The sequence below is a fragment of the Trachypithecus francoisi genome, unplaced genomic scaffold (genome assembly GCF_009764315.1).
Source record: "Trachypithecus francoisi isolate TF-2019V2 unplaced genomic scaffold, Tfra_2.0 Lachesis_group8, whole genome shotgun sequence".
NCBI classification, from domain to species: domain Eukaryota; kingdom Metazoa; phylum Chordata; class Mammalia; order Primates; family Cercopithecidae; genus Trachypithecus; species Trachypithecus francoisi.
Genome location: NW_022681473.1, coordinates 28,439,754 through 28,890,194, shown reverse-complemented (window position 1 = coordinate 28,890,194; position 450,441 = coordinate 28,439,754). Strand labels below are relative to the sequence as shown.

Below are 450,441 nucleotides of genomic sequence, written 5' to 3'. Positions count from 1 at the left end.
TATTGGTCCATAATTCTTTTCTTGTAATATCCTTAGTATTAGGATTACGCATACCTCATAAGTCAGAAAGTGTTTATTCTCCACTATTTTCTGAAAAAGTTTGTGTAATATTGGCATTATTTCTTCCTTAAATGTTTGATAGACTTTATCAGTGAAGTCATGTGGCCCTGAATTTTTCCTGTGGCAAGGCTTTTAATTATAAATTTAATTTTTTAAACAGATATAGTTATTCATATTTATGCTTGATATTTTGTGAGTTTCATAATTTGTGCCTTTTAAAGAATTTGTCAGTTTTATCTAAATATTGTAATTTATTGATATGAGATTGTTAGAAATAGTCTTTTATTTGTTTAACAACTGTAGAAACTGGCAGTGGTCTCCCATCTTTCATTCTTGATATTTGTAATTTGTGTTCTCTTTTTTTCTTGATCAGTGTAGCTAGAGGCCTATCAATTTTATTACTCCTTTCAAAGAATGAACTTTTGGTTTTGTGGATTTCCTAATCTACTTTTTATTTCACTGATTTATACTCTTTATTTTTCCTTGTGATGTATTAGAGGTATAATTTATGTTTCCTAGTTTTTTAAGATGAAGAATTAGATCATTAAGACTTCTTTTCAAAATTTTCCCCCAGCTTAAATAAGGTATAATTGATAAATACAAATTGTATATAGTGTACAATGTGATGCATCGATTCATGTATACATTGAGAAGTGATTAATTCAAGATAATTAACAGCCATCATCTCACATACTTATTTTTTTGTAGTGAGAACATTTAAGATCTACTCTTTCAGCAATATTCAAGTACACAGTACCTGATTATAAACTATGGCTACCAGTCTAGAATAAGGTCTCCAAAACTTATTCATCCTGTCTCACTGAAACTTTGTACCCTTTGACAAACATTTTGGCACCTCAAGCACCTTTCCCTCCCTCCAGCCCCTGGTAACCACCATTCTACTCTGCTTCTGAGTTCAACTTTTTCAGATATCACAAGTAAGTGAGATCATGCAGTAGTTTTCTTTCTGCGTATGGCTTATTTCACTTAGCCTTATATCCTCCAGATTTATCCATGTTGTCATAAATGACAGGATTTTCTTTTTAAAAGCGGAATAGTATTTGATTGTGTGTGCATGTATACATATACACCATATTTATTTTATCCATCAATAATCACTTTGGCTGTTTATATATCTTGGCTATTACGAATAATGCTGCAACGAGCATGGGTGCAGTTATCTTTTTTTTTTTTTTTAGATGGAGTCTTGCTCTGTCACCCAGACTGGAGTGCAGTGGCACGATCTCTGATCACTGCAAGCTCTGCCTCCCGGGTTCACACCATTCTCCTGCCTCAGCCTCCTGAGTAGCTGGAACAACAGGCGCCCGCCACCATGCCCAGCTAACTTTTTGTATATTTAGTAGAGACAGGGTTTCACCATGTTAGCCAAGACGGTCTCGATCTCCTGACCTCGTGATCCACCTGCCTAGGCCTCCCAAAGTGCTGGGATTACAGACATGAGCTACCATGCCCAGCTGGGTGCAAGTATGTTTTTATATCTATCCATATCTCTATTCCTTTGGACATATAACCAAAAGTGAGATTGCTGGATTAGATGGTAGTTTTATTTTTAATGTTTTAGAAAAACTCCATACTTTCTTAATGGCTGTGCTAATTTACATGCCTACCAATAGTGTGCAAATGTTCCTTCTTCTCCACATCCTTGTCAATGCTTGTTATCTTTTGTCTTTTGTGTGCGTGTGTGTGAGATGGAGTCTCGCTCTGTCACCCAGGCTGGAGTGCAGTGGCAGGATCTTGGCTCACTGTAGCCTCTGCCTCCCAGGTTCAAGCAATTCTCCTGCCTCAGCCTCCCAAGTAGCTGGGATTACAGGCATGTGCCCCCACATCTGGCTAATTTTTGTATTTTTAGTAGAGACGGGGTTTCACCATGTTGGCCAGGCTGGTCTCGAACTCCTGATCTCAGGTGATCCACCCTCCTCGGCCTCCTGAAGGGCTGGGATTACAGGCGTGAGCCACCACACACCTGGCCTTTTTTTGGTCTTTTTGAGAATAGCCATTCTCACAGGTGTGAGGTGATATCTCATTGTGGTTTTAATTTGCATTTCTCTGATGATTGTTGATACTGAACATTTTTTCATGTACCTGTTGACCATTCATATGCCTTTTTTTTTAACAATATCTATTCAAGTCCTTTGCCCATTTTTGAATCTGGTTATTTGTTTTCTTGTTATTGAGCTTTTTGAGATCCTTTTACATTTTGGGTATTAACCCCTTATAGGCTGTATGGTTTGCAAAATGCTTTCTTGCATTCCAGCGATTGTCTCCTTGCTTCGTCAATTGTTTCCTTTGCTGTGCAGAAGCTTTTCAGTTTGATGTAATTTCATTTGTCCATTTTTGCTTTTGTTGCCTGGGCTTTTCAGGACGTATCCAAAAAAACGTTGCCTAGACAAATGTCAAGAAGTTTTTGCCATTTTCTCCTAGGAGACTTGCAATTTGGAGTCTTTAAGTCTTTAATCCATTTGTGTTGCTTTTTTGTCTATGGTGTGAGATAAGGGTTCGATTTCATTCTTCTGTTTATGGATGTCCAGTTTTCCCAACACCATTTATTGAAGAGACTGTCCTTTCTCCATTGTGTGTTCTTGGCACCTTTGTTGGCAATCGGTTGACCATAAATGCATGGATTTACTTCTGTAAGCCTTCTTTTTCTCTGATATAAATATTTAAGACCATAACTTTTACTCCAAATGCTTCATTAACTGAATCTCACAAATTTGGATATGCTACGGTTTTATCAGGACAAACGATTTTAAAATTTTTCTTGTGATTTATTTGATTCATGGGTTATTTCGCAATGTGGTTTAATTTCAAAATATTTGGATTTGCCAAAGCTTTTTTTATCTTGATTTTTATTTTAATTCTGTTGTTATTAAAGAATATATTCTTGGCTGGGTGTGGTGGCTCACGCCTGTAATCCCAGCACTTTGGGAGGCTGATGCAGGTGGATCACAAGGTCAGGAGTTTAAGACCAGCCTGGCCAAGATGGTGAGACTCCATCTCTACTAAAAATACAAAAAAATTAGCGAGGCATGGTGGTGGGCACCTGTAATCCCAGCTACTTGGGAGGCTGAGGCAGAGAATTGCTTGAACCTGGGAGGTGGAGGTTGCAGTGAGCCGAGATGGCGCCACTGCACTCCAGCCTGGGAGACAGAGCAAGATTCCATATCAAAAAAAAAAAAAAAGAAAGAATATATTCTTTATTATTTCAGTCCTTTGAAATGTACTGAGACACATTTTATGGCCCAGTTTATTGTCTATTTTGGTGAATAAAGTACATAAATGTAAACATAAAAAATAAAGTACATAAACATAAATGTACATGTGAATACAATATATATTCTGTAATTGTTCGGTAATGTTTGATAAAATTTCAATTAGGAGGCCAGGTGCAGTGGCTAGCACTTTGGGAGGCCATGGTGGGCAGATAACCTGAGCTCGGGAGTTCAAGACCAGCCTGGGCAACATGGCAAAACCCCATCTCTACTGAAAATACAAAAAAATTAGCTGGGCTGGTGGTGCACCCTCGTAGTCCCAGCTACTCGAGAGGCTGAGGCAGGAGAATCACTCGAACCCGGGAGGCAAGTGAGCTGAGATCACACCACTGCAGTCCAGCCTGGGTGATAGAGTGAGACTCTGCCTCCAAAAAACAAAACCAAAAAAAGGCCAATTAGGTTATGTCCGTTTAGAGTTATTCAAATCCTCCGTAAGTTTTCTGAATTTTTTTTGTTTGTTTATATGTTGTATCAATTACTGAGAGAGGGTAAATCTCTTCAACTCTTATGAATTTATCTATTTATCCTTTCAATTCTATCAGTTTTGCATTCATATACATTGAAGTTTGTTAGCAACTATTCAGGAATTGTATGTCTTCTCAATGAATTGATTCTTTTGTCTTTATGTAATGTCACTCTCTATCCCTGGTAATTCTCCTTGTCTTTGTCTGATAGCAATATAGCCACTCCTGTGTTTTTACAATTAATCAGTACATGGTTCTCTTTTCTATTCTCTTAAGTTGCATGTATCTTCATATTTAAAGTGTGTCCTTATAAACATCATATAGTTGAATCTCACTTTTTAAAATCTAGTCTAGCACTCTTGCTCTTTTCATCAGACGGTTTAGTCAGGCTAGATAGAATGTAATTAGTAATTTGATTGGGTTTGATTCTATCATCTTGCTATTTGTTTTCTCTTTGTCCCCTTGTCCTTCGTTTCTTATTTTCCTTTTCCTGTCTTCTTTTGGATCAATTGGGTGTTTTCTTGTATTTCATTCTATCTTCTCTATTTGCTTTTTAGCTATGCCTAACTTTTAGTGGGTGCTTTGGGGATTAAAATAAACATTTTGTCACTGTCTACCTTGAATTAACTTTATGCCACTTCACATAAATGTAAGAACTTTACAACAATATCCTTTCATTTATCCACCCTCATCTTTTGTGCAATTGTCATACATTTTGCTTCTGCATAGATTATACACCTCACAGTACTTTTTACCATTTTTGGTTTAAGCACTTGAATTTTTTTTTAAAGAAACTAAGAAATAAGAAGAAATGTCTTTTATATTTATGCCCCACATATTTTCCATTTCTGGTAGTCTTTTTAATGCAGATCTGATATCATGTGGAATCATTTTCTTCCTGCCTGGAGGACTTCCTTTAACATTTCTTGAAATGCATGTATGTTAATGATTCATCCAGCTTTTACTTATCTGGAAATGCCTTTAGTCTACTTTTTAAGACTACTTTTTTTCCGGATATAGATTTATGGGTTGACTAGGGTTTTTTAGTATAGTTTTGTTTGGTTTTTATTTAATCACTTCAAAGATGCTGCCCCATTATCTTCTGACTAGTTTTATGTCTGATAAAAAAAAAAAAAAGGAATATTTCTCGTTATTCCTTTTTGAGTAACCTACCTTTTTCCCCTGGCTACTTTTTAATTTTTCTCTATCTTCAGTTTTTAGCAATTTGATTATGATATGCCTAGGTGTGGCTTTCTTTGTGCTTCTCCTAAATAAGTTTTATTGAATTTATTGGATTTGTATGTTGACATTTTTTCATCAGATTTTGGGGAAAGTGGCCAAACTTTTTTTCCTGTTTCACTTTTTTCTCTCTTCTATTGTGACTCTACTTACGCATACATTATACTGCTTGATGTTTTCTCACAGATCACTGAGTCTTTATTTTTTTTAAATCCTTTTTTTCTCTGTGCTTCAGTTTAGATAATTTCTGTTGACCTGTTTTCAAGCTAATTTTTTCTTATGCATTGTTCAATCTAATGTTAAGCATTAAATACAGTGAATTTTTATTTCATGAAGTAGCTTTCTAGTACTGTAATTTCCACTTGTCTCTTTTTAAGGTTTCTCTTTCTCCATTGAGATTTCTATATTAATGTGTCCATCCTTCCTTTTAACTCTTGAACTTATTTCTACTGGCTGTTTTAAAGTCTTTGTCTGCTACTGCCAACATTCTACTGACTTTATTCTCTGGGTTGTGGGTCACATTTTCTTACCACTTTGTATGTCTAGTAATTTTTGTATTGAATGCTGGGTCTTATGAATGCTACAATGTTGAGTTTGGATTACGTTGTTTTCCTTTAGGGTGCTGAGTATTGCTAAGGCAATCATTTAATTTACATAAGGTTCAGCTTGATCCTGTTGAGGCTTGTTTCTAAGCTTTGTTAAAGTAGGCCAGGAATAGCCCATAGGCTAGGACTAGAGTAGTCCTGTTTCTAAGGATTGGTCTTTCTGGGATCTCAATTGAATGCCCAGAGTGTTCAGTGATACAGTTGAACTATGATTGGCCAGAAATCCAATGTCTGCCATTGCTGTGTAACCTCGAGAATCTCCAGCCGGAGCACAGTCCCTCAGTAGGTACCCTCTGCCAGGCTACGCAGGATCCTGTTGCACATGTGCAGCTTTGTATTTGGCCAAAGACTGAAGGGGACCCATAGGCAGATTTCTAGGGCATCTTTCCTGTTTGGCTCTTTCTTCTTTGATAGCCTGCCATAGAAATTCCAGCCACTGGCTGGGCGCGGTGGCTCATGCCTGTAATCCCAGCACTTTGGGAGGCCAAGGCAGGCAGATCACGAGGTCAGGAGATCAAGACCATCTTGGCCAACATGGTGAAACCCCGTCTCTACTAAAAATACAAAAATTAGCTGGGCGTGGTGGCGCATGCCTGTAATCCCAGCTACTCGGGAGGCTGAGGAAGGAGAATCGCTTGAACTAGGAAGTCAGAGGTTGCCGTGAGCCGAGATCGCGTCACTGCACTCCAGCCTGGGCGACAGAGTGAGACTCCATTTCAAAAAAAGAAAAAGGAAATTCCAGCCCCTTCCACAGCCTGAAGTCTGAACTCTGTTGACTCCACCCAGTGAAACTAGTACCATCTTGTGGGATTTACTTCCTTGTGTTGCCACTTGGAAAGTGTCCCTGGCAGAAAGCTAACGTGAATGTGGAGCTTAGCACATGTGTTTCCTTTGCTCAGGATTTACTGGCCAGGTTTTGGTAAATCTTCACAAGCAATGAGCAAAGCTCTTGGCAAATATTAGGTGCTTAGTAAGGTGTTTTTCAAGGAGGAAGGTGTGATGAATTTAGTTCACTTCTGGAAATACCCATAAGGCTATTCAAATGGCCTGTCCAGAGAATCAGTCTCCATTTCCCCCATTCACTCCCAGCTTCCCCTCTCTTTGGAAGCTGACAAGCAGTTTTCTGTGCATTTGGGTTACTCAGTTTGTCAAGCTTTGAGCATTCAGATAATGATCAGAATTGCATTCATCCACAGTTAAGATACACACTGTTTTCTGGGGGATTTGATATACTTTTTCCAAATCAGCTAAATGCTCTCTGGAAGAATTATTGGTGGGGGGGAGGCTAAACGACTTAGCATAAATCATCATTCAGAATGTGTCCTTGAAGCCCTGCATATAGCTTCTCGTGTTACCAAGAAAAGAACTTCCGAGTCTGTTTAAAGAAAGCAGCAGCAGCCAGCTCCAGTGTCCTCTTCAAGGAGAACGCTCCAGGTTGAGGAAGTTTTTGGGTGAAAGAAATCCCCAGCAAGACTCCTGGCTGCTTGTATTCACCTCAAACACCAGCTCGGCCTTATCTTCCCAGGGCCCATTTTCTGGACCAGTGAACCAAATCAAGACAGACCATTTTCTTTTGTTTGCATCTTGACTGGGAAGACCAGGTCTCCAAAGGAAGGATTATTTCGAGTTGCTTTGGAGATTGAGTATTTCACACTTTATCCTTATCTACTGCCTGTCCCGCTACTGCCATCACCCTGCAACATAAACACACTATATATAACACCATCTTCTCTCCTGTGAAAGACATGTCATTTGCCTTTGGGGCCCAATCACCCCATTCTTGCCTTGGAGACACCGGATGGGTAATTTGAGTTCAGAATTCCTATAGTTCGGCCAGTAGATCTAACCCTTCAACTAAGATTTCCTCTTCATCAATAAGCACTAACTTTCCCCGTGCCTGCGTTTTGATTCAAAAATACAAGACAAACAAAGGACTGAAAAGATTAAATGTGTGAGGGTTTAATTTTCCTCTGGGGGAGAAAAGACAAGTTATGATTTTCTTCTAAGCAAACAAACCATTTTCCATATGCCTCTAACAGAAAACTGCTTTTCTGTTATTCTGCACATTCCACAAATAAGTCCAGTGGGGATGGGGGTGCCTAGGAAGCAGCACATTTTCTTATGTTGTAGAAAAAATGTGTTTTCCAACTCATGTCTCTAAGCTCTAGTATAATTAGGTTTGAGGAGCAACTCTGCTTTTGAAAGGGAGCCAGGGAGCATGGAAGAGCCAGAGCTTACTTTCTGCATGCTGTGAGGGCCTCTGGGTGGGAGTCTAGCGAGACCTGACTTCATGGCCTGAGGCAGCTGGTGCACCATGCACCTGCCCCCATGGTAGGACACTTGCCCCTCACCATGACATGGGGCTGGAAGGCTGTGCAACCTACAGAAAGATTGTCCAGAAATACCTTCTGCAGTGTTACCTTCTGGATTCTAGCTCCTGGGGCATATATAACCCCCATTCTCAAACCTTAGAGGGGAACCTAGGGTGGCCCTTCACATCCTTGCTAGAACTTCAAAGACTTTGGTACCTGGCCTTGTCATTCCCCCACTTCAGTCGCCCCCCAATCTTTTTGGCACCAAGGACCGGTTTCGTGGAAGCCAATTTTTCCATGAATGGTGGGGGGATGGTTCTGGGATAAAACGGTTCCACCACAGATCATCAGGCATTAGATTCTCATAGAGAGCACACAACCTAGGTCCCTCGCATGCGCGGTTTGCAATAGGGTTCATGCTCCTATAAGAATCTAATGCTGCGGCTGATCTGACAGTAGGTGGAGCTCAGGCAGTAATGCTCACTCCCCTGCTGCTCACCTCCTGCTGTACTGATACCAGTCCATGGCCCTGAGGTTGGGGACCCCTACCTTACTTCATTACCTTCAATAGTTCCCCATTGTTTTTATGATGAAGTTTCTATTCCTTAGATTTTCTCACAAGTTTTTGTTTGTTTTTTGTTTTGAGATAGGGTCTCACTATGTCACCCAGCTGGACTACAGTGGTACAAACACAGCTCATGGCAGCCTTGACTCCTGGGCTCAAGCAATCTTCCCGTCTCACGATGCCTGGCTAATTTTTTATTTTATTTTATTTTATTTTTTAGAGATGGTGTCTGGTTATGGTGCCCAGGCTGGTCTTGAATCCTGGGCTCAAGTGTTCCTCCTGCCTCAGCCTCCCAAAGTGCTTGGATTACAGGGATGAACCACTGTGTCCTGCTGGTAAGTCCTTAATAACCTGATCCTGCTGTATCTTTCCCTTATCTTTCACTCCTCCCTCTGCAATCCTCCCTCCACTCTCCTAATGACACCCTCCACCAACCCCTGCCTCTCTCCTCCAGCATATGGAAGTCTTTGCAACCCCTTGGATGCACTGGACTCTCTTCCAGCTTGGAATGCTGTACCTGGAGGGTGGGAACAACATCCCCTTGCTGCATCCTGCTAGCTCCTGTTCACACCTCAAATCTCAACATAGGATTGCTTCCTCCAGGAAGGCCTCCTTCAAGGCTGAGTTGGGCATCCCTCCTGCTTGCTGCCATAGTTCACTGTGCTTACCTCATTACAGTTATTCATTCACAAGTATTTATTGAGTGTTTCCATATAGCAGCCACTGGGCTAGGTCCTAGGAATACAGTGGGAAGAAACAGTAATAAATAAGTAAAACAAACAAACACCTGAGAAAATCCTATTTGTGATAATTTCTGGGAAAGAAAAGGATATAGACATGGAAAATAGAGGGCGAGGTAAAGACCACCTTATCCTATTTTATTCTTATGTTCTCTTCTTACTCTCTCCACTAGATAGCAGGCACCCCAAGAGCAGAGATTTGTGTTACTCTTCGCTTTACTTCTAATGCCCAAGTAGGACGCAGCATAATGATGGCATTTGATAAGGGTTTGTGGTATGAGCCATAACGGTTTTCTCTTCCTTCCATTTCTGGGCCTTAACATTGTTGGAAACTGGAAATTTCAAATATCTTTCCAGGAAGGGTCAACTGGACAGAGAACAAAGGACATTGAACGAAGACACTCTGAATTAACAGGACAGAGAAGACTGACCCTGGCTCATTTGACACCCTTCCCTAATCTGCCAAGTATTTAATATCTATCATTATTGATATTTTAAATATAAGGACATTTTAAATATGACTTCAAATTCTTTGACAATGCTTCCCCTTGAATGTGGGCTGGTCCTAATGACTAGCTTCCAATGAGTAGAAATTGCAGAAATGATGTGTTAATTTTGAGACTACATCATAAAAGACAAAGATAATGCAGCTTCCATCTCAGTCCCTCTTCCATCTTGCTCTGTGGGAAGCTGGCTTCCATTTTGTAAGGACATTCCAATAGCCTAAGAAGTGATGCCCATGGTTAGGAACCGAGAGCTCCCGCCAAATGACAAATGAGTGACCATCTCAGGAACCAAGCCAAGCCTTCAGAGGACTGCAGCTCCAGCCGAAACCTTAGCTGCAACCGCATGAGAGAGCCTGAGTCAGCCTCTCAACTGAAGTGTTCCCAGACTCCGGACCCACAGAAATCCACAGATAATAAAAGTTTGGTTTCAACCACTGTGTTTTGGGGTAATCTATTATGTAGCAGTAGATAATATGTCTGCACACTTGAACTTATGTTATAAAAGATGGGAGTTAGCTGAGCCTCCTCTGCAAGGAAAGACTCTTTCCATTCCAGACAAGAAAAGGACAACTTGTCTGAAAAATCAGAAGGGTAGTGGGATGGACTGAATGTCGGTGTCCCCCTAACGCTCATAAGGTAAAATCGAATTCCCAAAGTGATGGTATTTGGAGTGGGTCCTTTGGGAGGTAATCAGGTCATAAGGGTGGAGCCCTCATGAACGGGATGAGTGCCCTTGTAAAGGGGACCCCAGAGAATTTTCTTGCCCTGCCCTCTTTCTGCCATGTGGAGATACAAGGAGAAGTGGGCACTCTGCAGCCAGAAAGAGGGCCCTCACTAGAATCGACCATGCTGGAGCCCACAGCTTGCACTTGCAGCCGCTGGAACTGCAAGAAATAAATTTTTGTTGTTTATAAACCACGCAGTTTACGGCTGATATAGTTTGCATGTTTGTCCCTTCCAAATCTCATGCTGAAATGTGACCTCCAGTGTTGAAGGTGAGTCCAGTGGGAGGTATTTGAGTCATGGGGGTGGATCCCTCATGAATATCTTGATGCCCTCCCCACAATAATAAGTTCATGTGAGATCTCTCTGTTTAAAACAAAAAATGAGACAGAGACTGGGACCTCCTATCTCTCTTGTTCTCTCTTTCTCACCATGTGATACACCTGCTCCATCTTTGCCTTTCATCATGATTGTAAACTTTCTGAGGTCTTACCAGGACCCAAGCAGATGTGGGTGCCATGCTTGTATAGCCTGCAGAATTGTGAGCCAAATAAGCCTCTTTCCTTTATAAATTAACCAGTCTCAGGTATTCCTCTATAGGAATGCAAAATGGACTAACACAATGGCACTTTGTTATAGCAGCCTGAATCAAGATAGATAGTTGCTTTTTCATCTGTAAAGAGACTGGGTCTATCTTGGATTCTCAGGTTTCCAGCCTTCTCCATAACATCCCCTATAACCCCAAAGGAGTTGTGAATGTAAGTAGGCATATAATTAACAATTCATGCATCTTGAAAACTTTCAATGTGTTGGCACCGTTCTAAAGAACTTTGCATATATTAACTCATTTAAGCCTCACAACTGCCCCGTCAGGTACTATGATTGTACCTGCTTTACAAATGAAGAAACTGAGGCACTGAGCAGAAATAACTTGCCAAAGCAAGCTTTTAATATTAGAGAAAAGGCCCTAACAAAAAAGAAGGCTTACTATGTGAAAATCATTTTAACAAACACTTTCATAGCATTTCTCTTAATCCACAACACAAACCTGCAAGAAATAGGTCAAAGGCCCCTCTTTTGAAGATAAAAATGAGGCCCTTGGAGGGTAAGTGACTTGCCCATGGTCATACAGGAAGTGGCAGGTGTGGGTTCAAAGTCTAGGTCTGTTGCTTTCAAAGCCTTTCCTCAACACCCAGCTGCCTCCCTGTTCCCATACCCTCTCTCTGCTCTCAGCTTCAGATGTGTGCTTGGCAGATCCAGAAAAATCCCTCAGGTGCTGGCCAGCTGCCTAAATGAGGAATGAGGTGACAGCCCTGAATTTACACATCCCCAGGCACCTCCAGGCAGCTGTTACCTGCACCCAAGTCTATGCTGATGTGCTTTACCACAAGCCTTGGGTCAGAGATGACTGAGAAAAGTGGGCAGAAAAGGAGCAGGATAAATGGGCTACAGTAAGCCCAGCTGTTTTGGCTTCAAGGCAAGAGTTCAGTAAATCCAGAAACACCTGTGCCTGTGACATTCCTGAGGTTGATGCTGCCTCAGGGCTTGGCACTGCTTCCTGGGATGCGGCAAGAGTTCAGAGGAGATGGACAGAAATCTCTCTCCTGACTGTCAGGAGAAGAGAAGAGCCCCATCTATGAAGTCAGATGGGCCAGCCTAGGAGAAATTCATACTGTGTATCCATCCACATACCTGTGTCATCTGTGTGAGTAGAAAACCTGCTTCCCTGCACATAACATGCACTCACTTGTCCATGTTAACTCCCTCGCCTCTCCACTCTCCTGTCCTCATCTCCAGGGTTTGAGGTATCCCGTGACTTAACATGGAAGTCAAAAGGCCATCCTCATGAGCTAGAAACTGTTAGCTCTCCTTGCATTTCTCTAAGGCAATGGTCTGAGACCTCTTTTGGGTACTTGGGATGATTGCATTTTGCTGTAACACAGGGAAAAGAAGAGAGCTGTGGGAGTCCAACTTTGAGGGCTTAAAGATCACCTGGAGAGCGTGTTAGAAACGCAACACACTCCAGTTTCATTCCAACGATTCTTATTTATTGGGTGCCCCATGAATGAGTCTTTTTTTTTTTTTTGACATATCAAATTTTTCCCTTCAATCAGATTTAAGATTAGCCCACTTCAAAGTTTAAAGTTAGAAGAATTTTACTTCACTAATGGAAGTGGACTTTTTTATAGAAGAAAAATCACTTTTTTTGAAGATAGAAATAGATGTTATTGTAGTCATTTGTGAAGTATCTATTTGTCACATTTAAATAATCCCAGTAGCATTTTTTTCTTGGTAAATTTTAATAAGATATCTTAACATTTTTCCAAATGTCTGATCTGCAAGGTTGTTTTTCTTTATATACATACTTTATGTTCTAGGGAACATGTGCACAACGTGCAGGTTTGTTACATATGTATACATGTGCCATGTTGGTGTGCTGATTCCATTAACTTGTCATTTACATTAGGTATATCTCCTAATGCTATCCCTCTCCCTTCCCCCCCCACCCCACAGCAGGCCCCGGTGTGTGATGTTCCCCTTTCTGTGTCCAAAGGTTCTCAGTGTTCAATTCCCACCTATAAGTGAGAACATGCAGTGTTTGATTTTTTCTTGCAATAGTTTGCTGAGAATGATGGTTTCCAGCTGCATCCATGTCCCTAGAAGGGACATGAACTCATCCTTTTTTATGGCTTCATAGTATTCTACGGTGTATATGTGCCACATTTTCTTAATCCAGTCTATCACTGATGGACATTTGAGTTGGTTCCAAGTCTTTGCTATTGTGAATAGTGCTGCAATAAACATACATGGGCATGTGTCTTTATAGCAGAATGATTTATAATCCTTTGGGTACATACCCAGTAATGGGATGGCTGGGTCAAATGGTATTTCTAGTTCCAGATCCTTGAGGAATCGCCACACAGTCTTCCACAATGGTTGAAGTAGTTTACAGTCCCACTAACAGTGTAAAAGTGTTCCTATTTCTCCACATCCTCTCCAGCACCTGTTGTTTCCTGACTTTCTAATGATCACCATTCTAACTGGTGTGAGATGGTATCTCATTGTGGTTTTGATTTGCATTTCTCTGATGGCCAGTGATGATGAGCATTTTTTCATGTGTCTGTTGGCTGCATAAATGTCTTCTTTTGAGAAGTATCTGTTCATATCCTTTGCCCACTTTTTGATGGGGTTTTTTTTTCTTGTAAATTTGTTTGAGTTCTTTGTAGGTTCTGGATATTAGCCCTTTGTCAGATGAGTAGATTGCAAAAATGTTCTCCCATTCTGTAGGTTGCCTGTTCACTCTGATGGTAGTTTCTTTTGCTGTGCAGAAACTCTTTAGTTTAATTAGATCCCATTTGTCTATTTTGGCTTTTGTTGCCATTGCTTTTGGTTTTAGACATGAAGTCCTCGTCCATGCCTATGTCCTGAATGGTATTACCTAAGTTTTCTTCAAGGGTTTTTATGGTTTTAGGTCTAACATTTAAGTCTCTAATCCATCTTCAATTAATTTTTGTATAAGGTGTAAGGACGGGATCCAGTTTCAGCTTTCTACTTATGGCTAGCCAGTTTTCCCAGCACCATTTATTAAATAGGGAATCCTTTCCCCATTTCTTGTTTCTCTCAGGTTTGTCAAAGATCAGATGGTTGTAGATGTGTGGTATTATCTCTGAGGGCTCTGTTCTGTTCCATTGGTCTATTTCTCTGTTTTGGTACCAGTACCATGCTGTTTTGGTTACTGTAGCCTTGTAGTATAGTTTGAAGTCAGGTAGCGTGATGCCTCCAGTTTTGTTCTTTTGGCTTAGGATTGTCTTGGAAATGCGGGCTCTTTTTTGGTTCCATATGAACTTTAAAGTAGTTTTTTCCAATTCTGTGAAGAAAGTCATTGGTTGCTTGATGGGGATGGCATTGAATTTATCAATTACCTTGGGCAGTATAGCCATTTTCTCGATATTAATTCTTCCTATCCATGAGCATGGGATGTTCTTCCATTTGTTTGTGTCCTCTTTTATTTCACTCAGCAGTGGTTTGTAGTTCTCCTTGAAGAGGTCCTTTACATCCCTTGTAAGTTGGATTCCTAGGTATTTTGTTCTCTTTGAAGCAATTGTGAATGGGAGTTCACTCATGATTTGGCTCTCTGTTTGTCTGTTATTGGTGTATAAGAACGTTTGTGATTTTTGCACATTGATTTTGTATCCTGAGACTTTGCTGAAGTTGCTTATCAGCTTAAGGAGATTTTGGGCTGAGATGATGGGGTTTTCTAAATACACAATCATGTCATCTGCAAACAGGGACAATTTGACTTCCTCTTTTCCTAAGTGAATACCCTTTATTTCTTTCTCCTGCCTGATTGCCCTGGCCAGAACTTCCAACACTATGTTGAATAGGAGTGGAGAGGGCATCCCTGTCTTGTGCCAGTTTTCAAAGGGAATGCTTCCAGTTTTTGCCCAGTCAGTATGATATTGGCTGTGGGTTTGTCATAAATAGCTCTTATTATTTTGAGATACGTTCCATCAATACCGAATTTATTGAGAGTTTTTAGCATGAAGAGTTGTTGAATTTTGTCAAAGGCCTTTTCCGCATCTATCGAGATAATCATGTGGTTTTTGTCTTTGGTTCTGTTTATATGCTGGATTATGTTTATTGATTTGCATATGTTGAACCAGCCTTGCCTCCCAGGGATGAAGCCCACTTAATCATGGTGGATAAGCTTTTTGATGTGCTGCTGGATTCTGTTTGCCAGTATTTTATTGAGGATTTTTGCACTGATGTTCATCAGGGATATTTGTCTAAAATTCTCTTTTTTTGTTGTGTCTCTACCAGGCTTTGGCATCAGGATGATGTTGGGCTCCTAAAATGAGTTGGGGAAGATTCCCTCTTTTTCCATTGATTGGAATAATTTCAGAAGGAATGGTACCAGCTCCTTCTTATACCTCTGGTAGAATTCAACTGTGAATCTTTCTGGTTCTGGACTTTTTTTGGTTGGTAGGCTATTAATTATTGCCTCAATTTCAGAGCCTGTTATTGGTCTATTCAGGGATTCAACTTCTTCCTGGTTTAGTCTTGGGAGGGTGTATGTGTCCAGGAATTTATCCATTTCTTCTAGGTTTTCTAGTTTATTTGCGTAGAGGTGTTAATATTATTTTCTGATGATAGTTTGTACTTCTGTGGGGTCGGTGGTGATATCCCCTTTATCATTTTTATTGCATCTATTTGGTTCTTCTCTCTTTTCTTTTGTATTAGTCTTGCTAGTGATCTATCAATTTTGTTGATCTTTTCAAAAAACCAGCTCCTGGATTCATTGATTTTTTGAAGGGATTTTTGTGTCTCTATCTCCTTCACTTCTGCTCTGATCTTAGTTATTTCTTGCCTTCTGCTAGCTTTTGAATGTGTTTGCTCTTGCTTCTCTAGTTCTTTTAATTGTGATGTTAGGGTGTTCATTTTAGATCTTTCCAGCTTTCTCTTGTGGGCTACAAATTTCCCTCTACACACTGCTTTAAATGTGTCCCAGAGATTCTGGTATGTTGTATCTTTGTTCTCATTGGTTTCAAAGAACATCTTTATTTCTGCCTTCATTTCGTTATGTACCCAGTAGTCATTCAGGAGCAGGTTGTTCAGTTTCCATGTAGTTGAGTGGTTTTAATTGAGTTTCTTAATCCTGAGTTCTAGTTTGATTGCACTGTGGTCTGAGAGACAGTTTGTTATAATTTCTCTTCTTTTACATTTGCTGAGGAGTGCTTTACTTCCAACTGTGTGGTCAGTTTTGGAATAAGTGTGATGTGCTGAGAAGAATGTATATTCTGTTGATTTGGGGTGGAGAGTTCTGTAGATGCCTATTAGGTCTGCTTGGTGCAGAGTTGAGTTCAATTCCTGGATATCCTTGTTAACTTTCTGTCTCGTTGATCTAATGTTGAAAGTGGGGTGTTAAAGTCTCCCATTATTATTTTGTGGGAGTCTAAGTCTCTTTGTAAGTCTCTAAAGACTTGCTTTATGAATCTGGGTGCTCCTGTATTGGGTGCATATCTATTTAGGATAGTTAGCTCTTCCTGTTGAATTGATCCCTTTACCATTATGTAATGACCTTGTCTCCTTTGATCTTTGTTGGTTTGAAGTCTGTTTTATCAGAGACTAGGATTGCAATGCCTGCCTTTTTTGTTTTCCATTTGCTTGGTAGATCTTCCTCCATCCCTTTATTTTGAGGCTATGTGTGTCTCTGCATGTGAGATGGGTCTCCTGAATACAGCACACTGATGGGTCTTGACTCTTTATCCAATTTGCCCATCTGTGTCTTTTAATTGGAGCATTTAGTCCATTTACAGTTAAGGTTAATATTGTTATGTGTGAACTTGATCCTGTCATTATGATGTTAGCTAGTTATTTTTCTTGTTAGTTGATGCAGTTTCTTCCTAGCATTGATGGACTTTACATTTTGGCATGGTTTTGCAGTGGCTGGTACCAGTTGTTCCTTTCCATGTTTAGTGCTTCCTTCAGGAGCTCTTGTAGGGCAGGCCTGGTGGTGACAAAATCTCTCAGCATTTGCTTGTCTGTGAAGGCTTTTATTTCTCCTTCACTTATGAAACTTAATTTGGCTGGATATGAAATTCTGGGTTGAAAATTCTTTTCTTTAAGAATGCTGAATGTTGGCCCCCACTCTCTTCTAGCTTGTAGAGTTTCTGCTGAGAGATCTGCTGTTAGTCTGATGGGCTTCCCTTTGTGGGTAACTCGACCTTTCTCTCTGGCTGCCCTTAACATTTTTTCCTTCATTTCAACTTTGGTGAATCTGACAATTAGGTGTCTTGGAGTTGCTCTTCTCGAGGAGTATCTTTGTGGTGTTCTTTGTATTTCCTAAATTTGAATGTTGGCCTTCCTTGCTAGGTTGGGGAAGTTCTCCTGGATAATATCCTGCAGAGTGTTTTCCAGCTTGGTTCCATTCTCCCCATCACTTTCAGGTACACCAATCAAACGTAGATTTGGTCTTTTCACATAGTCCCATATTTCTTGCAGGCTTTGTTCATTTCTTTTTTACTCTTTTTTCTCTAAATTTCTCTTCTCGCTTCATTTCATTCATTTGATCTTCAATCACTGGTACCCTTTCTTCCGGTTGATCAAGTCAGTTACTGAAGCTTGTGTATTTGTCACATAGTTCTCGTGTCATGGTTTTCATCTCTATCAGGTCCTTTAAGGACTTCTCTACATTGATTATTCTAGTTATCCATTTGTCAAATCTTTTTTCAGGGCTTTTAGTTTCTTTGCACTGGGTTTGTACCTCCTCCTTTAGCTCGGAAAAGTTTGATCGACTGAAGCCTTCTTCTCTCAATTCATCAAAGTCATTCTCCATCCAGCTTTGTTCCATTGCTGGCTAGGAGCTGCATTCCTTTGGAAGGGGAGAGGCGCTCCGATTTTTAGAATTTTCAGATTTTCTGTACCGCCTTTTCCCCATCTTTGTGGTTTTATCTACCTTTGGTCTTTGATGATGGTGACATACAGATGGGGTTTTGGTGTGGATGTCCTTTCGGTTTTTTAGTTTTCCTTCTAATAGTCAGGACCCTCAGCTGCAGGTCTTTTAAAGTTTGCTCGAGGTTCACTCCAGACCCTATTTGCCTGGGTATCAGCAGCAGCAGCTGCGGAAGAGTGAGTATTGCTGAACAGCAAATGTTGCTGTCTGATCATTCCTCTGGAAGCTTGGTCTCAGAGGTGTACCAGGCCGTGAGAGGTGTGAGGTGTCAGTCTGCCCCTAGTGGGGGATGTCTCCCAGTTAGGCTACTCGGGGGTCAGCGACCCACTTGAGCAGGCAGTCTGTCCATTCTCAAACTGTGTACTGGGAGAACCACTACTCTCTTCAAAGCTGTCAGGGACATTTACATCTGCAGAGGTTTCTGCTGCCTTTTGTTTGGCTATGCCCTGTCCCCAGAGGTGGAGTCTACAGAGGCAGGCAGGCCTCCTTGAGTTGTGGTGGGCTCCACCCAGTTCTAGCTTCTGGCAGCTTTGTTTACCTACTTAAGCCTCAGCAATGGTGGGTGCCCCTCCCCCAGCCTTGCTGCCACCTTGCAGTTAGATCTCCAACTGCTGTGCTAGCAATGAGGGAGGCTCTGTGGGCATGGGATTCGCCGAGCCAGGCGTAGGATATAATCTCCTGGTGTGCCATTTGCTAAGACCCTTGGTAAAGCGCAGTATTAGGGTGGGAGTGACCCGATTTTCCAGGTGTTGGGTGTCACACTTTCCCTTGGCTAGGAAAGGGAATTCCCTTTCCCCTTGTGCTTCCTGGGTGAGGCAATGCCTCACCCTACTTCGACTCTCGCTCATTGGGCTGTACCCACTGTCCGACATGCCCCAGTGAGATGAACCCAGTACCTCAGTTGGAAATGCAGAAATCACCCATCTTCTGTGACACTCACACTGGGAACTGGAGGCTGGAGCTCTTCCTATTCGGCCATATAGGCACGCCATTTCTTTTTTTTTTTTTTTTTTTTTTTTTTTTGAGATATAGTCTTGCTCTGTTGCCCAGGCTAGAGTGCAGGGGCACAATCTTGGTTCACTGCAAGCTCCACCTCCCAGGTTCGCACCATTCTCCTACCTCAGCCTCCTGAGTAGCTGGGACTACAGGTGCCCACCACCATGCCTGGCTAATTTTTTTTTTTTTTGTATTTTTAGTAGAGACTGGGTTTCACCATGTTAGCCAGGATGGTCTCGATCTCCTGACCTCATGATCTGCCCACCTCGGTCTCCCAAAGTGCTGGGATTACAGGTGTAAGCCACTGCACCTGGCCAAATGGGTATCTCTAAGCCACCATCTGGCCACACTTAGAGAAGTTCTGGATTAAGGAGAGTTTCAGGCAGTCAAGAAAAGCATCCCATATTCATTCCCCTTTGACAAATTATTAGATCCTGGTTACCTTTAACCAGAACATAAAATTTCAGATTATATCTTCATAAGAATTTATAATAAATTTCTAAATTTCAGATTCCATTGAAAAGCTGATGAACATCTAAAAAGTGAGAAGGTAGGGCTTATCTCCAAAATCAAAATGATAGTTGCTTTTTTTATCCTTGGGGAGACTAGACTTGTCTTTAGGGTTCTTCAGTCCCTTCCAGAAGCCAGCTTTGTTTTTCCATGTTTGTATCTGTGGTAGACAGAATTTGGGGTCCCATTACCTTGCCCCTGGCATTACTCAGAGGAACATGTTATGCTACCTAGGAAAAAGGACTTTGCAGCTACAATTAAGGTTCCTAATCAGTTGTTCTTAAGATAGGAAGATTTTTCTGGATTAGCTGGGTGGTCCCAATGTAATCACATGAGCCATTAAAGAAGAGGAAGGCAGAAGTAGTTAAGGACATTTGAAGCGGGAGAATGATTTGACACACTGTTGCTCACTGGCAGATGGAGGTGGCTATGTAAGAAGGAAGGTGAATGGCCTCAAGGAGCTGAGAGAGATTCCCAGGTGACAACTAGCCAACAACAGAGATCTCATTCCTACAACCTCAAGGAACAGAAGTCTGCCAACACCCTGAATGAGTCGGAAAGTGCAGTCTTCTTCAGAGCCTTTAGATTCGAGCCCAGCTGGCTGACACCTTGTTTTCAACCTTGGGATACACTGAGCAGAGCCCAGAAGAGCCTTCCTGAATTCTTAACCTACAGAACTGTAAGGGAGTAAATGAGTATTTTAAGCTGTGACCACAGCACTAGAAAACTAACAAAATCTAAATATTTTCATTTAAAATAATATTTTGGCGTTGGGTGCAGTGGCTCATGCCTGTAATCCCAACACTTTGGAAGGGCAAGGTGGGGAGATGTGAGGCTAGGAGTTCAAGACCAGCCTGGCCAACATGGCAAAAACCCGTCTCTACTGAAAATACAAAAAAATTAGCCAGGCATGGTGGTGAGTGCCCGTAGTCCCAGCTACTCTCAAGGCTGAGGCAGGATAATTGCTTGAACCTGGAAGGTGGAGGTTACAGTGAGCCAAGATTGTGTCACTGCACTCCAGCCTGGACAACAGAGTGAGACGCCATCTCAAAATATAAAATAAAATAAAATAAATATTTTGGTCTGGAATTTTGTTTTCAGTTTGGTTTTTGGTATTCTTACACTTGAATTCATTGCTGGATGATTCCCTATGTACAAGTTCCCTGCCTCTCTTTAAAGGCCACATCAGATGCCACTTCCTGCAGGAAGCTTTCCCTAAGTAAGTCATTTGTTGTCATTAGCCTAATGGTCTTTGCTGGAAAAGTCCTCATTTGTTGGTGAGTGAGAAATGGGGGATGTGATACAGTTTGGATATGTGTCCCCACCCAAATCTTATGTTGAGTTGTACTCCCCAGTGTTGGAGGTTGGGCTTAGTGGAAGGTGATTGGTCATGGGAGTGGATTTCTCATGAATGGTTTAGCACCATCCCTTGATGCTGTGCTCATGATAGTCAGTGAGTTCTTGCAAGATCTCATTGTTTAAAAGTGTGTGGCACCTCCCCTGCCTCTTGCTTCTGCTTTCACCATATGACATATCTGCACCCTCTTGACCTTCTGCCATGACTGGAAGCTTCCTGAGGCCTCCCCAGAAGCAGACGCCACTATGCTTCCTGTACAGCCTGCAGAATCATGAGCCAATTAACCCTCTTTTCTTTATAAATTACCCAGTCTCAGGTATTTCTTTATAGCAATGCAAGAATTGGCCTCATACAGGGTGATAAAGGATTGAATGTATATATGAGGAGGGTGGATGTTTGGGAGCCAGACAGAAAAATAAGTTCATTAACTCATTCAAGAAATACTGATCAAGCATCTATTATGTTTCTTCTAGGTGCTAAAGATACTCTGGTGAATATGACAGACAAAGTTTCCCTCTAATGAACTCTACATTGTAGAGGAGGGAGGCAGATAATACAGAAGTCAACAAATAAATGAATGAAAGTCTCCAGACAGCAATAAGTCCTATAGGGGGCAAACTTCCAGTAATACATGAGAAACAGAAAAAGGAAGCCCCTTTAGAGAGAGTAACTGTTAAAGCCTTCTGTAAGAATGTGATTGTTGAGCCGAAACTTGGATGATGAGAAGGAAAATGTGCCCAGGATGGGAAACAGCAATTGCAAAAGCCCAGAGGCCAGAGGGAGCTTGACATGTTTTCTGAACAGGGGAAAAAAGGACTATTTGACAAAGAAGCAGTAAATGGGTGAGAAAGTATAGCCAAGGTCTGATTAGCAGAGAGAGGCCAAATCAACTAATGTCTTGTAGACCACAATGAGGGTGTGGGTTTTATTATATGTGTACTGGACACCAATTGCTGTGGAATATTATTGCAGCTTCTTCCAGACCAGACTCTTGCAGGAGTCAGATCTTGGAAGTGGGGTCATATGAGGCTGGAGCTGTAGGAGGATGCAGCTGCAGTCAGAACCATGGCAGGCTTGCAGGGATGATGGGAAGGACAGTATAAGTATTCCAACCGCTCTAATCTTACAGTCTCTTGCCAGTCCCTCCCACTAGCTACAAAACAGTAAGGGAGAAGACAAAGCCACCTTGGTGGTGCAGTTATCCAAGTGGTCAGCCTTGGATAACTCTCAGAAAAAGGAGAGAACGTGTTGGAGAGGGCAAAGGAGATCACTACACACAGACTTGCTGTTTTCTGCACCTACAATGTCTTCTTAGCTGGCAGACTACTAGTTTATCTTCATAACTATCTTCCAAAACCCACACGGGCAGAGGGAGATAACTGAAGTTAATGTTCTAAGGTTAAGAACCTTAATTCTAAGGTTCTCCCATTGTCCAGGAAGTAGTAAAAGTACTAATTTATACTAAACTATTGTAAGTCAGGAATGCATGGTATAATTTCTAAGGTGATCACTTAAAAAGGAGATAAAAGAATATATACCTAAAAGGTCAATAGAAGGGGGATATGGAATGATTTAAAAAAAAAAATACTTGACCAATTCAAAAGAAGACAACAAAGGAGAGGAAAAGGAATATAGAACAAAGAAAAGATAAATCATACGATAGATTTAAACCCAAATAAGTTATTATTTCAGTATTTCCATGAATGTAGATGGACTGTGCTACAATTCAAATGTTAAAATTGTCTAATTGGATTTTTAAAAAATCCTCAACTATGTGCTGCTTATAAGAAACATACCTTAAATATAAGGGCATAGAAAGGCTGGCTGTAAATAATTGGAAAAAAATATACCATACAAGCATTAGGAAAAATAAGGATAATATAGTCACGTATCGGAAAAATAAACTCTTTTTTTTATTTTTTTATTTTTTTTGAGATGAGGTCTCTCACTCTGTTGCACAGGCTAGAGTGCAGTGGCAAGATAGTGGCTCACGACAACCCGGACCTCCTGGGCTCAAGCCATCCCCTCACCCCAGCCTCCCAAGTAGCTGGGACTACAGATACATGCCACCATGCCTGGCTAATTTTTCTTTTTTGTAGACATGAGATCTCATTATATTGCCCAGGCTGGTTTCAAACTCCTGGCCCCAAGCTATCCTCTTGCCTCGGCCCCCCAAAGTGCTGGGGTTACAGGTGTGAGCCACCACATCTGTTCAGAAAAAGTAAACTTTAATGTAATGAGCATTACTAAAGATAAAGAAGGACATCTTATAATGAGAAAAGGATTAATCCACTAAAAAGGTATAACACATCTAAATTTTTTTTCTCTCTTTTTTCTTTCTTTCTTTTTTTGTTACTGAAACAAGGTCTTGCTCTGTTGCCCAGGCTGGAATGCAGTGGCATGAACACAGCTCACTGCAATCTCAGCCTCCTGGGCTCAAGCAATTATCCCACCTCAATCTTCAAGTAACTGGGACTACAGGTGCACACCACCACGCCTGGCTGATTTTTGTATTTTTGTAGAGATGGGGTTTCACATGTTGCCCAGGCTGGTCTTAAACTTTGGGCTCAAGCGATCTGCCTGCCTCAACTTCCCAAAGTGCTGGGATTACATGCATGAGCCACTGCACCTGGCCTGTATTTTCTGTATTTTCCAACATGTAATACATAGCCTCAAACTATAAAGCAAAATTAGCATAAGAAAAGGGGAAAATAGATAAATCTATTTCTCAGGAAATGATAGAAGTAGACAAAAATCACTAAGGACAGAGAATATTTGAACAGCATAATTAATAAACTGTGCTTATGTAGAACATTGCACCCAATAAATGAGGAATATAAATGTCATTCAAATGAACACAGAACATTTACCAAAACTTGACAATATGCACAAAGCAAACCTCAAAATATTCAAAATTGAAATCATACAGAATATGTTGTTAGACTACAGTGCAGTTACACTAGAAATCAATAACAAAAAGATAACTAGAAAATCTCTACTACTAAGGAAAAAAGTTACGGAAAACCTAAATAAATAGATGGATATATGATCTTCATGGATTGGAAAACACAATATTGTAAAGATGACAATGCCCCCAAAATGACATATGGATTCAATACAAGCTAAAGTAAAAACCCAGCGGCTTTGTATGAGAATATGCATTTGGCTGGTGTTAACAAGCTGATTCTAAAATACATATGGAAATGTAAAGGATTAAGCACAGCCAAAATAATATTCAAGAACAGAGCTGTAGAACTGACACTATCAGGTACAATGCTTATTACAATGCAAGATTTACAAGTGTGGAATTATTACAAGAGTATACAAATAGACCAGAGACATAGATCTAAGAGTCCAGAAACTGATACACACATACATGATAATTTAACTTATGATAAGATGGAAAACAAGTTTTTTTTAAATAACTTTTTCAGGAGCAATTATAAATCTTGAGGGAAAAAAATAAAATCTTGATCCCTACCCCTACGTCATACATAAAAAGCAATTCTAATATGTTGTACACAATACAACAGATAAAATGTTATCTGTCAATTTAAAAAATTTTAAATTTTCTTTCATGGTGGCTCACGCGTGTAATCCCAGCACTTTGGGAGACCAAGGTGGGCAGATCACGAGGTCAGGAGATTGAGACCATCCTGGCTTAACACTGCTAAACCCCATCTGTACTAAAAATACAAAAAAAAAATTGGCCTGGAATGGTGGCAGGTGCCTGTAGTCCCAGCTACTCCAGAGGCTGAGGCAGGAGAATGGCATGAACCTGGGAGGCGGAGCTTGTAGTGAGCTGAGATGGCACTACTGCACTCCAGTCTGGGTGACAGAGAGAGAGAGAGACTGTGTCTCAAAAATAATAATAATAATAATTTAATTTTGTCATAAAATTGATGCTTTTACATGATTTTTCTAAGATATTTTAAATAATAAACTATTTCCTTAAATTAAAAAAAAAAAGACCATTCTAGTGGAATGCAATGTAACTTGAAAGGTAAAACAAAATATGTCTTCTAAAAGTTAAAAACAGGAGACTATCTTTGTGATATTGAAGTAGTTAGTATATTTTTAAAGGAATTAAAATTGATAAACATGATGGAAACCTTTATAAATTGGACTATATTAGAATTAAAAACTTTTTTTCACGTAAAGGCATGATTAAAAGAGTGAAAAAGCAATTCAAAGAGTAGGACAAAATATCTACAACACATAATTCCAAAAAAAGGACTCATGTTCAGAATTCATAAATAATTTCCACCATTCAGTAAGAAAACAAACATACAATCCAGTGACTCAATAGAAAAATAGAAAAAGAGCTGGGCATGGAGGCTGATGCCTGTAATCCTTGCACATTGAGAGGCTCAGGTGGGTGGATCACTTGAGGTCAGGAGTTTAAGACCAGCCTGGCCAACATGGAGAAACCCCATCTCTACTACAAATACAAAAAAAAAAAAAAAAACTGGGTATGGTGGTGCGCGCCTGTAGTCACAAGTAATCGGGAGGCTGAGGAAGGAGAATTGCTTGAACTCAGGAGGTGGGGGTTGCAGTGAGGCGAGATCGTGCCACTGCACTCCAGCCTGGGTGATAAAGCTCTCAAAAAATAAAAAAAGAAAAGAAAGAAAAAGAAAAATAGAAAAATGAGCAAAATAATGGACTTTACAAAGAAGCTAGCCTAATGGCCAAAAACACACACCAAAACATACAATACATTATTCTATTTATATAAAGCATGGAAACATACGCTATTGCATTAGAATTTGGATGATGGTTGCCATAAGGAGTGGGTTTGTGGTTGGAAGTAGGTAGGAGGGAGCTTCTGAAGTGCTGGTTCCACAAGAGTGTTTAATATGTGAAAACGTACCCAGTTGGGTGCTTCTGGTTTGTAATTTTTAAAACTCAATTCCTGTTGGATAGATAGCTATTACTACATCAAGACTAAGAACTTCTGGGCTAATATATCCACACTGAAGGTGGCAGGTAGAAAAAAACTAAGTCACTTTGGAAAATAGAATTCTGGTTATATATTGTAAAGCTAAAGATAAAAAGAACCGTATAGAAATATCGTACTATAGTTAAGTACATTTGCTTTTTCTTTAACCATTATTTATTTATTTATTATTATTTTTTATTATACTTTAAGTTCTAGGGTACATGTGCATGATGTGCAGGTTTGTTACATATGTATACTTGTGCCATGTTGGTGTGCTGCACCCATCAACTCGTCAGCACCCATCAATTCGTCATTTATATCAGGTATAACTCCCAATGCAATCCCTCCCCCTTCCCCCCTCCCCATGAGAGGCCCCGATGTGTGATGTTCCCCTTCCCGAGTCCAAGTGATCTCATTGTTCAGTTCCCACCTATGAGTGAGAACATGCGGTGTTTGGTTTTCTGTTCTTGTGATAGCTTGCTAAGAATGATGGTTTCCAGCTGCATCCATGTCCCTACAAAGGATGCAAACTCATCCTTTTTTATGGCTGCATAATATTCCATGGTGTATATGTGCCACATTTTCTTAATCCAGTCTGTCACAGATGGACATTTGGGTTGATTCCAAGTCTTTGCTATTGTGAATAGTGCCGCAATAAACATACGTGTGCACGTGTCTTTTTAGCAGCATGATATATCATCCTTTGGGTATATAGCCCAGTAGTGGGATGGCTGGGTCATATGGTACATCTAGTTCTAGATCCTTGAGGAATCGCCATACTGTTTTCCATAATGGTTGAACTAGTTTACAATCCCACCAACAGTGTAAAAGTGTTCCTATTTCTCCACATCCTCTCCAGCACCTATTGTTTCCTGACTTTTTAATGATTGCCATTCTAACTGGTGTGAGATGGTATCTCATTGTGGTTTTGATTTGCATTTCTCTGATGGCCAGTGATGATGAGCATTTTTCATGTGTCTGTTGGCTGTATGAATGTCTTCTTTTGAGAAATGTCTGTTCATATCCTTTGCCCACTTTTTGATGGGGTTTTTTTTTCTTGTAAATTTGTTTGAGTTCTTTGTAGACTCTGGATATTAGCCCTTTGTCAGATGAGCAGATTGCAAAAATGTTCTCCCATTCTGTAGGTTGCCTGTTCACTCTGATGGTAGTTTCTTTTGCTGTGCAGAAGCTCTTTAGTTTAATTAGATCCCATTTGTCTATTTTGGCTTTTGCTGCTGTTGCTTTTGGTGTTTTAGACATGAAGTCCTTGCCCATGCCTATGTCCTGAATGGTACTACCTAGGTTTTCTTCTAGGGTTTTATGGTATTAGGTCTAACATTTAAGTCTCTAATCCATCTTGAATTAATTTTCGTATAAGGGGTAAGGAAAGGATCCAGTTTCAGCTTTCTACTTACGGCTAGCCAATTTTCCCAGCACCATTTATTAAATAGGGAATCCTTTCCCCATTTCTTGTTTCTCTCAGGTTTGTCAAAGATCAGATGGCTGTAGATGTGTGTATTATTTCTGAGGACTCTGTTCTGTTCCATTGGTCTATATCTCTGTTTTGGTACCAGTACCAGGCTGTTTTGGTTACTGTAGCCTTGTAGTATAGTTTGAAGTCAGGTAGCATGATGCCTCCAGCTTTGTTCTTATGACTTAGGATTTTCTTGGCAATGCGGGCTCTTTTTTGGTTCCACATGAACTTTAAAGCAGTTTTTTCCAATTCTGTGAAGAAAGTCATTGGTAGCTTGATGGGGATGGCATTGAATCTATAAATAACCTTGGGCAGTATGGCCATTTTCACAATATTGATTCTTCCTATCCATGAGCATGGGATGTTCTTCCATTTGTTTGTGTCCTCTTTGATTTCACTGAGCAGTGGTTTGTAGTTCTCCTTGAAGAGGTCCTTTACATCCCTTGTACATTGGATTCCTAGGTATTTTATTCTCTTTGAAGCAATTGTGAATGGAAGTTCATTCCTGATTTGGCTCTCTGTTTGTCTGTTACTGGTGTATAAGAATGCTTGTGATTTTTGCACATTAATTTTGTATCCTGAGACTTTGCTGAAGTTGCTTATCAGCTTAAGGAGATTTTGGGCTGAGACAATGGGGTTTTCTAAATATACAATCATGTCATCTGCAAACAGGGACAATTTGCCTTCTTCTTTTCCTAACTGGATACCCTTGATTTCTTTCTCTTGCCTGATTGCCCTAGCCAGAACTTCCAACACTATGTTGAATAGGAATGGTGAGAGAGGACATCCCTGTCTTGTGCCAGTTTTCAAAGGGAATTTTTCCAGTTTTTGCCCATTCAGTATGATATTGGCTGTGGGTTTGTCATAAATAGCTCTTATTATTTTGAGGTACGTTCCATCAATACCGAATTTATTGAGCGTTTTTAGCATGAAGAGTTGTTGAATTTTGTCAAAGGCCTTTTCTGCATCTATTGAGATAATCATGTGGTTCTTGTCTTTGGTTCTGTTTATATGCTGGATTATGTTTATTGATTTGCGAATGTTGAACCAGCCTTGCATCCCAGGGATGAAGCCCACTTGATCATGGTGGATAAGCTTTTTGATGTGCTGCTGAATCCGGTTTGCCAGTATTTTATTGAGAATTTTTACATCAATGTTCATCAGGGATATTGGTCTAAAATTCTCTTTTTTTGTTGTGTCTCTGCCAGGCTTTGCTATCAGGATGATGTTGGCCTCATAAAATGAGTTAGGGAGGATTCCCTCTTTTTCTATTGATTGGAATAGTTTCAGAAGGAATGGTACCAGCTCCTCCTTGTACCTCTGGTAGAATTCAGCTGTGAATCCATCTGGTCCTGGACTTTTTTTGGTTGGTAGGCTATTAATTATTGCCTCAATTTCAGAGCCTGCTATTGGTCTATTCAGGGATTCAACTTCTTCCTGGTTTAGTCTTGGAAGAATGTAAGTGTCCAGGAAATTATCCATTTCTTCTAGATTTTCTAGTTGATTTATGTAGAGGTGTTTATAGTATTATCTGATGGTAGTTTGTATTTCTGTGGGGTTGGTGGTGATATCCCCTTTATCATTTTTTATTGCATCTATTTGATTCTTCTCTCTTTTCTTCTTTATTAGTCTTGCTAGCGATCTGTCAATTTTGTTGATTTTTTCAAAAAACCAACTCCTGGATTCATTGATTTTTTTGGAGGGTTTTTTGTGTCTCTATCTCCTTCAGTTCTGCTCTGATCTTAATTATTTCTTGCCTTCTGCTAGCTTTTGAATGTGTTTGCTCTTGCTTCTCCAGTTCTTTTAATTGTGATGTTAGAGTGTCAATTTTAGATCTTTCCAGCTTTCTCTTGTGGGCATTTAGTGCTATAAATTTCCCCCTACACACTGCTTTAAATGTGTCCCAGAGATTCTGGTATGTTGTATCTTTGTTCTCATTGGTTTCAAAGAACATCTTTATTTCTGCCTTCATTTTGTTATGTACCCAGTAGTCATTCAGGAGCAGGTTGTTCAGTTTCCATGTAGTTGAGTGGTTTTGATCGAGTTTCTTAGTCCTGAGTTCTAGTTTGATTGCACTGTGGTCTGAGAGACAGTTTGTTATAATTTCTCTTCTTTTACATTTGCTGAGGAGTGCTTTACTTCCAATTATGTGGTCAATTTTGGAATAAGTGCGATGTGGTGCTGAGAAGAATGTATATTCTGTTGATTTGGGGTGGAGAGTTCTATAGATGTCTACTAGTCCGCTTGGTGCAGAGATGAGTTCATCCTTGTTAACTTTGTCTCGTTGATCTGTCTAATGTTGACAGTGGAGTGTTGAAGTCTCCCATTATTATTGAATGGGAGTCTAAGTCTCTTTGTAAGTCTCTAAGGACTTGCTTTATGAATTTGGGTGCTCCTGTATTGGGTGCATAGATATTTAGGATAGTTAGCTCTTCCTGTTGAATTGATCCCTTTACCATTATATAATGGCCTTCTTTGTCTCTTTTGATCTTTGATGGTTTAAAGTCTATTTTATCAGAGACTAGGATTGCAACCCCTGCTTTTTTTTGTTCTCCATTTGCTTGGTAGATCTTCCTCCATCCCTTTATTTTGAGCCTATGTATGTCTCTGCATGTGAGATGGGTCTCCTGAATACAGCAGACTGATGGGTCTTGACTCTTAATCCAGTTTGCCAGTCTGTGTCTTTTAATTGGAGCATTCAGTCCATTAACATTTAAGGTTAATACTGTTATGTGTGAACTTGATCCTGCCATTATGATATTAACTGGTTATTTTGCTCGTTAGTTGATGCAGTTTCTTCCTAGCCTCGATGGTCTTTACATTTTGGCATGTTTTTACAATGGCTGGTACCGGTTGTTCCTTTCCATGTTTAGGGCTTCCTTCAGGGTCTCTTGTAAGGCAGGCCTGGTGGTGACAAAATCTCTAAGCATTTGCTTATCTGTAAAGGATTTTATTTCTCCTTCACTGATGAAACTTAGTTTGGCTGGATATGAAATTCTGGGTTTAAAATTCTTTTCTTTAAGAATGTTGAATATTGGCCCCCACTCTCTTCTGGCTTGTCGAGTTTCTGCCAAGAGATCTGCTGTTAGTCTGATGGGCTTCCCTTTGTGGGTAGCCCGACCTTTCTCTCTGGCTGCCCTTAAGATTTTTTCCTTCATTTCAACTTTGGTGAATCTGGCAATTATGTGTCTTGGAGTTGCTCTTCTGGAGGAGTATCTTTGTGGTGTTCTCTGTATTTCCTGAATTTGAATGTTGGCCTGCCCTACTAGGTTGGGGAAGTTCTCCTGGATGATATCCTGAAGAGTGTTTTCCAACTTGGTTCCATTTTCCCCCTCACTTTCAGGCACCCCAGTCAGACGTAGATTTGGTCTTTTTACATAATCCCATACTCCTTGCAGGCTTTGTTCATTTCTTTTTCTTCTTTTTTCTTTTGGTTTCTCTTCTTGCTTCATTTCATTCATTTGATCCTCAATCGCTGATACTCTTTCTTCCAGTTGATCGAGTCGGTTACTGAAGCTTGTGGATTTGTCACGTATTTCTTGTGTCATGGTTTTCATCTCTGTCATTTCATTTATGACCTTCTCTGCATTAATTATTCTAGCTATCAATTCTTCCACTCTTTTTTCAGAATTTTTAGTTTCTTTGCGCTGGGTACGTAATTCTTCCTTTAGCTCTGAGAAGTTTGATGGACTGAAGCCTTCTTCTCTCATTTCATCAAAGTCATTCTCTGACCAGCTTTGATCCGTTGCTGGCGATGAGCTGCGCTCCTTTGCAGGGGGAGATGTGCTCTTATGTTTTGAATTTCCAGCTTTTCTGCCCTGCTTTTTCCCCATCTTTGTGGTTTTATCTGCCTCTGGTCTTTGATGATGGTGACGTACTGATGGGGTTTTGGTATAGGTGTTCTTCCTGTTTGATAGTTTTCCTTCTAATAGTCAGGACCCTCAGCTGTAGGTCTGTTGGAGATTGCTTGAGGTCCACTCCAGACCCTGTTTGCCTGGGTATGAGCAGCAGAGGTTGCAGAAGATAGAATATTGCTGAACAGCGAGTGTACCTGTCTGATTTTTACTTTGGAAGCTTCCTCTCAGGGGTGTACTCCACCCTGTGAGGTGTGGGGTGTCAGACTGCCCCTAGTGGGGGATGTCTCCCAGTTAGGCTACTCAGGGGTCAGGGACCCACTTGAGCAGGCAGTCTGTCCGTTCTCAGATCTCAACCTCTGTGTTGGGAGATCCACTGCTCTCTTCAAAGCTGTCAGACAGAGTCGTTCGCGTCTGCACAGGCCTCTGCTGCTTCCCCTTTTGTTGTTTAACTGTGCCCTGTCCCCAGTGGTGGAGTTTACAGAGACAGGCAGGTTTCCTTGAGCTGCTGTGAGCTCCCCCCAGTTTGAGCTTCCCAGCGGCTTTGTTTACCTACTTAAGCCTCAGCAATGGCGGGCACCCCTCCCCCAGCCTTGCTGCTGCCTTGCGGTTAGATCGCAGACTGCTTTGCTAGCAATGAGGGAGGCTCCGTGGCCGTGGGACCCTCCCGGCCAGGTGTGGGTATGATCTCCTGGTGTGCCCGTTTGCTTAAAGCGCAGTGAGAATTACCCGATTTTCCAGGTGTTGTGTGTCTCAATTCCCCTGGCTAGGAAAAGGGATTCCCTTCCCCCTTGTGCTTCCCAGGTGAGGCAATGCCTCGCCCTGCTTCAGCTCTCACTGGTCGGGCTGCAGCAGCTGACCAGCACCAATTGTCCAGCACTCCCCAGTGAGATGACCCCAGTACCTCAGTTGAAAATGCAGAAATCACCGGTCTTCTGTGTCGCTCGCGCTGGGAGTTGGAGACTGGAGCTGTTCCTATTCGACCATCTACTACATTTGCTTCTTATAAAGGCTATGAGGTTAAAGGTTAAGTACATTTACTTCTTATAAAGTTTAGCAATTCTGAAAGCATTTGATGTCTATGCTAGGTTTGAGCAAATAAATACATTGTAGATAATGACAGGTTTTTCACTATCAGAGAAAGAAGATAAAAATGAGGGAAATGAGAAGGGTCAAAGAAATTCTGTGGTGTTAGATTATAACCTATGCCGTCAGTATGAATTCATGGCTTTTAATATACACTTACACGGAATGCATAGATATAAAAGTAAACATAGCTATATGTATGTGTGTGTGTGCTGTACATATTTTATATACTTCCTAGCTCTTTCTGTTGAGAGGGACAAGAAGCACTGAAACCTCAGTAACAATGAGCAAAGCTAGCTCCAAGATCTTGATTTATAAATATCATCTTATAATAAAAGGAACAAGAAATCCTTGGAAAAATGGTTGACTCCAGAGCATGGACAGGGAAAATAGAAAATGAGCCTGGAACATATTGCAGGACCCGAAAGTAAGGATATAACCAGAAAATGAGGTGATATTGATGGGAATCAATCTGAAAGAGCTCCCAGTGGCTAATCCTGGGACCATGTGAAAAACAAAATAAATATGAAAGAAATGAATTGTAACCCATAAAATAAAATCAATATCCTTGAGTCCATATTGGTATAATTAAATAAATGGGGGTAAAAGGACACCACTTTCTTATGCAGAATTCCAGTTAATAAGTGCAAAGGGAATTATAGACATAGAAAATCATTATAGGCAACAACAGAGTAATAATTACTGGGAGCATGAATCACTGAAGGATGCCAAAATTAGTAGGTAAAGGTAGAATGAGAACCAGGATAGTTGTATGCTTCCAAAGTACGTTCCTACAGGATACTTGTTAGTTATAAAGGCAAAAAATAGTAAATTTACTGTGAATTCTGGCACATATCGCCTTAATCAAAGTTAACCCGACCAGTAACAATATCAGCTTCCTATACTTTGTGATATGATACACTGAGAAAAGCAAAATGTCAATGGTATTCTTTAAAAAAAGCATAATCTCAATCTAATCATGAGAAAAACTGACAATATCAGGTGCTATCAAGGATATGGAGCAACTAGAACTCCCATATGTTGAGAGTGAGAATGCAAAATGGTACAGCCACTTTGAAAAACAGTTTGGCAATTACTCATATATACAGTTCAACATTTACCATATGATCCAGCAATTCCATCCCTACATATTTACCCAAAATAAATGAAAGCTTATGTCCACACAAAGACTTCTATACAAATTTTATAATGGCTTTATTTGTACAGAAGTCAAAACTTTACCAAAAACTGGAAGCAACTCAATGTCCACCAACTGGTGAATGGATAAACCAGTTGGTGCCTGTATATTCTTTACCCAGCTTTCTCTAACAGTAACATAACCAGAGTAAGATCACTGAAACAAACAAAAAAATAACCAAATTGTGGTGCATTCATACGATTGAATACTACTAAGCAACGAAAAAGAATAGACTGCTGATACAACCAAATAAATGTATCTCAAATGCATTATTCTAAGCGAAATAAGCCAGACTCAAAAGGCTCTATTCTGTATGACTCTATATGTCAATTCTGGAAAAAACAAAACTATAGAGATTAAAAACAGATAGATCAGCAGTCTTCAACCTTCTTGGCACCCGGAACCAGTTTCATGGGAGACAACTTTTCCACGGGGTGGGGTGAGGGGGATGGTTTCAAGATAAAACTGTTCCACCTCAGATCATCAGGCATTAGATTCTCATAAGGATCACACAACCTAGATCCCTCATATGTTCAGTTCACAATGGGGTTTGTGCTCCTATGAAAATCTAATGCTGCTGCTGATCTGACAGGCAGCAGAGCTCAGATGGTAATGCTCACTCAACTGCCACTCACCTCCTGCTGTGCAGTCTGGTGATAACAGGCCACAAACTGACACCATGGCCTGGGGGTTGTGGACCCCTGAGATATGTGTTGCCATGGGCTGGAGTAGGGGAAGACATTGACTAAAAAGGGGCATGAGAGGGCTAGGTGCAGTGGCTCACGCCTGTCATCCCAGCACTTTGGGAGGCCGAGGCAGGTGGATGACGACGTCAGGAGATCAAGACCATCCTTGCTAACACGGTGAAACCACATCTCTACTAAAAATACAAACAAATTAGCCAGGTGTGGTGGTGGGCGCCTGTAGTACCAGCTACTCAGGAGGCTGAGGCAGGAGAATGGCGCAAACCCAGGAGGTGGAGCTTGCAGTGAGCCGAGATCATGCCACTACATTCCAGCCTGGGTGACAAAGCGAGACTCCATCTCAAAAAAAAAAAGAAAAAAAATGGCAGGGTGGGGAAGGGAATTTTAGGGGGTTAATGGCACTGCTCTGTATTTCAATTGTGATAGTTGTTACATGACTGGAAATATTTGTCAAAATTCAGAACTATACACTAGCAAGGATGAATTGTACTCTATGTGAATATAAATCATACTCAAAAACCTGACTTAAAAAAAAGACAAAGTAAACCAAAACATCTTAAATATGCCATGTTTATAGTTACTAATTACTGGAATAGTTTTGCTAATTATGAGAAAATATTAGAGTCCCAGATTGAGGGATATTCTACAAAATACATCTTCAAAAGTGTTGAGTTCATAAAAGACAAAGAAAGACGGAGGAATCGCCCCAGATTGCAAAAGACCAAGGATACATGACAATTTTAGGCAACATAGGAATCTTAAGTTGGATTCTGAACTGTAAAAAGGCCATTAGTGGACAGTTGACAAAATGGGGATTAAGGTCTGCAGATTAGTAAATAGTATTGTGGCAGTATTAATTTTTTGTACTCTGGTAAAGTAATATGTTCCTGTTAAGGAGTGCTAGGTGAAAAGTATACAGACACTCTATTATTTTTGTAAGTCTAAAATGATTTTATCATAAAAAGTTTTTTAAAAAATTAACAACTTCTATTTATTAAAGGATTCTATGAGAATGTAAAAAGGCAATCCACAGAGTGGGAGACAGTATTTGCAGTACATATATCCAACAAAGAACTCATCTCCATAATATATAAAGAAGTCTTAAATATTAATAAGAAATATATATAACACTCAACAGAAAAAGGATGAAAACTGTTCTAAGCACTTCATAGAGGAGGCTCTCCAAATGCCAATAAACACAAAAGGTATGCAATCTTATTATTCATCAGGAATATGCAAAATAGGACCACAACAAGATGCTGCCACATACTTAACAGAATTGCTATCATTAAAAGGCCAGTAGTACCCAGTGCTGGCAAATATTTGAACTGATATAGGACTTTCATACCTTCTTGGCAGAAATATAAATTGGGATAACCTACCAACAGTGAATATATGCATACCCTCTTCCCCCTTAATTCTGCCTCTAGGTACATACTAAGAAAAATGTGAACATATATTCGCCAAAAGACATATACAAAAATGTGATAGCAGTACTATTTGTAATAGCCCCAAATCAAATGACCATCAACATCAATTGTAGTGTAGTCATCCAATGGGATGATATGCAGTAGTAAAAATGAGGAAACTACTGTTATCCATGATAACACAATTGAATCATACAACTGTAATGTCAAGCAAAAGAGGAAAAATTTAGGCTGATGATAGAAGTCAGAATCGTGGTTACCTTTGGGAACAGTCAGGCAGTGACAGGGAGGGGACATGAGGGGACGATAGTTACACAGCTGTGCTCACTTTGTGAAAATGCATTAAACTCTACACACAAAAAGGTTTAATTTTTAAAATCTTTTGGAAGGCAAAGAATAGGGAGAGAAATAGAAGTGTTTTCATGAAAATATTAAATATTCCTTTTGTTTTGAAGAAAACTATTGTTCTATGTAACACACTTGTCTATATGGGCAAAGAAAAGCGTCCAGATAGCCCTCTTAAATGTAGGTATGATGTAAAAGCCAAGACTTCCATGTGCTAAAACAGTAGCAACAACATAAGCAAATACCAAAAAGAAGCAGACAGAAAAATTAGAGAAGAAAGTAACCATACACATCTGGAGAAACAAAAGCAAACAAACAAAAAATTCCAAGATATCCAATTGGAGAAGTGAGAATACAGTATATGTTTTATAAGATAATCAAAATGCCATGCCCATGGTCATTTCAGGAAGCTGCCTTCTCAGAGTGAAAGCCAGGGGTTACTTTGCGGGGTAAGGATAAAGAACAAAAAGATACACTGCATAACGAAAGGACATTAGAATGAATAGAAGATAATTCCCTTGGACATGAAATGCAATCAAGTCAAGACCCATATTTTATCTCTGCGGGAGGCAGTCTTATTTGTTAGTAAAGTGCTAGGATAATAAACCATTGTTCTCCTTGCCAAGAATGTCAAAACAAATACAAGCTTCTTTGCTCAGTGCTAAAAATGTCTGAGCCTTTGGAGAACAGCTGGGCAGAAAGCGATCTTGTTCAATTTCAGCACATTTTCCCCCAAGTATTAGGCTGTCCGAACTCAGCCCACATCAAAGCATCCCAGGCACCCAGTGCTGGGACAGACCTGTCATGAAAACACAGCCTATCAAACTCGAGCAAGCAGAACGCACAATAAAACCCCTTTAAACTTGTTCAACTCTCTGTCTGAAGGAGCAAGGACTTTGAAGCACAAAAATAGCTACTTTAAACAGATAATTCCTTTGAGGTGCTTTTTTCATAAATATATAAAAGAATGTTGCTGTGCTTGCAAAATGCTGTATATTGATAAGGCTCTGGGAGCATTAGAAATGATTTATGATCTCTTGGCTACCAATATCACTGTTGCCTAAGGGACAGCTTCTCCTAAGCAGAATTGTTCTCCACGCTATCAAGTCAGCTCTCATTAAAGTATGTCTTATTTGTGGCTTGTGATTTGTATTAATTTGGAGGTATGTCATTTAGGATGTTTGGGGATTCAAGTAACAAAAAATTAAAACTGAATTCAATTGACTTAAACAATAAGAACACTTCTTTTATCAAATAACAAGAATCCCAGAAATAAAGTAGTCCAAGGTGGGTTAACCCAGTGACTCAAATGATGTCATCAAGGACCCAAGTTCTTTCCATCTTTCAATTATTCCATTCTCATGCTAGGTCCCCTCATGGGCTTAAGATGGCTGCCACAGTCCCATGCATCACAGCCAGATCTAAGAGTATCCAAAAGAAGAAAGCGTGTTCCTATGAGTTTCTTTCCATCACTGAGAATAAAAAAATCTTTGCAAAAGGCCTATTAGCAAACTGTCTATCGAGTTTTAGTGGCTAGAATTGTATCACATGCCTATGTCTAAGCCAATAACTAGACAGCAAATAGGATCACCATGTACCTGTTAGACTAATTGACATCTATACACGGGGATGGCGGTTATCTATGACTGATAAGATGGTGGAGCAGACACCCAAATAAATGTGTCGTATTGTCAACTTAGAAGAAAAGAGAATGGGCTATTAGGTAGGCAAGCATCTGTGTCTGCTATAATTGAGATGCAAGGTAAAATAAGTTTGGTCTAATTGAATTTTTTGACTTTGGTATGTACAAAAAAAAAAAAAACCTTATTTACTTTCATTTTTTAATAGGCAGAATGTCATTCTGCTGCCCAGACTGGGGTTTAGTGGTGCAATAATAGCTCACTGCAACCTTGAACTCCTGGGCTCAAGAGATCCTCCTGTCTCAGCCTCCTGAGTAGCTGGGACTTCAGGCATGCACCACCATGCCTGGCTAATTTGTTTTTATTTTTATTTTTGTAGAGATGGGGTCTCATGTTGCCCAGGCTGGTCTCAAACTCCTGGGCTCGTGATCCTCCTGCCTCGGCCTCCCAAAGTGTTGCAATTACAAGTGTGAGCCACTATGCTAAGCCAAAACACTTTCAGATTGTGACTCTGGCTGTTGAAAATTATTCTATATTAGTTCACATTCCCCCCTACTGTTTAAACTGGAATGACATCTTTGGTGTGTCTATACCTAATGACAGTCGCCTTTCCCCACCCTTTGAAACTCCTCTTTTATTTCCATCCTCGGGATCTTGGAAGTAAGCCTCCCACACCTGTGTTTGTACAATGCTGCCTTCCTACCCACAGATGATTGGAGCTGAGGTGTACAGCAGACCTTAGCTAGACCAATCAGCTTCTTTCTCTGAGAATTTCAAAATGGGGGCAACTCTGGTTTCATCAGTCTTTATGTGCTTAGGTCTATAACACTACCTCTAGAATTGTGGGGCAGCAGTTTTTCTGCCATTTGGGACATGAAGGAAAAACTAGTGTAAGGGAAAGTAAAAAAGAAAAAGATACACAGTGAGAAGTTTCTACAAGTTTTGGCTCCATAAGACACTTTGAACTACCCCTTCACCACACACAGGCATGTGGGCTTGTGTACATGCACACACACACCTCCAAATCCATATGCAAGCCAGTTTGAGGCAGCTTATGTTACTTGCAACCAATCAGTTCTAACCAAAAAGGAACACAGTGTCCCTTTTCAGAGATGATTGAGGATCTTGCAGAACGCTAGGGTCACCCTGAAGAACTGCCAGTTCTCATTTCCTTTGTGCATAGAAAACTGAAGACAATGAGTCATACCTGTCATAAATTCACCCCAGACCTTGCTGCAGAGGTTGCCTTTGTTTAAATCTTCACTATTAGTTTGGTTTCTAATACTTTTTACTCTTTTTTCTAAAAGTATTCAACAAAACATTCAACAGTGAAAACAATAAATGTATATTATGTGAATGGGAGGTGCTGTGTCTTCCAGGGGCAGGGAATGGGACTAATATCTATTGAGTTCCAACAATTTGCTTTGCATATATTGTTTACTTTAATCCTTATCACACACAACCTACTAGTAATAACAAAATGAGGCCATCCCTGGTGGCTCATGCCTGTAATCCCAGCACTTTGGGAGGCCAAGGCGGGTGGGTCACTTGAGATCAGGAGTTTGAGACCAGCCTGGCCAAGATGCTGAAACCTGGTCTCTACAAAAAATAAAAAATTAGCTGGGCGTGGTGGTGAAGACCTATAATCCGAGCTTCTCGGGAGGCTGAGGCAGGAGAACCACTTGAACCCAGGAGGTGGAAGTTCCAGTAAGCTGAGATCTTGCCACTGCACTCCAGCTTGGGAAACACAGTGAGACTCCATCTCAAAAAACAACGTGTGTGTTTTTTGAGATTATAACAAAACCGTTTTACCAGTGTGGAAGCTGAGTCTCAGAGAAGCATTTTGTTAAGTTCACACAGCTAGAAAGCCACGGAAGATTTTAAGCCCAGGTCTCAGGAGAATCAAAGTTGATGATGTTTTCACTATTCCACATTGCTAAACAGAAAAAAAAAGTGCTTTGATTAACCATCCTGTTAGATAGACTCTGATTAACTGACATCTCACTCTGGCTATTTTTATTCTCACAATATAGGATATTCTCTACCATCAGGGAAAGAAACAGAGACAGGGAGAACGACCTTCTAGCACCAGATCTATTAAGGATATTTCTGTATTTAAAAAATTTCTAAATGAAGCTTTGCTACCTCTGGTAAAAACAGAGGATAACATTTTTTAACATGTGGAAGAAATTAATGCCAGGGAAGATTAAATGAGAGGCACAAGATCCTTAAACACAGAAGCACCTTGTAGCCATCCCTTCTCACTGTCTTAGTAGGTGTACCTTCTCAAGCTGTTGATTTTTCTTGACTAATTAAAGACGACTGGAGCTTTAGAGTTTGGCTTTATTTTTGTTTTTCTCCATCTTTCACATATTCCAACTCACACACTGCTGCTGCCAATTAGCAAGAACGTTGGAAAAGAGTTAGTCCTGGCTGTAACCAGGCTGGATACAAACCTGTCACAATGAGATTAGGGAGATTCAGGCAAAAGCATTTACCTTAATGTGTTTCGTTCCTAGCAAAACAATCATGCAAATGTTTTAAGTCAAACTTTCCAAAACAGACACAGCCATGCAAAGCTGTCCATGTGAAACAGGTTGCGACTCAGAACCACCATTTTTATCTTTCACTGCTGTTCTGTAGGCCAGTTAACTCTTCTCTATCCATTGAATGTTTTGTTTTTAGATTTATTAAAAAAAAAAAACCACCCAGCTGAACTGTTACATTACAAAGAAATGTTATACTTTTGTTTTTAATACATTCCAACATTACAGGAATGAAATGCAGAAAGGGAAATTTGGGTTTGAGTTTTTCATACTGTCAGTAGCCCTTCCTGTAAACCTTGCCAATGTCAAGAATGTCTTAAAAAGTGTAAACTACAGGAAAACTCCAATTAGCCAAAATGCCCTGGGTATGGGAGATTCCAGGTTATCTCAGAGTTAACCAGAAAATCCTTTACACTTCAACCCTTGCCATTGAAAATCTCTGAAAAGCATGAGTTGAATTTCCTGCCTTAAAAAGCCCAGTTTACTCTAAATGCAATTTAATGTTTGCCTGATAGTTGAGGGTCAGGGTGGACCTCAGGCTAAATATTCTGGACCCCAATTCTCATTGTCCAGAAAAAGCAAAACAAAAGGAAATGGGAGATTGGGTAGAATTTGTACTCGACCCTAGGACATGTTTTTGAAGTTCTTGAAATGAGCCTTTTCCTTCTGGTATTTTGCTCCTTTCTACTTCTATAAACAGAGAGAAAAAAAGTCTGCTAAACCAGGAGTTTTGCCTATATAAATTCCAGTGAAATCAAGATGTTATGATATTTGAATTTTTTCATTTAATCTTTATGAAAGAGATGACTGAGGTGTTGGCCATCAGGAACTGGGAGCCATCCTCTTCCACCTGGTCTTGGGTCTAGTACAGGGAGGCTTGGAAAAGTGAGTTCCCTTAGCCACACCCTATCTTTTACTACCCTTCCCCCACCACCCACCACCAGAGAACAGAATGGCAAGGGTCGTGCATTTGGTTATTTCTTCTCAGATCATTTGTCACTCTCTAGACCAAGGTTCCTCATCTTTGGCATTACTGACATTTTGGGTTGGGTAATTATTTGTTGTAGGAAGCTGTATTAGGGTTATCCAGAGGGACAGAACTAATAGATGTTTATATAAAGGGGAGTTTTTTTTATTATTATTTATTTATTTTTTTTGAGACAGAGTCTCGCTCTGTCACCCAGGCTGGAGTGCAGTGGCATGATCTCAGTTCACTGCAAGCTCCGCCTCCCGGGTTCACACCAATCTCCTGCCTCAGCCTCCCGAGTAGTTGGGACTACAGGTGCCTGCCACCACACCTGGCTAATTTTTTTTTTTTTTTTTTGGTATTTTTAGAAAAGATGGGGTTTCACCCTGTTAACCAGAATGGTGTGGATCTCCTGACCTTGTGATCCACCCACCTTGGCCTCCCAAAGTGCTGGGATTACAGGCGTGAGCCACTGCACCCGGCCAAGAGGAGTTTATTAAGGAATATTGACTCACACAATCACAGTGTGAGGTCCCACAATAGGTCGCCTGCAAGCTGAGGAACAAGGAAGCCAGTCTGAGTCTCAAAACCTCAAAAATAGGGAAGCCAACAGTACAGCCTTCAGTTGGTGGTCAAAGGTCCAAGAGTCCCAAAGCTTGGAGTCTAATGTTCAATGGCAGGAAGTGTCCAGCACAGGAGAAAGGTGTAGGCTGGGAGATTCAGCCAGTCTAGTCTGTTCACATTCTTCTGCCTTTTATTCTGGCCGCATTGGCAGCTGATTAGATTGTGCCCACCCACACTGAGGGTGAGTCTGACTTTCCCCATCCACCGAATCAAATGTTTATCTCCTTTGACAACACCCTCACAGACACACGCAGGAACGATACCTTGCATCCTTCAATCCAGTCAAGGTGACAATTGATATTAACCATCACATAGGCTGTTCTGCACACAGTAGGATGTTCCTGCTAGATGCCAGCAGCACTCCCCTCACCTCCTCAGTTGTGACAACCAAAAATGACTCCAGACATTGCCAAATATTCCCTGAGAGGCAAAATTGCCCCTGGTTGAGAATTACTGGTCTAGACGGAGGCACAATTATTCTTTTTCTCCCCTACTTGTCAAGATTATGAGTTTTCTTGACTTTGGCAAGTAATTTCATAACATATTTCCTGTGCTATTTCATGGAAAAACAAAAATAATTCTCTGATGAAAGTGGTGTTTTGACTTGAATTGTATGAGGCAGGCCTTGTTAAAATACAACTGCAGGTTCTGCATTGTTTACTCTTCTAAATTTCCCTTGAGGTCATTGTCATTATGGACATCAAGTCACGCCTTAGCCACAGCCCCTTACGTTGTATGGTCGTCTTCAATTTCATTTTTGCATCTATCTCAGAAATATTTTCACTACTGTTGCTGCTTCCTAAAGGCTTAATAGATTTTTTACCCACTGGGTTCTTTTAAACCCATTATTCTTTCTCTCCAGTGGATTGGGTTAAGTTTAAATTCCATGTTCTTAAAGAATATTTTGTATATTTAAAAAATCTGCTAAATTAGTTGAATTCAGGCAGTTAGTTCTAGATGCCTGATTTTAAGGGTACAGTAGTATTTCTGCTGTAGAAAGAGTAGAAGTTAAATTGCTGTGGAGAGCAGATTAGGAAAGTTACCTACATATGTTGATTTTCATATTTCAAACAATTAATATTGCATATACTATAATGCATTTATGTACTATTTTCCGGGTTCATCAGATTTTTTGTGTATGTTATTTTTACTTAGATGGTAAGGAATAGAACACAGAACCATAGGTGCTCTCTGACTGTATAAAAAGTTTTTATTTACCTAGGTAAAGCCTAAAATATAACAATTAAGGCTGGGCGTGGTGGCTCATGCCTGTAATCCCAGCACTTTGGGAGACCGAGGCAGGCGGATCACCTGAGGTCAGGAGTTTGAGACCAGCCTGACCAACATGGAGAAACTCCGTCTCTACTAAAAATACAAAATTTGTCAGGCGTGGTGGCGCATGTCTGTGATCCCAGCTACTCAGGCAGGCTGAGGCAGGAGAATCACTTGCATCCGTGAGGTGGAGGTTGTGGTGAACCGAGATCGCACCATTGCACTCCAGCCTGGGCAACAAGAACAAAACTCCATCTCAAAACAAAATCCTTGTTTACATAAATTTGAAATAGCATGTATTTTTCTGATATGAAAGTAACACCCTCACATGAAGTTCACTGGAAATACAAAAAGTGAAATGATGAAAAAGTACTTGTGATATTATCACCCAGAGATTGCCACTATTAACATTTAGAAAATGTTTCCTTTCGGTCTTTCTTTCCTTTTACAAAACTGAGACCACCCTAAATTTAGAGCTCTTTATTCTGATTTTTAAAATAATAGTGAGCACAGATACAAATATAACTCGTATATTTAAACTGCCCCACCCTGTAGGACTTTAAGTGATTTCCAGTTCTTCACCATTATATGTTTAGTGCTGCAGTGAAAGTCTCTATACATAAATCTTTGCACACATGCCTGAGCAGCACTTTCAGCTAAAACTTGAAAAGATAAATACAGGGTCAAAAGGTATGAATTTCTAAGACTCAATCCATATTGCCGAATTACCTCGGGAAAGCTATGCCCATTTTCAGTCTTTCTTTATTGGCAATTTTCTTGAAGGGCTTCCATCTTGTTCTGTCAACCTACAGGCCTGTGAAGACATTTCCCGCGAGACATTCTTCAGATATGTCAATGTCAATGTAATAAGATACATCTTAAGATATCTGTCAACAGCCTCCCTGGACCCATCTCAAACCATCTGTCAATGGCAACTCTAATATATTTTGGGAAGATGCTGATGCAGTTGCCAAAAAAAAGTTTGCAATGGAATCAGATTGTCCAATCACTTAGGTTGCAGAATTGAACTGTGTTAATGACATGTGACAATTTTATCACAATATCCAGAGACTCCATGCTAGGAACATGTCGGGTTTTTTTGTTGTTGTTTTTTGTTTTTCTTTTTGAGACAGATTCTCACTCTGTCACCCAGGCTGGAATGCAGGGGTGCAGTGGCGTGATCTTGGCTCACTGCAACCTCTGCCTCCTGGGTTCAAGTGATTCTCCTGCCTCAGCCTCCTGAGTAGCTGGAATTATAGGCACACGCCACCACTCCCAGCTAACTTTTGTATTTTTAGTAGAGATGGGGTTTCACCATGTTGGTCAGGCTGGTCTCGAACTTCTGACCTCGTGATCTGCCCACCTCAGCCTCCCAAACTCATGTCCTTGTAAATTTAAGGTCAGGCTGCAGGAGGGGCAATGGGAATTATCTTTCATGTGGATTCTGCAGAACTCACACAATCCCAGCCATGTCGCAAACCTGGCAGCAAGAATTGACTGCCAACCCTTAGCTCCAATCAAGACTAGGGAGACAAACACTGCTTAGATACAGGACTACATGACTTAGAAAGGTAGATTAGTATAATCTGACTATAACACATGCAACTGTTACTTTGCTGTGGGTTTGAATTTCGTGCCAGCAAATTATCTCTAACCAAGACAAGTATGGTGTTCCCAGGAAATGGAAAGGATCAGCTTTCTTACACGATAGAAAGCACTTTCACAGGTGTATAAAAGTATTTTTCTTTCTTCCTTTTTTTTTTTTTTTCAAATGGGGTCTCCCCCTGTCCACAGGCTGGAGTGCAGTGGCACCATCTTGGGTCACTGAAGCCTCCATCTCCTGGATTCATGCCTCAGCCTCCCAAGTAACCTAGACTACAGGCACACGCCACCACGCCCAACTAATTTTTGTATTTTTACTAGACATGGGGTTTCACCATATTGGCCAGGCTGGTCTCAAACTCCTGACCTCAAGTGATACACCTGCCTCAGCCTCCCAAAATGCTGGGATTATAGGCGTGAGCCACCACACCCAGCCCATAAGTGTTTTTTCATTACTGTTTTTTACTGTTACCATAGTTTTATTATTGTTCTGAGCTGACTCTGAAACCCAGAATCTAAAATATCTGAGAACTAATTCATTTTATTTTGATGCACAAAATTGGTAAGTGTCAGTAATCGCCTGGTCTCATCTCCTTACCAGATCCTCCCTGGCAATTTGACCCTTATCAAGAATCATAAAGCCGGAATTAGCCTTTAGCTTTCAAGGAGCTGGTATATAGTCTAGTCTAAGTTTTCAAGTGGCCAGAGTGATCTCTACCCTCAAATGGATGAAGTGTTCATGGGTTCTCATTGCTCTGAACCACTGGCAAATTGAGTCACTTTCTGAACTGTCACAAACAGTACAAAGTCCCCAGGCATTCAGGCTGTTCCTTAGCTCTCTGGACCATATTATCTCCTTGGCATCTCGTCTAAATGCAAAGTCAGAGCACCACCAAAGTCAGAGCAGACAGAAACCACAAGGAACACATAACAGACAGAAGTCAGGGGCCTACCGCTTTGCCAATGAGGCAGACTGGAAAGGCAGGCCTGACCCAAATTGCTTCTCACTATAAATAGCTTTATTAAGAATGGGTTGTACTGGCCGGGCGCAGTGGCTCAAGCCTGTAATCCCAGCACTTTGGGAGGCCGAGACGGGCGGATCACGAGGTCAGGAGATCGAGACCATCCTAGCTAACACGGTGAAACCCCGTCTCTACTAAAAAATACAAAAACTAGCCAGGCGAGGTGGCGGGCGCCTGTAGTCCCAGCTACTCGGGAGGCTGAGGCAGGAGAATGGCGTAAACCTGGGAGGCGGAGCTTGCAGTGAGCTGAGATCCGGCCACTGCACTCCAGTCCGGGCGACAGAGCGAGACTCCGCCTCAAAAAAAAAAAAAAAAAAAAGAATGGGTTGTACTTAGCCACACCCATCAGATGAGATCAAAGCATCTTGAATGCATTTCCTGCATGTGGTCTGTTGGGTATAAGAATAACCCAAATTCTTTATGTCCGCACACTGTAGCCAAAATTCACCCAAATGGCATTCTCCTGGAATGGAGAGCAGAACCTGGCTTATCCATCTGCATGTGTTCTATGGATTTATTCCTACCCTGAGTGTAGGAATAGAAAGGGGGAATTAGAAACAGACATTTTTAAACACTTCACCCATTTTATTACATGTAGTTGTCCCAATAATTCTATAAGCCAGGACTTTTATCTCTTTCACAGAAGAGCAAAATGAGGCTCAGAGAGGGTAAGTATCTCACCCTAAGTCACACAGGAAAGAAATGGCAAAGCCAGGACATGAACGTGAATCAAACTGCCCAGTTGTTTTTTTCTTTTTCTTTTTGAGATGGAGTCTCACTCTGTCACCACTCTAGAGTGCAGTGGCGCAATCTTGGCTCACTGCAACCTCTGCCTCCTGGGTTCAAGCAATTCTCCTGACTCAGCCTCCTGAGTAGCTGGGACTACAGGCACACACCACCACGTCCAGCTTATTTTTGTATTTTCAGTAGAGATGGGGTCTCACTATATTGGCCAGGATGGTCTTGATCTTTTGACCTCGTGATCTACCCACCTTGGCCCCCCAAAGTGCTGGGATTACAGGCGTAAGCCACAGCGCCCGGCCTCAAACTGCCCAATTTTAAGGTCTCTGTACTCTACATCATCACATAGCAGGGGATCTCAAGTAGACAAATTTGTTTGAAGACAAACTTCAAATCTAGAAGAGTTAACCAGAATGAGGACTCCAGGGGTTATATCACTTTGATGAAAAATGAACATAAGGCATGGCATATTGGTTATAAATTTGTGCAATTTTTATGTGTTAATTTCTCTGTCTGAATGAACCTCATTTATCCTATATCAACACAAGTAACTTGTATGTCTTTTTACAGGTTTTTGTTTCGTCTTGAACTCCTAGGGCCTGAGAGCCCTGACCATCTGTGTTACACCTAGAATTTAGAATTGTTTTTCCTTTTCTTTCAATCCTGATTTAGTGTGAAATTGAGTCAGGGCAGGCAACTCAAGAGTGTATGATTATTACAGAAATAGGCTGCCCAGTCAGGGCCACATTTCATAGTCCTCTGAATGTAGCTGGGCCCAAGTGGTCATTTCTAGTCCAAGGTAGTTAAGAAAGAGATACATGCTCATTCATGCTTCCTCTTTCCTCTTCCACCTGGTTGCAGAGAACTTTGCAACTAGATGTGATAGCTCAGGCCTGTAATCTCAGCACTCTGGGAGGCCAGGAATTTGAGACCAGTCTGGGCAACATGTTGAGACCCTGATCTCTACAGGAAAAGAAAGGAAAAGAAAAGAAAAGAAAAATTAGCCAGGCATGGTGGTGTGCACCTGTGGTCCCAGCTACTCAGGAGGCTGAGGCAAGAGGATCACTTGAGTCTGGGAGGCTGGGGCTGCAGTGAGCCATGATTGCACCACTGCACTCCAGCCTGGGTGACAGAGCAAGATCCTATCTCAAAAACAAAACCAAACTTGAATATACCTCAGAATCAACTGGAAGACTGTTAAAAGACAGATATTGCTGGGCTCTATCCCCAGGTTTTTCTTCAGTAGATCAGGGACTTGATAATTTGCAAGCCTTACAAGTTCCCAGATGTTGTGGATATACCAATCTGGGCACCACACATTGGGAACCACTGCCCTAGGGCAACACCCTTGTGGAACGCTGACTAGACACCCCTGGAGGTGTTTTAAACCTGATGCCCAAGCTGCAACTAAAACCAATAAAATCAGAATATCTTGGGGATGGGGCTCGTGTATTAGCATAAAGCTCCTCAGGTAATCACAAAATTGAGTTAAAATGGAAAATCACTGGTATAAGGTGGAGCCTTAAGATTGAAGAAACATTGGTTCTTAAATCACTGAGTGAAGGAAAGCAGCCTGCCTGGAAGAAATACCCACTTTGGATTGTTACATGAACAGGAAATAAACTTTTACTGGGGTAGGCTGCTGAAATTTTGGAGATGATTTGCTGTTGCAGCTGGCATTATCCTTATTAATACTCTAATGTTGACTGTTAAGAACCAGCTTTCAAACATTCTCTTGCTTCTCCTTTTAATTCCTGCCTTGTTCTGCTCTGAGAGTATTGATCTGATTGGTTAGATTCTGCGATACTTAGTGGCCCTTATTTTCTAGAGGTGGAACTTAAAACAGATAGAAGGTTATATACTGCACACGTAACATAAGTATAGCCTCTCTTTATCCTTGTGGCCAGAATAGCAGGGTAGCTCTAGTTCATTCTCTTCCCTTCTCCCCACCCCTTCACTTTTTCTCTCCTTGGAAACACATTCCTCCTCCCACCTGGAAGCAGGTTCAGATTTCTTCACTCAGTTTGAAAGGACTTGGGCAGCCACCATTCGGCAAATATTTTAGGCAAAGGTGAGAAGACGCTTTCCCTTTCTTCTCTGATATAGTTGAAAACCAAGAATCAAAACCAAACCACAAAAAACCTGAGCCAATACACATCAACCAAAGGCAGAAGACAGGAAACTAGAGAGTCGAACAGGTAATACCTGAGAATTGGGCTCGAACCACGACAGGCAAGAAGAGGTCCACTCTTGCTCAAGTTTGCATTCCAGTTTTTCACCAAAGCTCTAAAAATAAAGTGCTACTTACTGCTCCTATGAAAGCACTGCTGGGAAATGGAGCTAGTCAGCCAAAGGCAGGATTTAGGTGTTGCAGGGTTATCTGGCCAAATGTCTTCTTCGACCCTCCATGAGCTAAAAAGATGGTGTAATTGTGATAACAAACATTTAAAAGGCATGGTGACCAAAAACAGATATGGATGACTTTGTTGAGGAATCAACTCATGTCTGTGTTCACTCTAAGGGAGACTAACATCATGTGAAGAAAAAGCTGGACAGATTCCCCCCACTCCCCCATAAAAATATCAGGTTTTCCATAGAAATGGAAAAGCTAATGACTCTAAAAGCATATGTTGTAAATTCTGCCTTTTCATGATAAACGTAAAGGGACAATAGCCTCAGTTGAGAATCGGTTTCCTGGCTGACAGCAGTGAACTGCCCCTCTCCTGGCCGCTCTTGTTCTTGGAGCTTCCCCTCAACTTTCCCTAGTGGGAAATGGACAACTTTTTTGGTTGTGAGAAACAGAAAATCCAACCTAAGATAGTGCTCAAAGAAATCTTATTGAATCATGTACTGACTGTCTGAAATCAGGACTTACTTTAGACATTGATTCGAGGGCTCAAGCACTGTCCTCAAGATCCAACATCTCTCTGGTTCTTGTCCTGACTTGACTGTGTTCTCAAACCCGTGTTCCGTCGATAGATGGAAATGGCTACAGCTGCTCCAACCTCATACCTCTCAAGTCAAGCAAGGAGCTAGTGAGAGTCTCCTTCCCAGAATTCCCTGCAAAAGTCTCACTGTGTCTCTAATTGGCTCTAATTAAGTCACATAGTTATCAATGAACCAATCATTGAAGTCCAAGGAAATGCAATACCTTGATGGGCTTAAACCTAAATCACATGTCCTACTCCTGAGTCAGGGTGAGTCATCCTGGTAGAAAGAAGAAGGGATGGTGGAATTGTCAAAAGAAGGGGGATTAGATTCTGGACAGCCAAAAAGGAACAGGTGTCTGGCATAGTATCCCTGACTTCCAGGGCCAATCCAAGAAAATTCTTCTTTAACTGTTTTCTCCTGAGGGGCAGCTCAGCAGGTACATATGATTCGCTACATTGCGTTTCCAACTAGCCCCAATAAAAGGGGAAGGATGGAGACAGGAATAAGCCTGAAAAGGGAACAGAATTGAGGGGAGAGCTCTCCTGAGGAGGGAAGAATGAGCCTGCAGAGTGGGAACTGTGTTATCCACTCTACACATCATCTTTCCCCTGGCAGAGCAGCCCACCCACACAGGAACTGGATCGCAAGAGCTGGTGATGTTCTCTTTCCGATGGAGACTCACCAGGCAGATGCTTCCTTCCTTGTTTGCTGCTTCTCTCCTGCCACTCTATTGACATACATAGATCCTCTTATGATGATGCTCCATGGAAACCAGGGATGGAATGAATCAAAAGTGGTCAGAGGAACCATTGTTCTCCCTTGTAAAATAACTGAACCTTTATTAATCTGTTGCCAGCCTTACATTTCTCCCGGAGAGATCTCCATTGGATGGAGGCTGTAAACAGGAAACTTGAAACCCTCAGTCATCCTTTGTATTACTTATTGTTTGCAGGCAGCTGCAGGGTATTCGCCACCACAGAGCTTAGGCCTGGGGTTGAATCCTAGTAGGGAGATGAGCAGTATAGTTTCTAAGACACAACACGCAGAGGAGAAAATACACTTCTTCAAAAGGAAAGCAGAAATAAGGCTCAGAGTTGAGCAAAGACGCATTTTTAAAATGGGTGACAGATTTGCAAGGATAGTAAAATAACTCTTAGTTTTACTTAGTGTACAATCAGCATGCCCACACACTGTGGCTACAGGAAAATGTAAAAATTTTTTAATTTCCTGTCGTCTGGCTGAAGATGGACTATTACTACGGACCATACTGAAGCTTTGGGGAAACAGAAGAAAATTGTAAAGTAAGGCATACTTCAGAAATACCAGCAGATGTGGCTGGTGTCCAGGCTCAAGAAATCCTAGCTACAAAGATGACACCATGTGGGGGATGAGAGCTAGGACCCAGACGGTATGAGTGTAAATCCCAACTCTGGCACTCATCAGCTATGGGGCTTTGGGAAAGGCACGTAACCTTTTTCTGCTTGTTTCATCATCTGTAACACGGGGATAATAATAGTACGTACCTCACTGGGTTATTGTGAACATTCTATAGGTTACTATGAATAAAGTGCTTAGAACAATGACTAATGCATAGTAAGAGCTTGTATGTGTTAGCTATCATTATTTTTACTAAACAATTCTCCCCCATGTAGGTACTGGATTTGTTTGTTGAGTGAATAAATAGATGAATGGATAAAATCAGCCTTAGCATTCACTGCACATAAAACACCAACCTTTCGGTCCCATTTTGCCCAGGTCCATTTTCTCAGCAATGACTGGTGTGCGGTGAGGCTCAGACCTCCTGGTTGTTTCTAAAGACAGGGTCTCCACTCTGCAACTCCTGAAAGCTAGCCAACCCCACCAACCCCTCACATGTTTAAAAAGCAAAGTGTAGTCTAAAATCCATTCAGGGAACAAAGTTTATTTAAATAAAAATAAAACAAAGCAACACTGTCTGTGAAATAAGCACTTAACTCAATGAAACATTTTTCACTGTATGGAAGGACTTTGAAATGGACCAAATGCATTACTGAGTACATTCAGTGAAAATCTACGTGCTGTCTTGGGCAACCTTCCAGGGTGTTTGATTCTGTGGGATTGCTGCACTTTCACTGCCTTGAACAATTTTACAACTTTGTAAGTTGCAGCTAACTGATTGCAATACAAGTGATTATTTTCCGTGGACATGTGTATGAGTTTTCTGTTGCTGTTTTTAAAAAAACGACCACAAACTAAGCAACTTGATATAACATAAATGTATTATCTCGTATTTTCTGTGGGTCAGGAGTCCGGGCACAGGTTAACTGGGTCTTCTGCCCAGGATATCAGCAGGTTGAAATCATGATGTGGTCCTGGGCTTGGGTTTCTCTCCTAAGTGCATTTCGTTGGCAGAATTCATCTTGTGGTTGTAAGACTGAGGTCCCTAATTTTTTTTTTTTTTTTTCAAGACGGAGTCGCCTCTGTTGCTCAGGCTGGAGTACAGTGGGACGGTCTCGGCTCACTGCAACCTCTGCCTCCTGGGTTCAAGCAATTTTCCTGCCTCAGCCTCCCGTGTAGCTGGGACCACAGGCACGTGCTACAATGCCTGGCTAATTTTTTGTATTTTTAGTAGAGACGGGTTTTCACCATGTTAGCCAGGATGATCTCGATCTCCTGACTTCGTGATTCACATGCCTCAGCCTCCCAAAGTGCTGGGATTACAGGTGTGAGCCATCTAGCCCGGCCCCCTCATTTTTTACTGGCTGTCAGCATGGGCTGTTCTCAGCTTCTAGAGACCACCTGCTATTCCCTACCATGTGGCCTTCACAACTTGGCAGTTTGCCTCTCAAAGTTCAGCAGAATCTTTCCTACTTTAAATCTCTTCATTTAAGGGTTTGCTTGATTTAGGTCCTATCCACTCAGGATAATCTCCTTTTTGATTAATTTGTCTCAAATATTTAATTACACCTGCAAATTCCCTTCACCTTTGTCGACCAATGTAACCTAATCATGAGAATTAAATCCATCGTACTCGCAGTCCTGCCCACACTCAAGAAGAATAAATTCTGCAGGGGGTCAGCCATGGTGGCTCACACCTGTAATCCCAGCACTTTGGGAGGCCGAGGCAAGTGGATCACTTGAGGTCAGGAGTTCAAGATCCGCTTGGCCAACATGGTGAAACCACTTCTCTACTAAAAACACAAAAATTAGCTGGGCATGATGGTGCACACCTGTAGTCCCAGCTACTCATAAGGCTGAGACAGGATAATTGCTTGAACCCTGGAGGCAGAGGTTGCAGTGAGACAAGATCATACCACTGCACTCCAACCTAGGCAACAGAGCGAGACTCTGTCTCAAAAAAAAAAAAAAAAAAAGAAAGAAAGAAAGAAAAAGAAATTCTGTAGTCTCAAAAAAAAAAAAAAGTTATACAGGGCATGTACACTAAGGGTTAGGAATCTGAGAATTCTGGTTACTACAATATGCAATGAATTTTGAAAATTGTCCCTACTATTTCCCCTCAAGCCAGTTTTTGCATCTCTTAAACAAATTTGTCAGCTTTCTTGTTTGTTTGTTGGTTTGTTTTGGTGGTTTTTTTGGTTTTGTTTGAAACAAGGTCTCACTCTGTTGCCCAGGCCTCAGTGCAGTGGTGTGATCATAGTTGCAATTGCTCACTGCAGCTTTGAGCTCCTGGGCTCAAGAGATCCTCCCTGCTCAGCCTCATCTAGGAATTATGGGCACCAACCACCAAGCCCAACTAATTTTTAAATTTTTGGTAGAGATGGGGTCTGACTGGGTTGCCCAGGCTGTTCTCAAACTCCTGGGCTCAAGCAATCCTCCTCCCTGGGCCTCCTGAAGTGTTGGGATTACAGGCGTGAGTCACCACATTCAGTTGTCGGCACTCTTGATTGCCCATATGTGTATCTACTCTTTGATTTCCTTTGAACCTGTTATAATGTCTTACTGTTTTCCTCATTAATTAATGAGTTAAATAAAATATTTGACACGTGTTCATTTTCTGTTTGTATGAGTCATGGTTTTAGTTTTTAAAATATTCTATTTTCACATTAACTTTTATATTAATATTAATTGCATAATTTTTCTTAAAAATGATGGATATGTTACTTACTTTTATGTGTGCAACTAAAGGGCTCTTTCCCTTTTCTAGAACTTCTAGCTCTTTTTTTTTTTTTTTTTTTTTTTTTTTTGAGACGGAGTCTTGCTCTGCCACCCAGGCTGGAGTGCAGTGGCCGGCTCTCAGCTCACTGCAAGCTCCGCCTCCCGGGTTCACGCCATTCTCCTGTCTCAGCCTCCCGAGTAGCTGGGACTACAGGCGCCCGCCTCGTCGCCCGGCTAGTTTTTTGTATTTTTTAGTAGAGACGGGGTTTCACCGTATTAGCCAGGATGGTCTCGATCTCCTGACCTCGTGATCCGCCCGTCTCGGCCTCCCAAAGTGCTGGGATTACAGGCTTGAGCCACCGCGCCCGGCCGAACTTCTAGCTCTTGAGACCAAATATTATTTGCTGCTGTGAAAGTCTAATGTTTCTGGCTTTTACTAGCCTCATCTTAAGAAGCTTAATCCTGAGACCTAGTGATAGAACCTTAGCATTAGAAAGGAGCAAACAACCACCTGCCTCACCACCACTAGATTATTTTCCTTCCTTATGAGCAAAAAATATCAAAGGGCGCTACTGACATTTTCTTCTAGAATCTTGGGATTCCAGGATTTTGCTACTGGAAAGAGCAGGGGATTTTTTTTCCTCCTCTCCGTGCTCAAAATAAAGCACTTTTTTGATCACTAACAATGCCTTTGTGGAAACCAATACCAATAAAATTTGATGTTATCTTCCTGTGCCTAGCGTGGTGCCTGGTACATAGTAGGACTTCAGGAGATGTTACGTCTCTGATTCCTTTCCAGCCATACTGTGAAGGGTGAAAAGAGAAGAGGCATAAAGAGGCTTCTGGGTTTCCTGCCTCTATCCTGGCATCAAGCTGATTGGCAGCAGGGCCAGCCTTTCACAAGTGAGTATAGCGCATATGTAGCACACTCCTGATGGCTTTCATGAACAAAGAAAAATCTTGCTCTTGCCAGAGAGTCAAATGAAAGATTAATGCCAGTTAAATAGTATATAATAGTAAGATCATTATCCTGTCCTCTCCCAGTCAACTAACTTTGTAATGTGTAAACACTTACAGGGCATACAAAATCAAATTACATTAACTGTTGTAAAGTGGAAGGAACTATTCTGATCAATCTGGCGGCACACAAGGACACAAGAATTGTCTTTTGTTTCCCTTTTTCGAGTGAGGAGTCAAGCTGACATTCTGGACAATCATGACAAATTTCCTGTCTAAGTTTAATAGGTAACCATCCGATCTTTACAACTGGTGCCTCCCATTACACATCCCCATGCTCACTTTCTCACAAGTTTCTTCTCTTTCTACCTTTAAAAGCAAAGGCTGTAACATCATAGTTTTGTCTTCAAAGCCATCAGCAAATATTAGTCATGTTTCATCAAGGTGTGTCCTGGAGAGACAGAAAACCCACATGACTCCCTTTATCCATTTCTTCTTACTGCATGGTAAGAATGAAACAACAAACTATTATAGAAAAAGTCTTAAAGAGGGGACTTCAGATGGAGGTTGGGAAAGGTATGGTTTGCAGCGTAAAAGTAGAAAAGACATTCACGTGTGAGCAGCACACATTTTTGAAATTGCTTCTGAATCCACTATTATAGGTTACATTGTCAGCAGGCTGTATTGATTAGTTTTAGGTAATTTATTTGTAGAATTTCTGCTAATGGACACTTCAGGATCATCTTTTGCATTTAATGTATCTAATACCCATTGATCAGGTCATTGGTTTATTGGTTATCTACTTTGCTGCCAAATGATTCTCTATAATTGCTTTCTTCATTACCCATTTCTATTTCAGGAGCAGCTTCTATTGTGTCCCATTACACTAATGGAAATTATTGATATGGAAATTAGTAGGCACTGAGCTTAAGAATTCTAGGATACACACATTGCATCTCTTTAAGTTGTAGATGTTCTTGTATAATTAGCAGTAAATATTGACATGGTGAAATTAGTGGATTTAATTCAAAGCAAAAGAACAAGAGACATCTTTAAAAAGGAAACACCAAATATTTTGCATAGCTATGTATACTTTAGTAAAAATAAATATAGCAAGTTTGGTGTTTATGTTTAACATTGTTTAGCATCCCAAGTTAAAAGACAAGAGTGTTTTTGATTCTTGTTGCTATAAGCATGCTCATGTTATAGATGGAAATGTTAGTCTCAGGGTGGCTAATATCTGTGTGATGTTGTCCAATATGTTAGCCACTACCTACATGTGGCTGTTGAGCACTTAAAATGCAGCCAGTCTAAATTGAGATGTGTTATAATTATAAAAGGCACACCGAATGCTGAAGACTTAGCATGAAAAAAAGGACTGTAAAATATCTCATTAATTTTTTAATTAATTATAGGTTGAAATAATATTTTGAATAGTCAGTTATAACATATATTATTGAAATTAATCTCACTCTCTTTCTTTTTCCTTATTTTAAGGTGACTACTAGAAAAAACTAAATTACATATGTTGTTCACATTATATTTCCGTTGGACAGCACTGGTCTAGCACAAGTCCTAAGTGGGCAGTGTCTAGCACTTCACTGTGCCATATGGTAGTGACTAGTTTCATGTGATAATTATATTTAAATGCAAATTATTTAAAGATAATACTTCTAAAATTCAGTTCCTCAGTTGTGCTAGTCACATTTCAAGTGCTATTGCTCTATGTGGCTGGGATCTACCAGACTGGATGACATAGATAGAGAAGCCTCATAGCATCCCAGAAAGTTGCATTGAAATGTGCTGGTGGAGGTCAGGAGTTCAAGACCAGCCTGGCAACATGGTGAAAACCCGTCTCTACTAAAAATACAAACATTAGCTGGGTGTGGCAGCATGCACCTGTAATCACAGCTACTTGGAGGCTGAGGTAGGAGAATTGCTCGAACCCAGGAGGCAGAGATTGCAGTGAGCCAAGATTGCACCACTGCTCTCCAGCCTGGGAGACAAAGCGAGACTCCATTTCAAAAAAAAAAAAAAAAAAAGGAAAAGTGCCGGTTCAGCACATCGCTAAGCAACCATTAAAACTGAGAATGCCTAGTCTGGGCACGATGGCTCATGCCTGTAATCCCAGCACTTTGGGATGCTGAGGCGGGTGGATCACGAGGTCTGGAGTTCGAGACCAGCCTGGCCAACATAGTGAAACCCCATCTGTACTAAAAATACAAAAAATTAGCCGGGCCTGGTGGTGGGCGCCTCTAATCCCAGGTACTCGGGAGGCTGAGGCAGGGGAATCGCTTGAACCCTGGAGGCAGAGGTTGCAGTGAGTCGAGATCTTGCCATTATATTCCAGCCAGGGTGACAGCGTGAGACTCCATCTCAAAACAAAACAACAACAACAACAAAAATCCCTGAGAATTCCTCTCTGCTAAGTCATTGTCCACGGAGACTGTAATGAAATGCCATGAAAATAAATGTGTCATATTAAAGGTGAAACTGTGCAAATAGTGATAACGCATAGTTGGCAATGATAGTTATTAAACCAGGTATTCATCCTTGGAAAGTCTAATTTCTAAGCACTGCTCAGAATATAGCTTCAGAGATGGTATTTATCTATTGGGGTGACCACTTAATTTTGAGGGACAGAAAAGATGCAAATTGGGCAAAAAAACCTGGAAACACGTATAGCATTTTAATAAGTTGTAGTGAATAAGAGCTTCCATTCTGGCTCTAATCTCTTTGAAGGGGCTTGGAAGTTAGAGGACGAAGCAAGTCCTGAGGACCCCCAGCCAGACAATGCCAGACAATCCCAGTGTTCTTTCCTCTGTGCCTGGCTGCCTGGAGGTTAAGAGAGTAATGAGAACTGTATGTTTGTTTAGGGGATTGGGGGCTGCAGGATGGGGAAGTCACAGATTTTAAAGTAAGCACTAATGGGGAAATTTCTATAAAGCCAAGGGTCAAAATTATTCCTAAACCTAAACCCTCAGAATCAGAAACCAAAATTAATGTCATCAATTTCTCTTTGTTTTTGGCTGTGACCTTTTTGTCCCCCAGCACCATGGAAGGTCCAGGTGTCATCAGAAGAATAAGAAAAGTAGATCTTATTTTCTTTCTTCGGCACACTCTCTTTTGCGTGGTGGGAATGGGGGGGGGGGTGTGTCCAAACACGTTTGTTTGTTTATTTATTTATTTATTTATTATACTTTAAGTTCTAGGGTACATGTGCACAACGTGCAGGTTTGTTACATATGTATACTTGTGCCATGTTGGTGTGCTGCACCCATCAACTCGTCATTTACATCAGGTATAACTCCCAATACAATCCCTCCCCTCTCCCCGCTCCCCATAATAGGTCCCGGTGTGTGATGTTCCCCTTCCCGAATCCAAATGATCTCATTGTTCAGTTCCCACCTATGAGTGAGAACATGTGGTGTTCGGTTTTCTGTTCTTGCAATAGTTTGCTGAGAATGATGGTTTCCAGCTGCATCCATGTCCCTACAAAGGACACAATCTCATCCTTTTTTATGTCTGTATAGTAGTCCATGGTGTATATGTGCCACATTTTCTTAATCCAGTCTGTCACTGATGGACATTTGGGTTGATTCCAAGTCTTTGCTATTTTATTTGAATGTACATTTGGGTCGGGTGCGGTGGCTCACGCCTGTAATCCCAACACTTTGGGTGGCTGAGGCTGGCAGATGACGAGGTCAGCAAATAGAGATGATCCTGGCTAACACAGTGAAATCCCATCTCTACTACAAATACAAAAAATTAACCAGGTGTGGTGGCACGCGCCAGCAGTCCCACCTACTAGAGTGGCTGAGGCAGGAGAAGCGCTTGAACCCGGGAGGCGGAGGTTGCAGTGAGCCGAGATGGCGCCACTGCACTCCAGCCTGGGCCATGGAGCGAGACTCCATCTCAAAAAAAAAAAAAGTATATTTGATGGAACCACTCACCACTCCATAGTTTTGTTATGTTTATTGTGCTTGTGTAGAAGTGAAGGTATCAGGGAAATTATCCCTTCTTGAGTGCCTGCATGTTATTATTCTCTCCAGTGTTCATAGGAGGAAACTGAGTCTACCAATGATAAAGTTCATTGTCCAACGTCACCAGCTGTTTAGTAGCTAAACCAGGATTTAAACCCAGGTCTTCCCTGAAGCCGAGCTCTGTTTTACACCAAAATAGCTCTTCTGGGCACCGAAGCAGGCACAATGGAGTTTCCTGCTGCCAGCATTATTGTGGGTATAAGTGAGTTAGTACTGCACACTGTTTCTGGGGCATGCAATGTAGCCCATTAGAGTCTCTGTGGACTCTGAGTCCAGAGGCTAGGAATCTTTGTTTTGTCACTGATAAATGATCTGCAGGCTCTTAATCATGATTCTACATTCCTCATTTGTAAAGCTGTTGGCATATTTGCACTGAGCAGATCGCTCTCTCTGCCAGCTTAGCTTCACATGGCAGTTTGGGATTTTTTTTTTTCTTTAAGATTTCATAAAGCTGAGTGTAAAATGGGAACGTTTTCATAAACGCTTAAGCATCTTTAGTGAAGCTAATTTATAGAATTTAAATGTTCCTCTCCGGCAGTTTTAAACTCAAATTCCTCAGCAGTGGTGGGGGGTTGGGGCCAAGAAACAGGAAACTGCTCTGTTTCATTGTTCATACTCAACAATAAAAAATTAAACAGCCTAAAAAGTGCAAGCTAGAGAGAATTTTTTTCAGACGTTCTCTCCTCTGAATTGGAGTGATGGTGATAAAGGCAAAAATGGGATTCCTCTCTTCTCTGGGTCCCCCGGTCCTCTCTGGCAGGGGCCTGGCAGCCACACCTTGAATTTCTGGGGTGACTCAGCCCCTGTGGCACAGTGCTAGGCACGACACCCAGCACCTTACTCAAGTCACCTTTGCCAGTGGCTTGCCTCCCAGCCCCTCCCTAGGGAGCATGCTTTGGCAATGGCGTGACTGGGTGGTGAGGAACCTGGATTGTGCAACCTTGCAAGGTTGTGTAACCACCATGGCTGCACTTTTTGCACAGTCTGCTAGATAGCTTAGCACACAACCAGAGTCTGCAGCGAGGTTCCCATGGTAAGATTTTTTTGGGAGCGACTTTCTGCTTCTATTTTACATCCCATCCTTGTTTTAGCATCTGTTTTTGTTGCCAGAAGATGAGATGGCATGAGGTCTGCCTTCCTCTCTCTTCTTATATGGAACCAGGTGGTGTATACATAAGTTAGATATTTAATATATCAAAAGGGGAGGCCTTTCTCCTCACTTCTCATTTGTGGCTTTGGGAGTTCAAAAGCCTCCTTTTGCCTCTCAGCCCTAACCAAACTCAAAAGATACTCAATTTTCTCTCTAGAGCTGCTGATTCGACTTTTTTTTTTTTTTAACTGTGTATAGTGGACACCATCCTGCCTTCAGCTCAAGAGATTGTGGACTATGTAATAATAAAAGTAATATGGCCGGGCGCGGTGGTTCACGCCTGTAATCCCAGCACATTGGGAGGCAAGGCGGGTGGATCATGAGGGCAGGAGATTGAGACCATCCTGGCTAACATAGTGAAACCCCGTATCTACTAAAAAATACAAAAAAATTAGCCTGGCATGGTGGCGGGCGCCTGTAGTCCCAGCTACTCAGGAGGCTAAGGCAGGAGAATCGCTTGAATCCAGGAGGTGGAGGTTGCAGTGAGCTCTACTCACTGCAGATCGCGCCACTGCACTCCAGCCTGGGTGACAGAGCTAGACTCCACCTCAAATAATAATAATAATAATAATAGAAGTAATATAACAGCTAACATTTAATAAGTGCTTATGCTGTGCCCAGGGCCATATAATAGATACCTCATCCCAGTGCCATATAATAGATACCTATCCCTTAATTCTCACAATCCTGAGATAAGTGTTATAATCATCTTCCCATTTTACTGGTGAGAAAACTGAGGCTCAGAAAGATTCTGTAATTTATCCAAGGCCACACTACTTGTAAGTGGCATGACGAGGCAGGCACTCTGGTCTGTGTGTCATGCGTATCGTGATCACATGTCTCACTAAGCAGAAGCTCAGCTTTCCAAATTGTCCATGGTGGAAAGGAAAGACATTCCTCAGGCTAGCCTCTAGGCTAAGAGGGTTTATCTCATTACATCAAATAGCTGTATACTTGCAAATCATTCTGTTAGTCCAGGATAAGGTAGGCTACACTGCAGCAATCCACCCAAAGTATTAGTGGCTTAGCATAGCAAAGGTTTATTGCGGACTCATGCAAAATCTAATGTTAAAGTCCAGGCTAGATGGAAGGGCATGTGTTGATGTTTTGGCTGATGGTCTTAGCTGAGTCCAGTCTCAGAGTTGTCCCGTCCCAGACCCCAGGCATATGAGGGAAGAAACCTCCAGGCAATTTCTTTTTCTTTATTTTTTTCTTTTGAGACAGAGTTTCACTCTCGTTGCTCAGGCTGGAGTGCAGTGGTGTGATTTTGGCTCACTATAACCTCTGCCTCCCGGGTTCAAGTGATTCCCCTGCCTCAGTCTCCTGAGTAGCTAGGATTACAGGCATGCACCACCATGCCTGGCTAATGTTTTGTATTTTTTAGGATAGACGTTTCATCATGTTGGCCAGGCTGGTCTCGAACTCCTGACCTCAGATGATTTACCCGCCTCGGCCTCCCAAAGTACTGGGATTACAGGCATGAGCCACCGCACCCAGCCTTTCCAGGCTATTTCTGCTCCTAACATTTCAAGTCACCTCCAGCTATTCATGTTGTTATGGGCTGTTTGTGTACCCCCAAAATGCATATGTCAAAGCTCTAATCCCCAAAATGATAGTATTTGGAGACGGGACCTTTGAGAGGTGATTAGGGTTAGATGAGACCATGACAGGAGGTAGGGGAGACCTGGTTTGATAAAATCAGTGTCTTAATGAGAAGAGACAGCAAAGAGCTCCTTCCTCTCTCTCAACTGTATGAGCACAGAGTAAAAGGGGGCTCCCTGTAAGCCAGAAAGAGAGCCCTCCCCAGAAACTGAATGGGCTGCCACCTTGATCATGAACTTCCCAGCAGCCAGAACAGTAAGAAAATAAATTTCTGTTGTTTAAGCCACCCATTCTATGACAGCCATAGTTAGGGCAGCCAGGCCAGGCATGGTGGTTCACACCTGTAATCTCAGCACTTTGGGAGCCTGAGGTGGAAGGATCACATCAACCCAGGATTTCAAGGCAGCTTGGGCAACAGAGTGGGACACCCACCTATACAGAATATAATAATAATAATTAGCCGGGTGTTGTGGCACACACCTGAGGTCCCATCTACTCAGGAGTCTGAGGCAGGGGGATCACTGGGGGATCACTTGAGGCTGGGAGGTCAAGGCTTCAGTGAGCCATGATAGTGCCACTCACTGTACTCTAGCCTGGGTGACAAGAGTGAGACCTGTCTTAAATAAAATACGTAAATCAATAAGTCAATAAAAACATAGTTATGGCAGCAACAGCAGAGTAATACACACATTTTTCCCAGCTGAGGCTCCAGATATCATGGAATTAGACAAGACATCCCACTTTGTCCTGTTGGAACTCCTGGCCCACAGAATGCATAAGCCTGTTACAACGGTTGCTGTTTTGAGGATGGTTATTTATGAAACTACAGATAACGTACACACACACAATAGATTTGCACACACCACAGGCTATAACTTTCATTCATTCAACAAATATTTACTGAACACATGTTAAGAGCCAGACACTATTCTGAGTATGTATCAGTGAACAAAACAGATAAAGACCTGTCCTCCTACTGCTTATATTGTATAGGGATAAAAATAGATGTTTTTAAAAATAATCATTTTAAGTATATTTTTCTAGTTACAAACGTAACACTTGCTTATTCAATGCATTTGAGAAATACAAAAAAGTACTTTGAAAACACACAAAAAATAATCATTATGCAGAAATAATGCATTCCTAATATTATTTTATTATCTGACAATCGCACACACATAGATGAACAAACACACTCTTTAAACTGGAGTCAAACTTTATATTCACTTTTATATCCTGTTTTTATTTCACTTAGTTATTGCAGACCTTTCCTCATGTCATTGAAATAAGAATTTTAGTGGTTGCATATTGTTCCAGCCTGTAGCAATATCAATTATTTAACCATCCTGCAACTATTTTACATTTCAGTTGATTCCAATTTTTCACTGTGATAAGCAACGTCTTGAAGAACAACTTTGTATATGAATCTTCGGCTGCATCTCTGATTAGTTCCTTAGAATATAATCAGAGAAGTGGGATTACTGGTTCAAAGGATATGCAAATGTTCAGGCTCTTGATAAATATTGTCAGATTACTTTCCAGAATGTTAGCGCCAATTTACATTCTCACCTGTATTTTATAAGATGCCTCTCTGGCATTCTTGCCAATATTCAGTATTAGAGTGTTCGTAATCTTTGCCAATTTGTTGCATTAAAGAATGGTATTTCATTTTAAGACTGGTTGACTGCCTAGGTCGCTCAATAATTATTGGGATTTGCCTAAATCTGAGTATTTAAAACCTAGCTCTGGCACCTTCTAACAAAATACATAACCTCTCCAAGCCTCAGGTTTCTTTTTCTACCAAATGGTAACATTTATCCTGACTTCTTAGGTTATTGTGTGGATTCAATACGTTCCAGTTTATAAAGTGTTTAACACCGAGCCTGTCAAATAGTAGCTATTATCACAGGTGTGACACTTTAGAAATTATCAACACATGAATAATTCCAGCCTTTGCTCTTTCCCGTGCGTGTTAAAGAAGATCCTGATTTTGCTTCATCTTATTGTTCTTCCTTCTCTCTCCTTTGAAGGAGAAGTTTGCCATGCTTTGGGGCTTTGTGAATTAGAATTAGGAGGAATGAGAAGAAGGACAGGGAGACACACTGACCATTGACAGACCACCCAGAACTCAGTGTCTAACAACAAACGTTATTCTGCTGCACATGGGTCTGCTGTTGGCTACAGTTAGACTGACTGTGGCTGGGCTGGGCTCAGCTGGGTGGTTCTGCATCAGGCTATAGGCTGACTGGACCGGATCCAAGCTATGAATGGGTTCATGTCTGCCCCATGTATACATGGTTTGGAACACATATGAATAGAGCAGAAAATACCCAGGGCATATTCTCATGGTAGATTACCAGCGCATAAGAGGTCAAAACAAAACCCACAAGCAAATTTAAGATCTCTGGAGTGTTAGATCTGCTAATATTCCTTTGGCCAAAGCAAGTCACATGGCTTAGCCCAACATCAGTGGGCTGGAAAGTCTCCTCTTCCCACAGTGGGAGGGGGAAAGGAAGTGAATATTTACTGAACAAAAGATCACAACAAATGTTTCCAGAAATTTGCTGGAAGTGGCTACATACAGTGCAGTGTAAGAAAACTGAGAAAAGTGATTATGAAATATGTTGGGTATGTGTAAGATTTTATAAATCAGGTTCCTCTTTAATTTCTGGAAGACTTCAGTTAAGAATTTCATGTAAGTTATATTTTGCCTGTTTAGACTGGAATTTATTAGAGACAACTTCCCCTCAGGACTGATCTTATGGTATAATGGCTTCGATAGGGTTACATAATGGAAACCATATTATCTTTTCGATTACCACAACCCTACACAGTTCTTCCTCTTTGGGTATTTTAGATCTTTCAAACATATCCTAATGGTTCTCTTTTTTTTTTCTTCCCAGAGAACAAGTATGGGTGTCAGCTTCCTGATTGTGATTTACCAACTAGAGGCACAGTCTCTGCAGGAAATATGTCAGCTGTCTCATTGCTATCTTATTTAAAGTAGGACAGACATCAAGCTTGAGAAAACTTGGACAGGAGGACTCAATGATAGAAAATGCAAGCAACCAAGTCAGTCTCAGTCATGACTCACAAGCTCCAAATTCACTTATGGAATCATCCAGTGAAATCAAATTGATAGTGAGAACAGGGCGCAGCAATGATCAGAAGGAGCCCAAAGAGCTCTAATGTCATTTTCGCAGCCTTTATTCTTGGTGTCTCCCTGAAGACCATTTACTTGGAACCTAGACAGGAGACTAAAGTCTGTGATCTCTGTGTTTGCTTAGCTCTGTAGACAGCTGGTACATCACATACAAAATATTACCCCACGCTCTCATAGTGTGATGAGTTGTTAATAAATCCATTCCAAATTCTTGGTTCTCATTCCTCTGAATGTAGATAGACTGGCTGAATATGGATGTATCAGCTCTGCTTATCACTCTAAATGTCATCTGTCTTTAACTTTATCCAAACAGTTTTATTTTGCTTCAGAGAAAGCAGTGTTCTCAACTTCTTGAAAATCCAAGCCAAGAAGAATCATAGAATGAAGAATTATGCTAAATATTTGGTCCTCAGCCTTCCTGGAGCTGTGGCATGAAGCATCAGTGGCCTCAATGTGTGTTGGGTTTTCCTTGGAATAATGAATAACACGTGTGCTTTTAGAAAAATGCATGTACATTTGACAGTTTTGGGATAGGGAACTGTCCATAATTCTGTCTCCTCAAGTCATTACAAGACGTTTTCCTGTCTTTCCATATTTCCACAGAGAGAGTGTGAGTGTATAAAAAATTTCATAATATTGTTTCTGTCTTGCTCTCACCCCATCCCCAAATAGTTCCTTTTTTTGGTTTGCTCTCTTTCTGAAGTCCCAGTATAGGTGATATTTTAACATGGTTTAAAGCCTAGACTAAGGATTTGGACAACACAGTTTGAATCTTCAGCCATTTCTTAACTGCAACTTTTAATAAGGTACAGATTCTTCTTCTGAAAATAAGAAAAATAATAGGTGTGCCTTGGCCTCCCAAAGTGCTGGGATTACGGTTCTAATGATGGACAGCAGAGTAGGGTTGAAGTCGGAGGTGGGACTCAACTCCAAAGGCGGGGCTCAGACACCAGACCATACTGGCAACTAGCTAAAACAGGGCGGGGTGGGAGCAGCTTTCCAATCAGACACACCCACCAGTGTACCATGTCAGTTTACCATTACCATGGAAACACCCAGGAGTTATTGCCCCTTTCTGTGGTAATGACCTGATGACCCAAAAGCTACTACTCCTTCCCTAGAAATTTCTGCATAAATCACCCCTTAATCTGCATGTTATTATGTGGGTGAATATAAATGTGACTGCAAAACTGCTCTGAGTTGCTACTCTCTGCCTACAGGGCAGCCCTGTTCTGCAGGAGCAGTTAACGGAGCAGTAATACCACCAGCGCTGTAACACTGCTGCCTCAATAAAGCTCTTCTTCTACCCCTGGCTTGCCCTTGAATTCTTTCCTGGGCAAAACCAAGAACCCTTGAGGGCTAAGCCCCACTCTGGGGCTTACCTGCCCTGCATCAGGGTGACTCTACTTAACAACGATATATTTCAAGGTAGCTTGAAGACAGGACTTGAACTGTTCCCAGTACATAGAAATGATAGATACTCAAGGTGATACATATGCCAATAACCCTGACTTCATCATTATACATTCCATGCATGTAACAAAATATCACATGTACCCCATACATATGTAAAATGTTATGTATCAGTGTAAAAAAGTAGCATGCATGCTCCTCCCACCAAAGAATTGGGCAAATGAATAAATGAATGAATGGTAGTTATTTGCTATTTTCTAGTAGTTGTAATCAGAAATGATATTCAAAAGACAGGGCATCAACTAGTAGCATGAAGCTTTAATCCTAAATGGTCACTGCAGCAGAGAGCTCCAGGGGTAGCTGGGGTGTTACGGGAGGCACCCAGGGGGATCAGCCCCCAACTGATCTGGAGGTGTTTTATTATTCGACAGTTGACTGTCTGTATTGGCATGCTCTGTCTGAATGTCAGCCCTGCTTGTCAACACTGGCAATAGGTCTTCTACAGTCTTTCCCAATCCCCTTTTGACCCCAAACACCAGCATTGGCAGGATGACTGAGTGGGATGAAGGTTCTAGTCAGTAACCACAGAACTTTATTCCTCCTCAGTGCAAAGCCAACTGGCCCGTATCAATATCGACTTCAACTTTGTCTTCTTTGGCCCTGCACTGTGAGATCTGAGCCACTGGCTTATGCAGTCAGCTTCTAGTATTACTACTGCCTGATCTTCTACCTTGGAAATTTTCATTGTAACTACTCCGTATTTTTGCTATGATCAGGCTTATGATGATAAGGCAGTGGGTTGGCACACTTCTTCAGATGGACTAGCTAGGGCATATGTCCTCCTTCCAATTCTCTCTTAAATTGAATCACTCCTCTGGCTTGGCCAGGATACCAGCTTTGCCAAGGTGACTTTATTATGTGTATCCTGGTACACATTCCCTTTTGTGTATGTAGCTCTGTTTCCTGGCATCATTATTTTTGGTAGGATTGGGGTTGATTTCTGGCTATGTGTTATTTTTCCAGCTAAAGTGTTTTGTTCCTGAACTTCGACATTCCATGAAGCTTTGTGAAAACACTCGTCCTGCTCTTGGAAGGTTGTTCGTAGAGGGTTATATTGCCGTAAACTTTTCCTTCCAGGCCACGGTGCGATCCACAGGACTGAGACGAGCTGCAGCTCTGCTGCTGATTCACTGCAGGACTTGGGGCTTACAACTTGATTTCTCTGAGCCTTTGTTATCACAACTGTAAAGTGGAGATAAGGAGAGAACAAAAGAGATAATGTGAATCGAAGTACAAAGCAATAGAAGGTAGTCATTCATTCTACCATGCATCAGCCACAGTTCCCCACCCTAGGGAGCTATGGATTGATGGGGGAAATAACACATTAATAGTCAATTAAGATACAGACTCAGAAGTCCTACAAACAGGATAAATGCAAGGTGTTATAAAAGCACACGGGAACAGGGCTGAACTCAGTCTTGAGGGGTTAGAAAAAGCATAGACAGAGTAGGAATTATTAATAGTAATGATAGTTAAAATTAGTGGGGTGCTTACAATTCACAAGTGCAAAAATATGGAACCAGCCCAAAGGCCCATCAATCGACGAGTGGATATAGAAATTGTGGTATATGTATATCATGGAATACTGCTCAGCCATAAAAAGGAAAGAAATAATGGCATTCGCAGCAACCTGGTTGGAATTGAGACATTATTCTAAGTGAGGTAGCTCAGGAATGAAAAACCAAACATTGTGTATTCTCACTCATAAGTGGGAGCTAAACTATGACGATGCAAAGGCATAAGAATGATAGAAAGGACTTTGGGGACTCAGGGGAAAGGGTGGGAGGGGGATGAGGGATAAAAGGCTACAAATTGGGAACAGTGTATACTGCTCAGGTGATGGGTGCACAAACATCTCAGAAATTACCACTAAATAACATTCATGTAACCAAAGACCACCTGTTTCCCCAAAACCTATGGAAATAAAAAATAAATGAATAAAAAAATAGTGGGATGCTTATTGTGTGTCAAGTAGTATGCCGAGCATGATCTCATTTAGCTCTCACAAAATGTGCCTATCTCACAGAGGTTTTAACTCTCATTTTATAATCAAAGAAACTGGTCCAAAAAGCTTCAGTAAGTTGCCCAAGGACATACAACTAGGTGGCATGGTCAGATCTGAATTTAAGTTGAATTCCAGAACCCTTGCTTTTAACCACTAGGCAAATCTGTTCATGCCATGCCCCTGCTTAAAACTGACCATTTGTGGCCAGGCGTGGTGGCTCACGCCTGTAATCCCAGCACTTTGGGAGGCCAAGGCGGGTGGATCACCAGAGGTCAGGAGTTCAAGACCAGTCTGGCCAACATGGTGCAATCACATCTCTACTAAAAATACAAAAATTAGCTGGGCGTGGTGGCACATACCTGTAATCCCAGTTACTCAGGAGGCTGAGGCAGAAGAATCACTTGAACCCAGGAGGCAGAGGTTGCAGTGAGCTGAGATTGCACGCCATTGCACTCTAGCCTGGACGACAAGAACAAAAACTCCGTTTCAAAAAAAAAAAAAAAAAAAAAGACAACAGAAAAAAACCCTGAGCATTTGTGACTTTCCATTGCTCATAGGATAATCACTAAACTCCTTTACATCCCTAAAAGTTTCCTGCCCAACCCTCTGGTCTTACTCTTCATCCTTTTGTCTGCCCCTCACCCCACGGTCATCAGCCTCAGCAGCAGATCATAAACGATATACTCAGCTAAGGAGTCTGAGCTTGTCCTATCACCAACAGGGAGCCATGGAACTTTTAAGCAGATGGAACAGAAGCAAGATAAGACCTGAAAATGCCAGTGAAGAGGCGGTTGAAGTAACCCAGGCACAGGTACATGGGGGTGTGAACTAAGGGACAGAAAGAGGAAGGGAGAGGGAGAGGGGTGAATTGGATTTAAGACACATTAGCTTATGGAATCTACAAATTTTGGTGACTGATGATGCAGGGGAGTCCAGCAGAGCGAGGACTCTAGGCTTATAACCACATTTCTAGCTTAGATGACAAGGTAGAGGACACTAGCCATTTTTAAGGAGCTGCTATCAATGCCTAACAAAAGCAAACACCACCCATGATCTGCGTTTTTACTACATGTATGTTGCAAGGCCCTGAAAGCTGTACGATAATTTCCCTTCCCTGTCCCTTTTGTTCACTCCTTTCCACACTGAGTGTGGGAATTCACTGAAAGCTCAGCGAAACCCATTACCTCTGCCACACCCCCGCCCCCTGCTCAAGTTGAACTACAAATCCACACATCAGTCTCAGGTTAGCAATCTAACAGTGCCTGAAATTAAGCATTTAAACATTAAAATCAATCAAGCCCAAAGAACCTAACTTGAAGAGGTGTTTAAAAGAAGTAGGCTGAGGTACACCGAGAAAAACAACTTAAATTATTAAAGTGGAGTTTTTACCATGCAGGAAAAATGTTCCAATAATGTCAGATTAAAAATGTAAATCTATTTACCTTCCGGACGGTTTTTATGAGAGCTCTTATTAAAATCAGCTGCCTATCTGTTTGTCTGTGAAAGAGAGTTTGTTACTCAGGGAAGGTAGTCAGACCCAGGCATGCTGGAATCATTTTCTCACATTTGTCACTGACTGAATAGCTCCTGTGACTTCTGGTTTGTCAGTTAATTACTCTATAAACTTTCCCACTGAAAATGGAAGTCTTAATTTGTGTTGTTTTTTCTTTCTTTCTTTCTTTTTTTTTTGTTTTTTGAGATGGAGTCTCGCTCTGTTGCCCAGGTAGGAATGCAGTGGTGTGATCTCAGCTCACTGCAACCTCTGCCTCCTGGGTTCAAGTGATTCTCACGCCTCAGCCATCCAAATGGCTGGGATTACAGGTGTGCGCCACCATGCCCAGCTAATTTTTGTATTTTTAGTAGAGATGGGGTTTCATCATGTTGGTCAGGCTGGTCTCGAATGCCTGACCTCAAGTGAACCACCCGTCTTGGCCTCCCAAAGTGCTGGGATTACAGGGATGAGCCACTGCACCCAGCCTCAGTGTTGTTTTTTTTCTGAATCTAAGTGACAAATGTTCATGTTGTCTAAAGCGGATTTTTTCCAATTTATCTCCTTCCTCTTGACCCTGTGGTGCATTTGTAATTCCGAAATTATGACATTAATATCACTTCCATATCAATGAACTTTGTGTCTAGGTTATATGGTTAAGAGAGCTTTGAGGCAGAATTAGTCAGATGGAGAAACTATGAGGAAAAAAAAGGCCTTCATAAGTCAGTGATGGACAAGAAGACTTATTTTCAACTACGATGCAAGAAACTCCAAAGGGTCACGTTTTCATTCATGAAATAAAATACTATCTATATCAGTTTCGTTTAATAGAAATATGTTGTGAGCCCCCTATGGAAGCCACAAATGAAATTTTAAATTGTCTAGGAGCCACATAATAAAAGCAGAAAGAATTCTGTGGTAATTTTAATATTGTTTTAGTTAATTCTATATATTCCAATACGTATTTCAATGATCAATGTAAATCCTACTGAGATCTTTTACATTCTTTTTTGTATTAAGTGTTTGAAATTCACTTTGCATTCTATAGTTAAGAGCATATCACAGTTGAGGATAGCCACATCTCAAATGCTCAATGTCAGGAGTAGCTCATGACTACAGTACTGCATTCTGCACATCTATGCAGTTCAATGACAGCTTTCTCCATCAAATTGACAGACCAAGAATAGGTTTATACATTTAATAAATCTACCTTTTTTTCCAAATGAGAAAGAAAATGAAATGTGATTATGGGAAAACCTGGCCAAAATTTCTCTTGCTACACCGCAGGTTAAATTTCTTTTTCCTATCATTGTTCCTTGGTTTCAGGTCTGGTCACGTAGAAGAAATCATCCTTTTAAGGGGGTCGACAACTTCATTCAAGGGACAATAAAACTAAGGCATTAAAATAAATAACCAACTGCACATTTTAAAAAATGTGGGGTAAAAATGTCAGTTTCAGAGGGTGCAAAATTTTCATTAATATATGTCAGCAGCTCTCTTTTCTGCAAGCTTGTGACTATATTAAACATAAATTACAAGAACTCTGTTGGTTCCCAGCAGTATTTTTCTGTAGATTAGTATGACAACCTAAAAATATATAGATACATTTGGCAGCTCTGGGATGACTTTAATTTCTAGCTGAAAGAACTCTCATGCTCAGCATGTTTTGGGGATGGGTGGAGGCTACACCAATTAGATGCATCCTGAAAACTTTTCTAGTTTTCAGTTTTCTAGTTTGTAATTATATTACAAAATAAATCAAGTTCTGTTTGATGTGCTGAACATCTTGAGCTTTCTAGCTCAAACCCAGTGAACACATTATCTTCGAAGCTGCAAATACATTTTGTGTTTTATACATTGGGGATTATTTTGCTGTAGTAGGCAGCATGGTTTGGCGTGGTATTGTGGGAACCTTTTAGAATCAATAGGATCTGCTTCAAATCTCAGTTATTCACTGGATTATTCGGGGGAAGTCTTTAATTCTCTGAGCCTCAGATTCCCCATCTGTGTAAAAGAGATAATAATGTCTATTTCAAATACTATTGTAAAAATTAAATGTGATCATAAATATACAATGCCAGAAGCAGACACTTGATTAATGACAGTCCTCTGTCCCTGTCTTTCTTAGGGTAACTGGTAAGTGAGATTCAATGATGTTAAGTATTCACAATACTTACAAGTATTTACAAGAACTCTGTTGGTTCCCAGCAGTATTTTTCTGTAGATTAGTATGACAACCTAAAACCTGAGTTTTAGTATGACAAACCTGATGTTTGCTGTAAGGCTTTGTATTAGTTGTCTTTTGCTAAGTAATAAATTAGCTCAAAACTTAGTGGTTTGAAACAACAAACATATAATCTTGCAGTTTTTCTGGGTTGGGAATCTGGGCACAGCTTAGCTGGGTGCCTTTGCCTTAAGGTCTGTCATGAGGTTTTAGTAAAGCTGTTGGCCAGGGCTGTAATTTCATCTGAAGGCATGACTGGGGAAGATCTGCTTCCAAGCCCACTTTTGCGGTTGTTGGTAGGATTTAGTTCTTTGTGAACTCTTGGGTTGAGGACCTTAATTCCTCACTGGCTGTGGACTGAAGGCCTTTACAGTTCTTTGTCACATGAGCTTTTCCATAGGCAGTTCACAACTTGGCAGCTAGCAAGAGAGAGAGACCAAGGATAGGAGCCAGAGTCTTCTTGCAACCTAATCTTGGAAGAGACCGTCCCCCTGCTTTTGCCATATTCTGTTTGCTAGAATTGAGTCACTAGGTCCAGCAACACTCAAGGGAAGGGAATTGCACAAGGGTGTGAATATCTGGAGATGGGGATCATTAGGGGCTGTCTCAGAGGTTGCTGACAGCAGGCTTTTTTCTCCCCGTTTTTTCTTTTCCAAATCAATTTCAGGCAATACAGCAGGCTTTTTCTGCAGCTTTAGCCTTCATGTGTCCTGGCCTTACTCCTCCCTCACATGTAGGTTCTAAGTCTGTAATACAAATAAGAGCTGAAAACACAGGAGTTATACAATAAGGAACTCTGTTAAATGCTTCACATAGCCCTTATGACATCATACACCCTTATATTATATGCCCTTACATTATATACTCTTATGACACTACATGATGTGGTCATTTGTTAATTTAATACTCATCTACATCTCAATATACTGTGAGCTCCCTGAGGACAGGGAATTGGTTTTGTTCACTGCAGAAATCCAGAGCCTACAACAGTGTCTGGCACTCTGTGCCAGACAATAACTGTTTGTCAAATAAATAAAGGAAGGAGAGAGTCCTTTTGCTTCACACAACAAACCTACGAGGTGGGTACAGTTCTTATGCTCATTTCACAGGAAATTCAGATTCAGAGATACACTGAGTTTCTCAGCCTTACATAGCTAGGAAGTAGTGGCACCTGGGACCCCAGGTGTATCAAGCCCCCTCAAAGCCCATTCTCTTAGTTACCTGAGTCTGTGGCTTCCTGCTTTTATGTTTTGGGGGTAGAAAGTGTGTGTGTGTGTGAGAGAGAGAGAGAGAGAGTGTGTGTGTGTGTGTGTGATGTATTTGGGAGGGACTTAGCCATCTTCTTCCACCAGGCAGCTTCTCAGTAGGCAGTTTCCACCACCCACTATAATCTAGAGTAGAGTAAGCCTTCCTTGGCTGAATCCTCAAGTGAATTTCTATTTTCTTCACATATTGGAGAGAAGAATGAAAATCAGATGAAGGGAAGGGAGAGCAGAGAGCAAGAAATATGGAACCATAGAAACCATGAGTCACAGAAGTGACTGGGGGAGTCGAACGTCTCCTACTATCTCTGCCTAATTTTTATGAAGTGAATCAAACTAAAGCAGACTTGGTGTCAGTAAACTTTTTATAGGTAAGGTCTGGTCCTTCTAGTGTCCCTGCTCCTTTTATCTTCTTGTCAGTTGCCACAAGTTCCTACTCTTATTCAAGTTTAAATATTTTTTTTGAAAGTTTGAAAGGTCTGCGTCTTAGGCACTTTGTGAGAGAGGTAATGACACTGACAATTAAAAAAAAAAAACTATGATAACAAAACTAACATATATTGAGTGCTTACTATGTACTAGGCAAGATTCTAAGTGTTTCCCATGTACTAACTTATTTAAAAGATCCTATAGAACCATTAAGTCAACCCTATGGGTGACCTTAAAGGTAGATATACTAGTTATCTATTACTGTATGTGAATTATCCTGAAAGTTGGTGGCTTAGAACAGGAATGAACATTTATTATTTCTGCCAGTTTCTGTGTATCAGGAATTTGGGAGTGTCTAGGGGTTCTATTCCAGCTCACTGAAAGGTCAATCACCTGTTAGCCAAGGGTACAGTCATTCAAAGACTTTACTGGGGCTGGAAGATCTGCTCCCAAGATGGTTCACTCCAAGGCTGGCAAGACAGCAGGAAGCTCAGTTTCTTCTCATGTAGACATATCCACAGGGGTGCTTGAGTGTCCTTACAACATGGTGGCTGGCTTCCCCCAAGCCAAGTGATCAAAAGAACAAAGGAGAAACTGCTATGTCCTTTTTGACTCAGTCTTGGAGTTATCTGCTGTCACTTCCACAATATCCATTGGCCACATATGGCAGCCCCATTCCGTGTGGAAGGACACTGCACAAAGGCATGGATGCTAGAAGGTTAGAATCTTTGAGAGCCATCCCAGAAGCTGGCTTCCACACCAGTTGCCTTGTAGTATGTACCACAACCACACAAAAGCTGATGATTCTTGAGCAATTACTATGTGCAAGGTACCATACCAGAGACTTTATATATATTATCCTTTTAAATCCTGAACAGCAACTCTAAGATCCAGGTGATACTGTAATCCCCATTTTACAGATAAGGAAACTAGGACTCAGAGAGGCTAATGACTTGCACAAGGTCATAGAGCTAGTTTGTGGCAAGTGAAATGAGCATAGGAGCACATCTCAGACATACCACAAGTTGAGTTTGTGCTATTTTCACCTGTAATGTTGCAGGGGCTGCTGTAGGGAGTAAATGAGAAAATGTTTGCAAACTACAGAGCATTGTATGGAGGCCCAGAGAGAGAACACATTCTTTCTTCCCTCCTTCAGCAATGTGAAACCGTGTCAGAAGCACACATGCATGGCCAGAGTGTCTCTTGGTAAATAAGAGACATAAACCACTTTGTTTTTGATTTTTATTAAACCAATCTTAAAAAAGATTGATTGGATCCATAGGATATAAACAACTAGCAGTGAAACCTCTCATATTCCTGGAAACTGAATTTTTTTTTTTTTTTTTTTTTTGAGATGGAGTCTGGCTTTGTTGCCCGGGCTGGAGTGCAGTGGCGCGATCTCGGCTCACTGCAAGCTCCGCCTCCCGGGTTCACGCCATTCTCCTGCCTCAGCCTCCAAGTAGCTGAGACTACAGGCATGCACCACCATGCCCCGCTAATTATTTGTATTTTTAGTAGAGACGGGGTTTCACCGTGTTAGCCAGGATGGTCTCGATCTCCTGACCTCGTGATCCACCCGCCTCGGCCTCCCAAAGTGCTGGGATTACAGGCGTGAGCCACTGTGCCCGGGCCGAAAACTGAATGTTTTGTGCTTGGAATTCTAAAGAACTGGGGAAAAGGAGAGTAATAAAGTAGAAAGAATGGTTTCATCTCCTGCCCAGCTTATATGGTGAGGAGGAGGTTGGCAGTGATTGAGTATAATTACAAAAACAACAGTTGGGCCGGGCACGGTGGCTTACACCTGCAATCCCAGTACTTTGGGAGGCTGAGGCGGGCAGATCACGAGGTCAGGAGATGGAGACCAGCCTGGCCAACATGGTGAAACCCCCGTTTCTATGAAAAATACACAAATTAGCTGGACACGGCAGCAGGCACTTGTAGTCCCAGCTACTCGGGAGGCTGAGGCAGGAGAATCCCTTGAACTCGGGAGGCAGAGGTTGCAGTGAGCCGAAATGTGCCACTGCACTCCAGCTTGGGAAACAGAGTGAGGCTCTGTCTCATAAATGAATAAATAAATAAAAACAGTTGACCTTAAATAAGGTTTTACATTAGTCCAAATGATTTCAGACATTAATATATTTAGAAGTGTGTGTGCCTGTGTGCATGTGCGAGAGAGAGAGAGTCAGAGTGAAACTTGCAAAGTAAGGAAGTCGATGTGCCCAAAGAAACCTAAGGAAACAAGAACTATAGCACTGGGTCAGTCGCATTATCTTTCCATATCCTAATGTTTGGAGGCAAAAGAGCAGCTGTAGGAGAAATTATTTGCTTATTCGCCCCCTCAGATATTGTTATCAAAGGCAGGGGGCCTCTTCCTAACAAGCTTCCTGGAACAATGCACATACTCACATGCACAGGAAATTTTGCATAAAATTTTAAGGGCTTTAAAATTCCTTAAAGCCCATGGGACAATGTCCTTAATATTCATCAATCCCAGGATAAAAGCCCTGAATGCCAAATCATTTAGATAATTGATTTATATTTTCCATATGTACTACGAACTATGGAACTTGTTAAACTTTCTCCCCTTACATCACATTTTCTCATTACCTCGAGCTATCGTTGGTATTTTTAAATTGTGACCTGATCCATTTGAGCCTTTATGTTTCCAGACTACGGCAGGCAATTAAAAAGTAAAGTAATTGAATCTTAACACCCTTCAGAGTGTCTCCAGGGCATCCCAAAATCTGATGCAGGCATCCCTTTTATAACTGCCCCTGTACCCATACCCTCCCCTTTCCTTCAGCCAGGTGCAGTTTGTAAAGTAAACTTAGCCCTTTCGAGGGGTGGATTTTAGGGATGCAGTTCTATTGTTTTGACAAATGTATACAGTTGTGTAACTACCACTATAATCAAGATTAGAACAGTGGCACTGCCCCCAAAAGCTTTAATTTGTTGATCCATTTTATCAGTTGATGGACACTTGAGTTGTTTCCAGTTTTTGGCAATTATTTGCATTAGTCTTTTGCTTTTTTTGGGTGGGGGGTTGGACAGAGTGGAGCACAAAAGTGTCATCCCCTTCTTCCACCATCTAAGTCTTTTGGGGCATTTCACCAGTGCCCTCTGGAAGCAACTGCATTGGTGCAGATATATTTTTTGCATTTGAGTACCTGCCTTTCATGACCTTTTTTTTTTTTATTTTACTTTTTCCAAATTGGGTCCCAAACGTTCAACAGGTCAAGGTGGACACTATGCAGACAAAATAACTCGTGTAGTCCATCCCGTGTGCTTGGAAGGTGTCAGCTGCTCTTACCTGTGACTTTCGGATCATCAGCCTTGGAATCAGCCATGATGTTAAAAATGCAGAATCTCAGGCTCCACGCCAGATCTACAGAATCAGAGTCAGTATCTTAACAAGATCGTCAAGTGTGCCGGATGCATATTAAAGTTTGAGAAGCACTGGTATTCCACACTCGCTACCAAAAATATACTACAATTTTCTAATAAGATTTGGCCCTTTAAGTTTTTCTTTCTCAGTAGTAAACTCACTTTGTAGTTTGAGTAAAAAACTCAAGTTTTGGGCTGGGCGCTGCATCTCGCTGGGTGTGGAAGCAAAGGCAGAAATGAGAGGGACAAAAGGAGGCAGAGAACAGAGTCCAGGCTGTTAGAAGACCCTCGCGGCCAGACCCGGGAGGCGACGAGAGACCGAAAGGGTGAACCTCCGCCCCGCTCGGCGGCCCCTCGGAGTCAGCACACTCAGGGTAGGATGCGAGCGGCCACGCGCAGCCCAGGCGCTTGCAAAACTTAGCGGAGCCGGGCCGGGGCCGGGGCCGGGCCCTGGGCGGGCTGGCAGGAGGAGGGACAGGCGGGAGGGCGGGGCCGGCGCGGCGAGGGGCGGGGTCAGCGCCGAGGCCGCGGGGGCAGCCACGGCGCCGGGCAGCGGGAGCGGCGGCCGCGCCATGTGGCTGCTGGGGCCGCTGTGCCTGCTGCTGAGCAGCGCCGCGGGTGAGTCGGGGGGCCGCCGGCGAACTTCCCGCGGGGCAAGGGGTGCGGGGCGCGGCGGCCGGGTGCGATTGCGTCCCCTCCCGGGCACGGGCCGCTCTCCGGGCGTGGGTGTGCGCGGAGGGCGGACCCCGGCGCCCGGCTGGCCGGGACCCTGCGGAGGGGCCGCCGCGGGGTGCGCGCCGTCCTATTGTGTGGGCGTGCGCGCCGGGTCGTGTTGTGCTGTGTGCGCGGGCGGGGCTCTGTGCAGTCCGGGTCTGGGGAGCCCGGCGGCTGCCCCGATTGGGCGTAGCTCGAGTGTGGCTGTGTGTGTGTTGTGTGTGTTGAGGAACGGAGGCGGGGAGAGGAGACGAGAGAACTCTTCCCTGGTCTCATCTTCCCAGACGCTCGGGCGCGCGCGGCTGCGTTAGCCTCCTCGGGGCCTCTTCCTGAGTCTCTGGCGTGCACTCCGTGCCTCAGTTTCCCCACTTGCTCCGCGAAGGGAGTAGGAAAGCCGCTTCCTTTCATTCCTCTCTGGGACTGTTTGGTTTGGGTAAAGTGAGTTGAAGCAGGGCCGGATCTGGGAATTCTTCATTTTTGCCTCTGATCCTGGGAACCGAAGCTTTATTTAAGACGTCTGACCACCCTCTTTGCCCCGCGATAGGCGCCCTGACCGCCGAGGGGCCCTGGGAGAGGACACGGGGCTTCATCCGGCGGCCCTTTGAACTTGGCATCACCACCGCGTGTGCATCCCGGGGCCTGGACCGCAGCAAACCTCCTTCCCTTCCAGACAGCGTGCTGTTCCCAGGAACTTTTCTGCTGATGTGGGCACTATCCGAATTCCAGCCTGGGAGCCCTTCCTCCTCTGCCCCTGCCCGCCGCCCACAGCTGTCAGCTGTCCCTCCTGAGCTGGGCCCGCCCTTGGTCCCTTGACGTTTATTTCTGGGCATCTGATGTCCAGAATGTGGGTGACAGGGCCCAGTGAACTTTCTTCAGTAGAGTCTTGCTTGCCTGGCGTTTGTGCCATCCACATATCTAATAGCTGCCCTGTTTTGCCAAGTGCTTCTAGCAGCGTGGCTGTCGAGGTGTCTTTGGTGGTGTGTGGGTTTGCTAAGTCGAGGCTCACTTCATTCTGAGCTGTCCCTTGGAGATATGAATGCGTTAAAGGGAACTATCCCCTCTTCCTTGATGTCCCTGGTCCTGGGCATCCTCACAGCCCACTGGGCAGCCTTTGCTGCTCTCAAACCCGTGACATCATCTCCTCTCCTCTGATACCCCATTTAGATGCTTGTGGGTTTGCTGGGCTTCCAGGGAGGGGCCAGACCTCTTGGTGACTGCTGTGGATTTTTAACCAGGTCTGGGTGAGAGTGTCCTTAAATTAGTACACCTGGGGAGAGAGTGCTCCCAGGACCGTGGGCAGCCAGGAGCAGGTGTGAATTGTTTGGAGACTGTTAGAGCAGGTCGATTTCTAGGGCGTCTACAGACATGAAGACCTGTTTGCATTCACAAATTCAATTTGTGTAGCTGTGGTGTGTCCCCTCATATCATCTGAGAAGGACGGTGTGGAAGCTGGCTCTTGTGTGTGCCCTGGGAGAGCCACTGTGGCCAAATGGAAACTGTTATTTATTGCATCTCCCAGTTGGTACTGGGTTGCTTTAGTTGAGTCTCCATCTCTGTAAAAATAGTTGTAAAGTTAATTTTGTCCCTCTCTGGTCAGCAGTGGCTATTTAATGTGTGTGTGTCCATCTAAAATAGGGCTAAAATAAATAAAATGGTCATAGTGGGGAGTGGAGGGGTAGGGGGAGGAATAGCGTAACTGTCCCTAGTGGGTGTTCCATTATCTGAGGGCTTTGAATTACCTTTACAGTTGCTTCCTTAGAAACATCTAGGCAGGTTGGAGTGTGTGCATCTTTCATGTTACATTAAGCATCATCTTTTTAGCATGGATTTCAGTTTGACCCAAGTGTTGTCAGAAACAGGACTAGTCATTTTTCCTAATGTCAACCAGATGCTCCTGGGTGCCCAGCCCATAAGAAAAGCCTGTTTGGTTCAGTTTGGGTTTCATAGCCAGACCAGAGACCCTACCTCTCCATCCCATAGCCTGTGCTTCGATTCTCTTCTGGGAAGTTGATAAAACAAGAGAGATTGTAAAAGCCAAGACTTTGGATTTCTGTCTCCATCTGATAGTCTATGACAAAGAATCCCGGGGTCAAGATTGAACCCTAGTTAGAGCCTGGGTCTTTGTGGGGCTGGAAAGCCATTGACATTCCAAGAGCAGTTTGGAGGCCTTTTTTATTCAGGAACCTTTTTAGAAACCTTCTTGTGTATTTTTTTCTTCCTTTGTTTTTATTTGTGTTAGGGAAGTGAAGCATTGATTTTCACTGTTACTATTTTTTAATGTATCCTGCGAGAGAGACTCAGCCCGGGTCACGTCATCTGATGTCCAGTTTTCCTGCATGTGGGTGCAGTCAGTGAGTTTAAGTGTGTAGGGCTTGAGATATTTCCAAAGGCGGCCATGCTTGGGTGATGGTCCATCTTCTCACCTCCTCCAGGACTGACCTTTGCCTAGACCTTCTGACATTGTTTATCAGTGAAAAGGCTTGATTTTCCCGTGTGTACTCCCAGGAGTGAGTATTGACCTTTTCTCCTGGAAAGATCTGCTTAGTGGTGTGAGGGGTGGGTTTTGTTGTTTTTAACTGAGTGGCTGTGCACAGCTCAGCACAGCTCAGCTCAGGAAGATGAGGCCTAGAAGAGGCCTTGTACACCAGAGTACAAATAAACACACCTTGTTGCTTTTCATCTTCAAAGAGATGTGACTAAGGCTCCCTACTGGGGTGTGAGATGTTTTTTCCTGACAGCCAACTTAGGCCATTTACTCTGGGATAAGTGGGGGAGGGAGAGAGATTAGAGTAGGAGAGGGTGGGGTGGTAAATTCTGGGCCTTGAAGAGTGGTTTAGACACCTTTCAGCCAGTCTGCCGGAGAAGTTGAAAGTAGACTTGTCACCTTTGTAAAGCAGTTTAGAGAATTTGGAGTTTAGGAACACTTATAATCAAGTAATTTCATATTAAAGAATTGGCCTTAAGCTGGCGTGGTGGCTCACGCCTGTAATCCCAGCACTTTGGGAGGCCAAGGCGAGTGGATCACTTGAGGTCAGGAGTTTGAGAGCAGCCTGGCCAACATGGTGAAACCCTCATCTCCACTAAAAATACAAAAATTAGCCAGTCGTGGTGACGTGCGCCTGTAATCCCAGCTACTCTGGAGGCCGAGGTGGGAGAATCACTTGAACTTGGGAAGTGGGGGTTGCAGTAAGCGAAGATCGCGCCACTGCTCTCCAGAACAAGATTGCCTCAATTAAAAAAAAAAAAAAAGAAAAAAGAATTGGCCTTTACAACCTTGCCTGTTTGCGTGGGCAAGGGGAAGAGAGGGAACCCACTGTTAGTGAAACATCTCCTGTGTGTGAGATGCTTTGCTCATTACTTTAAGCACATGATCCCATTGAAACTTGCCAAGGATATCATGTGGCAGGAAATCATTGTATGGTTCAGGAGAGATTGATAATACCCAGGATACCACAATAAAGGCTGAAGCCTAGATTGTAACTTAAGCTTCTCCTTTCCCCCAACCTGGGCTGTTCCCATTCTGTTTCCAGGCTTCCTGCACCTTGCTTCCATGCCTTTCCTCCACAACACTCTTGTGAATTGACAGAATCAGTGAGACTGTGTACATGAATGCTCCCCCTCCCCAAATCTGTTCACTTTGTGGTCACTGCCCAGGATTTATTCAGCAGAGACATGAACTTTCTCTGCAGGACACTTTGGTGTTCATGGTAAATACATAAAATACATCTCAATCCTTACGTGAAGATGAACCTTTTTCAGAATAACTCTGGTCCTTTTGCTGTGTGTGTGGGGGTGAGTGACAGACACGCTAGGCGGGGACATGATACCAGCCAGGGTTCGATTTCTTGACCCGAATTGTAATCACATGGGGGTTCGTTTTTATTCTTTGAGCTCTAAATTCATATTTCCTCCCTTAAAATGTGTTTATTGTATTTTACAATTAAAAAAATAAGTACACCATGGACATGCCTTGGAGTGATGGAACTGTTTTTAGCTGTGGGATTGCCCCAGGGACGGATCTATTTTTGGTTGTTGGATTTTCTTGTTTGTTCTTTTTCCCTCTTTCTGTCTTGGAAATACTTAGGAAATGCTTGGGCTGTTCTAACCATGCAGTTTTGTTGTTGTTTTGACAGTGCCTCTACCTGACAACCAGGGAGATTTTTAAGTTGTCTGCTCGTGTGTGTGTGTGTGTGTGTGTGTACGCATGTGCATATGTATGTAACTGCCTTCTATTGCTGTGAAAAAATCTACTCACTTGGATGCTAAGGAGTGCCTTGAAGATGTTTGCTGGGAGAGCAGCCAGGTACTTTTGATATGCCATATTTGCTTGTCACATCGTTTGCTTGATGTTTAATATATCTTAAGATAGTACGTGGATGTTTATGGCAGAGTAACTGCTTGGTCGGGGGGATAGCAAAAGTTTACTTGAGGTATGATTCTTAGGGCTTTTGGCGGTGGTTGCAGGGATGGGGTTAGTCTCGGACAGAGTTTCTCAACCTTGGTACCAATGACACCTTGGTCTGGATGGTTCTTTGTTGTGGGGGCTGTCCGGTGCATTGCGGGATGGTCACAGCAGCGTCACTAGTTCTCGATGCCCATATTGGCTTCCTCTTCACCCAGAGTGGTGATAGCCAAAACTGCCTCCCGACATTGCCACGTTGCCTGTAGTTGAGAACCCCTGGTCTAGCGTGCATGCATCTTGAGCACATTACTGTGCATCCTAAGTGTGTCTTCTGGATGCAGGGGGTCAAGATGCCATCCTACTCCCAAGGGCCTTTGGGCTTTGGCTTTATGTTTTGTAGCCACACAGTTCCATGGGAAAACCCATTCTTAACCAGAAATGCCCTCAGTACTGACCCTTTCCCTCTCGCTTTCCTCTTGTGTCAGAGTGAAAACTTCTGGAATTTTCTATATGTGGTTTCCTTGGGAGAGACATATGCAGAGAAAGCAGGTGACAACTGACACCAAAAGCCACCTGGTTCCCTGAATGTTAAACCTGGGAGGTTCACTATCCCTGAGGGCTACAGGAGCACAAGCTGCCAGTTTGCCTTGGAAGCCTTGTGTTGAAATCCTAACCCTGGAAGTTCCCCTTCCTCCACTCCACAGAGTAGGTATTGTTCTTCTGGGCTCCCCTTTCCCTTCCCATAATTCCTTCTCCCTTGCCATCAAAAGGCCTTACAACTTGAGTCGTTCTGCAGGTGCTTGGGAGAATCTCTACTAGCAGCAAGCTGTGTGTGTGTCTTTTTACAAGTTTTCATCTTACACTTTTTTTCTCTAAAGTCTCTTTGTTGCTCTGTGTCGCTTTATAATACTTCAGTTCCTTTAAGACACTTTCCCCTCCAGCTGTCGTTTTGCTTCGCTCTATTCCAAACCTTCCTTAAGAATTGTACTTCCACCTCTCTTCAGACTTGCCACGTAACTTATCTGCAACTGTCTTCTTTTGGGCATGAATTCACAGGACTCAAGGTGGCACCCAGAGGAGGACGATGGCTTCCTGGGGAGAAGTGCACATTGTCTCAGTTCAGAACCATTTGTCTCAAACCATACCCTCTTGGAAAAACCTTCTCTAGTGAGGAGCTCTAGCTTCCTGAGTGTGCAGATGTCATTTTCTTTGTCTTTGGATAACTAGAAATGTCTTAATGTTTTATTTGGTGGTTCGTCATTGTGCCATCAGCTCTGCCACACCCAGGCACTGTGTCTATTTCCAGGGGTAGGCAAAGCCATGTAAAACTTGTTCTTTGCTCTCAAAGACCCAAATGACCCACTGATGGAAATGGGATTGTTGACCTTCTTCTTCATTATCTGAGAAGGGTAGAGGCTCTCCGCCAGTGTTATCTCGGAGGCATTTCTAAACAGGAGACGTACTGATGGATCTTGGACCTTGATGGGAACACAGAGCTGTGAAGATGTCACAGTGCTCAGGCAAACATGGGTACTGCATCTTCAGGGATATTTAATCAATGTGTCATTCTTGAACAGGTTTCAGAGGTGATGACACGTGTCCTAGTTTGCTTCTTTAGGTTTCCAGATAAAATATTGGTATACGTGTATTGGTGCTCTGCGAGTTTTCTAGCTCTAGGCTTCTGAGGTTTGAGCTAGAAATGTCTTCTGTGGCTTTTGGACAATAGCCTTCTTTACCTTATGGTCATACACAGTATATATGTGTGTGCATGTGTGTGTGTATACCCTGGTTATATATGTACACTGTATGTATAAAACCTCTCTTCTAAATCCTGCTAGATTGAAAACTCCTTGAGGGACTGGGATCATATATTAAATGTCTATGATACTTTTTCTTTTGTGGTGTTTAGAAGAGTGAGAGTGACTCCCATTCATTGAAGGTTTACTCTGCCTGGCAGGGTGGCAAGCACTGTGTGTGCCTTATTTTGTTGTAAACTTCTTGAATTACAAACACTGCAAACATAATACATGGGGGCCAGGCACAGTGGCTCATGCCTGTGATTCCAGCACTTTGGGAGGCTGAGGTGGGTGGATCACAAGGTCAGAAGATCGAGACCATCCTGGCTAACGTGGTGAAACCCGGTCTCTACTAAAAACACAAAAAATTAGCCAGGAGTGGTGGCATGGATCTGTAATCCCAGCTACTTGGGAGGCTGAGGCAGGAGAATCACTTGAACCCAGGAGGTGGAGGTTGCCGTGAGCTGAAATCGTGCCACTGACTCCAGCCTGGATGACATAGAGAGACTCCGTCTCAAAAAATAAAATAAAAATAAATAAGTAAATAAGTAAATAAAATACATAGACTGAGTACGTGCTTATGATACAAAATTCAAACAAATTAGAAGTAATGGCAATAATAAAACATTAAAATCTTCCTTCATGTTCCTTTCCCATTTCTCTCCCCTCCCTTAAGTAACTACTGTGAATTGTCCGGTATGTATCAATTTAGTTTTAACATAGATTTATATTTATATACAGATACACACACAGACATAATTTAAATGAGCTCCTGCTTGTCTGTATCTGTAGCTTTTTGGCTGACTGTTTAACTCAAGTACTATATTTCATCAATTTTATTTTGAGCCGTGTGAGTGGGTCACATCTGTCTCCTGTTTAGACATTTCAGTTACTCCCAAGCAATTTGGCAGTTTCCCTCACCTTCCCTTGCTTTGCTTGGCTCTTGAGCAGACACCCCTTTTGCGCTATCTCAGAAGTTCAGCTGATACACCTTCAGTTATTTGTGTGTTCCTCTTTTAAGTCTCTTAAAGCGCTGGCTCTTGCTTTGCAAGACAATACGAAATTATAGTCATTTCTTGCAGTGAGAGATATTTGCTTCACTATTATCAGATTCATGCTGTTTCCCTACCTCTTTGTGTATACACGAATGTGTTTAATTTTTCATTTCAATGCCGCATTTTAACATCATCTTTTAAAGGACATTCTAAATAATAGGTCAGTTCAACCTGTGCAGCACCAGCCATGCACATAACTCGATAGAAGTGATGATATACGAGCAGCTGTGAGCAAGTTTACCCGGGCACTGCCAGTGACCAATGAATCACAGCTTCCGCCCACCCCGTGCTTTTAGAAGATGCAGTTGGCCATTAGGTATGTCCTGATGTCAGAGACGTTACAACATCAAATAAATGTGTCTTCTTGGCCATCTTTCTTTCCGCTCTTATATACCTACCCATTCTTTTAAAAACAGCTTTCCGGTATGTGTACATACTATAATTTATTTAATACTTTCTCTGCTGGTAGATCTTATTTCTTTTTCAGAGCAGTTTATTCAGGTAGGTAGTATGCTCTACCATTGTATAGATGAGGAAACTAAAAGGTTCAGTAACTTTCCTAAACCTTCAACCAGTAAGAGATAGTTTCAGAATTGGCACGTGGGTCTGCATGGCGTAGACTTGGTCTCCTAACCACTGGCTCTGCTGCTTTGGTATAGAATAGAAATCCAAGTCTGTATTTGTTGGGAGAAGAATCGCACCATCTACCTCGTGCTGGAGAATTCCAGCATTGCATAGGGATGTCAATATTGACTCCACGCTTATCGTGTTGGATAGAATGATTTGTTAGACAGCCATTGGAGTAGGGGGCATCTCAAGTTGATTTTACTCAAATGGCCTATCTGTCAGATAGAAACTGCTGTTCCCCTGTGTGGAGAACGTATCAGTATAGGGGTTTAAATTGGCTGTTGCAGAGACTCAATTTATTAAAAGAAACAAAAATAAGAATAAACAAGTTTATTTCAGCACCATGACACTTGCCTTTGAATATATTAATGATGGAGACAATTTTTCCCCCCTTTATGGGAATATTTTGTTAGAATACCCACCAAAAGCATTTCTTTTCCCCCAGCACTTCCCTCAAATAGTGCTGGATGCCAAATAGAAGGACCCACTGTTCAAAAAGTCTGGAAATAGATTTTCCAGACAAAGATATAGCACTGATGATAATGCCTCATATCAAAAGAGAATTTAAAGTATTCTTAAAATTACTTTCTGACCCTGAGCTTAAGCTTATATGGTCCATGTATGAGAGAACATTTCCTGAACTAGAGATTGATATTCTTTATTGTGGAAGCAGAAATTTTAATGTGTTGCTCCAGAAAGAAACTAGAAATAATTGACCCCATCTTGTTGCTTCGAACTAAGGGGCTCTTGTGAGAAAGTAGGCAGTGGTGCCTTGTGAGAAAATAATGCCACAGGGCTGTAAAGTGTTAACTACAGGCAGAGCAGAGTGAACCCCAGGATTTTAAACTCACCCCTAGGGCCTTTCCAGAGACCTGAGAACTGGACTCTCCTTTTAGTGAGTCATTGTGATATCAAGAGACTGGTGAAAAATTGGGTGAATTCACTGTTGCCCAAATCCAACTGTGATTTTTGACAGACAAATAGCGCAGTGTGCAGACGATGTTGTCTCTGTCCTGGAGAGCAGCTACAGGGAGGGAGGGCAGGCCCTTTAGCTTACTCTGGAACAGGCCTTGGGCATCCGGGTACTGCAAGGATATGGAATTTATGAATAACTTGATTTAGAAGACTTGCAAACCCAAGGTGCCAGTCTTCCAGGTGGCAGGGGTACACTTATGTGTTTGTTGGCATAGAGAAATGAAAGCATAAAGGGTGTTTAATTTTATTGCATTAAAAATCCCTTCTCATTATTATAAGACCCAGTGAGTTTGGCTTAGGCAGTGTCAGAAGTGTGTCCTCTTTGATGGCATTACTGGAACATTTTCCTTCAGCTTTAGCTTTGAATCAGAGCAGTGTTCTCCAGGCGTCGTTAAACTAATTGGACATGGCTGAAAAATGAGCCCTAGTCATACTTGTAGTTCCACAGTCAGTTGAAAAAAGCCCCTTGATTGATTTGGAAAGTTCTAAATTTAACTTGTTTTTTTTTATTATAAAAATAAAAATGAGGGAATTTGGGGAGGGAAAGAGTGATTAGCAACATAGGGTATTTCATCAGAGTTCAAGCTGTAAAAAATGGTTAATGCTGAGAGAAACCAGAACAGAACTAAGTAAGGTGTTTCAAAAACAGATTGATAAAAACGTTGGGCCAGGCACGGTGGCTCAAGCCTGTAATCCCAGCACTTTGGGAGGCCGAGACGGGCGGATCACGAGGTCAGGAGATCGAGACCATCCTGGCTAACACGGTGAAACCCCGTCTCTACTAAAAATACAAAAAACTAGCCGGGCGAGGTGGCGGGCGCCTGTAGTCCCAGCTACTCGGGAGGCTGAGGCAGGAGAATGGCGTGAACCCGGGAGGCAGAGCTTGCAGTGAGCTGAGATCCAGCCACTGCACTCCAGCCTGGGCGGCAGAGCGAGACTCCGTCTCGAAAAAAAAAAAGAAAAAAAAAAAAAGAAAAAAAAACATTGGCATAAGCTTGATTAAAAAGTATGAGACCAGCAAGTGAGCCCAGCTGGCAGGAACCTGGGGAAGCAGGATTGGAATGAGTTGGTGCTTACTACTGTAAAAGAGATAAAGTTGGAAAGAATGACTTTTACATTAAGAATATTTGGTATTAATGAAAGATAGAACTAATCTTGTAAATGTTATAGTGAAACAATAAGCATTGGTGGATCCTGTGAAGGGCAGTGGTGATATAAAGGTTTAGCATACCCAGAGTTCATTTATATTATTCAAGTAAATGATAATGACAATACAAGAAAAGCTAACAGATGTCAAAAATATCATAGGGTTCAGTTTTTGAATAATGAGCATACCAGAACAGTCAGAGATGATACAAAATACGAACATATATATAAATATATATTTTTTCAGAGAAAGGAACACTGCCCAGAATTGAAGGGCAACGTCAGCATCTTTTGAAAGTACCCATAAAATGTGACTTGGCAACAATCCTGAACAGAAAAAATAATTCTTCTGTTTTCCTGTGTCTAAAGCTCCATGAGGCGGGATGGAGTCTATTGTGTTTTTGATGTCTATCTTATTTGCTGTTATACTCCAGAACCTGATTCAATGCTTGGCATAGTGTTGGGCACACAGTAGGATTTCCTCTAGGTTACCTACAAGAAGGAATGGAGGGGATCACTAAAGACATGACTATGACTTTGAAAAACAGACGGAATTGGGAGAGTCAGACTAAGCCATGGTGAATGAAATTTACCTGGCCAAGCTAATTCTGCCTTTTGGTGAAAATTGCTTCTCCTTCGCTGGAGTTTAGAACAGTCTCATTGATCTGCAAAGACTTGGAAAGATCTTTATAAGATATCCCTTGGCTTAAAAAGACAAAGAAAAAGAGGCCTTTGAGAGGGCAATGTACTAGAGCAATTTTAAATCAGGTGATAAATTAGATTGACTATGAGACTAGCATGTGACATATCAAAAGGGTTTCTTTTTTTTTTTTTTTTTTGAGACGGAGTCTCGCTCTGTTGCCCAGGCTGGAGTGCAGTGGCCGGATCTCAGCTCACTGCAAGCTCCGCCTCCCGGGTTCACGCCATTCCCCTGCCTCAGCCTCCGAGTAGCTGGGACTACAGGCACCCGCCACCTCGCCTGGCTAGTTTTTTGTATTTTTTGGTAGAGACGGGGTTTCACCGTGTTAGCCAGGATGGTCTCGATCTCCTGACCTCGTGATCCACCCATCTCGGCCTCCCAAAGTGCTGGGATTACAGGCTTGAGCCACCGCGCCCGGCCTCAAAAGGGTTTCTGACAGGCTAATGAAAACTGCTATGCATCTTAATTCCGTTTGAAGGGAGTTTACATAGTTTACTTCACAAGTAGGGGAGGTCACCAAGAGGAAATAAAGCAGGTCTGTTTTCTAAAATATCAGTATTAGGCCAGGTGCGCTGGCTTACACCTTGGGAGGCCAAGGTGGGCAGATAACCTGAGGCCAGGACTTGGAGTCCAGCCTGGCCAACATGACGAAATACTATCTCTACTAAAAATATAAAAATTAGCTGGGCATGGTGCCACATGCCTGTAGTCCCAGCTACTCGGGAGGCTGAGGCACGAGAATCGCTCCAACCTGGAAGGTAGAGGTTATAATGAGCCGAGGTTGCGCCACTGCACTCCAGCCTGGGCGACAGAATGAGACTCTCTCTCAAAACAAAACAAAACAAAAACAGTGTTAAGCACATGAAATAGTAAGGAACAATTGGGTTATCTTCTGGTCTAGTTTAAAAGGAAATAAAACTTTGCTGGTCAAACCACCCTAATGATTCCAGGAAGGAAACACATCATCAGTACATATAACATTAAAGGGCAGTGGAAGGTGATATAAATACACCAACTGAAGACTAAATATAAAGCAAAATGTTACCAATTCTTTTTAAAAGAAAACAGCTATCTACTCACTTTAGGACACGTGGCAAAATCCAAGAGATAATAGAGTGAAAAATTAAGGAAATAAAATCCATTATGTAAGGACTACTTTTATGGTATCATATAAGTAATTTCATAACATTAAGCATTAAAATAGATAAACAGGGTTACTGCAAATGACAAAAGGTTCATTAAACAACAAATATCTGATCATCCCACATAAAAAGACATGAAGGATTAGGAACATAATGAAAAGGGTATTGAAGATTCTCTAAGTATAAAGTTAGCTGGTGCTTGCCAAATTTTCGGAAGTTAAAATATTTAGAGAATACACAGTTTTAATGTTTTAAGTAAGGTCTGTGGGTATGGGGAAGTGCTCATCAGGTGCTGAGGATTGGGTGGTTTGTGCAGTGGGAATGGTGAGTGGGACTGACCAGTTCCTTGGGGAGCCCCCGGGGGCCTTTCCTACACACACCTGCTCCCTGGATCTACAGAAGTGCTCACTAATGGAAGCTATGGGGATAAAATCCTTCCTGCTAATGAGATAAGAAGTTTGATTAACTTTGAGTTGGGCTTAGTGAGCCTGACACCAGTGGCTGCCCAAGAGTCGTCTGCTGGTGGGAATTTACAAGAGCAACTTTGGGCCTCTTATATGGATGGAAAGAGGATTTAAAGGTTACTGAGAAGAAGGTGTATTTTTGTTATATATTATTAAGCATTCACATTATTTGAATTATTTGATAACAGAGCTGGGCATGGTGGCTCATGCCTGTAATTCCAGCTACTAGGGAGGGTGAGACAGGAGGATCACTTGAGGCCAAGAGTGGAGACCAGCCTGGGCAACATAGCAAGACCCCCATCTCTAAAAATAAAATTCAAGATAATTATTAGAAAACATTTTCCTGGTTAAGTATAGTGTATTTTCTCTTTTAAGATTTTACCATATGGATTGTGTAGAGCTTTGCTACTCTTAATGTAGTTAACAGACCAACAGCATCAGCATCACCTGAGTCAGAATCTGCATTTTAACAAGATCCCCAAGTGATACATGTGCATATTAAAGTTTGAGGGGTGTTGATATGGTGATTAAGAATACAGGCTTTAGAGTGAGTCAGTCTGGGTTCAGATTCCAGCTCCTTGCCTTGATCTTGGCTAGGTTTCTTAAACTTTTTAAATCCATCACATCTTCATCTGTTAATAGGTATAATAATGGTCCTTACCATGTAGAAATATTTTAAATAAGATAATGCATGTAAAACACTTTATTTTTATTTATTTATTTATTTACTTACTTACTTACTTACTTACTTTGAGACGGAGTCTCGCTCTGTTGCCTGGGCTGGAGTGCAGTGGTGCAATCTCGGCCCACTGCAAGCTCCACTTCCTGGGTTCACGCCATTCTGCTGCCTTAGCCTCCCGAGTAGCTGGGACTACAGGCGCCCGCCACCACGCCTGGCTAATTTTTTTGTATTTTCAGTAGAGACGGGGTTTCACGGTGGTAGCCGGGATGGTCTCGATCTCCTAACCTCGTGATCCGCCCGCCTCGGCCTCCCAAAGTGCTGGGATTACAGGCGCGAGACACTGTGCCCAGCCACACTTTATTTATAATTGCTCACTAAGTGTTATTGATTAGTAATAGATTTATTATAAAAACTTGGACAAAAGGTAGAAACACATAACATATAGTCTATCACCTAAAGATTTTTAACACATTGATTATTTATGTTTGATTTTAGATAGTTTTGATCATACATGGAATATAATTTTATGTCTTGCTTTTTTCACTTATGAATATAGCATAAGCATTTTGCCATGTTACACTAATCTACGAGTACAAGGAGTCTCCCATCACAGAATGCTGGGTGCATTCTTTGATGTTGGCTGTAAAAAGCATCTGACCCACCCAAGCCAGCAACATGCTGCCTCACAGCTTATATCCTCGTCTATATGTAGGAGATGACATTACCTGGCCCCTCTACTTTTACATGATAGTCATGAGAATCTTAGAATCGTGTAGTATGTTAAAAACAGCTAGTAAAAAGTAAAATGAGCTGGGCGCGGTGGCTCATACCTGTTATCCCAGCACTTTGGGAGGCTGAGGCAGGCGGATCACCTGAGCTCAGGAGTTTGAGCTGGGCAGCCTGGGCAGCATGGTGAAACCTCGTCACTACTAAAAATACAGAAATTAGCCAGGCACAGTGGTGTGCACCTGTAATCTCAGTCGGGAGGCTGAGACAGGAGAATCGCTTGAACCCAGGAGACGGAGGCTGCATTGAGCTGACATCGTGCCATTGCACTCCAGCCTGGGGAAGAGTGAGATCTTATCTAAAAAAAGAAAAAAAAAAAGTAAAATGCTGTACACATCTGTGTTAAGTGGGTGAATCTAATATGGAAAACCCTAAAAACAGAAATTACCCATTGACTCCACAATTCCACTTCTAGCACTTTAACCCAATGAAATAGTTTGCAGTGTGTACAAAAGTTTGGCAATGAGGATACCTGTATTTGTGGCAGTATCGTTTATAGTGGTGAAACACTGGAGACTAACAAAATGCTCACTAGTAGGGGAGAATTATCGTGTCAGTATACTAAAATACTATGCAGACAGTAAGAAGGATGTTACTGACCTGTGTTTTCCAGTAAGGTGGCCACTGGCCACCTGGGGCTACTGAAATTTAAATTAGTTAAGTTTAAATAAAATGTAAAAATTCAGTTTCTCAGTCACACCCAGCCTATTTCAGATGCTCAGTAGCCCCATGTGGCTGGTGAGATTGGATAGCACAGATATTGAGCATTTCTGTTATTGCGGAAAGTTCTAGTGGACAGCGCTGCTGTAGAATAATTCTTCCATGGGAAGAAAATTCTTACGAAACAGATGATTCAGATTTGTAGTGTGTATGTGTGTGAGGTACAAATTGCCCCGCGGTGCCCAGCTCTTCATTTCTTTGTTTTTCTATGTTTGGTCCAATCTGGCTGTAGTAGTCCCCACTCACTAAAAGCTAGATATCTGGTGTCAGCCACCTCGAAGTTTGGTGTAGGTCAATTCTTGAGGGCCCTCCTTTTCCTGTAGGCTCTCTCAGGACTCCTGGGTGCCTGGTCTGATCTTTGGTGTTACAATTGCTTTTTGTTCCAAAGTCTGTTGTTGCCCAGCCTTGGACCTTCTTTTCTTCCAATTTCTTCAGTCCACCTCTTCACATCAATTAACTACCCCCTACATTTTACAGCAGTGATATTCAAGGGTTGGGGAAGAGGAAGCCACTCTTCCCCTCCCTCATTGAGATTGATGGGAGTGTTACCTAGGGGGTGGGAAAAAGGCTGAAAACCATATTACCTGAGTACACGGTAACAACCACCGTAGACCTTGATTCATGTGCACGTACGTGCGCTGCTCTCGTCTAGTTTACGGACCCTCCTGGACACTTTGCAAGAAGGTTCTGGCGGTCACTGGACCCTCCATGCCCTGCCCCTCCTAGCAGCGTTGGGCCTCCAGGTGCTCAGGCCTTGCTACAGGGGTGAACTGACACAAATCGAGATGGTGTCAGTACCGTAGTGATCCCTGTTTCTTGTTGGCTTTTTTAGCACATGATTCTGGTTGGCTTGATGGAGAAGGAACACAGTCTCCCAGCTCACACCTTTCCCCACAGCTCAGCGCAGCCGTATGCAGTGTGTGCTCTTGTTTTCTGTCTGGTCTTACTATTAATTAAGGATATGACTGTGTTTGCAGACAGTTTATCAGAGAAAGCTTCCTGTTCACTCTCTGAAACCTGGCTAGTGAATCTCCTTTTCTAGAAAAGTGTCCTCCCATCTTCAACTCCCAGAGAATTAATCTCTGACTTATTAATGGCTGCCTCTAACTTGTATTTGTTCATGTAGAACTTAACACATGATATTGCAGTTTATTTATGCTTGTTCCCTATACTTGAACGGTTATTAAGCCTAGATGATTGTAAGAGTAAGTTGGGTGCTTTAAAATATATTTTTAATTACTTTAAATTATTGAATCTTCCAAATAGCATAAAAGATCTGAGAACAGCGTAACAAACGCTAGTGTACCTGTCATGTAGATTTATCAGATTTTTAATATATGTCATTATAATTCAGGCTTCTCTTTTAAAAGAAAAATGTGGCTGGGTGCAGTGGCTCATGCCTATAATCCCAGCACTTTGGGAGGCTGAGTCTGGTGGATCACTTGAGGCCAGGAGTTTGAGACCAGCCTGGCCAACATGGTGAAACCCCATCTCTACTAAAAATACACAGAAAAAATTAGCCAGGCATGGTGGGGTGCACTTGTAGTCCCTGTAGCTACTTGGGAGGCTGAGGCATGAGAATTGCTTGAACCCAGGAAGCTGAGGTTGCAGTGAGCTAAGATCTCACCATTCTACTCCAGCTTTGGTGACAGAATGAGACTCCGTCCCCTGCCAAAAAAAGAAAAATGTATTACAGATAGAGTCAAAGACTTTGCCTCATCCCATTACTCTCTTGGCCCAGAGGTCATCACTATCCTCAAATTTGCATATATCCTTTCTGTCCGTTTTTAGTCTTTTACTACCGATGTGCATTTATATCCCTTGCATAGGATTTTAAAGTGTACATAGATGCTATCAAATGGCCTATACTTCTGCAGCTGGCTTTTTTCATTTACCTTTATAATTTTGAGTTCTGTCCCATTTATAATTTTGAGTTCTATCCACGTTGCCACATATAGATATAGTTTATTTTAGCTGCTGCAGAATATCCTATTGTATGAATATACTACGCTTTGCTCATTCATCTCTTAACAGGATATTTAGATTATTACCATGACTAGCCACACCGCAGTGAAAATTTTTGTGCATAATAGCAAGACTTTCTCTATAATAATACTCTTGAAGTAGAATCAAAGGAATTCTACTTGCACGTTTTCAACCTGAGTAGATATTGCCAACTTCTTTATAAAATGGTCTTGCCCATTTATGCTTTCATTAGTGGTTTATGAGAGCGTCTATTTCTCTCACTTTCTTCCAACGTTTGGAATTTAGGGTTTTAAATTTGTTTCTCCAAGGTGCAAGGTGGTGACTTGCTGTGTCTTGTTTTGTTTTGTTTTGTTTGTTTGTTTTTGAGACAGAGTCTCGCTCTGTCACCCAGGCTGGAGTGCAGTGGTGCGATCTCAGCTCACTGCGACCCCCGCTTCTTGGATTCAAGCAGTTCTCTGCCTCAGCCACCTGAGTAGCTGGGATTACAGGCTTGCGTTCCCATGGCTGGCTAATTTTTGTATTTTTAGTAGAAACAGAGTTTAACCATGTTGGTCAGGCTGGTCTTGAACTCCTGACCTCGTGATCCACCCACCTTGCCTCCCAAAGTGCTGGGATTACAGGCATGAGCCACCACGCCCAGCCTGCTGTGGTTTTAATTTGCCTGCCCCTGATGACTGGTCAGGGGAGTGGTGGCCTGTGGCCAGGCTTGTTCCCTCATCCCCTGTGGAGGTAGATAATGGATGGGGAATCCCAAGGCCATTCATGACAGGCAATTAAGAGGCAGTTGTTTTATTGTTGGCATGGCATGAATGTCCAGGCCCCAGCTCTGGACTGTAGGACTGGGTGATAAGGTCTCATTCTGCTGGAGATCAGAATATTTCCCAGTTGTGTGGATTCTGGTGCCCCCATGGCTCAGCATATACAAGGCAGTGAGCCTCAGCCATGTGCTTCTCCTCCCTGGAGGGTGTCTCATTCTGTGATGCTGGGACCACTCATCCAGGGTGTGCCGCTGTGAGAAGATAAGCAAAACAGTGGGGAGCCACTTTCTAGGCTTCGCTTCCAGTGGAGGTGTGGGAGAGTGATGGTTCAGAAGGCAGGTTCTTGAACCAAACAGTCTGAGGCCAGGTCCTGGCTGCGTGACCTTAGGCCAGTTACAGAGCTGCTCTGCCTCAGTGTGTTCTTTACCTGTAAAAGGAGGGTAAGGTTAATAGCAGCCTCATGGCATTCTTGGGGAGAGTAGACAAGATCATGAGTGCAGGGTGCTTAGTCCATGCTGGCATTTCAGGAGCACTCACCACATGCTTACCAATCCATGCTGAGACTAGGGTTGAGGGCTGGGAGTGTCAATTTATCTCAAATCCCCAATGCCTAGCCCAGTGCTGGCACTGACTGGGAACTCAGTAAATGCTTGTTGAATGAATGAATGAGTTTCTACTTAGTGACTTCTTGGTTGTGCTTTGGTTTGTGCAGCAGACTATGTAAAGCTTTTGCATTTTACTCTAAGAGCAGTGAGAATGTTAAATTTTTTTTAAATGTTAAATTTTTGTGAGTACAGAGTAGGTGCATATTTATGGGGTACATAAAATGTTTTTCTACAGGCATGCAATGTTTCATAATCACATCATGGAGAATGGGGTATCCATTCCCTCAAGCATTTATCCTTTGTGTTATAAACAATCCAATTATACTCTTTTAGTTATTTTAAAATGCACAATGAGGATATTTTAAACCAGGGATGACTGTGATCCTGTTTGTTGTCTTAAAACAGAGATGAGGACTCTTGATCCTCCTGAAAATTTTTTTTTTTTTTTTTTTTTTTGAGACGGAGTCTCGCTCTGTCGCCCGGCCTGTAGTGCAGTGGCCGGATCTCAGCTCACTGCAAGCTCCGCCTCCCGGGTTTACCGCCATTCTCCTGCCTCAACCTCCCGAGTAGCTGGGACTACAGGCGCCCGCCACCTCGCCCGGCTATTTTTTTCTATTTTTTAGTAGAGACGGGGTTTCACAGTGTTAGCCAGGATGGTCTCGATCTCCTGACCTCGTGATCCGCCCGTCTCGGCCTCCCAAAGTGCTGGGATTACAGGCTTGAGCCACCGCGCCCGGCCTGATCCTCCTGAAAATTTTAATCCTGAAATTTCTGGTCACCAATCATGAACTTGAAATTAGACTTTTGTGACTCCTTATTTTCACATTTTCACTTTAAAAAAATGATTTGCATTTTTTCCCCCTCCTTGAAATGTTCTTCCCTCTGTCTTCTTGGTCTTTTTGAAATGCATTTAAATAGTCTTTTTCCTTTTTTGTTGACTCTAAAATCCTCACGATTTTGGAGTTTGAACTTGAGCTTGTCTCCAAGGTCTAGAGGTATTCTCTTTCGTGACTTAGGACATAAGCGCAGGGTCGGTGCTAAGTGAGATTCTGGAAGCAGAGTCTTTAGAATTCCAGGTATATTTTAGTTTTGCTGCTAGTTCAAACGCCTCATCTCAGTCTCATTTTGCCTCTACAGAAAGTACCTTTTTCTTCCTAAATTTTGGGTTGAAGAGGGTATACCCACCCTCTGGGGCCATCATCAGGACTAAGTGGCTGATGATCATTTTCCATATGTTGGTTCCACACTGACTTCAAAAGGGTATGAACAGCTTGCGTCTGGGAGGCTCATTAAGTTTCCTGGGCTCTCTGGACCACCTCCAGTTTAATGAGTTCGTACAGTGGACTAAAGAGCCTCGAAGATTATGAAATAGAAATGCCCTTTCTCTAAGTATATTTAGGGGAGGACACACTGACTGTTCCCTTTCCTGTTTAAATGCGTTTTATTTATTTGCGAGATGGAAGAGGAAAGCAGAATGAAAAGAAATTAAAATCTCTGTAGACTTGAGCTATTTGCATACTTAGGACACCACGACAAGGACATTTAGTGGATTCAGAACCCAACGTGGGTGGGGAACAAAACGGAGGGTAAAAAGACTGGCTTTGCAAAATAAATAACAGTGTCACTTGGAAATGGTGATCTCAGTGAAGATATGGAAATAATGTGGTAAATACTAAACCAGAAGTAGACATACCAGAAGAAGACATAATCAAAACAACACAGAGATCAGAAGTACAGAGATGTAGATGTTAATGCGAGAACAAAATAGAGTTATATGGTGACAGTGAGTCACAGCTGTGGAGGGAGGAAGGCCAGGCGACAAGGATGATGGATTTAAATGCCATTGGATTAAATTTTTAATGACCGTCCACTTGCGTTGCCTGAGATTTTGGGATGAACGCATTTATGTCTGTGCGTGTATATGAAACCAACCAACAGTCCCATAGTTAGTTTTTTTGGGTAAATATAGAAATTGACCCTTCTGATCTTAAAGCTTGAAACTTACATTTTTAAAATATGAGTTCCTTCCTCAGGAAATGATCTTCAGGTCTCTTAAAAAAACAAAAGTATCAAAGAACTGAAATTTACCAGATCACCACATTCCCACAGTTAGATGTCAGAACCCCTCATTCATCAGGATTGCTTCCTTGCCCCTCCCAGTTCTGTTTTTTTTTTTTTTTTTTTTAACACATTGTTACATTTCTTCCCTAAAACCTCTAGTTTTAGTTATTCAGGGAGATTGATTTGAGACTGAGTCTCCTCGGCTTTAGCACCCGATTAAAGCCTTCTTCCTTGGCAATCATCATCATCTCAGTCATTGACTTTCTTTGCAGAAAGCAGCAGGACCTAGACCCAACTTGTGGTATTTCCGTAATGTATATACCCACATATAAACATTGCTGTTCTTTGTCCTAGGAAGAACTTCAACATTGGCCATAAGAAGTCTCCACTCTGTATGTGCTTACCATCTATTTTTAAATGACCTGTTTGGTATTATTGTCACTGGCTTTTTAAAACGATTGCTTATTGTTCACTTACTTTTAAAACAATATAGTAGGTGTGGTTGGATGTGCAGAACTTTCCCCTGACCTTAAGTAGTTAAGAATTTATGAAGGAAGGGGAAACGTGCATGTAAGTCTCTGAGTAAGGTGTTGTATAGTAATGTGGTGAGTGGCAAAAGAGTGATATAGACCTAATGTTGCTGGAGTTAGAGGAGGTCCCCATTTCTTCCAGCCATGATGAATAAACAAGGATTGGGAAGGCAGTCCTTGATGTGATGGAATACTAGGATGGCATGGGCTGGGTCCCAGAGGTGAGAAACTATACAATGTATTTGGGAAGCCATACGTATTATAAGTTTGCTGGAGTCTTGAGCAATGGAAGATAAAACTAGAAAGAGGGCATTGTCTACTAGGAACATTCCTACTACTAACCATGTTCCCAATTATTTGGTGCTTACTGTGTCCCAGGCACCGGGGAAAGTGCTTTACCCACTAGATTTTTTTGAATCCCCTCAAGATCACTATGAGGTCAAGACTGTCGTGATCATGATTTGACCCAGTAGGAGACCGAGGTTCAGAAAAATTGAACAACTTGCTGGGACTTGGGTGAGAGCGAGGCTGTGAGTCCTGGGCTTTTCCAGCTCCACAGTCTTGCTTGCTGAATGGGGTGGTGATGAGGCCACAGAGACCCAGCTGAGGGCTCGGGGTTTGGACTTTGGGACATAGGCACTGGAAGCATTTCCCCTTGCTCAGGGCTCTGTTTGGAAAGCCTGGAGTTAGCCTCTACTTTGGAGGTTGTGGTCTGAGTGTAACCAGGGCCTGGTCTAGGCTGCCGGATGCAGCCTAGAGGGAAGAAAGCCCAGATTTGGACACCACTGAGGGAGTGGTTTCACTTGAATGGTGAGAGTAGAAGCTGGGTTTGTAAATTAGGTTTGGGGCTGGGTGTGGTGGCTCATGCCTGTAATACTAGCACTTGGGGAGGCTGAGGTGGGAGGATCACTTGAGCCCTGGAGTTCAAGACCAGCTTGGGCAACATGGTGAAACCCTTTCTCTACAAAAAATACAAAAATTAGGTGGGTGTGCTGGTGCACAACTGTAGTGCCAGCTACTCAGAAACTTGAGGTAGGAAGATAAGTTGAACCCAGGAAGTTGAGGCTGCAGTGAGCTGTGATTATGCCACTACACTTCAACCTGGGCAAGAGAGCAAGACTCTTGTCTCAAAAAAAAAAAAAAAAAAAAAAGTGTTGAGTTGAGCTGGGGCGGAAGTAGAGGCAGCCACTGAAACTGATTAGTATAATAACCACAATTCCCAGGCTTAGATATTATGGACCAGCAAAATAATGAAAAAAAAAACAACAACAAAAGCTTGGGCTCCTGATGTTGAGTCACCCGCTTTTATTTGATCAGATGAGAGCAATGAAAACAAAATCACTCTCTGATTATCCCATCATTATTTTATGAAATAAATTATGTTTTAACACAAAAATGTTGCAATGGCTCATCAGAATAAAGGATGGTACTGTAAGTGGAATAAGTTCAATTCTAAGAAGAGCTAGCTACAATTGTGCCTTCATTTTCTACTTTTCTTGCTAACCAGTGAACCCTTTGTCATGGACCAGGGTGTTCTTTAACATACATTTGGGAACTGCTGCTAGAGACTGTTCTATTCAGAGGCTTGACTGGGAGGGAGCAGGCTCCAAGGTTGTGGCTGGGGGCCATGGGAGGGTGTAAGTAATTTGTTTTCAGGTATGTCGGTATTTAGGATTTCAGGAAGGGTTTTCTAAAGCAGGGAGACCTCACTGTGTGCCGAGAAACTGGGGAGGCCTTTGTGAAGATAGGAATGGGTAAAAAATTCTGGAGAGAGGAGGGAGGAAGCCAAAACGAGATGGAGGAATAACATTTATTTAGCATCTGCCAGGCGTGCCTTCGGAGAGAGGTCTGTCTCATTTAATGCTCATAAATAGTCTTTGTGGTCAGAGACACACTGTTTTTTTTAAAGAATAGTGTGAGGGTTTATTCAATTTAAAAAATTCGCTTTTTGAAATCAGAGGAAAAGAAGAAAATCCAACAGTAAAAAAGCCATTAATCATTAACAGGTTTCATTCATTAAGATGACATAAACAATTTATCAGATACCTTTATGACCAACATTATTTTATAGCAGATCCTGACCGTTATTAACTTTTGGATCTGTGAAGCTGGGCTCTGCTGCCAAGGCATGTTACTACTGACCTACTGAATTCTCTTACCCTTTTATCACGTAAAATGTTCTCTAATGTAAATTTTTCATTCTTTGTTAGTGACGTATGACGGAGAAGGGTACTCTACCTGTAATTTGTCTTTGGACAAGAAAAAATGCTATATTTAAAAATGTAGGCCAGGTGCAGTGGCTCACGCCTGTAATCCCAGGACTTTGGGAGGCTGAGGTGGGTGGGTTAGACGTCAGGAGTTTGAGACCAGCCTGGCCAATATGGTGAAACCCCATCTCTACTAAAAATACAAAAGTTAGCCGGGTGTGGTGGTACGCACCTGTAGTCCCAGCTACTCGGGAGACTGAGGCAGAAGAATTGCTTGAACCCGGGAGGTGAAGGTTGCAGTGAGCCGAGATTGTACCACTGCACTCCAGCCTGGGTGACGGAGTGAGACTCCGTCCCCCACCCCCCCCCCAAAAAAAATGCAGTATTCTTTTCCTTTAAAAATGTGTACATAAAAATGATTTGGATAAAGTATGGTGAAATAATAGGAAACAAGACCAAATTCTGATAAAATCAAGGGAAATTGGTGAGGCTTGGAACATCACACCAGTCAGAATGTGGCCACAAGAGGGACAGGGCAAGTAGATGGAGAACAGCCATGTCAAGTTTTCCTTGAACCTTCTCCGTCCAGCATTTTTGTTCTGCAAGTTAACAACCAGCTCAAAGATGTCCAAGTTATATACGGTCTTACTTTTACCCACTTCATGTAATGGTGAAACCATTTATTTCGTAAATGCAATATCAGAAAGGGTATATATATTAGGAGACCCACTTCCACAAAGGGGCTGGGAACTCTTTTTCAGGAATAGCCTCGTATAACCTAGGAAGTACTGTGGAATTCCAGGCACATTTTCTTGTAAACTGTTACTTGAATTCAAAACCAAATTCCATTCCTTTCTACATACAGTGAGTCCCTGGGATCCTTGGTGGGGAGTCTACAACAGCAACCTTCTAATCCATAAGGCCAAGCCAAGGACTGTTTCCCTTTTTCTTCCTTTAGTTCAGAGGCTCATGCTGTCCCGAGGTAAAGCCTGAAGACCTTGCACTCTTTCCTCCTACCAGGCATTTGGTGTTTCCTGACCCCGTGTGGTCCCGGAGACCCCAGGGTCACCATGATGGAAATCTTCCTGCAGGGACTGGGCCTGTTGGGTTTCTCTTAGTTCCCTTTCCAGTGCAGCTGTCTTGGACTTTTCCAAATTCAGCTGCTGCTAGAGCTCTTCTGCTTTCCCCAGGAGGGCCAGGGCCAGTTTCTGAACAGAGCTGCTGCGGAAGGTCTCTCTCCTGGATCAGGGTGGATCATGTGCTTGAGCAGACTGTGAAAGTCTTCTGAGAGCTCCTGAGGAATGTGTGGGAAGTTACTCTCATGGTTATGGTGCCGTGCAGCACTGTTGATGGGTAATGTCCCTGCTCCTTCAACCATTGCAGTGATTAATCCCAAGGCAAATAGGTCTACTTTGGGAAGGTACTAATCATCTTCTTGCAAAATCTCATTTGCCAGGAAGCAACTATCTCCTCCTTTCACTTTGAGTTTGCTTAGTGATGTCACATGGCCTAGGTTACCAATTTTGTATATCACACGGGCAGAGAGAAACTAATCAGCTTCATTTTCAACTTCTGTGACTCCAGAGGAGTCACTTCGCATCTGGTGACAAAGGAAGGTCTTAGTAGGTTTGATGTCCGGGTGCACCATGCCAGAATTCAAGGGAAATCTGTAGAAGGATGTCTTTGAGTTTTGGCTCTTGGAAATGATTGGTAGACTTAGTGTTTTCAGATATAGCAGCCTGCAAGCTCTTGCCATTGCAGTACTCATTCTGAATGATCATATGGTCATCTTCTGCCCGTGAGGAGTAGCATTGTACCAGGTGGGGTGATGTCCAAACACTGCATGAGCATAAACTTCACTCAAAGCCAAATTCTCGGGTGAAATCCTGCAAAAGTTTTCATATAGTGTTTTACTGCATGAACACTTCTATCCAGGCTTTTAATGCACTTGTAGACCGTACCAAATTCTCCAACCCCAATTTTTTCTACCTCTGAACATTCTTTCTTATAGCAGGAAGCCATGTTGGTTTCTCATAGAACGCATGTCTCAGCAGGCAGCCCTTGTTCTTCCTTGCCTTCCTCTGGACCAGCTTCCTCAAGATCATCTCGAATTTTCCTCTTGACACTGGATTGAAGGAATAATTTCCTTTAGGACTTTGGAGTGAAGGGATTAGTATTGACCAGAGCCAGTGAGGTAATCTCATCTTTGGGAGGAGTAGATGTGAGCGTCAAATGCTTAGAGCCTCTGGAGGGAAGCTTCGCCATTGGAGAAATAACCTCTGGCTCAGCAGGCTTTTGGGAGTAGAGGGGCTGGCACCATGTGGCAGCTTGCTCCTGTTGCCTGGTTGGCCTGGTGTCTCAGGACATTTGAGAAGGTATGACTCTGGAGTCCTCAAAATCTGATCTGCATTTTCTTTGTCTTTTTCCCGAGGTGTGCTGAGTTCATGCATGTTACTGAGAGGAGCCCTGGGCAATGTAAGCGTTGTCTCTGAATCCTGCACTTCACTCTTCTCTGGGGTCTGGCTCTGGGCCTCCCTGCTTCCTTGTGCTTTCTTTTGCCCTTCGTTCTGAGTCTCTTCTTCACAACAGGAAAAGCTTAATTTCTGCCTCAGTTCTTTGTTAGTATTTCTGTCATCCATCTCAGCCAAAGAGCTTTATAACACAGGTAAGATCTATTGCAAGAGAACACCGTGATTCTGCAGAAAGAGGAGAAAATTATTTAACCTGGCAGGTTTCACAACTCTAGCCTGCCTTTCCCTCCACCAGCTAACAGCTAGCTGTTTCAGATGGTTAAATTCCTCACGTGCGGCCTCGTCATTTGGTAACTGGCAGATGGGACTCTGTTGTCTACAGATCTGTTTACGAACAGTCCTTTCCTAAGTGCATATGGTGTGCGTACCAAGTCCCCGGCTCAGAGTCACGATTCTATACACAGGTTCCAGCCGTGGAATCCACATGCCTTAGACTGGGGGCCACTTCCCCCTCAGGACACCGAAGCTCAGAGAGAGGAAAGAAATCCCTGATATTCCAGATGCAGCCAGGATTTGAACCCAAGCCTCTGTCTTCTCAGTCGAGGTCCTTCTCACTTCATGTCCATGGAGGCTTCTCTGCTCACATCGGTGTGAACCCCAAGGGGCTTTCCCTGGAAGCTCATAATAGAATCTTTGAACAGCTGCCCAAGAACAGATTTCAGATTTTTAGCCATTTTCCTCTTTTAATGGAAGCTCTGACTGACTAGTTGGTTAATGGGTCCCAGGTTCTCCCAAGTCACTTAACTTCCTAATTTTCAAGCATTATCCATGGAGAAAATCCACTCTGCAGAAGCTTATGACTTAATGAGCTCAGTCAAAGTCAATCTGAAGTTGCGGGTAGCAGCTTTGATCATTGTGATAGGCGTTTTGGTTTCCACCGAGCAGGGAATGGGAAAAAGCTTTGCCCATGATTTATGAATCACTTCCTTGGCTGAGCTGTCTCGCCTGACTCTCCTGGGAAGCCCCAGCGTTGAGGTTGCTCAGGATTCAACCTCAGCACCGGCTTTAGGTGTCCATAGGCCCTGTGTTGCCTTGTTTCTGGAAGGCTTTGCTGAGCTGGAATGCAGCCAGATGTTGGAACCAGGGGTGTACACCTTGAGCAAACTCCTCTCTGCTTTCAAGCAGCCCTAGAGGCCCCTTATTGGCAGAACCAGCTCCTCCAGGGAAGAGGCGTGTGGGACCCATGTGCGTACATGGAGTTTTTTTCAGAGATCCACCGATAAAATATTTACATCAGTGACTTGGTACCAAGTCCTGCTTTGTTTATTTTAAAGTCTTAATACAGCATTAGCCATGAGGATACCGGCTTGTTTGCTTTTGGTTTCTTGCTTGTGGTTTTTGTTTTTATGAGGAGCAAAGAAGCTAGGCCTGATCTGGGAAAGTAGCCTGCTGTGTATTAGCCACACACTGGAACAGAAAAACCGTTCTGTGTGGAGTGCTTGCTGTGTGCCCCGGGTACTGTCCTTAGTGCTTTTAGGTCATTATTTCTTTAATCCTCTCACAATCATCCAGGTAAGTGTCGCAGGTTAAATTGTGTCCCCTGAAAAGATGCACTGAAGCCCTAAACCCTGGTACTTGTGAATGCCATCCAGTTTGCAAATGGCGTCTTGACGTATGTAATTCGTTAAGACACACTTCTGTTGGACAGGGGTGGGTCCTCATTCCCATGACTGGTGTCTTTGTAGTAAGAGGGGGCACACGGTCACTCACAGAGGGAAGATGGCCTTGTGAAGACAGAGGCAGACATTGGAGCATGTAGGTGCAAGGCCAAGGTGCGGAATGCCAAGGATTGCCAACAACCTCCCTCCAGAAGCCAGGCAAGGAAGGATTCCGCCCTGGAGTTTTCAGAGGAAGCATGGCCCTGCCAACACCTTGAACTCCTAGCCTCTAGAATTGTGAAATAACATATTTTTGTTGTTTTAAGCCACTCAGTTCATGGTGATTAATTATGGCAGCCCTTGGAATTAGTATAGTTAGAATTACGTAGAAGAATATTAACCCCATTTTAAAGATGAGCACATCAAGGCTCAGAGGTGTTAAGCATCTTGCCCCAGGTCACTCAGTTCATAAGTGGAGACAGACAAATCAGGTCTTGCATAATGCTGCTGCCAAGTCCATGCATTCGTTTTCACTGTGGAGCCAGCAAGGTGATAACTTTCAAATGCTGGATATCTAGGACACCTTAATGAGCAGTTTAGTCTCAAAAGGAGGTCGCCCAGTCGCGGTTTAGATCTGCTTCTAATCCTGGATTCTAAGATTCGGTGATTGACTCTGGGGGAACCTTTACTTTTACAGAGAGGATACAGGCCTGGTATTTTCTGTCCAGGGGATCTAAATGTGGGGTGGAGTGATGCCATCTCTCCCTGCTCTTCAGCTAGGCCTGTGGGTCATCAAGGACCCAGCCTGTTCTGCAGAGAGTTTAGACAGTTTGCCCAAAGTCCATCTGTAGTTGGAAGAAGCATGACTGGAAGGGAGATAATGAAAGGGTGCCATTTCTTCCTGATCTCTCTTAATTCTGTCTGTACCCTTACCCCCATCTGAACCCCCACCCCTCCCTACACTTGCTCTCCATTTGGGGGAGAGAGTAGTGGCAGGGGTCATGTTTTGGAAAGGGTATTATTTCAAGGGTATTGGAACCCCTGTGAAAAATTTTATTGAGGGGAGTGACATGACCTGTTGGATACTGTGATGGGCTGACTTGCGTCCCCAAAACTCATATGTTGATCCCTGACCCTCAGTACTTCAGAAGGCGACTGTATTTGGAGACAGGGTCTTTAAAGAAGTAATGAAGTTACCTGTTAGGTAGGCTGTTAGAATAGGCTCTAGCCCAGTTTGATGTATGTCCTTGTAAGAGGAGGAGTTTTAGACACACAGAGAAACACCAGGCATGCACATGCGCAGGGGAAGGACCATGTACAGACACAGTGAGAAGGTGGCCATCTGCAAACCAAGGAGACTTCTTGAGAAGCCACACCTGCTGACTCCTTGAACTTGGACTTCCAGCCTCCAGAACTACGTCTGTCATTCAAACCCCTCAGTCAGTGGCATCATGTGATGGCAGTCCCAGGGAACAATTACAGCACCAAAAAGATGAATTGAGCCTCAGGGCGGGGAATGGATGGGGGAGTGATATTGTGGGTATTCAGAATAGCTGGGAACTCACAGGAAAGAGAGGAAGGTGGTGTGTACCAGGGAGATCTACAGAGGTGGGAGGAAGGGGACAGATTACAGAACTGTGTAGGAGCCTTAAAACTGATTATTGGGGTGGGGAAGGTGTGGTGGAAAGAATCTAGGAAGATCCCGGTATTCTATCTGAATGGATGGTGGCTCCATTCACTGGTTTATGGGAACACTGAAGGAGCTGCTGTTGTGGGGGAGGAGTCCCAGTTGTCAGTGAGATGTCCTCTGGCAACTGATTTTTGTATCTGGAGCTCAAACGAGATCTGGGCAGGGATGCAGATTTGGAAAGCATTGGCATCTAGATGACCACTCAGCTGTGGGTACCAATGAGGAGAAGGAGATGAGAACTTGTTAAGCACAAAACTCTGTGAAACCCCAGAGTTTCACAGAAAACCCAATTTTGCAGAAACCAGCTCTTAAGGGAAGGCACCAGCGTAGGAAAATAAGAAGGGGAATCACCAGACCACTGTGCTGAGAAACTGAGGGAAAGACTGTTTCAGGATGGCAGTTCAAGACACGGACCAGGGTAGAGACAAAGATTTAGGAGTTATCGGCATGGAGATGTTGGGGGTGTTCATCAGTGAGAATCTTAAATGGGGAAGAGCAGAGGACCAGAGAAACCACAATAGCTTAAACTTTTTTTTTTAATCATTTGTTTTCAATTGGTAATAGATATAATGGTATACAATTTGAAAGAGAATTTCTCACCCCTCAGCCTCACTGCAGTTTACCAGTTCTCCAGGCCAGAGGAAACCAGCCCTCAGATTCTTGTGTGCTACTTCAGAGGTAGCTGTTTACATGCAAGAAAGTATATATGTAGGTATGTCTGAACAGATAGATAGTCTGAATTTAATTTCTTTGCAGAAACTGTAGCATACCATGCATCCTATTCTACAAATTGTATGTATTTATTGATTTGAATTTTATTGTTTGAAAAAGAAGTGCAACCATATGGTTCAACATTTAAAAGGTATAAAAGAGGCCAGGCGTGGTGGCTCACGCCTGTAATCCTAGCACTTTGGGAGGCTGAGTCAGAGGGACTGCTTGAGCTCAGGAGTTCAAAACCAGCCTGGGGAACATGGTGAAACCCCGTCTCTACTGAAAATACAGAAAATTAGCCAGGAGTGGTGGTGTGCGCCTGTAATCCCAGCTACTTGAGAGGCTGAAACAGGAGAATCACTTGAACCCAGGAGGCGGAGGTTGCAGTGAGCCGAGATTGCACCATTGCACTCCAGCCTGGGCAACAGAGTGAGACTCTGTCTCAAAAAAAAAAAATAAATAAATAAAAATAAAATAAAATAAATAAAAGAGCATGTAAAAGCTGTCCTTTTGACCTGACCCCAGCCGCCCTGGTCTCCTCCCTGGATGCACCTCAGTTTTGTTTTGCTTTGATTATTGTTGTTGGTGTTTACTTAATATATTTCAGAGATCTCTCTTTCTGAATGGAAAGAGATTCCTTGTTCTGTGTGTATGGTTCATGGTATTCTGTTACGTGGATGCACTATAAATTATTTCATTATAAGCTCCTATTGGTAGACAGGTTGATTCACATCTTTGCTGTGACAAACAATGTTACATTGGATAGTCTTATACATATGTCATTCTAAATACCTGTAGAAATGGAATTGTTGAGTTGAAGAGTCAAGTGCATTTGTAGGTTTTCTTTTTCCTTTTTTGAGATGGAGTCTTACTTTGTCTCCCAGGCTGGAGTGCGGTGGTGTGTGGCATGATCTCCGCTCACTGTAACCTCAGCCTCCTGGGTTCAAGCTGGGACTACAGGTGCACGCCACCACACCTGGCTAATTTTTGTATTTTTTTTTTTTTTTTAGTAGAAATGAGGTTTCACCATGTTGCCCAGACTGGTCTCCAACTCCTGACCTTAGATGATATGCCCACCTCGGCCTTCCAGATTGCTGGGGTTACAGGTGTGAGTTACCATGCCCAGCCACGTTTGTAGCTTTTATAGTTACTGCCTTGATGTCCTCTAGAAAGGCTGCATCACTATACTCCCCACCTGAATGAGGGTGCCATTTTCCCCACTGCATTTCAATCAAGTGTGTTATCACACATTTTGATCCTGGTCAGTGTTTCATTGTGTTTCTCACTCTTATAATGAGGAAACATCTTTCCACAAGTATAAGAACCATGTGTAGTTTCATTTCTGTAAACTGTTTATATCCTTTGCTTTTTTTTTTCCTATTGAGTAATCCTTTTCTTACTGTTTTGTAGGAACTACTTATATATTACAGAAATTAGCCCTCTGTGATACAAGTTGCAGATATATTTTCTCTGTTAATCAGATTTATTAGTCTTTTCTTTCATAGTTTTTGGACTTTCACTTAGGAAGGCCTTCCTCATTCCGAAATTACATATTAAAAGCATGTTTTCTCTTTTGATGTATTTTTCATATTTAAATCTTCCCTTAACCTGGAATTTACGTTGATATCATGTGAGAGTGAGGGATCCAGCTTTTTTTTTTTCCCCCCAGGGGCTTCCAGTTGTTCTCGTCATTTATTGAATAATCGTTGTTGCTCACTGACTTGACCTCTGTTCATTTTCTGTTGCTGTATAACAATATTATCACAAACTCCATGTTTTAACACAGTACATACTTATTATTTCACAGTTTCTGTGGGCCAGGAGCCTGGAATATAGCTTAACTGGACTCTCTGAAAGCCTAGAATCAAAGTGTCAGCTGAAGCTGCAGTCTTATCTGAGACTTGACTGGGGAAGGACTCAATTCTAAGCTCATGAGGTTATTAGCAAAATTCATTTCCTTGCAGACAGCCAGATTAAAGGCCTCATTTTCTTGCTGGCTGTTGACTGGAGGCCAGTCTCAGTTTCTTGTCTTGTGGATCCTCCATATAGCCTCTTGTTTCATCAAGTCAGCAAGAAAGAGAAGGACTCTAGCATGATGGGAGCCGTAATACACACATCTGATCACCTTCCATTTATGGATTAGAAGGAAGTTACAAGTCCTGTCCATATTCAGGGGAAGAGGATCACACAAGGGCACGATGCCAAGAGGTGAAGACGATGGTGGGACCTTAAGAGTCCACCTGCCATCCTAGGTTTATTTTACTTTAAATTTCTGTGTGTATATACCTGCTTCTGTGACCCCACCAACTTTTAAGGAGTGAAGCCAGCTGCGAGAAGTAAATGCAGTGGGGCTGAGCTCATCTTTCCCGATTCCCTGCTTAGGTGTAGAGCCTAACTAACTCTGTCCAGTTGCAGACTTCATTTCATAAGACCCTTTGGCAGCTCTTCACTGGTTGAACTTGATGCACATGTTGTCTGCTGACTTCATGTCCACACTCCATGTCTCCAGGCTGTGATAACCTAGGAACTGTTTGGGTATAGGAGAAGCTTACTACCTGTTACCATACATTTGGCCCTGAAATTCTGTATTTTATTAGGGATTATGTTCATATTGTTAAATATTACTTTTCTGGCCACACCACTGCCTCTTGGTGAAATCAAGTGTGCCGTTGGAACTTGAAAATGTTATCCTAGTAGAATGCAATAATAGCAAAGCTGTGGAGTGTTTGAGATGCTGATGGATTAGTGCCAGTCTCTCTCCCTGAAGAACAAGAGTATGCAGAACAGGCATCTGGAAGAAAGATGGAAATTCTGGCAGCTATGTTCTCTGCATTTGTGTTTTCCCCACATTTCCTGAAGTCAATTTTGTTACCTACAATTCCTGGCCAAAATAATGGTTCCATTTCCTTTCCCAAAAGTCATTATAGATTGATTGACCTGTAAGGGGGTAGAGAACTCAGACTCTAATTAAAAGATGATGGGTTAAAGAAAGTTAAAAAACAAAAAGCAATAACAGTATAGGCACTGGAGTGCAGCTGGTGTAATCTTTGGCACTGAGCTTTGTAGGACAGAGAGGTATAGGATGATGCCGTGATTTATGAGAGAAGGCTGGAGAATGGAACCTTCAAATGGGCTGAGCCAGAGAGCTGGCCAGGAAGAGGAGGGAGCACTAGGGTTTTTGTTTTGTTTTGTTTTGTCTTTTTGGTTTTCTTTTTTTAGTGGAAGGGTGTGAAGTCAAAAAGAGTTGTCAGTTGTGTTTTGATGTGCCAATGGTGATAGAGACTTCTGAGAGCAGGTGAGTAGAGCATTGCGTGTGCAGGCTCAGGAGAATGTTCATATAGAAGATACCTTGGGCAGGTTGGGGAATCAGTTGAAGAGAGGGACCCTTTTTGATATCAGGTAAGGGGAGTTGGGCTGGTGAGGGGTGGAGGGCTCTCATTTTCCTAGGAGTGTAGGGTGCTGAAAGGAAGGATAGGGCCTAGTTCCTGAAGCAGAAATGGGATGATCTCAGAGTTGGAGACCACATGGATGGGGTGGGGTGATGTTGGCAGGAAACCTGCCTAGTAATTCTTTAAACTTGTTGCAAGTGAATGGCATCATGGCAGAATTTGGACTTGAAAGTGTACACAGTTAGATCCTTATGTCCCTTTGTAATTGAGAAAGGCATAGTTGTAGGGATTAGTTCTGTCAGCTCTTGTGACATGCGGAGGGTTCATATCTTGGTGAGAAAGGAGGGTAGTAGGCAATATGTGACTTACAGATGTTGGAGCTGGTAAGTTTCTCCCCAAAACAGGTGATGAGAGCTGACCAGGTGGCCTCCGAAGGAGATCGTGTAGAGGAGAGATATGGGGGCCCAGGGACAATGGATGAGGGATGCCTTCTGGAAACACAGACATAGACACAGTCAGGAATAGGATGCTGGTATTTCCTGTGTACACTCATTTCCTCTCCTCCTGGGACAGTGCATGAATTCGACTTCATTCATCATGCAACTTACTATGTTCCAGGCATCGTGTTAGGCACTGGGTGGTACTGAGTTGAATAACACAAAGTCTCTTCTCCAGAAGCTTAGTCTGGTGGGGGTGGGGAAGGACACTATGAGGTGTCTGAGATGATGTTGGAATGAATGAGTCTTCCATTTTCAGAAGAGTCTGTTTTAGTTGAATTTTATTATATGGCAAGTGGATGGTGACTTAAGGTGTGTGTATGTGTGTGTGTATGCATGCGTGCATGCGTGTGTGTGTGCACACATGTCCATGCATGCATGTGTCTGTGTTTAGTTGTGCTGCTTTGGTTTTTTATTTATCTTGGAGTTTTCGAAATATGCATGCTTAGAACATATTTACAAATGTGTTTTTTTGGGTGTTACTGGTTTATTGAAATTCAAGCTCAAATTCAATAACTCACCTTATTAGAATGAAAACTGCATTGCTCAGGCATGTGTTATGCCTATTGAGTGGCTTTCAGAACCTGCTGGAGGTAGGTAATTCAGGGTGGCATGGTGGCTGGCTCCATGCTATCAGGGATTCAGGCTCCCTCTCTTACTTGGTATTCCTGTGCTAAGTACCTCATGGCCCAAGATGACTGCTCGAGTACCAGCATGTCATCTGAATTCCAGTTGGAGGAAGGAGGAAGGCACCAAGAAGGATGAGCTCCCTCTTCTTAAGGATCCTTCCTGGAAGTCACACACTGAACTTCTGCTTACATCCCATTGGCCCAAATACAGCCACATTTTTTTGCAAAGAAGACTGGGGAATGTGCTTAAGTAAAATCAGGAGTCTTTTTAGTAATTAGAAAAGGAAAACAATGGCCGGGCGTGGTGGCTCAAGCCTGTAATCCCAGCACTTTGGGAGGCCGAGATGGGTGGATCACGAGGTCAGGAGATCGAGACCATCCTGGCTAACACGGTGAAACCCCGTCTCTACTAAAAATACAAAAAACTAGCCGGGCGAGGTGGTAGGCGCCTGTAGTCCCAGCTACTCGGGAGGCTGAGGCAGGAGAATGGCGTGAACCCGGGAGGTGGAGCTTGCAGTGAGCTGAGATCTGGCCACTGCACTCCAGCCTGGGCGACAGAGCGAGACTCCATCTCAAAAAAAAAAAACAAAAAAAAAAAAAAAAAAAGAAAAGGAAAACATATAATGGGGCCGGGAGGAGTGTATGAAAGGGTTCATTATGAAGGGAAGAGGACCAAATTCCAGAATTTTGCTTCCAAAAACTTCACAGGGATATTTTATAGAAAATATGATTGTTCTCCCAAGCAGCTTTACTAGAGGAATAAGAGGTATCCTGGGAGAGTACAGGTAGGGAGAGGCCCAATGACATGCCTGTATTAGGTCCTTTCAAGCTGCTGTAACAAAATACCTTAGACTGGGTAATTTATAGATAATAGAAATTGATCACTCACAATTCTCTAGCCTGGGAAGTCCAAGATTAAGGCACCAGCAGATTCTGTGTCTGGTGAGGGCGCTCTGCTTCATAGGTGGTCCTCACATGGTGGAAGGGGAAAAAGGCCCTTTCAGGCCTCTTTCATAAAGGTGCTAATCCCATTCATGACCTAACCACCTCCTGAAGGCCCCATCTCTTAACACTATTACATTGGGGATTAGATTTAAACATAAGAATTTTGGAGGTAGGCAGATGCTCAGGCCATAGCAGTGCCTTCAGATGGTGGGGTTAGGGAAAACATGTGGTGGTTTCAAACCTGAACCCCCACATCGGTGGTCACCGTGGCAGACTCCAGGATGTGGATATGGATTTATAATAGGGCTGCAGTTTCCTGTGTGGGCTCCATGGGATATGCTCCAGAGTGAGGCACAGTGGGGATCTTTTTATTGATTGACAATGGCTTGTGATTCTCCCAAGTGATGCAAAGTAAGCCAGCTTATTTAAAATAACCAGCACATCTAATTCACGTTTTTAGGAGGAAGGGAAGTAACCCTGAAGGCTGTTTCCCATTGCCTCAAAGGCAAAATCCAAAATCCAAACTGTAGCTGTTTGTGAATGGAATCCCTGTCTGTCTCTAGCCTCACATCCACTCACGGTGTGCCTGCCTGCAGTGCTGCATGCTCCCTTCAGCCTTCGTGCAGGGTCGTCCAGGGTGGTCCAGGGCAGGGCAGTCTCATCCATTCAGTTAGTGACGTTGTGTGACATGGACCCAGTACAGCCATCCGTTAAATGTGTTTGCAGTCGTGGTAGCTCTTCTTGATACACTAAACTCCTTGGTTCAAGGTGGGGCTGTTTCTCACACGTCTTTGGGACCCCAGCTTTGCTTTGCCTGGGACACGTGATTCTGACCCAGTGCCCCAGGCCTGAAGGCCCCTCTGTGTTTCAGTCCTGAAAGGATTTCTCTGTTTTCTTAACCTCATGGTCTCTCCTAAGCAGGAGGCATTGCTTTACCTAGAGCAGATTATTGAGCTGGAAAAGACAGTTAATGGGTAAATTGATCACCAGCTGAGTCCAGGATACTCAGCTCAATGAAACATTAAAATTTTAAACACCCGCATTCAGAGTTGTTTCTCTTATATTCCAAGTGCTTCAGGTCAGGGGAGGAAAGAGGAGTTATTTTAGCTTAAATTATGCTTATCCTCTGAGGGGCACAGCTATTTAGTATATTGTTTCCCTGAACTTAGGCTCATTTTGGATTTTGCTGAATGGTTTACCCATTTTCCCCTTGTTGGTGAATGCCAGAATCTCAGATTTGCAAAGGACTCTTTAATAAGGCTGTTTGTTCTCAGCCATTTTCTTTCATCTTTGAGTTGGTTTTCTTTCCACACATTGAATAATGCTCCACTCTGGATCTGGGGTGTTCGTCTAGAGTGTTGCTTTCATAAACGTGGTGAGGAAAGACAAGAAGAAGCAGGCCCAGTCTGTGGAAACTAGCCTGGTTGATAATTCTGGTGGTGGGCACCAGGAAAGAGGCATGTGATTTTTCCTTTGAGTACCCTCCAGCCGAGTGCGGCCTGGGCTCCTAAGTGGGACAGTGCTGCCTTAGAGTTTGGTCACAGACTAGACCAGGCGGAAGAGCTTCCTGAGAGTTGTGTGCAAAAAAACACTTAGCTGCAGTTCCGTATTTCCTTGCTTGATCATCTTGGCTGCTTTGGGACTCATCCATCCTATGACCTCTCTAACCTTGGGAACTGAAGTTGCAGTTTTAGCCACAGGATATTGATGGTGGAAGGGTGTGGAAGTCTCTGAGTTGTAGTTGCATTGTAGTATGATAGAGTTTCCCTTCTTGAGGTTGACCATGGGTTAGTCCTTGCTATGCAGGGTAGTGTGAGGTTTGGGCTTCTCAGGTTAGCGGAACTTTAGGTTAGTGTTGAAACTGTCTGTCTCAGAGCCTCTGATCCATTTGTTGTAGGTTGTTGGAGGTTATTTGCCTCTTCTGAAGACATTGGGAGAAGCCAAGTTAAAATCGAGTCAAGTTAGTTCCTAGGTACCATACTTGAAAGAGAATTTATAAGATACACTGGGTCTTGTTGCTCTGTGCTGAGAGATGTGGTGGTTGATGTATCTGGGACAAGGTTGTTGAGCCAGTGTCATTCTCCTGGGGATGGCTGTCCTGGTCCCCTGATTTCAGCCAGGCTCACAACTATTCTACTAGGTATATCCTCTTCCCTTTAATTGGCCAATAGTTTATCAATGCAGAGTTTCATCAAGAATGTTCGAGAAGGCCTGGTGTCTCTTTGCTAGAAATATCTAAACCGGCCGTAAGTGTTCTTGTCTTTAAAATAACAAGGTGATGGAAATTATTAAAAAACAAAGCCTTTTAATTGAGCCTTAATCTCCATGGAAGTATTTTTATGAGATTTATAACTGTGTTTAGTAGCTCTCTAATGAGTTCATCAATTTGCATAATACTGATTATCCAGGCAATTCAAAGAAATTTATAGCTATATCTTCATTACTAGGTGGCAGATATTATCCCCATTATATTGCTGGGGAAATTGAGGCTTCATATAGAGAAATAAATGACCCATAGACAGTCAACCCACAGAAAAGAATTACTGTGCTGGCATTTTCCCCTTCCTTGACACCATTGGCTTTATTGGGATGGGCTGTTACATGGCTTGTTGGCTCCTTTTACGGAACCGATCCGCTGGCAGATTAGTTAGGTGGTTTGAGTTACTCCTTTTGAAAATGAGGTTTCTGTTTCTGTTTACATATATAAAATGGAAATTCTTGTTCATTTAGCTTTCCTACTGTGAAGGTTAATGAGTGTATGTGAACTTTGTTACAGTTTGGGAGAATGACAGTATGAGAGATGTTATTTTATTAATGAGAAACTTGGATTCTGCTCCTGGGCCTTGCGAAGATATTTTCTGGTTTTTCCAAATGCGAACAGGTGCTGATAAATCCTTTTCCACTCACTTCCTGCCCAACCCAGCTGAGGACTTCTTGTGTAATATTCCCCCCACTAGCCAGATGTTTTGAAATAGCAAAATTATTAAATAATAATTTGTATTGTTAAAACATGAATGAAAGACATTTATAGCTATGAGAGTTTCTGCTCAAGAGAAGTCGTTCTCGTTGTCCTGCAGATGTGTTTTGATTTCAGCCAAGAACAAAGATACTTGATACGTCAGTTGCCCAATGTTTAGGAAAAAGGGCAGTTTTGGTTACTGCTTTTGCACTCGTGGTGGGAATTGGGCATCCCCCGCAGTCTGTCGACCCCAGTTTGGAAGCTATTATTGGGGACCCTCGGGCCACTGCTGACCCCAGGGGAGGCAAGGCTTCCTCGTTTGGATTTTGGTTTTCAGACTGGTTAGGGGAAATCTCATATATGGGAAAAGAAGAAAAACAAATGTAAGTAAGTTTCCCTTTGGGGCCATGGTCCACTTAGAGCTGTGACTTGTAGCTTTCACTTCTCTTTCCTAAATGCTCATGTCGTTAGGCCATACTTTTGGGAAATGTGAGGGCAGTGTGTATGTGGGGGAGCGCAGTCAGAGGGAGGGAGGGTTTTGTAGTGACAACCAGGACTCTGCAGGCACAGTAACTTGGGACTGTAACTTTGCTGTCTGTTTCTCAGCTATGTGACCTTGGCCATGTCACTTAACCTTTCTGGTCTCAGTGTCAAAATGGAGAAAATAACGACCTCAGTGGGTGGCTGTGGGGGTTAAGTGGGTTAAGATTTGTGAAAAACAAACAAAAACAATGGGGGTGTCCCCAGCTGTTAATATTAAGAACAGAAAACAACTCTTGAATATCTCAGATTCTGATAGCAGGTGCACACGCTGATGAGAAGATTTGTTTTCAGATCCTCAGATTTTTTTAGGAGTACACTTCTCTAATGTTCATGTAGATGGTCTTGATGCTGTGACCTTCTCTGTCTCTTTAGAAAAGGAAGTCGATTTCAGTAGGGCCTTCTCCTTGCCTGCAGTTTGCCAAAACCGCATTGGCAGGATAGACTTGGAAATGCAAGGGTGCTTGGCATCTCCCATTGCATTGGCATTTCCCTGGCTTTAGCTTTCACAGGAGCCAGCTGTAGCCCTGCTCAGCCCAGGCTGTGAACGTAGTGTGTGGGTGGGCGTTTGGGCGTTTGAGGCATGCTTTTGTTGCATGTTAGAAAAGCTGTATTTTCCGCTTTTGGTTCTTCCACTGAAAGCTGAAGGACGATTTCTTCTTACTTGGCCGTGTAGCCTGGGAGTTGGAGCTCCTTGGGCCTTCCATCACCAGTGTTGTTTCCTCGGCTGTTCTGGGTGGCAGTAGTTTAGTCCTATGTTCGGGGCCAAGTTGTGTGCCTGCACTCAGGAACAGGCACTATATTACTAGTTTTCTGGAGTGGGTATAGCAAAGTACCAAGACCGAGTGTCTTAAACAACAGAAATTTATCGTCTCGCAGTTCTGGAGGCCAGAAGTTCTACATCAAGATGTCTGCAGGGTTTGTTCCATTTGCAGGTGCTGAGGGAGAATCTGTTCCGTGCCTTTCTGTAGCTTCTGGTGGTTTTCTGGAACTCTTTGTCGTTCTTGGGCAGCAGCAGCACCTTGGTCTCTGCCTTCATCGTGACATGATGTTCTCTGTGTGTCTCCACATCACCCTCCCTCTGTACAGGTCTGTCTCTGTGTGCAGATATCCCCTCTTTATAAGGATGCCAGCCATGTTGGATTAGGTCCCACCTTAATGACCCCATTTTAACTCGATCACTTCTGTAAAGATCCTGTCTCCAAATATGATCACATTCTGAGTTATTAACTGGAGGTTAGGACTCCGGCATATTGTTTTTGGGGGACACATTTCAACCCATAACTAATAACCCATTTGCTAATTTGCACAAAGTAGCCTACTCATGAAGCCGTGGACTTACTATGCATGCCCAGAAGGTGCGCCTTTTACAAATCCACTCAAGGGCACGTCTGGGTAGCTGCCACTTGCCTCACAGGTCTGTCATCCCCTTTCTTCTCTTCCTATCCATGTTGTTATGCGGCCTGAAGACAGCTTAGCCCTCTCTAAGGTGGCCTTTTCTTCTGAATTCATGATACCCATGTGCATTCCATTCCTCTCCCAAGGCCACTGCTTGTGACATTTCTTGTGTCTGTGTTTAGGACTGTTTGCTGTTTTTTTTTTTTTTTTTTTTTTGAGATGGAGTCTTGCTCTGTTGTCCAAGCTGCAGTGCGGTGGTGCAGTCTTGGCACATTACAACCTCTGCCTCCCAGATTCAAGCGATTCTCCTGCCACAGCCTCCTGAGTTGCTGGGTCTACAGCTGTGCACCACCATGCCTGGCTAATTTTTATATTTTCAGTAGAGACAGGGTTTCACCATGTTGGCCAGGCTGGTCTTGAACTCCTAACCTCAAGTCATCTACCCGCCTCTGCCTCCCAAGGTGTTGGGATTACAGGCGTGAGCCACCACTCCCGGCTAGTTGCTGCTTTTGAACTAATCCTGGGAACTTGCTTGATTACTGAATATATTTGAGACTTATTTCCTCACCTCCATCGTATACACATTGAAGACAAGGATCATATATCAACCCTATATTGGGTGTATAGGTTAAATAAAAGATGTCATCAAAATTAATTTTACCTGTTCCTTTTTACCTGTTTGTAACATGGCTACTAGAAACATTTTAATTACATATGTGGCTTGCATTACATTTCTGGTCACTGCTCTCTCCCTGTATTCGTATAACAAACTGCATGGACCTATTTGGGCCATGAGGCTAGATTGAGGGTTTGGAAGGAGGTGGGCATGCAGTGCTCTCACTGGCTGGCTTACCGTTCAGTTGGCAATGCCTAGACCCCTCTAGGGGAGTGTGTGGTGGTCAAGGTATGTACACTCTGAACTTGTGAATCTGACCTTATTTGGAAAAAGGGTAATTAAGTTAAGGATTTTTTTTTTTTTTTTTGAGACAGAGTCTTGCTCTGTCACCTAGGCTGGAGTGTAGTGGCACGATCTCAGCTCACTGCAGCTTTTGCCTCCCTGAGCCGAGATTGCGCCACTGCACTTCAGCTTGGACGACAGAGCAAGACTCCGTCTCAAAAAAAGAGAGAGAGAGAAAAAAAAGGCAGCAAACAGTCCTAAACACAGACACAAGGAACTCCCAGGTTCAAGTGATTCTCCTGCCTCGGCCTCCTGAGTAGCTGGGATTACAGGTGCGTGCCTGGCTAATTTTTTTGTAATTTTAGTACAGACGGGGTTTCACCATGTTGGCCAGGCTGGCCTCGAACTCCTGACCTCAAGTGATCCGCCTGCCTTGGCTTCCCAAAGTGCTGGGATTACAGGCATGAGCCACTGTGCCTGGACAAGTTAAGATCTTGAGAAGAGGTCATGCTGGATTATCTAAAGCCAATGACAAATGTCCTTATAAGAAGAAAAACAGTTTGCTAGTTATGAAGGGTTTTTTCTGCTTGTTGAGAAATCTGATGTCTTCTTGGTGCTCATTAAGTACTTGTTGAAATGGATTGCTCCATTTTTGGGAAAACAGCATGACATACTGGTTTACCTAGAGATTTTGGGCTCCTAGCAAATGTTTTAGAAAGGGCCCTCACATTACTAATTGCAAAACAAACATCTTCAGCCTCATGTGCAGCTGACTTATTTGGCCAGTGTTTATATTTATGGGGAAGAGAAGGAACATTTGTTGACCGCCCACAATGCATCAAGCATTTTGTTTTTTTCATAATTACTTCTGTTAATCCTCATGCTAGGCCTGTGAAGTGGTTTATTGCCCTGGTTTATAGAGAAGGGATCTGGGTCTCAGAGAGATCAGTTGATTTGTCCAAGGACAGACAGATGGATAGCTGAGAGTCCCACAGTACAAGCCACCTTCAGCAGCGAGTGACTTTTTCACCAAGGAAATGTTTACATCAAAGCTAATGTATGAAACAGGTCATCTGTACTGCTTTGGTTAGGTGGGAATTGGGTGGGGTGAGCTCTGTGTCCCTTCACCAAGATTCTCACCAAGCAGGCTCTGGTGCATCCCTGCAGAGCACATTTAAACTTCATTGTTCTTTTTTTTAAATTATTATTTATTTATTTATTTATTTTTTATTTTTTAATTTTTTTTTGAGACGGAATTTCGCTCTTGTTGCCCAGGCTAGAGTGCAATGGCGCGATCTTGGCTCACCGTAACCTCTGCCTTCTGGGGTCAAGCGATTCTCCTGCCTCAGCCTCCCGAGTAGTTGGGATTACAGGCATGCATCACCACACCTGGCTAATTTGTATTTTTAGTAGAGACGGGGTGTCTCTATGTTGGTCAGGCTCGTCTCGAACTCCTGACCTCAGGTGATCCACCCGCCTTGGCCTCCCAAAGCTCTGGGATTACAGGCGTGGGCCACTGCACCCGGCCTGTTCCTTTTTTTTTTCTTCTTCCCTGAAACAGGGTCCCACTATGTGCAGTGGCATGAACATAGCTCACTGCAGCCTCGAACTCCTGGGCTCAAGCGATTCTCCCACCTCAGCCTCCAAGTAGCAGGGAACTACTTATGCATGCCATCATGCCAGGCTCACTTTTTACTTAGAGTTTTTGTAGTGATGAGCTCTTGCTTTGTTGTCCAGGCTGATCTTGAACTCCTGGCTTCACTCAATTCACTCACCTTGGTTCCCTGAAGTGCTGGGATTATAGGCATCAGCCAACATGTCAGATCCATTATTGTTCTTGACTTGGTGCTTCCTGTACCCTCCCACTGTCTGGTTCTGTGGATTCACTATTGCATGTCTCTCTGGAGTTAGTAAATCTCTAGCATTTTGAGCTTTTCCTTTTTGACAAGTTAGGAAATGGAGTAGACTCAAGGAGAGGATATTTTTGCAGATTCCATAAGGTGGTCTTGCTGAGATGGTGGGACTCTCTGGCCATTGGGATGGTAGTGCTGAAACTCTGTGCTGCAGCCTTTTAGTACTTGGGCTGTAGTCAGTCTCTTGGTCCCTGAGGGAGGCAAATGTGGGAGATACTTTGGTGGATTATGTGGTTTGGCTGTGTCCCCACCTAAATCTCATCTTGAATTGTAGCTTCCGTAATCCCTACGTGTTGTGGGAGGGACCTGGTGGGAGGTAACTGAATCACGGTGGCAGGTTTTTCCAGTGCTGTTCTCGTGATAGTGAATAAGTCTCACGAGATCTGATGGTTTTATAAAGGGCAGTTCCCCTACACAGGCTCTCTTCCCTGCCATCATGTAAGACATGCCTTTGCTCCTCCTTCACCTTCCACCATGACTGTGACGCCTCCCCCAGCCGTGTGGAACTGTGAGTGCATTGAGCCTTTTCTTTTTTTTTTTAAATAAATTACCCAGTCTCGGCTATGTCTTTATTAGTAGCGTGAGAACAGACTAAAGAAATTTGAACAGACTAATACAGTGGAGTTCAATTTATGGTGTGTGGAAGGTACAAAATCTAGGTTGGGGTGTGCCCAAGGAGAGGGCAGGGGACAGTACCCTGATGCCAGTCTGGACGGATGAGTATTTGACGAGAGACTTATGTTGATGACTTTGTGTGAGAATGCTGCCGTTGTTCATGAGAGACATTCATATCCCAAGCATTTGTTGGATCCAGGAAGATCCAGATCCATCTAGGTTGGGGGCCACAAAGATAAGACAAAAATCTCTGCATAAAGGGCCATTCGGGTTGCAACTGGACAGTGCCTGATTATCTCTAGGAAGAGGCTGAATTCTGAAAATATTTTGTATATGCAATGCCTCGGATTGGTTAAAGGAGAGAGAATATATTTCATTTTATTTTTGTGTCCCTTTGATATAGAAGAAAAGAAATTTGAACAGACCTTATACAATGTATGGTAAATTTCTCTCTACCAGAATATTGTTAATGTTCAGGCTCCAAGAATTAATGTAGTTTTATCTTGGAATTTAACCTGGTATTTATTGTGATATGCTATGTAAGGACATGTGTTAGATAATGTATTAGTCAGGGTAGGAGAGGTCTGTGCTGCAGTAACAAACTTCCCGGAAAGTTTAACACATAGAAACCTATTTTTCATGTACACAAAAACCCCTGCAGATTGGATGGCAGTAGTGGGCAAGGGCTCTGCCTGTGTTGGTCACTTTCTCCTGGCTGATTGAGGCTCCACCATCTGCAACATTGCCACAGCAGAAGAGATTACAGGACCTGTTATTGCCAGCTCCTCTGTTCACCCAGAAGTGATACATGTCACCTTTCTGCACTTTCCATTGACCCAAACTAGTCATGTGGCCCTGCCTCACCTGGGAAATGGGGGGACTGTCAGATGAGTACCACTCTCTGCCACAAATGACGTAGAGCACACCTTTTGGTAATTAGTTCATTGAATCTGAGTAGAAGCTCAAGCATGGGTAGTGTTGGACCCATTTACTTGAGAAAATGAAGTCTTGAGCTCCTCAAAGTCAAGGGCTTTATCTCTAGATCTCTCGCACCGGACTGTCTGCCTCACACTTTCTCAGCACTCAGCAAAGGTTGGTTGAGTTGAATGAATGAGACATTTAAAATTTGAGTATTTGTCTGATTCACAGGGCTGCTTGACTTAGAGTTTTGCTAATGTAGCTGTCCGCCTAAAGAGAATGTTCATGCTTCCTATGGTGGAGGTGGGTCAAGTACCAGCTATGACATATTTGTATATCTTGTTATGACACATTTGTATATCTTGCTAGCAAGAAGCTGTTGAAGTCTCTGCATATTTTTAGGGATCATCTTTTTAAAGAATAATTTCAACTTTTATTTTAGATACAGGGGATGCCTGTGCAGGTTTGTGACATGAGGGTATTGCAAGGTGCTAGGGTTTGAGGCATGATTGATGCCATCACCCAGGTAGTGAGCTTAGTACCCAATACTTAGTTTTTCAGCTCTTGCCCTGCTCCCTTCCTCCTCTGTCTAGCAGTCTTCAGTGTCTGTTGTTGTCATGTTTATGTCCCTGAATACCCAATATTTTGCTCCCACTTATAAATGAGAACATATGGTATTTGGTTTTCTGTTCCTGCATGAATTCACTTAGGATAATGGCCGCAAGCTGCGTCCATGTTACTGCAGAGGACAAGATTTTGTTATTTTTATGGCTGTGTACATAGTAGTCCATGGTGTGTATGTACTATATTTTCTTTATCCCATCCATTGTTGATGGGCACCTAGTTTGATTCCATGTCTTTGCTATTGTGAATGGTGCTCTGGTGAACCTACAAGTGCATGTGTCTTTTTGGTAGAATGATCTATTTTCTTTTAGATACATACCTAGTAATGAGATTGCTGGGTCGGTTGAATGGTAATTTTGTTTTAAGCTCTTTGAGAAATCTCCAAACTGCTTTTCACAGTGGCTGAACTAATTTACATTCTCACCAACCGTGTATAAGTGTTCCCTTTGCTACACTGCCTCATCAGCATCTGTTGTTTTTTGACTTTTTAATAATAGTCATTCTGACTGATGTGAGATGGTATCTCATTATGGTTTTGATTTGCTTTTCTCTAATGACAAACATTTTTTAAAAATAGATTTTTTGGCCACTTGTATACCTTCTTTTTTGTTCATTTGTTTTTTGAGACATAGTCTCACTCTGTCACCCAGGCTGGAGTATAGTGGCGTAGTCACAACTCACTACAGCCTCAACCTCCTGGGGTCAAGCCATCCTTCCATCTTAGCCTCCCAATTAGCTGGCACTACAGGCATGCACCACTATGCCTGGCTAATTTTTAAATTATTTTTTGTAGAGATGGAGTCTCACTATGTTGCCCAGGCTGGTCTGGAACTCCTAGGCTCAAGTGATTCTCCCACCTCAACCTCCCAAAGTGCTGAGATTACAGGCATGAGCCACTGTGCCTGGCTGTATGTCTTCTTTTGAGAAGTGGCTGTTCATATCTTTTGCCCACTTTTTAATGAGGTTATTTGATTTTTGCTTTTCAAATTAAGTTCCTCATGGATTCTGGATATTAGACCTTTATAGGATGCATAGTTTGCGATTGTTTTCTCTCATTCTGTAGGTTGTTTACTCTGTTGATAGTTTCTTTTGCTGTGCAGAAGCTCCTTAGTTTAATTAGGTCCCACTTGTCAATTTTTTTTTTTTTTTTTTGAGACAGAGTCTTGCTCTCTCGCCCAGACTGGAGTGCAGTGGTACGATCTTGGCCCATTGCAACCTCCACTTTCTGGGTTCAAGCGATTCTCCTGCCCCAGCCTCCGAAGTAGCTGGCTCTACAGGTACATGCCACCATGCTCTGCTAATTTTTTGTATTTTTAGTAGAGATGGGGTTTTACCGTGTTAGCCAGGATGGTCTTGGTCTCCTGACCTTGTGATCTGCCCGCCTGGGCCTCCCAAAGTGCTGGGATTACAGGCGTGAGCCACTGTACCTGGCCAGGTCCCACTTGTCAATTTTTGTTTTTGTTGCAGTTGCTTTTGAGGGCTTAGCTATAAATTCTTTGCCAAGACTGATGTCCAGAATAGTATTTCCTATGTTTTCTTCTGGGAGTCTTATAGTTTGTGGTCTTATATTTAAATATCTAATCTATCTTGAGTTAATTTTTGTATGTAGTGAAAGATGAGTGTTCAATTTCATTCTTCTGCTTATAGCTAGCCAGATATCCCAGCACCATTTACTGAATAGGGAGTGCTTTCCCCGTTGTTTATTTTTGTTGACTTTGTCAAAGATCAGATGGCTGTAGGTGTGCAGGTTTATTTCTGGGTTCTCTATTCTGTTCCATTGGTTTATGTGTCTGTCTTTGTCCCATTCCCATGCTGTTTTGGTTCATGTAGCCCTGTAGTATAGTTTGAAGTCCAGTAATGTGATGCCTGCACCTTTGTTCTTTTTGCTTAGGATTGCTCTGGCTCTTTGGGCTCTTTTTTGGTTCCATATGAATTTTAGAATTGCTTTTTTCTAATTCTATGGGAAATGACGTTGGTAGTTTGTTAGGATTAGCATTGAATCTGTAGATTGCTTTGGGCAGTATGGCCATTTTAACGATGTTGATTATTCGTTATTATTCTAATCCACGAGCATGGAATTTTGTGTGTGTGTGTGTGTGTTTGTGTCTATGATTTCAGCAGTGTTTTTTAGTTCTCCTTATAGAGATCTTTCACCTGCTTGGTTATATGTATTTCTAACCAAGGAATCTTATCTTGGTTAGGTATGTATTTTATTTGTTAATTTTTTTGTGGCGATTATAAATGGGATTGTGTTGATTATAAATGGGATTGTGTTCTTGATTTGGCTCTCAGCTTGAATGCTATTGGTGGATAGAAGTGCTACTGATTTTCGTACATTGATTTTGTATCCCAAAACTTTACTGAAGTTGTTTATCAGTTCCGGGAGCCTTTTGGCAGAGTCTTTAGGGTTCTCTAGGTATATAATCCTATTGTCAGTGAAGAGAGATGGCTTGACATCTTCTTTTCCTATTTGGATGCCTTTCCTTTTTTTCTCTTGCCTGATTACTCTGCTAAGACTTCCAGGGATCATCTGAAAACCTCGTAGGAAAACCACTCTACAGACACAATGGCAACATTTGGTGCCTCTTAGCTTGTAGTTCAGGCTTGGGTTTACTTAGAGTTATACAGTCTTGGGGCCTGATTCCTCCATTTGTTCTCTATTTGACATTTCGTTGAGTCTCAGTTTTTCCATCACCTATAAAGGCATGGAGGGTGGTTTGAAAATGCCCAGCTCCCAGGGTTGTCGTATGGAGTTTATTTATAGTGATATTGGTTCCCTAAGGCTGTTGTAACAAATTCTTACCAACTGGGTGGTTTAAAACGGTAGACACTTTACTCTCTCACATTTCTGGAGAGAGAAGTTTGAATCAAGGTGTTTGTAGGGCTGGTTCCTTCTGGAGGCTCTGGGTGAGAATCTACTCCATGCTTCTGTCATAGATTCTGGTGGTCACCAGCAATCTGTGACATTCTTTAGCTGGCAGCTGCATAACTTCAATCTCTGCCTCCATCTTTTTTTTTTTTTTGAGGTGGAATCTCGCTCTGTCACTCAGGCTGGAGTTCAGTGGTGGGATCTCAGCTCACTGCAACCTCTGCCTCCTGGGTTCAAGCGATTCTCCTGCCTCAGCCTCCTGAGTAGCTAGGATTACAGGTGCACGCCAGCTAATTTTTGTATTTTTTTTAGTAGAGATGGAGTTTTGCCACGTTGCCCAGGCTGGTCTCGAACCCCTGGCCTCAAATGATCTGCCTGCCTTGACCTCCCAAAGTGCTGGGATTACAGGTGTGAGCCACCGTGCCTGGCCTCTGCCTCCATCTTCACAGGGTATTCTTCCCTGTCTGTGTCCAAATTTCTCTCTTGTTATAAGGATACCACTCATTGCATTAGAACTCACCTTGATCCAGTGTGACCTCTTCTTAAACTTTATATCTGCAAAGACTTTTTCCAATTGAGGTCACATTCAGAGGTATTGGAGGTTAGGCTTTGAACCTATCTTTTTGGGAGACTCAATGCTAACCTCAGTAGCATGGAAAGTCCTAACACAGTACTCACACATAGGTGGCCTTCAGTAAATAATAGTTTCCATTGTTCTGCTGTTGTAGTGTTTGGCATGCCTACATGGAACTTTCTAACTGAATTCTGCTATCTTTTCAGACCTTGGAGGCTATTGTATTGATAAAACCAGAGCATTTCCTGTTGTTTGGTAATGCACAGCTTCTGTTTGTGGCATGATGCTCTTCTAGGGTGCGTGTAAGAGCCCCCATGCATCTCAATTACAGAATATGTTAGGCGTTTGGATTTTGACTAACTTAGCCTAGTACTGTCGTAGGTTCCTTCGGGCACTTTTGTCTTGCTTAACAATGCAAACTAGAAACTGCACACAAATGGTTACTCAAAATGAGTCCTGTTATTATTGCTTCTTTTACCCCCAGTGCCCCAAACTGCAGAAGGCTTATTCACTGCAAGACTCTAAATGTCTTGCCTCCATATATTACATTCCGTATTACACTGGAACATGGTGAAATTAATTGTGGCTAGGCAAGGAAGACAGAAAAAAACCTATAATGGTTTATCATATTTTGTAGGCTTTGTGAGGGTCATAAATTTAAGGCATATAGGAATTGTATTTATTCATTAGATTTCACAAATTTGTCATGTTCCTTTTCTCCAGTGGTGACAGGTTCTTCCAACAACTGGGTCTCTATTGTTGAAGTAGAAAATAGAAAAGGGAGTGGGCACGGGGATGTTCCTAGTGTCACAGATCACTGCAGAACTCTCCCTCGCAAACTTCTTTGGTTACATGGCTGTTAATAGCTAAATTATTGATGCAGGTTTGCTGGTGGGGGGAGCTGCTTTTGACCATTGCATCTCTTCTTACATCAGCTCTTCAATAGCCGCAATTGTAGGAGTCACATTGCGTGCAGAGCAGTTCAAAAATTGAATGTGTGTGTGTGTGTGTGTGTGTGTGTGTGTGTGTGTATAGCAGGGGAGGCTCGGAGTTTTGGCCTCTGGCTGTGTGGCTGTATGCTTGTGAGTGTCCTTTGTCTGAAACCTGATGATGCAGGAATTTACATCTTAGAATGGGAGCTGGTTTAAACAAGGAAATTTATTCATTACTGAATTCTCCTGAGAGTTCAGCAGCTCCTGTCAGCATGGAAGTGCCCCCATCTCAATCTTTTTGGACAGTGAAGATGGATATTCCAAAGGTTAGATTTCTCTGAAATGACTGTTTTTTCAAGATAGTAGGGAAGCAGTATTGGCCACAGAGATCCAGTGGCTGCATGAACAAGAATGCGACCTTGATTTTATGGTCTTTATCTCCTTTTCCAAAGTCACGGTTCATGAGTTGATTAAAAATATTACAAAGTGATTTAACTATTCCTCAGTAATCATGTAGCCTATTGCCATTAAACTTTGTTGACAGTGACTTATGGAAACACATTGGTATGTCCACATACAAATTTGTACACTAGTGGTTCATAGCAGCATTATTCATCATAGCCTGAAAGTGGCAACAACGCACATGTTCACCAGTGGATGAATGGATAAATAAAATGTAGTATATCCATACAATGGGATATTATTCAGCCATACAAAGGAACAAAGTTCTGATACATGCTACAGTATGAATGAACCTTGGAAATATTATGCTAAATGAAAAGAAGCCAGTTACAAAAGACCAGATATTGTATCATTCAATTTATAGGAAATGTCCAGAATAGGCAAATACATGGAGATAGAAAGTAGATCGGTGGTTGCCTAATGTTGGGTGGGGGTTTGGGAGAAAAGGGGGCATGGCTGCTAATGGGTATGGGGTTTCCTTTTGGGGTGATGAAATGTTCTCAAATTGATTGTGGTGATGGTTGCACAACTCTGAATATGCCAAAAGCCATAGCGTTGTATACTTCAAATGGGTAAATTGTATAGTGTGTGAGTTTTATCTCTTAGTCATGCCGTTAAAGATCACATTTATATTGCAAACAAGAACATTTATATAAAGGTGAATCAAAACATACTCTTCATATCTGATATATTCTGATTTATTCCAGTCCTTTCCATTTTATTTCTTTAAAAGTGTCTGGACATGAGCCATGATTCTGAATCCATAATCCACACTTTTTACAGATTTAAAAAATGGAGTCCCAGTGCTTAAGGAGTGAGTACATGGTTACACAATTTATTTTTATTTTTATTTTTTGAGACGGAGTCTCGCTCTGTCGTCCAGGCTGGAGTGCAGTGGCTGGATCTCAGCTCACTGCAAGCTCTGCCTCCCGGGTTTACGCCATTCTCCTGCCTCAGCCTCCCCAGTAGCTGGGACTACAGGCGCCCGCCACCATGCCCAGCTAGTTTTTTGTATTTTTTAGTAGAGACGGGGTTTCACCGTGTTAGCCAGGATGGTCTCGATCTCCTGACCTCGTGATCCACCCGTCTCGGCCTCCCAAAGTGCTGGGATTACAGACTTGAGCCACCGCGCCCGGCATGGTTACACAATTTATAAATGACTGAGTTGAGACTTCAAACTGGGTCTTTCTTCTGACTCTCATTTCACTGTGCTAGCTAAGAGGTTGGGTAGTGTTTAAAAACAATGTAAAAGGTTGAGCAAATTCGGGGGTAAACAAAAAAGTACCAGCAAGGAATAGCCTCCTTATAAATACCTTCACCTATAGTCTGAAGTGCTTAGGGAAGCTCAGGGCACAGAGAAGGGCTGGCTGCACATTTTTGCATTGAGCACAGTTTTCAGTGTCTGACACCCTGTGCATTGCCCTGGCAGAGTGAGGAGGCTCCATTTGTTTATTTTTCAAGCAAAGATGCTATTTTGTCAGCACTGTAGAGTAAAAATATTAGAAATTTCTAGCTGCCTGCCACTTAGGGCTTGCTGGCTTCCAGCGCTTCCACTGAAAGTCAGATGTGAGGTAGGGGATCATAGAAAATGAAGAAAAGACATACAAGTCATTAGGGAGAAAAGAGGAGCTGATGTTCTCTTACAGCTCTGGAATTGGTATCAGATAATTGTGCCCTGATTGCGCAGTCCTGGCCAGAGATACAAAAAAAAAAAAATTTTTTTTACTGGAGTAAATGGGGAGTAGGGATTGAGGTACCAGAAAGGTCTTGAGTTGGCCCAGATGAGTGATATATTTTTAATAGGGAGAGGATTCATGAGCTGATTCAGACGTATGGCCCCTTCCAGTGTCTGTGAGAGGCCATTTCATAAGCAGGTCTGTTTTTTTTTTCACTAAGTTTTGCTTAACATTTGGAAAGAACACTCTACCTCCTTAGTTAATTATGTGCATAAATATTTGCTTCTCCCAGCAGGACCATTTCCCTCCTTATAAAGGACTCACATAGATTTAAAGGTTTTCTTTTCTCCCGCCCATAAGGAATTCAGTGTTGGTAAAAGGTACCCATCTCAGGAACAGAGAAGCTTCTGATTAGTTAGGGGTCCAGCTGTGGATATAGGAGCAGAGATGGGAGGAGGAATAGCCCTGTACTTCAGCAGGGTTCCAGGAGCCTACCACACCTCAGAGATATTGTGAGTTCAGTTCCAGACCACCACAATAAAGTGAGTCACATGAACTTTTTGGTTTCCTGGTACATATAAAAGTGATCGGGAGGCTGAGGCAGAAGAACGGCATGAACCCAGGAGGCGGAGCTTGCAGTGAACCGAGATCACACCACCGCACTCCAGCCTGGGGGACAGAGTGAGACTCTGTCTCAAAAAAAAAAAAAAAACAAAAGTGATGTTTACACTATATTGTAGTCTATTAAGTGTACAATAGCATTATATCTAAAAAAGCGATGTATATACCTTAATTAAAAATACTTTATTGCTAAAAAGTGCTAATGATCATCTACCCTTCAGTGAGTTTTAATTTTTTTTGTTGATATAGGATCTTGCCTCAGTGTTGATGGCTGCTGACTGATCAGTGTAGTGGTTGCTGAAGGTTGGGGTGGCTGTGGCATTTTCTTAAAATAAGATTACAATGAAGTTTACCACATTAATTGACTCTTCCTTTCATGAAAGACTTCTCTGTAGCACGCAATGCCTGTTTTATAGCACTTTACACACAGAACAACTTCTTTCAAAATTGAAGTCAGTCTTCTCAAACCCTGCCACTGCTTTGCCAACTGTTTATGGAATATTCTCAGTCCTTGTTGTCATTTCAACAATGTTCATAGCATCTCCATCAGGACTAGATTCCATCTCAAGAAGCCACTTTCTTTGCTCATCTTTAAGAAGCAGCTCTTCCTCCATTAAGTTTGTTCCTGAGATTGCAGCAATTCAGTCACATCTTTAGGCTCCACTTCTAATTCCAGTTCTTTTGCTCTTCCCACTACATCTGCAGTTACTCCCCTGACTGAAGTCTTGAACACCTAAAAGTCATTTATGAGAGTTGGAATCAGCTTCCTCCAAACTCCTGTTCATGTTGATATTTTGATCTCCCACGAATCACAGATGTTCTTAATGGCATCTGAAATGGTAAATCCTGTTCAGAAGGTTTTGAATTTACTTGGCCTATATCTATCAAAGGAATCAATATCGATGGCAGCTATAGCCTTAAAAATGTATATCCTAAATAATAAGACTTGAAAGTTGGAATGACTTTCTGATCCCTGGGCTGTAGAATGGATGTTGTGTTAGCGGGCATTAAAAATCGTTAATCTTCTTGAACATCTCCAACAGAGCTTGTGGGTAACCAGATGCATTGTCACTGAGCAGTCATATTTTGAAAGGAATCTTTTCCAGAGCAGTAGGTCTCAACAGTGTGCTTAAAATATTCAGTAAACCATGCTATAAACAGATGCACTGTCATCCAGGCTTTGTTGTTCCATTTATAGAGTGCAGGCAGATAGAGTTAACATAATTTTTAAAGGCTCTAGGATTTGCAGAAAAGTAAATGAGTATTGACTTCAGCTTGAAGTCACCAGCTGTATTAGCTCTTAACAAGAGAGTTAGCCTGTCCTATGAAATTTGAAGCCAGGCATTGAGTTATTCTGCCTGGATGGCACCTTCTTCCAATAGAAGGCTGTTCCATCTACATTGAAACTCTGTTGTTTAGTGTAGCCACTGTTATCAATGATCGTAGCTATCTAGATCTTCTGGATAACTTGCTACAGCTTCTACATCAGTATTTGCTGCTTCATCTTGTATTTTTATATTACGGAGATGGCTGCCTTCCACAAACCTCATGAACCAACCTCTGCTAGCTTTAAACTTTCCTTCTGTAGCTTTCTCACCTCGTTAGTCTTCTAGAATTGAAGAGTTAGAGCCTTGCCCTGGATTAGGCTGTGGCTTAAGGGAATGCTATGGCTGGTTTGATTTTCCTCTCCAGACCACTAAAACTTCCTCCATATCAGCAATAAGGCTGTTTTGCTTTCTTATCATTTGTGAGTTCATTGGAGTAACACTTTTAATTTCCTTTCAGAACTTTTCCTTTGCATTCATAATTTGGCTAAGTGTTTGGCTCAAGAGGCCTGGCTTTCTCCCTTTCTTGGCTTTCAATATGCCTTCCTCACTAAACTTAACCATTTCTAGCTTTTGATTTAAAGTGGGAGATGTGCAACGCTTTCTTCCTCTTGAACACTTAGAGGTCGTGGTAGGATTATTAACTGGCCTAATTTCATTATGTTGTGTCTCAAGGAATAGGGAGGCCGGAGGAGAAGGAAAGAAATGGGGGAACGGCCTGTTGGTGGAGGTAGTAAGAGCTCACGTGTTTATTGATGAAGTTGTTGTCTTATATGGGTGTAGTTTGAGGTGCCACAAAATGTTTACAATGATGACATCAAAGATCACTAATCACAGGTCACCAGAACAGATATAATAATAATGAAACAGTTTGAGATATTATGAGAATTATCAAAATGTGATGCAAACACATGAAGTGAGCACACGAGGTTGGAAAAATAGTGCTGGTAGACTTACTGCATTCAGGATTGCCACAGACCTTCAGTTTGTAAAAATACAATACTTACGAAGCTCAATAAAGTGAAGCACAGCAAAACGGGGTTTGCCTGCACAGTTTCTATGTTGAGTGGAGGTCTGTCCCTTAGATCAAGAATTGATGTTCTCACCTGATTGAGAGGGCCAGGAGCAAGAAGCACGCTGAAGAGAATTGAAGCCGCAAGTATAAATCGTAGTGAGTGAAACAATAACAGTTAAATTTTTTTTTTTTAAATTTGTTTTTTGTTAAATGTGCCAGCCCCTGTGCAGTTGTGGGTTGCCTCATCCAGATTCTTCCAATGTCTCAGTACAGCAGGTACGATCTTGCCAAACTTTGGCAGACCTGGTTTAAGTCTGGGCTCCTCCATGCATCTATGGGAATGGGCTAACCATGTACCTTTAGGAATACTGTGTCTGCCTTTCTAAGCCTTAGTTTCTCATATGTCAAACAAGGGCAGTGATGTCCTTGCCTCATGAAATGATGGATGGCTGAAAACAAAGTAATACATGTACAGCACTTGGCATACAAAATGGGCCATAAAATGATTATTTTTATGATTAGGCAGAAACTTTTCTTCCTTTTTTTTAGTTGTCAAATGATCCTTTATTGAAATGTTTTCCTTTGTGCTTCTTAACTAGCTGGGGATTCCACCGCACCACTGTTGATGTCATGAAGTGGCAGCCATCAGCATCGCAACTCACAGACTGGGCAGTTCCCAGGATCTCTTTAATGGTTTCAGAGAGTTCTCTGGCTAAAGATCAGTGCCACATCTGTGGAGCAATGTTGACAATCTCATCAAAAGTGATATTTCCATTGTGTTTAATGTTTTTCTGTTTCTTTCCATCTCTTTGTGGTTCCTTGAGGGCTTTGCAAGAAACCCTTCTGGCAGAGGCAGATGGTACCAGCTCACTCTGGGTCTGTTCTGAATGGTCAGTTTCACTGTAATCCTTAGACCCTTCCAGTCACTGGTTGCTTTGGCAGTGTCATCACCAACCTTTTTTGCAGACAGACCCAGAGGGCCAATCTTGGGGGCCAGCACAGACATGGCACCAACTTTACCTGAGGTGCACCTCAGGTATATGACTTTGATCTTGTTAAGGTTGAACTTCAGTGGTGTGCTGGAGGCGGTTGGTGTCAGAGGAACCTGGATTCGGGACGACCCAATAAAGTTGCACCTTGGCCTCCTCCGAGCCGAAAGCCAAAAGCAGAAACTTTTCTTATTCCTATTTTACAGATCAGGAAACTGAAGCTTATCTAGGTTATGAATTCAGAGGTCGCAGCTGCAGAGTGGTGGGGCTGGGACTGGAGTTCAGGTCTGTCGGACTCTGGCCTCCTGTTTTTTCCCTATCATCTGATAATTGGCTGAAGATGTCAGTTTTCTAGAAGAGACTGTGGTGAGGGCACTGGACCTGTGCTGTCTTTTCAGATTGGACGGTCTTCTCTAGAAGGGAGTTGACTCAGCCAGGTGACAGCCAGGAACTGGGTTAGGGTGTTCACAGGAGGAGGGTGGTTGCACCACCTGTTAACATGGGACTCCCCCAGGTGTTGTTTTTCATTTCCTTTTTCTCTAAGCCTGGGATTACTGAGTCCGAGGAGGTGTTTTCCATCTCCTTTTTAAAGAACTCTGAGCTGATTTTTGGTAGTGCAAATTTCCTTGTCATCTGCTTTCAATATGTGTTTGTTTTTTGTTCTTGTCGTCTGTCAGAGATTATCCTCTGTTGTGGCAGAGAAAGGCCTTTTTCCTCCTGCCTCTTCTCTGATGCTTGCAAATGCTCCTGGTGGCTAAGAAGCATCGGATACACCCATGAAGTAGAATCCACACATTTAATTCTAGATTGATTCTCGGAGGCCTTGCCTGCCAGGCTTCTTTCAGCCAAGCATATTTGCCCTTTGTCAGGCTTGTGTGCTCAACTATGTGAAATGCTCAGAGCCTGTTGGGCAGGCTGTTTTAAACAAACAAACAACAAAACACAAAACAGTCCTAGAATGAACCTCCGGAGGGGAGTATCCTGGATTCACTTGGAAAATATCCTCTGTGGTTCCAGGGAGGTCAAAGATGTGAGCCCAGGGGTCTGTGGTTTATGAAGGTTGCAGATCTCTAAGTGGGGTCTTGGTCTGATGGCTCCAGGAATCCTCTGGATTAGGTGTAGTAATAGTAATAGCACTTTAAAGTAGGCTCATTACTAGAGCGGTTATTGCTTTTGTTCGAAATGGCCCATCTAAGTCAGGCCCTATTAAATAGAGCAATTTAACTGACACTTAGCGTCTTTAGGGAGATAAATTATCCTTTGGCCTGGTCACCACTTTGAAATTTGATCATTGGTATGAGTCCTGGGAGAGTCGTTCAGGCAGATGCATTTGTTCATGTGAGCCCACATTTCAGTCATTCGTTCAGGACACATTTAATGAGGGCTGACTCTATACCTGACACTGTGTAAAGCCCTGGATGTATGATAAAAGTGAAGGGGACGTGGGCTCTGCTTTTAAGGAGCTCACAGCTTTTATTCAATCACGAAACACTGATTGGGCACCTGGTGTGTGCAAAAAGCCCTGTGCTCGGTATTGCGCAGGATACAGGTTAGTGGCAGAATGTGTGTGCTCATGGGGCCTTTATGATCTGTGTAGAGAACAGACTTGCAATCAGTTAACTGGGTGCAGCCTAGAACTGAATGTACGTTATAAAAGAGGTGGAGGGAAGTGCTGCAACCCCAAGGATGCAGAGGTTCCTTCAGTTGGTTGGACTGGAGTAGCCTTGTGGTGGTGGTGGCGTCACTGATCCTTGAAGTATGTCCTCTCTGTTGAGAGTCAGCCAGATTACCTGGGGAAACAGCATTTAGGACTGCTCCAGGGGTCTGGCTGTAGCCACTAGCCTCTCCAGAACTGAAGCTGCCCCGCTTCATCTCTCCTGCTGCCTATTGATTCACTCCTTCTTGGTGTTCTTGGCTTCTCATTGGAGGTGGCTGCGTTCTCATCCTACCCACTACTTTCTCCAGGCTTCATGTCCATGACCTGCCCAATCCCAAGTCTCCCTCATACTCTTCCATTCAGCTTCTTTGGCTAACCCAAGGTGCACTAATTCTGAAGACCCAAAGGGAGGGGTGTGTCACCTCTTTGTCTTTTCTGGACCTACATGCTTGTCACTGGCCTCCTGGAAATCTTCTGTTGGATCAAAGGCCCCCACTGCAGTCAGCAGTGGCAGGGTCCACCCCAAGGGATGTTGGTGACCCACTCATGAGGGCCCCAGGCCCAGTAATATCCAGGCAGGGTGATCCTTGCTGCCTGTGGATGCAGCGTTATTGCTCAGAGAAGGTCTCTGGCTGTGCCTATGGAGACATGTACAAGGATGCTCATTGCAGGTCTGTCTGCAATGGTAAACATTGGAAATGGCCTCATTGCTCATCTCAGGGGGCTGGGTAAATAAATTACGGTACTACTATGAAGTGGAATGCTATCCAGCAACAAAAATGGATAGGCTAGATCTTCACATATTCATGCAGATAAATCTCTAAGGAGACTTAGAGTAGGTAAAAGGAAGGATCTGTATGGCATAATGCCACTTGAGTTTATTTTAAAAGCACACAAAACTCTGTGTATGTGTGTAATACTATATAATGTATATTTTTGTATACATAATGTATACATGCTATATACTACTATATAGTGTAATATATATAACATATATATACACACTATGTATAGTGTTTTATGTCTATACACAGACACTGTTGAAATGTATGTGGTAAAAGTAGAAAATGAGTGGTAAAGCAGATACTGGGATTGTGATTAAAATGGGAAAGGAACAAAGAGAAAGGAAGATGGGTGAGAGGGTCTTTTCAACCATCCATCTCAGTAATATTTTATTACTTAAAAAAAGATAGAACATAATGATGGTAGAATACTAAAATTTATGAATTTGGGGTCTAGTTCCATGAGCATTTATTATGTTAACTATATTTCTTTATATGCTTGAAATATTTCATGCTGTTAAACGGTTTGTCTAGAGAATGGGAAGTTGTTTGGGGTGTCTGGAACGTAATTTGTTGGGAGGAAATATCGTGGATGATGAAAGTAGGAAGGTAGGTGGAACCTTGGTCATGCAGGCTGGGAGTCTTCAAGCTAGGGCGCATGACATGGAGATGGTGACATGACCCATCCTCGATGTGAAAAGGGCTGGAGAGCAAAGGAGGTTGGGGGCCAGGAGGCTGGATAGGAGGCTGCTGTAGTGGTCCCAGCAGAGCAGGTTGAGAGCCAGAGGTGGGCGGATAGGGGATGCATCAGAGGGTCCCCAGGGAAGCAGAGACGTGTGGGAAGGATGGGAGATGTGCGGTTAGATCTGCAGGAGTCCCTAGCGCTGAGTCCTTCACGCTCAAGGGAGTGTTGGCTGTTGAAGTGGTAGAACTGGTTTACCCATACCTTGACGGTGTGCGTTCTCCCTATTCAAGTGGTACTTTCTTTCTCAGGAAAGTGCCTGGAAAAATAGATGACAGCCAGAAAGAGAGCTTGGAGAAAAAAATGACTCCAAGGAGAAAGTGGTCATTTCCTAGAGTCTGACTGGTCAGTTGTAAGTCTGTATTCTTGATATGTAAAATATCTATTATATTTCCAAAGTACAAATTAGGGTGACAGTTATTACAGAAGGATTCTGTGGAGGAATTCTTTAATGAGCTCCATGTATGTTTATCTGAGTCTGAGTCGTTTCTTTATACAAATAATCTTTTTTTTTTTTTTTTTTGAGACGGAGTCTCGCTCTGTCGCCCAGGCTGGAGTGCAGTGGCCGGATCTCAGCTCACTGCAAGCTCCGCCTCCCGGGTTCACGCCATTCTTCTGCCTCAGCCTCCGAGTAGCTGGGACTACAGGCGCCCACCACCTCGCCCGGCTAGTTTTTTTTTTTGTATTTTTTAGTAGAGACGGGGTTTCACAGTGTTAGCCAGGATGGTCTCGATCTCCTGACCTCGTGATCCGCCCGTCTCGGCCTCCCAAAGTGCTGGGATTACAGGCTTGAGCCACCGTGCCCGGCCATACAAATAATCTTTTAATCTAATAATTTGGGCAAAATGGTTGCTTCAGAATCAAAGCTCAGGCTGCTTTGACTTACTGTTTGGCAGTTTTGTTTCTGTGGTGGTCTTTAACTTCCCCTACAATTGTAAAAAATAAAAAAGGGTTTTTGTTGCTGTTTTTATTGTTTGTTGTAGAAAATACAGTTGGAAAGAAGAAAATAAAAATCACCAGTAATCGTATCATTCAGAAAATGTTGGCATAGTATCCTTTCAGTTATATTGTATACATGTGCGCGCATATAATTTGTAATGTTCTTTTAAAATTTTATACATAGCGAACATTTTTCTATTCATTAAAAGCATTTCTAACTTTGTTTTCTTTTTTTTTCTTTTTTTTTTTTGAGACAGAGTCTCGCCCTGTCACCCAGGCTGGAGTGCAATGGCCGGATCTCAGCTCACTGCAAGCTCCGGGCCTCCCGGGTTTACGCCATTCTCCTGCCTCAGCCTTCCGAGTAGCCGGGACTACAGACACTCGCCACCTTGCCTGGATAGTTTTTTTTTTTTGTATTTTTTTTAGTAGAGACGGGGTTTCACCATGTTAGCCAGGATGGTCTTGATCTCCTAACCTCGTGATCCGCCCGTCTCGGCCTCCCAAAGTGCTGGGATCTAACTTGTTTTTCACTCAGACTTCTTTACCCCAACTCTTTTGGTCAGTATAGTTTACAATTATTAGCTTTATTTTTTGTCGTCTATGTTGTTGAAAACAACATAGGTTACTTGACTCGCAGTTAGCAGCTCTGTTCTAATATTAATTAACATTTATGAAACACAAAGGGCCCCTTTTGCTGGGGCTCCTCTTCCAGGGGGGTTGCTTTCCCATTTCTTCTAAACCAGTTTTAATTGCTGTATTGAATTTTGTCCAGTAGATGTTCCATAAGTTATTTAACTACTCCCTGCTTTTGGGCTTTGTGTTGTTTCCAGGTTTTTGTTGTTATAAGCATCACTGTGAATGACAGGTTTGTAGCTATTACTAGCATACACTTAACAGTCATTCCTGTAGATCAGAAAAATCCCCAGAAATTCCACATCCCTATTTTCCCCCAGAGATGAATGGCTTGCAGCAGAGACAGCTGCCTGGCACTGGCCCCTGTAAGGTCAGGAGCTTGGAGCTCACTCTTTTGTGTGTGTGTTATCACTCCTTCCTGTGTCATCCTCATCTTCCCTTCAGTGACAAGAGTTGGAGCTGGTGCTGCATGATTCTCTTCCTGTGACCGTCCTGCCTCTGCACGTGCGATCATCTCAAAGGCCCCATTGATACCCTCAGCTAACATCATCTCCTGGTGCTTTTTCTAACTCTGGCTTCTCTTACCAGCCACTCAGGGTCACACTGGGTCTTCATCAGGCCCCTCCTGGACTGGGGAGGGTCCACTGGAACCTCACCTGGCTTTAGGACAGTGAGTGTCATCGAATTGCAAGGTCAAGGGAAGTCAGAAATGTTATTCCCGATAAATAGCTTGCAAAAATGATTTTAGCCTGGCTTGCTTCAGTGGGGAAGGGCCCCTATGGCACACCTACCACATTGCTTCCCACTTTCAGGTAGAAAAGAATTAGAGATGGACTGCCTAAATAATAAGGTGGGATTTATGCCATAGAAGCCCACAGGCATCCTACGAACGGAATATGTAAAAACAGCTATTTCCTAATCAACAGGGCCCATTTATCCCTTTGCTTTCTGGCATATACAGTAACCTTGCGTATATTATTAGGTTACCATCACATTTTGTTAGGGAAAACCATACACATTTCCAATTAAGACAAAGAGTGTGCAATTTCCTGAAGTCAGGATTGAGGTCATAACTTTGAGTGCTCAAGAATTCCAAGTTTAATTAAGCCACCAAATGCTGCTAATAAAGAGAAAATGCCCTGTCAATATCAGAGGTGATGAGAGGGTGATCGGCTGTGACAGGTCACTCTTCTAATGGCCAAGACTGATCTTAACCTGGGCTGGCTGGTCCAGGAAGTATCTCATATTAGTGTGAGCGTGTGTCAGGTCTGGAAGCTGCCAGGTTCTGTTCTAATACCCTTTTCTGTTGCAGTAGAGACTACGCACGGATTTTGCCACTGTGAATGGGGTGTGTTGCTTTTCTTCCATATTAACTGTATTTTCTCAGCCTTTCCTATTGAAGGCCTAAGTCCTTTCAGTCAGGAGGCCTATGAGCTTCCAAGCTGAGTGGACTTGGAGGGAAAGTGAGAGAGTGTTTATCAACGATAGAGTCTTACAGCAAAAATGAACCCTGTCACATCCTGCCTCTTGGAAGAGATGGAATGCTTTTGTCCCTGTTCTAAAGAGTCACTCTCCAGAGAGGGAGCATCATGTTAGTTCAGCTTAGATTACATGATCTCACTTTGGCTAGAAAGGGTAGAACCTCTGACTATGGTCCTATTACATTATAGCCACTGAGAGAGCGGTAATTCAAATAAAGTAGAAGGAGAATGGATGTTGTATTAGTACGTTTTTACATTGCCATAAAGAACCACCTGAGACTAGGTAATTTATGAAGAAAAGAGGTTTAATTGACTCACAGTTCCATAGGCTTAGCAGGAAGCATGACTGGGAGGCCTCAGGAAGCTTACAATCATGGTGGAAGGCAAAGGGGAAGCAAGCACCTTATTCACATGGTGGCAGGAGGGAGAGAGAGAGTGAAGGGGGAAGTGCCACACACTTTTTTTTTTTTTTTGAGGCAGAGTCTCGCTCTGTCGCCCGGACTGGAGTGCAGTGGCCGGATCTCAGCTCACTGCAAGCTCCGTCTCCCAGGTTTACGCCATTCTCCTGCCTCAGCCTCCCGAGTAGCTGGGACTACAGGCGCCCGCCACCTCGCCCGGCTAGTTTTTGTATTTTTAGTAGAGACGGGGTTTCACCGTGTTAGCCAGGATGGTCTCGATCTCCTGACCTCGTGATCCGCCCGTCTCGGCCTCCCAAAGTGCTGGGATTACAGGCTTGAGCCACCGCGCCCGGCACACACACTTTTAAACCTTCAGATCTCATGAGAACTCACTCACTATCACAAGAACAGCAAGGGGGAAATCTCCCCAATGATCCAGTCACTTTCCACCAGGCCTCTCCTCCAATACGACATGACACTTGGGTGGGGGCACACATCCAAACCATATTATTGCACCCCGACCCCTTCCAAATTTCATGTCCTTTTCACATTGCAAAATACAATTATCCCTTCTCAACAGTCCCCTAGTCTTAACTCATTTCAGCGTTCACTCAAAAGTTCACAGTTCAAAGTCTTATCTGAGACAAAGTAAATGCCTTCTGCCTATGAGCCTGTAAAATCAAAATCAAATTAGTTACTTCCAAGATACAATGGAGATACAGGTATTGGGTGAATGCTTTTGTTCCAAGTGGGGAAAATTGACTGAAACTTTTCAGTCCAAGTGGGGTCTATAGTCCCCACACATGTCTGAAACCTAGCAGGGCAGTCATTAAATCTTAAAGCTCCAAAATAATCCCCTTTGACGCCATGTCTCACATTCAGGGCACACCGATGCAAAAGGTGGGCTCTCAAGACCTTGGGCAGCTCTGCCTGTGTGAATCTGCAGGGTACAGCCCCCATGGCAGCTTTCACAGGCTGGTATTGAGTGCCTGTGGCTTTTCCAGGTGCATGGTGCAAGCAGTCAGTGGATCTACCATTCTGGGGTCTGAAAAATGGTGACCCCCTTCTCACAGCTCCACTAGGCAGTGCCCCAGTGGGGACTGCGTGTAGGGGCTCCAACCCCACATTTCCCCTCTACATTACCCTAGTAGAGGTTCTGTATGAGGTCTCTGCCCCTGCAGCAGATTTCTGCCTGGACATACAGGAGTTTCCATACATCCTCTGAAATCTAGACAGAGGTTCCCTTTTAGAGGTTGCCTTCTGTACACCCACAGGTCCAACACCATGTGAAAGTTGGCAAGGCTTGAAGCTTGCACCCTCTGAAGCCACAGCTTGAGCTGTACCTTGGCCCCTTTTAGCTGGAGCTGGAGTGGCTAGGACACAGGGAACCATGTCCCAGGGCTCCAGAGAGCAACTGGGTCCTGGGCCCCGCTCACGAAATCATTTTTCCCTCCTGGCCTGTGATGGGAGGGGCTGCTGTGAAGTTCTCTGAAATACCCTGGAGATATTTCCCCCATTGTCTTGGCTATTAACATTCAGCTCCGCTTTACTTATGCAAACTTCTGCAGCAGGGTTGAATTTCTTTCCAGAAAATAGGGTTTTCTTTTCTACCACATGGCCGGGCTGCAAATTTTCCAAACTTTTATGCTCTGCTTCCCTTTTAAATACAAATTACAATTTCAGATAATCTCTTTGTTCATGCATATGAGCATACACTTTTAGAAACAGCCAGGTCATGAATGCTTTGCTGCTTAGAAATTTCTTCTGTGAGATACCTTAAATCATCTCTCTCAAGTTCAAAGTTCCACAGATCTCTAGGGCAATGGCAGAATGCTGCCAGTCTGTTTGCTAAAGCATAGCAAGAGTGACCTTTACTCCAGTTCCCAGTAAGTTCCTCATCTCCATCTGAGACCTCCTCAGTCCAGACTTCATTGTCCATGTCACAATCAACATTTTGGTCAAGACCATTCAACAAGTCTCTAGGAAGTTCCAAACTTTCCCATATCTTCCAGCCTTCTTCTGAGCCCTCCAAACTGTTCCAGCCTCTGCCCGTTACCCAGTTCGAAAGTCACTTTCACATTTTCTGGTATCTTTATAGCAGTGCCGCACTCCTGGTACCCATTTTCTGTATTAGTTCATTTTCACACTCCTCTAAAAAAACTGCCTTAGACTGGGTAAGTTATGAAGAAAAGGCTAATTTACTCTCAGCTCTGCAGGCTTAACAGGAAGCATGACTAGGAGGCCTCAGGCAACTTAAAATCATGGTGGAAGGTGAAGAGAGAGCAAGGACCTTCTTCACATGGTGGCAGGAGAGAGAGAGAGCAAAGGGGGAAGTGCCACACACGTTTAAAGCATCAGATCTCTTGAGAACTTGCTGTCGCGAGAGCAGCAAGGGGGAAATCCACCCCCATGATTCCGTCACCTCCTACTAGGCCCCTCCTCCAATTCGACATGAGATTTGGACAAGGACACAAATCCAAACCATATCTGAGATGTTGAGTAACTTAAAAAACTGCCACCCTTGCCCACTATACACGTGACCTGAAAATGGCCTACTCATTCCTCATCCCACAAGAAATATGGGCTCAGAGACCTTGTGGGTAGCACCATTGAGTATTTTCCTCTGGCCCCAGCAGTTTGACTCTGTTTCATCCTTCTTTTCTCCCTAAATCATGTAGGCACCATAGTTACCAGAGTTACAGTTAACTCAGATTAGGGTAAAAGCCATGACTTTAGGAAGCATATGGATGAATTAAAATGTTGGCTTTTCTACTCACTAGCTGGATGCTCTTGATTTTTCCCAGCCTTGGTTTCCTTATGGGTGTAGTCAAGGGGATGAGATGCCTGCCAGAGTTGTTCTGAGAATTAAATGGAACAGGCTTGGTGAAAGCGCTGAGCTGTGTGCCAGGGACATAGGAGGTAGGAGTTACTGAATGGATGTGTGATGGTAGTTCTCCCTCCTCAAATCACAGATGGGGCATCTTGGGCTGGCTGCCTCTTCACAGCTGCTGCAGTTCCTAGTGTTTAAGAGTGTGGGTTTTAGAGTCCAACAGACCTGGGTTCCATCACTGTCTGATTGTGTTTCCTTGGGCAAGTTTTTGAACTCTCTGAGCCTTAGTTTTCTCCTCTGTAAACTTAGCACTGGTTCCTTCCTCCATCACATGGTGGTGGTGAGCAAACCCGTGACGATGCAGGATGTAGATATTTAGCTCAGCGCCTGATGCATAAATAGTGCTCCACTGTTATCATACAGGGTGAAATTACCTTATGGGCTCAAGCCCGTGGTTTCAGACCTTACTTCTGGCTGCATCTGCCTTGCTCCAAATGTCAACCATTCCCCTTCTTGCAGGGGAAGTAGCACTTTTAGCCCAAGAGGGAGGAAATGGCTGCTTCATTGCCACCACCCTGCTCAGGGTTCAGCCCTGCTGGTCCCATATTTATGCCTTGACCTGGGTCACTCTGTCCCCAACCCCACACAGTGGGCCTCAGTGACTCTTTCTGTCTGTGGGGGAGAAAGTTAACAATTCTGATTCCAAGAGCTTTGGAAAAATCCCACCTCCTCCAGCAGTCATTATTTATTTATACTTTAATCTTCATGGATTACTCTGAGTTGCTCATAGCTTTCCAGAAAGCTCCGAGTAAGTGGAAGTCGTACATGCACCTGAAGTAATTAATACAATTTCTACTAGCGAGAGAAGGTGTAATTTGCAGGAATGTGTGTCAAGACCCACCCTGCTAAATTTATACCCTGTAATTTGCAACGTTTGTTGGCACTGAATTGGCAGATTGGTGAGTCTAGCCTACCTGCTTTGCAATTACATCTACTGGCCGATATTGTAGGATTGAGTAACTGGAGAGACTCATCACTTAAGTAAATTAGAACCCGCTCCTGCGACCCATCTGAGATCACCCTCTGGTAGAGAGGGTGGTTAATCATATTTCCTTTGTGCATACTAGAGAGAATCTGATAAAGGCGAGGGAGGGAAGAGGCAAAGGCAGTCCTGAGGCTTGCCTGGGTGTGGAAGGACCTGCGGCTTGGGAAGGCATTTCTGCAGCAGTCTTCCTCAGCCAGCACTCTGGAAAAGGAAAACACAAAACTATTAGAACAGAAATGGTTTTATGGTACGTTTTATGAGCAGCATCAGCCCTAAAAATCAGCTCTGGGGGAGACTCTTGTTAGTTTTTAAAACTAGAAGTCACTTTGCAGCCTCTGAAGACCAGTGATTTTAGTAAAATCCTCGTAAATTTTCTTTCTGGGGAGAAACTGGCGGGAGAATCCGACAGGCTGCAATGTAGGCTTGTAGTTCAGGTGCTGGGAAGTGGGTGTGAGATGGTTGGGTTTTTCCATGGTTATGTTTTTGTGGCCAGATAAAAGAATTGAGTGAAGATGAAATAAAGTTTAGGCAGACCCAACTCTTGTAGAAATCCTAGACCCTCAATTTATTCCCCGTGACCTCTGGTGGACTGTTTAGCCTACCTGAGAGGTCTCTTTTCCTTTGTGAAAGGGAGCTAATGAGTCTTTTGATTAAAGTTGTTATAAATACTAGATGCCTGTAAAGGCTCTGGCACATGGTGAATACCCCATAAATGGTAGTTATTATTAGGGCCATTTTTATGTGAGGAGGGCATATTATTTGTCGTTTGTAAAGAACACTTGGGGACACAAACTGGGCAGAATGGGTAAACAAATTGGGTAAAATCCTATGTTTTTTCAAAAAGCCATTTGAATGTGTACCTGAGGCCTGAAAATGTGGATTAGATACAGATTTTGCTTTGATGAGAGTGCGGTTGTACCTCAGGGAAAGCCTCCTCCATCCCAACTCCAGGATTCATGGAAGACGGTAGCATTTGTCTATTTGGTGTTGGGACCTCTTCAAGCCTTGAGAAAATATAACGAGGAGTTTAGAATTTGGGGAGAGGGATCCTTTCTCCCAGAAGTTTGTTGGGGTCAAGAAACATAGCTTTAAATGTTTCCTATTGCAATATTGGGTTTGTAGATATACAGACAATTCTATGGGTGTCCCAGTCCTATGGGGTGAGAAAGAATGAATATATATATATTTTTATCTCTCTCTGTATGTGTTTGTGTCAATTCCTAGTAAATATTTCTGGTGGGCTGGCAATCTGCAACTGGGAAAGGCCTATGTTTAACTGGCTAAATATTAATAAGCATATTCAAGAGAATTGAGGCCTTTGTTTTGTCTTTTTAAGAAATGAATCCGCTCTTATTCACTGTGTATTCACAGGAAACTGTGCTGTTCAAGGAAGAAGTACTGCCTTGTTTTCCTTGTAGGCTTTCCAGCTTGGATTTCGATTTCCACTGAGGCCTTATTTTTAAAAACATGTTTTTACAGCAGCATTACAACTGTGGGGATTATAGCCGTCTCCTACAGCTTTGGTTATGAAAATAATATATATCGTCTTTTTATTCCCTTTAACTGACCATTCTCTTACCTTCCTTTGTTTCCACATGGGGACAGTGCCAGGTATCTCCCTCCTTTGTATTTTTTTCTCTCTTCTCCAACACTCTGAGATCAAGGCCCAAGTAAATACACACCTTCACTTTTATCCTGGCTTCCTGGTATCCAGTGACATGGATTTTATACTGTTGAAATGTGCATCCTTTCCCCAACTCATATCTGTGGGTACCTCCTACCCTTCTCTTTCTAGAACTTTCCTCAAGAGTTCATTCCCTTATCTTGGCAGTGCTTCCCAGGAAACTCCCTTTTTTGCTCTGAGACAGACCTTTTAATTTTATTAAATCAAATGCTTCCGAACCATAGTTTAGACCCCCTGGTCTGGGATCAGTCATTATAGGCAGGGCTTTTGATGAACTCCCTTTGCATGATCTGGTTGGCTATCCTGGTCCCCTGGATTTATAGAGGGCTAAGAATAGCGTTGGAGAAGACAGTCCTGTATTATTTTCACTTACATACTTGAAAAATTAGTTTCTGTCAGAATAGAAATGGATTTCCCCCCAGCCAGAGGTTTCTGCTGAAAGATGTAAAGTGGAATTGGGAAGATGAAATTAGACTCTTTAGGAAAGAATGGGTTTCCCACCTCCACTATAATCACTGTCATCCTTATACGTGGATTGGGTGTTGCTGACATGCAAATGCCATTCGTTCTGTTGCTGATTTGCTTACCGAAAGTTGCAGAAATTTAATCCATGCAGAAAATGCTGTGAGTCACTTCATTTCCTGCAACATTTTTTTCCATTATTATGGAAAGGAGCACATCAAAAAGGCAGGTCTACAAAAAACACAGTTTTCAAAAAGATTGTTTTATTTTTCTTACAAAGAAGTTTTCCAGAAATCTGTAACCAGTATCAGGAATTCTCCAGCTTTGTTTACATAGCCACTCACGATCGGATTCTACTCCTTGCTTTTATCTCGCTTGTTGTCTTTGGGGTTTTGAAGATTTGGAGGAAACTGGTCAGAATTATTGACAAAGTGCTCAGGCCTTGAAATATACTATCAGGATAAGGTACTGAAGAATATAACCTACTTTATTGTATTTGTGTCTGGAGTATCTGAGTGTTAAAATTTGAAGCCCAGGATAGCTCTCTGTATTGCTTGTTACATTTTAGGATTGCTTGCCCCTTGCTCCAATGGTGCAGGCAGAAGAAATGCAAACAAAGTACAGCATTAGCCTTAGCAAAACATATAACTAGGACAGTGGATCTGCTGCCAAAAATACCATCTGCTGTTTTCCAAAGCCAGAGATTGATGACTTGAGTTGTCTCTGCCTTCAGCAAATAGTCAGAGACTAAATAGATTTATTTACTTTAAGTTTGCCCAGCCCTTCATAATATTTCTTATTAGAAGAAGAATATATTTTGGAATTAGTGAAGATAGACCCAACTTTTTGATTCTCAAATGGATGCCTGAAAATTTCCAATAGCTTCCAAATTGTTTTTTCTTATTACTTTTCTTTCCCAGTCTCTTTCTACATAGGGCTGCCAGGTTAACCTGTCTGAAGCATTACTCATCGCATGTCACTGCCTTGCTCAAAAATGGATGATGTTGGCTTCTCCTTGTGTATAAAGTCAAGTCCATAGCCTGGCACTTAAAGCTTTTCCCACCCTTATATCCTCTTCTCCATGACTGTTTGCTTTCATGCCTCCATTTAGCTCAGTGTTTCATTCAGAATGGAGGTCTGCATCGTACCCAACCTACAAACCGGCCTGATTGGAAATTATTCAATGCAGCATTCCATGATGCTTCCCCTGGATTAAATTTCCCCCTCCTTAGTAATTCTTTTTTTTTTTTTTTTGAGACAGAGTTTTGCTCTTGTTGCCTAGGCTGGAGTGCAGTGGCGCAATCTCGGCTCACCGCAACCTCTGCTTCCGAGGTTCAAGTGATTCTCCTGTCTCAGCCTCCTCAGTAGCTGGGATTACAGGCATGCGCCACCATGCCCAGCTGATTTTGTATTTTTAGTAGAGACGGGGTTTCTCCATGTTGGTCAGGCTGGTCTCGAACTCCCAACCTCAGGTGATCCGCCTGCCTTGGCCTCCCAAAGTGCTAGGATTACAGGCATGAGCCACCGTGCCCAGCCCCTCGTTAGTAATTCTTACATTCCGTTTCCTATTTTCTTCTGTGGCATTGATGACTTCCAACTTTTATAACTATAAAATAATTGTAATTTCATAGCCCTTTAGGTGCGTACTCTTCTCTCCTGCTCAATAGTAGGTTTTTGATGTGCTCAAGTCTTGTATTCCCTGCAGCCTTGAATATAGTAGGTGTCTAATGCTTTCTTTTTGGGTAAGTGAATGAATCAGTTAGTTGAATGAGTGCTTACTACAAAACAGAGCATGCGATAGGCAGCGGGTACTTGTTAAATATAAATATCTTGTCCCATGGCCCCAAGCAGTGAAAAATGTCATTGTTGAGGAGGTCACTGGCTAGGAATTTTAGCAGCAAGAACACAGTGGTCATTGCTGTAGTCTAGATTTGGGTGGTCCTTCAACACTTCAGATGAATAATTAATTTGGGATTTGTGTATCAAAAGTTCTGCTACCTCAATAATACTGAGATTATAAATTTTGAAAGGGTGGAGAGAGAACCATAAGCAATTGTAACTTATGTATTCTTCATCAACAGGTCTATTCTGCTATTTTGGGGACATAGCAGAGGTCAGTTGGAAAGAGATTTAGGGAGCCAGTTAGAGCCTGATTTGCATCCTAGTTCTCATTACATGGCTTGTCATCTTGAACCTCAATTTCCTCATCTGGAAAATGGGCATAAGTAGCTACCGAGCAGGGATGCAGTGTGGATTAAATGACAAACAGAAAGCACCAGTGCAGGCTCTAACACATAGTGGGTGCTCCACGAATGCAGGCATCACGTGTAAGGGAAGTCTGAGTGGCGGCCTGTCACCAGCATCGTGACTGTTTGACTTCATAGTCTAACCGCATAACTGTGGGGAAGAAGGCAGGCAGGGTCATAGTAGTTCGCTATTTTCTTCGAAAGTGGTTTCTTACTATTGATTTTAATCAGTTTAGATTGCCATTCTTCTATATTCTCAAGTCTTAGGGGTTAGGAATTCTGATTAATATATTCTGTAGTAGTCTCCCCTTATCTTCAGGGGTACATCTCAAGACCCCCAGTGGATGCCTGAAACCGAATATGGTACCAAATTGCTGTCAGTTGGAACCTATTTCTGTCCATGTGTTCCACTCACAAATTTAATGCCTTTTCTATTCTAACTAAGCACTGATCACACACTCTGGCTGTAACTTTTGCAGTTTGAGGTGTGACAGCAAGACTAGCACAAATTCTTTTTCCTTCTTCACAATTTCACAGATAGAAAATTTGTTCGTAATGTACATCTTAGCAACCTCAGCATAAGATTTTTCTTTTCTTTCCTTACTAAGTCGAGAACTTTCCCCTTTTCACTTAAAGGAAGCACTTTACAGCTTCTCTTTGGCATACCCGAATTATCAGCATCACTCCTCTTGTGCTTTGGGGCCATTATTAAAAAAAATTGGTTGCTGAAATACAAACATTGCTAGACAGAGGCAGTTGATCTGATAACTGAGACCGTTCCTAAGTGACTAATAGACAGATAGTGTAGACAGTGTGTGTACTCTGGACAAAGGGAAGATTCATATCCTGGGCAGGACAGAGCAGGACAACACGAGATTTCATCACATCGCTCAGAATGGAGCACAATTCAGAACTTATGAATGGTTTATTTTTGGAAATTTCCATTAATATTTTCAGAAGTCCATTGACTGAGGGTAACTGAAACTGCAAAAAACGAAACTGCAAAAGAGGAAGGACTGTTGTGTTTGAAGATGTGAACTTCTGGGAATTTTGAAACTGGAAAAAAACTGGGTGGAAAAGTTGAAAAGAAAAAAGTCAGATGTTTGGGAGCAGAGGATGGAAATGTATGCAGTTTCAATTCTACCTCCATGATAGTTCTAAAGTTTCCTGTTAATTTTGAAATATAAAAAATGTCCACCTGCATAAATCGGCTTGCCCAAAGGTGATTATATTTGGTATATTTAGAGAGGGAAATGCTGTTCCTTATTTGTACAGGCCACCTGAGAAATATTTTGTTTTCCAAATATTGCTGAGTGTTCTTATCTCTTGTCATTTTTTTTTTTTTTGAGACGGAGTCTCGCTCTGTCGCCCAGGCTGGAATGCAGTGACCGGATCTCAGCTCACTGCAAGCTCCGCCTCCCGGGTTTACGCCATTCTCCTGCCTCAGCCTCCCCAGTAGCTGGGACTACAGGCGCCCGCCACCTCGCCCGGCTAGTTTTTTTGTATTTTTTAGTAGAGACGGGGTTTCATCGGGTTAGCCAGGATGGTCTTGATCTCCTGACCTCGTGATCCGGCCGTCTCGGCCTCCCAAAGTGCTGGGATTACAGGCTTGAGCCACCGCGCCCGGCCATCTCTTGTCCTTTGAGCAGTACTGAGGATAATGCCTGATTCATAGGGGCAGTTTGGTAATAATACGTTTTTTCTGAAATTGTGTGCTTATTAGCAGGGCTTCTTAGCCTCTCAGCAGCTTGCTGATGCAAAGGGACTTTGAAGGAATGATGTCTGTTTCTTCTTCTTTTTTTTTTTTTTTTTTTACTTTAAGTTCCAAGATACATGCGCAGAATGTGTAGGTTTGTTACATAGGTATACATGTGCCATGGTGGTTTGCTGCACCTGTCTACCCATCATCTAGGTTTTAAGCCCTGCATACATTAGGTATTTGTCCTGATGCTTTCCCTCCCCACACCCCCCCATACCCTGACAGGCCCCTGTGTGTGATGTTCCCCTCCCTGTGTCCATGTGTTCTCACTGTTCAACTCCCACTTATGAGTGAGAACATGTGGCGTTTGGTTTTCTGTTCCTGTGTTAGTTTGCCGAGAATGATGGCTTCCAGCTTCATCCACGTCCCTGCAAAGGACATGAACTCATTCTTTTTTATGGCTGCATAGTATTCCATGGTATGTATGTGCCACATTTTCTTTAGGAGTGATGTCTATTTCTTTGGATGGTGTTTTACAAAGTCTGTTTCCTTTTCTTCTCAGGAGTTTGCAACCCCCCAGGGGAGTGTGCCTGAGTTTTTCCCTTCTGTCTAGCTGGGGTGATTGACAGTGGATGTTACAGATGCCTTGAAGTCTTTCTGCCTCCCACCCACCAGTTTTGCTGCTGCCCGGTAGATAAGTGTTGTCCCCTAGGATCAGGAAGACATTGGTGGAGAGCTAAGGCAAGGTAGACTTTGCAGGCACGCCCCCTTTTTTTTCCTCCATAAAGATACTTTGTAAAAAAATCTTAAGTTGGTTCTTTCTTTTGAAACCTTTCCTCCTGTGGTTTTGGTTGTGTGTCCTGCTGCTGAACTGTGGGCCTGTGATTCTTGGGCCTGACAAGTGTGCGCTGAGGTGTTCCTTCCACGCCTCCCTGTTCTTGGAGGCTGAGCTTTGAGCAGACCTTTGTGTGTTTACACAAGTTTGGGATTTTTACTGGGGTTGGGGAGGTGTCTGGAGATTGAATTGCTCTGGGTGGAAGTTTGAACAGAAGCTGTTTGTTTTGTGGGAACACAAGAAGCTGATCTGAGAGAGAGAGACAGACAGACAGACAGGGGTGCATGACCAGCATGGAACTGTGTACTAAATACAAAGGAATGGTATTACCAGCCTGGCCTTTAATGAAAATGCTGTATAATACCATTATGGGAAATGATGACTTCTGTTGTGCCCAAGGAATGGAAGTGGCTGGAAGGGTGCAGTACGGGGTGTGCATGGTACCTGCAGTGATGGTAATGCCTGGAGTGCTCTTAAAGTCGCAACTCCCCTTGTCTCACCTGCTGCCTGCTTTCCCGCCTGCAGTGAGGAGGTGGCAGAAACTCTGCTGGTGAGGTGAAATCAGCCTTCCTCTCCCAGGGTTCAGACTCCTTCCTGAACATCTATCTCGGCAGCGGTGGTGACAGGGCAGTGCCTTTTTGAAAGAGTTATTATGGCAAAAAAGAGGAAGCAAGCCAGGTTCAGACTTCTCCCTTGGCTGCAGGCAGAAACCAGCATTCCAGCCAGAAACCAGCATTCAGTTGCCTAATCTGTAGACTCATCAAACGTAAATTATTCTGGATTGCTTTTCTCTCTGTATAGTTTGCTATAAGCTTTATGATTTATTTTTATTTTTATTTTTTATTTTTTGCCAAAGACAAATAAAAAACATTTAAACAAAAGAAGGGGGGAGCCCCCAAACAAACTACGTGGAAAAGTTCAGTGAAGAGCCCCCTAAGATTCCTGATAACGAAGAATAATCCCAGAAGAGTTTGGAAAGTGAGTTGGATTTTAACTGGAGCTGGAATTGGCTTCTAGGAGGCGAGTCCCCTACTCCCTGTTCAGATCCATTTTGGAACCGAAGCGATAGCAGCCATGTAGACTTTTCTGAATGCATCCCAGAGTTTGGCTCTTCACGCGAGCTTCAGTAGATGCCACTGCAGAGCCTTGCGCCAGGTCTGAGAAGTTTGCATGCTTGGGGTTTATCAGGGTGTGGCTCATGCCATTTTGGGCATTGCAGAAAAGGAGTGGAGCTGTTTTGAGTATTCGGAGAAAATGAGTGAATAAATTAAAAATAAATCCAGGACATGCCATTCCCCACCCCTCCTCACATTGCCTGTCCCCGTCCCCACCCCTTGTCATTGCATTATGAAGTCCTTGGACTTGATAGTGAGGTTGCTGGTGGCTCAGGCTGTGGAAGGAAGAAAGGAGAGGAATGGTGTCTATGAGCCAGCTGTGCTGTTCAAAAACATGGTTTTTATTTTTTATTTAAGTAAACTTTTTATAGAAACTTAACACACGCACCGAAGAGCGCGCAGATGTTAACTGGGGAGCTCTATGGATTTTCATGAAGTAAACACACCTGGGGGACCAGGGCTTAGCTCAAGAAGTACAGCATTGCCAACCCCAGAGCCCCGGTGGCGCCCCCACTCCATCCTCCCCACCCCCGCCCCACTGTCCTGACTTCCAACGTCACAGATTCCTTTCTTCTGTTTTTGAACTGGCAAGAATGTCTGGCTCCTTTTACTCCACATTAAAAAGATATAGTTTCCACCTCATCTTCCAGGAGGTGAGTTGTAGGATAACCCTCCACCCACTTGGGTTGCAAGGACAACTCCAAAACCTTGGCAACCCAACATCCCACAAGCCTTGGGCTCCAGACTCCAGAACTCTTATTCCAGGCGCCCTTGAATGAGCTCCTCTGTTTTCCAGCAGAAATCGTGGCCTAATGCCACCTGGAAGACCCAGTAGCGTGGAAACGGGAGTCCAGAGCAGGCTATAATTGTGAGCTCACAGGGAGGGCAAGCGAGATTTGGAGAGACCTGCCACATTCCCCGCAGAGGGCGAATGACATTTACATCCCTTAATCAGAGTCAGAAACATCCCACCCAGGCAACTGAGGCATGGCCCTTTTGTGGGGAGTGGGGCTGGCCAGAAGGGAGGGGAGAAGTGTGGCTGTGGAAGGTGGCTCATAAGAGCTTTTCTAGAATACATTTGTGTTCTAAAAGGGAATAAAAGGAAACATAGCCCTTGGGTAATTTTCTATGATAACTCATTAATAAGCAGTCATCCACAGGTTTCTCTAAGTGATTCCTTGTTTAGTTTTTCTTTTTAGTTTAAGACAGCATTTGGGACTGTTAGTTTCTGACTGTATCGAGTACTCTTATCCCAGACTTGCTTCTCTTGTGCTTTAAGGAATGCTTCTTGAAGATATTTGGTAATTTGGTGAGTAAGATGACTGTTTCCTTTTGGGTTTTTTTTCTTAAGGTTAAAGGAGTAAATCTTTCTCTGTGTGTATGTATTTTTATAATGAGCAGCGCTATGCAACCTCTCCCCTAAATCAGCTTGGCTGCTCTCATAAGTTCTCCAGGCATATTCACTATGGTGACATTTTAAGCAATTGGTTCTGAAGTAAAAGATGCCAATAGAAAATATACCTACATTCTAAAAGGACCTCTCAATTCCTTCCCTGCAGAGTGTGTGTTCTAAGACGATGCAGATATAAACATAAATACCAGTACTATACATCTACATCTCTAGCGATGAACAAACATGGGATTCTGCTATACATATTGTTTTGCAACTTGCTCTTTCCCTTCTGACTCTATTGTGGCTGTTCTTCCATATCAGTACATTGTAACTCCTGAATTCTTTTTAAAGGCTGATGTGGTAGTATGGCTATATGGCATCATAGGAGGGGACCTCAGAAAGTTCGTGGAAAGACGGAATTAAAAGATAAAAATATCAACTTTACTCCTCAACGTAAGCTTCATCAAGTTCAAGGCACTTTTGTAAGAGATGATACCAGCCATTTAGTCCATCCCTAAAGAACTGAGGGTTCTGGGAATTTAACCATGCCAATGTGTTTTCCATATTATTAACTGAAGAAAAGTATTTGCCTTTGAAAGATTTTTAGGATTAGGGAACAAAATCAGAAGAAGTCAAGACTGTGAGGAGGCTGCCTCTTGCGTTCCCATTGAAATTCTCAGAAACTTGCCCTGTTGGATGAGATGAATGAGCAGGCACATTACTAGGATAGAGGAGGACTCTCTAGTGAAGCTTTCTGGGCCGTTTTTCTGCTAAAGCTTTGGCTAACTTTCTCAAAACCTCTCATAATAAGCAGACATTATTGTTCTTTGGCCGTCCAAAAAGCCAACAAGCAAAATAGCTCTCAAGTATTCCAAAAAACTGTTGCCATGACCTTTACTCTTGACTGGTCAGCTTTCACTGTGATTGGACTACTTTCACCTCTTGGTAGCCATTGCTTTGATTGTGTCTTTTCTTCATGATTGTACTGATTAAGCCATATTGTGTCTTTTTTTTTTTTTTTAAAGACAAAGTCTCACTCTGTTCCCCAAGCTGGAGTGCATTGGCGTGATCTCGGCTCACTGCAACCTCCGCCTCCCAGATTCAAACAATTCTAGTGCCTTAGCCTCCTGTGTAGGTGGGATTACAGTCGTGCACCCCCATGCCCGGTGACTGTATTTTTGGTAGAGATGGGGTTTCGCTTTGTTGGCCAGGCTGGTCTCCAACTCCTGACCTCAAGTGTTCTACCCACTTGGCCTCCCACAGTGCTGGGATTATAGGCATGAGCCACTACATCCGGCCCATGTTTCATTTAATACAGTTCTTCAAAGACATGCTTCAGGATCTTGGTCCCACTTGCTTAAAATTTCCATTGAAAGCTCTGTTCTACTCTGCGGCTGATCTGGGAGCCATGGTTTTGGCATTCATCGAGTGCAAACTTCAGTTTTTCAGTCAGAATTGTGTAAGCTGAACCAATTGAAATGTCTGTGGCATTGGCCGTTGTTTCTGTTGTTTATCACTGATCCTGTTGAATTAGGGCACAATTGAGATTACCCTTTTCCTCAAAAATTGATGTGGGTGGTCTGCGGCTGCAGACTTCGTCTTCAACACTGTCTTGCCCCGTCTTAAAATGAGTTAGGCGTTTGTAAACTGCTGATTTTGGCGGGGGCATTGTTCCCATAAACTTTTCGTAAAGCATCAGTGATTTCATCATCCTTTCATCCAAGCTTCATCGTAAATTTGATGTTTGTTTTGCTTCAGTTTTAGCAGAATTCATGTTGCTCCTATAGGGGCTTTTTTTCAAATTGATGTCTTATCCTTCTTAGTGCCTTAAGCTGGATCCTGTTCAGACATGTTATAAAAAGTTAGTACGAGTTTATTTGGGTACAGAAAAATTTTAAAATCCACGCATAGTTTTTTCATAATATGCATTTTCACGAACTTTTTGAAGATCCCTTTCATTTACCCATCTCCTCTTATAGATACTTAGGTTCTTTAAAGTTTTGAACTTTTACAAGTGATGCTATAAATAAAAAAACCCAATCTTTTATGTGTTTCTCCCTGCACTTACATATTTCTAAGGCTAGATTCCTAGAAATACAATCAGTGAGTCCAAAGGTAAGCGCATTATAAATTGTGCCAGGTGCTGTCAAATGTCGCTAGAGAGATTGTACTACTTTATACTCCCACCAGTAGGGTCTGAGGGTGCCAGTTTCCTCACCCTGCCAATCCTCAAGAGTACCCATCTTTCCAACTTTTGTTTTAAAAAATGGCATTTCACCTGCATTTGTTTACCTGCTAGTGAGGCTGTGCATCTTTTCATTTATTAGCCATGTTTATTTTTTGTGCCATGCTTGTTCATTTTCTTTATTCATTTTTTTTTCTTGGTTTGTTTGCAGTTCTCATAACTGATTTTTAAGGAGTTCCCATTAGGGACATAGAGGATTGTTTTAAAACATGCATTTAGAAAAAAAAAAAAAACCTTGATTGGCATTTCTGGCTGTAAAGCTTTATAAAAGACCAAGTACTTCTTTCTGGCATTGAAGGCTTTGGTTTTCTGCTTTGTTTTTATTTAATTAGGTGAAATTTTTCCTCCTGGCTGGAGAGTCCGGCTGTCTGTAAATGCATTATCATTTGTGCAGCACTGGGTGGATTGTGATGTGAGGTGGAAAGTGAGCCATGCCAGGCAGCCTGTTGGAGCTGATTATCGTGGGTGTTCAGTGCGAAGCTGGATCTCTTGCCCCGTGTCTCTTAAAAACCATGGTCTCTCATGTTGTTAGCATAAAGACACTTGATTGACAAAAGGAGAGACAGGGAGAGTCTCTGGAGATGTGCTGGCACTCTGGTTCATTATGTTTCTTTATTCTACTGGCATTTCCTATGTCAGTCTTGCTTCATGTGGAGCCAGTATTCCTCTCTTCACATCCAGGGCATGTGGAGAGCTGCCACCTTCCTTATAGTTAGATAACCTGGCCTCATTGTTTATAGGACACCAGAGCTTCCAGGAAAGGGGTGGCCGAGGGCCTGGGTCCTAGCGCTTCGATGGCCTTTGATAACAGAGGCAAGCTCTCGACCGAACTCCTTTAGGCTCCTTCATTCCTGCCAGCCCACTCTTACCTCGCCAGTAGTACAGGGCTTGTGCCTTTGCCTGCTCTGGGTGAGAGTCCCGGAGCACAGTGGTCCGTCACTGTGTTGCAGCTGTCACTATTCCCTGGCTCCAGAAAGAAACAAATAAAGCCAAAGGTAGGGTGCTAATGGTTTGGGATTCACCCTGGGGAGAAGGTGAATCAACCTCTCTGTGGATGGAAGACTGGAGGCTTGACTGAGAGGCTGTCTGCTACCCAGTGCAGAGCAGAAACAGAGGGCTGACTCAGAGAGGCGTTGTCACCGGCCAGATGCACCTGGGCCTGGCTCTCTTCCCCTTTAACATGTGTCTGACCTTAATTTCCTGTGAGCTGGCTCTGTGGGCATGGGTCATCACAGAATGCTGGGCTTGTCTTACGGGCAGCTGTGTCAGATGGTGCTGACAGCACATGTTATCACATGCACAGTCCTCGTGCCCCAGAGTTCTGGAGGCAAGCTTTTACCTGCCAAGGCTGCAGTATGAAGTACTGGGCTACATTTGAATTTTTACTTTGGGCCATAAAGAATTACTGGTTTACACTCAAGCTAATCTGGAGGTACAGGTTGCCTCACAGAAAATCCTAGGGTCCATAGCCTTCTCAGGAAAGACAATAATAATATGAATAAAAAAGAATATGAATAAAAACATGAATTTTTGGTTCCTGTCCCCACTCCTACCTTTTAAAATAAGCAAGTTATCTGAGCATGAAGAGACATGTTTTAGTTCTGTAATCTTAAAATGCATGCAAATAGGAACTGTCCACAAGATGGAGGAATAATCCTAATTTGAAGGAATAATCCACAAAATGTTTATAGTGTTTTACAGGGAAGCAACTGTCCATTTTTTTCCCTCCTCCTTTTTCTCTTTCCATTTCAATAGACACTCTGTTGTGGGCCCTGGGCTGCATTAGAACACATTCTCTCCTCTAGTATCAAAGTTGCTCCTGGGTTGTTGGGGAGAAGAAAGGCACCCAACAGAAATTTGTGAAGCATTATGGTAAATGAAGAGATCGAGGTTTGCATAAGTTATGTTGAGAGGTCTGAGTGGGGGCATGTACCTTGTCTTGGGGGGACTAGGGAGAAAACCCCTGGCCAGGATACCCAGGCCGCCTCTGGTGACCCAGGGACCTTGAGTTTTACCTGCTGTGGAATGGGGATTTGAAACAGCATGTGACATGGTCAGATTTGTTCTACAGCTGTGTGAAGGATGCTTTTAGGGGCCAACACTGGAGCCAGGAAAGCCAGTAAGGAAGCCATTAGTGCCAAACAGGTAAGAAAAGCGTTTGGACTAGGGTTGTGAGCGGCAGGAATGGGAGATATTAATGAAAGCACCAGTTGGTTGATGGCGGTAGGGGTGAGGGAGAGGGATGGTTGGTGGTTCTACCAGCTGAGATAGCGCATGATGCAGGTGGAGCAGCTTTAGAAGAAAACCCCAAAATTCTGTTTTGGACATGCTGAGCTTGTGCCAGGGATGGAAGTATCTTTGGCAATACGGGGTGGAAATGTGAAGCCAAGGGTGGAGGATGTCGTTGAAGGGAAGAGAGCTGAATTGGCCGTGTTGGTTTGGAAGTTATCACCGTGAAGGTCCAACTAATAGTGGACAAAATGACTTAACTAGGGAAGATGTCACTTGCTTAAGCAGTTGGGAGCAAAACTCTAAAGGCTGTTAGGGGAGGGAAAGGAGCTTCCAAGATGACTGAGAAGAAATGATCAGAGAGCCAGGTGTGTGTTAACAGGAGGCAGAGGAAGAGAAGAATATGGTGTGAGGGTGGCCAAGGGAATGGAGTTTCAGAAGGAGGGAGTGATCTAGCTGATCCAGAGCAGCAGAATTGTGCCTAAGGAAAAGATGGAAAATTAACATTTGAGTTCAATGATTGGGAGGTCCCCCAGTTACTTTGTGAAGACAGATTCAGAGAGAGTGATGGTGGTGGGAATCAGTGATGGTGGAGAGAGCAGATGGCAAGGGATTGAAGAATATGCAGACTGTAAGGTTTAAACCTTGTCTTTTTTTTCAGACGGGGTCTGGCTCTGTCTCCCAGGCTGGAATGCAGTGGCATGATCTTGGCTCACTGCAACCTCTGCCTACGGGGCTCAAGTGATCCTCCCACCTCAGCCTCCTGAGTAGCTGGGGACTTACAGGCACACGCCACCATGACTGGCTAATTTTTAATTCTTTTTTTTTTTTTTAGTAGAAATGACATCTCACTATATACCCCAGGCTGGTCTTGAACTTCTAGGCTCAAGTAATCCTCCCACCTGAGCCCTGCCAAGTGCTGAGATTACAGGCGTGAGCTACTGCGCCTGGCCTCAAACCTATTTACAGGTTAATCATGGTCTCAGCATTCACCAGGCCTTTGACTTCTTCCAGCGTCTTGGTATTGAGCTGCCCCTGTTAGCAGGGAGCAATGGAGTCACCTGAAGAACTGGACCCACACTGTGGGGCATGTTATTTCAATTTACTGAAAAATCATTTCCTAATGAACAGTTCCCTTCTGTTCTTTCATCTTGCCTGGTATGATTCTATTGTATTCAGTTCGGGGTCGATCCTTTTACACTTCAGATCACCCTTCCTCTAATTATTAATCATGTAACTACATTAGAATGCTTTGTCTTATGAAATGACATGTACCTACATTACATCTAGTCTTTATATCATAGTAATTCTTTAATCATGAATAATAACACCTTTAAGAAATGAGCCCTAGTTAATCTTATGGCCACTATCTGCATGCTGTCGTAAAATGTGTGAAAAATTCAGAAGCTTCTACTGAATTTTAGTATATATATATATATTTTTTTCCTGAAGAGGTTTTCTGGTGTGAGTGATACACAGTGAGAATTCTACTGTTTTCAGGTCTGTGACTACTTGGCTCCAATACCAAGATGGACAAAACAGCCCTTTGATTACCCAGGGAGCCTGTCAAGTTTGTATTTGGTCAGCCTCTGTTTTACATATAAGGAAACTGAGGCACAGGGCGAGTAAGTAATTCCCTGAGCTTGGAAAGTAATGGTAATAGAATTCAGTGTATGGGCTCCAGGGCTGACTCAAATGAGAAGAGCTCTATAATCCATCTTTAATTTTCAAACTTGCTTCGTTTTCTGGAAGGTCCTAAGCTACCTTTTCATAGGCTACTCTTTGCAATCTGGAAACCTCCAACAGGTTCGTCTACACAATTTCAGCCCTTTAAAACAGATTTACCAAATCTGATAGTCTCTTGCAAAGGTAAATTGCTCACTCAGGAGGTCTGAAAGCTGCGATCATTCAGACATGCATACTAAAGTGGGGACTTCATGGTAAACACTGCTTAACTCTGGCACTTTCTAGATGTACAAACATCATTTGCTCAAGAAGTCAGCTAATTCCTCATGATGGAGGGCCTGTCGTCATGCTCAGGAGGGAGTGTGCCTGCGTGAGCAGATTGTAGAAGCGGGATGGACCAGTTTAATGGATTAAGCTACTTAAGAAAATGTAAAAAGACTCCCCGGTGAATATGCACACCCTTGTTCCTGACGGAAACAGGCTGGCATTTTTGATCTCCCTGGCAGGGTTGCTTTCCCAATCAGAAGTGATAAGCCGAACAGTCATTTATTTGCTGAGACATGATGGAAGATTATGGATAATTGAACTGAACCAGAGAGGCCCTTTAATCCATAGGGAACGGGAGGCAGGTGTGATTCCCGTCCCTTTGGAGATTATTTTCTCCTGTTGCAGGGGGCTTTGGGGACTAGCCATCTCCTAGCTGACAGTGGAAAAGGCCGGAGTTGTAAAGTGCAGAGGCCAGAATTGGGTCTCATTTGGGAGCTGGAGACCTGGATTCTTTGGCCAGCTCCAGCACTGCCTTTTGATGAGCTAGTTGATCTCTGGGTTTTAGTGTCTCTGTATTAAACAGGAGGAACTATTTTCAGTACCTGCCTTTCAAGGATCTCTGTGTCAATCCCATTATTATTTTTAAATGCTGAAGACTCTATCTAGGACAGGCACATGATGTGTGTTTGCCTGCTATGGGGATGATTACAAGTCCACAGAAACAAAGAATGAGTAGGGGAATTGGGTTGTCATCTGTTATTGCCTTACTTTATGCATGGGGAAACTGAGGCTTAGGGAAATGAAGCAACTCTCCCAAAGCCCAGTGGTGAGTCCCAAATGCCTTTTCTTTTAGCCTGCTTTATAGCTTTATAGTTGTTTGGAAGGGTCGGTACATGTGTATAGTTTGGCTGCTATTAAAGAGCTCTAGGAATGACTTCAGGAGAAATAATGAAATTATTTCTTAGGAATAATTGAGCTGAGGCCATCGTGTATGAGAAGACACACAGCCAGATTCTGCATTGGGAGCTCTTTAACTGTGTCCTTAAAACCTGGTATCTGGCCCCACAATCTGCTTTTCTGGATCTAAGGGACCACCAGGTCCCAGACAACCAGCCCAAATTCCGGCAGGCTTCCCATCTGACCAGGTTACACCTTCTCGAGAGAGGCAGGAAGAGAAAAGGGACCCAGCCTTCTCTGACTCAGAGAGTCAGTAAGAATGTATGGAGGGAAGGAAGGTGTGACATATACTCGTACCATTTATTAAACCCCAAGTACATACTACCTGCTCTCTATATATGCTTTATCCTTCTATCTCTTGTATGTCCACAGTTTACCTATATTTATATATATTTTATCTATATATCTATATCGATATCTTTATGATTATTTGTATTTATCATCCCTCTATCCCTCAGCAGTGCTGCCGGGAGGTGGGGTTTCCTCAGTTTTACAAATGGAAAATTGAGGCTCAGAGAGGGTAGCTCTCTTGTCTGAAGTTGCCACAGCTAGTTATGGTTATAAGAGAATTAGGCATTAGAACCCAAGTCTGGCTCATTCCTGAGCTCATGCTCTTTTTAACAGACTGCCTTCCCAGAAGGGAGGACAAGGTGCAGGGATTGGGCTTCACAGTCTGGTTTGCTTGCCTTCCCCCATCCTTCACCCTCAAACCACTTCTTCTGTGCTGGCCGCCCTGGTTTTTGACTCTGCTCTGTGCCTTTGGCCCCTCCTTAGTTGCAAAAACTAGGGGTCCCTACCAAGTCACAGCCTTGGCTACCCCCAGCTGAGCCCATCTGAGTCTTGGTCAGCCTCCTGCAGCCCCGTGTTGAGGGGTGAGGAGGCAGATGGTGTGGACTATTCTAAGGAAGATAGCTTTACTGTGGCTTTCCTTGCCCTGACTTCTTAGGGAGATAGTATTCAAAGAATATCTGGCCTACTGGCTAGGCCTTGCTATTTCTGTTTTTGGAATTTCATGGCTTAATAAGTTTGGTGGGTAAATCTATCTTAGGAGATATATTTATTTTTTCCTCCACAATCAGCTTCTACCCTGCAACTGTTGCTGCCTTTCAGAATACGAACAGAGTTCATACTAGATGGAATCTCCCAGAAGAATGTCTTTGCATTTGCTCTTTCTTGTCCAGTATGAACACTTGCCCCCTTTTATCTTGCATTCCTTTGTAGTTGGTGGGGTTTTTGAAGTAAGAATAAAGTGGTAAAAGCTTCCATATGCCTTTCATAGGGTTTTTTTCCCCTCAAATATTAGTGTAATTTTTGTTCTTTATAATGATATTTTAGCAATGAAACATTTTTTAAAGGGGAGAGAAAAGTTACCAAGAATAACACAAAGCCCGCTGTGTGCCTGCCACCCAATTCCCCTGAATTCTAATATTTTGCCATGCTGACTTCAGATTTTTTTTAAAGACAGAAATCTTGCAGCTGAAGTTCACTGTGTACGATCCCAGGTGCCAGAGGTACCCACGATCCTGAATTTGATTTTTTTTTTTTGAGATGGAGTTTCGCTCTTGTTGCCCAGGCTGGAGTGCAGTGGCACGATCTTGGCTCACCGCAACCTCCGCCTCCCGGGTTCTAGCGATTCTCTTGCCTCAGCCTCTCGAGTAGCTGGGATTACAGGCATGCACCACCACGCCCAGCTAATTTTTGTGTTTTTAGTAGAGACGGGGTTTCACCATGTTGGTCAGGCTGGTCTCGAACTCCTGAGCTTAGATGATCCGCCCGCCTTGGCCTCCCAAAGTGCTGAGATTACAGGTATGAGCCACCACACCCGGCCCTGAATTTGATATTTATCTCTTCTGTACATTTAAAAAATCTGTATGTATCCATTAAAATAGTATTTTTTGAACAGGATGTAGGTGATATTCTGCAGTTTGCTCTTTTCACTTAGCAGTGAGTTTTCTCAGATTTACCTGTGTTGAGTCATGTCAACCCTAGTTCATTTAATTGAAGTTCTGAGTAGCCTTTCATTGTGTGAATGTACTCTGTTTCCTCATCCATTCTCCTTTTGATGAACATTTAGTTTGTCTTATAGTTTTGTATGATAGTAGTGTCTCACTGAATGTTCTCTTACTGTCACCCTGTGCACATGTGCGTGTTTGTCCCTAGGCCTAGAGTATGTATTGGGATTGGCTGGGTCAAAGTGTTAGAGGCGTTTAAACCAGAGTGATTCCATCTTAATAGGGGCTGGATAAAATAAGGCTGAGACCTACTGGGCTGCATTCCCAGGAGGTTAGGCATTCTAAGTCACAGGATGAGATAGGAGGTCGGCAGAACATACAGGTCATAAAGACCTGCTGATAAAACAGGTTTCAGTAAAGAAGCCGGCTAAAACCCACCAAAACCAAGATGGCGAGGAACTTGACCTCTGGTCGTCCTCATTGCTCATTATATGCTAATTACAATGCATTAGCATGCTAAAAGACACTCCCACCAGTGCCATAACAGCTTCCAAATGCCATGGATTTGGAATGTCAGGAAGTTACCCTATATGGTGTAACATGGGGAGGAGTCCTCACTTCCAGGAATTGCCCACCCCTTTCCTAGAAAACTTAGGAATGATCCACCCTTTGTTTAGCATGTAATCAAGAAATAACCATAACAATGAGCAACCAGCAGCCCTTGGGGCTGCTTTGCCTATGGAGTAGCCATTCTTCTATTCCTTTGCTTTCTTAATAAACTTGCTCTCACGTTACTCTGGATTCGCCTCAAATTCTTTCTTGCATGAGATCCAAGAAGCCTCTGTTGGAGTCTGGATCGGGACCCTTTTCCAGTAGCAAGTGTGTGAGCTTCACTAGGAGTTGCCAAATTGCTCTTCAGATGTGCTGTGTGTGAGTTCCTGTTCCTCCCCATCTTCGCGCCACTTGAGAATGTCAGGCTTCAAATTTTTGCAAGTCTGATGGGTGTGAAAGAGAGCCCTCATCATTAATGATTCCATTAATCATTCTTTGATTACAAGTGAGATTGAGTGTATATTAAGTGGCTGTTTGAGTTTCCTCATCAGTGAAAGTACCTGTTCATGTGCTTTGTCCATTTTTCTGCTGGGCTGCTTGTATTTTCTTATATCATTTTGTCAGAAAATTCTAGATATTGATGCTTCATGGGTTATACATGTGGCAGATAATCTTATTCTAGTTCGTGGCTTCTCTTTCAACTTTGTTTATAATATCTATTGATGATTAGGAGTCTTAACATTTTCTTGCAGTTGTATTTATCAGTCTTTTCCTTTGTGGCCTGTGCTTTGAGTCGTATTTCAGAAGAATTTCTTCCTTACCCTGAACTCATAGAGATACACTTTGGGGCCTATGTGAAGGTTGTTTTGCTTTTCTGGCCTTACTCTTTAGTTGACTTTGGTATTTTCCATATTTGCTCTGCCTGGAGGCATCTGCGCAGAGCAGAAGAAAGGCTATCGAATCGTTCCCAGTGGCTGTGGAAATTGTTGCAGTTGTTCCTGGGCACAAGGGGCTGGGCTGAACTTGGGGTTGTAGCAAAATCCTTCCTGGGCAGTGACTCTTCCTGAGAGGTGCTGAAGTGCAGAGTCGATTGGCTGTCTCATGAGCCCTGGCTTATCGCAAGCCAGATAAAATTGGTCGTAAAGGTGTCCCCTCCTTCAGTTTAGCAGCATGCCCAACTCACTTCCTCCTGCCGCTGCTGATTGAGCTGAAAAGACAGAAGGCATGGGGGGATGGCTCCTGCTCTGGGTTCTCTCCCAGGCCTGACCAGCGGCCAGCCCTTGGCAAGGACATGGGTGTGAGTGAAAAGCAAGCGCTTGCAAAAGTTCTTCCAGAAGTTCTTGACTTCAGTGCCTTTACTTGTGGGAGCCCAGAAGTGTTCTTCACCCCAATCTCATTTATCCATTGCATATTGCGTGGCAGAGTATAAATGGGTTCAACTCCTGTTTAGATAAATTCACAGAACTTAAGAATGTCACAACTGGAAAGGTTCTTAAGGGTCAACAGGTTCTGTTGCCCGTTCATGCAGTCAATAGGCATTTATGGAGGGTCTTCCAGGCACGTGGCACTTGCTGGTTGCTGAGGATGCAACAGCAAGAAGACATGGTGTGGGGAGCAGCCAGTCAACAATGGGGCTCATTTCAGAGTGGTGGGTGTGATGGAATAGGGAGGATGTGCCTTGGGATTGGCCACTTTTGTCATTTTCTTATTTTACATAAACCTGTAGTCTTCTAGTGCAGGGAGTCAGTTGGCAAATGGGCTGAAGCCAGCCATCACCTGCTTGTAGACACTCCCTTGAGCCAGGTATGGTTTTTACATATTTAAATAGTTGGGAAAAAAATCAGACATTTATAATATATTTTGATAATGGGAAACAGTAACTTTGAACCTCAATTAAGTGAAATGTTAATTACCCTTCCCAAAAAGAATTCCATTTTTTTCATAGTAGACCTATATTACAGAAAATTGTTCCCAATGATTATGAAAATATTTTGAATTTAACCAATAAAAATTTGTGGAATATTCTTTTCTCTCCTCTTATATAGGTACCTTAATTTGGCCTCTTGGCCTACACGGCCTGAAATGTTTACTCTGGCCATTTGCAGACTTGTTCTAGCTGTGTGACCTTGGGCAAGTTACTTCTTCAGTCTCAGTTTCCTCATCTTGCAAAATGGAAATGGTGCCTATTTCATAGGGCTGTTGTAAGGAGTAAAAAAGAACTGAAGGGCCGGGCATGGTGGCTCACGCCTGTAATCCCAGCACTTTGGGAGGCCGAGGCAGGCAGATCAGAAGGTCAGGAGATCGAGACCATCTTGGTCAATATGGGGAAACCCCATCTCTACTAAAAATAAAAAAAAATTAGCTGGGCGTGGTGGCACATGCCTGTAATCAGACAGAAGAATCGCTTGAACCCGGGAGGTGGAGGTTGCAGTGAGCCGAAATGACGCCACTGCACTTCAGCCTGGCCGACAGAGCAAGACTAAGTCTCAAAAAAAAAAAAAAAAAAAATCCCAGAAAAACGGATCTTCCACTCCTGCCGTGTGTATGTGTTTCAGTAGATGTCAGGTCTTCCCTAGTGAAAAGTCCGTAATAATTGATTTATTGAGGGCTGTTAAAGGGAGCAGGAGGAGGGATGGGATGAGAGTGGGGTCGGGGCTCAGTGCTCATCTTGGAGGTCAGTATCATGACAAACAGCATCTTCCAGAGTTGCTGTCAGACCCCCAAACTGTGGACCTCAGATCTCACAAAGACCATATCCTGATGGCTCTGCAAACCCACACTAGATTAATATTGCTGCAACATAATTTTCCTCATGAAATGCACTGAAGCATAACTAAAAAAATGTAAGTAGCAGCTATCAGGACCTTAATGAGGTTATAAATACAGCAAGAAAATAATTTATAAAACTCTTTCCTGGTGAAAAACTGTCCTTTACCTAGACCTCTTCGCTTGCCCCATTAATAACAGCCATTGGCTTTCTTTACTGACTTGCTTTGTAAGAAAGGAACAAAGCCTTTATCATTTTGTAACTCCTGCTGCTTTACCCTTGTAGGAGAAACAACCATACAGCTCTAGGACGTGCAGACACCTCATGGCAGAGTAGGCAGCTAGGCCCACTCGCTATCCCGGTGACTTGCTCTGTCCATCAGTTGTTCCTGCTGCAGTATTGCACACCATCTTCTTTTAGGATCATAGGCAGTGTAAATATGAAATCTGTGGATATCAATAGCCAGTGGTCCTGGGCTGAATCCAGGGGTCATGTTATACCTTCTCACCAATTTCCCTGGGCTGTCTTTCTTGAACAGATGGGTAAATGGAGGCTGGGGCTACTGGAATGAGCTCACAGCGCAGGGTGGCCTAAAGAGTCTAGACAGAGCTGGAGACCTGGCTATGCTGAGGTGCTTAGACCCAGAAGGCCCATCTTCGCCCCAGACTCAGCCTTGTGTGACTATTCTTGGTGACAGCTGGAGTGCTCTTCATAGTCAGGCTCCAGCAGGAAGCAGTTTGATGGGAACCGAATGGGAAATGCACAGGACAGATGTCTCTGGTTCCTTCTTACACTGATGCTACCATGCGGAGCAGCCTAGAGTCGAGGAGGTCTTCAGGGATTTTCTAGGGATGTTTGTAAACAGATCGTTGGACAGCAGCTCCCTCACTGGCCTTGTGCCTGTGCATGGAATATGTATGTGTGTGTGTGTGTGTGTGTCTGTGTGTATACGTTTAAAGAAGGCAGTCATGGAAAACAGACAGTGGCATTCAGTGACCTCATAACACTATGTTGGCATTAGGCAGTGGAAAGAGGTTATTAATTCTCTGGGGAGGTTTTAGACAAGATCCATTTGAGATTTGAGATTTGCAAAACCAAATGCTAAGCCTGTGTGTCTGTACATATGTATGGGTGTATGTCTTGCTTTTGCTGGTCATTGAGCCTTCAGATCCAGATTGTCAGGAAGCAGAGGATAAAAATGAAGGCCACTGGGCAGAAGTTGGAAAGCAGGGCTGTCATGGTTTGCAGATGTCAATTCTAGATTGCATCATGACAAGGGGTCCCCCTAGGGTGGGAAGAACAGCAGAAGGAGAGGAGAGAGCCAGGAGGACTCCAGCTGGTAGGATGGAATTCCCATTTCTCAGCTGGAAAAGTCAACATCACTAACTGCATGTTCTGGAGTAATTTGAGTGGAATGCAGCAGCTGTCTGAGTTTGTGTAGTTGCACCAATTTTGGCCCCCTTGTCAAATATAAATTTGTGGGAGCCAGCAGTTTTGGAAGAAGCTTCTGCAGCAGGCTGTTTGCCTTTGTCCAATAGAATGGGACTTGGAATTTTTTTTTTTTTTTCATTCTTGGTGCAGATGGTATAGTTATTTTAAGTAAGTGATGTGCTGCAGTGAAAATGGGCAACTCTTTTTCATTTTTCAGCTTAATGAAAAAAAGAGAAGGGAGGAGGAGAAACCCCAGCTAGCCAACTTTGTGCTAATGCTTGTCTTTTTTGGATTCTAAATGTGTCCCAGGGCACTAAGATGGGATAAATATTTCAGCCACTAGAAAGTCCTGTTGTCGGCCTGAAAAGATTTCTAACCTCTTTTAAAGCAGACTGGGTAGTAATGTACTTGTACAAATCCAGACACCCCCATGTCTTGTTTTAAATATGCATGTACAGATTCTACTCACTTTCTAGGGGAATGAGGCAAGGGGCAGATGGAACTCTCTAGGGAAGAGTATGGGGGAAAGGGAGGAAATAAATTAGTGACTGAACATTATCCTTTCTTCTTAGAGTGGTTACAAGTATTCATTGGAGACCTACAGAGTGGTCAGGTGCCCAGGGTGCAGAGTTGAACAAAACAGTGCCTCTCTGCCTTCATGGAGTGTTCAATCTAGGTGGAGAGATAGTACAGACACATCAGTAAGCAAAAGTTGGAATAAAGGAAAACAGGACATTACCAGCGTGAAAAACAGGGGGACGAGCTTTAGATTGAGTGTCCATGAAGGGACCTGAAGAAGTGATTTAAGCTGAGGTTTGAAGGATGAATGAGGTTAGCCTCGCAGTGTATTAGTTTGCTCCGGCTGCTGTTAGGTTGGTGCAGATGTAATTTCCTTGTGAGTTATGCAACTACTTTTGCACCAACCTAACATAGCAAAGTTCACAGGCTAGGTGGCTGAAACGACAGAAATTTGTTTTCTCACAGTGCTGGAGGCAAGAAGTCTGAGATGGAGGTGCAGGATTAGTTTCCTCTGAGGCCCCTCTTCCTTGGTTTATGAATGGTCGTCTTCTCCCTGTGTCCTCACATGGTCTTCCCTCTTCCATGGTCTCTGTCCTGATCTCTTCCCAGAAGGACATCAGTCATACTGAATTAGGGCCCACCCTAATGCCGTCGTTTTAAAGATCCTCATCTCCAAATACAGTCACATTCGGAAGTTCTGAGGTTCAGGACTTCCACATATAAATTTTGGGGGGACACAGTGGAGCCCATTACACAGATGAAAGGTAGGTGGAAGAATGTCCGGGGTCAGCAAACAGCACATCTGGAGGCCTCACAGCAGCGGGCACTGAGGTGTGTTGCAGGAGATGGTTCGAAATGAGTATCTAGAAGCAAGCAGCAACTAGACCATGCTGGACTTTGTAAACTATGGCCAGAGGTTTAGATTTATTCTGAGGACACAGAGAACCCGTAGTGCATTTTAAAATCTCACTCTGTGTGAAGAGAAGGAACTGGAGGGAGTGAGAAGTGGGAAGTCCAAAGGTTTTTTAATTAATGAACTAAAGTTTGTCAACCTCGGCACTATTGACATTTTCAGCTGGATGATTCTTCGTTATGGGGGCTGTCTTGTGCATTACAGGAGGTATAGCAACATCTCTGGACTCTGCCCACTAGATGCCAATAGCACCCCCATCTCCCCATCACGACAACCCAAAATGTCTCCAGACAGTGCCGTATGTTCCCTGGGGGGCAAAATTGATCCCTGTTGAAAACCCATGGTTGAAAAGGGCAAGAGATAATGGCAACTTGGATTGGGTGGTGCCAGTTGAGTGATGGGTTTGCAAATTGGATGGGTTTGAGGCAGGTTTTTGAAGGCAGAATCAATAAGATTTAACCTGCCTTTGCTTTAGTTTCTCCTCATGCCTTTTTTTTTTTTTTAAGACAGAGTTTTGCTCTTGTTGCCTAGGCTGGAGTACAATGGCGTGGTCTTGGCTCACTGCAACTTCCACCTCCCAGGTTCAAGTGATTCTCCTGCCTCAGACTCCCAAGTAGCTGGGATTACAGGTGTGCATCCACACCTGGCTAATTTTGTACTTTTAGTAGAGATAGGGTTTCACCATGTTGGTAGGCTGGTCTCAAACTCCTGACCTCAAGTGATCCACCCACCTCAGCTTCCCAAAGTGCTGGGATTACAGGTGTGAGCTACCGTTACGGGCCCTCCTCATGCTTTTGAGTTTGATCATGTCACTTCCCTGAAGCACATGGCTGTGCACCACCTGCATGCCTAATACCGTTGCTCAGAAGAGCAAAAAGAACGTACCTCTCTGTTATTGTTCACCAGGCCCCAGGATCCCTGGTCCTACTGAGAAAGCACTTTGAACCCCGTGGCTGGCAGGACCACCTGTGTGTAACAGACATGGTATTTAGTCTCTGCAGCTATCCATCCATTTGTCAAGTCCATGTGCCGCCAGCCTTATTCACTCTCAGAGGAAGTGCTTTGGAATCTAATCTGGCCAATTTTCCTGCTCCAGAAATCTGTTTATCAAAACATGATTTCACAGTTGCAGTGACATTTCCAGGGGGGCTTGCCTTCGAGGAGCTACCTCTACAAATGCACTCGTAAGTATTTCCATACAAAGCAGAATGACCAATACATTCCCGGTCCCTGGAGAGTTCTTTGCTTGCTGGAGAAGCCCAGAGCAGTTGTTAGCAAACGGCTGGAATGTGTGGATTTTCTGGGTTGAGCATTCGTTGTCTGGCTAGTATCCAGTACCTGGCTGCCCTTCTAGGGTCCCCCTCAAGCCCTTGCCTGGAGATGGTGAATTGGTTTCATGTTCTTCTCAGAGTTGTTAGTGGCTTTCTGGAGTCCAGTCTTGAGAGGGAGTCTCATATGGATTCTGGGCTCGGTGGAACAGAGCATCATGATTAATTAGGGATGGCCGACTTTGCACTAGGATAGGAGAAATTGCAGCAGAATAGAAGAAATAGTAGCATAATACCTTTGCATTTCCTAACAATGAGAGCTGCATGATTTTTAAATTCCATGTCATTCCATGTTCTGGGCTACATCTTCCTGCACAGAGTCTTTGCTGACACTGTTCTCTAGACCTGAGGGGTGCTTAGTTTTTATCTCTGTGTGTCTATCAACATCCACTGTAGATGCTACCCTCTTTCTCGGAATCATTTTTGAGTTCTTTGAATTTTGACTTTATCTTAAGAACACCAGGGAGCCATTCAATGACCTTTTAAAGTTAAGAAATGATTGACTTGGTGTTTAGACAGATCCTTCTGGCTGCAGAGGGGAGAGTGGGTTGGAGGGGGCCAAGATGGGAGGCAGGAAGGCCAAGTTGGGAAGTTGTGCTGCGTAGCAGTCCCCATAAGAGAGGGTGGCTGCTTCGGCTGGAGTCGCAGCTGTGGCAATGGAGACTCGGGGACTGGCCATTATCAGAACATGATTTCACAGTTGATAGACTGAGGAGGGGACAAGGGAGATTTCTAGGGTTCTGATGTGGGCAGTTGGGCAGGGTAGAGCCCCTCATTGTAGCTTCTCTCCTAGAGTTCTCCAGTGAGTGATGAAAGCTCATTTTCAGTAATGAAACATGCATGTGCATTATTAATTCTGTATAATGCAGCAGATAGTCTACAAGGGAAATTCCATGGCACCAAGGCCGGTGGGGTATTGCTTGCCTGTGACGATGTCCATTGTAATTGGTTATTGCCTGCTTGTTCTAGTTATAAAATATTTTTAGTATCACCCCAGTGGTACTATCACCAGACTACAGAGTTAGTGCTCATCTGTGTTTGGAGAAGCCAGGGAACACATCAGAGGAAAGGCGACATATTCGTTTGCTTAAGGGTGTGTAGGGATTTACTAGGAGACCCAGCAGGCCGAAGGGCATCCCTGGTAAAAAAGAAAAGCACACGTAAAGGATTGTGGCCTGTAGGCGGATATGATTTAGGGATCTGGAGATCTAGAGATGCTTCTCCTTGGCAAGGTTTTTGAAAGAATCATGGACCCTTCTCTTCTGCTGCTACCCCCAGGCAGGTCTAGACATCACTGTTCTTATTTTGCTGTGTGTGCCTTTCCAGCCTAAAGGTATAATAAGCCCTAGGCTTTATCTCTGTATCTTTAGAACATAGCACAAGTATCTGGTCATAAATGTCCAGTAAATGCTTATGGAATGACTCAGGAGGGAGCTCTGGAGCTGCGGTGTGCTGAAGGACTGGTCTTTTTTTTTTTTTTTTTTCCCTGCTTTTCCTCAAAACTCCTTTACTCACATGGCTCCTTGTCCCCCAGCCATTGATCACAATGGTTCAGACTGGTCAGATCGATCAGATCCTGGCTGCCTTGAAAATCTGCCCCCAGGGTCCACTGGTAGATGAACTCGGCACCCTGCCCACCCCCACCACCACAGCACTGGCCTTCTCTATTTGCTTTCCAGCCTGAGAGTTGGCTGTTTGGGTTGGGGACTTTGGCACTTTATGACTATGTTCAGTGGAGTTGAATCTGAACTTGCAGCTTGGTTCTCAGCCTCCAGTAACTCTTGGCAGGCAATCTCGTGACCTTGGGACCCTCGTGGAGGTTACAAATCCCAAGTGCAAGATTCAGTGCGGCCTTTTCTACCTGTGCGACCTCAGGCAGGTTGGTCTTATAGGTCTGGGCTCCTGTTTCCTAGAGTGAAATGATCTCCCAGTATTTCTGCCAACTTGGCCCAGCTTCAAGGATTCTGTGATTGTAAGGGCTACAGAGTCTGAGGCGTGGAAAGATCTTGCAGTTCCTACTGTTGGAGACATTGGGAGTCCAGTGCTCACTCCTGTCTAGAATTTTAATTTTTAATCACTGCTGATGGGCCAGAAAAGAACATTTGGAGTTTACAACCAGTCTTTGATGGAGAAAGAAAACAAGTCAGTGAACACCCATTTTGTGCTCGACATTTAAGTATGTTTGTTCCCTGTATTTCTCTTTAGTCCTCTCAGAATATCCGGAGGTGGGATTCTGAGCAGATTATTAGTCCATTTCACAGATGAGGAAACTGAAGGTCAGAGAGGTTGAGTCACCTACCGGAAGTCTCACCTATACCGAACCACACACCTTTCAGCTGAGGGGCGCTTAGGTCCCTACTGTTGTTGTGCCATCTGACCTGTCCCCTCTCTCCGACAGAGAGCCAGCTGCTCCCCGGGAACAACTTTACCAACGAGTGCAACATACCAGGCAACTTCATGTGCAGCAATGGACGGTGCATTCCGGGCGCCTGGCAGTGTGACGGGCTGCCTGACTGCTTCGACAAGAGTGATGAGAAGGAGTGCCGTGAGTGGCCTGGCCCTTTGCTGGGGTGGGGTGGCAGCCATCCTGGGGCAGAGGGGAGCAGGTCCTGCGCTGGCTTAGACCCTGCACACTCTGCTTGCTGCAAGCTGGTGGTTTTGTGCCTCTTGCCAGCAGTCCTGCTTCTCTGCTGTATCTCCATCTCAGTGTCACATGATCTGTGTAGACACAGGGATCTTGGTGGAGGTGGAGCCAAGGCTTTGAGAGAGCAGAAGGTTTTACCATCAGGCTCTACTAATCCCTACCCTGGAGTCCCATCCTTGCCTTCATTTTATATACGAGCCAACTGAGCATCCCAGAGGTTATATGGCTGCAGCACCTAAAACCAGCAAGTGGCACATTGGACGTGGGAACCCAGGGCTGCCTGACTCCAGGGTCCATGCTGGTGACCATCTTACAGAGCACCGTGGAATCTTCTTGATGATTAAATGAGGCATAGCATCCCACCAAGTATCCAGCATGGAGTTGGCACTGAATACTTAGTAACGTGCTTTCCCATCCCCTTTCCTCTGCCAATAGATAGGGCTTGAGCCTTTGCTGGGGACATCATCTCCTAATGGGCACCACCAGGGTCAGATGGTTTTGTGATCCTCCCCACCCCACCTCCTTTTCAGCCCTTTGCCTGTTTTATGCCGCTGAAACATGCGTGAGAGTTGGGTTGATGGTCATCTACGAGAAGAGAGGCATGGGGATGTGAGTTGAGAGGGTCCGTGGTGTCAAATGATCCTGCTCCCTGCCCTGCAGAGGTGTATTTCTCTTCCTCTTCAGTTTGTCTCTGCAGAGTGAGCTTGGCCATGTGCCCTGTGTGGTTGTCCTCCTGGGTGCCCTGGTAGGTAGGAAACATGACTGACAGGTGGTGGGCACAGTGTTGTCTCACAGGGGATTGCCTTGAGACCACATGACTAGACGATGGTTCCTGGCTCTTCCGTGTGCTTTGGGCACCAGGCCACGTGGCCTGTCTGACAGGAGAACTGTGTGTCCTGGCTCTGAGCCTGCTGTCTCCCTGGAAGCCAGCTGAGGAAACAGCTGAGGACAGGTTAATCATTTGAACTTCTCTTTTTTTTTTCTCCCCGAAATGGAGTCTTGCTGTGTCACCCGGGGCTGGAGTGTAGTGGTGCGATCTTGGCTCACTATAACCCCCACCTCCCAGGTTCAAGCAATTCTCCTGCCTCAGCCTTCTGAGTAGCTGGGATTACAGGCGCCCACCACTGCGCCTGGCTAATTTTTGTATTTTTAATAGAGACGGGGTTTTACCACGTTGGCCAGGCTGGTCTCAAACCCCTGACCTCATGATCCGCCCACCTGAGCCTCCCAAAGTGCTGAGATGACAGCCATGAGCTACCACACCCAGCCAATCATTTGAATTTTTAATATATCTCTGACCGGAATTTGGGGCCCCCGTCTGTTGACGCACGGAAAGGGGCACTGGCTTTGGAGTTCACATACCTCTGGAGCAAGCTGCCCCCTCTGAAACTGGCCCTTTGCCCATCCAAGGGGTCCCGTATTCCCAGTGCCTGCTCCTGCCTTTCAGAGAAGTTTTTGGGATGGGAAAATTGAGGTGTGTTTTTTGGGGAGAATACTTCATACTGCTTGTTGCATGTGACCCTTCTGAATTGATGACTATACATGTGAATTTTTATTTTTGCGGAACTGTTTGTTTGTTACCTTCTAGCCCAGGCTGGAAGACAATGGCATGATCACAGCTCACTGCAGCCTCGACCTCCTGGGCTCAAGTGATTCTCCCACTTTGCCCCCCCAGTAACTGGGAGCACAGGAGTGTGCCATCACGCCTGGCTAATGTGTTTTTATTTTTTGTAGAGACAGGGTTTCACCATGTTGCCCGGGTTGCTCTTGAACCCCTGAGCTCAAGCAATCCACCTACCTCCACCTCCCAACGTGCTGGGATTACAGGTTACAGGTGTGAGCCACCAAGCCTGGCCTGTAGAATTATTTTGTAAAAGTATTATGTCTAGTTTAGCTTTTCTCTGTTTCTAACATGGCCTCAGAATTACTAGAGCTATAACATTAGTAATCTGAGCAAATGACATAGTATGTGTGAGCCCTGTCATCTGTCTGGTTTTAAGGATTTATTAAACACTATACAAGTGTGCCAAGTTACCATTTTTGAAATATGGTGTATATTTGACCTTTGGCACGTGCGGATTGTTGTTAGCTGACCTGGGAATATTTGGAACATGATGTTTCTGAAAGAACGCAGGGTTAAGGAGTTAATTCCTAAGTCGTATTCCCAGCTTTGTCAGTAGCAGCTGTGTGATACTAGTGCAATCTCTGACATTCTGTGTCCTGTCACAAAATCTCATGATTTTAGAATTCATGCTCAAATGGGAAGACATGGTGGAGAGCAAATATTTTTTTAAAAAAGATGTTGCTGGCAGCTGCCTGGAGGCTTGGTTTGGTTTGGAACAGGCTCATTCTTGGCTATTCTCCATTAGTTTTTTCTCCTGACTTCCTACCTTTAGTACCCAAGTGTGGTGGAGATTTGAGTGGCATTTATGTAGTCTTTTGAGCAAAACATAATTAAAAAACCATGAGCCCCAAACATATATTGACCTCTCTCTGTAGCCCTTCTTTTTTTGTCTTTAAAATGTGAAAACAGAACATTAGAAAGTTTAGATAGTAGAGGGAAGGAGAAAAAGTCCCTTTTCTAAAACAAATTCTACTTTCATTTAAAATTTCTTATATATTCCCTTCCAGCCTAGGACTTGAGGGTGTGAGCCCTTGAGAAGGCCTATTTGTGTCAAACTCTGAGCCCTTCTTCCCCCTTAGGGGGCTGTGTGATCGTGGGAAACTTACCAGCATGTTCTAAACTTTAGCCTTTGGGAGAATTAAAGAGAATTCTTTAACCTCCTGGTGCCTCAATTTCCTCCTCTCCAAAACAGGGGTAATAAGGCTTCTGATACTTAACACTGTTGTGAAGTTTTAACCTGTATGAAGCATGCAGCGCAGTGCCTGTATATAGTAAGTGGCTTATAAACATTAACTATTATTGGTTAAATCTGTACCAACTATTTTATTTGGTTGTTGTCATGGGGAAATACGGTTCAATTACCTGCTTTTTTCTACTTAACATTAGAGGCCCTTGGCCACATTCTATATTGAGGATTCACAGTTGTTTTGGGAGGCTGCCTAATGCTCTACCAGGTAGAGACACTGTAAGTTAACCATCCCCCTGTGTTTCCGTCTCTTCTGTTTCACTCTCTTCCGCACTTTTACTTCTGCTGATCAAAATGTTTAGGATCGTTTAAGGAACTTATGCTTAACCAGATCACGGAAATATACAATGGTTTCAGCCAGAGCCAGGGTGGACAGGGCTGAGGTCTCCAGGGTGACCAACTTGACCACCTTTTCAAGGATGATTGGAACGGCTGATGTGGAATTCCTGCCGCCTTCCCGGAGGGAGGGAGACTGGTTCTGTGTCTTGCTCATGAGCTACGAAGCCCTTTCTCTGATTCTTTGGAACAACTGGGTACTGAAGGGGAGGTGAGTGAAGGTGGCAGTGTTCTCGCCTCAGAGAGGTGATTACTTCAAGTGCCCTGTGGAGCTTTGGCATTGGGAAGATAATACGCTTCTTAAAAAAGAGAGAATTCTTGCCCTTTTCAAAGGGCAAGAAAGAGCCTGCAGAGGTGTGTCATGGTGGGATATGAGGCAGTGAGCAGCTCTTCTGTATCCACAGCAGAGGAAGGATTTTTACCACACAGGAAGAATTTTTTTAAAATTTTTATCGTGAAGGTAATAAGACCACATATTGTAAAAACTGAGGGCAGAGAAGGAGGAAAAGCATCTGTATTCAGATCCACTATTGGCATTCTGGAAGTTCTCATTCAGGCTTTTCCCCAGTGTAATCGCCAGGGGTCTACAGTTTTATATTTTGACATTTTTTCATGTAACATTTCAGTTTCAACCTGTTAACATTTTTTCTGTATCTTCCCCCATTTTTCTCTTTGTCATTTTTAGTGCCATTAACTTGCTATAATATGGTTTATCTACACATAATTTGGCATTTCTCTTCTTTCCAGTTTTCCACTATGGGAAACAGTGCTCACTTGTGAACAGGAGGGTGGACATGACTTTCCCTCTGTTTTGAGAAGTTTGCTTAGGCTCAATTCTCAGAATTAAAATTACTGGGTTAGAGGGAAGGCACCTTTTCTTGGCTCTTGACACCGACTGCCCACTTGTTTTGCTAAAGTTTTGCACTAGTTTGCTGGCAACGTGTGAAAACTATGACTTTATTTTAGTCTTGGCAGCCCTGGGTAACATCTTTAAAAAATATTTTTCTGGTTCATTTAATAATTGAAAACAGTTACTTTTTTTTTAATTTAAAAAAATTATCTAGCGAGATTGTTTTCCCTTACCTCTACTTACTAGTTTTATTTCTTTGTGAGATACCTATTGATGGACTAAAATTAATTTCCAGCTGAGTTAAGACATTGGATTTTCTGCCTCTTGAATCTATAGAAGGGGCTCATTTGGGGACACTGAGTGTATTTCTGTTCTTGGTTAGTGGAATGCCCTCAGAGAGAGTTTTATCCAAATAGCTTTAAAATAAAAGGAATAAAGATAATGTTTTAGACAAACGAGGAAGCACCGTGAAAGTCCTGATGATGAGGAGGGCTTATTAGAGCTTCCTCTAGGCCACACTATCCCAGGCATTTTACATTCTATTGATTCATTTGATCGTTGCAGAAGCCTTGTTAGTAAAGGTAAAGGGTTGGTGTCATCTCCAGATGAGGAAATTGAGCAGTAGAGCGATTCCATGGAGCTTGCCTGTTGGCCCAGAAAATAAGTCTCCATAACCTTCTTCTGTCAGAGACCCCCAGTGGGGGCTTTCAGGCTTTTTCTCCAGTTATCTGTTACCCTGTTGAAATGGAATCTTACTGCTATCATGACATATTATCATGTCGAACCTGCTTTATAAAAAGATTCTAAAAACATCGATAATGGTTTCTTATGGAAATGAATATTTACGTGGCTGTTAATCCCGGGAGTTTCTGAAATGTTTTCCTTGAAGAGACTGTCCTTTGATTAGTGTCGCCTTCTGTAATAAAGCAGCAATCCAAATTTCCAGAACCCACAGGGGACTGGGAGTCAAGAGCCTTAAGATCGTTTTCCAGTTCTGTGTCGATGTTAGCTGCCATCTATCTGTGTTCTAACCAAGTGGTTGGGGGGATCCTGAATGTTTGGGATCCTCTTCCCAAGGCGGTTCATTTTCTCCTTTGGAAAGTTACACCAATTGATGTCTTTGGCTTTGCGTTTACAGACCTGGCCCTTTATGTTTGGTGGGTGTGTTGGGGGAGGGGGCGGGGTGGTGTGGAGGAGGGATACATTTGAGGACTTTGTCAAATGATAAAATATTAACGAATCTCCAAATCCAGTTATAGGAAAGTAGGTGCAAAAATGGGATTTGAATTTTACTTGCTTTTACTGTTCCTGACCATTTCTTGAACATGTGTTATTATTGCTCTGGTGTGAAGGCATAAATCCATGAGATAGGGTTGAGAGGGCAAGTTTGGGCAAATGATCCCCAAGAAATATAAAAGAGCAAGAAAGCTGGGGTTGAGATTGTTCAGGCTCCATACTCTTCTTCTTTCCTTTTTAGCATCTTCCTCGTCTTCTGCCTCTAGGTGGTGCCACCTATATTTTCTTTTAACCTCGCACTACAGGGCAAGTAGAGATATGGGAAAAAGCTGGATTCTGAGTTATCCTTTACCTTTACTAAGCTTTACCAGGAATTTAGCTGTTTCTCTAGGGCACCTAATACCGGCTTCACACACAAAATGCCTCTGGAAATCAGGAAGCTTTCTTTTTTTCTTTTTTTGAGACGGAGTCTTGCTGTGTCGCCCAGGCTGGAGTGCAGTGGCACGATCTAGGCTCACTGCGAGCCCCACCTCCCAGGTTCACGCTGTTTTCCTGCCTCAGCCTCCTGAATAGCTGGGACTACAGACGCCCACCACCACGCCCAGCTAATTTTTTGTGTGTTTTTTTTAGTAGAGACGGGGTTTCACTGTGTTAGCCAGGATGGTCTCAAACTCCTGACCTGGTAATCCGCCCGCCTTGGCCTCCCAAAGTGCTGGGATTACAGGCGTGAGCCACCACGCCCAGCCTAGGAAGCTTTCATAGGATGGATAGAGCTTGCTGCTTCTTCTCTTGGACTGTTCTGTCATTTCTCAAAGAAGGGGATGTGTTGGCTGATGGGCTGTGGCTTAGGGAGGCAGCCTATCAGTCACTGTGTGCAGCTGCAGTGGGCTCAGGTCTCCCCATCACTGTGTAGAAAGCAGAACTGGCACAGCACTATCATTTTGTGTTGAATTGTAGCCCAACCTTCCCCCACAATTTTCCTATGTTGAAGTCCTAACCCCTAGTATTTCAGAATGTGACTTTATTTAAAGATGGGGTTTTATAAAGATAACCAAGTAAAAATGAAGTCATTAGGTGGGTCCTAATCCAATATGACTGGTGTCCTTATAAAAAGGGGAAATTTGGACACAGAAATATGTACAGAGGGGAGACGATGTGAAGACTTGTAGCAAGAAGACAGCTATCTACAATCCAAGGAGAGGGCCTGAAACAGATCCTTCCCTCACAGCCCCCAGAGGGAGTCAAGCCTGCTAACACCTTGATTTCAGACTCCTGGCCGTCAGAACTGTGAGACAATAAATTCTGTGGTTAAAGCTGTCCAATTTGTGGTACTTGGTTATGGCAGCCCTAGCAAACTAATACGACTATCAACCTATCTCTTTTGTTTTAAAAAATAAATTATTATAGGCCGGGCTTGGTGGCTTATGCCTGTAATCCCAGCAGATCCCTTGAGCCCAGGAATTTGAGATCAGCCTGGGAAACATGGTGAATCCTGACTCTACTAAAAATACAAAAATTAGCCAGATGTGGTGGCGGGAACCTGTAATCCCAGCTACTCGGGAGACTGAGGCACAAGATTTACTTGAACCCGGGAGGTGGAGGTTGCAGTGAGCTGAGATTGTGCCACTGCACTCCAGCCTGAGTGACAGAGTGAGACCTTATCTCAAAACAAACCCCCAAAATTATTATACAGTGAATGATAGCTTCCTGCAGCTGTCTAACAGACTGACATCTGCAGACATCCTGCTTTCATTTTTTTCCTTTAACAATTTGCAAGTAAGAATCTCACTGTTATGGGTCAAATTGTGTCTTCCAAAAGGATATAGGATATATTGAAATCTGAACCCCTGTATCTTAGAATGTGACCTTATTTGGAAATGGGGGTCCTTGTGGATGTAATTAGTTAAGATGAAGTTGTACTGGAGTAGGGTGGGCCCTTAATCCAGTGTGAATGTTGTCATTATAAGAAGATAATATGAAGATATGAGGGAAGAAGACCATGTGACAACAGAGGCAGAGACTGGAGGGAGGCACCCGCAAGCCAAGGAGTGACCACTATCACCAGAAGCCAGCCTCTGCCCAGTCCACATGGACCTTTTCTTAACACCCCCTACTGCCCTTTTCTTCCCCCCTACTGCCCAGCCTCTCGGGAAGAGTCACGCCCTCTGTTTCTTCTGGAGGCCCACTGCTTTCTCATATGAGTGAGGTGTCCGGTTTTTTTTCTGCATCTTGGTTCTTGGCAAGCCACTGCTAGCTAAGGGCTGAATTCCAAAGGCCTTCTGAAGGAGCTGAGCCTCAGAAAACATAACTGGCGCTCCAAAGGGTCTAGAGAATATCATCGTGGTTTAAAGATCTGTCCATTAAACACTTCAGAATGAAAAGACATGCTCTTTCACAGCACTTATGGTATGGAGGAAATCCAAGACCTATGTATATTAGCGTTGCCTCTTTTCTCATTGAGTCATTCTGTTTGTATTTGGTTTTTAAATGTCTCACCTAATTCCTGGCATGATCCTCGCTTCACTGAATTTCTTTAGTCTTAAATTCAAAACCATAAATCCTACGGTTAAGAACAGGGGCTTTGGGCCCAGACAGTACTGAGTTCTCCCCACAGCTTCCATTTATGACCTGTGCAGCCCTGGGGCTTACCATGCACCTGTTTTCTCATCTGTAAAATGGAGGTAATAGCAGTGCCTATCCCAGAGGTGTGATATTTCGGGGATGATATTTCAAACATCTAGTAAGCGCTGTGTCCAGGCCCTAAGCCAGTTAGAAAGGAGTGGATTTAAACAATAGGTATTGTTTCCTGGTGCAGACAAGGTGCAGATCAGCTGTGTGAGTCTGACATGAACTAATGTGAGGCTTGTAGCTGGTGCCTGGTGTGAGTTAAGCATTCAGTGAATGCTGGCTGACCCTATTCCCTCAAACACATGCATGCTGGTGACATTTCCTGGCCAGCGCAATGCTGGGAGTTATTACTCCCCTGTTCCCAACACCTCCCTCCTCCACTTCCCCTTCCCACACCCGGTCTTTTCTTGCACTTAGTTCGAGAGCCTGTGCCATGGAAACACCTTCATCTGCTAGGCCAATATCTGCTTTTCACTGTCCAGTCTTGAACACACATTCATGAGCTTGCATGAAATTGCTCTTAGCTTAGAGCTCCAGGGAGCCAGCCAGACACCCAAACTGGTGCAAAAGGGAAGGAAACAAACATTTGAGGGGCTGGGGTGAGCCAGGCTCTTGAGGTTGCAGAGAAGGAAGCTTGGAGGTACCTCCTCTGCATTCAGATGGGGACCTGTGTCTTAATGGACCTGCAGTAGGCGCCCACCCCCAGAGTGGCTGCCTTAGGCTGTTCTCAGCTCTGCTGGAGCCCTGCACAATTAAACACCTAAGTGGATTTTAATGACAATATTTTGCTTCAGCGCTCAGCCTTCTCAGCCACCATGAGTATGTAGTCTCTTCCACCTTCACCACACTGACCTGAAGTCAGCACCACTCCCTGTGGCCTTCAGCATTGTAGGCCTAGAACTTGCAAAATTACTGTCTTCCCGATTCCTTCTTGCCACTCTAGATGTACTCTTTGTGCCTTGTGGCCTGTGGTGAGGACAGACTTTCAGTTCAGATGTTGGACTCACAGCGTGAAGTTTCGGGTGGGCATCTGATAGGCACCCACCTACATACGCACATTTCCAGGTTGTCAGGCTACACTTAACATGCATTTGACTGTATGCAAACTTTTCTTAAAGGCCCCTGGTAGATTTTTGAAGATGTTGGTAATTTTACACTAAGTGGAGAAGTACAAAGTGCTCCAAATCTTTCCAGTTTTATTAATTTCCTAGGGCTGCTGTAACAAAATACCACAAACTGGGTGGCTTAGAACAACAGATACTTATTCTTTCACAGTTCTAGAGGCTAGGTGTCTAAAGCAAGGTGTCCACCCGGCCATGGTTTCTCTGAAGGTTCTAGGGGAGGATCCTTCCTTGCCTTGTCCTCACTTCTATTGATTTGCTTTCTGATATGGTTTGGCTCTGTGTCCCCACCCAAATCTCACCTTGAATTGTAATAACCCCCCCCGTGGTCATAGGCGGGACCTGGTGGGAGGTAATTGAATCATGGGGGTGGGTTTTTCCTGTACTATTCTCGTGATAGTGAATAAGTCTCATGAGATCTGATGGGATTTTTTTTGTTTGTTTCATTTAAAAAAATTCATTTCAGTAGTTTTTGAAGAACAGGTGGTTTTTGGTTACATGGTAAGTTCTTTTTAAATTTTAAGTTCTGGGATACATGTGCAGAAAGTGCAAGTTTGTTACATAGGTATACATGTGCCATGGTGGTTTCCTGCACCCATCAACCCATCATCTAGGTTTTAAGTCCCGCATGCATTAGGTATTTGTCCTGATGCTCTCCCTCCCCTCGGCCCCCACCCCCAACAGGTCCCAGTGTGTGATGTTCCCCTCCCTGTGTCCATGTGTACCCATTGTTCTACTCCCACTTATGAGTGAGAACATGTGGTGGTTGATTTTCTGTTCCTGTGTTAGTTTGCTGAGAATGATGGTTTCCACCTTCATCCATGTCCCTGCAAAGGACGTGAACTCATTCTGTTTTATGGCTGCATAGTATTCCATGGTGTATATGTGCTACATTTTCTTTATCCAGTCTGATCTCATGGTTTTATAAATGGGGTTCCCCTGTACAAGCTCTGTTGCATGCCGCCATGTAAGACGTGGCTTTTCTCCTTCTTTGCCTTCTGCCATGATTGTGAGGCCTCCCCAGCCATGTGGAAATGTGAGTCCATTAAACCTCTTTTTCTTTATAAATTACCCAGTTTCAGGTATGTCTTTATTAGCAGCATAAGAACAGACTAATACACTGTCCATCATTGTGTTCTTCGGCTTGTAGATGCATCACTCCCGTCTCTGCCTCTGTCATCCCATGGTTCTGTCCCTGTGTCTCTTTGCTTTTTTGTCCAAATTTCTTTTTTAAGGACACTGATCATTGGTTTAAGACCCACCCTAATCTAATATGACTTTATCTTAACTTCATTATATCAGCAAAGACCCAATTTCCAAATATAAGGTCACATTCACAGGTCCCAGGGCACTGTTCAACCTGCCACACTGGGTAAATATTGAGGAGATGAAGCTCCCAGTGACCAGCAGCTACCACCGGAGGAGGCCTTTGCAAACTCAGCTGCCTGAAGGTCCCCATGCTGTGTGGATGCTCACTGCATTCACTTGGGGAATATCGCTGTTAATTGTTTTACAACTCTGCCTTTGTAGCATGGTGGTTATGGAACAGAACCAAGTGTGTCAATAAAACAGGGATGATTTGAGTGCCTAAGAAGATTGATTCAAATGAGAAAATAAATAAATACATATATTTTAAAAGTCAGCTGGATGTACTCTTTTTTTCTTCAGTAATCTGATGCCTTCCTTTGGCCACTTCCATAATGTGAAGATACTCTAAATGCTAGTTAGTGTGTCTAGCAGTCTGTGAAAGTTCTGTGCTTTTAGTAGCTCTGGGGCTGGAGGGGGCTGCTGTGGACTAAGCACAGTGTCACCAGCTCTCCGCTGTCCAGCCCTGCTTGGAACCTGGGAGGGTTCCACCTGGGGGTCCCAGCCAGTTTGGACTGCAGTCAGGTTTTGTTTGTCCTGCAGAAGGACACGAAAAACAAAAATTAGTTGCCAGTGTTTATAAAGCAAGAGCTTGCACATAAAAATTAGGATTATCAGGTTTTCTTGAGAAATCAGATATTAGGTTACTTTTTGCACTCATAGAGAACCATGTCCATTCTGCGTCTATCCTGTATTTCACCGTCTTGATCATTCTAAGGCCTCCAGTGTTTTAATTTAAAATTCCGAGACACACATTTTTTCCCCCACAGTTTTCAATGGGCTAAGAAAACAGTGTCTACTTTAATTGGCAGAGTTGTTTCTTTGTTAGTTGTGCATAAAATAGTGGTGTGCTTTGCACTCAGTGGCATCTTGGATTCAATGAAATGCACTAATTTTCTCTGATTGTTAGCATATGATGTTTCAGCCAACGGTGCTGAACATTTCCAAACAGATAAATGTACCATGTGTGTGTTATGTTTTCCTTTGGGTGCTGTGCCTAGAGGATAGCCAACAGGGTGCAAAGTGAGAAGGACCTGGCTCTGCAGCCAACACTGCCAGTATTGAATGCTGGCTCCATCATCTGGGAGCTATGCAACCTGGGCAAGGTACTTGGCCTCAGTTTCCTCATAACTTCCCTGGCATTTTTGTGAGGATTAAATGAGCTGAAACCTTGAAAACCCTTTAAACAGCAGCGGGGACAGAGGAAGCACTCCATCAATGTCCGCTGTACTCCTGGCAGTGTGGAGGTCCCAGCTCTGCCCCTAGCTAGTCACTTCTCTTCTTGGAATCTCAGTTCCTTCATCTGGGAAATGGGAGCAGATGGGGAAAGGGGCAGGGTGAGAATACATATGAAGGTGCTGGTGCCTGCTGCATAGCAGGCACTTAATGTGATATGCTTTCCATCTTCTGCCTTCCTCAGGGATGCATTGTGCCCTAAAAGGGAGAGCCTCCAGGGTTGCCAGAGAGTTTTTGATCCAGGCTCCTTCAGGTGTCAAAGATGAGCTGGGTGATGCTCCATAGATTCTCCTTTCTAATAGGTGACAGTTCTGTTTCAGAAATACTGTGGATGTTCAGGTTGACAGCACGTAAGTCAAACTTAGCCCCTTCCCTTCCCCGAACCATTTTCAGGAGATGGAACCCGGGGAGCTTGTCATAGTCTGGTTCTGAGGAGTGGGCTGGGGGACAGCCTAGGATGGGGAGCCCCACTCCAACTACAGTGCTGTCGAGTTCCCATTGACACCCCCAACCACTGCCCAGGAGGTGAGAAGAATCAGACTATTTACCTGAGATCCCGGGGCTCCCTCCCTTGAAGCTGGGACAGAAGACCCAAGACTCTGGTTGGGAAGAAGTTGAGTCAAGTCTATTGAGATAAGGCTTCCTGGAGCCTAGAGAAGAACTGAGAAGAACGTATCCAATTAAGTAAGTCCCGGGAGAAGAGTGACTGTTTCATTTTCGGAAGTGACTAAATCCCCCAGTTCTTAGAAAGTTTGTTTCATTATTTAGTTAAATCTCCCATCACATATCCCTGCTGGTACCATTCTGATCCTATTCTGGTGGTGACGGGGAAACTGGGATGGCTTCTGCAAGAATCCCACCAGGCCTCTTCCAGCTCCCTTGGTCCTTCCTAGGTGATAGCAGCTGTTGTTTGAGACCTGCCACTGCTTTCTTGGAAACTACCAATTTAAATGCCAATATTGTCACCAGCTAAGAAGTGAGTGGCATAGAGTCATCTTAAAGTCATCTTTCAAACCCATTCTTTTGCGCAAATATCAGCTTCATTCCATCTCACCAGTCTTCTTCCCCACTTCCAGAGAGCTTCATTATCATCAGCAGTGTGTGCTGCCTTTTCTCTGCCTGCGAAGGGAGAATCTTAATGAAATAGCTCTGAGCTGGGGGGCAGGGGTCATGTTTCTGTGTTTCTGGGATGAGTGTGGTCAGGTTGCCTTGGGCCCCTGTCATTCTGGCATGCTCTCATTGCCAGGACTTGGCTGTAACTGCAAAATGTAGTCAGTGGTAACACGCTTGGTAATTGCTAATAAAATTTAAATGGCTGCAAAATCACAGAACATCAAAAAAAATTTTCTCCTGGCACATCCAGATAAATCTTGCTGATCCAAGTTAGGGTGTGCAGTCTTTATTTTTATTTTTTAATGTAGACTTGCACTTTTATCTGCAACATAGCTAGTGTGCAGTTGCCAAATGACTTTTTAAAAAAATCTTGAGACAGATGAGAAAATAATAATTAAAAAAAGAGAATATGGTGCATTCATATAATGCAGACATGTGACCAGAGAGATTCTTTCGCTAGTAACACTTGAATATTAGTTTTCTAAAGGTTTAGAGTGGGAGGAGATGGGGGTAGAGAATCTTTAAAGTCAAAAGGTAACTGCATACCCCTCTTTAGAAAGCATTTCAGAAACTTTAGCTTTTGACATGGTTAATGCCATGTCCTTTTCTCAGATCACCACAAGAGGAGTCACATAAAATGTCTTAGGGAATGTCTTAGGGCTGAAAGGCCATTGGGTGTTCTAGAATCAGTGATTGGAAGGCAAAGGACTGAGGTAGGTTACATTACAAGTATTCGGTGTTCTATAGCACCACAGAGTTCCAGGTTAATTTCAAATTAAAATACAGTCTCTTATTCCACTGGAAAGGCATCATTTGCATGTACCTGAGTTACTTATTTCTATTATCCATGCCCTTCATTTTGGTGGGATAAGGGTGGAGAGGCAAAAAGTCAGTGTCTCAGATTCTCCATGAGATTTAAATATGCAAGGGCTGAAGACCATCTTGGCTTCTGCTGTCTGTTGTCAAGTGAAGGGTTGTTTGCCTCTCCTGCTCTTTCGGGATCTAGCAATAAAGTCTGTGATGTTTACTGACCTCTGAGAGGGAGGTGAGAAGACTCGAGAATTTTGTTTATTTGGAGAGAGGAGGGAGAGAGGCCATCCCGTTGCCTTCTCAAATCACATAGAGAGCTATGAGAGAATGCTTCAAAGATGGATTGGACACTGTTGGAGGAGTAGGTGATTGTGGTAAGGAGGTTTCCATGATCTGTGTTTTCCTTTGGCTGTTTTGAACATTTTAGCCAATGACAGGTGAACTGTAGCAGGATCCTGCTGGTAGCTGTATATTTGTTCCTGAGCCTATGCAAGCCCATCACCATCACTCTGCTGCATGTCCATAGACCTTGTCCTGTTGAGCCCTGGGTAGTGCCTGCTTTTTGATGCTCAAACCACGTATTCACGTTGTTGTCAGTTCCCAGGCAGCAGGGCAGGCAGTCTGGTGGGCCACTGAGTGAAGCTGTTGGATGATAGGGAGCAGATGGCCCTGATGCAGAACACGGTGGGTGTCTGCCACTTGTCTGACTTTAAAATCCAAGCTGAGGCTATTCCTAGTTCCCTGGAATGGAGGCCACTGGCCAGTCAGATGCTGTTAAGGGAAAGTTGAGTGTAGTTCAGTGATGACAGTGCTGGCCGCCTTGATTCAAGACCTGGCTGCTGCATCCTCTCCATTTCTCATCACTACTGGCACTCAGAGCCTATACTGAGTGTCCCTTTAGATGGATGTATTCTCTGCTTTATTTTTCTATTTAATCTTCTCAGAGTGCCAGTATCTTAATCCATTCAAATACTACTAACTGGGTGGCTTATAAACAGCAACACTTATTTTTCTCAGTTCTGGAGTGGGGAAGTCTAAGACCAAGGCACTGACAGATTTGGTGTCTGGTGAGGGCTCGCATCCTGGTTTGTGGACAGCTGTCTTCTCGCTGTGTCCTCATAGGGTGTAATGGATGCCTGAGCTCCCTTGGGCCTTTTTCGTAATGGCACTAATCTCATTAATGAGGGCTCCACCCTCATGATCTAACCAGCTCCCAGGAGCCCCACCTCCTAATACCATCACATTGGAGACTAGGGCCTGAACAGAAGAATTTCAGGAGGACAAAAACATCCAGTCCATTGCAGGGTAGAAGAACTTTCATGGAAAAGGAAAGCCTAAGTACAGCCCTGAGGGTAAAAAAGAAGAGGATGCTGCATATTTAGGCCTGCCAATGGTGATTCCTATGGCTGGTGGGAAGGAAGAGGAGAGATTTCAGGGGTGCCTAGAGAAGTATGTGGTGGGTCAGGCAGGCAGGGCTGCATAAGCCAAGGGAAGGAAATAGCCGTGTGCTTAGTGGTCAACATGGTTGAGAGCGTTGGCTCCAAAGTCGGATGAGTGAGTCAAATCATGCTCTACCTCTACCTAGCTGTGTGATCCTGGGCAAGTTACTTAACCTCTCTGTACCTCAGTTGCCACATCTATAAAATGAGATAGGAATAGTTCCTATGTCATGGGCTGGTGAAGATTAAATGACTCTATAAAGCTCTTAGAAAACACCTGCTTCACAGTAAGCATTCAACAAATGTTTGTTGCAACTTTTGACAATACTTCATGCTTTAAATTCTCCTGTATAAAAGTTATGGCTAAAAAGTTATAAATGCTTGCCTGCCATCCTCTGTCAGTCACCAGACTAACCATAATGACATGACTCATAAATTTTCTGAATGAATAAAGGAGTACTGGAGTGTTATCTCGGTGGCTCAGCGTGGTGCTGCCAAACAAAAAGAAAGAAAAGAATAATAAAAATGAAACTAAGTTTTGAGTTGTCTCTTGAATAACCACAAAATAAAGGGCTAAGCTCTTTGCCACCTTGGGCTCCTGGGCTCTTAGGGACAGTGCCCAACCGGTACTTTCTAAATTGTGCTTGATGGGTCATCTTACTCATTTGTTGATGTAGATTTGGGGATGACTCAAAAGCTGCTGGAATAGAATTCTTAGAAACAGAGTGGAGCCCAGGAGTCTGCACCTGAACAAGCAGCCCAGGGGAGTCTGGTGCTCCCTCCATTTTGAAACTCATCTGTCATAGGACTAGACTAAGTCTCACTGAGTGAGGAATTTGGTTGGACAGATCTTGCATTGCCAGCCTCTTTTGATGTCTGGGTAGAGGGAATGTCCCACAGAGCATTCCTTCTGCTAAGTCCAGGCAGATGCGTTGCAGTTAGTATAGTGGCCTCAAAAGCAAACTGTTTTGAAGAGGGAGTGCTAAGTAATGGGATGGCGACATGATACGGGTTATTGCTTTGTTTTGCTTTTAAAGTTCTTTCATGCGTATTATCTCCTAAAGAAATAAAATAGATCGCAGATGCTCTCATTGCAGTGCCCATGAGAGGAAATGACTTTATCTGAGCCAGAAATGAAATTCTCAGCAAGAGGCTCCTGTCCATTGGAAATTTCAACAAATATTGCCAACAAGATTATATGCCTGTTCACAGTGGGTATCTCTGGAAGGTGGGATAATGATAATTGTTCTTCTCTAACATCATCTTATTTTTGCACGAGAGGCGGTATGTGGCGTGCTTGAAAATACACAAGCTTGACACAGGCCAGTCTGGGTTTGTCCTAGTTCCTTTGTATACTGGACACGTTAATTTCTCTGTACCTCAGTTTCCTCATCTGTGAAATGAGGAAATAATAAAATGGTATCTACCTCCTACAGTTTAAATACATTTATACCTGTTACGTGTTTAACTGGTATTAACAATGCTTGATCTTTCTTAGTTGTTGAAAAGAATTAGCTATAGTTATTAACAATGTCATCTTTAAGTACATGCAACTGGTAGTCCTTGGAGCATAAATTAAAGCATAAAGAGAAATGCTGCCCAGGTCCTGGAAGCTGATGTGTGAAGGGTCTAGCATATCTGTCATAAGGATCAATCGGGATTTGCTAGGACCCAGCTCTCTGATTTGGGGTCTGATTTTTTTTTTTTTTTTTTTAAATCTCTGCAGTGAGGAGTAGGACTCCTATCAGTGTTTTTCTAACTGTACTTCTTGGAGTGCCAAAGGGAGAAAGGAGAGCACCTGAGCCATGGGGACTTGGAGCATGGAATCTTGTCCTTGCTGAAAGCAAAGCAGCTACAAGTCTATTTTGTAAAAAAATATCTATTGGGCTTGAGATTTGATTTTCACAGAGACTTCTGTGGTAAACAGACAGAAGGGTTGATTCCTACTGGACTTGCCCTCTAAGCAGCCTTTTTTTTCTTTCTTTTTCAAAATCGCATTTTGACATCTGTGATTCCAAAGACAGCACCGTAATTGTCTTTTTCCAGAACAGAGCTCACTTCCAACTATCATAGCATGGGAGTACTCAGAAATTTATTTCTCATAATGAGCCAAAATCTCTCTGCAGCTCTTTAAAGGTAGCTGTGGAGCGCCTTGGGTGCTAATGAGCTCCCTGTTAATAGAAATGCCCAGGCTTGTATTGGTTTCAGGTCCCGGCTTCACTCATGACTGACTGTTGTGTGTCTAGGTAAGTCTCGCCACCTGTCCAAGAAATAAATATGAAGATGTATGCAAAGTCCTTGGTACAGTGCCCGGTAGGCATCAGCCTTGGCTGCCACCAGCAGCAGCAACACTACTGTTTTAATAATCAGAAGAAGTGACTGGTGCACATCTGCTTGGAATCCTCTTCCCGTGACTCCAGAAGAGAGTCTTACGTTCGTGGTTAAGGATGATTTTTAGATGATGCCATTAAGATCTTTCTTCAGTGCCCCTGACACTGCAAATGGGCCATGCACCATTAGGAGATGGGGCCTTTCACCATCTCACAGGAGATGGTTACTGCAGGGGCTACCTGGAAACATTGTATGAGCACCTCCAAGAAGTTGTGGACATGTGACTCTTACAAGGAGTCACCCTAATGCTAGCAGTTAGCTATGCCCACATACAAGGTGATGGGTGGGGTTCCCTAGAGTCCATCAGTCCTGCACTCTTCCCTTTGCCCTGCAGGGTGTATTTCAGAAGAAAACATAAGCTGTGGATTGTATAATCATCCTCTGATGCAAACCAAACTTTGGCAAGTGTGCACGATTGTGAAAACAATGCACATATGAAGCACACTTTCCCTGTGCTCTCTGTTTAGCATCCCAGGTTATGGGCCAGGTTTCCGCCCCCCCCCCCCCCCCCGCCACCATTTTCTGCATTTCAGAAATATTTTGTTTTTCATTCCAGACAGTGGGAGTACAAAGGCAGATTTGTGTCATCACTTAATTTGTTAATTCTGCCAGGATTTTTCTCCCACCAACCGGCAATCCTTTTTGCAGTCTTATATTTAAGGCTGGCCTTGAGGAAAATTACATAGGAGCAGCATTGTATTTACCCTTTGTATGACTGCAGGGGATGTGAGTAAAATCAAAACAAAACAAACAATTTTAAAAACAAAACAGTGCCTCTGTGAGTGAATTCCAGAGTAGACTGATATGCCGTGTCTGAGCAAGGTAGAAGAGCAGCTCTTCTTGACCCTGCATGGAACTTAGAGCATGGAGTTTTACTTTACTGAGCCTTCTTTTCCTTATAAATAGAAACATGCCCTCTGGCATCTTCCCAAAGATGCTGGTTATTTACAGGATTGACATCACCCAGTTCTTTGATTTCTCTGCTGATGGAAGTACAGAACTGTAAAACATCAACAGAAGCTGCTGCTTAAAAATAATGAAGATGGATGGGTGGGTGGATGGATGGGTGGATGGATGGATGCTTGGATGGATGGATGGATGGATGGATGGATGGATGGATAGATGGATGCATGATAGGTACATGGATGGATGGATGGGGTGGATGGATGGATGAATGGATGAATGGATAGATGGATGGGTGGATGAATGGATGCATGGATGGATGAATGGATGGATGATGGATACATGGATGCATGGATGGATGGATGGATGATGTATACATGGATGCATGGATGGATGAATGAATGGATGGTTGGATGAATGGGTGAATGGATGCATGGATGGGTAGATGAATGGGTGGGTGGATGGATGGATGGATGGATGGATGTGTGGATGGATGGATGGATGGATGCATGGATGGATGGACGGTTGGATGAATGGATGGATGGATAGATGGATGGATGGATAGATGGATGGATGCACAGATGGATGGATGGATGGATGATGGATACATGCATGCATGGATGGATGGATGCATGGATGGATGATGGATACATGGATGCATGGATGGATAGATGGATGGATGGATGGATGCATGGATGGATGATGGATACACGGATGCATGGATGGATAGATGGATGGATGGATGGATGGATGGATGGATGGATGCATGGGTGGATGGATGGATGCATGGATGGGTGCATGGATGGATGAATGTTTGGATGGATGGATGGATGGATAGATGCATGGATGGATGGATGAGTGGGTGGAAGGGTAGATAGATGGATGGGTGTGTCAATGGATGGATGGATAGTTGGGTGGTTGGATAGGTAGATGGATGAATAGGTAGATTTATGGGCCAATGTGTAAAGACAGAGGCCTCTCATTCCACAACGACATCTCCTACTGGAAGCCTTCTCTCCTTTCCTACCCAGGCTAGGTAGATGCCCCTTGTCCCTGCTCCCAAAACATTGCCTCTCTCTACATTTTTACTTGTAAACAAGAAGATACAGTAAACTGATACAGTTTTCATTTCCTAAGGAATCAGATGCTTCAGTACAGTCAGGAAAGGGCTGATATACCTTGTTAACTGATAGACCTTGTTATCCCCACACCAAACAACATTAGCTCCTGCTATGTGGGACATGCTTAGTACACATTTGTTGAATGAATCAACGAAAGAACAGTGACTGTTTACTAGGATTTGTGGGGGCAAATCATTGCTTGCATTCTTACATCACTTTCACTACTGCTGTCCCAGAGCTAGTTTTCTCTTACCAGGAGGCCAGATGGGATTGCTGAGCAAGAATAAGATTCCTTCCATCTGTAACACACACAGACACACATACACACACACACCCCCATTGCTCTCTCAGCACTTTTAAAGGATCACTTGATTGATTCACTTTAACAGCCTCATATCCTCCCTTTCCACCTGCCCTGACCCCAGTTCCTGCTTGTAATTAATTTTTCTTCTGAAGGTAAATCTTCTCTCAACTTTTCTCCTTTTTGATTTGGGTCCCAAGGGGTATGAACTCTTGGAGAGTCTTATCCCTCCCTCTCTTTCTCTCTCTGTCAGCCCTTGCATAGATGCCTATTATCATCATCTCAAGCCATGGTATCCAGATAGTTTGCTTGGATTTAAAGACCAGAGGCAGAAGCTAATGAAGGGCTTTCATGTTCAGAAACAGAGGGTTCCTGGCAGCTTCTTCTTCATTTAATTCCAGGGTGCTAGGAGCACTCCCACTGCTTGGCACAGCCTGGGGGACTGGCAGATGGCACAATCAGCCCAGAAGGGCCAGTCTTCCCTGGTTCAGCCATTGCCTGTGCAGCCACAGTGCCCGTGTGCAGGGCGGAAACCACAGCACTAAAAGACACTTGCCTGTAGTCTTCCTAGTTAGTACACTTTGGTGCAAAGAATGAACTCTTGCTGTGGGTGAGCACTCTGGCTTTTCTCAGCCTTAGTTTTCTCATCTATAAAGTGCTTATGTTACCTCCAAGCGCCCTTACAACTACAGACCTCTGTAATTTTAAATGGAATGTTCTCCTCCTTGTGAAAATACAGAATGGTTTTCTTGCAGGTGGACCTACACATGTAGGAATGAGTTTGGATAGCTTTATGGTTATGCAAATTGTGGAGACCCTAAGTGAGCATGTAGTATAGGGGTTCTGGGGTCAGACAGCCTGCCTATTCTTTTTTTTTTTTTTTTGAGACGGAGTCTTGCTCTGTCACCCAAGCCAGAGTGCACTGGTGCGATCTTGGCTCACTGCAGCCACTGCCTCCCAGGTTCAAGCAGTTCTCCTGCCTCAGCCTCCTGAGTAGCTGGGATTACAGGCATACGGCACTACGCTCAGCTAATTTTGTATTTTTAGTAGAGACAGGGTTTGACCATGTTGGTCAGGCTGGTCTCGAACTCCTGACTTCGTGATCTGCCCACCGCGGCCTCCCAAAGTGCTGGGATTACAGGTGTGAGCCACCACGCCCTGCTGACAGCCTGCCTTTAAACAGCAGCTGAATTTTATATAATGGGCACCGTGCCCAATGCTCTGCAGGGATGATCTCATTCAGCCCTCACATCACCTGAGTCCTGCTAGTATCCCCATTATACAGTTGGAGAGTTGAGGCTTAGAGGAGTGAAGTAACTGGCTGAGGCACTTGGGTGGCCTAGCCAAGTGTTGAAGGCAGACATTCTGGCTTGAGTTGAGCCGCTGAACCACTCTACTCTGCTGCCCCCTGTGGGTAAGTGCACACCACCGCAGGTCTGTATGGAGGAGGTTTTCAGGATTCACTTGGAGCTCTGGGAATGCATAACGTGCAATACTTTCCCATTGCTGCAAAAAGATATTGCATTTTAAATGTCTGAAATCATGATTGACTTAGCTCCTCAGCCCTGGAGGGTGCAGCAGTGGCTTGAAGCATCAGAACCTTGAAGGAGGTTTCTTTGAGGAACACTTTGCTATCTCCCGTAAAAATTACAGCAAGCATTCTCAGGGCACTCTCCACTAAATACGTGTGGCAGGAGGGTACATGATACCTCTCGCCTCAACCCCAGAATCCTTCCTGTATTGCAGTCCACAGCTCTTCAAACTTTATATGCATTCAAAAGGCATGGGGGTCTTGGCAAAATGCAGAGTCTGGCTCAGTAGGTATGTGGGGTAAGGCTGATTGAATTTCAAACAACCCCCCAGGTGGTTGCTGATGCACTGGTCTGAGGTCTACACTTTGAGCCATGAAGGTCTAGAGTTTATGATTTTCAGGGAGCTAAGCTGGCTGTATCAGAATGACCTAGAGTCTTCAGTAAGCAGCTTCCCAGGACCTTTCTGGGATATTCTCAATCAGGAGGCCTAGGATAGACTGAGGAAGCTGCCAGTGTTCCAGGAACCACACTATGAAAAACGCTGCCTCACTCAGTGGTTCCTGCGATCGTCAGGGTCCCTGGTGGATTGAGGCCAACTTGGGAAACAAAGGTTGTTGGGTTTGGGATGGGGCCAGAAACCCACTTGTATCCTATTTCGCCAGGGGAGCCTAATCTACACTCAGGTTTGTGAATTCTTTGCAGTAATTACTTCTTTACCTCTTCATCTTTAGTCTCTCCCCTGGCCCCAAACTCTTCCTCAAGCTAGTGTCCCACTGGCTCTTGTTCCTTCTCCTTTGTTGTAGCCAGTGTGTGACTCCTTGGCCCTATGCACCTGGCTTTTGATTCTCCACAGTAATGTTTTGCTCCAAGAATCTCTTAGTTGTCAGATCCAGCAAATGTTGAAATCTGTTCTTACTTGACCTTGAAGCAGTACTGGATGCTGCGAACTGCTGCTTCATCTTTTCTCCTTTGTTTGCTGAGATTCTCCCCACTATCTCTTGGCTGCCCTTCTACCTTCTTGGTCTTCCTCCCTGGATCATCAGTTGCCTGGAAATGAATTCTGACCTTTCCATGTAATACATTTTCCCTTGCTCATTTATTTCCATAAACTAGTGATCCTCAGATATTTTTATTTCCTGAATGATCTTCCTAAACCACACATTTGCGTCACAATTTCCTTGCCTAGCGTGAACTCTGGAGCCAGCTGGTCTGGGTTCACATCCTGGCTCTGCCACTTGTCAGCCAAGAAATCTTGCGCAAGTCACTGAGTTCTTTAGGTTGCAGTTTTCTCATCTGGAGGAAGTATAAAGTGCCTCATCTAAGTAGAGCACCCAGCACTGGGGTTGATGCCCTCCGAGCACTCAGGAGATGTCTCTTTGATTTTCCTTTAATCATTAGTAATAAAGAGTAGGAATAATAACAACAACCCTCCAGTGGCTCCCAGATTTCACATGGAATCAAGTGTGATTTACAGAGCCCTCCTGGCTGGTCCCTCCTGTCTCTTCAGCAGCAGCTCCTTCCCTCCTTCTCTCTGCCTGCCAGCCCCGTCTCAAACCCAGTGCTGTGGCACATGCCTTTCCCTCTGTGCCTCTGTCTTCCAGGCACAACATTGGAATCTCAGCGGAACACTCCCACCACTTCCCCCAGAAGCAAAGAGCCATGTCTTCCTTCACGCTCTGGTCAGTCTTGGAGGTTTTTCTGACGCATATGACCTACTCTATCAACCCCATTTGCTTATAGGTCTGTGTCTCTGTCAGATTGTGAGCTCTTTAAGTTATGCTTGCGTCCCTGGCATTGGGTTTGACTGACACTCATTGTGGACTGTTTGAATGAATGAATGATTGAGTAGCACTGAAAATCAAAATCCAGCCCACTGGTATAGAGGGAGAGCCCTCTGAATGTCTAAGATGATCTTACCTTGTTATATACAAAAACTTAGAAATCCTTCTTGAGTCCTCTCTCTCCCTGTTGTAATCCATTAGCAAGCCCAGTCAACTCTACTTCTAAAGCAGTGGGTCTCAGTCAGAGGTGATTTTAACCCTCATAGTCGTTTGGCAATGTATAAAGACATTTTTGATGGTCACAATTGGGGTTGCAGCTGGTGTATGTGGATAGAGGCTAGGAAAGATGTGAAACACCTTACAATGTATAGGACAGTCACCTCAACAAAGAATTATCCAGCTTTAGTGTGAAGAGTGCTGAGGTTGAGGAACCCTGGTTTCGAGGATACTGAATTCATTTACAACTCTCTTATCTTCCCCACTCCTGTGCTAGTGTAAGGACTGTTGTCACTCCCTGGACTGGTCTTCCTGCTTCCTTTGCCTCCCTCTGTGCCTCCCTCTGTGCTCTCAGAGCATTTCTCACAGGGCAGCTGAGTGGTCTTTTATAAAGGATAAATCAGGCCAGGTACAGTGACTCACACTTGTAATCCCAGCACTTTGGGAGGGTAAGGTAAGAGGACCACTTGAGGTGAGGAATTCAAGACCAGCCTGGGCAACACAGTGAGACACTGTCTCTATGCAAAATGAGAAAATTAGCTGGTCAGTAATGCATGCCTGTAGTTCCAGCTACTCAGGAGGCTGAGGCACACTTGAGCATGGGAGGGTGAGGTGGCAGCGAGTCATGATTGTACCACCGCATGCTAACCTGAGCAACAGAGTGAAACCTTGTCTCAAAATAAATACATAAATAAATAAGGTCACTCAACCTGAGCAACAGAGTGAAACCCTGTCTCAAAAAAAAAAAAAAAAGATAAATAAGGTCACTCCCCTGTAATGACTTCTCATCACAGCTAGAATTCTGAACTCAAACTCCTTAGCCAGGCTGAAGAAGCCCTACCTAACCTGGCTCCTGCTGACCTCCCTGACTGATTGTACCCATCCCCTGCCATCCCTGGGCACTCTGCTTCAGCCCTACTCCACAGCCCTTCTTTCTGTTTCAGGTTCTTTCCAGGCTTTAGGTATGTTCTTGAGATGTTGCCTCTCTGCCTGGGCTGCTGTCCCCTCTCACCCTTGGTTGGCTGACATCTTGTCTTCTAAACCTCTCTGGAACTGCTTCTGCTGTAGATATTCCTTTCCTCAACACCCAAACTACTTGTACAGTTGCCGACTATCACATCTCTGTACATCACCACCTAGCACTTAGCACTGCCTGATTTGTTTTTTGTTTTTTCTTTTTCATCCTCCCCTGACTAGAGCACCATTGAGAGTGAGACCTCCCCTGCCTTGTGAAAGGCTCTATCCACCCATGCTTAGCACAATGCCTAGCACATAGTCAATCAATAGACTGTGATGGGAATAGGAGGGTTAGTAATAGTTTACACTTACGTAATGGAGTCTAAAAAGTCTAAGTGCTTTACATTTAATCTCCAAAGTAGTTTTGTGAGATGGGTATCATGATTGGCATCTTCATTTTACAGATAAGGAAACTGAGGCATCAGAAGTTATATAACTCAACCGGGTGCAGTGGCTCATGCCTGTAGTCCCAGAACTTTGGGAGGCCGAGGCAGGCGGATCACAAGGTCAGGAGATTGAGACCATCCTGGCTAATACTGTGAAACACCGTCTGTACTAAAAATACAAAAAATTAGCTGGGTGTGGTGGCGGGCACCTGTAATCCCAGCTACTCAGGAGGCTGAGACAGGAGAATGGTGTGAACCCGGGAGGTGGAGGGACTCACATTTTATGATTTACTTGCTTGTGTGATGGAGTTATGGTGTGGGGGCACCAAAAATCTCTTGTCTTATAAAGAGTTCACTTCTAATGTTCTGGATACTTCTCTCCATCCTCACTATTGATCATGCTTCCTTTGTTGTTTTGGCCACAAGGAAACTCAGCTAAAATTTGAGCCCTGATACTAGTGATCTTATAATAGTTTATGAAATACATTTTGTCTATTACCTTTCTTTTCTGCTTTTCCTTGTAACATCCCATTTTCCGCATTTAAAAGTATTTATCTCAGCCAACTCAATTTATGAAAATAAATTATGAATTTATAACAAATAAATATATGTATAAAAGTGTGTCCCTGGACAGGTTCCTTCACCACTGTGATGCTTCCTGTCTTCTGTGAGGTGTTGGTAATCATTCCTGCCTCACAGTTTTTTCGTGGAGCCTAAGCGGGATAAAGTCCATGAGAGCCCAGAACACACAATAAACATTAGTAAGAGTGTTTTCTTCCTCTTCCTCATTTACAGTAAAGATGACAGAATCTTTTTTTTTCCCCCGAGACAGAGTCTCGCTCTGTTGCTCAGGCTGTGGTGCAGTGGTGTCATCTTGGCTCACTGCAACCTCTGTCTCATGGGTTCAAATGATTCTTCTGCCTCAGCCTCCTGAGTAGCTGGGACTACAGGCACGTGACACCACATCCGGCTAATTTTTGTACTTTTTTAGTAGAGCTAGGGTTTCACCATGTTGGTCAGGCTGGTCTTGAACTCCTGACCTCAAGTGGTGTGCCTGCCTTGGCCTCCCAAAATTCTGGGATTACAGGTGTGAGCCACTGCACCTGGCCAAGGATGAAGGAATCTTGTGCTGGTACCTGGCATAGTGGAGGTAATGGAAGGTGGTTTAATATGTCTTACTGAGCTGCTGAGAAGCAGCTGCATGTCTTATTGAGCTGCTAATTGGTACTACTAACTGGGGAGCTCCATTACAGAAACCCACAATAAATGACAGGCTGTCATCACGTCCTGTTTTGGGTGGCTCTTTTCACTATAATAAATTGGTTTTTGAGCAGCAGAAAGATAATAGGTTTAGTAAGTAGAAAAGACTCAACCACAGGGGGCTTGTGCATAAAGCCCAGCCTGGAAAATGGAAAAAGCATTTATCAGTAAGACCCACAGAAACTTTTTATTACTATGGCAACTGGGTCTTTGGTCAGTCTCTCTTGAGCTAGATTATAACGTAGTAGTGAGGAATATCAACTGTGTGTTTCAATTGCTTATTAGCTCATACAATTTGCCAGTTTGCGTATTAAGTGTTACCGGATAAAATAGCCCTATTTTTAGGTGACCCAGTCACCCATTTTCTGATACCAAGCCGCTTTTGGAACTTTAAAAAAAACAAAACAAAACAAAAAAAACAGTAGTTATAGTAATAAAAACTCTTAGCCTTAGGCATCTTCTCATTTAATCCTCCCAACTACTCTGTAAGGCCAGTTTCATCTTCCATTTTACAGATGAGAGAGGAAAAGCCCAGGGCAGTTAGGTAACTTGTCCAAGGTTACAGTTCTGGTAAGGCGTAGATCCAGGATTTGAGTCCATGTCTGTTTGATTTCTATTTTAAAAATAACTTTATAGTCTTCACCATTAATATGGGCTATATAGCCCATATGATATAGAATATAAAGTTTCTGTAAATCTGAAAAGGCAAAAAATCCAAGAGTATTGACCTTTCCCTAGTACAGGGTTGGTTCTTCAACCTCAAAAGTATTGATATTTTGGGGCCAGGTAAGTCTTTCTTTTTGTTACTGAAACACCAGGGGTTAAGTCTTAGGTCCTGCTACTCGACACACAGAAAGCCAATCAGCAGCATGACGATCATTGCCAAGGAAGAAAGCTTTAATCAGGTGCTGCAGCTTAGGAGATGGGAGCTCAGTCTCAAATCCATCTCCCTGACTGATATGGTTTGGCTGTGTCACCACCCAAATCTCATCTTGAATTTTAGTTCCTATAATCCCCACGTGCCATGGGAGGAACCTGGTGGGAGGTAATTTAATCATGGGAGTAGTTACCTTCATACTGTTCTCATGACAGTGAATGAGTTCTCATGAAATCTGATGGTTTTATAAGGGGCTTTTCCCCCTCTTGCTTGGCACTTCTTGCTGCCGCCATGTGAAGAAGCACGTGTTTGCTTCCCCTTCCACCATGATAGTAAGTTTCCTGAGACCTCACCAGCCATGCTGAATTGTGAGTCAATTAAACCTCTTTCCTTTATAAATTACCCGGCCTTAGGTGTGTCTTTATTAGAAAAGACTAATACGTTGACCCACTAAAACTAGCTTTGTATAGCAGGGATGAAATGTAACAATGTGTAAGCAAACAGGAACTGGGGAAGGGCAAGGAAACAATTATGATGAATAGATGATCTCTGCATTTCATTGGATGTGGTGATCTGGTGAGTTTCAGTTTCAGCTCTTTGATACTTTTTTGAGAGGCCTGTAAGTCCTTCCCTGAGGAAGGAACTCAGATAAAACAAATGTAAACTTCAAACTTTAAGACCAGAAAGGTCATCCACACTCACCTCCCTACATCCCCCAGTATTGCCTAATTTTGCCTGGGGAGGAATTTGGCTAATTAGGACTTTCCTGGAAAAAAGCAACTCTTTCATTTCTGATGTCACCAGTCTTCTTAGATCTTAGGGTTTACCACAAAGTTTTGTTCTTTATCTAGTTATGTTCAGAGAGCTGTACAATTTATTGCTAGTATCTAATTTTAGAACATTTTAATCACCCCAAGAAGAAACCATGTACCTATTAGCAGTCATTCCCCCTTCTTTTCTCTCTTAGCTCCTGGGAACCCCTAATCCACTTTTTGTCTCTACAGATTTGCCTGTTCTGGACATTTCATATAATGGAATCATACAATATGTGGCCTTTTGTGTCTAGCTGCTTTGACTTAGAATAATGTTTTCAAGGTTCATCAGTGTTGTGTCATGTATCAGTACTTCATTCCATTATATGGAATATAGGAGTCCAATTTCGTTCTTTTATATGTGAATTTCCAGTTGTTTCAGCCATTTGTTGAAAAGACTATCCAGTGAATTTTCTTGGCACTCTTGTCAAAAATCGATTGACTAGAAAAGTAAAGGTTTATTTCTAGACACTCAATTTTATTTTATTGATCCATATGTATACCCTTATGCCAGTAACCACAGTGTCTTGATTACTCTAGCTTTGTGTAGTATGTTTTTAAATTGAGAAGTGTTAGTCCTCTAATTTTGTTCTTCTTTTGCAATATGGTTTTGGCTATTCAGAGTCCCTTGAATTTCCATATGAATTTATGATCAGCTTGTCTAGTCAGCCAAGAAGCTAGCTGAGATTTTAGTATAAGGGTTCCGTAGACTCTGTGGATCAATCTGGGGAGTATTGCCGTCTTAACCAATTTTAAGTCTTTAAATTCTTGAACATGGGATGGCTTTCTGTTTACTTAGGTCTTCTTTATTTCAGTGATGTTTTGTAGTTTTCAGTGTACAAGTCTTACACTTCTTTTGTTAAAATTATTCCTAAGTATTTTATTCTTTTTGATACTATTGGAAATGGAATTGTTTTCATAATGTCATTTTTGGATTGTTAATTGCTAGTGTATAAAAATACAATTGATTTTGGTATATCCACCTTGTCTACTGCAACCTTGCTAAGCTTGTTTGTTCTAATAGTTTTGTTTTTTTATTTTTGAGACAGGATCTCACTCTGTTGCCCAGGCTAGAGTGCAGGAGTGCAGTGGTGTGATCACAGCTCACTGCAGCCTTAACCTCCCAGGCTCAAGGGATCCTCCCACCTCAGCCTCCCAAATAGCTGGACTACAGGGGCAGGCCACCACACCTGACTAATTAAAAAAAATTTTTTTTTGTAGAGACGGGATTTCGCCATGTTGCCCAGGCTGGTCTCCAACTCCTGGGTTCAAGTGATCTGCCCTTCTTAGCTTCCCAAAGTGCTGGGATTACAGGCATGAGCTACCACTCTCGGCTAGTTCTAATAGTGTGTGTATGTGCGAGTTTGAAATCTTTCTTGTTTTTTAATGTAGGCATTTACAGCTATAACTTTCACTCTCAGCCTTGTTTTGGTATGTTGTGTTTTTGTTTTCATTCATCTCAAATTATTTTTTAACTTTTATTTTTGATTTCTTGTTTTGACCCATTGGTTATTTAGGAGTATGTTAATTTCCACATATTTGTGAGTTTCACAAATTTCCTTCCTGTTGTTGATTTCTAATTTCATTCCTTTGTGGTTGCAGAACATATGTTATATGATTTCATTCCTTCTAAGTGTATTGAGGTTTGTTTTATGTCCTAATATTTGGTCTGTCCTGGAGAATGTTTCATATATACTTGGGAAGAATGTGTTCTGTGGTTGTTGGATAGTGTGTCCTGTAGACATCTATTAAGTCTATTTTGTGGTGGTGTTCATGCCTTCTATTTTCTTGTTGATATTCAGCCTAGTTTTTCTATCCATTGTTGAAGATGGAGTACTGAAGTTTGTAACTATCATTGTTTAACTGACTATTTCTCCCTTTAATTCTGTCAGTTTTTGCTTCAAGTATCTTGGGGCTCTGTTTTTAGGTACATGTAATTATGTCTTCCTGATAGAAGACATATTGACTATTTTATCATAAAAGTTCTACTTTGTCTCCAGGAACTGAACTTTTTTTTGGTTTTAAATTTGATTTTGTCTGATATTAGTATAGCCACTTATACTCTCCTGATTTCAAATATTTTTTTAAGCCTCTTAGGCTATTCTATTATGCAGCCAGGATTGAGAGTCACTGCCTTTGTAGGATAAGTTAGAAGCTGAGGATCAGTATTTTGTTGTTAAAGTTAGCCCATAGCTACCAAGAGATGATAGCCATGGGATTTTCTGATTCCTGTGACTGATGTAGAAGGCATTATAGAAATTTCAGGATGCCTTGGTGAAACCTTTCCTAGGGCAAGATTTGTGGTGCACTAATGTACTATTTTCCCAAAAGAGTTGTTTTCAAGTTACATCATGACACAGAGAATGTTTTCTTGTACAAGCTGTGGGAGCAGCCTGAAGGAGCCTCCCTCCCTCTCTGCCCCGTTGACACACTCACCCCTGATGTCTCTGAATGGAAGTCTTGAGTTCGCATGGATGTTACGGTGGCTTAGTCTTCACATCGTAGGCCTTTATCTCTGCCCTTTGCAGGTGTTTTGAGACAAAACCTGAGTTTTAGGGTTCTGTTGTTTATGTGGATCGTGTGGGGAGGGCCAGGAAAACCTTTCAGAGATGCCCCTAGAGAGCTCATCAGAAATGAGCTTCCCCTTTGGAGTCTGAAGGCAAAGAATATGCCACGGAAGCGAGGATGTTTGAAGAAGGAAAACCTCAAAGTTTGCCAGGAGTCAAGGGGATGGGAGAGGGTGGAGGCTCTGAAAAGAAAACCCTTCTTCTTTTGGCGAAGATAACCCTCCTTGCCTAAGTGAGATGGAAAAGGGTCTGGAATGGAGTCCTCTTTGAGTTTATTCAAACTTGAAAACTGTCTGTGATTCTCACACTTTTCACTCATTTTATTTATTTTTTTCTTACTTTTTTTCTACCACTTGTTAGGAGTCATCCCTTAGATATCAACTTTCATGCTGTTGGATGATACCTTTATTGAAACACTTTTTTTTAGGTGGAAACCATTCTGTTCTGCCGGAATCTCTGTGCCCACATCTGGTCTTAATCCCAGGGACTTGGATCCACTGTCAGGAAGTTTTTCCACCAAGTAGTCAGTTACCTAACCCACATGTATTTATTATCTTTTTAGATCTTTCTGCACTCCTCAAGATTTGTCTGTAGAAGCAGTGGTTGGGAGTATCTTAGTTTCCTGCTCATAAATTCTCTAGAATTTTCATTCCTATATATGCACACAAAAACCTCTTTATCCATATACGTGTGTGCATTACAAATAGCCAAAATAAATAACCTTTAAAAACCCCTTTAGATTATAATTTCCTAATCCCAAACTTGCTTGGTGGAAATTTTGCCTTTTTTTCCACCTGTCATTCTTCATAATAAAAGTACGTTAAAGGTCGATGATAGCCACTTTGAATTCTGTTATGGTTTATAGTGTCTTTCTTCCTAAAAGTGCAAAGAATATTATGGGCGTGTCTCTCTTCTGCTCCCTCAGGGCTTTTGGGGGGGATGAAGAGATTTCCTTGACTTCCAATAGCTTCATGATATCTTTGTGAGTTCATAAAAAAAGTTTCTTCATAAAAAACAAATCTGATGCATCGCTTTCCTCTAGAAAGATGTCTGCTGGCTTCCAGGATAATTCCAGACTCCCGTCTGCCTTGCTTCCAGACGCATCTCCTGCCACATAGCTCGTGTCCCAGGTGCCCTAGCTTCTCCCAGATTTCTGTACAAGCCATAACCTGTTTCAACTCTGAGCTTTAGTTCATGCCATTCCTCTTGCCTGGAGTGCCCTTCCCTCTTTTTTTTTCACCAGCACACTCCTATAAATCTTTCATAACCAACTAAAATAGCATGGGTTTATGAAGTACTCCCTGGCTCCCCCAGGCTGAGTGGGTCCCACTCGTTCTGAGTTCCTTTTGCATTCTGGCCATTTCCCACATGTTAATTAAGCATCCACTACTGGGCAGAAATGATCTGAAATGATAATAATAATAATAATAAATGGGAATAGTAATAATAGCTAATACTGTATAATAATGCTGGATAATCTGTAACACTCAATACTACATAATACTACATTTTATATTTTATAATACTATATTTTGTAGTGTAATACCAGATAATAATAAGATGTAATGTATAAAGCAATAGCAAATATAGTATTAACTATCATAGCTAATACTTTGTTCCAGAAAAAGTGCCAAGTAATTATTACATCGTCTTATTTAATCTCCACAACAACTGAGCGAGTTTCGTAGTGTTCATATCTCATTTCCTGATAAGGAAATTGAGGCACAGAGAGGGTAACCAACTTACCATAAATCATATGGCCAATAAGTGGTAGAGACAACATTTGAACCCAAGCAGGCTGACATCTAACTGCTTAACTACTGTAATTAACTTTTTTTAAAGACAGGATCTTGCTCTGTCACCCAGGCTAGAGTGCAGTGGTGCAATCTTGGCTTACTGCAGCCTCCGCCTCCTGGGCTGAAGCGATCCTCCCACCCTAGCCTCCAGAGTAGCTGGAACTACAGGCATTTGCCTGGCTATTTTTTTTTTTTTTTTTTTTGCATTTTTTTTTTTGTAGATAAGGTTTCACCATGTTGCCCAGGCTGGTCTTGAACTCTTGAGTTCAAGCAATCCACCCATCTTGGCCTCCCAAAGTGCTGGGATTACAGGTGTGAGCCACCACACCTAGCCATAATTAACTGTTGAAAGGCAAATGTTGATACAGCTTATGTAGCACTTACCACGTCTCATTGCAATCGTCTGTTTATTGTCTCTTTTTTTTCTCTTTCTCTTGGCCAGGTGTTTTTTTTAGCTAAGGGCCTCTTACTAGCAGAAATTGTTTTATTCTCTTTGCAAACCCCACACTTGGTTCTGTGTGTGGCATAAAGCGAGTTGAGATTACTGTTGGTGGAATGAATAACTGAAAGAGCAGAGCCTTAGACTGTCTAAACATTACATTGATTTCCACCTCATTTTTCTCAGGACTAGCCATCTATGTGAAAAGCAATTTGTAGAACCATGAGCCATGTTAGGGAGGGGAGGGCATTACTGAATCTCTACCAGATAGCAAACGTTTTGCTGTATTCTCTACATGCAAAATCTCATTTTATTTTCACAACAGCTGGGGAGTTCTATACCATCTTTATCTTTGTTTTACAGATGAGGACAGTGAGGCTGAGGGAAGTTAAGTGATTCATCCAAGATCTCAGTGATTACGTGGTGGAACTGAGGTGGATACCTGGATGCTTCTTTTCTTTTCTTTTTCTTTTTTTTTTGACAGAGTCTCACTCTGTCGCCCAGGTTGGAGTGCAGTGGCTCAATCTCAGCTCACTGCAATCCCCGCCTCTTGGGTTCAAGCGATTCTCCTGCTTCAACCTCCCGAGTAGCTGGGACTACAGGCATGTGCCACCACAACCGGCTAATTTTTTGTACTTTTAGTAGAGATAGGGTTTCACCATGTTAGTCGGGATGGTCTCGATCTCCTGACCTCGTGATCCACCCGCCTCAGTGTCCCAAAGTGCTGGGATTACAGGAGTGAGCCACCGTGCCCGTCCCAGAAACCTGGATGCTTCTTAACCCTGAGTCCTTCTGACCTCTTAACCCTAGGCTGTAGACCTCCTCTTCTCAGCTTAAAAGAGAAGAGGTTTGGAAAGAATTTTCTACAAGAGAATCTTCTGGCAAAGCTGTTTCAACTGGATGCCTTCTTTCTGTATTTATATTCCAGTTAGCGTATGGTCTGTTGCTCTTTACATTGCAATATCTGATCAATAAAACTTGGAGTCTACTCCAGTAGTCATGTGGAGCTGAACTGTTGCAACAAGTAAAGGGCTTTTTGCTCAAGCCATAATTTTTGCAAAGGCTAGAATTCCGGGAGTGAGTTTGTTTTCTGGGCTGTTTGTCATCTGTCTTGGGACCACAATAAAGGAGCTCCCTGCTTTGGCCCCCAGATTTCCTGGAGAATCCAGGCAGATTACTTTTTAAAAGTCAGTTATTTTTACAAGGCTTTCTTTGCTTTCTTGTCCCCAACCATGAAGTCATTTAAAAAGGAACCAGTTTGACCTTTCACCAAATGAGCTAGAGGACTGAATATGTTAATAGTAGCAACATCAGAACGACTGCTTTTTGCATTTTTTAGCGAGTAGGTAGGTGTCTTCTGTGTATTCTCATTCTTTGCAGGTGTGACACACAGTTTGTGAATTAATATTAGTGGAATGAAAAACGGAATGAGTAAGGCCTCATGCTGTAAATATTATATTGCTTTGCCGCCTAGACCGTGGCCCACCTCAGCTGAAACCGACCTTCCCCTGAGAAGCCTGTTCTGATTCCAGCCTCCTCCCTAGTTTGAGATTAAGCATCCTAAAGCTCCCCCATCAGGGCACTATTTGCATTACATGCAGGGGCTCCTTTACCTGTCTCTGTCTTCCACTGTCACGGAGAGAGCCTGTCGGCTTCGCGTTTGAATTCCCACACGACTGACTCAGCACCAGACAGGTAATAGGATGCTTAGGAATATTTTGATATTGGCAAAACAGAGGCAGATTATTTATTGCCTCTTTAATCCTATTTTCTATTGGGCACAGGTGAATGTAAATCCTTACGAAGTGGACAGAACTGAGTAAGTTTCAAAGCTTTAAAAAGGGCCTTTTTGCTTGAACAACAACCATTTGTATATGAGCCCACAGCTTTTGTGTGTGAAGCAGAGTCTGTATCTTGCACACAAATGGGGAAGAAGAGAGCAGTGTTGAAATAGGGAACGGTCATAAAGAGGCCAGTTGTTTCCTTGTGGATATTCATCTCATGGTAACTCCTCTATCTGGGATGTATTAGACTTGGCTTGAAGGAGCCATGGCCAGAGTAGGTCTCACACTGGCTGTGTAGCCATGATTCTTGGAGCGGCAGTAACATCAGGAAGAAAGGAATGATGAGGTCATTTGCTCTGTGGGTATAAGAAAGCGGTAGAATCGGTCAGAGTAGGGTGTTCACATTTTAGTACCCATTGGGATCCTTAGTGTGCTTAGTAAAAATGCACATTCCCCTAGGGGAGAGACTCAGGAATCTGCATGTTCACAAGCATCCTTGGGGATCCTGCTGCAGATGGATCACTGACTCTTTCTCTGCGACACTGCCCCAGAGAATGGGGAATTCTGGAGACATACTGGCAAGTAGGACAGTCCTAAGAGTGAGAGTCAGCCCTTGCCCTTTGTCAGGGTCCTTAATCAAAGGAGACCATGTAGCCCAGGAAAGTCAGCTCAAGGAGCATCTCACAGAAGGAGGACACTGCATTTTCCCATAATTCCTGCAACCCAGGGAAACCAATTCCAGCAAAGGTTGATGCCCTGTACCCGGTGCAGATAAAAAGAGGAGTCATGGTTTCCTTGACCAGACAGGAATGTCCCCCACTCTGCAGAATAATGAAATACACAGACGTTAAAATGAAAAGAGAGAGATGGGTGGAGAATAATAGAGCACAGCAGCAGTTAAGGAGCGACTTAACAAAAATGCAGAGGAACCATGGGATGCTCTCAGCCTTTGTGCTTCTAGGAGCGTCATTGCCAACATGGGAGAATCAGCCCATAGCAGACAATCCCGGGCTAGAGGCTTTTCTCATAGCCATCTGTGGCCAGAAGACAATACCAGTTCCTCAGGGAGGAGGCAGTCAACAGTCAAAAGGATACCAAAGTGAAACATGCATATCCTTTGACCTAGCAGTTGTACCTTCACGAGATAACATATAAGTGGGAAAAATATGCATCTGGCTGTGCATTGTTTATTGAAAACACCCCAAATGTCCATCAGTAATGGGATTTATGGGTACACAAAGTTACCCTTAGCCATTAAAAATGATGATGTGTACCAGTAGTTATTGACATGAAAAGATGTCACAATATGTTATGTAGCAAAAACAGGTTTCAGAATAGCATATATTTTAAGGGTGCATTTAAGTAAAATTGCATGCTCGGATTTCTGCCTATTAATTCCGTCAGTAATTATTAAGTAGCCTGTACGCTTGGCACTTCTCTGGGCATTGGAGATACATAGTGAACAAGACAGTGGCCCTTTGCTATTGGAAGTTGTGGCACCTGGAGCCAGCAGCATCGCCTGGGAACTTGTTAGGAATGCAGGATCCCAGGCTCCACCCCAGACCCACTGCATTTTAACAGGGTCCTGGAGCGATCCATTTGCACACACTAGTTTTTGAGACCATGCTGTAAGAGTACGTTTACCAAAATGTCCGCAGTGTACTTCCCCATGTGGTGGCAATTTGTTATGAATTTTACATCTGTCTTTGTATGTTTCTCCATGGTTTGACTTTTTTTTTTTTTTTTTTTTTTGAGACGGAGTCTCGCTCTGTCACCCAGGCTGGAGTGCAGTGGCCGGATCTCAGCTCACTGCAAGCTCCGCCTCCCGGGTTCACGCCATTCTCCCGCCTCAGCCTCCGGAGTAGCTGGGACTACAGGCGCCCGCCACCTCGCCCGGCTAGTTTTTTGTATTTTTTGTAGAGACGGGGTTTCACCGTGTTAGCCAGGATGGTCTCGATCTCCTGACCTCGTGATCCACCCGTCTCGGCCTCCCAAAGTGCTGGGATTACAGGCTTGAGCCACCGCGCCCGGCGGTTTGACTTTTTCACAGTGAGCTGTGTCTTGTGTTTATAAAAGCAAAGGTGGCGATACTGTGAAACAGCTCCTCATTCATTGGGCTCTCTCAGCCACATACTGGTAGGATCCTGGGGCAGGAGTAGGAGATGAGCAGGGGTTGAAGGTGAATAGCTGTTGCTCATCTGGCCAACCACAAAGATCTAGAAGAGAGATCCTAGAGACCCACAGCTACAGCAGGAGCTGTTGCCATAGCCTGAGAGATGCAGCAGGTCTGATGAGCTGACTTCATGGCTGTTCTGGTGGAACAGAGATGCTTCCACATTGTAGCCTCTGTCCAGCTCTTTTGTGTGATTGCTGCCTGGGAAGAGTCTGGGGTGGCGTCCAGAGACAGCAAGCCCACGCTGGAGTTTCCATCACCCTCCAGACCTTGAGCAGCCCTGTGCCCTTCCGGGCAGATTGGGAGCTACAGGCATGATGATGTCTGGGGAAGAGCCTTCTATACAAGGCCTGGAAAGTTCTGCTCCTGTGGGAGAGTGGCTTTTTCTTGGGAGTTTCTCCTGTGCCTGTCCCAGAAGAGGGGTTTGATCAGGTGTGGCCCTGGGGTACCCTGCCTAAAGTATAGTATAGTTAAAAGAAGCTGGACTCAAGCAGAAGAACTGGACTTCTGGACTCAAGCAGAAGACCAATCTGACCCTAAATAGCTATGTGACTTTGGGCAAGTACAGTTGCCTCTTTGGGCCTCAGTTTTCTCATCTGTGGAATGTGAGAATTAGTTACTGAGTGAACCTAGGTGGCCTGCCCGTGTGCTCCAGTCGTTACGAGTCTTTGTCGTTAGGATATCGCAACCTGGAGACACTGGAATGCCTCCTGGCCCCCTCTAGTTCTGACGTGGACCCTGAATATTGGTCCCAGGACTGTCTCTGATTGATGACCTGGTTGTCACTGGCCCCTGGTGAAATGGGAAAAATAAAGACAGTCTAGTGAACATGTAGCTATAAAGTTTCTACCCTTTCAGGTTAGAGAGTTCCTTACTCTGAGACTTTGTCTTCCTGCATTTTGGATGCTAAGGCAATATGTTATTTTAGGCAAATGTTTATTTAGGGCAATAGTAAGTAGAGGTCACTGCATGTATTCGTGTAAGTTTTTGCGTAAAATAAAAAGTTGGCAATGGTATTAGTCTTTCCTCCACTTTCATCTAGTTTTTTATTTTTTATCTTACTGGTCTGTGAATTCCAGGACTGTGGGAAGTAGGCTCTAAAAAGTTGGGGGAGGTCTTAGATCAGGAAATAAACCCAACCCACAGGAGACCCTTGGTCCCCATCTTCCTGCTAATGAAAGCTGCCGCTTTGAAAAGTTTGTGGACCAAATCCTTGAAAAGTGGTGAATTCAAGTATTCAACGGAATAGAGTCACCCTGTCTGCCTTTGTCAGGGCTACTTTAAAGACAGGCAGGGTCAGTCTTTCACCTTCTGCCAGACGCTGGTGAATTCTATGAGAAAATCTCCCCTTTGTGGAAATGGGGGGTGAGAGAGGGACAGTCGGAGCCTTGCCCAGGACCCCCCTTCCCCACAGCCCTGTAGCAAGTCATGCAGGCAGGCAGCAGCTGACAGCTGTTGTCTGGGACAGGCTTTTCTCTGCCACTGCCAGGCACTCGGCTGGTTGCCTGTGATCTGCTTTGTGGGCATGTGATGATGCAAATGTAAATCATAACAAGACAGACTCCCCTGACATAAACCACGACTGAGCATGCTGACCAGGCAGGAAGTCTCATTAGTAATTCCTGAAAAGGGTGCAAGGGCAGGGCCAAAGAGCCAGTTAATTGAATGATGGCTAATTTGTTTATAATCATTCATATTTTCACTCTTTTCTCTTTCTCCCATAAAATCTAGTCCTGGAACTGGGCTGGTCCTTGGAGAAATCTAAGGAGGCGACAGAGCAGCTGTGGCAAGGGAAAGATTTGAACCTTGACTCTGTTTATTAGCATTGTCAAGTTACTTCACTTCTGGACCTCAGTTTTCTTATCTGTAAAATGTTTTTGTGTGTGTGTGTGTGTGTGAGAACTTAAAGATATCTGTGAAACAGAGTGCGATGCTCATACTAAGCATTCAGGAAATACTAGCCATGTTGTCCAGCCTCACTCTTTCCTCTTATAGGTTCATTTGGACATTATGCAAATATTTATGAGGCACATGGTGTGGGCACTGTACGGTGCAGCTCCTTTAAAAATGGTAAATGAAAGTATGCAAATGAGTGTACGTTCTTGGAGGCTGGAAGGCAGGGGCATTAGCCAAACAGCTTAATACAAAACTGATGAGATCAAGTAGTGATGTGTCCTGTGAAGGGAACGAAAAGGCTGAGGGTTAGAGCGACTAAGGGTGGGAGCATAGGTTCTACTGCAGATAGTGCAGTGATTCAAGAGACTAGGATGGAGGAGTGAGCCATGCTGAGCCCTGGGAGAAAGACATTCCAGGTAGCGGGAACAGAGAGTGCAAAGGCCCTGAGGTGGGAATGTGCTGGCTGGACTTGAGAAGGAACACGGAAGCCTGTGTATTTAGATTTCCAAGATGGGAAGATCTTCATGGCCTTGATGAAAAAGCCTGGAATTGGAGAGCAGCATGATGACTCTAGGTTTTATTCTAATGGGAAGGCAGTGATGTTCTTAGTATAGGAGTGATGTGCTGAGGCTTATGAGGAAACACTCTCAGCGTAGATGCCAAAGCCTATAAGCATTCTTCCCCGATCCCTCAAAATGTGACCAGAATGAGACTGGCTGATCAAGGACCATGTGTCAGAAGCTTGAACCTGTCTGGAAGGACACGATGGCTGGAGAGCTGGCAGAGGGACAAACTTGACCCTGGAAAATGGAACTCCTCTGCTTTTCTGTTACTGTAGCCTTTCCCAGCAGAAGCCAAAATGCCCATCTGTGCAGAAAAAGCATTAACACAGCAGGCCTGACTGCTGCCCTTTGAAAAGTGTGCTTGGAACATTGGCCCTTGGCTGGCCTCTGGGAACCTAAATTTCAGTAGGTTTCCCATTACCCAACTGTTAATGGTGGCTCACTGTGCCTAAACTGGCTGTGCAGACTGTGTAGTTGATGCTGTTTTTCTGCTGGAAGTTGGGAAATTTGGTGTACCGAGAATGCCTGTGTGACCAGCCCCTAATAAAAACCGTGAGCACTGAGCCTCTAAGGAGCCGCCCTGGTGGGTGACATTTCACACATGTTGTCAACAACTTGTTGCTGGAGGAATTAAGCACATCCTGTGTGTCTACCCTGGAAGAATACTTGTGAAAGCTTGAGCCTCGTTTCCTGTGACTTCATTTCATATACCTTTTTCCTTGGCCTTTTTATCCTTTCACTGTAAGAAATCTTAGCTTTGATTATATGCCGAGTTCTGGGAGTTACCCTAGTGAATCATTGAATCTGTGTGGGCTTGGGAACCCCTGACACAGCATCTTATATGAAGGGTCTATAATGTTGATGTATCTCATTCCTGATGATGTTGACCATGGTCACTTGGTTGAGGTGGTATCTACCAAGTTTCTCCACTGTCAAGTTACTGTTTTTCTCTTTGTAATTAAATGACATATTGGGGAAGATACTTTGACACCCACCGTGCATATCCTGTTTCTCCTCGAGTGTTTATTTTCTAATTTTAGCATCCATTGCCAGATCTTGCCTGTAACAGTTATTACAATAATGGTTGCTTTGTGGTGGCTTTCTGTTTCCAGCACCTCTTCTACATTTATTAATGAGAAGTCTTCAATAAAGAAGAACTTTCCTTTCTCCCTGTTTACTTACTTATGCAACAATTTTTGGTATCAGTCTCGGGTACTAGATCCTTGTTTTGTTGGCCTTGGATATTTATTTTATTCTCTGTGTCATAAGCTGATACTGTTGTTGACTTTGTTGCTTGGATTGTTCTAGCTTTGGCTATTGGGAACTTCAGGGTAACTTCTGTGTCCTTTTGACATGCCCCCATGATATTTGGACACTTATTTACTTTATTTTCACACTTCTGGCAACAGAAGATACTCCAGGTTCGTCTTGTTTGTATATTCTTCCTGGAATCAACCACTTCTCCAAGAAGGTTGGTTTTCTTTGTTAGATAATGGTATTTAGAAACCAAGATCTGGCTGCTAGGTGTGCTTATTGCTGTTTAGGTGTACTGCTTCTAGTCTCTCTCAGCAGATGGAGCTAGGAAATGTATGTATATACACTATTCCATACATACACATAAGTCGATATTTATTTTTGTCAGTCTGCCTGTCCATCTGTCCATCCATCCATCCATCCATCTGTACTGTCTGTCTAATTTTTGAAGACCTTGAGTTCATACTGGTGGCCTCCAATTCCTTCAGATTTCCATTGGAAATTTTAATTCAATAACCAAAGCCTCAGGATTCACTTTAGCCTTCTCACTTTCTCTTTTTATTTTTTTTTCAGACGAGTCTTGCTCTGTCGCCCAGGCTGGAGTGCAGTGGCACAATCTCGGCTCACTGCAACCTCCACCTCCCGGGTTCAAGCAATTCTCTGCCTCAGCCTCCTGAGTGGCTGGGATTACAGGTGCCCTCTACCACGCCTGGCTATTTTTTTTGTATTTTTAGTAGAGATGAGTTTTCAGCATCTTGGCCAGGCTGGTCTTGAACTCCTAACCTCGTGATCCGCTCACCTCGGCTTCCCAAAGTGCTGGGATTACAGGCGTGAGCCACCGCACCTGGCCTAGCCTTCCAACTTTCTTTATTTGCAACTTCTCTCTCTGACAGAAATCTTACAGTATATTTACATATTTGTTCAACACTAGTGCACCCAGAAGATAGTTTCAGAATCGACCCATACTCTTGGGAGAAACAAATATAACTAGTGTACAGTATTGTAGTTTTTTTTTTTTCGTTAGCTTTATGGAATCTAGTCAACATACTGTTTTCCTGAGTTACTTAGGCTGGTTATTTTCTTCCCCATCCCTTCGGTGTGGTGTGTTATTTGCTGGTAATGCGGTTAGGTTTACTTGTTATTGTTAATATTTCATTTTGAGTTTTTCCCACATGTGATTGATTTTAAGTGTTTATTTTTGGGGTGTGTAAAATACTACCATGGTTCTAAGATATACAGTGCTCTGAGTATATTTACACAAGTATATGTTGAGTCAGGTAGATATACTCGGAGAAATGTGCAACCTTCTCATCCTGTTATCTTGTCTGGTATCAGTTCCCCATGGTTTTTCACTCCTTTCCCACTCACCCCTATAGATAACCCATCTCGTTAGTTTCTGGTTTATCCTCCTGTATTTCTTTTGCACAGATAAGTCAATACATGTATATTTTCTTATACCCCTTCTTTTCTCATATGGAGGGCAGTGAAGTACTGTTATGGGATCTCTGGGGTATCACTTTGCCAGCTGGAAATTTCTGTGGCCAGTGGCACCTTTGCCCAAGTTTTGCTCTAGCCTTCTGGGCTCCTCTGCCCACTTGACCTGGCAGGCTGTGCTTGGCTCCTACTACAGCCTAGATCCCATACCTGACAAGGGCAAGCCAGTTGCACAGCAGTGAGGGTTGTGTGAGTGAGTGTGGAGTTCAGCCACTGCACAGCTAGGTATGCCGGCTGTGGTGGGGCAGGCAGCTCCAGACACTGGCATGGGTGCTAGCTCCCTGCAAGGCTGCGGTTGGACCAGGCATACCATAAGCAGCTTCCATGGCTGACACTGGGGAATACAGTGTGATACCTGGAAGCTTGGAGGTTCCAGGAACCACAGAGCCCTAAAAAGGGTATCACAACCCTGGCTTGGGGGTACTCCTAGGTCTGGGCTCCGCGAAGGGCCACAACTCTTCTCTTCTTTCTTCTCTCCTCTTGTCTCCTGCAACATGGTGGGCAAACAGCATGTTTTATCCCTGTTTGTGGTATTGCTCTTTTAGCCCTGCCATTCAGTGAGTCCCTAGTTGTCCTGCATCCAGGAAGAATGAGGTATGCAGACAAGTGGAGGGTGAGCAAGACAAAGAGGAACTCTACTGAGCAACAGGACAGCTCAGAGGAGACTCACAGTGGGCAGCTCCCCTCTGTAGCCAGGGTGTCTTCATGAGTGTTCAGCTCTCAGCAGAGAGGGTAGCTCCTCTCTGCAGCTTGTCCCGTTGTCTCCTCAAGTCTGACTGAGTCCAGGGCTTTTATGGACCTCAGAGGGGAGGAAGCGCGTGCATGCTGGCTAATCCGTGGGTGGGCCTGGAAAAGTTCCCACTCCAGTCTGTGGGACCCACAGCCTGGCCCTCAGGCCTCAGGCCTTCCCTGGCTTGAAGATTGGGCTTCACCAGGGGCCTGCCCGCTCTGCCTAGGAGCATGTCTGCCTCCTGCTGTCTTTCATGGTGCCCAGGTTTGTGCCAAGGGGCACCTGCACGGCAGTGCCAATCTGTCTTCAGCACCCCCTTGGTCTCCCTCCCATGTTTGTCTTCACCCAAAGCCCAGAGGCAGCTGAGGTGGCAGGGCGCTGGTGTGTCAGCACTGCCCTGGGCGTGCACACGTCCAGCTGGGTTGCAACAGTGCCCAGGCTCGGCCTCAACTTTGCTCCATGATCTCAGTGGGTGCTGACAGCAGGGAGAGGCCAGGGAGCTGGAGCAGACACCTCTGAGACTGTGGGAGTAAAGGGAAGCCCTTCCTGGGCCCCCGAGAATACAGAGATGTCTGCGTCTGCAGCTGCAGTTTGGGTGACTGCAGCCATGCCCAGAAGGGTGGGACTCCTGCCTGCTCCACGCTCCTGCTGACACCGTAGAGTGTGGTACTGCCCTGGGCCCAGCTCTGCCTCAGTGCCCCTCTCTGCTTGCCTCTCCATGATCAGTTTCTAAATTCTATGAACTTAGTGATGATGATGATGATGACGATGATGATAAATAGCATAAGCATTACCATTAATTGAGCATCTACTGTATACCATGCGGTATAATGTCTTGTATAGACTATCTCAGTCCTTACTAGAGCCCGAGGAAGTAGATGTTACCTCCAATTTACTGATAAGTGTTGTGGATGCAACTGGTTGGGGCTGATGTCGTGGGTGGTAAAACAATACCAAGACAGTCATAGGTAAAAAAGGGCGGATTTGTCAGCGAAAGTACAAAAATATGTTGCGTGGGTGCAACAGGCAGCACGGCAGCGAATGGGCCGTCTGCAAAGCGGCAGGGGCTGGAGGAAAGTTTTATAGGGTCATGCTGGAGGGGCCTATTTATGGAATGAGGTATTTAATGAAAGGATGTTGGGCCAGTGGGTTTGTGATTAGCCATTTCTTGGAACAATTGTTCTCCCCGACTTGGGCCCGCTTACTTCTTGTTGCTTACTTATCAGGATGCCACAGTAAGGAAACCGAAGTCCAGCAAAATTTAGAAACTTGCCCATCATAAAAAAATAGAGTTGGAACTTGAACCCAGGACTGTCCTGAGTTTATGCTCTGAGACGAGTGCACCAGCACCGTGACAGACGTTCCAAGGTGAAACAAAGCCACGTGGGTTTTTAAAACCTGGAACATTTCAGGCCTTAAAACCCTGATGATTGTGAGTTGGCTGTTGCCAAAGTCAGCATGTTACAGACAGCAAGAATGTGGAGGTAATTTATTGCCTGTTTGTTTCAAAGAAATGGCCCTTCCTTTTTGGAGGACCATGGGTCCTGCCTCTAAGACAGGAGACAAGAGGGATGCTACATAAGGCCTGCTACCTGGGATGTAGCAATAGATCTCATCTCACATCCCCTAATCGCAAGCCAGAACCATTAATGGGAGAGTACGTTACCCCACAGGGCTGTTTGGTTTAGCAGGACACTCAATCAAGCCCAAGTTACAGCAGTTTCTGCTAAAACTGTTTGTACAGCATGAGTGGAAGAAGAATTTATTTGGAGCAGGAGTCTGGCTTCTGTTGTGAAAAGTGACAGCCTCTGGCAGAGAGAGAGGCAATGCTGTCGAGTTGGTTGAGATCAGGGCTTCTGGAATCTGTGTGGCGGCCCTCACCCGGTGCTTGATTTTCCAACTGTGTGACCTTGAGCAAGTCACTTGATTTCTCAAAGCGCATTTATGAAGTGGTGATAAGAACCATACTCATTTGTTTGGGGCTCCCAAGACCACCCCAGGTTCAGCGATTTGCCAGGAGAATTCACAGAACTCAGTGAATGATCATACTCATGGCTATGATTAATTACAGCAAAGGGATACAAAGCAAAATCAACACGGGTAAAAGACGAATGGAATAAAGTCTAGAAGAAATCAGGTTCAGGCTTCCAAGAGTCCTCTCCCAGTTGAGTCCAAAGGATGCGCTAATTCCCCTAGCAATGAGTTGTAATGTAACAACACATGTGGAATGTTATCGACCAGGGACACTCACTAGAGACTCAGTATCCAGAATTTTTATTAGGGACTGATCACATAGGCACCCTTTGCTCAGCACGTACCAAAATTATAGCCTCCCAGAAGGAAGGAAAGCAGGGGTGTTCAGTGTAAGTTGTACTGTTTGCCTAAACAGTTTAGGCACAGTGAGCCACTCTTATTAGTTAGGGTGGTGCAAAGTCTCTCAAAATCCAAGTTCTCAGACTCCAGCCAAGGAAGAGCCAACCTTGCAAGGAGGTCTTTGTAAGCATAGCAGTTTCAGTTCTGTTTTGTTACCTCTTTTCTGCCCATCATCCCTTTGGGTGGTTGCTGGGTGGATTAAATGAGATGCTCCATACAGAGCTCTCAGCACACTGTCTAGCACAGTGAATACTTACTAAATGTTGATGCTTCAGCACCTTCATCCACTCATCATCCATTTACTTACCTGTTCTTCGTTCGTGGCTTTGTTCAGTACGTTTTGATTGGCACGTGCTGTGGTGCAGGGCTATGTTAGCCTCTTGGGTACTTTTGAAGCATTCCTCTCTAGATGATGCTGCATGTGGGTGTTCAATCTGGCTGGGTGTTTGAGGTGGGTGGTGGTAATGAGAAGAAAGCTTCAGGGACTTTAAGATAAATCTTAAGTGGACTCATTTTCACATTCAGTGTTAGTAGGATGAGTATGCAGTCATCTGAGAACATCTCCTGATGTCTTGCTGTTTCTTTTTCTTCCTGCAGCCAAGGCTAAGTCGAAATGCGGCCCGACCTTCTTCCCCTGCGCCAGCGGCATCCACTGCATCATTGGTCGCTTCCGGTGCAATGGGTTTGAGGACTGTCCCGATGGCAGCGATGAAGAGAACTGCAGTAAGTGCTGTGCACTTGGACGCTGTGATCCCTTGTTCTTTCCCGCCAGCCAAACTTGTCCACGTCGGTCACCCTCATCATGTGCTTCTTATACCTAGAGGCTCAGGCATTCTCTTCTGTTACTCAGATTCTGTTCTTTCCCACTTCTTGTGTAAATCTGTAAATGTTCAGCCACCATTTATCAGGGGCTCTACCAAGTGCACTGAGCGTGAGACTTGCTGTATTTTCAGTTCTGACAAGAGCTCTGCAAGTGCAGATGTATTATCCTTAGTTAACAAATAAGAAATTTCAAGTTAGAGAAGTTCGTTAACTCATCCAGGGTCACATAGTTCATAAGAAGCAGAGCCATTTCTAGGTTCATTCAAACCCTCCTCTGACTGATACAACACTTCATGTTTGTATGCTTGCTTACTTTTTTTCTTACTTTGAATTCTTTTCTTAAAAAAGTTGGCCGGGGCCAGGCGCGGTGACTCACGCCTGTAATCCCAGCACTTTGGGAGGCCGAGGCAGGTGGATCACGAGGTCAAGAGATCAAGACCATCCTGGGCAACATGATGAAACCCCATCTCTACTAAAAATACAAAAAATTAGCCGGGCGTGGTGGCGGGCGCCTGTAGTCCCAACTACTCGAGAGGCTGAGGCAGGAGAATCACTTGAACCCGGGAGGCAGAGGTTGTAGTGAGCTGAGATTGTGCCACTGCACTCCAGCCTGGCGACAGAGCAAGACTCCATCTCAAAAAAAAAAAAAAAAAAAAAAAAGTTGGCCAGGTGTGGTGGCTTGCACCTGTAATCCCAGCACTTTGGGAGGCTGAGGTGGGAGGATTGCTTGAGTCCAGGAGTTCAAGACCAGCCTAGGCGGCAAGGTAAAACCCCATCTCTACAAAAAATACAAAAGTTAGGTGGGCCTGGTAGCACATGCCTCAACTACTCAGGAGGATGAGGTGGGATGATGCTTGAGCCTGGGAGGTCAAGGCTGCAGTGAACTGAGATGGCACCACTGCACTCTAGCCTGGGCAACAGAGTGAGACCCTGTCTTAAAAAAAAGTGTTTATATGTTAGTTATATGCATACTATAAAAATTTATTCTTGAGAAAACAGTTCAAGTATCATAGATGAAATCAATGTCCTCCTTGACTGTGACCACCCTGATTTGTTTTACCTGCTGTATAATATTCCCCTGGTATCAGTGTGCACACACACATATTCACTCCCTCTCACCTTGCAGCCTAGTAGTCTTGCTGTTGGGTTTAACTACTCCTTACCTTGGATACATGCAGATCCTTCCTTTTAGCATCCTGCTGTCCATAATGACTTTGCATACAGCAGTCTCAGTGACCTTCAAGCCTCTCTTCTTCACCTTTCATACTGGCCCAGGTCTCCCATCAGGTTGCTTCATACCTGCCACTGGTCACTCTGGTCACTGTTTCTTCTTCTTTCCCCATTCCTCAAAATGTTTAGACTACTTGAGCCTTCATAATTATCATCGGCTCTGAACAAACTTACATGTTTATTTTCTGTGCATGTGTTTGTGTGTGTGTGTGTGTGTGTGTATATATATATATATATAAAGACTTTATGTTTTAGAGCGGTTTGAAGTTCACAGCAAAACTGAGAAGAAAGTACAGAGATTTTCCAAATCCTCTGCCCCAACACACGCACAGCTTCTCCCATTGTCAACATCCCTGACCAGGGTGATACAGTCATTACAATCAAACCTGTGTTAACACATCAAGTTCATAATCTACATTAGGGTTCGCTCTAGTGTTGACCATTCTATGGATCTTGATAAGTATATCATGACATGTAGCCATCATGTAGTATCATACAGAATAGTTTCACTGCCCTGAACATTTTCTGTGCTCATCCTACTCATCCCTTTTTGTATCCCCACCACATATTTTAATAAATAATTCTCTTCTGATTATTGTAAAGAACTTGCAAAATATAAACAAGTATAGAGAAGAAAGCAAAACTGCCCATATCCCATAAATTAGAATGAGACACTGTTAATATTTATGCCATTGTGTACCAGTTCTTCCCTCCCCTCTGCTCCTCCTTCCCTCCCCTCTCTCTTTCTCTCTTCCACTCTTTATCTTCTCTCTCCCTTTCTCTCCTCCTCCTTCTCTTCCCATCTGTCCCACTTTCCTCCCCACTTTTCTCTCACTCCTTCTCCCCTTCTCCACACACACACACATACACACATACACACAGCCCCCTTCTCTAAGCACATTGTACTTATTTGTAATGTCCTGTATCTTGTGACCATTTTCACATTATCAGTTTTTTCCAAACACAAGTTTTAACAACTTCAGTGATTCTTTTGATAGATTATGTTCTTCCTCCTGCCTCATTGGCTCGATTGTAAGTCTCTGATGAGGAGGATGACTGTCTCCTATGTCATGTATGCCTTTCTAGGGAGCAATCATGGCTGTCCTTTCCCAGTAGGGGCACAGGAAGTTTCTAACTCTCCCCTGCGTTTTGTCCTGTTGCCTTTTTTCATCATCTGGGCTCCAAGTGTCAAGAATCTGGCACCGCCAGCAGATGATTGTGTGGTTAGTAGAGTGATGGACATGCACCCCAGCAGGGAGGATACATATCACTAAGAGGAGAGGCGCAACTGGAAGAAATGACTCGACCCAGACTCTGGGCTTGGATTTGTGCTGTACCCTAATGAAGCATGAGTCGGATATGCCACATCATCTCTTGCATAGCGGTTTACTGGTCTGCACACTATGGGTGCTGAGAGCCTGCTTCCCAGGATTGTTGGAGAATTAGATGAAATAACTGAAAAGACTCAGTATAGTGGCTGGCACAGAGTAATTGATTTTTTAAAATAGTGGTTTAAAACAGAACTGTGAGAAAAGACCATAGTTACTAGGATTTTGCCTTTGATTTTGGACTTAGAAAAATATACTCCTTTTGCATTTTAGTTAATCCTTTAGTAAGTGAGTATCACCTTGATCTCTGCTTCCTGTTGTCCATGGGGATCTTATAATCTAAGGGAGAAATGACACACACAGACACACACACACACACACACACACACACCCCCCCAGAATAATCTAATGGCGATAAAATGCAAGTATGACACATTATAGTATAAGCAATCTAAATGATTATGTCATCCTATATATTCCCTGCCATAATTAAAGACCTTATATGATTTAAATGTTTTGACATTGGTCTTCCATTTTCTCTTTTTTTAATTTATTTCTTATTGTACTTTAAGTTCTAGGGTACATGTGCACAACGTGCAGGTTTGTTACATACGTATACATGTGCCATGTTGGTGTGCCGCACCCATTAACTCGTCATTTACATTAGGTATATCTCCTAATGCTATCCCTCCCCCCTACCCCCACCCCACAACAGGACCCGGTGTGTGATGTTCTCCTCCTGTGGCCAAATGATCTCATTGTTCAGTTCTCACCTATGAGTGAGAACATACAGTGTTTGGTTTTCTGTTCTTGTGATAGTTTGCTGAGAAGGATGGTTTCCAGCTGCATCCATGTCCCTCCAAAGGACACGAACTCATCCTTTTTTATGGCTGCATAGAATTCCATGGTGTATATGTGCCACATTTTCTTCATACAGTCTGTCACTGATGGACATTTGGGTTGATTCCAAGTCTTTGCTATTGTGAATAGTGCTGCAATAAACTTAATGTGTACGTGTGTCTTTATAACAGCATGATTTATAATCCTTTGGGTATATACCCAGTAATGGGATGGCTGGGTCAAATGGTATTTCTGGTTCTAGATCCTTGAGGAATTGCCACACTGTCTTCTACAGTGGTTAAACTAGTTTACAGTCCACCAACAGTGTAAAAGCATTCCTATTTCTCCACATCCTCTCCAGCACCTGTTGTTTCCTGACTTTTTAATAATCACCATTCTTACTGGTGTGAGATGGTATCTCACTGTGGTTTTGAGTTGCATTTCTCTGATGGCTAGTGATGGTGAGCATTTTTTCATGTGTCTGTTGGCTGCATAAATGTCTTCTTTTGAGAATTGTCTGTTTATATCCTTTGTCCACTTTTTGATGGGGTTGTTTTTTTCTTGTAAATTTGAGTTATTTGTAGGTTCTGGATATTAGCCCTTTGTCAGATGAGTAGACTGCAAAAATTTTTTCCCATTCTGTAGGTTGCCTGTTCACTCTGATGGTAGTTTCTTTTGCTGTGCAGAAGCTCTTTAGTTTAATTAGATCCCATTTGTCAATTTTGGCTTTTGTTGCCATTGCTCTTGGTGTTTTAGACATGAAGTCCTTGCCCATGCCTGTGTCCTGAATGGTATTGCCTAGGTTTTCTTCTAGGGTTTTTATGGTTTTAGGTCTAACACTTAAGTCTCTAATCCATCTTGAATTAATTTTTGTATAAGGTGTAAGAAAGGGATCCATTTTCAGCTTTCTACATATTTTTCCCAGCCAGTTTTCCCAGCACCATGTATTAAATAGGGAATCCTTTCCCCATTTCTTGTTTTTGTCAGGTTTGTCAAAGATCGGATGACTGCAGATGTGTGATATTATTTCTGAGGGCTCTGTTCTGTTCCATTGGTCTATATCTCTGTTTTGGTACAAGTACCATGCGTTTTGGTTACTGTAGCCTTGTAGTATAGTTTGAAGTCAGGTAGCGTGATGCCTTCAGCTTTGTTCTTTTGGCTTAGGATTGTTTTGGCAATGTGGGCTCTTTTTTGGTTCCATATGAACTTTGAAGTAGTTTTTTCCAATTCTGTGAAGAAAGTCATTGGTAGCTTACTGGGGATGGCATTGAATCTATAAATTACCTTGGGCAGTGTGGCCATTTTCACGATATTCTTCCTATCCATGAGCATGGAATATTCTTCCATTTGTTTGTGTCCTCTTTTATTTCGTTGAGCAGTGGTTTGTAGTTCTCCTTGAAGAGGTCCTTCCCATCCCTTGTAAGTTGGATTCCTAGGTATTTTATTGTCTTTGAAGCAATTGTGAATGGGAGTTCACTCATGATTTGGCTCTCTGTCTGTTATTGGTGTATAAGAATGCTTGTGATTTTTTCACATTGATTTTGTATCCTGAGACTTTGCTGAAGTTGCTTATCAGCTTAAGGAGATTTTGGGCTGAGGTGATGGGGTTTTCTAAATATACAATCATGTCATCTCCAAACAGGGACAATTTGACTTCCTCTTTTCTTAATTGAATACCCTTGATTTCTTTCTCCTGCCTGATTGCCCTGGCCAGAACTTCCAACACTGTTGAATAGGAGTGGTGAGAGAGAGCATCCCTGTCTTTTGCCAGTTTTCGAAGGGAATGCTTCCAGTTTTTGCCCAGTCAGTATGATATTGGCTGTGGGTTTGTCATAAATAGCTCTTATTATTTTGAGATAGGTTCCATCAATACCGAATTTATTGAGAGTTTTTAGCATGAAGGGCCGTTGAATTTTGTCAGAGGCCTTTTCTGCATGTATTGAGATAATCATGTGGTTTTTGTCTTTGGTTCTGTTTATATGCTGGATTACGTTTATTGATTTGTGTATGTTGAACCAGCCTTGCATCCCAGGGATGAAGCCCACTTAATCATGGTGGATGAGCTTTTTGATGTGCTGCTGGATTTGGTTTGCCAGTATTTTATTGAAGATTTTTGCATCGATGTTCATCAGGGATACTGGTCTAAAATTCTCTTTTTTTGTTGTGTGTCTCCCAGGTTTTGGTATCAGGATGATGTTGGCCTCATAAAATGAGTTAGGGAGGATTCCCTCTTTTTCTATTGATTGGAATAATTTCAGACGGAATGGTACCAGCTCCTCCTTGTACCTCTGGTAGAATTTGGCTGTGAATCTGTCTGGCCCTGGACTTTTTTTGGTTGGCAGGCTATTAATTATTGCCTCAATGTTTCAGAGCCTGTTACTGGTCTATTCAGGGATTCAGCTTCTTCCTGGTTTAGTCTTGGGAGGGTGTATGTGTCCAGGAATTTATCCATTTCTTCTCGGTTTTCTAGTTTATTTGTGTAGAGGTGTTTATAGTATTCTCTGGTGGTAGTTTGTATTTCTGTGGGGTCGGTGGTGATATCCCCTTTATCATTTTTTGTTGCATCTATTTGATTCTTCTTTATTAGTCTTGCTAGCAGTCTATCAATTTTGTTGATCTTTTCAAAAGACCAGCTCCTGGATTCATTGATTTTTTTTGAAGGGTTTTTTGTGTCTCTATTTCCTTCAGTTCTGCTCTAATCTTAGTTATTTCTTGCCTTTTGCTAGCTTTTGAATGTGTTTGCTCTTGCTTCTCTAGTTCTTTTAATTGTGATGTTAGGGTATCCATTTTAGGTCTTTCCTGCTTTCTCTTGTGGGCATTTAGTGCTATAAATTTCCCTCTACACACTGCTTTAAATGTGTCCCAGAGATTCTGGTATTTTGTATCTTTGTTCTCATTGGTTTCATAGAACATCTTTTATGTACCCGGTAGTCATTCAGGAGCAGGTTGTTCAGTTTCCATGTAGTTGAGCAGTTTTGATTGAGTTTCTTAATCCTGAGTTCTAGTTTGATTGCACTGTCTCGGAGACAGTTTGTTATAGTTTCTGTTCTTTTACATGTGCTGAGGAGTGCTTTACTTCCAACTACGTGGTCAGTTTTGGAATAAGTGCAATGTGATGCTGAGAAGAATGTATATTCTGTTGATTTGGGGTGGAGTTCTGTAGATGTCTATTAGGTCTGCTTGGTGCAGAGCTGATTTCCATTCCTGGATATCCTTTTTAACTTTCTGTCTCGTTGATCTGTCTAATGTTGACAGTGGGGTGTTAAAGTCTCCCATTATTATTGTGTGGGAGTCTGAGTCTCTTTGTAAGTCTCTAAGGACTTGCTTTATGAATCTGGGTGCTCCTATATTGGGTGCATATATATATATAGGATAGTTAGCTCTTCTTGTTGAATTGATCCCTTTACCATTATGTGATGTCTCTTTGTCTCTTTTGATGTTTGTTGGTTTAAAGTCTGTTTTATCAGAGACTAGGATTGCAACCCCTGCCTTTTTTTGTTTTCTGTTTGTTGGTAGATCTTACTCCATTCCTTTACTTTGAGCCTTTATGTGTCTCTGCACATGATATGGGTCTCCTGAATATAGCACATTCTCTTTTTTTTTTTTTTTTTTTGAGACAAGGTCTTGCTCTGTCACCCAGGCTGGAGTGCAAGTGGTGTCATCACAGCTCACTCCAGCCTCAACCTCCTTGGCTCAAGTAATCCTCTTACCTCAGCCTTGTGAGTAGCTGGGATCGCAGGTGCATGCCACCATGCCCACCTAATTAAAAAAAAATTTTTTTTTGTAGAGATGGCATTTCACCCTGTTGCCCAGGCTGGTCTCGAACTCCTGGACTCAAACAATCCTCCTACCTTGGGTTCCCAAAGTGCTGGGATTATAGGCATGAGCCACCATGCCTGGTCTCGTCTTTAATTTTCTAAATGAGTAAATTATACCCATTCCAAACTACGCCAATGAAGATTAAGTCAGTATCTTCCTCTGACATAGCTACCATTTAAAAATAGTGGTTCTGAAGCCGGGCGAGGTGGCACACATCTCACACACGAGAGTGTGAGATGGGAGGATTGCTTAAGCCCAGGAGTTCAAGGTCAGCCTGGGTAACATAGCAAGACCCCATCTCGATAAAAATAAATAAGTAAATACAATTTTTTTAATTAGAAAAAATAGTGATTCTAGCTCACTGTTTTGGAAAGTGGTAAATAAAAGTATGAGTCAAACTTTATCCCCTTGCTCCTATGTGAATTATATTTCAGAGTAATCAAATATCTGACTTTAAAAGGTTATTTTTTATTGAAGAATACCAGTGAATAGAAGAATAAACAAATGAGAGTATCTTCATTTTGTAACTCCTAATGAAGAATGGGTTTAGGTAATGATCATCAATGACTGCTTAAAACCATTAGGTAAAAAATTGATGGGGCCTTCATAATGGAGAGATCAGGCTGAAAACTCCTGAACCTACCAGTCAGTCTTTTCACAGACAGCTCTGAATTAGTGTGGATTCACTTCAAGTAGAATGTGTTAAAGAAACCTTGCCACTCTCTAGGTCACTTTAGAGTATAGTTGTCTTATATAGTACATCTGTGTACATTAGCCACCCCACAAGGCAGTGTTTTAATTTTTGCTTTAAGTATTCAAAAGTATTTTGAAGAGTTCCAAACGTATTGTATTTACCCAGATATTCACCATTTGATCACTCTTCCTTCATTCCTGATATTGCCAAGTCTTCTTCCAGTATCATTTTCCTCCTCTGTGAAGAACTTCCTTTAGCAATTCTTCTAAAGCTGGCAACAAATTATATTAGCTTGCCTTCGTCAGAGAATGTCTTTATTTCACCTTCATTCCTAACGGGTATTTTTACTGCATATAGAATTCTGAGCTGACAGTTCTTTTCTGTAAGCACTCTAACTATGCCACTTCCATCTGGCTTTTACGATTTCTGAAGAGAAATTTACAGTTTTTCAAGTTGTTTCCCCATAGATTATACATCATTTTTCTTTAGCTGCTTTGAAGGTTTTTTTTTTGTCTTTAGTTTTCAGCAGTTAGATCATAGTGTGTCTGGGTATAGATTTCTTTGAGTTTATCCTGTTAGGGTTCTCTGAGCTATTTGAATCTGTAGATTTTTGTCTTTTGCTATACATGTTCAGCTATTAGTTTTTCAAATATTTTTAAAGTACTGTACGGTTCCTCCTTTCTTTATGGGAGTCTAATGACAACAATGTTAAATCTGTTTTTATTGTCCCACAAGTCCCTGAGGCTCTGTGAGTTTTTATTTTTTTTATATTTTTGGGGGTGGGTGAGGGTTTCACTCCATCACCCAGGCTAGAGTGCAGTGATGCGATCATGGCTCACTGCAGCCTCAACTTCCTGAGCTCCAGTGAACCTCCCTCCTCAGCCTCCTGAGGAGCTGGGACCGCAGGCATGCGGCACCATGCCTGGCTATTTTTTTTTTTTTTGTAATTTTTGTAGAGGTGGGTTTTGATATGTTGCCCAGGTTGGTTTTAAACTCCTGAGCTCAAGTGATGCGCCTGCCTCAGCCTCCCGAAGTGCTGGGATTACAGGTGTGAGCCACCACACCAGAACTCTGTTCATTTTTTATCACTCCTTTTTCTTTTCATTGTTCATATTGGACAGTTTCTATTAATCTGTCATCAAGTTCACTTACACTTTCATCTGTCATCTCCAGTCTGCTTTCAAGCCTATATAGTGTTTTGTTTTGTTTTGGTTTGGTTTTTTTAGTTGTTTAAATTTCAGTTACCGTGTCTTTCTATTTTCAAATTTCTTTTTGGTTTTCTTTATATCTTCTCTTTCTTTGCTGAGACTTTCTATTTTTCCATTTGTTTTGAGAGTGTGTGTGATTGCTTATTAGAGTATTCATGTAATAGCTGCTATAAAATCTTCATCGTATAACTTCAACATCTGTGTCGTCTTGGCATTTCTCTGTTGATTGTCTTAACCCAAATGAATTGAGATTTTCTTGGTTCTTAATATGAGAAATAATTTTGGATTATATTCTGGATATTTTGATTATTATGTATGACACTGTGGATCTTACTTGAAGCCTAGAGAGAGTGCTTATATATGTGTTTTAGTAGGTAAATGACCTAGGCAGGTTAGGCCACAGGTTTCTACCAGCCCTTTGTGAGCTATGGTTACAGCCGTTTTCACACTGGTTTTGCAGTGCTATTTGGATGTGTCCTGCCTGTGCCCTTACCAGTAGTTTGTGAGTTCAGTCTTTGATGTGCTGATTAGGACCAGGTCCATGTGCATGCAGCTTGTGGGGATCATCCCAGGAGTTCATAAACAGTTTTATGGGTTAGCTTTTCTGAGCTCCTCTCTCTTCTTACTGTCTCTGATTCTTTCCAGTTTCCTGGGGCTCCAAAAGGGAGAAAATACGGTAAACTCACCACCATTTTGGCGATAGTTTAAATTTTGGTCTTATTCTCCATTTGGCCTGCTCCAAATTACCCTTTGCAGCTACTGCATGCATTCTCTTCAGGTTTTTAAGTGATATTCAGTGGGAAAGCCGGAGTGAGGTGTGATGACTGCATCTGACCTGGAGCAGGAACTTCCATAAGCCAGTTTCAGCAGCACAAAAAGACAGTCTTCTGATGCAGTGCCAAGGAATACACATCACCATTATGAGATCGTGCTGCCAAAAATATCCCACCTGAATCTGATCGAGCCTCTAAATCTAACCATTAGTTTACTGGAAATTCAGGGACAGGGGAATATGTTAATGACCCCACGAAGGGGCATACTTTTAGATACAGAATGTGGGAAATTCTTCAAGACCCAGTTTCATTCATAAATAAACTAAGAAAAAACAGAGGAAAAGGAAACTTATAGATTGAAAGAGAGTAAAAGACAAATTAACCAAATGTGATGTGTGGACCATATCTGAATGCTGATCATACAAATCAACTGTTAAAAAAATTGAGATAGAGAAATTTAAATTGTGGTTTGATACTTGATATTAAGGTATTATTATTTATTTTTAATGTGTAAGAATGGTATTTTGTCTATTTTTTAAAGTCCTTATCTTTTAGAAATATATACTGAAGTATATAAAGAGATTATGTGCTATCTGGGATGCACTTCAAGCCAATTCCATCAGGGATTGAAACAAAATGGTCAGTGAGTTGATAATTGTTAAACTCATGGAATTCAGTAAACCAGTCTCTATTTTTGTATATGTTTGAAATTTTCCATAATGAAATGGTGAGAAGAAATAAATAAAAGTTAAAGAAGTGGTTCTGTTTAGTGATGTCTTGACTTTAACAAAAATAACTAGAGAGTTATATTTTTAAAGAACTTTGGTTTGCAGACATGGGTTTTCCAGGTGTAGCATTCATTTTGCACTCAGGAGTGAGGGTAAGCAAAAACCCAGTATATATAATTCTTTTTTTTTTTCCGAAAAGGGTCTTGCTCTCATTATCTAGGCTGGAGTGCAGTAGTACGAACACAGCTCACTGCAGCCTTGACTTCCGAGGCTCAGGTGATTCTTCCACCTCAGCCCCGCAAGAGTATCTGGGACTTCAGGCGCACACTACCATACCAGGCTAAATGTTTTTTGTATTGTTACTAGTGTCAGAGTTTTACCTTGTTACCCAGGCTGGTGTCGAATTCCTAGCCTCAAGAAATCCACCCTGCTTGGCCTCCCAAAGCGCTGGGATTACAGGCATGAGCCACTGCACCCAGCCAAATTAAAAAAAAAAAAAAAATTTGTAGAGATGGGGTTTTGCCATGTTGCCCAGGCTGGTCTTGAACTCCTGAGCTCAAGCCACCTGCTTGCCTTGGCCTCCCGAAGTGCTGGGATTACAGGTGTGAGCCACCGTACCCAGCCCCTCAAAACCAATATTTTCTTTTAGAGCTTCACAATGCTGAGATTTTTGCCCTTTGACTGTTTTTCCTTTCTGCATTTTGCTGTTTGGCCTCTTTCTTCCGCTGTCCTCACACATTCTGGGCTGGAGGTGAAACCCTGGGTTGGCTGGCAGCACGGCTCTCACCCCAGTCCTCATTTAGTAAGGATGAGGACTCCAGCCAATAACTGAAATGGCAGGGTGTCTGGGGACCACGATAGAAAATTGAGTCAAGCTGATGATCTTCTGCTACAGCTTCTAGTGTAGTTGTGCCCAGAAAAACCACTGTGTCCTGGACTGTATCTCTCCACTGATGACAAATTTTTGCCTGAATTCTGAGCACCACTGAATCATTTAGCTACTATGTCTGTGTTTTTGTGCACAAAGCTCCACACTGCTGGCATATTTCTGTAGCTCTATTCATGTCAATCCAGATGAGAGTCCCCGTTTCCTCTTCACCCCTCAGCAATTCATCAGTTGTAGCCTCAGAAAGCTGTGTCTTTTATTGGGTAGACTAGCCGAGCTAAAAGTGTCAACAGGAGAATTTTTCCTCCCAGTACTCCAAAGCTACATCATCAAGGTCTCCTTGAAGACTCTTATATGACTGGTTTCCTTCGGAAATCTTTCTGGTTTGCCAAGGCTGGGCTGGGTCATCCTTTGATGTCTTCTCAGACTGTACGGGACCTTCTTCAAACAAATGTCACCTCATCAGAGAGGCCTTCCATAAGCACCCTATGAAAAATGACCCCTCTCCTCCCTAGTCTCCCACTCTGTTTCTTTCCCCTGCTTCATCCTTCTCCACACTTACTGTCTTCCCTATTACACGGTGCCAGCCATGAGATGGTATTATAGTGTGGCTCACAGCTATATTCCCAGTGCTACGTATATTGTCAGGCTCAGCCTTAGCAACAACAAACATTATACTGAATAAATGGTACTTCTCATGCTTTCTCGTAACGGCGTATTGACTTGCCTGTATAGTATACAAACTTTCAGGGCACATGAACTGCTTGGTTGACAGTTACTGAGCACTTACCTTGTATATGGCCTGTTTCTACATGCTTTACGTGGATGATCTCATTTTAGGTAGCTAGTATTATTACCTCCTTTTCATAGATAAGGGAACAGAGACATAGAAAGGATAAGTAACTTGCCCGTACCCACGCACTTTGTAAGTGGCATAGTTGAGGTATCCACCTAGGCAGTATAAATACAGAGCCTGAACTTTTAACTGTTATATGAATGTTATATGAACTGTTATATGAATGTTATATGAATGTTTCCAATACATTTTTTTTTTTAATGGAGTCTTGCTCTGTCGCCAGGTTGGAGTGCAGTGGCACGATCTCGGCTCACTGCAACCTCCACCTCCTGGATTCAAGCAATTTTCTTGTCTCAGACTCCTGAGTAGCTGGGATCATAGGTGCGTGCCACCACGCCCAGCAAATTTTTGCCCAATACATATTTTTTAGAGACAGGGTTTTGCTCTATTGCCCAGGTTAGAATGCAGTGGTACAATCATAGCTCACTGTACCTTAAACACCTGGGTTCAATTGATACTCCCATCTCAGCCTCTTAAGTAGGTAGAAATACAGGTGCATGCCACCTTGCCTGGCTAATCTTTAAACTTTTTTTTTCTTTTTTTTTTTTTTAAGGGAAGGAGTCTTGCTATGCTGCCTTGAATGGTCTCGAACTCCTGGCCCCAAGCTGTCCTCTCACTTCAGCAACCTGAAGTGCTGGGACTACAGGCTTGAGCCATCATGCCTGGCTAATAATTATTATAATAAACATTTATTGAGCACCTACTGTGGCCCGCATGCTATTTTCCATGCTTTGCTCATTTAATTTTTATAAAAGTTGATGACAGGACATTATTTTTATCCTCACTTTACAGATGAGGACGTTGAGGCTTGGAGAAGTTGAATAATTTTTCCAACATCATATAGCTGGTGAAGTGGTAGGCTGAAATTTGAGCCCAGGTGGACTTCACACCTTCACTTCTAACCACTACAGCAAAATGTGTGCTTGGAATTGTCAGCTGGGGCAGATCATAAAAAGTTGAGATTATAAAAGGTTATATATTATACTCAGTGAGAAGCAGTTGATACTGATCTGATGCAGGATGAGGAGAGGAAGAAGGTCACATGACTGGAGACTGGGGAAGTGGGACATGGTGGCACTCTCATAGCAGTAAGACCACAGGAAGAGGGAGAGGTTAGGAGCAGAGGGGAGAATGTCAGTTTCAGATATGCAGAGTTTGAGGTGAGAGGGTATTCAGGCAGAGGAACCCATGAGGCAGCAGGAGAAAGATGTTTGTGTCTGGGGGAAGGTTTAGGGAGCTATCCACAGAAAGGTGGTAATGGAAGTGGTGATACTGGACTTGTTCCCTGGAAAAGGCAGGGTTGGGTGTTGGACAGGAGATAACCATGTCCAGGAAGCCTTTACTGATGAGGAAGAAACAGACTGCCATTAGCAGTGACTCTGAGTTCTGCCAGTGGCCCCTTGCACTGACTCTAGAGGGGTTTTGAAAATTAAAATCCTCTGAGTCCTTAGAGCCTGAGGAAAAGGGAAGCAAGACTGAAATATTTTTGCCTCTTGCCTGCTTGCCCAGAGTGGCGGCCCTTTCCTTTCCTGCAGACACAGAAGAAGTTTCATGTGCAAAATGCGGCTGCACATAGGCTATGTTCTGTCTTGGAGGGGGCAAGGCTGCTGAGGCTGGGGGACCTGGTAGCCTTGGGGCTGGGAGAGGCCCACAGGACCTGTTGAGCAGACTTTGGAAGGAGGAACTCATAGGTGTCCATAGGCAAGCCAAGGTCAAGGCAGCAAGCATTTTCCAAGTCACAAAGGGTGCAGGACTTGTTGCCAGGATGATTTGCAGGGAGACTGCTTTAGTGGGCTCTGGTTTCCTGGAGCCAGGCGCCCTCTATCCTGGAGGAGAAAAAGTCTCGGTGCAGCTCCCTCTCCCTCAATTGCCTGGTTTCCAGGGAAATTGGGGCTGGTAATACAAGGACCGTGTGGAGGCTGTGAGGTTGGGAAGTGAGCGGTGACCACCGCAGGCTGGAGGAGCCGATGGGAATTGTGGGGGCTAATGACAAGGAGTTTCTCATTTATGTGTTTTGTCAAGACCCTTTGAGGTAGGAGAGGAGCCGACTTCACAGACTTTAAATGAGTTAAAGAGTACATTTCCTAAGTCCCACTGTAGACAGATGGCTTCATTTCCTGTCTTGAAGCCAGTCAGTTGCTTTTGGGAGACCACAGTGGTCCCTCGGTCCTATCTTTTAGATGTGGTTGAAGTAAACCCTGCCAGTTTAATTAACCACTAAGCGGTTCCCTTCACTCCTGCCTCGCTCCCCTCCCTCTGCCAGAGAGAGAGAAGTTCTTTTTCCTGAGTATTGTGGCTTGGGAAATAGAGCTTTAGAACCCTGTGTTTTTTTTGGGTAATAATAACCAAGGAGCTTTTGAGGCTATGATTCAGTTTTTGAAGTTGACTCTGCAGACAATTTTCTCCACCCCTAGTGAAATAAATATTGTAAAATAACAATGTTCCTCTCCCCAGTTAACTGAGTAACATAATACATTTCTCAGTGACTGGTAAGCCGCAACAAGGACAAAGAAAACAAACATTTGGAGCACATTAAATATGGCTAAAAGATACTGAAACATAACATCTCAGAGGATGAAATGTTTCCCGGTCCATTTATGATATGTTCATTGAGCATTTACTATTTCCAGGGTCCTGGACCAGGACCCATGGGACCACAGAAACCCCTAAGACTTGTCCACCATAGTCCCAAATACAATCCTTCTGAAATCTGGCTGAGCCAAGTAAATAGCTGCAGAGGCTTTGGAAGAAATGTAGTGAAATCTGAGCTGTCTGGGGTCTTTGGAGAGATCTGCCACTCTGGTTAAGTCAGTCTGCTTAATAACTGAATATTTATGCCTTTCAACACCATCATCAGGAATCTCTCTGAGATGTATCGAATCTTGGCTTTGTCAAAATGTACCTTTTTTGGTAGTAGCACAGGGTCATTCTTAGGAACATTAATTTTTAGACCAGGCTATAATACAGGGCTGCCTTAGGCTCCTTTTTAGAACTTTCTAGTCTCTTTTTGAACTATCCTAGGCTGTTGTGCTTTTGGAATTCTTTTTAAAATACCTTTATTTTTATTTTTTGAATGTATGCATATATATATGGAGTACAGGAGAAATTTTGCTACATACACATAACGCATGATGTGATCAAGTCAGAGTATTTAGGTGTCCATTACTCAAGTGCAGTACACTTTTGTTAAGTATATTCACCCGACTCTGGTTTCCTTGTATCTCACTGTGTGTTTGTATCCTTTAACCCACTTCTCTTCATCTCTTTATCTTCCTCCCTTCCCCCTACTCACCCTTCCCAATGTCTGTTATCTATTTTTCCACTCTACTGCCATGTGATTACATTTTTAGCTTTTGGAATTCTTGAGGTTGCTTTTTAGAGCTTTTCTGTCCCCTTCTCTGGTTGTCAGTTTTTATTTCTTGCTGCCAGTTTGTCTACAAGGCAGCAAGTGACATCCCCTCTCCCTTTTTATTTGCTTTGTCTTTGGGAGCTGGTATGCAGAACTTGTTGGAATTTACATAAATGGAGAAGGCATAGTAGACCCTGAGAGAGGTAATGGCCTGAGGCCTTTTCCTTGAACATTGCGATGTATATTTTGATGGTTGGGAGGTGTTTTTCTCTAGCTTGCTGCTGGGTTTGGGCTGTGTTCCTCTACCATCCTCTACTTCTGTTTTTCTGCTCTGCAAAGGATGGGGGAGATTACACTGTGTTTTATGAGGAGTCATTGACAAGGAGGAATGCTAGGTGTGGTTGTATACAAGGATATAGCTATGTCTCTTGAGCAACTATGCCCCTGAGTGTGAAAGATACTAAATATTAAGAGGTGTTTGTGGACCAGGGAGAACTTTATGATGGGAGAGTAAAAGGGAAGGAAAGTGAATGCTCACTGAAACATTTCTGCTAGACTAGACGTTCAAAAATGTTTAGTGAGGTTTCTCAGACATACTGAAAAGGAAAAGTAAAGTAAAATGAACACCTGCATTCCCAACATCCAGTTTCAAAAATGTATCACGTTGCTGTATTTGCTTCAGAGTTTTAAAATAATAAAGTATTACCAAATATAATTAGAAATATCCAGCCATATCCCTTTGGGATCTTCTCTTCTCTGCAGAGGCATCCATTGCCCTGGACTTGGGGTTGTTTATTCCCATTCAAGTTTTTTTTTTTTTTCTTTCCGTATGTGTATTTTTTAATCCTGCTATGATAAGTAGCATTCTCTTGCGTGGGTAACTTCGTATGAATGGTATATAGTACAGGACATAGCCTACTACTGACACAGGATTTTTGTGGGCCATTTTGCCAGTTGGGTACCTCCACAGGCAGTGACGCTCCCCGCCCCGCCTGGGCCTTACTCCACCCCAGGTTTGCTGCTGGAGGCACCCTGCCCATTCAGCCCGCCCGTGTGATAGGTTGTACCCATGTTCAGTAGTTCCTGAGCTCTTGTCCCATGTCCAAGAAGAATGAGGATATGCTGAGAATTCAAAGGGTGAGTGGGGATGGAGAAAAATTTTATTGAGTGATAGAATGAGAGGGAATGCAGGGCTGGTTTTCTCCCCCAGTGTGTCTGGGTCCAGGGCTTTTTATGGACTCAGAATGGGGAGTCCATGCTGATTGGTTTGTGACTATGCAAAAAAGGTTAAAGTGAAGACACCACTCAGAGGTGGGCATGACAGTGTAGAAAACCAATTAGGAAAGGGTAGGTATATGTAAAATAAGTGATGGTGGGGATCCATCAGAGGAAAGTGCACCAAACAGGAAGGCAGTTTCTCAATCTGGTCCATGGATTTGACTTGTAGCTTGGCTTTCAGGCTTTAAACTGTCTTTGGCTTAGAGGTGGGGTTTCACTGGGGACCCACCCCTGTCTGCCCAGGCATTTGTCTGCTTCCTGGTACCATCACTGCTTGCTTTTCTCCCTCACCATTGTATTTGTAGGATTTATCCATCTTGACACCAGTTTATTCATTTTTCACTACAATACAGCATCAGTTGACACACTATGGCCCTATTTTGCCTAACACCAGCTTTTGTACATAAAGTTGTATTGGAATATAGTATGCCCTTCATTTACAAATTGCCTATGGCTGCTTTGCAACACAATGGCCAAGTTGAGTCATTACAACAGAGACAAAAGACCAAACAGCTACCAAAACCTACAATATTTACTATCTGGCCCTTGATAGGAGCAGTTAGCCAGTCCTAGCATTGTAACAGTATAACACATTGTATCTGTTCTCTTGTAAGTAAACATTTGAGCCACTTCCTTTCCTTCCCTCCCCTCCCCTCCCCTCCCTTCCCTTCCCTTCCCTTCCCTTCGCTTCCCTTCCCTTCCCTTCCCTTCCCTTTCGTTCTTTCGTTCTTTCTTGACAGGGTCTCACTCTGTCACCCAGACTGGAGTGCAGTGGCACAGACTCAGCTCACTTCAACCTCTGCCTCTCAGGCTCAAGCGATACTCCTGTCTCAGCCTCCCAAGTAGCTGGGATTACAGGTGTGCACCACTACCACCTAGCTAATTTTTGTATTTTTAGTAGAGGCAGGGTTTCACCGTGTTGGCCACACTGGTTTTGACCTCCTGATCTCAAATGATCTACCCACCTCAGCCTCTCAAAGTACTGGGATTATAGGCGTGAGCCACCGTGTCTGGCCCATTTGAGTCCTTTCTGATTTTTTAATTTTACAAATAATGATTTCAGTAAACATTTTTGTTTCTTCAAGAGTCTTGCAGTGGCTCACACCTGTAATCATAACACTTTGGGAGACTGAGGTGGGAGGATTGCTTGAGGCCAGGAGATTTGAGACCAACCTGAACTACATAGCAAGAACCCTGTCTCTACAAAACATTAAATAATTAGCCAGGCATGGTGGTATATGCCTGTAGTTCTGGCTACTCAGGAGGCTGAGGTGGGAGGATCGCTTGAGCTCAGGAGTAAGGCTACAGTGAGGTGTGATTACACCACTGCACTGCAGTCAGTGACTGAGACCCTCTTTCTTAAAAAGGAAGAAAACAGAGTCTCTCTAGAGCAGAGTATATAGCTGCAAGTGAAATTACTGGGCCATGCTATGTGCACCATAGGCTTTACTATTACTGAATGGGCCTCCCAGGTGGACGTACCAATTTACACCCCCGCTTGTAGTTTATGAGACTTGCTCTCCCTCCACATTCTTGCCAATGACCTGGTACTTTAAGACCTTGAGTGTGGGAAGTCTCAGGCATAGTGGCACATCATCACCAGTGACAGTATACATTATTTCACGTTTTTACTGACCATTTGCTGTTCCTCCTATGTTGGTTGCCTGATTACATCCTTGGCCCTTTTTTTCTATTGAGTTGTCTTTTCCTTTTTGAACTTTGAGAGTTCTTTACATATTCTGGCTACTAGTATTTTGGGTTATATTCATTAAAACCAATCTGTGACTTGGTTTTTAAACATACATACACCTACCTATAATAGACTTGTAATACGTATGTAGACATATACACGTATGTGACTTTTTTCCTTGGAAACTGAGAGGTTGAAAGGGTCTGAGACTGAAGGAAAAGTAAGTAGATGACATTGGTTTCAGCAAGGATGACTCTGCACAGCTTTCCCCGTCAGGAGGTTTACATAAGCTTGTGAACACCACATCTTGGAGCACTTAGAATGCTTTTCCCAGGCTGTCTGAGTGAGCTGATTGTTACTGATGTTTTGGTTGCATAGATGTGACCCACAAGGTCCTAGAGAAGCTGAAGGTCACGATGGTGGGATGTTGATGGACACAAGGGTTTGGAGAGCTGCCTTGGACAAAAACCAAACGTGATTTGTGGTTTCGGATTTCTCCATCTTGGTTTTGGCTGAAGTCAGACCTTGGTTTTGGCTTGATCCAGTTGAGCCATTCTCTGGCCCACAGTGATGTCAATAATTAAAACTTCAATCTTCAGGCCAGACCACTTTTGTTTGACTTTACATCATTGGTCCATCATCCTCAACACTGAAAGCACTGGCTTCCTCCATTTCCCCCACCTCTTCTGACCTTTCGGATCAAACTTTTGGAATTGAATAGTTAAAATAAGAAAGTCTTCAGTTCCTCAGATTTAGATAGTGCTGTGAAGTTAACCAAGTCCTTGCAGCTATGATCTCTGTGTGTTCACAATAGCTCAGTGAAGTGTAGGGAGAAGACAGATCACAACTGCCATCTTGCTGTTGAGGAGCGCAGAGAGACACTGGAGCTGGTGTGGCTCTGATCCTGTAGCAATGTAGCAATCTTCTGTGCTGGGCCTGGCATCCATTCTGGTGCTGTACTCACCACATGCAATGCGGGTGCTGACTCAGTTCATTCCCCGAGGTCCGGGATGACCCCTCTTCATCATTACAGATGTTGCTCCTCGTGGGAGGACCGCACTCTGCAGGACCGAGATTTACATAATGAGGGGAACGAGTATAACATTCCCTGAGCCTGTGCTACATGTCAGACTGGGCACTGTACATTTTCCCATGGATATCATTTGATGCTCAGATTAATGCTGTAAGTAGCAGGATCAGCTTCTTGGTCTGTGGCTGGCGTAGCCATACAGAGCCAGTGCTTAGCTGAGAAGGGGACCATGCTTGGTTTTATGTTCTGCTCTTGCCATCTTGAGTTTTTAAAATAATTTTTGACAGCAGATCCCACATTTTCAGTAGGCACTGGACCTCACAAATCATGTAGAGGGTCCTGTCCACAGATAAAGCAGCTGAGACTCAGAGAAGTGAAGTCATTTGCTCAAGATTAATAAGTGGCAGAGCTGGGATTGGAGTCATTTCTACTTGGCTGATTCAGTTATTGAAAACAGAGCCCTGGAATGAACCTTGTTTGAATCATACTGCAAGTAAATTGTACTATAGAACTACTGGTTTTCTGTGGAGATTTGCTGTTGTGTTGTTCAATAGTTTTGTGCTGACCTTGTACTGGCCAGTTGTCACACTTCTTAAGGGGAGGGCGCAGATCTGTCATTTCTTTTGAGGTCTCAGAAAGTGCCCAGAATAGGAGCCTCATGGAGGAGTTGCTCAGAAAGTGGTCACTGACCAACTAGGTTCATGGGCTTTTTTGTTTGCAAAGAAGAAATTGAGGCTACTCAGTTTACCTTAGTGAGTCACAAAGAATAAGTGAGGAATTAAAAGGCTGCTATGTCGTTAGAGAACTGGAAGCATCCTACACAGCTGTGGGATCAGATCATGTCATTACTTCCACAGTGGCAGAGGTGTGTCAATCCCTGCCTCAGCTACTCCTTCTGTCCTGGCTTTGCTCCATGTGTCTCTTATGCTACCAGCCATTCACTCTTGCCTCCTCCAGGATATGTGCATAAGGTTCAGGTTTTGCCCAGACCCCTCAGTGTCTGTTGACCAGCCTTCAAGTTGACCATTTCAGGTGAGGCATTGAGAGCGTGGGGGTGGAGAGTGGCAAAATAGATAACAGAGACCAGAGACTTGGAAGGGTGAATGGGGGGAAGGGAGGACGACAAAGAGATGAAGAGAAGTGGGTTAAAGGATACAAACATACAGTGAGATAAAAAACCAGAGTAGGGTGAATATACTTAACAAAAAAGTACTGCACTTGGGTAATGGACACCTGAATACCCTGACTTGATCACATCATGTCTTATGTATATGTAACAAAATTGATCACATCATACCTTATGTATATGTAACAAAATTTGCATAAATAAAAAAACAAAAATAGAAGAAAAAATTTAAAAGAATTCCAAAAGCACAACAGCCTAGGACAGTTTAAAAAGAGACTAGAAAGTTCTAAAAAGGAGCCAAAGGCAACTCTGTATTATAGCCTGGTCTAAAAATTAATGTTCCTAAGAATGACCCTGTGCTGTCACCAAAAAAGGTAAATGTTGACGAACCCAAGATTCAGTACATCTCAGAGAGATTCCTGTTGCTGGTGTTGAAAGGCACAAATATTCAGTTATTAAGCAGACTGACTTAACCAGAGTGGCAGAGCTCTCCAAAGACCCCCCAAGAAGTTTTAGAATGAGGCAGAGTAAGTCTTGTGTCCAGGTTTGGCTGGCCAGTCTTCCAGGATGGGCTTTGAGTGTGCCATCTTAGAAGATAAGCTTACTGCTTCCTGAGCAGGACACACCCCAGGCTGGAAGAAGTTCCACGGTCCCCAAGGGGACTTGCTGGCCTCGCTGGTCATGTGCTATGTTTTCCCTCCGCAGCAGCAAACCCTCTGCTTTGCTCCACTGCCGCTACCACTGCAAGAACGGCCTCTGTATTGACAAGAGCTTCATCTGCGATGGACAGAATAACTGTCAAGACAACAGTGATGAGGAAAGCTGTGAAAGTTCTCAAGGTAGGAACCTCTCAAGCTTTAAAAAGATCATTGCGACACCAAACTGCAGTGACGGAACGCACTAACACACTGAAAGGCAGAAAGCCACATCCGTCCCCACTCCCAAACACAATAGCTATGTTTTTGCACTCGGCCTCGCTTGCGGTCCTTGTACAGGTAGGTACCCGTGTTTACATGGCTTTAACTACAACACACCTACCATTTTGTATTTTGTATTGTTCCTGAATTAAATATCATCTATACATTTCTCTTCGAAACTATAATATGCCCCAACTGTGTTACATACCGTCATGTTGCCCTGCTGTGGTTTTCTGAGGCACTGCCTTGTTGGGGCGATCCAGGTTGTTTCTTTCCCTTGAATGACTTCTTTGGGATAAACTCCGCAGAATGGGATGTCTGCACAGGTGTGCGTTACACCGCAGCATGCAGCTGTTTGTTTGTTTTTTAGTTTACATTGCTGACATCATTGTCTCTGCCTGTCGGTTTTACAGTTTTACTGTACTATCACAGACATTCACAGGCATCACAACTGCTGCCCTATTTTTTTTTCCATTTTGCTAATTTGGTAGTCACAGAATGACAGCCTCCCAAAATGCTTTTATTTGCATTTCTCTGATTGTGAGCAGAGTTCATGTCTTTCCCCCTCATGTTTGTTTACTGCTGCGTTTCCTTTTTTGTGAATTGCCTCCTTGTGTCTGGGCTCTTGATTTGGCGCTGTTTCATGGAAGCTGAAGGATGCAGCTGGAGGACGAGCTTTGTTAGGGAGTCTGAGGAGGACACAATGGGGTAAGGTCATGTCCTCCCTTGTTAAAACTGACTGGGTACATTTCTTTACTCGTGGACTCTTTTTTTTAGTATTTCTTCAGTGATTAGAAATACTAAGATTTAAAATGCACATCTGTTTTAAGGCATCCGAAAGAATATATATTTCTAATGTTATAAACTGATATCATCTGTATGTAATCTTTCCTTTTTTCACTTAGTATTATATTGCTGTGATTCACCTGTATTCTTGTTTGTTGTTGGAGATTGTTGGTCTTGACTGATGTTCAGTGTTCCACTGTATGATTGTACCATAGTTTATAGATCTAATAAAAGTGTAAAAAGAAAAGTAAGAGAAAGATGGTTAACTGCTTAGCTGATGAACTCATATATTGGGAGGTAGGATAGATGATGGATAAGTTCCATGTGGTTAGGTGTAGGTTATTTTCAAGGTCCTAACTTTTATTTTGATTAGTGTTATTAAAAATGAATGACTGAACGAACAGATGGTCATGCCTAACCACTGGTGAGAGTGGGTCACAAACCAAAGATTATGGTCAATCCAAATCTATATGCCTGAGGTCCACAGGAAAGAAAAGACAAAATGTGTATTGGCAAAGACTCTGCCAAGATTTGTGCAGAGAACAGCTGTGGGAGCCGAGTCTTGGAAAGAATTAGCTTCTTACTGTCTCTGCCTGGAAAATATCCTTCTTGGGTCTACCCTTCACAGGGGTTCTCAAAGTGTAATGCTCAGTCCGGGAGCATCAGCATCACATGAGAACTCAGGAAATGCAGCTGTTCAGTTCCCATTCCAGATCTGCTAAATCAACTGGCGAGGGTGGGCCCAGCCATCTGTGTTTTACTTAACAAGCTCTCAAGGTGATTCTAATGCACACTGAAGGCTGAGCTCCACCATTCTCCACTCACCTTAGAGAGGTTTATAATCCTGCCATTTGCCTAGAAATTTCCAAACTTCTGACTGAACGCAACGTATTGGTGGCCTGTATACCAGATCAAATTTTTATAAAACCAAACATGCCAATGTCTTGCCAGTGATGGACACCAAATAGGGAACAAGAATACAAAATCAAGTAAGTATTAGCCTAGATAGGAAGGATTGGAGAACATTTTCTATGGAGATTATTTCTTACACAATTTCTTTTTTTGGTTGAGGGCAGGATGGAGGCTTGCTCTGTTGCCCAGGCTGTAGTGCAGTGATGTGATCTCAGCTCACTGCAACCTCTGCCTCCCGGGTTCAAGTGATTCTCCTGCCTCAGCCTCCTGAGTAGCTGGGACTACAAGTGTGCACCACCACGCCCAGCTCATTTTTGTATTTTTAAGAGATGGGGTTTCACCATGTTGGCCAGGATGGTCTTGATCTCTTGACCTTGTCATCTGCCCACCTTGGCCTCCCAAAATGCTGGGATTACAGGCGTGAGCCACTACGCCCAGCCTATACAGTTTCTTAAGTGTATATGTATCCTGGACTCACTCATGGCGCCCTAAGATGTTCAGTGAAAAGGCTCCCAAGTCTAAGATGTGGAGGTTAGGCCTGTCAGTGGTTTGGGCAACACCTTCTTTTGTGCCCTTCCCAGTGTTTTACTGAAGTGGATTTTTGCTTGCCCTTAAGAAGAATGGTGGGTCTCTCTATAGGCTCTTTAAAGCTCCTATTTTTTTAAGTTCTACTTTTCTCTCTCTCCATATTCCACGTCTCATAAATATGAGGTTTATGGAGAAAGTTAATGGTGGACAGATACACATGAAGCCCAACTCTTGACAGATACCTTCCTTCGAATCGCAGCTTTGTGCCTTCCTTAGCCAGAGGGCATCTCCTTAGAAAATAAGCTACATGTGGCCGGGCGCGGTGGCTCAAGCCTGTAATCCCAGCACTTTCGGAGGCCGAGACGGGCGGATCACGAGGTCAGGAGATCAAGACCATCCTGGCTAATACGGTGAAACCCCGTCTCTACTAAAAAATACAAAAAACTAGCCAGGTGAGGGGGCGGGCGCCTGTAGTCCCAGCTACTCGGGAGGCTGAGGCAGGAGAATGGCATGAACCTGGGAGGCGGAGCTTGCAGTGAGCTGAGATCCGGCCACTGCACTCCAGCCTGGGCGACAGAGCGAGACTTCGTCTCAAAAAAAAAAAAAGAAAATAAGCTACATGTGCATATGCTCCCAGAAAATAAGGCCCACCAAGTGATTGGTGACACCTGTCAGTTTCATGGTATAACAGCCACCCCACAAGGTGGCCACTTGTGGAAGGCATTGCTGTGAGCTACCCAAGCAGAGTAACAAGAAAAGGACGTGTGCCCATGTTGCCTCTCAAATCCCGCCGAACCTATGTCATGGCATTGTGCTCAGTACATAGTGGATTTGCTAAGTGCTGAAGACTAGAAAAGACTTCTTAGGGTGTTGTTATTAATGCTGTATTTTAATTTGCACCCTGTGTGATATTGCACCGTGTAGGTTTTTAAGTTACATGAGTTCAGATATCCACGGTCTATTAAAATAATAACAACAAGTATTATTATTGTTGTTTAAGTGGAGTAGAAAGTTCCATCATTTCCTCAGTGGGAATCTGCCGTGCAGTGAGTGTGAGATGGGAGACAGATCTGGAGTTCCCTTAGCTGTCTGCAGTTCTGGAGCCTCGTCCCTCATAGGGTGTACATATCTCCCTGCCCTGAGTGAGACTCTGGTATTGAGAGTGTGTTTTCTTGTATCATGTAATCTCCATGTCCAAACCGACTAACTCATTTTGGTGCTTGACCAAAGGAACCTCAATGCATCAGTGCTGTGGGAAAACTGACCCACACTGAGCTCCATGCAGTATTTTCCTGAAGAATCTCAGAGATATTTTGACTAGACAAAATATTGCCCTATGCCACATAGGATTTGACCCACTGTCATCTTATTTTTTTTTTATTTTTCATTTTTTGAGACGAAGTCTCGCTCTGTCACCCAGGCTGGAGTGCAGTGGCGTAATCTCAGCTCACTGCAAGCTCCGCCTCCCGGGTTCACGCCATTCTCCTGCCTCAGCCTCCTGACCGGCTGGGACTACAGGTGCCCACCACCACACCCGGCTAATTTTTTGTATTTTTAGTAGAGACAGGGTTTCACCGTGTTAGCCAGGATGGTCTCGATCTCCTGACCTCGTGATCTGCCTGCCTCGGCCTCCCAAAGTGCTGGGATTACAGGTGTGAGCCACCGCGCCCGGCTGACCCACTGTCATCTTAACAATACCTTTCGATGTACCGAGTACTCTGCTAAGCACCTCTCTATGTGAACTCACTTAGTCAAACTTTGTTCTCTCTCCTCCTGCTGGGTGTGTCGCCCTTAAAAATAGATCTTTGCTCTCAGTTATGTGGGAAAAAATGACATTTTATCATATTTATCTTGATGGAGTAGAGCAAACTGGCTCCAAGACCAGAAAGAGGAGAGTGCTTGAAATAATTTTCTTCCAATTTGACTAGGGTATGAAATGGTGGTTTCTCCACTTTAGCAACACCAGTTTATGGGAGCCCCTCCTCCTTTCTCTCCTTATCTGGGATTTAGTTCCCCTCCTTATCCTTGGCTTGAAAACTAACAGTATGGTCTGTAAGGAAATGGGCACAAGAATGGGGTCCTGAAAGTGTAGTCATTATTCTGTCTTTGTATTCTATATGAGATGTATTAGAGACCAAAGAAGGTTGTGGTGGAACTGAATTTGAATTGGGGCTCATTGATTGGAAACATAACCTGTTTACAAGATAATTCTAAAAGTAAGAGCTGTGGAGCAGGCTTTCGATGGTTTTTTTGTTGCTTGGGACCTCTCCATGAGAGGGACAGATCTGAGAGTTAGCAGGTCCTGCCATGCACATGTTGGGGGTGGCCGGCACTCAGATGGCCTTACAAATGTTGACTGAATGTGGTGGGCAGCCTCTGATGATCCCTACATCCTGGTATTCATGCCCTGGTATAATCTCATCCCTTCAAATGTGATCTAGATCTTACATCCCATTCTTTTGGTGTGTGTCAAAATTTGTCTACCATAAAATGTATCATTTTCACTGTTTTTAAGTATACAGTTCCGTAGTGTTAAGTATGTTCACACTGTTGTGCAACCAATCTCCGGAACATTTTCATTTTGCAAACCTGAAAATAATTCCCTGCTCTCCTTCCCCCCAGGCCCCGGGCAGTCATCATTCTACTTCTATCTTCATTAATTTGGTAACTCTAGGTACCTCATATAGTGGAATCATACAATATTTAATCATTCTTAAGTGTGTATGTATCCTGGACTCGCTTACTCATGGTGCCCTAAGACGTGGCAAGGAACTGAAGGACAGCTCCAACCAAAGCCAGCAGGGAACTGAGACCTGCCAATAGCCGCATGAGTGAGGTTAGAAGTGGGTCCTCCCCTAGTCAAATGAAGACATCTGCAGCCCTGGCTGACACTCCGACTGTAGCCTTGTAAGACACCCTGAGCCAGGTGTGGCCACTCCTAGGTTTCTGACCCATAGAAACTGTGAGATCATAAATGTTTGTTTGTTTAAACTTCTAAGTTTTGGGGGTCATTTTTTTTTGCCACATTAGATAACTGACATACTGAATACTTCTCAGGTGGGCCCCAGTTCTCACTGCTCTAACCACCAAGAGCTTGTGGTGACTCAGGTCACAGTGATCACTGAAACCTTTGGAAGATCATGCAGGGATTTATAAGAATAGCAAATATTGGCCAGGCACCGTGGCTCACACCTGTAATCCCAACACTTTGGGAGGCCAAGGCGGGTGGATCACGAGGTCAGGAGATCGAGACCAGCCTGGCTAACATGGTGAAACCCTGTCTCTCCTAAAAAAATACAAAAAAATTAGCCAGGCCTGGTGGCGGGCACCTGTAGTCCCAGCTGCTCCGGAGGCTGAGGCTGGAGAATGGTGTGAACCCGTGAGGCGGAGCTTGCAGTGAGCTGAGATGGCACCACTGCACTCCAGCCTGGGTAACAGAGCGAGACTTTGTCTCAAAAAAAGAAAAAAAAAAAAAAGCAAACATTTGGAGTACTAACTGCATGTCAGGCACCATTCTAACCATTGTTGTATTTTCCTATACAGTTCTCACAGATTCCCTCTGAGAGTGGGTGCTCTTATCAGCCCCATTTTCTAGATGAAGAAACTGAGGAACACATAGTTTGTTACTACTGGTCAAGTCTGCATAGGGAGCAGGTGGTGGAGCCAGGATGGGAACTCGGGTCATCACACTAATGGACAGACTCGTGTTTTTCATCACCCCTTGAGACTGCTGGCTGGTAACACTGAGCTGGGCCCAGGGCTTGCAGGTGGTCAGTCCAACTCTTGGCCTGTGAGTTTATGGGGGAGGTAAGTTTGAAGACTAGCACGTTTTCCTCTCTTTGTACTCCAAAAGTTTTCCTTTCCAGGAAAAAGAATAATGTGCCTGTCCACCTTCCCTCCTTCTGAGGAATGCCGGGAAGTTAAGCCCTTCTCAAGAAGCCACCAATGCCAGGAGAGTTAATTAAGTGTTTTGGCAGTTTCTTTATCTTGCTTGCTGTATCCTAGTGATAAGGCTTGAGGAGAATTTGAAAAGCTGGCTGTGAGATTTGGCACCTCACTGGAAGCTAACACTGACAGCTTTGTCCTGTTCCTTCTGCAAAAGTGTGTGTGTGTGTGTATGTGTGTGTGTGTGAGAGAGAGAGAGAGAGAGAGAAAGACAAGGGGGTGGGTGTGGTGGTGAGAGTGTATGCATTCTTCAAGTTGGCATTTTTGTCTGTGGGGAGGTAATGGGTAGGTGAGGGGTTGCCTCCCCTGTGCCAGGCCCCTGGCTGCATGCAGGGGTATAGAAGTGATCTTGGCCCCTTGTTGAATTGTCCTCCTCCCCCGCTGAAATTCTTGTGTGATGTCCTAAACCCCAGTGCCTCAGAGTATGACCTTATTTGGAGATAGGGTCATTGCCGATGTGACTCGTGAAGATGAGGTCATACTGGAGTTGTGTGGGGCTCTAATCTGATACGACCGGTGTTCTTATAAAAAGGGAAGTTCGGACACCGACATCACACAGAGAGAACACTGGGTGAAGGTGAAGGCAGAAATTGGGATGACGCATTTACAAGCCAAAGATCAGCAGAGATCACCAGCAAACACCAGAAGCCAGGAGAGGCTCGGAACAGATTCTCTCTCGCAGCCCTCAGAAGGAGCCAACCCTGCCGACACTTGGATCTTGGACTTCTGGCCTCTGAGGAGGCAACACATTTCTATTATTTAAGCTGCCTAGTCTGTGATACTTTGTTGCAGCAGCCATAGCCAACTAATACAGTCCCGGAGAAGTCACACTTAAGCAAGGGACAGACATTCACTAAGTGCCAGAGCAAAAATATAGCCAAGAGGACGTGAAACTGCGGGAGAGTGATCAGAGTACAAGAGTGAAGGGAAGTGAGGTTCCAAGGAAGGGAAAGGCTGGATACAGTGTGGGAACTGTGACAGTTGCTGATAAAGAATCCCCTTGGCAGGGAGAGCTGCTGGTAAAGAATCGCCTTGGTAAGGAGAGCTGCTGGTAAAGAATCGCCTTGGTAGGGAGAACTCCTGGTCTGCCTATGGTGTGGGACTTGGTAGAGCCACGCTTGGTTAGGAGGACACCTCCCAGCCTGTATTTCAAGTTCATTTTCTGTACTTGGTGCACAGACCTCATTATCTCTCTCTACAGCAGCCCTGGACCTGGAGTCAATGGAGTCAGAACCCTTCCATGTTCCTTGAGAGCTATGGCCTAATCCATCAATATCTGTGTTTTAAGGACCTTGGACAGTTGTACTTTCCCCTTCGAGTTCTATGCCTAAGTTAGTGGTTACTGACCCTGATTGATTGCTGGATTCTGGGCTCACAGTGAATATATATGTATCTATGAGAAGAAAGAATTAGGGACAGTGACTGCTTCTTGCCTTACCCTCTCAAATAGATACCTCAAATAAAACCTCAGAGGTGGGGGACCCCAGGAGGAGGGTCCTTAGGGCTGGCAGGCAGAGGGGTCACCAAATGAGGCCAACACTGCTAACTCTGTGGCTTCTGTGTCCTGCATCTGTGATGACCAGGGGCATATTGCATATGGTTCATCAAGGGAACTGTCCTTTAGCTACTGCTGAAATTTGGAGTTTGGTGTCCCTTCACACGCTCCACCTACCCCAAACCCACCACCACCATATGGGGTCTGTGATAGACTGCATTTTTACTTTCAGTGCTTCACTCCTCCCCTCTGCTGTATGACCTGGCAGAATGGCCAGAGGAACTGTCCCTGCCCCGTGGATGTGGGGCTTGCTTTGGCCCGTGGAATGTTGGCTGTCAGCATGAGACCAGCATGGCCTCTTGCATCTCAAGGATCTTCCTGGAAAAAAATATACCCTGGGAGCTGCTAGTCCAAAGAGAATGCAGTGGCACATGGAACCAACCCGGACCCACCCCACAGCTCAGGATCTATCCCAGCTGAAGCCAGCAGAGCCACAGCCAACCTGCAAATCCGGGAGAAGCCAGTAAATCTTTGCTGTTGTAAACCACTGAGATTTTAAGATGTGTTTGCTACACAGCAAAACTGATTGATATTGGATCCTCAGGAAATGTCTGGTTTTTTTTTTCTGAGACAGAGTTTTGCTCTTGTCACCCGGGCTGGAGTGCAATGGCGTGATCTCAGCTCACTGCAACCCCTGCCTCCCAGGGTCAAGCAATTCTCCTGCCACAACCTCCCAGGTAGCTGAGAGGTGCCCGCTACCATGCCCCACTGATTTTTGTATTTTTATTAGAGACGGGATTTCACCATGTTGGCCAGGCTGGTCTCGAACTCCTGACCTCAGGTGATCTGTCCAACCTCAGCCTCCCAAAGTGCTGAGATTACAGGTGTGAGCCTCCGCACCCGGCCTCTGTCTGTAATTTAACAGGTATAGTCATGTGCTGCATAATGACATTGCAGTCAACCTACGTGTATGACTGTGGTCCCATGAAATTATAATACAATATTTTTACTGTATTTTTTCTATGTTTACACAAATACTTGCCATTGTGTTACAATTGCCTACAGGGTTCAGTACAGTAACATGCTGTACAGGTTTATAACCTAGGAGCAGCAGGCTGTACCGTAGAGCCTAGGTGTGTAGTAGGCTGTTCCATCCAGCTTTGTGTCAGTTCATTCTATGATGTGCACACCGTGATGAAGTCGCCTAATGATGCATTTCTTAGAATATATCCCTGTCGTTAAGCAACGCATGACTGTATTTTTGATTGCTACTGTGTGCTAGGCACTATGCCCAGGAGACAAAGGCACATACCAAATTTTGCTAAATCTTAAAATGCCATCTATTGTAAGGGCCATCATTATTTTATGTTTTACCGAGAAAGAAACAATACTGACCATTAAATTATGGTACACTGTTGTTTTTAAAATGCATTCCAGGCCAGGCGCGGTAGCTCATGCCTGTAATCCCGGCACTTTGGGAGGCCAAGGTGGGTGGATCACGAGGTCAGGAGATCGAGACCATCCTGGCTAACACGATGAAACCCTGTCTCTACTAAAAATATGAAAACAAAATTAGCTGAGCGTGGTGGTGGGCATCTGTAGTCTCAGCTACTCAGGAGGCTGAGGCAGAAGAATGGTGTGAACCTGGTAGGTGGAGCTTCCAGTGAGCCAAGATTGCGCCATTGCACTCCAGCCTAGGCGACACAGTGAGACTCCGTCTCAAAAAAAAAAAAAAAGTGTTCCAATTTCTAAATGTTAAAATGTAAAAAGAAAATTGTATCTTAGAATTGAAGAACGGTAATAGGGAGCCAGACAAATGTGGTCTCTGCTCTGATAGAGCTCATATTCTATAGTAAAAGTGGGTGTTCAGTTGGTCAGTAGCGTGAGGAATGGGTTGCAAGGACAGGCTCAGGACACTCTGTAAGTGAATGGCAGGGCAGTCTGTGGGGTGCTGAGGCTTTCTCAAGACAGTGATGCTGAAGTTGAAACCAGAAGGACGGGGAAGAGTTAACTAGACAAGAGAGAGGAGTGTCAGGGGAGAAGGATCCTTCTAAGCAGAGAGAATGGCAGGTAAGCGGATCCCGAGGTGAGAAACAGCGTGATGCATTTGAGGAACTGGCAGATCAACACGATTGCCCTGGGGTGGATGTCAAAGAAAAGCCAGAGCTAGATGGTAAAGCGCTAAAAACAAACTTTATCTGGAAAAAGGGTTGCCATCAGGGAAAAGAGACCTCAGTATAGAACTGGGTTCAATTCCAAATATAATAGGAAAAGTGGGAATTTTTAGCCAAGCAGTAGGATGGGGTTAGTGCATGGAAAATTACTAAGAGGAAACATCAGGGTAAGGGGGGATTCTGACTCAATGGACCTGATGGGATTCTCACTGAAGGCAGGCCAGGGTGATCAGACATCACCGGGAGGATGGTGAAGGATGAGGAACAGGATCAGATATCAAGGGTGAGCATGTGGCAAATGGAGGATTTTGCTAAACTGACTCATCAGGGCTCGGCTAGAATCAGACAATGCAGAGAGGAATGCAAAGCCGCAAAGCTAGGGCCTCTTTGAGAAGAGAGCTTAGAAGAGCCAGAGTGGAGTTTGGTCAAGGAGAGAATCTTTGTCATGGACAGTGGAAGAACAGCCTGCAGGGAAGCTGGAGTGGTCCATGGTGGCCTATGTGGACTGCAGGCCTGGGAAACCATGGGAAGGATGTTGAACTCTCTTCCATGGGCTGTGGGAAGTCACAGGTAAGACACGTGCAGGTGGTGGCAGTGGGAACATAGAGGGGATGGCTTCAGGAAGTATTTCAGGCTAGAATCGCCAAGATTTGATGACAAACTGAATGAGCGTAGCAAGCTGCGTATCACCATGGGGATACTCATTTTGTGGAACTAGAGAATCTGCCGTATTATTTTCTGATTGTGCTTGCTTTCCACTTTGCTGCTCCAGGCCCCCCACTAGCCTGGGTAATTGAGAGTAAAAGAGCTTATGCTTTTGGAAGAGAGAGATCTTTGCTTTTTTCTGTCGCCAAATAGAACCAAGTGACTAAGCAGGCAGAGATAATTTCTGCAGAAATCGTGCGAGGCATGTGATAGAAGAAGTGCTAATTTTAGTTTAGTTTTCCAAATATGGATGGGAAAAAGCTTTATATTTTTAAAAAATAGTAGTCTGCGTTTAGGGGATCCAACCAAAAATGTCACAACCTGGAATTTGAAGGGTGGTCAGTATTTCTGCCAAACCTTGTGGCCGCTGAGTGATGTCAAGAGCTTCATTAGAGAGTCCATAGGAGAGAATCATCACCCTTAGGAATTCCTGTAGCGTTTCATAGAATGAAACTGCTGGAGGTCCGTTTAACAGGAAGAATGTGAAAGCCTTTTTTCCACTTTTAATTTAAGAGTTTGAAAGCCCAGCTGGGCTGAGAGGCAAAAATGCTGACTCCATTCGAAGAAACTGAAGGAGACTGGGAGAGGTTGATTGCTGCCTTTCTGTACAGGTGGGGTTTTCTTCTTAGTAATTGAGTGTTTGCATCACAAAAGCTTCCTTTTCTTTAACCACAGCAGCAGGAGTTTGAGGATTTCTGAAAGGTCTTTCATTTAGAAGCAAGTCAGAATGATTCTGCAGTCAAAGACAGTAGTTGCTTCCTGATCACTTTGCTACTGCATTAATCTTCAGGGCTGTTTCTTTAGTCTCCCCCATTTCTGTCAGGTGCAGGTTTCCCCTCCTCTTCCCTATCCCAGTTGGTCCCCGCCTCTGTCCTGCCTCTCTCTCCCTGGGGAATGGTGGAGTCCAGCCTGGACACCTGGCAGAGTGCGATTCCTCCTGAGGTGGAAGGACTGAGTTTCAGAGCAGTCAGGGATCGGGTGTAGGGCTTGCTGTCTCTCTACAAGTTTGCTCTGCAAGTTTCTGGAGCCCTAAAACTGCTGTGTTGTGCTGCTTGATTGTAGAGGGGACTGTTATCCCTCCATGGACCGACTGCTATGGATCTCAGCTCCCTGACCCCAAACACCCTTTGACTCTCTTGACTCTAACATTCGTTCATGTACACATCATTTGCAGAGTGCCTGCAATTGCCCAGTCTCACCCAGGTACTGGAAGAAATACAAACTATTATAGATCAGATCAAAGTTGCTCACAGTCCTGCAACGGAGAAACATAATAGCCTGCAGATAATTACCCTCAAGTGTGATAAATGCTGTAATAGAGGAATGAGCAGCATGCTGTGGGAGCTTGAAGCTGGCGAGGAGTGACAGTTTTTCCTAGGGGGATATGGCAAGCCTTCAGAGAAATGAAATCGCTGCCCAGTCTTTACAAATACATAAAAATGGACCTGAAAACAAACGTGGGGCTGGGCATCCAGCCAGAGAGGGAATAGTATATCCAAAGACAGAGATTCTCTATGGCTGGAGCAAAGTGTGCATGTGTATGTGTGGGGAATGGGAGACGTGAAACTGTTAGGGTGCATCGAGGCTGACTGCTGGGGGCCCCCTCCCTGCAGTGTCCAAGGAGAAGGTGGAGACAGGATGAAACCCAGGAGAAATGAGATGTTCAACCCTGGAAAAGGAATTCATAGGAGCAGCTTGTTATCACTGCATGCCGTGAGCCGTGACAATTCTGCTTATCCTTGTGTCTTATTGAGCCCTGCTAGTATACATGGCAGGATGAGCCTTGGGAATTGGGGAATTGTAGACCTGTGAATTTCCAGGGGTGAGAAGGGTTTGGGAAGCTCAGTGACCATGGAAGGGATATCCTCCACCTCCTGCTTCCAACAAGTGGCTTGAAAAACTTTCCTGGGTTATTCAATCAAGTCAATTACGTCTTTTTTTTTTTTGGCCCCAGTTTGACTTCCTGATAGTTTTGTGGCCAGTGAAATGTGGAAATGTGCTCTTTTGCAAATATGTCAGTTCTTGTCACATCCCCCAAGTACTCCAAGGATCTCTTTCTTGTTTCCACCTTGTTTTCCTCTCTGGAAACCCACCACGTTATCAGTCTGGTTCATCTTTTTTTTTCCCCCCCTCTAAACAGAGTCTCACTCTGTTGCCCAGGCTGGAGTGCAGTGGCACGATCTTGGCTCACTGCAACCTCCGCCTCCCGGGTTCAAGCACTTGTCTGCCTCACCCTTCCAAGTAGCTGGGATTACAGGCGCCCGCCACCAATCCCAGCTAATTTTTGTGTTTTTAGTAGAGACAGGGTTACACCATGTTGGCCAGGCTGTCTTGAACTCTTGACCTCGTGATCCACCTGCCTCAGCTTCCCAAAGTGTTGGGGTTACAGGTGTGAGGCACTGCGCTCGGCCCAGTCTGGTTCATCTTTAGTTCATTTTGTAGAATGCCTCTAAATGACACTTACCCATCTTCTCCCATTAGTTCTCTTCCTTCAGACGTCGTGCCCTTCATCATGTGTCTGCTGCTCAAATTTGCATCAGTAGGTCAGCTGTTATTGAAACCCTCCTTTTTTTCTTTAAGAAAATTTATTTGTACCCCTACAGCAGAAATGGAGAAATAAAGAGTAAGTTTATGCAAACCATACTTTATGAAATGGATCCTCATAGCACATCCTTTTTAATGCAGGCTTGTTGTTGCAACATGATTCCTGGATTTTCAAAATCCAGCCAACATGGATACCTCTGCTACTCTGAAACCCTCCTTTTTGCAGAGCACATTGCTAGGTGCTGAGAGTCAAGAGAATTCTTAGGAGCTGCTTCATTCTAGTAGCTTATTTTTTAGTTGAAGAGAAAGACCAGGAATACACAACCATGTCTTTGACCGCTACTAACTTGAGAAATGTTGCATAAGGCCTTCTGTTTAAAAGTATACGTGAATTCCCCATACATCCCGAGTGCCAGGGTACATAGTGTATGTTGAATTAGTTGCCCTGTCCTCAGCAACTTCCAGACCGTGCACTCGTGACCTTTGGAAGGGGCAGCCCTCTGCTCTCCAAGACACCTCCCTGCCATCTCAGTCACTGTTGACCAAACCTTAAGTGGACAATTGATCCTAGGCTAGTCTGTTTACCAGCTGGCCAGCAGCAAATCAGAATGCCTCTTTGAAAGACCCTCAGGACTGAATCAGCCTTAGGATGCTAAGCAAATCATTCTGTAGGATACGACACAGTCACATAGAAGCTACAGCTGGGAAAGGCAGAATTCACAGTAGGGGATGCTGGTCCACCTAGAGGCCAGCCCAAGAGGCCAGAGATGGCCATCCCCAAAAGAGAGATGGAGAGAGTATTTGCTTTTTTTCTCAGATGTTTTCCCAGATTCCCAGGAAGCCCAGTGTTTCTGCCTTTTCAGTGAAGCCTTTGTCTTCTGGAATATGCCTTTCCCTTATTTGAACTGATTTGAGTGGATTGCAAGCTCTTATCAAGAATGGTCAGTGTCAGTCAGTCATACATGGAGCCATGGAAGACCTACATTGCATACCTCTGACAAATAGGGAGGAATGGGAAGGCAGGGAAAAGGTTCAGAAAGACAGATATGTGTACATCTTTTGGGGGACTTGTGGGATCTAGTTTCTAGGGTTTCCTCTATGATTCTTTCTCACATTAGGTTCTTAGTGTAGAATCTTTGAGGTGGCCCAGGGATTCTGTATTAGTTAGAACATAGGGTAAGCTGCCATAACAAAGAGAACCCATCATGAAGTGGCTAAAATGAGATGCAAGTTATGGCCTAATAAGTGCCTTCAATGAGAAAACGTCTCTCACTTGGAATACCCCAGAGATGAGCAGTTTAGGCCACAAGGAGCTCTCCCCTCCTCAGGAATTCCAAGACTACTACAGTAGTTACTATTTCTGAGTTACCAGAAAGGGGGGACATACAGAAGGAGCAAGACTGAAATTTTAAAAAAAAGAAAAAAGAGAAAGGAAACAAGAAGGGGGAGACCAGGACAGATAGCTTGATATATAAGGAGATGACCTGAAAGTTACACACATCACTTTCACTCATGATCTGGTTGCCTGATCATGACATACTCACATGAGCACACCTAGCTGCAAGGGAGGCTAAGCAATGTTCTCTTTCTCATTGTGGGTACTTATATTGCCTTTTATATCCTAGGTGTAGAAATCACATAGCATCACTTTTTTTTCTTTTTTTTGAGACAGTCTTTCTCTGTCACCTAGGCTGGAGTTCAGTGGCACGATCTCAGCTCATTGCAACCTCTGCCTCCCAGGTTCATGTGATTCTCCTGCCTCAGCCTCCTGAGTAGCTGAAATTACAGGCCCGCACCACCACACCCAGCTAATTTTTGTATTTTTAGTAGAGATGAGGTTTCGCCATTTTTGCCAGGTTGGTCTCAAACTCCTAACTTCAGGTGATCCACCTGCCTCGGCCTCCCAAAGTGCTGAGATATAGGTGTGAGCCACCACGCCCAGCCAACTTCTGCCATACTCTATTGACCAAAATCGTCAGGACTTTCTATAATATTATGAAAAGGCATAAAGGGAGACTGGTGGGTACTGGGAATTGATTAGCCACAGTCTTTGCCACAGACTCTTTTGGACTGAGCTGATAGGTCAAAGGTTAGCTTATGTAGTAGCATGGGATGTAGGTTTTTTGCACTGACCAACTCCCGAACTTTTAGAAGACTTTTAGAAGATTTGTTGCTGCTGTGAGTGACATCAGTTCACACAGCCTGAGAGAGAACCCTCAGTCCATGCTGTCCCTCCTTGGGCTCACTCAAGCGAAATGGATCTGAGCTGCAACACCCTGCAGTGCCAGCCGGGAGACACCTGCCTGTCAGGGCTGAGAAACATCCTGTAGCAACTGCCCATATCTCTTGCCCCAAATGTCAAGTGGAAGAGGTGTTTCACATATGTATTTCTTCCTACATAGGCTCATTTATTGTAAGCCTGTGGTGACCCTTGGAGAGCCAGGCTTTTATCTTAATTTTAGAGTGTGATCAGGGTTACAGTTGTTCTCCGGATGACAGGAATCTGACTTTGGTTTTGCTTTTTTCATAGAGGTCAGTTGGCCTCAAATTTGGGCCAGTTTGCATCTGAAGGAAATCTCCAAGGACAGATGCCTTGTCCTCATTAGCTAATTTGTCAGGCAGTCTTTCCTGTGTGGCACAGAACCTTTTACAGATTTTTCCTCAAACTCGTTTTGGTCGGCCAGTGCCTGCCTGCTTTCTTTCTGGAAATGTGCTGCGTATTTGTGGGGACGTGACTCCATGGTGCGTCTCTCTTCTGAATACATTCCCTTTCCCCTATCCACAACCATGTTACTTCTGCCTTTCTTCCACCCTCAGTGCAGCAGTTTTGAAGTACATCCATAGACTCTTTGGCATTCCTGCCTTCGAGAGGTACAGACTGTGTCCCCTCTTCTGGAAACTGGGCCAGCTATTGTGACTATTTTAATCAGTAGAGTATGGCAGAAGTGGTGCTATGTAATTTCTACGACTAGGATATAAAAGGCGACACGGCCTCTTCCTTGTCCAGAATACCCCTCTTGAAAGCTTCAGCCACCATGTGAATATGGTGCCCTGAGGCTGTCGTATTGTGAGGAAGCCCAAACTATCTACATGAAGAGACCATGGAGAGGCCAATGAGAGGAGAGAGATGCTTGGGCCATCCGTGGCTGCTTCCTCCACTGCTGTCCCAGCTGCAGATACTGTCTGATTGCTATAACTTGTGAGACCCCGAACCAGAACTACCACTTCCTTCCCAAATTCCTAAACCATAGAAACTGTGAGAGATGATAAAAATGGTGTTAAATTTGGGGGTGATTTGTTACATAGCAGTTGCTGATTGGAATCTCAGTCAATAAAAAGGCATCTCCTTGCTGCATCATCGGTGTGCTCGTCTTGATAGAGAAGCTAATAGGTACCCATTTTCAGAGTCTTACTTTTCCTAGGGGCAGCTCGAACCTTTCACTGGACCCGTTTCCCAAGAGAGCGTTCATGTGACCCTCGTGTTCCCGAACTCTGTCAAAGATGACCACTCCCTGAGATTGCACACGAAGGCCAGAAAGGCTACTGACCTCAGGCTCTGCTGTGCTATGTCTCGGTCACACAGAGCTATTCCTCATCACCCCCAGTTACAGTCCCAAAAGGTTGCCACAGTCCCTCCTCACCTCAGGCATCATCCAACAAGGCTGTGTATGGTGCTTCTGATGGAAGCTGAACCTGAGTCCCTGGTCCCTCACTTCCTTGGCATGAGACTGAAGCCTGAGATACCTTTACTTTATCTGTGCCAGGCCTATGCTAGGCATGGAGGATACGGAGGAGAATATTAGATGTGAGAAAGTTTTAAAAATAACATCCTTCAAGCTTTGGGTATAAATTTCAGGAGCAAGCTGATTTTGCAAGGCCTCCCCCTTACTTTAGCATGTATATTAACATATTCATGATATAAAACATTAAGAGCCCGGGCTCTGGATAGGTCAGACAGCCGTACCACTTAGTAACTCTGTGATTTTGAGGAAGTTACTTAACCACTCTGAGCCTCTTCAACACAAAGGCAATCAGGACTGCCTCTAGGATTGCTGGGAGGAAATGTGAGAAAGGCTGTTCAGCACTTAGCAGGTACTCCTAAGTGTGGGTTCCATTCCCTATGGGCCACCATTCCGCTATATAACGAGCAACCATCAGAGCTACCCGCCCAAGCCATTCCATCTTTCGAAAAACACCAAATTGAAGAACCAGATGGGTTCTCCAGGGTACTGTGTCTCTGACAGCTGACAAGGGTTTTCTTTTTCCTGCCTGCCAGCAAGGAGCCAGGGTCCCAGCTTGGTTCCATCTGGCATCTTGCTTCCTGGCCTAACAAAAAAAGGAAATACCAGTGGAATGTTCACATATAGCTGGGGGTGAAACAGACCCTCTTCCAGGAAGGCAGGGATGGGGGGATGCTCAGAAGATGCTTCTAGTGTCTCAAGTGTCCACTATAATAACTCCCCCAGTTGTGTTCAGAGAGACTGTATTACAAAGGACAGAGTTGAGTCTCATACTAGCCTCTGTTAATTCAGTGTTAGGCACCCGGGATGCATCCTTGGACCCTCCCTGCTTTATGTGGTTCTCTTCATTTCTAGTGATTGGCACCTCAGATATCAAGGGTGGAGACTAAAAAAAGAAAAAAGAAAAAAATAAAGACTGGCACTAGTTTAAAAGCCACGTGTAAGTCTTGATTAGATACTTTGATTATTTATCAGGACAAAGACTTGCCTTGTGATTGTCTGAATAACTTTTCTTTCTTTTTTTTTTTTTTTCTTTTGGAGACGAAGTCTTACTCTGTCGTCCAGGCTGGAGTGCAGTGGCGCGATCTTGGCTCACTGCAACCTCTGCCTCCTGGGTTCAAGCAATTCTCGTGCCTCAGGTTCCCAAGTAGCTGGGACTACGGGTGTGAGCCACCATGCCAGGCTAATTTTTCTATTTTTAATAGAGGCGGGGTTTCACCATGTTTGGCCAGGCTGGTCTTGAACTCCTGACCTCAGGTGATCCGCCTGCCTTGGCCTCCCAGAGTGCTGGCATTACAGGCATGAACCACCGCACCTGGCCTGCCTGAGTAATCATTTAGAACAAAAGTTGTGAGGTAGAATCTGGAAGGAAAGGGAGGAAAGAGCCTCTGAGATCAGTGATCCTTTCTAGACAATCACACTTTGAGACATTTGGTATAGATGAGTCACCTTATACTAATTTATGGTGTGTTTTCTATTAGAATTGCAAAATTCTCACACTTACAGGGTGTTAAAATCTGACTTCACATCATATTTAATACATACTATATTTAAAACTAGGATGTGAACTGAAACAGAGGCAAAAACTAGAAAGAACTACACTCGTTTGCTGACTTCTGAACCGATCTGGGTTTGACCGTTGTCCTCTTCATTTCTACCGTGGTGACTTTCTATATTTCAGTAATGTGTTTTGGATCTGAACCATGCCATGAATTATCAGAATTATTCCACTAGGACAAACCTAAAACATCGGAACACCCCAGCAGAGCTGGAACTGAACTGGTTGTTGCCTGGCTGCCTGGTTCCCACCCAGCGTGACAGTGTGATGGGCAGCGTGACAGCCGCGGCTGCTGTGGTGTCTGCGACTGAGCTTCCGCTTCAGCTCTGCTCTGATTCAGGGGCAGTGTCAGTGATGGCCTCGATGCCTTAAATGGTGGGTTCTCCGCTGTGCCAACCCTCCAGCTGCTAATATGGTGGTAACATTCAGATTATTATGTAAGATATCTATAAACATTAGTGGAAAGATGTGGAGAGTGGAAATGAGTGTGAGGCGGAAGTTATCAAAGGAGAAGGCACCGAGGCCAGCATCAAGGTGTGTTTGGAGCTAGAGGAGTTGCCCTGGAGAATATCTAGTTATAGGGATCCTTAACCAAAGGTGGTAGAAAAATGTGGGGCTGAGAGAGAGCATTTGGAAATGTGGATGGTGAGTTCCACAGTGTTGGCGTCGGGGTGGAGACGTGATTGGCATTTAATCATAGGGTCAGGGAAACTTAATGTCCCCCATGATAGGGTAGTCTTACAAAGCAAAGAATTGTCCCACCCCAGATACCAAGAGTACTCCGGTTGAAAGGTGTTAGACCAACTCTTTTGTTTTATAGAGCAGAAAATGGAGACCCAGAGAGATGATGTAATTTGTGCAAGGTCACACAGCTAGGAAATAGCAAGAACTGGGAATGGGAACCCGGTTCTTCGGACCCTAAAACTGAGGTCTGTTTTCATCATGCTCCTTGTAAGGGGAAAAAATTAACTTATGGCGTAGTGATTAGAGGAAAACGTCTGCATGGCGTTGTATATGATATCAGCACGTTAGTACTGTGCCATTTGACACACATGTCTCCAAACAGAAGTGAGGAAATAAGAGTGTGTGTGTGTGTGTGAGAGAGACAGAGACAGAGACAGAGAAGGAGGGAGAGAGAGAGAGAGAAATACCTCATTCTCTGCCAAGTAGAAGCCCTAAACTGAACTGGATTCAATTTGGGGGTCCTGAGCACCACTGCAAAAGGTATCAGTCAATACGTATATTACTTTGTTTTAGGGTTTTTTAAAAAACAGCTTTATTTTAAACCCTGCTATGGGTCTGAATGTAATTAATATACCATATTAATTCACCCATTTAAAGTGCATGATTCAATGTGTATTCACATAGACAGCCATCACTACTGTCTAATTTTGAAACATTTTAATTACTTCAGAAAGAAACCCCCATACCCGCAAACAGTCATTCCCTATGAACTCCCTGCACCTTTCCCTCAGCCCTGGGTAGCCCCAGTCTCATTTCTGTTTCTATGAATTTGCCTATTCTAGACATTTCATAGTGATAGAGTCATATAGTATGTGATCTTTTCTGACTGACTTCTTTCACTTAGCATAACGTGTTCAAGGTTCATCTAACCATGGGTGACTTACCTTTTGGCTTCCCTGGGCTACACTGGAAGAATAATTGTCTTGGGCCACACGTGAAATACACTAACGATAGCTGATGAGCTTAAAAAAAAAAAAGAAAGTTCGTGCATAATTTTCGTGATATCCACCACAAAAGATAAGCAAAAAAGTCCTCACATTCAAAGGGTTGGGCACTTGTGATTCTAAGCTGTAGTATGTATCAGCTTTTGGATTTTTTTCACTTTTTGGCTATTATGAATGAGGCTGCCATGTACATTTGTGTGCAAGTTTTCTGTATGCACATATGTGTTCATTTCTCATGAGTATACAACTAGAAGTGGAATTGTTGGATTATGTGGGAACTCTGTTTTAACTCTTTGAAGAACTGCTTTCTGCTATTTTGGACTGTTTTCCAAAGCTGCTATATTGTTTTACATTTTACATTCCTACCAGCAGTGCGTGAAGGTTCTGACTTCTCTGCATCCTCACCAGCACTTACTATTCTCAGTTTTTTTGAAGATAGCTATCCTAGTGGTGTGAAATAATATCTCATTGTAGTTTTGATTTGCATTTTGCTAATGACTAATGATGTTGAACATCTTTTCATGTACTTATTGGCACTTGTATGCTTTCTTGTCAGAAATCTCTGTTGCTGTCCTTTGCCCATTTGTAAGTTGAGGTCTTTTGATTGTTGAGTTATAAGAGTTCTTTTATTAATTCTTCAGACAATTCCTTTATCAGGTATACGATTTGCAAATGTTTTCCCCCATTCCGAGTTGTCATTTCACATTCTTGACAGCATCACTTGCCACACAAAGGTTTAATTTTGATGAAGTCCACCGCATCTATTTTGTTATTGTTGTTGCTTATGCCTTTAATGTCATATCTGAAAACCATTGCCTAATTCAAGGTGCCAAAGATTTACTCTCATGTTTTCTTTTAGAGTTTTGTAGTTTTAGCTCTTGTTTTTAAGTCTATGATTCATTGTAAGTTCATCTTTATGTATGGTGGGAATTAGGCATCATTCTTTTGCAGGTGGATGTCCAGTTGTCCCAGCATCTTTTATCGAAAAGATTATTTTTCTCTCACTGAATTGTCTTGGCACCTTTGTCTGCTGTTTTAAATAAATACACTGCCTAGACTCCCTTGGCTATATTTCTAGTCTGGAAACAAATACACAAGTAGTGTGTGATTGTCCCTCTCTCTATATTTAGTTGGGACAAGCCGAAACTGTATAATGCTGTAACAAGCATTTTTTTTTAAATGGTCCGATGTCTTCTTCACTGGGTGACCTTGTAACAGCACACACCTCTCCTGCAGAGAACCAGTGCCAATCTCCTTCACTAGAATATTTTCTACTCCACAGATAGTAATAGTTGTAGCAGTAGTTGTACTCATTGGAAACTGTCCTGTGAGTGTTTAGTATGTGCTAGGCACTTTCCTGAGCACTTTATGCATATTATTTATTTAAACCTCGTGAGATCTTAGACTAAGGTAGGATAGGGAAAAAAGGAATTTTAAAAAAAGAAAAAAAAAAAAAGAAACCTTGTGGGAACCTCATGAGGCAGTGATGAGTATCCACGTTTTACCAATGAAGAAAACGAGCCCCAGAGACATGAGTTAATTTGCCCTGGGTCACTCAGCTAGTAGGTGAAGGTGCCAGTTTTGAACCCAGCAGCCCACCTCCAGATGCCAGTCTGCACCTCCAGAAGTGAGACTAAACTGCCTGCTATGGGTCTGAATGTGTCTCCCCCAAATTCTATATGTTGAAATTCTAACCCCCAGTATGATTGTATTAGGAGATGAGGCCTTTGGGAGGTGATTAGGTCATGAGGGCAGAGCCCTCATCAATGCCTTTAGAAAAGAAGTACAAGGGGCCGGGCGCGGTGGCTCAAGCCTGTAATCCCAGCACTTTGGGAGGCTGAGACGGGTGGATCACGAGATCAGGAGATCGAGACCATCCTGGCTAAAACGGTGAAACCCTGTCTCTACTTAAAAATACAAAAAACTAGCCGGGCGAGGTGGCGGGCGCCTGTAGTCCCAGCTACTCGGGAGGCTGAGGCAGGAGAATGGCGTAAACCCGGGAGGCGGAGCTTGCAGTGAGCTGAGATCCGGCCACTGCACTCCAGCCTGGGTGACAGAGCGAGACTCCGTCTCAAGAAAAGAAAAGTACAAGGGAGCACGTTCGTTCTTTCCACCGTGTGAGGACACAGTGAGAAGACACTGTCTGTGAACCGGGAAACGGGCCCTCACCAGACGCTGATTCTACCAAGACTTTGATCTTGGACTTCCCAGCCTCCAGAACCATGAGGAATAAATGTTTGTTGTTCACCAGGTCCATGGTATTTTGTTAGAGCAGCCCCAACTAAGCCACCACCTCTGTAGTTCACTGTTCTGTCCCTGGTACGCAGCACATCGTAGACACTCAACAACCATTCGTTGAATCTGCAATTGGATGAAATGAATAAACGACTAGAGGAACAATCTACATAGAGCAGCAGTGGCCGAGGGAAGGGAGGATTGATTTATGGGAGAAAATTAGGGGAATGAAATCCATAGAAAGGGTTTGCCTAAGTGAGAGTGATGACTGGAGCCAGAAGATGCCCAGGGGAGAGGAATTGTATCACATGGTAGGAAAGGGGAGGAGGGAGAGAGGTGAGGTGGTGGAGTGCAGCGTGGAGGCTGGAATATAAATGAAGAGCCACAGAGCTGATGTTGCAGCCTGTGGAACAGTCTAGAGGAAAGTACAGAAATGCCATCATGTAAGCACATACACCCAGGACATTCTACCCCGTCCTGTAAAACAGCAAGGGCCCACTTTCTCCATGACTACCACAATGGTGATGCCCTCTGGGAAGGGTGCACCATGAGTATCAAATTATTATGGCTCGGGAAAAGAATTGCTGGTTGTGGAATTCTGGAGAAGTGGTATCGCAGAAGAGAGACATGCACAGAAGTGTTCAGGCAGGGAGAGCTGGTTTGTGTAAGTAAGAGCTCGATGAGCTATCTGTGATGATTTATGCTAGGAATCCACAGCCTCTGTACTTCTTACACAATACGTAACCCCAAAAGGTCGCTCTAGTTTGGAGCAGTGGGGCTGTGCCAGTGTGGGAGCAGGCAAAGCCGTGAGGCCTTCTTCCTCACAAATCTGGCACCTCCCACCTGCCATCGGGTGAAGAGAGGGAGGGAGGGCACTGCAGTGGCTGGTATTACTGAGCCCTCACAGCATGCTGTTCGTGTTTTACACCATTTCGGAATCCTTTGAGGAAGTTCTTTCTATTATCATGATCCCCATTTTACAGGAGGGGAAAGGGAGGTTGAGGGAGAAAATGGGACATGCATGAGGTCATCCAGTAAATGGCAGAGCCAGGATTCGAACCCACACTCTTGTGACCTCAGAGCCCAAGCTCTTAACTACTGCCTTCTACAGACACAATCCCTGCACCTTAGGATTTTTACCTAAGGTTCTTAGTTTGGTTTGGGGGATCAAATGAACAAGTAAACAAACAGAAAATGACAAGGAAGGGCTGTGCTGTGTGCCCAAGAGAGGAAGCAAAAGGATGGGCACGAACAATTTGTAGATGCCATCCAGAACAGAGTGGTCAAGGCAATGGAGGCTCAGTGCAGGGGGAGAAGTGGGAAGGGCTTGTGCTGTACACATGAGGGTTAGGAACTGACGAAGCAACCTCCCCAAGCCTCAGATTTTCCGTCTGAAAAATGGAAACAGGATTCATCTCCTTAATTGTGACTGTCAAGTGTAATAACATTGGTAAAGAGCTTAGCACAGGCTTGGCACATGGTAGGACTCCATAAATAGACACTGCAATTATTCGTTGTGTGGTTACTGCATGATGATGATGATAACAATAATAATCACTGTTATTATTAAGCAGGAACTGTTTTATGTGCTGGGAAACCAAAAGGAAAAAACTCCAGCCCCAGCTCCGAGGAGCCTGTCGTCTAGCGAAGGAGATAAATGTGTGAACAGATAAAATTCCTGTCTAACTGCTTGCTTCCTTTTCTATGCACTCGTGGTACTGCCTGGTGTGATGGTTCATGCCTGTAATCCCAGCACTTTGGGAGGGCGTGTCAGGAGGGTTGATTAAGCCCAGGAGTTCAAAACCAACCTGTGCAACCTAACGAGATCCTATCTCAATTTTTAAATAAATAAATAAATTAAATTAAATTTCGTACAAGGCTAGCAAAGTGACTCAAGCCTGTAATACCAGCACTTTGGGAAGCTGAGGTGGGAGGATTGTTTGAGCTAAGGAGTTTGAGACCAGCCTAGGCCATGCAGTGAGACCTCGTCTCTACAACAACAACAAAAAAATTTAAAAATCAGCCACGCATGATGGCACATGCCTGTAGTCCCGGCTGCTTGGAAAGTTGAGATGGGAGGATCACTTAAGCCCAGGTGGTCGAGGCAGCAATGACCCATGATGGCACCAATGACCCATGATGGCACCACTGCATTCCAGCCTGGGTGACAGAAAGAGACCCTGTCTCAAAAAAAAGAAAAAAAAAAAAAAGTGTGCTCCATAATAAGTATTCAGCAGATACTTTCAAATGAGTAACCATCAGTGCATATTTTTAAATGTAATATGCTGTGTGCAACACAAGAGTTGAACCCAGCCTATAGCTCAGCTAATCGTAGCTCACCAAGCTTAGCTCCATTCTGCAAGCTGGTGCAGGTTTGCCCTACCTGCTTTTCTTTCTCCTGGAGCAGAGGGCTGCCCCATGGCATTGTTTTCTCATGGCAGTATTAGAAGTACAAAAGTGCAAGCCCAGCTGCATAAGCATATTTTAAGCATCTGCTCATTTGTCCCATTGACCCCAAAGTAAGTCACATGACCAAGCCCAGGATCAATGGGGCAGATAAATCTATTCTATCTCCAGTGAGAGAGGCTGCAAGGTGGCATGGCCAAGTGCATGGGTGTGGAAAGGGTGAAGAACTGGAAACAGTCTTGCCTCTTTCACAGTGAAGTTTGGAGGGGGAGTAGGCGCTAGCCACAAATGTCTGCCCCTCGGCCTGGCAGATGTCTTGTTTTCCAGGAGTCCAGCCAGGCTGTGGCATAGCGCCGGCCCCCTGACTCCTGTCCGAGGGTCTGTGCCAACCATCCAGACTCCTAAAGTCCTGCTGTGGCTGTAGAGTTGAACTCTGGCTGAAGCCAGGCTGCCTTTTATTGAGTCTGCCTCCGCCTCATTATTTACATAGATTGTAAAATAAAGCTTAACTCAAAATTACCGTAAGTCAGCGCATCCAAGTGAAGCCGGCAGCTGGACCTTCACAGTTGAAAGCAGACTAAATGAAACGGGGCGGATGAAAAAAGAAGAGCTGCAAATAAAATGTCAGGGAATGCCTAATTGTATAAAGGTTATGCATTTGCCTGCATAATTGTCCAAAGCAACTGATGGCAACAGCTGGCAGAGAAGCTGGTCTTCAGCTCTATTTGTGTTTATCTGGTGCCTGTCACCCTAATAGCTACAAGAAGTATTGATCACAAATTAATTTGGCCTCGTTCCTTCTTTTTGGCTGTACCCTTATCAGTCTCACTTCCCCCACTAAAATAGGAAACCTATTGAATACATGGAGAAAACTTGGAGGTTGTGGAGGCAGAGGCTACCAAGTAACACGGAAGCAATATACTATATGCCAGGCACTAGCATAGGTAGCATTTGTAACTGACTCTTTTAATAAAACAGCCCTGTAAGGTAGATATTGTTATTCCTATTTAACATATGAGGGTAGTGAGACCCAGAGAGGTGAACTCATTTGACGAAAGTCACACAGCTTGGGGTAACCTGGTGATTCTCTTAACCACGGTTCTCCCAACTGGGCTCTGCAAGGTGAGTGTTTGGGGAGTTTTTTTGCTGCACCTGGAGTGAAATCTGAACTCTTTACCACAGACTACATGCCCTGTGTGTTCTAACTGGTCTTCAAGCATCTCTTCTCCTGGTATCCTCCACCCTGTCCAGCACGCTAGTCTCCTTACCATTTCTTTTTTTCTCTTTTCTCTTTTGGAGACAGAGTCTCACTCTGTTGCCCGGGTTGGAGTGCAGTGGTGTGATCTTGGCTTACTGCAACCTCTGCCACCTGGGTTCAAGCAATTCTCATGCCTTAGACTCCCAAGTAGCTGGGATTACAGACTTGTGCCACCATGCCCAGCTAATTTTGGTATTTTTAGTAGAGATGGGGTTTTGCCATGTTGGTCAGGCTGGTCTTGATCTCCTGGCCTCAAGTGATCCACCCACCTTGACCTCCTCATTTCCATTTCTCAGACATGCCAGGCTCTTTCCTGTTTAAGGGTCTTTGCAGGTGCTGTTACCTCTGCCCAGAACTGTATTCCTGCAGGGTCACTTGCTCTACCTTGACTGTTTCCCTCCTCATCCTTAGTATTCTTGATCACAGTGTCCAGAGTGTTTCTTCTAGGCAGTTATCATAATCATCAGTTGTGCCTTTCTGATTGTGGGTCTCCACTCTGATCTGTGCATTCCATGTAAGCAGGGGTCCTACTTGTTTCATTCACCTATGTGTACCTAGATCCTGGTACACAGAGTGCATTAAAGCATGGTCTCTGAAAGCAACTTCCTGGGTTCAAGTTCCAGCTCTGCCACTTATTGTCAACTATGTGACTTTTAGGCGGATGACTTTCTCTTTCTGCCCTTGTTTTCTCTGTCTGTAAAATAGGAATAATGATATTGTTGTTGTGTGGAATGAATTAAGACATAAAAATGTACAGTGCCTGATACGCAGTAAGCCCTCAGTACATGTTTAACTGCTGTTAGTCATCATGATTAAAATCATTAGCACATATTAGATAGTCAATGTTTGTTGAATGGATGAATGAATTTCTAATTGCAGAAGGGCAAACAGGCCTCAGCGATCGATGGGGTGAGTTTGTAAGCTCAGTGTGAGACTGCTCCATCTGAGATGACACGGTGATCAAAGGGTTGTTCTTGTTTGGTGTGCTGGTCTCCACTACTGGGCACCCTACTGTCCAAACAGTACTGTAAGGTAAACAGATTTGGGAGACCCCACCTTTTGTGATTCTGTAAGTTCTTTTGGTGGAGTTGGACAGAGTTTTGTTGGTGGAGAATGGTGTCTTCTTGCTCCTGCAGTGCACAAGATGTTTTCAAGCCGCATGGAGGGTGTGGCTGGTAGGCTCTATGGTCGTGTTCCATCCCCTCCCATAACCCCCTCAACCTGATCTACTGCAAAAGGCCACCCCCCTTGGAAGGCAGCTGATAGAGAAGCTGTAGGCTCATGCTGGGACCCCAGCCAGGACAAATGAGGCCAAGTTGGAGACACTGTGGAACCAAGAAGTCAGTCTGCACATTGAGATCTGCGCCTGCGATGCTCCTCCCCACCCTTCACGTACAGTGCGGTTTGGAGGGCTCAGTCCTGCTTTCTGCTCTCCTCTTGCCTTTGATTCTCCTTTGGCAGGATCCCGCAGGAAACGCTGGAACCCTACCACTGCTCTCCATTCCTTGCTTCTGTCTGCTGCTGGTCCCTGCTGCCTGCAATGCCCACGCCCCCATCACCTATCTCTGCTGGCCTCTCAGGGCACTGCGTTGTCCTTCAGTTCCTGGGCGTGAGTCTGCTCATCAGGCACCATTTACCTTCTCCAGCCCTGTGCCCTGTTCCTAAATCAAGGATTACACCCACCAAGAGCAGGGTTTCTTTTATCCCACTGTCACCACTCCTAATGTAATCAGAATGCTCAGATCTCTTACTGAAGAGAGTAAGTTAACACCAAGACCCCTCCCAGACCCATTTCAGCCAATTCCAGCATGCAGGGAAGGGGCTGAGGATTGGCCCTCGGTGTGGTCAGGGTCGGGAGGCTGGTCCCCAGAAGAAGCCAGTTGTTAGCTGTGCCTTTGGGGTAGCGGAGTCTGGAGCCTGGATCATCCACCAGGACTATCAGCCTTGTTTGGGTGTTTTCAGTGGAAGCTCATTCACATATGCAATCATGGGACACTGGATGGTCTAAGTTGCCTTTTGATTTTTAGTCTTCAGGAACTCCAGTGTTCCTGGTGTTATTTGGTGTGTCTGTGACTTTAATTTCCTTTTTAATTTCTGTTGAAAGGAAGAAAGAACTCTGTGGAGTTACAATCTGCAGAGAACCTATGTTGTAAGACCAGCAGGTGTTCTGAATGGCTAAGTAATTAGAACATGCGTAATCACCCAGGCTTAAACCCACTGCCCAGCAAGTGCATCCTGTGAACTCGACTGGGTAAACAAAATTGTGCAGGATCAGTCCAGAAGGAAAATTCAACAAATGTAAGCAGTGGTCATCCCTCGTGGTAGATTGTAGAGAATTTAATGTCTGGTTTTGCCCATTTTTCAGTTTTTTACACAGAGCACATTACTCTTGTGTTTTGTAAGAAAGACACGCATTAAAAAATAAACAACACCTGTATTCTTGAATACTTGATCTTGCAATCTTAATATAGAAGACTAAAAAAATGACTGTCAGAAGCCAAAGATACAGGTTTAAGGAATGTCTTTATTTTATTACTTATATAATGAAGTATTAATATAATAAAACTGCAGATTTGCATATGGAATTGGGGTTAAATGGGTTTGAAGGATTATCAGTTGTGAATAGTTTATGGTGAAAGTTAGAATCGGAAAATAAAACAGTACTAGGGAGGAAGGTGTTTTTCACTTATATATTTGAATTTTTATAGTACATGCTTTTAATCCTGGACTGGTTCCTTAAAAAAAAAAAATCTCACTTTGCCTCAGTTTCCCCATCTGTAAAATTGGGGTAAAATAGTACTGGCCTGTTAGGTTATTTTTAGGATGAAGTGATTAATATTTGTGAACTTCTTAGAACAGGGTTGGAACATAGCAGTTAAGAAATGCTTGATGCTGCTGGGTTAGTCTTACTGTTGTGATATAGAAGCTTTGACAACAGTGTTTGCTCCTACATCAGAAGTAACAGTAGGTAAAGCTATAATGTTAGTGAACCTGGGTAGACTTCTTACCATGTCTGAGCCACCATGCTCAGTTTTTTATTTAGGTTATCTCATTTGCTCCTCAGATCTGCTTCATATCTGTTTAGGATGTAGGGGCTCAGAGAGGTTGAGTGACCTGCCCAAGATCACACAGCTTGTAAGAATTGGATTCCAAAGCTCATGCTCTGAATCACTGTTTTATTACCTAGTATTGTATTTTTTATTCTTCTGCAGGTACCCAAAATATGCACTTGCCTTTACTTTCCCTGGGTCAAAGGTCCACTGGTTGAGGTGTTTTTTTTTTTTTTTTTTTTTGAGACGGAGTCTTGCTCTGTCACCCAGGCTGGAGTGCAGTGGCCAGATCTCAGCTCACTGCAAGCTCCGCCTCCTGGGTTTACGCCATTCTCCTGCCTCAGCCTCCCGAGTAGCTGGGACTACAGGCGCCCGCCACCTCGCCCGGCTAGTTTTTGTATTTTTTAGTAGAGACGGGGTTTCACCGTATTCACCAGGATGGTCTCGAACTCCTGACCTCGTGATCCGCCCGTCTCGGCCTCCCAAAGTGCTGGGATTACAGGCTTGAGCCACCGCGCCCGGCCGAGGTGTTTTAACACAGAGGTATATGTTGGGAATTTCTCCAACTGTTTCCCCAAAGCAGCCTCCTCCTGGTGGATGTACACTGAGGAGGCAGAAGCTACCCCATACTCACTGATCTGAGGCCTCCAGTGGCCAGGAGGTTCATAACTCAACTGTTGTGCATTGATGGCAGAATTTTGTGTTTTTTTTAAATAAGATATGTAGGCAATTAAACTTAGAATGGGAACTGAAAGGTGAAGAATTAATTTCCTGTTTGTTTGTAATACTGTGTGTAGGCAAACAATTAATCAGCATCTGTATAAATACCCCCCCATAGGGGTCTGGCCCAGGGTCAGGGAGCTCCTCTGCCTCCTGCTAGCTGGAGAATGTTGGTCCATCTCACGCATTTAACAGCAATTTCTTCTGCCCAGCTTTGTACTGGATGCTTCAACAAGCGAAGCTTACCGAACCACTATGCACAGATGCTCTGCCTGGGATCCATGGGTAAAGATGCCAGAGGGTGCCATCATAAAGGACTGTAGAAGCCCGTGCACCTGGGAAATTGGACTTTATCTCGAGAGCAGAGGGGAGCCCAAAGGGCAGAACTACAATCTACAATCCAGTTTTTAATCAGAAAAGCCACTCTAGGCTGGGCACGGTGATTCATGCCTGTAATCCCAGCACTTTGGGAGGCTGAGGTGGGTGGATTGCCTGAGGTCAGGAGTTCAAGACCAGCCTGGGCAACACGGTGAAACCCCATCTCTACTAAAAATACAGAAATTAGCCTGGTGTGGTGGTAGACACCTGTAGTCTCAGTGACTTAGGAGGCTGAGTCAGGAGAATCGCTTGAACCTGGGAGGCTGAGGTTGCAGTGAGCAGAGATCACGCCACTGTACTGTAGCCTGCATGACAGAGTGAGACTCTGTCTCAAGAAAAAAATAGAAAAGAAAAGAAAAACCACCCTAGCATCAGTGGAACAGTGATAGGCAGAGGCCAAGGTTAGAGACCCTGGCTGGGATGCTACCTTTGTAGTCTACATGAGGGATGGTGGCAGCTTTCCCTGTGAGATGGAGGGAAATGGACAGAGTCAAGAGATGTTAGGGAAGTAGAAGTACAGGTCTCAATACTAGATTTGATGTTTGGGGAGTAGAGAGGAATAATGGTGAGAGAACCAGCCCCTGCCTCTAGCTCTAGAGATTTAACAGACCTTCCCAGATAGAAATGTCCTGGTCATTGTGTGGGAAGGTTTATTTAGAAGAACATATGGCATTCGTTCTCTGCCTGCTTCTGAGCAGAACACTATTAGCCCTTTTCCAAGTCCTTTCTAGAACAAAAACTAAAAACCAAAGGATCTGGCTTGCAAATGTTGATGGCAGAGGCTGCTGCAAGCAGGAATTGGTGTTTTGCTGATTCTAACATTGAGCAGAGGTACGTGGTCTGGGATTCCCTGTGAAATCAGCCCCAGAGCCTTCATCTCCAGTAGCCTGTGCCCACCTGGAAGGCCAGTATGAACGTTGAACGAGGAACTAGGAATAGTCCTTTCCCAGAGTCCGTTCGGAGGAGGTGAGCCAGTATCAAATCCAACCTTGCTGGGACCCCAGGCGATGTTATAAATCATTCTTGGTGCCAGGTCCCTTCCCAGGAGCCACAGACATGACTTAAGTTGTTGCGTGGATTCCCTCACCTAGGGCACAGAGAGGCCATGCAATTGACCATTGCTCTGAGGCAGTCAGAAAATGTGGAAGGGAGGCATCGCAGCTGAAACATCTGCCCTAAGCCTCCTTCTTGACCCTAAAACCTGCCTGGAATGTTCACCACCCCCAACACTCTCCCCAGTCCACCCACCTCCTCTGGGTCTTTGCTCAGTGCGACCTTCCCTGACCACCCTCTATCAAACTGCATCTTTTCCCTTCCCTGCTATATTTTTCTCTGTAGTATTTCTCACCATTGGGTGTACACTGTCCTTACATTCATTCTTGTGTGCTAGTCTCCCTCTGTAAGATAGAAACTCCAGGAGGGAACTTCTGTGTTTTGTTTGTTGTTCACCGCAGTATCCTCAGCCTCCATAGTGGTGCTTGGAACTCAGGAGGGGCTCAGTCAATATTTGTTGGATGGATAGTAATAGTAATGGCTAGCTTTTATCAACTGAGAGCCTGTGCTCACAGTTCACTGCAGAGTTGAGAGACAGGCATTGAACAGGCAATTTCAAATGTGATGATTCGTGTAAGGAAAAGTGTAGGACATGATAGTAGCATGGTGGGCTTCCCTGAGGAAGGGGCATTTGGCTGAGGCCTGAAGGGTGATAAGACCCTGAAGAGAAGAGTCTTCCCGGTGGAGGGAGCAGCATTTGTGAGGGCATAAGGTAAAGAGAATGGGGCTTATGGGATAGAAGACAGGGAGTGTGCAGAGGCCTGTCTGGACGTGTCCACGGGGGCTAGAAGGGGCTGGATTTTAGAAACAGTATTAAGATCCCAGCCTTGATCCTTAGGACAGCAAGAGGCCATCAAAGGGTTTGGAAGGAAGTTTGGAGGGCAGAAGGCTGGAGGGAATGCTTCCTTGCCCAGATGAAGCCTGAGTGACTCTCAGGGCTGGGGCAAGCTGGAGCCAGTTTTATCCACAAAGCAGCAACCACTTCTGCTAAGATAGTGATGAGTCCGAGCCCCTCCAGCTTCCCTGTTCTCCTCAACCCCAGTCTGAGTGCCTGCTTTGTCCAAGTCATTCCGGCTTTATCAAGGCACTATGTTAATGTTAGGTCCTTTTTACAGATCAGCCCACATAATCCTCACAGCAGCTGGTTGAGGAGCTATTATCATTGTCATCCCCACTTGGCAGTGGTAGAGGCTGAGGCTGAGAGAGTTGCCCAGGTTCACTCTTCTAGAAGGAGCCAGCTCTGGAATCTGGAATTCAGCCCCAGGCCTCTCTCAGTCCAAGTCCAGTGCCCACGATCTCTTTCATGGACTGCCTCCCATCCTCAGGATCCTAGTGTCTTTATCCAACCCTGCTGGTGGCCAGAAGCTTCTACCTGCTACCCCTTGCAACCTAGGTGAGACCAGGCATCTCAGGATGCGCCACCTGACTTCTGGCTGGAATCCAAGCTGAGCTGTGCAGTTGGCTCAAAGGGTGGCCAACCAGAGGAGCAGCTTTATCCACACTGGCATCAGAGAAACCACTCTAGGCCGGGCACAGTGGCTCATGCCTGTAAGGCTCATCATGCCTTGAGAGGCTTTCCCTGTTCTCCCAGCTCTCAGCCCACCACCAGTAATCTGTGCGTGAACGGGCTGTCTTGCCTTTCCACGCAAATGAATTGCAGATAGTGAGGCTCGAGGCAGCAGCAGACACATCTCAGAGCTGGTTTGGGGCACAAGACCTTTCTCTCTATGAGAATAACCTGCTTCAGAGCCTTCTCAATGATATTTCACAGGGAATCCCAGACCACCATTTATATTTATATAAATACCTCCCTGTGGTATTTATATAAAGTAAGGTTTTTGAAATGAACAGAGGTATGAGCTGCCTGGCAGTGTCCTGGAACCAGCCAGTTTGTAAAATAACTACTTTTTTTGTTGCTTTGGGGCCAGAACACATTATACCAGAGTAAGAAATGGTAACTGATGACATTATTGTGTTTATTTCTTGGGAATGAAAACACTATTCCAGGCCGGGCGCGGTGGCTCAAGCCTGTAATCCCAGCACTTTGGGAGGCCGAGACGGGCGGATCACGAGGTCAGGAGATCGAGACCATCCTGGCTAACACGGTGAAACCCCGTCTCTACTAAAAAAAAAAAAAAAAAAAACTAGCCGGGCGAGGTGGCGGGCGCCTGTAGTCCCAGCTACTCGGGAGGCTGAGGCAGGAGAATGGCGTAAACCCGGGAGGCGGGGCTTGCAGTGAGCTGAGATCTGGCCACTGCACTCCAGCCTGGGCGACAGAGCGAGACCCCGTCTCAACAAAAAAAAAAAAAAAAAAAAAAAAAAAAAAGAAAACACTATTCCTATTATTGGGGATGCTTTGCCTTTAAAAAAAATTATGGTGAAATATACATAACATAAAACCTACTGTCTTAGCCATTTTTAAGTGTACAGCTCAGTAGCATTAAGTACTGATTTATTGTGATGATTTGCCTTTTGAAATCCAGAAAAGAGTACCTGGGTGTATTATGTCCAAGCATATAGTATTGCTTCCTTGACACCTATTTATAATTGCTAATGTTTGCATGGTTTATTCCAGTTTGTACAGTCTATATCACACATCTTGCCTCATTGAACCCACCTAGGGCCTGGGATGGGCTGGGCGAAGGACCAGAGTAGCTGAGGTGTTGGGTGGTCTTTGTTTCGAGCATGTTCTAGCGCCATCTAGTGTCTGTGGGACCTTTTGCTGGCCAGGCTAAGGCTGTTGGATTTCCCCTGCTTGGGGCGATGGCTCTGTAAAACCCAAATAGCTTTAAAAGAGCACCAAGGAGATGTTTGTCTTTTTAGATCAGCTGGGATTTTTTTTTTTTTCCAGCTCTGATCCCTTGGAAACTTACAACTGAAATTCATTTCCTTAGCAGTCAGAACAGTGTGTCCCTTTGACGTTCAGACGGGGTGAGATTAATATGAACCCGATATTAAGCTATTAAGCATCAGTTTGGCGAACCTATTTATAAAGGAGAGTGGAAGATGGAAAATAAAGGCAGCTGCATTAAGAGGCTCTGTTGCCAAGTCCACTGTCTCTTATTGGAAAAATGTGTCTCAATAAACAGTCTTTGTGTGAGAGAAGAGAAAAAGAAAAAGTGTGACTGTGTGTGTGCGTGCGTGCACACATGCTTCGATGATGTGTGACTATCTAATAAGAGCGATAGTGCGGCAGAGCTAAACTTACACGGTGTTGACTGTATGCCCAACACTGTTCTTAGTGCTTTATATTTAAAATGTGTTAAATCACACAACAACCCGAAAGGAGTAGATGTCATTATTTCCCCGTTTTATAGATAGAAAACTGGGGCACATAATGGTTGGGTGGTTTGTCGAAGGTCACAAAGCTGCAGTAAATATTTTGTGATAGAGAAATTGTTCAGGACTCAGAAGCACATGGATTTTTAATTAGGGTTTCAGGTGATGTTGTGTTTTTTCTTCCTATCCATACATCACTTTTGAGCGCCTTACAGCCCCGAGAGGAGAGGACCTTACGTAGTGCTTGTTGAGTGAATGCAGCAGTTTAAGCCCATGTGGGGTTTTTGGCTTGTTTTAATGCACTCCTAACTACAAGGTCATGAGGGGCTGTGTGTACAGAGGGACGAGCACCACGTTAGAGTCAGCAGGTCTGAGTTCAGTCCTCAGCTCTGTGGCTTCCCAGCTACGTGGCCCTGAGCAAGTGACTTCCTCTCCCCAGCCTCAGTTCCCCCATTTTGGGGATAATAGAATGAGTTGTATAATGTTTTGGGGTTTTTATTTTGAGAGGATAAATGAGATACTGATTAAAATAGCACCTTGTCTAGTGTTTGGCCCATGGTATATGCTCATTAAATTTTACCTTTGTTTACTTTTTATCTGGAAACTTAAACTTACTTAGGTCTCCTTTTGCATTTTCTGGCATCTCCTGCAGTGGTGATTCATCTTCCTTATGGCCTAAGAAGGCTAAGTCCATTTGTTCATTTTCTTTCTTTTTTTTTTTTTTTTTTTCAGTTGAAGCAGGGCCTTGCTATGTTGTCCAGGTTGGTCTCAAACTCCTGGGCTCAAGCAATCCTCCTGTCTCAGCCTCCCAGAATGCTGGGATTACAGGCGTGAGCCTTCATGCCTAGCCTGAGTCCCTTTTCTTTTCTTTTCTTTTCTTTGCCTTTTCTTTTCTTTTCCTTTCTTTTCTTTTCTCTTCTTTTCTTTTCTTTTTTTTCTTTCTTTTGGAAAAAACTGAGACAACGTCTTGCTCTGTTTTCCAGGTTGGTCTCGAACTCCTGGGCTCAAGCAGCCCTCCTGCCTCAGCCTCCCAAAGTGCTGGGGTTACAGGCATGAGCCACCATGCCCAGCCCAAGTCCATTTTCTTTCTTTTTTTTTTTCTTTTGAGACGGAGTCTTGCTCTGTCGCCTAGGCTGTGTCTCCACTCACCGCAAGCTCCGCCTCCTGGGTTCACTCCATTCTCCTGCCTCAGCCTCCCGGGTAGCTAGGACTACAGGTGCCTGCCACCATGCCTGGCTAATTTTGTTGTTGTACTTTTAGTAGAGACAGGGTTTCGCTGTGTTAGCCAGGATGGTCTTGATCTCCTGACCTTGTGATCCGCCTGCCTCAGCCTCCCAAAGTGTTGGTATTACAGGCGTGAGCCAGTGCGCCCGGCCCATTTTCTACATTGAAGGATAAAATGGTCCAGTTCTGCTTGGATGTGGGTTCTTAAATGTCTGTTCTAGTTGAAAGAACTGAAAGCTGAGAAAATCTGGCTTTGTTCCTTCTTCCCTCTTTCAGATTTCCGTGTGTGTGTGTGTATATATATATAACATATATGTATACACACACATGCATGCATAGCAACCCGGATCATTTTGGATCAAGTATAACAGGAATGGAGATAAAATCAGAAGGACATCAGACATTTGGATGGGCAGCCAGACACGGGGGAAAAAATCTTGTTCATCTGCATGTTACCTCCTACAAGGCAAAATCATAGCATCAGCATCTTATGGAAACTGAATAGGGAGATCCCGAGAAGCTTCCAGAAAGCAGGGGGATACATTGAAATGCATTGTATACTCCTAATGATTGCAATTCTAAGATGTGTAAAGTGTTACTGATAGTCTCCTTAATATGCAGTGTCTGTTGTCATTAGGTATTAATAAGCACTAACGATATTAATAAGCACTTTTATCAGTTCCTGTAAAAACCAAGTTTTCCTAATCTTGTTTTTCCTGTCATGTCTTAGGCTGCTCAGTCATAGATTCTCACTCCGTAGGGTCTGCAGCATTTGCACATCTGAAGGAAGTGGTTTCTTCATCCAAAGTTCTCAGGCTCTGAGAGGGAATTTTACATATCTTTACAGTGGTGTGGGAAATGAGATACGGTATTTTTGTTCAGGGGAGCTTATAGGCCCCCTTCGCATCTCATGGAGAAGGCAGCAGTGTAGTTTTTGCAAGCTGAGTCCAGCCATTCAGCTGAAGGTAGCTACAGCCACATCGGGCATCTGTTATGCACCTCATTGAGAAATGGAATCCTTCATTCCCTCTTGGGCTCATTCAGTTGCAGTTATGTTTAACGTGCTCTTGGGAACTTCCCCTCTTGCTGAGAAGTCAATCTTTTGATCTGCAGCAGGAAGAATAGCTCAGAATTGGCAAGTTGGTGGTGGGTGCTGCTGGCTCTCTGGGGACCCAGGAGGTATCATCTGCCTGGTGCCATGAGGGTATTAAAGGGGTTGAAACACTAATGACTTCTTCCAGCTCCCCTGTCTCTAGGTTTCTCTCCTGGTTACTCTCATGTCCCCAGTTCTCCACTCTCAGCACCCTTCTTTTCTCCATTTTCCCTCTTTCCCGTCTCTCTCTCCCCCTCCTCTTCCTCACTGTGGTAGGTGCAGCGAAAGAAGAGTGATGTTTGGTGGATACTTGGGATAACTGAGCTTCCACCTTCTTTTGACTCAGCCTGGAGATGCAGCCTCTCAACTTTTCTATATAAATCACTTAAACACAAGGTTTAATAAGCACAAAGTTTTGCTGTGGCTTGTCCCTGGTCTTTCAGATCAAAGCCAAAAGTCCAGGGAAGTGTCTGAGAAAAGTCGTACCTCTGCGTTCCAGTTCTGTGCGTTTTGATTCTTGAAAGATTCATTGCTGGCTTTTTGCCCTTTCCCCATGGCTGGAGTTTGGGAAGATTCTGGAGAGTTGTTATTTCTGGCCCCTAAGCCTTGAGGGGTGGCAACAATTCTGACCTTGCTTTCCTTCTTCCTGCCTTCTATTCCCATTCTGAGTCTTTTCATTATCCTAAGTGTTTAAAATGATAAACCCCTTCGTGCCATCACCCACCCATCTCCCAAAACAGTGATTTAAAAAGTGTGAAAAACCCCAGGTAAAATGAAGTCAAACAGGTTTCTTTGCTGTGGAACTACTACAAGTCTTGGGTGCTTTAGAAATCCCTAAGTGGGGTCAGGCACGGCGGCTCACGCTGTAACCCCAGCACTTTGGGAGCCCAAGGTGGGCGGATCACTTGAGGCCAGGAGTTCAAGACCAGCCTGGCCAACATGGTGAAACCCCGTCTCTACTAAAAATCCAAAAATTAGCCGAGAGTGGTGGCAGGTGCCTGTAATCCCAGCTACTCAGGAGGCTGAGGCAGGAGAATGGCATTAACCCGGGAGGCAGAGGTTGCAGTGAGCTGAGAACGCACTGCTGCACTTCAACCCGGGCAACAGAGTGAGACTCCGTCTCAAAAAAAAAAAAAAAAAAGAAAAGGAAGAAAAAAGAAATCCCTAAGTGGGAGATGCAATGTTTGGCATTTTCCAAAATACCCAACCATGGAATTATTTCTTGGAGTTACATCTCATGGATCAACACTACTTGCTAGCATCATTCCTTCAGGATAAGATATTCCTTCTATATAACCCAGTTCATCTGTGCACATGAATCTGTGTACATTGAGTCCTGTGCTCTATGCTGATTGGCCTTCATGAATGTGTGCTGCAGGGGGCATGCTGACCTATCTCAGAAGGATTAAGTTGAGGCATAAAAGCCTGAGTGCCCACTGTGTACCAGATGTTTCATATATACTGTCTTAGGAAGACTTCATAACAACCCCACAAGGTAGATCCTGTTGTTCCTATTTCACAATTGAGGCCAGTGTACAGAGTAGTAAAGTAAGTTACTGATATAGTTTGGGTATTTGTCCCTGCCCAAATCTCATGTTGAATTGCAATCCCCAGTGCTGGAGGTGGGGCCTGGTAGGAGTTGTTTGGATTATGGGGGCGGATCCTTCATGGCTTGGTGCTGTCTCTATGATAGTGAGTTCTCTTGAGATATGGTTGTTTAAAAGTGTGTGGCACCTCCCATCAGACTCTCTCTCTCTTTTTTTTTTTTTGAGACGGAGTCTCGCTCTGTCGCCCAGGCTGGAGTGCAGTGGCCGGATCTCAGCTCACTGCAAGCTCCGCCTCCCGGGTTCACGCCATTCTCCTGCCTCAGCCTCCCGAGTAGCTGGAACTACAGGCGCCCGCCACCTCACCCGGCTAGTTTTTTGTATTTTTTAGTAGAGACGGGGTTTCACCGTGTTAGCCAGGATGGTCTCGATCTCCTGACCTCGTGATCCGCCCGTCTCGGCCTCCCAAAGTGCTGGGATTACAGGCTTGAGCCACCGCGCCCGGCCCAGACTCTCTCTTAACTTGCTTCTGCTTTCACTGTGTGACATGCCTGCTTCTCTTCACCTTCTCCGATGATGGAAAGCTTCCGGAGGCCCATCCAGAAGCTGAGTAGATGCCTATACCATGCCTCTCGTAAAGCCTGCAGAATTGTGAGCCAATTAAACCTCTTTTTTTTTTTTTTTTTTTTGAGACATAGTCTCTCTCAGTCACCCAGGCTGGCGTAGAGTGGTGCAATCGTAGCTCATGGTAACCCTTGTCTCCTGAGTTCAAGTGGTTCTCGTGCCTCAGCCTCCTAAGTAACTGTCTAATTTTTGTATTTTGAGTAGAGGCAGAGTTTTGCCATGTTGGCCAAATGGGCCTCAAACTCCTGGCCTCGAGTGATCCACCCTCCTCAGCCTCCCAAAGTGCTGGGATTACAGGCGTGAGCCATCACGCCTAGCCTAAACCTCTTGTTTATAAATCACCCAGACTCAGGTATTTCTTTTATAGCAGTGCAAGAACAGCCTAACACAGTTACCCAAAGCCCTACAGCTAGCAAATGGCAGGGCCAGAATTCAGCATAGATATTAGGAAGAGGTCCGTGGAACATAACTCAGCCACGCTAAGCCTCAGTTGTCACTGGCCAGCAACCTGAACTAAGGTTGACCAGGAAGTGGATTTGTAATGGGGCCATTCTGTCACTGTTTGTGTATGTAAATAAGGAACATCTCTGACAGCTGCTGAAATAGCCAGAACGTTTAATATCCTTTGCCTGCCTAAACACCTTTTCAAATGTAGGGCTCAATTCACATACCTACAAGTTCAGTTTTTACCCAACCAACTTCTAATGACATAATCTTATGAGTTCATTTTATCTGTAACCTCTCATCAGAATTAGCAGATCCTCTGCAATTTGGGAACTCTGGACAAAATCCAGGGGAAAGATTCTGAAGGTGAAGCATTCAAGTCTAGCAGCCCTAATGGAACAGTGTAATAGCAACACGCCCCTCATCTGCAGTCAGCCTGGATCACTTAAATTGGTTTCCAGGAGGTTGAAGGTTCATGAGAACAGCTCAGCACAGCTAAGCTGGTATTAATAAGCACATTGTGCCCGTGGACAGCATTGTAGATCAATATTGTATGCTCCAAATTCACATGGTAGATGAGTACCATTATGACCTAATTAGCAAGCCTTATATTTTGAATAGATAAATAGTAATTCCACCACATAATCCTAAACCACTTCTTGAAAAACGCTGTTGCCGCCGCTCCTCCCTGCTGCAGAGATGAAGGCAGAGCAAGCAGAGGAACGGGCAGCCATTTACATATTTATTTGCTTCTGTGATGGGTAACTGTTTTGTCTGTATTCACAGACATCTCTAGCTCAGCTGTGCTCATTATTTTTTAACATGAGATAAGAGGAAAGTGTTCAATTTTTTAAAAAGTCAAATTGCCTCTTAAGGGTGGAATATACTGGGCCATACATAACTCAGGGGCCTTTTAATCTGTTGCATTTGAGGTGCATCAGCCTGAGTGCTTGACTGAAGATCAGGGAGTTGGGTCCAAGGCTGGCAGTGACACCACCACGCTGTCCTCTGCAAGGGAACCATCCATTGCCTTGCAGGCAAGAACATGGACTCTGGATTCAGAGAGATCTGGGTTCAAATCCTGACTCTCACCTTTCTGAACTTTATGACCATGACATTTCTGAAAGGCAGGTAAATGGGATTGCTAACAGTACCTACTTCCTTGGGTGGTTGGGAGGAGTAAAGGATATAATGTGTGTCGTGCCTAGCACAGTGCCTGGAACACGATGCGGGAATAGATCAGTTAGTTTTTATTGATAGTCTCTTTTATCTTTTGTGCAATAAAGTAGTTGGACCAAATCAAAGATTCCCAAAGTAAGGTCTTGACAGACATCCTGGTGGAGGTGGCTCTCAGGCTATTTTCAGCAATAATTAGAAGTGCCTGATGTCTTTGCCGTTGACTGGACTCATTCCAACTTCATAGCAACACCCATTATCTCATGGTGGTCAGAGGCTTGGTTTGGCAGTGACATTTGTTTACGATTAGTAAAAAATGGGAATCATATTAATTAGTACTTAATAACTGCATTTTGGTGACAGATTTTACTACCAAAGCTTTCCTTACACATCTTACTTGGAAAATGCCTCTGGTTTAGAAGATGGCAGTTGTCGGAACACGTGATGCTTCAGGGGTTCGAGGGGTAGGTGGACAGTAAAGATTGGTGGTGGTAGAAAGTTGAAGACCCTTGGTCTGGATGGTGTTTTCTAGTTAACCTTCTCTGATTCTGTGAGTCCTGCCTGTGCAGAGAGCACAGTAATAGGGTAATATGTAACCCCTATGTAACAGGGAACCTGACTGTTTACCTCTACACACCTTGCCTGCCCTTTCCTCTCCCACCCATTATGCCCCAGCTAGTGGCCTTGGCTTAAGCCAGATAAATGTCCTTATAATCTCAGGCAAATGCAACCCTCACTTCTACTCCCTGCTATCCCTGTGCTGCCAGCCTGCCTGGAATGCTCTTCTCTCTTTGTGACCCTACTCAGGGTTCCTTGAGCTTGATACTGCTGGTCTTTTGGACTGGCGAACTGTTTGCTGCAATGTAGGATGTTAGCCAGCATCTCTGAGGTCTATCCATTAGATACTAGTAGCACCCCTGTCCCCTAAGTTGTAACAACTAACCGTGTCTCTAAGACCTTTCCAGATGTCCCCTGGGAGTGGGGGCAGACCCAACTTAACATCCCACATTTTCCATGAAGACTTCAGTTCCAGTCCACAAAATTCACCTGTCAATTATAGATGATCCCAACTTTGGTCTGTGTGTGTCTTCATTTTGTCTTCCCATTCAGGTCTCACTGTTAAAGAGTTTGGACCACATCGTAACTCTCTGTCTCCACAGAGCAGATCCTTGTTTGCTGTATTGGTTTTTAATAAGAGTCTCCTGGCTTGCTGTTGGTTGCCATGAATTGAGTGCCTGATATTTTCCAGTCGCTTCATATATATTTTCTCTAATTCTTACAACAACCCTCATCTTAACAGGAAAGACATCTGAGGCTCAGAGAGGGTAAGTCACTTACCCATAATCACATAGTTGATGAGTCCAAATCTGTGTCCTTTCCTATAAACCACCAAACCCTGCCAGTTTCAGGAGGGCAGCAAGAAGGCAGTCGGTATCTCTGTCTGTCTGTGGCCTGTGTTTAAATTATCTTCAGGAGATGAGGGTGAAGGGATAGTGTGGGAGTGCCCTTTGAGAATGTATGTTGGGAAGAACCTAGTATGGAAAGAAGAGGGGGCAACCTGTCTTCCCCTGGAAACCTTGGCAGCAGGAATCCAGCCGAAGTGAATGTGCTGTGGGTGTAAAGCTGGGCACTGATTGGTTCTTCTGTGGCAGCCCTGAAGGCTGAGTCAAGAATAGGTCAGCCTGACATCCTTGGGGATGCTCTGGAAAATGACATACCTCTTATTGGGCTGAGCACCATGCTAGGGAAAAGTAAATATTCCCTCTGGCAGCCATGAAAAGAGCAGTCAGCAGTGATGAGCAGGACAAGGGAAGTGATTTGTTTTGTCTCGGAAAGCTGTGTTTGTTACCTCTGATTGTGGCATGTTTGTCCTTAACGAAGACTTACCTGGGCAGTTCGCAGAAGGGGAAATCTGGTGAACTGTGAGCCTATGAGGGGACGTGCACTTCTTCTAGTAGGCAGGGCAAAGTAAACCGAAATGGCGGGACCCTTCTCGCACCAGAGAAGACCTTGGCCTGTGTAGAAGAGGATGCGCTTACACTCATTCATATCCTCATTGTTGGTAATGATGAAAAATTAACAAACCAGCTAAATGCCTATCTCTAGGGGATCTGACAAATCCTGTGATGGAATACTATGCAGCGTGAGACAGGGTTTCACTGTGTCACCCAGGCTAGGGTGTAGTGGCACTATCATGGTTCGCCGCAGCCTCTACCTCCTGGGATCAAGTGATCCTCCACCTCAGCCTCTTGAGTAGCTGGCACTACAGGTGTGCACCACCATGCCCAGCTAATTTTTTGTAGAGATGGGGTTCTCCATGTTGCCCAGTCTGGTCCTGACCTCCTGGGCTCGAGCAGTTTGCCCACCTCGGCCTCCCTAAGTGCTGGGATTACAGACGTAAGCCACCGTGCCTGACCTTGCGTGCACTTTAAAAGCACATGGAAACCAATATTATTTATGTGTCATAGATAGAAATGTGTCAGTGAAAGTATTAAAAATAGACTTTCAGCTTGCAAAACAAACTGAAGGAAATAATTACCTAGGAGCATGAGGGATGAGCAGGCAATGCAACTGAAGTGCATAAAGCATCCTTCTTTGCCTTATCCGAAAGGTACTAATGTGAAAAATAATTAATGGAAATGTGATAAAATCCTAGCTAGTTTTAATTCTGGGTGCTGTTGAGCGCTCTCTCTCTCTCTCTCTCTCTCTGTCTCTCTGTGTGTGTGTGTTTCTGTATTTTAAAAAATGGTTCCATCCAAAATGGAGATGTGTGTGGTACTAGCCCTACTTCCTGTGTGGGCTGTCATGGGGATTCAATGGCAGTAATATATGTGAAAATGCTCTGTCAACCAGGAAGCAATGCAAAGGCAGGATAATGTTTATTTAATAAGAATAATCACCTATCGGGTTTTTCTTTGGTCCTTGGCTAAGTAGCTTTGTAGCATTTGGAGGCTTAGGAGAGTTTGCAGTGATTTACACTCTCCATACCTTGAAGTTCATGTTCGTTTGTTTTGTAAAAACTCCCCAGAGCACACAGCAGAGATAAAAGTAAAGAGAAAGCAGGGATCGAATTTTTATGTGTGTCTTGGAAGGCTCGGGAGGATGTGGAAACGGATGCATCCCTCCAGGAAAACGGAGACAGCCGCCTGAATGGAAACCCACAGCCCCATCCCTGTCCTGAGGTCTGGGGTTTGATCTTGTAGCACATCTGATCAACTTTAGTACATGCTTACTAGGTCATTGGTCTAGGCAGTACCCAGAATAGAATTTGGTGGGAGTAAGAGTAGGGAATCAGTCAGTAAAGGGAGATCGGGATGGGGGAAGAAGGGATGTTGGCTAACCCATATAGATGAAGGGCATGTTCAAATAGTGGTTTCTATGGCAACACGTGGAGTGAGCCAGGTGCCCCTGGCCCGAGCACACAAGCAGGCTCTGCACGGAGCAGTCTCCGTTACCTGAAGAGGTAGCTGGCTGGAGCAGCCAGGGTCACAGGAAGTCAGCAGAATAGTTGGGTGGAAGGCAGGCTAAAACACAGTGCATAGCCTCATCTGCATTTCCAAAGGCAATAGATTCCCATTTAAGCTGCAATATCGATCTGCTCTGTGAAATTGCAGTATGAGAGGTTTTCTCTTTTTTTTTATTTTTTATTATTATTATTTTTTTACCATACAATTGGGACCTTTTCCTGAATCTCAGACAGGATGTGCAGGCTAATTTGTTCCATTTTCTAAGGAAAAATAAACCACGATTACTTGCTTTCAGTCTCCTCCCCCTTCTTCACTTTTGGGGAAGCCATCCAGCTGTGGCTGGGGTTTCCAGACAGATGGTGCCCATCTTAAGCAGCCTCTGTGAGCCTCCATTTGGTACACTCTGAACGCAGTGACTTGCTAGAGTCACTCCTTAGTTTCAGGCCTCTCTGATGGTTTTACTCTGATGAAAGGGTGGACTGCAGTCTCTCCCTCATTCACACATCCCGGCTGTATTAAGTGAGCTGAAGAAGACATAGACACAAGAATATCCATGTGCCTGTTCGTTCCTGCTCTGTAGTTCTGCTGTGTGTTTGTGATTTGTCATCATGTTCCATTTAGTAGCTGCTGGTGAAATTTTGAGGTTGAATTCTTACTAGGACAACCTGTTCACCTACCAGCCTTAAACCTGGCTCCTCATGAAGTCCGAATGTCCTCAGCCTTCAGCACATCTTAGCCCTTTAGTCTGAGTGGAGGAGGATTCAGTTATTTGATCCACAGTGCTTGCTGAACCCACTCTTGGGTTCCCGCCCCCGCTTCCTGCACTTAGTCTTAAGTACAAACATCTAAAAGAAGCCAGGCGGGGAGGGGCAGCGGTGCAGCCGGTGAAGTGAGACTCACGCACATTGGAGAGCACGTGCCACACCAAAGGGAAGCCCCCAACCGAGCCACAGCCAGGCACTGCCATGCAGGAGGGCACTTTCTGCATTGCTGCCTCCAGGTTATCTAAAGGAGCCAAAGGTTGGAATTTCTGTGTGAAAGCTCTTGATTTTTAAATATTGGAGGGAAAAAAAATTGGAAATCTGAAAGCACTGTGCAGTTGCACAAAAGTCCAGCTCCCAGGCTCATGGAACCCAGGGGAAAAGAGGCAAACCACCGCAATGGGATTTAGGTACAGTTGAAAAAGGAGCCAAATTGGTGAACCTTTTCATTAATAAACATAACAGACATTGATTAAACACGTACTATGTGGTGGGCACCATGCTAAGTGCTTAACATTGCCAATTCCTATTCACCAGTGAGGTGGGTGGGGTTAACTTCACTTTACAGAGGAGGACATGGAGTCTCAGTCTGGGAAAGCATTTTGCCTGGGGTCACCTAGGAGTGATCAGAACCTGTATCTGAACCCAGTTCTCTCTGTGAGCCTGTGAGCCTGTTCCCCAGGCACAACACGCTGTCTCCCACAGCCTTGCTTCCCCTCTTTAAAAGTCACAAAGAACTCCCTGGCCAGAAAGGAAATCCAAGGCCTGGCGTCCCCTCCCTGTTTCCCATGGTGGCTTTGAATGAGAAACCAGAAGAAGCTGGCACATCGCATGAATGTGGCTTTGACCACTCTCTTTCTCCACGGTTCAGGGTGGACCTTCTTTCAAAAATAGAGTTGCCAAAAGTCTTGGCTGTTGTTAGCTCAGAAATAGCCTCATTGGGCAGGAGGATCCTGTACCTGGAAATTATGTATTTTCCCACTTCCTGTTTGAGCTCAGGGAAAATGCCACAGGAAAAAGGGAAACAGGTATGGAGACTGTGTGTTCCAGCCTTCCTAAGTGTGTGAGTTGGCTGTGGCTGCTAAGAAAATACTACAGACTGGGTGGCTTAAATAACAGAAATGCATCCGCTCACTGTTCTGGAGGCTGGAAGTCCAAGCACAAGGTGTCAGCAGGTCTGGTTTCTCCCAGCACCCCCTTTTCTTTTTTTGGCTTGTAGATGGCATCTCCTTGCTGTGTCTTCACATTAGATTACTACAAACAAAACAAAACAAAAACCTCACTTTAACTTAATCACTTCTTGAAAGACCTTGCCTCCAAATGCAGTCACATTCTGAAGTGTTGGAGGTTAGGACTTCAACATAGGAATTTAGGAGGGAACAAAATTCAGCCTGTAACACCAGGTAAATAGCCAAATGAATGGGTGCTGGTGAGAAGCACCAAAACCTAAATTCTTATTCAGACTCAGTCAGCGCTCAGCCTCCTGATCACACTCCAACTCAAGTTGTCACCCATAAAATCAGAATAATGTCTCCTCATGCACTTACCTCCCTGGATTATTTTAAATATCAAATGTCTGATGAAAGTAAGAACTGCTACATGGCAGCAAGGCTTTGCTTTTAGATAATCCATCAGTGATGAGAGATGGCAAACTTTTTGTATGTTTCTCATAACCTTTTCTCTCTTTACAGAAGTAATATATACCCATTGTCCATCCTTTTCATACCATATGATGGAAATTAATCCTGTAAAGAGCTATATAAGCTGCTTCTACATATCATAGTATATTGGTTTCCTCAGGCTGCATAAATTACTACAGATTTGGTGGCTTAAAACAACAGACAGTTATTCTCACACAGTTCAGAAGAGAAGTCTAAATCAACGTGTCAGCAGAGTTTGTTCCTTCTGCGGACCCTGAGGGAAAATTCACTACATACCTTTCTCCTAGGTTCTGGTGGCTTCCAGCAATCGTTGGCATTTTTTGGCTTGTAGATGCATCCCTGAAATCTCTGCTTCCATCTTCACCTGGAATTCTCCCCGGAGTCCCAAGATTTCTTGTCTCTGTGTCCCAAATTTCCCTCTACTTACGTTATGTTATGTTATGTTATGTTATGTTTGTTGTTATTTGATTGAGATGGAATCTTGCTCTGTCGCCCAGGCTGAAGTGCAGTGGCGTGATTTCGGCTCACTGCAACCTCCACCTCCCAGCTTCAAGTGATTCTCACACCTCAGCCTCCCGAATAGCTGAGACTACAGGTGCGCACCACCATGTGTGGCTAATTTTTGTATTTTTAGTAGAGACAGGATTTCACTGTGTTAGTCAGGCTGGTCTACAACTCCTAACCTCGAGTGGTCCACCCACCTTGACCTCCCAAAGGGCTGGATTACAGGCGTGAGCCACCATGCCTGGCCCCCTCTATTTACTTTTTACTTTTTTTTTTAGACAGAGTCTCTCTCTGTTGCCCATGCTGGAGTGCAGTGGCACGATCTCAGCTCACTGCAAGCTCCACCTCCCGGATTCATGCCATTCTCCTGCCTCAGCCTTCTGAGTAGCTGGGACTACAGGCGCCTGCCACCACGCCTGGCTAATTTTTTTGTATTTTTTAGTAGAGACAGGGTTTAACCATTTTAGCCAGGATGGTCTCGATCTCCTGAACTTGTGATCTGCCCACCTCAGCCTCCCAAAGTGCTGGTATTACAGGTATGAGCCACCGCAACCGGCCCCTCTATTTACTTTTAAAAGGACACCAGTCATTGGACTTAGGATCAAATCTAAATGGAAGATGATCTCATCTAAAGTTCCTTAATTCAGTTACATCTGCAGAGACCCCATTTCCAAATAAAGTCATATTCATAGGCACCAGGGGTTAGAACATAGATACAACTTTTGAGAGACACAGTTCACAGTTCAACCCCCTACACATAGTATCATGTACACATTCTCAAGTTATTAGCAATTCCTAAAACAATCAGTGTTTCAGAATATCTCCTCATGTGGCTGTGGTATAATGTATCTGACACTGCAGTTGCCAGGCTCCTGTGATTCTGACCTCTTACATCACAGCAAAGCAATACCTGACTTTGCATATGCCCTGTGGTGTTACAAGGGTGAGCCACCAGCTTGAGTCTTTATTGCCTGGGCGTTTATTTCTTTTCCTTTTTACCATTAGTTTTTTTTTTTTTTTTTTTGAGACAGAGTCTCACTCTGTTTCCCAGGCTGGAGTGCAGTGGCGCGATCCTAGCTCACTGCAACCTCCACCTCCCAGGTTTAAGCGATTCTCCTGCCTCAGCCTTCCGAGTAGCCGAGATTATAGACACCCACCACCACCCTCGGCTAATGGTTGTATTTTTAGTAGAGACAGGGTTTCACCATGTTGGCCAGTCTGGTCTTGAACTCCTGACCTCAAGTGATCTGCCCACCTCGGCCTCCCAAAGTGCTGGGATTATGGGCGTGAGCCTCTGCACCTGGCCAGATTTTTTTTTATTGTTTTCTTTTTTTCTTATTAAATACATGTTATATATCTAGCATAGGGATTTTAGAAGAGGGGCCCAGTGATGGTCCTCTCCTTCTTTCTCAACCCTGTGATCTTTGTGTTTTAACCCCTGCCCTGGCATTTTAGGGGTCTGGAAGCAGGAAGGAGACATCTGCGAGTGCTCAGCTGACCATCCCAGGACACTCAGGCTGTATTTTCTGGGATGACTCTAGGGGCATCTCAGTTCATTTGGTGGCAAATCCAGCTTTTCTGTTCCCTAACTAGGACTTAGCTGCCTTTATGATTTTTCTCTCACTGCCTACTTTTGAAAAATCTTCTGACAGTTATATTTACCAGTAGAACTAGAAGGAAATGCTTCCATCTATCCTGTGTTTAGAGTCATGGAGTTGGAGGAGGTTTAGGTAGGAATCTGAGTGATGGCCAAGAAGAAGGAGATAGGGCTGTCTTGGGGTTTTCTGCAGTCTTGGACTCTGGGTCTTTGTATGACCCTTGGGCACATGAAGCTGGCAGGGAATAGAGCCAGGACCACTCCACCCCAGCAAGACTCCCAAGCTATATCTTCAGAGCTCTGAGGGACGTGGTGCATTCACTTGTCTTCTGCTAACCACAGATGACCAGCTCTGTGAAGGAGGCATCCCCTGGCTTGGGTAGGCAGAACGTGTTGGAAAGGAATTGAAGTAACATTTCAACTTGAAGCTTTTGTAACAGATGGTGGTGGCAGCTGCTCTAGGAGAGGCAAATGATTAGTGAAATGGTCCTTCATTCAGTCTAACTTGTGCATCCATCCATTTAGCCAACCGTGTCGGTACCTACGATGAACCAAGCCCCGTGTCGCACACTGGGATGATAAAGAGAGAAGACCTGGCCAAAGCCTCTGGAAACTCCTTATCTAAGAAGAGGGACAGACTCATGGCCCACATGATGAGTTCTGTTGAGGACCAAGGTAGCAGAAAAGGGGAGCTTTGAACTCCATTTGGGAGTGACCAGGGAAGATGGCCTTTCTGCAAGATTCTTGAGGGAATGATCAGGCACTCAGGCCTGAGAGGGGAGAAGACATCAGATGTGAGGGGATGGTCAGATGTCTGTGCAGAAGGTAAAATGAAATCTGTCAAATAAAATCTACAGAAGAATAGGGGTTGGAGAGTTGGGGGCACAACAAATGCAAAGACCATCATGGATAAAGTTAAGTTGGCGGAAAGCAAGAGAGAAAGGGGAAAGAAAGTATCAGCATGCAGTTGCTAGAAAGGATAGGACAAAATAACCCAACTTGGAAGGTCCCAGAAAGACAGATGATTCAAGAAGCACCATCTGTGTCTGAGACGCTAACCCTGCACAGCAATGTCCTCCAGCTGGTGAGAGATGAGGATGAGAGGGAGTTTGAATCTGTCCGCTGCTCCTGTTTACTTGTTGAAAATGTCAGAGCTGCAAGTCTGCTTCTGTGCTAGTGGCCAGGGTCGGTGGCTCCCGGTGCTGTGGTGTCCTGCTTCATTTGTCTCAGATGGTAATTGTGGAAGAAAACCATCTCCTGGGGCTTGGTGACTGGGGTGTGAGGACACTGAACACAGTGCCGGAGCTTCCAGAAGTGCTGGGGCAGGTGCGGCCCTTGCTGACTTGGGGCCTCATTGAGGCTCTGTGTCTGTTCCTCATGACCCCCCGTGTGGCTAAGTTGAGGGCTAAAGCCTTGCTTCTCTCTTACAGCATTGCTTTGGCATTCACCAGCCCAGGGCAGGCGTGAGTGGTGGAATAGGGGAGCGTGGAAGGATGAGGTGGAAGATGGGGTGTCCTTTTTCATTCCCAGAAACAGCTTTCTCGAACTATCCACCAGGCTGCAGGGGGTGTCGTTTACCTGGGGACTGTGGTGTCCCATCTCTAGGGAAGAACCGTGTTGCCTCCAAGTGGCTGTGTCTGTCTTGGACACCGGTATCTGAGAGCTGAGAACAATATTTGTTCCATAAATGAGGCATGAATATTACTCTTTGAAGATTCCCTGTTGAAGGCAGGCACAGTGGCTCACACGTGTAATCCCAACACTTTGGGAGGCTGAGGCAGCAGGATCACTTGGGGCCAGGAGTTTGAGACCAGCCAGAGCAACAAAGTGAGACCTAGTCTCTACAAAAAAAATTAAAAATTAGCCAGGTGTGGTACCGCACCCTGTAGTCCCAGCTACCCAGGAGGCTGAGGTGGGAGGATCGCTTGAGCCCAGGAGTCCCAGGCTGCCGTGTGTTATCATTGTACCAGTGCATTCCAGTGTGACGGTGACAGAGCGAGACCTTGTCTCTTTAAAAAAATAAAAAGGGCGAGGCCATCCTGGCTAACACGGTGAAACAACGTCTCTACTAAAAATACAAAAAAGTTAGCAGCGCGTGGTGGCGGGCGCCTGCAGTCCCAGCTACACAGGAGGCTGAGGCAGGAGAATGATGTGAACTCGGGAAGCGGAGCTTGCAGTGAGCTGAGATCGAGCCACTGCACTCCAGTCTGGGCAACAGAGCAAGACTCCATTTATAAATACATACATACATACATACATACATACATAAAATAGGAAAGAAAGAAAGATCCCTTGTTGAAGCTGAATGCCCGTGCCCAAATTCTGGACTTCTCTCTACCTCGTGCTTTTGCAATAGCTTTCTAATGAGTCTTCCTGACCTCCAGTCCTTGTCACTGAAAGCCCAGTTCTGCTTGTCTTGCCCTCTGTCCTCAAACACAGAATAGTCCCTCATTGCCAGTGCATAAAGCTGAATCTCTTACTGGACGTGGAAGGTTCTCCGAGGGCTGATGCACCCACAGGTACCTCTTACAATCCTTGGTTTCCTACCTTTCAGGCACACTTTTCTGTCTGTCTAGAATGCCCTCCCCAGTCTCAGCCAGGCCAGAGGTTTCCAGTTGTGCAAATTGTAATTCACATGGCACTGTTCCAGTGAATCATGCTCATATCTGGGAATGACTGAAGTCTGTCCCAGCTTTGATGTACTTGCCTTTGGGTACTTACCCACATGGTAACATCAGAGACAATTGTAATAGCAGGTACTGTGTATTGAGCACTTCAATACTACACATAGATGGGCCAGGGCTGCCCATTGCAAAACTTCAGGGGGTGCCATTTACATTGAATACAGAACAGAGGCACTGCTGGCCACTGTGCCAAGACCTTCATATAGATAATCTCAGCCCTAACAGGTGGACTCTGTTACCGCCATTTTACAAAGAAGGAAACTAAGCCTATAAATGTTAAGTTTCTTGCCCAGGGCCACATAACTAGCAAACAATTGGGCTGGGCAGTAGTCAACTCAGGTCTCTTTCCAAAGCCCATGGTCTTTCCATGGCACTCTGCTTGCTCTTTAATAGATGCTGAGCTCCACGAGGGCAGGATCCCACTTTGAATTGTTTTTAGTCTTCCACCTCCTCCATTGAGCTTGGTAAATGTTTATTGGTCAAAATCTCCAATCCTGTCTAATGCCAGTTACACATCAGTGTCTGTAGTAGAGACCGTGGTGTCTAGTGCCAGTTACACATCAGTGTCTGTAGTAGAGACCGTGGTGCTAGCATGAATTCTGCCAAGTAGGCTAGACTTTACAATCAATCAATAGGCTAAAAGGAAGGAAAATACACAGTTCCTCCCAGCCCACTGAGTACAATTGTCTTGTCTCTTAGTACCACTACAAGGAATTGCTGGATCATGAACTGGGGCTACCAGAGGGCTTCATAGACTTGACCCCAACACTTTAGCTGGATGACTTGGAGAAAATTACCCCAAAGTGTCTGCAGTGACTTCTGTGACCACCACCAGCTTCCTGAACCAGCCCATCCAACTCCCATTTCCTGAGTGAGGTAAAAACTGGTAGAACCAAGGAATGCTGAATTTCCAAATGCCTCCTAAGGGAACTGAAACCACAAATTGGCCGCTTGGCTGAGAAATGCTCTCTCCCCCTCCAACACACACTTTCTTTTTCCTAGCTAAAGGATCCATAGATGTGTCTCACTTTGTGATACATGTGCTCCTGAAAGCTGTGTGGAATTGAGTCATATTCTAAATTCACCAGGGAATCTATTTTAAAGAAAATCTCTAGTCAGTTATAAAACCAGATGCTATCAGAGACAGAAAGACCATTAGAGGTTTATCTAATTCAGCTTTCGTCTCATTTTACAGATGAGAAAACCAGAGAGGTTAAGTGACTTGGCCACAGTCACGCAGGTCATTAGCGATAGGAATTGACCTTAAGTCAAACAGAACCTTAGGTCCTCTGATGCTGGTGCCAATGCTTTCCCCTTTCCAAAACTCTTTCATCATGAAATCACCCGGCCCCTACCCATGTCTCTATTCACTCTCGCCAAAAAAAAGTCCTCCATATAGTCTATTTTACAAATTCACCCATTCTTCTATCAGGGAGGGTGTCATCTATACTTCTAACTTTGTCTGCTTCCAACTCCCTTTGGCCATTTGCACAGATCAGCTTTTCTAACAGAAGGGTGTGCAGAAAGAAGTTTAAATAGCAGGCCTGTTTTAGGATAAGTAGTTGGGACGCTTGACAACTTGCACCTGGTTTACGCCAGACTTTACTCCACGCACCTTTTTCCATGCTATTTTTGCTCTGTAACCTGTTGCTCTAGTAAGTTGTGCCTGTGAGTACAACTATATGCTGAGTCCTGTGAGTCCTCTTAGCAAATCTTCACATTTGGGATGCTCTTGGGGACCTCCAGCAAAGAGGGAGAAGAAGCTTGCAGTCGAGGGTACAATCAAGCAATCTCCTGTCTTAATTGAGGCAGGGATGATTAAGGGTTGTGGATGAATACTTTTAGGTCCTGTTCACCTGGACTCCACTCCGGAATCTGCCATTTACCATGGATTTGTGGCAAGTTATTTTCTCACTCTGAGCCTCAGGATCTCCAATAAAGGAGTTAGTAACACTTACGGCTTCGGGTTCTTGGAGGACACCAGGAGACACCCGGCATAGTGGGGGTGCTTGACCAGGATATGCTACATGGGCATAGGAACCCTGAGTTGTAGATGTGGTGTCCCCACTTCTTAGAACAGGTCCTCCTGCAGCAAATATTTGTTGAATGTATACTTCAGGAGTGAATAAATGCCACCTAACATTGCTGCAGAAAGCACTTGAGTCCAGGAGGGACCAGAGATTATTGTCAAGCGAGGTGAGTAAATTCCGTGTACGTTTCTGTCTGAGCACTGGCTGGCTCCGGTTGTTGTGGGAGAGAACTTTTAATTGAATACGGTTGGGGGTATCTCTGCTGTACCCAGACCTCTTGCTGGGTCGGTTGGCACCCCTCCCTCTCTTAGGACATTGAGGCTTCTCTCTGGGTTACCTTGGTTGATCTATTTCTGGATCGGTCTATAAATTTGTCGTAAAGGTAGACCCTGTTACCAAGTACAAGATCTTAATTAGCAAGACACATTTTGAATGGCTAAGTGGAACATCCCTTTTGCAATCCCAGTGACCCACTTCCTAAGTGCTGTCTTTTGGCCTTATTTTTTTCTGCTTCTTGAACAAAGGAGAAGGGAGGAATGTAGCTACACGCCTATTTGTTTGCTCTAGTGGTGGGCAAATGTTTACCTTCCTGCCTTAGGGGGTTTTTCTAGCTTGCTTTGCTTGTTAATTTTTTTTTACAGGATAAATTATGTGCAAGTGTCTTCAATAGACTAACAAGAGGTAGGCTGGCCATGGGAAAGTAGAATTTACCACCTCTCCGACGGCTCAAGGACACTGGTCTTAGTTTTTAAACATTGGTTGGAGTTGTGCCTTCAGTGGAGTGTGGAGGAGTTGGAGAGACACCTTCATAATGGACTGAAGGCCAGAAGCCTCGGGTTCCAGTTGTATCTTAACCACTGACTTATCCCAGAGACTGGCATAAACCACCTGACTTTCTTGGCCTCTGTTCTTCCTTTTGTAAAGAGATGAGTTCATCCAGAATGTTCTCCTGCATTCTGGCATTCTTAAAGAGTCCCGATTTTGAACTTTGAGAATGCCACACCCACTGAAAGTCAGCCACACCTTTAAACATCTGGGGGACTTCAATTTGTAGAATGTGCCCATGATACCACCACCACTGATGTCCCCAGCCTGCAGATGAGCCAGGACAGGTAAATGGTGACCCACCGTTAGTGTCCAAGAGATGACTAGACCCCAGGTGGCACAGCCAAGGGGCTTTCAGACCCCGCTGATTCCTTTTGTACCCAAGTAGCTTTCCTAAAGCATGTTCCTTAGAACCCTAAATCCACAAGCATCTCCACCTGTGTTCACAGGAATTTGGGAGGCACTCTCCCCATCTTAGAAATCACAACAGAGGTTTAAAGAAGTCGTACGGAAAAAAAATTTATTGTTGTCTAACCTGTGTTTCCTGAACTTAGCTGACCAAAGAGCCCATTATTTTACCCCTTTCCATACTGCCTGTAGCCTCCCGTGCGAACCCATTCCAGAACCTGCAGCTGCAGTCAGTCTGGAGTCAGGTAACTTAATTAGGAATTTGTTTCATGTCTCATCATTCAGTTCCTATTGGTTAATTTTCTTGGAACCTTTGTCAGAGGGACATCCATGTGCATCCTAATGACAGCCTCATTTGAGACAAAATTTTCCATCATGGACAAACCAACCACCAGGTGACCCCAAGCAGCCTCCTCTGGCCTCTACCACAAGTCCCTCTCCTAGGAGCTCGTGCCATCTTCAGGCCCAGTCCATCTGTGTGTCTGCTTCTCTCTCTCCCTTCCTCTCCTTCCTTGGGCAGCTCCTCCTCTTCCCCATTTCCCTGTTTTCCATCCTCTCACCCTTGCCCTTACTTTGAATTCTGCTGGGAAGGGGATGGCCTTTAAAACCCAGACCCACAGTCTTTCCAGGTTCAGGCTGGTTCATTTGCCATCATTTGCTTTCTCATTGATTAGGAATTAATCGATGGCTGACAGTCTCCCCAGAGTGGATCACAGCTGTCTAGGAAATCTGCTGATCCAGAAAGATTTTCAGATGCCGTTAACAACCCAGAGATCATGCTGTCAAGTATTTTCTTTTTCCAGCAGCTCTTGGCATGGCGAGCATGTGATTCAGCCCCTCTGCTCTGTGGCCTTTCAGTGACATTCATTATTTATCCCGGGCTTTGAAGCACGGCCCCAAAATGTTGTCAAAAATTCTAAATTATTTTCTTCCTTTTTGTTTAAAGAATTGTCATGTAAAACTTTGTTTGGAGAGAGCCCAGTCAAGTCATAGTTATGCTGACTTATGTGTCTGTTCCCCAGCTCATCTTTGCTCCCTGTTTTCTCCCCACGCTGGCCTCTATGCCTAGAACAAGTCAGACTTGTGTTACTTCCCAGCTGTGTGACCTTGAGCAAGTGGCTTAATGTTTCTGAGCCTTAGTTTCTTCGTCTGTAAAATGAGGATAATAATATCTTCCTCACAGACTAGTGGTAAGGATGACAATGAGAGAATATAAAGCACTTAGCATAGTTCAAGAACATAATTATCCGGCCTGGCACAGTGGCTCATGCCTGTAATCCCAGCACTTTGGGAGACCAAGGCGGGCGGATCGCGAGGTCAGGAGATCCGCCATCCTGGCTAACACGGGAAACCCCGTCTCTGCTAAAAACACAAAGAAAATTAGCTGGGCGTGGTGACGGGCGCCTGTAGACCCAGCTACTCAGGAGGCTGAGGCAGGAGAAGGGTATGAACCCGGGAGGCGGAGCTTGCAGTGAGTGGAGATCGTGCAGCTGCACTCTAGCCTGGGCGACAGAGAGAGACTCTGTGTCAAAATAAAAAAGAAAGAACATAGTTATCCATCACTTTAGAATACAGCAGGGGCCTCTTGTTCACCCCTGTTATTCCCAGGGGTACCCGCCTGGCTCGTAGTAGGTGCTCAGCAAGATTTTTTTCAATGGAAACTAGAGGAAGGGGATGTGCCTATCTAGAAAATCCTCTGTTGGAGCCTAGTCTAGGTCCTCAAAAGTCCTGGGCCTGCCTTCCCCCTGGCTTCAAGGAGCTGGGCCAGTGATAGTAGCACGTGGCCACCTGCAGGGCTCTGTGGAGGAAAGAGCTTTGAGCTGGGAGATTATGTTCTTAGATGAGTCGTGTTCTGCCTCTCCATTTCTTTAGTGGTTCTCAGTCCTAGCTGCACATTAGAATCACCCAGGGAGCAGTTTTTAGAGACTCCGTGCAAGAGCTGATTCGAGGTAGAGCCTTGCGATGTATCAGAACTTCTTTGCTTTCGTTGAGAAGAACGTACTGAGTGGAAATTGTATAACCTCATCAACAGCTAAGCACTTGAAGGGATACAAAGGACTGCCAACTTGCCTGGGGCTTCAAGATTGAATCCGAAGCAGTTTGTGATTCCTGTGGAGTGGCATGATCCCCAACTTAAGCGCTGTTAAGCACATACACATTGTCACTGCAAACTCAAAACCCAAGTTTGTTCGTATAGCCAGCTCTGCCCAGCAGGACCCTGGGTAGGGCCAGGTGCCTTGGAAGAACCTGGATGAGGCAGCGCAGGGCCACTTGGATCAGGGCCACCCATTCGTCATTGTTAGCATGAACTGAAAGAAGTTGGGTCTCCCAAGGCAGTGCTATCTCACTGCAATAAACAGTTTTCAGAAGATCCACCTCCTTGAAATATACATGGATTGGGTTTTGTTTGTTTACCCACACACAGCCTTCTCTTAGAGGGGAGTTAAGGTAAGGAAATGACAGTCTCAACACTCACACCCTGATGTGGCATTATTTGGCAACAATGACTTGTTCTTCAGCACCCCCCGCCATGGCACCCACCCAACTGGCAGAAAATGACAAAGAAGGAAGGTCAGCATTCATCGTCTTCAACATGATGTGGTTTCAGAGATTTTTAGCATTTGATTTGTAACATTTCAGAAGGCAGCATAAATCATGTTGGTAATTTTTTTGTCGTGCCAAAAAAAAAAAAAGGAAAATCTGAATTCATTTGGGAGAATGTGTGTATGTCAGTCACAGCCTCTTCAGATCTGGTTGGAAAGCTGCAAATATTTTTCTCCACACAAAGTGCATTCAGGTTTTGTTGATGATGTTGTTGTTAGTACACATCTCCTCTGGAGCACTGAGTAACCCTGGGGAGAGGATGGGAAACAGCGTAAGGCCTGTAATTTTCAGCCTGGAATAGAAGCAGCAATTTTAGGCAATTTAAACAATTCTATTAAGGGCAATCTGTTGGTCTCCTGCTGGAAAGAGAGGACCCCATTCCGAATGCTCTCGGTAACACTGTAAGGGGCTGATGGGGTCTCCAGATTGTATAGTCTCCTGCACCCCCGAAACCATCATAGAGGACCTCTGCCCCCTCATGCCTTTAAACAAGAACGTTAATAATTTCCTGTTTAGTGCAGGATGTAGTCCAAAAACTCAAAATGAGTTGTCTAGATAAAGGGAGACCTCTGGGGGATGCCAGACAAACTTGGTCTTGTCAGAAGAGAAAAACTTGAGAGGGAGTTAATTGAACAGTTTCCCACATTGCAGCTTGTGAGTGGCTCTGTTGCACTTCTGTTGATTTTTAAAATTTCTTTTTATTTAGTCTGTTTTTAAAGTCCCAGATGAACCGTGGTTCTTGGCCCAGAGAACAGATGAACATTGGTTAGGCCAGGGAGTTATTTTCCAGCGAGCTGCCCATGAGTTAAACTCCACTCTGTGGATTGGGGGTCGTGATAAGGGAAGGGAGCCCCTACTATTGTGTGGGTCTCTGTTTTGAGTGTCTTAAAATTCTAGCGGAGTAGGAGCCATTGGGACCATCACGCGAAGATGTAGCCTGTGGGTGGGAAGCAGAGTGTCTGTCTTTTGGAGGGAGTGGAATGTCTCCATTTCGGTTGTTGCTGAGACAGGCAATGTCTAGTGGTTGAGGAAACGTCTTTTTCTCTCTGAGCCTCTTTCTGAGCTTGGATTATAAGGAATCTAGATCTGTCACAGGCAGATGCTTCCAGGTTCTGGGAGCAGAAGGCACTGCCACAAGGAGGCAGATGGGGGACTCAGTAGAAGGCAACCTGTTGGTTAGTAGCTGTTAAGCAATTTTGACCCAAACCTACAATAAGAACTACTTTTGTTTCGCAAATATACAGATAGGAAATCATTCTACCTGCAGCACACTGATGCAGGTATTTTTAATACATTCTATTTCCTTCTTTCAATTTTATGCTGGCCGTGACCCACTATGTTAGTTTCTGTACTTATTATACTATTTGGTTGAGACCTGATGTTGAAAAAACATTCCAATGGAATAGTCTATGAAGATGGCCTCAGCACATGAGTTGTGAGAGCTGCCTCAGCTAGAAGAGTTCCAGGCACATCACTGTCCGGGAGTAATTCCCTTTGAGTTTCATTGAATTTTAAAGAAAAAGCCCCCTTGCTGTTCCTCAAAGGCACCAAAAACTCTCTCACCCCAGGATCTTTGCACTTGCTGTTCTGTCCACTTAAAACACCTGCCTTCCATATACCCAAGGGTCCATCTTCAGCTCTTTATCAGGTGCCACCCTCTCAAGGAGACCCTCATCCCCATCCCTACCCCCTGTTTAAAATTGCAACCCATCACCAACCCTGCTCCCTCTTCGTTCCACTTACCACGTTCTGGGCTTTTGTTGTTGTTGTTGTTGTTTGCCACGGCATTTGTTACCTTCTCCCAAACAATATACCGATAATTTTTTTTATTATGTCTATTCTCTGTCTCTTCCCACTACCATGTAAGTTCTGTGAGGGCAGGAATTTCTGTTCTGCATATCATCACATTCCATCGGCCGGCTCAGTGCCTGTGATGTGACAGATGCTCGCTAAAGACTTTGCGGAATGAATAAATGAATTAATTAATGATTTTAAAATGATAGTTTCTTCTTACTACAATGGTCTTTTATATTTTTTTAATTGATACATAATAATTGTACATATTTACAGGGTACAATATGTTGTAATCCATGTATACATTGTGTAATGATCAAATCAGGGTAATTGGCATATCCATCGTCTTATATGTGTATCATTTCTTTTGGTGAGAACATTTGGAAAGCTCTAGCTATTTTGAAATATACAATATATTATTATTAACTATAGTTGCCCTACTGTGCAACAGAACACCAGTTTTTCTAATTGTACTTTTGTACATGTTGATTGCTTTCTTAAATTGTGGAAATTAAAGGAAGGGCTGAACTTGTCACTCAGATTTGAATAGAAATGAGGAAGATGAAGAACAGTGAGATAAAGAGATGGTGACAGTGATACATGGTGACAGCTCCATTGAAAAAGGAGAACTTGACCAGGTGTGGTGGTTCACGGCTATAATCCCAGCACTTAGGACACGAAGGCCGAAGCATTGCTTGAGCCCAGGAATTTGAGATCAGCCTGGGCAACATAGTGAGACCCCATCTCTATAAAAAGTTTTTAAAACTTGCTGGGTATGGTGGCATTTACCTGTAGTCCCAGCTACTCGAGAAGCCCAGGTGGGAGGATCACTTGAGCTCGGGAGGTTGAGTCTGCGGTCAGCCGTGAGCAGGCCACTGGACTCCAGCTTGAGTGACAGAGTCAGACCCTGTCTCTAAAAAGAAAAGGGAGCCAGGTGCGGTGGCTCACTGCTGTAATCCCCGCACTTTGGGAAGCCAAGGCAGAAGGATCACTTGAGGCCAGGAGTTCAAGACCAGCCTGATCAACATAGTAAAACACCATCTCTACAGAAACAAATAAACAAACAAAAAAATAGCCAGATGTGGTGGCATGCTCCTGTAGTCCCAGCTACATGGGAAGCTGAGGTGGGAGGATTGCTTGAGCCTGGGTGGGTGAGGCTGCAGTGAGCCCAGATCATGCCACTACACTCCAGCCTGGGCAACAGAACGAGGCCCTCAATAAAAAGGAGAACCCAGGGGACAAGAATCAAGGTGACAAAGGCCTATGACCTTTGCCTACAGAATAACCACCCCTACCCTGGAGGGCCAGGGTGGTTCCTTCCTCTCCTTCCATCCCAAGCCTGTGTCTTCTGTTCTCTGCCCAGTAGTGAGTCCTTCAGCAACTCATCACCAACACAGAGCCACAGGGCTTTTGTTGGGACCCCCTTGAAAACACTCAGTCCCACGTTGCTGCACATGGCTCGTGGTTGATAAGACTGTTGCGGGAAAATTTATAAATCCGTGGCCTTACTGGCTGTGAGTGAGGCAGATAAGCCACAGTCTGACAGAAAGAAAAGCATCTCCCTTCCCTGTTCTTGTCTGAGACGCAGAGAATAAACCTGAATCTGTGTGGTGAATGAACATCCTGGTGAAGTGAATGTGATAAAATTCCAGCTTGCTGTTTTGTGGGACGTATTGCAGGCACTGCATCTTTGTGCTCAGACCCCTCTGCCCTTTGTGTGGGCCAGCCTGGAGGGATGTGGCCCAGTGAAACCTGGGGGAAAATCACACTCACAGAAAGCCAGCATGGTTTCCCAGCCAGAGGAGATAAGGCCCATGGGAGTGAATGGCAGCTTAGCGACCCTGTTGCACTAAATCCTCCTTGAAATATTTAATTATAAGATACATGAATGCTTATCCTAGCGGTTATTTTTTCCTCTTAACCCATATTTAGCCTTGCAGCAAAAAATAAAATATGGTTCCTGGGAGTTTATCTTTCTTTTAATGAGGCTTTCAGGGGTCAGTTTTTTCCCTTAAAGTATTTTTAGCCCATCGTTCAACCCAGGAACTCTGCTTGTCAAAGAGGATCTTTGAATAAAGTAATGCTGTCTGGTTCCTTTCATAGGTACCATTTACCCTTTCATATTGGTTTTCAGTTTTAAAAAGTATTTTCACATAGAAGAAATCGGGATTGAAAATGTGTTAGTGACCAGCTCAAAGTCACTCAATGACTTAGTGAGACCTCGAAATGGAAACAGGATCTTTTTTTTTTTTTTTGCGGGGGGAGGGACAGAGTTTCACTCTTGTCACCCAGGCTAGAGTGCAATGGTTCAATCTGGGCTCACTGCAACCTCTGCCTCCCAGGTTCAAGTGATTCTCCTGCCTCAGCCTCCCAAGTAGTTGGGGTTACAGGCACCCACAACCATGCCCAGCTAATTTCTGTATTTTTGGTAGAGACAGGGTTTCACCATGTAGGCCAGCCTGGTCTCGAACTCCTGACCTCAGGGGATCTGCCCGTCTCGGCCTCCCAAAGTGCTAGGATTACAGGCGTGAGCCACCGTGCCTGGCCGGAAGCAGGATCTTGAAGCTCTCAGAATGCCCATTTCTGCTTCTGTGCACAGTGAGGGCTTCCCGTTCTCTATGATTTCCCTTTCCTGTAGCAGAGAGGGGAAGATACTCCACATTTGTTAAGAGCTTTAGGGTACCAGGCACTGTGTGTGAAGTGCGTTTCTTATATTACCCCTTTGATTCCTCCCAGGAATCCTATGACATGTATAATATTATCCCTGTTTTCTAACTGAGGAAATGGAACTTCAGAGTGATTTTGTTCCAGGTAGAAATCAGGCTTTGGCAACTGCTTCCTGCTAGCAGGGTGAGGTATAAACTTTTACAAATAGCAGACAGGCCATCATATAAATATATATGATGTATTTATAAATACGTATCTGTAGATGTATTTATAAATACATATCTAGGTGTATTTATAAATGGGGGGAAAACAGATAAAAATCCCTACCCTTGTGGAGTCTGCATTCTGCTGATTCATTTTGGGATGGATGGATGGATGGATGGATGGATGGATGGATGGAGTACAACAATCTTCAGAGGCCAATTCCACTTCCGTTCCAGCAAATTCCTCTTACAGAAGTGTGGAAACATACATTGGTAGACATGTACAACCTGGGCTTCAGACCAGGAAAGTTGTATTTTGCCACTAAATTTAGCCACTGTGTCAACACATCTCCCGACTTACAAGATGACTGAGAACAAGTGTGAGTTCTTGAGGGCACAAGCCCTTGCCTTAGTCAGCTTTGTGTGCCCTGCTGTCCTTAATGCTTCATGGGTGTTCATTAAATGTTTAAATGAATGAGGTGTGTAATTCAGTTACGATGAGGCTCTCTGAGAATGAATGAACATCTATTGAGAGTTGTGCAGTCCGCAGACTTAGAAATATCCAAAAATAATCACCCCTAGAGAGATCTCTGCAAATCAGTAATGAAAGAACTGTAAAACTATAAATCATTCCGTTACTGTTTCATACATTTACAAGTAAGTAATTTTGGAAGCAAAATTGGTATATAAGCTGTATTTAGCCTCAATGTGCTAAGCAACTTTGAACCAAATATAAATTTCTGGCGTGGTATTTTTAAGCCATGGTGGGGGCAGGGCACTGGGGAAAAAGTAGAGTTGGAGGAGCATCAAAGCTATTTTTGCAAGTTTCGTCTACAGTTTTAGAAAGATGCATTTTTGAAGAATTGGGATGTCAGTCACTTCTCCCTGGCAGGATTCCTCATCAGGGGAGAAATGACAGCATGTCCGATCTTCCTTGAGTCTCTAAAGATCGCATTATTAAAATGGTTTCTGTCACCGTGCACCATGTCTGAGAAGAAACCCTTCCTTGGCACACCACCCTGTCCTTCATCTCCTGATTTATAGCTTGCAATAGACTTGCTGAGTGTGAAGCTAGAACCCAGACAGAATGTTAATGCAGGGAAATGACATGTGAGTCAGTGGTGCCCTGGGCTTTGAGTGTACATGACTGAGGGGAGGCCCAGTCAGCTGTGGCTGTGCTCCTCACATTAGCTTTGATTTGCTAGACATTGCATGAAGAATGAAACAGAGCCTTAGCCGTGAGCTTCTCAGACTGGAGCTAAGTGATGGTCCTTAAGTCTATAGCTTCCCACCGGAGACTGACTTAATTAGCCAGGATCCTGAGCTTGGCTAATGGTGGGCCCAGTGAATGCTTGATTTGCAATGGAAATGCCCAATTTGATATGGAGTCTCCATTTTTAAAATGCACTGGCTAACTTTGCAGCTTCCCCCATCCCCTTCTCATGACAGTCTCCCTTTCTGGAGTATTTCAAATGTGAAGGGGGAAACAGGGTTGTCGTTATATCTGGATCCTATCCACAAGAGCTCAGCAGCTGTGATGTTCAGCAGGACAAATACAGACCCAAGAGACCAACAGCTTCTTCCTTCCCCAAGTAGTTAAAACAAAGACCTGTTCACTGCCTTGCCTGTGTGTCTGCATGGGTGTTTGATATCAGGGTAAACTCTAGGGACTAAAAGTGGGAGCAGGAAAAAGCAATGCAAATGCATTAGGCGAGAAGCCAGGGCGGATCAGCAAAAGGTCTGGAATTATGGAAGGTTGAAGATAAGCAGTTTTGGTTGATTTCCAACACAGGCAGTTGCCTGCTTTAATGTCTGGATAAGAACTTGCCTGTAATTGGTAGATGGATTGCTTGGCTATAAATGGAGCCTGAAAAGAGTCTATTCCCTTCCAGCAATTAAACATCCCCCCGACTGCTGCCGCTTTCTCCACTCTGATTATTCAGCAGACCCATTCTTCTTAATACATAGCACCAAGGTGTTGCATAGCCCAGCCTGGTTTGAATTAGCTCATGGGATCCACGTTAATGAAGCTTAGCTTACTTCCCTGCATATGATGTGTGATTGGGTATAGTCGAGTGCCCAGTGTAGGTAAACAGATTTTGGAGAATGGTGATGTAAGATACCTACCAAACATATGTGGAAATCCTTTTCAGGATGGTTTCCCTCTGCAAGACTGTAAAGGTAGGAAATGCACTTCTTTTCCCACCCCTTCACTCCAGCACCTATTTGATAAGCAACTTGAGTATTTAGAACAGTCTTCCAAAGAGGGATGTGTGCAAGGTGATTGTTTAGGGAAGGAAGGGAGGGAGGAAGGGAGGGAAAAGGGAGAGAGGAAGGGAAAAGGGGAGGAGAGGAAGGGAAAGAAGAAAGAAAAGCTTTATATTTGATATACAGATTGACAGGATCATGTATATAATGTAAATATACATATATTGGGGGGATATTGTCTCAAATGATGCAAGTTCGCTGGTTTAGAGCACTGATTGAGCCACCTCAATTTTGCTCCCATTTTCTTCTTTGTCCCTAGTGCTGAGTGGCTTCAGTTTTCCCTGCTTTGATCTATGTCCTGCCTGACTGGATTACGAAAATAGAGACCTAGAGCTTCTAGTGGGAAGAGAGGAAATCGGTGACAGAACTGAATTAAGACATCTCTCCAGAAGGAGCCGTTTTCCAGCCTCTTACCACTGCCCTGGGTGATCCCCTGGGTCACACAGGAGCTGATATCATGGTTGAGCCCTGTGAATCTCAGCCACTCTCTGTCGCTGTGCATCTCATACAAGCTTCCATGGTGATGAAAACTGTAAAGATGCCTTGTGTGAAGCACGTGGGCATTGGGTTTGCTCATCACAAGCTGCCTGCTGCTGATGCTGTTTCACCTATTTAAATCACCCAAGTGTTCCTTTATTTAAAATTGAATAAGAGTCAGCCACTTAGAACATTTATCAATAAACTTATCACTCAAATGAAAGTGTGCCCCCACCCCTGCACTTGCATATGGCCTTAGATTGCTGTGCATTTCCAGATACAGATGACTTGCTTCAAAATGTTTTGCTTGAACAAGGTAAAAAAGTGAGAGGTGGTAGCTTTCAGGTGTGCAAACTGGCCGAGAAAGGAAAATGCTGTGAGTGGGGATAATTGCTGGCAAGGAGCAGGGTCTGATACAATCCATGTCTGTCCATCCGTGTGTCTGCTCTTCAGCCCTGTGTGGCAGATCCCCTTCCAGTGAATGCGCTTAGCAAATGGAGTGTCTATGACAGCTATTTGAATCATCCTAGAATCTACTGGCTTAAAGCTGACAGCTCTGACTCTTCCTTTAACTTCTTAAGTGCAGTATTTTGGACAGAGATAGAAGCTTTGCGAGCAGGCAACCCGCCAGATTCTTCTATATCCCAGATCTGGATGTTAGATTAGAAAATTTGATATTTACAAATGTGCTTCACCTTGAATTAGCCATGACCCAATTGCTATTGTTTGTTGAAGGGGATATCTTTTAAAATTTTACTTATACAACTGACTTGCTTTTCAAAAGCACAATAAAATCTTATGTTCCCAATATAAAAGTGCATATACTTATTACAGGATGTTTGGAGAATACAGAACAGGGAAAAATTCACACACATTTCCTGCTTCCATAAATAATCACTATTAGCAGTTGGCGTATTTCCTCCCATATCCTTTTCCGTGCCTAGGTAATAGAGGCTTTGTTCTTGCAATCATGATACTTTTTATTCAGTTTTACATCCTACTTTTTTTCCCACTTATATTAATAAATATTTTCCCGTGTTGTTATAAACTCTTAGTAAGCATTCTTAATGGTTGTATGATATTCTATTAAATGGGTGCATCTTATTTTTTACTTAGCCACACATTTATTGATGAACATTTAGATTTTGTCAATAAATTGTAGACAAAGTTGTAATGGCCTTTAAAGCTTTTTTTTGCTTTCGTCTTTTGGATTACTTCCTTAGGATAGATTTCTATAAGATTTATATCAGGTGTGAACACCTTTAGGGCTCATTACATTTATATTACTAACTTGTTATCCAAATGGATATCTGTTTACACCCCCACAAGCAATTTGATAGAACCTTTTTTTATCACATAATTGCCAACATGGGATATTATCATTTTAAAAAATCATTCTTGCACTGCTAGGCAAGAAATGTTATCTAATTGCAGCTCCCTTCTAAGTGTTGATTGAGCCTTTATTTAGGAAGGCCCTGCTGTGTTTTGCGTAGTTCATGGAAATTCTAGGAAAGTGCTCTTGAAAAATGAAATTATTTATTTTCTTTTTTCTTTCTTTTTTTTTTTTTTTTTGAGGCGGAGTCTTGCTCTGTCGCCCGGACTGGAGTGCAGTGGCCGGATCTCAGCTCACTGCAAGCTCCGCCTCGCCGGTTTACGCCATTCTCCTGCCTCAGCCTCCCGAGGAGCTGGGACTACAGGCGCCCGCCACCTCGCCCGGCTAGTTTTTGTATTTTTTTTAGTAGAGGTGGGGTTTCACCGTGTTAGCCAGGATGGTCTCGATCTCCTGACCTCGTGATCCGCCCGTCTCGGCCTCCCAAAGTGCTGGGATTACAGGCTTGAGCCACCGCGCCCGGCCGAAATTATTTATTTTCATTTTACTTTTTCAAACTTCTCACCTCCACCTCCCACCCCCAGTTTTAAGTCATTTTACATGAAGAAATATAAGACCAAACTACAGAAGCAGGGAATTTATGCTCTAAAGATTCTAGTTAATGAGATGGCCACCCAGTTTTCAAAAAATAAGTTATTTCATTTTTATGGCTTAAATATTTTAGTAATCATTGAGTGCCTACTGTTTATATTTCTTTCTAGGCTGACTTTCTTTCCTTCCTTCCTTCCTTCCTTCCTTCCTTCCTCCCTCCCTCCCTCCCTCCCTCCCTCCTCCCTTCCTTCCCTTCCTCCCTGCCCCCTTCCTTCCTCCCTTCCCTCCTTCCTTCCCTTCCTCCTCCCTCCCTCCTCCTTCCTCCCTCCCTCTGTCCTTCCTTCCTCCCTCCTCTCTTCTTCCCTCCCTCCATCCCTCCCTCCTTCTCCTTCCCTCCTTCCCTCTCTCCTTCCCTTCCTCCTTCTACTTCCCTCCTGTCTTCCCTCCCTCCCTCTCCCTCCCTCCCTCCCTCCCTCCCTCCCTCCCTCCCCCTACTTCCCTCATTCCTTCCCTCCTCTCCCTCCTTCCCTTCCTCCCCCTTCCCCCCTCCCCTCTCCTCCCCTCCACTCCCCTCCCCCCCTTTCCCTTCCCTCCTCTCCCCTCCCCTCCCCCCTCCCCCCTCCCCTCCCCCTCCCCCCTCCCCCCTCCCCTCCCCTCGCCGTCCCCTATTCCATCCTCTCCTCTCCTCCCTCGTCTCCCATCGTAGACAGCTTAGGTAAAGGGCTGACAGAGGGAAACTGACTGGCTAATCTATGTGCAGTAGCCCCTGGTTCCTGCTCTTTCCACTGGACATGATTTATAGTTGTTTGGCAGAAGGTCAAAATCTGATTCCATAGAGTGGGGATGCAGGGGGAAATATTTGATTTCTTTGACACAGTTCATTAAAAATTCATACATATGGATCTGAAAATGAAACATTTCTCCATGTCAACATGAATTACAGTGGGAGCCTAGAGCAAGACTTGAGTATTCAAGTGAGACACTGTCACCAGGTAATAGCATCGGCATGGCGGTGCCTCTCAATGAGACAGGAAAGGGGGAAAGGTGGCCTGAACTCTGGAGGGTGGAAATGAAATTTTTCTCTCTTTTGCCTAAAGACTTTCCTTGTAAATAGAAGCCAGTTTGTTAGAAAACCCCTGTTACGAAGAGCCCATTTCATTCATGTATTCTTTTGTCCATTTGTTTGACGAATATTTATTTATTTTCCACTTGGTAAGGTGTATATTGATTAATAAGAGAGATGTTTTATTTCAAATCTCCCTGTTTTCTCTACTTTGTTTCTTAATTCTTCCTCTTTGACCCTTTACTTTAGAGCTCTCTGACTTTTACAATGTCTAGACTTCAAGCCTTTTATTATAAATACCATAAATGATTGGAAACATGATCTTCTAGCCCAGTACTTCTCAAATTGTAATGTACACACAAATCATCTGGGGATCTGTTAAAATGAAGATTCTGATTCAGTAGGTCCAGGATGGGGCCAGAGAGAATGCATGTCTGTCAGATTCCCAGGAGATGCCACTGCTGCTGATCCAAGCACCATTTGAATAGTGAGGCTGTAGTCTACCATATCTGCACGGGGTTGAATAATGTTCTCCAAAAATTCATAACTACCCAGCACCTGTGTATGTGACCTTATTTGGATATAGTTTTTGCAGATGTAATCAAGTTAAGATGGTTTTATGGTCAGCATTCTTCAGGAAAACAGAATTAATAGAATTGGGTGTAGATAGAATGATATTAATTTATTTTAAAGAGTTGGCTCATGCAATTGTTGGGGTCTAGCTAGTCCGGAATCTGCAGGGCAGGTCCGCAAGCTGGAGACCCAGAGAAGAGTTGATGTTGCAGTCTTGAGTCAGAAGGCAGTCTGGAAGCAGAATTCCTTCTTGCCCCAGGAACCTCAGTCTTTTCTCTGAAGGCCTTCAACTGATTGGATGAGGCCCGCCCACATGATTTGCTTGAACTCAGAGTCTACTGATTTAAATGTCAATCTCCTCTGAAGAAATATCTTCACAGCTGCATCTGGAATGGTGGTTGACTAAAAGCTGATTACCATAGCCTAGCTAAGTTGACACGTAAAATTAACCATCACTATGAGGTCATACTGGATTAGGGTGGGCCCTAAATCCAATAAGTCTCATGTCCCTCTAAGAAGAAGGAATTTTGGACACAGAGACACAGACTCACAGGACCACATGAAGACAGAAACAGAGATTGGGAGCTAAACACAATTGATCCCATTGAGGTAAAGAGTAGAATCATGGTTACCAAATGCATCTGCAAGCCAAGGAACACCCAAGATAGCCAGCAACCACTAGCAGTGAGGAAAAGGCAAGGAAGGACTCTTTCCTAGGGCCTTCAGAGGACCTACTGACAGCTTGATTGCAGACTTCGGGCCTCCAGAATACATTTCTGTTGTTTTCATGCCACACCGTTCATGGCACTTGGTTACAGCAGCCCTAGGAAACTCTTACAGTATCTAAGACATAGGCCTACAACAGGCCTAAGAACATCATCACAAAGCCAGAATGCTTGACTTTTCTGGTAATTTGCCACCTTGACACATGGATGCAGTGTCTGGAAAGTGCACCAACTAAAATATTTTGTCATTCTCATAGAAGAGAAGTTCAGAGTCACTGTGGGTGGGAATGAATTGGTCAGGAATCCCCTCCTCTTTCTTAGACTCCTGAGTTGGTCTGAAAATGCTCATCGATCTTCTCCTCTACTTTCTCTTCTGGCCCTGCCTTCAGGTTGCAGGGCAGCCCCATGACAAATGAGGAGGAGCTTAATTTGCTTTTTCTTTGAACAAACTATACTAATTGAAATGGACCCCACTGGGATTGCTGTTTGCCATAAGTAATGCATATTTCATTAACATTTGCTTTAAAAACCAACAAGATCATAAAGCTAAGATTGCTTTAGCCTAAATGCTCTCCAGATTTAATATGCGTGATATAACCTCCTGGCATAGCACTAAGCTTGAGCATGCAATTTTTGGTGCCTCCCTGATGCTTGTTTTTAACAGGAGGAGAATCAATACCGGGTGAGGGTTAGACTAACAATGTGTTCAAACTGTTACCAAAGAAATGATTAAAGTTATAATATTAACAAAACAACATGGTTGCAGAGGGGATGGATAAATGATTTTATTCCATTTTTTTCTTTCTTTCTTTGTTTTTTTTTTACTGCCTCAGGCATGTTTGTTGGCATTTTCAAAAGGAGATAGGAGGTATTTTTCTGCTAGGAAATGTTTAAGTAAATGTCAGTTGTGATCAATAGGGTAGCCTCCACAAAGCAAGCAAAGCAGTAAATGTCACTCATTTCACTTTTTAGCAACAGTTGTGGGTTTTAGAGCCTAAGTCTGAAATCAGTGACTTCAACTTTAGCCAGGGAGTATCAACCAAAATCAGTGGTGAGGAGATAAAATTGCCTTGGAAAAGTTGGGTTCCCCTTAACAATGGTAGCCTGGAGAAATCAAACTTCCAGACATTGTGATTTCTCAGCTCTCTAATTCATCAAATTAAGATGACTCTCAGGACTGCCTGGAGATGAACATCAGACAGAACACAGCCCACATCGTGCTTTGAGCTGAACACCTTTAAAAGAGTTTCACACTGAGGTTGAAGTATGGCTGTGCAGAATGACATGTAAGGAATGACTCTGTATTCCCAGTATAGGAGTCACCTTGCTTTTTTACTCTCCCGGAAGAGTTGTCTTATTTCTGATTTGGGTCAGTGCAGACTACAGTTGTGTAGCATTAGCTGGACCCCTGCTCCACCTGGGGCAAAACAAATCCTTCTTATTGATTTCCTATGAGATTTTTATTGATACATAATGATTGTAGTGTTTATGGGGTACATGTGATATTTTGATACATGCATACAGTGTGTAATGATCAAACCAGGGTAATTGGGATATCCACCACCTCAAACACTTATCATTTATTTCTACTGGGAACATGCCAAATCATCTCTTCTAGCTGTTTTGAAATATATAATTATTGTTAACTGTAGTCACTCTACTGCGCTGTTGAATACTAGGACTTATTCCTTCTGTCTTACTTTATGTTTGTACCTATTAACCAAACTGTCTTCATCCCAGCCTCACCCCTGCCACCCTTCCCAGCTTCTGGTAACCATCATTCTACTCTTTACCTCCATTAGATCAATTTTGTTTAGCTCCCACATGTAAGTGAGAACATGTAATATTTGTGTTTCTGTTCCTGGCTTATTTCACTTAACCTAATGTCTTCCAGTTCCAGTTCCTGTCATTTGTTACTGCAAATGACAGAATTTCATTCTTCCTGTGGCTAAAGAATACTCCATTATGTATACATACCACATTTTCTTTATCTGTTCATCCATTGATGGGTACTTATGTTGATTTCCTATCTCGGCTGTTGTGAATAGAGCTGCATAAGCACGGGAGTGCAGGCATCTTTTCTATATTCTGATTTCCTTTCCTTTGGATGTATCCTCAGCAGTGAGATTGCTGGATCATGGGGGTAGGTCTGTTTTTAGGTTTTTGTATCTTTTAATTTTTTTAATTCAATAGGTTTTTGGGGAACAGGTGCTGTTTGGTTGCATGGATAAGTTCTTTAGCAGTAATTTCTGAAATTCTGGTACACCTATCACTGGAGCAGTGTACACTGTACCCAATGTGCAGTCTTTTATCCCTCACCCTCCTCCCACCCTTCCCTCTCTGACTCCCCAGAGTGCATTATATCATTCTTATGCCTTTGCATCCTCATAGCTTAGCTCCCACTTGTAAGTGAGAACATGCGATGTTTGGTTTTCCATTCCTGAGTTTCTTCACTTAAAATAATGGTGTTGAACTCAATCCAGGCATTTTGTTCCTTTTTATGGCTGAACAGTATTCCATGGTGTGTGTGTGCGCACGCGCGCGCGCGTGTGTGTGTATGCCATTTTGTTTATCCACTTGTTGATTTATGGGCATTTGTGCTGGTTCCATATTTTTTCAATTGCAAATTGTACTGCTATAAACATGTATGTGCAAGTGTATTTTTTATATAATGACTTGTTCTCCTCTGGGTAGATACCCAGTAATGGAATTGCTGGATCAAATGATAGATCTACTTTTAGTTCTTTCAGGAATCTCCATATTGTTTTCCTTAGTGGTTGTACTAGTTTACATTCCTACCAGTGATATAAAAGTGTTCCCTGTTCACCACTTTCATGCCAACATTTATTATCTTTTGATGTTTTAATTATGGCCATTCTTGCAAGAGTAAGATGGAATCACATTGTGGTTTTGATCTGCATTTCCCTGATTGTTAGTGACGTTGAGCATTTTTTCATATGTTTTTTGGCCATTTGTATATCTTCTTCTTTTTTTTTTTGGAGACAGAGTTGCCCTCTGTCTCCAAGTTGGAGTGCAGTAGTGCGATCTTGGCTCACTGAAACCTCTGCCTCCCGGGTCGAAGCGATTCTCCTGCCTCAGCCTCCCGAGTAGGTGGGACAATAGGTGCATGCCATCATTCCCAGCTAATTTTTGTATTTTTAGTAGAGACAGGGTTTCACTGTGTTGGCCAGGACGGTATTGATCTCTTGACCTGGTGATCACTTGGCCTCCCAAAGTGCTGGGATTATAGGTGTGATGTATATCTTCTTTTGATAATTATCTATGTGTGTCCTTAGCCCACTATTTGATGAGATTATTTGTTTTTTTCTTGCTGAATTGTTTGAGTCCCTTGTAGATTCTGGATATTAGTCCTTTGTCGAATGTGTAGTTTGCAAAGATTTTCTCCCACTCTGTTGGGTTGTGTGTTTACTCTGCTGATTGTTTCTTTTGCTATGCAGAAGGTTTTTAGTTTAGTTAAGTCCCACTATTTATCTGTTTTTATTGCATTTGCTTTTGGGTTCTTGGTCATGAAGTCTTTGCCCAAGCCCGTGTCTGGAAGGGTTTTTCTGATGTTATCTTCTAGACTTTTTATGGTTTCAGGTCTTAGATTTAAATCTTTGATCCACCTTGAGTTGGTTTTTGTATAAGGTGAGAAATGAGGATCCAGTTTAATTCTTCCACATGAGGCTTGTCCATTTATCCCAACACCATTTGTTGAGTAGGGTGTGCTTTTCCGCACTTTATGTTGTTGTTTGCTTTGTCAAAGTTCAGTTTACTGCAAGTATTTGGCTTTATTTCTGGGTTCCCTATTCTGTTGCATTGGTCTGTGTGCCTATTTTTCTACCGGTACCATGCTGGTTTGGTGACTATAGCCTTATAGTATAGTTTGAAGTTGGGTAATCTGATGCCTCCAGATTTGTTCTTTTTGCTTAGTCTTTCTTTGGCTGTGAGGGCTCTTTTTTGGTTCCACATGAATATTAGGCTTGTTTTTTCTAGTTCTGTGAAGAATTATGATAATATATTGATGGGAATTAGATTGAATTTGGAGATTGCTTTTGCAATATGGTTATTTTCACAATATTCTACCCATCCACAAGCATAGAGTGTGTTTCCATTTGTTTGTGTAATCTGTGATTTCTTTCAGCAGTGTTTTGTAGTTTTCCTTGTAGAGGTCTTTCATGTTCTTGGTTAGTTTTTTGTTGTTGTTGTTTGTTTTGTTTTGTTTTGCAGCTATTGCAAAAGGAGTTGAGTTCTTGATTTGATTCTCAGCTTGGTGGCTGTTGGTGTATAGCAGTACTTCTGATTTGTGTACATTGATTTTGTATCCTGAAACCTTACCGAATTCATTTGTCACATCTAAGAGACTCTAGAAGATCTAGAGTCTTTAGGGTTTTTTAGGTATATGATCATATCATAAGTGAACAGCAACAGTTTGACCTCCTCTTTGACAATTTGGATGCCCTTTCTTTCTCTTGTTTGATTGCTCTGGCTAGGACTTGCAGAACTATGTTGAATAGAAGTGGTGAATGTGGGCATCCTTGTCTTGTTCCAGTTCTCAGGGGGACTACTTTCAACTATTCCCCATTCAGTACAATGTTGGCTGTAGGTTTGTCATAAATGGCTTTTATCACATTAAGGTATGTCCCTTATATACCGATTTTGCTGAGAGTTTTAATAAAAAGGGAATTGGCCAGGCGCGGTGGCTCAAGCCTGTAATCCCAGCACTTTGGGAGGCCGAGACAGGTGGATCACGAGGTCAGGAGATCGAGACCATCCTGGCTAACACGGTGAAACCCCGTCTCTACTAAAAAATACAAAACACTAGCCGGGCGAGGTGGCGGGCACCTGTAGTCCCAGCTACTCGGGAGGCTGAGGCAGGAGAATGGTGTAAACCCGGGAGGCGGAGCTTGCAGTGAGCCGAGATAGCGCCACTGCACTCCAGCCTGGGCAACAGAGCGAAACTCCGTCTCAAAAAAATAAAAAAAAATAAAAAAAAGAAAAAAAGAAAAAGAAAAAGAAAAAGGGGATACTGGATTTTTGTCAAATGCTTTTTCTGCATCTGTTGAGATGATCATGTGATTTTTGTTTTTGATTCTGTTTATGTGATGTATCACATTTATTGACTTGTGTATATTAAACCAGCCCTGCATTCCTGGTGTGAAACTCACTTGATCATGGTATATTATCTTTTTGATATGCTGTTGGATTCTGTTAGCTACCATTTTGTTGAGGATTTTTGCATCTGTGTTCATCAGGGCTATTGATCTGTAATTTTCTTTTTTGATTATGTCCTTTCCTATTTTGGTGGTAGAGTGATACTGGCTTCATAGAATGATTTAGGGAGGATCCCCTCTTTCTCTATCATTTGTAATAGTTTCAATGGGATTGGTCCTAATTCTTCCTTGAATATCTGATAGATTTCAGCTGTGAATCTGTCCATTCCAGGACTTTTTTGGTTGGCAATTTTTAATTACCATTTTAATTGGGCTGCTTATTATTAGTCTGTTTAGAGTTCCTATTTCTTCCTGGTTTAATCTGGGAGGGTTGTATATTTCTAAAAATTTATCCACCTCCTCCAGCTTTTCTACTTTATGTGTATAAGGGTGTTCATGATAGCCTTGAATGGTCTTTTGTATTTCTGTGGTATCACCTGTAATATCTCCCATTTCATTCTTAATTAAGCCTATTTAGTCTTTCCCTTTTTTGGTTAATCTCGCTAATGGTCTATTGATTTTGTTTATCTTTTCTTTTTTTTTTTTTGAGATGGAGTTTCGCTCTGTCGCCCGGGCTGGAGTGCAGTGGCCGGATCTCAGCTCACTGCAAGCTCCGCCTCCCAGGTTCCCGCCATTCTCCTGCCTCAGCCTCCCGAGTAGCTGGGACTACAGGTGCCCGCCACCTCGCCCGGCTAGTTTTTTATATTTTTAGTAGAGACGGGGTTTCACTGTGTTAGCCAGGATGGTCTCGATCTCCTGACCTCGTGATCCACCCGTCTCGGCCTCCCAAAGTGCTGGGATTACAGGCTTGAGCCACCGTGCCCGGCCTATCTTTTCAAAGAACCACCTTTTGACTCATTTATCTTCTGTAATTTTTTGTTTCAATTTCATTTAGTTCTGCTCTGATCTTTGTTCTTTCTTTTCTGCTGCTGGGCTTGGGTTTGCTTTGTTCTCATTTCTCTAGTTCCTTTAGGTGTGACCTTAGGTTGTCTATTTGTGCTCTTTCAGACTTTTCAATGTAGGTATTTAATGCTATGAACTTTCCTCTTAGCACTGCTTTTGTTGTATCCCAGAGTTTTTGATAGGTTGTCTCACTATTATTGTTCAGTTCAAGGAATTTTAATTTCCATCTTGATTTCATTGTTGACCCAGAGATCGTTCAGGAGCAGATTATTTAATTTCTATGTATTTGCATGGTTTTAAGGGTTCCTTTTGGAGTTAATTTCCAATGTTATTCCACTTTGGTCTGAGAGAATACTTGATATAATTTCAGTTTTCTTAAATTTGTTGGACTTGTTTTGTGGCCTATCATACAGTCTGTCTTGGAGAATGTTCCATGTACTGATGAATAGAATGTATATTCTGCAGTTGTTGGGTAGAATGTTCTGTACATATCTGTTAAGTTTATTTGCTTTAGGGTATAGTTTAAGTCCACTGTTTCTTTGCCGACTTTCCGTGTTGACCTGTCTAGTGCTGTCAGTGGAGTATTGAAATCCCCCACTATTATTATGTTGTTGTCTATCTCATTTCTTAGGTCTAGAAGTAATTGTTTTATCAACTTAGGAGCTCCAGTGTTAGTACATATATATTTAGAATTGTGATATTTTCCTGTTGGACTAATCTTTTTACCATTATATAATGTCCCTCTTTGTCTTTTTTAACTTGTTACTTTGAAGTCTGTTTTGTCTGTAGCTACTTCTGCTCACTTTTGTTGTCCATTTGCATGGACTGTGTTTTTGCACCCCTTTACCTTAAGTTTATGTGAGTCCTTATGTGTTAGGTGAGTCTCTTGAAGACAGCAGATACTTAGTTGGTGAATTCTTATCCATTCTGTCTCTTTTAAGTGGAGTATTTAGGCCATTTACTTTCAATGTTAGTATTGAGATGTGAAGTCCTATTCTGTTCATTGTACTCGTTGTTGCTTGAATACCTTGGGTTTTTTTTGTTGTTGTTGTTGTTTTTTCATTGTGTTATTATTTTATAGGCCCTGTGGGATTTATGCTTTATGGAAGTTCTATTTTGGTGTATTTCAAGGTTTTTTTTCCAAAATTTAGAACTCCTTTTAGCAGTTGTTATGAATGCTGGCTTGGTAGTGGTGAGTTGTCTGAGCATTTCTTTGTCTAAAAAAGACTTTATCTTTCCTTCATTTATGAAGCTTAGTTTCACTGGGTACAAGATTCTTGACTGATAATTATTTTGTTCAATCAGGCTAAAGATAGGACTACTCCCTTCTAGTTTGCAGGGTTTCTGCTGAGAAACCTGCCATTAATCTGATAGGTCTTTCTTTATAGGTTACTTGATGCTTTTGCCTCACAGCTGCTAAGATTATTTCCTTCATCTTGACTTCAGATAACCTGATGACTGCATGTCTAGGTGATTATCTTTTTGTGGTGAATTTCCCAGGTGTTCTTTGAGCTTCTTCTATTTCAATGTCTAGGTCTCTAGCAAGGCCAGGGAAGTTTTCCTCAGTTATTCCCTCAAATAAGTTTTCCAAACTTCTGGATTTCTCTTCTTACTCAGGAACACCAATTATTCTTAGGTTTGGTGGTTTAAGATAATCCCAAACTTCTTGGGGGCTTTGTTCAATTTTTTTATTCTTTTTTCTTTGTCTTTGTCAGATTGGGTTAATTTGAAAGCCTTCTCTTTGAGCTCTGAAGTTCTTTCCTCTACTTGTTTGATTCTATTGTTGAAACTTTCCAGTTTATTTTGCATTTCTCTGAGTGTGTCTTTTATTTCCAGAAGTTGTAATTGTTTTTCATTGATGCTGTTTACTTCTAAGGAGACTTTTTTTCATTCATATCCTATATTACTTTTTAAATTTCTTTAAATTGGTTTTCATCTTTCTCTGGTGCCTCCATGAATAGCTAAAGAATTGAACTTCTTAGCTCTTTTTCTGGCAGTTCAGTGATTTCTTCGTGATTTGGATCCATTGCTCATGAGCTAGTGTGATCTTTTGTGGATGTTAAAGAACCTTGCTTTGTCATATTACCAGAATTGTTTTTTTCTGGTTCCTTCTCATTTGGGTAGACTCTGTCAGAGGAATGATTGGGAGTTCAAGGGCTACTGTTCAGATTCTTTTGTCCCACAGGGTGATGCCTTGATGTGGTGTTCTCCCTCTTCGCCTAGGGATGGGGCTTCCTGAGAGCCAGACTCCAGTGATTGTTATTGCTCTTCTGGGTCTAGCCACCCAGTGGAGCTACGGGACTGCAGGCTGGTGCTAGGGAGTGTTTGCAAAGAGTCAAAGAGTCCTGTGATGTGATCCACCTTCAGGTCTCTCAGCTGTGGGTACCAGCACCTGCTGTGGTGGAGGTAGCAGGGCAGTGAAGTGGACTGTGTCCTTGGTTGGAATTTTGTATAGTCCGCTGGTTTTCACAAATGCTGCTTGTGCTCCCGGTTGGTTGGCTTCCAGCAAGGAGGTGATGCTTTCAAGAGAGCATCAGCTGATACAAGCTAAGGTCGCCTAGATAAGTATTTGGGTTTCTCAGGCCATAGGTAGTGCCATCATAGAGCTCCTAAGAGATTATGTCTTTCGTCTTAATTTAGAGTTTTTGTTTTTTGGCTGTCTCACGGAGTTTGCAGTGGCAAGCCACTTCCTTCAAAGAGTCTGTGAAATCTTGCGGCTTTCCTGGTGTGTTCCTGTGGTGGTTTTTGGAGCTAAAGTTCACGATGTGAGTTTCTACGTGCTGTTCTGTCCATCTGAGTGGGAGCTGCAAGTTAGTCCTGCCTCCTCACCACCATTTTTCCCTATTTTCAGTTTTTTGATGCTACCACTGTTTTATACCACTTTGTTCTCAGTCCCTCAGTCTCATCATGCAGAAACCCTTGCTTCCAACTCTATGGAGAATAATTCAGGCCTCCCGGTGAGAGCTTCTTCAACCTCCTTTCCACCCCAGGATTTCAGTTTCCCACTGTCGCTCTCCGTTCCACTGCTGAGGGTCCTCTCCTGGAACCTGCCACACTTCTTTGACCTCCATGGTTCATCTGCCCACTGGTCTTCCCACCTCCTCATTCCTTCTTATGCCAAATCCATCCTACACTCAGTGTCATATTTGTTTTTCTCAGTCTTGTTACCTCCCCACTCAAACCCCTTCCAAACACCCCTTCTACCTTTTAGATTAAGAGTAAGCTCCTCACCCTATCATTCAGAGCTGTGCATCTGACTCCAATGGACATATACCCTACCCCTGTGCCCCGTCAAAACTGGATTGTTGATCATTACCCAAAAACATCTTGCTGTTTCTCTCCTTCCACTGACCAGTGCTGATTCCCTTCACAGGAAATATCCTGTCTCCATCTCCACTTGCTAAAATTGTTTCCATCCTTCAAGACTCAAATACCACCTACCTGATGAATCATGAGCTGATTTTCACTTCTGCACCCGAGACCCTCCCATCCCTCCTGCCTTTGAACATCCATAGCATGGAATTTATACTGCTTTTCCATCACTTATGTTGGAGAACTTGTGTTCCTGACACTTGCCTACCTTGATTTGTCCACTGATTTGATTGTAAGTTTCTTGAAGTCATAGAAGTAAGAGCATGCCTTGTTACCCAGAGTACAGGCTGTCTGCCTTTGCTAACATAACCCTCCTTAATTGTGAACTGCATTGAATTCTCAACAGAGCAGGGCCTGTCTCTGTAATTTAATCGTTTCTCTGACTTGAACAACAATGAAGCAGGAAGACAGAATGCTCTGGCTAACGTGGAAATCCCAGGGTATTCACTAAGTACACATTCTTGGTCTGCATCCCTGGAGATTCTGAATTAAAAGGTAGAGCCCAGATAGGCCAGGCATGGTGGCTCATGCCTGTAATCCCAGCACTTCGAGAGGCTGAGGCAGGTGGATCACTTGAGGTCAGGAGTTTGGGAACAGCCTAACTAACATGGTGAAACCCCATCTCTACTAAAAATACAAAAATTAGCTGGGGGTGGTGGCAGGTGCCTGTAATCCCAGCTACTTGGGAGGCTGAGGTAGGAGAATCACTTGAACCCAGGAGGTGGTGGTTGCAGTGAGCCAAGATTGTGCCACTGCACTCCAGCCTGGGTAACAGAGTGAGACTCTGTCTCAAAAAACAAACAAACAAACAAACAAAAAGAAAAGGTAGAGCCCAGAAACCTGTATTTTTAACAGGCATCTTAGCTCAGAAGTTCATTGCTACTAAAACACGTTGTGGGAACCACTGGGGGAGTGGACCAAATGAAGTTGAATTTGAATCCAGTTCTTCAGTTCCCTAATTGTACAGACCTGAGCAGCCTCCTCATCTGTAAAATGGGATAATACTTGCTTTTTTAGGCCATTGCAGGGAGTGAATAAAACAACAGATGTAGCCAAGCTCGGTGGTTCATGCCTGTAATTCCAGCACTTTGGGAGGCTGAGGCAGGAGGATGGCTTTAGCCCAGGAGTTCAATACCAGCCTGGGCAACATAGGGAGACCCCTATCTCTACAAAAAAAAAAAAAAAAAAAAAAAATTAGCCTGACATGGTTGCCCGTGCTTGCCTGTGGTCCTAGCTACTTGGGAGGCTAAGGTTGGAGGGTCGCTTGAACCCAGATCTAGGCTATAGTAAGCCATGATCATACCACTGCACTCTAGCCTAGACAACAGAGCGAGACCCCATCTCAAAAAAATAAATAATCAAAACAAACAAAAAACAATATATGTAAACTGGCCAGCCCAATGCACAGATCAGGGTAGATGCTCTGTCAGTTTCCTTCCCAAAGTGCTGCATTCAGTTCTGCATCCTGGTTCCAGCTGGGTCCTACCTACCTCGGTATACTGTCATTTTCCTCATCCTCAGCATTAGTTGAAGGTCTCTTCACCCTAATTCAGCAGCTCTTCTTCAGCTAGGATTTGTCTGCCTCTTCACTCCCTTCTGCTTCTGGCCCAGAGGACCTAAGTTACAGAGGACACAACTGCCGTGCTGGGTTTCTTAGAATACTTTTCTGTTGGGCCATTTCCTCCACATACACTTGTTGAGTGTCTGCCCTGTGGCAGACTGTGTCCTAGAGACTGAATGTACATCTGTGAACACAAGGAGCCCAAATCCCTGTCTTCATGGGCTTGTAGTCTAGAGGGACTGTACATGTAGAAATAAGTAGGAGGGTGCTCAAGGAGGCCTGCGAGGAGAGTGGCGGAAGCTGGGGACAGCTGAAGAGAGGAGGTGTGCGCCAGAAGGTGAAGCCTTATGAGGCATTGAAGGGACTTTTGCCTCTACTCTGGGTGACACGGAGCCCATGGAGAGTTTTGAGTGGAGGAATACCCTCATGTGGCTCATATTTTGACAGGATTATCCGGCTGCCATGTTGAGAATAGACTGCAGAGAGCAGTGGTGGACATGAGGAAACAGTTGGGAGACTCTGGCTGTAACTGCGGGTAGGTGAGAGTTGGGGGTGGGGTGAGGATGGTGGCCAGGGCCAGTGTGTACCAAACGGGGTGGTAAGAACGGTCAGTGCGGGCCATACTTGGAAAGTGGAGACCATTGGAATTGCTTGTGGATTTGATGTAGAGTGTGAGATAATAGCTAAGGATGGCACCAAGGTTTTTTTGGCCTAAAGAAATGGAGGGACGGAGCTACCAGTAACAGAGATGGGGCAGAGGCACACATTGCGGAAAGAACAGATCAGGAACTCAGCTACGGATATATTACCTCCTGAAATTCAGTGTGGCCTTGGGTAGCTGATCTCGGGCACAGATTGAAGACTCTTGTCCCCGTGTGTGGCTCAAGGTTAACTTTTTAATCATTATGCTCACCCCTCCCAGTAAAATGCATTAACTGCAGGCACCTCTTCAAAACTCTGGCTAGTCTTTAAAAGAACTGGTTAGCTTCCATTACAAAAGTAATACATACACGTGGTTAAAAAAAAAAAAAATTCTAAGAATTACGGGACTAAGGTGAAAAATAAGCCTTCCTCACTACCCCTGCTTATTGTTCTCTGTCTTTTTGCAGCTATTTTTCTACAAATGACTGTGTCCTAAGCCCTGAGCTAATTAAGTGCTGGATAAGCATCACCTCCCAGTAATCCTCTTATCAGCCTTTCAAATGTAGGTCACTTTATTATCCACATTTTGCAGATGAGGAAACAGCATCCGGTGAAGTGTCTTTTCCAAGGCCACAGGCTCCTGAGGGCTGGGGCTCAAGTTTAGGCCTTCAGACCCCAAAGTCCAGACCGTCCCCTGGGAACAAGCACCCTAGGATTTCACATGGAGCCTCTGAAACGCCTCTGGCATCTCCTGCTGTGGGTTGGATATGAGCTGTCTTATATAGACCCTACCTAAATTAAATTAAAATTGACTAATTAAATGTGGCCTCTTTGAATACACTGCCGTATTTCTAATTATAACCTTCCTTCTCTCCTGAGAAGGCAGCCCAACATTGTTTCTGAAAAGGTCCTCAATTATTAATGGTTGAATAACATTTTGAAAATGTGTCATTAAATTGTTAGAAGGCCCTGAGTGGGGGATGAGAGGATGGAAGTCAGTTGTCAACTGTCTCCTCTCTCTCTCTCTCTGTTTCTGTCTCTGTCTCTGTCTCTGTCTCTCTCTCTCTCTCTCTCTCTCTCTCTCTAATACACATATGCACATCCTTATCTCACAATTGACCCAAAGCATCAGAAATAAGAAGTCAGACTGAGTGACCTTAGCTGCTAAGAAGCATCTTATTGTGCCTTCCCTCCCTCTCTGACTCTGGCCTTGACACTGATCTGAGCCTGCAGATAACAGAAAGGAGGAGCTTATCTAGACAGGAGTGGTGGAAGTAGCCAGTAACAAATCATTGAAGTGAGGAGAATGAAGGTAGAGAAATTGATCAGCTTTAAACCGGAGGTGACTCTGCATTCCTCTTGCTTGGAAATGATCCCCGGGATGGAATTATGTCCAGGTGTGAGGTTGTTTGTGATCCAGTCCTTTCCAGATAGAATATATGAGACTTGAAACTACATAATGCTTATCACCAAGAGGTATATAGGTTTGTCAGAGCAAGAAGACCACTCCTACTTCGCCTCCGGCAAAAAAAAAAAAAAGAAAGGTAGTATAGAGACTTAGAAAGTAGAGAAATATAGGTAGAAGTATAGTACCTTTGAGTGACCTTCAGAATGTGGTCCTCTTGGCTCAACATTTTGGCATCATCTCAACAAACTCTTTTTTTTTTCTCCCCTCATTCGATTTCCCCTTCAAGAAGACAGGGGGTGAGTGGGCTCCAATCTTGGCAATGTTGGCTGCTTATTAGAGCATTTGCAGGCCTCGGAGATTTGCTCCTCCTCTTGGTATCTGAAGTTCCACAAGCCCCTTGTTCACTTCCCCTGGAGTGGGGACTGTGGAATGTTGCCACTCGCCTTCAGTTCCCTGTTGAAGGTCTTGCAGACCCCTGACAGTGCATGCTGCTGTTCTGCAGAGAAGACCGTGATGACAAACCACCGCCGTCCCCCATCATCTGTTGTCTTCTGCGTCTTTAGGAAGGCATTCCTGGAATGACTGGGGGCTGTGCATCTCAGTTTAATAATGCAAGCTTTTGGTTTTTGTTAAACACATGCAGAGCCTGATACTAAGCGTTAAACCAAGGAGCCAAGCTAAGACAGTTGTGTCAAGAAGTTGCTGTCTTTGAAGAAGCACAAGGAATTTAAAGAGATGAGGAAACAAGAAGGGGGCCTATACGGTTGGGACCACAATACAAAATTGAATTTATCATCTATGAATAATGGCTTCTAGTTTTTGAGTACTTACTGTGTCCCGGGCACTGTAGATGGTGGGATGGTGGGAAGGTGAGAGACCCTGAGAGCTTAAGTGATCTAGCCACAGACACACAGTGCTAGTTAACTTTTGGGAGACACTTTTCGCAAGCTGGTGTGAATGAAAGAAAAGCAGCATGTACTTTTACAAACCTTAATTTAAGCAAAGGTAATAAATTTAAACCTATTCAAAGCAGAACTGGGGGCAATTACTTGCTTTGTAAAAGATTTTTTTGCTTTGGAAAGTTAGAAATACTGGTTTTCAAAATATGTTTTGATTTTCCTATCTAAACCTCTTTTGGATTACAGTAAAACATGTTGACCGTAATACATGGAGAAATAGTGCACATTCTGTCCAGCTATTCTGTATGAAAAGGGTGCAGTCAGTGACGGATGAAAAACTTAATCTAGTTTGGACAAGAAGAAACAATTAACTTCTGTACTTTGCTACCTAGATGTCACTACTCTAATACTTCTCAAAGTATAGATGGGCCGGGTGCGGTGGCTCATGCCTGTAATCCCAGCACTTTGGGAGGCCGAGGCGGGAGGATCACAAGGTCAGGAGACCGAGACCATCCTGGCTAACAGGGTGAAACCCCATCTCTACTAAAAATACAAAAAAATTAGCTGGGCGTGGTGGCAGGCACCTGTAGTCCCAGCTACTTGGGAGACTGAGGCAGAAGAATGGTGTGAACCCGGGAGGCAAAGCTTGCGGTGAGCCGAGATTGCACCACTGCACTCCAGCCTGGGCGACAGAGCACGATTCCATCTCAAAAAAAAAAAAAAAAATGTATAGATGGACACCACACCTGCTAATATTGTATATTCCTGGGACTTGACCTAGTATGAATAATCAAACCAATGGTATTAGGGCCCCAGAATCCATATTTTAATAAGCTCCAAAGGTGATTCTGCACCATAATTTGAATTTCCTTTAGATCACCTCATTCCATATCTGTTAACCTCTTGTCCATATTTTCTATCTTTGTGTGTCTCTTTCTGCTGCGTTCTGAATAGTTCTTGAGCTGTCTTTCGGTTCATTTATTCTTTTTTCATCTGTGTCTAATCTACTGTTAAATGGGTCCATTGAGTTTTTAATTTTAGCTACAGTATTTTTCACTTCTAGATGTTCTGTTTGGTTCTTTTTCTATATATATTTCATCTTTTTTTTTTTCAAGATGGAGTTTCGCTCTTGTTGCCCAGGCTCGAGTGCAATGGCACATCTTGGCTCACCTGCCTCAGCCTCCCGAGTAGCTGAGATTACAGGCATGCACCACCACACCCAGCTAATTCTGTATTTTTAGTAGAGACGGGGTTTCTCCATGTTGGTCAGTCTGGTCTCAAACTCCCGACCCCAGTGATCCACCCACGTTGGCCTCCCAAAGTGCCAGGATTGCAAGCGTGAGCCACTGCATCTGGTCTTCCATCATTTCTTAATAGTTTGCTCTTCCCTGCAGATGGACATATTCAAGCTTTGCTTTTATTTCTTAATAATTTACTAATATGTTCATGAAATTTAATAATGTGTTTATGATTAGGTCTGATAATTTTAATATCTGAAGTCTTTACATGTCTATTTCTGATATCTGCTATTTTTACTGGTCTATTCATGGTATCTTGGATCCTCCAGTACTTAGTATTTTTGACTGTATATTATTCATTGTCTTTGAAACATTATTTTTGGAAATTCATTGAGGACTGTGATAAAAAATGACTTTCTCCAGAAAGATTTAGATTGGCTTCTGCCAGGTGCCTAGAAGTACTACCAGTTCAGGACCATTTCAAACCAAGCTTATGAGGTTCCCTGGACCATCTGAGTAATGCAAACCCAAGGTATACCATGAGAAGGCCACCCACGGTGAATAAATTCTTCCACATCTCCCTTGTTGAATTTGTTGCAAAGACAGCCTTCTCCACAGTCCCTTGATCTGGAGGAGGGTTATTTCTGGTTCATCTTCACCTTAAAAATTAGCACTTTGGAGTCTAAGCATAACAGCGGGTCTCCTTTAGACTCTCCACTTTGGCCCTGAATCTTGACTTATTGGTCCTCTCAATCTTTGGCAAAACAGAAACTCAAGTTGGTCCAGCTCACCATTGCCCTTCGAAGAAAAGTTGCCTAAATTTTCCAGATGCTTACCTTTTGCTTTTTATTACTTTTTTGATGATATTAAGAATCTTAAAAAATATATTTTACTCTAGAATTAGGTTTTTTCCCCAGTAGGGGAGATGGTTTGCACATATAGCTCACCATATGACTAGAACTGGAAGTCTGCACTAGAATTGTAGAACCGTTCCTCTGTTCATTCCAGCCCATGATGTTGGAGAGACATAACCAAAGCTGTCTGTGGTTGGGTAAAACGTTTTACTGACCTTTGCCCAAATCTTTCACCTTTGCTCTCCCTAGGGTGTTTCCAGCTATCTCAAATGAGATGGCCCAAGTCTCAAAGCACCAGTAGCTTTAAAGCAATGAAAAGATCAAATAGTACTTTAAGAAGGAGACAAAGGGGATTGTATAAAAGGTAAAAATCTTTAGATGCTGAGAATTTAGGGTGTAGGAACCACAGCTATTCAGATGAACTTGGGCTGTTCTTCCCTGTCACAATCACCGTGTACCTCTAGACAATAAATGCAGTTTGAGGAATGCAGTGGCACAAGATGGCTTGTGTTCACCACGGAGACTGATAAATGAGAGCTGGAAAGAGTGTCCGTCATTGAAAAGTGGGGAGATAGACAGCCTGTACCCGGGCTCCCTCACTGTCGAGTTCATTATTCCCTTACATGGATTAATTGGCCTCTCGAGGTGAGATTGCTCCTGGTTCTGAAGGATGCCTCTCTTTAACACGTTATTGCTTGCCCTTCACTCTGTTTCTGAAAGTCACCCTTGAAAACACACATTCTTCTCTACCGGTGAAGCCTGATTTATCAGCCAACTCCTCAGAGAAGAAACAAGATAAAAACCTCTGGCTGTAAAACACCGTTATGCATTATGCTCTGTTGGCTGTGTGTCTAGACAGAGCTAAGAGACCCCTTTGTGACCCTAGCAATACCTAGAGATGACTGTATATTTACCTCTTTTTAGAAGAAAGATGGACTTGACATTTTTATATATTAGACAGAGGCCACAGAGGCAAAGAAAACTCTAGCCAGGGAGACAGGAGGTGACACTTTAAAACCCTGGTCTGGCCATCCTTCCCTGAATGAGAGAATGTATAGTATAGCCTTGCAGATAAAAACAGACCCTGGAGTCACCATCTGCCTGGGTTCCCATTCCTCACACTATCACTTTTTAATTCTGTGACCTCAAGCAAGTTTCTCACATCTCTGTGCCTGAGTTCCCCCTCTATGAAGTGGAAATAATGGTGGTACCTATCTCATGGTGGTGTTGTACAGATCAATCATGTAAAGTACTTAGAATATAATGCTTGACATGTAGTAAACACTCAATAAATGTGAGATATCATGATTATTATGCCAGCCCAGAGAAACTACAGTATATGCAGTTACTGGCAATGCCTGTAAAATAGTCTCCTCTTGCAGTGAGTAACAGGAGCTAACAAGCTCCCATTTTGAAAGGGGAAATTGACAGTGGTATCTGGCGTTTTTGAGAGAGTTGGTCCACATCCAAAAGTCTTTTCAGGCCAGTAAATTCTGGCCAGACCGATTGCATGTGTGGTCTAGGGTTACCGTGTTCATTGCCAAAAGACATGTGAGTTACTGAGCTAGGAGAAACCCAAATTAGGAGGGTACAGAATCAGGAGATCTCTGGGAAATGCAGGCAGAAGACTAGATAGCACTACCAGGCAGGTCCTGATTCAGAATTAGTGAGATGGATGGGGTATGAATCCCATACCCACCACCTATTCCTGTGATTGATGGTGGCTGAGTGAGCTCTTCTCCTACAGATCCATGCACTTGCGTATAGCTATGAGTTTTTTTTAAATGAGTCCCCCTGTGGGTTACGTGGGCATATGCATTTTTCAGAAGTCATAGCCTGTATACTGAAGATGTGTGCATTTTGCTATATGGAAATTACACAGTTTTTTAAAAATGAGTTCTTCCTCCCCTTAAGTTGATAGTGGAGCTTGCATAAATGTGCAGGTGGTTGCCATGGCCCACAGGGATCCATTTGTGGTTACCAGCTGGGAGGAGATAAACTTGCTTGCATGTCTCTAGCAGAGGTGTGTGACCTACCCCCAACTCCTGCCAATTCAGGCCCCTTTCCTAGCCTCTTCTCCTATATCCATCTTGCCTTCGCTTCTTATTACCTTTACTTCTTTTCTCAGATGCTGGAGTTTTTTTTACTCTTTTAATTTACATTTAGTCTTTCCTTTTTTATGATCAGAAATAACCTATGCATATTATGAGAAAGATCAAACTACTTAGAACTGTATAAAGTAAAAAGCAAAAGTTTTTTTCAATTCCCCAGAAGTGATCAACATGATTTGGTGAAAATGCAGCCATACTTTTCTATATATGCATGTCATGTATCTGTGTGCCTATATAATACAAATATATAGATGTGTAGATAAATACCTACACATATGTAGGGTTATGTTGTTTTATTACAGGAATGGAATCCTACAAAACATCTTTCATGGCACTACAAATAGCACTGCCACCCCATTCTTTTTCAGTGGCTATAAGAGATCCACTGTTTGGATATATTAACCACTCTTTTTTCCGTATTTCTACCTTTAGTCAAGGTGGACATACATACAGCTCAGCTGAGAAGCAGACACATTGTGAAATGGACTCCCCAAAAAGAGTTTCATCTCACTTATCCCTTCTGAGCAATAAAATCTTGGATTCTGGGTGTATTTGTTTTAGATGCTGTGGTACTGGCTGGTTTTGGCAACAAGGACAGTGTTGGTAGGGTGAGAAACCCTATGTCAAGTCATGTGTCTGTGTGACTACAGGATATTTCTTTTGAATGCCACGAGGATGATTTGTATGATTACTGGAGACAAGCCTCTGTCTCCTGAAGACAGGCCAAGATAACGTTAGATTGAATTTCAAGAGATGAAAGTGAGGTTTTTAAGTAATAGCAAAGCCTTGTGTTTCTGTAGTACTTTGTGCTTTTTGAAGTGCTTTCACAGTCATTATCCTGTTTGATCCTACTAAGAACCCTGAAAGTACATAGGTTGGTGGTTTTTATCCTGAGACTACAAATGAGACCAAGGATAACAATGAGTAGGAATCAGAGCTAGAATTAACCCCTATTTTCTTAGTATTGACCCAGCTCGCTTTCTACATTGAGAAGTGCACTGCACCGAGAAGAGATTGGTCACCATAGCACAGGGCACACAGAATTCCATTAGTATCACTTACCTGGGAAGTCCAGGTGCCTTCGATAGTTGAGGGGAGTAAATGATATGACTACCTTCCTTCAAAACTTGTAGTTTAAAGTGGTAACTTCAATTCTCACGTTTACATCTGTTACCTTTCTCTAAAATGATTTTTTAAAGGGTAGATCTGCAGGGACAAAGAAAAGGAGAGGAAAAACAGCAAAAAAAAAAAAAAAAAAGGAAGCTGGAGAACAAATGGGTGAGCTATGACTGGATTAGTGAACTCAGAAAATGGAATTCTAAGCTGGCACTCAGGAGAACCAAGAGGCAACCAAATTTACTTCCAGAAGGCCTGGGAACTGTCAAGTTGAGATAACTCTGGAAACAAAAGAGATGCTGGGGCTAAAAATGGGAAGATTAGTTGAAGTTTCATTAGGAAGTTATCACACTTTCATATTCCTTCCCTATGCTGCACAGCCTGGCGACTGCCCCTCTCACACCCAGGCAGAAGACTGGAGCTTACTCTCTGGTGAGGGTAGAGCAGGTCTCTGGAATACCAGATATGAAGCACAACTGAGAATGGGGATCTGTTTCTGAAAACAGGGATTTAGCACAAGTCAACATAATGAACACTGAAACTACTGGCCCTTTTCCTCAAGTTGGGTCCTAGACCACAGCCAGCCAGGCTCATATTCCTTCTAAGCAGGAGTTATAAGTCTTCTTTGGGAAAACTCACCAGTTTAAGAGATTAGATGTCAATGAAATGGCCCAACGAATCATCTAATGATGAAGCCCACAACCAAGAGCTTTTTAGTGTCCTGCATTTAAAAATGTCAGCCAAGGATCACCAGACATTTGACACTTGACAGAAACCTTGAATATGAAAGACAGAACACTCACACATCTATGGGGAGGGGGAGGGGAGGAGGAGGAGAAAGAGGAGGAAATCACCTGGGAGGAAAACAGGCTATATCAAGAGAAGGAAACTTAAAATAAAACAGAAAAGCCTAAAAGATGACTGAAAATATGGAATTCTCGAAATAAAAATAAGATGCCTCCCTACTTTTAAAGGACTAAACAGGAAAGGACTCATAGAAATTTAACTTGAAAAAGTTGGGATTGCTTGAGGCCAGGAAATCAAGACTAGTCTGGGCAACATAGTGAGACACCATCTTCACAAACAATTTTAAAAATATATTAGTTGGGTGTGGTGGCACATGCCTGTAGGCCTAACCACTCAATTGGCTGAGGTGGGAAGATTGCTTGATCCCAGGAGTTAAAGGCTGCCGTGAGTTATGATTGCACCACTGCATTCCAGCCTGGGCAACAGAGTGAGACCTTGTCTCTAAAAAAACATAATAATGGAAAAAGTTAGGTCGTAAATTTGAAGGTATATCCCAGAAAATTGAAGGTATATACCAGAAGGTAGAAAAACACAAAGAAATAGAAAATGAGAAAAACTGAAGACTGGGTTAGGAGATACACATCCAAATCATAGGAATTCTAGAGAGAAGAGAAAAATTTGAGAAATTGAAGAAAATGCTCCCTGAATCAAAGAGCAGTGGTTTTCAGACAGAAAAGAGCCCACCTGATGCTCAGATTGGTGAACAACAGTAAACCACACCAAGCACATCATTATGAAATTTCAGAACTTTGGGCAAAAAGAAGATCCTACAAGTTTCTAGAGAGGGCATTACAAAAATAAATACATAAATAAAGTAAGTTTTTTAACAAAGATTCAAGAATCAAAATGGTGTCAGTCTTCTTAATAACAATGGACGTGAGAAGACAGTTCTGAAACAAATCGTTTCAACTCAAATTCTGTACCATAAAGACATTTTCAGAAATGATTAAAAAGTTACTTTCATACAGCCCTTTCAGGAAGCTACTAATAAATATGGTCTACCAAAACCAAGGGAGTAAACCAAGAAAAAGACACAGGATATGGGAAATTGGGGATCCAACCTTAGAGAGGGAAAAGGAGCCTCTGGAATGACACTGAAGGGCCATCACAGGGTGGCAGCTGGGAACCCTTTGTCCAGACTGGAGTAGATCCGAAGGTGTGGGGAGAGATTTCTATAGGAAGAGATTGATAGGCCAAGCTTGGTGGCTCACTCATGCCTGTAATCCCAACACTTTGAGAGGCTGAGGAAAGAGGATCACTTGACGCCAGGAATTCAAGACCAGCCTGAACAACATAGTGAGACCCCATATCTACAGAAAAATTAAAAATTATTATAGCTGGGCATGGTGTGCTCACCTCCAATCCCAGCTACTCCAGAAGCTGAGATGAGAGGATTGCTTGAGCCGAGGAGTTTGAGGCTGTGGTGAGCTATGAGCACGCTACTGCACTGTAGCCTAGGTGACAGAGCAAGACCCTTTCCACACACATAAACACACACACACACACACACACACAGAAGAAGAAATTGATAGAATACTTAATGTATTTGAATTTGTTGAGAAGAGATTTATGAATCTGGGAAAGACTTTGTGTGTGGATTATTGAGAAATATATGGAATGCTGAACAAATGGGGAGGGGGAAGGCTTTCTTCTTGGGAAAACAAAAGTTTTCCCGGGAAGAAAGGTGTTCAAATCATAGTATACCTGTGTTTTTCATCTGTAGCATTTTCTTGATCAAGATAACAAAAACACTGATTATCTATAAGTACTGTCTAACTAAGAGGCTTGAAAATGGGCATGTGTGTGGCAGTGGCAGAGAAGGTAATAAACTAGAGCTAAATCCTCACCTTTCAGAGAGGGAAGACAATAGATAATTCCTAAAACTAAAGAATCATAAAGTAGCATACAAGCATGCTATTTAGAGATATGGCAGTAAGCTATCAAAAGACCTAACCAAAATAGTAGAAAATGACGACTTCTGGAAGATGAGGGTCAAAGAATGCGATCGCTTTTATCAAGCCTCTTACAACTATTTGACTCTTTAAATTGTGTGCACATGTTACTTTGATAGAAATAAAAGTGGAATTTCAAGAATGCGCTGGTAGGAACAATTGGTCTGTGACAGCACTTTGCACTTTAAAAGTGAGCTGTCAAGCAAAAACCTCTTTCAAGCATCTCTAGCTTCGCAACAGATGGTCTGGGCATGCAGAAGACCACTACACCCCTGCTTGTCTCCCAATCTTGGATCCACCTTAATGATGGAAGCACAGAGGCTGTGAGAACATTTCAGAAGCCTGTGACCTGACTTTTTTCTCTGCAGGTAACTGCAGGATGAGTGGTTTATTGAAAAATGCAATTCTGAGCATTTTGGTCTACCACAAACTAGAGGAGAAGGCAGAGGTGCCATCTAAATGGGTTTGGGTCACACACAAAGCATCACAAGGCCGCTTTGTGGGGTAAGTTATAATGCTGCCCTGCTCTTCAAAGCAAAGCCACATGCACATATCTGGCATATGTGCAGCATAAGAATTCATTCTCTTTTCTCTCACACTCCTAGGTAGCCTGGATTAGGTCTAGGGCATAGAATGTGTTACTGGAGTTGTCTCCCTGGCACCTTTTAGGGTGAATGGTGGAGACTTCTTTCCTGAAATGAGATCCTGCCAACTTGCTCCCAGGCCAAACCAGCCAAAGCCTCAGGGGCCAAATGCACATGTTCGTGACTATAGCAATTCAGAGCATGGACTTTGGAGCCAAACTCAACAGAGTTCATATCTGAACCTTGCTACTTACTAGCTGGGTGCCACTCAGAGGAAGTTACTTCACTTCTCTGAGCCTCCATTTTCTCTTCTGGGAATGGGAATAATAGTAGTGCCTGTGTTGTAACATTAAATAAGACCTAGGATGTGCTTTTAGCACCTGTCATATGTTAGCTCTTAATATTATATTTGCTACGTCATTGTGGGAAAGTCACGGAATCTCTCCGAGCCCGTTTCCTCATTTGTAAAATGGGGGTAATGCTGCATTCTCAAGAGTGTGGGGAACGTTCTGTGAGCCGATGTGTGCAAATTGCTTAGCCCAAAATGTGGCAACTAGTGAGAGCTCAATTCTTGAAGGTGATTGTTACTTTCCTGCCTTTTCCTTTCCACAGCTTCTCTCCTAATTCAGGCCTACTTTCCTTTCGTCTGGCCACCCTAAGTCTCTCTCCCTCTTTCTGCTGTAGCTCATCCTACATACAGTCTCCAGAACAATTTTACGTAAACACGGCTTTTATAACTTCCCACCCCTGCTAAGGAGCCCACTACAGTTAGAAGATCGAAACACCCCAGGCTGTTATTTAAAGCTTTGCACGCTGAGATGTGTGCTTTGCATCTTTTCTGTCCAACCAGTCACCTTATTCCTCATCTGCCTTTGTGCCTACTGCCTCTGTGTGCTAGACATTGTCACATGCCCCTCCCAGCTCTCTTGTTAAGAGCACCACTTAGTTTTAATAATTGATTTGAAATGAAACCCACTTCTTTCAAAAATTCGCCCTGACACCTTTACCCTCCTCATTCCTTTATGCGTTGCTTTAGCGGCCGTTGGGGCTATAGCCAGCACTGGTCTCATGCAGCTTTGAGTAAATTTCCTTGTCCTGAAAAGCCACTGAGTGTAGTGGAAAGGCCTTGAGGCTTTGGAGGTCTGACAGATTTGGATTCAGATCTTAGCTCTGCCACTTACTAGCTGAGACGTCTTGGGAATGTTGTTTTACTTCTCAGTGTTCTCACTTACCAAATAAGAATTGATAAACTGGGAATACTGTCATTATTCCCAGTTTATAAATGGGGACATGGAGAGGTGAGATCACACATGAGATTATTATTATGTAAAGTCCTTAGTATCACATCTGACATTTAGCTGCTTACATATTCCAGTTCCCTTCCCCCTGTTGTTTCGGATGTGCCTGGTTTGTTGCTTTGCCCAGGTGTTTTGTCTGTGTACCTTAGGCCCCTGTATTCGTTGGTATGTGCTAGGTGGTGCTTTGGTAACTTACAGACCCAAGTCTCAGCAGTTTCAAACGATAGAGGTTTGTTTCCCACTTGCTTTGCAGGTCCATGATGGATTAGTAGGGCAGGCTTCTCTCATCTTAGTCACCCAGGGAGCTAGACCACTCACATTTCACTGGCCAAAGCACATCACCTAGACAGATCTGAACTTCTAAGGGGACAGGGAAGTCCAATCCTATTGTGTATCTGGAAGGACAGAAATTCAGGAACATTTGTCAACCACCTAGTGACCACCATATCCTCCAGGTCCTATCTCAGGTTTCCTGTGTGGCGATATCTGTTGGCAAGCCTGATGCCACCACTGGCTATATGGTTCACTCCCAGGACTTGGAGTCTTGGTGATTACAGTCCTCTTCTCCATGGGTTCATGGTTGCCCAACTGTGATTCACAACCTGTGCCAGAAACCCAGTGTGAATCCACTTGTCTCAAGACTCAACCATACCCCTACCAGTAAGGACACAATGAAGACAGCAGCTTTGTCCTGTTTGAAAAAATAAGCAACATTCAGGGACCCCCAGTTCTCTAAAACTCTGTCCTCCTTTACTCATTCATTCACTCCACAATACTAGATTTGTGGAGATTTGCTATGTGCCAAGCACAATTTTATTTACAACAATACAGTGATACTAAGACAGACATGGTCCCTGCCTGTTCAGATCTGACAATTAGGCGGAGAAGGCAGTAGTCTAAAATGATTAACAGAATGGGCTCTGGAGTCAGACAGCTCATCACTGGGCCTGCATTTCTTCCTATCAGCCTTGGGAAAGTTCCTAAACCTCTCTGTACCTCAGTCTTACCATGTGCCAAGTGGGAGTGATGACCATACTTCTGTTATAGAGCTTTTTAAAGGAGGAAATGAGGTTGGTAATCCATATAGAACATTTCATAAAGACGTCGGCTTCTAGAAAGCCCTTGGTAAATGTTAGCCACGGCTGCTGTCATCATCTTCATCTTCATCATCATCATGACCATCATGAGTAGTAACAGTGGGAGTATTTAGGATGAATAGTGGTAGGATAAGGAAGATGTTGAGCCAGCAGGGAAAGTTTTGCATTTTTCTAGAAACATCGTACTAAAAAGGGTCGTTGGCATTGTACATAAGTCCATGAAAACCTATTTCTTGTGGACCAGAAGCACACTGTGAACACCACCGTTCCAATCACACCTCACCACTGTTTATAACATTGTGCGGGGCCCAGCCCATCCCCCTGTTGTTGGCCATTTATGTGGTTCCAACTGATTCTCTGTTGCTGGCCCCTGAAGTCCCACCGTCTGATTCCTTTTGAACATTCAAGTAGCTTTTCATGATTAAGGCTCAGAGTACAGAAAGGACAGCTGAATGAGAATTGAACATTTTAAAACAGGGAGAAAAGGACTCATAATTCTAAAAGCCAGATTATAAAAGGCTGCAAAACAGCCCCTTGATGCATCAGACTGGTGCCTGTGTATAATGTTTATGGCCTGACTTTGTGTCACTGTTCTGAAGGAAAAATATATTCTAAATCCCTCTGTGGCTCCCCTCCTCAGTCACCCAAGACAGTTGACCCAGCGGTGACATGGTGAATTCAGCATTGAAGCAGGAAAGACAGGAGAGCCAGAGACATGCTGCTGTTAATTCCCCATATGTGCATAAAATTCAGATACCTCCGGGTCTATATTTACTTGTGTTTAGCATCTGCACATAAAGAAAGGGAAGTGACTCCCTTCCACCTCCCATCAGTCAAGCATCACCTGATTCAAGGACATACTAAGCCATAGTCGGCCCATCCCAACTTTTTGCCAAAATGCCCACCCCAAAAGACAAAAAAAACCATACCCCATCCAAAAAGCTGGCCTAATTAAATCCTGACAGATTGCTGCTCTATTTCACAGCTGCCTAGTAGCTGGGTCTGTTTCTGAGCTCTGGCAAGAATAGGATACATCTGGCTTTACTGAGTTATTTAATAGCTTTGGCATGAGCCAGAAAATGGTGGAAATGGTAGAAAATGTGTCCTTTTCTTACACTAAGACACAAGGGAGTTGGAAAAAGTACATTTTTTTCCTCCACATTTGAAAATAACTAGAAGGTGAGAGAGAGAGAAGGCTCATCTGCAGCCAGTGAAGTCACGCTTTTGCATTCTGTTTGTAGGACAAGTTGTCAGTGTGCGATGATTTCTGTAGGCTTTGAAATGGGGTAGCAGTTTAACCATATCAAATGCTTAATGAAGTGAGGCCCCATCTCATCGGTATTCAGTGTGGCATTAACATTACATACGCTAATCCTGAAACAATAAGCTATGAGGAGAGCCTCGCTTTCTGGGTTTGAAATGAATGGAGCGGTCTGAATTCTTCCAGTTTTATCTCCTGCTTTAACCTGGAATGATGCCAGTGTGTTTGGTTTTACCCTGGAGAATTCATATCATGTGAAAAACTTAAATCAGGTCTGTCTGCCAGTACACGCAGTCCTAATCCGTTAAATATTTCTAGCTAACAATGCACGTGGGGCTCTTCAGCTCTACAGACAGTCATGTTCTGCTAAGTCCATGCAAATATAACCACTTTTTTGCCTGCTTTTTTGAGGGGGGGGATCAATAATCCCCCATGCCTACATGGTTTTACCCAAATCCCTCATGCAACATACAAGGCTCTTGGCATATCTTAACCCTGGTGGTAGCTCCCCATCCATTCTCTAGGGCCTGGCTCTCTTACTGTGAGCTTGGAAAGGTTTCACATGAGTGACTGCTTCTCTTTCATTGGTCACTTAAAAGGAACCAGAACTATTGACTTTATCAAGTTATAGAAACTTGAGCCCAGAGTCCCAGCTGTAGAATGTCTGAAGAGAATGTCATTGAACCCCATCATTCCCTGTGCCCTTCTGCATTTGGGAAAATTAAAAACATGAGGACTTGTGTGAACCATATATGGGGCATTTTTCTTCAGTCAAGCACTGCTGTCTGAAAAAGAACACTTCTTTCCAGAAAACTCTGTGTTTTCAGAACGACCTCTTTCATTCTGCTGCCTCATTCCCAGAGGAGTGATTTTGTATTTCTCCTCATCCAAACATGGAGATGACTTTTTCAGGATTGTAAAAAGGAATGTGTGATCAATCTTTTATTTAATACATATTTATGAGGTGCTGCTGTGTGGGAAGTTAAGTGCTGGGTAAAAGGGCAGTGTAGCATCACAGTTGCAAGCATGGATTCGAGAGTCCAGCTGCCCTTGATATGATGTTCAGATCCTGGCTCCCACCCTTGATAGCTGTGTGAGGTTGTGATGGTTACACAGTCTTTCTGGGCTATGGTTTCCCCTTCAGGAAAATGGGGATGTTGACCATACTGACCTCATAACAAAGTCCTTGGAGTCTGGTACCTAGCAGGTACTAAGCAAGTGTTAGCTGTCACTGCCTCCATTTCTGCTCCTGATGCTCTGCTGTTGATCTCATTACTGTTACCTTCATCATCATTATTATTAGATGCTGGGAACAAAGTTGTCCACCAAAACAAAACAAAACTGTACCCACCATGGTTCCTGTTCTTATGGAGTACCAGATTTCCTGAGGGAGGCACACACTGAATAAAAAACTGTAGACCAGGTACAGGGGCTCGTGCCTGTAATCCCAATGTTTTGAGAAGCTAAGCAGGAGAATGGCTTGAGGCCAGCTGTTCAAGACCAGCCTGGGCAACATAGCAAGACCCCATCTCTTAAAAAAACACACACAAAAAAATTAACTGGGTGTCATGGCACACATCTGTAGTCCCACCTACCTCTTGCTTCCTCCCAGAAGTTCAAGGCTGCAGTGAGCTATGATTGTACTGCTGCACCCCAGCCTGGACAACAGAGAGAGACCCTGTCTCTAAAAAATACCAAACAAACAAAAGATTGTAGTAAATGTATAACTGTAGCATGTGCTATGAGGAAAGAGAGATAACTAGATTTAGGTGAACACGAATAAGGAGAACTGTCATAATCATGAAGGTCATCAAAGGCTTTTCTGAAGAGCAGATGATTGACCTGAGATCGAAAGGAGAGGCATTAATTCAATACAAGATCATTAACTCAGAAAATATAGAAAAATACCCCCTTCACATCGCATGTAATTTATCCATCCAATGATAGTAGCCATTGTTAACATTTTGCTGTATAGCCCTCTGTACCTTCTTTATGAATGGATAGAAATACACACACACATACACACTTTCTCATCAACATAAATGGCATCCTGCTCTCGTAAAAGATATGCTGTCCACTAATGTGCTGTCTTCACCAAGCAGCATGCTGAGGATACTTTTCTGTGTCAGCCAGCAGGACCAACATCCTGAGAGCCAAGAGCCACTGCGGACCTTCCAGCTCAGTTCCATGCCTGGCTTGCTTCCCACCCCGTCCCACTCCTGCCTCTGCATGAAGCAGGGTGGTTATGCTTCTAGAGCCAGGCCTCTTCACTCTCACCTGACAGCTCTTGGCACACACCTAGCACTGGACTTCCATCTATTTGCAAGGCTACTTCCTGGCACCTGCTTAGAGCCTCCAGGTACCTTACAGTATATTCTCCTGATGTGCAAATTGGATCCAGAGGCTTTATGGCTGTGTCTGAACACCTCATTTGGGTTTGTGATCAACATCAACATTTATGGGCTTATCTGGAATGAAAGCCTCTGTTTACACATTTGGAGGAAAAATGTATCCACAGGCACAGCACCTTATGTCTTTTTTTAATTTTATTTATTTATTTTTTTTTTGGGGAGACAGAGTCTTGCTGTGTCACCTAGGGGCTGCAGCGCAGTGGCATGATCTCCACTCACTGCAAGCTCTGCTTCCCGGGTTCATGCCATTCTGCCTCAGCCTCCCGAGTAGCTGGGACTACAGGCGCCCGGCACCACGCCCAGATAATTTTTTGTATTTTTAGTAGAGACGGGTTTCACCATGTTAGCCAGGATGGTCTCAATCTCCTGACCTCGTGATCCGCCCGCCTCAGCCTCCCAAAGTGCTAGGGTTACAGGCATGAGCCACAGTGCCCGGCTGCACCTTATTTCTTAAAATATCTTTCATATTCCTGGAGCCTGAGCTCTAAAGGATCCCTGTTAAGGAATTTACTCCTAGGGTCTTAAGAGACTCCCGAATTGTGGGAGCCTCTTAGAGGATGGATTGCTTCTTCTAAAATTGTTGAAGGCTCAGATCACGAAAGTCACCTTTAAAGGAGATACTTTTATGGACTTAAAAAAAAAAATCAATGTCTTTGTGCTATGTTAATTTGCTTTCCACCTCTTTCTCCTTCTCATCTACTCAATACAAGTTGATTCATTCATCTCCTGTGTGGTACGATCGAAGACATCTCTCAATGAGGATCCCTGTTAGCATAATGTTAGGAGTAGCAGGAAGCTGTGGTTCTACACACACACACATGCACGCACGCGCATACACACACATTCTGGCTCATTCCAAGTGGATTGACAGCAGCTGCTTAGCATGTCACAGGCCTCAGCCTTCTAACAGTAGCCCACCCGTCCAGCTTCCTTTGTGTCTTCTCCCTCTTGAGTTGATTTTTCTCTTGTATTTTCCTTTATACTCTCACAGCTTAACCCTGAATCAGTCCAAAATGAGTAAAGTGAGTAACCAAGGTCATCTAATAAAACTGTGAAATGATCTCACAGTCTGCTCAGGCTGCCATAACAAAATACCATAGACTGGAGCCGGGCGCCATGGCTCACGCCTGTAATCTCAGCTCGCTAGGAGGCCGAAGTGGGCAGATCCCTTGAGGTCAGGAGTTCAAGAACAGGCCAGCCAACATGGTGAAACCTCATCTCTACTAAAAATACAACGATTAGCTGGGTGTGGTGGCATGCACCTGTAGTCCCAGCTACTCAGGAGGCTGAGACAGAAGAATCACTTGAACCAGAAAGGCAGATGTGTAGTGAGCCAAGATTGTGCCACTGCATTTCAGCCTGGATGACAGAGCAAGACTCCATCTAAAAAAAATAAATAGTTAAAAATTTAAAAAACAGACCAGGTGGCTTAAACAACAGAAATTCTCAGTTTTGGAGGCTGAAAGTCCAAGATCAAGGCTCCCACCAATTCAGTTCCTAGTAAGGGCCCTCCTGGCTTATAGACAGCCAGCTTCTCGTGGTGTTCTCTCCTTAGCACGCTCTCTGGTATTCCGTCTTCATTGGGGCACGAATCCTAGCATGGGGGTCCCACTCTCAGGACCCCATTACTCCTAACCTCCCAAAGTCTTCATCTTAACCACCATCACATTGGGGGTTAGTACCTCAACATATGAATTAAGGAGGATACATACATTCAGTCCATAACAATCTGTTTTCAGGACTCAGGGCCAAGAAAGGCATGGGGCCAAGATACCATAGCTGGCAAAAGCTAAAATCTGAACTGCCAAGATGGCCGGGCATCAGGAAAAGGATGGAGAGGCAACATGGTGGTGGGGTGGGGGAATACAGTGTTGGCACCAGATGCCCGCTCTGCCACTTACTGGCTGTGTGAACTTAGAAGCGTACTTAATCTCTCTGAACCTGCCTTTCCTTCTCTCTAAAAGTAGAGCTGATGGTGCTCACCCCATGGGCTTGCAATAAATGTTCTTCTGTCAATCAGTCAGTCAAGAAATAGCGATGGATTTATATGCCAGGAACTCTTAGGTGATGAAATTAAATGAAACTCTTGCTTATGCCGAAAGCTCAATGCAGGACACGGTAGGCACATGATCAGTGTCTCCTTCCTGGTCCCACACAGAAGGGATCCCCAAAACACAATTAGTGGGAGTAACTCAAACGGAAGAGCTGGTGGGAACAGAGTGCAGTAACAGAGAGGGAGAAAGAAATGTTTTCTGTTGGTTTGCTGGGCATGAAGGTGAAGTTTCTTGCATGCCAGATTGCAGTTGGGGCCTGAAAATGGGTGTGTGAGTTATTTCAGGGTAAAAGTGTGAGGGAGTGACAATGGAAACCACCTGCTGGTCTTCTTTGAAGGCTGGGGATGTAATTTCTGAAGGATACCACGATAAACCAGCAACCAGAAGACAGCTGGACCCCTGATAGCCCTCCCCACTCAACACAAGTCTTTGTTGCTATATGGTAGAAAAAATAGAGATGTGAGTTCTGAGACATTTGTGGGACTGGCCTTTTATTATAGCTTGACAAGTACAACACTGCACTCAAGTTAGAAGTAATCACATCACATTTTTAGTGCACATTGTAAGTCTAAAAAACCAGATTTACCATAATGCCTGCTAGTGGGATTTTTTTGTTGTGGGTTTTTGTGGGATTTTTGTATCTTTTAAATTAATTTTCAATTAAGTTTTGAAAGGACAAAGTGTAAAATTAATTAACTTGCAATTAATTTCAACAGTCATTATGCAAAAATTCTAGGCATGTGAAAGATGGGGAGCACAGAATAATTAGGCGTGGATTTTTTCACTACCATAATTACAATAATGAATATGCATGAAGCCATTTGGGAAAGGAACACACAGCAAGCAATTGTATTTAATTAAACTTCTAGCTGGCTTAGCCAGGCAAGCCTGCCTTGTGTTGTGTTGTAGTCTCCTCAAACTATTAGCAAAGTCTTTCCAAACAAATAGCACCCCAAAATATAAAGAAGGCAGTTGCTGGAAAGGAGGCAGTTGCCGGTGTGGTTTTTCTCTACTCTTCCTTTAATTTTCAGATTTCTAGCTTCCTTGGACCTTAGGTATGGCATGCATCATTGTCCAGTGTGACCTGAACAGCAATACCTTGGAATAGATTTTTATGTCAAATAAGCACAGCTCAGCCTTATGCAGATGCTACTGTGTTTCATTTCCACCTGTGTCAAAGACCCCTCCTTGGATACTTCTTGGGGGCACCTTTTTTTTTTTTTTTTTTTTTTTTTGAGATGGAGTTTCACTCTTGTCACCCAGGCTGGAGTGCAATAGCAGGATCTCAGCTCACTGCAACCTCCACTTCCCAGGTTCAAGCAATTCTCCTGACTCAGCCTCGGGAGTTGCTGGGATAAGAGGCATGCACCACCATGCCCAGCTAATTTTTGTATTTTTAGTAGAGAAGGGGTTTCACTGTGTTAGCCAGGCTGGTCTCAAACTCCTGACCTCAGGTGATTCACTCGTCTCAGCCTCCCAAAGTGCTGGGATTACAGGCGTGAGCCACCGCGCCCGGCAGGGGTATCTTTATCTGTAATGCAGGATGTAGGAATTGGGCGATAGCTGGAATACCCAATAATAATAATAACAGCACCTCTCACGGTTGAGCTGTTTCTACAGGCCAAAGATGCTGGCCACTTGACATGCTCTTTTCTCTTTCATCTTCCTGGCCACCGAAGTTTGACACTTGAGGAACTTGTTCAGAGTCACTTGCCTAGCAAGTGGTAGAGGGAGATTTGAACCCAGGTCTTTTTGATCCTGAGGTCTGTGTTCTGTGTGCCATTCATTCACTATCATTTTTCTCCAACCTGAAAAAAAGAAGGAAATTGTTGTAAGTCCCCACTTTAGGCTGTAGATGGAGTTCATGCATCTCCCTTGTTTTTCCAAGGTCACCTTCCTCCTACAGATAGATGTCCCACGGGCGCCTAAGTCAGTAAAGCCAGGCCCTGACAGGGAGCTAGGAAGAAGGGCACAGCAGAAGGGGATGTGATGGTGGCACTGGCAGCAGCTGCTGCAAATATTTAATGACCCCTTAGACTATTTGCCAGGCATTGTGCTACATACTTATTTAAGTATGTGTTTTTATTTGTCTTAAGAGACAGAGTCTTGCTCTGTCGCCCAGGCTGGAGTGCAATGGTGCCATCATAGCACACTGTGACCTCAAACTCATGGGCTCAAGCCATCCTCCCTCATCAGCCTCCTGAGTACCTAGGTTTACAGGAGCATGCCACCATGCCCAGCAAATTTTTAAATTTTTTATAGAGACGGTGTCTCACTGTGTTGCCCAGGCTGGAGTACAGTAGTGCAATTATAGTTCACTGTGACCTTGAACTCCTGGCCTCAAGCGATCCTCCCATCTCAGCCTCCAAAAGTGCTGCAATTACAGGCATGAGCCCCCATGTCCAGCCCTGTGCTACATACTTTATAACGACCATATCTGATCTTCACAAATATACCTCATGAGATGCATGCTCTTATTCTTCATTTTACAGATGAGGAAAACAGGCTCAGGAGTTTAAGTAACTTGCCACAGTTGCAAAGTTAATAAATGGTAGAGCCAGGATTCAGACATGGGTCTGTCAGCCTCCAGAGTCTGTGGTGTGTTGGATGTCAGTGCATCATCGTCTCAACTCCCTTTTAATGTCCATGGGTGCCCATCCACCAGGTAGGAAAACCTGGCTCAACAAACGCAGTCTTTAATCTTGCTTCACTGGTGGTAAGAGCCAGAGTGCGAGTGTTGGACATCTTGGAAAATTTCCCCTGGCGGCACATGAGATGATACTTGGAAACTTGCAAAGAACTTTCTAGAATCTCCGCAGCAAAGAGTTAAATAAGCATAGATTGTCTCTCACTGTAATGATTACGGGGTCTTGTTTTTATGTAACACACAGCGCTTTGTCTGAGCTTCTCATTTCCAAATGCATAACCCCAGAAGGCCTCTCCACCCTTGCCCCCTCACTGTGAGGTCACAACATCTCAGCTAGTGACTTTTTTTGATTTGGGAAGCACACTCTTTGAGGTCAGCTGTTACTTTCTGGAATAGTGTGTGATTTCTGAAGGCAGTTACAACTCACCAGAGGGGCCAGGATGGGCCCCAGTGAATGCAGGTTCCACAGCACTTTTCCAATTCTCACTAAGCACAGTGGCTTTTAGTTAAAAAAAATCCATCACAGACGTGCATACCAGACTGCCATTAGCTGAACTGGGAAGAACCTTTTGCCAAGTGAAGCAATTTCCTTCTTCTGTAATTAAAGCAATTTGTGGGCTGAATGTATTTATGGGCAAACTTGGTGAAGTGAGACAGAAGCGTTTTACAATGTGCATGTCAGAGGAAAATCGGAGGCTCTGGGCAGAACATCCTGGGTATCCCCTTGTCATAAATACAGCATAGCAGGGGGGTCAGGTCCGAGCTATCTCTTCCTGCTATATCACGGGCAGCATAAAGAGACCAGGAAACTGAGGTACAAAGAAGGTAAGCAGTTGGCCTAAAGTCAGAAAATGAGCCATCCAGTGGCCAAGCAGTTCCAGGCTTGGTACTTCCTCTCCTCGCGTTTAGACAACTCATCCCTCCTACACTTAGACAACTCGTGTTCTTTTCTGTCATATTGGGTTTTTCTTGATGTCATTGGAGTTTCTCTCTCTCTCTTTTTTTTTTGTTGTGGTGGAGTCTTGCTCTTGACGTCCAGGTTGGAGTGCAATGGCTGCTCACTGCAACCTCTGCCTCTCAGGTTCAAGCAATTCTCCTGCCTCAGCCTCCTGAGTAGCTGAGATTACAGGCACCCACCACCACGCCCTGCCACTTTTTTTGTATTTTTAGTAGAGATGGGGTTTCACTGTGTTGGCCAGGCTTGTCTCGAACTCCTGACTTCAGGTAATCCACCCGCCTCGGCCTCCGAGAGTGCTGGGATTACAGGTGTGAGCCACAGTACCCAGCCTGGAGTTTCTTCTTTAATGGTTTCAGTTTTCCTCTAGTTCTTAAGTTTTCAACATTTTCGTAGGCTATCATTTCAGTATTTGGACATTCCTGTCTCCTGCCAGATAGCCACTTAGGTTTTCACATTGGCACTTGTTCTGCAAAAGTCCCTCGAGTGCCTATGACGACGGACTGGAGCCGCCTATTCTTGCCTCCGCCCTAATGCACAGCCCCATCTTCCCTTCAGGTTCCCAGGTTCTTTCTCCTCTTCATTTATAAGTGACTTGAATTCTCCGGAACTAAGATTTATACTTTCCAAGCTCAGCTGGGACTCCAGCGCCATGTTCTGTTCATTTTGGTTTTGCATTATTCTGAATGGTAACAGAAACATATGAATTTAGGACAGATTAAGGCAACAAAGCCATACTGTGTTCTCCGTGGGGCCGGGGGATTCCTGCCTTCAGCTGAGCTTACCCCACATTTGACTGTCATCATCAAGAATGTCCCAAGGCAGCTTGCAGCTATCTCTTCCTAGAGGAAAAGCCCAGTGCTGTGGCTCTCTTCCTGCTCCCCTCTGCGCCTTGAAAAGTGAATTCCGAGGAGTGGGACAGTCACTGGCTTCACACAGCCCTGTCACTGTCTTGGTGTCCCTGATGAAGGGCTGTTGAAGGGCTTTTATCCACAGAGAGAATAGATAATGGTGGAGATGCCACAGATGACAGTATCTTTAGCTGAAGGTGTGAAGTTGAGGGGTATAAGCAGAAGGAAGCAAGAAGGTCCACAGCTTCTCCTGTTACTCCCCCAAAGTCTTTACAGATCAAGAAAGGGTTTAAGAGCTGTTGATCTGCCATCAAGCAAGGCGCCTTCGAATAGCTTCATTTGGGGCCTGTGCTGCTGAGACCACAAGGGAAGTTTGTAATTATGACTGATTATGGGTTTTTCTCCTTGGAAGCCAATAAAAAAATACAATTAGCTGAGTCTCCCTTTATCTCCCTCATTTGCGTGTTCAATTAGTGCAATTGGACATAGACACTGTTACAAGAGGAGCTTTGCCGGCAATGATAGGGTGGCCAGCAAATGCTCAGAGGCGATGAGTAGAATATTAATTGACATGAATCTTGTTTATGCTCCTGCCTGGAAGTTCCCGCTCCCTGGGTATCCAGTACAGATTTTCCATTGGTGTTAACAGCGGGGTCTCCTTTTTGCTCTGGGTGAAAGCATCACCAGAGGAAGCACTTGATGTGTGAGAACAGCAGAATTAAGCTAGAGGCCCTCAACTTTTGGTCTGGAGTTATTTCTTATGTCTTCTAAACTTAGAAATTCAAAAATTGGAGAGGAAAATCATGAAGAGTCCAGAAAATTATACCCTTGTTAGAGAAGCAAGCATTCATTCTTGAAATATTGAGTGGCAATAATAGTGCTTCTAAGAGCTAATACTGTGTGCGGTAGGTGCTGGGGCTGCCTGTTGGTCCTGAACCCACCAGTTAAGGCTAATATGTAATATTACATATTAGCTTTACAGATATTTTAGAACACCTAACATATATGTGCAAGGCTGATCTTAGTGCTTAGCAGTGAGCGGGATGGGTTATAAACATGACTGAGAGGAGAATCCAGCCCTTAATAAGTTTAGTGTTTGGAAGACTAGCTGTGTCCGTAACTCTACAACATAGGAGAGAGTAAGATGTGCCATGACATGGGCCAGGTAAAGCACACTGGGAGGCTGAGGCAGAGCGTGGTTATTACTAGTTAGGGAACTCAGGGGAGAAGTCAAGGAGAAAGTGGCTTAGTGGCCATTTGAATCTTGAAGGCTGGCCAGATGTGGGCAGGAGGTCATCTTGGCCAAGAGAGCATCAGGCTCTTATACAAAGTCAAGAGAGCATCAGTCCTAGGAAAGAAGGACCGCTAGAATGATTTATGTGTACAGCCCTGTAACTAGCAAGACTTGTTGATTTTACTTTTTTTTTTTTGAGATGGAGTCCTGCTCTGTCACCCAGGCTATAGAGTACAGTGGTGCGATCTCAACTCACTGCAACCTCTGCCTCCTGGGTTCAAGCAATTGTCCTGCCTCAGCCTCCTGAGTAGCTGGGATTACAGGAGCCCCCTGCAACTGCGCCCAGCTAATTTTTGTATTTTTAGTAGAGGTGGGATTTTACCATGTTGGCCAGGCTGGTCTCAAACTCTTGACCTCGTGATCCACCCACCTTGGCCTCCCAAAGTGCTGGGATTATAGGCATGAGCCACCGCACCTGACCCTGATTTTACATTTTGTACATAATGTACATAATTTTCTCTGGCTTAAGATCTCTCATGTGATTGCACTTCTCCTATCTGCTGGAACTGTGGTCTCATCTCAAGTTTCAACTAGGGAGTTTCCGTTTCTTGTGGGTTGCTGGAATGAGAGCCTCAGTCCCTCACTGGCTGTCTGTTTGCTGGAGGCCTCCCTCTGTTCCTGGGCACATGGACTTCTCCATAGAGCAACTCACATCATGGCTCTTAGAGCAAGCAAACAAGAAAATGATCAAGAACAAGCAGCCAGGAGGGAGCGGAAGCCACAGTCCTTTGATAACCTGGTATTGGAAGTGACATCTTATTTCCATCATATCTCATTAATTAGAAATGAGAAATGTCTGGGTGTGGTTGTTCCCGCCTATAATCCCAACACTTCCGGAGGCTGGAGGAGTTCAAGATCAGCCTGGGCAGCACAGGGAGACCCTATCTCTAAAAATAATTTTTAAAATTGGCCAGGCGTAGTGGCATGTACCTGGGGTTCCAGCTATTCAGGAGGCTGAGGCAGGAGAATCACCTGAGCCTGGAAAGCTGAAGCTGCAGTGAGCCATGATCATGCCACTGCACTCCAGCCGGGGCGTGGGGGTGTGAAGGGCCATTTAAGGGCTTTTATCCACAGTGAGATCCTGTCTCAAAAAAAAAAAAAAAAAAATTTTAAATAAAACAAGTAAGAAATAAGTCCAACCCCAACTCATGGGAAAGGGATCACAGAAGGCCATGAATCTCAAAAGGCAGGCATTGGAGGAGCTGCCTCAAAGGTTGTCCACCACACTGGGGAAGGGAATAGAACATCGGGAACGAGGGCAGAGAGAGAACACGGGGGCTGCTCAGAGAGGGACTCCTAGGTCTTTGTAAATGTTTTAGGTTTTACTTTAACAACTGCTTATGTATGAAACAGCCCACCTACAAGGATTTTTATTGTAAAAGATTGTAACAGAAAAGTTTGGAAATAGATAGATCCTGGTTATAATCTCCACAAATGGTACACTCACTATGCAACTATTAAGAAGAGTTAGAGTTGATTCTAGGCCTCGAGCTGGGAAATACAAGATGTGCCTGAAGCATCTTCTCCCAGAAAGTAAGCAAGTAGCCCCCAAACCATAAAAAACAAGAACGTGGAGTTTCATTGAAAGGATGCAGGAGCCAACCTGAAAATGCTCCCCATGGCCAAAGGTGAAACAACGTGAGCAACAAAATAAGTCCTAATGCCTTTGTTTTGTGCTGGTGTAACAAATACCTGAGACCGAATCATCTAAAAAGAGCAGAAATGTATTTCTCACAGTTCTGGAGCCTGGGAAGTCCAAGATCAAGGCGTGAGCAGGTTCAGCTGTCTGGCAAGGGCTATTCTCTGCTTCTAAGATGCTGCCCTATTGCTGCATCCTCTAGAGGCGACGAACGCTCTGTTCCCAGGTGGCAGAAGGGCAGCTAGCCAAACATTGCATGATGCCCCTTTTATAAGCATCCCAGTCCCATTCCTGAGGAAGGAGCCTTCCTGGCCTAATCACCCCTTAAATGCCTCACCCCTCAATACCATCACATTGGCAATACTTGTATTTTGGAGGGAACCCATTCAAACAGTATTGGGTTTTATAACTCAGAGAGTAACTTAAATAACAAGTCCATCTGAAGTAAATAAATAATAAATAAATTGGAGAAAGGGGCAAATCTTCCTTATAGAAAAATCATAATCATTGAAATGTAGAGGGAATCAAGGAAATAGGGGGGAAAAAAAACACCATGAGAACAATACAGGAGTATTTGCTGCAGGCAGCAGGCAAGATCCATGATGAATGCTGAAATTAGTGGGTGAAAGTTTAAGCAGAAACAGGATATTTGCATAGTTTCAAAGAATCTCCCCCAAAATATTTATTGACTACAAAGACAGAAATGGTAACTTTGCAGTGAAGAATCCTGGCAGATAAAGTGATCAAAGTTAATATCATCAGTGAATGCATTTCAGGTACCCCCTGATGGGATACACTGAATATGCTCTGATACTCTTTTCAATAATATATATTCTCACAATTGTGAAACTACATCAGAAAAACCCAAATTGAGGGACAGTCTACAAAATAACTTCTCGATCCTCTTCACAGTATTAAAGTCATGAAGAACAAGGAAAGACTGAGAAACTGTCACCGATTAGAGGAGATCAGTGCCCCATGGGATCCTGGCAAAATTTGAATCCATTCTGTTAACTTAGTTAATACAGTTGTTCCAGGGTTAATTCAGTTTTAGCAGTTGTGCTGTGGTTAGGAAAGGGATCATCACTAGGGGAACCTAGATGAAAGATTTACAGAAACTGTGTCTCACTCTGTCACCCAGGCTGGAATGCAGTGGTGCCATCTTGGCTCACTGCAGCCTTCACCTCCCGGATTCAAGCGATTCTCCTGCCTCAGCCTCCTGAGTAGCTGGGATAACAGGTGCATGCCATCACACCCGGCTAATTTTTGTATTTTTAGTAGAGACAGGGTTTCACCATGTTGGTCAGGCTTGTCTCGAACTACTGACCTCGTGATCTACCTGCCTCGGCCTCCCAAAGTGCTAGTATTACAGATGTGAGCCCCATGCCTGGCCACACTATATTATTTTTGCAACTTTTCTGTATGTCTAAACTTATCTCCAAATAAAAAGTTAAATTTTAAAAAAGGAGAACCTAGCATATAGAAAGCACTGTATAGGTATTTATTAAATAGACAAAATGGTAATTGGTTAAAAGTATGTATTGATGTGCTTAATTAAGTAAAAAAATCAAGGTGTTACCATGCATGTTAAAACCATAGACATGTGCTGATATATGCCTGTACTGTTCCTGGAAGGCTTCACAAGAAAGAAACTGAACAAAATAAATGGGTGCCAAGGGTTGCCTCTGGGGAGAGGAAGCCCATGGCTAGGAGAGAGATACAGCAAACAGACTTATTTTTGTCTGCAAATCCTTTCTTTTTGAATTTTGAATCATACATATTTTGGCTATTCAAGAAATAGATTTTAAATAGTTTTAGCCATGGCAATCCTGAGGTTCCCAGAGCTTCCCATCCATTCCCCAATTACTTATGCCCCATAACAGTGGCTCAGAATCTTCTGGCACCCGGGCTGACCCTTAGTAGGTGCTAGGAAATGTGTGATGAATGAGTGAATTCACTCTGCTGCCTGCCCTCCATAGGCTTCATCTTTGTATCACATCAGACTATATGGGTCCTTTTATTCCTCTTCCTAAGGAGGCCAGCTTGGGCCCTCTGTTAGCAACAGAAGGCTTTGATTTCTTCACTTTCTTGTTTTAAACATAGTCCCATGAATGTTTAAAATGCTTGCCTGAGCCCTCCAGCCTGTCTTAGGTGTTTCGAGAGCTTTTGACAGGGATTCTAAAACGGCCCTGGGGGTACTTGGTTATTATTTCCTCTTTATAGAATTGAATGAGTAACTTTGAATCCTCCACAGCCCAAGACCCTGTAGTTATTCATATATTATGGCACAACCGGGTTCAGTGACCTACTGCCCAGGAGGCCCACTGGTGTTGGAGTGGAGCCTCCAGCACCTTGTCTTAAAGAACATTAAAATGCTCCACCAAGCCTTCATTTCAGGAAGCATAAATATGAGACATTGAAGTACCTCTCAGAAGACAGGATTGCACAGGCAGGCAGTATTGCTCAACCACCCAGGGAGGTGGTGGTGGCAAGAACAGATAGATTTTTAACTCTTCGGGTATTTCATAGCCAAGATTGAGACCAAGTTTGCCATTGCCTATAGGAACATTTCAGTCGCTTACTTCTACGGATAACAAAAAGCAAGAGCTAATTGAGGGACAGCAGGGGAAGGGTGTGCTTGATTTATGCCTTGATTTCTCGACTTCTCCATTCATTTTCTATAGCAGTTATAGTTACCTTATGCTGATTGCCACATTTTGTGTATTAGAGTAACTTCCCAAAGAGACCATAGCTGGATAAAAGCTGCGCATCTCTAAGCTCATGGTTCACTGCAGTATTGGTCTGCTCGAGAAACTAACATTAGCCCTCCTTGGGTCAGTTTGTATTTTAGGCTTGATGGACCCTAGAATCACTGTCTCAACTATGCAACTCTGCCATTGTAACATGAAAGCAGCCATAGACTACATAATGAATGGGAATGGCTGTGTACCAATAAAACTTTATTTATAAAAGCAGACAGCAGGCCAGACCTTACCGACCCCCAAGCTAGAACAGGGGATGCTAACAGGCAAGTTGTAGAAGAGTCAAGGGCCTCTTGTAGAGATCATATGTTTAAGCCATTGCTAGGAGTTTGGATTTTTAGTACAGTGAGCAACCCTTGGCAGGGGTATAAAGCAGGAAACATACCATGATCTTATTTACTTCCAAAAATGAGCTTTCCCGGTGCTGTATGGAAAATGGATTGGAGAGGGGCAAGATCAGAAATTGGGAAACCAAGTAAGAGGTTCACATGGTAATCCATGCAACAGATGATGGATGGTAACTTGTCCCATATTATGGAAGCAGACTCAGCAGGACCTGCCCCTGAGTTAGACATGAATGGAAAAGGAAAGGAAGGAACCAGGTTTAACACTGAGGCCTGCAGCTCCAGTGACTGCCTGGGGGCCCTGTCCTAGGATTGTAATTGCTATTTGATGATGATACTTGTTTTCCCAGCTCCCACAAATGAAGTTTTATTTGCAACAATAGCCTGCCTGAAGTAGATTTCTCTCTCTCCAGTTTTTAGGGTTTGCTTTTCCCTGCAATGCTATTTGTGTGTGATTACACCATACTCACAAACTGATCAAAGCATCTCCGCTCCCTGCATCCTGCTTGAGTTAGCAGTATTCACTCTGGCCGCTGACACAGCAGGCTCAATAAACTATTGTATTGTAACTGGCCAAGCCTTATTACTGGACCAGAAACCAACTGACCATTGAGTTCAAAGAATGTCTGCTAAGCATTTAATTTTGCAGCTTCCACCAAACACTACAGGTAAATAGATACAGTAAGCAAGAGAAATAGTAATTCTTTAGAGCCCTCCTTATTCAGCAAATTCCAGGAGGCATGGATAGTCATTTCCAGCATGTTGCCTGCAGGAGCAGCCCAGGATGTCACATACAGGAACCTGGGTCTGGCGAAGCCACTTAATGCAGAGGAGACAGATGCCTCAGAGGTTTCCCTTCGGATGGGTGCAATGATTAGATTGATCCCAGTGCAGGTGCATGAGCTCATTACCAAGGCCCACCCCCTTCCCGTGCTATCTCTCATTGACCTTTGCTGCTTTTGTGGCTTGTGGTAGGAGAGGTAGCAAAGAACTTTTACCCCTCATTTTCACTGCATTCTTCTGTTGACATTTTTGAAGCGATGACACAATTGAGCAGAGTTCCAAAAAGGCCAAAAGTAGCTCCCAGTTACTCTCTCACTGAGTTTTAGTGGCAATCTGAATTCTTATTTAAAAAACGCCCTTGCACTCTAGCCTGGGCAAGAGAGTGAGACCCTGTCTCAAACAAACAAACAAACAAACAAAAAAACCCCAAAAAACCCTTTTCTATCTTAAACAGCCAATTAAATGCCCTACCCTCCAACCAGTTCTGCAACTGCCCTGAGCCTGTGTCTTAGCAAAGAGGCCATTAGCCACCCGACTCTCTGGCTTATTACTGGGCCCTTCCTCATCAGACGCAGAGATCAAATTCTGAGGGTACACAGCAGCTCTCAGCAGGCTTCAGAGAGCTCTGGGACTGCTGGGGGCGTTCCTCCATTCTAAGAAACTTTCGGGGGTGAACACCTTAGAAATTAGGGGCAATTGATACCAGTTAACTGTTCAGTAGCACTTACTGAAAGGATAGAGTGCAGCTTTCAGGGAGACTCCCTGCTCCCATTTGCCCAAAGGATGGCAGTGGTTAGGCAGATAGGAAAGCTGTTCAGTCTTTTGCAATAATAATGACTGAAAATTCCCAGGAAATGCCTGCTTCATTCGGTCTTCAGTCTTAGAACTTTCTTCTCTCTCTCTCTCTCTCTCTCTCTCTATATATATATATATATATATATCTCCCCCTCCCCCTCTCTCCCTCCCACTTCTCTCCCTCCCTCCTTCTCTCCCTCCCTCCCTGTTCCTCTTCCACTCCCCCTCCCCTTGCTTTCTCTCACTCTCATTTTGAATTTAATCCTCGGGCACTTGTCTCCCAGATCTCAATGGTCCCGGTTCCCAGCATCCTGGCAGATGGGTCTCCTCTCTCATTTCCCTCTGGCTTGGGGCCAGGATGGCCCCCGCTGTGGCCGGTCTAAGGTTGGGCAGCTCCAGTTTTCCCATCACCCTCTTTTCAGTTAATTTTAGCAACTTGAGTTGCCATGGTAATGGTTCAGCGGGGTTTTCGTAGCTGTCTTTTGATTCAGTCATTTGCTGGTCTGCCCTTTAGATTAAACTTTTTCAATCCGCATCTAAATTGGGATGTGCTTGGAATAGGGATCTACAAAGGCGCTCCAGTCCCATGGGATGCTTTTTTAAATAGGAAAATCTGGGTGGATGTGGGGATGCCCTTGGTTTACAGTGGTCCAGACAGTCCCTTGATGCTTCCAGGCTTGAGAAAATGTGGCTGCCGCTGTGGCAGAGGCCATGGTAGGAGGCATGCAGGAGTGAAATGGGCCCCCCAGGGCCGCTCCCACCCTGGGAGTGCCACCGGGGTCAGGCCTGCTCCCAGCACCTGAGCACAGGGCTCAGCCAGGATTTGGGCTCTCCCAGCGGACGAATGAAATGTGGCCCCAGCCAGACTTCCCTCCATCACGTCACAGCTTGGAGGCTCTGTGTCCCTGTGAATCCCAGCTGTTCTCCCTGCCTCCCTCTCAGCAGCATTTTATCTTTGCCATTCAGCACTCCCGAGGCCCGTTTTAATCTAGTGTGAAGGGCCGGACTCTTCGTCCAGGTAAAAGGAAACTGCAGAGCAAGCTCACAGTCGCTTCACTTGGCTCAAATTTAAAACAGTCTTCAGTGTTCATCTAAACTTTGGGGTGGGTACAAGTTGTTCATCCTGATTGTACAGTCCCAATTTTAATCCTGCTGGCCCTTCATTAAATGCTTTCAGTTGTCTCTTTTAAACTAGGAGGCTGTGGGGCCCGGCGTTGATAGGCTTTAGGCACTAGGCAGGCAAGCTGTTCTAGGCATGGCCAGCACACTGAAGAGCAGCCGGAGAAGGAGGCAGTGAGAGAGGAGAGTGAGGGAAGAAGGCCCCGTGGTGAAGAGCTTTGACTTTCATGATGAGGCGGTGGGACTTGACCCTTGGCAAATAGGAAGTCCTGGAAGGGCTGTGAGTGGGGGCAGAGCCAGGTCCAGTCTGCAGGGTTGGCCTGGAGTGACTATGTCAGGGCACCATCTTGGCCACTTTGGGAGAGGAGTCTGCCTGCACTGGCCTCACACTTTTGGTCTTGTGAGGCAGTGGATCTCTCAATGATTCTGGGAAAGGGTTACATTGATCCCACTTTATTTGTGAGAAGGAAGGTTCTAGAAGGATGAGACTCTGTTTTTGTACAGTGAACATGTTTTCTCTATGAGTCCTGAGCTCAGCCAGTGCCCATCAATAACAGTGTGAATATTTCAGCAAGGAGGGTGGTTTTGCCTTCCCCAAAACAGATCAGTGGGACAAACTGGTTGAGTGGGACCTGACCTCATACCATGTGTCATCTCCGGGTGTTGGCAGACAGACCTGAGCTCCTGTCTCAGCTCCATCACTTCCTGGCTGTGTGACTGGGGGCAAGTGACCTCACTTCTCTCAGTCTTCTTTTTCTCACCTGTGAGGCTGAATGGAATGATGGCCATGAAGCCGTGGAGTCTCATAGGAAAGATACACAAGCCAAGACTTCATAGGGCCACAGAGTTAGAGACACTCTGCCCGCTTCTCCCAGCAAATTTTTACTATTTGAGACTTTGGGGATTCAGGGATGAGCTAGCAGAATTCAGCTCTGACCCCAGGGAGTTCTATTCCAGTAGGAAAGAGAGACAATTAAATACAAATATAAAGTACAATGACAGGCAGTGACAGTGCTGTGAAGGTAGACAAGGAGGGTAGGGGGATAGAGACTGATGTCGGTGGGCCAGAAAGGATTAGAGCCTTGAATGGAATCGTGAGTGATGCAGATGCTCTGGAAGGGCATGCTAAGCAGACGGCAAGGGCCCTGTAGCAGGTGCATGCTGGGTATGTTCCAGAACCACATAAAGGAGGCCAATGGGTCTGCAGCAGCCGCCGGAGAGGAGCAGGAGTGGAGGTCAGAGTAACAACGGGGATGAGATTATTCAGGGCCTGGAGGCCATGGTGTGGACTTTGGGCTTTATTCTAGTACATGAGAAGCCACTGGAAGTTTTTGAGCTGAGGAGTGACATGAACAGATGAATGTTTTTAGAAGGAGCACCCTGCAGCCATGTGGAAAAGAGACTATAGAGAGTCAGAGTGGAGGCAGGCGGAGGGGACGTGGCTGAGAACAGAGAGGTTATGACGCACAGACACCAGGACTGGGGATTGGTTGAGGCTGGTGTGCAGAGTCCCGTTTGGCATCAGATATGTCTTGTGCTCCCCTTTCAGGCATGCTCATCCTTCCTGCACTGGGACTGGAGCCCAAGAGCCCAATGTCTGGGGAACAAGAATCCGGTGTGTGCAAAATGAACAGCCCTGCCCTCCAAGGCACTGGAGCTCGTTGGGTCAGGGTCGTTGTTGTCAGATATGAAATCTCAAGAAGCCATGAATTTGTTCATGGTCGATAAAGCTCCCCCTTGGGAGCCCCGCTTACAGTGATTCTGTATCAGCCCGTTCCCCTCAATTACTCAGAAAGTTTTCTGCTCTCTGAAGCTCCAAGTGTGCACACTCAGCATTCCCCCGGGTAATCAAGTTTCACGGGCAGGAGTAGCACCTGATGAACTGATTATGCAAGGGGCCATGACAAACTCACAGATCCCAAGAACAGAACCAAGGCAGCCTTTGGACTCCTTGTGAATTTCTGCAGCATCAGCTCCTGCATGCTCAGTTCTTGACAAATGTCAGACGCGGCAGAGTGTCGTACATCCCTCACGGTGGCATCTGTCACTTCACACTCAGGAGCTGCTCCCAGTGCTTGGCCGTCAGTGATGGTGATGCCAAACCTTAACTGATGTGGCCTGGGACCTGGGTCTCACTGTATCATGAGAAGAGAGGATGGGGCTAAGATAACTGTCTCTCAGCTTCATCTTCTTCCGTCGGCAGCTGCAACACAGAGCTTCCTCCAACAGCCTGCCCAAAGGCCAGGGATTCCCCTTTCTGACTTGTGAGAAGATAACCTTCTAGAATGTTGGGCATGCACATATTTGGAATATGGTGTATGTTCTGTCCGTCTCAGCCTAGCGCTGAGGTTGAGGACATAACCACATCCTCTCATGAAGTGTCACAGTGGACATTTGCCTAGTAAAGGCTCTGACAAGTCAGTAGCTATTGATAATAACTGAAAGGTTTGTTGAGTGCTACTTACTCTGTGCCAGACACCACTTTAAACATTGCTATACATACTTTCCCTTTTCATCCAAAAAATGACCCTATGGGGTGGGTTCTGTTATCCCATTTTAAAAGTGAGGATTTTGAGACACAGAGAGGCAAAGTAACTTTTCCTAGTCCACACAGCTAGTGAGTGACATGGCTGAGGTTTGAATCTAGACAGTTTGATCTCTGTACCTTCCTTCCAAACAGCTACAAAAAAGAAAGGGGGAAGGGGTTTAACTTGTCTATTCCAGTCATTGTCACACATGTTTGACCAAGGTACTCTTTTTCATGAAATACCTCTTGCCATCCCACAGAAGATACTTCCAGTATATTGATCAGACTCTAAGATTGAGTCTTCATTGAAGTCACTGGAAAGGGACCTCATTGCAGGAGCAGTACAGTGAAGTGACAGATGGTCAGGATGAATGGGAAAGAGGAGAGGAGGGAGCAGAGAGAAGTATTCAGGATAGCACAATGGATTCTGACATCAGACTCCTGCACCCAAAGACTAGTCGTACCACTTGTTTGCTCTGTGACCTTCTGTAAGTTACTTAACCTCTCTGATAATAAAATGGCACACTTCACAGGATTGTGGTAAAGAAGAAGGGAAATTGTGTATTTCAAAGGAATCGTAGAAGAAGGAGGTTCAGTGCTCACTGCTCAGCGTCTAGGTTATCCTTATTTTCTTCTTCAAATGTTTGCCTTCCTGTAGTTTTGACTCTGTCTATAAGTGAAGAAATTGTGAATTACCATGTTGACATGTTTCAGAGTTAGTTTACCAATATCAAGAAACACTGTGGAGTGCCTGTTGTATTTCGCAGATTGCAGTGAGCCCTGAGTGGGGTTCCGAGAAGGAGCAAGCCTGGTCTTTGCCCACTGAGAACTTAATGGTAAGATGGCCACATATGTAAAATGAAATAAAGCTGTGGGCTAAGAGCACAGATGCTGGAACCAGACTGCCTGGGTTCCTCTTGGTTTCTCCACTAGCTAGCTCTGATAATAGCTATTAATCATTCCTCAGGTGTAGGGAGTACTCGGGCAAGTTCCTTAACCCATGTTCCCATTTCCTCACCTGTGAAATGGTCTACTTCACAGGAGGGTGTATTCGTTTGCTAGGGCTGCCATAACAAATGACCACAAACTTGGCTTTGAAACAACAGAAATTTATTCTCTCACAGTTCTGGAGGCCAGAAGTGCAAATTCAAGGTACTGGCAGGGTTTGTTCTTTCTGGAGGCTCTGAGGGAGAGTCCGTTCCGTGCCTCATTCCTAGCTTCTGGGGCTGCTGGCAATTCTTGTGTTCCTTGGCTTGGTTGGGGCTGCATGATTCCAGTTTGTGCCTTCAGCTTGGCACGGCCTTCGCCCTTGCCTGTTTCTGTGTCATCTCCTTCTCTGTCTCTCATAAAGACACTCATCATTGGATCCAAAGCTCACTCTAATTCAGAATGAGCTCATCTTGAAACTCTTACCTTAATTGTATCTACAAAGACCCTTTTTCCAAATAAGGTCACATTGTGAGGTTCTGGGTGGACATATTTTTCGGGGGGGACACTACTCAACTCAATACAGATGGTGTAAGGATTAAAAGTGTTAGAATGTGTAAAACACATCAGATATTAATGAGAATAGGGTAAGAGCTGCTAGGATAATTATGGTGATGATATTATGGTTACTCTTGTTTTTGAGTTCAAAGCAAATATGCATGGTGGTGATGGTTGTTAGTATTATTAGTATCATTATTTAGTTCAAATCAGGAATGAGGATGTGTCACAAGGCAAATGGTGTTCCTCATTCCAACTCTGGACTTTTCCCCATGCCCTCTAGGGGTTGATGCTGGGAAATTAAGCACAGGGAACAGTGCTGTCTGTGAATGACAGGCCAAACAGGGTGATGTGAGCCACTGAGGTTCCTCAATCTAAAGAATATTACAAGAATTACACAGCAACACAGTCCTTGGTAATGTTCAGACTTGTGGGAGTATTGCAAAAAGACTTCAGTTCGAAGAGGCTACAGTTGGCAAGACTCTCACAGAGGTTTTCTTCCTGGCCTGGGCCTGGGCGTGGCCATGAGAATGGCCGTGAAGTTAAGAGGCTGGAGAAACACTGCACAGTAGAAATTGACCATACTTGGTTGCTTGATGTGGACAGAGAAAAAGGAGAATGTTCAAGACAACCCCAAGTGTTCAAACCTGGCAGACCAGATGGCCAGGGAAACATCCAGCATCTAGGAATTCGTCCCAAGAAATAAGTGCATCAGCGACCAAAGATCACTGGCCCCTTCCCTCATGACCCTCACTGTCTGCCTGAATGGTATTGTAGCATTGTTTGTAATAGCAAAAATGGGATGTAACCTAAAGGTACTTCAATGGAGGTTTGGTTAAATAAACTATAGTTTATCTCTATAGTGGGATACTATGTGGCTATTCTTTCACAAAGGTATAGGTGACAAGGAAGGATACCCACATGCTGAAGTATCCATATAGCATGAAGACAAGTACATGCATGTTCACAAGCATAGGGAGCAGTTTTCAAGGATCTATGCTGTGGGTAGACAGCAAACTACGGCCAGTGGGCCAAATCTGACCTGCCACCTGTTTTTGTAAATAAAGTTTAATTGGGACACAACCACATTCATTCATTGACATATTATCCATGACAGCTTTTATGCTACTTTTGTAGCTCACAAAGCATAAAATATTTACTGTCTGGCCCTTGACAGAAAAAGTTCACCAGCTCCTGGTCTATACCAAACTGTAAACCACGTCTAGTAGAATCCTAGTAGGTTTGAGGGAGAGGAGGGGACGTTTTGTCTGCCTTGAATATTTCTATATTACTTTTTTTTAAATAACATGGATTTTTATAATCAGAAATAAAGTTCATTTTAGAAGGGGGGAAAAGGCATGCAAGACACACTGCCTCATTTCAAGACTTAACTATAAAGCTGTAGTTAACAACACCCTTATTGGCATAAAGATAGGTGTATAGCTCAATCATACAAAATAGATAGTCTAAGAATAGACTCAGACTTGTATGGTCAATTGATTTTCAACAAAGGTGCCAAGGTAATTCAATAAGAGAGGATAGGCTTTTCAACAAATGGTGTTAGAAAAATTGGAAAGCTAAATGGGGAGATAAAAAGAACCTTGACCTTTACCTTGCAGCATAAACAAAAATTAACTTGCTGTGGATCATAGACATAAATGTAAAAGCTAAAGCTATAAGACTTCTTCTAAGCAATGATATAGGAGAAGATTCCTTGAAATGAATATAAAAAACACAAACTATTAAGAAAGAATTAAAAAAAAAAGAAAGAATTGATGCAAAGTACTATATAAAAATGTGTTTTGAAACCTTCTGTTCATTGACTAGTCTTAAAAAAGAAAACACCAAAAAGCTCTTTTTAAGACACTGTAAAGAAAATGAAAAGCCATAGACTAGGAGAAAATATTTGCAAAACACATTTGTGATAGAATACTATGTTGCAGAACATATCAAGTGCTCTTACTATCCAATAATAATGTCAAACCAATTTAAAAATGGGCAAAAGATTTGAATAAACACTTCATTAAAGAAGATTAAACTGTGGCAAATCAGTACATGAACAGATGCTCACACCATTAGTCATTGGGAAATGCTAATTAAAACCTCAATAAGAGGTTTTAACTGGTATCAATAAGATACCACTAAATACCTATTAAGATGGCTAAAATTAAAAAAACTGGTATTACTAAGTGCTGGTGAGAACACAGGATGACTGAGAATTATACATTGCTGCTGGTGGAGATGGGAAATGCTATAGTAACTTTGGAGAACAGTGGGACAATTTCTTCTAAAGTTAAATATATGCTTCCCATATGACCCAGAAATCTCTCAGCCCTAGTATGCCAAAGAAATAATGAAAATATATGTTAGCACAAAGACCAGCCCTCCTGAAACTGGAAACAGCCCAGTACCCTCCCTCATTTGGGGAATCAAACAAATTGTGATACATCCATGCAACTGAATACTACTCAGGGACAAAAAGGAATGAAATATTAACGCTTAAAGAAACATGGATGAATCTCAAAAGCAGTGTGCTGAGTGAAAGAAGCCAGATGGAATAGAGTATAAAAAACACCATTAAGAAAGAATTGATGCAAAGGACTACGTAAAAATTTGTTTTTACGTACTGTAGGATACTGCATACTGTAGGATTCCACTTGTATGGCTTTCTGGAAAAAAAGTGGATCTATTTGGACAGAAAATAGACCCCTGGTTTCCAGAGGCTTGGAATGAGGGGAGAAGATTGACCACAAGAAGCACAAAATACCTTTTGTGGGGGATGGAAGAGTCTATATCTTGATTGTGGAAGAGGATGTGTGACTGTTTCATTTTATCAGAATTCATCTAATGGTGCGTTTTTAAAGGGCAAATTGTATTATGCCTAAGGTATACCTCAACAAATCTAACTTTTAAAATATATAATCTGGAGGAAAAACAAACTGAAGAAAGCACTTAAAAAAATAGCAAGGTAGGAGTTTTTCAAAGGGATGAGGAAGAGTCAGTTTGAAGGACAGTGAATATTCCAGAACAGGAATTCTGGACTCAGGAGGTCAGGCTGGGCCAGGCACGGTGGCTCACGCCTATAGTCCCAGCGCTTTGGGACGCTGAGGTGGGTGGATCACTTGAGGTCAGGAGTTAGAGATAGGGAAACCCCATCTCTACTAAAAATATAAAAGTAGCGGGGCATGGTGGGTGTCATGCGCTTATAATCCCAGTTATTCATGAGGCTGAGGCCGGAGAATCACTTGAACCCAGGAGTTGGAGGTTGCGGTGAGCCAAGATTGTGCAGTAGCCAGGACTGTGCCACTGCACTCCAGCCTGGGAGAGAGAGTGAGACCCTGTCCTAAAAAAAAAAAAAAAAGTCAGGCTGGAGGCATTGGAAGCTGTCCTCAGGGAGTCATGAGTCAGCAAGGGGTCTTCAAGTGAGCATGGGACAGTGAGGCCTGAACCCCAAGAAGCACCTACAGGGAGAGAAGGACAAGAAACAATAAAGAAACTGAGCCAGGTACAGTGGCACATGCTGCAATCCCAGCTACTCAGAGGCTTAGGTGTGAGGATCGCTTGAGCCTGGGAGTTCAAGAGCAACCTGGGCAGCACAGCAAGACCCTATGTCTAAAAATAAAAATAAAGAAACTGAGATGCACCATCAGCCTGGGCATGTCTAAAGGAAGAGGACAGAGTGCTTGTTTTTTTAATAGATAATACAGAACAAATTCTACAAAGTAAGAAAGGAGTAAACAATAAAAAGTAAATCTCCCTCTCCACAAGCATCTATTCCCCTTCCTGGAAGCTCCCAGTGTTACTAGTTACGTTGTGTCTTTCCAGATATATTCTATACATTCTCGACTGAACTTTGCTTTTTTCTCCTTATCGATATATCCTTCCAATTGTTCGTATCAGTATATGTAGAGGTTCCCTAATTTTAAAAATAGGTACAAGATTGTATGGATACAGCATAATTTATTTAGCCAGGCTGCAATTGATAAACATTTGGATTGTTTCTGATATATTTTGCTGTTATGAACCATGCTTTCATGAATGCTTATTTTGTTTGTTGGTTTTTTAGAGACAGGGTCTCACTCTGTCGCTCAGGCTAGAGCATAGTGGCATGATCATAGCTCACTGCAACCTCAAACTCCTAGGCTCAAGTGATCTTCCTTCTTAGCCTCCTGAATAGCTGGGACTACAGGTGCATGCCACTACACCCAGCTAATTTATTAAATTATTAAATGTTTATTTTTTGTAGAGACAGGGTCTCCCTATGTTGCCCAGGCTGGTCTCGAACTCCTGGGCTCAAGCTCTCCTCTCTGCTTTCACCTCCCAAAGAGCTGGATTTATAGATAGGAGTCACCATGCCTGGCCAATCTCAAAACATATGCACATTTTATATTAATATATATTATTAGCTCCTCCACCACCCTGGGTTGGTACCAACTTATCCTCCCACTAGCCATGTCTGCATATATATACCAGGCATGAATATACCTGTTTGCCTGAGACCTGGCCAGCAAAATATGAGCTCAAACTTAGCTTTTGCCAATCTGATGGGTGAAAAATGGTATCCAGTAGGAAATTTAATTTGCATCTGGAGGAGGGGATTTTTTTGGAAGCGAAGGAACACCGAGTCACAAGTGTCAGCTGCTTGAGTGCCTTCGCTGGTCCAGACAGCACCTCTGAGTGAATTAGTTAAAGGTACTCCTCCTCAAGACACTTGGCTGCCATCTGCTAAGGAAATATGTAATGACTTTGAGGTGAAGAGCACCTCTGGAGTTGTACAAAACACAGCCTGCTTCTCCACAAGCGGCCGTGGAGCTACTGGCAGTCTTGATAGAACAGCAGTCTCTAATAGTGACCAGATTGCCTGGAATTAGTACAGTAGAAGCGGCATGGACAGAACAAGAATTCAAGATGCTTGACAGTGGAGCACAAGGGCATTAGCTTGAGGGACAGCCAGAATAAATGGAAACTTCATTATCCATGGATTATGCACTTGGAACTTAGGTCCCAGGCAACTCTGATATTAGTAATTTGGCCAACAGGCTCATTAAGCTCTTAAGAAAAGTGGGCCTAGTTAATGAATTAACACAAGATGACATTTTACACACAGCAAAAACGAGAGCAGGCACCACTGAGTTATGCAACATCATAATTTCTCAGGCAAATGTGATCGCTGCGTCTCGCCTGCCAAAGTGAAGAGATGTCTGAAGAGAGCCTGCTTTCGGAGACATAAGTGAGACCATTAAGTTCCACAGGCATTTTATATCCTATGCATTTTAAAGGGCTCCCACTTGTATTCTTAAAACCTCACGTGTTTACACAGAAGTCAGCATTTTAAAACCTCTGGACCATTTGTTTTCTGTGTGACAGTTTACCCACTTTCCTCCTTTAAGAAATACGTTTCACTGGCCAGGAGCAGTGACTCACGCCTGTAATCCCAACAGTTTGGAAGGCCGAGACGGATAGATTACCTGAGCCCAGGAGTTCAAGACCAGCCTGGGCAATATAGGGAGACTCTGTCGTTACGAACTATGCAAAAATTAGCTGGTTTGTGTGGCGCACGCTTGTAGTCCCAGCCACTGAGACAGGAAGGTGGCTCGAGCCCAGGAGGTGGAGGCTGTTGAACCAAGATCACCACTGCACTCCAGGTTGGGCAACAGAGTGAGACCTTGTCTCAAAAAATATATATTAAAAATTAAAAAGGAATAAAAAAAAGAAATACATCTCACTGGAGTGGAACTCAGTCTGTTCATATCTTCTCCCCAACTCAACCCCATCCGCCAGAGGTGGCTCCCCCAGCTTTCTACCCCCGGTTGCAAGAAGTTGGTGAGGATAATGGTAAGAAAGGCAACACTAAAATCTAGTGTTCATCAGTGAGGGATGATGAAAAATTCTGGAGCTGGATAGTGGTGATGGATGCACAATAACATTTATGAACGTTAATAATGTGTATGAATGTTAAGCGCCACTGAACTGTGCACTTTAAAATGGTTACAATGGTAAATTTTAGGTCTATTATTTATTATATAAATTATAATTATATGAGCAAATTCAGATGAGCAGATTGACTCAGAGAGGTGAATTATTTTGTCTAACATCACCTACGAAGTAGGCAGAGGAACAGGACTAGAATTTAGATGTTTCTTCTTCAAAGTTATATAATAATTATCATTATTATTTTGTTGTGGTGGTGGTGGTTACAGAAAAGAGCTGGCATTACTGAGGCAAACCCTTGCCAGGCACTGTGCTCAGTGTATATATTATACTCTACCATCTGGATAATCCGGGGAGATACGGATACTGTTGTTTACCCAGGACCGCCACCATTTCACAGACAAAGAGGGTGAGGCTTCTAAGAGTTAAATAATTCGCTTGAGCTCCAACAGCTAGAAGCAGTGGCTCCAGGATTCCCCCCAAGGCTCCTAACTCTGCAGCTCTCCCTGCTAGATAACAAAATAAAGAAGATATTTTAGCTTAAGCCTGAATTCTGAAACATACACATACACAAGCCTCCACCCAGCTTCTAACTGTGTAAGCGGAGAACAGAGAGAACTCCGGCAGAATCCCTGAGTGACAGCTAATTGTCTTCAGAAAACATCCAAAAACCGCCCCCCTCCCTTAACCGTAGTGCAACATGATTCTGTCTTTCTGCTGGGCCCCTATTTGCTTCTTTCTGTGCAATGAATCATTGAAACAGTGACCGCCAGGTATTTGGAGAATCTTTGTAGCTTTTAGTCTATGCTGGGGTGTGGCTGGAGAGACAAATGAACACACAGAACCGGACCTTGAAGGGGAACGTCATCGTTTGTCTCAGATCGGGATCGTTTGGGGAATCAGAAAATGTTTGTATCAGAAAAGAAGAGAAGTCAATGTGTTTCACGGTCTGTGGTTTTTTGAAGGAGAAACATCTACATTCTATTCCTATTCCTCTGCCTACTTCTTAGGTGATGTTAGACAAAATAATTCACCTCTCTGAGTCAATTTGCTCATCTGAAAAATAGGAATAACAGCAGAACTTACTTTACTAGGGCATGTGAATAAACAGATTTTTTCCCCGTTGCGTGGCGGGTATTTATTGAGTGCCTACTATGTGCCAGGCACCATCCTACTCTCTCGGGATATAGCAGTGAACAAAACAGATGCACAGCTAGTGATGAGGGATGGAGTAAAGTCCTTAGCCGATGCCAGGACAGCAGACATGAGTCACCTGGAGTCGCTGCCACTGCTGCTATTTCATGGTTACATTTTGACCCCTGTGGACCCACTGAAACCTCCTCACTGCCTCACAGGCAGAACAAGGACAGGGTCGTGGCCACCAAGTGTACTCACTTGAGCTGCATTTAGATTATTCTTCCAACTAGGCCATGACAGTAGGTAGTGGCAGCTGTCGGTAAAGATGAGGGGTATCCAGCTTGAACCCCTGGTTTCCTCCACCTGCCTGGACCTTACAGTGGTGGCCAGGTATGTCCTGCTGACTGGGAAGCTCCTTACCTGAGTGCTTGAAGTATGGTTCCTTAGCATGTGTGCAGAGAAGGATATTAGGAGAGCAACCTGCAGGGGTGGGATGTGTATCAGACCTTCACCCTGGAACTCCCGAGGAAGTGCCTGCAGATTGCCTGGCAGGTCTTATTCGGGTGAGGTAGAGCAGAACGCTGGGGCCAGGTTCTGAAGTCAGACCCCTGGACTCAACTCATGCACAGCTCCTTACCTCCAAACTGTGTGGCCTCGGTCGGGGGAACTGACTTCTCTGAGCTTCATTTTCTTCATCTAAAAAAAAAAAGGAGAATCACAACACCTCCCCCGTGGAGTTGTTATGAAGCAGGGAGATGTGATATAAAGCACATACTTGGCCAGGCACAGTGGCTCACGCCTGTAATCCCAGCACTTTGGGAGGCCGAGGCAGTTGGATCACTTGAGGTCAGGAGTTCGAGACCGGCCTGGCCAACATGGTGAAACCCCATCTCTAAAATACAAAAAGTAGCTGAGCATGGTGGCATGCACCTGTAGTCCCAGCTACTTGGGAGGCTGAGGTGAGAGAATTGCTTGAACCTGGGCGGCAGAGGTTGAGTGCACCAAGATCGTGCCACTGCACTGCAGGCTGGGTGACAGAGCAAGACCCTGTCTCAAATAAATAAATAAATAAATAAATAAATAATCAATCCTGTATTTGTATGCACCAAACACATGCACTTACAAAGCACAGCGTGTAGCTGTGTTCAGGGGCTTGATGAGTATTGACTCATTTCATGCTCACAGAAGCCCCGAGAACTTGGCACTAGTACATCTCCATTTTGCAGCCGGGAGAGGGTAGCACTTCCAAAAGGCACACAGCAAGCAAGTTTTGAGGGGCTGGGATTTGAGCCCAGGAGTTCCTGCTGTTAGGCTGGGCTGTGCTGGCTCTCCATCTCAAAAGCTCCATGTGGGACTGGCCTAAAATAAATGATCTGCAGGTATGAGGACCCCAGAGCTGTGTTCCTGAGGTGTATTACATTATACATTTCTACTAAAGAACTGATTTCTGCCACCAGAACTCTCACTCCTGTTCCCTGGATAGTATGTGATACTTTTTAAAACGACTTAATTGAGGTATTATTTGCAGTACTTAAAATTTGCCCATTTTAAGTGTACAGTTCAGTCATGTTGCGGGGGGAAATTAGCCAATTTGTGTAACCATCACCATAAACCAGTTTCAGAACATTCCCATCACCCCAGCAAGATTCCTCCTGCCCGTTGACTGTTAATCCCCATTCTCTTTCCCACTCTAGGCAACCACTAATCTACTTTCTGCCTCTGCAAAATCGCCTTTCCTGGAGATTTCGTATAAACAGAATCATACAATATGTGATCTTTTGTGTCTGGATTATTTTACTGCATCATGTTTTTGAGTTCCATCCATGCAGTAGCATGTATCAGTATTTATTACTTTTTATGGCCAAATAATATTCCACTGGGTGGATGTACCACCTTTTGTTTATCCGCTCATCAGCTGGTGGACATTTGGGCAGTTTCCACTTTTTGGCTATTGTGAATAGGGCTACTGTGAACGTTCGCATGCAAATTCTGGGGCTGACGTTGAAACACAAAGATGAGCCAAACTGGTAACCTACTGTCTTTTCTCTCCTCTCTCTGGGGTTTCTCAGAACCTGGCAGCGGGCAGGTGTTTGTGACTTCAGAGAACCAGCTTGTGTATTACCCCAGCATCACCTATGCCATCATCGGCAGCTCCGTCATCTTCGTGCTGGTGGTGGCCCTGCTGGCACTGGTCTTGCACCACCAGCGGAAACGGAACAACCTCATGACGCTGCCCGTGCACCGGCTGCAGCACCCTGTGCTGCTGTCCCGCCTGGTGGTCCTGGACCACCCCCACCACTGCAACGTCACCTACAACGTCAATAATGGCATCCAGTATGTGGCCAGCCAGGCGGAGCAGAATGCGTCGGAAGTAGGCTCCCCACCCTCCTACTCCGAGGCCTTGCTGGACCAGAGGTGTGTGCTAGATAGAAGAGATTGAGGCGGGAGAGGTCATCCATTGTGGGGAGGGGAACAGGTGCACACACTGAGGTTCCTAGGTCTTACTGAGAGCCTGGCTTCAGCTGCCGTAGGTAGTGGCAGCATCTGACACTCTCCAAGTCCTTGCAAAGTGCTCTACATGTATCACCTCATTTAATCCTCTCAGCGCCTCACTGTGGGAGGAAACTGATAGGAATGTTCCAAAACTGGATTATGGTGATGGTTGCACAAGTCAGGAAATTTCCAAATTCTACAGATGAGGAAACTGAGGCTCTGGGATGTTAAATGACTTGTCTGAGGAACATACAGTTAGGATCCTGGCTAACTCAGAGGCCTGCTCCTCCTGGGAATGCCACACTGCTCCATGTTCTGGCCACAGACCAGCTCTGAGCCTCACCTGCTACTACAGAGCAGTGCCCAGTACATGTGAGAGGTTTGGTTAGTATCTGTGGAATGAATGGATGAATGAAGAAGTGAAGGAATGAGAGAATCAGTGAGTTCCTTAACTTTGCTTGGCTCATATAAAATAAAGGAGGCGGAAAGGAGCACTTTCAAGCTTTTTTAAGCAGTAGACATCACATTGCAAATGGAATTGTACAAGAGCCCCCAGTATATATAAAGCCAAGAAGCAGAGTTCTGTAGTTGAAGCAAGTAGTGGGTCCGTTTCCTGATCAGCATCCCTCTTCCTCGAGCTCTGCCATGTATGGCATTAGACATTTTGCAGGCCATGTTCTGATGGTGACTAGGCTCTTCCTTGGACCCTTTTCAATGGCAGCTCTTATATTATTTGATCTTCGTTTTCCTTCCTCATAAAAGGTGAATAAAGTTTCAGAGTTCAGGGGAGGGGATGGCACTTAAGGATCTCTTTGCAAATAAGTGTAAGAATTCAGGACCTTCCTCACCTAATAAAGTTCCCACTCATAACCTCTTCATATGGACCATCCAGCGTAGGGTAGGGTTAAAATTGCCGAATCCGGAAACAGAATGCGTGAGTTCAAATCCCAGCATTGCTGTTTACCAGTTATTTCTGATCCTGGGCCAGACATTGAATGTCTCTGTGCCTCAGTTTCCTCGCCAGAGTAGCAGGCATGAAAGTAATGCCCACCTCACAGCATTCTTGTGAGCATTAAATAAGGTAAGAAATGTAAGGGGCGGCCGGGCGCGGTGGCTCAAGTCTGTAATCCCAGCACTTTGGGAGGCCGAGACGGGCGGATCGCAAGGTCAGGAGATCAAGACCATCCTGGCTAACACGGTGAAACCCCGTCTCTACTAAAAATGCAAAAAACTAGCTGGGCGAGGTGGCAGGCGCCTGTAGTCCCAGCTCCTCGGGAGGCTGAGGCAGGAGAATGGCGTGAACCCGGGAGGTGGAGCTTGCAGTGAGCTGAGATCCGGCCACTGCACTCCAGCCTGGGCGACAGAGCAAGACTCCGTCTCAAAAAAAAAAAAAAAGAAAGAAAAAAAGAAATGTAAGGGGCGCAGCAAAGTGCCTGACTCACGCGGAGACTTCAGTAAATGAGAGCTAGAAAATAAAATGTCTTTTCTGTTCAATTCATTCCTTTCAAGCCTCTTCTGCAGATACAGACTGAGGTGTTGAGAGGATGTCCTCTCACTTACCCCAGTTCACAGCCAGGAAGAGTTAGCTTTCGGTAGAAATGCCAATTCCATGTTCCCATCAGAGGCCCAGTCAAGATACCAGCCCAGCCTCTTGACCACAGGGCTTCTGGCCAATGGAGCAGAGTGGCAATGCCAAACCACCCAGGTTGAGCCGAGGGACTTGGTGGGTGACCTCATTCTGGTTCTACCTAGAGGATGTGGTTTTGGCACTGCCCGGTCAACACGAACCAGCCAGAACACACTGGCCTTTTCTGTTCCACTGTGGTTCCTGGTCCTTGAATTGATTGTCTTTGTACTTGGATGGAAAATCTCATTTCACACTGGAAACACCATCTCAGAAATGGGCTGAAGTTGGCTTGTCTTGGCTCTAATGTGTTCTCTTCTTTTCCTGTCTCCACTGTCCCTGCTCCTCTGCTGTCCCCATCGCAGGCCTGCGTGGTATGATCTTCCTCCACCGCCCTACTCTTCTGACACGGAATCTCTGAACCAAGCCAACCTGCCCCCTTACCGCTCCCGGTCCGGGAGTGCCAACAGTGCCAGCTCCCAGGCAGCCAGCAGCCTCCTGAGTGTGGAAGACACCGGCCACAGCCCGGGGCAGCCTGGCCCCCAGGAGGGCACTGCTGAGCCCAGGGACTCTGAGCCCAGGCAGGGCACTGAAGAAGTATAAGTCCCAGTTATTCCAAAGTCCATATGGGTTAATCTGCTCTGACTTGTTGCCGTTCTAACAATTTGTGCTCATGGGAAACATGTTAAGCACCTGTAAGGGTGTCTCAAGTTACAGTTTGGGATATTAGCTATCTCTGCATTCCCCTCCTCCCCCAGATTTCAGAGATCTTTTTCTGGCCTCTCAGTTGACGTGATCTGTTGTGCATTTTTTCTGTGAGCTCACTCTTCCCTTGGGGCCCGAGATCACACCCTTACTTTTCACTTTATTCTATTGCTGTTGGAAAGACAGCAGATAAAACAGTATTGAAGTAGGCTGGGAGAGAGCAATGTTTCTATGCTATATTGGATGCTCAGAAATGCAGGAGACGCTGGACCCAATTCTCTCTGCTGGGCAGCTACCTTATGGCATTTGGGGATTTGGGTTACATGATCTAACCAGGAGGCCATCATTGGATGGTCACCCCCCAAAAAAAGACATCCAGTTGAGCATCAAATCCTGCCTTGCACAATCCTATATGTTGCCATCAGTCCAGCAGAGTCAGTGGCCAAGGAAAACTTTGGACGTGAGTAAACACCCTTCAGCAGTTACAATGTGATTATAGTTTTGTGAAGGACTCTGAAACCATCTACCCTGTATAAATTCTGGCTTTAGAAATTTGCCCAAGAATGCTTATTCTGAGAGCTTTCTCCAGCAGCATGTATCATCAGCCTCATCCCAGAATAGGCAGGGAGCCCCTGCCATGAGTTGATATCCAAGTTCTCAGCTCCTAAAATGCAGGCTGCCAGGAGTCTACACCTGCCCTTGCACTAACAGCCACATACCTGGTTTCTGGACTGTCACCCTCCCAGCTGACCTGCCCGTAGCCAAGGAATGAGGACCTAACTTGAGTTGAGCCAAAATCTGACCTGGCTGTATGTCCCTGTGACCCACACCCAGCCTGTCTTGCTCATTCATGCAGCCTCAACACTGGCCTCTGAAGTTCCCTTAACACTTGCAAGTCCATTTTACCTGTGCCTTTGGACTTGAGGACACTGGTTTCTATCACAGGTGAGAGCTGTATTCAATACCTCCACCAAGAGCTCCTGGCTCCCTGCACTGTGCACGCTCCTCTTCCTAAGGTCCCAGTACCAGCGCCTCTAGTTAGAGTTAGGATCAGGGTCAGACCTCTCCCAACATGCCTCTCCCAACATCCCAGTAGTTTCTCCTCTGAGACACATGGGCAATAGACAATTTGGAGTCAAGATTTCCCGTTTGGATTTATTTTAAATCTTTTAGAAATGCATTTGAAACAGTGTGTTTGTTTTTTCCCTTCTAGTTAAGGGACTATTTATATGTGTATAGGAAATCCGTCTCTCTTTTTTTTTTTTGTTTTTCCTTTAACGAGGTCCAAAGACAAATGCAGAAGGAGATCACACCCTTGCCCCACGGAGCCCCGTGATAACAAGTCACTCCAGACTAACCTGTGTGCCAGACATTTGTGCATTGTTGCACTTTGAGGTTATTATTTATCGAGTTCTTGAAGGAAGCAGAAAGAGGGACTCCTGTCTCCCTCCATGTATAGTCTCTATGTTTGTGCTAGTTTTTCTCTTTCTTTCTCTGCCCAGCCAGCCACAGGGCCTGCCTCCCTGCAGGAATAAGGGGTAAAACATTAGGTGTTATTTGGCAAGAAACCACACTGACCTATGAGGGGTAAAGTGGAACCAGGTAGAGCGACTCGGGGCAGCTGTCACCCATTCAGAACTTCTTTCTGCAGCTGAAGAAATGTTCTGTAACCTGTTTGATGCTAATTAAAATAGAGCCTGCAGGAAGTGGGGCTGAAGTGGCATTCAGTGATCCTGTTCTGTAGACTTTTCTTTCTTTTTTTAACCAAATCCAAAGGATGTTACAGGAAAGCTAGCCACTGGTATTTTGTTTTGTTAAAAAAAAAAAGAAAAGAAAAGAAAAAAAAAAGGGAAAGGAACCTAGTTGCCTGTATCTTTCATTTTTAAAATAGCACTTGTGTTATTTTCTGAGTAATCCAATAAAGAACTTTTGATGACAGCTAGAATGTGTTAGAACTCCGGCTGAACATTTCATCTCCTGTGAGTCAGAAGGGCTTTATTTCTCCCTTTGATGGGGCCCTTTCTTCTTTCTGGTGCTCTGAAAGTTGTTTAGAGGAAAGAATTCTAATTTTAATTAATTGCGCAGTGAGTTAATCTCACTTGCTTTTCTGCTTCCAGGCATCTTAGGAAAAACAAATGGTTTTAGTAGATAAGGGAAGCCTACTAATGTTGTTTTTTAAAACAAACAGGGACATTTTTATTATAGATTTGGTTTTTTTAATGAATGTTTTTAAAAAATATGTAGGACACCAAAGTGGCAGGGTTTTTTGGGGGATGGGATTTGTTTTCCTACTCAAGATGGCAAATTAGCAGCCAGCAATATTTTTTAACTCATTCCAACCAGGAAGCTTTTTTATACATTGCCTAAATCAATGCCAACCAGAAAATGGTCTCGTCTCTTTTTTTCACAAATGAGATCAGTGCTTTATTTTAGCATTAAATTAGTTACACTATGATGGCTGGCCTATTACCTGACTCAGCTCCCTCTACCTTGAAATTGACATTTTTATAAAATGCAACTAAGTGGTTAATAGTGTGTGATGCTCAAAGTTAATGTAAACTGGAAAGGTTGTATGTCTTTGCTTGTTGTTTTTTGGTTAGGCTTGGTTTTGTTTTTTAATTTTTATACTTTCTAATAAATTTGCAGTTTCATTCTTTTTGTTTGTGCAAATGGTTCTTGCCCCACTCATATCCCTTACAGCAATATAAACAGTGGACAGTCACTACTGTCATAGCTTTTGCAATGAATTTATGCTATAATAAAACAAGAAAAAGGAAGAATATGTTGGTGGGACCTCAAAATGTGATGGATGATTCAGGATTCCACAGCTGATATGATTGGAATACAGAGCCAAAGTTGTGGACACCAGTTAATGTAATGGGCCCTGGGAAATCATATTGGAAGATGGGTGTTTCTGCCTTTGCTGCAGCATTGTTCAAGGGAAGAGGACAAGTGGCTGTGATAACTAACAGATTCTGACCACATATTCAGGAGCACACTATACCACTTACACAGGTGTGCTAGTAATTAGTTTCAAAACACAAATGGCTCAGATTGTCCCCACCAGTGATGGGAACATCTTTATGCTTTTTTAAGTCTAGTTTTGGAGCCACATGTTGGCCAATGCAGCAGGGACATCTATGTGGGAAGGAAGTTAGGATGCCCCATAGGTCACCACCACCATCATCGTGAACAGGAGCAGTAACTCCAGCCCTGGCCAAAATGAAATCCACATGGAAATCCAAATGCAGGACCCACAGTACCAAGATTTAGATCATGTATTGATCCCAGATTCCTCAAAAAGAAGAATGGGCTCTCAGACAGGTGTATCCCAAGTATATGCTATGTCATGTCCTGCCCCAAGTGGTGTAGAGTAGACTTTCCTAAGCCCCAAAGATCTGTCAGGTTACTCATTTCATCATCCCTCAAGGTACCTTATGAATACCATTTTTATGGATGCCAGGATGAGCATTTTTTATGGATGCTCGTGCTTTGCAATGATTGTAAAGTACTCAGAGCAGGGGTTGGTAAACTCTCTAAAGGGCCAGAGAGTAAATATTTTTGGCTTTGTGGCCATGTGGTTTCTGTAGCAACTGCAAAAGCAGCCATAGACAATACAAAAATGAATGGATGTGGCTGTGTTCCAAGAAAACTATTCACAAAAACAGGCTACTGGTGGGATTTGACCTGTGGATGTGGTTTGTCAGTAATCTAAAGGATCACTTCCACATTGAGTTCATAGATCTAAAGCTAAGGACACTGAAGAGAAGAGAAGAAACAGTTGTGTTAATGGCTTGGAGTACTAGAACCTTTGAAATGACACCAACCTCAAAAAATTAAAAAGAGGCCGGGCGTGGTGGCTCATACCTGTAATCCCAGCACTTTGGGAGGCCAAGGCGGGTGGATCATGACGTCAGGAGATTGAGGCCATCCTGGCTAACATGGTGAAACCCCGTCCCTACTAAAAATACAAAAAAGAAAAAGAAAAAGAAAAAAAAAAGCCGGGCGTGGGGGCGGGCACCTGTAGTCCCAGTTACTCAAGAGGCCGAGGCAGGAGAATGGCGTGAACCGGGGAGGCAGAGCTTGCAGTGAGCCTATATCGAGCCACTGCACTCCAGCCTGGGTGACAGAGTGAGACTCCGTCTCAAAAAAAAAAAATTAAAAATAGAAAAACTCATGAAGCAGACAATTCAAGGCCCCTGTTCTCTTTCAAAATAAGAAGATACAGGATTAAGATGAAGAGAGGCTTTCTTAATGAAGTCCTAAATATTTGGGTTGAATATAGCAATCCCAGAAAGAAAGAAAAAAATCTACTCTTATGGGGAGTTCTTCAAGGTCATAAACTCAGACAGCAAACAGTCTTTTTTTTTTTTTTTTTTTTTTGATACAGAGTCTCGCTCTGTTGCCCAGGCTGGAGTGCGGTGGCGTGATCTCGGCTCACTGCAAGCTCCACCTCCCGGGTTCAAGCAATTCTCCTGCCTCAGCCTCCCAAGTAGCTGGGATTACAGGTGTGTGCTACCACACCTGGCTAATTTTTTTATTTTTATTAGAGACGGGGTTTCACCGTGTTAGCTAGGATGGGCTCGATCTCGACCTCATGATCCAACCGCCTCAGCCTCCCAAAGTACTAGGATTACAGGCGTGAGCCACTGCGCCCAGTTCAGCAATCTCTTTTAGAGAAGGTCCACGGGAGTGAGTGACGAGAGGTCCGTTTTCTCCATTGAGCTTGCAACCCACAGGCAAAGCAGTAGATTCGAAGAGTGAATTGAATGAGAAAGAGATTCAGGTGGCTGTAGTGGAAGTGTATGAGTGTACATAAGGAAAGACTATGCACCCAGTGAGACCCTGAGGGAAAAGATCAGTGAGGAAATATACTGACTCCCTTGACATCCTATAGCTAAACAAGTTCATAGGACATTAATTAGAACTCCTAGTTATAATAGAAATCCGACTCATACGTGATTAATTGCATTAAATTTTAGAAAGTATATTGTCTAATGCAAATAAGTCCAAGATTAAGGAACTTTTGGTTTCAAGCAGACCTGGATCCAGCTGCACAACAGCTATCATTAGGAATTTGTTTCTCCCTTGCCAGTTTCTCAGCCCTGCTTGCTTACAGAAAAGAGAGTCCCAGAAAACCCAGGTTCACAGTCTCAGAAGAGGCACCCTCTCCTAGCATCCATAGAAAACTTGAAATGGACTCACGATTGGTTGTTCTTGGTCATGTGACCACTACTGGGGTGCAGGACTCAGTCCCTTGATTGACAGCCCCACCTGAATTACATGAAGTGGGAAAGAGAAAATTCCCACATGGAAAGAGTCTGGTAATAGACCAAATACCAATATGTCTACTATAAACCCTCACCAAAGAATGGGACCCACAACTGGCTGGTACAATTTGTAATATACATAAGAAAATAGCTTTCTTATGTAATATACATAAGAAAATAATATACAAGCTTCAGACAACATAACCATGGGCATTATATGGTCTGAAAGAAACAGAGGCCACGTTGCAGTGAAAATTTAAGGAGACTCAACAGCCTTTCCTTAAACCTATGAGGCAAGGTTAGTTTCAAGTTGGGGTTAGATCATGTATACTTTTGTGAGATGGTCATCAATAAGCTGTGTAGGAGGAATTCTACCCTAAAGATACCCCAAATATCTATTGGGCTCAGAACTGTCTCCTAACCACTGAAATGGGACAATTATCTTGCCAAGAGTTTCCCCATCCTTCACAGTATTTTTAAGCTGATGGATCAGAAATATATTTCCATTCATCACCCTTATCAAGCTACCTAAAGACCTAGACTCAACTATGCATGCAGTTAATGAAGGTTTCCATAGTTAACCATTTTATCTATACCTGAAAGTTAGGATGTGTCAGTATCTAGAGAACCATTCACTGGAGATTTTGGAACAGCTTGTGTCACTGGAGCTGAGGGACTGAATTTCCATTAGATTGAGAGCTTGAAGGCATAATCATGAGGAGCTGTGATGAAATATTGGAGGAAGCATGTTAATATAAATATGATGCCTCAGCTGAACTGAGTTGATAGTCTGAGCAAGGATAATTCACTCTACAGTTCTAATATCAGACTGTATTTGACTTTACATGCTTTTCAAGGTCACCCTTGACGGTGAGTCATCCCAGTAAGCCGGCAGAGAAAAGGCATTCCAAGGAGCACACATGCATGGGCAATGTTTATGGGCCAGACCTGAAAGCAACACACACACGGCCACTCACATTTCATTGCTCAGAGCCTGGTCAGTCCCATGGTCAGACCTACCTGTAAGAGAGGCTGAGAAGTTAGATTAATGTGTGTCCAGGAAGAACCATAAATGGATTTTGGTGCTTGTTACCAAACCTGTCTTTGCACTCTTCTTCCCCTTCTGGAAGAAGACACCCAACCATTCCATCTAATCAGATTCAAGGTCTGGGATCTGGTGAAAATGTCTTATGTCAAGTCCAAATGTGGCTTTTCTAGAATGACAACTTTTCAACCCCACACAGCTCATATCATCTCTCCCCTAGATTGCCTCCTTTTGGCCTGTTGTCAGAATCTTTTTCTTTTCTTTTCTTTTCTTTTGAAACAGGGTTTCATTCTGACATCCAGGCTGGAGTGCATTGGCATGATCTCTGCTCACTGCAGCCTCAACCTCCCAGGCGTAAGTGAACTTCCCACCTCAGCCTCCTGAGTATTTGGGACTGCAGGCATGGGCTAACATGCCCAGCTAATTTTTGTATTTTTTGTAGAGATGGGGTTTCGCCATGTTGCCCAGGCTGGTCTCAAACTCCTGAGCTCAAGCGATCCGCCCACCTTTACCTCCCAAAATGCTATGATTCCAGGCACACACCAGCACTCCCAGCCTATTCTCAGAATCTTTGAATAACTTTTCCAGACACACGACCACTCACAGCCTATTCTCAGATTCTTTGAATAACTTTCAACTCACTCCAGAGAAAGATCAAAATGCTAATCTGTGGGACTTTCCACCACCTGGCTCTTCCCTTCTCCCTTACCCTGCCCCAGCTATCCTGACCACCCTCCTGGCTCGAACCCACCAGGCAGACTCTCAGCTCCTGAACTTTGTTCTTGCTGTTCCAACAGAGGGAACAACCTTCTCAAGATCCCAAGAATACTCTTCCCCATCAGAGAACCATTAGGAGCCACAGCCACTTGGAATCTTGCTATTGATGTCTTTGAGACCTCTGACTCAGTGTTGACCACAGCCTCAGCTGTGGCAACACTGAGATTTGTAGAAGACAGAAGTTCCAGACTCCTCGATCAAGATACTGATTGATCCCTAGACTAAAGCAGTACATGAGAACTTGGGAAGGTGAGTTGAAATACCTTGAAATTATAAACAATACACTGGAATATGAAGAACAGGACTAAGTGATGGAGGTGGTACCTGAACACATGCCCACCTGGGGCCCTGCTCTTTTGGTGACCCCTCAATAAGTATGGCTCTTTTGCAAGAGGACTTGGGCCAGACCATCTTGGAAGTGTGTTCTTGGTGTGCCAGTCTGTGAATCAACTAAGAGCATGCAGACATGCCAGGCAACTTCCCAGGGATTGGACCGCAGATTCTGTTTGAAAATGGTGGCATCCCTGGTTTGGAGACAAGAAACTGACACTTTGCTGAAACAGGGAAAAGAGGTAAGAAATTATAGAAAGAGAAGACAGGGCCAACCTCCTTTTAAGTGAAAAATAAACTGCTTAAATAACTCAGCCCTCAGTTACCAGGAAATGATGGAATGTGAATGTCTTGACCCCACTTGCTGGCTTGGCTTAGATCTAATAAGTGATCCTTCCATGAAAATGATGTTTGTGCTTGCCTGGTGTATCAGTTAGGATCAATCAGAGCCACTACAAGTATTACAGGAATAAGGGATTTCATGTGGAAATTAGGGCTTACCCTGATGCGGAAAGAGCTGGTGGAGGGATGGTCTGGAAAGCTGGAGGAGCCGGGACACTATCTCCATGGACACTAGCCTGGGGCCTGGGACAGGTGGAGGAACTGGAGCTGGCAAGGAAGGCCAAGAAGGTGCTGCTATATTAAGTCTTCAAAATGGTATTGTAACAAGTGAGCTCATGGAGAAGACTGTGAAGCCACATGTCTGACCGCCCCAATACTTTGAGAATAATGACTTCTGCTCAAGCTCAATTATCTGGCTCTCCCAGAAACTCTTCAAGCCACTTAATGAATTCCTTTTCTGTTTAAATCAGCAAAATAGGTTTCATCATTTGCAGCAAAGATCCTAACTAATCCAGTATTCAGCCCAGGTGAGTTGTGGGAGAGACGAGCACTGGATCTAAAGTCCAAAGATCTGAGCTCAAATCTCAGCTCTGCTCCCCGTCTTGTGACTTCACACGTCAGTCTGTCTTACCAAAGCTCAGTGTCTTGTCTATAAAATGGTTGTAATAGTCATTACTTCTTCAAGCAGCATTGAGAAATCCTTGCAATATTGCAAAGAAAAGTCCCTTGTGAAGGGCAATAGACTTTTTTTTTTTTTTTTTTTTTTTGAGACAGAGTCTCGCTCGCTCGCCCAGGCTGGAGTGCAGTGGCACTATCTCGGCTCACTGCAAGCTCCGCCTCCCGGGTTCACACCATTCTCTTGCCTCAGCCTCCCGAGTAGCTGGGACTACAGGCGCCCGCCGCCACGCCTGGCTAATTTTTTGCATTTTTAGTAGAGACGGGTTTCACCATGATAGCCAGGATGGTCTCGATCTCCTGACCTTGTGATCCGCCCGCCTCGGCCTCCCAAAGTGCTGGGATTACAGGCGTGAGGCACCGCACCTGGCCTGGCCAGCAATAGACATTTTTAATGGGAAGTCCTGTCATTGTTCCTTCACTATGAATCCAAACTGCCCTTCCTTTTAAATGCTAAGCAACTGGGAATTTGCATTAAGCAAATCATGTCAGGACAAAATCTTGACTGCACTTGCACCCAGGAGTTGAGTGAGTCCATGTTGAGCTCTGTGTCCCCACCCAGATCTCATGTTGAATTGTAATTCTAGTGTTGGAGGAGGGGCCTGTAGGGATATGATTGATTCATGGGGGTGGACTTCCCCCTTGCTGTTCTCGTGATAGTGAGTTCTCATGAGATCTGGTTGTTTGGAAGTGTATAGCACCTTCCCCTTTGCTTTCTCTCTTCCTCTTGCTCCCACCATGTAAGACATGACTTCTTCTTCTTCGCCTTCTGCCATGACTGAAAGTTTCCTGAGGCCTCCCCACCCATACTGCCTGTACAGCCTGCAGAACCATGAGCCAATTAAACCTCTTTTCTTTACAAATTACCCCATCTCAGGTAGTTCTTAATAGCGATGAAGAAATGGACTAATATATTAACTAACAGGTAGAAGAATGCAGGGAGAAGGGAAGTAGGGCTGTTTACTGTCACTTGATGATCTAAGTGGCCGAACGCAGAGCAGCAATGCCGATAATAATAGTCGTAGTAATAGCATTTCTTCTTCAGTTATTTTGTGCCAAGCACTTTGTTAACACATAATCCTCTGAATCAGGAGCTGGCAAATGTGACCCACAACCCAAATCTGGCCCACCACATATTTTGTAAATAAAGATGTGTTGGGACATATTCCCATTCATGTACTGCTTCCCTGGCTGCTTTCATGCAGAGTTGTAGCATGAAACATATGGCCCAAAATGCCCAAAGTATTTGCTGTTTGGCTCTTTCTAGAAAAATTTGCTGACTCTTTACTCTGAATGAACCGTGGAAGATGGATACTATTATTCGACCCCCTTTCCAGATTGGAAAACTGAGGACTAGAGCTATAAGGAGTTTATACTAACACCAAAAGCTAGTAAATCCTCAATCTCGGATTTGAGCTCAAAGCCCAGGCCCTAATCACTGTTTTAGCCTTGCCATCATTTTAGTGAGTGATGTCCCCTCCTTTTTCTGTTTTCTGTTACTTTTGGGGACATTGGTGCGGGGCAATCACTGCCTTCCACCTCAAGTGATGACATCAGGCTTGGATTGAAATGTCTACTTCCTGCCTTCAGGCTCTAGAGCAGGATGTTTCTTCCCTAGGGGTTATTTGCTGCCTTGCTGCTCTCAAAATCAGTCAGTTCCCTAAAGCCATGGTTCTACTTCTACTAAATGGTAGGAAATCTGTGCAGTTTTGGCGGCTGAATCCGGGGCCTCTGGAGAAATGGAGCTTTGCCAGGCAGAGCTGGCTTTGCAGAAGCTCTCCCTTTTGAAGCATGAGTTTCCAGGGCTTCAGCTCACATAACTTTGGTGTCCCTGTACCCCAACCCCCACTGTAGGGAGCCCTGGACCCTAGAGGGTGTTTTGGCATTTTGCTGTACTTCTCATCTGAGTCCAAAGCTTACTTGGGATGGATTCGCCTCTGACAGTAAACAACCACAGACTGTGGATGGTGCCGTGACAGATGCTCCTCTGGAGAGGGGCTCTTGGTCTGAGCACCTACCCACTGCCTGTCTGGGCAGAACTAAAGGAGGGAGCCAGAAGAACAGTCCTCTTCTCTGTGACTTCCCAGTTTAAATTGCTTCTTCACATCTGTGGTTTTCTTTTTTTAATTTTTCTATTTCTTATTTTCTAGAGATAAGGTCTTGCTCTGTTACCCAGGCTGGAGTGTAGTGATGCGGCCACAGATCACTGCAGCATTTAATCCTCCTGCTTTACCCTACCCTGTAGCTAGGACTACAGGCATAGGCCACCACACCTGGATTTTTTTTTTTTTTTCGTGGAGACAGGGTCTTGCTATGTAGCCCAGGCTGGTCTCGAACTCTTGGTCTCAAGCAATCCTCCTGCCTGTACCTCCAAAATGCTGGGACTACAGCTATGAGCCACCACACCCAGTCACATCTGTGGTTTCTGACTGACTTTGTCATCTTAATTCTGGTGTCATGAAACATTTCAGAGTTGGGAGAAACTGCGGGCAGGAAGCAGTCAGGAAGCCCCTGGACGAGGGGTCTGCCAGGAAGGGCTTGGCCCATTGGTATGAAGCCTGAGAGAGTGGGTTGGTGTCGACCCTGCTCAGAAGCCTCTTTCAAGCAAACGAATGCTGATAGAATGGTTCTACCCTTCACAATGAGTTTCCCCTGGCCCTTCCTACCACTCAGACTGAGCTCATCTGTCATCTCAGGGTGTGCCAGAAAGATACTCTGTTATGCACAATTCCCAAAGATAGGCAAGCCCAGGCCAGTCCTGGCTTCCATTCGCCCCAGGGCTTTTTCCATGTCTAGGACCCTTTTCTATGCCTCAGCAACCCCGTCTGTAAAATGGGAAAGCAACTGGCCAGCAGCCCAGGGAGAATCCCCATTTCAGAGAGCCTTGGTCCCAGTAGACAGATGTGGGGCATGGCAGCACTGATAGCAGGGAAATTCTGCCTCTCAGAGAAAGGGCTGGGGGAGCGTTCTGCAGATAGTCTCTCAATAGGCCTTATATCTTGACTAAATTGCATGTTGGAATTTAATTTGGAATCCCTGCTGTTTCCTTGATGAACGCAAACCACACTGCAATTAGAGTGATGAAGCGGGCTGCTGCCACGTCTGACAAGGGTGATCTGTTTGAGCAGGGAGGGAGGGGACAGGCAGTTGGCAGGTGGCTGGTGGACTCATGCTGGGCATATTCTCAGCATCTCTCCCACTAGACAGAGGCCCTCAGGGGAGAGAAAGGAGTTCAGAGGACAGAGGTTGTGTGCACTAACAGCTCACAGGGCAGAGTGGAGGGGAGAGTTTCAGGGGACTTTCTTGGATTGTGCTCCATGGCTTATCCACTGCAGTGTCCTGGGGCCACATGACCCCAAGTACAGCAGATTAAGCTCATGACTTTGGTGTCAGAATCTCGCCTCTTCCACCATCCCACTATGGAAGGAAATAAACTTTTATTGAGCACTTCCTATGTGCCAGGCACTGGGCTAGGTGCCCTAAAGGCATTATCTCATTTAATCCACCCAGCCACCTCATGAGATGGGTGCTCTTGTCATCTCCATTTTACAGATGTAAAACCTGTGAGCCAAGAGGTTAAATAACTTGCACACAAGGTCACAGAGCTCGTAAGTGATGGCGGTAGGTAGGATCTCAGCCCAATGGTCTGGGTCCAAGTTCCCTTTCCACCTTACCCATGCATCCGCCAAGGCCCTAGCCTTCCAGAGACTGAGCTGGTCTCTCCCTAATCATCTGCTACTTCCTCCAAAGGATTCTTGCTCCTGCTATCTGCACATCCCCATACTGGCTCATTGAAAGGGGAATTTGCTCCCTTCCCACCCTCCTCGCTGCTGCTTCTCTGCTGGAGGAGGACTAGCTTATCTGATGCATTCATGTAGGAGAGTTGCCCATTCATGGGACCATATGAAACAGGTGCGCTGAGCATACCTGCCCTCCCGGTCTCTGGGTGGAAAGCAGACTCTGCAGAGTCCACTGCTGGAAGCCTGAGCCGGTTGTTTGCTCTCTGACACCAGCTCTTCCATCTGGGGCTAGATCAAATGCTCAGTGTGGCCGTTTCTGCAGAGAGATTGCAGATAGAGGTAGAAGAAAAGCTTCATTTGGCCTCAGTCTTGGTTGCATACTCTTGAACCTGACTTTTGAGCCCCATTTTGTTCAGTTCTCTGTATTGATACATTATAGGCCAGAATTCCGGAAAGGAAGAAAGAGGCTATTGCTTCAAACCTAACCCCCAACTTACAGGCACTGGAGCTGGGTACCCTTGCTCCCAGGCTGGGTTGCTGCAGTAGAGGAAACTTTTCCAGAAACTGCCACAGAGCACCCAGGCAAAGGATATTTCCTCCTGAGCTCCCAACACAATCTTCTTCCTGATACTCCACATCCAAACCATCAGAGAGGAGATGCAAGAAGAGCCAGAGACTCCCAGAATCAGACGCAGGGGAAGAACAGCAGCAATTGCACTGGAAAGTTTACATATGGACAGTGGGCCCTGGAGCAGTAGAACAAGTATGGACCTCATAGGCAGTGAACCTGAATTTCGATCCCAGCTCTACCCCTAGTTTGCTGTGTGGTCCTTTTGGGCTTAACTTCCATGTGGGTAAAGTAAGAATATTAAGTAACTTCTAAGTCATTATGCTACTGTGATTCTAATGTGATTAACGGACATGTGAAAGCCAAAGACAATAGGTCAAGAGATCCTGAGTACTCGGGGTGACCCCCCGCTGAAAACAAGTGGCAAATATACCTCAGGCCTCTGATTCCACCATTCATTCTGCAAACATGTATTAGGGGTCTGCGGTGTGTGGCTTGTGCCGGGAGGTAAGAATTCATTACAGAACAAGAACGTTCTTCGTCTCACGGATCACCATTAAAGGGAGGGAAGGACAGTGCCACAAGGGCATAAGCACAGAGGGGCTGACTGCAGGCCAATCTCAGCATCTCCTGATGTCACTGCAGTGATTAGGCTATAGGTTTGGCTGTTTGACTGAGACCAAAACTAGACTTGCTCAAACAAGATAGATGTCTGTTTCTCCCCCACCTAGCAGTTATGATGGCTTCAGGATATCAGGGACTGGCTTCCTTCCATCCTGAGTCTCTGCCATCCTTGTGTGTTGCCCTTGTTCCCTTGTCTGACGATGGCCCACCACCATAGCCATTGTCCAGCCAGCAGGAGAGAGGAGGAGGAGAAAAGGGTGGTGCAGCCCAGAAGTTGCACACCTCCCTTCTGCTCATGTTCTATCAACCAGAGCTTAGTTGTATGTCCATATCTAGTTGGTAAGGACATTGGGAAGGGTGGGCTTCTGGGGGCAGCCATGTGGAGTGCCTAGCTAAAGACCAAGGATTCTCTTACTGTGTAAGGGAGAGCAGGAAACAGAAAACAAGCCATCACTGCCAGACTTGTTTTCCCCTTCTTTTAAACCATGACTAAATGAAATATAACAGACTTAGCCCATCACGTGTCAAGTGCTATCATAGTCCCAGAAGACAGGGTCCACACCCTCAGAGCATGTAGGTTGGTTGGAAACCAGAGAACGTAGGACTGTGGGACTGTCTGCAGTGGCTTTGTAGTAGGGAACAAATCAGAAACGCAGCCACTGTAGGTCTTTTAAACAGAGGACAATTGGTTATTCAGGGAATGGAAGAACTGATAAACTGAACAACCCAGAGACTAGAAACTGCAGGAAGTCATTTCACTCCCAGGCTGCAGGGACCAAGGGAAGAGCCAAAATCATGGTGGTTGATGCCCAGTGGACCCTGGGACCACAGAAGGAAGAACTATCCAGCAGGAACTGGAGCCAACAAGGAAATACAGTTAGAGCTGAGGCTGCCACTCGAGGCAGAGCAAAAAATGAAGAAATATTCTGGCTTCTCCCTTCTTCCCACCTTCTGTCAGTGCTGCCCATTGGCCAAATTTAGCTGGACGCCAGCTGGAAAGAGATTCTTGAAAGTGTAGTTTTCTGCAGTGTGGAGCAGAGCAGAGAGGAGGGAACGACTGGCGGGTGGATCTGAGTACAAACAGGCTAGCACAGGCCAGAACAAGGCCAGAAATACCCAAGGGACAGACCTAAGAGTATATTATTGGAAAATTGTATTTTCTCTAGTCTAGCGCTAATTAATATAACAGAGTACGCTTTGATTTTTATAATAAGATAAAAGCTAGATCCTTGATTTTAGAAAAGGATAGAGCACATTTGAAAGTAGAAGACCCATGTATTAGTTTCCTATTGCTGTTGAAACAAATTATCATCAACATAGTGGCTGAAAATGACACAAGCGTATTACCTTACAGTTCTGGAGGTCAGAAGTACAAAATGGGTTTTACAGGGATAAAATCAAGATGTTGGCAAAACTGCATCTCTTCTCAAGGGTCCTATAGGTAATCCATTCCTTGCCTTTTCCAGTTTCTACATATTGCCACATTCTTTGTCTCGTGGCCAACCTCCAACCTCTGCTTCTGTGGTCACAGGTCCTTCTCCCACTTTCCCATGTCCCTCCTACAAAGACACTTATGATTACATTGGACCCATCCAGATAACCCAGAATAATCTCTCCATCACAGGATTCTTAACTTGATCATATCTGCAAAATCCCTTTTATGATGTAAGGTAACGTTACTTAGGGTGAGGATTGGGATGCAGACATCTTTGGGGAGGCCATTATTCTGCCTACTACAACCCTCATTTCATTTTCTTCCTAGATCTGAATCTAGGCCCCCGAAGATTATCAGCATGCAGAAGTAATTACAGTCAAGTTTCTTCAGGCCCTTGGTAGGTCTCCTGTAGGTACTCTGCGGACCATGGCTGTCCTTTGAAGGCTAACACACAATATGTCTTTGGAGGATGGGCAGAGGGAGTTCAGTCAATACTGCCTTCCTTCCTGGTCGAGCGGCATTGGAATAGTTAGGAATACTTTGGGCTGCAAGATACTAACACATCTGACTCAAATATGGTTTGTCAGTTGTTGTTGTTTTGTTTTTCTTAATAGCAAAAGTCTATAGGTGGCTGCTGGCCTTGGTTCAGTGGGTCAGTGATTTCAGGGCTGGCATCTCTGGGAGTCACTTTCAAGTTCCCTAATGCTTTTCCCTCACTCACTGGATGTCTGCCCCAGCTCTAGGCATAATGCTTTTGCTTCACTCACTGGATGGCTGCCCCAGATCCAGGCATCATGTCCAAAGTCAAGTCAAGAAAGATGGAAGAGATGGCAACAATAACTATGTCCCTGTTGTCAGGAAAGCAAGCTCTTCCTGATCCCCCAGCAGACTTCCACTTACATGTCATTGGCCCAAACAGTCATGTCACCATCTTTAGCAGCAAGGGAGGCTGGAAAAGCAAGTATTTGACATTTCCAACCTCTATAGTGAAGTTGGGTGAGGGGGGAGGAGGTTAGGTATTGAATTAATCAAACAGAAGAATCTGTCACCACTACCTTTCTTGGATTTACTTGGTTCCTCCCATTGAATGTATAGATGAAATATAGTTATTTTGGGCTGATTACCCCTATCAGCAACTTTTATCTCACCATTCCTCTTCTAACTCTCATCAAAGTCAGCTCTTTAGAAAAGCTCATGACCTCTCTGTCCATCCTTGTTGACTCTAGGGTCCTGGCAGGCTAGTGCTGCGACCTCAGGAGTTTGCTAGAGACCCACAGCATGGATGACCATGTTTGCTGCTGATGATGACAGTCTCAAAAATAAGTATGAAATGAGTTCTATTATTATTTCCATTTTACAGAGGAGGAGACTGAGGCTCGGGAAAGTTTAATGACCTTTCTCAAAGTGCCACCTCTACTAGCAGCGTAAGTTGTTGGTTACTATGATATACCTCCTCCTGGAATTCACTTTCCAGGAAGAAAGGACCAAAGGCAGAAAGTCTCTATTACTACAAAGCCAGGGCAAGAATGTTGCAAGATTAATGATCCAAGTGATAGCTCCAGTATCCAAAATTTGTTGCATGTACAGCATCAGTAGAGTTGGAATGTGATCTGAAGATGCAATGAGCATACCACATGCTTAGTCTTGTCCCAGAGTTCATTAATCACCCTCAATTCAAAAGCATTTATCATGATTAGATCCAGCTCAGCCCCCATGGTAAGAGTTTTTTTTACTTTTTTTTTTTTTTTTTTTAATATATGCACTTTAAGTTCTAGAGTACATGTGCACAACAGTCCTGATTCTGTTCAGATATTCACTCCCCACATACATATGTACACATGTGCCATGTTGGTGTGCTGCACCCATTAACTCGTAATTTACATTACGTATATCTCCTAATGCTATCCCTCCCCTCCCCACCCCACAACAGGCCCCACTGTGTGATGTTCCCCACCCTGTGTCCAAGTGTTCTCATTGTTCAGTTCCCACCTATGAGTGAGAACATGCAGTATTTGGTTTTCTGTCCTTGTGATAGTTTGCTGAGAATGATGGTTTCCAGCTTCATCCATGTCCCTACAAAGAACATGAACTCATCCTTTTATATGGCTGCATAGTATTCCATGTGTATATGTGCCACATTTTCTTAATCCAGTCTATCAATGATGGACATTTGGGTTGGTTCCAAGTCTTTGCTATTGTGAATAGTGCTGCAATAAGCATATGTGTTCATGTGTCTTTATACCAGCATGATTTATAATCCTTTGGATATATATGCAGCAATGGGATGGCTGGATCAAATGGTATTTCTAGTTCTAGATCCTTGAGGAGTCTCCACATTGTCTTCCACAATGGTTGAACTAGTTTACAGTCCCACCAACAGTGTAAAAGCGTTCCTATTTCTCCACATCCTCTCCAGCACCTGTTGTTTCCTGACTTTTTAATGATCACCATTCTAACTGGTGTGAGATGGTATCTCACTGTGGTTTTGATTTGCATTTCTCTGATGGCCAGTGATGATGAGCATTTTTTCACATGTCTGTTGGCTGCATAAATGTCTTCAAAGCTGGAGGCATCAAGCTACCTGACTTCAAACTATACTACAAGGCTACAGTAACCAAAACAGCATAGTACTGGTACCAAAACAGACATATAGACCAATGCAACAGAACAGAGCCTTCAGAAATAATACCACACATCTACAACCATCTGATCTTCGACAAACCTCACAAAAACAAGAAATGGGGAAAGGATTCCCTATTCAATAAATGGTGCTGGGAAAACTGGCTAGCCATATGTAGAAAGCTGAAACTGGATCCCTTCCTTACACCTATATAAAAACTAATTCAAGATGGATTAAAGACTTAAATGTTAGACCTAAAACCATAAAAACCCTAGAAGAAAACCTAGGCAATACCATTCAGGACATAGGCATGGGCAAGGACTTAATGACTAAAACACCAAAAGCAATGGCAACACAAACGAAAATTGACAGATTAAACTAATTAAACTAAAGAGCTTCTGCACAACAAAAGAAACTACCATCGGAGTGAACAGGCAACCTCCAGAATGGGAGAAAATTTTTACAATCTACTCATCTGACAAAGGACTAATATCCAGAAGCTACAAAGGACTTGAACAAATTTACAAGAAAAAAATCAAATAACTTCATCAAAAAGTGGGCAAAGGATATGAACAGACACTTCTCAAAAGAGTTTTTTTTTTTTTAAATAATGCAAATAGCAAACCATATCTTCCCTGTGGCTTCTATAGTTCAGGGTCTGGAGGTCAAGTTCCCTAATTCATTTAGCAAATATTTATTGAGCACCTACTGTGTGCTAAGCACTGATCTAGATGCTGAAAATCCAGCAGGAATAAAATACATCAAAATCCCTGCCCTCATGGTACCTATATGTCTCCTCCAGTGAAGAGAAATGTAATAAGCGAAATAAATAGGTGAAATATAACGATTGTTACATGGTGTTCCCATAATCCTAGGAAATAATTGGTTGTTCCATAATCAAGATGACAAGTTTCCATCACTTTGTTTTAAACCTGTCTAATTCATCAAAGATGGTCCTATAATCTTTGTGTCAAAGAAAAGCTAATTTTACAACTTGGACAAGTTGATGAGTGGTAACTCAATTCAATGATCAAAACTCTGAAAGCCAACCAATCCACAGCAGCTTCATGATGTGGAAGTAAACCAATTCCTGGTGGACTCGCTTATGTGAACATCCTTCTGAGGCTGATATCAACCCACCCCTGCCTCTAAAAGCAACACAACCTGAAACACTCTTCCTGACAACTCTGTAAAAGACTGGCAGTTTGCCTTGGTTGGAGAAATGTTCCTGACTACAATGGGTATTCGTTACTTAAGAAAGATATTCAGATTTTAAGCGGTGGTCTCCTCCTTTGATAAATCTGGAGGTCCCAATGAGATTGTGTTGAAAATGCCTAGTTTGCAGAATTCCATGGCACTCAGCAACAGACGCTTTGAGCCCAGGTCCTCTGTGCCCCAATTCTACTTACTTTGTGGATTTTCCTCACGTGTTTCATTAAAATATCTTTGCTGATTTTATTTTGTTATCCTAGATTTCATAACCAAATAGTTCTTTGTACAAGAAAATAAGATCTCAGTCTTTTTATATAATTAGCACTTCTTTGGAAATGCATCATTTGGTGAATATTTTTGCCTTTAATCTGCTTATTCTTTTCCTGCTTGCTTTGCTTTTGTTTTTATTTGACTATTTGTACAAAGTCTCATCTTGTGCAGCTCTGATTTGATCTGCACTGTCTTGTGTCTGTTAAATGCATGAGAGAGTGCTCCACAAGGATAGCTGGAGGCATGGGCTTCGATCCCATCCAAGCTAGCCCTGAGGACTGCAAGTTGGAGATTTAGGAGATAAGCAATTAATTCACGCAAAAGTGATGGATCAGATTTTGCTCTCAATCCCTTTCCAAATTTTGTGAGGATGTTCCCTGTCTTAACAACTTGTAAAGGAAGGTAATTTTGTTCAGTCTATCCCAAGGTCAACAATTGTTGCATTATTGGTTGTGTGACCCCTTCCTAGATTCTGCTTGGTTGGTTGAAACACTGTTTACAAGTACACACACTTTTGACTAACTATGGTGGTCCCTTTGTCATGAGATGGGCTAGGTCAAAGCCCCAACCTTGTCCTAACAGAACTCCTGCTTTTTGTACGAATTTACTTTTAACTTGGTAAGTGACAAAACAAAATTGTTTTACTTAGTATATTAGCTTGCTAGGGTTGCCATGCCAAAGTACCACAGACCAAGTGGTTTCAACAACAGAAATTGATTTTCTTGAAATTCTGGAGGCTAGAAGTTTGAGATCAAAGTATCAGCAGGATTGGTTTCTACCTGTTGTCATATGGGTCTTCTCTCTGTGTCTCTCTGTGTACTAACTGCTCCTCTTCTCCTCCTCCTCTTGTTCCTTCTCCTCCTTCTTGTTCCTTCTCCCTCTACTCCTCCTCCTCCCTCTCCTCCTTCTCCTCCTCCTTCTTCTTCTTCTTTCTTTTTTCTTCTTCTTCTTTCTTCTTTTTTCTTCTTCTTGATAGGTCTTGCTCTGTTGCCCAGGCTGGAGTACAGCGATGTGATCATAGCTCACTGTGGCCCCAAGCCATCCTCCTACCTCAGCCTCCCTAGTAGCTGGGACTAAGGGCATGCACCACCATACCCAGGTAATTTTTATTTATTTATTTTTAGAGATGAGGTCTTCCTATGTTGACCAGGCTGGTCTTGAGCGTCTGGCCTCAAGCCATCCTCCTGCTTCAGTCTCCTGAGAAGCTGAAATTACAGACTTGAGCCACAGCACCTGGCTCTAATCTTCTCTTGTCCCAAGGATGCCAGTCAAATTGGATTAGGGCTCACTCTAATTACCTCTGTGACAACTCTATCTCCAATTACAGTCAGATTCTGAAATACTGGGGATTAGGACTTCAACATATGAATCTCAGAGAGACAAAGTTCAGCCCCTGACACTGAGAACTGATCATTTTGGGGAAATTGTGACATGTCAAAATTAAGAAATTAATACATTTCACAATAGCTCTGGAAAATGCTGAGAAAAACATATTCAAAGTTCAGTCGTCAGCTTTTTTGATGGATGGACTAAGGACTCAAAACAAAGTATTGATATGGACAGAACCTGTCACAAAAGTTCTACTTAGCTCCCGCTTAGACTCAGAACTCTCTCCTCTGTGCTCTGCTCTCTTTCCTTGCTCATCACCACCGCTTACATTCCTCTATTTCTTCTGCTCTCTCTCCTGAGCTTCTAAGGAAGTTTGTCTCCGGAAAAGAACAATTACATTGCAAAACAACCCCTGAAAACTACTAGACCAGAAGGCATATCTATAGAAGCTGAATTTTAACCACGGTCTGCAGCTAAACTGAGGGATATAATTAAAGTATTTTTGTAAACCTCAGGAAGGAAGGCAGAAATTTGCTGCAGAGTTCAGGGTTTTTTTTTACACTGATTGTCCCCAGCAATCAGAGATATACCAACTAGTCTACTGCATTGTCAGGCCCTCTGGTGAGGGAAAATGTTAAAAGTAGCAGTGTAGGAGAGATAAAGAGAGAAACTAAATAACTCAGCTATGCCATAATTTTTTAAATGGCCCTGAAAGCACAAGGAAGCAGGAAAGTTGTTAAAATAAGGCCATGTCAGAAGGCTTTTCCTAAAAGGCAGTGGTGTGCTGGTAAATATTTAACCACCAGCTCTTTGGGGTTGGGGGAGTAGGGGAAAGCTATGAATTGTAACATTTGCAGATTTCCATGGTGTAAATACTCCCACCTTAGCCAGTTTCAAGCTAATCACAAGATATGACCTAATGCAGCATGTGGTACAGAAGCTCCCAAGAGTCAGTGCAAGCCAGTTCTAGCACACCACGGCTTCAGGGTAGCTTGGACAAAGATTTGAATTTGCAAAGAAAACAAGGATGAATCAACAGATGCCAAGAACCTTTCATAACAGTATTCTGGAGTGAACCCACAGCCGAAGTCAAGAGAGAGTCATCCTCTCTCTTTTTTAATGTCCTCTGACCTAAAATAGGAAAATAGGAAAAAATATGTTTGTAAGAAAAGTTGCCAGTGTAGAAAATTTTCAACATGTAGCCTAATAGAAATCAATAAGCTAGAAATGGAAGTAAACATCTGAGTTTCTGATTTAAACAACAGACCCAGGGATCAAAACATGCCTTCTGTGCTCAGAATTCAGAACTTGTTGAGAGGATTACCTGTGGAGGTTGCACGCAGAAGAACCATTGGAGGAATGAATGGCCCATAGTTATGTAGAAACTGAAAAAGAACTATCTGAAATCTGTCCAGTGATGCCTCACAGAGAGACATTAGCACCCAACAATTCCTAGTTTTCCTCTTCTAAACTCCGTGCACCAATAGACATCGTGTGTTTTACCTGCCCAGGGTCTCTACCTCTGGAGTCAAAACCCATTTGTCATGTGCTTTAAGTGAAGCTCACCCCAGCTCCTTCACCTTCCCCTAGTCTAGCAGGTGACTCAGAGATGGCTGGAGTCAGTCGGAGTCCTCCTTGATCTGCAGGATTTTCAGGAAAGATGGTATCTGTTCAATAGAGTTGGTAAGCTAGTGAGCAGGCATCCACTTCTCCTTAAACCTGGGCTTGCCACTGGGGCAACTAAGCTATGTTTTGCCTCTGCTTCTGTTCCTCCCGCATTCCTGACCATCCGTCTCCCTCTTCTCTGTACCTCCCTCATAGCTGTTGCTTTCTCATGATCTCCAACGGCCTACCTAGTTCATGGCCTTCCCAGTTCTTGCCTATTGCTTTTGCACCTCTGCCTATCTACCCTGTGAAGACAGGGATCATGCCTGTTTTGTGCACTATTTTATACCCAGTGCCTGGAATTCTTTTGAATAAGTGAATGATTTTTGACTTCTCTGAGTTTTCCATTCAAACTTGCCAAGAAATGGGTACTGATGGAGTTGAGCCCCCCACCCCACTGGGGCTGTCTTTGGTCAGGTATTCTACTCTTGTCCAATCCATTATGGCGAGTGTCATTATGGCCACCTTGTATAAGGAACTGTCTGCGGGTAATGGAAGGTTCCCAGAAAGACGAATGTATAGCTTGCAGAAAAAGCCTGTTCAGCCCAAAAAGTTATGGGAGGCAGATTCTGACATGACCCCATTGATCTCTGCCTCCTGATAGTCCTACCCTGTTGTAATCCCCTTCCCTGAGCATGGGCTGGACCTACTGACTCACTTCTAACCAATAGAATAAGGCAAAAGTGATGAGATGTCACTTCCATGATTAGGTTAGAAAACACTGACTTATCTTTTTCTTCCCGTATGTTTGTCCTGATGGACAGGCCAATCTGTCACGGAACTATGGGTGACCGCCAACCAATAGCTGGAAACTGAATCTTACTAATATGTGCTTGGAAGTGTACCCTTCCCAGCAAAGCCTTCAGATGAGACCACAGCCCCAGTCAACACATTGATTTTAGTCTTGTGAGAAACCTTAAGGCAGAGTACCCAGCTAAACTGTGCCTGGGTTTTTGATTTACATTAACTGAGAGAAAATAAATGCTGTTTTAAGTCACTAAGTTTGGGGATAATTTGTTATGCAGTAGTAGATAACTATATACAAGCCAAGTGATATCTCATCCCACTATCATGTCTACCATTATTTCTTAAAGTGCTATTCCCTTTTAAATTCAGGGCAGTCATCCTGGGCTGGGCATTTGGACTGACAGAGTCAACTCTTTCTTAGAACTCTGTTGTATTTCAAGGACCAGAGGCAGGGAGATGCCTAAATAAACATTCACAGAAGACATCCACAACTCGGGCCTGTAACTAAGGAGGAGACTACAACTCACCAAATCTCTGACTTCTAGTGCCCTGTAGTGCCAGTGCTGGGAGCTGAGGCTTTGTCGCCTGGGGAGTGGGTAACCAACCCTCTGAAAAGTGGCCTGAGACCAAGAGACACCAGTAACAGCAAGAAGATGGCTTGCATTGGGGCTGAATTCTTCTCTTTCATTTCTGGAGAAAGGTTTATATTTTGGCCTAGGATGGCCACTGGGTTCTCACATTCTGCTCTGAGCCTCTGAAACAAACCTGAGCTGTCTAGGCTAGAAGCCCTTGGCTGCCCTCCCTGATATCTCTTTGTTGCATTCCAGGCTCCTAACCTTGCTAAAGTGCCCTCTGTCCAGAGAGCCCAGGATTCATGACTCCAGAGCCTCTCAGCCAGAGCCAAGACACAGGACTGCCCAGCAGAAGATGGGGCAAAGGCAAAGCCTCTTCCCAGTCTTCCCCAGACTAGCTGCCTCCTTGGGTTAAACACCCAGCTGAGGCCTAAACCAGAAGAAAAACAAAGCATCCCTATTGAAAGAGTACCTCCATCATTTCCATCCAATAGATGAGGTGGCTTCTCAGAGAGTAACTGGAAAACCAAAGACAAAAGAGACAAAGAGCCTGATGTCCTCATCTTCCCGCAGGCTGCTGGGTGAGTGGGTCACAGGGCGGGGGTTGGGAGCTGCCTCTGCGTCTTCATTGCAGCCCCAGCCTTGGGAAAGGCATAGAAGATCCCTCCTCCAGGGCCCTTTTAGTTTGAGGCCCTTCCCCTCTCTTTACTTCTGTGTTGCAGGCCAACAAGTTTACCTGGGTGAGCAGAGCCAACGTGCCCTGGTGGGTCTGCAGAATCTGCCATCATATCACCCTTGTGTGATATAGGAGTCCCAGGGTGGGTTTCCGGCCGTCTCAGAAGGCCAACTTTGTAGCAAAGCAGTCCTGAATGACTTCAAGTAAATGCTGTGGGGGCAACTTTGTGCAGTGAGAACAGAGGCACGAGAGTCAGACAAGCCCAGGACTAAATATATCCCAAGCCACCTGCAGGGTGCCCTTGGGTAAATTACTCACACCCTTGCCCCCTCAAGCCTCAGTTTCCCCATCTGTAAATGTGCGATAATTTATTCACACTGCACCAGTGCCCTACCTTGTAGAATTAAACAGGGTTGGGACTAGGATGAGGTGAGGGAGACACTTGTCTTGGGCACAAAATTTAAGGGGATGCCAGAAAGCTCAGTAGCCAACATAAATAATATTTTAATGCAATATTTTTAAAAATCAAAATTAATACAAAAAAATCCATGATCAACAAAATGTCACAATTCTAAACAAAGAGGATCAGGATCTATTCAATAAGTGACTGTGAACATTACGCTCATAAACTTTGTGAGATGCTTTCCAGGAGGCTGCAAGTATGGATTGTAGCTGCATGAAGAGCCCCATCAGGCCTGCTCAGGCCCAAGTTCAAGTGCACCGTGCTGGCTTGCACTGTGTAGTGCAGTGGTTGGTCGTATAGGCTTGGGGGTCCAGTAGACCCAGGCCTGAAAACTGACTTCACTACTTATCACTTTTGTGACCTTGGATGCTTTATTTTGTCACTCTAAGCCTCAGTTTCCTTATGTGTAAATTAGGAATAATAATAACACTATCTCCACCAAAAGATTGTTGTAATGCAGGATGCCTGACCCATAGCAAGGGCTTCGTCATAGTGGTTGTCATTTTGGTATCATTTAACATACATCAGAATCAACATGAAAAATTCCCTTGGTTGGGCAGAGGATAAAACAGGCCGGCATTTTGTGGCTGTCTGCTCGCTGCCTTTGTGAGTCCTCCCGATAAGCTGCATCTGCCTGGCTTTCTTGTTAATCAAATACACAGCTGGCTTGGGAGCTGCTTGCCTGGAGCTGCCTTTGCTACTGTGTCTGCTGCCATCTGGATATCAGAGGGATCACAGAGAAGAGGCTGGGTGTCAAGGCAGAAACAGCTGGGGCAGAGGGCGGAGAGAGTCCCGGGCTGCGATCTGTTTGCTGCACGCTTGTTTGAGATGCATGGTGCTTGGCAAGGAACAAAATACCATCCCTGGGGTTCAGCCAGCCACTCTCTGCTTTCCTCCGTGGCATGCAGAGAGCATGGGGCTCTGGTCTGGTTTTGACCAGCGATCTGCTCTGATAGCTGACTTGTCCAGTTTGAGGAGAGCTAGGGGTGCAAGTGACCCCAACAGGACAAAAGAGGACACTTTCCAATTTATTTTGGGCAGGCTTTTTCATTCTGATGCTTCTATCATCAGATGCAAGAAGAAAGGTTTTGAATCAGAGTTATGTGTAGGTGACAGTATGAATTTGTTCACTTAGTAAGCCACAGACCTGTGCTAGGTACCAGAAGAACTAACTGATGGGGTGGAGAAGCAGCACAATAGCAGAGCACAGGGTTCGTGAACTTTAACGTGTATCAGAATCATCGCGAGGGCTCATTAAAAACCAGAGTTCTGATTCAGTAGCTCTGGGGAGGGACCCAAGAATTCACATTTCTAACAAGCTCCCAGGTGCTGCTGCTGCTGCTGCTGCTGGTGGTCTGAGTACGACTGACATTAGATATGTGCTGTGTAGTTAGACTGCCTGGGTTTGAGTTGAGACCAACTCAGGTACTTACTGGCTGTGGGGGGCCTTTGGCAGCTTAATCTCTCTGTGAATCGGTTTCCTTATCTGTAAAATAAGGATGAAGATAATAGCATCTAGTTCATGGGCTTCATGAGTTATGCATACAAAGCACCCAAAGCAGTGCCTGGAATATGGTAAGCACTCAATATGCATGAGCTATTATAATCTGTAATATGTAAACATTTTACAATGAATTATGACATGTGTGCTTTTGTAAATAAATAAGGAAAGGATTCATACATATACAAAATATTTGCATACAATTTCAAGGGGCTCATAGGCCCCCAGGAATTTCATCCTTCTTGATGCCGCTGGTTTTGTAGATGACAAGAGGTATCATTTTTGAGCCTCCTCTCTGTTGCATGAAGTGTGGCAGGTAATTGATAGTCTAAATTATTTCACTCTAACTTTGTAAGACAGTCATTGTCATTCCTATTTCACAGGCAGAACAACCGACGCTTAGAGAACTTGCCAGGTGAGGGTTAGAGTCAGGATTTGCACCCAAATCTGTAAAACTCTATGTCACATGGTCAACAGTCACTTCTTTAGAACGACTGCATCACCAGTTTATCCAGAAGAGCACATTTAGCAGTGACCAAGTGATCCGCCCTATAGGGGAGAAATTGAAGGTTGTTCTTAACCTCAAAGAGCTTCTGTCTAATTGAGAAATCAAGGTAAACAGAAATCTGCAACATAGTGTATTATTGCCTGCAAATAATACGTGTGGCAGAGCATTGATGTGATTCACCAGATATACATTTGTTTTTCACATTTTCCAGCTTCCCTTGCAGTTGTAATAGCTCAAGTGACTGGGCTTTGGTCAATGAATATTGGGCATGATATAAGTTACTTTCCGTCTTGGCCCTTATAAACATATGGAATGGTCTCTGCTTTCTTTCCCTTGCCTTGTTGCAGTGATTTAGGAAGCCATGTGTTCCAGATGGCACAGTTCAAGATGGAGGAGAATTGCCCACCTGGTGTCAGACTGAGACAGGAAGGAGAAATGAACCTCTATGTGTTAAACCACTGAGATTTCTGGTCACTGCAGCATAGTCTAAGCCTCCTGAGTAGTCAAATGGGATAGCCATAGTTGCATACTGAGGAGTTCTAAGAAGATTAGGAGTCCTGAAATATTCAGGCCTTGAATTGGCTACAGGCCCCATTCTAGACAAAGTGAGTCAAAATCTTTAAGAAGGGTCACAGTACTCTTTATTTAAGGTGATACTGAGGAAAGGCTCGTACTGTGGTCTGCTGCGTCTCCCAGAGAATCTCTCATGCGAGAGGCACCATCACATGAGCATCTAGAGAGCAGGCTCTGGGATGGGACTCCTTGGGCTAGAAGCCTGCCACCACCTCCTTCTAGCTTTATGCTGGATAATTTAAGGATCTACTTTGTAAAGTCGTTGTGATGACTAAATGAGAGTTGATGTATTCATTATCTATTGCAGCATAACAAATTACCCCAAAACGTGGTACTGTTGACAAAAAGAGTCAAACACTGTAAAATATTTGAAGAAGTTTATTCTGAGACAAATATGACTGACCGTGGCCCATGACACAGCCCTCAGGAGGTCTTGAGAACATGTGCCCAAGGTGGTCGGGGTGCAGCTTAGTTTTATGTATTCTAGGGAGTCATGAGACTTCAATCAAATACATTTAAGAAATACACTAGTTTGGTCCAGAAAGGTAGGACAACTTGAAGCAGGGGCCTCCAGCTTACAGGTGGATTTAAAACTTTTCTGATTGACAGTGGGTTGAGTTTATCTAAAGACCTGGGATCAATAGAAAGGAATGTCTGGGTTAAGATAAAATATTGTGGAGACCAAATTCTTATTTGCAGAGGAAGCCTTCAGATGGTAGGCTTCAGAGAGAATAGGTTGTAAAATGTTTCTTATCAGACTAAAGTCTGTGTTGATATTAATGCCAGAGACTATAATGAGACAGATCCAGCCCCTACTTCTCATCAAGACCTGAACTAGTCTTTCAGGTTAAATGTTAAGAGTGCCCTGGCTGAGGAGGAAGTCCATTCAGATGATTGGGGGACCTTAGAATTTTATTTTTGGTATGCAGTGCCATAAAACAGCCACCATTTACTATCTCATAGTTTCTATGGACCGGGAATTGAGGGGTGTTTCACTGGGCAGTTCTGGCCTCTCGTGAGGGTGCTGTCACATGTTGGCTGGTGCTGCATCATCTGAAGATTCAAGTGGGGCTGGAGCATCCACTTCCAAGTTGTCTCACTCACATGGCTGTTGGCCAGAAGTCTCATTTCCTTTTCACACAGGCCTCACTGTAGGACTGCCTGAGTGTCCTCCCTGGATGGGGGCAGGCTTCCCTCAGAGCGGGTGATCCAAGAGACCAAGGGGGAAGTCGTGATGCACTGGCATCACACAGGTCAGCCCTGACTCGGTTTGGGCTGGGACTAAGCATGGATAAGGATACTAGGAGGGGAGGATCCCTGGAGGCCATCTGTGAGGCTGGATAGCATAAGCTTTTCAAATATTAACTTATCTGAAATATAATCTTACCCTTATCAACAGCATAACCATCTCATTTGATATCTGAAATGCTTCAAACCATGTCTGACATGGAATTACAACTCAGTAAACATTAGCTATTTGTTATTACTAATAGAATGATCAGTAATCTCTAACTCAGAATTCCAGCTTTTCCACCATTTTATCTTCCTTCCCTCATTCCTCAACTACCCTCCCAGGTGGAGACCAGCTGTATAAACACCTGTGCACCTGTTATGCCAGGCCGTGCACTGGGTGCTTGGCTCCCAGAGGGTAGGGGTTCACCTGGGCACCTCTGTGCCCCAGGGCAGAAAAACTCTAATAGAGACACAGAGGATGCTAGAAGCCAGGGAAGAAGAGGTTGAATAACAATGAACGCTTATTTGGGGGTGTCAGAGTTAACAGGCTTGTTCGCCTCCATTATCCTACTAGAGAAAAAGTGGTGGAGCGGCTAAGAGCACACACTCTGCAATGAGATTGCCTGGGAGCAAATTCCAGTTCTCCTTACTAACTATGTGAACTTGGGCAAGTTATGTAACTTCCCTGGTGCCCAGTTTTCTGTTAAAAAAGGGAATAATAGTTCTCATTTTACCAGGTTGTTGTGTGAATGAAATATTCTAAGCATTTAAAAGGCTCAGAACAGTGCCTGGCTCATACTACATGCTAAAAAAAAATTGCTATTATTTTCTTTCTCAAATCACCTGGGGCAAGGGAAGGGGGCAGTGGTTAAACAGGAGGTAAAGAGACAAGGGAATAAACAGATGCAGACACTTTAAAAACTCCAAGGCAAAGCTGGTGTTAAGACATAGCTCTCTAGGATTTTCCCCTAGAGTCTCCCTGGCTCAGGGGGTGCTGCTCACACAGGGGACAGCTTGACCTAGAGTGAGTTCATCATGCTGTGAGTCACTGGGCCAGGGTTGCACGCCCTCACAGCCACCTGGCACGCTTCTTGGCTGACTTCTTCTGTGACCAGGGCCTCTGGTAGCCCTGTTCCCCGCCCTGCATGTTGTTTGTATCTTCTTTTCCTAGCTTTGTTTCAGATAAGCTCAGGGGTTCCTGAGCCGTCTTGTCTTCCTTTGATGGATGGGTGGCAAGGGAGTAGTGCTGGGGCCAGGGGCCTGTCCGTGGAGGGTGGAGGCAGATGGAGTGGCGTGAGGCAGCAGGCAGGTAGGAGAAATCAAAGGGCTTCACATCAAAGAAAGAGAAGCCAATCAGCTGGAGTATTCTCCATCCTCTGAGATTGGATCTGAGCTCTAATTTGTGAATCTTAGTTAAGTTTTGAAAATCAAAAGCAAGGGGCCGCTGGACCTCCTGCCTAACAAAAGTGTTTGTTGAAAAGATTCAGAACCGCGACAAAGACACAGCTCCTGCAGAGCTCTAAAGAGATGGGAATTCAAGCTCCAGAAGGTGGGGACCCCACAGTGAAAATGACAAACAGGGTTCACACTCTCCTAGAGCTCGTCTTCCAGTGGGAGTATACAGACAACGTCAAACAAGATCATTTCAGCAAGTGTGATACGTAAGAAAGATGCTCTGTGACTTTGGGTTGGTTGGTCAAGGAAGCCTCCCTGAGAAGGTCACACTGGGGCTGAACCCTGTGCAGCCACATGTGGATCTGGGGGAAGTGTGTTCTAGGGTGACCAAAGAGCTGGTGCCAAGGTCTTATGCAGAAGGGAGTTCAGTGTGATTGAGGAACAGAGGGAGGTCAGCGTGCCTGGGAGGAGTGCAGGGAGATGCAGGGAGGAGGAGAGGCAGCCCACTGAGCCAGGGAAGCTGGGACAAGGAGCACAGGTGTTATGGTGAGCCTCGTGGCAGGCTTTAAGTGTAGAAGTGATGACATCTGATGGGTTTCAAGTGACCACTCAGCCATCCGGCACAGAATGGATTTCAGGGGACAACAGAAGGGGCGAAGCCTGTTAGAGGATGTCAGGAGTCCAGGTGAGGGCTACACCTAAACTAGTGTCGACAGTGGAACTGAAGGGCATAGCAAGTGGACCCATATTGTGAACAGAGAAGAGAACTGCTCTTTACAACTCCTGAGGGAGTGACCACAAAGGAACCTCACTTGACGGTGCCACAGGGTGGGGCTCTGAGGAAAGGAGGCAGATCACAGCCAGGTCTGCACTGTCTAGAACAAAAACGGTTTGGGAAGAGTCCCTGATTCCAGCCCCAGTCCTAGCATGAGGGAGTTTCTTTTATCCTAGGACTCAGCAGATGGGAGAGCAGACGACTTATCCCGGGACTCGGCAGCTGATGGCGGACCTTCTTTCCAGACTAATGCTCCTCCTGCATGAATCGCTGAATGCATAGCTTAGAAAAGTGAGATGCTTTAGGGGGTTTGGAAAAGGGAAGTGCATTGGATGAGGCCAGGACACGTGTGTTGTGAGGCCCAGAGTTCTTTGTCGTGGTAGTCTCTGAGCCCTGGCTGCTCCAGCCCTGGGGAGGACTATCCGTGCAGCTTCCACTGTTCATCTGGATGGAGCACAGAGCCTCTGCAGGTGCTCCATCTTCGTCGGCAACAAGGTTCAGAGGGAAAAGGTCCAGGACGAAGCTTAAGGAAGGACAGGTCAGCAAGGACCCATTTCTTACTACTCTCCCCCAGCTGGCCAGGTTCCCAGCAGCCCCACCTCCGGCATGCAGGAGCAGCAGGGGGCTGCTGGGCTGGAGATGGCATGAAGGTGCTGTAGAGGCACCCCTGGGAACCACTGTGCTGGCGGAGAGGGACAGAGGAGAGGAGAAAGGGCTTCAGAACAAATGCAGACCACTCAAGACTTGGTTCTCCCTGGGGCAACCTCCCAGACCTAAGTCCGTTCACTCACTCAATCACTCACCCACCAATATTTGAGACACCGGTGATATAGCCAAGAGGTAAAATGAGGAAAGAAGCAGGGAAGGAAGAAAAGAAGGGGGGGAGGATAAAGAGAACGGGATGGAGGAAAAGGGCACAGGCCCCGCCCTTATAAACCTCACAGCCTAGTAGAGAAAAAAACAGGAATCAAAGAATTACAGGCCTATGAGTTGGAGGTTCCAGCCAGACTGAGCGTGAATTCCTGCAGTCAGCTCTGAACCCTTCAGTGTCTCCTCTGAGCCTTTGCACATGCTGTCCCTCTGCCTGACCGTCTTCCCTGGGTCCCTCCCTCCTTTACCAGTGGAGGGAGCAGAACTGAGGCTGGGCCCGTAAGACATGTTCGCCGGGGCAGCTGAAGGCTCAGTTGAGGTCTGAGGAGGGGAGACAAGTGGGGCAAATAGACCTGCCCCTGCCATCCGTAGACACTTCTCATTCAGGGGGACCATGGCCTGGGGGGCTTGCTTGTGATGATCCTCAGCAGTGACATGAGTGGGATGGCGTTTCCTGTTCCCATGGCATGTGCTTCCCCTCAGCCTTTCACCAATGACCTGCCATGTGCCAAAGACTAAACACTGGGGGATAGAAGGGGAACGAGACTGGTGTGGCCCCCCTGCCCTGCTCTCAGACCTGCCCATCTCCAGGGTTTGTTTTCTTGAGACTCCTGACGCTGTCTGCCCTCAACTAGGGATTCCTGATCTCTGCATATCCCTTCCCAGTCATCCAAGACATCAAGAGCTGTTACCCTCTGGCTCTTACTTATGCTTCCAGTCTCAGCCAGATGTCATGTCCCCAGTTCAGCCTCCCCAGGGGTCCCTCCACATGCTCCACAGCCCCTGTACCTCCCCATTATTGCCCTGGGCCAGAACGGGCTCTGACTGTGTCTCAACAGAGACAAAGAAAACTCTGAGCAATCACAATACCACTTTGGCTTCCTAATTTTCTCTCCAATCTTTCGGGGGGCCAGTGCCAACCAGGCCTTGAAAACTGATATTCCTCTGAGGGGTGAGAGATGCCTGCCTCCCTCTCTGGACTCTTGTGGGACCAGCAAGGGGGATCCAGCCTCTCTTGTCATCAGAAGGCATGAGCTATAAATGTGATTCCCCAACCTGGCTGCATGTGCAACACTTGGGGAATTCCTAAAAATAGAGATGCCTGGGACTCTAACTCCAAACACACTGCCTCAGTAGATCTGTGCTGAGATCTGGGCGTATACATTTCTTGGAACTTACTCCAGCTTCATGTACAGATCTATCTATTGCAGCAGCATCTGTAATAGCAGAAGGTTGGTAACAGCCTAACTGCTCACCAATAGGAAACTGGCTAAATAAATCATAGCCCATCCAGGCAATGGTATTCTGTGTGCCCTAGAAAGGAATGAAGAAGCTCTTAAGTACTGATAGAAAGAGACCTTCAGGATAGGTTATTGGGTTAAAGAAAAAAAAAAAAAAAAAAAAAAGGCAAGGTGTATAACATACTATTTTTTCATCAAACTTTAATCAAACTTTTTCTGTAAAGAGCCTGATGGTAAATATTTTAGGCTTTACAAGCCACGTATAACCTCAGCCTGGAGGCGCTGATGTGGCTTCAACAGAGTAAACCTGTAAATGGAGTGGATCACAGAAAACTGAGGTGTTAGTACTGAGTGGCCACTGGAGAAGACAGGCACCTGTGTTAGGACCCTCGGATGGAGGCTTCCGAAGAACCCACAGAGGCACCTGATGTTAAAGCACCAGCTTTTACCATCCGCAACCCCCAGAGCCACAGAATAACCCTACAGAGCCAGGCAGCTATCCCTCCCCACTGTCCTCCCCACTCCAACCTTGCCCGCCACCTGGAATAACATGCATCCCGCCTGTCATGAGATAACCTTTTGATGTTACCCCCTCCTGAGTCTTTCCTTCCTCTATTTCTTTCTTTCCCTCCTCTATTTCCAACTGCTCCTAATGTCACCAGGTTCCCAGACATCTCCCCAGCCTCCTTGGTCTCGATCGGTCCGTCTGGGGCAGCCCCCTTCTCCTTGCCCCTGGAGCTCTCAGCTTTAGATCACTGGCACTCCTGGGGGCCATCTCGTCAATTTTGACACTTTTATCTTCTGAGGATGATCCTTTTCCACACTGTATTTGTCCAGAAACCAAAAACCACTGGACTTGGGGCCAGACCTAGCTGTGACCTCCAGCAAATTATTTCTCATCTCCAAGGCTCTGTTTCCTGATCTGAGGAAGCGGAGATAATAAAACCACCGCTGAGGGATACAAGGATTCAAAGATCTGGTGTGCATGCCCGCCAGATGCTTTGTGTGCCAACTTCTGGTGCCCAGTGTGATGCTGGAGATCCTTTGCCCTCTCAGCGGACTCATCTCAGTGGATTAATCAGAAGTGCACACAGTTTTTGGGGTTTGCTGTGGAGAAGCTCGTACTGCTTGGAAGAACTGTGGTTCGTGAAAAAGTCCCTAGATACCGTCAGCTCCTCCTACCCCATCCCTGCTGCAGAGGCTCAGTTTATATCTGTGGTCAGGCCTGAGCCCAGAGGGCTATCCCCAGAGCTGCACACCTAGGAATTGAGGGAACACTCTTTGAGGAAGCTGACTTGGAAACTCGGAAGTGCCTTCTTCAATCCTGGCAGCTGCCTGGTGCTGCTGGGCTTGGGAGGATAAGAGCAAGAAACCGGGGGCTGAGCACAGTGGCTCATGCCTATAATCCCAGCACTTTAGGAGGCTGAGGCAGGAGGGTCGCTTGAGCCCAGGAGTTTGCAACCAGCCTGGGCAACAAAGCAAGACCACATCTGTATATATATATATTTTTAATCAGTTGGCCTATTGTGGTGTGTGCTACTTGGGAGGCTGAGGTGGGAGGATTGCTTGAGTCTGGGTGGTTGAGTCTCCAGTGAACCCAGATTACACCATACTCCAGCCTGGGCAACAGAGCAAGACTGCCTCAAAAAAAAAAAAAAAAAAAAAAAAAAAGAAAAGAAACCGTATCCAGACACAGAGCCATTGCAAAGAGCCAGCAAAGATGTTTAATCTGTCAGATACGTTTATCAGTGGAGGGAGCAGAACTGAGGCTGGGCCAGTAGGACATGTTCACTGGGGCGGCTGAAGGCTCAGTTGAGGTCTGAGGAGGGGAGATGAGTGGGGCAAATAGCCCTGCCCCTGCCATCCGTAGATGCTTCTCGTTCAGAGGCACCATGGCCCGCAGAACTTTCTTGTGATTTGAGTGGGATGGGGTTTCCGGTTCCTGTGGCATGTGCTTCCCCTCAATCTTTCACCAAGGACCAAAGACTAAGCAGTGGGGATAGAAGGTGAACGAGACCGGTGTGGCCCCCTGCCCTGCTCTCGGACCTGCCAATCTCCAGGGTTTGTTTTCTTGAGACTCCTGACGCTGCCTGGCCTGAGTCGACACTAGGGATTCCTGATCTCTGCATGTCCCTTCCCAGTCACCCAAGACAGCAAGAGCTGTTGCCTCTGTTCTCAGATTTCTCCCTTGGCTTCTTGATTCAGCGTTTCATCCCAGCTATGGTTTAAAAATCAAGCAGCAAATAAACAAACTAACCACACACCCAAACAAACCTCAGACTGCTCAGAATGGAAGCACTGCCTGGAATCATAAAGATCATTTATTCCATGTCCCTTTTTCTCACTGCGAGGCCAGGGCTCTTGTCTGCACCATGGAACCCATTATGGCTTGAGCCTTTCCAGATCAATTCCTCATAACCCTAATGAGGACATTGGAAAGGTGAGCTGAGGTAAGTTCGTGAAGAAACTCTAATGGAGCCCTGTGGAGTCTGGAGTTTTGACAGCATACTGGGGACAACGGGAAACCATTGACAGAGAAAAGCAGGACAGAGCCATGATGCATCTTCCATTCACTTATTACATTCACTTAGCATAGATTGATTGATTGATTGATTTTTATTTATTTATTTATTTTAAGGCAGAGTCTCGCTCTGCCGCCCAGGCTGGAATGCAGTGGCTGGATCTCAGCTCACTGCAAGCTCCGCCTCCCGGGTTTACGCCATTCTCCTGCCTCAGCCTCCCGAGTAGCTGGGACTACAGGCGCCCGCCATCTCGCCCGGCTAGTTTTTTGTATTTTTTGGTAGAGACGGGGTTTCACCGTGTTAGCCAGGATGGTCTCGATCTGCTGACCTCGTGATCCGCCCGTCTCGGCCTCTCAAAGTGCTGGGATTACAGGCTTGAGCCCGGCCACCATATATTTATTGAGCATGTACTCTGTGCTAGGCTATGGGGATATAACGTTGAACAAGATAGACAAGTTTTCCAGTGGGGAGACAGAAAATGAGCATGGTAAATAAATTAGAATGCACATCAGTTCACTGAATTAGTGAGACTTTCCATGGCGTGGGGTGGTGGGGGGCAAGAAATGAACAGGATGCTGTGATTCAGAATAAAAGACAGAATCCTCTTTAGAGAGCATAGCTTGAGAAAGTTTCTCTAAGGAAGTGATCTTTTAGATGAGCCTTTAAAAAATGGGAAGAACCCAGTCTTGTCAAGAGCAGCGGAAAGAGTGTTACAGTTCGGAGCAGGGCGAGGGGTGGGTGGGGCATGCAGTGAGTGCACAGGTCTTGTGGCCGGAAAGACTTTGGAGGACACTTGGAACTGAAGGAAGGTTGGTGTGAATGGAGTGCTAAGGAAAGTGTTAGGAGCTCAGGAGGCAGAGGTTGGCAGATGTCATCATGCTTAGAGGCTACCATAGGTGAGAAATGACAAAGTCATTAGCCAAGTTGGTGCACAGATGGAGAGAAATGGACCAATGTGAGTATATTTTGGATCGAGAACCAGCAAGTCTTGCTAATGGATTAAATGGGAGGAGGGTGGGTGCAGTGGCAGACAGAGAAGGAGGCAGTGATGTTTCCCACGTCTCTGGTTGGAGCTGTTATTTACTAAGATGGAGAAGCCTCGGAAGGTCGGACCAGGTTTGGGGGGTAAAACTAGATCAAGTTTACTTTCTGGAAAGCACTGAGAAGGTTGGACTTGGGGAGGACAAGGTCAGTGCAGGGTGCCCTTCAGGAGCCAATCCAGTATTCCAGGTGAGAGATCATGATAAGGATGAGCTAAGGTGAGGGGGGATGAAGGGAATACCCATGCCTCTGCTAAACAAGCCAAGAGAAGAGTTTCCCACTGCTTCAGATGCTATGAATTTCATTTTGTGAGATGGCTCAACAGACTAACCAGAGGGAGGAGTTCGTTTTGGATAAGGTTGAAATGAAACCAACATATGGAGAGGAGTGGAGGCGAATGATGTGGAAAATGGGGTCATGAGAGAGACCAGGCAGAGACTGCAGCAATGCAGTGTCTTCCGCAGCTGGCTGTGTGATATGGGAGAGAGGAGTCTGGATTCACCATCTGTGCCAGGGAGAAAGCCATCCTGGGAAACAGATGGCTGGCAGCCATGCCCATGCACCCTGGATGACCACGGGGTTTCCCTGGGGCTCTGCAGCCCAGGTGACTTTCTTGGGAGGTTTGGGACAGAGCATTCAGAGGCTGTGGGCATAGCAGGCTCTGGGATTTCTGCCCTTGATGTCACCGTTACCCAAACCCCTAGAGCAGGGTTCCAGATAGTGCAGCTGAGATGAGCTCTCTTCTCCTTAGCCTCACTGTCCTCCAGTAGTGCCCCTTCCAGCCTCTGAGGTTAGCAAGACAGTGGCTGGTGGTACTGACAGTGATCACTCAGTCACCCCTAGTCCCTGTCAGGATAGTCATTTTTTTCCTTCATTTGTTCTTTCATTCCTATATGCATTCAACAAATCCTGACTGAGTATCTGTGACTGCAGGCACTGTCCCAGGCCCTGCCCTCGAGAAAAGGCAGATCGAGAATTGGACAAAGCGGGCTACCAAGCCCTCTCCTTCCCTTCTTCCTCATCCTGTCACTCCTTCTGGCCTTGAGGCCCAGAGCTGACCCGAATCATCACCCAGGACCCATTCCAGCCCCTGGTCCGGGCACTGCTGATTCTGATTTAAGTCCATTTCTTAATTTTATTTCATGAGACTAAAATGTCATCAGAAATCAGGTTGTAAAGGACACTGAATAACATTTTTCTGAGTTTGGGCTTTATTCTGAGTATTTGTTTAAGTATTTTAGGCAAGAGAGTGACATTAGATTTTCATTTGCAAGACACCTGCAGCAATGAGGAGGAAGGATGGGAGGTGGGGAGAGAGGGATGGCACGATGGGAGGCAGGGAACCAGTTTGGAGGCCTTTGGACTTGTCCAGATGAGAGGTGACAAGGGCTCCTTGCCATGTCCCCACCCCCCTCAACCCCATCACATCAAACCTACTCTCAGAAAAGAACTGACGAATCCTCTGAGCTGTGGAAGGGCTCACCCCAGTGGAGGCACCTGTGTACATATTTGAAGTTAAACCAACATTCGGCGTCTTTTATTTCTCAGACACCTTCATGTACAATGAATCCCCTCCAAGCGGCATTGCCAGGAAAAAGTACTCTCCATCTCTCTCTTTTAGAGATGAAGAAACTGAGACTTAGCTCTAAGCACGCCCAAATTTGAATCCTGGCTCTACCACCTGTCCAGGTGTAGAAAGTTCCACTGTGGACAGACTGCGGGACCTGCATGGTTGCCATGATCAAAACCTGATCTGGAAGCGTTGTATCTAATGGGCCCTAATGGTGGCATCTCAGAAGCACCGAGGAGACCCTGGGGGCTTCTGCATCTGGGCCTGGGGAGCATGTTGAACGGGTGCCCTGGGTGGGCCTGCCCTGCCTGCTCTGTCTTCTGCCTTCTCTGCCTATGTTGCCCAGGGCCTGAGCGGGAGAGTTCTGTAGGTGAAGGGGCCTGGGCCTGAGGGCTTCTTTTGCAGGAAGCTTCTCGGGTTTCTAGGAGAGGCCTGCCCACTACCCCACCTTCCCCCAGCTTTCCTGGTCTTTGTTCCGATTTTAGGCCAGGGTGGGACGATAAGGTGGACGACTGCGCCATCTGCTGGGCATCTCAGGCAAGCTCCAGCTGCGCCCAGGTGAGGTTTGGCTTTTGCGCATGAGAACCTTGGGTCACCAAACGAGGTATGGCCCCTTGACTGATGATCCGTTTTATAGAAGTAGCCCCAGGGATACACTTCAGTTCAGCTGCTGCCAGGAAGCTCGGTACCCACAGAAGCTGCCCATTATCTGTGCGCTCAGGTGTGGGGAACAGAAAGGTGAACAGGGTGTGGGGGAAAGCACAGACACAGATCATTAAAATGCAGCGTGCCGAGGAATGACGGAGAAAACGCAGGTGGAGAAGACAGGCCAGTTAATTTGACTTCCTGGGCCCCTGTTAGGTGCTGCTCCTGAACCCAGAAGCATGAATAGGAATTAGGGAAGGATTAAGGGAAGGCATTCCAGAGAGAGGGCATGGCGGGGCAAAGCCCTGGTGACCGTGCGGCCACCTCTGCTCAGGCCCAGGGCTAGTGCCTCTTTCCTGCCCTCCTCCAGCAGTTGGAGACTTTGCTGGCCCCTTGGAAGTGCTGGTCCCTGAACTCTGCAGTGGCAGGAGCTCAGAAGGTCCACATCTGCCCCTCCACTTACCACCTCAGCAGCAGCTCCTTCCTACCCTCACCCAGAGTTCCCAATCCCTACCTCTTCCTACCCAAGCCAAACAGTGTGGCTGGGAGACTGCTATGAACCAATCTCCCACACTCACAGACTCAAAGCCAATAAAGACCAGAAATCAATGCTGGAGAATGAAAGAAAGGTGGAGAATGATGAAATCGCCTAGTTGGTGAATTAGGGCCCAGCTGAGGTCGATTTAGGAAGAGCAATTCAAGTGAGCGTGAATTCTGTCAGTCTGCCATTCTATTGCATTCAATCTAATTCAGGCATCTACTACACAGGTCAAATCCCGTGAGTTTGTGGAAGAAGTGGGATGCAAAGGGACATTTATGGGGCAATGTACTGTGCGCCAGACACAGTGGAAGGTATCATGGATATCAAGTGAGACATGGTCTCTGTCCTCAAGAAGCACCCACATCACCACCCGCTCCTCCCCAGCACCGCACAGTTCCTTTCTGTTCTTTTCTCTTCCTGCAGAAAACCTGCTTCCGGGAAAGTAACTGATAAATTAAGCCACACTGAGCTGTAGTCAGTTGAGTGGGTGTTTATGACAGTACCTGTGAATTGTCTCTATCTGCTCTATTTCAGTAAAATCAAGAAACCCACTGGCTTATTCTCCTGCCCTCCCCCACCCCAACGTGTTAGCCACACACAGGACCACCCAGCAGAGACTGTATTTCCCAACCTATCTTGCAGCTAAGTATAGATCATGTGATGGAGGCCAGTGGGACATGAGTGAAAATAATGTGGCAACTTCTGGGGTATACCCTCCTCCTCCTCCTCCTCTTCCCCTTCCCCCTTTCCTATGGCTGGGATATAGACTTGGAGGGTGATGGGGCACAGGCTTTGCTCGCAGCAATGAGGGCAATACCTGGCCGTAGGTGAAACAAGATGGAAGAATTCTGAGTCTATGAACCAGAGCAGAACCATCCTACTCGCTCAAAGCTCCCACCAGCTCAGACTTTTACATAGAGAGAAACTTCTAAATTCTTTAATCCATGGAAGCTGGGCTTTTGTTAAAGCAGCCAAATCAATATCCTAATACAGTGGCTCTTGCTCCCTGATGTTTAATAAGCAAATAAGCAAAAATATCTTGAGCAAGAACTTTATCAGAGTTTCTGAAATTCTAACCAGAGGCCATCCCCTGAGCTGGGGATCCAGCATGTGTATAACAATGACCCCATGCCCTCTGATACCCCAAGCATCTCTCAAATAATTTATCATTCCATTTGTTGGGACAGTATTGTATTTTACTGTGTGGTATGTGTCTTAGGTCATATAGCTAGTTCAACATTGATAACAATAGTCAAGAAAGTTCCATTCTTCAGCCTGTGAGTCTATGCAGTTTACTGTAAATTTATGGGATGCATTACTGAAGGAGTTATCTTATCTCTACTTACAGATGAGACCTAAAAGCCCATTAGAGACTTTCCCAAGGGCCTGGGGCTAATAGAAACTCAGCCTCTCAGACCTACCTTTAAGAACTCTTGACACTTCCCCAAATAAAGGACCATTCCCTCTCCTTAGAGATTAGGGTCCTCTGACACCAACCAGGGAATACTATTAGAAAATATTCTTTATTTTTTCTTGAAGTACTTATAAAAAGGACGATTAAATCACAAAAATGTGAGCACCAAAGAAAGAAGGAAGTTGTGTAAAGGTCAACATTACCCTGGTAAGAGCATGTTCAGGAACGATCAATATTTGCAAGCCAACGGTCACAGGTTCACAATTGTTCTTGTAAATGTTCAACCACTGGAAAACTTTCAAAATGCCAGGTAGCCAATGGTTTCTAGATTGAAATATTAAAACAAATAATAATTTTTTAGAAAACTGTCGCTTCTGATAACATCTCAGCTTAACTGAACAAAGTAACGGAGAGCCTCTCGCACCACGCTGGACTCGTTTCCTGGAAAATTGTAAATACCAGACCACAGAGCTTGACTAATGAGTATTGGACATGGTGCCCACTGTGTGTATTTAGAGAACTGGCTTGTGTGGGAAGAACCCAAATGTCTGGTCCTCATGCCAATTTGTCTTTGGAACTAAAAATCACCAGAAAAGGGAGGCAAAGGAAAATGACCATGATCCGGATGGAGATGGTAAGGCAGGACTGATGACGGAGTGAGCCGAAAGTTGCCAAATTAAGGGGAAATTTAGGTGATCTGTAAAGAATCATGAGTTTTCTCTTCCCCAGGTTGAGGCAGGAATGGAGAAACCACCGGCTTTTGAATTGAAAGCCCCAGATACAAGTTCCAGCTCAGCGCCGGACTACTCTGAGCTGACTTCCCCTCAGTAAAATGCACAAATACTTGTGAATGGATGCTCCAATAACCCGAGAAGGTTGTGTGAAGAGGTAAGATGGTATCTAAGAAAATGTTTCAGGTACTCTCATGTGCCACACAGGTGAGGAGATTTATCATTATATCATGAGAAAAAAGCTGAAATGGGGTGTCGGGGCATGTATTATTACAATTCTTTTTTTATTTTTGAGACAGGGTCTCACTCGGTTACCTAGGCTGGAGAGCAGTGGTGCAATCTCAGCTCACTGACACCTTGATCAAGTTCAAGCAATCCTCCCACCTCAGCCTCCTGAGTAGCTGGGACTGCAGGCACACACCACCATGCCCAGTGGATGTTTGTATTTTACGCAGAGGCAGAGTTTCACCATGTTGCCCAGGCCAGTCTCAAACTCTTGGCCTCAAGTGATCTGCCCACCTTGGTATCCCAAAATGCTGGGATTGCAGGCACAAGCCACTGCGCTCGGCCACAATTCTTTTGAACAATTCTTCCTTTTGCTTAAGCGAAAGAGGAATCTTTTGGTTCTAGTGACAGTTGTCAGTAGTCATCAGGACTAATCACAAATATCCCGCTTCTCTTCCGTCCTGGCACATGGTAGGATTCAGCTTCTCTGCTCTTTCATGGTTAGGTGTGCCCATATGATTTGACTGGTACTTCTGGGCAGGAGCTTTAAGATCACAGGTGCAATTTGCCACAGTCCCTTTCCCTGCCTTGGTGATTGTGGAGGCATGTGTTGAGATGAAGCTTCCATCATCTTAGGCCCTGAGTGATTACAGTGAGCAGAATACCCACCCTCCTCCTCCAACCTGCAGTGAATGTACAGCATTGGCAAAGAAACTTTAGTTGTGTAAAAAGCCACGACAATTTTGGGATTGTTTGTTACTGCAGCATAACCTTGTATTGAGTATATGTTCTTATTTTCTGTATTCTTCATGCTCTAGCATTTGGGTCCTTGATCAAAAGAAGCCGTCCCATCCAGGGCTAGCAAATTCCTAGAGAGAGAGAGAGAGGTAGAGAGAGAGAGAGAGAGAGAGAGAGAGACAGTGCGCGCACAAACAATTCTCCTGGGAGCACGCCTCTGATGTACAAACCAACTAATCCAGAGCCCACACTCCCAACCATCTTCCTCTTCTTTTTAAAACCAAACTCTCACACGCCAAGCCAATATTCCCCCTGCCCTAAGTCACTCTAGGGCCAGACAACTAGGGACCATCCCTATGGCCCTGAACCCACCCAAATTATTCAAACTATCCAACCCTAAACTTAGTCAGCATATATACCTCGTTTTAACCATTCCTTCCTATGAAAACCCCAATAAAGGCTTGGGGCCATGCTCTCCCCTCTCTCTGCCTCCTGACCAACACTTATCCTTCTGAACCACGTGGCCCCGTGTGCCACACCTCCTGCTTCTAGACTCTATGAGCACAAACTGCTTCCTTCATGATAATCATTTCCATGTCTGTGTGCCTTATGTCTTAACATTCCTGATTAAAACAAATTCTGAGAACAACTGGAACAGTGAGCAGGGTGATTTGATGCCAGATGGAGATAGAATGTCCTTAGACTGAGCTTGACTTACTACCCGGACCCAACAGACAGCAGCCACTGCTTGGCAAGGCACAGCTGGGAGTAGGGTGCTCAGACTTCCTGCTTGATGGCTACTGCATCGTGTTGTGTTTTTTGTCAGGTGTTGCCATTAATTCCCAGCTTGAAATTGCGATGCTCGAGAAGCTGAGTTCCGGAGCTGCCTCATAGGCTGGTGTCATGCGTCTGGGACTAACCTATTTTTCCACGGTGGTGGAGCACCCAGGATTCAGGACAGAGTGCCTGGGGTTATATAAGTAATTGGCTACATTTGTTTCTCAAAAGGTCCCTCTGAAGGGGATCAGGAGTGACTGGCTACCCTCTTTATGCCAAGGGACAAGTCTGATCCACTGACTGAGGATCACTGACAATACTGGGGTCATGAGAGTCATTTAGATGAAAGTGCCTAGTGTCTAGGATGTGATAGCGCCTGAGGACACTCATAAACCACTTTCCCTTTTCCCTCTGGGCTTTGCTGAGTCAAATTTCAGCCTCTTCCTTGGAGTACTGCGAGAGCACTTCTCTGAATGCTTGCTCCTTGCTCGCGCATGTGTTGAGGGCCATTCAGGGGGTCAGTGTGAAGGGTTCCTCCAGGGATTATGGCATCCCACAAATGTTCAGATCACACACTTCTCTGCTGTTGTCTGCTTGCTGCTGTCATGATTTATTTCCCAACCCAGGGGTAAATCAGAAGTCCCCTTCCTAGAGACAAGTGACTCAATGTTTAATGATAAACAGGAAAGAAAAGGAGCATCTGTTTCCAACTTCCCCAGAAGCCCCAAAGAGATGGTCCTTCCCCACGTGGCCCGATGTGGCATGCCATGCCTCCTGTTTCTAGGGTTCTGTGAGCACAGACTTCTTCCTCATGACAATCACCTCTGTGTCTGTGAGTCTTACCATTCCTGATTAAAACAAATCCTGGGTAGACTTTAACACAAGCCTGGTACATCCTGATGAATACACAAGGAGGAAGAGTGGGATTGGCATCAGGCACCGAGATTTTCTCATCATCTTCCCAACCTCTGGGGTCTAGATGACCTCTCTGACAGCAGACAGGCTTTTGGTGTGCAGGAAGATGGACCCCATCATCACTGGCCTGGCTGTCAGAGCCTAGAGGCAGGAGGTGGTCTCTGTTGGTTACAGCAGAGAAAGCCCCAGGGACAGACTCAGATTGGCTGATTGGAATCATGAACATTCATGAGACGATCGCTGTGGCACATGCATTTGATCAGGATTCAGGCAGATGCTGACCCCTGTTGGTGGGTGGGTGGGTGGGATGTGTTGGGCAGCCAACACAGGCACCAGTGAGATTGATCACTGTCCTTTTGTGGATGGAGTTTGGACATCCAAACCTTGCTACTCCCTGAGGAAGGGACAGTTTGTATACAGCTGCTTCATCACACAAAGTACTACTGGGAAACCAGACAAGCAGTGAATGAGCCAACTTCCTTTGAGATCAACAGATACAGCCAGGAGGCCCTTCTGAGATAGGGCCAGGCCAACCAGAAATACGGTGTCTACAATCCATCATCACTACAGAGGAAAACAAATGCCTTAAATGAACACATGAGGTGAAGGGTAGCAAACATGTATTGACTTTTCCAATTATTTATCAAATGCCCTCTGTGTCACGTACCCAGATGGCTCTATTCAGACAGATCTGACTAAAGGAAATGTCCAACTGCCCAGACACCTCTACTGGGCTTCTTGCTTCAAGTGTTTCTTATGGATGCCCATGGGAGGCCAAGAGAAAGGTATATGAGATCTCTCTCTGCAGGTCATGGGGAATGGAAGGAAAGGAGAGGGGTAAATTTGTGACAAGCGTGAGCTCAACTGGAGGGTACAACCAGGGGCTCTCAACTTGGAAGTAGTGGGCTGACTTCTGGGGTCCGTGACCTCTTGTCATTGCATGCAAAAAACTGAATGTTCACTTCCTATAGCAGATAAAGAAGAGCTTGGAATTTTTTTCCCTTGACCTTCCTAGTATCCCACTGGGTAGGCAGAGGTAAGATCTCTCATCTGTACTTCAGTTTCAACATTTTCCAAATGGCACTAGTCACAGAATTCCATGTTCCTTGCAAAGTCCTGTGTTGTAGACAGGCTAGAGAAATAGGGGTCTACCTCTTAATGACCAGCAGATGACTCAACCTCAATGAGCTGGTTTCCTGGTCAATAAAGGGAGGATAAGAGTATTAATTCTCACACCAACTCTGTTATAGTAGATGAGACAATAAATGCACCAAGCTTTCTACTCTCATCCATTAATAATCAAAGCCTTTCCTATTAGTTGTAACAGTACTAAGTGTTTTTAGGTGCATTATATCATCTAATTTTCACAAAAGTCCTATCAAGTAGGTACTACTATTATACTCATTTAATTTAGGAAAAAAGTACCAAGTGGGTGAAAATGGAGATTTAGAGGTCAAGCACCTTACCACTGAGAAGCAGAGCTGGCTTCTGACCTTGGCTGCCTGACTCCTGAGAACATATTCTTTTTTTTTTTTTTTTTTTTTGAGACGGAGTCTGGCTCTGTCGCCCAGGCTGGAGTGCAGTGGCGCGATCGCAGCTCACTGCAAGCTCCACCTCCCGGGTTTATGCCATTCTCCTGCCTCATCCTCCCGAGTAGCTGGGACTACAGGCGCCCGCCATCTCGCCCGGCTAATTTTTTTTTGTATTTTTTAGTAGAGACGGGGTTTCACCGTGTTAGCCAGGATGGTCTCGATCTCCTGACCTCGTGATCCACCCATCTCGGCCTCCCAAAGTGCTGGGATTACAGGCTTGAGCCACCGCGCCCGGCCGAGAACATAGTCTTAATCTGAGGATTTACCTCCTCCATTCACTCAGTACACAAACTAGCAGAGAAGCTGCCAAAGCAAAGCACTCAAACAGCAGGCTGCAAGCTGTTGCCATGGGGATGATCTGGCGAGGGAAGGGAGATCTTCACACATGGAGTCCCTGTGAAGCGTGAGGCACATGACAGAGATGATCTCATTTGGTTAAACTCGAAGGAGTGCCTTCATCATAGCTCTTGTAACAAGCACATACTGACGATTAGCCTTGCTTCCTTTTGTTCTACGTAACAGGTGAAAACACAGAAGGTGGCTGAGATTCATTTGCCTGATTTCATGTCACACCATGGGTCAAGGGCTTAGCTGGGAATTAGGAAGTGGGGATCATCTTCAAAAACTAGAGAAAGTACTGGCCAAAGGCCATAACTTGGGGACAAAAGAAGCTACAAAAATCATGAAAGTTTAGAACTGTTGTTTATTTCCAATTATTCCCACTTCTTCACCTAGGAGTGGCTGCATCAGATGAAGGAGGGCCCTGGTTTCATGAAGAAAGGAATTAGTACCCATTTCAGACTTCCTGCACTGAAGAGGGGTTCCAGCATGGTGCAGGGAGCTCAGGGAACACTCTCGATGGACCATGCTCTGTGGGCTCTGCCTGGCTTCCCTGACAGAGGATAGGGAACTGCTGGCATTTCTCACCTGATTCCCTTCATGTGTTCTGGGATTGGAAATGAACTAATTAGAGCTAATGTTGGAAATAAATGTATTGGATAAACTGCATGATTTGGGCCTGAATTTCCCAAACAGCTATGCAGAGGCAACTGGCGATGCACATGTTCCCTCACCCTGCCATGGTGGTAATTAAGTTGCACTCAGGAGCTTTTCAAAGATGGGGGCTTCTGCTTTCCAGCTTCAGAAAGAGAAAGAAGATGAGTGAGGAGAACAGCGGGGGATCTGGCTGCTTCTTCCCAATCCAACTGTAACTTCTGGATGGCAGTAGCCCCCTGCTGTCCCCACCATCCTGCCTGTTGTCAGCTGCAGCTGCAAGGGCAGCCTGCATGTGGGGAGACATTTATCGCTCATGAGCAACTGGGTCACGGCAGTGGCCCTGGCAGCTGGCTGGATCATTTACTGGCCACGGCAGAGAGTTGGTCTCGGATGCGGCCCAGACCATCTAACATGGTGTCCAGTGTTTCTTTGCTCAGCTCCACAGTGACAGCTGAGATGGAGGGTTTGTCTCCACATAGGCTGGGATCTTCCTGGATCTGAAAAGAGAACATAGCCCAGAAGGTCAAAGCTGCCTCTTTTCCTATCTCCCTGTAAGTAAGCCCTGAACCTGCGAGGCTGAGCTCAGTTCTGCTGAACCTTTGAAGAGAGGCTCTTTCCTAAGCACTAGAGAGTACCAGCCCTTGGGTCATTTAGCAGTAAGGGAGAGGGCAGGAGATGCATCAGAGGCCTGGGTCAGTCTCCATTTGCAACAAGTGCCTGGGGTACGTATCAAAGAAGGCCAAGCCAAGGCTCACTCACCTCTCTGATACCCTAACTCTCAGCATTCAAGTAAGAAAACATTATGTGTGTTTACATTGTATTTAAGGAGCAGGCTCTGTTGGATAATTAGGACAATCCTGCACTGGGATGCAGGAATAATCTTACAACCTTTAGTTTAAAAAAATAAAAGAAGTTAAGCTTCACTAATATTTAAAACTTAATTGCTAGAGGCACCCTTACTTCTTCATTTTCTTACAAGTGTTAAATTTCTGGGTGTCTGGTTATGTAGACCAGAAATTCTTTTTTTTTTTAAGATGGAGTCTCTTTCACCAGGCGGGAGTGCAGTGGTGTGATCTCGGCTCACTGCAATCTCCACCTCCCGGGTTCAAGCGATTCTCCACCCTCAGTCTCCTGAGTAGCTGGGACTATAGGCACCCGCCACCACGCCTGGCTAATTTTTGTATTTTTGGTAGAGAAGGGGTTTCACCATGTTGGCCAGGATGGTCTTGATCTCTTGACCTCATGATCCGCCCACCTCGGCCTCCCAAAGTGCTGGGATTACAGCCGTGAGCCACCGCGCCTGGCCACTCGTAGAAACTCTGGAGCAGCCACGTTACAAATAATGACAGCCTAATCACTGGATAAGAAGTTGGCTAGAGTACACTGAAATGATCAGGCAGGCTATTCAAAATCTGGAAGCACACCACTATTGTTAAAGCTAAACTGCTAAGAGTATATATAGGGTTACCTTTAGGTATCAGCAAATTATTTTAAAAATATGTTTTGCATTTGTTTTGTTGTTTTAATATGTCCATAATATGTTAATACAGTAGTATACATACACATTGTAACTCAACAAAGGAGGATAAAGGAGATGGTAATTTTTAAAAACATATGGGTTAGAGATCCCAAACCTTGGAGACTGGTGTTTTAGATGGCCACAGGGGTGCTGCCTCTTCTTTCTAATGGCATGATAGTGAATGTACCTTCATCTGGAGCAGGCAGGTGGGGACAGCCATGCGGCTAATGCTGTCTGAGGAGGTTTTGATATCCACTCTCCAGTCCAGATCGACCAGGCGTGGCAGAGATACTGTGGAAGGAACAGCTCAGCTCAATGCTCTGTTGGTCTATGCAGCAAGTCTCTGAGAGAGACAGACAGACAAAGCCCAAGACCCACAGGAAGTCATGTGCCTTACCCATTGCTCTGTGCTGCCTGAACTTAGTACTGATTCACAGTGGCAGCATATCCAGGCTTCTTCCTGAACACCCAGCCCTTCAGATATTAGGGCAGAATGAGAACTGACATAAGGCAGAGAAAAAATCATGGCCTGAGGCTTAGGAAATGTGTAGTTTCAGCAATAGTGGTAAGAGCTCTTGTTGTGGAGATAAATGGACTTGACTTGAATATAGGTGCTACTACTTATCTAACCTCTGAGCTTCTGTTTGCTCATCAGCCTAGCTCACAGGGCTGTCGGGAGGACTCAATGACTTAATGCAGACAAACTGCTCCAGCACTGTGGCTGGCTCAGAGTTAGTGTCATGACCATGTATTAAACATGGACTTTTATTCAGTCAAACTATTTTTTATCACTGTTGATTTTTTTCACAATTGAAATATTATTTTAAGTACTTCACTTTCTGCTTTGGATATTTCTGTTTTTTAACAACATGCCTATATAACAATGTTTATAATCAGAAAAAAAGTTAAAAAGTAGAATTAGGAAAAAAAAAAAACCCCACCATACACAGAGTATGGGTTGAGACTAGAATGGTTCACTTTGGTTTCTGTTGAAATCTCTGATCACCTGAGAGACTGAGAGCTGAGGCTGGGGAGGTAAGTAAGAAGGGCGGGGCAGATTTCTTGGTACTCACTCTGATTTGCCTGGGCTTCAGTTCTCCAAGCAGACCTGTTTAAGAGGGAAAGATGAGGAAAAAATAATGGAAAGGGGATGAGACTGACTCTTGTGATAGAGAGGGGACCTTGGTCCTTCCTGTGATCTTCAGACCTGTCATCACCCGCTAACAGGAAAGGACCACAGAAACCCCTCCCCGCAAGCAAGTCTTTTGTTTATTTGTTTTACAAAGCTCAGTGATGTTAAGGCCATAAGTGTTGTCAGTTTTCATAGTTTAGGACAAAAAAGAAGACAATACAATGTATTGTAATCTTATTGCACTATTGTTCTCAAAGACAAAACAGAAAAAAAGGTCAACTTATCTTCTCTTTATTGAGCACCTACTGCATACACAAATATTGCATCTTCTGCAAAAACACATCCAAAGAGACCTGACTAATGCTACAACAAACATAATAAAATGTGATCGTGTATGAGAGAGTTCTTAATATACAATACAACCCTTGGTAAATAGGCATTATCAGTTATTGCTATTAGAGAGGTCTGTTCAAGCCGCCTGCTAACCAACAGTTAATCAATTCTGCTTAAAATGTACGTGTTTATTTTTTTTATTTTTATTTTTTATTATACTTTAAGTTCTAGGGTACATGTGCATAACGTGCAGGTTTGTTACGTATGTATACTTGCGCCATGTTGGTGTGCTGCACCCATCAACTCGTCAGCACCCCTCAATTCATCATTTATATCAGGTATAACTCCCAATGCAATCCCTCCCCCTCCCCCCTCCCCCCTCCCCATGATAGGCCCCGGTGTGTGATGTTCCCCTTCCCGAGTCCAAGTGATCTCATTGTTCAGTTCCCACCTATGAGTGAGAACATGCGGTGTTTGGTTTTCTGTTCTTGTGATAGTTTGCTAAGAATGATGGTTTCCAGCTGCATCCATGTCCCTACAAAGGACGCAAACTCATCCTTTTTTATGACCACAATGAGATACCATCTCACACCAGTTAGAATGGCAATCATTAAAAAGTCAGGCAACAGGCCGGGTGCGGTGGCTCAAGCCTGTAATCCCAGCACTTTGGGAGGCCGAGACGGGCGGATCACGAGGTCAGGAGATCGAGACCATCCTGGCTAACACGGTGAAACCCCGTCTCTACTAAAAATACAAAAACTAGCTGAGCGAGGTGGCGGGCGCCTGTAGTCCCAGCTACTCGGGAGGCTGAGGCAGGAGAATGGCGTAAACCCGGGAGGCGGAGCTTGCAATGAGCTGAGATCTGGCCACTGCACTCCAGTCCGGGCGACAGAGCGAGACTCCGCCTCAAAAAAAAAAAAAAAAAAAAAAAGTCAGGCAACAACAGGTGCTGGAGAGGATGTGGAGAAATAGGAACACTTTTACACTGTTGGTGGGATTGTAAACTAGTTCAACCATTATGGAAAACAGTATGGCGATTCCTCAAGGATCTAGAACTAGATGTACCATATGACCCAGCCATCCCACTACTGGGTATATACCCAAAGGATTATAAATCATGCTGCTATAAAGACACATTCACACGTATGTTTATTGCGGCACTATTCACAATAGCAAAGACTTGGAATCAACCCAAATGTCCATCTGTGACAGACTGGATTAAGAAAATGTGGCACATATACACCATGGAATACTATGCAGCCATAAAAAATGTACGTGTTTAAAAGGAACTTCCCAGGCAAGAAAATATACAGATACGTCACAAAAGAAAAAAAAAAAGATCAATAACCATATGAAAAAGATAACTGACATCACTAGTGTCAAAGACGGGAACACTGAAATTGTCACTTATGGAACTGGGAAAAAAATGTAAGAAAAAATCCCCTCAGTGAAGGTGTAGGGAGAGGGGCACACTTGTATCCTACTACTGTGGAAAACTACTGCAATCTTTCCAATGGCCAACTTGAACATTTAAGGCCAAACCCTCAAAATGTCCATTACCTTTAACCAGGTAAAAAAATAAGCACGAGCAAAGTTTTCATTGTAAATTGTTCACCGAAATGAAAAAGTGCCAACAGCCTCAGTGTCCAACACTAAGAAATTTTAAAATTAAATTATACATCATTTCTTCCTTAAATTATACATCATTTCTTCCTCTAATAGGATATGTTTAACCATTACAATGATATTGAAGGTAAATATTGACCTGAAATGTCACTATCGTTAATACTGTTAACAGAAAATAAGCAAGTTACAAAATAGCATGACCCATTTGGTAAAAACAAAAACAAAACATCAACCTCTTATAGAGGTGTAAAGAGAAAAAATAAACATGTCTTAAAAAGTTTTCCATTAAGAAAAGACTACGCTAACCTCTGGCTGGTGGAATTATAGGTGTCTTATTTTCTTTTTGCTTATCTGGGCTTCCTAATTTTTTAACAATGAGCATATTATTACTTCTAGAATGAGAATAAAAATAAGAAGAAATATAAAAGTTAGAAGGGACTTTCAAGAAATGAGCACTTACACATGTTCTAGGATGATCTTTGTCAGCAGGTTTTTGAGGTTTTGGTGGAAATTTTCTGGAAAGAGAGCCAGAATCGCCTCGGCAGAGGACAGGTCACGGAATGCCACCAGCCGAGTGAGGCGGTGCAGAGCCTGGAGCAGCTGCAAGATAGATGGAACCATCCTGTAGCTGCAACAGAAGCAGCAGGTAGGGGGCACAAGGCAGGGCTAGGGGTAGGGCTCTACATTTCTAAGGCTGCACACTGTCACGGTCATTCAACTGAGTCACGAGTCCAGAGGCCTCTGTGGCACATGTTCATGCCCACATGCCTTGGCCTGCCTCGGAGTTCACCTGTTGCTTTAGAAGACAGAGGCAGCTGCCTGACCTAGGAAGCTGTCAGCTTGCCAGAAACTCTCCACTTGTGGGCAAAGAGTTAATATAGCCCTTTTTCTTCTGCATGAGAATCTGACCTTCAGTTAACTTTCTGGTGCTGTTTCCTTGGTAACCTGAGAGCAGTGCAAAGTCAGCTGTGTTACTAAGCAACCCTGCACTGGTCCAAGCCTCTGGACTGAGAGGACTGCATAAATACCTAGGGTGCCTGTAGCTCTGGACTTGCCTATGTGTGGCTACAGGCTCCTTTCGAGAACCTGAAGCTGTGCTTACTGAACCGTGACACGAGATACTGGCTCCTGTGGAATGAGGGCCTTGAATCCAGGGTGGTAGGATTCATGTCCTTTCCTCTCAACTGTCGCCTAGGAGGGCAAAGAGAACAAACAGCTCCTGGCCAGCTGTGTGGGTTCCTTCTGGGAAGAGGCGTGTCTGCCCGTCCTGCTAAAATGCTGTGTTCCCATCCTAGGTCCTTCTAAGTGAATCTGTAACTACGAAGTATAAGAGTGGTTTATGGTGGTCTTGTGAATACAGTAATACTTAGCTAACCTAAAAAAGCTCTCTGGAGGTAACTGTTTCTCTGCTTTGGGGCTTTCTCTGATATCACTGCAGATTACCTGACACAACCTGGAAGTGAAGGGAAGTTAACCTTCCACCAATGAGAGTGGGTGTTCATGGATAAATGGCCAAGCCTCTCTGTCCTCCTGGGGAACAATTCTGAGAGGTGTTCTACTTGTTTTCTTACAGGATCCCAAGTTTTCCATAGCAGTAACCGCTCTTAACATCCTCTTTTATTGACTTGCCTTCCCTGTTTGATTTTCCCCACTGCTTTGTGTTTTCTAGAATCATCTCCTAAATAACCTACTTTGGGGGGAACCCAAAATAAGTCTCCAAATCACTTCCATAATCTTGCTTGTTCTTTTTACTTTTCTACAGCTCATTTCAATAAACAAGGTCCAGAATTAAAACAAAAAACAAAAACCATACGCCAGGTGCAGTGGCTCATGCCTATAATCCTAGCACTTTGGGAGGCTGAGGTGGGTGGATTGCTTGAGCTCAGGAGTTCGAGACCAGCCTGGGCAACATGGCAAAACCCTGTCTCTACAAAAAATACAAAAATTAGCCAGGCATGGTGGTGCATGCCTGCAGTCCCAGCTACTTGTAGGGCTAAGATGGGGGTACTGCTTGAGCCCGGGGGGTCAAGGCTGCAGTGAGCCATGTTCATGCCACTGCCCTCGGCTTGGGGAACAAAACGAGACCCTGTCTCAAAAATAAAAAAAAAAATCCAAAAACATACGCCCATTTGGATGAAGAAACTGCTGTTTTAAAAACATATTTGCTGGCCGAGCGTGGTGGCTCACGCCTGTAATCCCAGCACTTTGGGAGGCCGAGGTGGGTGGATCACGAGGTCAGGAGATCGAGACCATCCTGGCTAACACGGTGAAACCCCTTCTCTACTAAAAATGCAAAAAAATTAGCCAGTCATGGTGGCGGGCGCCTGTAGTCCCAGCTTTTCGGGAGGCTGAGGCAGGAGAATGGCGTGAACCCAGGAGGCGGAGCTTGCAGTGAGCCGAGATTACGCCACTGCACTCCAGCCTGGGCAACGAGCGGGACTCTGTCTCAAGAAAATAAAAATTAAAAAAAACATATTTGCCTTGACAAGATAAGGCTGCCACTACTACATAATAACTTACTACAAGTTAGCTTAATCTCCTTCTTGGCCACCTGCTGAGATCAGGTGAGCTGAGGAGAAGGGGACCTTCTGTGGGACAGAGGGCTAAGGAGGGAGTGAGATACACAAGGCACCCCTCAGGAAGCCTGATGGAATCTAGCAGTACATACTCCTGAATCTTACGCAGGCCTCAAGCTTCTGTTCAAAGATCCCTGAAAAGTCTGCCCTAAGCTATCCAGCTAACAATTTATCAGCATCAGCACGTTACAGGTTGGAAAAGAAAATTACAGAAAGGGTGCCTTTTATTCCACATTATCTAGGTAATAGGTCTGAAAGAAAATGGTCAGGAGCTCTGATTCTGGGTACAGTTCTCCCATTCATGTCCCATTTATCAAAGTTTGCTACAGTGTCAACAGATGTTTCAAGGGATTTTCCTTGGACATGGCAATGACTGGGAAGTCAAGAAAGAGACTAATAAGAGGGCCAGTGGCCAAAGGTCATTTCTGACCACACTTACTTCCTCTGCCTCCTCCTGGGTCACAGACAAGCTGGAACATGTAATATCCAAGAGTTTTTTCGAGCCAAGGGCTGAACTGGAAAAGCTCTCTTGACACAGCTGTCTGACAACATCTTTTGAGGAGGCCTATGAATTAAATCACAGATAGGAAAAAAAACAAAACTCAGACTCTGATAACAAATGTTTTGAGTAATAATGTCTTAGTCATGCATGATACCTTTAAGACTTAAAATTTAAAGATACATAAGACTTTGGATTCTAGGAAGATCAAACAGATGTACTTTTCCCTAATCTTTCTGCTAAGTACAACCAAACACTCTGGACACGATACAGAAAACATACATAAGACCCTGGAAAAGGGAGAGAAGGAGGCAGATCTGCTAGGGACCGCATAATACAAGGAATGACACAATGGTGAGTTCCCTGGATTTTTTTTTGCTTCATATATCCCAGACTTTCAGCTGAAGAAGAGGGCAATGTGGAAATGACAATGGATGCAGAGGGGAAAAAACGCCACAATAAATACCTGTTCTATCTAGCTAAAGGACCAATAATGGGGCAGCCTCCCAAGACAGAACACTTTTAGATGATAACTGCTACACTCCAGTCAAATATCATAGAAAAACTGCAGCCCCACTCACCTCTGTGTCAACAAAGGCTGAGTGGGAGGCCTAGACCTGAGTGAGAAGACTTGTGAGGCTATAATGAGGTACGCCAACACTCCTGCTGGGGAGGTGTCAGAGAAGGTCAAGTAGGAAGCTGGGACCTTTATCCCCACCAGCTGGTAACAAGTCTTATCATTCTGTGATACCAGTGGAGACCACGTGGAGTCAGAAATTCCAGCCCTACCCAGTGGTAACAAGGAACCTCTGCTTTCAGGTATCAACAGAAGCCGAGTGGGGAACCTGGACTTCAACTTTCAACTGCTAGTAATGAGTTAGCACCCCTTCCCCTGCCTAAGCAGTGCCACAGAAAGCCAGCTAAAACATAAAATTTAAATAAAATCCATTCTCAGAACATAATATGAAAATGTCCAGGTTTTCACTGAAAATCATTCATCAAACCAAGAACTAGAAAGATTTCAAACTGAATTAAAAAAAGGTAATTAACAGATGTCAACACCAAGATGACAGACGTTAAAATTAGCTGATAAAGAATTTTAAGTAGCCAGGATAAATATGCTTCAACAAATAATTATGAACTTGCTTGAAACCATTTTTAAAATCGCCTCAGCCAAGAAATAGAAGAGATAAAGAACAACAAAAAGGAAATTTTAGAACTGAAAAATAAAATAACCAAAGTAAAAAGCTCAATAGATGGGTTCAACACCAAAATGGAAAGAATAGGGGAAAGAATCAGTGAACCAGAAGCCAGAGCAGTAGAAATTACCCAATTAGAAAAGCAGAGAAAAGAGACAAAATGATGAACAGAGCCTCAGGGACATGTGGGACCCTAACGAAAAACCTAACATTCATATCACTGGAGTCCTGGAAGGAGATGATAAAAGACGGCAAGACTGAAAGAATATTCAAAGAAATAATAGCCGAAAACTTCCCAAGTTTACTTAGAGACATACTCCTATATATTTCAAGAACCTGAGTGAGCCCTAAACAGGATAAATCCAAAGAAATTCATACCAGGATATATAATTGAACTTCGAAAATGAAAGACAAAGAAAAAAATCTTTAAAACAGAGAAAAATGACACTTTACCAATTAAAAAAACAATTAGAATGAAAGCACAGTTCGTATCAGAAACCATGGAAGAAAGAAGTGACAATATTTTTCAGGTGCTGAAACGGAAAAAATACTGTCAACCTGGAATCCTACACCCGGCAAAAATATCCTTCAGGAATGAAGAGGAAATTGAGACATTCTCAGATGAAGAAAAACTGACAATATCTGTCACAAGATCTGCTGTAAAAGAACAGTTAAAACAAATTCTCTAAACAGTAAGGAAGCAACGAAACAAGAAACCGTGGAACACCAGTGTACTAGCCAGAGCTCTCCAGAGAGACAAAACTAACAGGGTATGTAAGAGGGGATATATTGGGGGGAAAGGGGCCACATGATCACAGAGACAAAGCCCCACAATAGGCCATCTGCAAGCTGGAGGAAGCTGGCAGCTTGGCTCAAAGTCTGGCAACCTCAGAATCAGGGAAGCTGATGGTACAGCCCCTAGTTTGAGGCCAAAAGACTTAGAGCCACTGGCAGGCCACCGGTGCAAGTCCCAGAGTCCAAAAAATGAAGAACCCAGAGTCTGATGCCCAAGGGTAAAAGGAGAAAAGGCATCTTGCTTTAGAAGGAAGGGAGAGAACAGAGAGAAAGGGAATCCCCCATCTTCCACCTGTTTGGCCCAGTTGGGTCCCCAGCCAATGGGAGGGTACCTGCCCACATTGAGGGCAGGTCTTCCTCTCTCAGTCCACTGACTCACACATCAGTTTCCTCTGGCAACACCCTCACAGACACACTCAGAAACAATGCTTCAACAACCATCTAGGCATCCCTCCATCAAGTCGACACCTACAATAAACCATCACAATCAGGAAGACAGAACAGGGCAAACAAAAACATGGAATTCAAAAGAAGTGAAGTAATGAAGAGTGTATTCTATGTGACCACAATGGAATCAAACTAGAAAGCAATAGCAGAAAAGTAATAGGAAAATATCTGAACACTTATAAACTTAAACAGTACACTTCTAAATAATTCATATGTCAAAGGGGAAGTCGCAGGGATATTTTAAAAATTACATTAAGTGAAAAGGAAAACACACCATGTCAACATTTGTGGGACACAGCCTAGCAAGTAGTGACAAGAAATTTTATAGTATTAAATGCATATACTAGAAAAGAGGAAAAGTCTCAAATCAATCATCTAAGCTCCCACCTCAAGAACCTATAAAAAGGAAAGCATAATAAACTTGAAGGAAGCAGTGGAAGTAACAATGATAACAGCAGAAACCAATGAAATTGAAAGTAGAGAAATCAGTGAAACAAACAGCTGGTTCTTTGACAATGTCAATAAAAATCGACAAACCTTAGGGTGTGGCTATTCATGAGGAATATTTGTGGTGGTGGAAATGTTTTGTATTTTGACTGTCAATGTCAATACTTTTGACATTAGGTATTGACATCCATTTATCCTTTGCAGGATTAGGTATTGACATCCCATTTATCTCCTGTGCAGAACTATACATAATAGTAATAAAAATCGACAAGACCGACAAAGTTAAGAGGGGAGACACAAATTATCAGCATCAGGAATGAAATAGAGGATATTACCACAGATCCTGCAGACATCAAAAGGATAAGGGGAACTTAATGAACAATTCTATAAACATAAATTTGATAGTTTAAATAAAATGGGCCAATTCCTCAAATAACACAAACTACTTCCACTCCCCTAATACAAAATTGATCACTTGAATTGATCATTTGAATTAATATGTCTACTAAGAAAATTAAATTCACAATTTTAAGGCTCCTAAAAAAATCTCTAGGCCCAGATAGTTTGGAGAATTCGAACTAACATTTAAGAAAAGAATGAACTGATTCTACACAATCTCCTCTAGAAAAACAGAAGACGATGGAGTACTTTCTAAATGATTTTATTAGCTACAAAGCTAGTGTTACCCTGATACCAAAACCGCACAAAATTGTACAGAAAAATAAGAAAACTACAGACCAATATCCCTCATAAAAAAGATGCAAAAATTCTTAGCAAAATATTGGCAAATAGAGATCAGTTATATATATATAATATTTTATTAGCAAATAGACATATAATTATATATTTACATATTGTATACAATTATATATTGTATATAATTATATATTATATATTATATATAAATAAATTTATATATATAAATATATAATATATAATATACACTATGACCAGGTGGGATTTATTCCACAGAAGCAAGGCTGCTTCAATATTTGCAAATCTATGTAATCCACCGCATTAACAAAGAAAACCACATGATATAAATCAATGCAGAAAAGCATCTGATAAAACTAAACATCCATTCTTGATAAAAACCCTCAGAAAAATAGGAATAGAAGAGGACTTCCTTATCTTGATAAACAGTATCTACAAAAAAACCTACAGTGAACAATATACGTAACGGTGAAAGACTGAATGCATTGACCCCAAAGCTGAGAACAAGGCAAGATATCTGCTTTCTCCACTCTGAATCAACACGGTGCTGAAAATTCCAGCCACTAAAATAAGGCAAGAAAAGGAAATAAAATGTGTGCAGATCAGAAAGGAAGAAATAAAACTGTCTCTATTTGTAAATAGCATGATTTTCTATGTAGAATATCCCAAGAAATATATCAAAAACTCCTAGAAACAGTGAGTTTAGCGAGTTTGGATGTAGAAGATAAATATACATAAATCAGTTGTATTTCTATATATTAGCAATGAACATGTGGACACTAAAATTAAAAATACGGGGTGGGTGTGGTGGCTCACATCTATAATCCCAGCACTTTGGGAGGCCAAGGCCGGTGGATCCCTTGTGGCCAGCAGTTCGAGACCAGCCTGGCCAACGTGGTGAAACTCTGTCTCTACTAAAAATACAAAAAGAAAAAAAAAGAAAAAAAAATCAGCCTGAAATGGTGGCAGGCACCTGTAGTCCTAGCTACTCGGTAGACTGAGGCATGAGAATCGCTTGAACACAGGAGGCGGAGGTTGCAGTGAGCTGAGATCGTGCCACTGAACTGTAGCCTGGGCCACAGAGCAAGACTCTCTCAAAACAAACAAACAAACAAAACAAACAGAAAACAAACAAAAAAACAACCATTTGCAATTGCTCAACAAATGAAATACAGGATGCGTATGCTGAAAACTACACAATACAACACTGTCGTACAATCATTACATGGAATACCACTCAGCAATAAAAAGGAAAGAACTACTGATACAACATGGATGAAAATTAGGCTGAGTGAAAAAAGTCAATCGCAGAAAGTTACTTACTGTATTATTCCATTTATATAGCATTCTTGAAATGACAAAATTAGAGAAATGAATAATGCCAAAGGTTAAGGAGGGTGTGGCTATTCATGAGGAATATTTGTGGTGGTGGAAATGTTTTGTATTTTGACTGTCAATGTCAATACTTTTGACATTAGGTATTGACATCCCATTCATCCTTTGCAGGATTAGGTATTGACATCCCATTTATCCCCTATGCAGAACTATACATAATAGTAAGTATTCTATATATGTATACTATATACTATGTGTATATATAGTATGTATACTATATATTATATACATACGATACATAATAGTATGTATAATATATTATATATAGTTCTGCAGAATCCTGCAGAACTGGGGGAAATTGAGTAAAGGATAAATGGGATCTCTGTATATTATTTCTTACAACTACATATGGATTTATAATTATCTCACAATAAAAAGTCTAAGTATTTTTTTTAAAAAAAGAAAAGAAAGTACATAGGACAGTAGCAATGAATATCAATGAACTACTGCTACATAATGGTGAGCAAAAGCAGCCAGGCATAAAAAAAAGTATATGCTGTATTATTCCATTTATGTAAAGTTCAAACATGGGCAATATTAAGCGAATTGTATCAGAGCAAACACAGAGGTTACTGTTGGGGAAGAAAGTGAGGAAGCAAAGAAGGGGTGAAAGGGGGACTTCTGGGGTATTGGTAACATTTCATTTTTTGACTTTGGTGGTGGTTACATTGGTGTGTAATAAATCATTTAACTGTAAATTTATTATTTATGCACTTTTGTGTATGTATACTACACATTAATCTTTTATAGTTTTTAAAAGAAAAGAGTGCATAAGACCAACAGGCATGGGGACGGGGGTAAGTACAGAGCAGCCAAAATGAAGGTGAAAAGGCACTGGGCTGGGAGCTGAGAGCCCTAGATTTCCAGTCCCAGCTCTGTTACTTCATTTATTAATTCATTTAACAGCTATTTACTGAGCACGTGCACGTGCCAGGTATTATTGTTCTACTTGTTAGGCATTAACACTTGTGAACAAAAGAGTAGATAGGAGTGGAGAATGCTAATGAACACTAAGAAGGCAATTAAAAAATAAATAAGTAAAACAAAACAGACTATTACATGAACCGATGATGATGATGTGCCATAAATTGAGGAGAGTAACTCAACCCTCTTCACTTGGTGTTTAAAAAAAAAAAAAAGAGAGAGGAAGAAAGGAAAGGTCCATCCATGATGGATCTTACATTCTTATGAGACAGACAGACAACGGGCAAATAGCTAGCGACAAGTTCTAAGAAGGAAAATAAAGCTACCCTTTCTCCTACAGGACAAATCATAAGTTAAATAATTCCGGCTACGCGAAGTGGCTCACGCCTGTAATCCCAGCATTTTGGGAGGCCAAGGCGAGTGGATCACGAGGTCAGGAGTTCAAGACCAGCCTGGCCAAGATGGTGAAACCCCGTCTCTACTAAAAATACAAAAATTAGCTGGGATTGGTGGCGGGCGCCTGTAATCCCAGCTACTCGGGAGGTTGAGGCATAGAATTGCTTGAACCCGGGGGACGGAGGTTGCAGTGAGCCGAGATTGCGCCATTGCACTCCAGCCTGGGCAACAGAGAGACTCCGTCTCAAATAATAATAATAATAATAATGATATTATTATTGTATCAGAGCAAACAGAGGTTACTGTTGGGGAAGAAAGTGAGGAAGCAAAGAAGGGGTGAAAGCGGGACTTCTGGGGTATTTTATATATATATAAATTATTATTACGTCATTTGAGTTTTACAAAGCCCTATTAAGTAGGTACGTTTCAACCTCACAACTTTTCAAATGATTATCAGGAGAGTGTCCCGCCCCTTTCACAGGTCAAAGCGAGTAGGGAAAATCTGGACCTCAGGGGAACACTGAACGCACAGGTCATTCGGAGGGCTGGGCGGACGCAGTAGGAGATAATTTCTTAATTGTGGAGTGCAGGAGGGGCTACGGGATGAAATGGGGAACTGATAACGTGGGTCTAGCAATTACCACTCCAGTGCCCCAATACCGAAAACCAATCCCAGAGACTAATAGCAGGAGGTTGTACTGCGCCTTCATGCCCATTATTTTATTTTTTTTAATCTTACGTTCCTGTCAAAACGATATTGTGTTCTTACTTTTTAAAAGCTCAGAAAGACGCAACGATTTGCCTGGGATCACACAGAGAACAAGCAGCAGAGTTTTGGCTCCACACCAGGGTCAATTTGTTCCTAATTCCTGCTCCGTCTAAAGTCTCGGAGATAAAGGGCCACCTCACGCTGTCCCCACCCCTTCGATTTACCTTGAGCAGGCTCTGGAGAGCTGCAAAATGCTCCGCTGTCAGGGCAGCCATCTTCCCGAAGTCACATGACCGCGGCACCCAGTGAAGCGAGGTCACGTGGCTTTCGCTGGCTGCCGTCGCAGGGCCTGCCGGGGGCTTCAGGGTGGAGGAAGGCGTTTCGGTTGTGGTGCTACGGAGGTGGAGGGCGGATCAAGACGGACGCGGCGGCTGGATGGCTAAACCCTGGGACTGTAGGACCGAAGGACTAGGGGAACCAGGGCGGAGGATGGTTTACTCTGGGGGGAAGTTGGCTTGACTTGTCTACTTACCAGGTCAGGGAAACAGGTTTTCCTTTGACCCATGTGGGTGCGCTGGCGCATTTGGGGAATGCACCTGCAAGCTTGTCAGGCGCCTTGGAAACGTAGCTGTTCAGGAGTGATCAGCGTACCAGTGTTTGGAATGAAAATGAGGCTGTGCATATGGGGCTTCTTGGAATTTACACACACACACACACACACACACACACACACCCTGTCTTTAAGAATGTAAAATTACTTCTGCGTGTATAGTTTTTCAGCCTATAGAGTAGGTTGGAGCTGGTATTATTAGTATTATCCAGATTGGGAAATAATCATTTAGGGTTTTTAGTAACTTTCCCATAGTCATAGAGGAGATCTGATTCCAAGAGCAGGTGAGGAAGTGTTTGGGAGAGGGGACAAGAGAGGAATGGAATGAAAGCTACTACCTAGCTAGGTTCTTGTTATACAGGGGTGAGATGGGGGAGGTGGTTTATGGAAATGATTTAATTCATTTATTCAGAAAGGTAATTATAATGAGTATAATTGTAAAGAGTGATTTTGCATAGGCAGAACTGGACTCTGATTTGGCCAGTTCTCAGAGGCTGTACATCAAAACAGACATTTCCTTTATCTACCTTTAGTATTTGGGTGGCTCTTTTCTTTTCCTACCCTCCACTTTTTTAAAGCAAATTCCAGCTAAAAAAAAAAATGGGTTCTGATATATTCGAGCTTAAGAAAGAATGTCCATTTGTGAAATTCCAGAAATTGGTAAGCTGCTAAGGACATTTGTTCCTTTGTTTCCTCTCCTCCCCTTTCCCCTTCCTCCACCCCATTTTCTGTGGGGATGTTGTCAAGGCCCAGGAAAACAAAAATCAAATTGTCTAAGGAGGAACCCATTCCTGGATTAGAAGATTTTAGAACCATTTTGTCATGGAGTCCTGATTGTAGCTCTCTTTCTTGGCCTCTCTTTTCCATGTACCCTCATGGCCTGATTCCTGGTTTCTGTTATAACTCAGTGTAGGTTCTAGGTTTAACTCCTGCCTGTATCTATAGGGTTGGGCCCATTGCCTTGGGTGAATTGAGTATTTGTTAAATAAACAACCACCCAAAAAAGTGATTAGACTAAGATGAACTTTTGTGACTTATTTGAGGATATTGCTTTGTTATTTGTAGGATTGTGCCTTCTTGTCTTACTTTAGAGCAATGAGGAGTGTGGTCACCAGCCTTCAAGATGACCTCAATGATCCCATCCTCCTGGTATTCACAGCCTAGTGTAGACACCTCCCACCTTGTACCAGGATTGCTATGGGTGACGAATAGCATATGGTGGGTGTGAATGGCATATCACTTCTGAGATTAGGTTATACAAGATTGCACCAAAAACAAACAAAAAGACTGAAGTTCCTGTCTCCTGGCTTGGGTGCTCTCTCATGTACCCTGCTCTCTTTCACTTGAGTCCTTTGCTCTGGGGAAAGCAAACTGCCATGTTGTAAGCAGTCCTACAGAGAGGCCTAGGTGACAAGGAACTGAAGCATCTGGCCATCAACTTCATTACCAACCTTAGAAGCAGATTCTCTAGGCCCAGTAGAGCCCTAAGAAGGCAGTAGTCTTGGCCAACAGCATAACTGTAACCTCATGAGAGATTCTGAGCCAGAACCATCCAGTTAAGCCACGCCTGGATTTCTGGCCTTCAAACACTATTAAGATTATAAATGTTTGTTGTTTTTTTTAAGCTATGAAGCTTTGAAGTAATTTGTTATACAGCAGTGGTAACTAATGCATGGTGGCAGCAAAGCATAGGGGTTTTAGAATTCAACCTAAGTTGGAATCCCAATTCTATGCATTATTAACTTTTCCATGTACAAATTCTTGAACTTCTCTGGGCCTCAGTTTCCACCTCTGTAAGATGGTGTTCATCATACCCATCTAGTTCAGAAAGCAGAGCTGAGTGACAGGAGCTGCTTGCGTGGGAGGATTCCCAGCTCTCCTTGCTCTTGTGGGCAGGTATGATATGAATGGCACCATGTCATCCTGTTTTGGTAGGGCTGCCCAGATTGCCAATGCCATGTTGCATGTAAAGGTTTGTCTGTGGTCTGCAGAATGTCCAGCAATTTCTAAACCATAAACATTTTCCTCGGTAGGAACAGAACAGAATGTCAGAGTTCATTTCTATGATTTGGTTCCATTGACTGTTTTTCATTAGGCCAAATCTGACTTCTTTCCAATTCTGAGTATAGGAATCAGTGCTGACTTTCATTTATTTAATAAACTTGTTATGTGCCCGACTCTGTTCTAAGCCCTTACACTTACTGATTTACTTCCCATTCCTATCCTATATTATATATACACACATATACACACACATATATACACATATATGTACGTACATATACATATATAAGCACACACACACTGTATTATTTCCATTTTACATATGGAGAAACAGACATAGGCAGGTTGAGTAGTCTGAGGTCACACAGCTAAGTAGTGGCAAAATCCAGATTCAAATATGGGCAGTCTGGCTCCAGATTCTGCACTGTTAACCATCAAGCTGTACATGTCTCCTTGTCCCACTGCTGTACATTCATGTTTCTTCTCTTTGCGTGTCTGGCTACCTTCCTCAGGCAGCAAGAACAATCTAAGAGTGTTCCTGGGCAATCAATCTGGTGGTGGTGAGAGACAATATAATGAGTGAGTGGAAGGGCTACCTTGGGCTTTGGAAAAAGACCTAGGTTCAGTTTCTGATTTCTGTGTACTGTTAGCAAAGTACTTTCCCTCTTGGAACCTCAGTTTCATCATCTGTAAAATGGGAAGAATAATAAAAATACCTTTTGACCATTAGGGGGAGCTCAAGGATGACTTATACCCCAAAAGGGGAAGGATTGCTTATGTGGATTCTCAGTTCTAGTCATTGGCAACACAAAAGGGCAGAGCTTTCATGTGTTGTGAGCAAGGGTTTGCACAATGGGGACTGGCCATCCCAGTTTTCCCAGGGATGAGGGATTTCTTGGGATGCAGGACTTTCAGGGCTAGTGCTGGGACAGTTCTGGACAAACCAGGCCAGTTAGTCACCCGAGTTGGAGCCCTGAGCCTTGGGGGAAACCAGCCTTTTGGAACACTTGCCCTGATTTCACCAGCGGGGCAGATATGAAGAGAGTGATATGGACACATAATTTGTTAGTAGAAAATGATTAAGGGCAGCAATCTTAGTATTGAGGGTTTTTTTTTTTTTATCATAGCTTTATTGAGATAGAAATAACATTCACGTACCATACAACTTATCCATTTAAAGTGTACAATTCGATGGATTTTAGTATACTCACAGAGTTGTCCAGATATCACCACAATTAATTTTAGAACATGTTCATCATCCCCGAAAGAAACAGCATATCCTTAGCTATCGACGCCTGCCTCTGCCCCCAGTTCTCCCCACCACACCCAGCCCTAGGCAAACACTAATCTTTCTGTCTCTATGGTTTTGCCTTCTGGACATTTCCTGTGAGTTGGATTGTATGATATGTGGTCTTTTGTACTAGTTTCCTCTACTTAGCATAAGAGGAGAAACTTCTTCAGTGTTGTAGCCTGTATCGGTACTTCATTTGTTTTTTGCTGAATAATATTTTTTTGTATAGATATACCATAGTTCATTCATTCATCAGTTGTAGACATTTGGGTTGTTTCTACTTCTTAGCTGTTGTGAGTAACGCTGCCATGAGCAATCATGTACAAAGTTTTTGTGTGGACATATGTTTCATTTCTCTTGGAGTATACACCAAAGAGTGGAATAGTGGAGTTTCTGGGCCATATGATTACTCTGTGTTTAACCTTTTGAAGAAGTACAAGACCATTTTCCAAAGTGACTGTACCATTTTACAATCCCCAGAAGCAATGTATAAGGGTTTCAATTTCTTCACATCTATACCAACATTTGTTTTAAAAAAAAGAGAGAGAGATAGGGGTCTCTGCTCTTTTACCCAGGCTGGAGTACAGTGGTGTAATCATGGCTCACTGTAGCCTCAAGCTCCTGGGCTCAGTTGATCCTCCCACTTCAGCCTCCTGACTAGCTGGAACTACAACCATGCACAACCATACCCAGCTAATTTTATTTTATTTTTTTAGAGACAAAAAATATGTTTTGTCTCTAAAACATATGTTTGCTATGTTGCTCAGGCTGGTCTCAAACTCCTGGCCTCAAACAGTCCTCCTGCCTCAGCCTTCTGAGTAACTGGGATTACAGATGGGAACCACTGCATCTGGCTCTGCCTTTTTGATTATAGCGATCCTAGTGGGTATGAAGTAGTATCTCATTGTGAGCGGTCTTGTTTTGAAGTTGCATTGGTCTAGCAAACACATTTTGTCACTGGCTCTGTCTTTTTGATTATAGCAATGTTAGTGGGTATGAAGTGTTATCTCATTGTGAGCAGTCTTGTTTTGAAGTTGCATTTGCATAGCAAACACATTTTGTCACTTATACTACTTGGGTTCATTTGAGGTAACTGATGAAGGTTATGGGAGCTTAAATAAACTCCTATTCTCCCCTTTGGTTTCACTACTAAGTCCTGGCTGCCTTCTTTGTCAGAGGAATGCCTGCGGGAGGTGGATTAGGTCAAGGGTCCTGTAGTCCTTTAAGGAGAGCCGTTGCCACCCTCCCGTTATTTCCCTAGTTTCCCTTTTCCTCACCCTTGTCTCAGTCCAGAGATGAAGGTGGGTTGCAGGGTGAAAGGACTGATCAATCTTTTTAGCTTTACGCCCCCTACTGTAGGTCAAAGAGTGGCTTTGAAATGGCCCGATCAGCTCACCAGGTGTCTTAGTCCATATGGGCTAATATAACAAAATACCACAAATGGGGTGCCTTATCAACAACAGAAATGTGTTGCTTATAGTTCTGGAGTCTGGGAAGTCCAAGACCAAGACACTGGCAGATTCTGTGTTTGATGATGACAGTTTCGTGGTTCATAGATGATGTCTTCTCACTGTGTCCTCAAATGATGGCAGTGAGGAAGGGAGCTCTCTTCTGCCTCTTTTATAAGGGCACTAATCCCATTCATGAGGGCTCCACCCTCATGACCTAATCACCCCCCATAGGTCCCACCTCCCACTACCGTCACCTGGGGGTGAAGATTTCAACATCGGAATTTGTGGGGGATGCATACACTCAGACCATAGCACAAATTGGGGACAAAAGCTCTGAGTGTCAGCAGAGTTGCACTGGCTTGGAAATGCTGTCTGTGTCCAGATCAGGCATTATAAACTGCATGAACTAGGGCTCATGTTGCATTAACAATGTTGTGTGTGGTCCACAATGTTTCAAAATTGGAAAACTTGACATAAAAATCCAGTCTTCTGGCTTTTCTTTAAAAATTTGCCGGCCCAACTATGCTGTTTCCCCCTTTCTGCGTTGCTGCAGGTGGCTAGGGCTGAGCCCTGGCTGCACCCTGAAGACTGGTGTGAGCTTTCCAAATCTCCACAGTTCCCACCATACACTGTTGCATCACAGTGGGCCGTCTTCACACATTTGTCACCTGTCTCATACTTGAGAATATTTATTAGTGCTCAATTCCTTCAGGGACCTAACAGGGTGAACTTAGGCCATAATAGGTAGCAGGGCTACATACAGACACTTGGGATCCTGGTTTTCCAGCCATCCGCATACCATCTCCTGATGAGTGAGTGCAAGCAAGTTTCAGGTGTAATGTGGGCATCTGATTTGTGATTTATGGTTCTTGGTCACTTTTATGGGCCAGCCCCTGTTCCTAAGAGTTTTGCATATATTAATTCATTTTAATCCTCATAGGAACCCAGTCATGATCCTAGTTTACAGATGGGAAAACTAACCCCCAGAGAAAACACTTACTCACAGTCCATGGGTAATAGTTGCAGAGCCAGAATTTGAAGTCAGGGGCAAATGAGGTCATTTTGCAAGGTTGCTCATGACCTAGTGTCTTGTTCATTATGGGGATTCAGTGGGTGCAAGCTTTATAACATTCATCTAATCTTGCTAACTGCTGCTAACGTGCTGCGTGGCTGGGGATTAGTCCCGGCCAGATGTCCCATAACAAAAGTTAGGAGTTGAAGAGTTGAAGTAGATGACATTTGTGTTTGGAGAAATGATATGTCTCATTCTTTTCAGCTCTAGCTTGGGGTGAGTTTCTGAAAGCAAGTAAGAGAAGAGGAGAGGGACATTTGTGATCTCTCATGTATAGAAGACTAACAAATAGGCAGGTGGTCACACCTGAAGGCATGTCCCCTGACCGCTATTACATCATGCCATGGGCTGAATGTCCAAAATGCCTCTCCCAGCTCTGATTGGCCTGGCTACTATGATGAGTGAAGTCCACCAAGGAAGACATCGTGGCCTCATTTCTCATCCTCCTGTCCCCAGGAGTAACACAGAAGCAGTAACACAACAGCATTGTCCTCACACACACAGGCCTGCTTTGTTTCCCCACCACACAGAGCAGCGGCTGTAACAATGGCCCCGAATGACACTTTGCCCTCCTTTCTCCAATGTTGCACTTGTTTTTTCAGTCTGGAATCGGCTAAACAATGATTTCCTGCAGTGGGTATCAGCTTTTCATATTTTCTGCCTGCTTCTCTGTCAGTCTTCAGGCCCCAGGTGAGTGAGTGGCGAGCCAGGCCCAGAGAGTTCTGGGTCCATTGGAACATCCGCTTCATGGGAGGCTGGAAGGCCATGGTCCTTCACCTATCCCCAGCAAGGTGGAACCTGCCCTGGAAGAAGAAACCAGATCAGGTAACACGAGAGAGACAATGAGAGGTTGGGGCTAGGGAGTGGGGTTGCAGGGGATGGCTGGAGTATCCAGCTCAAGGAGGATGGGTTTCTGGCTTCAAGACATCCCATTTTCTTGAGAGCCACCAAATGCTGTTAAATAAAGAGAGGTCAGGTTCAGCAGCCTCCCAATTAGGAAAATGCCCTCTGTCTGTCTGGCCCTGTTCAGTGCCTCTGATATCTCTGGGTGACCAGGGTCTTCATGGCCCATGTAGATTTATTGAGGTGACTATTGCCTTAATAATAGCTGCTAGTACTAAGCTCTTTCTCTATGTATTGCATATGTATACCTATTACTGTATGTCTCTCACTGAATGATTAGTAATGATAGCAAACCCTTATGCAACGTGCCTCAGATTCTTGCTTCATTCAAACTCAGGCAGTCTGGTTCATCTGCGCCTTTCATCATCATGCCCCTTGTAAAGCTTTTTTTTTTTTTTTTTTTTTTTTTTTTTTTACAACGTTGTGCTAATAAACCAAGGTCATCACAAGATTTCATTTTGAGAGGCAATGATGTATAATGATAGCTATATGTATTGTGAGTCGTTTGCCCTGTGCCAGGCAGCGTTCTAAGTGTTTTGCAGCTATTTCATCAGATGGATACTTTATGATCTCTATTTTATGGATGAGGAAATTGAAGTATGGAGAATTTAAGTCATTCACCCGGGGTCACACAGTTGTTAAATGACAGAGCCTGTATTTGAACTCAGTTTTCTGTTAAGTATTATGGGAATCTTAGTCCTGTCCAGCCCTGCTGGTCTGGAGTTAGTCTGCTTCTCTAGGTCATGGGGTATAGAGGATGACATTCAGTTTCTGGCTTCATAGAACATCTGCACCCAAGTTGACAGCTGAAGGATTTTTTTGTTTGTTTTAAATGATTTTTCTATTGGCGTCAACTAGTCTTGCTTGAAGATGGAATTGCTCAATGATGACAGTGAAGGAATTTGAAAGGATGAGAATTGCTCAATGAGTGGTATCTCTTTTTTGGCCAGAGACCAGGCTAAGTTGCCTCATGTATAGGAGAACATATGTCAAATATACAGGACTCATGGTAAATTATGAAAGCAAACTTTATTTTTGCCTATCATTGTCCCTAATTTTTTTCAGTGGGTCCTCACTCTTCCCTTGCCCTGGGATGAAAATTAAAGCAGGTCCACAACTCTTCTGGGCCCCCTTCAGGAATCAAAAGTTCTTAAGTCACTTTTAGTTCCAGCACAGTCTCATTCAGCAATTGGGATGTCCAGTCCCAGGGAATCAGCCAGATCTTCGAATTTGGTTTCCAGCGGAGACTTCTCTCCCTCCTCTAGTGGGGTCTGCAGCTTGGAAAGGGGGTCTATGGATGGCTTCTCATTTCCCACATTAAGTTTCCATCCTTCTCTCCTCTGGCTTACTGATGATTCTGACTCTTGGCAGGGTGAAGGGAGAAGAGAGGAGACAGGAAAGGAGCTGGAAGTGCTTACTTGGTTAATGCTATGGCAAGCTGGCATTTCACTGGCAGGTTCTGGTGGGTGTGTAAACCTAGTTCTTTCTCTCTTGGCACAATTTTGTGGATAGTTCAGAGAGCACCATTATTTCTCATCTTTGGGGATCTCTGAGTTGCCAGTCCCTTGAAGCTGGTTACCTAATAAGACTCCTTCTTAGTTCCCTGGCATCTAAGCAGTGCCATATTAGTTTGCTGGGGCTGCCATGACAAAATATCACAGACTGAATGGCTTAAACCAGCAGTCCCCAGTTTTTTTGATATCAGAGACCAGTTTTGTAAAAGACATTTTTTTCCACAGACTAAGGTGGGGATGGTTTCATGATGATTCAAGTGCATTACATTTATTGAGAACCTTATTTATATTATTATTACATTATAATATATAATGAAATAATTATACAGTTCACCACAGTGTAGAATCAGTGGGAGCCCTGAGCTTGTTTTCCTGCACTAGACAGTCCCATATGGGGGTGATGGGAGACAATGACAGATCATCAGGCATTAGATTCTCATGAGGAGCATGCAACCTAGATCCCTCACATGCACAGTTCACATTAGGGTTCGTGCTCCTATGAGAATCTAATGCTGCTGCTGATCTGACAGGAGGCAGAGCTCAGGTGGTCATGTGAATGATTGGGAGCAACTGTAAATACGGATGAAGCTTCGCTCTCTCTCTCTCTCCCTGCTGTGTGGCCTGGTTCCTAACAGGCCACAGATCAGTAGTGGTCCATGGCCCAGGAGTTGCGGGCCCCTGGCTTAAACAACAGAACTTAATTTTCTCACAGATCTAGAGGCTAAAAGTCCAAGATCAAGGTGTTGGCAGGTTTGTTTTCTTCTGAGGTCTCTGTCCTTGGCTTGTGGAAGGCACTTTCTCACTGCGTTCTCACATGGTCTTTCCTCTTGGCATGTCCAAATGTCCTCTTCTTATAAGGACACCAGTCAGAGTGGATTAAAGCCTACCCTAAGGGCCTCATTTTAACTTAATCACATTTTTTAAAGGTCCTACTTCCAAATACAGTCACATTCTGAGGTCCTGGGGGTTAGGGCTTCATCATACAAATTTTGGGAGGATAGTTCAGGCCACAACAAGTGCTGTCAGCTTTTTTCTGAAGGTAAATTTCCATTCCTCCTGGTGGTCCCTGGCAGAAGGACCTATACGTCCCACAGGTTGGCCACGGTACATCTCTGGCTTATGGAAAATACTCAAGTTCCATTATCCCAGGGAATCCAAAGCTACCACGTTCTCCTCACTCCAGCTGATCACTCCGTCTCTCTTGTATTTTGGGATTCACGGACATGATTCAGACATCAGCTGTCAGTGACAGTCAACCTCCAGGGACACAGAGTCTTGGAGGCCACTCTTGGAGGATGGGTAGTGGACAATTGGGACTTGGAGTGCACCTATTGCTGTCTCCAAAATTCTTCCTCTATGCCACCAACTGTTCTCCTTAGCCAGCCTTCTTGGTGGGCTGGAGATGGTCAGGTAAGAGAGAAACCAGCTTCATGCCACTTATTTTGTCATCCCTGCTTGATGGCCTCAGTGTCACAGCTCACTTTGAAACATGTCTTTTGTCCTTGGCATTACCCGAACTGAGACCATAGTCATTTTTACATCCCACTACACAACAACATCTCATTTAGCTTTCGTAAAGAACCCTAGGAGTACTTCTACATGTGGAAGAGGAATCTGGAGCTCAGAAAGGTTAACAAATTCACCCAAAAGAGATTATTCAGTGAGTGCAGGGAGGGGAGTAGAGATTCAAGCTTTAGCCCACTTCATTATTTACTTATCTGGACCTTCATCATCTAGGCTTCTTAGAGCTTTTACCTACTGGAGTAGTTTGGTCTGTGCTGGTAAAACATTTTCTTCTCAGCAGAAAGCTATAAAGGTAAAAAAAACAAAAACAAACAAAAACAAAAAAACAAAAAAACAACACCACACTTCATCTCCATTTGCACCACTTGTGATGCAGGGGCTGGCAACAGGAGTGACAGGCGTATCAGGAGCTTTCTTGGGTATGTTGTGAGATGACCTCTAGGTAACCAGGAAAGTTCTTTGGCTGCTTGAAAGTCCTGCATCCCTGCCCCAGTATAATTTAATCAGCAGAGTAATGAAGTTCAAGTGAAATATCTTTTTTTGTTGTTGTAGAAATGCATAAAGGCAATTCTGTTAGTCTGTTTTGTGTTGCTGTAAAGGAATACCTGAGACTGGGTAATTTTTAAAGAAAAGAGATTTATTTGGCTCACATTTCTGCAGGCTGTACAAGCATGGCACTTGCATCTGCTCAGCTTTTGGTGTGGCCTCAGGGAGCTTTTACTCACGGAGGAAGGTGAGTGGGGAGCATGTCACATGGCAAGAAAGGGTGCAAGACAGTGCCAGGCTCTTTTTAAACAACCAGCTCTCTTGTGAACTTACAGAGTAAGAACTTACTCCATTATCATCAGGGCGGCAACAAGTCATTTATGAAGGATCTGCCCCCATGACCCAAATATGTCCATTTCAACATGAGATTTGGAGGAGACAAACATTCAAACTATATCAGCAATACTGCATTCTGAGAATTTTATTCAAGGCAGAATGGGCCATATCATCTCACCTTCTAGCTCCCAGGAGGTACTTTACTTAAAGAGGATTTCCAAATATAAAGCTATTTAAAAAAAAAAACCCTCTTTTTTGTTTAGATTTTTAATTATTTTTTTCACAAATAAAAAAACCCAAGCCTGTTGTTGCCCATTCTTCCTTAGGAAAGGGAAAGCTACATATGGGCCTGGCAGTGGTTCAGAGGCTGCCTGCCAAGGCTGTGTCAGGTTCATCTGGCAGCCGCACAGAGCTGGGCTGGGTTTGGCTGGGCTGAAGTTGGGGCCCAGGGCACAGGCCTGGGATGGGCTGGAGCTGCAGCTGCCTCCATCCAGGGAGGAAGGGGAGGACGATATTTTCTGTTCACCCACTCAGCAATTATTTAACGAACATTTATTGTGCCCAAGGCTTTTGTGGGCTCTCTGCCAGGAAAGGGCAGGTCATTGAATGGGCCCTGGGAAAAATGATGTCTGAGCTTCTCTCCAGTTCTCAGAGGAAGGTAAAGCACTGGAGGCGGGTGGTTCAGGGAGAGGGCATGGAGGCATGGAAAAGCATGGTGTGCTTGGAGACCTATGGATGTTTTTGAGATGCTCAAGCACAGGCCAGGGGTCAAGGGAGGGCAGGGGTCAGAAGAGGGAGGAGGAAGAAGGTAGAGGAGCTGCCGGATTGGAACTTGGTGGGCAGGTTGGGCCCTGGGAGAGCCACAGAAGGGTTTGAAGCAGAGTTGTGACCAGAGTGGGTTTGTCTTTTAGAGGGAACTCTGATGCAAGGCGGGGACACACTTGAGCATCAGAGGTGTCAAGGCTCAGGGAGAGGGGTGAGGGAAGATGAAAGGCAGAACCGAAGCCCTGGGAGGGGTTAAGCTGGAGAGAGTGGCAGCCACCTAAGGGAGGGGTCAGTCTAGAATGTCTTACAGGTTTCCGACTTGAACCACAGAAGGGATGCTATGCCATGACGGGTCAGTGTGTGTGTAGGGGGCCGAGGACCCTTCCCAGCTGGAGGAAGTGGGGCATGGGGTGTTGGAGGGTTGTCCTTTCTTTCAATAAATATACGGAGGGGCTGCCCTGAGCTGCGTGCTGGGAGATGAGAGCAGAGGGGACACCTTCCGTTCCTCACAGAGCCCTTGGGCCAATGAAGGAGCAATTAAATGCAATGGAGCAGGAAGACCCTAAGAGGGAATTGGAAAATGACTGGGAAAATTTGAATGTAGACCAAGCATTCAGTAATATTAGAGAATTATTAATTTTTTAAGGTGTGATGGAAGTATTGTGTTTTAGGTGGGAGAATACCTCCTCATCTTTTTTTCTTTTGGGGAGATACAAGCTGGAATATTTAGGAGTGAAATGTCATGGTGTCTGTAATTTACTTGGAAACAAAATAAATAAGTACAGAGAGAGAGAGAAGGAGAGACAGAAAGAGAGAGAATGAGCAAATATGGCAAAATGTTACCAATGGTTGGAAGTAGATGGGAGTTTACTGTACTATTATTGCACCATGCTTTTGGCTTTTGGCTTTTCTGTGTGAAATATTTTGTAGTAAAAACTGGAAGATACAAAATAGCAAGCACATTGATGGGAGGTAAGGGTACCATAGGAACACAATGAAGGGCCCCTAATCAGAATTCGATGCATGAGGGATGCTTCTAAAGAAAACAGCACCTAAGACCTGAGGAAGAATGATCCTTGAAGTGGGGGGATGGGAAAGAATTTTGGGGAGAATGTACGAGGCAGAGAGGGAACAGCCTGTGTGTAGGCCTGCTGACCTGTTTTGCTAGAGGAACAAAAAGACATTTAACGTGAGTGCCAAATGTGAAGCAGAGTCACTAAGAGATGGGAAGAGAAAGGTAGGCAGGTCCTACAGAGTCTTATAAGGAGTATGGGGGAGTTTGGACTTTGTCCCAACCACAGCATAACTAGGGGACTGCATTTCAGAAAGATGCTGGCTCAGCCGGGTGCAGTGGCTCAGGCCTGTAATCCTAGCACTTTGGGAGGCTGAGGCAGGCAGATCACCTGAGCTCAGGAGTTCGAGACCAGCCTGGGCAACATGGCAAAACCCCATCTCTACTAAACACAAAAAATTAGCTGGGCATAGTGGCGGGCACCTGTAATCCCAGCTACTTGGGAGGCTGAGGCACAATAATTGCTTGAACCTGGGAGGTGGAGGTTGCAGTGAGGTGGAGGTTGCAGTGCACTGCACTCCAGCCTAGGCAACAGAGCGAGACTCTGTCTCAAAATAAAAATGAAAATAAGAAAGAAAGATGCTGGCTCATGTGTGTGCACCTGCTAGGATCTGGCAGCCCCTGTTTTAAGCACTTCATCTATATGAGTTCGCCTAATCCTCGCTGTGCCTTTATCAAGTATGTGCAGATTAGCACCCCTTTTTAAGAGAGAAGCCAGCCAAGGCACAGAAGAGTGAAGTCACCTGCTCAACGTCACATATCTGGAGGAGTCAGGATTCGAGGCCAGGCATCCAGAGCCCACGCTACCCTAATGACAAGGCAACACTGCCTCTCGAGTTTAGTCTCTCTCTGTGTGGAGAAGGAAGTGGAGGGAAGTAGGACTCTTCCTCAAGACAGGAAGACAGCTTCAGAAGCAACCGTACACGTCCAGACTCAAGGTGATGGTGACTTGAACTAAAACAATGACAGTGGTGATGGAGAGAAATAGATGCAATAGAAAGTTACTTTGGAATGAAATCAATAGGACTGGGTTCTTGAAGAGTTGTGTCAGGGGAAGTCAAAGACAATGCCCAATCCATACCCCACTGAACACCTAGCTCTGGGCCTTCTTGGCATGAGAAAAGGGCTAGAGTAAGAGAATGTGGAGATACCTTGCTCGTAAAAAAAAAATCGAGAAGACATTATCAGACCCATCACATCCCCTTCAACTGTTAGGAGCAGCCTGTTGTCCACCCAACCTACGTATCTCTTTCCTGGCTTCCGCTAATCTTTATTTTTGGTGCAACTTGCCATTTTCACTGTTTGAATTTTGTAGTCTGCACCTGTTGTAAAATATAGATCGTTCCTTTATCCTGACTTGACTGGCAAAACAGAGTCAAACCACAGCTCCTGGTCCCTTCCCTAATTGTCTCTCAACTACCTAAACTGCCATTAGCCTTGAGTGATGTGACATATGCACCTGCCTGTGTCTCACAAGAAGCCCTTGATCTTTGGGCCTCTTCAGAGGGCTTAACCGCAATGAAAAATTAAACAAATATTGAAAAAACAATAGAACGAACAATACATGGTCGTGTCCCTCTAATGCTTATTGATTTTTAAGAACTTCTCAGGCGTGAAAACAAGATTCACTGCTAACATCCCAACATTGGATTCCTGTTAACTGGAAGAGTAGCTTATTGATCAGGGTGGGATGTCCAGCAGGGCAGGAGCAGGCCTGTGTCTGCTCCACCAGCTAATCATCCCCAATTCAACCCTAAGAGGTGGAGCTCAGCTGGGTGAGAGCTGCACTCACTTGAAATGAGGGACACTGTGGCCCAGGAGGGTCCTCACAGCATCCTCAGAAGAGACTGAGGCCATTCCTCAGTTATATACCAACTCTCTGGGGACCTCATCTTTTTCTTGCTAAAGGCCTCAAGAATTCCTTACTATTTTTTTCTGTGTCAAAAATAACATAACTACTACATGAATTCATGTATAGAGGACATGGGTCTGCAGAATAAAATGAGTTCATCTACATATATTCCTCCCTTCCATTCGTCTGTCTCAAGGAATTATTCATTTAACAACAGATTCAGCTGTTATTCTGTGCTGTTGTTTGAAGGCTGGGAATACAGCCATTCACCATACGCCAAATGACAAAAATCCCTGCTCTCATGGAGCTTTTGTTTTAGGGGATATTGTGAACAGTTTGGTGAGGAGCCTTCCAATCCATATATGTATTAACACAAACAGGTTTGTGCTATACGTATGATTCTGTGGCTGGCTTTTTTCACTAACAATATGTCTTGGAGCTCATTCCGTGTCAGCATGAATGATCTTTCCTCATTCTTTGATAGTTGCATAATGGTTCTCTGCAGGGATAAACCCCTGCTAGTAAACATACAGTTCTAATTTTTCTTTTCACAAATAGTGTCACAGCAAACTTCCTTCTGCATGTACTGTTGTACACCCACAATTTTGGACACTTACTAAGTCATGATATATAAATTACCCTCTCTGTGCCTCAGTTTCCTCATCTGTACATTGAAAGTAATGATAATAATCTCCCTCTAGCCATCAGAGAAAAGCAAATGAAAACCATGATGAGGCGCACTTTACACTCACTGGGATGGATATAATTTTTAAAAATAGATAACAAGTGTGGGTGAAGACATGGAGAAATTGGAACCCTCATGCGGTGCTGGTGGGAATATAAAATGATGCAGCTGCTTTGTAAACAGTCTGGGTGTTCCCCAAAAGGTTAACACAGAGTTACAATTTAACCCAGCAATTCTACTCATAGGTATATACTCAAGAGAAATAAAAACACATGTTGCCACAAAAGTTCGTTTAGAAATGTTCAGAGCAGCATTATTTGTAATAGCCAAAAGGTGGAAACAACACAACTGTTCATCAACTAATGAAGAGAGAAACAAAATTTGACATATTCACACACAGGAATATTATTTCACATTAAAAAGATATGAAGTCCTGATACAGGATCCAACATGGATGACCTTTGAAACGTTATGCTAAGTACAAGAAGCCAGTCATAAAAAGCTACATATTACATAATTCCATTTATATGAAATGTCCAGAATCACCAAATGTATAATGACGGAAAGTAGATAAGTGGTTTTAGGGGCTGGGGGTGAGTGGGAAGGGAGGAAATGGAGAGTGACTGTTAATGGGTATGAAGTTTCCTTTCTGGGATGATAAAAACGTTCTAAAATTTGCTGTGGTGATGGTTGCACCTATCTGTGAATATACTAAAAGCCATTGAATTGTATATTTTAAATAGTTGAATTGTATGGTAGGTTCTATGGTCTGAATGTTTACGTCCCCCTGAAATTCATCTACTGAAACCTAATTACTAATGTGATGATGTTTTGGAGGTGATTAGATCATAAGGGTGGGGCCCTCCTGAATGAGATTATTGCCATTACTTAGAAGGCTAGAGAGAGACCCCTCACCCCTTCCACTGTGAGGACACAGCAGGAAAGCACCGTCTATAAACCAGAAAGTGGGCCCTCAGTAGACACTGAATCTGCCAGTGCTTTGATCTAAGACTTCCCAGCCTCCAAAACTGTAAGAAACAAATTTCTATTGTTGATAAGCCATTCAGTTTATGGCATTTTGTTATAGCAGTTTAAATGCACTAAGTTAGTATATGAATTATATTTCAATAAAACTGTTATTAAATAAAGTAAGATTGCTGTGAGGACTGACTGAATTACATAAGGTGTGTAGAAAGGTGCTGGCACTTTGTCTTTTTGGGCGTAGTTTATGTCACTTAGCCAGGAATCTCCTTGCAAACGACAGGATCTCATTCTTTTTATGGCTGAATAGTACTCCATTATGTATATGTACCATTTTTATTATTATTATACTTTAAGTTCTAGGGTACATGTGCACAATGTGCAGGTTTGATACATAGGTATACATGTGCCATGTTGGTTTGCTGCCCCCATCAACTCATCATGTACATTAGGTATTTCTCCTAATGCTATCCCTCCCCCAGACCTCCACCCCCCAACAGGACCTGGTGTGTGATGTTCCCTGCCCTGTGTCCAAGTGATCTCATTGTTCGGTTCCCACCTATGAGTGAGAACATGCAGTGTTTGGTTTTCTGTCCTTGTGATAGTTTGCTGAGCCTGATGGTTTCCAGCTTCATCCATGTCCCTGCAAAGGACATGAACTCTTCCTTTCTTATAGCTGCATAGTATTCCATGGTGTATATATGCCACATTTTCTTAATCCAGTCTATCATTGATGGACATTTAGGTTGGTCCCAAGTCTTTGCTTTGTGAGTAGTGGGTGCTGGCACTTTGAATCTATGTACCTACTACCTTCATTATTGCTTCCAGGGGATGGATTTCTAGAAACAGAATTGGTGAGCAAAAGGGGAGGTGCATTATTATTATTTTTAAATCATCTTGCAGAGTTGCCTTCTAATAAAGGCTTTACTAATGCACCCTCCAAGAAGCAGTGCATGAGGATACCAGTTTTTTTCTCTTTCCTTTTCCTTTTCAAAGCAACCACCACCAAAAAAGTCTGAAAGAATATACACAAGTGTTCACAGTGATTTCAGTGGGTGATGGGATCAGGTGTGAACTTCCTTTTCCTGTATGGCTTATCTCTATTTTCTCTAAAACAAAGAACATGGAATAGTTGTATAATGTTTAAAAAATAAAAGCACCCCCCACGTCTCTTCTTGAGGCTCCTACCCACTCACAGGGTTGGTAGTCATGACTACAGAAGACCCTTATTGCCACACCCTAAAAAGGACCCGAGCCCTTCCCATTGACGGTTTTTGTTGTAAATGTCTAGAAGAAACAGCCAGGGGGCGACAAACCTAAACATGAAGGAGGTGCAGAAACTGCAGTTATTTTCCCAGACCTGTACTTTCTTGCTAGAAGGCACCAAAAAGCCCTGTAATAAAAATCATACTGTGAGATATTCCCCCCTTACCAGCCACTAGACACAACAAGTTTGCAAATGCTTCATATGCCTTGTCATTCACTTCTCACAATTCTATGACAGAGGTACCGGCACAAAAATGAAGTTAAGGAAATTAAGTGGCTTACTCAAAGGCAGACTGCTAGGAAGTGGCAGAGGTAGATATTGTTTAGACGCCTTCAACTTCAAGTCAAAAGTATCAACAAGGATATTTTATTATCTCATTTAAAAGTGAGGACATAGGGCAAACTTCGGGGAGGTTGATTTGGCAGCTCAGCAATGTCCTCAGTGTGCCTCTTCTTTCTACCTCTCTGGTCTGCCATCTTCCTGTTGCTTATACCCTCAGGCAGAAATAGGGCACTAGCAATGACATATAGAGTAGCAGAAGACCAAGCCAATGCACCCTCCCGGAAGTAGTGCATGAGGATACCAGTTTTTCCTCTTTCCTTTCCTTCTCGAAGCAGCCACCAACAAAAAAAGTCTGAAAGAATACGCACAAGTGTTCACAGTGATTTCTTTGGGCGATGGGATCAGGTGTGAACTTCCTCTTCCTTTTCTTGTATTGCTTATCTCTATTTTCTCACAGTGCTAGAAAAGAACATGTAATCATTGTGTAATGTTGAAAAAATAAAAGTACCCCCCACATTTCCCTTTGCTACGTCCAGGGGAAGAAGAGAGGGACAGTTTCTTCCTAGGGTTTTCTCCTTGGAATGAGGAAACTTTTTCCTGAAATCCCTTTCCCTTCCTTCCAGCAGACTTTCCCCCACAGGCACACTGTGTGTCTCATTGGCCCAATCTAGGTCCCTTACCTACTTGGGAACCAATCACTGGCAAAGTGAATGGAATTCCCTCTAGGTCTATCCCTGGGGTTTGTGCTGGAGGTGGGTCATTGTCCCCTGAGGAGGAATGTTTCCTGAGAAAAATTGGGATTTTATTAGGAAGAAAGAGGGGAAATGGATGCTGTGGAGTTGGAAGGAAGAACCAATGTGTCCAGCATTGGTAGAGACTCAGACATGCAATTGTGAAACTCAGTAGCCTGTTTTTAGCTGCTGTGCTGTTCTGTATCTTTGCCAAGACTTCCATTGCTAGAAATTGATTTTGGAGGATGGACAGTATAAGTCACCCACATCTGCTCTTTCTCTCTGTCTTCAGGACCCATCCTCTAAAGAAGATTTGAAAGTTTGGTTTGGGGCAGGTTTTGAGAAGTGAAGTAGTTGGTTTTTGAAATGCCACAGTCTCCACTAGATAATTTCTACCTTGCTGTCTCTAGCCTGGAAGAGTGCCATTACACATTCCCCCGGGTCCCTCAGGAAAGGTCCCTTTGGGATGATCTCCTCCTGGCAGCTTATAGGACTAACTTGATTAATAGTATTGCATTTTAGATTTAGAGGACTTTGGAAAGACCTGTTTGACGTCCCTTCATGGGAATCACATTTTTAGCTGACGTGATAGATTGAGGTATTGTTCAGTAAATCTTCACTCACTTCCCTTCCACCTTGGGACACAGTACACTTCCTGAGTCACTGACTCTGGGCTTGTGCATTGACTTGTTCTGGTCAACATAGTGTGATCAGATGTGACTCTATTAGAGGCTCTAAACAATACTTGCACTGTTTGGCTTGGCCTTCTGCTGTTCTGACAGCCAAGAGAAGAGTGTAACTTGGGTAGCCACTGCCCTTTCTCCCTGTGCTCCAGAATTAGTCACATGGAACAGACACAAAACTGAACTAAGGCAGAATTGCCCTAGTCAACCTACAGATCTGTAAGTGAGGAAAAAAAAAGTCTTATTTTCCTCAGTCACAAAGTTTTTATTTTGCAGCAGTATTGCAGCAATAGTAGATTGATACAGGTGAAATTTGAGGGCATTCAGCAAAGTGTATGGACAGTGTAGACACATTAGACAAGCTGTGAGACTATATCTCATTGAAGCAGCTCCTGGAATAACAAGTGTTAGGTATGGCTCAGGGAGGGAATGACTTGGAATTGTTTTGGTGAGTTTCTTGGAGCAGGCTAAATTCTAAGAACTTTCTATAAACTGTTTTCTGACCTATTCTCACCAAAACAAGCGTCAAGGCCAAGAAATTACTAAACCATGTGTTTCATCATCAATACTCAAATGTAGTATAATATAGAAGAAAGAGCACTGGACATGGTGAGGCTTTGGGACCACAGCTGTGTACTACAATTTAGCTCACTTCTAGTCTGTGGCTTCAGGCATGTCATTTAATTTCTCTCAACTTTACTTTCCTCACCTGCAAGTTAGGGGTAGTTTTAAGAATAAAATGACCAGGCTTATCTATGGTTTTCAAACTGTACATTTAGTGATAGGATTTTTTTCAAGTAAAATCAACAAGTAAACCTGAGAACTGAATATCACAGTTAGTTTCAACATTCCTTATTTTGGAACCAAGTCTTTTACTGTTGGCGGAACCTCCCAGGTTCCTTCTCAGAGCCCTTAGAGTTGCTTGCAGCCTCATTTGAAAATAACTGATATGGCGCAAACACTCTACAAATGTGAATGGTGGTGGTAGTGGGGATGATGGGTGGTGGTAGTGAGGATGATGGTGGTGGTGGTAGTGGGGATGATGGGTGTGGTGGTAGTGGGGATGATGGTGGTGGTGGTAGTGGGGATGATGGGTGGTGGTAGTGGGGATGATGGTGGTGGTGGCAGTGGGGATGATGGGTGTGGTGGTAGTGGGGATGATGGTGGTGGTGGTAGTGGGGATGATGGTGGTGGTGGCAGTGGGGATGATGGTGGTGGTGGCAGTGGGGATGATGGGTGTGGTGGTAGTGGGGATGATGGTGGTGGTAGTGGGGATGATGGTGGTGGTGGTAGTGGGGATGATGGTGGTGGTGGTAGTGGGGATGATGGTGGTGGTGGTGGTAGTGGGGATGATGGTGGTGGTGGTAGTGGGGATGATGGTTGTGGTGGTAGTGGGGATGATGGTGGTGGTGGTAGTGGGGATGATGGTGGTGGTGGTAGTGGGGATGATGGTGGTGGTAGTGGGGATGATGGTGGTGGTAGTGGGGATGATGGTGGTGGTGGTAGTGGGGATGATGGTGGTGGTGGTAGTGGGGATGATGGTGGTGGTGGTAGGGGGGATGATGGTGCTGGTGGTAGTGGTAGTGGGGATGGTGGTGGTAGTAGTGAGGACGATGGGTGGTGGTGGTAGTGGGGATGATGGATGGTGGTGGTAGTGGGGATGGTGGTGGTGGTAGTAGGGATGATGGGTGGTGGTAGTGGGGATGATGGTGCTGGTGGTAGTGGGGACGATGGGTGGTGGTAGTGGGGACAATGGTGGTGGTGGTAGTGGGGACGATGGGTGGGGGTGGTAGTGGGGACGATGGGTGGTGGTGGTGGTAGTGGGGATGATGGTGGTGGCGGTAGTGGGGACGATGGTGGTGGTGGTAGTGGGGATGATGGGTGGTGGTGGTAGAGGGGACGATAATGGTCGTGGTAGTGAGGATGATAGTGGTGGTGGTAGTGGGAATGATGGGTGGTGGTAGTGGGGATGATGGTGGTGGTGGTAGTGGGGACGATAATGGTCGTGGTAGTGAGGATGATAGTGGTGGTGGTAGTGGGAATGATGGGTGGTGGTAGTGGGGATGATGGTGATCGTGGTAGTGGGGATGATGGGTAGTGGTGGTAATGGGGATGATGGTGGTGGTGTTAGTGGAGATGATGGGTGGTGGTGGTAGTGGGGATGATGGTGGTGGTGGCAGTGGTGATGGTGGTGGTAGTAGTGGGGATGATGGTGGTGGTGGTAGTGGGGATGATGGTGCTGGTGGTAGTGGGGATGATGGGTGGTGGTAGTGAGGATGATGGTGGTGGTGGTAGTGGGGATGATGGTGGTGGTGGTGGTATATGATTTCAAAGTCTCCAAAAATGTTTCCTTGTCATCTCTTTCTCCCAGGTCCCTCTCACTGGCTGTAATCTGAAAGCCACCATTAGAGATTTTGTGTATGTATGTTTGGCACACTTCTAAGATTAAAGGGATGAAGAGACTCAACTATATTCAAAAAGTCCACTATAATGACAACACAGTCACTTCTACAGCTCTATGATGTCTCAAAGTGTCTGTGTATCACCCATGATTATCCCGTTAGTTAGGTGGCAATTC

General features: G+C 43.8%; 2 protein-coding genes and 1 pseudogene across 3 annotated transcripts; 1 reads left to right on the top strand and 2 right to left on the bottom strand.

Moving 5' to 3' along the window:
• The first annotated feature begins 76,980 nt into the window (after positions 1–76,980).
• LDLRAD3 (low density lipoprotein receptor class A domain containing 3) lies at positions 76,981–370,137 on the top strand. Its single transcript, XM_033205049.1, is given in 7 exon segments — positions 76,981–77,086; positions 171,328–171,474; positions 216,841–216,966; positions 238,606–238,629; positions 238,632–238,739; positions 364,728–365,073; positions 367,141–370,137. Coding segments are annotated over 7 exon segments (1,035 nt in total). The 5' UTR covers positions 76,981–77,040; the 3' UTR covers positions 367,379–370,137.
• Positions 100,779–102,463, bottom strand: LOC117080235 (annotated as a pseudogene).
• Positions 370,138–413,330: 43,193 nt separating the features above from the next.
• COMMD9 (COMM domain containing 9) lies at positions 413,331–428,698 on the bottom strand. 2 transcript variants are annotated; one of them, XM_033205047.1, is made up of 6 exons: positions 428,579–428,698; positions 421,269–421,394; positions 418,714–418,853; positions 416,236–416,270; positions 415,350–415,453; positions 413,331–414,140 (listed from the first exon to the last, which is right to left on the bottom strand). In XM_033205047.1, the coding sequence occupies exons 1-6, from the start codon at positions 428,627–428,629 to the stop codon at positions 414,000–414,002; spliced, it is 597 nt and encodes a 198-aa protein (XP_033060938.1). In that variant the 5' UTR covers positions 428,630–428,698; the 3' UTR covers positions 413,331–413,999. The 2 variants fall into 2 exon arrangements, with proteins under 2 accessions (XP_033060938.1, XP_033060939.1); XM_033205048.1 differs by having other exon boundaries at positions 414,005–414,140; positions 415,278–415,453.
• Positions 428,699–450,441: the final 21,743 nt, after the last annotated feature.

Coding starts and splice junctions, on each gene's coding strand:
- COMMD9 (XM_033205047.1), bottom strand. CDS start 428,629: ATGGCTGCCCTGACAGCGGAGCATTTTGCAGCTCTCCAGAGCCTGCTC. Junction 421,395..428,578: donor CTCTCCAGAGCCTGCTCAAG/GTAAATCGAAGG, acceptor TTTAATTCATAG/GCCTCCTCAAAAGATGTTGT. Junction 415,454..416,235: donor TGAAGCCCAGGCAAATCAGA/GTGAGTACCAAG, acceptor TTCCTTCCACAG/TATCTCTGCCACGCCTGGTC.